A 478,772-nucleotide genomic window follows, 5' to 3' on the forward strand; every position below is an offset into this window, starting at 1 on the left:
CTTAAAAATAAGGATTATATAATCATGCTTTTGAAGCCTTGGGAATGACAGAAAAAAAAATGATCGTAACATAGGATGAATTTTTAAGAGCAGGATACAAAATACATAGAGGCTAAAACACCACAGAATGTTACCAAGAGAGACAGAGACCAAAACACACTGAAAATAAGAAAATACTTCAAATGTAAATGCTGGTATTTTCTGGGGTTAAGATTATAGGTAATTTAAGTTCTTCAGCAAACTTTTTTATTTTTCTTAGAACTCCTAAATAATCTTTTAAATTAGAAACAATCATGGCTACTTTTTATAGTCAGACGTTATATTAATATCCTGGGACATGCTAGTCCAGAGCAGCTGTATAGGGCTCATATTTCCTTATTTTTCTCCAAAATTAAGATTCTTTGGAGAGAATTTTCCTCATGAGTACTGCAGTAGCTGTGTTCCCAAGAACATTACAAAACAAAACTTGGACTGATCCTGTCCTGGAAAGGGCCGTGTAGGCCACCTGGGTTCCTTGCTGCCCTGTCCAACCATGTTATGGGAAGCCACTGCCTCCAGCTTATTAATAAAGACTGGTTATTAATTAACCTCCCTCCCAGGTAGACTTTTTTTGTACCCAGTTCTCTAACCCATATATGCTATCAGGTAACATTCCCTTCATTTTGCTGACAATAAGAATTAAGTATTTAACTTACTGCCAAAAAGAATAATTCAATAGCAGGGCCAGAAGCAAACAGTCAACTCAATTATTCTTGCATTTATTCACCTTCCTAGTGGGTGCCAGGCATTGTGCACACCAAGGATGTAAGACCCACATTTGTATGATCCTTGTTCTTTGGGTGCTCATAAAAGGCAGAGTCAGGAGGGGAAGCTTTAAAATGGAACAGCAGTGATGATACAGAGCAAAGGAGAAACCATGGGCATTGCCATGAAGATAGGGAGGAAATGGAAGAGAAGAGCAATAAACTAAAGTCAGACTTCAGGATTCCCATTTCCTGAGGGCAGTGGTTCTCAAAGTGTGGTCCCCAGACCAGCAGCATCAGCATCTCTTGGCACCTTGCACAAAGCGCACACCTCCTGAGAATCAGAAAGTCCAAGGGCTGGGCCCACTCACTTGCATCTTGACTGGTCTTCCTCCTCCCCCAACTTATTGCCACCCCCTACCTCCAAGTGCTTTGGATGTCTCTGAAGTTTGAGGATCCCTGATCTAAAGTGAGTAGCCGGTCCTGAGTTACTCAGGAAGGCAGACACACAGCAGAAACTGGCACCAGACACCCTGCGCCTTCTGGAAAGACCAGAAAAAGTGCAAGGCAGAGGCTCTCCCAATATAAGCTCCCCAAGTGCCCCCTTTCCGGTTGCAAATTGGGATTCAGTCCTGTCCTGTTGACAACATGCTAGTTCCAAATGTCAATTAAATACCCATTCAAAGAACCCTGGGGGAGAGCTCGCTTGCCTCTATTTCAGCCATTCCCAGGCATGCTGAGCAAGAGGAAATTGCCCAACAGCTGCCAAACCCCATGAATCTAAAGAGTTGCGTAAATGGGAACCTGCACAGGTGTTTGGATGTGATAAGTGCTTTATTAGAAATTTAAGCTCACTGCAACCGAGCAACCAGGAAGCAATCATTGCTGACTGTAGATAGTAAGGAGTAGGCTTCTACTGAACAGACAACATTTAATCTGGAGCTGGAATAAAGAGTCGAATTTTGCCAGGGAGGGAAAAGAGCTGGAGGAAGGTGTCAGAGGTCACAAAGGCTTCCCAGCAATCCCGAGAATGCTAGGAAGGCAGATTTGGGGGTGAATTATGAGGAACCCCTGTGTTAGTTTTCCACCAGTACAAGAAGGAACTGAGATAAATCAACTCATGAACAGGAAGCTTTTATTTTGGCTCATGGTCTTAAAGGTTTCAGTCCATGGTCCCCTGGCGTCTTTGCTTTGAGGCCTGCAGGGAGAGAACTTCATGGGAGGAAGAACATGGTGGAGAAAGCTCCTTCAATTCAGAGTGACCAGGAAGCCAACAGAGAGATGAAGGGCAAAAACTCAATGTGCCCTTCAAGGGCACGGCCCCAGTGACCTAACTTCTACTGCACCCCACCTCCTGGTGGTTCCCTCACCACCTCCCAACAGCACCACAGGCTGGTAACCACACCATCAGCATGTGGCCCTTTGGGGGCACTTAATCAATCTACTGAAGCCCCAGTACCAGGCTGAGGAAAAGCAGCTTCGTTCTGTGGACAGTGGAGATCCCTGGAAGGCTTGAAGCAGAAGAATCAAGGAATGAACTTGAAAAAATGGAAAGAGTGTCATGTACAGGTGGAAAGAAGGAATTGGAGAGGAGCCCCATGAAATGCGATCCTGGGTAATTTCTAATTTTTATTTATTTGTGGTTTTCCTACCACAAATGTGTTTTACTCAACACTTCCTTTGCAGTTGTGAAGTGTGGTTGTGAAGAGAAGGAGCCACACAGGACTGGGACAGTCTACAGATCCAGACTTAAGGGACATGAAGAACGTGGGCCCAGCCCACAGTGGAAGGGGTCAATGCTGACGCAGAGTGACCACTTGCCCTTTGAGGCTGAAAAGAATAGATCAACATTTGAGAGATGTAAACTTGTGAAAAGGAAGGGGATTTGACCACGTATAGCAGAGGCCTCTATTTTCTAAGTAACGAGATGAGCGGCATGGTTGCCAGAGAACTCAGGGTCACGGCTGAAGGTCAGAGTTTGAGGAACGTGCCACGGCTTAGGACAGATAGTGGCTAACTCTCCTATGGTGCATGTCATGTGTCAGGAACTGTAAATACACATTTAATCCTTGTGACACCACCGGGAGGTAAATATTCTCATCATCAAACCCACTTCACAGAAGAGAAGATTGAGGTACAGGGGTCAGAGTCCATAGGCCACAAGTGGCAAAGCTGGGGTTTGAACCCTGGCAGTTACCAACCATTGTTGCCAAGATTTACTGAAGAAATATCCCCAAGAATGACTGAAAGATTACAAAGTGGTATTGAAAACTCAGCTGAGTTTTAAAAAATCATGTATCTGCTATAGAGTGGATCAGAAGTCGAGCTCTGTTCACACCTCCAGAGAGAACCTTGGAGGCACTACCTTATGTACTCTCAAAGAAAGATGTCTGGGGTCACACTGCATTGCCAGGCATCGTGTTCACAGACAGTGCCTTGAGCTCTAACATCACGTGAGAAAGGCCCCGTTGGAGTGTTCCCGCGGAGAATGCCAACTGTGGGCAAGTGGCCGCCCCACTGAGCCTCAGGCCATCAAGGAATCGAAGGGGGCAGCTTCCCAGCCACCAAATCTTTGCCTCATCTGACTGTGGAATTGGAAGTTCTTCAAGTATTTGGGAGAAAGAGCAGCTGCCAACAGAGCTGAATCAAAGGATCTAAAAATAGTTAAAGAAAACACAAAGACAGAATGTGCAAATGGGATGATTGGGGAAGCCAAGCCAAACTCTGAAAAACTACAGAATGGATAGAGAGTAAGAAAACCGAACTCAGCCTCATTCTCTAGCAATAATGACACCCCTAATTATTGTCTGTTTGCTTAGGAGCACTCTCTGCTGCCGCCGGTTCTTCCTGGTAAAAACTATCTCAGGTCACCTTCGCTGTGCATCAAAGCATTAAAATCAGATAACCAAACCACCTTGTCTAATGGGATGCTCACATCAAACAGAAACCCCCCGCAGAGCGAGGGGTCCTGTTCCAGCCTAATGTCCATGGGAGGGGCCTGCCGAACATGCAAGGCAAATAAATTGCAAAATCCCAAGTGTCTCTAAGAACCCCCACCCCCATCCTTAGGCATGACACCGCAAGCTAGTTCAAAGAGACTCAGCCAGGACTGGGGAATTAGAATGCAGTTAGCTGCCACCAGAAAACCCTCCTAAATGGTGGCTTCACTCATAAGGACATTTTAAAATGTAATTTGTGGAAAGTAGTCAGAGTCAGTTCAGAAGTTCAAAGCATCAGCCAGAGCCATTGGGGGTGGGGTCGCAGGGTGTCTGTCACATAAGTTGGTAGTGAGCCTTGCTCTTTGTAATTCCCAGGGGAAGCTAGGGTGTTACCCACATGGAGCCTGTATTAGCCTTCCACGCCTTTTCCAGTCTCTGGAACCCCCTGCCCTCTTTGACTCCTCACCCCCTACTTTTCCATCTTGCAAGTTTGTCACTGCAATCTCTGCTTCTCCCATCACATCCCCTCTGCTCCTTCTGACTCTCCTGTTCCCATCTTGTAAGGACCCCTGCGACAATACCCTGAGCATCCAGGACAATCTCTTCTCAATACCCTTAACCTAAGCACATGTGCAAAGTCCCCTTTGCCATGTCAGGCAGCATATTCACAGGCTCCAGGCATTAGGATATGGACGTCTTTGAGAACCATTATTATTTACTTCAGGCCCTCACAAAAAAAGGTTTCTCTAGCTATGTGCTCTAGGCTCTGACTCTGAAGAAACAAGCCACCCCACGCAAGATTTCTGGAATCAAATAATTCTGGAAACTTTCAGATATGTTCTTCAGACAGCCCTCCTGGTTAGCTCATGGCAGTTGCCATTGCTTTTGAGTTGCCATGGTAACCCTGGAGATGCTTCTTGACAGTTTGGATTAGCCAGAGGTTCTCCAGAGAAAAAGAAACACTAGAAGATGGGTGGATGGAAGGATGGACAGATGGATGGATGATGGATGGATGGATGGTTGGATGGATGGATGGATAAATAGATGTTCCCTGACTTATAATGGGATTCCATCTCAATAAACCCATCCTAAGTTGAAAATAATACAAACTGAAAGTGCATTTTCTCCACTTAGCCTAGCAAACATCACAGCTCAGCAACCCCACGGCACACCGTCAGGTGTCAGTTGTTTGCCCTGGAGACCACCTGGCTGGCTGGGAGTTGTGGCTTGCTGCTGCTCCCAAGCACCATGAGTATCGTACAGCACTCCACCAGCCTGGGAAAGATTTAAATTCAAAATTTCAGGTACAATTTCTACTGAAAGTGTATTGTTTTCGCATCAATGTAATGTCAAAAAAAATCTGAAGGCAAGCCGTTGTATGTCAAGAACCATCTGTGTTACACACATATACGTACACAAAATATATACATGTGTGTATAAAGAATTGTCTCACAAATGTTATGGGGGTGGACACAGCCAATTTCTGCAGGAGCTAATGTCCCAAGTCGGTCAGGAAGAATTCTCTGGTATTGAGGGGAGGGTCAGATTTTCGTTCTCTTCAGACTGATTGGATGAGGCCCACCCACTTTAGGGAGGGCAATCTGCTTTTCTCAATTTACCAATTGGAATATTAGTGTCACTCAAACACACCCCCATAGAAACACACAGAATCATGTTGACCAACTTTCTTGTTGCCCAGCCAAGTTGATACAAAACTTTTTCACAATTTCCAGGCGTGGTAGCACACATCTGTAATTCCAGTGATTTGGGAGGCTGAGGCAAGAGGATCACAAGCTTGAGGCCTCAGCAACTTAGTGAGATCCTGTCTTACAATAAAATTTAAAGATGAATGGGAAAGCAGCTCAGCAGTAAAGCACCCCTGGATTCAATCTCCAGTGCCAAATAATAAGTAAATACATAGATTTCACCATCACACAAGGTGATTGAGGTGGTGGTGGCTGCACCATTCAGGTCTAGCAAGTCCTGCTGAAGCAGGTATCACTGAGACGGCATTGGCACAGTCGGTCACAAATGCACACTGCAGTCTGTGCTGGGGGTGCCCAGATGCTACCAGCCAAGTTGCCCATTCCCACACAGTCTTAAAACCAACTGGGACTAGAGACTGCTACAGGGCAACCCAGGGTCCCACAAAGAATGCATGGATGTTACTCAGGGAATCAGCACAAATCAATTTGTTGTGGCTGCCTCTCCCTGGCGAGGGGCATACACCATGCCCACCTGATCCTCATCCACCTGTAATTCCAGTGACTTGGTGCCGCAGTCCGGCTGCAGCAAAATAACCCGGGGGTGACGAGCAACTTGTGTAGATTGATATAGCAGGAGTGGGAGCCCTTTATTGTAAGACAGGAGGGGTATATATACATTCCACACAGCTTATCTTTATTAACATAAACTAGATACAGCAGTCAACCAATAAGGAATCTCCACACTTAATGGCTCGCTGGTGTTACTTCACAAACCACTCCCCCTGGCAAAATGCCAGGCACCATCTTGACTTGTTTATAGACCCTAACATCTTGGGAAGCTGAGGCAGGAGGATCACAAGTTTGAGGGGCAAACTTCTCCTTCACCTTGAACCAGACTTTCAAACTTTCTCTTCCCTTGATGTGAGCTCTCTCCCTCAGACTCTTTAATCATTCATATAAGTAGACCCCCACCCCACCCCCACACACACCACTGCAGGCCTCTCATCATCCTCCGTGCAATTAGGCGAGGCTGAACCCCAAGGTGAACATAATTAAAAATTTAAGCCCAGGCTGGGAAACCGGCAGAAGTTCTCAAAGAAAGGAGTCCGATTGTTAGTAGCATCCTTAGTGCCTGGGAATAGACATGTGGGGTGTTCGTAGGCAATGACTGGATGCTGCAAATTATACTGAGGAAGCCGTATTGAATGGTTTTCCTGACAATAACCCAGTTTCCATGCCACCACCTGCAGAACTTGTCCTTGGACAGCCTTGCTGATCCCGACCTGCCCTTGAAATGTGGAGATACCTGGCAAACATTTCCCACTCAGCAAAGGACAAGCAGAGAAATAGCAAACTGCTCCTTCTCAGCCTGACTCTCTGACCAGGCCAGCTGATCCCAACCCACAGACTTTTTCCAGGGCCTTTGGAGAGTGCATTCATTTTTCATGGAAACCAAATCTACTTGAGCATTTGGAGCTTGGAAAAGGAGGCCTGAGATTGTGTTTCCCTTCCACCTGGGTAGCAGGACTGACACTATTCAGGGAGTGAGCTAAAGACCCCAGGAGGGAAGCTAATCTTCCAGGGCCCCGGCCTGAAGAAGGGGACAGCAGGGCCATTGGAGGGCTTCAGGTTGGGGGAGCACAAGCTGCTCTGGGGCCATGACAGAAAGCCTTTCAGCAGAGTCAGAAAAGGAGCTGACTTTGAACTGTCCCCAAGAAGCACCTGTGTAGCCGTGCAGGGTGTTTGCTAAGTGACAGTTTTAGAATCAGATAGTTCTGGATATTAATTTCTGTTCTGCCCCTTCTTAGGCAGGCAATCTGAAGCTGGTGACTTTATCTCTCAGTCACAATTCTTTATCTATAAAGCCCTGTCTTATATGCCATTATGAGATTCAGTGACAGCATCATTAATAGCCCCAGAGCATCAGATTCCTATCTTTCTGTTCTGTCTTCCTAGTACATGGCTTCCTTTCTCAAGGTCACCTAATGTTCCACCGTGCCCTTGGAGCTTCCAAACTGCAAGCTGGAAGGGGAAAAAAAAAATCAGAATGGCAAAAGAAGGAAGCCTCTTTCAGATAGTCGGCTCTTCCTAGGGACAACCTTCCCTGCCCCCATGACATACATGTCTACTTCCCTTACAATCCATGACATACCAGGCTGAAAGGTGACTGGGAAATATTATTTTTATCACTCCAAATAAATTTGACCTTCTATTACCAAGGAAAAAGGAGAAATGAATAGGGCCACAAGATATTCCATCCTTCTATGTCCCCTTCTAATTCCATTCTCACCCCAGGCACCTTCTTCCAATAAGAACTCAAATCAGGCATCAATGGAGCAGGACCTGAGCTACAACACAAAATGTAAGGGGGTCCTTATTCTCAAGTTGGGGCAAGTGTTAGCCTAATACTTGCATTAGATGGAATACTTCCTTAAATTTTGCATCCTAGGCTCTTTACTTGTCTCATCCTGGGCCCAGCTCTGCCTTAGAGTTGCCTGGGTAGATAAGAATACCCTCTTCTCCCCACTCCCACTACATGTGCAGGGCAATTTCTTCCCATTATGTCTGGTTTTCCAAAAAATTGGCAATCTTTCTATGCGAGCCTCAAAATCTAGATCAGTTTAGGGGTCCACCAAGGCCCTCAGACCTCTGCTTTGTCTGGAGTCTTCTGATCATGCAGAACACAGATTATATCCTTATAGCCACATGCCCTTGCCCCCAAGAGAGCAGGTAAACACATCTGGATGGGCAGTTGGATGCAACTTCCCCAGGAAGGGCAAAGCCCATCCGCCCCACAGCAAACTTCTCGTGGCTTTGGGTGCCTGGGGCAGGCCTGGAAGAAGTAAAGTCTGCAGCTGCACTCCCCCAACCCCACCTCTGCTTTGAGCTTTTCTAAGAACACACCAACCCCACGAATGCTATTGTTTCACAAACCAGCTGGCCTGATGCAAGTTTGGATAGCATTGTGGGTTCCGTGCACCATGGGTTAATTTCCAGTCCATTATAAGAATAGTAATCATGATTGGTCATACTCAAGGAGCTGGCAATTACCACTATTTTTAACCTGCATCCCTAAGGCAAATAGTCTTTCGGTACAGCTGGTTCCAGGAGGGCTGAGTTTTCTCCAGCTGGGAAAATCATGGACTGCAGGCATGGCCCATCCCTGTTTCCCCTGATGTTCTTCTTCCGACATGGCATAACCTACAAGTCCCGGGGCCAGGCAACCATCAGTCTGGTCTGTTCTTTCTCCCCACCCTTCCTTCCCTGCTGGCTCTTCAATCCAGCAGATATCTGACGAATCATGTCCCTATCAGTAGATGCCAGGAGTTATTGAACTCAAGACCCCATACTTACCCCACCGTTCCCCCCCAGAAGTGTGTATTCTTAGAGAATTTTAACAGCACTCTTTATGAACCCTGGTATGGGCCTCCTGGCTCTGGGTGTTTTTCTGACATCATCATGGGCCTGACCTTCTCATGATCTCTGCCAAGTAAAGGTGGTGTTGGCAGGACAGCAGGAGGACCACACCTATTGGGAAGCAGAAGGGAGAGAACAGGGCATAGGAAACAATCCCCATGGCTCATTTGTTTCCCCCATGGGTGAGGAAAAAGGAGCTCTGAAAAATTCCTTGCAAATGGACTGGGAAGATTCAAGGTCAGACAAATAATTCTGGAGAGAGGGGGACCCCTGCTTTGCATTGCCTCTCTCTGTAACATTCACACCTCTCACTTATCTCCTCTTCTATGCTGAGCTCCTCAGAGACAGACCCAGCAATTTTATTTTCATATTTTTTTCTTTCAAATTAACGTATAATAGATGCATAAATCTATGGAGTACAGTGTGGTACTTCAATACACTTATATCATGTGCGCTGATCAAATTAGCATTTCCATCTCCTTATCATTTATTCACCCTTAGAAACTTTGAGTTCCTCTCTTCCTGTCCTTCATAATTATGTAATAGGTTAATGTGAACTTACTGTCACCTTACTGTCCTGCAGGACTCTAGAACATGATCCTCCTATCTAACTGTATTTTGGTACCTGTTATCCAGCCTCCATCTATCCCCCTACCACCTACCCTTCCTTGCCACTAGAAATTAACATTCCACTTTTTATACCTTCCACATATGAGAGAGCATGTGTAGTTATTTGCCTTTCTGTTGTGTTATACAATATGATGTCTTCCAGTTCTATTTTGCCACAAATGACAGAATGTCGTTACTTCCTGTGGCTGCATAATATTCCATTGTGTATATATGGCTCATTTTATTCATCCATTCATCTGTCAGTTCCATATCTTGACTATTGTGAGTGGTGCCACGATAAACATGGGCATGAGGGGCTTCTTTGGTACGATGATTGTAATTATTTTGCCTATACCAATGAGATTGCTCCATCATATTTCAGCTCTATTTTCAGTTTGTTGGGGTGCCTCTATACTGTTCCCTGAATGTCAGTATTAATTTATATTTCCACTAGCAGTGTAGGAGAGTTCTTCTTTCTCTCTGTCCTCGCCAGCCTTTATTGTTGTTTTTTGATTGCAGCCATTTTTACCAGGGTGAAATGAGCTCTCACTATGATTTTGATTTACAGGTCTCTGACGCAGTCGTCTTAAGCATATTTTACATATTTGTTGAAAAAACGTCTATTCGGATCATTTACCCATTTCAACTGAATTATTATTTGTTTTTTGTTGTTGTTGAGTTATTTTTAGTTACTATATATTCTGAAGATTAGTCCTTTGTCAAATAATTAGTTTGTAAATATTTCCAACTATTCTATAGGTCATTTCTTTGATCCACTGATTGTTTCCTTTGGTGTGCAGAAGCTTCTTGTTTTTGTTTTGTTTTGTTTTGTTTTGTTTTAAAGAGAAAGAGAGAGAGGAGAGAGAGAGAGAGAATTTTTTAATATTTATTTTTCAGTTTTCGGTGGACACAACATCTTTATTTTTTATTTTTATGTGGTGCTGAGGATCGAACCCAGCGCCCCGAGCATGCCAGGTGAGCATGTTATCCCTTGAGCCACATCCCCAGCCTGAAGCTTCTTGTTTGACACCGTCTCATTTGCTTATTTTTGATTTCTTGACTATCCTTTTTGGGATCTTATAAAAAAAATATACCATTTCCCATAACAATGTCTTGAAGTATTTCCCTACATTTCCTTCTAGTGGTTTCATAGTTAAAGTCTTATATTTATGTATTTAATCCATCTTGAATTGTTTTTTACATGGTGAGAGATAGGAGTTATATATCATTCTTTGGCATATGAATATCCTGTTTCTTCAGCACCATTTATTGAAGAGGTTCTCCTTTCTCCATTATGTGTTCTCAACACCTTTGTTGAAAGTCATTTGGCCTTAGCTTTGCAGATTTATTTCTCGAATGTTCTCTGTTCCATTTGTCTGTGTGTTGCTTTTTTTTTTCTTTAATTTGTTCTTTTTAGTTATACATCACTGTAGAGTGTATTTTGATTTGTCAAACATTCATGGAGTATAACTTCCCACTCTTGTGGTTGTACATGATGTGGAGTTACACTGGTTGTGTATTCATATATGAACATAGCAATGTTATGTCTGATTTGTCAATGGTCTTTCCCATTCCCACCCCCTTCCCTTCCCCCTACTCCCCACTGTCCAGTCTGGTGAACCTTCACTCCCCCCACCCACTCTTGCCTATTGTGTTAGCATCCACATATCAGAGAGAACATTTGGCCTTTGGTTTTTTGGATTGCCTTATTTCATTTAGCATAATAGTCTCCAGTTCTGTCCATTTGAGTGATGATTTTTATGTCAAATGCCATTCAGTCTTGATTCCTGAGTCCTGCAGTATGTCTTAGAGATCAGGCATTATGATACTTGCAGCATTCTTCTTTTTGCTTAAAATGTTTTGGTTATTCAGGGTCTTTTATGCTTCCATGTGAACTTTATCATGGGTTTTCCTATTTCTGTAAAGAATGCCATTGGCATTTTGATGGGGATTGCATTGAATCTGTGAATTACTTTGGATAACATGACGTTTTAATAATGTGAATTTTTTTAGATCTGTGGAAATGGGAGGTATTCCCTTTTTCAGTGTCTTTTCCAGTTTTTCTCATGTAATTTTCATTGTGGAGATCATTTACTTCCTCGGGTAACTTCATTCCTAGGTTTGTTTTTTACTTTGTGTAGCTACTGTGGATGGGATTGCTTTCAAGTTATATCTTTCTCAGCAAGTTTATTATTGGCATATAAAACAGCTACTGATTTTCCTATGTTTATTTTTGTATCCTTCAATTTTACTGAATTCATTTATCAGTTCTAACAGTCTTTTGGTTGAGTTTTCAGGATTTTCCACACAGTTAACACTTGAATAATGTGGGGGTTAAGAGCTCTGACCTTTGCAAGGGGAAAAATCACATATAACTTTGAATTCCCCAAAACTTAATCACTAATAGCCTACTGTTGACCAGAATCCTAACTGATAACATAAACTTCCAATTAACACATATTTTTTCATGTTATCAGAGGGGTGAAAAGTGAGAGCCACAAGACATAACTTTTTGTTATGATACGCAATATCCTGGTGAGACAAAATGCTCACACAGCAATGATAGCAATACACAGCATTTTAAGTAGATACAACACTTGAGCTCACCACAATAGCAATAGGGGTGGCTACAACATAATTACCGTGGTGCAGTATTAGTACAATTAATTTCATACAGTTATGATTTAATTCTGCATCTTTGTATTTAAAGTTCTCTCAATTGTAAACGGTATCATTTTTCATGTGTCTGTGTGCATAAATTTTAATATCTTTTAACTTTTCATATTATTTGTGTATATTTCATGATAGTATACATATATGTACATATTTTTTTTTACATTAATGACATACCTAATTTTTCTTAAATTTTTTTTGAATATTTTTAGGCTATACAGTTTGAGTTTTTTCAAACAGTTAAAAATCTGGGGGGGTGGGGGGAAACCTATAAGTGAACCTGTGTAGTTCTAATCCATGTTTTTCAAGGATCAACTATATACAATCCTGTTGATTTGAACACAGATAGTTTGACTTCCTCCCTTCCTGTTTGAATACCCCATATTTCTTTCTCTTGCCTCGCTGTTCTGGCTAAAATGCCTAGTACCACATTGAATAGCTGGTGACAGGGAACGACAGCATCCTTGTTCCAGATCTTAGAGGAAATGCTTTCAGCTTTTCCCCCTTAAGCATGTTAGATATGGATTTGTCAGACATGGCCATTAAAATGTGGAGGAATGTTTCTTCTTTACATAATTTGTTCAAAGTTTTTATCCTCTAGGGGTATTTAACTTTATTGAATGCAAAGTCCATACATTGTGAAATTTTTACTCAGTACAGTGTCTGACACTAGATGTCTAGTAAGTAGCTGTTAAGTGAACAAATTTCATTAAGCATTTCGATAGCTTAGATATGCTGGACCATGACACATCACCCCTAAATTCACCTGCACACATCTCTTATGAATAATTTCCCACCATGATATAAGAGAGAAAACTGAAAACAATTCACAATGCCCTGCAGTATCCAATCCATATTCAATTTTTCATAACTTCTCAAGAGAATCTTTTATAGTTGTTGTTATGGTCAGAATAAGGGGAGTGGGCCGAGGGTGAGACCAGAAGAAAGGCCCAACATAGGTCAATGAGGGGATTCTAGGGGCTCTTGCTTCAGAGTGGCCCTTCAGGCTATCACCAGTGTTGATGGGGTTTGGGGGAGAAAACTTACAGTCCTAGGCCTCCATATAAAGTAAAGGGGTAGAGGAACAGCCTCAGGCATAAGCCCAGAGTGACATCCTTCCATCACTTAACCCCCTGAGCAGACAAGGTCTACTCTGTTGCCTTGTAGTTGACACAAGGATGTGGCCATGCTCTGTTCCCAGGGACTGACTGACTTGGTGTCTGAGTACCCTTGTTGCTCTGCATGCTGCCCTTGTCTTCTGTGCTCTGAGTGACTTATTACTGTCCAGGGCTCAGGCCTCTGAGTGCCTCAGGTATAGGCTTTGTCACCAAGGATCAAGGAGGCCACATGCTTAGGCAGCAAAGGGTGAGCTCATGACCAAATCAGCCAATGAACAAAGGAAGCTTAAACAGGCCTGGAAAAGCCAAGTTCCTCAAGGTCAGGGCTGAGCTTATGTAGTTTTCTAATTCTGTGGCTGCACCTGGCCCAGAGGGTCCCTGAGTAGATCTATATTTAATAACATTTAAATTTGGCCAAGACTTCTAGTTCCACACTGAATAGCTGGTGACAGGGAATGTTAGCATCCTTGTTCCCAGTCTTAGAGGATATGATTTCAGCTTTTTCCTTTTGAGCATGGCTACGGATTTGTCCTATGTGGCCATTAAAATGACGAGTTCAGCCAGGCACCGTGGTGAACGTCTGTAATCGCAGTGGCTTGAGAGGCTGAGGAAGGAGGATTGTGAGTTCAAAGCCAGCCTCAGAAACTTAGAGAGGATCTAAGAAAACTCAGCAAGACCCTCTCTCTAAATAAAATATTCAAAAGGGCTGGGGATGTAGCTCAGGGATTAAGTACCCGGGAATTCAATTCCTGGTACCAAAAAAAAAAAAGGGGGGGGCCAGTTCTTGAGAAGCATATGGGAAACTTTAAATAAATATATATTCTAATGCCATCCCTCTAAGTTCTAAATTTAATCGGTCTTGGGTGGGATATTTGTATTAGTTTTGTAACTCCCCAGGTGATTCAAATGTATACTCTGAGTTGAAATCATTTTATGTGAAAAAGTGAATTCAAATAAAGAGTAGACTAAGATATTACTTTACTTGCCTATTTTAGCCTCTGTGTAAGCTCAGAAATCTTCCCGCTGCTCTTAGGAAGAAGTCCAAAACACTTTGCGGAGCACCCACATAACCATGTGAGTTGCATCTGCCCAACTCTAAGCACAAAGCACTTTACACACCACTTTCCCCTGGTGTCCTGGACTCGGGCTTCCTGGGCCTTCTGTGAGCGCCTTGAATATGTCTTCACTTCCTTTCTCCTGGCCCTGCTCCTCTCTCTCTTTATGGTGTGCCCTGCACCTCTCTGACTTTGCAAGGCCAACTCTTAGTTAGTTGTCTCTCACACACCTTGGAAGCCTTTCTAATTTTACTGCAGGCCAAGTCAAATTTAATCTTCCAGCTCCCACAACTGGACCTTGCTCCAGAGGCCCTTGCCAAAGCCTTAATTTTATGTACCATTTGTGGAACTTCTGTTCTCCTTGCTGAGTAAGGTGTTGGCCGCAGGAGGGGCCAAGACCTTCTCCTTCATGGTCATGACCCTGGTGTTGCACACAGTGTCTGCACTGAGGAAATAAACAATTCTGTAATAGGAATGACCACTGAAACAAGCAAGGAATTACTGTCTGAGGAGTCATATCTCAGGGCTCAAATGTTTGCTCTTGCAACCAGGTGTTTATGCAACCTGGGGACAGTTTCAAGTCCTCCTTTTGTCCCCTTAAGGTTATTGTCAGGACTATAAATGACGCTTTACATAATGACTCACTTTAGAGTCTGCAACACTCCATGATATTCAGCAATGTGGATTTCCTTTTTGTTCCTTCAAGGAATGCTCATAACTACCAGAGGGAGGGGTGATATATGGCCTCCATCTCACACACACAGCAGATGGATATCCATATAGGGAAGAAAGGAAAATACCATAAGACTGGACTGGCTAGAGAGGAAATTGCAACATGCCCTAGAACATGGCCTCCTGTCCTTCCTATGGAACTCATGCATGCATACCAGCCAGTCAGCCGCCCAGCCCAGAATGGGGCTATAATGACAGGCTAACCCCTCAGCTCTGGGGCCATTGCTTTCTTTCTTCTAGAAGCAATATGTGCTGTGGTAGGAAGAATTCTAAGATGGCCCCCACAGTCCCACTCCAGCATACACATCTTGTGCAGTCCCATCCGCTTGCATGTGAGTGGAATCGGTGGATATGATAGTGATTCCTTTGGTTAGATTGCATTATATAAGACTACCATACCCAACTGGAGAGAGATTATTCCACCAGATTTGAAGAAGGACCCACATGTTGTGAATGGGCCACAAAACCAGGGTTGGGTGCAGCCTCCAGGAGTTGAGAGTCATCCCCTATTGACAGATAGAAAGAAAACAGGGACCTTAGTGGTAAAACGGTAAGGTGATGAATTCTGCCAACAACCCAAATGAAATCAGATGAGGAGCTTAAGCTACATGTGAGAATACAGCCTGATTTCATCCTTGTGAGAACCTGAGCAGAGAACCCAATTGGGCCAGGCCCAGATATCTGCCCCACAGAACTAGAAGATAATAAGGATGGGTTGTTTTAAGCTTTAAAGTTGTAGCGATTTGTTACACAGCAATAGCAAATTAATATGTATGCTCACAAAACAAAATCGATGGGTCTTTAGGCATAACTAAATAATTACACTATGTTCACCAAGAGACACTCTTGGCATATTTCCTATTTGATACAGAGATTATTTTTAGCACAGAGAATATATAAATACGTCTCTACTTTAATTAGTTCCTTAGCTAATATTTTGCAAGATATCACATATTTCTGTAAATTTAATTTTAATTATTGAATAGTAATCTATTAAGGAGATACATCAGAATTTACTTAATCTTCCTCTATTGCATAACTTTCCTTGTTTCTAGATTTTAGTATGTGAATAATGCGGCAGCCAACACTTAAATGTGAGAAAGTTTCCCTCAATATTTAGGATTATTCCTTTGCTACTACCCCCTCAATTCATACTGCTTTCTTTATTTTCCCCTACCTTTTACATATCTTTAATATCTTGTATACTATTCAGGGATATTCTCTCTCTCTCTCTCTCTCTCTATATATATATATATATATATATATATATATATATATATGATATCAAAAGGGGCTTAGGGCAGTTTTCCTCTGCATGTCACTCAGTAGGTTGTGACAGTGGATAGTGAGAGGATAGAATCAGCATCAGAGTAAGGAGAGTAAGGCAGAGCACTTGGGGACAACATTTAAAAGGACACACACAAAAAAAAATTAAAAAAAACAACAACTCAGTAATCTGGATAAACAATATTTTAGAGCAATTGCATTAATTTCTGAGGGCTGCAATAACCAAGTACTGTTGCTGGAGCCTGAGCCAGAGAGGCCTGGTTCTGGGAGTCCCCATTCACTGGGTTTGGCCACTCATTCATCTGTTCAATCAGCAGAGAAATGAGAGGTGGTTGAACAGGAAAGGAGCTTATTTTGGTGCAGCTGTACTAGGAAGGAAAGAGGGCAAATGAACTCCTAAGATCTGCCTTGGAGGTACTAACAATAGCTCCAAGATCATAACAGGGAAGAACCAGGGGAAGGGGAAGGAGTGCGAGTAGTCAAACTCACTTGGTTGATCATGATTTGAAGTCTGGCTTTGTGGCGTCTTACTGGCTCCAGAGAAATTGTTATGACTTAAAGGGGGAAATTTCAGTTCCTATCATGGGGTGGTTGCCTGCGTAGCTCGTTGTTCCTAGAATTTGAGATAAGCCGGAGAGGAGAAATGACTGAAATAGAGCAGGTTAGAGAGAACAAAAGGAGTGGATTAGGACAATGACTGGGTCCTTCTGCAGAAACACAAATTATTAGACAGCATAAACCAAGATATTTATTCCCTCGAAGTTCTGGAGATGAGAAGTCAGAAATCAAAGTGCCAGGAGGGCCATGCAGGCTCCAAGGCTCTAGGTGAAAATCCTCCCTTTCCTCTGTCCTGGCTTCTGGTGGTTGCTGGCAATCTCTGACCTTTCGTGACTTGTGGCTTCCATTTCTGCCTCCGTCTTGACCTGGCTGGTCATCTTTCCTTTGTGCCCCTGAGCGGTCACATCATGTCCTTATAAGGACACCAGTCACTGGATTTAGAGTCCACCCTAATCCAGTAAAACCTCATTTAACTGAACTACATCTGCAAAGACACTATTTCCAAAGAAGCTCTCCTTCTGAGGCTCCCAATGGACATAAATGTGGAGGGAACGCTCTGCTATCCATAGAGCAATGTTGTATTAAGGAAAATCAAAATAAATGCGAAAATATATGAAGAACAAAATTTCAGAACTCTAAATAAAGACGAAATCCACCCACACACTAACATGAGTCATCTCACTCTCCTCCCCCAGCCCCAGCCCTGAAGAGATAACCTCTGTAAGAAGCCTTGAGAACAGTCAGGCAGCTAAAAACTCACTGCCTTCCCTTCCCCGTCCATATGGCTATGAGCTTGAGAGATCCCTCCTACTGTTCTGCTCTGTGTGTGTTTTCATGAGGAACTGCTATCTATTTCTGGGCTTTGATCTCCCAGGTATCCACGAACATGTTTGTGGTCTACTTAGCACCCATTTGGTTACAAAGGACTTGTAAACAAGCACTACTAAAAACACTTCTTTTTCTCTAGCATCAGCTGAGCATACTGAGATGACTCCATTCTTCATGAAAGAAAAGCATTCAAGAGAGAAGTAAAGCCAATGATTTATGCCAGATGAGATCTATTACTGCCAGTGAATGTCTGAGGCAGGAATTAATACCAATGGGCACAACAAGAACCCTCCCCAAGGCTCCAGCCCTGTGTGGAACCCTAGGAAAACAACTCGAGTTTGCAAAACAGCCCTCTCTTACCATTCCAGTAGTTTGTGCCATAAACTTGAAAACAGTTCCAGAATTTCCGGAGGAGCATATCCTATCTACTCCTGTACAAAAAAAAAAAAAAAAACACACACACACACACACACACACACACACAATTTAGGCTTGTATGCTGGTTTCTCAGCAAGGGAACATAGAAATAGCACAGCCTGGGCTGCAATGATTCAAAAAGTAGGTCATAAACAGGCTTGAATTAAATCACTGGTGCTAACAGCTGGTAGCGGACACCACAGCAAAAAGTTCTATGTGGTTTATTTTTCTTTCCTTTCTGGTGTCATAGAGACAAAAAAAAAAAATCACTGAAATTTTCAAGTTTCTCATATCCTGAGAAAAGAAAAAAAGCAGAGAATTCAATAGAATTAATATCTACAGGTTTTTCCGTGCATACAAAATTTCATGCACTTTCTAGATGCAATTTCCATGAAATCAAACTGACAAGGTTGATATGGAACCATCCTTGGTTTTGAAACTAGAACATCTCAGAGAGATCTTCAACTCACTCAGTGTGTCCCAGCCCACAAGTATGATCATTCCATCAAATTCTGGAATACTCCATCGAATTCACAGACTCTATGCGAAAGTAGCAATTCTACTAGAGTCATGACCTACAGATGCCTGCTGAAGACCAAAGACTTAAAACAAACTTCCTCTGTATCACAAGCCTTTAAAATGGGTATAACCCATCACCCAAGCCAGTCCTCTTCTAGGAATTTTCCCAAGGAAAAAATCAATAACACACCCCAAACTTCATCTATAAGGTTGTTCGTTCATAGCATTGTAACGAATAATGGAAAATGGAAACAATAACCCTAGTAGGAGATAGTTAAATAAGTCATGATACACTTAAAATAAAGGTCCCAAGTTTTCCAGCTCCGTGTAGTTACTCTATTGTTTAATACCCTAGTGTAATACTGTTTAATAACTGGACTTTCCGGTTTTTGCAACACGAAGATTCCTGGATATTTCCAACAATTTATGGAGAGTAGCTGTAGTTGCGGGTCATAGTTGTAACCACTTGGGTTTATGCTACTTTTAGCTCCTGATATCTTTTGGTCATATATTTACCCTCTCTCCACATTGCTGGAAACATGGAAATAGCCTCTTTCTTTAATTTTTTGGAGATGCGAGTTAGGTGTGTAACCGTGTATATGATTGTCTTACTAACCGAAGAGATCATAAGACTACAAGACAGAAAAAATAAAAGTTTGAAGTCAGATATTAATTTTCCTAAATCCATCACTCATACTTCAAAGCAACGAGCCCCTTGATGACCATCTCACCCTTTGTCCTGGCCCACCTTCTCCCGCTAGAGGTCATCCATACATTTATCTTAGCGCTGCTCAATTACTCGGGTCCTACCTCTAAGCCGTAGCTCACAGCCCCAAAGGAAGCCAAAAATCTACAACCACCAGAACAGAACAACCAAAGGAGTTGTTCTGTCTCCTGCTCTCAAACTTCAGCTCCAGTGCCTTTGCAAAATCAAAAGGCCCACTGAAGAGTTCCTTTTAATCCACTAACAACAACAGAAAATTCTCCCTCAAATGGATTTTGCTACCACACCCTAGAGAAACCAAGACAAACTGCCAATCGGTTTTAAAATAGTAATTCATTTTCCTTCCCACCACACATTTAATTGAATTCCTCAGAGCCATTAAAAGTCATGTTGTAGAAAAGTATTTAATGACATGGAAACAGTGTTCACGGCATATGGATAAGTGACAAAAAAAAAAAAAAAAAGACCTATCAAAGTACGTGCAGTAGAATCTAAATTACGTGGAAGTTGTGTAGATATTTGATGATGAAGAGAGGAAGATACGGAAACATACTGTTGTGTGTTTTTCTGTTTTGCCTTCCTACATCCATCTGCCTTGGGGCAAGGCATTATTACAGATGCCAAGAGAAAGAATTGCTGTTCAGCTTTTGACATTCAAAATAGGATTTCACCCCTGAGATGAGTTTGAAAGCTGGGAAGTGGTAAAAAAAAAAAAAAAAAATTTAAAAATGGGGCCATTCAACATAACAACAGCTTTGCTTGAGGGATGAGAGGGAAGAGAAATGGAGGCAGAATGGGAAGATGTGCAGGAAGAAGAAACCATGTCCCATGAGTTCAAGAGACCACTGAGGGCAGACAGAACTCAGTACCTGAGCCTCCATGTGGGTCTCAGGATTGAGACCATGTGTGGAGCAAGCCCAGGACACATGGCTTGGCTAAGAAGGCAGAGAGATTTGGACTCTGAGTTACAGGTGGCAGTATGAGTTCTCCAGGTGGGTAAATAAAAGCTACGACAGGAACTCAGAGGTCTGCAGCACCCACCGAGGCCAAGAGACCTAGGTAGCATAAGGTGGCCCCTGGATTCTGAAGCAACTGAGAAAAAGTTGGATGCAGCAGTCACAGATGCCAGGGCAAATGCCAGCAGAATTTTTAAGGGGCGCATGAGACCAGCTGTATATCAGCACCAACAGAAAGCAGGCAAGGGGATTCCAGTGTTGGGCCCCTCTGGCCAAGGTGGCCCCTCACCTTGGGTGAGGTAGATAAGGAACAAATCTGAAAGATAAGCAATTGTCCCAAGAAGATAAAGTTAAATCTAAAATGACTGTATAAATGATCAGCCTGAATTAAGTTTAAACTCAAATGAGTTCATTTGAGAGAATTTTTTAGCAATGTTTAAGAGCAGATAGGGTAGGAGTCAGAAGGGGGCACTGGTTCAGTGGGTCAGATTCATTATACAGCAATATTTCTCAGTCCTTAGTGTGCATCGAAATGATGGAGAAGCCACATGGGATCACAGGTTGCTGGGTTCACCACCAGAATTGCTGATTCTCAGGATGTCTGGGGGTGGTGCTAAAAATTTGCATTTCCAACATGCTCTTAGATGATGCCAATGTTGCTTGTCTGGGAATAACAGCTTGAGAGCTATTGGAATGAAGAGTTAAGGAATCACACAGTCATGGCCCAGTTAAATGTAGTGACATGGAGGTCTTGACTTCTACCAGTCTATGTCTGTGACCAAAAGCACATTTACAAGAGGCAGCTATGGATTTAATTAAGCAGTAGGATTATGGATGGCTTTCATTTTTTACTTTGTGCATTCTGAAGCTTTCTAGTTATCTAAATTGAGCATGTATTACTTTTGAAATCTAAAAAGAAATATATAACAAAAGTGTTACTCAAAATGATAAGAAGACTTGCTGGTTGGAATCTGTTTAACAAGGATCAAGAAGATAAATCTGACCAAAATGTCAAGCCCTCACTCTTTCTTCAAGGCCTGGGCTGGGGCTTGTACCCCCTAAATTTTTAGTGTGAATACTTTGCAACAAAATCCAATCCCTCTTAGAGATGAGGAATGTAGCCCCCATATAACTGTGAGTTGAGGGCTGTCTTCATCTGTTTTCTCTTGCTATAACAATACTGCAGAGTGGGTAGTTTATAAAGAATAGTGCCCTAGCCAAAAAGTGTCTTGGAGGCTGAGAAGTCCCAGAACATGGCACTGGCATCTGGTGAGTTTCCTTTTGCTAGTAGGGACTCTTTGCAGAGACCCAAAGTGGTACAGGGCATTACATGGTGAAGAGAAATGGCAAAGGGGACTTTACAACAGACGCACCATTATGATAACTACCCCACTCCCATGATAACCCATTGATCCATTAATTTATGAATGCATCAATCCATTCATCACTCCTGTGATAACCCATTGATCCATTAATTTATGAATGCATCAATCCATTCGTCAGGGCAGGTTCCTTGTGACCAAATGACTTCCCAAAAATCCTACCTCTCAATACTACTGTCTTGGGGAACAAAATTTCCAACATGTGAACTTTTGGGAAACACATTCAAGCCATAGCAAGAGGTAAAGAAAATCCCACAGGGCCTTACGTATCTCGCTCACATCTTGAGTGGTACAAGAATATTGCTAATTAGGCTAATTTTACAAGGATCTTTGAAGATGTGCTTTGTCACTAACCTCAGTCCCTACCACCTGGTAGGGCTCATTGGTAACTTTTCAACCAGGAAAAGCAGTGATACAATATAACATCTGATTGACCTCAGGTGTCCAGGAGACAGCAGGAGTGTAAGGGATTAGGACAAGTGACAGATTTTGATGGCAGGTTTAGTATAGAAAGTTCTCAGGCATATGACCCAGCCTGGGGGAAAGAGGAGACAGCTGTGCACATTTGAGATCAGTCCAGGAAAAGAGACCCACAGAGAGAGCTAAGGCAGATTTGCATGAATAACACTGAGAGGGAGAGTCTGCTGGCCCCAGCCTTGCTCAGGGGAACAGCTCCTGCCCCTCCTCCTCAGAACAGCCACTTTCAAAGGGGCTTGGTGAGGGACCTCCTTTGAAGTCCCAATGGCCAGTAGAGATGGAAATAGTACATTTCACACATGATGAAGTTTTATAATCAGTTTAACTGCCTGTTGAAAATTGTTCATTGAATATGCTAGGACATCTCATTTTCCAAAGGCTAAATTTTCCAGACACGAACTAGGACTAGAGACCTAAACTGGCTCAACAACAAAATCACAGAATGTCTAGATTTTTTAAAAAAAAAGAAATCTCAATACCTGTAGAGACCTAGGTTTCCCCTTGCAAGCATCATCAACCTAGCTTAATTTCTATCTTCTGCATTGTTTATAAAAATGACTCAATAGAGATTTTAAAACTCTGCTTCAGGGGTGTCCCAGGCTTAGAAGCTAAGCCAGCTTATTTCTGGTTCTGAGAAGACCAAAAGCATCTCTTTAGTTAGTTACGCCTTGTTATCCATCTTTGTGGCTGTAACACTGTAGATGGCATTATCCATCCAGCTCAGGAAACAAATCCTTCAGTGGGCGACATTGACAGGCTGTGGAGCTGTTCTCTGAAATTTAGCACAGGAAGACAGTCCACAGCTCTGTGAACAAGGTGTTGCACACATTGCCGCAGGGGCACAGGTGGCCAGTTCACTGTGCAGCATTTGTCTGTTCCCTTGTTATTCTCCATACTTGGTTATGAGCTCCTTGAGGGCAGGAATGCCTGAGTCACCGTCTCAACCAGGACTGCCTAGCACTGTGCCTGGAATATGGTAGGTTCTGAAATTTTGTTGAATGAATACATCAAGAATTACATAATAGTTGTAATAGCTTCCATAGAGACAGGCATTTACTATATGTTCATCAGCAGGTTAAGTTACTTACATTTTATAATTCTGCTGAATCCTCCTAACAAATCATTTTACAGTAAGAAATGACGGCAAAATAAGTGAGAAGGGAGAAGGGGGGAAAGGAGAGAAAAACACAGGGAGATTTAAAAAAAGGTGACTAAGAAAAAGAGAGGGGCGACAGGGAGAAGAGGTGGAAAGAGAAGGGAGAAGGGCAAGAGAGAGAAGAGTGGGCAAGGGGAGAGCTAGGGGAGAGAGATTGAGAGAACAGCTGGCACCTGCAGGTAACCTTGTCCTAAGGGATGCCCTGGCCAGTGGAAGGTGCTAGAAGGACTGTAGCTAAGCCAACAGAGTACACCATCTGGACAGGTGGCCAAGGAGCCTGATACAGCGCCAAGACAGCAGTTGGCACCAAAGATCTGATGAGAGCGGCCTCTGGACAGGACTTGGCAAAAGGCCCCCCAATGCAGCCACCGTTGAAAACTGGTCTGCAGGCTGGGTAAAAGTCTGTCAGCAGGCAGACAGAAGGCTGGAGAAGCTGGGGTGGACCTTGGACCCTAATCCCAGGTTACAAACAGGCACAGAGCACAGGGCAGGAACCCAGCTACAGAACAGAAGCACAGGGTGTCGGGGAGGGGGCTCCAGATTGAGGAAAGGAATATATGAAAGAACCATGTTTGTGTACTGCTTGCTTTCAAAGTAAAAACTTCATTGTATTGGGGAGGTGGAATGTAGTCATTACAAAATAAAATTATGGCATACACAATAGAACAAAGGTCACAGAATAGAACTCACTGAGCTGCATTATCTAAGAGTCAACCTTGTTACTGTGGAGAGATTCGATTTCAGACAACTCCAAGCACAGACCCAGTGAAGCAAAGGTAAATAATGGGATGGATGCAGATGACAGACAGGTCAATATTTGCTGAAGGCCATTTTTATAGGATTAGAGTCATTTTATTGGATTTTACATACATTTACTTACATTTAAATTTCACTTAAAAACTTTCAGTACAAATTCATCTTTCTTCATAGTCTGAAAAAAACCTCAAGCTAAAAATATGATTTCAAATGATCCCAGACTGATATTGCCTTAGGGTATCTTGCAGAAGCAAACACAGCTCCTCTAGGGAAGACCTTCCTGCACTCTGCCCTCTGGGAACTCCTACAGCTCAAGTTCCAAGGAAAACAGGAGGCTTAGAGTTTCACCTCAAAAAATACCCAAGAAAACAAGGCCAGATAAGACAAGGCAGAAACACCATGAATATTTCAGATTTTGAATTATCAGACACACTATTGAAAATTAGGATGAATTTGCCTATAGAAATAGAGGGGACAATTGAAAATGGGCAGGGAACTAGAAATCTGAAGTGTACCCAAACACATTCACAAAGAGCCAAACAGCTTCTAGAAATTAAAAAAAAAAAAAATCTTAATGATGGACTAAGAAGCAGATTAGTCACAGCTGAAAAGCGACATCATGAACTAGAGGTGAGAAGTAAAGAGATTGGTATAATTAAGCCCAGACAGAGATGGAAAAATATAAAAAAGAAGAGGCATGGAGGATACAATAGAGGGTCCATGTGTACAGTGAGAATTGCAGAAAGGGGAGGAGGAGCAAGGTAGAAGCAAGCTCTGAAGAAATAAGAGCAAAGCACTTTCTGAAACTGACTTAAAAAGAAGAGGATACATAGAGAGAAATGCATCCTGAGATTCTTAATCAGAGTGGAAAATAACCAAAAACAAAGAGCAGATCATCACAGTAGCCAAGAAAAAAAAAGACAAATTAATTTCAAAAGAACATAATTAAACTCAGCCTAAATCAGAATTCAGTAGGATAATATCATCAATAATATAAATTAGCATTTATATAGCATTTATAATGTGTCTAGAATTGTTTTAAGGGCTTTACTTGCATTAACCCATTTAATCTTCAAAATCATAATGAGACAAGCGATGATGTTATTCTCCTTGGACACATAAGTAAACTGAAGCAGAAATTTAAAATAATTTTCTTATGTTCACACAGTGTTGGAGTCAGAATTCAAATCAAGTTAGGTTTGTTGCAGAGACAACACTCTTAATCACTATATTTAATTTAATTCTCTGTGCTTAGAGCAATCACTGTCCACCTGAATTTTTTAGCCAAAGTATCTTTCTAAAATGAGGCCACAGATAGTTTTCCTTTCTGGTAATGCCAGACTACATAATTCAATTAAAATTTTGAATCTGTAATTTTCAACATTACCATGGTAGAACTCCAGGCCCAGATGGTTTCAATTACAAAGTCTACCAAATATTTAAGAAAAATAGTGAAGATTATCTTATACAAAACTGTGTCAGAGCATAGAATACTTAGAATATCCTGAATTCATTTTTTTTAATGCAAACATAATCCCGAGATTGTCCAAACCTGGGGAAAGCATTAGAAGAAAGGGAAATTATAAATCAATCTCATTCTTGAACATAGATTCAAAAATCTTAATCAAAATATTAGCAAACCCAATCTACCAGAGCAATTTGGCAAAATCTCTTCAATTGAAAACGCATTTACCCGGTGGCCTGGCAATCACAATTCTGGTAATTCATTCTACAGATTTAGCTGCCCTCACATAAAATGACAAGTGTTCACTGCAGTATAGAGTAATCATTACATCATTGTATTAGAAAAAGACTGGAGACAACCCAAGTTCCCATCAATAAAGGTCTCATATAAATTATTGTGTATCATACAATGGGATATTATACAGCAATGACCACAGTCGCTCTGTAATACTATGAAAGATTTCTAAGAGATATTGTCAAATTTTAAAAATCAAAGCACAGAACAGTGTTTATGTTATGCTTGCTGTTATTTTAGAAGGTAGGAAAGTAAGAATTTACACTCATCATCATATGAATTCTAAGAAACACCAGGAAATCACAAAGATCTGTGCGAGGATGTGGGCAGTGGGCAGTGGGCAGTAGTGGGAGAGTTTTTGATTGAATTTTCTTCTCATTGGTTTTGGAGCCAAAGGACTATATTACAAAACCAAACAAAGAAACAAAAAAGAATAACAATATGTTATGGGGAAACAGTGAAACAAGATTACAAGGAAAATATACAACAAAAAATAGCAAAGAAGGGGAAAAAAGGGCATGCTAGGAACTCATCAAGATATCCCATGCCCCTTCCTTGTTTGGTGGTGAGCACATATTGGTTAGCTAATAGGTTAAACATTAATGCTATAATTAACAATTGAAATAGATACATTTTAATAACAGGCTCAAAATGTCTAAAGCAAAATATATCTCAATCATAGTGGGAGATTTTAAGATTCCTGTTTCAGAAATATATGGTTTCAAGGCTGAGGTTGTGGCTCAGTGGTACAGCGCTTGCCTAGCACATGTGAGGCACTGGGTTTGATTCTCAGACCCACATAAAAAAATAATAAATAAATAAATTTTATATTAAAAAAAAGACAAAAATAAATAAGTAAGGAAGGCTATAAAAGCTTCAAACAGCATAATAAACAATCTCCATCAAACTCTCAACCCAATAATTAGAGAGAATAGATGGAAAACACATGACATGTTTATAAAAATGGACTTTGTAATATGCCATAAAATAAACTTCAATAAATTCCAAGCAACTGGTGGCATCAGACTATGCTTTGTTGCTATTCTGCTACCAATATGTATGTTATGCTCTAACATTTAAAGAAAATTAATTCTAGTATCACCCAAACTATTGAAAGTTTACCAAATAAAAATAATTGTAGTCCAACTCATATTATGAAGCCAACATAACCTTGATTTGAAAACAGACCAAGAACATTATGAGTAAGTAGCATTATATGCTCTTCCTATTGGCAGAGCAAGAGGAAAGAGGAATAAAACCAGTAACAAAGCTAAGGCCAGATTAGAAAGTGGTCATAAGGAAGAGTCCCCACAGCTCCTGCTTCATTTTTAGAGAACCTCAAATGTTTTGTAAGACCTCTGGGTCCACAGAGTCCAGACTCTCACATGTTCTCATCAGAGTGGCAAAGGAGCGTCCTCACCTTCCTACCATAAAATCAACTTGGCTATAAAGTTCTCAAACCACACTTCCCTGACCTCAGAACTTTTCAGATATTATTCCATTGTGGTTTTATTGCACGTATTGAACCATAGTTTTTCCTATGGCCTTTCCTTTCATCTCTTAGTTGAGATTTTATCACAAAGTAGATTTGTTTGCTTCCAGAACGGCTCATATGTATTTATTTCCTGATTCTTTCATGTTTGATAATTGCTGATAAAAGTTTCTTTTTGTGTTGCGCTTTCCCTCACATGATCGTAGACATAACTCCATTGAATGGATTGTTGCTATGGAAAGTCTGATGTAAGCCGATCCTGATTCAAAAGACTTCCTTATTCTGCATGGTGACCCAAAAATTGCTCTTATTCTTTCTCCAATACATTTAAGAGGATTCATCTCAGAATCTACCATGGAGACCAATATTTTTCTACCATAGAGTTCTGCTTTTAAATCAAATTCAGATATTCCTTGCAAGGAAATTTTCTTCTATGATATGACTTAAAAATTTTTCTATTCTATTTGTTGGGCTCTCAACTTTGTGTTTACCAATTTTGATCATTATTAGCTCTCTTCTATGGCTGTCCTCTTTTTCTAATTCCTTTATTTGCGTTCTTAATCATTTAAATTTGATCAATTATCTCTAGCTTTTCCTAGATTTCAGTTATTACATCTTCAGCCATGATTATTCTGTTCCTTCCTGTTTCTAATTTATTTAATACTTCTATGGGGATAGTGATTTACTCCTTTTATCTTTCTCTATCTTTGGAACCTCCATTTCCAACTCATTCAGATGTCTTATCATGTCATTTCTTTTTTATTTTATTTTTAATTATTTTTATATCTGACAGCAGAATGCATTACAATACCTATTACACATTTAGAGCATATTTTTTTCATATCTCTGGTTGTATATAAAGTATATTCACAACAATTTGTATCTTCATACATATATTTTGGATAATGATGTTCATCACATTCCACCATCATTTCTAACCCCCTACCCCCTCTCTCCCTTCCTCTTCCACCCCTCTGTCCTATCTAGAGTTCATCTATTCTTCCCATGCTTCCCCTCTCTACCCCACTATTAATCAGCCTCCTTATATCAGAGAAAACATTCGGCATTTGTTTTTTGGGATTGGCTAACTTTACTTAGCATTATCTTCTCCAACGCCATCCATTTACCTGCAAATGCCATGATTTTATTCTCTTTTATTGCTGAGTCATGTTCCATTGTGTATATATGCCATATTTTTTAATCCATTTATCTACTGAAGGGCATCTAGGTTGGTTCCACAGTTTGGCTATTATGAATTGTGCTGCTATAAACATTGATGTGGCTGTGTCCCTGTAGTATGCTGTTTTTAAGTCCTTTGGATATAGATCAAGGAGAGGGATAGCTGGGTCAAATGGTGGTTACATTCTTAGTTTTCCAAGAAATCTCTTTACTGCTTTCCATATTGACTGCACCAATTTGCATTCCCACCAGCAGTGTATGTGTGTATCTTTTTCCCCACATCCTCGCCAACACTGATTGATGTTTATATGCATAATAGCTGCCATTCTGACAGGAGTAAGATGAAATCTTAGAGTGGTATTGATTTGCATTTCTCCAATTGCTAGCAATGATGAACGTTTTTTTCATATATTTGTTAACTGATTGTACATCCTCTTCTGAGAAGTGTCTGTTCAGGTCCTTGGCCCATTTAATGATTGTGTTATTTATTTATTTATTTATTTATTTATTTATTTATTTTTGGTGTTTAGCTTTTTGAGTTCTTTATATACCCTATAGATTAGTGCTCTATTTGTGAGGGGTAAAAATTGCTCCCAAGATGTAGGCTTTCTATTCACCTCACAGATAATTTCTGAGTTCTGACAATTGAAGGCAAGTTCTTACTTATTAAATTGTCATATAACATGAAATACTTGCAGGACACATACTTCTGTTCTTTAGGGTATTTTTTTCCTTCAGGACAGATTCTTCAGCTCTCAATTGCATTCAATATTCCTTTCATTACTCGTTAACTGCCTCTATTCTTACAATTATATTGGGTTGACTGAATGCCAGGCACTTTGTCTTGATCTTGCTCATACTGAACATGGCAGCTATGGCCTCCAGTGGAGGTTGAATGAACTCTTTTGACTCTTTTTCCCACTTGGAATCCATTTTTCATTAACTCCAAACTTCAATCTAGGAGTGGAGTATGAAATTGAATCCACTTGAACATAGAGGAAGAAAACAACTTGGGCTGGGAACAATGTTGGAAAACTTGAATCTGCCCTCTCTCTCCTCAGACTCGGTTAAATATCTGTAAAAAGGTTCATCTCAGTTAGCAAAATGGGAACTATTAATTTTACCCTTGAGCTTTGAAGCATACCCTTAACTTGGTGTGACACCCTGGAGACCACACATCACACGAGACTGTCAGTCTCAATTGCTTGTTTTTCCCTTTTCTCTCATCTTATTCCTGTAACTGTTTCTGCTTATGCACACAGAAAATATCCTGAGCTTCTGCTTATCAGTTTTTGCTTTTTCTTAGCAATTAGAAAATATTTGCTACAATTCTCATTTTTTTTAATCAATCCATTTTTCATATTCTATTCCTAGAGTTTGAAAGGAGAAAGCACAGGTTTTTGATCATTATTATGATGGGGTTATATTTCTTTATTTGTTTGCTGTTGTTTTTGTTATTGTTATTGTTAATGGTTTTGTTTTACTAGACATAAAGGAAAATAAAGTATATGCTTTAACTGTTTCCATTACATTTATCTGGAAAGTAGTCTGGGTACATACTGTTAAGGAGAAATATATTATTGATTAAGAAACCAGGATATAAAACAGTATTTAAAGTTGTTTTGTTAGTATTAAAATGCATATTTGATCAACTTTGTGTATTTACACATATGTCTTCTATAATATGTAAATTCATAAATTTTAAGCAAAAATACATAAAGGTATGTATCTTCATGCTACTACTGTTATTCTCTAAAAGAATCATTTTCACTTTCTTCTTTACACCAATCTACATTTCATAACATTTCTGTAATAAACAAGTTTTTTTTTTTATTCAAAGCATGCTATTGTTTCATTTTTCCTTTGGTTTCATTTATAGCCTTCCTTTTTCCAAAATGCATCTGATGTGGTTTTCAGCAAAAGAAATACACAATGAGGTTAATGAAATAGAAAATCAGGACCGAGGGAGAAACAAAAGAACAAATAACAAAATGGGAGAAACAACAGAGCCCCCAAGATGATCTGATTCTGCTGCCAAAGAGGTTTCTGGAGCCTTTTCCATTCCTGTCAGGTCCAGTCTGGGTGTGCCCTGGTGGAGATCAATGAGCTCCAGTTCAGGAAAGGGAGTCACACAGGGAGTGAAGGAAAGACTGGACCTACCCTCAGGCAGAGTGGTCATTTCCCACATATCGCAGCAGGAAGCAAAAATATGTAGTTGTGTCATAAATAAAGAAGCTGATTTTTACACCTTAGAGCAGTCCAGCTGAGGAGCCTCAATAATACCTATAAATGTGCTGATGAGATGATTTAAACACACCAACGTTTGGAGCATGACGTCAGACATTAACATTGAAAGTCAGCATGCGGACAATTCAAAAATTGATTGATGTCCTCCTCTGCAGGAAGAGCACTTTCATGTGACCATTGGTAATGTTTGCGGTAGATTATTACCTGGACTGTGGGCTGGTCAGGCAACCTAGCTCCATGATTCTTCCGTCTGATGCTGCCTGGTTTTGTTAAGCACAGTGAACTCATTTCATCACTTACAACCCACTCTGCCCGACCCCAATGCCTCCCAGTTTTCTGCCAGATAAAATACAAAGGCCATAATCTGATATTCAAAGCTCTCACCAATCAGGTTACTCCCTATCTGCATACATTATTTCCAATTCAAATTAGCAGAGACATATTCAGCCTAATAGATAGAGGTACTTCATAAAATTTCCCCTAAAATCTAACAGGAGAGATGCAAACAACAATCAGTAATACAATGTGAAGAGGCATTTGTAATAGGGAGTGACTGTTAGAAAAACCCAAGATGGCTTGAAGTCATCTGAGCTGGTTCTTGGGGCTGAAAGAGGAATTCTGCAAGAGTCTGAACTAAGAAAGGAATGCAGATAGGGTGGGAAAGAGTGCAAAGGTATGAATGCATGGTGTTTTAAGGAACAGAGAGCTGTGAAGTGCCGGTAGGGATAACTGAGCTACGTCACTGCAGGGGCACTGATGATATTGCGTTACCTAGGGACCTGTTGAATGTAAATACAATGTGAACAGTGCCTCATGGTGCTGCACAACAATAGTAGCCCCCAAGCATCTATGTGGAAATGACTGGACAGTGACTGGAAAGATTGGCTTGGGTTGGGTTATGAGGGACTTCGAATTCAAAAGGATGTGTGCCTTATTCTATGGAAATCAAAATAGCCATCAGGAAAGCTTAAGACTTGGTGTGACTGAATCATGTTTCAGTATTCAAAACGATATTTTTAAAGATGACACTTGAAGTGGCCATGAAGATAATTTGAAGAGAGAATTTGAAGAGGGGAGAGAGATAGTAAGAAGTAAGATAGTAAGAGAGAGGAGAAAGACGAGAGTTCAGTGAGCAGACAATTGCAATTGTTTTGGCCATTGAGCATGAAGGCCTTGAGTTTGAGCCCTGGCAGGGAATCACGACAATGGGAAATGAAAGACTTTCTAGTAGACACTCCAGTGCACTCTGGAATCTATTATTACCCACGGAAGTACAGAGATGGGATGACTGAACCAGGCAGTGGTGTTCACCAAGACAAGAAACTCCAGGTAGGAAAGGATACAGGGAAATATGAGTTCCCCCTAAGATATGCAACCTTAAGATAAGTAGAAATGAAAGTCTAGGGTTCACAGAAATGTCCTAGCTCCCAAAGATGTGAGAAATCACCAATACGTTGACATTACTTAGAAGTCACAGAACGAGGGTTCTTATTTTTGGTTATGATAAAGGCAGTCAGAATGGGTCAGTGATAAGATGAAAATACTGTATACTTTCAGGTGAAATCAGAGAACTGTGGAAATAAAGAAGTTTAAAGGAGCAAGGTGCTAGTGAAGGAGGAGGCCTCTCCAAATGAGAAGGGATCAGGGCTGTCTTCCTTCTTTGAGTCCTGGCACCAGTCTATGGAGAATCTGGCCTGTCAAAGGCAGAGGGAGGAGAAACCAGGGGAGCTTAGAACAGCCTTGTGGGTCAGCAAAGGAGGCTGGAATCTATAAGAGCTTTAAGGTAGAGTTAGCTCTCCATGTCCACCAGTTCTCCTTCTGTAACATTTTCAGGATCTATAGTCGCAACCGAGAGAGAAGTCGAGTTAGGCCTGAAAGCAGAGCCATACACGGTCATAGTGCTGAAAACCCAGGTCCTGCTAGAGGCAGGGCCTGTCACCCACACAGGACAGTATCCTTATTCTTATCTACTACCCTATGTGAAAATTAATTTGAGCTGATATGTGATAACTATTTTTTTTAATTTGAAACTAATTTTTTAAAATTTGATTGATTAATTAAATTTGATTAATTTTGATTAATTAAATTTGGTCAAAATAAAAAAAAAATCTTTTTCATGAGTAGGCATTATTAAGACAATTAAAAGGAAAGCCACAGAGTGGGAAAAATATCTGCCATGTATTCATATTTTGAACACAAGTTATAGTTGCTATACACACACACATGAATTATAGCTGATATATATGTATATTTGGTGTACATATATATGATCTGTACATATATATGTATGTATGTATGTATATATATATATATATGCTATAACTTATGTCCAAAATATGTGAAGAACGCAATAATGGAAGCAAAGCTACCCAATTAAAAAATGGACAAAAGACTTGAAAAGGCATTTTATGAAAGAAGATATCCAAATGACTAAAATGTTTATGAAAAAGTGCTTAAAATTAATCTCAAGAATGCAAATGAAAACCACAAAGAGATACGACTGTATTATCACCAGAATGTGCTAAAGTAAAAAGACTGACAGCTGCAAGCATTGGTGAGGATGTAGAACCATTGGGATCCTCATAAGCAGCTGGTATGAGTATTAAATGGTAAAGCTCTTTGGAAAACTATTTAATACTTCCAAAAGAAAATGTAAACATAAGCTTTCTCTATGGCCTAGCAATACTATTCCAAGCTGATTACCCAAGATACATAAAAATGCATATGCACAAAAAGCTTGAAAAGGGTTTTTCATAACAGCTTTTTTTTTCATAATAGCCCAAAACTAAAAACATTCTCCATCAAAAGAAAAATGGATAATCAAATTGTGATGTGTTCATAGAACAGAACACCAAACAGCAATGAGAAAAAGAATGAACTTCTGATAGACGCAACAACATGGGAGAATCTCAGAAACATTACATTAAATGAAAGAGATAAGTCATAAAATAGTACCAACTCTCTGATTCCATTTAGATGAAATCCAGGAACATGAAAAACTAACAAGTCACATGCTACATAATGACATTCCATTTCGTAATGAACCGCATATTCAAGTGTGGTCCCATAGATTATAATGAAGCTGAAAGATTCTTATACCCAGTGACATAGTAGCCTTCAAAATGTTATAGTGCAACAAGGACCTCATGTGTGTATAGTGATACTGGTGTAAGCAAACCTATGGCACTGCCAGTCACACAGAAGTCTAGCACATACAATTATGTCTAGTACATAACCCTGGATGACAGTGAACTTTGCTACTCTTTTAATGTATTTACTATGCCATACCTTTTGTTAATTTGAGTGTAATCCTACTACTCATAAAAAAAAAATTTACCATCACAATAGTATGCCTTGTTATATTGAGCAGTAGGCTCATGCATCTTATGTCTGCTACATCTTTTGATTGCATAAAAAGGCCACATCTAGTGAATGACTTATAGCATCTAGGCTTGTGCAAGCACACTCTAGGATCTTCACATAAAGATGAAATTGCCTAATGACGTATTTCTAAGAATGTGTCTCCATTGTTAAGTGGCACATGTGACAAAGGGAACAATAGTGGTCGCCTTGGGGTGGGGAGGTAAGAAAGGACATTTCCTGGGAAACAGTACAACAAAATCTTCTGAGTTGATGGAAATATTCAAACTTTTGACCTTGTTGGTTATGTGGGTATATAAATTTGAAAAAATTTATAGAGTAATACACTCAAGATTCATGTATTTTCCTATAGGTAAGTTATACTTCCAAATGTGATCTCCTGTTTTATTACTATATTTCTGAAGTATAATAATTTAAGGTCCATTATTATGATGCCTCCTGCTTTACTTTTCTTGCTAAGAATTGCTTTGGCTATTCTGGGCCTTATGAGGATCCCAATGGCTCTACATCCTCACCACTGCTTGCAGCTGTCAGTCTTTTTACTTTAGCACATTCTCGTGATAATACAGTTGTATCTCTTTGTGGTTTTCATTTGAATTCTTGAGATTAATTTTAAGTACTTTTTCATAAACATTTTAGTTATTTGGATATCTTCTTTCATAAAATGCCTTCTCAAGTCTTTTGTCCATTTTTTAATTGGGTAGTTTTGCTTTCCTCTTATTTTGCCCAGTGAATTTCAGGACTGCTTTTGCTATTTCTATGAAGAACATCATTGACTGGAATTTTAATAGGATTTACATTAAATCTGTATAGTGCTTTTGGTAGTATGGCCATTTTGACAATATTAATTCTGCCTACCCAAGAACATGGGAGATCTTTCCATCTCTAAGGTCTTCTTCAATTTCTTCTTTAGTATGCTGTAGTTTTCAATGCCTGGGTCATAGGTCTTTCTCTTCTTTTGTTAGATTGATTCCCGTTTTTGTTTTTGTTTGTTTTGTTTTTCTGAGGCTATTGTGCATGGGATAGTTTTCCTTTCAGCTGATTCTTCATTGGTGTATGGGAATGCAATTGATTTATGGGTATTAATTTTATATCCTGATACTTTTCTGAATTCATTTATGCATTCTAGAAATTTTATGGTTTGGGAGGAGTTTTTTGGGTCTTCTAAATATAGAATACGTCATTGGCACATAGGGATAGTTTGAGCTATCTTTTTCCTATTTGTATCCCTTTAAAGTCTTTCTTTTGCCTAATTGCTTTGGTGAGATTTTCAATGACTATGTTGAATAAAAGGGGTGAAAGAGGGCATGTCTGTCTTGTTCCAGTTTTTAGAGGGAATGCTTTCAATTTTTCTCCATTTGTAATGATGTTGGTCTTGGGTTTAATGTTACAGCTTTTACAATGCTTATGTAAGTTTTTCTAGTGTCTTGAGCATAAAGGGGTGCTGTATTTTGTCAAATGCTTTTTCTGTATCTATTGAGATAATCTTGTGATTCTTGTCTTTAAGTCTATTGATTTGGTAAATTACATTTATTGATTTTTGTGTGTTGAACCAACCTTGCATCCCTGGGATGAAACCCACTTGCTCATGGTGCACTATCTATTTTTTTTGCATGCAATTTGCCAGTATTTTATTAAGAAATTTGTCTTCTATGTTCCTCTGGGATATTGGTCTGAAGTTTTCTTTCCTCAATGTGTCTGTCTGGTTTTGGTATCAGAGTGATACTAGCTTCATAGAATGAGTTCAGAAGGGTTCCTTCCTTTTCTATTTCATGGAATAATTTGAGGAGGATTGGTGTTCATTCTTCATTGAGGGTCTGGTAGAGCTTGACTGAGAATGGTATTGGCACCAAAACAGACTTGAAAACCAATGGAACAAAATAGAGAACAAAGAGAGAAACCCACATAAATACAGTTATCTCACAGTAGACAAAGGTGTAATAAATGTACATTGGAGAAAAGAGAGCCTCTTCAACAAATGGTCTGGGAAAACTAGAAATCCAATTCCTGACCTTAGATTGAATTCTAGGCTGGAAAGGGAGTGTGCTCTAACAGGAATTTTTAGGACACTGATAAAACTGGAATATAGACATTAGGTTAGATAAAATTATATGAGTGTAAATTTATGAAGGTGACAACATACTATAATTCTGTGAGAGAATATCCCTTTTTCTTATAATAGACACCCTAAAGAGTTTAGAGATAAATTGCTATGTGCTACATAAATTGCCTTCAAACAACTCAAAGAAGAAATGATAAAGCAAATAGGGTAAGATGAGTCTATGTGAATCTTCTTTTCATGGAACTAATTTTAAGTTTGCAAACTTCTGAAAATTTTAAGTTCCTTTCAAATAAGAACATTTAAATAAAAACATTTTAAATTAAAAAAACACATTTAAATGCTCATAATGAAGGGGAAAAAACAGATTGTAGAATATTGTATATCAGATGATCATCTAAATTACTAACAGTGGTTATTCCTAGGGCAGATGGTAGGGTTATGTGGAGATAAGGGATAAACATTAACTTTTTGTATATTATTTGATATTTTCAGAATTTTAATATTATTGAGGGAAAGATTATTTCAATATTTTTACATACTAAATAACCATTGAAATGTGATTTCAAAAAAAATCTCAGGCATGGGGCAAAAGCTAAAATTTAAAGGATCTAAATTCTCTAAAATCTTAAAGATGCAGGTTATCTCTTTGGGAAAGTTTTCCAATTTAGAAAGTATTCCTTGGCTGGGTACAACTCTTAATAATAAATCCCAATAGTGAATACATTGTCTGTTAGACTACAAGGAAGGCTTCAACAAACAAAACATAGAAAAGGCAAAAGTTAAAGTTGGGAGGCAGGAACCACTGGAACAATGGAATAAATGTCACCAAATTCTCATCTTCTGACTCTCTCTTCATTTAGGTTCCTCCACTCTCAGTATAGCCCATTTTCTTCCACATGGCAGGAAACATGGCTGCCTACAGCTCTTTGGAACTTTGCCTCTTAAAACAGACACAGTTAGAAAAAAACTATCTCAGTTTTTTGTTTGAAATATTTCAAGGAAGTAAATACATTTCAAGTATTCAGGCTGCTTCCCTAGATCAATCAACTAAAGCCTGGGGTATGAATCAGTTAGAGTGTTTCCACTTTTGGACCAAGAATCAAAATTGTATGCAGTCATGGAAGCTTCTTCAGGAACCATAGAAGAAGTAGGTAATGTAATTATCCTCATCTTTCATGATTTTAGTTTGGAGTCCTCATATGAACTTCCATGGGTAGTATGACTCTCTGGTGTGCTTGCCATAAACTCTCAGCAAACTGTAAGTTCCTTAAAGGTAGAAGCTATACCCTTTTGGCTGTGGATATTCTCTATGTTAGTAGCATAGCACTTCCACAGAATAGATGGACCATAAGTTCCAAGAGGAAAATGATTTATCCACCAATTTCACTGAACCTTGAACAATGCCTGGCATGTGATAGATACTCAGAAAATATGTATTGAATGCAGGAGTAATATATACATACTCTAAATAGGATGGACAGATAGATGGATGAATGGATAGATGGATGGGTGGATAGATGGATGAATGGATGGATGGATGGGTTGATAGATGAATGAATGGATGGATAGATGAATGGGCTGATATGTAGATTTTCCTCTAGTAAAGATGAATCTGTCCTCTAGGAACCAAGTCATGCTTTCTGAGCTGACTGGCCTGGGTTGGTAGAGTTGACAATAGCCACCAGGTAAACATAGCTAGTTAACCAACATTTGGGGTGATCCAGTATTGGTCTTTGTGTCCTCATCTGCAACATGAATTAAACTGTGGGTGAACTAGAACTAAATCAGTCTTCTATAGAATTCTCTCTCTGAACAATGATAAGATACCTGAAAACCCAGCTTAGAAGGATTAATATATGTATGAATTCAAAGAGCAAATGCTTGAATATTTCCCATGGACCCAACGTTATTGAAAGTTTGGGGGCCTCATTAAAAACAAGATAGAAATAAATGTGCTAATACTGTGGAAGAAAAGTTCAAATTGCTACCAAGGCTTTTAACTGACAGATCTAACCTAGCCTTGGGGTCAGGAAGGCTTCCTTGGAATAACTGACATTCTAAGCTCAGACTTGGAAAAATAAATAAAAGTCAACTTAGAAACTAGAGAGAGGAAAGTGTTCCAGGCAGAAGTTATAAGAGCTCACATCCTGGAACTTCAGACAAACTGAAAAACCTTCAACTATATGGTTCAAAACTTGTCTGCAAGAATGTTTATTATAATATTTATAACAATGAAAATTAAAACCCAAGTGTCCAAGGATGGGAAATGGCTTAATATGCTATGTGATATGATGACCGAATCCAATAAACCATTAAAAATAATGCTGCCCATGACAATGCTCATATTAAGTTTAAAATTGCACAAGGGTAGACAATCTAGTGAAAGTTTTGCTATGCATCATCTATATTCTATTTTATGTATGCATTAAAAGTCCAGGCTGATTGCCCCAAAATTCTACCTGTAGTCATATTGAATTAGTAGAATGAAGGTGATAATTTTCTTTTTTTGTGTTTTTTGGTAGTTTCTAAATTCTTTTTTTATAATGAACGTGCACTATTTTTTTATTGTGAAAAAAATTTAAAGAAGAATCAGGCTTGCTTTTTCAGTCTACCTTCTAGCGTATTCTCCCATGTAAAAGCATCATTCATTAAGACCCATAAATACCCAGTTACAAGTTCTGCTGTGCGAGTCCCAGGCTGTGCTGCTCAGCAAATCCATCCTCTTGGTCTCCTATGTAAAGCTACCTATTACTTTCCTGCCCAGCCTTCTCTTGTATAGGAGTTTTCTCCCTCAGGAGGATTTGCTTTTCCTTCATTACACAGGTGTTAAGGCTCTGAAAGTGATCTCGCTCAGTGAGAGGAGTTGTTTTAAGGGCTAGACTGCTCTGGAGACACCAGAGATGAAATCATGATGTTAGCAAGCAGTTTGGAGAAAGCCACCCACCCCTGTTGGCCTCAGCACCCAAAACAACATGCCTGAGTCTACTTTCTGAGGGATAAGGGGCTACCACTTCTCTGCCACCCATTGCCACCTGCCCACCATATGCAGAAGTGGTCTCCTCTACCCCCAAACAATGAAATCCCTCCAAGAGTGAGGCAGAAAAAGAAAGAGCTTGGTGAACTTGCGTGAATGCCACAATTATCAACACTTGGTCTCAGCCTGGGCTGCATCTTGGAATGACATGGTGAGATTTTAAAAATACAGATGCCTGAGGGCCCTACCCAGAGATCATGGTTTAATCTGTCTGCGCTGGGACCTGGGCACAGGGATCTAGGAAACATTTCACGGGCTCTTCCAAGCTTTACACTGCATTGTGTTATCTCTGTGAGGTGTTCCCCAAGTGAGAATGTCCTTCCCACCCCATCATTCTCCACACTCCTTTCCTTGAAGCCCATTCCAAAAATCCCTTTCCATAAGGGACTGGAGGGAAGGGCGTGTGATAGCAAGCAAAGCTGTTACCCTCTTTGAGCTTCATTTCTTCACCCAAACATTCTAATAAATCTGAGTTTTCCAGCACTTGGAAATCTCCTAACCCTGAGAAACACCAGCAGCAGCCAGACAGCACACTGCCTTCAGAGTCTCATTTTGACTCCTCCAAGTTTCTATGTTTCAATAATTCCAATCCTTGTCTTTGTTCACCCCATTCTGGAGGTAGAAGCTGCTTTCCGCAATTGTTACCCCCTCTGCCTTCATACTGATCAGGGGTCAGCAAACCTTTCTGGCAAAAGACCAAACAGATGGTAAATACTTCAGGCTTTACAGTCCATATGGTCTTTGTTGAGACGATTTAACTCTGTGAGTATAGCACAAAAACTGCCATAAACAATATGCAAATAAATGAGTATGGCTGTGTTTTAATAAAATTGTATTTACAAAAACAGGTGCAGGCTGGATTTGTCCAACGGGTTGCAGTATGCTGCAGAAGGGATTATCTTCTTACCATTCCTGTTACCTTGTAAACAATTTTAAACATAGTTAAAATTCCTCATATTAATTTATCCATGCTCAAATAACTGTTTTTATTTTTTTTTTTCTTTTACTGGGCTCCACTTTATACAAATTGCATGTATTTTTACTGAGGCGGTGGGATTTAAAATATTTTCCCTAATGCTTCTGTGTTGTTTGAATTTTTTATAAACATATAGTTTTTTTGGAAAAATTCAACCTCCAAATGCATTCTCCTTTAATAAGCTCTTAGTACTGCATTTTCTCTTTTATAGCAGCAAGAGGCAAATATTTATATGTGAAATTTTTCATTTCATTCAAATAGTTAGAGGATGGAGTAGTTTGGTTCTTCTCAGAAATATCACCGCTTATCCCACCTTCAATTTTTGCTCCGATTCTGGTAAATCTGTGTCTTAAATATGTATTTTTAGAAGAAGCAGCAAAGGAATAATAGCTGCACTGCCAACCCGAGGGTGATTGTGAAAAACAAATTAGATAATGGATGGAAAAATGCTTTGAGAAGTTAAAAGTGCTGCTCAGATATGAGGAGGTGGAAGGAATCACAAAACCCTTTCAACCTTCATAATAAAGGCTCTCGGTGTACCTTTGGGAAACTATTTAATGTGTTTATTTCCTGGTTTTTAGGCGCAGATCTTCATTGTGTGTCCTTCCTGGCCACCTGCACTGTGCGTGTGCAAGATGACTCCACGATTTCACCTTCAGCTGGCCAGTGCTGTGGACCACCAAACCCTCAGTAAAGGCTCTGGAACTGAGAACTGGCAGAAGACTGGGCTTGCACTCTGTTCCCTTGTCCTTGACATCCTCCCGGAGAATCCACACAATGGAAGCATCGCATCCGAAGGTAATCCTTACTAGAGATTTACATGGAGAAAGAGGAAACTTACATTATACCCTTGAGCAAAATTCTTTATCTAGTCTATTACTTTGGTTGGGCACAAATGCTATTAATATTAATGTAGGCACCAGTGTCAGCTTCAGCTGTGGCTTTCCCAGTAACGGAAATTGCAGGGCTTTTTCACATCACAGAGTTGTTTTCCTCTGGAACTACATCGTCTACGCTTACCACTACTTCAAAATTTGTGGCAGTGATCAGACCATCACTATGAGACCTTTTTATGGACAACATTAATAACAAAGTGTGTATGTTAGTGTATCTCAAATTTGTTTCCTTTTTATATTTTGACAACCGAATTTCAATGTAATCAGCTTCCTCTGAAATCCTATGTATTGTATTTTCTGCATTTAAAGGGATTTATAGGCCTCACCAAACGGCCAAAGGGGTACCAGGCAGATGAAAGGTTAAGAAACCTTACTCTATGATAATAGATATGTTTTCCCAAAGTGTTTTGGTCTTATTTTTGTTTCTTAGTCTTATCTGCTTTGTGCCCTGATTCTCATACATACTCTATTCAACTTCAAATTTCTCATTCTATTCAACTATAACAGTGGAATTCACCTCGGCAAAGTTGCCAGTCAGGGTACCCCCAAAAATGAGAGTCTCTCTAGTTACAAGATTCATCTTCCTTTTAAAGCAGTTTACAGATGATATTTTTTTCCCGTGAAGATGACCATAGGGTCTTAGCCACTATATCATGGGCTTGTTAAACTGCTCGACTCAAGAGTAATTTTGATGAATTGTTGTAGAAAATAAAACCTCAGATACTAGACTTTGAGGAAACCCTTGTTGTTTACTAAAATGTCTCATCCAGGAAGGAATGAAGCAAACCCACACAGCACAAAATTTCTATCACTTTATCAGTTCCTTGACAGGCATTTCTAGGCATATAATATTTAAGTCATCCAAAGGAATAATGAAAATGCCAGGTAGACATGGTGGCACACACCTTTAATCCTAGCAACTCCTAGCCTGAAGAGGAAGATGGCAAGTTCAAGGCCATTCTCAACAACTTAGTGAGATTCTGTCTCAAAATAAAAAGTGGCAGAGGGGCCAGGCGTGATGGTGCATGCCTGTAATCCCAGCAGCTCAGGAGGCTGAGGCAAGAGGATGGCCAGTTCAAAGATAGCCTCAGCAAAACGAGGCTCTAAGCAACTCAGTGAGATCCTGTCTCTAAAGAAAATCAAAATAGGGCAGAGGATGTGGCTCAGTGGTCGAGTGTGCCTGAGTTCAATCCTTGGTACCAAAAAAAAAAAAAAAAAAGGCAGAGAGACCCAGTACTCAAAAGGAACAGTGGATTTTTTAAGGCATATTAAATGAAGAAGCAAGCTGATCATAGCAAAACATTCCAACATGGCAAAATCTTTTGTGAAGTTCTCTTAAAATAGAGCCTGAGTTAAGAGTTTCCAAAGAGATATTAGTAAAACATACTTACAGCTGACTTTCAAAGGGGTCACAGTATTTGTTTGTCCAACAGAAATAAATCATAAGGTTCTCACTAGTTTTCCAAGGTCTCTGTGATATGCATTTCAATTATTGGAGGATGAGGAAGGAGGGCAGATTTATTCTACAGAGAGTACTTCAAGTTCGTCTGTAATCACTTTCTCTCTCCCCCTCCTCTCTAAATGACACAGATGAATGTCATATTGGAACCATCTATCAGGTCAAGACCTCAGGGTAGCAAGGGAACCATTTTTTTTTTTTTCTGGCAAGAGGCAACAAGCTACAACAGCTAACAAAGATTGTTGAAAATCATAAAGGACCTATTAAAACTCAGTGAACTCCCCGTACTGAGTTACTAGGCATACATCTCTGACCAGTTCTTCAAGATTTCCTTACTGTCTTCACTATATCTTAAGTGGACCATAAATCAGTCCTTCTTGATTTTAGCCCTCATACTTTAAAGATATTTTCACCAGTACTGAGTTCTGATTTGGCAACTGTTTTCTTCCACCACAGTGATGATATGGTTTTCTGGCACCCACATTTACTGTTGAGAAGTCAGGTCTCAAGACTAACAGAAGCTCCATTGGTGGTAATCCATCTTTTCTCTTTGCTTGCTTTTAAGCTATTTTTGCCTTGTGTTGTGTGAATGTGGATTTCTTTCTGCTCTTTTCAATATTTTTAATATTATGGTACTTCTTGAGTCTGTGGACTTAAATGATGAAAGAGTAATATTCACAACAATTATGTTTTTAATATTTTTAATATGATGGTACTTCTTGAGTCTATGGATTGGTCATCATTTGAGCAATATTCTCAACAATTATGTTTTATCACATTGCTTCTGACCCAGTCTTCATCTCTTTCTTCACCTCTTCATCTGTTTCTGGATCTCAAATTACATGTATGCTGGACCTTCTCATTCTATCTCCATGACTCCTGATTGCTTTTCATGTTTTCCACCTCTCTGTCTCTTGAGGCTGCTTTCTGTACATTTCTCTTACTGAGACTTTGGCCTGCAAATTATTTATTTCCTTGTCAACTCCCCAGTGCTTTTAAGAAGGTTTTTAAAACAGTAGTTTATATAGCACTCCTGGCAGATATCTTTGATATGATCATTTTGTGTACTTAGACCACCATGGTCCCAGAAACTGATGGCTGCTGTTGGAACTTGATAATTAAGGTTATATTTGCTGGTTGAACAATTTACCCCCTAAATGTTAACCATGGTCTATATGATTTACGGGATAATATTTGTAATTATATACAAATATTTTTTTTCATTTACTACTAAAGATTTTTGAACTTGATAGGATCTTGCTGTCTTTCATATTCTTTTGTGTTTTACAACTGTTACTGATACTTACAATTTTAGAAAATTGAACTTTGAACATTTTTCACGGCTTTTTCTGACTTAAAATCACAATACAGAATGTCATCTTCCAAATGGAGAGCAAAATAATGACTTCCAATGTGAGATTGGATGATGTGTGTGCACACTGATTCTTTAGTGACCATTGATGTTAAATTTTTCTCATATTAAATATCTTATTCTCACAAATAAGAACTTATTTATTTACTTTAACCAGAAATAAATTCCAAAATAACAAGACTAATGTTAACATAACAGCAATATTATCTAAGTAAAATAGAATATTTGCTTTTCTTTCTACCCTTAAAATGCATCTTGCCAAAAAATGGCAGTGTAAGTAATTTGCATTCTAATGTATCCCCAGAACTCTTTGCATTAGTGCCCAGTAGTAGCTCTCACTTAATACAAATTTTTTAATTAACAAATTTTAAATAATTGTCCTACATTCTCTCATCATCCTACATCCTGTGTGATTTTAAAAATATTTATCTGCAGTTTGGTATAGACTCATGGTTCTTGTTTATTTTTCAACTCAAAGGTATAGACAGTCTAACAGATAATAGTTCTAAGTTCTCAAGAGGGAGTAGCCTTCACTACCAGTATTTTCTTGCTGGCAATATTCAGCTACACATGAGATCTAGATAGGCCAACTAATTTGTGCTTTCTATTATTGAATTTCTAGCAATATTAAACTTGCATGTTTTTACTCATTTAGTTAAATTTTTTCTTTACAGAATTTTGACCTGGTATTATAACTTTTTACATTATCATTACACTTTTTCTGAACTGAACTACAGTATTTCTTTTTTATAATGGTCAATAAATATTCCATTAGATGATAAGTTACATCATGTATTACTATACCAAAGTTTACAATTCATAAATTAGAATCTTAGTGTCATTTTGGACCAGTAATAGTTAAAGTTTTTCATTTTACTTTGGGATATTTTAAAGAATACCTAGTATGTTAGAATTCCATGTCATTACCAAGGAAGGATACTTATAAACAAAGTTGTTTTAATTTTATATAAGGGTATTACTTCATATACTATATTAATGTATATATTCCTATACTATTAGGAATCTTATATCTCAGGAAAGACAATCCAAGATGGAATGCCAAGTTTCAAGAGGCCTTTATATAAACAGAAATATTGATTACACCAATATCTATATTCAAACTTCTAAGAGCAAATTAAGAATACTAGCAAATAGGGCTGGCGATGTGGCTCAAGCAGCAGTGTGCTTGCCTGGCATGCACGGGTCGCTGGGTTTGATCCTCAGCACCACATAAAAATAAAATAAAGATGTTGTGTCCACCAAAAACTAAAAAATAAATATTAAAAAATTCTCTCTCTCTCTTAAAAAAAAGAATACTAGTAAATATCATCACAGACAACACATGATTTCATGAAAAAGAGAAAAATGTGACAGATATTACATCTTAATTTTTACTCAGAACAACAAGAAACAGAACTACATGTAAAGGAAAACTGGTTGCTTAACAGGAAATGTGAAAAAGCCATAAAGGAAAACTTTAAAACATTCTTGATGGGCATAACAGCAAAAATCTAGACACAAGCAAGACCCAGCAGTGAAGGAAGGTTTGAACAGACTCTGGTAAAGCCACTTAACAGCATACCATGCAAATAAAAGAAGAACATGGAGGCTGTGTGTGAATGACAAAGAAACATGTAAGTGAAGAAAGCAAAGTATCTAATGGTACCTTTACTACTTTGTTTTATATGGGGAAAAATAAGGGAATGAGAATGAATATTCATATTTTCTCATACATGAAAAGAAACTCTAGGATGATAAACTTTAAAGTAACACAAATGGTTACCCATTGGGCACAAGCTAGATGGAGTGGATCGGAGTAAGGATGATAGGAAACATTTTAAAGCATATCCTTCTTGTATTGTTTTAGTTTTCTTGAACCATAAAACCATAATACCTGTTCACATAAAATAAAATGTATCTAAAATGTTCAAGTAGAGCACTTTCTTAGATGCATATTTTTTTAGATTATTGGGTTTTGACTAGCACTAATTCACAAGAGACATAATTTCTTACCATTGCAACTAGCATAATACAATTACAATGCATTTCAATTGAAATCCCATATTACATTACATTTGCATAAAGCAATTGCTCTTTTCTCTATGGAGAAAAACAGGAAATCACATTCTTAATGTTAAAATAAAATGTTAAATTTTTCATTTTCATATGTAAATGTTTTTAACCATGTTTTGAAGTTTAAAAGGAATATTATACAAAGGCTTCCATATTTGAAAAATGTTTCAAAAAAGTGAGAGTCACAAAAGACTCTTTATATCAAAAATTATCCCCACATTTTTGCTCTTGCTAAAACCACAATTTTTTATTTCTTGGCCTGTGTTCTTTTATCAACATATCAAAAAAATTTCAGCATAAGATTAAGCTGAAAAAAAATTGAATTCTTATTTTTAAAGCAATTTAATTAACAAGTTTTAATTTTATACAAGAAAAATGTACATGTTTTCATGACCAGAAAAGTACGCAGATTTCCTTTTAAGCCTTAGTTCTTTATGACTTTTATCAATTAAACTTCATGTTTGAATCAAGTATCTTTTAATTGTCTGCTTGGGGAAAATAGGCCAAGTTGTTAGTCATTCTTGAGACTTTGAAAATACATGCAAAAAAAAATTTACTCAGTATTACAATAAAGTATTTTTCACTTAATCTTTGTATCTTTGGATAATTTGCTACTATTCAATTAGTGGTCATACATAGCTGATGGTGAGGCTTCACACTTATCACCAACCTATTGTTCGGTTATATGACAACCTTTCGAAGTGTGTGGGCCTATGTGTAATCACACTGATGGATATGTAGCATCTTTCTGGGCATTCTTACACCTGGTTTTCTATTGGGGGACTGTACCCAAACTATGGAATTGCTCCAAATGAACATTTACAGTAAAACTAAGAAGATAAGACACAGGATCATTAAAAGGTCCATTAGACAAACCCAGTTCTAACTTGTCTTCCAGTGCCCCTGCTGAATCTGGAGAACTGGTTATTAAATCATTTGCTGAATATTGATGAAGATGCAGATGAACAAGATCTCAGGCACTGGGGAACAAGAAACATGAATAGAGGCCAAGGGAAAAGGCCTATCTGGGAGACCCAGTCAACTGCAATGATGGTTAATAGGCCTGTGGGAACACGGAGACCTAGCTTGTCCACTCCATTGCCCCAGTCCCAAGCCACTGTGCCTACATCCTCTAACAGTTCTTGATGACTGCATTGTGGGCTTTACTTGGTCTTTACTCAGTCAAGGTCCTTACTCAATCAAGTGTATGTCACTCTAGAGTAGGGAGTCATCAAACTTTCTGTAAAATACCAGATAGTAAATCTTTTAGGCCCCTGTGAGTCATATCATCTCTGTTGCAACTCTGCCATAGATGGTGCAGAAACAACTGGTATAGCCATGTTCCAGTAAAACTTCATGGACCATGAAATGTGAAGTGCATGTAATTTTCACCTTTTGTGAGACATTCTCGCCTTTGTTAACCATTTAAAAATGCAAAAACCATCCAGGCATGGTAGTCCATGCCTGTAATCCCAGCTACTTGGGAGGCTGAAGCAGGAGAATCACAATTTTAAGTCAAGCCTGGGCAACAGAGTGAGACCCTGTTTCAAAGTAAAAAAAAAAACAAAAAAGGCCAGGGATGTAATTAAGTGGTAGAGCACTACTGGGTTCAATTCCCAGTACAAACAAACAAAGTCAAATTTTTTAGTTTCTAAACCTTATAAAAATAGGAAGCTGACCATGATGGGCCTAGGGGTCACACCTGGAATGTAAGCTAGAACTGTCCTTGGCATCTTCTTACAGTTTCACATGGGCTGAGCTTGTTGTCTACATAATTACACTCTCACCATTATCATTAGAAAGGCTTCAGGCCATTAAAGGTTTTCGTTGAAATTTCTACTTCAATCTAGCTTAATCTAATTTTTGTTCTCTACCTTGCCAAATCTTTCAAACTTATGGGTTCTGTGGTTGGAACTTAATGTTTAAGCTGTTACATAAAAATTGGAAAACTTGTCCCATAACATTGAAGACAAAAATCTACACTGAGCAGTATATTTTTGGAGCAATATTTTGGCAAAGCAATAATGTGTGCTTTCCTCTATGCAGTGATTCTCAGAGTGTGGTCACCAGATCCACATCAGCATCACCTGGGAACTTGCTAGAAACAGATTCTTAGGCCTCAGACCTGCTGAATGAGAAGCTGGAGATGTGGACCAGCGCTTTGTGTTAAATAAAAGCCCTCCAAGGGATCCTGAAGCACAATGAAGTTTGAAAACCACTGATCTACAGAAAGTCTTGGACTCTTCAGAAAAGAAGCAGATTGTAACAAAGACATAGGATTACTACTTGACCTTGAGAAGATTGATATATTCAGTTTGCTTGTGGGCAAAAGGCATACAGCACCTGATGGAGCCCTGGGTAGTTTCTGGACCAGCTTCCCTGTACTACAAGCAGAGAGCATATGCAAAGACAAGCTGCTGTGTTGGATAATGCAGACACACACAGGCCGTCCTGATTTGTTCTTTTCCCCTCCACATTCCCAGATGTCTCCTCCGGCTGATAAACTGACAGGTAGAAAGGACTTTGGAGTCATGGATGCCTGAAGGTGAATAAACAGGTTGTGAACAGGGTGAAGGAAGCAACCTGCTGTTATCCTGATGGCCCTTCTCTAATCAGGAGCCTTATTTTTTAACTCATACAGTTATTTTATGGTTGGTTAGTGGCAAGAGAAAATAGATAGTCCTTGAGAAGCAGCTTTAGCTGCTACAACATCCTGGGCTATTCACTGACTCAACTCATCTCTGTAATTGCTGTGAGTTCTTGATCATGGTAGAAAAGGTTAGAGGAATCGGGAATGGGAATGTGCTTCAGAGGAAAAACAATGCATTGGCCAGGTAAACAGAGACCTGAATCTCTGTCGGGACCCTGGAAATAATGCTGAAGCTGATGCTATCGGAAACTATGAAGCAAAGAGAGATTACATACCCATTAAGGTGGCATAGTTCTCAACAAAACAATAACCTGCCTGTCTTCAGAGTTAAATTTTTATGACCTCTTTACTTAGTGTCTAGGGGTATGTGGACTCTGGCCTCAAACTAAGATATCCTGTTTAAGGAAGTTATTAATAAAGGATCCATGCACACTTCTGATTATTTTAAAAATAAATGCTGGACATCAAAGTGGCGGCAGAAGCAATTTGACTTTGATTTTAGCAAGTCACTCCCTATCTCATTCGGGCAGCTGCCCGTGGACAGATAAGACTTCTACAAGGATTAAATTCAAACTGGATAGTTTGTTGTTACCAGTTTTCCACTCAAGATGGTTGAGATAGGAACATCTGGCCCATACATCCCACATTCAACCTGCAGTGCATTGCTATATTTAATTTGCAAAGTCACATCTCAATTCAGTACATACTTGGGCAAAGGAGGGAAGTATGTTTCTTCATGAAGGGTTCAGGGATGGTTTGAAGTCATTTAAGAAATTGCTGGATAATTGCTTTTCCTAAGTTCTTATTGCAACAATCATCCAACTGCACAATGGATATAGAAAATAAATGACAATACTGTCTTAGTAGCCTAAGTATGTATCTGTCAGTGACAGAATGTAGGATTGGTAGGCAAAAGGGGAAAAATTTGTTGAGGCAGGCTGGCTGGATAGCCTAGTCCTATTTAAATGCAAGGGCAATTCAAGGGGGTTTCAGAGATTTTCTAGGAAATTGATTTTTCCAATGTTGCGGAATTTAAAATACTAGTAGCTTGTTGGGTGGGGCTTAGGAGAGAGTTAACTTCTAGGTGGGGTACCATAATTCATTGCTTTTATACACTTTGGCTTTTGATATCAATAATTCTGTAGGTGTTATATCCCCAGCATTTCCTTATCCATTGCATTTGTTCCATATTTTAACAAACTTCACAAATCACTCAGTCCATGAAACAAGCCCTGCTGAGAACCCTTTCATAACCCTTGAACCTGTCAGTGTCCCATGGTCAATTGATTTAGACCAACAATGAAAGTAGGCCACTCAAATGTTTTCACCTATGATATGTGACAGAAAATTATATCGAAGGTGAAAAAAAATGGGTGGCACTGAGGATAAATGGCCAAAGGGCAGTCCTAGTAAATGACTTGAAATTGAAACAATGAAGCCTTCCAAACTGAAACTGTTCAGGCCCAAACACAGCTGCATGAAGCCCCAGACACAGAAGGAAGTTAAGAAGAGGAACTGAAAGTTAGACAGCAAGAAGCCCTGCGTGTGCCCTTGGTCCTCATGACACAGCCCTCTTCATGGGCCTCCATGTTCACAAGACTACAGATCCTAATGACTATACCAAATTAGTGGTGGTGGGCGGGGGTGGGAAAGGCCAGCAGTGCATACTATTTAGTGAACTCCATTATTCACTAAAGTCAGCAACCAGGATATAAAAGCAGGAAGAAGCTCATATTTTTCCCAAGGAAGTGGTTCAGCTCTGCTAGTCCTGTTATGAGCAGGGACCATCAAACTTTTCTGCAAAGGATCACATGGGGAATAAATATGTCAGGCTTTACAGTCTTTATCACAACTGCTCAATGCTGCCTTTGTAGCCAGAAAAGAGCCATAGAGTAAGCTAGGGCTATATTCCAACACAACTTCAGAAAAGACCCTAAAATTTGGATTTTATGGCATTTTCTTATGGCGAGAAATATTCTTCTGCTGCTGATTTTTTTCCCCAGCCACTTAAAATTTTAAAAACCATTGCCTCTTGAATTATACATTTAACATTTTTTAATGATTGATTTTTTTTTTCTTTTCCTCACCCCCTCTGCCCCCTCCCACCAGTGCTGGAAACTAAACCCAGGGCTAGGCAAGCACTACATCACCAGCCCAACAATGGTTAATGGTTAATGGCTAATTCTATGTTATGCAAGTTGCAACTTAATAATAAAATTTTTAAAAAGTTAAAAAGCCATTTAAGTTTTGTACTGTACAGAAACAGATGGTGGACCAGATTTGGCCCATGGGTTGCTGTTTGCTGTACCCTGCCTTAAAGAAACAGTCTATCTCAGCCCATTTTCTGCCACTGTAATTGAATGCCACAGACTGAGTAATTTATAAAAGTTTACTCAGTTCACAGTTATGGAGGATGGAAAGTTCAAGGTTGGAAGGCTGCATCTACTGAGGTCCTTCTTGCAGATTGAAACTCTGCAGAGTTCCAAGGTGATCCAGAGCAACACATGGCAAGACAGAACATCGTAGCTAAACATCTCCTCCTCTTTTTATAAAGTCCAGTTCCACTGAATTGGGCCCATTCCTATGGCCTCATTGAACTTTAGTTAATTCCTCAAAGTTCTACCTTCATATAGCATAGTCAAATTAAATTTCCACCCTTTTTAATACTTCACACTGAGGATTAAATTTCAACACAAGTTTTGATAGGGACATTCAAAGTATAACACAGTAATTATTTTCAATGCCCTTATAGGGAACTGAATTAATACCTGGCACATTATTTTATTTAGCATCCTTTAAGTAAGGTATGTGTGGTAATCAACATTTTTTAGAGACAGGGAAATCCAGGTTGACACAAATTCATTTATTCTTCCAAGATTAGGTTTCAATGATAATATTAGGATATTAACCCCTTATTTTTCTTTTCTTAATGAAAAATTTAAATGCTAACATACATTGAATATTCAACATGCCAGACACTGTTCCAAGTACTACAAACCAGTGTTTCCCAAATAAGGTCAAAAGGGGGTATTTGAGAGAGATTTTTGGTGGTTTCAGTACAACGGTACTTATTAGCCTATGGTAGGTAGAATCCAGGCATACTGCTAAACACTCTAAAATATACAGGACAGGTTCCCACTAAAAAGAATAATTCAGTCCCAAATGTCATCATGCTGAGGTTAAGAAACCCTACTTTAAATGTATTCTCTCATTGAATCTTTGCAACAACTCACAGAATATTATTCTTTCCCATTTAGCAGATGAGAAAATTGAGGCTTAAAGGAGTTAAGTCCAATGAACAATGTCAAACTACATTTAAACCCAGGCACACTGGCTCCCTTATGCCATACTTCAGAGTCACCATTGCAGTTTGGAACTATGCCTCATTGATGGGATTATTACTTTCCCCACTAGACTAAAAACACCACGGACCACATTGGTCTTTTCTTACCGTTGTATCTCCAACAGATAGTTTAGAACTTGCTCCGTGGTATATGCTCAGCAAATGAATGAATGGGTGAATGAATGAATGAATGAGTGTCATGTGACTCTAGGACCTCTGTTCATAGCTGACATTCACTCTCTCTGTATGTCTTTATGTCTATACCTATGTCTCTATCTATATATGTACATATAAAACAAAAACTTCATAAAAAAAAATAAAACTTCACATAAGTGAATTCTTTAGCAAACTGAAAGTTGTCCCTTTCTATTCCCAAACTCATTTTCTTTAATTTTGGAGAGAACTATTTTTAAATCTAACTGCACGTTCCTTCCTTTCCCCTCAAACACTGAGTTGAATAATTAAACTCAAACATTTATTTAGTGCTTTTCAGCACACAGAGGACTTTCTATCTATATTATCTTGTCTTCACCAGAAGCCAGTGGCAGATGTTCTATTATTATGTACTTCACCCCCAGTTGGCAAACAGGAAACTGGGGCTCAAAGAAGGATCGGTGACTTGCTGAAGGTCACAAAGCTGCTAAGTGGTGGAGTGGGGGCTGACCCCACACCTGAGTCATTCTCTCACCTTCTTTCCATTTAGAGATGCTGCTGCCTTCTCCCATTGTTAACTTCACCTTGAGAACACAGGGTCTCTTCCTTCCAGGGACATCATGAACAGGGCCACAAAGCCACGTGGAGTAGTTATGCCCTGCAAAGCCTCTAGGCAATAGACTTCCCATGCATAGGCACCTATTAAGTCTAAGTTTCAGTTTCTCCTTCTTTCCTAGTCTTGTAGTCAGCATTGCTCATCTTTAGCACCATCACCAAATATGTATCCTGATCCCTTCTAATTGGTACTTATAATCTGCTTCAAGACAGAAAGGGAGCTATTGGACCAATCAAAGTCATACCTACTGTGAGAGTTAGCAGGCTCAGACTGAAGGCCTGAGAGGTGATGCTGTGGGTAAAGGTACATTTTCATGTATGGCCTTCAGTTAGCCTCCATGTAGCTGAATATACAGGAAGAGAATGGCAAATGTTGTAATCTACAAGCAAGATCAGGAGGTCAGTGCCACCAGCCATGGAGCTTGGTAGAACTTCCTAGGTTATCAACTAGGAAATAGGCAGCTAAACAATGTGCAGCCCAGGATTTCTACAAACTCAGAGGTGGCAAATTTTCAGGTCAGCTTTCAAAGTGGGGGTCAAAGGCTTACCAGGAAATGCTCTGTGAAGCACAAAGAATGGCCATGGTCCCAGAGGTCACTGCAGTTGTTTCTCAGGACCCACCATCTTCCACAGGATGGTCTCCCCAGACTGCTGAGATTTACAGAGCTTCCTCTCAGCCTGAGAACAGCCTTTTCCCCTATCAATGTTCTTCTGGTGGAGGCAGAGTTCTCCCTAAGAAGAATCAATTTGTCCAGGTCTTAGGTCTGCGTGGCTTTGCTTCTGACTATAGCTACTGTTAGATGTGAGGATACGTAAAGTGCTTATGGCCATCCTCAGACATTTAATAAATGCTTTATTTTTGCTTTTATTATTCTACCATTCAATAGCCTAAGGAATCCATATCTATAACTCCTTGATTTTTAGAGGTTTCTTGGTAGAAGCTGTCTTCCATTTCATTTTTCTCAGAGATATTGTGAATAGATGAAGCATTTGAGTGTCTCAAATATGACTTTAAAGCTGTGTGTAAACGATGTAATATAATAGTAATGAATTAGTATTGCATGTTTCTAACATAGTAGGTGTTTTTCTAAGTGCTTCACATGGACTGATTTAATCCCCACATTATTACAAGGTTGACACAATTACATCCCCATTTTACAGATGAGGAATTGGAGGCAGAAAGTCACTCAAATAGTTTGTCACGCAGTCACAATTGCACTTGCTGCTTCACCTTCCTGGTGCATCCTTCTCTTAGCCTCATACCTTATCCCTCTCATCCCTACTCTATTGAAATTTCATTGAGATTTTGAGGCAGGTTTCTGACAACCTCCTCCCTGGACACCTTTCCTACTTTTGCAACTCAATGGTCCCTCTCCTTCTTGGGCATCACCCAGAACTTCCTTCCTGCCTCTGCCTTGTGCCCAACCTGACTCTGCCCCATCACATGGCCATTTGTAATCTTGTCTGTATTCAGTAGAGCATTTCAAACTACATACATGAGACCAGCTGAAGCATACTGAAGTAAGATGCTGGGTCTTGACCAGAATTTGCAAAATTAAAGGAAAGAAAAGTTATGGCTGGGGAGAGGAAGGGAGTGGAGAGGATAGGGAGGCTAGAGAAAGGGAAAGGAGAGGAGACACAAGTTCCAAATGAGTTCCATGTGGTAAGGGCCTGTTTCCTTTTTGAAAGGGGACCTTTTCCCCACAACCCTCAAACCCCAGGTGCATGATGGGTAGTGTTAAATGCTGAACTGCTTTCCAGTCTGGGCTATCACAGTCACAAAAGAGGTCTGGCCTTCCTGTGACCTTCCTGCAGCCACAGAGGAGCTCACAGAAGGCAGGAGAAGAGCCCATTGCTTACCTTTCTTCTGCAAAAGTGAGAATGAGCAGAAGGCTGGGCCCAGAAGGAGCAGGAGGGCTCTCATGGGAGCCATGAATCTAATGTACAGAGCCATGTACAAAGCCTGAGAATAAGTGCTGGTCCCCCAGGAGTTGCTAGCACAAGAATCCTCTCAGTGCTTCCCTAACAGGATGAGGACAACTGACCCAGGACTACAGTCTGAACTCAGGGCCCTGAATAATCATATTATTCATTATTTTTTACATTGTTACTACTATTTTTTTACATTGTTATTTTTTACATTGTTACTAATGAGTCAGTGGTCCGTGGCAGACACTATCCCTTCACATAGTCGCACTGGATCCTGGAAAGAGGCCTGGGACATGGGAGGGAAGGGAAGTGTTCTCTGATGGTCATGCAGTTAATAGAAAGTAGTGCTCTCCACTGTGGGATGGGTAATTGTTCTATGTAGGGAAACATTTTACTTTATTAACATGGGCTAGAGAGCTTGTACCATCTGAATGAATTAGTGTGTGTCTCTGGGAGTTTGTGTATTTGAGTCAATAGTTACCCTCAGAACAACAGAAAGAATAACCTTGGTGAATAAACTTGGCAGGTGAATTTGTGAATAAACCTTGCGTTGGCAGGAAGAGCACAAGTGCCAAAGGTCACTGAGAACACGTACTGCTGTGTCCATGTCTGGTTCCAGAGATGGCTGTCTCCACAAATAGGGGAAAAATTGGGGATGGTGATTAGAGGGAAGGGAAACAGACAAGACCAGCCTCTGGGAGCAAGGTAGCAAGATTTTCCTGAAGCCCTGGCAGTTTGAAAGTGCTTCTCTCTAGGATTGTTCCACCGCAAAACTACAGGGGGGCGACATTGCCACCATGTTCCAAAGAAATGGTGTAGAAACGGTTCATTGTAGTCCCCTGATGTCTTTCAGAGGAGGATGTGCAGTGGGGAACAAAGCTAGGAACAGGGACATGTCCCCTCCCTGAAGGACTGTAAATTTTCTCTCACTGACCATAGACATACCACAGACTAGACACAGAGGCAGATCCAGGGCGATTTCAAAATGACTTCCTTCCTCCTTCCTCTTTCTCTCTCATTTCCTCTCCCCACCCTTCAGGGAAATCAGGATCACCCATGCAGCATTAAGAGCAGTTGTTGTGAGATATGGAGGGAAGAGTAGAAAGAAGGGGACTTTCTCCAAGCCGGTTCCCTCAGCAGAGTGGGAGTGGCATTAATGGGAAGGGCCAGGAGTCCAGAGGTGACATGAGTTAGGGAGAGGCCCAGGCTCAGCTGGGCATGAAGAGGAAGGGGGCTCCCATTTCACAGAGGAACAACTTGGGAGTAAATTGCAAACAGGTTTCTTCCCCCTGCGGTATTCTAGGTGACCTTAGAACCCTTCAAGAGGAGGCAACCCTTGGGTGACACATACTTTTAGGATAAGAAAAGTTAATTTACTTTTCACTTTTTCAGAGCTGTGAACAATTCTGCATGGCTTCTAAACTGGAGTATCCTTTGCCTTTTTGCACTTTTAAAAAGAAAGGCATGAAAAAAAAAATTTCATCTTCTAAATCAGAGGAAAATTATTTTTTTCCAGCTATTTTCTCTTGGAAATCAATTTCCTTTTTGTTCATACTCCAACCCATCCCTCTTTGTGTTCACTGAGGAAGATTTTTCCATCTGCCCTCTTTCTAGGCCTGTTTATTTTTGGAAACCAACAAGAGCAGACCAAGTTCCCACTGGGGAAGAGTTGACACCCCCCACACACAGTAGGGGATGTGCTATGATTTGCATATGGCCCCCGAAGTTCAAGTGTTGGAAACAGGCCTCAATGCAACAGTGTTGAGAGGTGCGAACTTTACGAGGGGTTAGATCATGAGGGCTCTGGACTCATGAATTGATAATGTTATTATTAGAGGCAGGGGTTCCTGATAAAAGAATGGCTTTAGCACATTCTACCCTTCCCACTTCTCTCTCTCATCCTTCCTTGCCCTTCTGCTTTCCACCATGGGATAACACAGCAAGATTCAGGACCTCAAACTTGAACTTCTCAGCCTCCACAATAGTAAAAAATAAATGTCTAATGTTTCAACCTCATGGGGTGTTCCTGACACAACCACCAATGACACCTGCAGTATTTAACTACATATTATGGTAAATGAGAACCTGTGAAAGAAGCCGTGTCATAGCCACAGCCCAGTTGTGCCAGGGAAGTGGAGTAGGTTGCTTGAAGGCCAAGGGAAGTTCTCAGAGATGGCATGTGAGACTGGTGATTTATGGCATGTGAGACTGGTGATTTATTGGGGAAAGCTTAAAAGAGATCAGGACTGCTCCAAGAAGAGTTCAGTGACGACAGGCTGACAGACAGCACCTCTGTCCATTGGGGTGCTTCACCAAGCCCTGCCTCCTCTCACTCAAGAGTATTTTGTCTGGGGAGGCTGGATGGATGAGTGACATGACACAATCCTTTCCTTAGTGCCCTCAGTTCCACACTTGTCACCACCACTTGGAGAGGGGTTTCATATGTTAGGCTGCAGAAGCAGTGACATCATCAGCATTTAGCTTGCTTGGTTTGCATATACAACCAGCATCCCAAGGAGCAACTGTCCTGGACTACATGCAAGAAAGTAACTTTCTACAGATAATACTAATTTCCCAGTGTGCATAAGAGAAAACCCATTATATGTGTCTGGACACTCCCAGCCCTGGCTTGCTGTCATTGTTCCCTTATTTTGACTAGGATTTAGGGATTGGAAATAGGGCATTCAGAGACATGGTCTTATTGTTTCCCTTTTCTTTAAGGATCATATAAGCCCCAACCCAATGTCTTCAGAAAAAGTGACATTTTAGCAGCCTTCAAAAGTGAAGTAGATGTCTCTCAGAGAAAGAAGGCAAAATTAAAGGGGTGCAGGAAAAGGAGCCAGCTTATACAAAAGAACAGAGCCCTGAGAAAGTGTTGCACTCAGAAAATTTCTATAGGTCAGGTCAGAGGGTATGCGAATGGACCATAGGTGGAGGTAATGGCAGGGGCAACTAAGCAGGCAGGGCTAGCCCTATCCAGGCTTGAAAAGTGAACTTCTTCAACTCTAAACCAGTTCCTATGAATTTGCAGCAAGTTAATATTTCCCTGTTTGGATAATATTAAGTGTTTAGCTGGCAGGGAAGGATATGGGGAGGACATTCAACAATGCTAAGAGAAACCCATACCTTGACAATTTATTTTGCTATCTGATGAGCACATAATTAATTTCCATATTAGCACAGTATGTGGAGATAAGACACAGAAATACGAATTACGAAAGATGCATAGGTCTCATTGAATTTCCAAGGAATACTCTGTGTGTATTAGTCTGAAGACAGGAAGCCTAATGCAAGAGAGATTTGCAGGGAGCAACTGAACAAAGATGGATTACCCAGAGAAATAGGTTTGGCTCTGGCGCTGATGTTTTCTTTTCTTCTGTGAATGGAACAAGATAAGACATTCTTCCAAAATGTCACCGTTTCTGGCACGCTTCCCCTGGTTTTCCTCATATTCTCTACAATGTGCTGCCGGACACAGAGGCTGACTCTCAGGGGGAGTTCATTATCTAGCCACATGGGGCTCTCCAAAGCAGCCCCCCCCCCCGTGACCCCTGCAGAAAAACTGTGTAAATCCAGAGGAAACTGCCAGTTCCCAGTCCTCTCTGGCTTGGCTCTGTGCTGTGTCAATCCAGCTTTGGATGATGAATTAATGAATTCCCCCTATGACCAAAGGCACCAAGAAACCATCACCACTGAGCCTAATCCTAATGCATTTTTAACTTCTTCCTCCTTTCAACCAGATGCCAAAGAGAAAAGATTGCCTTGAAAATTCTCCATGGACAGGCTCTCTGCCAGCCTGAAAGAAGAAATTATTTGAAATGCTCAAGGAGCTGAGATAAAAGTTGTTAGAAATAATTGACATGGGTTCCAGGCCCTTGTGACTATAGCTGAGGCTAGCTTGTGACACCTGCAAGACAACTTGTGGTCTTCCTAGTCCTCTGCATGCTACTGTGGAAAGGAGGATGTCCAGCAGGTATATAGTAGGTAAAATGTCCCATCCTACAAGGGACAGGGACAAGGACTCATTTGGACCTGACCTTGCTGTTTGACCTCGTGCAAGACACCGAATCCTGTTTTAATGCAAGTTTGTGCTATGTGACCTCTAATATGCCAGTGACTGTTAATATCTTATTCTTCCCTTGATTCATGCTTTCACATGGTAGTGGACATGGTGATGGACTTCCCAGAAAACATTAAATAAAGACCTTATTGACCAGCAATTGAGAGACTCATTGGGAAAAATATGATCCCCACTGCAGAGAGCTGTCAGGCCAGTCTCCCCATCCAGACTGATAGATGTGGGATATAATGGCCTGGCCCTCGTGTCCCTACTTGACAGTATTCTAAAGGGTGTTCTAGCTCCAGAAATCTCCATGAGGTTGGCCAAGACTGTCCTTGGGCCTCTACTGCTCCCTCTGCCTCATCTTGCCTGCTTCCGCCCTTCTCTTTCAACATTGCTCCAAAGCTCCTTCTTGACAAGTAGCCCCTGCCTGCTGACCCCCTTCTCAGAGCCAGCTTCCCCAGAGTCAACTGGACACACCCACTTCCATTCTACAAATGAGAAAATGTAGGCTCAGAGACTGACTTCCTTAGAAAACTTGGAATGCAACACCATTTGACCCAATTATTCCAACTCCTCTGCTTATATCCAAAGGACTTAAAATCAGCCTACTACAATGATGCAGCCACATCCATGTTTATAGCAGCTCAATTCACAATAGCCTAGCTATGGAACTAGCCTAGGTGCCCTTCAACAGATGAATGAATAAAGAAAATGTGGTATATATACACAATGGAGTATTAATCAGCCATAAAGAAGAATGACATTGTGGCATTTACCAGTAAATGGATGGAACTGGAGAACATCACGCTAAGTGAAATAAGCCAGTCCTAAAAAACAAAGGTTGAATGTTATCTCTGATATGTGGATGGTAACCATAATAAGGAAGGGTATGGAGAGAAAGTATAGAAGTTCATTGAATTAGACAAAGGTGGGGTGAAAGGTGGGGATGGGAATAAGGAAGACAGCAGAAAGAATTGGACATAACTTTCCTATGACCATATATGATTACAGGACCGGTGTAACTTCACATCATGTTCAACCACATGAATAGGATCAAAACTGCAGTGGGTTGCACCCCATGTTATGTATATCATGTCAAAATACAACCTACTGGCATATATATCTTAAAACAACAAATTAAAGAGAAATTGACTTCCAAGTTCACTCAGTCCATAGAACACAAGCTGAATCTTTAGTTCCCTGGGTCTCAGCTATGCCTGTTTCAACCACATCTCATCACCTTCCGCAACCTGTCTCATTTTCCTTGCCCGACAGAGGTGTGTAGGCAGCGAAATAAATCGATTCATCCATCCATCTCCACCGCAAGGAGGAATAACAACAAGCATGTGCATTTGCGAGCTATTCGCTGCCTCAACTTTAAATAGATAAACCATCAGTTTTCATTTGGGAATTATTTTAATTTTCCTGCCAGTCTGTATCACATAAAGACACAACAAGCTCAGGATTAAGAACTAGGAAACAAGCTCTTAGCTCTCGTCTCAGGGTTTCACTCCCACGTTGCAGATATACCACTCTCTCTGCTGTTAGGCCCTTTCAGATTCCAAGACTGATTGCCTGGATCCCAGGACCTCCGTAGAGGGCAGGGAGGGGGTTAATCAAGCTGTGCAATAATTGCCAGTGATGTTGGTTCTGGAAATTGTTATCTTTGGGGAAGCTGGGCAAAAGGCTCATAGGAACTCTATGTTATTTTTTGCAACTGCTTAAAGTCTAAAAATATTTCAAAAGAAAAAGTCTTAATAATAAAAACCAGTGATGGTCTCATTTGTTCTAAAAAAGAATGGATGGCTTGAGGTGAAGTGAAGGGGAAGGACTAAGCAGATTACAGAACACATTCAGATGACCTACCTGCAAGGCAAGTGTACTCTTGAGTGTCCTTCAGGGAGACAGAGGAGGAAGAAGCATGTCTCTTTTAAAACATGTCCTCCTTCGTGAGTTCAAAGTCAGCCTCAGCAATTTAGAGGGGTCCTAAGCAACTTAGCAAGACCCTATCTCTACATAAAGTATAAGAAAGGGCTGGGGATGTGGCTCAGTGGTTAAGGGCCTCTGGGCTCAATTCCTGGTACAAAAATAAATAAATAAAAATAAAAACATGTTCTCCATGACTTAAAGAATCAAGGACTGATGCTTCTTAAGCGAAACCCTGAAAAACATCTGCTATAGCACCTGCTTCCCTCTTTGGGTTAAATCTCCCCCAGGTGAGTTTCATTTGTAACCAGGGCTTCCACCCACTGGGTCCAAACAACTCCATCGTTTTACAGGTGACAACGCCTGAAACCCCAAGAAGAAAATGACTTCTCCAGCTTGCCCAGAGAGCGGCTGATGTAATAAAGACAGACAATGTCTAGTTACAAACTGACACCTGGCCAGCAGTCTTTCGAGCATACTGTCTTGTTTCAAGAGCCCAGAGGGGAGAAGCAGCTGGGAACCGCTGCCTTGGCACAGTGGCACCAGGGACACCCCTTCCTCCCAAGAGCACACCAGCGGCAGTCACCTGGCTGTCCACGGCTCTCTCTTGGGAACTTGCACCCTGGGAAAAGATCCTAACAGCAGGAGCTGTCCACAAATCACTCAAGAACTGAACACTTTCAGTTTTGAAATGCAACTAACTACATTCTAGAACGCTGCCAAGTATAAATCAAATGTCACCTTAAAAAAAGAAAGAAAGAAAGAAAGAAAAAGAAACTCATCCACTAAATGAAGATTGCTACCTCCTATCACAATGTCCTGTTCTGAAAGGTCCATTTCTTCTCCAAGTTCTCCTTTTCACCTAGGAAAAATGCACATTCTTGCAAGGACAAAACAAGAGTGCTCACCAAAATTGCTCTTGATTCAAAATGTGTGTTATCTTAGGGGTGTTTCATATCCGATAAAAAAAATACCAATAACCTGTTTCAAAGTCCAGAATCATGAGGAGGACAGCTAGAGATGTTATCCACAGCCCTGGATGCCTAGAGGCCATATATACTTTAATTACTTTTTGTTTTGTTTTGTTTTGTTTTACTGAAGCAAATCTTATATACAGTGCAAAACGGATGCTTTTGTGTATATTCTATGCCTGGAAAAGAACACCCTAACCAAGATGAAGAATATAACCAGCACCCTGGAAGATGACTAAAGTACACAAATATCTAAATAGCATTTAAATTTTAGGTGACATGAAGTCTCCAGCCTTCCCCATGTAGGGGTGGAAACTCATCCCAGTCCTGGCATGGTCCTCTCAAGTAGCCAGTTGAAGTGGGAGGAAAACTTAATTCTGTAGGCAGGTGGGTGACCAGAATGCCTTTCCAGAACAGCCCATCATTGACCCTGCCTTTTCAAAGCAGGCTAATGTTCTTGAGAACCTTTTTTTTTTTTTTAACAGGATAAAAGAAGTCTTAGAGCAAAGGAAGAAGGAATGGGTGAGGGTGAGGACACAATGAAGGGAAGGTTTAAGGAAAACCCAGAGTTGGGGGACAGAGAAAAGGTAGCAAGAACTTGAAATTACGGCTGTTAGTAAAAAATTAAAAAGGTTTATAAGCATGTTTTAGAGCCACTGAATGGTAGAAATGCTATTCTTAAGGATGGAAAGAGGGAAAGAGATGTTCTTGGTGCTTTTAAGTCCTAACATGATGTTTGTGGGGTCTGTCTTTTCTCTCTCTCTCTCTCTTTTTTTTTTTTTTTTTGATTGTCCAGTCAGACACCAAGTACACCAAGTATCAGCTCTCATTCAGTTTATTCCAGTGGGAAATTTTCTTCAATTCCAAAGTCAGGATTTAATAGCACATGCAGCTGCTGTCAACCCAGAATTTTGGACCTGATTCACCAACATTCTAGGACACATTTAAAAATTCTTCTACTCAGAAGGCTTTCTCTGTGAGGGGCATAACTCCCTTCTTTCCAAATTAGAAACCTATCTGTATCTTTCAAAATTCAAATCCTACTTCAAGACAAGGGCTCCATAACTTCCTCCACCTCCTGAGAGTACAGCCCTGGGACCCTGTGGGGGGCCTGGAAACCTGATTTGAACTTGTGAACTGGATCAAGGCTCTCAGAATCAGATGGGGCTAACACCCCATGTGCTGACTGTTGAATAGTAAAGAAGAAAAGGTCATAAACAGAAGACATCATTTCTCAGAGGATCCAACTTTGTAAATTGTCAGTCTTTTTTATCACCCTTTTCTGTGTGTCGTAAGTGAGAATTTTGAGCAAATACCAAGTCCATGTGAGCTCAGGATTTTTTCTTTTCTTTTCCTGCAAGTGGGTGTTTGATTTATTTGATTGAAACGAGGTTGGAAGATGGTATGTGTGTATAGCATGAATCCCATTTCAGCTCCCACTGAAGTCCAGATTCTCCTGTGGACTAGCAGGTTCTGGTCACCCTCGGACTTCCTATTTACATTGAGCTGATATACAGAGAAGGATTTATTTTCTGGCTTCAGGAGGAAGGAAGAGTTCAGAATACAAATGCCAAGGGAGTAGACACCTATGTTGGCTGGAAGATCTGTTCCTGCTCCACCATTTATAACCTCCTCCTTAAAGTGTTTTTCTGATTACAATACACAAATATCACATGTTCGCTGTAAATAATTGAAGCAACTTATAAAAATATAATAAATACTTTTTTTAAAATATTAAAGAATAATAAAGTGATCTCACCATTTTGGGATAACCAACATTAATGCTATGGTAATTGTTTGGCAAACATCTCTTTATGCATAAAGGTAGGCATTTGTGTAATTTTATAAAAGTAAGATTTAAGATAAATGATATTTTTCCGATGGACCTTTCTCCATTTCCCTCTCTCCACATTCATATCAACACCCCACATCCATCTCCATTACTCAAGTAACCCAAAACAACTGATCAATGCTGTGGGAAACTGTGACTCAATACCCCTGTGACCCTCTAAGGAGTTCTGTGCAATGTACCTCAGAATTATCTACCTATGGAAAGGAAGATCAAGGCACTTATTTATTCTCTAACTTCTCTCTCCTATTGGTCGAGGATTGCCACATGAGGTCTTAGTTTTCTCTTACTTCTAATTAATGCATGAGTGAGTGCCAGACTGTTTTAATAGACAATCTCAAAGAGCAGTTTCTGAGGGTCCCCCAGAGCAGAAAATGAGAAATGAAGTGCAGTTGAGGGGAGTTACTAGAAAGTTATACCTGCATGAAGCTGCTTGCTATGGCAATGGGTACAGTAAAATGCAGGCTGAAAAGGTATCCAATGCAGTTTACAGTGACAGACTCTTTAATGTTCTGGCCAGTAGCAATCTCCCCCAAAGACAATACAGGAATATTAGCAGACTGTGCTATAGTCCTCCATCTGCAGCTGGTCCCAATACTATGGTTAATATGCACATCCCCTTTCTCTACACCCATTACAGACTCTCCTCAGCCTCAGCCAGACCTTCACCCTCTGTCCCCGCAGAGTTGGAGTCTTAGTTCCTTTACCCATGGTTATGTGGTCTTGGTTGCTGCAATGACTCATTAATATTTACCATGTGGCATGAAATACTAGTGTCCCCTGGGTTCCAGAAATTGCTGCTATCTCCCCACACTGAGGAGAAACCACCTTAGTTTCTCTACTGCCATGAGCCATTCAGTGACTATAAAAAGTTGGGCGATATAACATGCACAAAGTCATAGGACCAAATATCCACAGCAGCCATTCATCATGCCAAAGAAAAGGTAGATTTTGCACTGAAGAGGTATAGAGGGCATCGGTAAGTCGCATGAACAGGTCCTAATGTTGCCATCGCTCAATTTGTATCTGTGATCTGTAATCAGGGTCAATTTTTCCACAAATATGCTTCTTTATGGGTTCATCGGCTCAAGTAATCTAAAATGACCAAGCAGTGGTTGTAACTTCAGGTTCAGCAGAACCACCTGGTATGTGCCTGCCTCTACCCCTTTAGAAGTCACTAATTCACTAAAGCATAGGGTTTCAGCATAAGAAGGATCACTAGATATAATGGTGAGAGTTAATCCCCCTTTCCTCCCTTGGTTCTGGGATCCATATATTTTAGCTTTTGCAGACACAGACCAAATAATGGCAATTCGTTCAATGCATAAAACACATCCTAAAAGTTCACTCCAACATCACAGGGGTTTTTTCCCCCATGTACTCACCCTTAAGGAATCTTTCAAAGGTCTTTCCATTCCTTCTATTACACTGTCATCATCCAAATGATATGCTAAATGTCAGAAGCAGATATTCCTGTAGCTATGCTTCTAAAGGCACACCTCTTTTAGTAAGAATTCTGTCCCTCCTCTGAGGCAATGTTAGCTTGTTTACTAATAAGTCAGACATTCTGTAGTCTCTAGGATGGTGATGCTGACAGCCCAAGATGGGTATCATGTATGCAGAGTAGGCATCAATTCTTATAAGAACAAATTGCTGTTCACAACAGTTTTAAAGGATTTGAAGAAATTCAACTGCCACTAGATAGTTGGCTAGTCTCCTTGAATATAATACCAGGTTGAGAGCTTGGCTATGTTCTCTTTGGCTGGAAGTCTGGGCATTCATCAGTGGCAAGGATAAGCCATTATTCAAAAAAGCTCATGCTGATGAGTCCAAGTATATTATAACCTGTTTCCTGCCACTGTGGCATCCAGTGGATTATTGCATAAGCCCTAAGATGGACAAGGAGACTGCTAGCTTATATCAATATGTGAGGGCCTTTCTGTCATAGAGGCTCTCTGGTAAGCAAGAGCATACACCCAAAGGTCCACACATGCTGTGCCTGCTTCCATAATTTTACCCAAATGCCTCATCTCCTAATTGCTGAGATTCTTATCTTTTGACCCTATTCCCTTCAACCCCTGAAACACAGACAATCCACTTATCACTGTCAGGAGTCTCTTTCTATAGAGCCACACCTCGGTCCATCTCTGCTTCCATGCAAATTAATTGATACACTGCTTGCAGCCCTTCCCACAAGAGAATTTCTCTTCTCACTGGCCTACAGGGCATCACCAAGTAGAGCTATTGTCAGAGGAGTCTTTTTCAGCTAGCACCAAAATATTAATCTTATCCATCCATGAATAATGTCCAGTTCATTCCTCCTCATAAGACATCCCTCATGAGGCAACAGATACAAATTGAGCGTTGGCAACATTAGGACCTGTTCATGCGACTTACTGATGCCCTCTATACCTCTTCATGTACAATGCAAAATCTACCTTTTCTCTGGCATGATGAATGGCTGCTGTGGATATTTGGTCCTATGACTTTGTGCATGTTATATTGCCCAACTTTTTATAGTCACTGGATGGCTCATGGCAGCCCTGAGTATCTGTTAGCACTCCTTACCTATATCTACATCTCCTTCTACTCCATCTCCACATCACTTTCCCTTCTGTATGTCTGCAACTTGTTCTTTTCTCAGACTCTCCTCTACCTCCTTGCTCGGTCTCCACTAGAGTCTAGCAGAACCCCAAGAATTGCTTTTCAAATGGTGAGTAACTCTCTGCTGCAGAAGGCATGACTTTGCTCCCAAACCCTAAGAACCTATCTTGTGATTTTCATGCTGAGATCTTCCAAAGAATCCACCAGGCATCCTTGTCTATCATGGATGCTTCTAGAACTATTGGATATGCTGGGTCCTGTGTTCTAAGTAGAAGGATAGCTTGCCCTAGAGCCTACAAAGATGTCCCAAAACTGATTGAGATTCTGAATAACCTGATAGAAGGATTAGAACAGTATCTTCAAAAGTTTAAATGTGACCTCCAAGATTAAAAGTGCAGTGTGTCTTAGTAACAGGAGGAGCAAGAAGCAGTGACTTGTTTTTTATCTTGAAGGAACTGTTCTCTCACAGACCCTAAACCACTGGGCCCTGAAATGTATCATTAAGGTTCTGGTTACCAGGAGTTGTCACCTGCCCATTTGTCACCAGCATTCTTTGTTTGGCCAGAAAATGAGCCAGTTCCACAAATAACATCTTGAGGTTCTGCTTCCTAGGGTCACACCTGGAACCAAGTGTGTTAGTCCATACCTTCCCTGAGACAGGGGTGCAGGCAGGGAATTTATATGGAGAACTAATCCTATGAACAGGGGTGGGAAACTGGGAAGTGTTACATAGAAGAAGGAGAAAAAGCAGCATTTCAATGCTGAGCTTGCCACCACTGTGGGTAACAGGGGTTAATACCCCTGGGGATACTGCGTGAGTTTCCTGTGGGTGCTATAATAAATCACCACAAATTTAGTAGTTTAAGGCAGTAGAAAGTTGTTCTCTCACACTTCTGCAGGATGAAAATCTGCAACCAAGGTGTCATCAGGTGTCACCCTTCCCTGAAGGCTCTGGAGAAGAATACTTCTTTGCTTCCTCCAGCCCTGGGTATCTGTTGGCACTCCTTGCCCTGAGCTGCATCTCCTTCTACTCCATCTCCACATCACTTTCCCTTCTGTGTGTCTTCGTCTTCCCCTCTTCTGTCTGTCTCAGACTCTCCTCTGCCTCTTTCCTAAAAAAAGACACTTGTCAACTTGCCTTACGAAACATGTTGAAAGAAGTTCTTCAGAGAGAAGTAAAATGATATAGTCAGAAACTCTGATTTACATAACAAGATAGCATCAAAGAACCAAAAAAAAAAATGTGGGATATATACATAATGGAGTTTTTTTTTTCAGCCTTAAAGAAAAATGAAATTACAACATTTGCAGGAAAATGGATGGAACGAGACCATTATGTTAAGTGAAATAAGCCAAACTCAGAAGGTCAAGGATTGCATGTTTTCTCCTGTGTGTGGAGACAAGAGAAGAAAAAGGAAAAGAAAGAGAGAGGGGGAAGATATCTCATGAAAAGCAAAGGAGGATCAGTAGAATAGAAGAAAGGGACCAGGGGATGAGAGATGTGAGGAGAGGGGGAAGTGCTGGGGAGTAATCATGGCCAAATAATATTGTTATATTGTGTGCACATATGAATATGTAACAACAAATTCCATCATTATGCACAACTATAATTCATCAATAAAAGTGTGGGGGAAAAGAGCATCAAAGAAAGAATATGTGAAAGTAGAATTGAAACTTATCTTTTCTTGTTTTTACCTTATAAAAGTTTTTAAAAATAATAAAACATCAATGTATCCAATTTAGTATGCTTATGTATATGTCCATATATATGTTTATGTGTGTGCACATATATGGACATATACATAAGCATACTAAATAATCATTTTGAAGAGCAATAGTATGAATCCACCACTTAAAGCACAGATATTCAGATAATGCCCAACTATATGTTTTCTATAGGAAAACCTCCTTTAAATATAAAACTATATCATGCTAATACTAACCAAAAGAAAGAAGGGGTAGCTATACTAATTTCAGATAGAACAGACTTCAGAGCAAAGAAGAATCGTCAAAGACACTTCAAAGCAAGGGGACATTACATGGGATAAAGTGATCAGTTCTCCAAGAAAATACAACAGTCCTTACTATGTATAAACCTAACATCAGGGTAGCAAAATACATGAAGCAAACTCTGGAAGTCTTCAAGGAAAAATAAATGAATCCACTATTATAGCTAGAGACTTCAATACTACCTTTTCAAAAGTGAACAGATCTAATAGGCATAAAATCAGTAAAGACACAGTTGGATTCAAAAATACTATTAATTAAATACATATAGTCAAAAACAAGAGGATACACATTTATTTCTAGTTCACATAGAACATTCATGAAAACAGACTACATCCTGGGCCATAAAAGCATATCTTGACAAGTTTAAAAGAATATAAATCACACATGTCTGCTTTCAAGTCACAATAAAAATGAACCAGAAATCAATGATCGAAAAATTATTGAACAATCCCAAAATACACAGAGGTTTAATATACAAAAGTCAACTACTTTCTTAGATACTAGCATTGAACAAGTAGAATTTGAAATTAAAAACATGATTCTATCTTCCTTAACACTCCAAAAATATAAAGCACTTAGGTATAAATTTAACAAAATATGTACAGGATCTATATGAGGAAAACTACATACTTTGATTAAACAAATCAAAGAAAAACTAAATAAATAGATAATCCATGCTCATAGATAGGAAGATTCAATATTCTCAAGATGACAGTCATTCCCAATTTATCTACAGATGCAATGCAATCCCAATCAAAATGCCAGTAAATTATTTTGTGAACATTGACAAATTGATTCTAAAGTTTAAATGGAGAAGTGTAAAACCCAAATGTGATGTCGAAGAACAAAGTTGGAGGACTGATGCTATCTAACTTCCAGACTTACCATGGCCCTATGTAATAAAGACAGGGTGAGGATACAGAAAGGAAGACAATAGAACAAAATAGAGAGCTCAGAAGTAGACACACATAAATACAGTCGATATAGCCAACTTATTTTTCACAAAGGAGAAAAGGCGATCTTTTCAACAAATGATGCTGGAACAACTTGGTATCCATGTGCAAAAATAATAATCATTATTTGAGTCAAAGACTTTACACCCTTCACAAAAAGTAACTCACAATGGATCACTGACCTAAATGTAAAATGTGAAATTATAAATCTCCTATAAAATAACATAGGAGAAAGTAAGATAACCTTGGGTTTGGCCATGATGTTTTAGATATGATACCAAAGCCAGGATCTGTGAAGGAAAGAATTGATAATCTGGACTTCCTTAAAATTAAAAAATCCTGCTCTTTGAAAGACAGTGTAAGGAGAATGAAAAGACAAGTTATAGACTAGGAGAAAATATCTGCACAGGACACATCTAAAAAAGAATCGTTATCCAAAATATACAAAGAACTCTTAAAACTCAACATTAAGAAACCAAATGACACTGGATGCCTCTAATCTTAACAGCTCGGGAGGCTGAGACAGGAGGATCCAGAGTTCAAAGCCAGCCTCAGCAAAAGCAAAAAGCGAAGCAAGTCAATGAGACCCTGTCTCTACACAAAATACAAAATAGGCTGTGGATGTTGCTGAGTGGTTGAGTGCCCCAAGTTCAATCCCTGGTATGAGAAGACAGAAAGAGAAAGGGGAGAGTGGAGGGAGGGAGAGAGAATGGAGGGAAGGGAGGGAGGGAGGAGGAAGGAAGGAAGGGAGGGAGGGGGAAGGAAGGAAGGAAGGAAGTGATATAAAATAGTGGACCAAAGACATTAATAGACACTTCACCAAAAAAGATATACAGGTAGTAAATAAACATATATTAGTTGTAAAGATGTTCAACATCATATCAACAGAGAATTGTCAGTCAAAACAACAATGAGGTTCGTATTCAAATGGGCATAGTTTGGAACACAGACGACATCAAATTTGAGCAAGACTGTGGAGCAACAAAAATTCTCATTCATTATTGGTAGGAATGCAAACTGGTATAACCTCAGTTTAACAGTTTATTACAAAACTAAACATACTATTACCATATAATCCATCAATTTTGCTATTTATTATCTACACAAAGGGATTAAAAATTTAAGTCCGTACCAAAAAAAAAAAAAAAAAAAACTAGCACAAGATGTTTATAGCAACTTTACTCATAATTGCCAAAACATGGAAGCAATGAAAATTTCCTTCAGGAGGTGAATGGATAAATAATCTCTGGTGTAACCAGACAATGAATAGTATTCAGTGCTAAAAAGAAATGAGATACTAAGCAATAAAAAACATGGAGAAAGCTCAAGTAAAAAACAGTTTAAAAAAAAACAGTCTGAAAGGCTGCATACTGCACAATACTAACAATATGATATTCTGAAAATGGCCAAACTATGGCAACAGTAAAAATATTACCACGGGTAAGGAGGAGGGAGTAATGAATATGCAGAATACATAGAATTTTAAGGGCAATGAAACTATTCTAAATGACACTATAATGGTACAAACATGTTATTATAAATTTGCCCAACGCCATAGAACATACAACACCAAGAGTGAATGGTAACATAAGCTATGGACTTTCGGTAACAATGATGTGTCAATGTAGGTACCTGATTTTCCCAAATGCACCACTGGGTTGGGAGATATTGATAATGGAGCCATGTATGTCTGGAGATAGGGGATACATTGTGTATTTCTGTACCTTCCTCTCATTTTTGCTGTGACCCTTAAACCTGCTCTAGATATAATCCTTTTTAAAAAGACACTTGTCATTGGATTTAGAGCCCACCCAGATAATCCAGGATAATCTCCTCTCTCAAAATCCTGAAGTTAATCACATCTGCAAAGACTTCTTTTCCAAATACATAGCATTTATATATTATAGAGATTTAACATGGATCTTTTACAGGGAGCCATTCTTTTGGCCAAACACCAACAACTGAGGAGTTGTATGTGCCTGAAAATTGCCCACCAAAGGGAGGGAAGAAACAAGCATTAATCCGCCAGCCCCCAGTCCCCTTTGGTCAGGGGTTGCCACCTGGGCATTAACTGCCTTGATCGTCCAAATTGATGTGCAAGTGGGAATGCCAAGGGGATCCAGCAGCTTTGCACACAGTGACATCAGAAGTACCAAATGAAGTAAGCAGTACCATGAAGTGTAGCACTGTCAAGTATACCTGCCTGAAGCTGGTAGCTGAAGCAAAACCTAGCATAAAAGAAACACATGAACAGCATGTATTAGCTTACTAGGGTTGCCCTAACAAAGGACCACATTTCTCACAATTCTGGATACTAGACCTCTGAGATCAAAGTGTCAACAGGATTGATTTCTTAGGAGGTCTTTCTCCCCACTTTGTAGATGATCACCTTTCTGCCGTCTTCAGATTGTCTTGCCTCTGTGTGTATCTATACTGCGCCTACTTTAATGACCTCATTTTAACTTAATTACCTCTTAGAGACCCTATCTCCAAATGCAGTCACATTCTGAAGTACTTGGGTGTTAGGATTTCCACATATGAATTTGAGGGAACATTAGTTCACCCCAAGTCCTTCAACTCAACAATGACAAAACAACAGTGCACACACACAGAGAGAGAGACCCACATATAGCCCCCAGTAAAAAAATGGCAAAGGAGTTGATTAGACATTCCTCCAAGGAAAATATATATAAAGGGATGCTCGAGTTTTTTCAAGATGGTGGAATAAAGGAGGTCCCGTTCCTGGCTGCTCCGTGGCATGAAACCAAGACAGCAGACATGCAGCTTCTCTTCAAGGTGGGTGAACAGAAAAAAAAAAAAAAAAAAAAAAGGAGGAGGTCTTTATTGGAATTTAAAACTGGACATTCAAAGCAGACTGGGGACATGGGAGGTTGAATATAATAAAATAAGGAAAAACCCCCCAGCTGCACAGCCGCTGCCCCAGCCAGGCCAGAAGCTCCAGTCAGAGAGGTCCCTCCATAAGCATAGTAGAGGGATAAGGGAATTAAAGGAATCCATCTTTGGGGGAGGCCCTAAGCATATCTGGGTATGGAGCATAGAGTGATCAAGGACATTGCCCAACAAACCAGAAGCACCCACTGCATGGTATCCATGTGCAAGGACAGAAGCCACCATCTCTCCAGATGGCTGTGGAGGACTAAGAAAGGATTCATTTTGCAGCTGCAGTGCAGAGGCTAGCAGCTGAGGGAGCCAATTCTGGGCAAACCCAAGTTTGGCCTGAAATACAGAATACAGGCCCAGTAAACACATGCTGCATGACATAGAGTCTGCTTAAGAGAGCAGGGGAAAGTCAAATGTGGAGAGAGGTTTACATTGGGACAACTGGTCAGAGAAACCCACCTGGCTCTACCCCTCCCCCTCCAATCTGACTGTTTGTAGGACCTGCTGGGAGAGATGCTTTTGGCTGGGAACTTGGAAGGGCAGGGGTGAGAGAGATTATTTGCAGACTGAACCTGAGACCAGGAGATGTGGGTTCTGCAGGTGCACTGATTTAAAATCTCCAAGCCAATTGGCATTCAGTGAACAGCCTGGAGCCCATTAAAGCTTAAACCCTGACTTCAGGAATTCTGCCTACAAGATTACCTCTCTCACTCCAGCAATCCAGAGGGTGGAGCATCACACTCCGGATGACCCCACCTAAAACTGCTGAGAAGAGAAGCTGAGAATCTTTTGAACTCCAATGGAAAGAATTCTTTGACTTTTCATCAAGATTTCTTTTCTTTTCTTTTTCTTATCTTTTTAATTGTGACCTTGATGGTATATGGACATTCATACATTTTCATATTTTTTTTTCTCTCATTTCTAGTATTTTTGAAGCTAGTTATTTTTCATGGAGTAGTTTTTTGTGAACTAGGATGTTTGATTAGTATGTTTTGGTTTTGTTTTGTTTCATATTCTTTTATTTTTATTTTTAATTAAAAAATTTTACATTATAAATATATCCTTCTGAGGGAGGATAGTAGAGGATAGGAAAGGCAACAGAACACAACAGACACTAGTAGGGCAATATGTAAAAAGTGGATGTGTAACCGATGTGATTCTGCAATCTGTATTCGGGGTAAAAATGGGAGTTCATAACCCACTTGAATCAAATGTATGAAATATGATATGTCAAGAACTATGTAATGTTTTGAACAACTAATAATAAAAATTTAAAAAATACAAAAATAAATATATCCTTCTCCTACCTATGTTTCCCTTGATTCTCTCTTTTCTTCCACTAACAGCCAATCTCTATTGTTCTCTCTTTCACTCTTCCTTTAATCTTTTCCTTCTGTCTTCTCTCCTCTCTCATAATCATCACATTGTATATCACTTCTGTTCTCTGGCTGTCCACCTTTTAAATTGTAAACCCTTTTGAAAAATTGCTGCTTTTATTATAAGCAATAGCTGATTATATAATTTCTGTTTAATGTGATAATTAACATTGTAGACATCATAGTAGGAACTATTTGGTTTAATGCTGCATATAATTTGTAATGGTGGTTGTTATTATTTATCTCCCCTAAACAGTGAGGTACTGGAAACCTTCAGGGACACTATAAGTCCACAGGGTAGAAACTCTACTGCCTCAAATTCACACTGTCAGATGGGTAGACATACAAACAACATGAAAAGCAAGGAAATAAGTCACCCGCCCCAAAACAAGATACTCCAATAACAGAATCCATTGACACCACAGTGGAAGAAATGTCAGAGAAGGAGTTTAGAATGTAAATAGTTACTGTGAAGTAAATGATGGTATAAGGAATGAAATCAGTGAGAAAATATAGGAAGTAAAATATCACTTCAATAAAGAGGCAGAGATTGTGAGGGGGAAAAAAGCAGAAATCCTTGAAATGAAGGAAACAATAAACCAAATTAAAAATTCAATATAAAGCATCACAAACAGACTAGGTCACTTGAAGATACAACCTCAGGCAATGAAGACAAAATATATAATTTTGAAAATAGAGTTGACCATGGAGAGAAGATGTTAAGAAACCATTAACAGAACTTCCAAGAATTATGAGATAACATGAAGAGACCAAAGTTAAGGTTATTAGGATAGATGAAGGTACAGAGATACAAACAAAACTAATGCACAATCTTTTCAATGAAATAATACAAGAAAATTTACAAAATCTAAAGAATGAAATGGAAAATCAAATACAAGAGTCTTACAGGACCCCAAATGTACAAAATTACCTCAGACCCACATCACAAACACATTATAATGCAAATGCCTAGCGTACAGAATAGGGATAGAATTATAAAGACTGCCAGAGAAAAATATCAGATTACATATAGACAGTAACCAATTTTGAATCGTAGTTGATTTCTCAACCCAGACCCTCAAAGCTATGAAATTGTGGAATAACATAGACCAAGCTCTGAAAGAAAATGAATGCCAACCAACAATCCTATATCCAGCAAAATTAAGCTTCAGATTTGAGATGAAATTAAAAACTTTCCATAATAAGCAAAAGTTAAAAGAATTCACAATTAGAAAGCCTGCATTACAGAATATTCTCAAGAAAATATTCCATGATGATGAAATAAAAAGAAAAAAGTTAAAACCAGCAAAGGAAGAAACTACACTAAAGAAATAGTAAATCAAAGGAGAATTCAAACTAAAAACTAGAAATAAACCAAAATGACCAGGAATACAAATAATACCTCAATAATAACTTTGAACATTAATGGCCTAAACTCATTAATCAAAAGACATAGAGTGGCAGATTGAGTTAAAAAACAAGACACAACAATAAGCTGTCTCCAAGAGACTCACCTCATAGACAATGGCATCCACAGACTGAAGGTGAAAGAATGGGGGAAAACGTATCACTCACATGGATCATGTAAACAAGCAGGAGTTTCTATGCTCATATAAGATAAAGTGGACTTTAAGCCAAACTTAATCAGATGGGACAAAGAATGACATTTCATACTGCTTAGGGAATTATACATCAACTGCTTAGGGAATTATACATCAACAACACATAACAATCATAAATATTTATGCTCCAAACAACGGAGCATTCTTGTACATCAAACAAACCATTCTCAATTTCAAGAACCAAACAGACAACACAATAATACTGGGTGACTTTAACACACCTCTTGCACTACTAGATAGATCTTGCAAACAAAAACTAAACAAAGAAACTATGGAAGTACATAATACAATGAATAATTTACACTTAAAAGACATATATAGAATATTTCATGCATCAATGAACAAATAAGCTTTTTTCTCAGCAGCACACAGATCCTTCTCAAAATAGACCATATCTTCTGCCACAAAGAAACTCAGCAATATGAAAAATAGAGATAATACCCTGCATTCTCTCAGATCATAATGGAATTAAATTAGAAATCAGTAATAAAATAAAAAGCAGAAGTTACTGTAGCATCTGGAGACTAAATAATACACTATTGAGTGACGAATGGATAGCAGAAGAAATCAGAGATGAAATAAAAACATACTTAGAGATAAATGAGAATAGTGATACAACATATCAAAATTTCTGGGACACTATGAAGGTAGTACTAAGAGGAAAGTTCATTACATTGATTTTATTTATTAAAAGAATAGAAAGTCAACAAATAAATGACTTAACATTTCATCTCAAAGCCCTAGAAAAAGAAGAACATATCAATATCAAAAGCAGTAGAAGAGAGAAATAATTAAAATCAGAGCTAAAATCAATGAAATTGAGACAAAATAAACAATTCAAAAAATCAACAAAAGAAAAAGTTGGTTCTTTGAAAAAAAATATTGATAAACCTTTAGCCACACTAACAAAGAGAAAGAGAAAACTCAAATTACTAAAATTCATGATACAAAAGAAAATTGTGGACTCACACTACTTAAATATAGAAGATGATCAGAAACTATTTTGAAGATTTATACTCCAATAAAACAGAAAATCTTGAAGACATCAAAAAATTTCTAGAGACATATGGCCTACCCAAACTGAATCAGGAAGACGCAGAATTTAAACAGATCAATTTCAAGCAATGAACTAGAAGACACCATCAAAAGACTATGAACTAAGAAAAGCCCAAGACCAGATGTATTCACAGCTGAAGTTCTACAAGGCCTTCAAAGAAGAATTAGCACTGACACTTCTCAAACTATTTGGTGAAATATAAAATGAAGCTAGTATCACTCTGATACCAAAACCAGACAAAGACACATCAAGGAAAGAAAACTTCACACCAATATCCCAGATGAAAATTTCTCAATAAAATTCTGGCAATTCACATAGAAAAGCATTTTGAAAAGATAGTGCACCACAATCAAGTGGGATTCATCCAGGGGTGAAAGTTTCGTTCAACATTCAAAAACGTAATTCATTACATCAAAATAAAAGAATCATATGGTCATTTCAATAGATATAGAAAAGGCATTTGACAAAATACAGCATGCCTTCCTGTTCAAAACACTAGAAAAACTAAGGACAGTAGGAATATACCTCAACATTTTAAAAGCTATATATGCTAAATCCAAGGACAACATCATTCTAAATGGCAAAAAACTTCAAAACATTCCCTCTAAAAACTGAAACAAGACAAGGATACCCTCTTTCTTCACTTTTATTCAACATAGTCCTTGAAACTCTAGCCAGAGCAATTAGACAGAAGAAAGAAATTAAAGGGATACAATTGGGAAAAGAAGAATTTAAACTACATCTATTTGCTGATGACATGATTCTGTATTTAGAAGACCCAAAAAATTCCACCAGAAAATTTCTAGAGCTAATAAATAAATTCAGCAAAGTAGCGGGATATGAATAATAACAACCATAAAAATGCATTCTTATACATCAATAATGAATAATCTGAAGACAAAAGAAAATTACCCCATTCACACTGGCCTCAAAAATAAAAACTGCTTGGGAAGCAATCTACAAATGAGGTGAAAGCCCTCTCCAATGAAAACTACAGATCTCTAAAGAAAGAAATTGAAGAAACCTTACAAGATGGAAAGAATTCCGATGCTTTTAGATAAGAAGAATTAACATTGTCAAAATGGCCCTACTACCAAAAGCATTATACAGATTCAATGCAATTTCTAATAAAATCCCAATGGCATTCTTCATAGAAATAGAAAAAGTAATCATGAAATTTATTTGGAAAAATAAGAGACCCAGAATAGACAAAGCAATCCTTAGCAAGAAAAATGAAGCCAGAGGCATCACAAAAGCAGACCTTAAACTATACTACAAAGCTATAGTAACAAAAATGACACAATATTGGCACAAAAACAGATATGAAGACCAATTGTACAGAGTAGAAGACACAGAGACAAACCCATATAAATACAGTTATCTCATACTAGACAAAGGTGCCAAAAACATACATTGGAGAAAAGATAGCCTGTTCAACAAATGGTGCTGGGAAAACTGGAAACCCATGTATAGCAAAATGAAAGTAAGCCGCTATCTCTCACCTTGAACAAAACTCAACTCAAAGTGGATCAAAGTCTTAGGCATTAGAACAGAAAGTCTGTGCCTAATAGAAGAATAAGTAAGCCCAAATCTTCACCACATTGGATTAGGAACTGACTTCCTTTAAACAAGACTCCTAAAGTATAAGAGGTAAAATCAAGATCAATAAATGGTCTAGGATCAAACTAAAAAGCTTCTTCTCGGCAAAGGAAACGATCAATAACGTGAAGAGAGAGCCCACAGAATGGTAGAAAATCTTTACCACACACCTCAAATAGATCATTAATCTCCGGGATACATAAAGAAACTCAAAAAAATCTAACACCAAGAAAGCAAATAACTCAATCAATAAATGGGCAAAGGAACTGAACATAATCTTCACAGAAGAAGGAATATGACTGATCAACCAGTATATGAAAATATGTTCAACATCTCTAGCAATTAAGGAAATGCAAATCAAAACTACACCGAGATTCCAACTCAGTCCAGCCAGAATGGCAATTATCAAGAATACAAGTAACAACAGGTGCTGGTAAGGATGCAGGAAAAAAGGTACACTCATTCATTGTTAGGGTGGAAAATTGGTGCAGCCACTATGGAAAGCAGAATGGAGACTCCTCAGAAAACATGGACTGGAACCATCATTTGACTCAGTTATCCTACTCTTTGGTTTATACCCAAAGGAATTAAAATCAGCATACAATGATGAGGCCACATCAATGTTTATAGCAGCTCAACTCATAATAGCTAAACTATGGAACCAACCTAGGTACTCTTCAACAGATGAATGGATAAAGAAAATGTGGCATATGTATAAAGTGGAATATTACTCAACCATAAAGTGAAATAAAATTATGGCATTTGCAGGTAAATGAATGGAGATAGAGAATATCATGCTAAGTGAAATAAGCCAATCCCCCCCAAAAAGGCTAAATGTTTTCTCTGATATGTGAATGCTAATTCACAATGGGGTGGTGGTGCTAGGGAAGAATAGAGTCAATGGTCAAGATGGTAAATTTTGCATAATGTATATTTTACCACAATTTTTGTAAAATATTTATTTATTAATTAATTTTTAATTTTATGTGGTACTGAGGATCGAACCCAGGGCCTCACACATGATAGGCAAGTGCTCTATCACTGGGCTACAACCTCGCCCTTATCACAGTTTTTAAAAATTAAAAATTCTAATAGCAGAGAAGTGACGTCATTGGAGTTCGGCCATCGGAGTTCCTTCCCAGCAGAATCCACTTTAGCAGTGTTATTGTTCTTTTCATTCTCCTCTAATCTATCTATCTCTCTCTCCTTCTTTCTTTTTAAGAGCACCTTCCTTCCCCTACCCCCCAACGTTCATCCCAAGCAGTTACACAGCGGTCAAACAGAGCTGGGAAGTAACGTGAACAAAATGAAAAAACAAGGGAAAAAAGGATTACAAATAAGGCAGGACAACTTAAATCTACAGGAGGACCTAGAAGCATCAGAAACATGGATAGGGAAAGAACTCAAGGCATACCTAACTCAGATGGAACGGAATATTAGAGAAGACATGAGACAGCAAGTTCAAGCAATGAAGATATATTTTGAAAACAAATTAAACAAACAAATTCAAACTGCAAAGAACGAACTTTACCAGGAGATAGAGATATAAAAAAAACAAAAACAAACAGTAATCCTAGAAATGCAGGAAACCATAAACCAGATTAAAAACTCTAATGAGAATATTAAAAATAGACTAGATCAAGTAGAAGTCAGAACATCAGATAATGAAGACAAAGTTTATCAGCTTGAAAAGAATATAGTCAACACAGAAAAGATGCTTAAATCTCATGAGCAATCTATCCAAGAGATATGGGATCTCATAAAAAAAACCAAATTGGAGAGTCATTGGGATAAAAGAAGGCATAGAGGTTCAAACCAAAGGAATGGACAACCTATTAAATGAAATAATTCTAGAAAACTTCCCAGAGATGAAAGATGGAATGGATTGCCAAATCCTGGAAGCCTACAGGACCCCAAACATCCAAAACCATAATAGACCAACTCCAAGACATATAATTATGAAGATAGCCAACATACAGAACAAGGAGAGAATATTAAAAGCTACGAGAGAAAGGAGGCAGATTACATTCAAGGGTAAACCAATTAGGTTAACGACTGAATTTTCATCACAGACTTTGAAAGCAAGAAGATCCTGGAACAACGTATTTCAAACACTGAAAAATAATGGATTCCAACCAAGAATACTGTATACAGCAAAATTAAGCTTCAGATGTGACAATGAAATTAAAATATTTCACGAAAAACGAAAGCTAAAAGAATTTGCAGCCAGAAAACCAGCACTGCAAAGCATTTTGAGCAAAATACTACAAGAAGAGGAATTTAAAAATAGTGCCCAAAACTAACAGTCGGAGGTAACTCAGTAAAGGGGAGAAAAATAACCAAAGAGGAAAAACTAGCCAAACTAAAATAAATAAATAAATAAACATGACTGGAAGTACAAACCATATTTCAATTGTAACCTTAAATGTGAATGACTTAAATTCACCAATCAAGAGACATAGGCTAGTAACCTGGATTAAAAAAACAAATCCAACAATATGCTGCCTTCAGGAGACTCATATGATAGGAAAAGACATGCACAGACTGAAGGTGAAAGGTTGGGAAAAATCATACCACTCACATGGCCCTCGGAAGCAAGCAGGAGTGGCCATACTCATATCAAATAAAATCAACTTCAAACCTAAGTTAATCAAAAGGGATAAAGAAGGACACTATATACTGTTAAAAGGAACCATCCACCATCAAGACATAACAATTATCAATTTGTATGCACCAAACAATGGTGCTGCAACGTTCATAAAACAAACTCTCCTCAAGTTCAAGAGTCAAATAGACCACAACACAATAATTATGGGGGACTTCAACACACCGCTCTCGCCATTGGACAGATCCTCTAGACAAAAGCTGAATAAAGAAACTATAAAACTCAATAACGCAATTAATAACCTAGACTTAACTGACATATATAGAATATATCAACCATCATCAAGTGAATACACATTCTTCTCAGCAGCACATGGATCCTACTCAAAGATAGACCATATATTATGCCATAGGGCGACTCTCAGTAAATATAAAGGTGTGGAGATAATACCATGCACCATATCTGACCATAATGGAATGAAACTGGAAATCAATGATAAAAGAAGGAAGGAAAAATCCTGCATCACCTGGAAAATAAACAATATGTTACTGAATGATCAATGGGTTACAGAAGACATAAAGGAGGAAATAAAAAAATTCTTAGAGATAAACGACAATACAGACACAACATACCGGAATCTATGGGACACAATGAAAGCAGTTTTAAGAGGGAAATTCATTTCCTGGAGTTCATTCCTCAAAAAAAGAAAAAAACAACAAATAAATGAACTCACACTACATCTTAAAACCCTAGAAAAGGAAGAGCAAAACAGCAGCAAATGTAGTAGAAGACAAGAAATAATTAAAATCAGAGCGGAAATCAATGAAATTGAAACAAAAAAACCATTGAAAAAATTGATAAAACTAAAAGTTGGTTCTTTGAAAAAATAAATAAGATCGACAGACTCTTAGCCATGCTAACAAAGAGAAGAAGATAGAGAACTCAAATTACTAACATACAGGATGAAAAAGGCAATATCACAACAGACACTTCAGAAATACAGAAGATAATTAGAAAGTATTTTGAAACCCTATATTTCAATAAAATAGAAGATAGTGAAGATATCGATGAATTTCTTAAGTCATATGATCTGCCCAGATTGAGTCAGGAAGATAACCACAATTTAAACAGACCAATAACAAAGTAAGAAATAGAAGAGACCATCAAAAGACTACCAACCAAGAAAATCCCTGGACCAGATGGGTATACAGCGGAGTTTTACAAAACCTTCAAAGAAGAATTAATACCAATACTTTTCAAGCTATTTCAAGAAATAGAAAAGGAAGGAGCTCTTCCAAATTCATTCTATGAGGCCAACATCACCCTGATCCCGAAACCAGACAAAGACACTTCAAAGAAAGAAAACTACAGACCAATATCTCTAATGAACTTAGATGCAAAAATTCTCAATAAAATCCTGGCAAATCGAATACAAAAGCATATCAAAAAAATTGTGCACCATGATCAAGTAGGATTCATCCCTGGGATGCAAGGCTGGTTCAATATACGGAAATCAATAAATGTTATTCACCACATCAATAGACTTAAAGATAAGAACCATATGATCATCTCAATAGATGCAGAAAAAGCATTCGACAAAGTACAGCATCCCTTTATGTTCAAAACACTAGAAAAACTAGGGATAACAGGAACTTAACTCAACATTGTAAAAGCTATATATGCTAAGCCTCAGGCTAGCATCATTCTAAATGGATAAAAACTTAAGGCATTCCCTCGAAAATCCGGAACTAGACAGGGATGCCCTCTCTCACTTCTATTCAATTTAGTTCTTGAAATACTGGCCAGAGCAATTAGACAGACAAAAGAAATTAAAGGCATAAAAATAGGAAAAGGAGAACTTAAATTATCACTATTTGCAGATGATATGATAATATATCTAACAGAGCCAAAATGTTCTACAAAGAAACTACTAGAGTTAATAAATGAATTCAGCAAAGTGGCAGAATATAAAATCAACATGCATAAATCAAAGGTATTCCTGTATATCAGCAACAAAATTTCTGAAATGGAAATGAGGAAAACCACTCCATTCACAATATCCTCAAAAAAAATAAAATACTTGGGAATCAACCTAACAAAAGAGGTGAAAGATTTATACAATGAAAACTACAGAACCCTAAAGAGATAGAAGAAGATCTTAGAAGATGGAAAAATGTACCCTGTTCATGGATAGGCAGAACTAACATCATCAAAATGGCGATATTATCCAAAGTTCTCTACAGGTTTAATGCGATGCCAATCAAAATCCCAATGGCATTTCTTGTAGAAATAGATAAAGCAATCATGAAATTCATATGGAAAAACAAAAGACCCAGAATAGCAAAAGCAATTCTAAGCAGGAAGTGTGAATCTGGAGGTATAGTGATACCAGATTTCAAACTGTACTACAGAGCAATAGTAACAAAAACAGCATGGTACTGGTACCAAAACAGGCAGGTGGACTGATGGTACAGAATAGAGGACACAGAGACCAATCCACAGAATTACAACTTTCTTATATTTGATAAAGGGGCTAAAAGCATGCAATGGAGGAAGGATAGCATCTTCAACAAATGGTGCTGGGAAAACTGGAAATCCATATGCAACAAAATGAAACTGAATCCCTTTCTCTCGCCATGCACAAAAGTTAACTCAAAATGGATCAAAGAGCTTGATATCAAAACAGAGACTCTGTGCCTAATAGAAGAAAAAGTTGGCTCTGATCTACATATTGTGGGGTCGGGCTCCAAATTCCTTAATAGGACGCCCATAGCCCAAGAGTTAATAACAAGAATAAACAAATGGGACTTACTTAAACTAAAAAGTTTTTTCTCAGCAAGAGAAACAATAAGAGAAGTAAATAGGGAGCCTACATCATGGGAACAAATTTTTACTCCTCACACTTCAGATAGAGCCCTAATATCCAGAATATACAAAGAACTCAAAAAATTAAACAATAAGATAACAAATAACCCAATCAACAAATGGGCCAAGGACCTGAACAGACACTTCTCAATGGAGGACATACAATCAATCAGTAAGTACATGAAAAAATGCTCACCATCTCTAGCAGTCAGAGAAATGCAAATCAAAACCACCCTAAGATACCATCTCACTCCAGTAAGATTGGCAGCCATTATGAAGTCAAACAACAAGAAGTGCTGGCGAGGATGTGGGGAAAAGGGTACTCTTGTACATTGCTGGTGGGACTGCAAATTGGTGCGGCCAATTTGGAAAGCAGTATGGAGATTCCTGGGAAAGCTGGAATGGAACCACCATTTGACCCAGCTATCGCCCTCCTTGGACTATTCCCTGAGGACCTTAAAAGAGCATACTATAGGGATACTGCCACATCAATGATCATAGCAGCACAATTCACAATAGCTAGAGTGTGGAACCAACCTACATGCCCTTCAATAGATGAATGGATAAAAAAAATGTGGCATTTATACCCAATGGAGTATTACGCAGCACTAAAAAATGACAAAATCATGGAATTTGCAAGGAAATGGATGGCATTAGAGCAGATTATGCTAAGTGAAGCTAGCCAATCCCTAAAAAACAAATGCCAAATGTCTTCCTTGATTTAAGGAGAGCAACTAAGAACTGAGCAGGGAGGAAGAGCATGAGGAAAAGATTAACATTAAAGAGAGGCGAGTGGTGGGAGGGAAAGGGAGAGAGAAGGGAAATTGCATAGAAATGGAAGGAAACCCTCAACATTATACAAAATCACATATAAGAGGTTGTGAGGGGAAAGTGGGGGGGGGGAACAAGGGAGAGAACTGAACAACAACAGATCAGGTAGAGAGGGAAAATGGGAGGGGAGGGGAATGGGGATAGTAGGGGATAGAAAAGGCAGCAGAATACAACAGTCACTAATATGGCATTATGTAAAAATGTGAATGTGTACCTGATGTGATTCTGCAATTTGTATTTGTGGTAAAAATGGGAGTTCATAACCCACTTGAATCAAATGTATGAAAGATGATATGTCATGAGCTTTGTAATGTTTTGAACAACCAATAAAAAAAATTAAAAAATCTTATAGGACCCTGTATAGATGTGAGGGAGGGAAAATTCCTTTTTAATGATCTGCGTTATGTCCTTCCGTTTTGTTTCCTTATACTGACAAAATCTCATGGAGACAATTAGAGCAATACTTTTCATGCACACTTATATAAAATGCCTTGGGACTGTTAGGTTTTTCATAAAACATGTAACCAAAGTCTATAAACATTTCTATATCTTGAATTTGCAGTCCAAATCCCTCCAACTTGTCTGAAATTAGTGTAACTCATTTTTTTCTAGTGACTACATGTTATTCTGTTGTAGGGATATCTCACAATTTATTCATTCAGTTCCTTCTCTCGAGGAAAAAAAAATCAATTTATTTCCTTAACCACTAAAACATGCCTGCAACACACATTCTTAGGCATATTTCTAAGAGTCCAACATTGAGCTTCTATGGAGCTCCATAAGGATTTTGTGAGGTTTTGATGATAAATGCAAGCGCTCCCTACAAATCACCCTGTCTCCTTGTTCTCTGAAGACATGGGTGGCCTGGGATTGGAGGAATGCTATGTCAGGCAGGCAGCATTCTCTTGGAAGGCCCCAGCAGCAATTGTTGGACATGAGCAGACAAGTCCCTAAGCACAAATTCGGCATCCTGCAGAGACCCAGAAATCACAGGGACACTCTGCTCAGGCTCGGTATTTCCACATTCATCAATAGTCGTGCAGAACTCCACAGTGATTTGTACCAGGAGGTTATTGCAGGTTGAGAACATCTGGGTTGAACAGGGTCTGTGTTCCTTTTTAAGGCAATAGTGATACCCATATTTGTTCTAAGGAATTCAAGCAATTTGAGACTGCTGAAATCATCACAGGGGTTCGACGTGTTGCAGTGCAAGCAAGAGGATTACATAAGCAGCTTTATTTCTCCTCAACAGAAAAGAGTAAAATAAATCTGGCAGGAGAGGATGCTGGGGATATAAATGGCAAGTGTCAGAATGATAAAGGATTCCATAAAGCATGTGGTATGAATAAAAGAGAGAAGAGACAAGAATTTGGAGACTTTACCCATTTTTCCTCCCTTTCATTGAATCTTAATCCTTCACTTTATTATGATCCATTTAAAATTTCATTCCCCTTGAGAGACTTCCAGTGGAGGAACTGTATCTGTCTGGCCCAGCCAGGGACACACTCCACCCAAGTGCATCCATCGCCGGGATTGATTCTGAAATCCACAATATGCTTAAACGAGTGGAATGAGAGGAAGAATGGTCAAGTGGTCACTCTGGGAACTTGGTCTGAATCACTGCTAAGTCATTTACATAATAATTCCCATGGATCTGGATGCTGTCACTCCCCAATGCAGCTCTTCTTATGTATTTGAGGCGTAATCACAACATTTTAGATTTATTTAAAACTCAGAGGAAGGAGACATGATAGGACAGAGTGAGAGAGAGAGAAATAATTAATTTCTGAAATGGCCACAGATTTTCCTGCCCCACCATCTGCTCTGCTGTCTTGGCTGCTTCCTTCCCTCAACTTGAAGCTTGCTTCACGTCCCGAGGGTTCAGAGATTCTCACAGATGAAGTTTGGCCTCCCCTGCCAAGTTCTCGGCCCGACTCCCCCATTCTTCCCCACATGCCCCCGCCAATTCCCTGCTGCTCCTCACTGCACATGCACTGGGTCTTTCCTTTTTATTTCACTCCCCGGGTCTTTCCTTTTTATTTCCAAGCATAGACACTTACTGCCACTGAGTTGCATGTTTATTGGTCCCCCCTCTGATATTGTATTCTCTGCCAGTCAAGTCTCACTTTGCTTCTGAATCTAGTTCAAGCCCCACCTCCTCCAAGAATGGCATGGAGAGGGACTTTATTAGCTATATCCTCATATATAGCTAATATAGATATGAGTTCACTGCTATATCCTCATAGTGCTTCTTTTTAAAAAATTTATAATTTTTTTTTTTTAGTTACACCTGACAGTGAAGTGTATTTGACATATCATACATATGAGAAGTACAACTTCCCATTCTTGTGGTTGTACATGATGTGGAGTTACACTGGTCTTGTATTCATATATGAACATAGGAAAGTTATGTCTGGCTCATTCTTCTGTCATTCCCATTCCCATCCCCATTCTCCTCCCTTCGCTTCATTCCCCTTTGACTAATCCAATGAACCTCGATTCTGTGTCAGCATCCACATATCAGAGAGAACATTTGGCCTTCGGTTTTGGGGGATTGGCTTATTTCACTTAGCATGATAGTCTCCAGTTCCATCCATTTACTAGCAAATGCCATAATTTCATTCTTATTTATGGCTGAGTAATATTCCATTGTGTATACACATAGTTCTTCCTGCATAGTAGCTGCTAAATACATACTGGCTAATAAAAGCTAAGTCTATTCCTGACTCAGTCCTCCTGGCAACTATGGGAACATCTCTAGCTCTTACTGCCTGCACTTACTACCTCATCTGACCAGGCAAGTGTTATAGTTTGTTCATCTTGTCTCCAGTAGACTGAAGGATCATGGAGAATCCCAACCTCTTCCAAGCCACCTTTCCTTTGTGCTACTATTCACCATTGCATCATTCAGCTCTGCTATCAGCTGTGTACTTTACTTATAAATCCTTCAACATTGATAATGTGATAAATTCATATGTCACTTTTCATCATCTGCCACCCCTAGATACAGGGATTAGCTAGTTTGAAGTCTCTAATCAGGCATCCACATATCACAAGCTATAGCTACTCTTATATCCAATCAATGCTAGAGGGCTTCCTGAGAGCTTAAGGGATGCTAGCAATTATTTTTCACTATTGGAGTGACAAACAAATATTGGCTTGCCTACAGATTTTGTCCAAGCACCTCCACCATTACTTGAACAGACCACCAGTTTGTTTTTTTTTTTTTTTGGTTTTGGGGGGGGTTTTTTTTTTTGGAAAAATTCCAAGAGCTTCCTAACTCTGGCGGCCTCCACTTCCTTGAGTAGTCTTATTCCATCTGCAGATCTAACCCAGTCTTAATTATATAATATGAAATGTCTAAAACATGAATGTAATTGTTCACTCACCCTTTTAAAGGTCCTCTGCGGACTTTGTGCAATGCATAGCTGCTGAAGAACTCCAACTCCATGGAGAATCCTGTCTAGCCTCGTCTTTCAACAAACACCCCCTCTGCCTCCCAACACACACACGCGCACACACACACACACACACACATCATGATTTTACTCTACATGTACTTGGCTCACACTGGTGAACCAAGTTGGAGACTGAAACAAATGCCATTTCCCTCTTTAGCGGCTTTTGCTGAATGAGAAATGAGAGCTGTGTCTACAAGGCTCTGTAAGGCACCTCATCTATGAAGCAGAAATAATTCTCTCACTGCCTGTTCTTCCCATAAAGATTTCAATGTATTCACTGAGGATTCTATCACATTCTTCTCTTAAAGATTGGAAAGTAAGGTGGGAAATGATAAAACTGTGCAGCAGGAGGAAAGGCTAAGGACCAATTCTCTATATTTTTGTTTTGCTGAAAAAAAAGATTGTTTTCGGTCTTGTCATGAGAATGATATACCAGTCAAGGAGATGAGCTCTGAAAACCATGTTGTCTCGGATCAACTCCCGGCTTTATCTCTTCATCACACGCTTTCTATGAGGCCTCAGGCAAGGTATTTAATTCCTCCGTGACAACTTCTGGGTCTTTTAAATCATGATAATAATAGCACATACTTCTCTGGATTTTTGTGACAATTAAATAAATTTATACTTGTTAAGTACTTAGCTTAATGGCTGGCAGATAGTAAGAACTTGATAAAACCTTCAATATTATATTCCAATTTGTAATGCACATTTATAATTCAAAATTCTCCATACTGTTTCTGCAATGGTTGATTTGGATGCATACAAGATTATTGGCATGTGGGACAACAAACTGAGGAGGAAATGTGGGCAGCATAGTCCAGTGGACTGGGACCTGGATGGAAGAAGGGTGGAAAGAGCAGGAAGCCAAGGCAGGCACGGGTGCCATTTTTCTTGGGTGAGTATTTGGATTGTTGCTGCAGTTACCTGACATCAGACTTTAGCTCCTTTACTCTTTTTCTTTCTTTTTTTTTTTTTTTTGTTGGGGAGATGGTATGTGGGTACTGGGGATTAAACCTAGTGGCACTTTACCACTAAGCTACATCAACATCCCTTTTTATTTTTTATTTTGAAACAGGGTCTTGCCGAGTTGCTGAGGACCTTACTAAATTGCTGAGACTGGCTTTGAACTTGCAAGCCCCGTGCCTCAGCTGCCCTAGTCACTAGATTACATGCAGGCGCTACCACTTCCTTCACTCTTCCAAAGCAGACTCTGACCAGCAACTTTCCAGGGAGTATCTAGGCCTCAGACTCAGGCTTGGGCGGCATCATTGGTCCCTCTTCTGAGACTCCAGCTTTTTGCAACTACTGGTTCCTCCAGCTCCCTTGTCTACTGTTGGCCACTGTGGGAATATCCAGCTTCTTATCCTGTGAGTCAATCTAATAAATCTCCTTTTTATAATCAGGGTTGGTTCTGTTCTTCTTGAGAACCCTGACTAATACACAACCACATGGCATAATCATGAGCAGGGGGATGATGGAGTGTGGTGAGCACATTGTCTGGATGCCTAGTTTCTAGCCTCATCTCGGCCACTCAGCACTGGGTAACACTGGTTAAGCCCTCTCCTAACCCTGTCCTTGATTTTCACAATGAGAGTGTTGAATGAAGCAGTGGTTTTTCAAATTTTCATCAGTGAAAACCTCTTTCTAAAATTACTTTGGGGAGCACTAATATTATGTAGACAATATGTAAAAATAGTACTGGTTAAATTGAAGCAGGGAATGAGCTACATCACTGGGACCTTCCTCTTCCTCCTAGCTATCTGCCCCAATCTTCTACAATACCTATGGGTAACCATAAGGCTCCTTGAGGGGGTCACTGGACTACATGATTGCTATAGGGGTCTTTGGTCTATGAATGACTTTCCTTTTCTAAAGATTTTTACAAAGGTTCTGGCCACATGGTAAATATTCAGTAAAGATTAACTATTTTTGCCAGATGTGGTGGCCCATGCCTTTAATCCCAGCTGCTCAGGAGATCAAGGCAGGAGGATCACAAGTTCAAAGCCTTCCTCAGCAATAGTGAGGCGCTAAGCAACTTGGTGAGACTCTGTCTCTAAATAAAATACAAAAAAAAAAAGGGCTGGGGATGTGACTCCATCATTGAGTGTCCCTGAGTTCAATCCTTTATAGGCAGAAAAAAAAAAAAAAAACAGATTAACTATCGTCATTGACCATGATGACAAGGTTGGAACATCCTGAGTTGCCACTTTATACATGTTGGCATTCAGCATGCAATTTTGTAAGGCCTACCTTGTGTGCAGATGCTGAACCCAGATTATTTGAAGTACGTCTTCTTTCTCTCTTTTTTAAAATATTTTTAGCTGTAGATGGAACAATACCTTTATTTTGTTTATTTAGTTTTATGTGATGCTTGGAATCGAACCCAGGGACTCACACATGCTAGGCAAGTGCTCTACCACTGAGCTACAACCCTAATCCCGAAGTATGTCTTCTTTCTAACACAAGGATGATAAACTCTCCTTGTGGCCCACTTGCAGCCACAAGTCACAGTAGCAATGAAGCTAACACAATGACAGGCGTCTCCAGGGACAAAGCCCAAATTCAGGCTCACTCCACAGCCATTTTAGCAAAACCAGGCTCTGCCAACTGGTTATTTTCCTCTTTCAAGAATAGCATTGTAAGAGGTAATGTGAGTAGAGACATTCCCTTGCTTATCCACGGTAGGTATGTTCCAGATCCTCAGGATGCCATAAGCTGCAGATACATAGTACCAAATCCTATATATACTATGTTTTCCCTTTTCATACATACCTACAGTGAAGTTTGACTTATAAATTAGGCCTAGTAAGAGATTAACAGTAATAGCTAATAATAAAACAGACAATTAGGACAATATACTCTAACAAAAGTTATGTGAATGATTTTTTTTATTGTGATGATGTGAGGTGATACAATTCCTACACAAATGAGATGAAATGAGATGAATCGCATACTCAGAATGGCACACACGTTTAAATGATTAAGTAGCTTATTTCCAGAATCTTCTCTTTAATATTTTTGAATTGTGGTAGAACTCAGAGAGCAAAGCTGTGGATAAAGTGGAACTACCAATCAAGCCAACCAAGGATCTCTTAGATGACTCAGTCTGAGAAGAAGTCAACCTTGGGTATTCACACGGCACAAAGAAATAGCCCCCTCATAAGTAAATGAGGTGCTTGTATATATCAGGAAACCAAGAAGAGAAAAATCAAGGAGCCTTTGGTTATCAAGAGGGAAAACAAATCCCCGGAGCACCATGGTGGTTGTCAGTAGTAAGAGGAGAGAGAATTCTGGAAAGCAAGATAAATTGGGTTTCCATTTTCATACAGCCCACAAACCTGGGATTCCACCCTTTACTTCCAACCATGTGGAATTGGGTGGTAGTTTGTTTTAAAAAGCCAGTAGGATTCTCTTACAGATTCTGCTCCCACAGGAGGTAGCCCTATGTACTCACCCTAACTGTTGTCTACTCTCCACCAACTCTGTATCAGTCTGGGCCTTTTCATTGCTGTTCTTCAAAGAACTAGTGCATACAGAGGCAGGTAAGGTGAGGGCACCGGCCGTCTGACCCCACAGACAGAGGAAAGGCAGACTGGGCTCTCTAAATTTGACTGCCAGGAATTGCTGCAGATTGAACCGTGTCTTCCACAAAATTCATATGTTGAAGCCCTAAGCCCTAAAGCAACTGTATTTGGAAATGAAGCCTGGAGTCTGTAATTGAGGTTAAATGAGGTGCTAAAGGTGGGGCCAAGAGGATTAGTGTCCTTATAAGAAGAGACACCAGAGAGTTGGCTTTCCTCCCACACACGTGCTGTGGAAAGACCATATGAGAACAAGCAAGAAGGCAGCCATCTGAAGCCAGGAAAGCCCTCCCCAGAAACCAAATCCTGCCCACCCCTTGATCCTGGACTTCCCAGTCTCCAGAACAGTGAGGAAATAAACTTCTGTTTTTTTTTTAACCTGTGTGGCCTCTGGTATTTTGTTATGGCACCCCAAACTGACTAATGCAGGGACATTTGTTTGGTTAAAGGGGATATCTCACATCAGGCTTTGGGCGACTGAGCCGCTAAGGAAATGTATGGGGCATCATCCCCTAAACAGAGACTAATTGCTGGCGATCACATCCAACTCCTCCCCTCCATAACTTTTGGCGAGTTTTTTATTCCTCTCTGGTGATGTGTTTGCTCTTTTGCAATGTGGCAAATGGAGATTTGAAAGTCTTTGTGAAACCGAGTTTTCAAAAACAAGGCTGAATGACTCCTCATAAGGGCTCCCTCTCCATCCCTGCTCCCTGGCCCAGAGCCAGCAGCAGGGCCCTCCACAAGGCAAGGACCAGTGTGTCAGGAGGGGTGGGGGAAGGGAGTGGAGAAATGGGACTCCCAGTTCAAAAAAGTCCACATTTTAAAATAACTAAGTTTTTTTTTTTTTTTCCTTCTTTCTTTTCTTTCTTTCTTATTGATTTTTTTCTTGTGGTTCTGGGAGTCAACATTGATAATCTGGTTACCACAGTAATACATGCTCATCACAGAAAAATCTATTTAAGTATGAAGAAGAAAATTTAAATCACCCAGCATTCTCCAGCCCCAGTGCACTTTCTCCAAGTCTTTTATTCATGAGCATTTGTGTTTGTGTGTAGAGAATTGCAATCAGACCACACAAACTACACTTGCATATTCTGCTTTCACTTACCATTGTGTATCGCTGACATTTTGTCAAGCCATTAAGTGTTCTCAAAAACTAACATTATTTTAGTGGCATCTTTAATGTAGGATTTTTATTCAAGTCCTTGAATCTATTAATGTGTAAATGACATGGGGTAAAGAGGCAGGGTCTGAATGTGGCTTGATTTCCTCCTCTTCCGCAGCCCTTGCTGGTGATTGCCAAACCTTAAGGTGGGCTGTGCACAGAAATTGTGGAATCTTTTTTCTCTAGAAGAATGGGAGAGCAGAAAAGTCCCATCCACATGGGGTGGTTTCAGTAGGTACTAAAATAGTGTGCCAGTGCAACTGCAAAAACCAAACAACAAAAATAAATACCCCGCAAGCCAGGCAATGAGTCACTTGGGTTCACAGTCACTTGAGTTTTTCACTTTCCCTCACCCTCCCAGCCAGACCCAGCTTTGGAAGGACTCTAACAAGCAAACCTGTCTCTTTCCTGCAGGCTGATATCCGAAATCCAAGTCGTTGAGTCCAAGTCCTCCCATCTCATGGAAGGGGAAACTGAGGCAAAAAGAGCTAAGGAGGAGAGTCAGCACTCGGAGGAGAAACTGGGTCCGGTTCTGGTACTTGCTTCCATTTTCTTTTTTAGTAATATGAAAATACTTTTTTAGACATACAAAACAAACAAACAAACAGCAACAACAAAAAAAACCTCTAGCAAATTAAAACAAATGCCTCATGCCAACTTCAAAAATAGAAATAAATATGAATGAAAGTTCCTTAGTTCCCTTTTCTCCTGACCTCAACCCCAAGTGGTCGTCCAAAATTTGTTGTTCTTGATGCCACCAAGATTTTCATGTCTTTACTACCTATTATATGATAAATGGTATTGTTTCGCATATTCTGAACTTTGTATACTTGATTTTGGGGACCCTGCTACAGTTAATTTTTCCCCAATGTTTTTTTTTTTTCACTTACATAGACAGTGTCCTCTATTATGAAAATTTCATATTATATAGTCACCTTATTGTCAGAGTTGTAAACATTTAGCACATTTTTCATCATGACAGTGACACAGCCGTGAATGTTCTTGCACAGAGACATTGCCCGGGTGGTTCCTGGATTTTGCCCACTGAACTAAGTTGCCTGTCATAGCTTTACTACTCCCCACACATGAGTAGGTCCTCGCTGCACACCACTCTGCGCAGTTCGGGTGTTACTTTGTGTTGTACCATCCTGTAGGGAGTGGGAGGGAAGCAGAGTCACAGTGGAATAAACAAGTTGGACCCAGAACAATTTGGCAGGTGGAAATACATGTAGGAAAACTCCCATCTGGAATAGTTAAAAAAAAAAAAAAACCCTCTTGGGGAAACCATGCCCTTGACTTTCCCCATGGTTCTTTTCCAGACTCCTCCCCGGGTTAGCTCGGAGGCCTACAGGAGATATGTCATGGTTTAGATCTGGAATATCCCCCGAAGTCTCATGCACTCAGAGATGGGGAAGTGATTAGATTATGAGGGCCCTCAAGTCTTGAGTGGATTAATCCATGATAACTGGATGGACTTTTAGGAGGTAGGACCAAGTTGGAGGCAGCAGATGACGGGGGTCGTGGCCTGGAAGGGTTTATCTTCTTTTGGGTTCCTTTCTTCCTTTCTCCCCCGCCCCACACTGCTCCCCAGCCACCGTGAGCTGAGCAGCTCTCCTCTACCAGGCCCTTCTACCATGATGTTCTGCCTCATCTCAGACTCGACTGACCGTGGGCTGAACTTCTGAAACTGTGAGCCCAAATAAAACTTTCCTCCTCTTATTCTTATCGGGTATTGAGGTGACAGTGACAGACAGCTAACAAACCCATACTATGAAGTCATATATTCAGATATTTGTTGGTTGGAAGAGGTTCAATCTGACTCTAACTCGGTCTTTTGTGTCATGAAGTGAAAAATGTCGAGGATGAGAATGTTCTTCTGAAACACTGGATTAATTGATTGGATTGAAAACTTTCTGAACATTTTATTGCTTGTTTTGAACAGCTATTTTTTTAAAAGAAAGAGAGAGAGAGAGAAATTTTTAATATATATATTTTTTAAATTTTCGGTGGATACAACATCTTTTTTTTTATTTTTTTATTTTTATGTGGTGCTGAGGATTGAACCCAGCGCCCCGCACATGCCAAGCGAACGCGTTACTGCTTGAGCCACATCCCCAGCCCAAAAGTTCAACCCTCCATTTTTAAGACTCTCAGAAAAAGTTAAACATTTATCCTTTCAATTTGATCTGCATTAGCAAAATATTACCCTACGTTTTTATTTTTTTTAAAAATGAAGCTGAAATCAACACTGCTCTTTTGACCCAACTACAGAAGCTCTTCCTTTACATATTAGTCTTCAACAGTGTAAGAATCGAGCTTATTAATCCACCATCAGCCACAGAAAATGAAATCCTCTAAGTTTCAATGAAACAATGTCCATTTTTGGCCCTACTTAACTCAGAGAGAGAGGATTTAGAAATAAACAGTTGAAATCTGGACTCCTTTTCTCCCCAGAAAATGCTCACTCTAAAGTAGGTCAGACTATGTTGTTACAAATCTTAACAATTCTCTTTAATTTTTCACTGGCTATACTTAGGGGCCGGGAGGAAGGACAATTTGTCTAATTAATTAAAAAAAAAGTGCAGTCAAGAAAGAAGGGCTTCTGAAGTGCAGATAAGCTCCATCTCTACCCCTAATGAGTTCATCAACATAAAAATTATTATCTAAAGAATTACTAGTGGTGAGATGATTTATTACATAACACATACTTCAGTAGCCTGCCCTGGTTGACCACAAATATTCATTCTCCCTCCTGGAGTCTGAGGAGGAGGCTGACACAACTCTGGAAGAAGCCAAGAGTGAGCTGCGAAAAGAGAAACCTGGAATGACCCTCACCACCCTATGATTGACACCTCATCCCAGGAAGCCTAAGCAAGAGCTCTTTGTATCTAGGATTTAGCAAGAACCTGCTAGAAAATGTAGATTTGGAAGTGTGTATAAGTGATCCAAACACTGACAGTTTTCATATTCTAAAACTGTGTGCACATATTGCTTCTGAATCCAAATGCTTTCTTTCCTTTGGTCTCTGTTATGGTTTAGATTTGAGGTGTCCCCCAAAAGTTTATGTGTAACACAACGTAAGAAAGTCTAGAGGAGAAATGATTGGGTATGAGAATCTTAGCTTAATCCATGAATTAATCTTCTGATAGGGATAACTAGGTGTCGACTGTAGGCAGGTAGTGTGTGACTAGAGGAGGTGGGTCCCTGGGGTCATGCCTTTGGGATATGTATTTTGTACATGTTGAGTAACTCCCTTTCTGTTTCCTGGTGCAATGTCCCAAGATGCTTTACTCCATCACACTCGTCTACCATGATGTTCTGCCTCACCTCAGGCCGAGGCAATGATGTCAGCCATCTATGGACTGAGACCTCTAAAACTGTGAGTGCCAAATAAACCTTTCCTTCTCTAAAATTGTTCTTGTCAGGCCTTTTGGTTATAGTCGCAAAAAGGCAGACTAAAACAGCCTCTAACATATATTCCTACCTTAACCATGGAGTGGTACAGTTATTCCCAAGAGCAATCTTGCCAGGAAGTAAATGGCATTATTTACCCCTTAATCAAAAAGCTGCCAGTTTAATTTTTTTTAAATTATGTATTTGTAACTTCAAAAACTCTTAAGCTCCTTTTCTAAATCATTATCAGCCAACAAAATCTTCAGGGCTTTAAGGAACTTGTTAAAGAACCTGTAGCTTATTTTTTGAGAACAACTGAGTCTTTGCAAAAAGAAATTCCAGAAAGATGACTGGTAAACTACCCAGGGGAAAAAAAAAATTCCAGTTTTCCCCAGTTATCATCCACAAATGTTTTCTTCTTTTTATCCAAAAGATAAAGATCTTTCTAAAAGCCCTCACTGGAAGGAACAGACTGTTATTATAGTATTATATTTTGTGTTTCTTAACATTGCTTTCTAAACTACATTCATTGGCTATTGTTCAAAATATGCTGCATAAGAAATAATCCCAAAAGTCAACAACTTAACAAAAGTATTTATTCTTTGTCTGACTGATAAAGGTTGACCTCAGGTAGGTGAGCATTCAACCTGTGGGTGGGGACTAGGTCTACTCTACTGTCTCTCAGTCAGTAGTATCCTGACACTTGCTCTTCCTGTGGGGAAAGAGCAAACCCAATGCCCCTGATAGGTTGACAGACTATTTGCTTCACATTCACTCAAATTCCTTTAGGCAACATAAGTCACGTGGTCCAACCCAACATTGGTGGAGCCAAAAAATAAACTCTGCTTATTATGCTAGGAAGCCCGGGCTTATTTAACAAATAATGTGATTGGAAGGTGAGTAGGAAAACACACTGTAACCCATCTCTCCAATTTTTTCTATTTCAAACCCAAGCAGTAGTTCACAACCCTTTTAAGCACCTTAAAGACCCCACAGAGAAGCTCATAAAGCTCTGGATTTGAAGGTCAGCTCCTCCACTAGCTACCTGAGCAATCTGAGGCAGATGGTTCCCAGGTCTCAGTTTCTGAATCCATAAAATGGGAGAAAGAAATCTATCTTACAGGACTAAATGAAGGGTAATTTCATGAATCTTAGCATAGTGCATAATACATAGTGAAATATTCCCAATAAACAGGAACTGTTGATGGTTGTCAGTAGCAGTCATCTAATAGACATTTGGTGGGAATTTATGATATGCCAGGCACTTTGCCTGGTCATAATGATATAAAGATATATAGTCACATAATCAGATAGTGCCCGCCAGAGAGGGTATGGGAATGAGGCCTCTAACTCAGCCTGGGGCATCAGGAATAATCCACCAGTAGAGATGACACATATATACGGTGTTCATAAATGAATGAGAATTCTCCAGATAAGTGGAGACGTATATGCAGGTAGGACATTGCAAACAGAAGAACAACAAGAACCATCTGGTGTGTGCAGAGGTGTGTGTCATTTAGTGGGTATGTAGGGAAAGGGAGATACACTGGAAGTTTGTGACTGGGATAGGAGACAATTTCAGTTATCTTAAGTATGCTTTGCTAAGGAAACAAATTATATCCCAAAGGCCATTAGCCATTCCATAATGTCCAAACTGAAATCATCCATTTAATGGTATTGGCTCCAATCTATACTAATGCTCCATGGTCTCATTCAAACTCCTGAGAAGTCTGGAGTCTGCTGGAAATAAGATCTTGTTTCAGCTGCTGGGAGGACAACAGGACCTTGGGTGCCCTTTCCATCTCAAGTAATTTAGCAAGGGCTTAATAGGATACCGTTCTGTTCCTAGGACACTTCTTGGCACTTGGGGTAGAGGACCCGGGTGGATTGAAAAGGTGAATAGAGCTGATCTCTTTTTCCAGAAGTTCCAAGCTAAGGACTGGGTTCCAGCCGAATGACAAATTGCATGCCATAGAATTGCCTCCGTGGTGACTCGTGCCCTCACCTGCATCCAGCCCCACCTTGGGCCACGCCCCTTTTCAGTTAAGATTTCCCGTGTGGGTAAGCAGGGGACACCTCGGTAAGCAGGATGAGCCTGTGTGAGTTTCACTCGGTACTGGCCCTTCCTCCTCTCCTGCGCACCCCACTGTTTTCCAGAGGAAAGAAGACGAACTCTGCGGGGGAGGTTGGGGTGTGAAAGCAGGCTTGGACTCGGTGTGTCGCCTCTCCTATGGGGACAAAATTAAACAGCTTGTGAAGTCCAATTCTGTAGCTCACGAGCATCCAGCATCGGAGAGAGGAATTTTAAAAAGCTGATTCTAGGAATGAATTAGTAATGAGTTTCTGCTGAATTTTTTAAAGTTGTACTTGTCACACCGTTCAGTGGTCATTACCCCTTTCTGATGAATTCACATGGCTTAGTTTTGTGATTTGCAAGAGATTTAGTTTCAGGAGAGACTCTCTGTGTTAGAGAATCCCTCCAGCCTGGGTGTCCTTTTTAACACGTGGATAATGCCTCCCACCCCCAATCCAGGCACACCAGCCTCCTGGGGCCCTAGGGAGGCAGTGATCTCCCCCCCCCCCCGGATTTCACCTCTCCAGATCTCCAGAGGCTTCCACACTTCTACTCCTGTCACCCAAAGTCAAGCAACTCTTTCTCACCACTACCAACTCTAACACTGAATTCCTGGACCTCTAAGCAAATGCTCCTCTCACCTCCTCTTCAGAGGATTGGGTGCCATTTCCTCTTTTCCCAAGACACTGGGAACCAAAGACCAGAGGTTCCTTCTCAGAACTCCCTGCAGCCTCACCTCGGAGCCAGTGGGGGGCATCTACCTTTGTTTGTGGGTCATGATGATGAAGGAGCTGACCCCCTTCAGGAAGGGTTCTGTGGGCAGCTCTGACTTGTCTGAGTCAAGCGTGACCCATTTCTACCTCTATTCAATCCTGCTGCATCTGGACCAATGCATCGCAAACTTGATGGTGGAAAACAACCCAAGTTGATGATCTTAGAGTTCTGAAGTTTGGGAGTCTGAGATGGGTCTCACTGGGTTGATATCAGGATGTCAGCAGGGGCTGCATTCTTCCTAGGGACTCTATGGAAGAATTTTTCCAGCCTTTCCCAGAGCCTCTAGAGGCCACTCGCCGTCCTCTGCTCATGCTCCTCTCATCTTTATGCCAACAGCGGCTGACTGAGTCTTTCTCACACCACATCATTGTGACACTGACCCCCAAATCGTATCAGGCACACCCTGATCATCCAGGGTTACCTCTTTTCCTTAAAGCCAACTTGTGAACAACTGTAATGCCGTCTGCTCCTTTAGTTCCCTCTTGCCAGTGACTCAGATATTCACAAGTTGCTGGGGACTAGGACAGTGACATTTTTGGGGGAGAACACCATTCTGCCTGCCACGGTAATCAAGGTGAAAGAGGCATGTGGGCAAACACTACATGCACGTACACACACACACCATTCCCCCCATCTTGTCGAGGGGGACAGAAACAACTGGAGAGAGCCCCAAGTGGGAGGCTTCCAAACAGGAAGGGAGAAGAACTACTGTAAGGAAGAAATTCATTTCCACCATTCAATTTCTTTCCTCCTCCCAGTATTTCAAGTTGCTGAGGGGGGGGGGGGCTTTCCCTTTGTTTACAGCTGCTGCACTGACACACCAATGACACGCTAATGACAGAGAACTTCTCTAGCAGTGAAAGAGAAGGGAGGAGAAATGAGACGGGAGACAAAGCCTGCCTTTCTTCCATCTGCCACGGGCCTATCAGAGCCGTCACTTAACCTCTTTCTGCAGAGTTTCTCCTTGAATATTCCACGAGGATGAGGCCATCTGCTTCTCTATCTGTAATTAGTGGCATACTCGTGGTTCTACTGCCGTTGCACTGTTATTATGTTTGGCTTTTTTTTTTTTTTTTTTTTTTAAGTCTGATGGATGCCTCCCTTATTGGAATCTATACTTCTCTGAGAATGGTACATATTTTGGACACCTGTGTTTTGCTTAGTGGCCACTCAAGTGGATATGGCATTTGTTATGGTTTGAATGTGAGGTGTCCCCAAAAATCTCATGTGTGAGACAATGCAAGAAGCTTTGGATGAGAAATGATTGGATTTATAGCCTTAGCCTAATCAGTGCATTAGTCCCTGATGGGATTAACTGGGTGGTGACTGGAGGTATGAGGGATGTGGCTGGAGGAAGTGCTTCATTGGGGTTGTGGCGTTAGGGTATATATTTAGTAGCTGGAAAGTGGAGTCAGTCTCTCGCCCCCCCTTTCCTTCTTGCCCCCTCTCCCCCTCCTTCTCCCTCCCCCATCTCTGCTTTCTGATCATCATGTGAGCTGCTTTCCTCTGCCACACTCTTCTGCCTAGATGTTCTGCCTCACCTTGAGCCCCAAGGAATGGAGCCAGCCTTCTATGAACTAAGACCCCTGAAACTCTGAGCCCTCAAATAAACTTTTCTCCTTTACAATTGTTCTGGTCAGATATTTTAGTCACAGCAGAAAAAAAAAAAAATACTGAAACAGCAGTGGTGGATTAAGGAATCTCTGGGAGATGTGCAGAGACCTTGAGAGGAAGTGAGGGGACTATTAGCATGCTCTTACTGGGAAGAAGGTGTTATAGTAAAGAGGAAATCAATTCTGAAAGTCCTGGGTAAGCTGTGTGGCTTTATAATTCAGGAGAAGATAGAAGGTTTCCTGTTATCTAGAGGAGATGGTGGGGGAAAGAGATCTTAAGTGTGGGTAATTCCCATCATGTTGTTCCCAAAGAGAAAAGATGCTGGTGGAGGAAGCCAAGCAGAGTAAAGGGCAGGTTCTGACATCAGGGGCAGGGAGAAGGGAGGACACCATTACAGGGAGCAGAGAGGATATGAGGATGTTGCAGGCTAGGCATCTAGTTAGAGAGAGAGAGATTAGCAGCAGTTTCCTTTGCCAGCTGTATCTGATGTCACAAGGCCTTGCCAAGATTTTTTTTTTTTCATCCTGATCCTAACAATTACCTATTGACAAATTACCTATCAAAAAGAAATATTGAAAAAAGCTTTCTTCTTAGAGAATATGCTCAAGGAAAGCAGCTGCTGCCCAGGTGTTTGTCCAGGCCCACTCTTCATTTACAGGACTGGAGGGAAAGCAAGAGTCAGAGCACGGAGACTGGTGGTCTCCAGGAAACACTGTCTTGCAAGATGGAAGCCACACTTCCTGCAGGGACCCACGTCTGTGGGCATGTCTGGGAGCTGATTGGATCCCACTGACCTACCATTGTGTAGTAGGAAGGCACAGGACACCCACCCAGGTATTCAGAGCTTACCTGCATCAGTGAAATTTAACAAAAGCACACAATGAGTGTGGTCATGGTTTCGGGGAGCCATTTTTCTGAATAGTTCATGCGTTCACATGGTACAACAATGAGAAGGAACACAGAGGTAGGTAGTGAAAACTTTTCCTCTCATCCTGACTTTAGGAGCCTATTTCCTTCACTGGAAGCAACTAAAGTAGCTAATTTCTTACATGTTCTGTTAGAAATATTTAATAATATTTAATATAAGCAAACATATAAGTATCATCTCCCCTCTATTATTATATTATTTATTTTAATAGACTTTATTATTTGGAACAGTTTTAAGTTCACCAAAAATGGAGCAAAAGGTGCTTAGATTTTTTTTCATCTACCCCCTGTTCCTACATACACACAGCCTCTCTCACCACCAACATCCCCACAGCAAAGTGGTGTATTTGTAACAACTGACAAACCTACATTGACACATCATTACCACAAAAAGTCCATAGTTTACCTTAGGAGTCGTTCTAGGTGTTATACAGTATATGTATTTGGACCAATGCAAAATGACATTTGTATCTCTCAACAATCCTCCAGAATAGGTTTATTGCCCTAAAAATATCCTCTGTGTTCTACATATTTATTCCTCCCTCTCCCCAGTGCATGGAAACCACTTATATCTTCCTTTCCTTATTTTGTTTGTTTATTTATTTATGTTTTGGTGGGGACAGGTACTGGGGATTGAACCCAGGGTCTTGCACATGCCAGGCAAGTGCTCTGTCATGAGTGACAGCCCAGCCCACAATCATTGATCTTTTCACTGTCTCAGAGGTTCTGCCTTTTTCTGGCTGTTATACAGTTGGAACCAAACAGCGTGCAGTCTTTTCACTTAACAATATGCATTTAAATCCCCCCATCTTCATTCTCTCAATGAATATTTGCCAAATGCACGCTGTGCACCACAGAGTTCCAGGAACTAGGATGCTGGATATAGAGATGGCAACTTTCCTCACCCCATGGAGTTTATATTCTTAGGCTGCAGGAGAATAAATAAACAAATAAGCAAGCAAGAAATTTTGAGATATAGTACTATGAAGGAAATAACAGATACATGCTAGTTGGATAGGATGCTCAGAACAATGGGGGGAAGGAAAAATGACCTACTTAAGGGGTACCTATAGAGCTGACGCCCTGCCCCCGACCTCATGCATCGAAGGAAGGATGTACACTCTGTCTGCCCAGTGCTAGGGAAATGGCAGTCTGCAGGAGGAAGGTCATTCGAGGGATAGTGGTTTTCTCCTTTTTCAAACCAGAGTTCCTCTCCCTGATCTTTCCTCTACCATGTCTTGTCTGGGGCTGGTGGCACCAAGCTGGGAGGCTGTGGACCAATGTAATGCTACTCTTGTCTGTACAGGGATCTGGAACCTGAGCCTGAAGGAGGTCAGAGGTAGGAGGAGAGCCAGCCTCACCCTTCCACACTGCCTCTGCAGCCAGGCCAAGCTGTTTGTGTGCATCGTAGAGTGTTTCCCCCCTGCTAACATCACAAAGTAGTGCACTTGTACACATGCATGCGTGTGTGTGCATGCGTGCGTGTGTGTGTGTGTGTGTGTGTGTGTGTGTGTAAAATAATGTGCATTTGAAATGGAAGAAATCAACATTCTTATAAACATATGAAAGAATAGAGCCATATATCTATGTTCTCCCTGTACTTCTCAGTGCAATGATAGTGAAACAGCTTTTCAAGTTCACCCCTCATTTTAAAGAAAAACTGGAGCTGTTTGGAAGGCAAGAGAAGGCCTGGGGTGTCTCCAGTCATAGAAAGCCAAGCAGAGCTCCATTCCCAATTGTCCCAGAAGAAACTGACAGGCTTCCGGCCTAAATCCAATGTGTTTTCAGGCTACCTTGTAAATAATAGCAGTAGTAACTATTCTCTATTGAAGAAAAAAAAAAAAAAAACCCCACACAAGTTAAGGATATTCCATATGTCTCTCATTCTCACAGCAGCACTGCCAATTTGGTATTCCCAAAGTCTCTAGGACCGTTCCATAAGGGGAAAAACCATACCATTCTCAGAGGAAGCCTCAATGTAAAGTTATGCAACTTGACCAAAGATGCAAGTGAGTCAGTAGCAGAACTGGGAGCCCAACACTGGTGCATCTGATTCTGGATCCAGCACTCCTCAATCTTAGCACTCCACTTGTGTCCTTATTCCCACTCACGGGCACTAGAATCTTTAGGTTTGCTGGCCTCAGGGACTTTGTGTGACTACTCAGAGACCCCACTAAAGACCACCAGTAGCCCCTAAGTAGAGTCTGGATTCTGGCTACTGATGGTGAGACATCCCATGGTAATTTCTGTCTGCCACTTCATAGCATGCAGGTGGGCCTAGCACTAGCTCCCTTGCTGTCTCACATGGGTGTCCCTCTGTCTACTCTCCACTGAGCAGCCTTAGCAAGATGGAAACCCAGGTTAGAAATCCATTCTTATCCCTTCTTCTTTAGTAACTTTCTCTCAAAAGTTACCTATTCCAAAGACAGGTTAGTGGCTAAAGATGGGGAAATGGGATGTGACCACGATAGGGTTTATTTTGGAAATACTGAAAATGTTCTAAATGATACAGTGGTGATAATTGCACAGTACTGTGAAGATATTAAAAACCACTCGGTTGTATGCCTTAAATCAATGGGTTGTATGGTATGCCAATTTTTACCTCAATAAAACCGTTAAGAAGCAAAAATTCCTATTTTTCTCATTTCCCATCTTTCCATGGCTCTTGAGGGATTAGCTATGATGAGTTTCAGATAGACCCGTGAAGTTTAATTATCCTCACTTTGAGTTTAAGCTAGACTTTGTGACGTGGTCCTAACAAATTGCATGTGCTAGGAGTGAGAGAGTATGACTTTCAATCAAAGGTCATAAAAGGCATTACCCCTTATTTCTTGCTTCTCTCCCTTGGATGACTCCCGCTAGAAGGAAGGTAGCAGCCATGATGGGAGGACACCCAGATAGCCCAGTGGAGAGACATGTGTCAAAGAACTGAGGCCTCCTCCCTAGAGCCATCCATGGGCACCATCTTGGAATCAGACTTACCAGTCCTCTCCAAGCTTTCAGATGATTGCAATCCTGGCTGACATCTAAATCTCATGAGAGACTCTAAGCCAGAACCACCAGCTAAACTCCTCTCAAATTCCTAACCAATAAATGTTTATTGTCTTAATACACCAAGTTGAGGGAGAATTGAGTATGCAGCAATAGATAATATTAGATACAGAAGAATGCATGATTAGATAATATTCCAATTTTACTAGCTAACAAGCAGCCAGTCCCAACTAAGTTTGGACAAATACTGGTGGGCTAACACATTATCCTTCCAAAATAACACCTTTCTATTTTAACAAAGGAACCCTGGAGACAGAGTGCCCCAATTCAAAAACACCAAGACAGTGGTAAGCATTTCAGGCTTGGGGACAGGCTTGTAGGGAGTTTATTTTTGGCCCAGGGCTGGGGAGTTTCTGTGGCTTTTTTAATCACACCATGCAGCCAGCTGCTTGCTCGTCATAGAGTGTGTCCCTACCCAGTCCTCAGGAGGCCCACAGAGACAATTCCTGTCAGAGGCAACATGGGCAGGGACTCGATAATGTCACCACCATCTGAGTGACAGGAAATTGCTCCCTTCTCTCTAGGTTCTTATTTTCCTTTCTTTTCATGGCACCAGCTCCTTTTACTCTATCTGGTCTCCCACGAATAAAGGTCAGTTGCTCTCTCCTTTCTCTCTGCCACTGAGGGGGTCTTTCCATTCTGGGTAAGTTATGTCTTTACTGCCTGCTGACTTTTTCTCTTTTTTCATTTCTTCTCTCTCCTTTGACATTTGTTGCCGCTATAGACCTTTGGAAATCCTAGAATTCTCCTAAGAATTAACTGAACACTGGGGGCTGGCATTTAAGAGTGCAAGAGTCTACAGCAATTACTTCAAAATGTTTTATGCTTGGCCAAAATTAACAAAGAAAATGCATGTGTGCACACCTACACACACACACACACACACACACACACACACACACACACACCAACAATAACAACAACAAAAAGGTAATTATAATGGCTAACCAGGGTCAACTTCACCACCCACATGCCTGGGTGGTTTGACTAACCAGAGATGACTCCTCCCACCAGGGCTAAGGGTTATTAATAGGTAACAGAAACCAAAACTATTTACAAAGGATTAAAATAATCTCTCAAGCATATAATATGTCCTTTGCTGTAATCTTTTCCTTTGAGCATTTCATTTCTCCATCTGTTTTGCATATGTTCCAGAATCTTCTCTGTCTTCCACTAACAATGTAAACAATGGCTTTGTAGCCCCAGTTATTAATTCCAAGTTGTGAGTTTTGTGGTTTTATTGTTGTATCTCTTCTAGAGACTATGAGCTAAAAGGTGGCCTCATTTCCCAAGTTAGACTCTGAAGTACATCAGAGCTTTGTAAGAGATTCATAGGAATATCTAAGATATTTTACATTTTTAAGGAAAATGCAGCAACATTTAAAAAAAAAAATTTTTAGTTCTAGATGGACACAATACCTTTATTTTTTATTTATTTATTTTAGGTGGTGCTGAGGATCGAACCCAGTGCTCATACATGCCAGGTAAGCACTCTACCACTGAGCCACAATCCCAGCCCAAATACAGCAATATTTACCATGGAGGGCTACCACCTGAGCTACTAACCTGAGGTATCTCAGAGTTCAGCATTGACTCAACTGTATTTCTTTTGATACAATTGCATTTTTACAAAGTTGAGGTTTTGGAGATTGCTATGTGTTAGTCAGCTTTTCCTTTCTGTAACAAATATCTGACATAAACAACTAGAAAAAGTGGTTTATTTGGACTCATTGGTTTCAGAGATTTTAGTTCAGGGTCATTGACTCCATCGCTCTGCATCTGAAGTGAGGCAGAACATCATGGTGGAAAGCTACAGTGGAGGAAACCTGCCCAGGTCATAGCACCCAAGAAGGAGAAAGAGAAGGAAAAAGGAAAGGACCAGGGATGTCCCCAAGGACACACCATCAGTGATCTATTTCCAACTATGTCTCACCTCCAGATACTTTCTACTACTTCCCAATAATTCATTCAAATTATTAATCCATCAAGTGGATTAATCCACTGATGAGATTGCAGTTCTTGTGATTCAATTTTACTTCCCCCAAAGTTCCAGGATATGATAACTCAGACATTGCTGCATTAGGGACCAAGTCTCCCACACATAAGCTTTTGGGGGGCCATTCCAAATTCAAGTTATAAGACAATGACAGAAAAGAAGTGTCAGCCAAGAGTCAGTGAAGGACAGAAAAAGAGTGTGGCAGTATCCAATCTTATTTAAAATTTGATAATTTATGTGTACATCACAATTTATACACTCTGTTAGTAATTGTGATTCGGGGGAGGGGGACATACTGAGAATTGAACCCAGGGGTGCTTTACTGCTAAGCTTTACATCCCTGCCCTCTTTATTTTTTATTTTGAGATTGTCAGTCGTGGGAAGTTGCTAATGCTGGCCTTGAACTTTTGATCCCCTTTCCTCAACCTCCTGAGTCTCTAGGATTACAGACTTGTGCTACCAGTAATTGTGATTAATTAAAAATAGAATAATAATAATATTGGTTTTTCCTTCAATTTATGTACATTTTCCCCAAAGACTATAATTATTAGTTAGAAATGCCTATTAAGCTGTTTGGAACCAACTACTCAATAAATGGAACCGTTAAATATCTCTGTTGGCCTCGGGGGCACTGTGAAAAAAAGAACTGACACATTAAGAAAGCAAAGTTGGGAACTTGGGAACTTCTATTGTGGCCTATTGTGATCTAACCCCACCCCACTCATCTCTGCCACTCCTCCGATCCCTCTTTCTGTGCCTTTCCATAGCACATTGGGTGCTGTTCACCAAAATTGCATGCTTCCTCACCCACAGGGCTTCATATGCGCTCATCTGTTAGGAATGGTCTTCTCTGTCCTCCGGTCAATATGGCTCCAGATCACCTGGATCTTTATTATCTTGAATGATATACATTTGCTTATAGATTTGTTCTTAGATTACACTGTGACCTTCTTGAGAACAAGAAACAGGTCTTGCTCAACTCTGTGTTTCCAGGATCAAAGAAAAAAGGTTACTGTGTGTTACTAGAAGCTTTATGTAGAATCCTCCTGGCCTCATGCTGCCTCTTACCTTGTCCTCCACAGACACTGCCTTTACCCCTAATCTCTGTTGCGTCATCTCTACTGAAAGCACAGAGACCAACCACAGATCAAGCAGGCTTCCTTCCTTCTCAGAGCATTCCTTTGACAAAAGGTTCTTTTTGAACTAGGGCCTGGAGATTTTGTTGGGAACACTCTGGCCTTGTTTCAGGAAAGGGATGTGTGGGGGCTGGATCTGGTATAGGGATTCTAGAGTAGGGTGCCATGCCAGAAACATTTGGTTGCAAGCAAAAGAGACTCCTAAAGAAGGTTATAAAGATTTTGTTGTGTTGTGTTGTGGGGTTTTTTTGTTTGTTTGTTTGTTTGATTGGTTGATTGGAATCACAGCCTTATGCTTATTCTTCTGCTGATCCAGGGACAGCATCAGCACTAAAATTCCCGAGCAATGGGGCTTCACAGAGCTTTGGGACTCTAGTAGGGTTTCAGAGCTTGCTCTGAATTCAAATCAATATTTGTGCCAGGGTCACAGTGAACCTCACCCCACAGCTCTGTTGTTAGTGTGATAAGGTTTCGTCTCCCATCTCCAGGCTCTGTCTATCATTACCAACTAATCACATTTTCCCCTACCTTCAGTTCAAAGTTCAAAGAAGGGGAGTCCAGTTGGTCCTTGAAGTCTGTGTTTGCACAGGATTTTTCAGCAGCCTATAGCCTGGTTGTGCTTGGAAAAGGTGCCTGCTTCTTGCCCAATCAGTTAAGGGTAGGAAGAGAGGGGCTCAGAGGGCCACTGTAGGACAACTTGGAAGAAACTCCTTGTAAGAGTGCTGCAAGCACAACAAACACCCTGAGAATTTGCCTCTCTGGTCCATGTGTTCTTTCCTGTTGTGTAGCACTAACTAGCTATTTTCTCTGTAATGATCTTTGTTCTGTTTCAGAATTCTTATTTACCATCCTGAAATGGATAGTTTTGTTTTGTGCTCTGAGATCCTTGTTTAACATATTAACAACAAGATAACTCTCTTTTCTTGATCAAGTTTCCTTGTCTCTTTCAAGCTTAATTGAATTGCCTGTGAACAGGAGCACAAATGCGTTTTACTTGCACCAAGACAGGAGTGACCAGAACATTGCCTAACATACTATCTCCCATGGAGAATTCAGGATTCTACACTGATTTATTAACTTGGAGTTTCCGGACCACAGAAGCAGGATCAATGTGCATGATAAATGAATCAGTGAGGTGGAAAAAGAGAACTTATTTAATTTGAGCAATGAAACCCATTAAATTTAAAAAAAAAAAAAAAAAAAACCTTTTAATTGGTATGTCCAGATAATTGAGGATTAAGTACTTTGTCCTTGACCTAAATCAGTGGGTGTTTTGCAAGTATGTAGGACAGACCTAAATCTTTAGTGAAATACTCTCAAGGTCCAAACTTATTCCCAATGCTGAGTTTGAACCCCAAAGAAAGAATTTTTCCCGACTTCTCCCAAGAATCTGTGGTATCAACCACATGGTGGCCTCTGCCACTGATGTGGTTGTTTGGTTTATTTCCCAATTTTTTTTTTTTCATCTGTACTGCTTTTCTTTCATGGAACATCCCTGTATTAGTCAGGGTTCTCTAAAAGAACAGAATCAACAGGAAGTATAATTATAAAAAGGGGATTTATTAGGTTGGTTTACACGACCAGAAGCTGGATAGTCCACAATGGCTGTCTGCAGGCTGGAGAGCTGGGAGAACCAGTAGCTGCATAGTCCAAGAGGCTGAAGCCCCAGAACAAGAGGGATCAATGGTGCTATTCTAGTCTGAGACCAAAGGCTTCTGGAGAATCGCTGTCAGAGTCCACTTTGGAAAAGTGAAAAAGTGAAAGTCTGCTATCCTCAGACCATTGCAGCAGCAATGAAGAACCCCTTCCAGAAGAATCCAGCTTATATCTACTGCTGCTTCTTTGTTCTTCCAACTTTTATTCCATCCAAGCCATCATTCTTATTGGTCGGTGCTGCCCACACTTAAGGAGGGTCTCCATTTCGGTTGGCTATCTCACATGCCAATCATTCCTAGACCCACTTTCATTGACACACCCAATATCCCCTTAATTCTTGGTATCTATTAATCCGATCAAGTTGACAATTCAAATTGACCATTACAGTCCCCTTCGCTCTTTTGCAACTTTTAAGCCCTCTTCCAACTGGCTTTTTTGCTAGAACTTATACACACATTCAAGTCTTGTTCCAACACTAAATTACCTTCCTTGAACCCTGAGGGATCTTCTAGCTCTCACTCCATCCCTTACACAGAAGCTTCAGGAAAGAGTGGTCTCAGAGTTTCTATTTAACCAACCTCCAACCTAAGACAGCTGGCTCTTGCCTCCTGAACATACCTGGCCCTGCCCACAGCATCTCACTTCTATGATCCCTCCCTTGAGAAACCTTTCTCTAATGACTCTTCCTTTGGGAGGCTCTGATTCTCTGTCTCCACTGTCTAATAAATCTCCTTGGCCTTGTGGCTTTACTTCCTATATAGGTTTCACCCATCCTCACTTTTCATTTCTACTGTCCCTTCTTATCTCAGACATCATCACTTCCCATGTGGATTACTTAGTACAAGAGGTTCTTAAATGGACTTTCCGATGACAAAGCCATCCCTCCCAAATAGATGTGGACTCTCTGAGTATGTGGCTTTTCTTGTTAAAAGCCATCAGCTTCCCTTCTCCACCCAGTGCCTATATGAAGAGACCTCAGATGCTTGGGTCACATGAACCACAAGGAGAGGACATTTGCTAGCCTCACCAGCCTCTCTCAACCACTTTCCCCCATACCCATGCTTCTGCCTCCAAAGCCACTTCTAATGGCCCAAAGGTGCCACCTGCTCCCTTGATCTAGAAATCCCTATCTTAATCTCTGCCCTGCCTTTCATTTCCAGTTTTTAAGACTCAGCTCAACTGCCACCACCTCCAAGGAGTTTTCCTAGACCTTCCTCACCTACTCAGTGAGCTGCTCCAGCTTGGAGCCTGTCCTTATGTTTATACTTATCTATCCTAATATTTTTCACACAGAGGAGCAGGAGAGCATAGTTCTAAACATGAAAACTCTGGACTAAAACTCCAGTTTGAATGCTTACAAGCTACATGACCTTGGATAATCTACTTAGCCCTCTGTGCTTCAGTTTCCTTATCTGCCAAATGGGGCCAATATAATGCCTACCCACTTTAAGTTATAAGAATCAAAAGAGCTAATATACACATCAAATACTTAGAACAGGACTCTGCCATGAATATTATTTTCTGGTCTCTACCTTACTCAGTAAAAACCTCTGTGAAGATTTGTACTTACCTTTGATTTCTGTATACCTTTGGTCCATAGTAGGCACTTGATAAATGTAAGTTGGACTGCAGACTCCCCATAGGCAGAAGCCATGACAGATTGTTGCACTTCTCTCTCTCTCTCTCTCTCTCTCTCTCTCTCTCTCTCTCTCTCTCTCGTCTTTCTTTCTTCAAGTCCACCTGACTCCATGTATTCATTCAACAACATTATTGAGCACCTTATAAATGAGTTGTTATTAGCTGAGTTCTTGGCTTCTTGGAGTATAACACAGTGCATGGAGCACTTAACTTGAGAGTTAGAAACGTAAGTTATGGACAAATTTGGGGGGAATTTGAACATCAAGTAAGGACAATATTGTTTGTCTACCTCCCCTATCATCATAATGTTGTGAAGCTACCACGAGAAAAGTACTTTATGGAAAGTATTGAACAATCATCAAGTATAAAAGATTTATTTTATTTATTTTTCTAACCCACTCTGAGGTTTGGGTATTTTTTATGACTATGAAAAAAGGGTCACTAGTCTGACCTATAATTATTTGGACAGGGCTCTTCACAGAAGAGTTGGGAGAAATATTAAGCAGGAAATGATTTTGCTGATGCTGTCAGCAAAGTTGACAGTCTGAGGTTTTCTTATACGGGCATTAGGTGGAGAGGGAAAGCACTGATGGCTTTTAACAAGGGAAGTCACAAACACTCAGAGAGTGCTTGTCCATTTGCAGTGGATGACCTTGTCATCAAAAAGTCCCTTTAAGAAGCTCCTGTAGTAAGTAATCCACATGGGTACTGATGATGTCCTAAATCAGGAGGGAACATCTTCACTGATAGAGAATCTTGCAGATCACCAGCGTTTTCCAACATGGTTCAGACAACACTTACACACAAGGAGTGTAACAAGTACTTGTGGGAGGGAGGGGGACATCTATAGTCAAATAAATTTGGAAAATACTGGGTTAAATAAATCTAAAAAAGCTTCTTTGTGGTAGAACTTTTAAGAGTGTTTAGTAAGTGAATGTGTACTATGAATCTCCAAGAAGGGAACGCCGGAGGCATCTAGGGCTCAGAGTTTCCCAAAGATACCACCTTCCAAAAAGAAGATCCCACCTTCAGGACCCTTTTCCATCAAGTGTCTTGGGAGACCAGTCGTTCCATGGCACAAACTTTAGAAATGCAGTGGTAAACTGATCCAGACCACTTCTCCTGTTACGAGACACTGAAAGTGAGGTTTAAAGAAACTAAATGACTTGGCCCAAATGACAAAGTCACTGGAAGTATGACTGTTGGTCCAGAGCTTTTTCAAAGCACCTCTAACTAATGACATCTTTTTCCAGACTCTCAGAAAATAGACGCCTGAGCCTTATGATTTAGTTCCAAAGTAGTTTCCAAATTCAAATTCCAAAGTCTCAAGAGAATTCAAAAAAAAAGCTTGTAAAAAAAAAAAAGAGAGAGAAGAAGAAGAAGAAGAGAGAGAGAGACAATTTCATCCCCTTTCCATTCAGTTATTGAACAACTTCCTTCTCTTTCTGAAGTTCTAAATTCAACCTATCCTCTTTCTTCAATGCCTAGCATGAGAGGAGCTCAAATGAGGCTCACCTCTGATTTCTCCTGTTAGAGGACGATCATCCCCCTCTCCATATCCCATAACACATTGTCTTCACTGTTTAACAGCACGTTTCACATGATAACTGTGTATAAATATTCTCTTTCCAGCTCTAGTAGTATTGTTTAGATATGAGGTAATCTATCTAAGGTAAGGCACCAATCCAAGAAGGTTTAGAGGGTAAATGACAGGGTTATTAGAGCCTTAACCTAATCAGTGAATTAATCCACTGAAATTGATTAACTGGGTGTTAACTGTAGGCAGGTAGGGTGTGGCTGGAGGAGGTGGGTCACTGGGGACGCACCATTGGAGTTTATATATTGACCCCCCGGTAAGTGGAGTTCTCTCTGCTTCCTGATTGCCACATGCTGAGCGGCTTTCCTCCACCATACCTGTCTGCCTTAATGTTCTGCCTCACCCTGAACCCAGAATTATGGAGTCAGCCATCTATGTATGGACCGAGACCTCTGATACCGTGAGTGCCAAGTAAACTTTTCCTCCTCTATATTGTTCTTGTCAGGTCTTTTTGGTCCCAGTGGCAAAAAAAAAAAAAAAAAAAAAATTAAAAAATAAAAAATAATAAAAGCTGACTAAAATACTTAAAAGACAATATTACAAAATAAGTGCCTCAGGCTTATTCAATCCTGTAATTTAGAACTACTGTAATTGCTTAAACCTTACTATGAATGAACAAACGCCATTGCTCATGTCATGTTAGCCTGAACAGATTAGGTTTGTAATGCCATAACAAACAACCACCAGATCTCAGAAATTTAACCCAACACATGTTTCTCATATGTGTTCTGTCTGTCACCTAGGTTGTCAAAGGGCTCTGTTCCTCATTGTCACTCAGGACCCGGATGTAGGGTGGCTTGACCAATGGCCTCCTCAGTTGCAGCAGCTACAGAAAGGAGTGCTAGAGGTCTCACACTGGGAATGCCATGCCTGGGCCCAGAAGTGAACAAGCTGCCGGGCGCATGATTAGAACTATTTACATGGTCTTTCCCCACTGCAAAGGGGCAAAGAAGTCTGCTCATTTCATCTGACCCAGAAGAAAAGGAAAAGCAGATGTGGGTGAGCCCTAGATCCCCCCTACCACAGCACGAAATTGGAAAAACTAGGCTTTATTTCTAATAGAGGCATAAAAGGTATTGCACACCTAATAGATGCTTAAAATAACTTTTGAATGGATTGAAAGTTCGCTTTATTTCAAAGAACAGGGAGTGTCACATGAAAAAAGCACTAGATTGGAATTCTAAACCAGTTTTGCTTTTACCCTCTGACCTTGAGCCAATTTGGTCACTCTTCTAGGCCTTGGATTTCTCTTCTGTAAAAATAGGAGAGTGGGCAATATAATTTCTAAGGTCTCTTCTGACTGAGATATTCTAATATTCTGTGGTGGGGTAGAAGCATTCATCCCAAGATGAAAGAACTTCTTCTTCTCTTTCTCTACAAAAGAGATCCTGTTAACCAAGGCCCAAGGCTCCATCAAACACTGTAGAATTATCCCTGTGACACCAGCTCAAGTTTTGTTTGGTCCAAAATAAATGGAGAAGCCACAGAGTAGAGAGCAGTGTAGAGAGAATGGATCCAGAAATAGCCTTTAATTTCCAATCGGAGTCAAGCAGGAGCCTTAAGCAGACTGGAGACATCCACTTTACTTTTGGGAGATGCCAAAATTGTCTTTTCAATCAAAGAGGATGTTAAGAGCAGCCCAAAAATTCTTTAATGTTCTCTGAGTTGCTCTCAGGCCTGGACTTGGGCCCAGGAAACATTGTTATTGTAACTGAGACGCAGGGACATTTTGGCAGTGTTATGTTCTTGTTTGGCTGAATACTACTCTTTATTTATTAAAGCCTCAGGCTCTTTAGGCCAAGGTTCAGTGTATTAATTTATGCAGTTTGCCGCCCTCAACAGACGACAAATTTCAATACCCCAGCTTCAGGGTGACCCAGTTTGCAACCAAGATGTTATACTCTGAAGCCTTTTCTCTTTTTACTCTTGTTATGCCATGAAAGGCATCTGGGGCCCATGCTAGCAAAACATTCAGATCCAACACCTCACTCCTCCCCTTTTCAGTGTTCCTGTCTTTCTTCACTTCCCCAACATGAATTGGACTCTCAATTTAATTCGACCAGCCAATATTTCTTGAGTGTTTATTATACAATAGGCTATATGACCTTTTGAATTGAATAAGACCCCATGCCCTGTCTACTTGGGGGTCTTTTCTTTTCCAAGAAAAGTTCTGGGAACACAGACATACAAACAACTCCATGTTCAGAAGAACTTGAGGTACGTCCAGAAGGGGATATAGGTGGGGGTGGGCATAAACTACTCAAGAAGCTCACTGGGAAACTTTTGGAAAAGGACACTTGATTTGGGGGGCCTGAAGGACAGGTGAAGGTTTAGCAGATATAAGTGGTATCAAAAGGAGGGAGAACAAGGGTTTCCCACCCCCAGCGTGGGCCAAAGCACAATGGGATAAAATAACATTCCATGCTTGGGGAACTTCAAGTATTTTTCAATTGGCTTGGGTATGAAACAAATCAGGAGAGGAGAGGAGGTAAGAAGGGGCTAGATCATTCTTGACTCTGTTCTCTGAAAATAATGTAAGCTTTAGTCTTTCCCAGGCTGTTCAGAGAATAGATTTCCAAAGGCCAAAATGTCTCTTGAGGTCCTAACATGAATTGTAATGGTGTCAAGTATGTTCTGAATAGGGAACAGCACAGCCACATCAGGATAATTCAAGGATGTGTTTATTTACAAAGGGGTTATTAATAGAGGTAAAGCTGGAGGAAAGCCACAGGGAAAGTTCAGTGATGCAGGGGCCAGCGGCAGAGTAGCAGTTATCACCACCACCAGGCAGAAGGGATGTGGGGAGGAAGGAGCTCAGGGGACTCAAAATGAGAGAATTGTGTAGAAGAGGGTTGTGTCGTCAGTAAGCAATCAGAACAATAAAGTTCTTGACCTCCATGTCTCCTCTCCCTCTAGTCTTCTCCCAAATTGTACCACGGGACAAGACACCGGAGCCCACCGACACTGCTCATAAAGATCAATAGATCTGGAGGGATAATGGGACATACCTAGCAAGGTATTGCTGGCTTTGTTGATTCTACTGCTGGCCCTAAGAGAGGTGCTCATGATGATGATTCTCCTCTAGCACACCCACAGCATTCTCTCTTCCTCTTGCTATTTCCTTTCACATCTCAGACCGTGCCTACCTTGTCCTTTTTGGCAGTTGGTCTACTGAATGGAGTATGAAGGACAAAATGTGCCAGACAACTAAAGAGTTGATGGGGGGGTGTAATAGAGATCACACTTGATAGAGAAGGATGATCAAAAAACAGGCAAGGGCTCTGGAGTTTTATCAGGGCGAGACATGAGGACAAGTGGGGGTAAGTCTTCTGGATCATCTGGGGAAGGGTAATTCTTTGTGATTAATCATTTCCTGGAACACATAAAAACACTGTTTTCCAGGAGCACAGGGCTCAGGTAAAGTTCCACTGTGCCAATTCTCCCTTTGTTCAAAACAAGTCAGTATTATTCATCCCAGAACAACGGATGCCAAACTTCTTGAGTGAAGGGAAGCAGGGTCTAAGCAATAGTCTGTTAAGGATTCTTTTTGGTATTGTTCCAGCAAAATTAGTTGAACCATCTGTTGAGAGGTGGTGGCAAAGATTAGTCCTTTTAAAGTCCCATAGGCATCTTATATTAAAAAGTAGAAATATTAATATAAAAGGTTGTATTAAAGAGCCAGGGATTGAACCTTGGAGGTAACCAGTCTGGTGCTTTCCCAGAAGTTGGTAGAGGAGAATCTTTTAGTGACACAATACTGCCTATTGAGTTTCTTGAAATTAGGATGCTGATGCTCTGTTGATGTCTACAGTGTTGGTTGCTGTTCCTCAAGGGCATGAATGGCCTGTTTTTTTCCACTGGACCTCCTCCCTTAGTGGCCAGACAGGAAGAAAAAAAAAATACAGCTCCTGAAGTGTGTGGCACAGTGACAAGTCATTTGAAGTACACCAAATCTTGAACTTTAGCTTTTAGGGCTTCTTCAGATCCTACAGAGAAGGGTCAGTGTCAGGAAACTTGGGTTCTCAACCAACAGAAATCAGGGTGGTAAGGTTTTAGTTTCCCAGGACATCAAGTTAGGTGGGAAGAAGAAAAACTGGAAAAGTTAGTGTGGAGTGTTTTAGCCAGATATTGAAGGAAACTGGGGAAAATATGAAAATTTTGTTTGGGTTAACATTTTGGGCAAGGTAACAGGATCTAGACCAGTTTGCAGGTAGATACTGCCTAGTGATTTTTTTCCTAGGGATGAGGAAAGGATAAAGTCAACTAAGTCTGTACCAGATAAGAGGTTGCATGTCTATTAATTTGCTATTTAGATAGAGGTGCAAAATAGCTCAAAGGCAGCATACAGGGATAGAATCTACTAACAGGAAAAGGTGCACTTAAGACAACGTCTAGTTTTCTACTGACACAAAACTTCTCTCTGAGGTCACCAACCACTTGTTCAAAACAATCTCAAATAAAGGTGATTCTTGAGCACGAAATAAGGGTGGACTCTTTAGATTTAACCTGATTGTTTACTTAGGTTCAACAACAATGGTTAATTTACCATATACAGTTCTCCTTAAGTTTGCTTTTGTAAGGAAGTCTTTTATAAGAAATCTCAAATTGGACTTTCAAAAACCTTTCAAGGCAAGGGAGCCACGCCAAGAAGCAGATCTCCCTTGCGATACCTAGAGATTTGGGTGAATTATACCTTCTGAAGTTTTCAAGATCTTCAAAGTTCCTCATACCTTCCAGGAAGTGCCTTCTCTTCTTGCCTGTGGTGCTAGGAGGACTCTAAGCCAGGTAAAGGGAATTTTTCCCACAAGAGGGTTTCAGAAGCATTGGTTCTAAGAAGTCAGTCCTTGTTTCCTCGAAGTGTGTGGTCATAACTAATTAAATAAACATCCTCCTCAAAGATGACATTCCAGCCAAGTCCACTGTGGTATAGCAATGTTTCCAATTATTTCTGCTAACAAGGAAGACAGATCATTATTGAACCTACTTAAATAATTGTATTGCCATGGAAAGAAAAATACAATACTTAATATTTCCTTAATTCTGGAGAAATCAGGAGGGATTAAAAAGATAAGTGTTTCTTTTCTGTTTATAACAGCATAGTCTACTAAATTATGGTGAATTATAGACACCTTAAGAAAAAAGACAGCTTACGCAGTTCCTCATACCCAGAGAATAGAGCATTAAAATATCAGCCATATTGCCAACAACAGTCACAATCATCCCCCATGAGTTCATTCAGTTATATGTAATTAATTTTTGTTCCTTTCCATCTAGTATTTGCAACCTCATGGACCCACTGGTGGTATTATTATTATTATTGTTATTATTATTATTATTATTATTACAGTCCTGGAAATCCTGTGTCAGTCCATTGACATGGGTATAGTCTCTAGATTATTTAAGGAAAGCCTTCAGAAGCTTGTGCCCAAAAGTTTCTCACAAAGTCCTTTTCCATAGGGCTCTGAGAGAGTCCTGCATTGAAGAAAAAAATCACACAGGCAAGACCTGTCAGAGAGGCATCCGAGTAAAGCAGAACTTATCTTTAGATGACAAAAGATTTAAAATGATTGTGGTTAATTTATACTGATTGTTTTTGAAAGTGAAAAATTGGATGAAATTTACTAGAAGAATAATGTAGCTAGGCACAGTGGCTCACACCTGTAATCCCAGCTGGGGAGGCTGAGACAGGAGGATAGCAAGTTCAAAGCCATCCTCAGAAACTCAGTGAGGTCCTAGGTATCTTAGCAAGATCCTGTCTCCAAAAATAAAATGAAATGGAGATGTGGCTCAGTGGTTAGGTACCCCTGGGTTCAATCCCTGGCACCAAAAAAAAAATAATAATAATAATAAAAATAAATAATATAACTGACAAAGACCTTTGGATGTTTCTACAGTGTGCAAAACAAAATAAAGTCAATTCAAAATAGGTTGTAGATAAAGTATCTGAATATGTAATGATCAATCCTATTTTCAAAGAAGAGTGGATAGTATATCTAGTTTATACAAGTGGATAAATATAATCTCTGCAGAGAAAATATCTTTAGATATAGTACATAATAATTCTGAGACATAATAGACCACAAATACTAAGCACTTGGTTAGAATATTCCAAGAATATACTGAGAACATCAAGCAAAGAGAATAAGTCTGAGTAGGTCCCAAATATCTGTATGCTAATTAACTCCGAAGGTAAGTGATATAAATCCCAACTTGAAACTCACTGACTTGAAAGATGTTTGATTCAAATTAAAGAAGTAAAGTTGTGGCCAAGTTAGCATTTAGAAAATTAATGAAATGATGACTGAGGACACTATGACATTCTCTAATATCAGGCAAAGTAGCATCAGTGCTGTGATAGAGATCATGGACAGTGAGGGCACTGACCAGTTCTCTAGGAAAAGTTCATAATGCATATCATTTCAAAATATCTGTTAATAACATTAGCTCATACAAATTTAACCTAGGAAAAGTTAAATATCTTTTCTGATTTGACAATGCTTTCCCTGGAACTCATCAATACATAGTAACATGTCAGAAAAAGAAAGAGAGAAAGAAAAAGAAACCTAGTTATTTCTATACCCTCTCTTTTTACAAGGCAGGTCAGATTTGAACATTGGTCAACATAGGATTGTGGGTTACTAAGAACAATATTTGGTTACCAGTTGCATTGAAATGACAATAACAGATTTTTTTTTTTTTTTTTGTACCAGAGATTGAACCTAGGGGCATTTCATCTCTGAGCCACATTCCCAGACCTTTTAAAAAATAATTTTAGTTTGAGACAGGGCTCACTAAATTGCTCAGGACCTCATCAAATTGTTGAAGCTAACTTTGAACTTGTGATCCTCCTGCCTCAGCCTCCAGAGCTGCTGGGATTCCAAGTGTATGCCCTGGCACCCAGCTGACAATAACAGATTTTAAAAATAAATATAGGCAGTAACATGAAGGTAAGACCCTTAATTTAGCTATTTCCCAACCTTTGATCTAAAGAATCACAGACAAAACAAAGCTCAACAAAAAGCATAGAAATTATCTTACAATACACAAAATCTTTGTTATGCAGGTAGATTACAGAGAAGGTAAGGATTACTTTTTACTACTTCTTATCAAGAGCAAACCAATAATCTAAGAAAAATTTGTCACTTCAAAAGAGAGAAAGCCAAAAATCTAGCTTTGAGTCAGTATAACACCTGATGCTAAAATAATAATTTTAAATATCATATAAATAAATCATAAACCTTAGCTAGCTTTGACCATGACATATAAAATTTTACTTCCCCAAACTTTCCATGACTTTCTATATCTGTTCATTTTTTTGTCCTAAACTTTCCTTCTTCTCATTCTGAAAAAAATAGCTACTTCCTTTCTTTTATTAATTCAGTTTCTCAAAGTATCAGAAAAAAATGAACATGTTTATAAACAGATCAAAAAATGTAGCCTTTCCATATCATACATGAAAACTTCAGGAATATTCAATTTATCTATCTCTAAGCCAATTCTAAGAGAGTTACTTTAAGAAATTTTATAATATTGGCTGGGGTATTGCCCAGTGGTAGAGCACTTGCCTGGCATATGCAAATTTCTGGATTTGACCCCAGAAACACACACACACACACACACACACACACACAAAAGACAGAGGCTCTTATAATCTAAGTTGGTGATAACATTCAGCAGTAGAAAATTATTACAAACTTACAGACACATTACACACCGCAACAGAGATATTTTAGCTTCAACTATAAAATTTCAGCCATGGGTAAAACATAAACACAGAAATACAAAACTCTTTGATTCATATCCCTTTCCTTTGGATGAATTCTTAACTGATTTTTGCCTTAAAATAGACAAAATATACAGAATAAACAAAAAAAGAGTAGTAAACCAGATTGTCATCCCTCACCCAACAGAGAGATCTCAATAAACCATTCACCCATTTGCAGAGATCACAAATGGTTAGATCATCAAGCCAAAAGAAGCTGATACTAGAAATCAAACAAGTACTCAACAAGAATCAAGATCAAATTCTCACCATGCCACCAGTGAGCAAGAATCTGCAACACGTGACCAGGAGTCAGACTTGCCACTGTCCCCCACCATGAGCAGTCAGGAATTAAGCACAAAAGACTAAGGCTTTATAACCTGAGTGGAGTCAACAGAGATCCGGGGAGAGGTCCAGTCCTACTGGCACCAAAATGCAGTGGACAACTTAGGAGATGACTTTATTCAGCCTACTGCAGTAAGAAAAGTACCCATTAATGAGGAATCTCAAAGAAAAGGAAGGGAACCTGGAGTTGTACAGAGTAAGGTAAATAGCGAAATTATCAGGATGAGTGGAGGCAGGTCTTATCTATGGAGGGCAGGGGTTCCTTGTGGTAAGCTGCTTTCTGTTATACAAAAGGGTGAGGGAGTTGTAAAACAAAGGACAGAGGGATTTTGGAAAACAGAGGAATGGGAAGACTTCTTAACTGTTGCTGTTTTCCTGGATTAGAGGGTTTAGATAAAAAATTTTTGAGGGTTCATCAAGGAACTAAATGGAAGCTATGATTTTTATCATTTATTTTAGTGGTCTTTGAATTTGGCATCATACCATAATTATTATTCTTATCCATTATAAGATGCATCATGATAATTTTATTTACTTCTTAATTTTTTTGCTATACATAAATCAAGCACTAAAACTTAAAGGTAGCTTATCTTTTAAACTATGACTGCAGACAGAACCAGTGGCGCCCTTAATTAGTAATGATCCATATATTATTACTAATGTTGTAGTGAACAGCTTTACACAGGAATCTTTTTGCCACGCCTCTGATTACTGATAGGCCCTGTGGAAGGGAAGCACTAGGCCTTCAACTACCTGCAAATGTGCTGCACTTTCCTGGCACTAAGGGTCAGCAGGAGAAATGTGGTGTGAGGTGAGCCCAGGGAAAAGTGAGACAGGGGAAAAACTGCCAGGGAAAGATGAAGAGGGACCCCTGGGCCTCTCTCATTGAGTTAGAACCCAATCTGCAAGGAGATGGGAAGGTTCTCGAGTTAGAAGCATGATGCCATCTCTGTAGGAAGCTGAGCCGTGGGGCCAGACTCTCTGGGTTTGGATCCAGATTTTGCCACTTATTGCTGGCTCGGCTGTCTTAAGAAAGTTCCTTTATCTCACTTTCCTTCAGTTGCAAAATGATACTAAGAGCATCTATTTCAGGAGAGTTTTGTGATTTGATATAAGTGCCCAGAATTATGCTTGGCATGTAGAATTAGCTGTGACTACTACTAGAACACCAGTGGTTGCTGTTACTTTTTGATATTTTCCTTGGCCACGTGGTTGCTTCCTTGGGAACACTAACGGCAGTAGGCCTCAAATATTTCCATGCAGGAGAAGCTTAGTGATACCAATCTGGTTGGAAGTTGTGGGGGTGGGGAAGGGCTCCATCCCATACTTCATCAATATGGCAAAAAGCAATGAAAGGAGCATTCATCAAATCAAATCCTGCAGTTCTGGAAGTGAGAATGTGGTTGAAGTCTTGCCAATATCACTCCTGTCATGGGACGGGGGCCAAAACACAAGACTTGACTTAGGGCTACGGGAATGATTTACACTGCATGGCTCCAGGAAGTTTCCTTTCACATCAATGTCTAACCAGGGGCCCTGCTTAAACTTCTGCTTCAGTGAAATCAAGTAAAAAAGACCTAAGAATGTCTAAGGCTTAGAATGTAGAGAAAGTCATAATGACAAGGCAAAGACTGAGAGTATTTGTCAACATGTATGCTGTATTTCATCAAAATATGGGAAATGTAAAGAGCAACATTTCAGCCCCCTTATAAGGATGGACACAGAGGAGATTTTAAGACACCTGTCTGTCTTAGAGACTCTTCCACCTTCATTAGTAATACAGGCTTTATTTGCTTCTAGCTCCCAGCCCACCTGAGTGGTAAATTTTTCTAGAGCAAAAGACCTCTCAAATTGCAATGCAAGTGTCTACTAAAGTAGATAAGGGTCACCAGCATGGTTCAGAGCCAATTTCTGTCCTCCCACTTCACTCAAAAATGGCACTGCTGGGCCATGTGTCATGGTCTGAGAAAAAAAGTGGCAGGAACCACTACCATCTTTTAAAGTCATGCAAGCAAAATACCCATTTTTTTCCCCATGATTGACATAAATTTCAATTCAAACCCTGAAACATTAGAATGAAATATCACTCCCTCTACCCCAAGGATAGAGGGAAAAAAAGAAAAACCCAGAAACCCGAATATCCATGGCAGAAACATCCACAGAAAAAAAATACCTCTGTCTCAAAACTAATTTGGGTAGAGTCATCATTTACTTTGCTACTGTACCAAACCTTGCTTCCAGGGGCAGAAAGGTTTTATACAAACAGATTGTAAGTACAGCAGGGAGTCGACGTTTACTCAATCACTATGAGAGCCAGGGTTTACAGATTCTGACCATGACCCAGGATAAGAAATATACTTTTTATTCTGACCCACTGCACACATTCATAATAGGAGCAAAACTTCTGAGGTGTAAATATTTCCCCCATGGCTCATTACCAGCCTTCAACCTGATGTCACTGAGCCACTGAACATGAGTTGGGAAGAAATGTGCATGGTCAGCTCTCAGCACACAACTGCTATACACACGCATCATCATCAACAACGACAATTAAGAAACTGCTGAACTAGTGTTGCAAAGAATACACTTTGGGAGACCCTTTCTAAATTGCAAAATTTGCACATCAGGGGAAAGGAGTTGATGAGCAATACCTGGAGTTTTTCTTAGCAGAATTTTAAGTTCTTTTGAAAGACCGTTTCAGTAAACACCCTGTGTCATAATTTAATCTTCGACTGGTACTATTCCAAGAAAGATGGTCCCTCTATTTTAAATCACTGCCTTTCCTAATTTTTCTACAGTTCAAGAAAATTTTGCTTCAGCCCAAATGAAATTTTCTTTGGAAGCGATCTTTACAAAGCACTAAATAATTAAGTCTGATTGATACAGTGTAAAATGAAGGGTGCGTGTGTGTACGTGTTTAAATTCACATCACTTTAGGTGTTCTGAACAATTGAATGGACATTGGTAGATTAGGCCATGGAGTTATTGTGAGATAAGAGAATTAGATTGCTGCATGACAGAATTCCCTAACAACCAAAGTCAACGGTATGTATTTATTTCTCACACATTGAGAGTGAACTGCCAGGACCATCTTCTTCTAACTGGGCTCACCTTTCCATATGTGGAATGACTGGGACCTCCATAGGGGCCGTTTTGTTCCTATCTCTTCATCCCATCCCTTCACCCATCTCTTGGAACCCTTGGGATAGACTGATGGAAACATCCTTTCTCCTGACAATGACAATAATTCAAGAGAACAGGAGGAAATTTGAAAGACCCCTTGAGAGGCATCACTTGGTCTCTTCCTATTAGGAAAAGAAAGTCACGGGGCTAACCTGAGTTGAAGGGAGGGAAGACACCACCCAGAGAAAGGGAGAGCACAGACAGGGAGACAAAGAGCACAGTTCCTAGACGGGTGAAGAGTTGCAGCCTGTGGTAGGCTGAACAGTGAACCCCAACGATAGATATCCACGTCCTAATCTCTGGAATCTGTGACTACTGCCTCTGGAATCTGAGACTCTGAAGATGTGATTAAATTCATAATCTTGAGGTGGAGAATTTTTCTTGGTTTTCCTCGGTGGACCCAACATAACCTCCAGGATCTTTATAAGAGGGACGCTGGATATCAGTTAAAAGCAGCATATGGGCCAGGTGCACTGGTGCATATGTGTAATCCCAGTGGCTCAGAAGGCTGAGATGGGAGGGTCACAAGTTCAAAGCCAGCCTCAGTAACTTAGAGGGGTCCTAGCAGCTTAGTAAGAGTCTGTCCTCCCCCCACCCCCCCAAAAAAAATAAAAAGGACTGGGAATATAGTTCAGTGGTTAAGCACCCTGGGTCCAATTCCTGGTGCAATCAATCAACAAAATAGAGCAGCATATGGTATGATGGAAGTAGAAGGAGACAGGTGTGATGTGGGCCAAGATTCAGCAGCCTCCAGACCAAAGTAAGGAAACAGAATGTTGGAACCCCAAAACCTTGAGATCCGACTTCTCTCCTGTGAGTATGAGAATAACTATGGTGTTTTAACCACTTCATTTGTGGTAATTTGTTACAGGAGCAATAGAAAGCCTGTACAAATTTGTTATCAGAAAGTGAGATGCTGACGTAACAAGCATCTCAAAAAAGTGGAAGTGGCTTTGGAATTGGGCAACGGGTAGATGCTAGATGCATACGGCATGATAGGAAAAAATCCAGATCACCTCAAGCAGACTATTGGTAGAAATATAGACGTGAAGGACCTTGTTGGTGGAGGCTCAGGAGGAAACAAGAAACATATTAGCAGAAACCGGAGGAAAGGAGATCTTTGTTATAGGTAGCCGAAAGGTTAGCTGAATGGTGTTCTATGTTAATGTAGAAAGAAGAACTTGTCGGCAATGTACATGGTATTTAGCTGAGGAGAGGTCCAAGCCAAGTGTTGTTGGTACAACCTGGCTTATTGCTAAATGTGAGAAGAAAGAGATCCATTAAGGAAAGGGTTGTTAGGGAAAAGTAACCAGGACTTAATGGGTTTTGGAAATTCTCAACTTAATCTGAATTTCAAAAGAAGATAAAAATAGGAGATTTATTGTCAGCAAATTATAATCTGTAGAGAAAGCCAGGGATGTGGTTGGACAAACTTTTGTTTGTGCTTGGGAAGAAAAGAAATGGTTATGTAAAAAATGTGGATGTGTAACCGATGTGATTCTGCAATCTGTATTTGGGGTAAAAATGGGAGTTCATAACCCACTTGAATCAAATGTATGAAAGATGATATGTCAAGAGCTTTGTAATGTTTTGAACACCCAATTAAAAAAAAAAAAAAAAAGAAGAGAAAAGAAATGGCAGTGTTTTGTCACCCAGAATGCTCTTTTAAGAGATTAAGCATGTGACTCAGGGGTCCCCTCAGCCATCTTATGGGACTATCCAGGAAAGTTCTGTGGAGGAGCCTCTAATCTAATACATATCCCTCTGACATACATGGAAGATTCACAAGATTTTTGATAATGTTATACTAGCTAAAACACTACCCTCTTAGGAAGGGTCAGAGAGGAGACAAAATAAAGGAAGCGGTTGGACTTTCAAAATTCAGAAGTTTTACAAGCAGAAAACAGGCTGGTGAAACCACCTAGATGAAAACATGTGCTACTCTTCATTAAAATATGCAGAATGATTTAGAGGATGGAGTGTCAGTCTCAGAGAGTGGAACTAAGACCACAGAGAACTCAATGTAGACCCTGAAATGGAATTTTCACAGCAAGATTTTAAAATTACTTGGGACTAGAAGGACTTTTTTTTCCTCCATCTCTTCCCCTTTTGAATGGGAGTGCCTATTACCCTATACCTATCTATCTCACCCTTGCATTTGGGGATCAGATAACTTGTTTTCTACTTTCACAGGTCTACAGATGGAGAGGATTTTTGCTGAAGAATAGATAATACCCTGAGTCTTACCCATTCTTGATTTAGATGAAGCAATTTGGTATCTTTTAAATTGACAATATCAAGAAAGAATTTAGGCTTTGAGTTGGTGCCCTGATGAGACTTTGGGAGCTATTTTAAAGATGAAGGGATGTACTTTCATCTTAAATGGATATGAATCTTTGGGGTCCAGAGAGCAGGCTGTGCTGAACTGAATAATAATTCTCCAAAGAATGTAATGATCTGATTCCTAGAACCTTTGAACCTTACCATTCAGGGGGCAGGGGGAAAGATTTGGCAGTTGTCATTATTAAGAATCTTGAGAAAGGAAATTATAGTGGGTTATCTGAGTGTTTTTAAAAAGTTGATTTGGATATATAACATGAGTATTAGAGACTGGAACAGGAAGGAGAAAAGAGGAAATAGGGAGAAGTTAGATAACAGGTATACAATCACAGCCGGAGAAAAGTAACATATTCAGCACAGTGTTCTACAGCACACTTGGGGCATCTGTAGTTCACAATAACCTCATATTTTATAAACAGAGGAGCTCAAAGGCTTTAACACAAAGAATGAAGGCAATGAAAATATTAATTACCTTTATTTAACCAGTTTATATTATATATATATGCCTTGAAATATGACACTAAATAACTATGGAACCAGCCTAGATGCCCTTCAACAGATGAATGGATAAAGAAAATATGGTATGTATATACAATGGAATATTACTCAGACATGAAGAAAAACAAAATTATGGCATTTGCAGCTAAATGGGTGGAGTTGGAGAATATCATGCTAAGTGAAATAAGCCAATTCCCAAAAGTTTGAGCAGCATGATAGAAAAAATCCGGATCGCCTTGAGTGGACTATTGGTAGAAATATAGACCTTAAGGACCTTGTTGGTGGAGGCAAATGTTTTCTCTGATATGTAGATGCTGACTCACAATAAGGGGTTGGGGTTCTAGAGGAATAGAAGTACTTTGGTTTATACAAAGGGGAATGAAGGGAAGGGAAGGAGAATGAGAATAGGAAAGATAGTAGAATGAGTCAGACATAGTCCTGTGTGCCTATATGATTACATAACCAATGTGATTCTATATCATTACAACCAGAAGAATGAGAAGTTATATTCCATATATGTATAATATGTCAAAATACATTCTACTACCATGTATAACTAATAAGAACAAAAATTATATATATATATATATATATATATATATATATATATATATATATATAATGCTAACCCAAAATTTTTTTTTGATGTTTTTTTAAATTTTTTTTATTTTTTTTATTTTTTTTTTTTTAAAGAGAGAGCGAGAGGGGGAGAGAGAGAAAGAGAGAGAGAGAGAATTTTTTTTTAATATTTATTTTTTAGTTTTCGGTGGACACAACATCTTTGTTTGTATGTGGTGCTGAGGATTGAACCCAGGCTGCACGCATGCCAGGCGAGTGCGCTACCGCTTGAGCCATATCCCCAGTCCAACCCAAAATTTTTAAAATGTTTAATTTGCTTTGATCATTGCACATTGTGTACATGTACTGAGTTACCATGTTACCCCATAAGTTTTTCCAATTAAAATAATTACTAAAAATAAAATACAAATTAAAAATATAAACACTCTTATATTTGCTGGAGAGAAGCCAGGAGATCTATATTGTAGAGATAGAAACAATGGGGCAGGAGAAAAAGTAAGGAAAGAGTTGAAGATCTATGGAGCAAGAGGCTCTGCAGAGCTGCACCATGTGGTCAAAGTAGACAGAAGGAGAAAAGGGACTTTGAAAAGATACATTGCTATAAATTATATAAGTGCATTTGGACACTCTTCAAAGTTTTCAAGAAATACAGGGTAATACAAGGTAAGAATATGAGCTGTTTGGGATTTCTTCTCATGATTGGAAGGAAGATACATAGTACATATTGGTGATGTTATCTTGGGCCCTCCAGGACTACTTGATAATTTAGAAATGTTTTAGGCTACAGTGTAAGAAAAATGGAACAATGATACCTTAACAGGTTGGGGTTTGTTTCCCTGGTATAACAAGAGGCCTGGTGGTATGCAGTGCTGAGAATAGCTCTTCAAAAATCAGGGTTGTCTAATCTTTCTGGACTACATCATCCAAGCAATTTTTCTGTTTAGGTTTCTGACTTATGTTTGAATGATGGTACCTGCAGCTCCAGGCTTTGTGACCTACTTCAAAGGCAGGAAGTCCAGGGGTAGCCAGGGTAAGAATCCAGCTCTTCCTGTATCTCATTTAAAAAGAAACCAACTGGGGGATAGTAGAGGATAGGAAAGGCAGCAGAATACAACAGTCACCAGAATGGCAATATGTAAATCAATGGTTGTGCAACTGATGTGATTCTGCAATCTGTATATGGGGTAAAAATGGGAGCTCATATCCCACTTGAATCAAAGTGTGAAATATGATATATCAAGAACTATGTAATGTTTTGAACAACCTACAATAAAAATTAATTTAAAAAAAAAATAAAAAAAAATAAAAAGAAACCAACTATCTTTCCCAGAAATTCTCAGATCCCTCTGATCTTCTTGGTCAGAAACAGTCACATGCTGTCGTATTCCTCAGCACTAGCAGAGTGGGGCTGAGAAAGCAAGTATCTGGCTTTGCAGATAGTGGAATATAGCAAAGAAAAATGGATTGGATGGGGAATGGCTTTGGGATAGATGTCCATCCTATGATGTCTGCTGTGACAATCCAGTCTCTCTTTCACTCCAGGGGCTCTAGATTGGTGAGCAGTGGATTTGTGAATTGAATGAAGGCTACACTTTTTTTTGAGGTTTGGAGTTCAGAGAAAATCCACTGCAGTGCTCTTCAAAAACATTGGCATTCCCCTCATCGGTGGACTTAGTGCTACAGTGAATATGTGTCTTTTGAGGCATCTTAAAGGACATGGTATCAAGATGGATAAATAGATGGCACTTGACACATCTATTAGAACATTTCTCTAAATCCTTGGGTTCCCCCTCTGCATAACACTAAGGTATTTTTGGCATCTCATCTTCATAAAAAGAATATTAGCATAAACCTTAAAAGCTTAGAAACTAGAACCAAGTCATTTGATTTGAATCCTAGCTATCACATTCATAGGCTGTGTGCAGGGACTCTTGAACTTCTGTATGCTTTAGTGTCATCTTTGAAAAAAGGAGTGATAGTGAAGCCAGATTTAAAATTAGGTAGTCAGTGTAGTTAGGTAAATCGGGTCTAATATCAAGTAAAATTTAAAATGGAGACCATGTAGGCCATGCTCAGAATGAATTCCAGGGAAACTCTTGGAATGTTAATGAAGTCCCGAGAAAAACCCTAGGCCCAAAGTCCATCCCAAAGAAATGTTAATGAACAGCCCCAGCAGATTTAAAGATAGCCCATCCCAAAGAAGTGTTAATGAAATCCTTCCTGCCCAGATTACTTCTTTGGCCCACCTGTGTCCCAACCCTTTGGGCCTTCCCACCTATATTCCATCACCAAAAACTATAAAACAGAGAGACAACCGCACTTCCACAGATTCCATCTCTTGGCTCCCCTTCTTCCTCCGGGAGAAGTCTTTTCTGCTGTCCTTTAATAAACTTCTAATTTTCCACTCTGACCATGCCTTGGCGTGCTTCTCTGGTGTTATTCTTCAGCATTGGGGAAGCAAGGACTTGTCACTAGTCAACAGCGGTAACAACAGTACATATCTCAAGCTTTTTTTAAAAATTAGGATTAAATAATGTAGAGAATTACTTAACACGGTGCTCAGCACTTAGTGAGAGATTCGTGTGTGCCAGCATTGTTACTGATACCAGCCCCCATGAGTCTAGATTTTAGCAGGCAACTGAGCAGATGATGAATACTACTCCCAACTGCTCAGTGAGTCTAGAATCTGGCAACTCCTCCACATCAATCATTTCAGCCTGATCTAGTGCTGTGTTCTTCTTCCTTGGTCTAGTATTCTCAGAATCAGTGTCCACGTGTATCCCTCAGATTGGTGCTTTTACAAATTAGCAGGATCTCACAACTCATGGATGAATAAGTTTTTCCCTTCCTAGTTTACCTTTTCAATTGACCTCTTGGAGCATGCTGGGATCTGAGGTTTCAAGACCACACCCTCTGCCTGCTTGTTATAGGACCTCAATCAACACAGCAAGGACCTCATTATTGCCTTCATTTGGTAAGGGAAGCCAATGTAGAATTTGAGGGGTATGGAGTACACCCAGTCATCTGAATTCTCCTATGTATCTCCAGTCTGTCCTCAGTTCTACTCTGTTCTAATTGGTGTCTTTGGTTTCAAATTAGAGAGTGACTGTGAATTCGAGAAAATTGTAATTTAGTAACCCATGGTATCTATTTCTTTTTTACCTGTCTTGGCCTCTAGTTGTTAAAAATAAGTTTTATTGTTTATTGTTGTTAGTTTTTGGTTTGTCTGTTTCAGAAGTCATAGAAAATCTCTACTCTATAAGTACTTTGACCTGAAAATTCAGGACTTTGAGCTTATTATTCTTTCTTTAAGTTGTCCAACTGCATAAAAAGCAACCACCTTTCTTTCCCAGTCCTTACATTCCTTAGCTGCCACTTGGTTTCCCTAAAACTTGATTTCAACGAGTACTTTATTTTAGGTAACTACAGTTGACATTTCAATAAACTCTGTGTTTGTGTGTGTGTGTGTGTGTATGTGTTGATGCTGGGGATTGAACCCTGGGGATTTAACCCAGAGCCTTGCACCACCTCTAAAACTGAGCTACATCTCCAGAGCTGAATTTAATAAATTGTTGCCACTAGGTGCCATAGCTGCCTGCATCAAAGACTTTTAAACCCACTGGGTTTTCTTTATTATTATTATTTTCCCATTTTTTAAATTGGTGCATTATAATTATACATGGTGATGGGAATTGTTGTTACATATTTGTACATACACACAATAAAGAAATATAATTTGGCCAATATCATTCCCCACTTGGTTTTCAGCCCAAGCAGGCCTTAATGAGACTAGATAACCCATCCTTGACCCCCCCCCCCCACCAAGTCCTGTGCCTCTTGATTCTAATGTCTGCATCCCTCTGGTTACTTCAGTACTAACAACTGAAACACTCTGACTGTTATTAGGAGAAAAGGAATTCTTTTAAAGGAAAGTGGAGAGTAAGGCTCAGAGGCATGCATCTAGAAACAACTCCTAAAACTATGTCATAGAACTGGTAAGGTGAAGATGCTGTCACCTTCACCACTAAGTGCCAGACATCGCAGCCTACATCCTCATGCTATGGATCAGTCTCTGGGTACTGCTGCTAGCAATGGTGCCCTAAAAACTTGGTCAGAAGATTCACCTTCTACTAGGATTATGTAACAGATAATTCCTCCAGCCATTAAAGATAGTCAAAGTCCTAGGCAGGAAAAACATATCATTTGTTTATTTCAAAGAGAGCTGTTCCAAGACTGAGTTACATGGGACCCAGATTTTTAAGATTTACAAACATAATTGTTGCTTATAATTTTTATACAATTTGAATAGATCAAGAAATGTGCTTTAGAAAAACTACTTTAGATAAAAAAAAAAAAAAAAAGAAAAACTACTTTAGAGTAGTTTCCACCCTAATTTTTATTTCTTACATGTTGTCTAATGTGGGCAGTATGGTGTAAAAGATTCTGGACTTTAGAGACATACAAACTTTGGTTTCAATTCTCCCTCTGATCTTTATCAATTGTGTCTATTGATGAATATATTGTTTACTTTTAAAGTCTTGGATGCTGTTTGTATCAAATGTGTATCATAAAATCTACTCTTAAATTATTATGAGGATAAATGTAACTCACATAGAGATGCTGAAAAACAATGGACTTGATTGTATGGACAGAGATGTTTTTTATGATTATAATTGGGCAATTTTCTAACATAGAGTACCTGTGACAAGTATATGGGAAGGCATGGAGCAACACAGAGAAGATTTAGCAATACCAACAGATACTGTGGTATTGTTGTGAAATAATTCCTAACATCTCTCTTCTTTTAACCTAACACTTGTTGCTCATAAGTGCTATACTGTTAGAAAGAGATACCTGTTCACCAGGTATGACCTTGACCATCACTTGTCAAGATTTTCACTATTGAAATTCCACTGTGTTATTTTCTTCCTAAGTTTGTAACGAACCCTCTCTTGAAAGGACACGATGAAACAGATAACTCCATCCTAGTGAGCATCTTTATATCTATGAGCAGTGTCCTTTGGCAGTTATTAGTATAACAAATTGCAATCCTAACTCTGTGGGGGAAAAACAATTGAGAAAGTATTAATTTCTTCAAAGGTGTTGCAAGTATATTATTTATATAAATAAGTAGACTATATAATACAAATATAGAAAATTCATATACATATATAAATATGGATTTACACTGTTTTGTTCTCTCTCTACATATACATATACTTTTTGTAAAAAAAAAACTTTCTGAGAAAACCATCTGTAATAACCATAAAGTTTAAATGATTAATGTCTTTTAGAAATCTTTAGGCAACCAGGTGGTACAATTAACCACCCGTGGGAACTTGGCTTCCAAGCGAATCTGTAATGATTAGAATCTGTACTATCCATATTCGTCACAGAAAGGCCTGGCCACCAGATGTCACCATTCTTCTATTTCCCTCCTGGTGCCTGAAGCAAGCTTGAGACATTATTTTCTTCCAAGGGACTAAGGGAAATACGTGCCTTGGGATTCCTGGGATTTCAACAAAAGGTCTTTTTCTTATGAAGAGGAATTGTCTTGTCCGTGCAGATTTCCTTGTGGTCCTTGAGCACTACCTGGACAATTCCTGACAGCTGAGGACCCAAGTGGCTGATATTTTGTGGCTCATCTGATGGGGAAGAATTCCACTTATTTCTTCCAGGTTCAAGTTATAGGGAAAACTGACCTGGTGCCTCAAACTCTCTGTGCAAGAGAGGCCACAAGGTGTGTTAAGGTCCTGGAGTCAGGAGACCTCCCTAACTGGGTGTGTGGTCCTGAGAAATTACTTACAATATGAAAATGAATTGAATTATTTCTAGAGTTTAAAGTTTCTACAATTCTCTCTTTCTAAATGCTTCTGCTGAAAACCCTGAGCAGCAGGATGGGATGATCTTAGTCCAAAAATGAAGACACCCAAGGAGGACAGGGAAATGGGATGGAGAAATCCTGCAGGGAAGGTCAGAGGAATTTAAACATAAACTCATTCACTGTAACCTGAAGTAGTGTTAAAAAAACTGGAACATGCTGGGATTACGGACCTTGTCATTTTCACCCCTTGGTAATTCACCAGCCCACTCTTCCTCCATTACAGATATGACTTAATATGGATCTGTAATGCTTAGTGAATGTAAGGCATTCTCTCTGGAGGTTCAGATTTAACATTTCATGCCCGTCAGTCAGTGTTCTTTGTGGTCCCTTCAGGGCATGGGATGTGTTTCATTTCTTTTTGAATTTACAACAGTATAATGGTTGGGTATATGTCCAGAGTGTTCATAAAATCAGGGGCAGGAAGCAGGGCAGAGAAAGAGGAACCAAACTCATTATCTAGGTGCCTACTATATGCCAGGTATTACTAAATACTTTACATTTATTTCATCTTCACAATAGCCTCATGAGTCTGTATTTATTATGTTCACAGATAAAGCAGCTGAATCCCAAATGGTTAAGTGGCTTGCACAAGGTCACAAAAACCAAGTGGCAGCAACTCTGACGGCCTCATTTAAACCATTCTACAAAGGAAGTAACTGAGCCTCAGGGCATTTATTAAAGTTGCCTGCACCACTAGACAGTTGAGCCCATAATCTCATTCTCATTGGATTTCACCGCTGGAAGGCCACAGGTCCTTACAGGCTTGGACTGCACCACTCTGGAGGATACATGGTCATATCAGCATTTGCACGCTGCCCCTAGAACATTATTTATGGCTACAATCGGTCTAGCTCTCTCTTGTCTCCCCTAGGGCTGCGGAATTGCGAGGCTGGAAGTCCTCCTCGACAGGGTTGAGAGTTTGCAGACAACCCCTGAAAAGCTGGGGCGTTCCGAATTGGCTGAGCGCTCCTCCGGGGAGGGCGGGGAGTTTGTCGAATGTCCCTGGCCGGAATCCCTGCCTCCGCGAGCCGCGAGCTCAGAAGCAGAGAGAAGTTGGAGAGGTCGGGTGGCAGAGGGTTTTAAGAAATCGCGGGCGGACTCCCTTGCCCTGGTCCACTGGACCCCAGAGGACTGTCTCTACTGCGCGTCGGCCGAGTGTGGACGCGTTGTGCGCGGCCTCGCCAGGGCTGGGAGTTTGCAGACCGTCCCTGCCGCGGCCCGCTCGGCGGCGGCCCTGCGGCTCAGCGGCGGCGGCGGCGGCGGCGGCGGCCCCGGGCGCGATCCAGCCCAGGTAGCCGCGCCGCAGGCTCGGGGCGCCGCGATCCCGCGCCCAGCTGCGCCTCGGGCCCTGTGGGCTGGGCGGCGGGAGGGGATCCCGGCTGCTGCTGCTCCTACTCAACAAGAAGGTAAGAGCTGCTGGGTCGGACGATCATGTCGGAGCTCGCCATCCCCGGGGGTGGGGGGAGATGCACACAGAGGGGACCGCGGGGGGATCGGGGAGTCGCACACCGGTGCGCTGGAGAACCTGCACCGGGGGCGGCACGGCCCCAGGCTTTGACTGCCTCCTCTCCGGGGCTGCGTGGGTTCCCCGGCCGCAGCCGCTTTGCGGGACCCAGGAGTGCAGCCGGGGGGCGCGCCGTGAGTCTCCCACCTGCCCCGGGCAGCCCCTCCCAAGGGGAGAATGAAGCCCTCCAGGCCGCGGGTCAAGGAGGCTTGAAAGCTTTCCTTGGACCTGTCCAGAGGAGGCTCCGATGGCACAGGCTGGAGGCGAGCGGCCGGGAATGGCAGATGGGCGCTCGAACCTTGGAGGAGCCCGATGGGGTCACGCAGCAGGCGTGGGCCGTGCTGGAGTCCCGGGGACTCAGGCGCGCAGGGTGGGTTCGTCCATGGGCCAGTGGGGGAGAAGAATGAGGGGGACTGGCCCCGGGCTCCTGGGGAGGAGGGAGGAGGCGAGCAGGCTCTCCGGGCCAGGAGATCAGGCAGGCCCTTCGGGCCCCAGGGCCCCTTGGGGACTAAGGGTTGGACCACAATCCGGCCAGAGCTCTGAGCGCGGCTGCCGGGTCGCTGAGGCTGAGGGAGCAAAGAGCCCACACCCGCGCACACACTCCCCAAGAGCATGCTCAGTGCGATCTTGTGAACTTCCTGCCGAGTAGCGAGCAGCCCTGGCCCCCAGCTCCAAAAGTTGGGGGCGGGGGGGTGCGTGAGTGGGGAGCGCTGTGCCCTCCTGTCGCCCTTCTGTGCCCCTGGCCCCTGCCTCGCCTTTGCCGAGCTCCGGGTTCTGCTCTCTCCGGCCATCCCTGCGGTTGAGCACTGGGGCGTGGATGTCATTCCCTACTCCCCGAGGCCGTGTGGCCAGAGGCCTGGTGGCGCGGCTGTCTGCCAGGTGGATCCTCTCTCAATGCGCCCCTCGCGCGCACAGACCGGGAGCTGCAAGCAGGCTAGGTGGAAGGGGGTGTGTGAGCCTGGGGACGTTCGCGCGCGCACACTCGCTGTCACACACAAAGCCGCGCTTTCCTAGCCACCCTGTCGAAGAGCAAAGGGGTGGCGCTTGCATTGTCCAGCAGCCTTAAGAATAGCCAAGCATCTCTGGGCGGCACAGACAAGGTGATGCTTATGGTTTTCTGAGACGCTAGTGGAGGTCTAAGGCCTCCACTACTTCAGGCTCTGCCGGCCAGGACCCAACACTGGGAGGACGCCAGTGTCTGCAACCGGCCCTGCTGGCCCGGTTAGGAAATGTTGGGCATTACTGGGGCTGTGAAGTTGGAGGGGAGGCAAACTGTTCCTGTGGGCTGGCAGCACATCTGTCAACAAAGTGTTAAGAGTAGGATCTTGTTCTAATGGTCTGTAAGTGGAGAACAAGTTAATTAAACCCAAAGCTCCCCAGCTCTTTGTCAGGACCTGAGCGACTTGGTTGGTTATTACTCCTATCGCATCCCGGATATTGGCCTCTGTCACCCACATTTTGATTCTTGATGCGGGATCAGAACTCTTGTCTGATCCAAGAAAATAACAACCTGGGATAAATCATCTCAGCTCATTCATCTGAAGGGATTTTCACTCCTTTCTTCTTTGCTATAAATTATTTTTGTTCTGATTGTTCAGGGCTGAGATGGACACCCTTAAATTTGTTTGGCAGTATAGGATCAGAGTGAAACTCCCTCCTTTTAGAGGACTTTATAGTTTTCTCCAGTTTTCAACTTAATGTACCTGTGATCAACGTGTTGAGGGGGACCCCTGAAAATCAAGGTGGGAAGAGAGTGACCTTTTTGCCCTTTTAAGGAACTGAACTAGAGGAAGGAAGTTGCTCTGCCAGCCTACTGTTTGTGGTGGAGCTGGGTGTCTGGAGATAGGGCTTGGACATTTTCTTTCCTCTCCTTCTTTTTTTCCAGCCTGAACTTCTGGCTTTTGGACACTGGTGACTAGAATCACTAGGAGAAAGCGTCTATGGACTTTTGCAGGGTTTGCAGCTACCCAAATGACCACCAGACAGTTGGTTTTAAGGTGAACTGCAATGTCAGGAGAGCTGCTAGGCTCTGCCCAGATCTGTCAGTGGTATCTGTGTGCTTTAGTCCCAGCTGCTGCAAAGCAGCTCACTAGCCTTTTGATCTCAGCAGTGTGCATTTCAAGTACTTTGTGTTTGGAAGTGTGAATACTGTACTCATTTATATATATATATATATACACACACATCCGTATACATTTTTATAAAGAAGCGTGTGCATATGTATGTGCATATGCAGAGTTCCTTGGGAGAATCTGGAAGCTGGAAGGGGCCTTAAGAGATCACAAGAATTCAGGTTTTCTCCCTTCTCATTCAGTTTTCTCAATTTAAAAATAACCAACCAGTCTTCTGCTCATCTGGTCTCCAAAGGCATTGAAATGCCAAAATTCTCCCCCCACCCCTGTGGCCCTAACTGGGGGTGGGGAGGGTGGGGAATTGACTCCTTCCCTGAGAAGTATAGCTGCTCAGGACTTGTCCCAGATAGCAAACTGACATTTGACCTTTTCCTTATGTTCCACAGGTTTGGGGGTCCAAGTCACTGCAGGGTCACAATGGAATAAGTTTTGTCAGGAAACACATGGGTGCCCTGCCGAGATGCCTGGAAAATCACAAAGAATAGTCATCAGTACCCTCTGGGCTTGGAAGTGTGTACCCTCTCTCACTCTGTGATTATCCTGACTGGGATTTTACCCGATTCCAAGAGGCTTAAAGAGCACCAGGGATTCATTTTCTTCTCTCCTGTCCTCCTGTTTGTCCTGTCCTCCTGGCTCTATTGAGGGGTGGGGGGGCTGGGTGGGGTGGCTGTCTATGTTGATGCTATTATAGTGAGTCTCAGGAAAGTGGTTCCTTCAGGTTTGTCTCTGGGGGTTGCTATGGTGACTGACAGTTTGTAGAAGTATGTATCCTGGTGCCAGGTGAACAGGTGATGGATAGTTTTGACTGAAGGAAAGTAGGTATGTTCCAGAATACAGGTACTTTAAAAAAAGGGAGGTAAAGATTTTATATTTCGTAGGGGCAGAATTGCCATGTAGGTGACAGTGGAGCATTTGGAACTTGTCAGTGCAGGTTTTACCAGGCTGCCTTTAAAGTTAATAATTGCTTTGAAGTATAGAGTCACTCCTAATAGTCCGAAGATGGCTCTACTTTGAAATTTCTGTTGAAAATTCAGTAAAGATCTTCTCGACCCTTAAAGTTTTATAAAGTTTCTCAGCTAAGCTATTGTCCTGTATGCACTTGACAGCCTGTGTCCATATCACTAACACAAATACGTGCGTGACCCTGATGTTGTCTGTAAGTGCACTCAGTATATATCCAGTCTTTACCAGGTGTCATGCATTCTGCTGCTGCTTAGTATGAAGATGTCCTTTCTCTGAATTACCTTCTCACTTTTAATTTATCTGACCTTCTCTTTCAGTGTGTTAATGCAAACTAATAGCTAATAGCTCTTGGAAAGCCGCCAAGGTGAGTCCCAGGAGCCTTTAGTACTGCCACCATGCTCTCAGCCGAGAGTGGGGACTTAAGCTGTGTTTGCCCATTTAGGCTATTTTATTTTTTCCATTGCCAGAATTAAATGGACCTTTCTCTGACTTTGTTCTGTATGTTGTATGCATGCGTAAGAAGGGTTGAAGGAATCGACTCTCTTGTCTACACACACAGCCTTCTGGAATCAGAGCAGGGCCTTCCTCTTGGGGCTCTTTGTCTAGCCTCGAAAGTCTGGAGAGGCAAGGGGTGTAAGCTATTGAGTCAGGTTTGGAGGGAGCAGTTCTCCTTGGAAATTGACACTGTCTCTTTGTCACCTCCACTGCCAGGCCCATGTTAATGCCTGCTGGACCTTGGCCCTGTGAGGATGGATAAGGAATCTACCACTGAGCTACATGCCCAAACTCCCCTTTCCATACATATTCTTTTTAAATTTGGTTTTGAGACAGGATCTTGCTAAGTTGCCCTGGCTGACCTTGTATTCACAGTCCTCTACCCTATTGTCCATGAGTTCAGAGGTGAGGTGTAGCCCAAATATTATATTACTAGTAAGAGTTCAGTATTGCTGTTTGCAATATACTTAAGAAGTCAGCCTTACAGTGTTATCCCTAGAATATGTTTGCAATATACTTAAGAAGTCAGCCTTACAGTGTTATCCCTAGAATAACAAGAGCTTACTTGTTTGCTTCCTCTGTGGTTGTGGCTGGCCCTGGAGGTGTACCAGCCCCTACTCCTGTCTGAGCTCCTTAGTGTTGTACTTCTGCACACGAACTGCTTATGGGTCCTGTCATGCTGGTATAAAATGCTTTTTATAAGTATCTCACACAGAAAAGTCTTCCACTCTGACAGTTCTGGTTCTTTTCTACATCTCTGTCCCTGCCATGGAAGTATGTTGTAATGGTGATTGTCACAAAGATTATATGTCTTGGTAGAAAAATGTCAAGAACAGGTAATCAAGAAAATAAGAATGATAACAATGAAAAAGATTTATCTTCCATAATTGACATTAGTCTCCATGCTTCCATTGTATTATCTCATTTAATCCTTATTACAACCCTGAGGCATTGTTGCTCCTAGTTTTTATACATAGAAAGACTGTAACATGCAAGGTCATGAAATCTGGCCAAAGTCTTGAACAGCCTCAGGAGGCAGTGTGAGGATTTGAACCCAGAACCCATGCAAGCTGGACCATGTCTAGTTACTAAGGCTGTCAAGGATATCATATACTTAGCAGGGCCTCCTTTATAATCCCAACCAAGAAGTCTTAAGACACTTGGGGTTTGGAAGGGACAGCAGTGGAGTCCTTCTGGATCCCCTTCCTGTCTAGCTGAGGACACAGACCTGCAGAGAGGATGACAGACTTGCTTACCAGCAGGTAGAAGTGGCAATGCTGAGCCTCAGCCCTGACCCTGGGTCCCCTGGAAACAATTGATATCAATTGTGTGCCTGCTTTGTTTATAGAGATGTTCCGGGAAGAGAATGTGCTGGACTTCTGGGTCTTCCTAGAGTCCCCAAGTGGACTCACATCCAGCTTCACTTTGGAATATGGTGGGGGAGCAAATATGGGAGTGGCACAGTTCTCCCCCTCCTGGGCTGGGGATACGTAGGTGATTTATGTCCCTTTGAGTGATATGTTTTCTTCTTGCTTTTCCTGTGCAATTTGACATCTTGTTTTGCCAGGGATTGAACCCAGGGCCTTCCACAGGCTAGGCATGTGGCACTCTACCACTGAGCTACATGCCCAAACTCCCTTTACCACAGCACAGAGTGATGTGGCAGTGGTGTCAGAACTGTTCCTGAACCAACTAGTAAAGGTTGCCTGTGAAGGCAACCCCACAGTATGAGGCATCCTAGAAAGAGCGCAGAGGCCCTGCAAGATGTTCCTCTGACCCCTGAGATCACCCACTTGGTGGAGTTTTGCTGCTGGGTCTACCAGTGGGCTCCATTTCCTTTCCTTCTGGTCCCTTCTTGTGCTTAGGAATGGATCCGGCATCAGTTCTCTCACCTGCTCCTGACATCAAAATGTTTCTGTTCAAGGAATAGAACTTAGCTGCTCAAGGGGTTTGGAGTTCCTTGAGCAGCTCTGTGGTTAGGTCCTACTCCAAGAGTTAAGTTCAGTCATGAAGACAAATGCCAATGTGAATACACGGAGTCAGTCTGTATGACCACTTTGGGCCTCAGGTTGGAAAGTAAGGGGGTTGAATGGACTCCAGAGATCTGTTCAGTGCTGATGTTGTCTGATTCTACACCTCTGGCAAAAATTCCCTCAATGAATTAAAAAAAAAACAACTAAAAAAAGATTGAGAAAACATTCAAGTTACTTTTGTTCTTGTATAAACTCCCTTTAGCAGACAGTGAAATGCTTACCTAAGAACCAACCCTTTATTATCACTATCTTTGGGGATGTTTACTTTTATATGTTTAGAAATGAAAAGCCTTGGTCCTGTATCTCAGCTTAGAAATAACCTCCCTTCCTCTAGTGAAGCAGTATTTTTCCCTGGGGAAATTGAAGTCCAAAGACCAGAAGATGATCGGGCTCACAAAATTCTGTGCCACAGCATCCTGGGAAATGTGACTCTGCATTGACACAGCCACCAGCCGGGCCAAATCCTGTTTACATGACTTCTATGCTTCCCTGTGAAGCAACTACGTTTAAAGGATAAGGGTTTTATATCAGTCTCCTTGCAGCTGACTTTTTTTTTTTTTTTTTTTTAGGCAATTTGTTATTTTCAACTCTGATTTTTTTTAAAAAACTTACTAGTATTCATAGCAATGAGTTTTCTAAATGACCAATTCTTTATGTTGCACATCTTCTTTAGGGAAGCACTTTCTGATGCCCCTGTTAATCTCATCTTTCATCTTTCTGTTTTCCTTTGGTACCTTTGTTAGTATTTCTGTTTGATATATTTCTTTCATTCCCTCTCTGTATATATATAATTTTTTCTTTAGGTACCGGGGGTGGAACCCAGGGGCACTTTAGCACCGTCTTTTTGCTGTTGTTTGTTTTTTAAATTTTGGAACAGGGTCTCACTAAATTGCAGAGGCTTGCCTTGAACTTGTGATCCTCCTACTTCAGCCTCACAGTCACTGGAATTGCAGGCCACACCACCACACCCAGCTTCCTCCACTATAATTGTTAGAGCTAGTAGAGGTAGAGGCAGCAAAATGTGGGGGGCATGTAGGGGAAGGGGAGCTTTTTTCTATCTCCTCTCCTAGTAAGGTACACTGTGAGGTCTCTGTAGTCCTCTGTGAGACCCCTGCAACACAGTATCAAGCCTCTCTGTTGCTTTCCCCCTTTTATGCAATTTTCTACTCTCCCCTAAGAATGATACATCCTCCCTACTTCTCTTTGATTTTTAATCATTGTGCTTGCTAGATGTAAAGGTGACATCCATTGTTAAGTGGGCAGTCTACACTGTACATTGTTTTGTAGGTGCAAATGTCATTCTCTTGGGTAAATACAGTCAATTTTCTTATCTATAAGTTCACCAAGCCTTATTTGTTATTCAAATGTTCAAAAACTCCCACAAGGGCAAATTTTTCCCCCCACTAGGCTTGTTCCAAAAAAAACAAAACAAAACAAAACAAACCCCCCCCCCAAAAAAAAAAAAAAAAAAACAAAAAAACCCACATCTAACCCAAGAAATACACAGAGAAGAGTTTGGAACTCGAGTAGGCACAGACTGGGAGCTCATTGCCTGGCACAGGACCTGGAGTACTGGAGTCAGGAGAGAAGCCTGCTGGTGGGGCTGATGAGTGAACCCCAACTCTGGCTGGTGAGGCCTCTGAGCTGGGCTGCTGTGGCCCTGTGGGCTGGCTCTGTGCTCCTGGACCCAGCTTCTCATCTGTCAGTCAGCTTCTCCTGTCCTGGGGGTGTGGGAGGTTTTACTAGTGTATCCTTCCCGGGAACTCTAGCTTCTCTAATCTATCCTTACAGATATTCTTAGGTGTGTTCCTAATTTTAAGGTCCTATGTGATCTTTGTGCCTCTATAAAGTTCTGTTTTTCACAAATCACTCTGTGAACTTTTTGTTGACATCTGCCTCATTCACAGTGCATGTAATACATGGGCTCATGAAGATCAACAGATTTAAACTCCGTGTGTGTGTGTGTGTGTGTGTGTGTGTGTGTGTATGTGTGTGTGTGTGTGTGTGTGTGTGTGTTTTAATACCTAACCAGGGGGGTTATTACCTTATTGTCATCTACAAAAAAAAAAAAAAAAAAATGGAGCAGTAAGTGTTGGAGTTCAGATCTGGAATAGCATCATATAAATGAAATCTCCAGAGTTTCTGTGGAAGACTTTATTAGTGAGGCCTTTCCCCTAGTCATAAGTAGGGCTGCTTAGATGCTGAGGACGATGATTTTTATTGTTCTTTCCTATAAAGTGTACTAAAAGTTTTTCCATGATATCCTGAGTTGCTATTTCTATCAAATTGCCTTTTCTCCAGCTGCCCCTAAAATCAGAATCAGAAACAGCTTCCATTTTTGATGCCATGTCTAGTTAATATTCTCAAAGTTCCAGAAATTCTTCTTACCAGTCCTGTTGTTTCAAGAGGGACTTTTCTTTCCTTTTTCTTTCTTTTTTTTTGGGTACTGGGGATGGAACCCAGGTGTGCTTAACCACTGAGCCCCATCCCCAGCCTTCTTTTGTATTTTATTTAGAAACAGGGTCTCACTGAGTTGCTTAGGGCCTCGCTAAGTTGCTGAGGCTGGCTTTGAACTAGCTATCCTCCTGCCTCAGCCTACCCAGTGGCTGGGATTACAGGCTTGCACCACTGCACCTGGCTAAGAGAGACTTTTCTGCTTCCTCATTGTTAGATTACATCATCCTTGTATTGCCGTTGTAACAACCACAAACCCAGGAGCTTAAAGCAACACTCAGTCACTTTTAATTCTGTAGGTAAAAGCTCTAACGGGAGTCTCACCAGCTAGCATCCTTTCTGTTGGCTCCGTGGGCAAATCCATTTCTTGCCTTTCCTAAAATCTAGGGGTTGCCTGAATTCCGAGCATGTGTCCCCTTCCTTCAGCACCACCAACCCTGAGCTGAGTCCTGTGCTCTGCCCCCATGCTGGTACTCTGGAGAGAGCTGAGAAAGGTTCTTTTCTTTTATGGATCCAAGTGATTAGATTAGACCAATCAGGATAATCCACGGTAATCACCCCATCTGAAGGTCCTTAATTTAATCACATCTGCCTTGTAGGGTAATATGATCGTAGGTCCCAGGGATTCTGTTATGAATATCTTTGGGGGACATGTTTGTGCTTACCACAGTCCTCAAAATTCTTTGAAAGGAAATGATTCTTTACCCTTTATGAAAACTAGCTTTTTGTGAGTGTGTGTGTGTGTGTATGTGTGTGTGTGTGTGTGTGTGAAGGTGTTTAACTGTTATAGAAAATTTACCTGTTTCCTCATTCCTCTTTTTGAACATAGTCACACCAACTGTTCGCAAAGCATTTTAGTATCTAAATAAATTTTGAGTTCTGCTAAGGCCAGAGAGAGAGCCAAGTACTCTTACATGTCACATAGTATGTAATTGTCCCTGAACCTTTTATTATAATGAGTAAACGGAGGAGTGAAGCAAACTTGTTCAGGGTCACATAGCCAAAAGTGGAAGAGCCAGGTTACAAAAGCCTGCGTTTTAAAGCTGTTCATTCTTTTCACTCTGCTTTTCTGCCTTACAAGTGATTATGAACAAATAAAATGAGCAATAGTAATGGAAAAACCTGAAATAATGTCAGATCTCTCTGCTTCTGCCAAGGTGATAATAAACAATAAATATCACTGGTGGTAGATTGATTGCACTAATGGCTCTGATTAATGGCCTGTCTATAGCCACATTCTTCCCCCAGTAGCTTTGTAGTACTGCTTCCTTCCCGTTCCCCACCCCTGGTATTGGTTATGTGACTTGCTTTGATCAATGGAATGTTAGTAAATACTGTGTATAAACAGTTTTAAGAGCTCCTATGTGTTTCTGATTGGCTTTGTCAGTACTGGGTTTGTTCTCAGATCTCTGCCCCTACCATGAGAATATGCCCAGACTAGCCCAGTGGGGTGAGCCAGGATATGCCAGCTGATTCCATCCTAGACCATCCAGCTTCTTTCTGACCCATCAGCTGCTCACAGTCTCCTGAGCATGTCTGGCCTAGATCAGCTCAGCCTGGCCTGTGTCAGCAGAATCACCCGTCTAACCTGTACCTTTGTGTACAAACATGTTTGTTTTAAGCCACTGAGTTATGGAGAAATTTGCAACAGTTGATACACAGCTCCTATTAGATATTTGAAAAACATGAGAGGTAATTTTAGTGTCCCCTGGAAGATCATTTTGTATTAGTTGTAACTAATTAATATTCTTTTAAGATTATAATTTTAGCTGTATGAATGTCCCATGATATCTGCTCTTTCCCTGTTTTTAAATTCTCACCAGTTTCACTCAGAAGCAGACTCTGTTCTTGAACAGTTAAGAAAGATTTTTTTTTTACTCCATATGCTATTATTTTTTAAAATATATTTTTATGTGGTACTGAGGATCGAACCCAGTGCCTCACATGTGCTAGGTGGGCATTTTACCACTGAGCCACAACCCCAGCCTCAACAATGTATTTTTTTTCAAATCTTCTATTCTGGCAGCTTTTGATTTGAATCTATAGTAACACATATATTGACTCAGAATTCACATATGGAACAGCAAGTAAAGTTTTACGAAACAGTACTTATCTTTATTAGTATGATGTCCTCCAATATTTTCTAGTCTCTTTTTATTGCTTTTAAAAAAAATGCTGGTCAGGGATCAGCAGACTATGACCAGCTGCCCCTGTTGTAAATAAAGTTTTATTGGAATGGGGCCCTCCCATTGTTCTTGTATTGCTTATGACTGCTTTCACTTGACATTGGCAGAGATGAGTCATGGTGTCCTTGCCTGAAGTGCCTGATTTATTTTCTGACCCTTGAAGGAAAACTTTTCTGACTCTTGCACTGGGATGATTTTATAATCTCTCAGTTGGTTGTGACTCTCCATTTGGAAGTGACCCTGGGTACTTCTAATATACTATATATACAGAATACTAACCCGTCAACTATGCCATACTCAAACTTTTTCTATTTACTTAGACCCAGCAGTTAAAATTTGCTATTTAACATTATACCTGATTGGCTTGCTTGGGAAACTTTTCAAGCATTTCTAAAGTGTTTGATTATAAGTAGTGTTGTGCCTCCCCCTTTTAATTTAAATAAGGCTTTCTAGTGGAAACTAATTGGAATTAAAATGGACACAAATTCCATTCAAGTGCTAGTTATTTATTCATTAGATTCCAGCAGGGCCTTTTTTTTGGTGATATAATGGAGTCCATTAGTGGAAGAGGTAGAGAAACAGTGATCCTGCCTTCTTTTAAGAACATCTCTGGCAAATGATCCTTATTGCCACATTTCTGAATTGGGGTGGTAGTATTTCCGAGCATAATACAATTTAGAGACATTAAATTATGAACTTTTGCAGCTGAACAGATTTTAGGAAAAAAAAAAAATTTTTTTTTTTCACTCAGACCTAATTGGGCCCTTAAAGGCCAACTTTCTTTAATACCTACATTTTCCAAGCCTGTTAGGAAGGACGATATGGTTATTTATGTTGTGTGGCTCATGGAATTGATGAGCAAGAGCTGAGGCAGAAACGACTTCAGAATGATCTGGATATGTCTTTTTAGAATCTGAAATGCCAGATGAAGAGTGGCCACTGACTCATTTCTTTTATGGGCAGTGAGGGTAGAATCAAAATGGATGAGGTTTGACGATAGCATGAAAAGCTTAGGTAAGATCTGAGGGACCTTCCTCAAGAAACATCGCTTCTTTGACAGCCGAGTAAGTTCCCTTGAGCATTTTTGTTGTTGCCGCTGCCCCCTTAGTTCAGGTGGGTGGCTTTGCCTCCAGGTGGTTGGGTGTGTATAATTAATAAGGATTCTTCTGGGCACCAGCAGTAGAAACCTGTTGGGGCTTGTTGCAGCCAAAGTGGAGAATTCACATCAGGGACTGGGAGAGGTTCCAGGAGCCACCCGCATCCTGGGATCTAGGCTCCTCCTGCTTCCATCTGCCTGGCTGCTTATTTTCTCTCCCTACTCTATTCCGCTTTTCTTGTCCCAAGGGCAGAATTCTGGGTAAAGGTACCTGCTATACAAGTCTAAGCTTTCTCTTGCAGGCACTCTTGCCTGCCCCAGTCACCCAGGGAGTGTCCTCTTTGTGCCAGCTTGAAATCACTCAGAGGTAGGCAGGGTTAGGACCTAAAGATAGGACTCTGGTCTAGCCTCAGACCCAACAGTGTGGTTATAGGCATTTCAGAAATGTGTGGGGGCAATTTTCATTGTCATTCCTTGAGAATTGCTATAGCACTTACTGGGTGAGGACCAGGAGGGCTGTGTTAGTCAGCTTTTTATCACTCTGACCAAAATACCTGACAAGAACAACTCAAGAGGAGGAGAAGTTGGTTTGGGCCACGTGGCTTTCAGAGGTCTCAGTCCATGTCAGCTAGCTCCAAGACAGAAACATCATGGCAGAAGGAAAGCTGCTAAACTCATGGCAGCTGGAAAGCTGGGAGAGATGGGTTGGGGGAGACCAAGATGATGGGACCACAGATAGACTAAACCCAGGGCATGACCCCCAGTGACCTACTTCCATCTATTTGATGGATTACTCCACTGATCAAATGGATTAATCCGCTGATGAAGTCAGATTCCTCATTATCCAGTCATTGCCTAAAAATCTACCTTTGAACCTTCCTGCCTTGAGGACCATGCTTTTTAACACATGAGTTTTTTGGGGGGACATTCCAGATCCAAACCATTATAGATGTAAAACATCTATGTGGGAAGAACAGTCTTGTGCCACAAGCTGTATGCTACAACTAGGTTATCATGGGCAAGCAAACCTCAATCTACACCTAACTTCCATATAAACATCATTTTTGTACATTTTAAAAAGGCATCGGCTTTTCCAGTCAATGAAGAAAAAGATTGCTCCCTGTTTTGTTGGGGAAGTTACCCTTGGAGATTCATACCACCCATATAGCATTACCTCATCTGCGATGATTTTATAACCTCTCAGTTGGTTGTGACTCTCCATTTCACATTTACATTTGCATCTGGACCCCCCCTTTTTAACATAAAGTGCAGACATCTAACAATGCTTGCCGGGGTCCAGCCCCAGCGGGGTCCAGGGAGTCCTGAAGGAGGAGTGGCGTCGGCGAAATGATGAGACAGGAGTCGTTCCGTTTGAGCAATCTCCAGAGAGAGAGCTAAAGCAGCTTTTCTCTGGGCCCCCTTTTTATTACAATTTTTCTCATCATTATAGATTCACAATACGTCATTGATTATATAATTTAAAACTTTGCCAAGACATGACATTTCCTTAACCATGATTGAGAGCACACCAATCTACATTCTTTCAGGATATGACCCCCAGCCATACAATCATCAAAGTACAGAATCATCAATAAAACACGTCACCAATTTACATCCTTCAGATTTTTCCAAGATTTACTATTTTTCCCAAGATATGTTATTTCCTTATTAACTGATGCCAAACTACATAACCAGACTCTAAGTCTTTAGCCAATCATTAACCTAAAGTACATTTGTACTTTATTTCTAATTCAAAATTCCCATCTAAAAAAGTCCCTTTAAATCTTATATTTAAAATATCCTAAAGTTTATGAATCATCCTTAAAACATATCAGAAACCTATACAACTAAAGACTTAAGAATTTCTAAACTTAAGAATCTAAATAAAATAATATTTTTAACATTATTTTAAAACTGTGTCTTATAAACCTATTTTAATTGATTCCTAAATTTATTTTCATAAAACTGGTTGAGCTGCTTTCTCGAAGAGTTTCTTTGTTTCTCAGTCAAGGTACACTAGTTCTCAAAGAGTTTGTTTCCCAGTCAAGGTGCACTAGTTCTCAAAGAATTTATTTTTCAGAGGATGATTGTTGTCCATTATTAGGTTTGTCCACAATGTACTAAGATAGAAGAATAGCCTTTTACTTTGTCCTTGATATGCTGAGGGGTGGGTAGAACGGCCTCCAAGGCATGAACTACCTGTTCTGTTCTAGCCATCTGAAATTTAATTTGTTTGGCATTTAACATACTCATGCCTCCTGTGAGAAACATAAGCATGAAAATTCAAAGTCCCAATTACATAAAAAAGGGTCTCATGGTTTCGGTTACCCACCAACCAGTGTGGCTTTGCCAGCATTCATCCTCACTGTGACCCTGTCAAGACAGTGGGAGAGCGGCTTTGCCAACACTTTTTCTCACTGTGACCCTGTCAAGACAGTGAGTGGGGGATCGCCTCCACCAATTCCCCCTTTTTTATTTTTTAAATGAAGTAACTTTAGTTCCAGATGGGCTGAACGAATTTGACGACTCAGCAATCTGAACAGGACTGGAAGGACAAAAATAAGGACAAGAATAATTAAAATACTTAAACCACTATTAATTAAAATAGAAAATAAAGTTTTGATGGAGACTAAAGAGTTTAATTTGGAAACAAAAGTGTCAGCTAATTCTGGAATGGTTGTTTCTGAAATATGTGCCTGGCTAATGTCTTTAATTTTTTCCTGTAATTTATCTATATCTAGAGTTAAGTTAGTGTTTTTCCATAATCCTCGTAAATGACATTGTATCTGAGACCATGTTTTTTCAGAATAGTTATATGTGTGAGGAGTAACACAAATCCATTTATATTGAGAATGACATCTAGTTGTCATTCGAGTTTTTATGTTTTGAATTTGATTACCAATGTAAAGGACAGCCTCTTCTAAAGCATTAACTCTAGCTTCTAACTTTGTATCTATATGTTCCTGAATCATAAGTGCAGTAGAAATATTTTTTGACAACTGATTTACATGATGAGCAGTATGAACTTCTTTAACTAATGCAGTGGTGGAAGCAACTATGGACCCTATTATACCAATTAATGTTGAAATTCCTAAAATTAAGGTAGCTACAAAACGTTTAGGTCTAATTAAGGCTTGATTAACTGAATCTAATGCTTGTAACCCAGGATCATCATACCAAACAGAATCTAATTTAACAGGCAACATAACATAAGAAGGTTTATGTACAATTAAAATATGATTAGATGCTGATATGTTAGGATCAATACAATTTGTTAATGTACAACCTTCACAAACAACATCATAAGTTTCATCCTCTAATTTTGAAATCTTTAGTGTTCCTTGATTTTTAAGTAATATTGTATAAGGGGATCCTACACAAGCTGTAACAAAATGACTTTCATGTACTAAAGAAGGCCTAATCATATGTATTATGTCTAAAGAAGCCAATAATCTGTAAAGTTCTGTATAAACCTGATAATGTTGTTTAATTTTAGTAAAATATAAAGGGGCAACCCATCCAGCTGAGAACCATTCATTCATGGATTCAAGTGGAACGCTCCTAATAATTCGTATTCGAGGAGTATTCCATGAAGGTGACGATAAAATTTTAGGAGCCTCATATTTAGATTCAGAAATAGAAAAATCATATATTGGAAAAGAAGAATTTTTTGGAAAGATTTTAAATCCTTTTTTAGTAAACATACATGTATGCCACATTGGAAATCCAAATTGTCTATCTATTCTTACCCATGAATGATCAAGATGGGACTCAGCTTTTTTACAATCTTGAAACATAGAAGGAGGCTTTTCTGAAGGCAAATTTTCTTTAAAATCAGGAAAATCTAAAGCTAAAATAGAAAGCATCCAAAGATCCTTTATATCATTTTCCTCATTTGGAGAATTTGTCATAAAAGTTCTATAATTAAGTGGTATGCAGCCCACAATTGGAATAATATTATAACTAAAACACAGAGGAGGTAAATGACTATGACCCTTAAAACTAAAATTATGAGTTGATATAGGAGTAATAAAAGAATTAGATTTACCCCCTAGGAGATTAGTATTATTGGTAAATACCTTAATATCTCCTTTTCCCCAAGTAGTGAGATGAAATAAAGGTGGATCAGGATAATATGCCCAATAATATTCAGAAGACACATTGGTTATCTGACAGGCAAGAATAGCTAGCATAGCAACAAACATTTTCTCAGGAGTGCAGAGGTTTGACTGAGTAGAAATAAGTTCTCGAGCTTGATGAGTCAATTGTTTTAATTGTCCCCAAGTTGGTAATTCTGCAAATCTTGTAGAAGATGATCGTCTGAATAAGGATTGAGGGTCATCAAAGCTCATTCGAGAGAAAGATGGAATCAAGGTAGTCATCAAATCTTCCTCAGGCACCGTGGTCAATGGTGAGGCGTGTCGGAGACTCGGAGGGCACGATCTGTTCCGCTTTCTGGTCCGGAGGCTGGACATAGGGTCGAATCAGTCTGTCAGGAATCCAAATGGGGGAATCTGCGTCCTGTGGGAAGACACAAGCATATCCTCGCCCACAAGTTAGTAATACATCAGGTCCTTTCCATTTACCTGTCAAAAGATCTTTCCATTTTACCAAGGGTTTTGCTGATATTTTTTCACTTTCCCAATGTCTTAACATGGGAGTCACTCCTTTATAATCACAATTAAGATGATTGATCACAAACAAAGCATGTTGTAAAACATGATAAGGAGAACTATATTTATATTCTCCTTCTTGAAGTTTAGTAATTTGAGCTTTCAATGTTTGATGAGCTCTCTCAACTATAGCTTGTCCTTGAGGATTATAAGGAATTCCTGTAGAATGAGAAATTTTAAACATATCACAAAATTTTTTAAAAGCATTTGAAGTGTAAGCTGGTGCATTATCTGTTTTTAATGCTTTAGGCATTCCCAAATATGAGAAACAAATAAACAAGTGTTGCACTACGTCTTTATATGCTTCCCCAGTTCTTGCTGAGGCAATAATCACATGAGAAAAAGTATCAACAACAACATGAACATAACTTAATTTTCCAAATGAAGGAATATGAGTAACATCCATTTGCCATAAATCATTAGGTCTTAAACCACGAGGATTAACTCCCATGGGTAAAGTTGGCAATAATGATGGACAGGTTTGACAATTTTTGACAATAGTTCTAGCTGATTCCCTAGGGATATGAAATTGCTGTCGAAGGGCAGAAGCATTTTGATGATGTAAAGCATGACTAGCTGTAGCTTCCTGAACAGTAAGAATTTGGGGTCTGGTTAATGAATCTGCCAATGTATTGCCTTGTGACAATTTTCCTGGTAAGTTAGAATGTCCTCGAATATGTCCTATAAAATAAGGATGTTGTCTATCTAAAATTAACTTAATCATTTGAATCAAAAGTGATAGGGAGAGTAAAACTTAAATCTCTAGATTGTAGAGCCTCTTTCATAGCTCCTTTAAATCCTACATTTCGTGGAGGAGGTGGTAAAGTATTTTTCATTTTGGAACCCAATTTATTTTTGGTAGAAGATCCGCAAGAATGTGTACTTATGGGGGCAAAGAATTCTTCATTATGATATTCAGTAGCTGCTTCTTCTAAATTATCTTTATTTTGTAAACAAGACTGATCCTTCTCCTCATCTTTTTTTAGGACATAAGTTTCACTTCTAGAGTCCTTCCTTAGGGGAGTTTCTTCAGTAGGGACAGTTAAGTTAATCTTATTTAAGATTTCAGCTTCTTGAGCTGGATCTAACATATCTTTTAAAAGATTCCATAATGCTATAGCATCTACAGGCATATTTTCTGGTCCATAATTAGAGTAATATGCTCTTAAAGCTTCTCCTATTTTTACCCATGTTTTTAGATCTAAGGTTCCCTCTTCTGGGAACCAAGGACAACATTCCTGAATAAAATGAAAAAACCTCTGTAATTGTGAAGTGGGAACCTGAACTCCTTTTTTTCTAAGCAAATGTTTAACAATATCAATGAATAATCCTCGTTCCTTGGATTCTGTATTTCCCATTTTTCTTTTACCTAATTACCCACTCTCACCTGTTCTGCCAACAGGGGGCTCGCGAAACCCACGGGTAATGGCCTATCCACTCCGAAAACAAGGGGGCAAATGCCGAGGGGGCTTACCTTCAGGTGCCGAGGGGATTACCTTCAGGTCCCTGGCTCGGGCGCCAATTGCCGGGGTCCAGCCCCAGCGGGGTCCAGGGAGTCCTGAAGGAGGAGTGGCGTCGGCGAAATGATGAGACAGGAGTCGTTCCGTTTGAGCAATCTCCAGAGAGAGAGCTAAAGCAGCTTTTCTCTGGGCCCCCTTTTTATTACAATTTTTCTCATCATTATAGATTCACAATACGTCATTGATTATATAATTTAAAACTTTGCCAAGACATGACATTTCCTTAACCATGATTGAGAGCACACCAATCTACATTCTTTCAGGATATGACCCCCAGCCATACAATCATCAAAGTACAGAATCATCAATAAAACACGTCACCAATTTACATCCTTCAGATTTTTCCAAGATTTACTATTTTTCCCAAGATATGTTATTTCCTTATTAACTGATGCCAAACTACATAACCAGACTCTAAGTCTTTAGCCAATCATTAACCTAAAGTACATTTGTACTTTATTTCTAATTCAAAATTCCCATCTAAAAAAGTCCCTTTAAATCTTATATTTAAAATATCCTAAAGTTTATGAATCATCCTTAAAACATATCAGAAACCTATACAACTAAAGACTTAAGAATTTCTAAACTTAAGAATCTAAATAAAATAATATTTTTAACATTATTTTAAAACTGTGTCTTATAAACCTATTTTAATTGATTCCTAAATTTATTTTCATAAAACTGGTTGAGCTGCTTTCTCGAAGAGTTTCTTTGTTTCTCAGTCAAGGTACACTAGTTCTCAAAGAGTTTGTTTCCCAGTCAAGGTGCACTAGTTCTCAAAGAATTTATTTTTCAGAGGATGATTGTTGTCCATTATTAGGTTTGTCCACAATGTACTAAGATAGAAGAATAGCCTTTTACTTTGTCCTTGATATGCTGAGGGGTGGGTAGAACGGCCTCCAAGGCATGAACTACCTGTTCTGTTCTAGCCATCTGAAATTTAATTTGTTTGGCATTTAACATACTCATGCCTCCTGTGAGAAACATAAGCATGAAAATTCAAAGTCCCAATTACATAAAAAAGGGTCTCATGGTTTCGGTTACCCACCAACCAGTGTGGCTTTGCCAGCATTCATCCTCACTGTGACCCTGTCAAGACAGTGGGAGAGCGGCTTTGCCAACACTTTTTCTCACTGTGACCCTGTCAAGACAGTGAGTGGGGGATCGCCTCCACCAAATGCTATTATGCTGCTAGAGTAATCCTGCCCAACTAATTCCATATTGAAATACATCAGGTTTGTCATAAGTTACTTTTATTCCCATTTATGTTATTCTTATGGCATTCAGCAAGTATGTTTGAAACTATGTCTAGATAGTTTATGTAATAATTTGACTTTAGACAGTAAAGGAGTATTGGAAATTTGCTATAAGCTGGAGGCTTTGGGGTCCCATAGGTTTCAGTGCTAGAGGAGATGGTTTATAAAATAACTTTTCCCTTCTAGTCAATACTTCAGCTGAATTACTACTGCTAATGTCAAGCATTTTAAAAAACAACCTGTGACCCATACATTGGATGCATCAGTAAAAAGGAATATAGATGCTGGTCCCAGTCATACTGCTCCTCTCCCAGTCACACATACATGTGGTAGACTCTCCTTGGTGCAGACCTTCTGCTCTCCCACATATGTGGTTTAATTGTTGTTTTTGGACAAAGGCTCCCTTGTGGGTATTTTCATTATTCTGGAAAGACCACAGGAATGGGAGGTTATATTAGTCCACATTGTGCTGCTACAACAAAAATACCTGATGACTGGTAATGTATAAAGAGGATTTGACTCACATTTCTGGTGGCTGCAAAGTCTAAATAGCATGGTGCCAGCATTTGGTGAGGATCCCCTGAGTGCATCAAAACGTGGCAGATGGTATCACATAGTGAGAGCACATGGTGGGAGTGTGTGAGAGAGCTCACATGATGGAAAAGGAAGCAAGAGAGTGTGAGCTGAGAAAGCCAAACTCACTTTTGAGCCAAACTCACACAACCCATTCTCATGGGAAGGAATCCAGTCCTATGAAACCTGACCACTCTTTTGAGATAGCATTAATCCATTCACTGGGGTAGAGCCTCCTCTTACTTTTCACTAGGCTCCTCCTTCACTGTTCATTTCTACCACTTGGACAGTCTGGGGGACAAACCATTGTGAAATCATAGCAAGGATTAAATCAGATTATCACATGACTTTTCACATGAGCCCACTGCAAGGCTTCAGGGAGAGTCTGTGAGCTTTGGTGGCAAGTTATTGCACTTTGATGTTTACTAATTTGTAGCAAAATTTAGCAAGTCCTTCATTTGTTATTGTTGTTTTTCCATACTGGGGTTTGAACCCTGGGGCACTTTGTTACTGAGCTACATCCCCAATTCTCTTATGAAGACTAGATCTCCTCAAATTGCTGAGGTTGGCCTTGAATTTGTGATCCTCCTGCCTCAACCTCCCAAGTCTCTGGGTTTATAGGTAGGCAACACTGTACCCTGCTGCAATTCTTTCACCTTTAAATGTTGGCCTCAAATTGCTGCAGTATGAGTGTTATTTGTGACTTTTTCACCAATAGATATCCAATATTTTGATTTCACACTCTACATGGTTAGCAGATATCTTAAAATATCAATACTCATCGCCACTTGGAAATTATAGTGGTTGTTAAACCTGCTGCTAGACAGTGTTATTTAATGTGCTAAATAAACACGTATATGTATTACTATATCATAATTTAAAAAATATTTTGTCAACTTTTTAAATATAATTGATTTCCTCTTGAGATCCTAAGTATTTTATGCATTGAAAAAATCCTTCTGTGAGGGGGTCCATATGCCTCTTCAGTCTTCTGGGGGGGGGTGTGTGGTATAGAAATTGTAGAACATTGTGAAACATTCAGGATACACACAGCCTGCTGCTCCCCTGTCCCTTCCTGTCACCAGGAGTCCTTCTCTTCCTTGGCTTTCCCCAAGGCTGTCAGACAAGGGTTTGGAGTGGGTGTGAGCTTATCTCCACCTGGCTAGTTTTCTTCTTAGACTTGGTCAACCAGTTGAACTATATTTGTGACTCACTCTGTATCATATTTTGGGGAGGCAAGTTTGTTAGAACATTCCCTTGGTGAAATTGTTAAGTTGTATAAGGTACATGAAGCATTTACTTAAAAACATACTGATTATGTGAATCCTAACCAGAAGTGTGATTTCTGCTTCAGTTTTTCAAGGGGAGAAAAACCAGACATTTATTTCTTCATATGCTTCCAAGTTACATAATAACCAACACAACTGTAAGAAGTTACTCTGTTTTGCAGATGGCTCCCTGCCTGTGAGTGTGTGTAGGGGGTTGTGTGTATGGCTTATGTGGGAGAAGAATGTTCTCTAGAAATTAGGACTCAGGGTAGAGGTAGACAGCTCCATAGGTATGTACTTGACTTGGTTGCTAATTTGCTACCCAGTGAGTCCAGCTTGCAAGGTGCTGTGCTGCAGCTATAACTGGATGTCTGGAGTGCTGTCAGCCCTTTTCTGTTTCTGGAAACTTCTGCTGATAGGAAGTGACTTTGTCAGAATAGCTTTCTGCACTGTTTCTCGCTGTCCTCCAGACACAAAGCTATTGTTGTAATGCCATGAGCATCTTTTTCTTCTTATAGCTTCTAAGTCTGTGTTTAGAGCATGAAAATGCTGAACATTTCCTTTCCATTTCTTTAGAAGTTATGGTAGGCAAGCACCTTCACATATTCAACACAAATACCTTGGACAATCATATTAAATGATAATGGGAAGAGTAACTTTTCATTTTTGTTTCCAAAAATATTATGTTGAAAATTGGGATTAAATAGTCTCATGATTTTTTTCTTCATTTTTCTATGGATCTGGTTATTACTCACATCTCTCCTTGATTATAAACCACCTCTTAAAGAAGTGGAAATTGTTACTATTCATTTGAAATAGGGAGAACATATGTGTATTTAACAAGCTTAGCAATGAAGTGACAGCATCTCACTTCTCTCTCTCTCTCTCTCTCTCTCTCTAAGTGGTAATAACAAAATTCTATTGTTTCCTGGACCCACTGATTGATAGTACAGATTCATGTTTGAGACTGTGAATGATTAGGCCTCATTTTTAAAGTGCGGTATCTAAGATCCATTTTTTTTTTTTTTTTTTTAAACAAGCTATTCTTCCATGGGATCTATATGGCCAGCTGTTTTTGGCTTAAGAAAGCAAGAAACTCACCACAGTCAATTGACTAAGAGGTGGTAATCACACTTACTTCAAAGGGCCTCTTAGCCTTCTGTATCTGTACCACATTCACTTAGCCTGTTTTATAGAGGTTTGATTTGGGTTGACTTGGTCTTAACCCCACCTTTGTAGATTGAGTAAATAAAATCCAGATGATCTAGAATGTAGGCATTTAAATATCCATGAATGAGTCATCTCCTAGTCAGGTGGATGATGGAATTAATGTGCAGCTGTGGACACAGATCTCATTCCTATTTTATAGATATTATCGCAATAAAAAGTGGGAAATACAGGTTCTATATTCAACCTGCCCGGAAGAGGTGAGTCCATGATGTATATGGATAAACACTTTCTCCTGAGAGCTGACCTTTTGGGCATGGAAACTGGTATTCTGGGGAACACTAGACACTCTGGAAACAAGACTTGTGCCCATTGTCTGATTTCATGCTTGTGACAGTTAGATTCCCTTCTTTTCATTTAATAAACTTGAGACTGTGTGAAGAGTCTTATCTGCAGTAACTCCAATAATAAGCAAGGTGACCACATAATTTATCATTGAAACCTGGACTCTTTGAGAGGCAACAGTGGTGCTATTAATGTTTAGGCTAAGATGACAAACATAAAAGGATGTAGGATCCCCTGCAAATCAGGTGCTGATTGGGGGTTCAATGCAGATCTCTGATTCTAAAGCCTGCCTGTTCTCCATCACAGGCTGTTGACTCAAGCCACCCCATCTACAAATGAATTCATGTGGTGCATGTCAAATGCCCTTCTGAGGATGAGTCCTGTTCTAGGTGTTGAGCCAAAGAAAAACACCCCTAAGCTAGGTACAAGGTTTTTTGGCAAGAGAAAGATGTACTAGAGGTCTTTCGTGTAGAAAGTGTTTTATCAAGAAGGCAGATGATTTTTCTTTTCCTAAAATAAATGGTTTTTCATTTATTTTTTAAAAGAACAGATCTGCCTTAGCATTTACAAGAAAAACAAAGTAAGACTCCTAACATCTCATATCCAGGGCAAACATCTTCATAGCCAGTAGCTAAGACAGTGACATTTGGTTGTCCCTTGGTGTCCAGACAATCATCTCTAGATCACTCATAAAACCTAATACTATGTAAATATTATGTAAATAGTTGTTATATGGTATTATTTGGGGAATAAGAATAAGAAAAAAAGTCTACATGTGTTCAGGACAGAAATTTTTTTTTTCCAAATTTTTTTTTTTTTTTTTTCTGAGTGGCTGGCTGAGGCTTGAACCCAGGGCTCCATGAATGCTATGCACATGCTTTCCTACTGAGCTATACCCCCAGCCCTTTTTTCAAATATTTTTTTTTTTTTTTTATCATGGATGATTGAATCCACAGATGTGGAACCCAAGGATTTGGATTGTAGTAAATTCTTCAGTAGTAAGGCATGTACATACAAATTTACCACCCACTTTTAGCACTGTGTCCGTGGCTGTTATTGTCAAGGCAAATTTGTGTGGTATAATCATTTCTAAGAGATGTAGTCTAAAAATCCCAGCCCTTCAACGTAACTACATTCCCCGTCTTGTTCCACCCAGGCTTGTGATGAGCTTTGGGCTCCCGTGAGTGTCAGACATGTGCATGAGCACTCAGCAGAGGCTCAGCCTTAAAGATACATGAAGTGCAAGGCTCTTATAAATGCCATTATAACCCAACCATGGAAAGTAATCAAGAGCTTTATGCAGCACACCAGGATTTATTTGTTCACAGTGTTAAGTTCACTGGCTGCCTTCTAAGCCTATGGAAGTGTCCAAGCAGAAGTTTCAGAGTAGAGCAGTTCTGTTAATACCACAGCCTGACAAAAATAAAAGTCCTGTTGGAATGCCACTTGTCATCAGTCTGCAGTGCCAAAGTGACAGGCCATGTAGAGGCCACTTCTGGGAAGCTAGAGCAAAGGGATGTGTGATATTTATGTATATGGTTGGAACTTTAGGATACAGTTTTGAACTGAGAGCCATTACTTGCCCTTTGTTGTATATCTAGATTAATGTGGGATCTGCATGTGTGTGATATGCAGGAATCCCTGGGTTCAAGCCTCAGCCATTCAGAAAAAAAAACTTTTTGGGAAAAATAAAGTTTCTGTCCCAAACATGTGTAGACTTTTTTTTTCTTGTTCTTATTCCCCAAACAATACCATACAACAACTATTTAGGAATCTTGGAGTATCTAAAACATCTGAATCCCAGAGTAGCAAAATGTAACTTTCTGGTGATGAAGAAAAATCTCCCTCCCATTGGGAGTGATCAGGGAGTCCTGAAGGGGGACCGGAAGGCTCAGGGATTGCACCTGCCCCATGCTTTATTTGAGCCACATCGTGAAGAGCATACCCATATCTGGTTCACTTTGTGAAAGGGTAGACATTTCTTTGGAAGAATGAGAACCCTCAACCATAAGACAGGCAGAAAAACACAACTAGGTTGGAGGAGAGGCATGAGAAAGGGAACCAAGGGAAGAAAAGAGCGTGGGTGGTGAGCAGCAGCCATTCAAGAGGGAGACTGAAGATGTAAAACGGCTGGGCTGCTGGGGGTGATGTGAAGCTGCTTGCATTAGGCCACCACAAGACACCCACCAGGAAGTCAGGAGATCTGGAGACCGGTTCCTATGACTAACTAGCTGGTGAGCCTCTGCCTCTTTCGCCAAAGTGGGTGGGTTGGGTCAGATGTTATCCTGTGTGACTTTAAGCTCTGAAAGTCTTTGGTGCCAAGTCAATGAACTATTCTTGAAGGGCTCTCCAAGACCTGGCTGGCTCCATAAACATTTACCAAGGGCTTATACTTAAGACACTGGCACAAAGGCGACTACAGCTCCAGACTCCCCATCCAGGGTGGGACCCGCCATAAATGCTTCCCATTGCTCCAACTACAGGAAGAATAACTAACTCTTAGAAAGCAGGCATGATGTACCAGACAGTTTTATGGATCCTTTCTGTCAATTTACGTCTCTTAGCTCTCAATCTTACCAAAAAATGAAAGTAGTAGTTAGGCCCTGCTGTTTCTAATTTTACACATGAGGAAACTAAGGCATTTAGAGGTGAACTATTGTACCCCACGTTTCATAGCTAACAAGTGGTGAAGACAGGATTTCAACTCAGGGAGCCTGTATAGTTGCTAGGGGAGGCATGTGGTGGTCACACATTTCTTTCTGTCTACACTGCTGGATTGTTGGCTGAAGGCAGTGAGTATGTCTGCCTTGTTAGCTAATTTATTCCTTCCAAGAGCTGAGTTCAACAAAACCCTCAGGATGTTTTTGTCGAATAGATGGATGGATGAATAGATGAATGGATGGGTAGGTAGGTGGGCGGATGAGTGGATGCATAGATGGAGAAGATAAACAAGGTCTTTAAAGAACTTACAGTCTAAAGAGGAACACAGACCCATAAGATGCTAGTGTCAGTGAGTTTCATGCAAGAAGCGTACTTAGTCTGATCCAGGGCATCAGGGAAGGCTTCAGTTGAGCCATGAGTGCAGAATCTGGCAGACTCTGGTGGAAAGGCATTGCAGCAGAGGGGGCAGTGTGGGCTGACTCTAGCACTGCCTTGAGCTGTCAGCATTCCCAGAGCACCTCATAGATGAGATACATTAGGGACAGCCTTCCCTGGGAAGGCATTTGGGCTCGATCCTGAGAACAGTGGAGGGTAGGCACCTGCAAAAATTTAAGGAGGAGTGTGGCTTGGGCAGATTTGGATTTTGGATGGCTGTTCTGGCCACTGTATGCAAAACAGGGTACAGAATACGATGGGACAGGAAGGGCAGGCTGATGTCTTGGTGAGAGATCATGGAAAACTCAAGTCAGGAGGGGAAAGGGTGGCAGGCAGGGAAGTGGTGAGAAGTGCAAGGGCAGGATGATTCTTATTTCAGGGAACGCTTTATTCAAGGCACCCTCGGGGTGCTAATGTGTGCAAAGGTTGTTCCCATGTAGGTGCAGAACCGAGCCCGGAAGTAAAGACCAGAATAAATGAGGGGGTTGAGGCCTTGCCAGCATCAGGTAGCAGTGAAAGCCAGGAGAGTGGATGATGTCACCTTGAAAAGGTGTTACCCTGGAAGAACCAGTCCTTTGAAAAATTCTTGCACTTATAGGCTGCGTTGAAAAGAAGTTGGCTGCTAAAGTTGAAACTGGCTGCTAAAGTAGCCATTCCTGAGCAAGCAGGGCCAAGGGTTTTATGAGACAAGTAATCCTGACCATGGTGATAACATTTTTGAACCCTCACTGCATGCCTCATGCATTTTTCTGAGCACTTTGGGTACTTTGGTATACTTATCCACTCTTCAAAAAGACCCAATGAGGGGGCTGGGGTTTTGGCTCAGTGGCAGAGAGCTTGCCTTGCACATGTGAGATACTGGGTTCGATCCTCAGCACCACATAAAAATGAACAAACAAAATAAAGATATTGTGTCCATCTATAATTTAAAAATAAAAAAAAGACCCAATGTAAATGGTGTTCTGATTCCCATTTTACAGATAGGAAAATTGAGAAGGCATGGAGGCACTTCATCACCAGTTATCCATGGTCACATACATCATTTGACCACAGGCACCTGGGAGATATGGGGAGATATGGTGGTGTTGTTTGAATATGAGGCGTTCCCCCCAAACTCTTGTGTTAATACAGGACTGTTCAGAGGTGAAATGATTAGATTATGAGGAGCTGTAACCTAATCAGTGGATTGATTCATTCGAAGAATAAATAATTTGAATGGATTACTGGCTGCTAACTGTAGGCAGGTGGGGCATGGCTGGAGGAAATGGGTCATTACCGGTGTAATTTGGGGATTATATTTTATACCTGGATACTGGAACTCTCTGCTTCCTGGCTGTCATGTACTAAGCAGCTTTTTTTTTTTTTTTTTTTTTTTTTTTTTAACCATGCCCTTCAGCCATGATGTTTTCATTTTGGGCTCAGAGCAATGGATTTGGCTGACCAGGGACTGAACCTCTGAAACTGGGAGGTTGGAATGAACTTTTGCTCCTCTTTCTGGTCAGGTATTTTTGTCACAATGATGAAAAGCTGACTTAACACATAAGGCCTTCGAGTTTTTATTGCTTTTGTCCTTCTGGAAATCTTTGAGGACCTTCCCAAATTCTACTGAATGAATCAGAGGCTGAGAAGGGAAAGAAGATGTTGGACCTGTACTGACAAGAGGAAGAAGGTCAAAGGAAGTATGGGTTTGTTTTTTAAGGGGTCAGAGAATTGCTCATAGGCAAGAGCGGTTCACAGGGAGATTTCCAAGGCATAGGCAGGAGGGGGCTGGGCATTTCCGGACAGATGTGAGACTGGACCAAAAGCACTGAAGAGAGAGAGAGACTGGAGGAACAAAGCAGGAAGGGCAGAGCTGTTTCAGAATCGGAGAGGGCATTGCTGACTCCACTGATATAAAATGTCCAGGAAAGATAAATCCACCGATAGGAAACAGGTGAGTGTCATTCCTGGGCCTGGGGAGGAAGACTAGGTTCAGGGATTCTGAAACTAAACAGAGGTGATGGTTGTACAACAAGGTGAATGTACTACATGCTACTGAATTGAACACTTTATTTTTTATTGGTATTGAGGATGGAACCAGGAGCCTCATGCATGCCAGGCACATGCTCTACCATTGAGCTGAACATCCCTCCCCCATATGAATTACACATTTCTAAGTATGTTATTTGAATTTTAATGCAAATTTTTTTTTAAAAAAAAATTGGAGAAAGCAGAGGTGAGCAAGGAGTAAGGTGAGTCCTACCTCTGCCCATGCTTGCTCCCTACTTTGTAAAGATCTGTATTCTCAGCATTGCCTAGTCCCTGGTACTTTCTTGCTTATGGAGAGGAAGCACTGTGAGATTTGGTCCTGTCTGGAATACAGTGTATGCTCAGAGAATGTCTTAACACACAAGAGAATGGGGGAGGTCCATTAATTAGCAGGTGGGAGGAAGGAAGGTAGTGCATGTTCTAAAGCTTGGCTGAGGAGGAAGGGAAATGGAGTTGGCTGAGGACCAGAAAAGTCCTGAATTATTATGCGACCTGGGGAAAACCAGGGCCTCATTAACCTGGTCACATTGTTTATGTGGGTACTCTATATTCATTCATTTATTTTTATTTTATTTTTTTCTGATACCGTTGAGCTCCCTGAGTGCAGAAGGGAAGTTAGATTGTGAAGCAAAGCCATAATTTGTTGTTAAAAGGTGGGGATTTTGGTGGGGTGATCAGAGAGGTAAGATAAGGATGTGGAGAAGAAGGCACTGATAGTAGATGGTCCAGGGGGCTAAGAGAATCTGGAGGGGAGAGGCGTGGATGAGGATAAAATGGAAAGGAATGATTCCAGGACTGTCATGGTGAAGAGCAAGTCACTGGCATTGGCAGTGGGGGTGGCTCAGGTGGAGGGAAGTCATTGGGCCTAAGACCTGCATTGTTGCATGTCCAGGGCAGTGAGTTCTAACATTTAGTGCTCAGGGGAGAAGAAAACTTGCATTTTTTTCCCCCCCTAAAAATTAAAATCTTAAATTTTACTTGGTTATACGTTGGCAGTAATACATACATATTCTTTTTTTTATTTTAAAATGTGTTAGGGTAATGCTTATTTGGGGCTGAAGGGATATATGATCAAAATGATTTTGAAGGAGGTTTGGGAGGTTGGGAGGGCCTTTGATGTCCTTGGGCCCTTGAGAGTGATATCACACAGGCGACCATGTCCAATGGCTTGTTGAAACAGAGGCCATGAGTCTGTACCACCTCTAGGTTGACCAGGCTAAGCATCCCTTCCAGAAAGGACCTGGGTTTACCCTGGCATGCCTGGCTGCTTACCAATTATTCTTTGTAGGACCATCTTTTCAAATGTTCACAAATGATTTGCTAAATATTCCTGTTTAGAAATTGAATACTCAGGATGTATAATTTCTGGAATCCACCTCAACCTCCCTATTTTTATTTATTTATTTTTTTAAATCAATCAGTTTGCTTTTTTCTCCCTCCTCTTCTCCCTTCCTGGATACATGTTGATATTTCCCCTTACCCTCCAAGAGATAATGACCTAGGAAAGTTCTCCCCCACCACTCCCACCCTTAAGAATCTGAGATACAATTTTCCCGAGTCTTAAAATTTGATGTGAAAGTAACTAACAAGGCCTGAGCGGAGGGAGGGGCAGGAGAAGGAGCCTCAGGAGAAGGACAGCCCTTTCCAATTCTCATTGCTGTTACTGACCTTGTGCTTCTGGGAAAGTTGCTTAATTGCTCTGACTTTCAGTTTCATTTATAAATTCGAGAGGGGTGATTACTGATCTGATAAGGTTGTGGAAAAAATAAAAGGAGTTATGCTTGTGAAAGTCCCTTAAACTTACTAGGACTTAAGAATGCCAGTTCTTTCATGACATACCATGCCTCCATTTGTTTTTATGCTCTAGCCTCTTCTACCTTTCCACCCTGGTGGGAAAGGTGGTTTGAGAACATAAGGCAAGTGCTGTGACTTTCTGTAGGATTGTCTTCAACATGTCCATGTTATTGGTGAGTCTGGTCTTTTCCATGTGATCTTTCTTTCCTGGTTTCCTTTCTCAACTCTTTATCCGGCTTTTTGGAGGGTTTGGGGCATTCTTAGTTATGTTTATAGTCTTGGTTAATGTTGAAACAACTCATTAATGATAAGTCTCCCCTCCCCCTCCCCATTAAATGGTTAAATGAAGAACCGATTTCATAGTGGGCATAAAGTAAAACTAATGTCACTCCACTCCATCCTGCCCCGCTTCTTTTATCATGATGAAGGGAATGAGCTCTGAGAACTTTTAGAATTAAAGTATTTGAATAGGGTCATTTCAAAAGTATCTTAGTAGTAATGAATGAGAACCTTCCTGTTGTCTTTGATGGACATGAGACATTGGGAACCTCCCTAACTTGTTCAAGACATTACATGGGCCAGTGCCTCCTGGTCTGTCTGGTACTGGGGTCTGCAGCTGAGCTTCTTTGGCCTCTGCAGAGTGGTGACTGCTGTTTTGACTGCCATATGCCTGCATTCTGGGTCTGACAATGCCATTCTCTCTTGCATTTTTATCGGAACATTGAATTACTCATGAGTGGAAGAAATTTGAGAAGTCATTCTGCAGTTAGGAAAGTTTGGCTATGAAGAAAGATCGACTTTTGAGCCACTTAATTCTGTCTGTTTCTAGGAAAAGTGAAGTGATGTCTCCTTCCTACCCCAGGACAATATTTTATTATTTACTTACTTAAAAATAAGTACCTTTTGATTTACAGCTGGAATTTCCAACACGAATTTTAATGTAGCTTGGGTTCTCTCTTTCATATACACGCTGTTTTTCTCAGAAAATGATTTTGTAACATCAACTGTTTTGAAATTCTTAATCATTTTATTTCTTCATTAGTAAGATAAGATGATGGATGTGAGCATTAGAATAATTTAAGAAAAGAGCCCCGTGCCGTACCCAAAGTGTAACAGCCATTCAGTACATGGTTAATGCTATTTTAAATTCAGACTAAATGGGGGAAAAACATTCAGAATCTATTCCGACAGCATAGCACTATATGAAAAGGAGCCTATTGATTAAACACTTAGAAAGTTTCAAAAACCCCCCTTTTAAATCCCAAGATATTGGCACTCGTGTGATGGATGTCTCCAGGCAGATAAAACAGTTGAGTCTTTTTAGTGGAAGAAACAGGAATCTTTTCACATGACATGGCACTTGAAATATATTGCTGTAATTAAAACATATAGTGTAGTTAATTTTCAGGAAATGTACATTTTTCATGTCTTGAAGAAACTTTACGGAGTTCTTTAAGAGAAAAAAGAGGGATAGTCTACTGGAAATTAGCACTTGATGAGGTTGATATTATTGGCTTTTTTTCCTCCCTTCTATTGAAGGTGGTCAAATCAATGCAAGGGTGAGCAAGTCCTATAAGTCCGTTTTCATCTCTCCTCTTCCCCTCCTCTGTACGGGAAAGACTGTGAACTTAGGTGGTGAGAAGTAATTCCCTTTTTTTATGGACCAAGTTCTCATTAAAATTTGGCCTTTTCTTCAGTTATGGGTACAGGCATAAACTAAAGTAAAACAGTTATACCTTGGAATCTGAGGAGAATTGGTTCCGGGACCCCTGTAGATGCCCAAATCTGCAGCCACTCAGATCCCTTATATAAAATAGTACATTCTAGACACATCCTCCCGTGTACTTTAAATCATCTCTAGATGACACATAAGCACTAATGCAACATAAATAATTGTTATACGGTATTGTTTAAGGAATAATGGCAAGAAAAAATTAGTACAAAAATAATATCCCGAGAGGGATATTTTCAATCTGTGCTTGGTTGAATCTGAGGATATAGTGCCCACCGATATAGAGACCAGCTGTATCAGGAATACTTTGACCTTTGTCATCTGTGAATCCATATCACATTACTATTGTTGCAGAGATTTCTAAATATTTTTTTCAGTCATCACGACTTCAAAATGATGGTATATAACTGACCCATTTTTGGATCTTGTAACTTTGTGTATTCATAAAGAGGCACTCATATTACCATATTGCAACTTTAACGTATTATGATAACAAGTCTAATTTGTTTCCCTTACATCTTTTGTGTTTTATTTCATGCATTTTCTGCATTATTTGAAGAAAATACCCAATCATCAGATTGTCAGTGGGGTTCAGGGAATACAAAAGGTTAAGACCCTACTCTGTCACCTGTGGTCCAAATTTTATTCTGATATTGTCATGGTTCTCAACCATGTCTGCCCACTAGGATCATCTGAGAGAGTTTCAGGAATTCCAGTGCCTAGACCAATTACAGTCATCAGTCCCTTAATCACAGGGATATGTTCCTGAGAACTGTGCCAGCCATTAAGTGATTGTATCATTGTGTGAACATCATAGAGTGTGCTTCCACAAACCTTGTGGGGCTGGAGGTGTAGCTCAGTGGTGCAGCACTTGCCTCAGGTGCATAAGGTCCTGCATTCCATCCTCAGACTGCACAAAACAAAACAAGAACACAAACCTAGTTGGTGTAGGTCAACCACATCATTGATCCTCTTGTTGTGATCCTGAGACACTTGTAAACAAGAGATGGATGAGGTTGCTGCCAGTAAAACATGGCATATTCTTTTTTAAAAAAATATAACAAGGAGTACACTAAAATAATGACCAAAGGTATAGTGTAGTAAATACATAAATCAGTAACAGTCATTTATCACGATGAAGCACTATGTGTTGTCTGTAGCTGTATTGCTTTATTTTTACATTCCTGGCAGGATGATGCTTGTTTAAACAACACCAAGTGATGTGTTCTGCAGTACTTATTTTCCAGCTCCTTTATGATCTTAGGAGACCCCTGTTATATCTGCAGTCCCTCTTCAATAGAAATTCCCTTCCATGGTATGTAATTGTAAATGCAATTCTCTGAGATGATCCTGGGTGTGAAGTTGAGGTTGAGAATTCTTGCTCTAAATATTCAGATAAATCGGCTAACTGCTTTCTCTTCCTAGTCTTCAGATAAGAAATTAAATTTCATGTTCACAATAGAATATTCAAACTGGAAGAAAAGGACAGTTCTGCTGCCTTTCTATAGGTAACTGTTGCTGACAGGTTTTATGCATACACAGCCCTTAAGGGGACACACATGCACATGTATATCCATGATGGGATTATACAGTACAGGTTGTACCATACAGGCACATTGCATATATTTTTTTACTTATAGCCTAGTGAACTTTCACAAATGATTTGTGATTCAAGTTGCCCTTGAGATTAAAATTCTCTTTGATGTTTTTGATTTGCCTAACACTGCGGATCCTAATTCCTCTAGGCTTAGTTCAGAAGTAACTTGCAGAACATGGATCCTTATTTCCTTCTTTTAAGGAAAGGCACTGTGGAGGAGACAGAGCAACCTTGGAGTCCTGGCCAATCTGGGGTGTGGGACTGGAGTAATCGATCATCCATGTCAACTTCTTTGAATCTGTGTGCTGATCTGTCAGGTAGAGGGAGATAAAGAATGCTTCCTTGGGGTGGTTGTGCAGTGTATCCAAGGTCAACGACAGGTAGTTATTATCATTATCCTCTTTGATGATTATATTCCCTAAAGGATTTTGAAATAGCCCATGGGTCCCTCAGAGGTTTTCTTTTTCTTTTTCTTTCTATTAGTAAGCGGGTGGCAGGAAGCAAGGAAAAGCAAAGAAAGAGAGATGATATGTCCCTCTGGGCACCTACTACAGATGAGTTTAGAGGTCCTAAATCCATGCCTTGGGATTGCTATCCTCATCTCCCTGAATTGGAATTTGTGTTCAAGTCCTCATGGATATTAGCCTTACTGGCTCTTCTTGGCCTAGTACTTTTGCCAGGTTAATAAACTTAGAAATGCCCCACTTGCTTATAGACCCACATTTGTACATTTATTCTCACTTGCAAAAGCAATAATGAGTAAAATGACAGTCAATGTCAGATCTTTTGGCTAGAATCAGAATTCACATCTGACAGTTTGAATGATGACTAACGAAAGACACAGTTACAGAGGTGCTGGCCCTAGTGAAGATGGGCCAACACATCCTGACTCAGCACTGTGGGAAACCCACAGAAGCCTTAGTGGGGAGGGACAAAGGAAGGAAGTCCAATGGCTGGAGCCTAGAGATCTAGAACCAGGGAGGAGGGGCTGCCCAGCAGGAGTCAGGGAAGCATGGTGCCCAGAGATGTGGCTCCAAAGGAAAAAAGAAAGAGCTGACAAGAAATATCTTGACACTTCTTCCAGTGCCCTACTGTGTCTTTATTGGCTGAAACAATGGGAAGCTATCAGGCAGGGGAGCTTAGGTGCTGTAGACTAAACAGAATAACCAGGTAGTTGGCAGAGAGACTGTCAAATGCTCAGTACTATGAGAAGGGCCTGACAGAGGGCTGAGCACTCAGGTGGCATGCATTTCCACCACCTTGCCTCCTAGGATTTGCATGGTCCCTATTTGCTCCATCTTAAAGAGGCATGAGCAAAGCCACTAAGGTAGAAAGACAAGGAGGAATTGTATTAGGTACCAAAAAGCAAAACTTCCACATCCTGATGTGAGTTTTCCTAAGCTCTGGCTCTCCCAGTTCTCTGTAGAGAAGTTCTCCAAGTAGACCATCATCTGTTTTCCCCACCCCCCCCACCCAGAAGCAGCCCACATCACAGTCTTTAGTTAACACTGGACAGGTAAGATACTTAAGGAACCAGCAAGTAGAGATTAATTTGGGAACTTCCTCTTATTTCTCCTGACATCTGTGCCTGCAGATTCCCTGAGGCTATCTGTGGCAGCGAGATAGTAGACCACACTGGTGCTGGATCCTATTCATCAGCTCTCTATAGATCGGGCTTCTCAGAGCTAGAGGGACAAGTGGACCACCTCTATAATTTCAGTTTTTTGAGTATGTTTCAGAGTGAGAAAATGCATAATCCAGGATGAGCAACCCCATAGAGAATTTTCAATGTTTACATGTAAGAACTGAATTACTTTTCAGCACAAAGAAGCATAATGCAATGTAATCATGCTTTTCACAATATAGCTTATAGGAGTCACAAAAATATAGAGCCATAGGACACTTGAGGTGGTGTGGCCTGGCAAAGGGATATACCCTCAAAATTATATGACAGATATTTTCTGCTTTTAATTCCATGATTGTGGGTATCTCTGAAGAGGTCAGTAACTCCAGTGGGAGAAAGTATCAGAAATATGAATCAGATGGATTTTTTGCCAAAACTATACTTCATCTCTTTATGCTGTCTATATAAGTTGAGTATCTCTGATCTGAAAATTCAAAATGGAAAATTGCTCCAAAATCTGAAACTTGTTGGGTGTCGACATAATGCCATCAGTGGAAAACTCCACAACTGATCTTAGGGGACATGTCATAGTCAGAATGTACACAGGCTAAAAATATTGTTTAAAATTACCTTCAGGCTATCTATGTGTAGAAGGTGTTTATATATAAAGCCTAAATGAATTTTGTTTAGATATGGTCTTCATCCTGAAGATTTTCCATTATGCTAGAATGCACAGGCAGAATCCAGAAAAATCCAAAGCCTTAAATAATTCTAGTCCCTGGCATTTTAGATCAGGGACACCTTATCTAAAATGTAAACTTACAGCAATAGCTGTAAACCGTGTTTCCTGTTGCCTTTAGGCCTTCTCAGACCCATGCTTGGAAAGATTCAAGGTTGATGTATGTCTGCATTTTGCATAGTTAGGAGACCAGTCAGACTGTTGTTGAGCAGAGTCTGGCTCACTGCTCAGGTGACACTGTCACCAAATGTCGATCCTTTTAGGTCACTGTTAGTCGTTAGAAACTTCACCAAAGAAAAAGAAAGGATGTGTATGAGTTTTCTGTCACTGTGACAAAATTATCTGAGAAAATAGGAAAAAAAAAAAAAAGAGGGAAGCTTTTTCCTTGGCTCATGGTTTCCAAGGGTTCAGTCCATGGTCAGTTGGCTTCTCTGCCTTTGCGCCTGCAGTGAGGCAGTACATCCAGGCAAGGAGCAAGTGGTGGAGTGAATCTACTCAACCTTGTGGCTGCAGAAAGCAATGAAAGAAAGGAAGAGACAGAGGTCCCAATATCACATTCATGGGCGTGCCCCCAGTGATCTAACTTCCTTCTACAGGGCTCCACCTCCTAAAGATTCTGCAAGTTCCCAATAGTGCCTCTGGCTGGGGCCCAAGCCTTTAGCATGTGGCTGTAGAGGTTGACACTGAAGATTCAAACCATAACAAAAGGTAAACATAAAGTTAAGGTCTTTTTAATATTTTAAAAATAATGAACTGTTTGATGAAAAAAATCGAGGTGCTAAAGACCTAACTGATACAGAGAGTGAGCTGTGCTTGTTTCCAAGATTCACACAGATATGACTCAGATGATCTTCTTTCTTTTAAATATCTGAATAATTTTCTGACTTGAGCAGTAGTATATCAGCAGTGCATTAATAAAATAGGGCAGCACTTTGTCAACCTCAGATGATCAAAAGAGGACCAAAGAAGCTTGTTAGAAAGGTAGATCTCTGCGACCCCATCCTCCAGGCTTGAAGTCCTCATTTTTAACCAATCCCCCAAGTGATTCAATAAACACAACTTAGGAAGCACAGTAACATGGGAATATCGATCCCTTTAAGCCTTTTTTTAAGTTGCTGAGGCTCGATCAGGAGACCTTTGATCTTTTTCTTTTCTTTTTCTTCCCCCCCACTATTAAATCTGTATTATAAAATCCCTCTGGACCTTCTTCTCGACTAACGGTTTTGGCCTCTGTACTTTAGGAAGCCTGTCACCAGCAGGACAGATGCATAAGAAATTATATTTCCCTGGGAGGGTTCCTGGTGTCACGTGGTGGAAGATGCTGTCTTGTTTAAAAACAAAGAAATAAAACCCTCCATTGAACCCGGTGGTCTCCCTGAAGAGGTCAGAGAAGTAATCCAGTGGTGTCTGTTTGTTTCTAGCCTGTGTTGTTATTAATTCTGTTATGAATGATAATGCCTTCCATTTACTGGCTTCCTGTCTCAGAGGAGTTTTCTGTATTGCCTGCTAGACCCTGCTGGGTGATTAAGCCACTCACTCAGCATCTTACAGGCCACTGGAGGACTATTTGCTTATAGCAGACGGCTGTATTTCTTGGAGCCTTCACTGAGTAGTGCGTTAACTGTTGCTTATGGCTCCTGGGGCAGGGAAGGCCCTGTGCTATGGGGGTTGAGGCCCAGAGAGACTAGATTTGTCTTGTCCATCCCATCCCCTTACACCCTTAGAAGCTTCTTGGCCCCTTTGAGCAGGGCAAGGGCATGGCTATACCTCCCTTTGGTTAAGGCTTATTATCGTACAGGGGAAAAAGATGCAGTGACCTACTTAATAAGAGGTATTTAACTTAATACTTTAGTAAAAAAAAAAAAGAGAAAGACAGCAATTTTTACTCAGCAGATTTTATAATTTCAATTTACAATACAGAGATCTGGGGCCTATTAAGGCAACCAGGGTAGGGGAGGAGAACATGGAAGGAATGGATGGTGAATGGACACCCGCTCCAGAGGAGTTTCATGGGGCACCTTGCCCACTTTTGTGGTATTTGACGATGAAGCCTTTGGAAACTTTGAAATCCGGGTGGCCTTTTCACAACCGTAGTGCTAAGTGGGGACTGTGACTTATTTACAGAAGGAAGCAGTCCGTCCCTGATCTCTGCCCACCCCTGCATTCTATGTTCTCTTCTGGGCCTTGCTGGATGCCACACCTGTCCCTGTAGTGACTAGACATGGAGGTCAAAGGGCACATGAAAGGGTCATCCCAGGGAGGAAGAGGCCCAGCCCTAGTTAGACCCATCACCTGGTAAGGCACGGTGGCCTGTTGATCAGTTGGTGGGTTCTAACTGCCAGCACATGTGCCCATGGCTTGGATTCTTAGGTTCTGAAAGCCTTTATCCCCCGCTTGACATACACACAGGTATGCACACACCCTCTGTGCTGAAAGACAGGTGACAGGACCACATCCCTCAGACTCAATATGTAACCCCAGGAAATGGTTGTATATTAGACCTTTCCAAGAACGTTTTACCAAAGAGAGGACTTTTCTGGAAATGTAAGTTTTTCTGACAGATGGCTGCCATCCTCTCCGTAGTGGGCTACGGGGTAATCGAGGTAATTGAGAAGTTCCACATGATAAATGTCAGCTAGAAGCATCTTGTTGCATCTAAGTTTGAATCTGGTCAGTGTTCCCAAGGGTACTGCAGCGGGTGTCTTGGCCACCTATGGCCTTTCCCAGTGAAAATGGCATCCATTTTGTACCAACAACAGACTCTTCTCTCCAGGTGCCGACGTGGTTATAACGTGGCTCTGGTTGAAGAGGCCAAGTGCCGGTATTTCTGTCACAGTTACAGCCCTGTGTTTTGGGTTAGTCAGGATAAGAACTTTTTTCAGCCATTACTCATATTCTCTGGTAGAAGGTCGGGAGGGTGGGGGTTAGGATGAGCTCTCCATTTCCACAGTCAGGAGTTTCAGACTGTGTTTAGCGGTCCTTGAGATCATCTCCCCTCTCTCTATCGCACAGGTATTTCTGTTTGCCCGAATCTGCTGCCACCACTCTCTCTGTTTCTTGCCTGGAAGATACAGTGGCCTCAACTTGTGTTTCCTCTCCCCTATCTACACAGCATCTAAAGTGAGCTTTTGAAAAATGCAAACCAGATCATTGTCATTGTAGGCTTCTTCACTCTCCTGCAGAATGAGGAAGGAGCTCAGAACTTGGGCTCTGAGTTGGACCTGAGTGAGTTCCAGTCTTTTCCTCACTGGGTAACTTGGGCAGCCTAATTGACTCTGTCCTTATCTATGACATGGAAGGATTATGATAAAGAAAACTACTATATGGGGTGTTGTAAAGATAACATTTTTAAAAAATGTGGACCACTTAGGATAATGCCTGGCACATAGTAAATGCTGAAAAATATGTTGTTGTTGTTTTCCCTCAGTGCTGGAAAATGAACCCAGGGCCTTGAGCATTCTAGATAAGTGGTGTAGCACTGGGCTACATCTCCAATTCCTGGTTGTTATATTTATTGTTTAGTATTCTGCCTGCCTAAAATTTGGGAATATACTTATTAAGCTTAGTCTCCAACATAGCATATTTTTTTTTTTTGCTTTTGCTTTTTTTAATTCGCTTTTTTTTTTAGTTATTCATGACAATAGAATACACATTGACACATCATACACACATGGAGTATTGCCGCAGTCTCTGGCTGGGCACAAATCACGAGTCTCCACACAGCTTGTAGATTCAAACAGCAATTCTTTATTCCCGAACTCACACCGGCCGTCTACAAACACGTTCTGGGGGAATCCACGTTCTCTGCCCAAAATCACTTCTCCCAAATCCACTACTCTGCCCAAATCCACACCACATGGGCCTCTGTCTCCCAAAATATACTGTCTGACCCTAAGCACTCAAGAGGAACTCAGCAGCAGGATACGCCCTATTCTAAAGGGGGAACACCCTAATCTCCTATTATGCTAAACTGCCCTATTCTAAAGGGGGAACACCCTAATCTCCTATTATGCTAAACCGCCCTATTCTAAAGGGGGAACACCCTAAACACGGATCCTGCCCTGGTCCTTGAGCAAGGTCACCTTTCAGAAGTCCTTCCAATAGACAGCATGGGAGTAAGCTGGCAAGGAATTTGTCATACCTACTTGGCTGATGGCTCCCAGCATCTCCCCCCTTCTGATTAATTAAACAACAAGTAATGTGGCTTAAGGACCGTGCCTGGTAGGTTGTCCAGTTCAACATATGGCTCTTACCCATCATTGGAAAACTGACCTTTAGGCGTCAGCCTCCTGTCTTAGGTTGATACCACTGCAACTGGATCATACCCGTCACTGACTACCGGTCCAGCATACAGCCATACTTGTGGATAGGTCTATGCACCAGTGGGGGGGTGAGGTTCTTTGCCTCACCTCTGTTGGCCCCCAAATTTGGCCTTGGTGCCAGTGGGGGAGTGAGGTTAATGTGGCTTAAGGACCGTGCCTGGTAGGTTGTCCAATTCAACATATGGTTCTTACCCGTCATCGGAAAACTGACCTTTAGGCAACTGACCTTTAGGCGTCAGCCTCCTGTCTTAGGTTGATACCACTGCAATTGGATCATACCCGTCACTGACTGCCGGTCCAGCATATAGCCATTGGCCCCCAAATTTAGACCATCACTAGCAGAAGGGAGGAGGATACAGAAATGCCACGACACCAAGCCAATTGACAGTTCCTTTGGAAAAATTGCATCATTGTTGACACCATCAGCAAAGATATGCCAGCATTACCACAGAGTATAACTTCCCATTCTTTCTTTTAATTGTTCTAATTACTTATACATGACAGTAAAATGCATTTTAACACATCATAAATAAATGGAGTAAAACTTTTCATTCTTCTGGTTGTACATGATGTAAAATCGCACCAGTCACATAGTCATATATGAACATAGGAAAGTTATGTTTTATTCATTCTACTATCTTTCCCATTCCCGTACCTCTCCTTTCCCACAATTCCTCCCCACTCCAGTCCTCTGAACCTCCACGCTTCCCCCCACCCATTGTGAGTCAGCTTCCGCCTATCAGAGAAAACATTTGGCCTTTGGTTTTTTGGGATTGGTCTATTTCACTTAGCTAGTCTTCAGTTCCATCCATTTACTGGCAAATGCCTTAATTTCATTTTTCTTTATGGCTGAGTATTGTGTGTGTGTACCATATTTTCTTCATCCATTCATCTGTTGAAGGGCACCTAGATTGGTTCTATAGTTTCGCTATTGAGCTGCTATGAACATTGATGTGGCTGTGTCACTGTAGTGATTTTAAGTCCTTTGGGTACATGCTGAGGAGTGGGATAATTGTGTCAAATGGTGGTTTTATTCCAAGTTTTCTGAGGACTCTCCATACTGCTTTCCATAGTGGTTGTAGTCCTACCAGCAATGTATAAGTGAACCTTTTCCCCCACATCCTCACCAACATTTATTTTTACTTGTATTCTTGATAATTGCCATTCTGACTAGAGTGAGATGAAGTCTCAGTGTAGTGTTGATTTGCATTTCTCAAGTTGCTAGAGATGTAGAACATTTTTTTCACATATTTGTTGACCATTCGTGTTTCTTCTGTGAAATGCCTGTTCAGTTCCTTTGCCTATATATTGGTTGGGTTACTTGATTTTTTTTGGTGTTAAGTTTTTTGAGTTCTTTATATATCCCAGAAATAAATGCTCTGAGGTGCAGGTGGCAAAGATTTTCTCCCATTCTGTAGGTTCTCTGTTCACATTCTTGATTGTTTCCTTTGCTGTGAAGAAACTTTTTAGTTTGATATCATCCCATTTATTGATTCTTGATTTTTACTTCTTGTGCTTTCTGAGCCTTGTTGAAAAATTTGGTTCCTAAGCTGACAGGATGGAGATTTGGGCCTACTTTTTCTTCTTGTAGGCGTAGGGTCTCTGATCTAAAGCCTAGGTCCTTGATCCACTTAGATTCTAACATAGCATCTTAATCACACCTGTGAGGCCTGTATGTCCCAACACCAGAGGCTGTTTCCAGCTTATTTTGCAACTCCTCCTGCCTCCCTCTGTTTCTTAGCTATTCTGGCTGCTTTCAGCATTTCTGTCCCTGAGGCACCAAGCTCTTTCCTGCTTCAGGGCCTTTGCATAAGCTTTCGCTGGGCTGGTTGGTTCTCCAGTTCTAGCAGGTACCAGAAATACCTGGAGGACTTGTCAATCCACAGCTCTTTGAGTTCACCTCCCCCCCAGGGTTCTTGATTCTGAAGACCTGGGTTGGAACATTTTTCAGGTGATTACAATGCCGCTTATCTGGGGATCACTTTGAAAACCACTGGTTGAGAGAGCAGAACAATTACTCTCAGATGCCTGATGCCTGTTGCTGGCCACTGACCCCCTCCTGTAATGCTAACAAGAAATAAAAGGCTAGAGAAAAGTGAGGCATTGGCTTGGTGTGGGCCCTCCACGTGAGCTGGCTCTGTGCCATCCTAATGGACCCCAGGGTGGAGAAACCTCTTCTTCCCACTTCTTAGTTGCTCAGATGGTAAAATTGTTGGGTAGAAAGGATTGAACTTCAGGATCCCCCAGGAGTATACTGTTTTAATGGAGCTCCTTATAACCAGGTGGTAAAACCCAAGGCAAGAATTGCGCAGCCCTCAAGGATGATTCCTTCCTCTAGAAATGCCCCTCTCAAAAGACTCTTTTGTTAGTGCTCTATGTCCCTCTTCGCCGACCGAGAGCCACACAAGAGCTTTTAGGCTTACTAGTAGTGACCCTGGAGCAGATTGTCTCTAGGGTCCCTTTGGTCAGCCACCACTATAGTCTTCACCTGTGGGGCTTTTCTTGGGCTCCACGGGGCTCCTCATGTCGGCTGTGCTATGCAGGGAGATGGTATGGCTGCAGCATAACTGACTTTGGAATGAGACGCATCCAGGTTTAATGCTATTCCTGGCACTGTGCCATCAGGTAAGTAGCTTTTTGCAGGTTTCCTTGTTCTATAAAATGGAAATGATGACATCTAGGGAGGCTTACTCTGTAGGGGTTAAGCAGAACCTCCAGATATAGAGGAATCAAGTTCAGGTTCAAGTCCTGCTAGTCGTTACTGTTTGACTGGGAGCACGTAGTTGAATCATCAAGCTTTAGCATCCGCCTTTGTCTTGTGGGTGTTCAAATGGCACCTACCTCATAGGGTACTCGGGAGATGATATACCTGTGAAAACTGGCAGAATCCAAACAAAGTCTGCAGTTAATTTCTCGGTTTCCATCATGGTTATATAAGACATTAAAGTCAGGAAAGACCATTTTCCCACCTAGTGTCCTATAAAAAGGTCCTAGGGTTCCTTCTTCCTCCCTTTCCCTCACCTCTTTTCTCTTGCCTGCTAAATGAATCTCTGGAGGCGGGAATGTTAAATCACTGGAAGCATGACAAGGTTGCTTAGACAAAAAAAGGTGGCTGGTTCTTTGTACCAGCTCACAAAGTTAGACAGTCACGTTCCTTCTAATAGCAGGTGAACAGCAAACATTTGTAGAGGGCTTTGGAGTTTTTACAGAGCACATTTACATGATCTAATTTAACTGCATAATGAACCAGTTAGTTCTGCTACTGATAAGACACCGCCAGGATGGCGGGGGCAGGATAAGAACTCGAATGGAGCACTGTCTGTAGCTCTTCTCCTCGCCTCACTGTGTCCCTAGAAGATTGTTTGTTTGTAGAATGTGTTACGGTCTAGATATAAGGTGCCCCCCAAAAGCTCATGTGAGAGACAATGCAAGAAAGTTTAGAGGTGAAGTGATTGGGTTATGAGAACCTTAACCCAATCAGTGCTTAGTCCCCTGATAGGGATTAACTGGGTGGTAAGTGTAGGTGGACAGTGTGGCTGGAGGAGGTGGGTTTCTGGTGTGGGGGGGTGCCTTTAGGGATTATATGTTTTGTCCCAGGTGAGCCTGATTGCCAAATCTTGAGCTGCTTCCCTCTGCCACACACTTCTGCTATGATGTCCTGCCTCACCTCAGCCCAGAGGAGTGGAGTTGGTCATCTATGGACTGAGACCTCTGAAATTCTGAGCTCCAAATAAACTTTTCCTCCTCTGAAATTGTTCTTGTCAGGTCTTTTGGTCACAGTGGTGAAAAAACTGCCTAAAACAGGGTAACATATCTTTTTAAAAGCTCCTTAAGGGATTCTAACATCCTTCTTCCCACTCTGCCCTTCAAAATGACTGCTCTGGAGAAGTGTTGGTTTCATGGTTCCCAAACTGCTTTAGAGTTATCTGGAGAGAGAAAATGCAGATACCTGAGCCACATGCTGCTGTCCTCCCCCCTCCCCCCTCCCCCCGCCCAGGAAGGGAGTGGATTTCCACCAAATAAATCAATAAACACATTTGCTTGACTAACATGGCAAAGGGGTAAAGGAAAACCTCAGTCTCCATGCCTGTGAAATGCAGCCCAGCTTGCTCAAGCCAGGTGTGTGGGATGGTGAGGAGGCTGGGTGCTGGTAAGTTGAGGGGCGGGAAGGATGGGACCCCAGCCTTGGGTAGACACAGCTGTGCCTCCTCATCTCCCCCAGCATCCAAGGCTCCAGAGAGCATTCTAACCCCCGGAGTGATTAGCAGAAGGACAGGTGGTAAAGAGGCTAGCTAGTGCAGCTGCAGTTTGTAGTCAGGGTTTGTGTCCTGGGTTCCTCACCAATCAGCCGTGACTTTGAGCAGGTTACTTTAACACTTTGCATGCTTTAGTTCCTTCACTGCAAATGGGGTTAATAGAGGTCCTGAAAGAGGTTTGGTAAGTCTCATAGACACCAGGGGCTGGTTGGTGAGCATTCAGTAATAATGCACAATGCTGCTCTGCTGTGATCCTTAGTGTCATATGACGCTGCCGGTGAACTTCAGGCTAGGAGCTTGCAGAGGATCTGAACTGACTTAATAGTTTTAGCAAAGAACATCTGCAAGCCCCGAGGCAGGCTTTGGCTGGGAAGGAATAAGGGACAGCTGGAGGTGGTGGCAGTTGGTGAGGAATCTTGGAGCTGCATGCAGGGTTGGGATGGTCAGTGGCTTCCCAGCGAGTTTTCTAGACCCTGGCGAAGGATGGATTCTAACAAGCTTTCCTCACCCTGTTCCTGGCCCTGAGTGAGGCTGGGCTTAGGTCCTGTCTGCTTGGCCAGTCTTCCCAGTGCCTTGCCTGAACTGCTGGGGCCCCCGGGGCTAGGCTGGGCTGGGCTTGGGAACTGTGGGAAGGAAGTGAAGTCATTTTTTGGCTTTGTGTATTCAGACTGTGGCCTAGAAGATGCATTTTTCTGGTGGGAACTTTGTTACCTGGTAACTCATTTAACTTCTGAATGCTGGTCTCCTGCCCTCCAGCCTCCCCTTGCAATGAAGGACCTGAGCTACGGAGGCCCCCTGGGCCCCTGGACTCTAGCATGGTCCAGGCGGAAGCCTGGGGCCCTTGGGCAGTGGGGAGTAGTATCCTCATGCTCCTCTTCTGGTCTAACTTCCCTTCAGAATTTTCAAAAACTTGCAAATTGGTCTGAAAGAGTAGGATTTATTTTTCTTCCTAGTGTGAGCGTGATCTGGCTGGGGCTGCTTTTCATGGAATGGTCACATTTCATCTCCCTGTTTTGAGTAGTGTTTCATGCTTTGGGTTCTTTGTTAGTATTATTTTAATCGTAGATTTTTAAAGAAACAATATTGTGAGGCATGGTGGGGCATGCTTGTGACCCCAGCAACTCGGAGGCTGAGGCAGGAGAATGATAAGTTCAAGGCAACTTCCGTGACTTAGTGAGATGCTGTCTTGAAATAAAATTAAAAGGGGCAGGGACGAAGCTCAGTAATAGAGTTCTCACCTAGCATGCGTGAGTCCCTGGGTTTGATTCCCACTACCACAAACACACACACAATCAAAAGAAAACCACTCGGTAGTACCAATGTATCCTCCTTTCAGGAAAGACCTCACTAGTACCAAGTGTAAAATATGTATAGTATTATTTGGAGTTTGGTGAGACGGTAACAGTGAGAACATTATAGAGAATGGGTCTCCCCACAGCTTTTGATGTAATTTTCTTTCACTCAGATTTAAGACCTTCCCCTGTCAGCCAGGGGAATTGTCAGCTAAAATCTTTTGGGGACTTGCCTTAAGAATTTGACTGGAAAGAGGTAGTAGGGACATAAGCAGGGAGAGTGAGGGAACATTTCTAGTTGTTAGGGAATCACATGATTTAAAATCAGATTTAAATCGATGTCGCTAATTGAGTTGCTTACTGTGTACTGGAAACTTTCTATATTTCCCTATTTAATCCTTAGACTAATCCTTTAAGATTATTTCCCTTTATAGTTGAAGATACTGTTATATGTCACATAATGACCTTAAAGTCAAGTCAACAGTGGTCTGAATAATACCTTCATAGTTCTATAAGATTATACCACTTGCCAGGCACTTGCGATAGCAACACCTGTAATAACAACTCTCCAGGAAGCTAAGGCAGGAGGATCACAAATTCAAGGCCAGTCTGGCAACCTCGCAAGAACTTGTCTCAAAAATAAATAAATAAATAAATAAAAAGGCCTTTTGATTTTTTTTTCTTATTAGCTTGGTCATAGAGCGTACCTGGGTTGCATCCCCAGTACCCAGAGGAAAAAGAGACTATATGTCACCTGGTAATGTCTCAGCCATCTCAGTTCATGTTAGTACACACTGTGATGTTCACACAATGATGAAATAGCCTGAGGGCACCTTTCTCAGAATGTATCCCTGTCATTAAGTGACACACAATGTACTGAATCTGGGTGGTTGAATATTTCCCCAAGGTCCCTCAATCAGGATTTGAGCTGAGTTGGAATTTGAACATTGGTCTCAAACATGATTTCTATGCTGCATTATTGTGCCCTTCAGGAGACTTAATGGGAGAACAGGAGGAGGAGAGGCAACATTCATTGAATGCTTGGTGGGCGGGAAGTACCCTGTTAAGTGCTTTACTATTATCTTCTCCACCCTTCGACCTTGTGGAGAAGGTACTAATAATGATATTACCACTGTTGTATAGAGAATGAAACCGAGGTTTAGATGTTAAGTGCCTCGCAAACTGTGTATTGAAGAGGGCTGGCCTTAGTGGTCCAAGTATCTACTGTCAGAATAATGAATGTAGAAATATGAATAGAAGCTATAGTTTCAATGGATTGTCAAATATTTGTGGAGCGTGGATTTTGTGTAAGATTATGCCTGAAATACTCTTCAGAAATACTGAGAAGTGTAAGACATGCCCTGCTCTTGGGGAACTGACAGTCTGGTTATGAGAGTTATTACACCCCAAAGGGAAAGTTTGGTCCCTGCAGGGTAGAGAGTTGTGTTGTAATAGAGAAAATAATATGGCAGAGGCAAGAGAGAGTCTAAAGTCTAGTAAGCAAAGTAGCCCTTCCTGATTGAGGAAGACCACATTTGACCTTTGAGATGGGTAGTGTCTATAAGGCACCTTATTGATGTGGAAAGGGCCAGCTGGCCAGTGGTTTCATCCAGCAGGTGTTGAGTGGACTGTTGGGTGGGGTGGGGCTGAGGCTGGGAAAAGGCCCACCTGGATAGAAAACTGTTATGAGCTCCTGGGTAGGAAATGGTTAAGGCAGGAACCCTTAGTTATGCAGTTGGCTGTGGTCCTTAAGCAAAGGTGAGCAATGCTGAGAAGCGAGGCAGGAGTCACTGATGTGACTGAGTTGACTGTTGACAAAGAGGAGATGGGGGCATTTCTCCAGTGTTAGAGGACTCTAGGAGGAGCATTTAGCCCCCTCCCCCCACATTACAATGAATTAATTGATTTGAATTTATTAGAAAAATTTCCAGCTTGGTTTCTTGTCCTAGTTCCCCAAAGGGTCCATTCATTGTCTTTGTGAGAGGCCCAGGTCTGACCTTTGTTCTACTTTTAGTCTGGGACTCAAGGGGAACGTGAAGATAACCTAAAGGAGTTGCCATGCTGGCGCTAGGGCCACAATTTCAGAGTCCTGTGTTGGCAGCCATGAGAGTGGTTTTTGGTGGGGAGGTCAGGCATACTGGACTACACACAGGCAGCAGGAGGATGGTGGGAGGGGTAAAGCAATGGAAAACCATAGGGGAGAGAAGTGAATGCCAAGTGTAGAAAACTTGTAGGTCATAACAGTGAAAGGTTGGTTTAGTGACCTTGCCTATCTATAGCTGTGGCTGACTCCAGCTGTTCTAGTCCAACAGGAATCCAACACTATTTTAGGATCCTTTCTCAAATTGAAGCTATCTCCAGAGATTCTTAGGTTTTTAATTTGTAGAAATATTTTATCATAACGCTTTTAAATTTTGTTTTATTTTTAGTTGATAATAATCGTATACAATGTGAGTTTTGGTACACGTTTTTACTGTGGCCTGGAAGTCTATTGAATAATTCTTTCCACATAGCCTGCTGTCAGATCATCATCAACAAAAGCTGGTCTCTTGTTCCAACTTAAGTGAATCAATTTAGAGAGTGAGTGGGAAGAAATAGTGACTCGAGGGTTGTTCTCCAACATTGCTTTCTGTAACAATTAGAAACAAGAGACCAAATTTAGGGACCTTGTCTTTCTGAGGCTGTCCAAAGACTAACTTCTCACCTGGAAAGTGTGCCTCAGGGATGCACCTGCATGGGTGGTCATGCGACTCTGTGGTTTGTGCTTTCTGTCTCCAGAGGCAGTTGCACAGCTTGCATTCTTCCTGAGCAGAAGGACTTTGGAAGGTTTTTCATTGTCTCTCAGTTCTGATGCTTTCTGTTCTATGAAGTCAGTTTGCTTGCTTTACTGATAAGTTTGTCAAATGACCTAACTGCTCAAGGAATGCTGTTCCTTGAAGGATACAACCTGAAGACACACGGGCACGGTCGCCATTAACCTGATGAGGCCCTTCATTAGTTTTGTGGTGCAGATAATCTGTCCTTCAAGATATTGTTAAAGACATAAGATGAGAAGATGTAGTCCTGAAATATCTCTGTACTAACACTATCTAGCAGAACTTTCCATGATGACTGGGAATTTTTTCTAACTTCACTATCCAGAATGGTAGCTGCTGGTCCCATGTGGCCATTGAGCTCTTGAAATGTATCTAATGCATCTGAGACATGGAATTTTAAATTTTCTTTAATTTTAAGTAGCCATTTGGTAAGTGGCTCCTGTGTTGAATACAACTGTTATAGCTGATGGCCAGAGGTAACCAATTATTGCTTCTAGCAGTAGGAGTTGGATGTAGATCCTGGTTGGTCAGGATTATTTCTGTGAAGTGTTGGAAGACATAGGATATCTAATGGACACTGAATGATTTAATAGAAAAGCTGGGCATGATGTTGCAGATATGTAATCCTAGTTATGCAGGAGGCTGAGACAGGAAGGTCACAAGTTCCCTTGTACATGGCAGATTCTCACTGTGGGCATTATCATGAATAGGATTTCCATGCATATGAAAAACTATCACTGTAGGGCCAGACTGGATTCTTACTCCTTTTCTTCCTATGTGCTGATGAGGGCAACATGTCTCTTCCTATGTATCGGACTAGGAGTCCTGAGATCATCATTAGGAGAGTCAATATAAGACAAGGAGAAGAGGAGAGGCTGAGTGATATGCAGAGGGACCCTTGGAAACTGGGGAATTGTAGCATGATGAATAAATCCAGGTCTTTAGTCAATGTTAAGGGCATAAGTTTATGGTGCGTAGTGTAATCTTCAGAATTCCAGCTTCTATTCTCCTCCCTTCTCAAAAGAGTATTAACCAGAGTTTACAGTTTAAACACTCTGTTTCTGGGCATTAATATTTACATGGCACTTTGGACACTTCTTAGAGCTGATTCCATTATCATTTCCTTATCTGGGCTCTCTATTTACTTGGAACACTTGAGGTTGATTTAGTATCTTACAAGAACTGAGCATTGTCTCCCAGACATCATTAATCTCGCCTTTCTTGTCCAGCCTACGTGTGAAATTAATCACAAAGGAAAGGAAATTAATAACATGTCGGTGTTCACAATTCATCAGGAGACCTCACAGCAGGTATGAAATTACCTCCTCTGAATTAATATACACCTCAACAAATTAAAGGTAGAGAAAAAGTTTTATTTATTGTTTAGGAAATGCCCCTTTTAAGTTTCTGCTTCAATAATTACTTAAATTAGATGATGGGTGGTGTCTGGGAAGATGATATAATATTGCAAGGTCACCTTCGTACCCATAGAAAATGTTAAATCAACATTTTTTCCCCCTTCATGCATATTTCTCTTAGATAAATGAGAAAGCCACATAGTGGATGCATACTTCTCATCAATTGAAAAAGGTTTTCCCAAAGACAAGCAGTTTTGATCTCTATTTAAAATAAACTAAATTGGATCCCAGGTTCTGTTTCCTGGTTATGACATGTGGTAAGATTGGTTTCAAAGGATACATTATGATGAACACATTACGGAAAAGAATGGAGTATTAGAATTATAACTCTTTATTACAGCTTTTACTGAGGGCAATAAAGGACAAGTTTTTGTTCCTAAAGTGTTCCTGTAATTACATCAGAAATAACAGGCAGCACTCACCTTCCATTAGGGGTGTGAGAGAAGGATCCTTACTATTTAAGCGATCACAGAAGGTGCTGAATGAATCATCCTCAGTCTCATAATGAGGAATTAAAAATAGAAACAGTTGACATCATCCTATTGCAAGTTTGTAAGGAGCAGGAAAATGCCAGATAGTTTAAGAAGAGCTATCTGAATTAATGGTCTAGCCCACCGGTTCTCAGACTTCAGTCTGTTTCCAAATCACTGACTGCTGGGCTCCCTCGAACATGATTTTTCTGGGGACTGTTTGAAGGAGAACAGGGTGTTGTAGTTTCTCAGCCACTACATCACCATCCTTGTCACACCTGCCTGACAAAGTAGCTGTCAGCAAAGTCAAAGTGTAACGCATCTGGCCCCACCTGCTGCTTGGTTCCAGGCTGTGCACTGGATCTAGAACTGCCATTTTATTAATTTATTACTCTAATAATTTATTACTCTCTTAGAGGAACTGCAACCATAGACATAATAACAGCTAGTGTTTGTAATAGGTTTAAGAACTCTTTGAAGCCAGACTGTGTGCCTGGATCTTAACTTATGAATCCCGATTCTCTGACTAGGTCCCATGATGACCACTGTGGGAGACACAAGAAAATAGGCTTGGAGAGTCCCTTGGTTGCTATCACATGGTTTGTGGATTTAGAGTTGTATATTTGAGCCCAGGCCATCTGAGCAAGTTGTGGCAGATTTTTACATCTTAGAAAACTTTCTATGGAGACTTCATTTCATACATTTCATATACATGTGGCCCTGCTTTGAAATGGAGAGATGCTACAAAGTGACAGAGTGTAAGAAAACCAAACTTATTTAAGGTTACTATTGTGTAAGTTCTGGTGTCAAGGACTACTCTAGTTCTGTTATTAGATAAAATGTAACTAGGTGGGATTTTAGCTGCTCTGGCCAACTTAAAATGGAGCCAGGTCATTCCCTACATGATTACCTGATTCTTGAAAAGGAAGATTATAGGCTTGGTCATAATTTGTTTCTAGTGCATACCACCTGGAGGTCTTATTACTTGAAGTGTTCTCTTTGGGGATGCAGGTGTTTTGGGTAGAACTATAGACTCCCTTTACCACTTAAAGGAGTAAAAGTACAAGGCTTCTTTAGCGTTCCCCCCCCCCTCTTTTTCTACCCCCATCCTTACTTTATTTCTTTTTTTCTTTCTTTCCTTCCCTTCAGTTTTTTGGGGATTGCACATAGGGATGCTCTATGACACAGCTTCATTCCCAGCCCTTTTAAAAAAAAGTTGTGTGTGTGTTTTTTGTTTGTTTGTTTTTCATTTTGAGGCAGGGTCTTGCTAAGTTGCCCAGGTTGGCTTAGAACTTGTGAACCTCTTGCCTCAGCCTCCTGAATAGCTGGGATTACAAGTGTGTACCACTCTAGTGCATCTTCCTGGTATTTGCAATTAGCCACCTTACCTAGGCATGGAAAAGGAGGAGAATGCCTATTTTGTGTTGCATTGGTGCATGGTGGGTTTTGGCATTCATTGCTTTGAGATTTTGCATTTGGAGAGACTTGGTCCATGGGGAATAATAATAAGAAAAGTGTGGGTATAAAAATTGAGAAGGAGTTGGGCAAGGTGGTGCATCCTATAATCCCAGCAGCTCAGGAGGCTGAGACAGGAGCATCACGAGTTCAAAGCCAATCTCAGCAATGGTGAGGCACTCAGTGAGACCCTGTTAAATAAAATACAAAATAGGACTGGGGATATGGCTCAGTAGTTGAGTGCTCCTGAGTTCAATCCTTGGTACCTCCTGCACAAATTTGAGAAGGGATCAAACTGAGGTTTCACAGCTGAAGGGCATGAGGGGATGGGAAGGTCTATGGCCCAGAAGTCTGGAATCACCTGCTTATCATCCTGTGCTTCAGATCCTGAATGGGTTGTAAAAGCAGGCTTTGCATAATCATCTGTTTGCTATGGCTTACTTTTAGAAATGCCCTGGATGTGAGGGTAGGGAGGCAGATAGGAAACTCAAATGCAGGTTTCTAAAGGATGATGTCGTAAGGTGCAGAGCTTATCAACTAGGTTATTTTGTTTGTAGGCCTTCTATAATGTCTTTTATCCAAAATATGAAATGAAAGGGGTAAATGTTGAAAATGAGATGACAGTTTTTTTCTTGGCTACTCTGTCACCGTCTTCTGTGATGGCTGCTTTATTAATCTTTCAAGATTGAATTGTACTCTAACGACCTCTATCTACGAATGCTTTCACAGTTTAGGTATAATTAAGAAAGGGAGAAAAACCAAAGCATAAACCCAAGAAGAAAATTGAGGGAGTCTATTATTTATTCCCCCCAAAAGATACTTTTGGGTACAATCTGTATGAAAGCTATGGGGTTGTACTATTTTGAAATTTAGGAAGGAGAAAGGACCTCTTTAACATTTTTTTAAAACTATAGATATAGGTAGAAGTGACTATAAATTTTCATTAATGTTATATACTTGGCTTTGCAGGAAATGATATTTAAGATGACTTGAACGTTAAAGCTTTGCTAAGGCTAGAAGTAAAGGGCTTTTTGGTTTTTTTCTGTGACCATGAATTTTACAAATAAATAGTAGAGATTCAGAGGTGATGCATTAGTTCCCGCGTGACTTTGGAAGCAGCTTGTCTGATTCTTAAGGTAAAATTAAGGTTGAGTCCTTAATTATGTGGCTGTCAATAGAGAAAAATAATCCAGATTTGAAAGCACTGAGATAATTGAACATTTTTTTGAATCTGATAGTCTTACTGTTATGATGCATGTTACCTACTGTCCAGGGGAACTTGATCCCAGTATTCACAAGGAAAATTGTTGTCTAATATATCAAATATTTATGAGAACATAATAGCAGAAAGTACATTGACGTTATTTAGTCCTGAGACCCATACATATTGATTTCTTTAGCTTACGTCGTCACCACTTCTGAATGAGGTATTTTTTGATGATGACAAAGATGCTGAGGATTGTTTTCTAGAAATCTTGATTATTGGAGTGATTTGAGTTAGTAACTTTTTCTGTATTATAATAATCCATTTTCAAAACCCATTCCTTCATCTCAAAGCTATCCCAGACATAAGCCAGTATAAGAAAGAGGCTATACATTCACCAACATTGATTCAGTTCCTTTCAACCTTATTCTTCAGTTAGTTTATTGAGCCCAGACTTCGCTGGAGATGGTGAAATGACTTCAGGGTCAGCCTGTACTCCCAGCCCCAGCACACAAATCTCTCGTATTGCTCAGAGTTGGTCGACACAGATGTTAATACTGTGAATGTCATTACATGCCACAGACAATAAAAAAGAAGGAAGTGGCTTTATTCAGATTAAATATAACCAGACTTTTGCAGAAGAAATTTGTACAGCATGTTACTCCTTACAAAGAAGGTAGACCAGTTTTTTTGGTTAGTTTTAGAATACTTTTCATCTTGAAGATGACTCTCTGCAGTGTGGTCTTTATATTTTCCCCTTCTTCTCAAGGACTTTATAACATGTGTCTGTTAGGGAACATGTTTCCTTCCTTTCCTTATCCCCCACCTTTTTTGGTTATATAAGAGTTTGCAAAGGGAATATGTTAGTCAAATCAGAAGCACATAGTAGATATATTTCTAAAATTGTTCTTTACTACTTCTTTTTGGTTTTGTTTTTCCAGGTGAAGCAGTGGCAAGTAATTTGTTATATTTTAATGAAGAGGCTTGTAATTGGATTGGCTCTATCTTCTATTGCAAACTCTATAATTTTTTTTTGTAATAGTGCTACCCGTTTTAAAAATTGTGTCAACAAGTATAATTGGAAGTGTGTACATGTATTAATGTAGTCTAGTCCAGAAAGCAAAGAGAATTGGTAAGAGATTTGGTTTAGTGCCTCTTGAGACTTGGAACAGAGAGTAGTTTTGCACGTATGTTTTCACCTTTGCCAAATGTAGCCTTACTCCTACAAACTAATAATGGATGAATTTGGATCTTAACAGGCAAGATAATATTTTAAACAAGTGCCACTGGGTGTTAAAGTGATAAGGGTCCCCTACTAGCTGTCTTTAGATGTGTTTTGTGGGGGAGACTATCTGCCTTTTAGGCAGTCCGTTTCCAAAAGGTGAAAAGCAGCATTGAGACAAGCCCTTTTTCAGCCTGTTTGCAGTGGATCATGTCCTTAAAGGACTTTTTAAAGTCCTTCTGGTTTCAGAAGTGATTCCTTTTCTAAAGTGGACACTAGAGAAGAATCCATTATGTCATGTTAAGTATTCAGCCCTGTCTTAGGACAGAGTTCGGGATATGTGCCCTTGGAAAAAGGAGGACCAAGAAGTCAAGGAGCCACTTTGGTCCTAGGTTACTGGCTTTCTGAGTGCCACCTGTGGTTCCGAGAGGGGACTTTTCTGGCTATCTGGTGAAGGGTGTAGGGTGAAATTGATCTTTCAAGTTAATGTGACAAAAGTATTTTATCTGCATAGAACTAGCAAAGTGACTGGAGCAGAAGGCTATTTATTACTTCAATCATTATCAAATGCAAATTTATTGTTTTGTTATGGCTGTTTACCTTTATGAAGGACAGAGCAGCCCAACCCAGGCCTGGCACACCCAGGGTCATGATGTGAATGTAAGTCAAGCCCCTGAACTGGAAAGAGTGTAAAGATTGCCCAATTGCTACACTCTGGCTATTATTGAAGAACCATTGCTCTAGGAGTACATTTTCTGTTTCCAATTATGAACATATTTTATGAAGGAAGCAATTTCCTAAGTACTTCCTTATTTCAACTGTCTGGATTGGCTGTAGCTCTTGAAACCACTGCTGAGATTCCCCTTGAGTTACCTTGGTAAACCTGGAGCAACACATTTCTCATGCTGATAGGATTTGGGTGTCAAGGTTATGGAACCAACGCAATGAAATATTAAATATTTCTAATTCTTGTTCCTTTTATGTATGTGGGTCTTTGAATACACTTTATCACTAACCACATCATAGGAGAACAGAATGCCCCAGCAAACCACAAGCAGATGAATATCTTGATGTGAATAAAAGCATTAATGTTAAGAGTAAAAATTATGCAGCCATGTGGCTTCTCTAGCTGTCACCTTCAGAGTTTGTCCTTCTGAGAGAAACAGGAAGTGTCTCCTTTGGAAACTTAAAGGGATTTCAAATCTCTCAGTATGTGGGATTTTTGTCCAACATAAATGTGTTTAATCCTTTCTTCCCTGTCCCCATGGGCACACCCCACACCCTGCTTCCTGGAAATGTGACTTTATTTCAGACACTGAAAAACTGAGTGGTATCTTCAGGGCTGTGTTTCCCCTGGGGCTGGCTCAGCACTTGCTGTAGGGCATCTGTTCCCTGCTCTCCAGTGGTTTCTCAGGTGGGGCAACTGGGAAATCAGGCTGGTCCAGGGGGCTGGAGCTGGCTCTCTGGTGCTTGCTATTCAGTTTCCCTGGCTCAGGGAAAGATGAGTATCTTTGTGTTTACTGTGCTACAATTTTTTTTTTTCCTGGCAGTATGTGCACCTCCCTCCTGCTCTAGGCTCTGCACCGTGTGGGTTTGACAGCCTTCATGGATCAGGCAGACGTGTTGGCGTGTGTGGGACTCCTGGCCTGTATCTTTCTGCTACCAAATATGTTGTCACTTTACCCCTTCAGCATGCCATACCTAGCTGCCTTTGGAGGGGGGGGGGGGGGCTCTTGGCTCCCTTGGGAATGACTACCGAAAGAGCAGCTGTCTGTCAGCCTCCCCCAGAGCCGTCGGGGTGGGCTGTTGTCTGCCTGTTGTTGGAAGAGTTCCCGAAGTAGCAGACTTCACTATCACTGACATTTATAACTTGAAAGCCACATCCCAGATGACTTTATATTTCTTAGCATCCGTTAAGTAGCCTTCAGCATATAAAGCATGTGGTCTATACACATGGAGGCGATCCCTACCCCAAGTGGGAGAACAGTTGGGCCTTCCTGAAGGTGAAGAAGTGGCCTCACCATTTCCCTCCACCATTTTAAACAACAGTGTCCCTTCTGACTCAATGTGCTAGTCAGCTTTCCATCATGGTAGCGGACATCTAAGACAAAAGTGAACCCCGGAAGAGAAAAGGTTTATTTTGGCTCACAGTTTTGGAGGTTTCATGATTGGCCCTGTTGCTTTGGAGACGGCGGCATGGCAGCACACCATGGCAGAAGAAAATGGCAGAGAAGTCCCTTTCATCTCATGGCCGCTACACCAAAAGAGAGGAAGAAGAAAGGGCGAGGTCCTCCTTTCCCTTCAAGGGCACACCCCAGTGTCCTGCATACCTCTCACTGGACCCTGCCACATAGGTATGTTTGTTATGATCTGGATATCAAGTGTCCCACAAAGGCTTAATTAATGCAGGAATGTTCAGAGGAGACATAATTAGATTATGAGAGCTATAAGTTTGAATGGCCTTAACTGGGTGGTAACTCTAAGGCAGGTAGGATGGGACTAGGGGAAGTGAGTCCCGGGGCACATGCCCTGGTAGGGTCATCTTCCCTGAAGCCTGTGTGACTCTTTCTCTGCTTCCCAGGCACCGGGAGGTGATCAGTGTTTCATCCACCACTCCCTTCTGCCATGATGTTCTATCTCGCCTCAGGCCCAGAGCAATGGAATCGCTGACCATGGGCTGAAACTCTGAAACCATGAGCCAAAATAAACTTTTCCTCCTCTAAGTTCTTGTTGGGGATTTTGGTCACCGTGATGAAAAGCTGGCTAACACAAGGTCCTACCACCTCCCAGTCATGCCATGGGCCAGGACCAAGCCCTCAACACATGGGCCTTTAGGGAACATCCCAGATATAGACTATAGAGGTAGGAAGAAGCTGTCCTGGCTTTATGCCTCCATGTATGTGAAGAAAGATTAGGAGGAATTACTAGCCTCTAAGATCAAACGAGTCTCTACATCCGACAGCCATGGAGCCTATGGTAAATGAGGAATCCCTGAGAAATATTTCTCAGTTGGGTCGGTGCATCATGTACCTGGTCTGTGATGCTCTCATTTCTCAAAGAAACAGCTTCCAAGCCTCATTTTTTGAGACGTGACTGGAAGATAAAGATGTCATGTTCCTGGTAAAGATAAAAACTACCCCATAAATCATAGGAATTAACACTGCTGAAGAAAGTGGAGAAAGGGTGGAAGGACATTAGAATGTGTTGTAGTCACCGTGGGTCTGTCTGGACTCTGAATTCCTTCAGGACTCTTCCTCTTCATGCCTCCTGTGGCTAGCATCTGGCAGTGTGTGAGCTGAATGAAGGAGCATAAGGCAATCTTATTTTAGGTAGAAAAACGTTTGTTTTTATTTAGGTAGCACAGACATTGAAATACGTTAACCAATAAACCCAGATTACGGCATTAAAAGTTAATGAAGTTTTCCTGTTGGCATCCAAAGCAAAGAGACAAGAAACAAGGACTTAGATGGCAGTCTTAGACGTAATTTCAGGCCTTTACTGACTGTGCTCAGTTTTCTATGGTTCCCAGGACATTGGTCAATTTTATGAATTGCCAGTGCCTGGCCTTGGCTGTGGAGTGTGTTTATTTTGCCTGGTGTTGGGCAGGAATAGACCTCTTTTTTTTTAGCATTTATTTTTTAAAAATTAATTAATTAATTTTATTTATATATGGCAGTGGAATGCATTACAATTTTTATTACACATATAGAGCACAATTTTTCATATCTCTGGTTGTATACAAAGTATGTTCACACCAAATCGTGTCTCCTTACGTGTACTTTGGATAATGATGACCATCACATTCCACCATCCTTGCTAATCCCCTGCCCCCTCCCTTCCCCTCCCACCCCTCTGCCCTATCTAGAGTTCGTCTATTCCTCCCATACTCCCTCTCCCTATCCCACTATGAATCAGCCTCCTTATATCAGAGAAAACATTCGGCATTTGGTTTTTTGGGGACTGGCTAACTTCACTTAGCATTATCTTCTCTAACTCCATCTATTTACCCGAAAATGCCATGATTTTACTCTTTTATTGCTGAGTAATATTCTATTGTGTATATATGTCACTTTTTTTTATCCATTTATCTATTGATGGGCATCTACGTTGGTTCCACAGTTTAGCTATTGTGAATTGTGCTGCTTTAAACATTGGTGTGCTGTGTCCTGTAGTATGCTGTTTTTAATTCCTTTGGGTATAGACCAAGGAGAGGGTCAGCTGGGTCAAATGGTGGCTCCATTTCCAATTTTCTAAGAAATCTCCATACTGCTTTCCCTATTGGCTGCACAGATTTGCAGTCCCACCAGCAGTGTATGAGTGTGCCTTTTCCCCCACATCCTCACCAACAATTATTGTTGTTTGTCTTCATAATGGCTGCCATTCTGACTGGTGTGAGATGACTGGTTTTGATTTGCATTTCTCTAATTGCTAGCGATGATGAACATTTTTTCATATATTTGTTGATTGATTTGTATATCCTCTTCTGAGAAGTGTCTGTTCAGGTCCTTGGCCCTGAATATATAAGTTTATATTCATTTATTGATTGGGCAAGAAATAGGTCTCTTGAACAATTTTGATGGTGAATACAGACTTTGGCAAGGCTGTCAGCAGAGCCGTGATTATTACCTCTTCCTGGTCCTTGCCTGTGGTGCTCATGGGTATTCATTCTGTGTCCCCGATGTACCTCACACTCATGAGACTTCACTCTCAATTGCCATTGCCCATTGTTAGAGTGGTATAGTGGGCTCAGTTCTGCATCTGTCTGGGCCCAAGGATAAGATAGAGCTTATTCTTGCCAGTCCAAGCATGGAACAGCAGAGAGAGTTTGTTCACAAGGAGTGCCTGGTGTTGACTATATCATATTCTGTTTCTGTTCATGGCAGGGGTTTCCAAAGAGCATCACATATTTGTTCTTTAGCTTTACTTAAAATTATAAAAAGTATCAAATATTTCAAAGATCCAACAGGAATGGGGGCATCACTCATGTACTTACCCCCTATTCCTTTTCTTTCTGATCTCTCTGATGATGTGTGTCTTACTAACTTTGAGAGAAGACTTGCTTTGGCTTATGTTAAAATTATTGCCTTTATGCACTGAATGTAGTCAACAATGTGTCCTGCCTGGGACCAGACCTACCCAAAGCCCCAGTATCCCATGATCTGAGAGAGGATAGCACTGCCTAGGTCTGCCCCACTGATGCTTTCTTTGGTTCATTCTGTTGCCATGTCTTTGCTGTCTTTCTCTTTGCCCTCTTCATTCAGTTTCAAGGACTGTGTGTAATCCTCTCCCACAGCTAGTTCAGGACTCCCTCAGAATGGGTATTTTTGTCCGTCCTGCTTGGGAGAGCTGAATGCTATCTCCAAATTTTGTTCCTTTTCTAAAATACTTCATCATGCTTGATGCCTCAGATGACTCATTTTGTCAGTAACCTCTGGTTTCTCCTCAGGCTAGGTATGGGATTTTTCCCTGTGTGTAAACTTCTCTGCAGGAGAGAGATGAAGGCCATTTTCCTTTGCCTTTCAGGTTTCAAGTAAGGGACAGATGGTCTCTGTTGGGCAGGCTGAGAGCCTCACTCAGGTTAGTTAGCCTGGATAAGGTGCATTGAGGGGCTTCTTGTTATTGCTCCTCTTTGCTGGAGATTTCCTGGGTGCAGAGTCCTGTGTTGAGCTCATATCACAGCTCAACTGTGTTGTGGGATGACTAATCTTTCACCTAACTCTTTTAGTCAGAGCCTCGAGGTGGCTGACAGAAATCACTGCCCACAGCTAACATATTCAAAGGGCTGGCGGAGATTTTACCACCACCCATATTCTGAGAGAGCCACCCTCTTGGAAGGAAGGGCAAAAGAGGTTGCTCAGTAAGAAGGATGAGGACAGGCACAGGGACTGGGAAAACGGTACAGTAGATTTGGGAATTTGAAGAATTTGGGAATCTGTGTGGCTGGAGAATTAGAACAATTTTTAAAAGTTCACCGTGAACTGGCACAATAAATATAAATTACTAGAGCCAGGCATGATGGTACATGCTTTAATCCCAGAGACTGGAGGCTGAGGCAGGAAGATTCCATGTTCAAAGTGAGCCTCAGTAACTTAGCAAGACCCTAAGCAACTGAGACCCTGTTTCAAAATAAAAAAGCGTTGGGGATGTTGTGGCAGGATTGATTCAGTATTTAAGTGCTCCTGGGTTCAATCCAAGGTACCTAAATAAATAAATAAATGGAAAAAATGAAATTAAAAAATTAGGAAGTTTAGAATAAAAAGCCTCCAGTTTCATTATTAGATTCAAAGACCTGAAATGACTCTAGGAAATTCTTATTCAGGTTTCTAGAACACTTTTTCCTCCATTTTAGTACTTACCTTTTCAGACCAGAGACAAATACTTCATGGATGGACATCACTCTACAGACCCTCCCACTGACACTGGACATGTGCATTTCAGCTCTGTTTCTGCTCTTGCACTCTAGAGGGCCAATTCTGACTTCTCTGGGTGTTGGTTTTTATACTGCAGAATGGAAAATGCAGGTGGATAACAAGCTGTTCTGCCTGCAGGACACATGGAACCAGGAGCAGGTGCTTGTTTCTGTGTCACTTGCTCAGGTGGGTTCCTTTTGGAAGGGACATGCCGGAGATTATCCCTCCTCAGTCACCCTGACCAGATGACTGACAGTTCATTTGAAAGGGGCATGTCCTGCCAAAGTGTTCTTCTGTAACAAATGGACCCCCGTGTGCATGTGTGTTTATATTTATAGTCATTTGCACCTAGTATGAGTTTGTTTTTTTTTTTTCTCCTTATTTTAGCCTGTTGAACAGTTTGCTTGGAGGTATGGAGAGCAATGACCTCTTTTAAGGAGTCTTTTAATGAACCAGACTAAATAGGCCCTGCCTTTAAAAAACAAAAAACAAAAAACAAAAAACATAGGCCCTCCATATTCACCCTGCCATCAATCATTCCAGCCCATGCGATGGGGGAATAGATGGTGGAACCCACCTAGGAGGGTTTTATGTCCAGGTCTGGCAGGTGAATAGTGTCACCTTCTGCTTACATTCTATTATCTCGAACTTGATTATCTGGCCACCCCTGGCTGGGAAATGTAAGCTGCTGTGTGCCCAAGAAGGGAACTTAGATTTTGACCAGTAGCTAGCATTTCCCTTATTTCCTTTTCCACATCTTTTCTGATTCACTGATCAGAACCTTATTCACTGTTGAATTCTTTATCCAGATGAATTCATTTATTCATCTGTTATGCCTGAGGATGGCCATAGTCAGGTGTAATGTTTTTATGCACTGGGGCAAGAAACAATGGAAAGAAAAGAGAATGGAAGTTGCCTCTGAATTAATAGCCAGCGTTCACACAGGTCTGCAGTCAGCAGTGCCCAGAATGGCTGATGCTGACGGTGAGAGAGAATTGGCTGTGTGCCATAGGCTACATTTGGAATTTTTTTTTTTTAATCAAGGTATTTATGAGTTGAGCATAATGCTTGGCCTTTAGAAAGTAAATAGCACTTAAGTAGAGAGAAACCATGGCTGTGTCAAAGCACGGGCCGCCAGTGAGTAGCCCATGTTGAAAGGTAGCAGAGGTAATATAACTTGATAAAGATATTACCGCTCTGTCAGCTTTTTATGTCTTTCTCTTCCTGCTGTAGTGAATTAAACCCAAAGCAAAACCTTTTATTTTCTCTCAATTCAGAGAGATCTGAGAGTCCGAGATGTGATTGTGGAAGGGACAGCAGGTGCATGTGAGGGATATGGGTAGGGAGACATTGTTGGCAAAAGTTTCAGGGCATAGCATCTTCTAGAGCCAGTATTTATCAAGGTGTCAGTCAGTTGGGCCAGTGAGGAAATCTGGGCGAGGCATTTCAAACAGGGAACCTAACAGGAAAAAAAAAATTGAGCACTTAGGTGATAGAAGAGGGTAAGCTACTACATAGTATGTTGTGGCAACCCAGAGATTTGTAACTGAAGGAAATTTCCACCTCTAGGACTGCAGGGGAAGCGATGGTATTATTGGAAACAGGCAGGAGGACCCCCTGGAGAAAGCTGCATCCTTGGAGAAGATACCCCGGGCACAGGGTGAGGGGAGAGGGACCCTGGCTGTTTCTGCCCTCCTGCCTTCCCACAGGCCAACTCTAGGAAGATCCAATTGGCCAGGGAGCTTGGGAAATGTTTTCTGGTATATGCTGCAAGGGAACTGGTACATAGATGGTGGATCTGAGAGCCGAAAGAGAGATGGCTGTCATGGGCATACAATTTTTGGTGAAAAGATTGAGTAAGAGATGGCTTTAGGGAAGGGAATTTCATTCCTGATTCCTTTCCCCATTCCCTTCCTTGTGGTTCTCCGTTACCATCTATGTGGTAATACCTCTCTTCCTGTTTCCATCACAGATTTTATTTACATATTTGACTGCCCCAAATAATTAACATTCTGTCTGTATTAAGTCATTGAATCATTAAACCACACTGAGTCTGTAGGTATTGTCCATCTTCATTATTTGTAGATTAGTGTATTTGCAAAATTACATACTTGCTAGAACTTACCTATAACCCCACCCCCGCAAAACAAAAACAAAAACAAAAACAAAAACAAAAAAACAAAAAAAAAACACCAAACAGCATTTTTCTGATTATTTGTGGACATGCATGGAGTGGGTTAAAATTTGAGTTGCCTGGCACCCACAACCCCAGCTGAGGTTGATCAAAGGGGCTCCTGTGCCTTTTGCTTCAGCTTGTAAACAAGTGTTCTTTCTTCCATCTGGTTGGTGCCACCTTTTCTCCATCTTTGTCTATTTTCTGTTTTGGGTGATTCTGCTGCTTAATGTGGCCCTCAAGCATAGAGCTGAAGCACAAGAGGGCTTCCACATACCTTATGGGGGTTAGGTGTGCTAGACAGCTTTCATTCGGGAGTGGGCTACAGGCAGGAGTTCCATGTTAATGAGACAATGATTTAAGGTGCATTTGAACACAAACACACATAAAACAAGGCTATGAGAATGCCGTGGCCTGAGGCTTGCAGAAACCTAGCCTTGAATATTGTCTATGTGCAATGTTCAGGATTTGCGAGGTCAGTGTCTGCCGTGAGTTTATAGAACAGAATTACTGTGTGTGCCACCAATGGACTGGCCTAATTATTACCCTTAGCTTATGGATAAAGAGACCGGGGCAAAATGAAGAGTTAAGAAGGCAGAAAAATTGCCCAAGGTGTTACCAACTGGCATCTGAAACCAGGCTGAGTGGGTCCCAGGCCCTTTGTTCTTCACCGCCTTGTTCTGCTGCCTCTTGGGTCTGTTTCTTGCTCTTTTCTCCTTGTTAGAACCTATTGTAAGTGCTGCTGGAACCAACACTAGGGCTGTTACTAAAACCACTGGTGAAGCCAACATTTACGCCTGGGTGAGGACTGTGATGTGTGTAGTCCATCAGTAAAAGTAGTATTTATAGGAAAACCTCCACGTGTTTTTGTATAGATGAACCTACTCAGCAGCACTGTGGAGCACATGTCACCTTGCCTCAAGAGGCTGTAATTTGGTCAGGATTACAGGGCAGCTGAACAAAGACTCAAGCTCAGGGCTGCTGTCTCCCAGTCCTTGCTCTTTTGACCATTCCAAGACTGGCTGTCCTTTAGGCTCTGCAGGCATGGGGTCCCTGCCCTCCTGTTCAGGTCTCTTGCTTCCATTCTCTTCTGGCCTGGGCAAACCATATGACAGAGTGGGAGGTGTATGTAAGGGAAGTGATTCCAAGGAAGGAATAACACCCGTTATTAGTTATTGGTGACAATAACATTTCAGTCCCTCTGTTCTCTGGCTCTGACCCTTGGTCTGCCTGTCTAATTCTGGCTTTAGAAGGACCAGGAATATTGAAGACATTCATTTTCATCTTTATAGAAAATCTTGCATGGGCTAATGTCTTTAGAAAGATGTAAATTTTTATGTTTTTCTTGTTCATTGGGGAAATCTGAAGAGAAAGGAAAGATCATTTGAGAGGAATGCTGGCTCTTTCTCAGAGGTACACTCTCTCACCTAAACATTCCTTTCTTTCTTGTTTCTTTCTTGAATTTCCTTTGTGTATGTAAATGTATTTGTTGAATAAAAAATACCTGTAAAGAATTCAGAAGGCACCATTAAAAAAAAAAAAAAAAAAATCCTACCCTTCCCAGAAGCCAGCAGGGTGCCTGATTCTTCACTGGGAGCCAGTGCTATTGCTCCTTGTGAGATGTTTGTCCCATCTTGGTGGAGGTTTTTGGAGTGTGTTTCTGGCCTAGAGTAGGTAGAGGCCAGGAAGACTGCTAAATATCTACAGTGTTCAGGACAGCCCCACAAAAAAGAAAGATCCAGCCTAACTAGCTTTTGTGCCTGAACCTGACAGTTTATTTTGTGCCTTCAGAAGGTTTTTGTTTGCAAGGTTCTTTCGCCTCTCCTGTACTGCAGCTGCCTCCTCAGGGTGGGGCTGTGGAAATGGTCTTCTCCAGGTGCAGCATTGCGGGGAGGGGCTCATTGTCTGCAGAGACTAAAAACAATCAAACTGACTCCAACTAGTTTGCCTTTTTACTGTTGAGATGTGTGGGTAATTCTGAACAAAGCCAGTGATCAAATACTTCCCTGAAAATGAAAAAAAGATCTTTTGTTGGTCTAAGTTCTAAATAATTGCTGCTATTATTAATGTGCCTCTGTATATACATGCTCATCTGTAATGCCAGAGTTCCCCCATTTAATAAGATGGTGCAAAAGCTACATGCATTCAGCAGAAACCAGGCTTCACATTTTGAATTTTTCCTGGGCTAGTGAGTGAGATGCAGAAGGATACTTTCTGCTGGTGGTGGGCAGTGGCAGAAGGCCACCATTCCCAATCAGCATCACTACCAGAAGCAGCAGCAAAGGCTATACAGTGTATACAGTATATTCAGTACCTTTTCAACTTAAAATGGATTTATCAGGACATAATCCCTTTGTTAGATAAAGTGCATTTCTCTGTATACACAGAGATTAGATTAGCACACTTTTTTTTTTTTTTTAATTAACCTTTCAATAATGGCTTCTATTCTACATGGAAGTTAACATGGAGAACTTCACGCTATACAGCCAGCCCTGACACGTGAAAACAGCTCCACACACTGCTTTGCAAATCATTCCCAACAGTTCAGAACTGCTGGAGCTTCCTATAGGCTCACTTCATGTCTCCATCCATTATGGAACCATGTGTTTCTGCATTTAAATAGAGATGTGCAAAATAAACCATGGTACCTCTGCTGAAGATGAGGATATAGAACTTGAGTTTCTTCACTTCTGTTATTCTGTGTGACCATTGGGAGTTTTTAATATGTGATTAAAATTTAAAACAGTGAAAAATGAGAATTCTGAATTTAACATTAAGTGCATGCAAGTTATGTATTTCATAGGAGAAATAATATACTTAATTTTGCAAAATGACCTTAAAATTGACACTTTTTAATGTAGTTTTAAAGCTGAAGAATGATTTAAGAATAATCATTATTGATTATTGCATGGTTTTTGTTGGAAAAAATTTTGTATGGAGGAAGAGATGTAAAAATCTGGTGGTAAGTATGCCACTGTTAGGATGGTGAAGTTTTTGCTTTGTTTTGTTTGTTTTTCTTTAAAGAAAAATAAATGAAAGTAGGTCTAGTAAAGCAATTAGTTATTTCTCTTGATCCAGTGTTCTTTGAAAGATAAATTTGAATTTCTGATCATTATGGTCTTTGTGAGTATAAACTATACTTCACCTTCCATGTTGGAAGACTTTGTATTGATTTACACATAAAGAACACTGCACATATCATTAGCATACAGTATGATGAATTTTCAAAACAGTGTCAAGTACCAGAGCAAAATACATGCAGTTCCTGGAAGCTCCCTACATGTACCCCTTTAGGATCTCTCACCATTATTCTCATTCTAAGCTGCCTCCTACCGCCCTGACTTTTTGACAGCCCAGGTCCGTTGACATGTTTTTGTACATTACGCAAGTAGAATTATGTAGTACAGAAAGATAAGCCTAACTTGTAACCCATGTCTTTATTTTGATCCTCACTGGAGGCATTTCAAATATTTCAAACACTGACAAGTAAACATCAATGGCTACTTTCAGATTAACAAAAATTCCTTGCTTCGCTGATAGGCATGTTGATCTGCCAGGCAGTAAAATTGAATGTGCTGCTTCTATAATGAAAAAAAAAAAACCTAATTATCAAACAGCACTTGTTGAGCTGTGGAATTTTATTTGGAAGGCAGACAATTATATAGAAATTAAATATAAGTTTATGTATGGAAGCAATCAAGAAAGAAAGCTAGAGAGACTTACAGGGTTAAAGTGTAGTCGGTAAGCAGAATACAGCATGGAGAAGCTCCTGATTGGGTTTAGCTTGGAAACCATAGCATTGCAGCAGTCTTATTATATCGGTGTGTTTTCAGAGTACCGTTTTTTGAGTTGAAAGTGTGTCTTGTCTGTAGAAATGGAATGGAGAGGGTATTGAAGAGTTGAAGTTTGGGTCACAGAGCTCCCCAATTGCCCTTCACTTGATGGGGGAAATTCAGTATTCAGTTTGAAGGCTCTCAGAAATGTTGAACGGTTAAATTAACTTAGGATTATTATTTAAAAGAAATAAGCTTTCTCTTCGGCCGTCGTGCATGGTGAGAAGATGATTCTCACTTCTCCCTGGATCTGTCAGAGGCTGGCACGTTCCCGGGGAGCCAAGGCAGCCAAGTTTGGAGCTTGTCGTGGCTCCCGTAGGGGTGTTATGTGGGCAGCAGGCCACACGTGACGTGGGAGACATTTGCCAAGCGGCTTCGTTTGGTCCCAGCAGAGATGAAAAAGAATAGTTCTAGCAAAATTGCTAAGTCAGGGGTGTTGTCTCTGGGAAGCTGCCTTTTAACTTGATTTTTCTTGTCTGTGAAAGGTTTTTTTTTTTTTTTTTCCCTCTCTTTCTCTCTATTTTTTTTTCCTTATCCCCTTCCATGGTTTCTAGCTGTCTTTTGCAATTAAAACTGAAGAATGTTACAGGCCCTATTCTTTGACATGAGTTTATATCAAGTTGCCAAATCTACTAACCTTGTGTGTGTGTGTGTGTGTGTGTGTGTGTGTTTTCATTTTCAAGCCTCTGAGGAAGGAGAGGCAGAGGTGGTTAAAGAAAATCTAGTTCTGAGATAGACATTGGATCATGTCCTTGCTGGGTGTCACGGTTCTTCAAAGTCACCTACAGGAGAGTGCTAAGTCCTATAGCGGCATTCCTGGCCCTGACTACCTTGTGCCTCCACAGCCTTGCCTTGGGCACCCCTGCCTCCCCTTATGTCCCAGGGATGCAGAAAAAGGTGCCCTGGAAAGTGTCTGGTTGGTGGTTCTCTGATCTGTCACCTGCCCTTCTCTCTCTTGGGGATGACTTCCCTGCCATCTTTCAGCCTTCTAGGGTCCTTTCAATGTCTCTGTAGCCTTCCTTTTCAGAAAAGCATTCTTTGATTTTCCTTGATCCGATGAGAGAGGTTTCTGCTGGGTCCTTAACATATTGTGCCAATGTCATGCACTGTTGTATTAGTACACCACTGTGTGCCCAGCATCCAGAATGGTACCTGGCACTTAGTAGCTCTCAAGAGATAGGTATTGAACCTATGGGTGATCTTCATTTTTATCTAATCTTATGACAATTTATTGATATGTCTGTCTCACCACCACAGTTCCAAGATAGAGATTGTATCTGTTCATTGTTCTCATGCTCAGTGCCAAAGTTATTTGAAAATACCTGCATGGACAGCAGGTAAGCCTTGCCTGTGAGGAGAGCACTTCAGAGGCAAGAGAGACTCAGCAGTTGTTTGCATTAAGTCTTAAGTCTATGCACAGAACCTCCTCCTACAGCCCTGTGGTCAGTAGTGGGGGGACTCCAGGATACATGGGGCCAGAATTCTGCCTTTGCCAGTTCCCATTCCCAGCCCCTTGTTTTGCAACTGGGAATGATTCTGTGTATGTGAAGGTGATAGCGTTGTTCATGTCTCAGGGAAAGTGCTTGACATTGATGTTGATTACTGGCTGATTGCTGCGGTAGGAAAACATCAGTAAAGAAGAAAAACTTTCAAAGAAGTGTTATGTAAAGGCAATATTAAATACCATCCTAAAGGAGGATTTCTTACTAACAACAAAGGTCCTGTGTGTCACAGATCTTGTTCCATTTATGCAGTACTTTTGATATGAGTGTGTAACTGATTTAGGTACTCAGCCCCTAGAATCACATCATAGCAATCACATCACAGCCGTGTTTTTTTCTTTTCCCAGAAAAAGAAATTGTAAGTGGTATAATAGAGCTTTCCCAGTTTTGCGTCTTTCTTTTCCTGAGCTGCTCAGATCTTTGACAATCACTTCTCGGCCTATGAGTGCCAGCGGGCGGCAACGTGAATAACCAAGGGAAGAACCTTAGCCTTCAGGGAAGTGGAGAGCTGCCATTGAATATCTTCTTCTGTTTTTTTTTTTTTTTTTTTTGATGAGAGGCTGCTCTCCACAGCACAGTGCCATTTCACCTTGTCATTCCTGGTTCAGAAGGAGGGGTCCACGTTGCAGGGATCCCTGGCGCTCTGCTGAGGGCCTGTGTTGTCGGGCGTTCTGCTGTCTTCACGGGGTTGAGGAGGGCTGAATTATGAATGGTGGCCTATTGTGTGGTGTCCGTGGCCTGCACAGCATGGCCCATACTCTCAGACTGGGGAAAGAAAAAAGAAGACTGATCCCCAAGTCTTTCTTGATTCTGCCTGTCTCCCCAAATGGGAAAGTAGAACTGATCAATGTGGATGGTCCAGTCAAAGCCTGGTTATGATTTTAGCCGGGAATGTGTTGGCCTTTTGGATGTGTTACTCTGAGTGGAACATGCTCTGCTAGCCTAGCGTGCTAGATTTCTGTTACTGTAACATTTATTACCTGAGATCAGAACCTGAGGAGGAGAAAAAGCTATTGGGCCTCACGGTTTTGGAGGTGACAGTCCATGGCTGGTTGGCCTCATTGCTTTGGGGCCTTTGTAAATCATGGCAGGGGAGCACCTGGGAGAGCAAAGCCACTCACCATGGATGGTGCTTGAAAGGGAGGAGGAGGAGGTGGGGGCCTGGAGGTCCTCTTCTCCCCTTCATAGGCACATCTCCAATGACCCCCAAACCTCCCTCTATGAGCCTCTCTTAAAACTTCTACCACCTGTCCATAGTGCCATACCAGGAACCTTGCATTTACAACATGAACCTTTAAGGCATGTTAATGATCCAAACCATGGCACCCCGTGACAGGGAATATTTGCTCGAACTAACAGGCCCAAAGGAGATGTATGAAGGCTAAACAGCCATAAGACAGCAACGTCCTGAGGAAGGTCTCGCCAGGCTGGGACGTCTTTGTATTTAATGAACCTGCCGGTCTTTGTCATTCTGTGACAGTGCCACATCAGAAGGACATTGTATTTCCCAGTTAGTTGCCCAGAGCATGTTCTTCGTGCTACTACTCTTGCCCACAAAATAGGAGAAAAGTTGACTTTGGTCATCATGACTGCCTGCAGGTGTCTCAGGGAGGAAAATGCAGGAGAAAGTGAGATCCTTTTCTCTCTCTCGTGTGCCAGGGTTGAACCCAAGGCTTTGTGCCCGCCAAGCACACACTCTGCCACTGAGCTACACGACCAGCCCAGCCAAGTTCTCTGCTTTTGCAGTCAATCATGAGATTCTGCCTCTGACCCAGGCCTGAATTCCATCTCGGGGGGGGGGGGAGGGGGGTGGGCTGAGATGACACTCCCAAAGTTTTTAGACACTGATTCCTTAGCAGTATTGAAAAGACAAAGCCCTGAGGCTTATGAGTAGTAGACTGAAAGATGACAAGTCCAGTTGTCCCTCCCGCTAGACTGCAAGAAGGTCCCTAGCTCAGGGACTGCCTGTTGGTGTCAGCATGTTCCTAGGTCCAAGCCTGAAGTCGCTACATGAAAGGAGCTCAGTTAATTGTTATAGATGGAGCTTGAGTCCCTGTGAGAAAAGGGCACTAAAGACATTCCTGCTTATTGCAAAATTCTGTCCACCCACTTTCTAACAGGAGTTGAGATGGTGACTCCACTTCACAGTTTATAGATGAACTCATCCACTAAGAAGTGCGTGTTGGCTTTTTTGGTGTGAATTTTGGGGTGGTTATGATTTTGTAGGATGTTCTTGTCCTGATAGGCTCAGAATAGGAGGGTAAGTTGGCTGTGCCAGATGTTGGATATCGCCTTCTGAGCTTACAACAGGAACTGCACCCAGAAGTGTTGTCCCTGGGCAGGTGGTACGGGTAGCTGGGTGCCCGAGATTGCAGCTCCCGGGTCTACTCGGCATAATCCCGTCGTGATAACACAAATGAAGTCACTCATTCTTGGATTTGACATATATTCATTGAATTCCAACTCGGTACCCAGCCTTATTCTGGGCACTGGGGATAGATGTGAGTAAAGACAGAGAAAGTTGATAAACAGGTAAATCACATGCCAGGTGCACACACCTCTGAAGAGCAGTGGGGGCGAGGGATGGAGATACTGCCTTGGGGACCATTTTAGATTGGTGGTCTGGGGAGGGGGGTGATGTTTGAGCAGAGAGCCAGGGGAGTATCCAGAATGGATAGAACTCCAGGAGGAGGAGGAGGTGGCATGTGTGGGGACCCTGAGGCAGGAGCAGACTTGACTCGGCTCCCAGGCCATGTGGGCGAGGGAAGGGGGCAGGGAGATGAGCTTGGAGAGTGAACTGTCTTGGCACCAGGAGAGCGTGGCTGGGCAGGGAGCATAAAATCCCAGCTTTGCAAACTGTGGTGGACATGTTCAGAGGATTTTGAGTAGGGGGTTAGAGTTATGCTTTCTAAATTTTGTTCACCTTGTATGAAGAGTTGGTTGTAAAGGAACAAGCATGGAAGCTGAGAGATTGGTTAGGAAGGTGGAACAGTTGTCCACTGTAAGGCCAAGATGGCATGGACCCAGGCCAGGCAAGGAAGTTGGTGTTGCAGGCCTGGCTACCTCCATTCAGAATGAGCTGACCCCTCTCTGACTTCATGTGCTACTGACTTTCCCGTGGTTTATTTTACTCCAGCCATACATGTTGTCCTGTGTTTCTCTCAGATTTTTACTTGCTCTGTTTTAATATCATTGACTTCCTGAAATTACACACATACATGCCTGCATTCATTCTTCCTCTCCCTCCCTCTCTCTCCCTTCATATCTCTCTCTCTGACACACACACACACACACACACACACACACACACACACACACACGTTTGCCCTTTCCTCCTTTGATTCTCTTCCCTGAAGACCTTTTCAGATGTATTTCTGTACCCAAGCTGCCTAAGATGTTGCTCTGAATGTCATGGGTACTCAAAACATTCATGAGTGAATGAAATGGATGAATGACCAAGCGGTGTCCTCATTATATAATTTTATTAGAGAATGTAAACCACCATGACTGCCTGAGGTTTTAATTGGTGCACTCTCAGTACACTGAAGACATCAAACCAGGACATCACTTTAATAAAAGTGAGAGAATGTTTAACAATTTAGAGTTTAAATAATGAAAAAAAAAATAGGGGAGAGGAGATTTATGTCAATGGAGGAGAGGTTCAGCCTGCAGTGAGGGGAATGATGGTGATGATAAGGAACAACTTTCACCTGTTCACTTACTGCAGTGAAATTTGTCACTTTCATTTACATTCAGCACCATGCAGCTGTTAATTTGTGTTTTTGTTGGAAAAGACTTTCAGAGAAATAGTTAACCATCTTCAGTGCTGTGTTCTCGAAATTTGTTTTCCTGAGCTGCAATCAAAGCAGGATAATTCTGTCATCAGAAGGCTTACCTTCTTCCCCAAGGACATTGGCATGTGGCCACTGTGAGGCTAGAAGGAGGGAGCACATGGGGATGGTGGGCAGCCAGCAGCCACAGCCTGTCCTAGGACCACTTCGGAGACAGGAGCTTCTTTTGCCTCTACCACGTGGCTTTGGGAAAGTCTCATAACTTCTCTGTGCCTCAGTGCTCTCCTCTATAAAAAAAGGAATGATAGTAGTATCCATCTTATGAAGTTTCCATGAGGATTGAGGAAATACGTGCAGAAGGTCTTAGAACTTTGTCTGGGATAACAAGACCTCAAACATTGTAGCTGTTATTAAGTGGGAGAAGATGTCTAGTGGTTAACAGTTGCCATCATTGTAGCAGATGAACGACCTGAGGGCGGAGCATTTGAATTGACTGAAAATGGGAGAGACATGTTCTGATACACACAGGCATAATGCAGTACAGCTGTGCTAGTCTATACCTTATGAGTTAAAGGATATGGTCCCCAAACAAATGGCTCCCCTTTCAATGCCAGCTACAAGTTGGGTCCCAGGCTGTTCACATTTCTGACTGACTGGCTTAAAGTCTGGGGCTTCCTGTGATCCCTCGGGTTGGATAATTCACTAGAGTGACTTTAGAAAATACTCTACTTATACTTATCTTCAAAGGACGTTAAGTCAAGCCGGGTGCGGTGGTGTATGCCTGTGATCTCTCAGTTGTTCGGGAGGCTAAGGCAGGAGGATCATGAGTTCAAAGCCAGCCTCAGCAACTTCAGGGGCTGGGATTGTGGCTCAGTGGTAGAGCGCTTGCTTAGCATGGGCGGGACCCGAGTTCGATCCTCAGCACCACATAAAAATAAAGGCATTGTGTTGAAAAGAAAAAAAAAAGAAGGAATAAAACACTAATATATATATATATATATATATATATATATATATATATATATATATATATATATATATAGCTGGGAGTGTGGCTCAGTGGCTGAGTGTTTCTGGATTCAATCCCTGGTAAGAGATAGATAGATAGTGTAAGTCAAGATTAGCCAATTGAAGGGACACACAGGATGAGGTCTGGGAGGGTTTCAATAGCCCTGTCCCTGTGGGATTAGGGTATGTCACCTTCCTGTCATATCCATGTGTTCTCTGACCAGAAGCAACCCTGATTTGGTGTCCAAAGCCTTTCTTGGGTGTTACTATATAGGAGTGATTGCGCATAGTGATATGGCCGGTGATGACCCCCCTCGTCTCCCAGTCGGGGTGACTCAGAGCCCTTACCCTCTGATTACATGGTTGGTCTTTCTGGTGACCATCACCCCCTGAGTCAGCTCATCTTTTAGTAGAAACTCAGGTTTGATCCATGGGGCTCAGGATAAGACACTCCTGTTACTCAGGAAATTCCAATGATATAGTCTTCCTCACAGGAACCAGCGACAAAGGCCAGTTAAATTCCTTACTCTACAGTATGTGTGTTACTTGTGAGACAGCAAGATTCAAGATGGTGGCCTGGGAAGGGGGCTCAGCTCTTTTCTGGTCTTAGTCCTGTTGCTGTTTCCCAGTGTCAGGCAGTAGCAACATGTCATTAGCCTTAGTGGTCCTAGCTCTCCTTTCTTTAGAACAACTTTATTTAGTTGCGTGGTAATTAAACTGTCTTGGGGGATTTTGTAGTGACCTTCTATTAAATAAGCCAAAAGACAACATTTCTGAGCACGAGTCTTTTGAAATGTGTTTTTGAAACTTCCGTATGATTACAAGAAGTTGCCAGCTGGCCATAGCTATCTTTCTGGCTCCCAGAGGTGCCCTTCCCAGTAAGTGCATTCCAGATCAGGAATGACATGGAATGCTGCCTTAGGGGATAGACAGATGACCTCTCTGCTTCCTCCATCCTGCATTCTTGCCCACTGAAGGCCTGAGATCAGGTGCTCTTGCAAGCTTGGGGTCAGATCTTTTCTCCCTGCAAACTCAGTAGTTCTTGATTCCATCTATTCTTCTGTAGCAAGTGTGGCTTCTGTAGTCCATCTCTTAGAGTCTTCTTCTTTCTGTGTTACTCCAGGCTGCCCACTTAGGTGGACTTCACAGTTCAGTTTGGCTCCTGCAATTACAAACCGAGTATTTTTAGAGACATTTTCATTTTAAGATCTTGTTGTCCCCGTTCCCTGACAACACTCCATCCCCAACTTTTATGGTCTAGCATTACCCAGAAGGGTGTAGGAACATCTGGTTAGGGCCTTAGAGGCTGAAGTACTTGAACTTAATACAAAGCTTGCAGGAAGTTTTGTGTGTGTGTGTGAAGTTGTAGTAAGATGTATAACATAAACTTTACCATTTTCGAATACATGGTGGTGTTAAGTCCACTCACATTGCTGTGCAACCATCGGTCACCATGTTCACTTCCAGGTCTTTTTCCTCTCCCTACTCTTAAACTCCTTACCCATCACACAGTTCCTTATCCTCCCTCCCCTCAGCCTTGCCACTGTCATTCTACTTTGGGTTTCTGTGAAGTTGATGACGCGAGGCCCCTCATGTAAGTGGAATCTTTTTCTTTCTTCTTTTCTTTCTTTTTATTTTTTTTTGTGGTGCTGGGGATTGAACCCCGGGCCTTGTGCATGTGAATCGAGAGCTGCTGAGCTATATCCCTAGCCCCAAAGTGGAGTCCTTTTCGATTGGCTTCTTTCACTTGGCCTAGTCACTTCAAGCTTCATCTGGGTTACAGAATGTGCCAGAAATTCTCTTCATTTTAAGTTTGAATAACATTCCTATGTATGTAAACACGGCATCTTGGTTTCTGTTTGTTTTTTTTTGAGACAGGGCCTCACTGTGTCACCAAGGCTTCCCTCGCACTCCTGGGCTCACTCCATCCTCCCGCCTCAGCCTGCCAAGTAGCTGGGACCACAGGTGTGCTCCAGCGTGCCCGGCTCCTACTGCATCCTATTCACCCACTCATCCTTAGATGTGCGCTTGGATTTCTCCCACCTTTTGGATATGGCGGATAGTGCTACTGTGAGCTTTGGTGTGTAAGTATCTGTTCAGGTCCTTACTTGGAGTTCTTTGGGGAAATTTCTGGATTCTATCATTTTTTTTTTAACACAAGAAAGTGAAAAAAAAATTCACTTTTTTATGCGATTAGTCTGACCTGGCAAATAGTTTCTTGCCAGAGTAATAATAAACTCAGGTCACTTTCTGATGAGTGAGCCGACGGGAAGTTAGGAGTGCACTGTTGGTATAGGCTATTCATTGCTTAAGGGACTACCCCACAAATGGTGATGCTGAGCATATAAATAAAGGTTTGGGTATGATTGGCCAGATGTATTTCCACCTATCCCTCTGCTCATCATTAATCTGATACCTGACATCTTTCATTGAGGTAGATGGTTTGCTGTGTGGTTGTATGATGCATTTATTAAGAGCCTGGACTCTGGATCAGACTATCTGTTCTACACCCCAGCAGTTCCATTACCAGCTGGAGAAATTACCTCACCTCATCACATCTCAGTTTCTCTATTCATATGATGGGGTTAGGAAGACAGTCCTACTTTAAACTCATAAGCCACTCTCAATAATGCCTGGTTCACAGTAGGTACACAATTAATATATTTTTCAACAGTACTAATTATTAATATTGGATTTGAAATAATTTTTTAAGTTAACAATAAAATGTAGATTGCAGACACTGTGACAGTGTGAAGTATCTAAGTATTCTTTTATCTTGCTATTGGGGAATCTAAAGTGGTTCAACTTTTCTGAAAGCAATGTAGGAATGTTATTACTCCAGAAGCCTAAAAATATTCTTGTTTATCAGGTATTCTAAGGAAATGTGTTAAATTACAAAAGATAAAAGTGGAATACAGCTTATTGTGTCATTTTTATAAGATAAAAAAATTGAAACTAAATGACTAGCAGTGTGGGGTTATTTAAGTAAAACATGATATGTGTGTGTGCAATGCACACACTTAGATTTTCAACTGTGGTCATAATATATTATCACGAAAAAGTATTCAAAATGTATTATGAGCTGGGTGTGGTGGTGCACACCTGTAGTCTCTGCTGTTGGGAGGCCAAGGCAGGAGGATCGTGAGTTCAAAGCCAGCCTCAGCAATAGCGAGGCACTAAGCAACTCACTGAGACCCTGTCTCTAAATAAAATACAAAAGAGGGCTGGGGATGTGGCTCAGTGGTTGAGTACCCCTGAGGTCAATCCCTGGTACCCCCCCCCAAAAAAAAAAAAACATATATATAAAAGCCGCTGCAAGAAATCAGGTGTAATATTTTTGTGATATATGTATGTAAATAATATACTGCAAAAGGACATGTCTGTGTGTAACACACACATCATATTTTCCTGTATATGGAGATAGTTTGTGTATATGGAGATACATATTTCAGATCTGTGAAGAGAGATTGTTCATACTAAACTCTTGCCAGTTGATAACTGCAGGAGGTGGAATGATAACTGCTTTCTAAAATCTCTTTGTGTTTTTCCAGTATTTATCAAATTCTGGCATTGAACAAGTATTATGTTTCTGTCAGAGGAAAAAAAAAAAAAAAAGGCACCAACTTCACTTGCAAAAAGACGATGCTGTCTGGGTATCTGAGGTTCCAAGACAGCAGTCCTCCAGGGAGAACCCAGCAGAGGTGCCTGTCTTACAGTCTTACAGAGGTTTCCAGCACCCAGGAATGGACTCTCATCTCCCACCAGGACTGGCCTTATACCTGGGCTGTGGTGGACATGCCTCAGGAGCCCTCTACAGAGTCCCAGCCTGATGACAGGGAGCCCTTCCAACTCTGGCTTCAGGGAACTCCAGGACAGGCTTCTCTCTTACGTGCCTTAGTCCTTGTGGTTTCTGGAAGACTTTCTGGAAGACTTCCTGACTGGGGCTCCTGCAGGGTGTACAGAGAGTGTTTAATCAGTCGTGATGAAAGCCAGCTTCTGCTGGATCCCATTTTTGGATCCCACTTTCCCGTCTCGTGAAATGTCCCTGGCATGCCTAACGCAGACATTTATGTCCTTGTAGTTTTCTGCATAAAATTTTCTAAGGGTAAAAATAAACTTGCTTGCTGTTCAGAATTGATCCTGAGCAATACATCTTCCGCTGGACATGGGCACCAGATGGTGTTGCACCTCCTGCTGGGCTGATGAACAGGCCTTGGCTACAAACACCTTGAATTGCTCTTGAATCTTTCTGTGCACCTTCAACGTGAAACTCTGCCGATGGCAATTTGCATTTGTTTCTTTTTCTTTCCCTCTTTTGATTTGAGGAGGGAGAAAGAAGTGACACTTTTTGGAATAATTGTCTATAAGTTGGATTTGTTTTATTGTTGGTGTTATGAATATGTGTCCCTAAATAACTGCATTATGCTAACTTCTGAGAAGAGTAAATTTTGTCTCAGAGTTGTTCACAGGATAGCTTGAAAACCCATCTCTGCCTCTGTGTTAGATGTAGCAGGATGCTGATAGGTAGTAGTTTGAGGAAGGCTAGAAGAAAATAGTGTACCACTTATTTTATGGTGTTCCATGTGCATTCTTGATTGTTCTGGCTGCAATCTTAGGCAGAGACAAGGAGGCAGGTAGTAGAGAATGTTACATCTAAGTCCATCCACTAATCCAGCAGTGGCTTGAAAATAAGATGTCTGTCCTTGTACTCAGCAGTAGTAATAAAGGTTTGACTCAATCTGATTTTTTTTTTTTTTTACATTAATGATATTATGATTTGGATGTGAGATGTCCCCCAAAAGCTCATGAATGAGACAATGCAATTGGAGAAATGATTGGGTTGTGAGAGCCTTAACCTAATCAGTGAATTAATCCCCTGATGGGATGTCTTGAGTGGTAACTGAAGGCAGTTAGAGTGTGGCTAGAGGAGGTAGGGGCATGACTTTGGGGTATCTATTTGTATCTGGTGAGTGGAGTCTCTCTCTCTGCTTCCTAATCATCCTGTGAGCTGCTTCCCTCTGCCACACTCTTGCACCTTGAGCCCTGAGGAATGGACTCTGCTGTCTATGGATTGAGACCTCTAGAACCTTGAGCTCCCAAATAAACTTTTCCTCTTCTTCAATTATTCTGGGCAGGTCTTTTAGTCACAGCAATGAAAAAGTGGACTAAAGAACATTCTATGAAATAAATGAGGGGGGCTATTTAGAATCTAAGAGTTTTGGTCCCGTCGCTATGTATTCTCTCTCTCTCTCTCTCTCAGGACACGTAAATACCTCAGGGTACAGAGGGGAGAGTTCAGTCCTGCCCCAACCCTTGGGGTAGATTCTGAAGTCTCACATCCCTCACTGGGCTTTCCTGGAGAAAGAGTAAGATCAGAGACCAGTTCTTTAGATCTGCCCTCACTGTGTACACTGGTGAAGGCTTAGGTGGAGTATCTTCCATGTGTATTTATGTTTCTATTTCATGCTGTCTGGTATTTTTGTGGTTCACATGGCCCATGCCACCACAAGAACCTCACTCCTGGAAATAAGTTGGGTGTTGTTTACCAGTATAGGTGGATTGTTTTTTCTTCTAAATGCTTGGAACAGGAATGTTGCAGATTTGGGAAAATTGGCATATGCATAATGAGATATCTTGGGGCTGGGACCCCATGAAATTCATCTGTGTTTCATGTACCCTTTATACACATAGCCTGAAGGTAGTTTCATGCAATATTTTTGGTGTGTCTGCACTTAGGTTGTAACCTCTCATGTGAGGTAAGGTATGGAATTTTCCTCTTGCATCACTTCAGTATTCAAAGCATTTCAGATTTTGGGATGTTTTAGATGTGGAGATTAGAGATGCTTAACCAATATACAGTCTCTTGTCTGTGGGCTGAGTGGGTTGCTCAAGCTCTTGATGTCCAGCAATATTAACAGTGGGTGTGAGGGTCACATTTTATTTTCATGGCCTCCCATCTCAGTTGTGCCCCAGAACACAGCGGGATCATGCATAATTGAGGTTATTAGCCTCTAGGACAGAAACACCCTTTGGAATGTTGTTTTAAACACTTTGGATTTCTTCAGGGTTCCTGAAGCATCGTTCATCTCTCACCTACCCAAGAGGGTGACTTGAATCAGAATTAGCAGCTACTGTGCTAGACTTGACTCCTTATTAGTCATCCACAAATTTAAAATCCTTCTACGTTTTTCCACTTGAATTTGAAAGAAGTTTTAAGTATGAATTTTCTGTTTGGGAAAAGAATTTATCTTTTCTAAAGTCCTTTCATCTTTCGATTTTAGTCTGTATAATGGTTCTTACTCTTTTTTCCTCAGTCGTACTGGGATTAAACCCAGGGCTTCTGATGTGCTGCTATCCACATGGTCTACCATTGAGCTACTTTCCAGGCCCTGTTTTCTTTTGGTTTTTAAAGATGGGATTGCCCAAGTTGATCAAGTTGACTTGGGCCCTGGGATCCTCCTGCCTCAACCTACTGAGTAGCTGTGATTATAGGCACGCACCACCACACCCAGCCAGTTCTTACTTTTTTATCCTCTGAAATTGGAGTATGATTTGCTAGAAGTCATGCTAGAAATTACAAAGGGAAGAAAGATCTAAGAAATGACCCAATAATACCCTGTTCTTACCTCCCTAAGGGGAGGTAGCATGTGGTTTGTAATTGATGTACTTCTGTTACCTTCACCAAGCTTCTTATAGAATGAGTTTCCTTTAGCCTCACTCTGGTAGGCATTCTTGTGCTCCCTTCTTTCTGCATTAAGTACAAGTGAATCCCATAGTAAGGTTTGCCTAGAGCCTTCGTAGGCATGATTTCTGTTTGGTGCCTGCTATGTTTGCATGTTCATGGGTGTTTGTGTCCGTAAATTTTGGGAGAAAGTTTTGAACGGCTGGATGATCTCATTTCTGACAATTATTATTTAACTGTGATGGTTATGGTAGGAAGTAGACTTTATTTTGGGTACTGGGCTGCAAAAGCCAGGAAGACCAGTGAGTCTGAGCTTTGCAGTGCCTGTAAACTGACTAGTTCTCCAGCTGGTCAGTTAATATATCTGAGCATCTGGAACAAATGGCCTTAAAACTCCCTTCACTTTTAAAATGCTGTGAGCCTAAGAATTCTACAGGTATGCTACTGTATTGGGGGAATTCTAGGGTAAAAAAGTTTACATAATCCTCACTGACTTAAAGATAACTTTTCCCAATTTATCATTCGATGTGGCCCCCTGTAGCCTCATGTTCATGGATTCAGGGGGAGTTGAATTTTCCTTTTGGCTATATTGTTGCTTATTTCACTATTTTGATAGACATTTATTTAGGCCCTGTGACTGTGTATAAGCAAATAACCAGAGGTAGGAATTTCAGTTGAGCATGGAATAGGTCCAGATATGTGATCCAGGACCTATTCTTCATATACAAAAAACATTTTTTTTTCCCGTTATCATTGAAAAGATTATAAGCTGTTGCTTCTGGTATTCCGCGACACTAACACAGTGTGTGTGTATGTGTGCAGTGTTTGTTTTTCGTCTTTAGAGCTTAAGGGTAAAAATAAATCTATATGGTATCCAAGGGAGCTTTTTATGATATTGTTTAATATGTCTGTTTAACATTCTATTCAATGTAGGATATGCTTTCAAAGCAAAGTGATCATTTAAAATATGACAACTCGGATTTCTTAGTGAACTAGTTAATTATTTTTCTGTCAGATGCAAAATTGTTTTTCCATTAGGTACAGCTTGTAACAAATGATAGATGAAGCTCGTGTCATAGATCTGTAGCACCACCTTTATACCTCAAAGGCTGTTTCTCCTATGGTAATAGACTAAGTTGTAATAGTTTAAGAGGAGCGTGTGTGTTTAAGTGGTTTATAAGACTTCTTGAAGTTAATAGGCTCTGCCTTTGAATATTCAACTACTTCAAAAATGACCCTTAAGATAAAGTTAATAGCCTGACATAGTGGAGCACATCTATTTTCCCAGGCACCAAGAGGCTGAGGCAGGAGGATCACAAGTTAGAAGCCAGCCTTAGAAATTTAGTGCGAGCTTCAGCAATTCCAACTAGGGCTTGGAATGTAGCCCAGTGATAAAGAATCCCTGGTTTCAATCCCCAGTACCCCCCTAAAAAAATAACACAATTCAATTTCATTCATTAGTTACTAGTTCACCAAATGTTTATTGAAATCTTACTGTGCCAGGGACTGAGATTCATATGGTTAGGTGGGGGTTGGGGTCTGTGATACAAAAATTAGTAATCAGTTCTTGCCATTAAGAATGTTACAGACCAGCCAGGCCACATGCCTATAATTGCAGCAACTCAGAAGACCAGGAGGATTGCAAGCTTAAGGCTTCAGCAATTTAGCAAGACCCTGTTTCAAAAAATACAAAGGGCTGGGCGTATGGCTCAATGGTAGACTGTCGCTTGGCTTGATCCTCAGTATCACCCCGCCCCCCCAACACACACACACAGAAGACCTTTGCAGAAGTGGACTGTGGGTGCACCTCAATCATAAAGCTCTTGCCTAGCATGCATGAGGTCTTGGGTTTGAGCTCCAGCACCACAAATAGCAACAATAACAGCAAAAAACCTCTTAAGAACTGTTGGGTTAACAGGCAGATATACCACAATATGCTTCAGTCCCCCCTTCCCACCTTTGTTCTCCAGAGTGTTCCAAGCCCTTAGGAGTTGGAACATTTTTACATTTGAATTTGACCATAATGTTGAGAGATTCTTCTGTCTCAGGCCTTCCGTGCAGAAGGAACAGCATCGATGTATTAGTTTGGTGTTGCTAGTCTTGTTCCAGAAATTGCAAATAATCTATTTGAGAAGACTGGTAGAAAATGTACTTGAAAGGTGGATTGAGTCATTGCTTGGCCATAAGAGTAAAGCTCATCTTTTTGTGTTTAACAATTAAAATAGGAAGGTTGGAATTAAGGAGAAAAAGAAATTTTTTTCCCCTACTACGTGGGATTGAACCCAGGGGTGCTTAACCACTGAACCATACCACCAGCCCTTATATATATTTTATTTAGAAGATGGGGGTCTCCCCAAGTTGCTTAGGGCCTTGCTAAGTTGTTGAGACTGACCTTGAACTTATGATTCTCCTGCCTCAGCTGCCCAAACTGCTGAGATTACAGGCCTGCGCCATTTTGCCCAGCTTAAGCAGAGATTGTTGAGTCTCCTGGTGTAATTTTCTGTCCTTCAGAGTGGAAGGTGATAATTCTGCCCTGTGATTGGCTGAGGAAAAGAAGGCGGGAAGAGCTCACTTTTTACCCGTTAGTTCAGAGCCTGTGTTAGGATTGCTGGCTGTGCTGATCTAAGAGAAACCCCAAACAATAAGGACATAAGTGGAGATTAGTTTCCTTTTTCTGTTAATGTCAGCTAGAATGGCACTTCCATTCTGCTAAAATGTTTAGGGGTTCGAGATCCTTCCAACTATTGCTCTGACATTCTTCTTGGCATCTTCCTCTTTAGTGTGGCCTAAGATGAGGGAGAAAAAAAGGGCGAAAGGGCAGAGATGAGGACCCAAAAGTTGCACATATTTCTCTTGTGTGATTGGACATAGTTTCAGCCCATTGTCACCTGACTACAAGACATGCTTATATTCTGTGTAGCCTGTTTCTCTGATGAATTCCTGATTCCATGGGAGAAGGAGAGAATGGCTTTGGGGAACAGTAGCAGTCCAACACAAACCCATTTGGGCCTCATCAACTGAAATAGAGGCTATTGGTAACTGGATGAAAAAGGTTCTCGGACCCCTGAGTAGCCAAAAGGGCAGCCACAGCTCATATTCTTAGGGTTCTTCATCTTGAACAATGAAATAAATTTTATATAAGTTCTGTCCACTTCTCCTGATTTGCTGGCCCTAGCTGCCTTCAGTGAACTTGGCCATCACAGACAATTTACATTGCACTGTGGGATGTGTACACTTGCTCTCAAGTTCTGCCCGGCTCTGCAGATTGCCAGCATTCTGATCCAGCATTTTTCAGAACTACCAAGCAACTGACAGCCATGCCCAGGAAGTTGGCTGCATGATACCTTTTGCTCTGGAGCCCTGCTGGATCTGAGGCTTGGCTGTCTTGGACCATCTGGACCCCATCCAGGGTGGCTGAGTTAATAAGATCTTTGGGGCATTTCAGTACAAAGCAGCTTCAGCTTGGAGTTCCCTTGGTGTTAGTGAAGCACAGTCAATCCACACTTTCCATGTTTCTTCTTATGGCAGCTTCTAGGCCTGCCTACTGGTCAAAATTCCTTGGAGAAGAGGCAGGTTAAGTTTCAGGGTTCCTGCGATCTACCATAGCAGACCAGCTAAGACAGGTATTCAGAGGGGTGCCAGGAATGGGATACTGTTGGGGTTAAAAGATGAACCAGATTTGGGAACCACTGCTTTGCCAGCTTCCTCTAACTACTTAAAACTTGGCCACCGAGTCATGGTTTCTCTTCAATTTGGGGGTTTGTATGACAGCTTAACTTGTAAATGTTAGGTATTGGGCTTTTTTCTGACACTCAGCAAGTATTAGAGACATAAATTTATTTTCTGAGTGAATGGCATTTGTGTGTAGCTCCACAGCTCCTTTGAAATGTTTTCTTGTGGCATATTAAGTTGTCTTAAAACATTTTGGTTAACAGAAGGTAAAAATTAGCACGCCAGGAAATGTTGCATGTGTAACCATTTCAGAGAAATTAAATACTTTCATATCTTCCAAAATGGGTGATAGATTTGAAAGTAAACATGACTCCATTGTGGAGTTCTTATGCTAAAGCTGCTATTTCTTGGGGAGATCCATTCTGTATAATTTGCCTAAATTTTTTTTAGAGTACTATCTTCCCTTTCTTTCTTGATTGCACATTTTCACCTTTGCCACTTGCACCCCTTGTAAGAGGCCAGTGTGTTTTCTGTGAACTGATATGACTCAGAAGCATGCATGGCCAAGGAGATAAGAGCTGGGACCTTGGAGGGAGTCAGGTCAGAGTAGTAAAAGCTTTGTGACTGCTCGGTAACTGAAAGCTGCTCTCCTTTTTATGCCACCTATAGACTGTTGGTAAGTTCTCTGGTGGGGACTGGTGTTTTAGGAATGGCTGAAACTACATTTTGCTTACTTGCCCCCCCCCCCTCCTTTAAAAACAATAGTTTTACCTTGTTCTGCCATTGGTTGTGGGGATGGAGCATTAAATCCTTGTTTAGAGAAGCAATGAGTTTTGCCCTCTTCGCCACCTATAATGTCAACATTAGGCAACTTTCCCGAACTTATTGTTCTAATACTCAGTTTGTGGTTTTGTTTCTCTGTTGGTAATCTTCTTTTTAGGGTTCACCCCAAATCCTTTGCCTTTTCTTCTTTTATTATTTGAGACTTGGATTTGGGTGAGGTTCCCTAAAAATCCTCTGCTTGGAAATGCCTCTGCCTACTGGCTAGTATCCACTGTTGCTCTTCAGTTCTGCTGGTGTGTGAGGGATGCAGGTATCCATTGGTTACCAACTGGATGCTGTGTGTGTGGAGGTGGTGCAGATGGTCGAAATGAAATGCAGCTGCCCAAGAGGAGCTTCCGTGGTCCAACAAAAATGCCAGCCACGAACCACGGGAGTCTTGCAACCGTTAATTAGAAGTACATTTTGAGGACTCGTTTTTCTTTCTCAGGCCAACTTTTTTGATTAAGGACTTAGAAAACTTTATTATCTGCAAAGAACTCTTTGGGCACTTAATGACTGTCTTAGATGTTTCCCTCTCTTCCCCCATAAAGGCTGAGAAAGTCACAACTTTGGGAAAGTATTCTAGAAATATGTGACTGGCTGACCTTGACAAGGACAATGTCATATCCATGCTTAAGACTTAACCAGCTTTTCTGTCCAGGGAAAGTGGCCTTGAACCCAAAGGTTTCTAACAGGGCTGTCTAGAGCTCTCTTGATATTTCCCTTCCTTTGTGTGTTCTAATAAAAAATTTCTCTTGTCTCTGCAGTGACACTGTTCACAGGGACACAGCTGTTCCTCCTGGATAATGACAGTTATTGCCAGTCAGTGGCCCTACTGGTCTCTTTTTCTTTTCTCTATTCAGCCTCCAAGTGACCTCCACCCACCAAGTGAGATCAGATAAACCCGATTTAGGGCAGGGTTAGTGTCTTTAAACATAAACTCTTTTTAGCATTAGCTTTTCTCTATTTATTTATTCAAGAAACAATTGAGCGGTACTGTGCTCTAGTCCCTGTTGTAATCACCAAGGGAGGCACTGAATAAAACGGATGAGTTCTCTGTCTTCATGGAGTTTCTGTTCTGTTAAACAAAACGAGCAAGATAGATTCAGACAGTTGTTAGGCTGTGAAGGAAATGAGGGCTCTTATGTCCATAAGACGATGGGGTATAGCCTGGCCTCCTGCACACACGTGGGTTGTGACCTGGGAATGAGGGGACAGCAGTGGAAAGGACTGGCCAGGCGCAGGGGGAAGCGTGGGGTGAGGCGGGTGAAGCAGAAGGTCAGATCATGACAGCTACACTTGGCCAGTCTCAGAAATTGTGACTGTCCCTGCAGCATGCTGGGGGAATTGCTAGAATACAGAGAAAGCCTAGTCAGGCTGTGTAAACGGCCTCACGTTTCCAGTGACAGTATTCAGAGCTCTAAGTGCTAGGCTGTAAATCAAATTTTCTGCTTAGAAATGGGATTCTGCAATCTGTATTTGGGGTAAAAATGGGAGTTCATAACCCACTTGAATCAAATGTATGAAAGATGATATGTCAAGAGCTTTGTAATGTTTTGAACAACCAATTAAAAAAAAAAAAAAGAAATGACATGTCCTCCCAACTTCAGTCTTTAGCACCTGCATAGATGGATCCCAGAGGGTCAAGACCTCTATCTGCCAGGACAGAAGCTGTATGCAGGATTATCCTGACTGGTGATGGTGGGATGGAAGGAAGGTCCCTGCACTGTCTGTCCCTGTGTTACTATTGCTGAGTGTCTCTTCTTAATCCTTGCTGGTGTGATGGGAGGAAATGAAAATTGAGTGAGGCATACCTGGAGCAAATTACTTTTCTTATGCCCAGGACTCTGACCCTCTGTCTGTCCTTCCCTTTCCCTTTTTCTTTCCCATTTAGGGCTGTGCCTAGAGTTTTCTATAATCTCCTCTGCTCTTGTAAATCATTACCAGAGTTCAAAAAGACTTAAAGGTCGTTTTTATGCAGCATAATAAAATGCACACTTGTGGACTTTGAGTTCTGTACAGTGCCTGGATTCTCTAAAAAAGCCCCCCTCCCCCACACACTTTTCTTTTCTGATACTGGGGATTGAACCCAGCAGCACTTTGGCACTAAATTATGCCCCAGCCCTTTATATATATATATATATTTTTATTTTGAGTCACTTGCTAAGTTGCTTAGGAGGGCCTTGCTAAGTTGCCCAGGCTGGCGTTGAACTTGAAATCCTCCTGTCTCAGTCTCCCAAGTCAGTGGGAATATGAGTGTGTGCCACTGCACGTGGGTAAAAGGCACTTTTGATTTTGAACACATGCACACAAAAGTGGGTTTGTATTTCCATGTTGGGGAGCTTATGATCTTGTTTTAATGAACTTGGCTACCTCTGTTAATGCCCCCCCCCCCCCAACCAGGTGCTTGATCTTGCTCCTAGGGCTGTTTGCTAAAGAATGGAGAGTATGTGGTCTTTGGGCTCTATGGGCTTCTTTGGTCTAGTTGAGGCAAATTGGCCTGTGAGCCAGTATATGCAATCATGTAGTAAATGATAATGTAAAGTAATGTCAGTGGGAACACACACAAAAAAATGTCTTCTGAGAACACAGCTCTCTGGGAGCTGGTGGGGTTGGGTGGAATATTGTAATCCTCTCTTAGACTTTGGCTCTAATAAGCAGATTATTTTCCTCTTTCCCTTCTACTTGAAAAGCCTCCTTCTTTCTACATTCTTTTACATTGGGGAGCCAGCAGATGAAAAAAAAAAAAAAACAACAAACGAAATGCTGTGGAGGACTGGTATAGGGTTGAGCTGTCAGGTGCCCCCTTGGCAGTGACAGAGGCCCCTCCGAAGTCTGCATTTTTCATGGTGTCAGGTCACCCTGGGACAGCTCCAGACAGGGTGGAACAGGTTTTCTGATTTGTCTTCAGAGCCTTTTCTCCTTTTGCCTTCGGGTGACCCGTGCTTGTCAGATCCCCCAGGAGGGGGGTGTTCTCCTCAAGTGAGGTAACAGTTGCACAATGCTAATGAGAATGCAGTCTGGTGGCTTGAGGTGGCCTTGGTGGCCGCCAGGCACCCATATCTTTATCAGCCCTGACATGCTGCTCAGAAGGCCATACTCCCCATGCTAAGTGCTGCTTTAAAAAAATATTTTCTTTTCTTTTTTTTTTTATGAGAACAGTAATTACCTGCCCCTCCCCAGGTTGCTGATAAGCTGTCAGGCTTGGAGAGCTCTGTGCTGATGTGTGGCTGGCTCCCAGTAGGGTATGCCACCAGTGTTTGGCATGGTCACTAAATTATTTTTCTTTCTGCAATTTCAGCAGCGAAGGAAAGATTTTTTCCCTTTCTGCTAGCTACTGTGATCTGAGTACTTGTGTCCAGGTTCAGGTATTGAGAACTAATCCCCCAATGTGACGGGTATTAAGAGCCAGGGCCTTGGGGTTAGGGCTGTAGCTCAGTGACAGAGCGCTTGTCTAGCATATGTAAGGCACTGGGTTCCATCCTTAGCAACACACAGAAATAAATAAAATAAAGGCATTCTGTCTATCTACAACTACAAAACAAAGTTAAAGAAAAAAAAAAAGAATCAACGCTTTGGGGAGGTGATTAAGTCATGAGGGTGGAGCCCTCTGGAATAGGGGCCCTTGGAAAAGAGGCCTGAGCTAGAGCTGGTGCTTCTATGCTGTGCTGGAGAAGATGCCACTGATGAGACAGAGAATAGCCCTCGGTATGCACCAGATCTGCTAGTGCCTTGACGTTGGCCTTTGCAGTCCCCAGAACTGGAAGCAATAGCTTTCCAGGGCTTTTAACATTACCAGTCTCAGTCATTTTGTTACAGCAGCTCAGACAAACTCAGACACCACCAGGGCCCAGGTGGGAGTGCTGCACCAGTGTGGGCACCCATACCTGCACCTGTGTGCATGCATGTGTGCATGTATTGTGGGAAGGTCCTTGTAGATCACACCTGCTTATGAGATAAGCAATGTCTCAAGAGTATATTTTAGCCAGGATATTTGAGAGTCATTTTTAACACTATGAGGCCCATCATCTCCTTTTACAGCAATTATTTTGTAATTTGTTCTCTTTACCATCCTATATACAAGTCACACATAATGTAACCCAAGGACACAACATTTTTTTAAAAAAGTAATAACTAAATGAAATAAAAGGAAAGTAATATATAATCAAATAGGTATTTCATTACCTGAAGACACAGAACCAAGTATACTATGAAGACAAAAGGAAGCAGTCAAAAACCCTTGTACCTATTGGCCAAATCACCTAGAAATGTAGCAACTCCTTATAGGGTTGATTTGGAGACTCAAGGAGTTGCTTTATCTTGGGTGGTAGTGTTTTTTTTTTGTTTGTTTGTTTGTTTTGTTTAATGGTTAATCGCTTGTGGTAAAGTTCAGAACAAAACAAAGTGTGTTCTTAGCTCATTATATTTGATAGTTTAATTTTGGGAAATTTAAAAATGTACAAACTATGCAGAAGTAGTTCCATTCCCATAGGTGCAAATAAGTCTTCACAGCAGGTCTCAGTCCCCTGGAGGATGCTTCTTTCTGTTGCAGATTTCTAGGTCCTATTCCTGGAGACTCAGCTGGTCTGAGGCTGGTCTCTGAAATCTGCATATTTAAGGAGCATCCCAGGTTATTCCGGTGCTGTCAAAGGGTCCAGGGACAAGTTTTGGGGAATGCTATTTGAAACTGTGATCATAGGACCCAGAGCTTGCTCTTTATTTGTGTATGTATTTTTACACAGTAATGGGGATGGATCTTGAGGCTTTGACTTACTAGGGAAGTGCTCTGTCACTGAAGTACATCCTTAGCCCTTTTTAAATTTTTATTTTGAGGTAGGGTCTCACTAAATTGCCCAGGCTGACCTCAAACTTGCCATCCTCTTGTCTCGGCTTCCACAGTAGCTGGAATTACTGCACCTAGCATTGCTTGCTTATTTTTAATGTTTGAGAACTGTTGAGTTTCCATTTAAGCTAAAGATCTGTTGCAGGAAGAGTGATCAGATACTGAGTCCTGCAAAATCTGTAAGTCACATTGTTGGCACCACTGACTCTTTTTTTTTTTTTTCCTTTGCTAGGGATAGGGATCCAACCAACCACCCACCTTAACACACGCTAGGCAGGCACTTTACCACTGAGTCACACTCCCAGCAACACCTTTGATTCTTGTACTTAAATTGTGTGTGTGTGTGTGTGTGTGTGTGTGTGTGTGTGTGTGTGTTGGGGATCAAACCAAGAGCCTTGTACATACTAGGAAAGAGCTCTACCACTGAATTGCACCCTCAGACCATTTTACTCTTTTGAGACATAGTATCACCAAGTTGCCGAGGCTGGCCTTGAACTTGGGATTCTCTTTCCTCAGCCTCCCAAGTAGCTGGGATTTGCAGGCCAGCTCCACTACCTCTAGCTAAAACAAATGTGTTTTTTAAAAGCCCAGAAAATGGGCATTCTGAAACCCTAGTGCTACCTGAGATTTATGAGACATCATAAGGGTGTGAGGGGGATTCGTGTTCTGAAAGAGAACAGGAGCCAATCTGGACTCCATATGCAGGTTTTTATGGCTTGTGGCCCTGGACGAATCCCATCACTTTTTCAGAGACACATTATGACTCTCAAGGGCCCAAGACTGAGTTTTGTAGACTCCTTCTTCCATTAAAAGAAAAGAATAAAAAATTTTATTTTACAACTGCATCTGGGGTAGATTACATTCTGTGTGTGTGTGTGTGTGTGTGTGTATTTTGAAAGAAATGAAAGTACTCTTGTGGACCCCTATGTTTTGTGGGCCAGTAGTCATCCACAGAAGTCAGCCTTGAACCGCTCTGAACATCTGTTTCTTCATCTGAAAACTGCAGATGAGTTGCTTTGTGGGTTGTGTTGTGGGGATTTTATCTGATGGGAGTAAAACCCTCCAGTGTACTTGCTACCTGGCACTCTTGGGCTTATCATACCTAAGCTAAGAGGACGTATTCTGTTAAAGCAGTGAGCCTTTGCACAGATGTCTAGAAAAGGATTGGATTTGTCCTTTTACTGCATAACTTTTCTTAATTAATCGTGCTGTTTACGGGGAGGTTCTTTCCCTCCCAATCTTCACTCTCATTCATGCCAACACTCATTTTACGCATCCTGTGATTCCCACCATCTGTTGGGCTTCACAGCCCTCCCACCCTCTGGGAGGATCAAGTAGTCACGTACTCATCTTTTCAGAAGGATGAATGGAGACACAGTGGGCCTCACTCTTGTGGGGAGAGTTTCTTCCTCTCACTACTAGAAATTCTAATTTCTGCCTGAGGGCCCTTGGTTCTGTGCTGTGTTCCCTGCTTCCTGGGCCAGTGAGATTAGGTTTCAGGAAGTTGGATTGTGAGACTCAGAAGAAAATTTGTTGGTTAGCACCTGGCATGATTAACCCCGGGATTAAGGGAGGCTTCTGCAAGCCAGAACTGTGATGCAACCGATAAAAGATATAAGGGAAGGCAAGGGAGCCGGCCGCCGTGGACAGGGGATAGTTGGGCACTCAGAAAGCCGATAAATGAGAATGAAGTGCAGGACCCCAGGGGCAGATCTCAGTGCCTTTCCTGTGGGAACCAGGATATCACTGACCCTTCTGTCTAGAGACTGACCGGAACAAGATGACGGGAGACTGGTTTTGGATTGTGAAATTGCTTAGTGAACATGTACACAGGCATATTTATTGAGCTCCTTGCCTCAGTCTGGCTGGGCACAATTCAGGAGCCACTTGTCAAAAGAAACTAACTTTATTTTTAGAACCACACACGCCAAAGAAAACAGCTCCTCAGGAAAAACCCTCAGAGCCCAACTGCCACCACCAGCTTCCCACAAGCCACTGCCCTAACCACCAGCCTCTCCACCTCCCACAGTCCTCTTGCTTTTGAGGCTGATTGGCTGGGTCGTGTGGGCGGAGCCAAAAAAGTCCCCCAATGAGCAGCTCCGTGGCCTGAAAGGGCAGGGAAACAGCCCAATGAGCATCACTGCAGAGGAGCCAATCAGCTAGATGTTGCTGGGGCCGCTGTGAGCCGATCATCAGCTGGCAGTCTGAAAGTTTGCTGGGGCCCCTTCGGCTGTGGCTCTCAACAGCTCCTGATATGTACTGGTGCCAATGTCATGAGAGCCTGTCTTTAGTGCATATTCTGCTGAGAGGGAATCACACACTGCAACAACAGTCAATTAAGGTTTTTAGTTATTCCTAAGTGTTCTAAAATGATGAAGATGGGAAGTCGGAAAGAAAATGACTGAATGGCACTGGATGATGACCTAAACATTGTAGGTGAGGCTTGGGGGTAGGGGATCGTGCTGTCATGCAGAGAGCAGGAGGAAGAACAGGCGTAGCAGATGGGGTAGTGAGTGCAAAGGCCCTGGGGCAGGAACAAGCCTTTGCATCTTTCAGGAGAGGGCAGAGATCAGTATGTGTGCATATCAGTAACAGAGTAAGAAGAGAGGTAAAGAGGTGGGAGCAGTGTGTAGGTCTTATGGGTGGGTCATTGTCCAGTTTGGGAGTCGACCCTGAATAGACTTGTATCTGGGAGTGACATCTTATCGACACTTGAGAAAGATGGTGGGTAGTCCTGTGGAGGTTCAAGGCTGGCTGGGGGCAAGGATGAATAAGGCAGAAAAACAGGACAGGAACTTGTCACCATAATCTAGATGCGAGGTAAGGGTAGCTTTGATTGGGGTTGAAGAAGTACAGATGGTGAAAAACAGATTTGGGATTCATTTGTGGGGCAGAGCTGTTAAATATTGATATATTAGCTATGAGGTGTGGGAGGGATGGAGAGAATGTTCTCATGAGGGCTAAGGTTCTGTGTGAGCAGGCGGGTGGATGGTGATGCCATTTGTGAGTGTTGGCATTAAACCAGCTGGCTGTGTTTCGAGCCTGTGGAGTTGGGGATCCATACTACACATTCAAGTGAGGCCGATGAACGCGGACCCCCTCATCCACATGAGGGGTCAGGCTAGATATAGGAATTCCAGAGCCTTTGCAAGTCGGTGGTGTCTGAGGTCATGGGGGCAGGGTGTGCTCCCTGAGGAAGAGAATACAGGTAGTGGAGATACCCCAGGACAGAGCCCAGGGGTGCCGCAACCTGGTGAGCTCTGTGTTAGAAGTCAGTTATCCCAGGAATTGCTGCAGATCATTGATAAAGAGCACTTCTATAAATAGCAATCCCTTACAGGGGTGACAGAGAGCCAGTGTAGCAGGCCCTGAGAAAGAATAGTGATTGATAGGCACTTAAAAGTGTGTGTTCTTCCCCTGGCATGCTGGAAAAGCTACCTCAGGAGGGTGTTCTTAATTGAATGAGGTCCCTGAATTCTTCCACTGTCTTGTATTTGTGCTGGGGATTACTGGCCTGGTGAGCAAAGCTCTTTGACCTTTGTGGATGGAGGGTACTCATTATTATTATTAAGAGAAATTCTCTGAAAAGAATGTCAGTCCCTTTGTGTTCCTTCCTCAGCCCTGACTTCTGAATTACCCTACAGTTTTTAAAAGAATCCTGTGAGTGGTGAGGATAAAGAGAGAAAGTTGAATTTTGAAGCCTCGGATGGCCAAGTCCAACTGAATCTTAGCATTCTGTTATGTCAGGCATTCCAGTGGGGGAAGACGGGTCCTTTTATTTTTTTATATTTTTTCTTTTCTTTTTTTTTTTTTTTTTTTTTTTTTTTTTTAGTTATACCCGACAGTAGAGTGTCAATATAATTTTGACATTTTATATATACCTGGGGTATAACTTCCCATTCTTCTGGTTGTACGTGACATGTAATTACCCTGGTCGTGTATTCATACATGAACATAAGAAAGTTATGTCTACTTCATTCTATTCCCATCCCTCTCTCTTCCCTTCATTCCTCTTTGTCTCATCCAATGAACTTCTATTTTTCTCTCCTGCCCCCTTGTGTATTAGCATCCACATATCAGAGAGAACATTTGGCCTTTAGTTTTTTTGGGACTGGCTTATTTCACTTAGCTTAATAATCCCCAGTCCCATCCATTTACCAGCAAATACCATAATTTCATTGTTCTTTATGGCTGAGTAATATTCCATTATGTATATATACCACATTTTCTCTATCTGTTTATTTGTTGAAGGGCATCTAGGTTGGTTCCATAGTTTTGCTATTGTGAATTGATCTTCTTTAAACTTGATGTGGCTACATCACTATAATATTCTGATTTTAAGCCCTTTGGGATAACTGGGTGGTTCTATTCCAAGTTCTCTGAGGAATCTTGATACTGCTTCCTAGAGTTGTTGTATATGTTTGCAGTGAGAGGCTCCTTTAGATTCAGAGGATCCCCAGGATATTGATGTGAATGGAAGAATGAACTAGCTCCATCCTTTCATTAGGCCTTTGCTTCATCTAAAGCACACACTTGGGAGATAGAGTGTATATTAGTTTTCTATTGCTGCTATAACAAATGATCACACTTAGTCGCTTAAAACAAAAGTATTGTCATAAGCTAACTCTGTAGGTTAGAAATGTGAAATAGTTCTGTATTATGTTGAATAATGTTCTCTAGAGATACCAAGACCTAACCCCTAGAACCTGCCAATGTTAACCCTCCGTGGAAAAGGGATCTTTGCAGATGTGATTACGTTAATCATCTTAAAATGGGGACATTATTTTGGGTTATTAACATGGGCCCCATATGTCATCACAAATATCTTTCTAATGGAAAGATAGATGGAGCTGACAGAGAAGGCAAGTGACTATGGATATAAAAATTGGAGTGGTGTGGCCTTAAGCCATAGAATGTAGACTGCCATGAGCAGCTAGATGAGACCAGGTAATGGATTGTTCCTTAGAGCCCTGGGAGGTAGCACTGCCCTGCCAATACCTTGACTTCCCCATAGTGGGGTACTGACTTTAGACTTGCAGACTGTGAAACTGTAAGAAAGTATTGCTGTTGTGATCAGCCACTATTCCCTGAAGACCTTAAAAGAGCATACTACAGGGATACTGCCACATCGATGTTCATAGCAGCACAATTCACAATAGCTAGTCTGTGGAATCAACCCCGATGCCCCCAATAGATGAATGGATAAAAAAAAAATGTGGCATCTGTACACAACGGAGTACTACACAGCACTAAAAAATGACAAAATCATGGAATTTGCAGGGAAATGGATGGCATTAGAGCAGATTATGCTAAGTGAAGCTAGCCAATCCCTTAAAAAAAATGCCAAATGTCTTCTTTGATATAATGAGAGCAACTAAGAACAGAGCAGGGAGGAAGAGCAGGAGGAAAAGATTAACATTAAACAGAGTCATGAGGTGGGAGGGAAAGGGAGAGGAAAGGGAAATTGCATGGAAATGGAAGGACACCCTCATTGTTATACAAAATTACATATAAGAGGTTGTGAGGGGAATGGGAAAAAATAAGGAGAGAAATGAATTACAGTAGATGGGGTAGAGAGAGAAGATGGGAGGGGAGGGGAGGGGGGATAGTAGAGGATAGGAAAGGTAGCAGAATACAACAGTTACTATTATGGCATTATGTAAAAATGTGGATGTGTAACCGATGTGATTCTGCAATCTTTGTAATGTTTTGAATAACCAATTAAAAAAAAAAAAAGAAAGTATTGCTGTTGTGATCAGCCACTACATTGATGGCAGTTAGTTACAGGAGCTTCAGGGAACTAATCCAGAGTCTCACCAGGCCCATGAGGCATTAGCAGGGCTGTTTTCCTTCCTAGAGGCTCTAAGGAAGAATCCATTCTCTTGCTTCTTCAGCTTCTAGAGGCTGCCCATGTTCTCCAACTCACTGCCCCTTCCCTTTGCAAGCTAGTCTTACCTGGCCCTTTTTAGATATTAACTCTTCTGTCCCCCTCTTTTGTATTTAAGGACCTTATAAAGAACCCACCTGGATAATCCAGGATAACTCTTAAGGTCAGATGATCAGGTTACCTTAATTCCACCTGCATCCTTATTCTTCTTTGCCCCTCAAGGTAACATACTCATACGTTGGGATTACAATAGGGACATCTTTAGGAGGTCATTATTTGGCTTGCCACAAAGGGCCATTATTTGACAGTAGTACAGGGCTGAGGGTGTAGCTCAGTGGTAGAACGTTTGCCTAGCATGTGCCATATCTCAGGTTCCATCCCTAGAACTTAAAAGTCTTCTCTCTGGAAAGCCTAACTTGTCCATGCATATGTACTTTCCTCCTCCAATGACCTGAGCCAGTTAGACTTTCATGTTTAAATCTTCCGATTAGGCTTTCTGAAGATGTGTGGCCAGCCGTATGATGATACCCAAAAGTTTAAAACAGATGGTTGCTGCCCCGAAATGGCGCTCATTTTTTTTTTTTTTTCTTTTCCTCCCTTTGGTACTAGAGATTGAACCTCGGAGTACTCTACCACAGAGCTACATACCCAGTCCTTTTTATTTTACTTTTTTGAAAAAGGGTCTCCTCAAGTTGCCCAGTCTGGCCTAGAGCTTGGGATCCTCCTGCCTCAAGACTTTTGCAAGTAGCTGGGGTAACAGATAGGAGTCATTTGCTTCTGCTGTGTTCATGGGAGATTTTAAAAGCCTAGCTAGGACTCCCGGCCTTGCACAGCTTGGCTGTCCTGGGAGGCTTGTGCACAGCTGTTACTGAGCTCAGGCCCCAGGCTGCAGAGCTGTGTAGGCACGCTGGGTGCCATGCTGTGGTCTCCTGCCTACCTCAGGAGGTCTGTGCCTACAGGCTTTGCCAAATGACTTTCCAAAGTTCAGAAAGGTCATAAGGAGAGGAGTTAACATTTATTCTGTTGCCTCACTGGTTTCTGTGTTGTAGTTCAATGAAAGTCCCTGAAACCCACCTGGCCAGTTGGGCACACCGTATCTGAAGGCAAAAAGATCTGATGTTCCTTTTCTAAAAGATTTCACGTTTGTCATGCTGTCCTAACCCTATCAGCTTTGTCACTGTCAGCCTAGTGATTCTTGCCTGGGGAAGATAGCTGAGGGGACCCTCAAGGACACAGCAAGACAGCATTTTGTATCAGAGCTTTTTGACTCTTGGCAGATTCTTTTTTTTTTTTCCCAATGGATCAGTGTTTTCCAAACAGTAGGCACATTTAAATTTTTTTTTTTTTTTTTTTTTTAACAAATCCATGTTGTCACCTGTACTTAATATACCTGTCTTCAAGTTTATTCCCAATCCATTTATTTTAATTTGGTTTCATTATAATCAACAGCATATATGAGCTTATGGATTAGATGTGGTTGAGAGGGTTAAGATAAGAAGTTAATGATTGGAGTAGGAAGGGTTTGTCTGAGGTCTGTGTGCACCACAGTGGATATGGACCAGACTCAGAAATAAACTGGATGAGACCATGTTGGCTGCTCAGGGGACTTGGGACCCAAGGGAAGTAGAGCCCTTGATCTTAGTCTTTATCCCGTTAAAAAGATAAGAACTTGCACACCTTTAGATGAAATGTCTAAAGAAAGAAGGTTGAAATATGTCTTCAGCAGAGTCTAGGCGAGTCAGGAAACTCAGTGTCTAGGGAAAGCAATAATTTAACAAACATAACCCTACCCGATGTATCTATTTGGCCTTCCTTGGCTAGACTCTAAAAAGTTGGCTTTTTTAAAAAAAAATTATACTATACCATATTCTTTATTTTAATAAAACCTTACCTTGCTTTTAGCTTCTGGGGAAGATTAAAAAAAAAAAAAAAACATGGCCCAAAAGGGTCAGTATAGGAAGGCCCCACTGCATGTTTTTCCAAGTGTCCTCAGAGCAGGGTTGACTGGGGGTTTCTGCTTCATCCACATGAAGGAAGCATGTGCCTGGAAAGACCCAGACCTGCCCAGCCACCCCGAGTCATCAGCAGTCACTTGGCTTCCTCTGCCTCTCTGGGTGTTGTGTGTTGGTTGGATAGGGAAGACAAAGGGGTTATGGATTGGGGATTGGCTTATTTGCATGGCAACATAAAATCCCTTAAAAGGATTAACTTGATTTCTGAGCCACTTCCTGCCCAGCCTTGGGAGAATGTGAAGTCATTGCTTTCTGGAAATTTGGAGCATCCCCACCTTCCTCAAAATTCAAGGACCTGATTTTACCCAGACAGTCACTGGAAAGACTTGAGTCTCTCCCATGCTTCTTGCCTGCACCCTTTTTTCTACTATGTTTTTTCGCTTCTGCAGAAATACTTCTTTCATTATTCAATTCCAGTCAAACGGTTATTTCCCAGAGAGAGGGAGGGAGGGCGTCAATTAGACCTTGAGACTTGCAAGTGTCCTCAGATAGCAGTAAATGAACCAGCCTGGATGCTGAGCTCCACTGGACGTGGAATGCTCATTTGCTGAAGTTGATGCATGTGTGAAAATGTTAGTGTCATCTTTTCCTTGACGTTGAGATACTTCTTGAAGAGCCTTATCCGGACAGGCCTTTTGGGTAACATTTGCATTTTATTTGCAGGAGCTCCATGCTGCTGATTTGGGTAAAAGCATCACTTGCATAAACTTTTTCCTCAGTTCCCTAGAGGAAAGAAAGGTGGCTAGATGACAGGCTGGACACAAACTGGATCATTGAGCTGAATTTGCCAGTCAATAAATAGGTTGCTGTTTTGTCTAATCGGATGTTGGGGAAAATAGGGAAACATTAAATGCATCCAGGTGAGTGTGACCTGGGAGTCCTTCCTCTGCCCACCAGAGTCTGGCATCCTATGATGAAAAGGTTTGATATCAGTTGTTCTCTTATATCCAACCTGGGCCTTCAACCTATTGCTGCTAGCCAGCATCTAGCTGTGATTCTGACCCACACTATTGAGATCAAGGATGGGAAAGTAATGAGGAGTATGATTTTATTTTATTTTATTTTAATTTTTATTTTTTTAAGAGAGAGAGAGAGAGAGAGAGAGAGAGAGAGAGAATTTTGATATTTATTTTTTAGTTTTTCCGGCAGACACAACATCTTTGTTTGTACGTGGTGCTGAGGATCGAACCCTGGCCGCTTGCCAGGTGAGCACGCTACCGCTTGAGCCACATCCCCAGCCCTAGGGTATGATTTTAAAATCTTGTAGAATTAGAGCCTTGGAAACCCAGGCCAACATTTTCTCCACTTCTTTTGTTTATGTGAATGAGACAAGGCACAATGGGTCAAAGAATTGACCTGGAGTCACTAGGTAACTTTTCATGAGCCATAACTGTCACCAAGAGCCTCGATCTATCTGTAAAAGGAAAATGTTCCCCCATTACCATACTTCCGACACCCAGATATGTGGGTTTCCCCCACACCAACTGCTGTCGTTTGAATATGGCTTGTCCCATTCAAAATGACCATTCTAACAGTGTTGAGAGGTATTGGCATCCCTAAAATGTGATTAAGTTATCATGAATGGATAATGTGGGTATTGCTCTCCTAGGAGTAAGTTGCTCCTGTGGGATTGGATTATTTACTGTGAGAGCACTTGTTCAAAAATCAAGGCTGCCCCTAGCATTTTTGCCCCTCGAATGGCCTCCTGCTTTTTTGTTACCTCCTAACCCTGGTCTCATTCAGCCACCCAGTCTTGGACTTCCAGCCTCTAGAACTTGGACAACCCTCTCTCTTTTCTAAATTACCCAGTCTCAGGTATTCGTTTGTAGTACTATTGTAGTATTTTGCAGAGTCCTGGGCCAGGACCCAACTTGGGGGTCCCAACAAAGATCAGGTCTGGCCACTCGACCCCAAAACAAAAATGGGGAAAATGGTGGTGAAATGCAGGACGGGAACTTTAATCCATAAGCCAAGTGGAGAAGATGAGTGAGGTCAAGCTGCCTTCAGGACTCCAAGAAGAGGTTTAGGTTTAAACAGAAGAGGAACCAGGCAGGGGACAAGAGAGGCACGCATAAATAGTCTTGGTCAAACTGCGGTGGGGTTGGTCATTATCTCAGTCTTGGTCTGTGTGGTAGCCCCAGAGAAATCCTCATCACCTGGGGGGATGATCTCTATTTGTGGCTCAGGATGTTTTTCAGACCTGGAAGGGGGCGGTTCAGTTCCCGTGAGGTGGGATTGTTCCAACTTGGGGAGTAGTGTCATCATGGGGTGATGTGTCTACAAGGCTTCACTGTCCCTGGAAGGTGTAGAGCAGTGACTAGAGATTTCTGGATACCACTCCCAGGGTCTGGAACAGGGCAATGTAAAAGCTGGCAGTTGAATGTCCCTGCAAATCTTGCAGATACATTAATTATTCTTATCTTGAATGGGCAAGATAGGTTAGGTAAATTCAGGGCTAATCAACCTTGACTTTTACTCCTTGATTGATGAACATGCTTAGGTGTATGGAGAGCCAAAGTTTAAGGTAATAAAGGAGTCAGATACAAAACGAAGGCAGAGACGTCAAGCTTTACCCTGTTTTTTTTTGCTACCCATTGGCCATCTGTAGGCCCAAGTAAAGAGTCATTGCTCTCAGCAAAAGCAGGATCACAACAGAAAATACTGGTCTAAGACACCAACCATTTCTACCACTGCCCAGATACCAAGAGGGTGTTTAGTAAATTCAGTTCTGATATTAGTTACCTGGAATTAGTATGGACACCACAAGACCGTGCCCACTTCAGACACCAGTCATACATCTGACATTGTCCCATGACTTCAGAATCATCAGCTATAAATTGAGGGTTCCTACAAACCCCGCCTGAGGTTTGGTAATTTGCTGTAATGGCTCATTAAACTCAGGGAAGTGTTTACATATTTACCAGTTTATTGTGAAGATATTGCAAAGGATACAAATACATAGTGGAATGAAGAGGTATGTAAGTTGAGGTCTGGAGGGATCTCGGGGGATCTACTTCTGCCCCTGTAGATTGGGGTGTGTGTCACTCACCCAGCACCTGGGTATGCTCACCAACTCCAGAGTTTCTTGAACTTTGTTACATAGGACTTTTATGAAGGTGTCAAATCAAATGCTGCCAAGATGGATTAAAACTTTGACGGCTGGTGATGAAGTCCATCTCCCGTCCCTTCTCTCCCCCCACAGATTGGGGGATAAGACTGAAAATTCCAGCTTTCTAATCATGCCTTAGTCTTTCTGGCCACGACCCTCCACCTCCCAAGAGGCTCCTCTAGGGACCCTGGCCACCAGTCATCTCATTAAGAACATATGAGACATGCTTACCACTTTGGAGATTGTAAGGGTCTTAGAGGGTCTTTGTGTTAGGAACTGGAAATTAAAAGAAAATATTGTAACAAAAATTGTTTCTTTCATTTAGGAAATTGCTAGGATTTTAGAAGAGGTGCCAGGAGTGAGGAAAGGGTGGAACAAATATATATTTCTTATACAACATTTTGATGATATTGTGATTTAAACCAGTACACTTGATTTTATTTTTAACATTCTTTTCTCTTTTCTTCTTTTCTTTTTTCTTTTCCCCTCCCTCCCTCCCTCCCTTCCTTCCTTCCTTCCTTTAGATTGGATCCATATATGTTTACCACTGAGCTCTATTTTCATCCCCCTAGCACCTCTGCCTCTGCTTTTGTTTTGGAGAAGGGACCTACGTAGCTGAGGCTGGCCTCAAACTTGCATTCCTCCTGTCTCAGCCTCCTAAGTCACTCAGATTATAGGTATGCACCACCGCACCCAGCTTATTTTTAACTTTTTATTGAAGTAAAACACATGCAGAAAAGTACATCCTACAGGTATACAGCTCCCTGAATTTCTATAAACTGCACACACCCACCTAGCCACCCTGATAAGCAAAGAGAATATTGCCAGCCCTTTAGAACCACCCTTGTGGTCTCCCTTTCAGCTATCATTCTTAAAACCCACCCCAACCCTAATTTGCAACAATATGGTTCCTGTGGTCTGTCTTTGTATTCTCTGTAAATGAACTCATACAGTGTGGACTGTTCTGAGTTTGGTTTCTTTTGCGCAATATTATGCTTGTGAACTTCATCCATATTGTTTGCATATCGTTGTCAATCATTCTCATTGCTGTGTAGGGTTCCATTGTGTGCATATGCCACAGTTTATGACCACTTCTATCATAGGTGGACATCTAGGTAAGTAAGGCATACTTGTTATGAACAGTGCTCCCAGGATGTGTGAGCATGGTGCACACTACAGTTGAATGGTGAACATAGATGCACATACTTTGAAGAAGAATTTTGGAAACCTGGAGACACATGTTCAGCACCTACTGCTAGTTTTCATAGAATAAATTGCTGATACCAATTTATTCTTTCACCAGCAGTGTATAAATCCTCCCCACGTTTGGTGTTTCTTGTCTTTTCCCCTTAGCTGCTGTGGGTGTGTAGTGATGGTGTGGTTTTCATGCTCCTCAGTATGTTCCATTCTTAAAGACTTGGTTCTGTACTTTTGCTTTGTGCTTATAATGGTCTCTGTAATCTGCACTGTTTTTAGATGTTGACCTTAGAAAGGCATTCTTATTTTAAGTTTTCAAAAAGGCTGATGGGAGAAGTTGGTGAAGTTGGTGTCATATTCTATTCTCACCATTCTGTTCTCACCATATGTTCCGTTTGTTGCAATGAGATCAGCAGATATAAGGAACAAGGTCCAAATCAGGACAGCTTAGGTTGAGCAAACTAAGTCTATAAGTATTAGAATTTGACTTTGATAGTTCTGCATCAGGCAGATATAAGATGGTAAGCCTGAAGCCTGTTGGAGATGTGTTCCCGTGAGACCAAACTCGATTTTCAGGTTCTGAATGGGAATTCCCGTGTTGCAATCCAGTGCAGGTCCAAGGTAGAGGGATTGCATCAGAGAAGGAAGGTGAGGTAGCTTAGCACCACCTGACAACAACTGAAAGTACCACCATCAGGTTTCTTCCTGAACATGGTGTCTAGGTCTTTCTGTTAGTTGAGGAAAATTGAGTTATCTAAAGAATTTTCTGTGAAAATCCTGAGGGAAAGTTAAAGCTTGCCTAGGAAATCAACAGTACTGGCATAGAAAGCTTGCAAAAGAGACTGAGGTCTTCTTATGTAAATGGGAAATGTGACTCATCCTCTCCTTATGTTCCTGAGACAGTTCACACCCGACCGAGGAAGGTGATTAATGAAGACGGATTTGGTATCATTTATTATGCTGCTACGTTTGCCGTTTTTTGCTCTGCATCTAGGGGTCCTCCTTGCGGTTTTTCAGGTACTCACTCACTGAAGGAGGTGGGAATGGGTGAGTGAGATCTGTTGTTGGCAGAAGATGTGACCACTGCTATGCTTGATTGGAGGGCCATATAAATAGATCAGAGCTCTACTCTATACATGAGAGGAGTCTCGCCTTAGCCTAGTGATCTTTCTGCCAGAAAACAAGCCATGATGCACTTGCCAGAACACCATCTTCAGTAGGATGATGGAATAGATGCTGCTCCCTAGGACCCCAGGGGCTTGTTTATCATTAGCTACCTCTGGGGTTTGTGTAGAAGATTGTCTGTGTCTTCTCTAGGAAAAGTAAAGCCCTGAGAGACTGGAAACACCCTTGGGGCCCCCTGTTGGCCATACCCTGAAAGGTGTTGAGTAGAAGTTAGCCGAGTGAATGCATGTGTTTTCTAATATGACTTTCAGACCTTGATGCTTTTGCTGTTTCTACAGAACTGACATCTGTATTGAGCAGAAGGGGCTGACCGTGGTCTGAAGTGGAGTTTTTGTGTGTGTAGCAGGCATATTTTTGTAGCTGAAAGGAAGGAAAGAAATCTGTTTTGAGCATTTTTAGGTGTCTAGGATTTGCCAAACCTGTGGACGCCCATATTATATTTCTTCTATTTCTCATTTGATCCTCTATATGTGTGTATGTATATATATATGTACATATATAATGTGTGTATACACATATATGTGTGTGTGTGTATGTGTATGTATATGTATATATGTGTATATATATGTGTGTATGTGTGTATATGCACCTGAGCCCCCCAGGGCTTAATTTGCTACAGGAGATGGACCTGAGGAAGTAGGTGTGGGTCGTAGGAAACTGAAATGAAGTTATTCTGGAGAGGGAATGTATCACACTAAGACACTGTCCCTGCCACCCATGAGTCAGGGAGCCTCAGTGAAAGTGTTTGTTAAAATCCTTCACTGAGGAAATAGGGTTGAACTTGGGTGTTTACTAAACTACTGAGGCTGTAAACATGGTTGGAGACCTGGACTTTCCCATTTTGGAAGGCAGGCCCTGGGGCTCATCTCCTGCTGATGAATTTTTGCTGTGATAGTGGGAATCAGACTGGGCTTCCATCTGTCCTTCTTGGAGGGAACAGGGCCTCATAGATCCACCTGACTGAGTTCCCTGAGGGCTGACGATAGGTCTTTTGTCCTGAATGTTAAGCATAGTACTAGGTATTTTTTGTTGGTTGAAGGGGGAAGAATAGGTAAATTTGAAGGGGGAAAAATGGATTATTATGTTCAAATATGTGTTTTTTTTTTTTTTTTTTTGCCTTGCATTTTGCCCAGGGATTTCACATCATTACCTAATTGCTGAGATTCCTTGAGAGCTGGTCTCAAGACAGATGTTGTGCATGCAGAGTGGAGACGACGGGTGATAAGTGAATGCTGGGCATTACTTACTGGTGGCCAGGAGGTGCGATGGGAATGGGGAAGCATGTTCTTAATTCTACTTTTCTGCTTTTTTTTTCCTCCTCAAAGACTGAGTCACAGTGCTGTAGATGAGAGTAATGACAAAGTCACACTGACCCAAGGTAAATGACTTGCAAAATTCAGAAATACTGGGTTCCAGTACTTAATAACAGATCACGAAGCAGCTCGTAACTTGTTGCACCACCATGATCAAGGACTATGGTGCCCAGGGTGACACAGGGCAAATGCTTGCTGTCGTGATCTTCTGTGGCTTCCACCCTCACAAATGAGACTTTATCCAGCCAGCTCATCATTTCACCATTGCCACATGATGTGCTGTTCCAACATCAGTGGCTTTAAATAGTTAGGTTTAGTGGTATCTTCCATAGGGCAGTTGGTTCTTCTGGTCTTGGCTGGGTTCACTCATGTGACTGAGTGGGTGGGCAGGTAGACAGTCCACTGGTCCTAGCTGGCTTTCTTACCATTTGAGGGGTTGGCTGGCTGAGCCTGGTCTAGCCTGGCTTTAGCTGGGTCCCCTTCCACATAGGTTGCCACCCTGTGGCCAGCTAGCGTAGGTTATTTATACATTGCAAGAGGGGAAAGAAGCATGCAACAGCTTTTGAGACCAGTTTGGAAACTGCCATACCACGATTTGTGTAGCATCTTTTCGAGCCAAAGCACATATAAGACCAGTCCTGACACAGGTAGGGATACGGACCGTTCTGGTGGGAGTTGCTACAGTCTCAGTGTGAGGAGTGTGGATACTCAGAGATCCTTAACAGGGACCATCAGTGAAACCAGTACCTCACACTCATTCTTCCCACTGCTGATCATCACATGGTCACTTAAGCAATTCCTCAATTCTCTCTTACCCTTCTTTAGTAATGAAAAGCTCCTAAAAGATTAATATACCACTTACTGTCTAAAATTCAAGGAAGCCACAAAAATAAGTAACATACCAGTTTTGCCTTGCAGAAATGTATAAAGTAAGGGCCAGAGGAGGGGGGTATGTAGGTGGTTGATAATGAGAGACTTTGAGTAAGCCTGTGGAAGTTTGTGTGAAAAGTCGACTGTGAACTGGGAGGAAGGAGTGACCCAAAGTCTCTTGGCGGAGTAGCTGTGCAGAGGGGGAGCTCAGTCACACAGGAGCTAGATGAAGGAAATGGTCCAGAAAGAGGGCAACAAAGAAAGCATCTGCAGCAGGTGCAGAGGAATCCCAGAGGGCAAAAGGGCCTAAGCAGCTAGATCTTTAGTGCAGAGTTTACTGGTAGCAGGGGAAGTAGCTGAGAGGTTCTGTTTGGACAGGGTGGAAAAGCCTGTGGGGGTGGGGGTGTTGCAAAGGGCTCAGACATTGTTGATTGTTAAAAGGAAGTGCTTAGCAGATACATATATATTTTTTTTTTCTCTTTGCTTTGCTAGAGAATTATCCACTTTAAGGAACAAACAGGGTGACTGTTAAACCCCAACACCCCCCTCTCATCAGAATGAGGGAGACACCAGAGGATAGTTCTTTGAATGCCATCCTGAGGCACTCCACCGCAACACAACAGAGTCTCGAGGCTGCCATGGGATATTTTAAACATTTGAGGAAAACATAAGGACATCTGTTAGATACCACTTAACCACTATGAAGTTGTTTGGGCCTCACTTCTTAGTAAATGGAGCTTTTATTCACTATTGCTTTTGGCCTTAGGGCACCATGAAAAAAATTACCAGATCGCTACCCGCTCCTTAAAGTGGGAATATTTGAGTTTGACTGCTTCCTGTGAAGTTGTTCTGAGTCCTGGGCTGGAATCCTGCCCTTGTCTCTAATTAAGTGGGGTGACCTTGGGCATGTAAGTCATTTTCTTGACTTGTTTCCCCCTCATAAATGGAAGATGAGACCACTTCGTAACTTCCCTCTCTCACCTCACGAAGAAGAATGACAGTCCATGTTGAGTAAAGGACTCTCAATAGAGCCTGGCACCACATACACACTAATAAGCAATAGTTGCATTACTTATTTATTTGTTTGTTTGTTGTTTATTGATTTATATGTGGTGCTGAGAATGGAACCCAGTGCCTAACATGTGTGAGATAAGCACTCTACCACTGAGCTACAGTCCCAGCCCAGTTGCATTATTATTAATTGAGTAATTTCACAGTATCTGGGCTAGTGCAAGATCATTATCTTTTTCCTAGAAGCAACAGAAACACAACACAGGTCACCTATTGCTGGAAGAAGGTCTGCAAAGTAGTCCATGAGCCTCTGAATGGTAAATAGGACTTTATAGTCTGTGAATATTCTTTGTTATAGGAAATTACACCCCAAAGCAGGCAGTGTCATGCAGCTTTATGCTCTTCTGTAGAATCCTAGTTCTTCCCCTCTTGTTTCAGGAAACTAATTTTCCCATTGCAGCTCTGGTTTCAAAAGGATGTGCTCAGGCACATTCATTCCTATTCTGTCCCTTTCCTGTGTTATCCCCTCCCCACCCCATGAAATGACCTGTCTGTAGCATAAATGGTGCAGATAAAAGGCACACAAGACGGTGTCTCTGCTGCTTGTTTTCTGCACTAATGGAAAGGAGCAGGGAGGCTTGTTAATGGGAAGGAGAGTGTGGTTCCTGCAAGGGCTGGTAAGTCCTCCTCACACACCAGCAAGGCTTTCATACGTAACTATGAGCTGACTTGCAATGGCTTAGGCAGCTCGTTGAACCCCAGTCTCCAGCTGGTCTCCCCATTTTTTTCTTATGAGGGCCTCAGCTTACACTGGGTTAGATTCTCTGCTTGCCTTTGAGTGCCTATGTATGTGTCCCTGTATGTGCATGCTGCTGGAGTGTTTTGCTTTCTGGAGCGGCTGTCTATCCATTTTTCTCCCTGTCCAACCCCTCTTATTGTCCAGTCTGCTCCCGTTTAGTCCTGGGAACTTTCTTCTTTTTTTTCATCTCCACAAGTGTCACTTTGATTGCTTCTGTCTCTGAATTGTAGCTGGGAGTTGGCCGTGGCCTCATTGCTCATTCTGATCATGTTCTTTTTGGATTCTGCCAAATCGCTTTTGCATTTGTTTTTTTTTTTTTTTTTTTTATCTCAGTCCTCTGTGCTGTTGGCAGTTCAGTGAGCCCTTTCGAAGCTGATTTTTTTTCCCCCATTTGCTTTTTAATTAGTTTTCCTCTTCTGCTTCTCCCTCCTACCTTGTCCTGCAGTCCTTTTGTGGATAACCACCTCATAAGTCCCACAATTTTTGGCATGATTTTGAGAAAATGTGGGTCACAGCAGTGCCAGTCATAGTGATCGTTCGTTGCAGGACTATGACTCTGTCTTGAAATTTTTGAGTTTGTTCTTTTGTCATCTTACTCTTTAATAAGGTATGCATGCTGTTTGCAGGCATTTCATGATCTGCAACCCGTTTTCAGAGCAGAGATTTGGTGTGTCTCTGGATTGTTTGTTGGAAGGGATTCTTATTTTAAAAATCAAGTGCTCTCAGTGTTAACCTGAATCTTTTGAGTAAGATTTCTGGAAGACCTGAAACTGCCTGGCTTCCTTTTATAGGTGAGGTTTAGGTTCAGCCTGTGAAACCTCTGAAGTGTTCACCTTTACTGTCTCTCGCCCCCAAATACTAGGATTTCCCTGCTTGGCCTATTTAGAAAGTCTAAAGAGATTTGAAATTATAATGTGTGATAGAAGAGAAAGGGATTGAGACTGTAGGAGCCCAGACACCTGATTCTAATGACCACAAGCTCCTTATTTATTGGATACCTGGAGGTGCACAAATTCGAGTATCCACAACTATGACACCTAAAAAAGCAATAGTGTCAATAAAGGAGCTTGAGATTTTGTTTTTGAGTTTCCCCTCTTGTACTTATTCTTAGAGTTGACTACAGCTCAATTGTTAAATGATGAATGAATCAGAAAGGTCATCATTTAGGAATTTCACCAATGGCCAGTGGCGATCTGCTGAGAGGCATCGTGTCCTGGCCATGGTTCCTCTGTGTTTTAGATTAAGTTCTGATATTCCATCATTTATATGATGAATTATAATTCAGAGTGATTTAGGTACATATCTCTGTATCACCCGGAGATTTGGTTTTACCTGAAAATGTATAGATCAGAAAAATTATCCTTTACTGATGTTCTTAAGGACTGGGGATGGGAAGATACCGTAATGTCTACTGAATGCTGTCACCATAAAAGATGTAGGAGATTCAAGCAATTAAGATGCTGGTTCTGTCTTGGAGAAAAGAAGCCTGGATCAGGGAGATGAATATGTAAAAGGAGAATTTCATCTCAACGGACTTTATCTTGTCACAGCATAAGAGATCAGATGAAAAGAGTAGGTAGGTCTCTGTTCCCCTGACAGGGTGTCACTGACACTAGGGTACATGGACAGGTGGACAACCCTATACAATAAGGACATTTGGAGAGCTTTACTAGACTTCTGATCTCCTCAGAGAGCTGTCCTGATTTCTCAAACCGTGAATGGGTAACATCTTTTGTTTCAAAGCAAGAAGCTTTGGTCATTGGTGTTATTACCCACCTGCTGATGTGTAGCCTGAGTATTGACTGTAGGGTGGGCTCCACTGCCCTTCCTATCAAATGGAATACTCCCTCTGCGACACTGTGTCTTTGTGAACTCATGTGGAAAGCATATTATTTTTATTTTTACTTTTATTTGTTTTTTTGTGGTGCAGGGGATTGAACCCAGGATCTTGTGTATGCAAAGCAAGTACTCTACCAACCGAGCTGTATCCCCAGCCCCACATGTTTTCTTTAAATTTAATGCTTTTCCTTCTGCATTTCCAGGTTGAGGCAAGGTCACTAATCCCTATAGCTGAATTAACCCTATTTGAGCATTCAGGAGATGGTTTTCTGGCTCTCTTACTGTAAGATTTTAAAGAGTTTTGCAGAAGAGAGAACAATAGTCCCATTGCATATGTACTTTGTGTTTATAAGTGTGGAACAAAACTATCTGAGAAACCAGAGTGTTAGCAATAATTAGCCTATTTATTGCTTTTTCTTTTCTTTTTGACTACAATCTTTCTATATTCTGACTTGCTTTCTTCACAGTCCTTTGCTTTGGAGTCAAACTTGGGATCAAATCCTATAATCAGTTAGCTGGGTGGGCTTTGGAAATTCAACTGGCTCCTTCTCTGATCCTCATGTATGGAGAGAGAAGCAAATTTTTCAAATCGTTAGAATGAAATATGAAACAGGTTGAGCATTCTTAATCCAGAATCTGAAACACACCAAAATCCAGAACTTCTTGAGCTCTGACATGACACCACAAGTGGAAAATTTCACACCTGACCTCATCTGATGGGTGGCAGTCAGAATTCAGGCACAGTACAAATATTGTGCAGAATGATCTTTAGACAAGATGTGCAGGTGCATATGAAGCATAAGTGAATTTTGTGTTCAGACTGGGAATTGATTCCTAAAATGTCTCATTATATATGCAAATATTCTAAAATCCACAAAAGTTCAGCATTTGAAACAGTTGATTCTGAACATTTCAAATATGAGTATGAGGATATGGCCCTTTATTGGATATTTAGCTCCTAGCATGTAACAGATACAGTTCCTGGAAAACAACTGGTTGTTACTATGTTTGAAATATGCTACAAATAAAAACAGTTATGATCTGCCTTCATGGGGCTTCAGGTCCTTCTGCGTATGACTAAACTGACCTGCCAGCAGCACTGGGAGTGTCACAGATTCACATGCAGCCCGTGTGGGCTCCAATGCAAACTGCAGAGTTGAGTCCTGATGCTCTATTCTTTGCAAGGCCTCCCTCATAAGAAAAGGTTCAGGGTTACCAGACAGTCTCATTTATCAGGGGGAAACAAACTCGGGCTTTTATTTGAAATCTCCCTGTTTTTCAAATGTCAATAACTGATTTTAAAATAAAATAAAATAAAAATTTCCTGACATTTGCTTTCTAGTCCAGCATCAAATAATTAGACTGTATCTTTATGAACAAATATAACTTTGATGTTCTGCCCTCTCTGGCCTGCCAAAGGTAGTGCAAAACACGGCCTCATCTTCCCTCTTACCAATAGGACATGTGTCTGGCCTCTGCTGTCCTTGTGAATCCTCACCTGCAAAAGCGAGGAACTTACCCTGGGACAGCTGCTTATTTGTGAAACAAACCAATGTAAAAGGTCCACACTGGTTGAATTCCCAGTCTAGCCTCTTTACTGCTGTCTTCAAACCCATTTCCACATGAAACCAAAGATGAAAACCTGAAGCGGTAAGTTTTAGAAACTGCATTTATATGCATTCTCTGCAGGGTTTAGCATTTACAAGCGCTGGAATACTGAGCTACAAATTACTGCCCCAAACAAACAGAAAATAGTACCTCTCAAAAGGCATATTGGCACCAATCTCTTGGTTGGTGTGGCTTTTTTATAGGTTGTATTCTGCGAAAGCAGAGCTTGACATAAAATGTAGCTGCCTACCTTTGAATTGCTGTGTTGTATAGCTCCTGGGGGTAAACTCGAGTGAGGCATCCTGGAAGGGTAGGCCCATTTACTCTTGCTGGGATTTTCCTTAGCATCTTGAATGGCTTCCCATAGTCCTGGTTCTTGGCCCCTGTGTTCTTCTGTTCCATGGGCTTTGGAGCATCTGTGGCTGGTGCTAACAGGGTTATTTTGCCTGTGGCTCCGGATACAATAGGTGGAAATGAGCCACACTTCCTTTACCTAGACTAGGGCCCAATAAAAGAACTTTTTGCTCACTTTCCAGGAGTTCAATTGACAAAACACAGCCTGATTTAAAGGCTTGGGACAGGGAAGAATTGAATACAGAAAACACTGGGTTCGTGGTGGTAACTTCCAAGGGGGAACACATTAGCACAAAATGAAAAGGATACAACAGAGGGATTTTTTTTTTTTTTTTTTATGATGAAAGGAGGAGAATTGGGATGTTCTTGGTGGCTTCAGGGCATAGTTATCAAGGTTACAGCATTTGTGGGGATCAGTCACAGCAACATCACCTATAGTTAACATAATGTATGTCAGTGATGGGGTGCATGTGTGTTTATTTGGGAGGGTAGGAGTGAAGTTCAAAGAGAGGGGCTCTTCTGAAGGGGGGGTGATAACTCACAGGAAAGCAGAGAAGGATTCTTAGACTTGCAGGTGTATAGACACTGAGGATCAGCCTTTGGCAAATAACAGGATAAGAAAAGACGGATGAGGATCTTTTTCACTTTTGGTGATCAAGTTGCCTAAAGTCCTCTGGCCAGAGGATATTACACAAGTACCTTACATATCTTGCAGTTCCTACCAAATCTGATCATGGCTCACAAACTGTTGACTGATTTCTAGCCTTACTCCATCCCTTTTGCCTGCTCTGTGAGGGTGGATCTGGGCCCCTTGAATGTTTTTCCTCGGCAGCTGGCCCAGTGTCAGTAGAGGGCACTAGAGAGACATTGAAGCAGAGAAGGGATTATGCTTCCTGGTTCCAGTGTGATTCAAGGATGGGATGGTTCTAACAGAGTGTGTGTCTTGCCCAGGGCCCCTTTTTTTATGGTGTGTGAGGGCCACCAGCTTCCCCTGGCACCCTCTTGTGTTCTTGTAGCAGAGTGCTCCAGTGACATATGTCCCTGTGAACAGACATGCTGGCACTATAGTGGCCCCACAGTAGCCTCTCTGCCATTCGATGTATAGTAGCCATGGTCTCTTGAACAAAGTCAGGATCTCCACCCTGGGTGCACCTGCCCTGGGTAGCTCTTTTCTGTTCACTCTTCTCAGTTTTAGGTTGCTCCCTGATAGCTGGTTTGTGTGAATTTTTTAGAGTACTTTGTATTACTTATTTTAGTAAATATCTTATTAGTGCCATCCTGGGTTGTAGTTAAGGATTGTTCATAGTATGCTTTCCTTGTTCAAATTACTGTGTGCTTTTTATCTCCTCATTGGACCCTGACTGATAAAACATCCCTTTTTAAAAAGGTTACTGTCAGGAATAATTGGGGAAGACTCTGAAACAGCCCTCAGTCCACCAACCCACCAAATATTACCTAGTGTCTAGTGTACCCTTCTTGATATTCTGTATCTTTTACCTTCTGTAGCCTCCTTTACAACTTGGCATTAATTGAAGAGGGATAGCAATGAAAATGATTTTTGTTCACAGAAATACAAATGAACTTCTATGTCCAGTGGAGATACTATTAGTCCCTAACAAGAAAATTTTTGTATCTGCGAACAAATGTTTTCTGCATTCCTTATCGCCTACCTGTTTGTATGTGTTCTTTGTAATCATTCTCTTTTAGAACTACTGTAATATCTTTTCTTGTTCTGTTGTTGTTAATGAGATAAATACAATCTTTAGTGTGTGTTCATTTTATATTTATAAAAGCTCATGGTTTTATCTTTTAAAATAAATATGCTATAATATATATTTAGAAGATCAGGGGATATGCCACTTACATTTTTAAAAACCACAGAAAATGATAGAGAAATGATTTAAATGCATTTTAATACTTTGTAACTGAATAAATGTAGAGAAATGGTCTATTTTCCCGGGAACAAAAAAGAAAAGATACCACAATTATGTTTTGAAATAGAAGACTTATAGCATACCCACAGAATGGAAGCAAATATTTATAAGTCATATATCTGATAAAGGATTTTGATTTAGAATATGTAAATAATTCTTACAACTCAACAACGAAAGACAATTTGGTAAAGGATCTTTTTTACACATTTTCTGCAGAAGAAATACAAATAGCAAATGAATACATGAGAAAATGTTCACCATCATTAGTCAGCAGAAAAGAGCAAATCAAAAACACAATAAAATACACTTTATACCTAGTTGAATGGCTGTACTCCAAAAGACAGATAACAAGTGTTGACAAGGATGTGAAAAATTGGAACCATTCTTCGCTGATGGGGGCAAGTATACAATGGTATAGTCACCGTGAAAAACATTTTAGCAATTGCTCAGAATGTTAAACAGAGTCCCTTATGGCTCAGTAATTCCACTCCCAAGTATATACCCCAGAAAAATAAAAACATACATACACACGAAAAGTTGTATGTGAATGCTGATAGCAACTGTATTCTCAGTGCTCATCAATTAATTAATTGATCCACAAAATATGACATACCCATAGCGTAGATTATCATTTGGCCATAAACAAAATGAAGTCCTAATGTTTGCTATGACGTGGATGAACCTTGAAACCTAGTAAGTAAAAGAAGTACATCATAAAAGACCGTATATTTTATCACTCCATTTATATGAAACACTTAGAATAGGCAAGTCTTTGGAGACGGAAAGTGAATTGGTTGTTGTCTGGATCTGGAGGGTGAGTGGGGGGCAGGAAATGATTGCTAAGGAACCGACTTCTTTTGGGATGATATGTTCTGCAGTTGTTTTCAGGGTTGCACAATTCTGTGAATATACTCAAAATCACTGCTTTTACATGTTATTTGGGTGAATTACATGGTATGTGAATCATATCTCAGTAAAGCTGTTACCAAAAAAAAAAAAAAAGAAAGAAAAAACTCAATTTAGCCAAATTATCATCAGACAAACCTCATTCCTCAGTGACAGGTGATTGATGCTGCCTTTGTGTCAGTGTGCCTATCAATCAGTTGTTCACATGCACGCACAAGAGCTACATAGACTTTCTTGATGTCCTTTCATATAGGATTTTTCCTTTGCTTTTTGATAAATCTTTCTTCCTCTTCTTTCTCCTCCTAGGGCTTGAACCCAGGGCCCCACACATGCTGGGCAAGCCCTCTGCCCATGAGCTACACCCTCAGCCAGCAACACCTCTTTTTTCAAAGAGAGCATTGTGAAGTGAAATGAATAGCTGCCTGGTTTCTCAGTGGGTGTTGCCCTTCCCCACTCTCTAGAGCTGAGTTGTTATTGTAGGAATACTTGAAGCCCAGATCCTCTGGATTCTATGGGGGGACAACTCAGTTAGTAGGTCTTTACACAGTGGAGATATATGGGTCAAATGCCTGGGTTGGACTGGAGGCAGGTATAAATGACCTGAGCAGGGTGTGTCTAGGGACTGATTGCTGCTGAGCAGTGACCAGCCTTCTGCTGGGCCAGGTTGTCCATTTCTTGGTGCTTGATGCCCAGCCAGATGAGGAAGAAGGCATTTCCTCAGTAGGGAAGGATGATTGTCCTATCAGCAATACGTAATAGGGCATATTCAGGCCACCACCTTTGTCCTCCTTCATGTAGCAGCTCCCATAATGAATGATACTCCACCATTTTCTCAACCACCTAAGCTGGAATCCCAGCAGTCATCTGAGATTCCTCCTCCCCTTTCCTTCCCTCCAGTTAGCCATTATCCTGAGACTTGAACTGTGAAAGCTCCTGGGTTCTACCTACCATGACAGCCGGTACCCGATTCATGAGCCTTCCTGGGACTCATTTCTCACCCACGGGGCTCCTGTACTCCACTTTCCCTTCTTCAAATTCATCCTCAGCATGGCAGATGAGATCAAATATGACAGTGTCACCACTCTTTAATGTCTTCCATGATTTATGTCCCTTGTGGTTCTCAATGAACAAGGGGGGATTTGGGGAATCACCTGAAGATCTTTTTTTAAGGTTCAGATGTGGGTTCCATCCTATATCCACAAGCAGAAATAGGATCCTGAAAAGACCTTCTATATTTTGAAATCTTCCCAGATAAACAGGAAGGTAATAAGTGATACTTAAAATGATAACTTTATTTTGAAATAATTGTCACAGGAAGTTGTAAAAATAATACAAACAGTCCCATGACCTCAGCTTCTATAGTAGTTGCCATTTTATTTAGTAGCCCTCTTTATCCACAGGGAATATATTCTACCAGATGCCTGAAATTGTAGAGTACTCATACTGACCCCTATCCCTTATCTGTACTATGCTTTTTTCATAACTAACACACACACAGAGAGAATGTATGCACACACACATACCTACACACTTATAATAAAGTATTAGGCACAGTAAGATTAACAACTGATTTAACAATTGATAAAATATGACTTTTATTACAGTTGTAATTAGTCTATCAATTGATTTTTCTCTCTCAAAATCATATTGTACCTTTCACTTAAAGCAAGCACTTTATGGCTTCCCTTTGAAATATCTCAATCACTAGCATCACTATTTTTTGAACTTTGGGTCCAATATCAAGTAAAATGTTTGAGCATAAGCACTGTGATACTGTGACAAATGATCTGATAAACAAGATAGCTACTAAGTGACTAATGGGCAGGTAGTGTATACAGCCTGGATATAGTGAAAAAAGGGATGATCAAATCCAGAGTGGGATGGTGTGAAATGCTACTCAAATGATGCATTTAAACTTTATTTTTAGAATTTTTAATGAAATATTTTCAGACTGTGAGTGACTAGTGGGTAACTCGAACTAGAAAGCAATACTGAAGATAAAGAGAGGACTGCTGTGTACTCTTATTGACAATTTATATTGACATGAAATTGACATTGGCAGGTTACTGACAAGTAGTTGACAGAACTTGGAAATAGAGCCATTTCTAACCTCCATTTCTCTTGCCAGCATGGAATGTAGCACTTCCGTTACAGGAATATTGGATTCTCTCTTGATCTCCTGGGACACATGTTAACATAGGAATGGTTTGGGCATAATTGATTCTGTGACTGGTGGTGCTTGTGGTGCATGTTGTAAGAAAGTGTGTGAGATTTTGATTACAACCACTTGTTTATCCTTGTAAAGTGGATTATACTCCAGAGAGCTTGCCAAGAATAAATTTGAGCAGTGTAATTCTATCTAGTGACCTAGGGTCACAACTTTCTTATGTAAGAAGTCAGAACTGCCACAACAGGTTTCATGCTGAAAGGATTGTATTGGTGTTTATTCTTGAATCTCAGATTCAGTTAGCTTAAAATTATGTCGGTGGAAATTGTTTCCCAGGCATGTGTACATCTTGCTTTGCTTTATTGTCTATAGATTCTGAGACATAGGGTGCATGGTTTCTTTTGTTGTTGTTGGTCTTGTTTTGATTGTGATTTTAAAATAGTGTTTTCTAGGGAATGTCTTTACACAGCAAATCATAAAGGGAGGTTTTGCTTTGTGAGGCGGATATTATTATGGATCATAACGAATTTAGTGGAATGAATTTCAGGCTCTGAGATGCTGACCCAGGAAATTCTTTGAAGTAGCAATATAGAACCGGACCTGAAAGTCAGGCTTGGTCATTCAGGACTGCTTGCCTTCCACATCAGAACTGATGGACAGAGTGGGAAAATGCAGTCTATCAGTTACAGTGACATTTTGCTGACACATGCCTGTACAGATGTGCTTACATCTCTTGAAACAAGGAACTGAAAAGCAGGAAGCAAACCACTATCTGCTTCAGAATAAAACTAGGTCAGCAAAAGCCAACCTTATGCTTTCAGATCAGGCATCAGGGTAGCGTCTGCGCCTGACTCATAGATCCCTCTGTACCCCTTAAAGAGTCAGGAGCCTCCCTCTGTAATGTCACCTCTCATCAAGGATCCGGCACCAGAATTGTCTCTTTGCAACTTAGAACCCCTTTTATAGATGAGGAACCTTGGTCTTCATTTCTAGAATTTCTAAAGCAAGCATAGGATTGGATTTTGTTAGTGCTGAGAATTTAATCTGATCTTAATTCCCAATCCTTTCTACCCGACCAGCTTTCCTGTCTATCCATGTGAAACATTCCAGCTTCTGCTCTAGCCCTTCTGAATAATTTCAGAGCAGTCTCCTGAGAGAAAGGTGCGAATACCAACTTTTTCATGGTCAACTAGCAGCCGTCTGAGCTGTGTCTTTGAGTGAAGGAGTCAGACCATGCTTGGTGGCTGCTGGTTCCCTTTGATGATGCACACCATGAGGAGAATTTGTGGTCCAAAGAGAGAAGGAGGCAGCCAGATGGAAGCTTGTCTGATTGATATCTCTGTGTTTCTCATATTCTAGGTTACTGAATTGGAGAAGCAGTTCTGGGAATGAGAAGCAGCTTTTGGGGGTGAGGAGTTGGGGCTTCATGCTCTTCAAAGAGATTCTCAGAGCAGTGATGGCTGTATTTTTCAAGACAGCACCAGTGGTTGGAGACAATAGCTCTTTTATTGACAAAGGAGACTAAAAGGAATTTTCTTAATATTAAGTACTCAGTGCACATAAGTACTTAAATCTCTTCCTTCTGGAGTCTGAAGGAAGTCTAACAGAAAGTACACTAAAAGTCAATTGTGTGTGTGTGTGTGTGTGTGTGTGTGTGTATGTATTGTGTCAAGAATTATAAGATTGTGGTGTACATGCCAGAGACAGCAATATGGCCCTGTCCTTCAATTAGAGTGACCTGCCATCTGACTTTACCTGACATATGAGGGTTTTCCAGGACAAGGGCCTTTAGTTATGATACCAGGACAAATTGTTCACCCTGCTTTTAACAATGTTTGTGGCCCTGGGCAAGCCACACTGAGTTTGTGTACCTTGGGGTCTGCATCTCTCTTGTTAGATGGCATTTAACTTTCCCTCCAGTTTCTTCGGGTTAGCATTTAGGTGTGACTCATTTACAAGTTAGTAGAGCGAGAAGTCAGTACTTTTCAGAGTGCTTTGAAAGTGATGATCAGAAATTGATGTTTGAGGACATTACCAATGATGGTTTAATAGTTGAGAAGAGCTGAGCAATTAGGGCATAATATCGAACACTTTACGGGGCGGGGGGATCACTGAAGCAAATGAGCAAGACTGTAAATCCTTTGAACTTAAGGTGTCTTGTGTTTGGCTGCTGCTTTCTTTGTACAAGGCTATACAGCTTCACCATCAAATGCTTGATAAGGTGATTGTTTGTATCAGAATGCTACAGTTGTGGCTTGTTTAACTCGCTGAGAATTTTTTTAAAAAAGATTCTAAATTAGTTCCAGTATTGAAAAATAGAGATTTGACCAAAACACGGCAGTTCTGGCATCTCTCGAAAGATAGGGAGGCCTGGCCACCCCAGATTGTCTTGGCTCAAGTCGTCCCCTACTTGGAGCAAAGAAGTGGTCGTCCTTCCTAGATGGGGCACATTGTCCCTGGTTCGCCACATCCCTGTTCCTCCCTGCTCTGCCACCCTCCCTGCTCAGACCAATCCTCCTGTCGTCCCACTCACTTATTAATAATCACCTGGGCAGGCGAACATCTGGCTTAATGGTTCTCAGCCTTAGAATTCCTTGGGGTGCTCAAAATGACATGGCTTTCCTGGCCCTCCTCAGACTAGCTACTTCATAATCTTGGGGAGGGGAGAGGGTTAGGATTTATGTTTGAAAAGGCTCCCAAGGTGATTTTGATAAGACAGTGAAGACTGAGAACCCAGTGTCTCAACTTGATCCTGAGGGCCAGTTTTGATGGAGAGAAGAACCACGGAACAAAGAAACCAAGGAAAACTGTAACCTGACCCAATAGATCACAGGCTGAGTGTTAACTCCCTTGGGAAAAATCAGGGCACTTGTCAAAGGAAGTACCAAATGTCATATGCATCGCACATTTTCTAAGGTGTCAGTAAACTTCCCCAAGATCCTGCTACAGTACTCTAGGCATTTAAATCATTTTGGTAATAGCCATATTTTTGTTTTGTTTTGTTTTGTTTTTTGCATGGGGAGATTATAGAAGTATTTTTAATGGACTTGTAAATCTAGTGGTCATAAGGAGCAAGTGACATGGGTTTATATTTGAGGCAAAGGAAGAAAGGGAGCGGGCAATAGTTAAAATTAACTTTGGGGGTTTTCTCTTTGTATAATGGCTTCATTCATCTGTAATTCTCTCACTGCAAATCAGTTTCTATCATCTGTTGCTGGCCTTCTCTTCCCCTTCCCATCAGGACTGCTTTCTAGCCTCTGAGTGTTGTTATTCTGAATCATTTAAAAAAAAAAAAAAAAAATCAAGTAGCCAGCAAATGAAAACCTTTTATTCTCAATGAAAGTTAAAATCAGAGGGCTTAGACACCACCTATTCTTCCACTTAATTTTATGTGTCTGCAAAATGAAGAGGTGTGATATGACTAATTCAAAGCTTCCCTTAGTCCTGGAATCTACTCAAGCCCAAATATTGCAGCCCAGTCATTCCAGTTTAGGGCTGTTCTTCCCCAGGATCCTGGCCTGCATACAAAGCTTGGAGCTGTCAGTCAGTGGCTTCAGGAACTTGCTTTTATTCATCTTTTATCCCATGGCAGCTAGCCAGGGCTTTACCTTACTTGGACTGTATGAGACCCAATTTGGCTATAGGATCTCCATGAAATCTCCAAGCCTTCTCTCCAACCAGAAGAAGTCTTTGGGATCCAATTATAGAGCCCAGATGTAGCCATGTCCTGGCTGCTCTGTGAGGATGTATGTGGGAGGAGTAGGTATCTCCAAGGGCAGGAACCATCCCTTGAACTGTGTGTTCTCTCTTCAATACTTAGCCCTTTAGGGAACACCTTAGCAAGCTCCTTTCATGAAATTTGGTCTAATCGGTCACCACTTTCTAGTTGTGCCCTCATATATAGTTTTAATTCTGTAGAAATTTCCCTAATGTCTCTTTGGTAGAGTTGCAAGACAGAAATAGTAAGACTCGTCTCTGTCTACAATCATGATACATGTTAGTAATCTCCCCTGTTCCTCAGGATAGCCTCTGAATTTAAGTGCTTATGTGTTGACCTTTCTTGTTCTGTTCCTGTCTGCTAGACTCTAATAGCAGAACTGTTTTGCAGCTGCCTAAATTTTACCTGTCCCTTCTGGTATTCTCAATCCCCCACTGAGACTCCACACTCAACCATTCTGGACTCTACTCCTTATCATGGGTGCCAGCACACCTCCTAGCAGAGATGGTGCACTGAGTAGACCAGGGAAGAGATTGGAGTAGGTGTCTACAGGACTACCTGGGGAGTTTTCTTTTTTAATCCCAGCAGAACCTCAACCCAGAATGACAAAAGCAGGTTTGGAGGAGGCGGATACTCTCCTGATGATTGGTAGGAAAGCAACTTCTATTAATTAAATTAGATATTTTTTTATGTGCCAGATCAAATTATTTCACACACATACCCCTTTTGGCTTGTTCCATTCACTCATCTCCTAAACCTGGAGGCCTACTAGATGTCAAGATCTCTGAAAGGAGCTGAGGTATCCTTGAGCATTTGTTAAGAAGCCAGATGGCCAATATCTACCGACTCTTACTACCTGGTATGCAAGATGGCCTTGAAAGGATTACTTAGTTGTTCTTTCTGCCTCAGTTTGTCCCACTCTAAATGGAAACAATATTATTACTCCCCTCACAGCCTTAGAATGAGCATTCTATGAGAGGATGTATATTAAAGTAATAACATTGAGCCCACCAGGATACTCCAGGATCATCTTTTTAAAGTCAGACTGATTAGCCGCCTTAGTTTCAGCTGATACCACATTCCCCTTTGCCATGTGTCTTAATCTGTTTTCTTTTGCTGTAATGGAACACCTGAGACTGGGTAATAAATAAAAGAGGATTCTCACTGTTCTGGAGTCCTGGAAGTTCAAGACCAGGCAGCCTCATCTAGCAAGTGCTTCATCATAACATGGTATATGGCAACACATTGCAGGGGTGAGTGGGTGCATATGGAAGAGGAGGGGCTGAGGGGACTAGACATTTTATAACAATCCACTCTTGGGAGAACTAACCTGTACCTATAGAACTCTTGAGACAAATGTTCATCCCTTTATGAGGGCAATGCTTCCAAGACTTGGGCATCTCCCAACACCAACATGTTGGCAGTTAAGTCTCAACATGAGTTTTCACAGGGACAAACTACCATGTCTGCAATAGATTCTGGGGATGGGGCTCTGGATGGACTCAGGCGCCATTTTTTCTGGCCACCACAGCTATCCTGTTCCTTTTTATTTAATTACTTATCGTGATATGTTCCCCCAAAGATTTAAAACATATAATGCAGGAAGATAGCTAAAAATAAGTAAAATAAATGAGAAATAGAGAAAATGAGAGAAGGAAAGTAAGAACTAGGAGTGAAGTTTATACAGACACAAACTAGGAACCAGGGTCCAGCTTACTACCTGGAAGTGGATTGTCATTTTGGCTCTGAGCTTTTCCCAGCTCCCCTGTAGACACCAGTATTATCTCTTTGGCTTTATTTTGATGATGGAGTAGAATCCAGCTAGTTGTTCAGATGCTCTGATGAACGTTTTTGATACTCACATGAAGGAGAACTTTCTTCTGTAGGTCCCCCTGTACACACGAAGTGTAATGAATGAAACCTTTGACATGTTTATGGTGAACTCAACCACTGTTTCACCTGGCCACCAATGTTACTTACTGCTTTCCTTATTGGATCAAAAGTACATTTCTTTGAAGACTTCTTCCATGATGTGGTGCAAAAGGCAGGCCAAATCCAAAGATTTGAAATATCTAGAGCAGCATTTCCCCTGGGGGATTTTTACCAGGGGATTTTTGAGGGTCTCCTGAGCTTTCATTCTGAATGGTACTGATGTTTCTTTTTTTATTTTTGAACGTCATTAAATAAAATACATATTTACATCGATGATTCCATATCTCCCTGTAAGCTGGAAGTGTTTGAAAGCCTGCAAGGTTTTCAGGCTCTTAGTGGCATTTGGAAGACAGTTCTGCACTAGCAACCCATGGGAATTTTTTTGCCGTTATGTGTTTTATTATAATAAAAAAAAACATATCCTTATGCACAGTTGGTTAAATACAGGATGCATTAGGGAAAAAAGGTCAAAGTGTAATTATTGAGGATTATACTGAGAATTCTTACATACTCCCCCCTCCCAGATTATCACCCATCTAGCCAAAAGTTACATTCATCTGACCAAAATTCTTTTGGCATATATTTCAGTATTTCAAAAAAATCAGTTTTTAGAAAGAGGAAATAGTATGACTGTTATAGACATTTTGATTTTAATTTATTAGAATTAAAGATTCACACACCTGCATCTTGTTATTGTAAGAAATGCTTTCAAATAACTGCTGGAAACCACCTGTCTTAGCCTGATATTTAGAAACAAAACAGGGAAAAAAATTAAAATAAACATATGGTGATTTGGAGGTGCCAATTAATCGTACCCTCCCTTCTTTCTGAGTTCTGAACTAGAGGAAAAAGAAATAGCCAGATGAAGATTAAAATACAATACCATATGTGTGACATCCTGGGTTTAATCCTCAGCACCTGAAAAAATAAATAAAAATCAATTATAACACCAGCTTTATTAGGGTAAGGCAGAGTTGGAAGACATGGCTTGGGTGTAGGACTTGCTGATCTACTTTAGATGGGTCTCACATGCCCACCTGGTGATGTCCTGTAGCCAGGAGTGGGTAAGGACGCACTGTGAATTGACCCACAGGAGCAGCAAGAGAGACAGTATTCAGTCTCCCAGAGCTGAGTTGTTAGCCTCTCTCCCCCAGAAAGCTGTGAACGCTCCAAAGCGGATGTAGGCCTGGTCCTTCTCTCTGGTTTCTTCCTAGGAAATGGAGCAAATGTTTTGCATGAAAAGGAAGTAGAGAGTCCTTCCTGTATAAACCATTTGATTTGTTTTGAAATCCAGATACAAGAAATTCCAAACATTGGGAAGTTTCTTGTCTAGGTTTGATGTCGGGGCCAGTAATTAGATTGCTGTCTGGTTTTGAATATGCATTTGGTCCCTACACCAAGTGCATACTAATAATTATATAAGTTTGAAATGGATTTTATGGCCAGATCATACTTTTTTCTTATATAATTAAAATAAGTGCTATGTATTATATATTAAATGGGCAAAAGGTAATTTGTCATTAATCACTTGGAACATTAGCAGAGGTGGTATCAAAATTGCATAATATTTAATACCTTCTTTCAAAAATGAATTAAGATTTTTTACTTTAGCACTCATCATATGTGGACTAAATTTAAGAAATGATTAAAAAATTCCTAAGGGATGAGGGTTGTGGCTGTGTGTGTGCAGGTGGGGGAGAATATTACTGTGAAAGAGGCTCCTAGGTCACAAAAGGCTGGGTAAAGCTGGTCTTGAACAATGGGTGGATTGTGAGTACCTTAAGTCATCTTTCAGATAGTTTCTTTCAGCAAAACTTTGAAAGGCTATCAATGGCCATGAACTCACTATTGTGTGCCTTGGAAAATGTCTGAACTGAAGCCATTTCCAGGAGATAAACTATTGTTTGATGTCCTCTTATGCAAAGTTAGAGCACCTGATGAGGATGCTTACCTCCCTTGAAGGCTGTTCCTCTTTGAAGTTAACTGGGGAAGTATTTGTGGTTGTTAGGCAGGTGTTCTAAAATGAGTACTTTAGCAATTAGGAAACAACAAGAACTCAGTAAACCTCCTGTGATGTCTAACTTGGACTTGTGCAAAATATTTGTACAGTAGCTGTGTAAAGTGCTTTGCTGTTGAAGTTATTTGCTGTGTCAGTTATACTTGGGAAGACATGTATCCAAATTGTATATTTAATTGGGGGGGTGGTGCTAGGGATCAAATCAAGGGGTGCTTTACACCTGAGCTACATCCCCAGAACTTTGCTTTTTTTTTTTTTTTTTTGGAGACAAAGTCTTGCTAAGTTGAGGAGGCCAGCCTTAAATTTGTGATCCTCCTGCCTCAGCCTCCTAAGTTGCTGGGTTTACAGGCATGCATCCCTACTCCCTGTTGTATCATTGATTTTAGCCTAATGAGTCAAAACCCTTAATGTTAGTCAGCAATTAGAAAGCAGGACTAGTTTTCCTGTGGGCACTTCCAGTTCATGATGTTAAAACTATGTTCTCTTTGTGCATGGTTGTCATCTCAGCTGGATGTCAGCAGGATATACATATAACATATTCAATGGTTATCCCAAATTATTAAGTGCTCTGCTCTGTCCCTTATAAAAAGGAAAATTGTGCAGTACTCTTTGTCGTCTCCCATCAGAAGTTAGTATCTAATTGTCTTCATTCCTACTCTCCTGAATGATATAAGGAATAATGCTTCTCAAAATTTTAGGGGCAAATAATCCTGTTGGTCTGGTTTTGGGCCTGAGAGTCTGAATTTCTAACAAGCAAATTACAGACCAGAGCTTGAATAGCACGGTCATAGTGGTACAGGTTACTAGAAGCATTGGAAGAAACTGAGGCTGTTAGGTTAGGCTCAAATGATTTCTAATGTTTGGAACAGTTGCTCAGGAGAGGGTAATGAAGGCTATGAGTCCAGCATTATTCTTTGCAAGTTCTTCCACATTGTGGGATGATCCAACAGGGCTCTGCATTGGACCAGCTTTGTGAAAAGCTGGCTACGTGATGGAGTATTAGCTTGAGAAGACTGGTTTCTGAAGCATTTTTTCCTCCTTAAGTCAGGATTCTCACTATATTGCCCAGGCTGGCCTCCAGCTCCCACCCCTGGGCTCAAGTGATCCTCCCACCTCAGCCTCCCAAGTAGTTGGGACTACAGGCATGAAGCTTGTGATTCTCTACAGAGAATACCAGCCTCTCTTACAGATGGACTATCATGTGAGCCACTGGACTACTTTTGGAGCAGAGGTCATTTGTAGAAATACTGAAATGGTTCACATTTTGGGTCTCACTACATAGGACCTATAGGACTGATAAAAGAAATGTCTTTAGATAGTTCTCATACCTGGCTATATATTGAAGATACCTAGGCAGCTTAAACATGAAAATACCTCTGCTCAGGCCACTGCTCAAATGAAGTAAATCAATATCTCCATGTGTAAGAGCTGGTCACCTTACTTTTTAAAAAGCAGCCAGGTGCAGTGGCATACACCTATAATCACAGTGACTCAGGAGGCTGATGCAGGGAGATCACAAGTTCAAAGCCAGCCTCCACAATTTAGTGAGGCCCTAAACAACATGACAAGACCTGTTTCAAAATAAAAAATAAAAAGGGGTGGGAATGTGGTTTAGTGCTGGTTTAATCCCTGGTACCAAAAAAAAAAAAAAAAAAAAAAAAAAAAGGAGCAACAGGTAAACCTACCAACCAGTATTTGACTACTAAGTTCTTCCCTAAGAAAATTCAGACCTGAAGGATTTATGACATAGGATCTGCCAAAGCATGGGAGTTGTGTGCTCCACACAGATTGAACTTCTCAAGGATACAGTCATTCTAAGCTTTAAAACCTTTTTTTTTTTTTTTTTCCTCCTGTAGTGGGAATTGACTCTACTATTGGGCTATATCCACAGACCCCCATTTTTTTTTTTTAATTTTATTTTTTGAGACAAAATCTTGCTAAATGTCAAGGCAGGCCTTGAATTTGCTCTACTCCTGTCTCAGCCTCCCAAGTCACTAGGATTATAGTCATGTATTACCATGCCAGGCCTAGCATTTAAAATCTTGAGCCTCTGAGCAGCCACTTCAAAGTTACCCATGTATGTGTATCTCCTTGAGCATCAGCTCTTTTGTTCATTTTTTTTTTTGACCCAATGGTCTTGATCAGATCAAGTGTTTGGAGGGCTGTCCCATTTCTGCAGACTGCGCAGCTAGGACATGCTGGGAGTGGGTCAGCACCTAGCCTGCATCCCTCCCCAGGTGAGAGAGAAGGGGTTCAGTATGGGTGGTTAACCCTTTGAGCTCAGGGTTTGTTGAATAATGTTTGTTCTTTTGAGAGCATCATCTTAGGTTTTTAAAAACTATTTTGGTGATTTTGTGCCTTTCTTTATATGGGGGCCTTTGGGGACTGCTGTCATTAGTGGCTTTTCTAGATATAGGGAATAACCAGAAGTTGATTCTCACCAAAAGGATAATTCTTATGGTTATAAAATTCCTTTGTGGCCTTACTGTCCTTTGGCTAAGAGGGGAAGCAAATCTTTCAAGAGTTTTCATTCAGTGTTGAGACCTACCTTATAAATTCATGCAATGTAATGATCTTCTCACACAGTGTTTTGATTTCTTCAACAAGTGTCGTCATCAGTGTCTCCTAATGCCAATTCCTGGTTTCCTGGGCTGGAAGCCATATGACAATACTGATTTTATTTATTTTTTATTTTTATTTTTTTAATTGATGAGGCACCATCCACATTTGATCTTCTCACTGCCTGCTTTCCTGTGCTTGTTCATTTATGGACTCGGGTCTCTGTGGAGTGGAGCCCCAGTGCCATACACTAACTAGTAACCAGCAACACAGCCTTGGAGGGAACTGTTCAGTTGGTGTCAACACAGTGGTGACACTGGAGGACATAGAGGAAAAGGAGGCTTGTGTATCGGTCCACTTGGGACTACACTGTGGATCAGTCTTCTTTTCTCTCCACAGTTTTAGCGTAGGCCTCACAGCCCGCTGGTGAGGGCTCCTGAGTTCACCTTGGTGGTCTTGCTCTACAGTGTATCAGAAGGGCCAACTTCTGAGCGGCTTCCTAGGGTCCGCAGGCCTCACTGGTTGTTTGAGGCAGCGTGTCTCAGCTGGGGTGGTGTTATTCCTCAGAGAACGTTGGGCAGAGGGGAGTCATTTTTTCGTACTTTTTTTTATTGGTGCATTATGGTTGTACATAATGGTAGGATTTATTGTTGGGGAATCACACCGATTGTCACAGCTCCCAGTTGTGAAGGGTTTTGGAGTATCCTAACTGCATCTAGTGGAGAGAGGCCAGGGTTGCTGCCAAGTATCAGTTATGTCAAAATGGGGAGTCTTTGGATTATGGGGATTTGATTTTTCAGGAAGCCGTGCTGTTTGTCTTGGTTTAGCAGATGTTTTCAGAATTCTTGGGGTTACTGTGGTTTCAATTTGTGTTCATGGGAAATTCTGCCAGTTGTGAATAATCTATGAGCCTGGTGAATGAAATTCGTAGAAGAACATGGGATGCTCTTATCTGATCCAGCAGGGGACAACTTCCTGCTCACTCTTGTCCTCTTTCTTCTTTGTCCACCAGCTAGTTATGTGCATACCTAACGGCCTACATGAATAAAATCATCAGATGTTGATTTCTGATTCTTTTCCCTTCCCCACCATGCCCTCTAGTGGAGACAGCCCATGTGAATGGGGGAACATAGTAGGGGTGGGGTGGGGAGCATTGAGGCAAGAAGGAGTGTACACGCAGGGTACAGAATCATCAACCCCGATACTGTGTTGGAAATATATTTTGCTATGGATGCTAAAAAATGGAGCCCTGAAGTCCACTCAGTGGAAAGTGTAACTACAAGACAAGCAACTGCTTTAGATGGGTGGGGCTGAAGGTTTTCCTTTTCCTGCCCACATTTGAAAGTAGCAGTGGCATAATATAGAAAACCCTGGCACAGGATGGGCATGCTTTGATCACTTCAGATGTAAAGAGGAATGGGCTGTTTGAAATCCCACCATGACAAGAACCTCTCCAAGAATTCCCAGGTATGTTGTTTGAGTTCGTGTTTTTCAGTTAGTTACTCAACAGAAGACCAGTGTAGCCAGTCCTCAAGGGAGCAGGCTGCTTGCACTTGGAATGTTTAGAAAGAAAGGGACCCAGGTCATGAACTTGCAAATGAGCTGTCTCTGTTCATACCCATTCATAGGCAGCTTGGCTGTTTGCTCCTGAGCTTGTTTGCTCCCTGGAAATGAAGGAGAGCACAGTTTATCATAGCTCTCAAGGGATGGCTGCAGGCTGGGCTCTGGGATTGGGTTCATGTTTATGTCACTGGCCCTGTACATCTGTGCCATTCAGGAGAATAGACAACCATAGATCATCTTCCTATGGATTTGGACTTATTTGTGGGGAAAAAGCTCCTTCCTCCTCCAGTTTCCTTTTAACAAAAACAGGAGACATTTAGAGTAAGAATCCACCTCACTTTCTGTCCCATCTTTCTTCTTTATACCAATAATTCTGCAAGTATCTACTTTTCTTTCAATAGTTTCTCAATTCTCCCAACACCCTGAAGTTGGTGGAACTTACAGCTTCTTTATACCACTGGACTGTGGGTTCTGGTTTGTGTTTCCTATCAATAATTCTCTTCCTTTCTGATTTTCCGAAAGTGACTTGTAGATTCAACCTGTGTTGGCAGAGACCACCATACAGGTGACAGGATGTGGGTGCTGATTTTTTCTAGTTGCAGACTCCAACTAGAAAACATGGCACTTGTAGACCTTGGGGTCTTTCTCTGTAAGTTGAAGGTTTGTACTTGGTTACTACAAAATTGATTATGGTTCCTGAGTCTCTATAAACCTATGTTATACATTTTAATCGATCATATTTCTTTCTAGGTTGACCGAGTTAGTATACAGTAGATTTCTGTGCCCATGTTTGGGTTCAGAGGCATGGAAGCCGAGGTTCAATTGATTTTTGAGTAGAAATGGCTATTATTTTTAGAAATAGTTTGCCAAGTACTCTAAAGTATCTCTTTTTTAAATATTTTTTGTTTTAATTAGTTATATATAACAGTAGAATGCATTTATGCACTTTGATATATCATACATACATGGTATATAATTTTTTTTTTTCTGAGTGTACATGTTGCAGAATCATATTGGTCATGCAGTCACATATACACATACAGTAATAATGTCTGTTTCATCCCCACATCCCCTCTCCTCCCACCCCCCATCACTTTCCTCTACCTAATCTAAGGTAACACTATTCTTCCCTAGTGCCACACCCCCCTCCTTACTGTGAATTAGCATCCACATATTAGAGAAAACATTCAGCCTTTGGTTTTGTGGGATTGGCTTATTTTGCTTAGCATGATATTCTCCAACTCCAACCATTTACTGGCAAATGCCATAATTTCACTCTTTTTTTAAAGTTGAATAATATTCCATTGAGTATATATACCACATTTTCTTTATCTATTCATCTATTGAGGGACACCTAGGTTGGTTCCATAGTCTAGCTATTGTGAGTTGAGCTGCTATAAACATTGGTGTGGCTGCATCACTATAGTATGCTGATTTTAAGTCCTTTGGGTAAAGTATCTCTTAATGTAACTTGATATAGATACTAGAAAAGTAGAAATCATTTTGATATTGTATCATTAACATCTAAAGATGACTGTCACTTCTTTTGGAATGGGAATCAGGCAAGAAGTTTCTGAAACTTACAATGTATGACTGATCCTCACCTGGAATTTGATTAAGGCAGAATTCTTTGTCATACCATTTTATATGCATAGATATGTGGGCTTAAATTTTAAGAAGGAAACAAGAAGGGATAGGGGTGTAGTTCAGTACTAGAGCACTTGCCTAGCATGAGTGAGGCCCTGGATTCAATCCCAACACCACAAAAAATATATTTTTTAAAGAAAAAAGAAAAAAGGTGGGTGGACAAGGTCACTTCCAAGCATTAATTTTCTAACCAATGACATAGAACTTCAAAGTTCAAATTCCATGTACAGAGGTAATGAGGGAAGTTTTGTTCTGAGTCTCTTCAATATTAATTGACACATATATTAATTATATCCAGTGTCTTAAGTTTTGACATATAAAACTAATTTTTAAACAAAAATTTTGAAAATAACATTTTAAATGAGGAAACTAAAAATTAAATTTAGATTGGTGTGTGTGGAATCTCTGGAACATCTCTCTGGGAACCCTTGTAGTCTTTGGAACATAGTTTTGAGAATCGTTGACTCACTGGGTCATAGTCATCCTGCTCTCAAAGTACTCTGTTTTTCCAGAATTTTCCTCATTTTATGCACACAGAAATCGAGATAAGGAGACCAGCATGGTGCCAATCAGTAAAACAAGCTGTAAATTAACGATTTCCAAGCTTTTGCTGTTGGGCAACTGCAGCTTCCCCTTTCTCCTGTCCTTTTCGTGATTGTCTTAGAATAAGAATGAAGCGAGAAGCCTCTGTGGAAGGTTCCCCTGCTGATCTTGGACAAGTTTCCCTTCTCCTTCCCTTCTTGGACATCCTTTTGTTCTCATAGGCTCACTGCCTTGCTCTTTCTAGAACTGTTTCTCTGGAGCTTCCGTCTCATTTTCTTCTTTTGATATGTATCCCTGTCAGGCTCCCTGTAGTTTAACCTTACCTATTCAAGGACACTATAATTTTCTCTGCCATGAGACAAAACCTTAGGGTCAAAGTCTGTTCAGAAGATTGTCTTGGAAGTCATTGCTCATCTGTATACCTTCCTCTCATTCCCTCTCCCTAGCTTTTCATCTAGCCAACACTTAATGAACATCACTGTGTACAAGGCATTGCCGTGGCTGGCATTTTTTATTTCGGGGACCTCAAAGAGCCATCGGGGAGATGAAGCAAGATTTTGCTATAAAACAGTGGGTAAGAAACTCTTTGGGAGGAGCAGGAATTGCCATGGATATTCCAATGAGGATGAGCTCTCACAGTCTAGGGAGACTGGGGAAACTTCATACAGAAGGCACGACGAAATTGTGAGATGGAAATATGAGTGGGATTTCCTAAGGTAAAACGGGTGAGCCTAACCCATTTAGAGTTTCTTGAATGTCGTAGCACAGAGTCAGGATAAAGTTAGGCCCCAGAACTACCATTTGAAGACAGATAAAGTAGTGCAGGTGGTTTGTGGTGAGGACAGAAGAGGTATGTAATGACTTAGAGCAGTGTGGTCCAAGGTAAGTATGGCATTGTCTTTAAGGGCTGTTGGACAAGACGAAATCTCTGTGGTTCCAGCTAGCATCACTTCTGAAGGAATGGGCGTCTCCACCTTCATCCATCCTCTTGAGAAGCAGGTCTTGGAGGAAGACCCATGGGGCTGCCATGGACTTTGGATGGTCACCTGAAGAACTTGCTTCATTTGTCTTATTCTCAGCCCATTAGAGTTGAACCCTTCCTCACAGTGTACTCTCCAGCCTGACAAGGTGGGCCAGCAGCCATCAGAGGAAGGCCTGGGAGATTGATCTGGAGGTTATAAGAGCAGCCAGGTCTAGTGAACTGGAGGCAGATGGCTCCATGTAATTTCCGTTTGTTGCCAGGCCTGTGGTCAGCCCTCAGGGATGGCACAGTCTGGTCTTGGCTGAGCTGTAAGGAATGAGGGAAGAGGCTGCAGTAGGCCCATGGAGCTCTTCTTCATACCCTTAACTTCATAGTGGAAGTTGTTTTTTTCCTAACGACTTTATTGAGATAGGATGCACATGTCATATCATGCTGCCATTGAACATGAGGAACTCAGTGGCATTTATTTATTTAGATACTGGGGAATTGAACCCAGACGTGCTTTACCATTGAGCCACATCCCCAACCCATTTCTTTTAAAATTTTGAGTCATTGTCTCACTAAGATGTTTAGTGCCTCACTTAGTTGCTAAGGCTGGCCTCAAACTTGTGATACTCCTGCTTCAGCATCCTGAGTTGCTGGGATTACAGGCGTGTGCCCTTACACCCAGCTCAGTGGCTTTTAATATATCTATAGAATTCTCTTCTATAAACAGTCAGTTTCAGAACATTGTTGTTACCCTGAAAAGAAACTCTGTATACCTAAGATGTCACTTCCCAATTCCTCTATTCTCTACCCTCTTCCTAGCCCTTAGCAAGCACTAGTGTACCTTTTGTCTCTCTGGATTTGTCTATTTTAGACATTTTATGTAAATGGAATCATATGTGATTTTCAATAACTGAGATGTTTTTTCACTTAGCATAATGTTCTCAAGGATCAGCCATATTTCATATAATCAGTTCTTCATTTCTTTTGAGGCCAAATAATATTCCAGTTTAGCCTAAAGCTAGTTTTGTTTATCCATTTCTCTGTTGATGGAGATTTGGGTTGTTTCTCTATTATGAATAATACTGCTATGATAATTGGTCAGTTTTTGTGTGGACCTAAGTTTTCATTTCTCTTGGGAGAATTCCTGGGAGCATATTGTTTGGATTACATGGTAGCTCCCTGTTTAAGTATTTGAGGAACCACAACATTTTTCCACAAGAGTTTCCAACACTGGCTGTACCATTTTACGTGTCACCAGCTGTGTGAGAATATTCCATTTTTCCACATCCTCACCAACACTTGTTCTTGCCTATATTGATTGATCTTGACCATCCAAATGGATGTAAAGCCATGTCTTATTATAATTTTGATTTCCCTTAATGGTTAATGATACCAAACATCTTTGTATGTTCTTTTTTTTTTCTTTTTCCAATTAGGAGAACTGACATATTTCCTTACCAAAGATCTTTGAACACATTTGAAAAGGCAGAAGCCAGATTTTGCTGTGTTGAGAAATGAGTGGGAAAGAAGAAATAAATGATACTCTTTTAGGAAACGGAATGGAGGGGATATGTATAGGGGAAGAAGTGGCATAAACTTCTGTCTTGAGGATTGATGAAATCATGGCTCTGGACTGTCATCCATCTGGTTGGCAACAGGGTCCTTCTAAGACTTACTATATAGTTCTTTATTCTGTCCCTTGGATTCACTTAGCTATAGGACCCAACTGCTAAGTTTTGAGGCAGGCACATTCTCAGCTTGAAAGACTACTTTTTGATTGCTGTTAGTCCAAGGCCTCTCCATTAATTATGTTCATTACTAATGATCATCATTAGTCCTTTTTTGGCACCAAGGCTCTCTGCAAAGATGGCTGTCCTGGATCCTCCTCATTATCTTCCTGTTACTGTGGGAGATAGGGGTATCTCCTGAATAATGCTTTTGAAAAGTCTTAAATTCTATCTCCTTAACAGGAACCATAGAGATGAATTCTAATGTGCATACTGATGGTTTCTGTTATTTCAGACTCTGCATTCCACTAGCGAAAAGATCATCCCTGGCAATTCTATAATCACTTAATACCTGGGCCCTCAAGTACTCTGAACTCTTTATAGCTAGGGATTTTCACAGCTGATTTGCATCTGTCTAAGCTAGAATAATTTCATGCAGGCTAGGTTTCTTGGCCATCTTCTTCTTACCCCTTGAATGCATCATCTTGGTAGATCTGACCCTCCCAAGGCAAAGGTTTAGTAGCCTTCCACCTTCTAACAGAGCACTTGTCCACTTCCTCTTCTTGGTCTTTCCATGGCTTAAATTGTGCAGACTTGAGCAGTCTCTCTGGTGGGTTCACTGAGGAAGTAGAGTGGGGCTTTCTGTCTGAAAGTTGACCCGTAATTCCTGTCAACAGTTGGGTCTGTGTGCTGAAATAATCAACGACAATAACCCACAAACTGTCCTCCTTGGTATAGCACCTCATTACTTGTCCTGGGGGACTAGTGAGTACAGGTTATCAAAAAGGAAGCACAGTCACTTCCTGAGGAAGTCAGAGCAGTGCCCAGTTAGTGGAGTGCTTTAACCGCTCTAGCTTCCTTAGGGCAGAAGTTCTGACGGGCTCCCTATCCAGTCAAAAGGGCCTGAGGGAAACAGGTACTCCATGTGTGTATATTGGTAGAACACATGGCAGAAAGAAAGAAAGGGAAGATGCTGTTCAGCTGGTCATTGTTGAGTAGGGCAGAATACAGTGCCATGGTGCCCCATGACAAGTTTGTTTAGTCAACAGATATTTTATTGTGCTTTGCCTTTCTCCTAGAAGGTATGCACAGATGGTCCCTGAATTGGAATAGTTTGACTTAGGATTTGTGGAACATTTTATTATCAAGTAGGATTTGCATTAGATGCTTTTTCCCAATTGGATGCTAATGTAATTGTTCCAAGTATAAATAAGATAAGCCAGATCAAACTGAGTTCACTAGGTTAGGTGTATTAAATACATTTTCAACTTAATAATTTCAATGTAGGGTGTGTTTGTTAGGATGTAACCCCAGCCTAAGTGGGGAAGCATCTGTGTGTTGTAGGGCTGGTGGGGGTGGGCGGGAGAGGCGCTCTCCCAAACAATGTCATGGTATCTCACTGTGTTAGCTTTGCATCACTGTGAAAAAACATCTGAGATGATCAACTTGTAAGGAGGAAAGACTTATTTTAGCTCACAGTGTAGGAGGTTTGAGTCCATGATTGGTTGGTCCTTCACTTTTTTCTCCTATAGAAAAACATCATGGCAAGCATGTGGCCAAGGAGGGCTCTTGGGTATTGGCTGGGGTCCCAATATCCCCTTCAAGGCCACACTCCCAATGACCCACTTCCTTTCACTAGATCCCTCTTACTAAAGGTTCTACCATCTCTCAATAGCACCACAGACTGGGGACCAGACCTTCAACATATGAACCTTTGGGGTGCATTGAAGTTCCAATCTATAGTACCCACTCAGAAACTGGTAAACAGTCCAAAGTAGCCAGACAAGTGTTTTAGATTTCAGACCAAGAAGGGAACACTGTAGGCTAGAGCAGTGGGGAACGTGGGCTGAGACAGGTGGGGCTTGGAGAGCAGGCTGGATTTGGATTGGCAGCATGACACAATGAAGCAAGATGGCCAGGGGGAAGGAGCAGCTTGAGGGAAGAGGAGGAACTGCCTGAAGGATGCATTGGGTTCATGGTGATGAGCAGAACAGCAGGTGTGTAGGGTATAGGAACTTACGTTTTAAAGTAGCTCAAGATGGGATTTGAGCCTAATCACACTAATCACATTGGCCTGATGATGGCGTTGCGCAGTGATGTAAGGCATGCACCTGGAATCTGACTGAAATTGAGCATGCATCAGGATCGCCCTGTGGGTTTGTTGATGCAAGGCTCTAGGCCTCCAGAGTTGCTGATTCAGTAGGTCTAGGGAAGGGCTGGAGAAGATGTATTTCTCCCTGGTGATGTAGTGATTGGTGAGTTCAGGGAATCACACTTTGAGAGCCTCTAGCCTAGAATTCAGAGGTTAACATACGTTTTCTGTTAAGGGCCAGAAGGCAAATATTTTAGACTTTGTGCTACATAGAGTCTCCACATATATTCTTCTTTGTTACTTTCCATATTCCAGTAAGCATGTACATACCATCCTGAGCCTTACTCAGATAAGCTTTTGGGGGAATGGGGAAGGGAGGGGCAGCTGGATGCAAGTTTACTGATCCCAGGCCTTTCTTAGGTTATCTCTCCTCTGCCACCTAGCTGATTGATTATTGCTAAGCAATCTCCTGAAATTTATTTTCTCATCTAATTTGTTTCTCATAAATGGGAGATGGTAATATTAATACTTCCTAGAACTTTTATGAGCATCCAACAAGCTAAGGTACAAAGCAGCATTTAACACAATATCTGGGATATAGTTAGAACTTATTTATTATTTAATGTTATTAGTAGAAGTACCTGTTGACAGGTGAGGGGAAGGCCTTAAGAGACAGACCAACAGAGATCCACTGAATTACACACTCTGTAATCTAATTGCTCTAAGATCCTGCTATCATTTCCTCTTAGGCTGCTTGCAAAGAAGATCCCTTTGACCCAAAACATTTGCACTCTGCAAATGGTTAGTCCCTTGAGGAGATCATTGCTTAGCCTCTCCCTGAGTGGCACTTTTGTCAACTGGCTGGTTCCTGAACCTAGGTCTCTAGCAGAAAAGGCAGATAAATTGGAATACTGGTAATCCCTTTGCAGTCTATGGTCAGGTCCCCCTTGCTGAGAAGCCCTGATTAAGAACTTTGGCTCATCATGTGCTGGTATCACATGGGATCGACCACCTTAGTTTATGAAACTCTGTCCTTTAACTTTCACTTTGCTACACGATGGGAGTGAAAGTGAGAACCACAGAAAAGCAGACAGCCTGGTACTTTGTGTTTCCTGTGTTTCACAGTGTACCAGTGAACAAATGAAAATCAGTTTTCGTTTAAGATAGCTAGAACTAAGGTGGGGGTGGAGCTCAGTGTTGGAGCACAGGCCTTGCATGCTGGGTTTCTGGGTTGGATCGAAAGCACTGCAAAAAAAAAAAAAAAATGCTGGCACAGAAAGATCAGTGGCTGTACCTCTGGGTCTCTCTGTGCTAAGAGAATTATCTCATCTTTAAACATTGATAATGGAAGCCAGGCATGGTTAAATAAGATGGGGGTTCTCTCTCACTTCCTTGTTGCCCACCCTTGAGAGGACATCCACTTTCTTGCTGACCTCTTCAGCTGCATGCACTAATCCTTGTCCAAAGCACATAATAATGACTTTGTGAGCTCAAGTTACAGACACACAAAGTACCCCATGGTATGACTCTATCCTCTGCTTAGGTTTTTGCTGACATGCAGTAAAATATCCTTCTATCTCTTCCCCACCTTGCAAAACAAGCTTCCTGTTTTGACCTTGGTCCAGACAGGAGCAGCCCCACTACACCTGTTAACTCACTCAGACACACTTCCCCGGCCGTGTTTGTACAGCTTCTTGTTGTCTCACCAGATTTCCCCTCTCAGCTTACACATGCCGAATCATAAATTAAGGTGCCGAACCAGCAAATAAAGAAAAAAAAGGAAGTTGACATTTGATGTTGAGCTATCTGAGTGAAATCATGACTTATGGCTTGACTTGCTATGCTTTACCACGGCCACTTTGCTAACTGTCGTCCTCCTTCACAGCAGAATGGAAGCAAGGAAAGGAAATCGGCTGACCCAGGAGCCCGAGTGAGACCCGCAGACTTGCAGACACAACCTACACCATGAACTTGAGTCCACCTTCTATGTGTTGAGAGCCAAGGGCAGGTGAAGTTGCCAGAGAGCAATGGCTCTTTTTACTCCCTGGAAGTTGTCCTCTCAGAAGCTGGGCTTTTTCCTGGTGACTTTTGGCTTCATTTGGGGTATGATGCTTCTGCATTTTACCATCCAACAGCGAACTCAGCCTGAAAGCAGCTCTGTGCTGCGGGAGCAAATCCTGGACCTCAGCAAAAGGTACATCAAGGCACTGGCAGAAGAAAACAGGAATGTGGTAGATGGGCCATACGCTGGTGTCATGACAGCTTATGGTAAGTGCTGTGCTGGGGGTGGCGGGAGTTTGGCCGGGAGCCAGTGAAAGAATCCTGGAGGCTCCTAGACTTGAACTTGCCATTGATTATTCACTACTATCGCTTCTTGGGCAATGAATCACATACACGGGGACACTTTTAGACAGGTAAAGCAATGCCTTTTGGGAGATGGCAAGCTCCTGTGCACACAGATACCTTCCCCCCGAGCGATGGTCAGTACAGGCAGCACTCTGGGTCATGTTTACAGCTGGATCCTCCTCCCTCAACACATTTCTGGACTGCATGATCTTAAATGGGAGTGTTTTCATGGAACGCTGAAAAACACTTATTATCTGTCCCTACACAAAACTTAATTAGGGATGGTGGGCATGAGGTGAGGTGGGGTGTGGAGGAGTGTTTGTTTTGAATGTCACCAAACTTAGAGCCAAATGTGTGTGTGTGTGTGTGTGTGTGTGTGTGTGTGTGTGTCTGGGCAATGTGCAGGATATGGGAGCTTATGTGAGGGCTAATAGCTAATAGCTTTTCTTTTTGCCCTTTTCAGATTTGACTGCTCTTGATTCTTGCTCTTATCTCACTTTGAGAGAAATCTTTTTGTACCTGTTGCTTATTTTTAGGCACCTCAGATACTTTTTGAGATAATATAGAGTAACACACACACACACACACACACACACACACACACACACACACATATATATATATATATATATATATATAAAACAAATATAGGATATCTTTTCTTTCAGTAAAATTTATGCTGAATTGTAGACAAAAAAAAAAAAATAAAGAAAGTAAGAGATCACACATCAGTGGACCTCTTCAGGCCATATCCACAATTAACACTTCAGTATATGTCTAAACACACACACACACACACACACACACACAATTAAAAAAAAATGAGGCTCCACTTTGAGAGCCCACACTGAAAAATTGGGTAGTTTCTCAGAGTAGTATAAGTAACACTAGAGGAAAAACAAAAAGAACAGACAGGTACCATTGGTGTTGCCAATGTGGATGATATAACAGGTGGCGATGCTGTTTCCAATTTTTTTTTTTTTTTTTGGTTTTTATGGTCCTTGTTCCACCTTTGGGAGGAAAGGAAAGTAACTGTAGCAATTTCCTCCTCCTGTTTATCTCAGTCTGTCAAACCTTTTACATGGGCAGGAAGAAGCCACGTAAGTGGTACACTTACAGACTTTCAATTTCACTGGTTGTCTTGACTTTTGTTTGTTTCTCGGGTGCTGCTAAACATCTCAGAGGGAAGGCTTTCTCTACACTATAAAGGACAATGATCTGGTCTTAGCTTTTCAGCCCTACAGAGAGATTATTCTTTCCAAAAAGTTACCAAAAAGAGCAAAGTAGTTTGTTAGAATTTCAACCACCTTGCATGCTTGCAATCATAGGAATTTGTTTCTCACAGAAGCTAAAGGAATTATTTATTCCAACCTGGTCCTTTTATAGGTGAATCTTCGTGAAGTTATTCATCTTGTTCTCAAAAACAGAAGAGAGTCAGATAGGCCTCATCAGCAAGTCTAACTCACATTGCTAGTGTTCTTTCATCAGATGAACCTGATATATCAAAGTGATCTTTGCAGCTGAGTTTCTGGAATTTAATTGGACTGAAGTGTGTTTGTGCTAGAGGTATTTGGGATCCCTGTGTGGTGAGATCCTGCTAATATAAGGCTTTCTCATCTGTTGTTATTGGGCCCTAGGGCTAGATGTGTCTTTATTGTGGGAGGTTGTTCATGCAAGATAAGATTTTAGCAATAGATGCCAGTAGCACCTCCCTGGTTTTAACAATAAAACATGGCTTCAGTGTGAGGGAATAATGGCTCCCCTCTCTGCTACTTTGGAGAATCACTGCTCCAAGAGTAGAAACAGCAAGCAGAATCTGACACCATCTTCTTACAGATATTCTCAAGCAGATAACTCTGTGTGTGTGTGTGTGTGTGTGTGTGTGTTGCTGGGGATTGAACCCAGGGCCTTGTGCATGTAAGGCAAGCACTCTACCAACTGTGCTATATCCCTAGCCCAGATAACTATTTTTTGTTATTTCAGTTTGGCTACCAAGTTTGACCTATGGACCAAATTCAGACTGCTGCTTATTTGTGCAAATAGAGTTTTATTGGAACATAGCCGCTAGCATTTGTTTATAACAAATTCAATATTAGAGAAACACAGTAATACCAATATTTATTTCACAAAACATCTTAAATATTCTGAATTCATCGTTCGGCAATCACCATAGGTCATTCTTAACATTCATCTGGTCGTGTTACTCATAGACCCAATGGTTTCCCAGGACTCTGGTGGTCTAAGGCAGAGTCAGCAACCTATGGCCTGTGGCCCAACTCCTCCTTGCTACCAGTTCTTATAAATAAAGTTTATTAGAATACAGCCATGCCCATTTGTTTATGTATTAGTTGCCACTGAGACTGCACAACCTAAAATATTGATTGTTGGATCCTTTATCAAAACGACTTGTCAGTCCCAACCTAGATAGTCTTTGGGTGAGTCTTCTTATCTTGTAGGATGTGTGTGTGTGTGTGTGTGTGTGTGTGTGTGTGTGTGTGTGTGTGTTTTCTAAGTGTTTCTCATCCCTGTGTGTGGTTGGATCCCCTTCATTAGGAGCACATCCAAAGCAGTGTTCCTCTGCCCTCTGGAAACACTGTTTCTGAGTGACAGGTCAAGAGTCATAGCAGTTATTACGGTGAGTTGGGGAGCTAGACAGTGTGGCTTTGCCACATCTTGTCTGCAGAGTCTGGGCTCTACAGGCACGAACTGCTGCTAAAGTGGGGCACCAGTACCTCTCTCACTGGGGACTGTGTTGCTTGTACAAGGTGCTGCGTGTCAACAGCCTGGCATGTGCCTGCTAGTGCTGTTAGTTTGAGTAGTACTCAAACAGTAACACAGATGGCCTCCAACTTAAAATTGTCCCACTTTCTGACGATGCAAAAGCATACACGTAAACTATTCTTTTACTTTCAGTGCAGTATTGAATAAACTGCATGAAATATTCAACACATTATTGTAAAACAGGATTTGTGTTTGATGATTTTGCCTAGGGAGGCTAGGCTCAGCTGTGATGTTTGGTAGGTTAGGTGTATTAAACGCATTTTCAACTAATGCTGTTCTCAACTTATGGGTTTATTAGGATAGAACCCCATTGCAGGGGGAGGAACATCTGTAGAAGTGTCAAAGAGTAGCTCCTAACCTACCCTCCACCAATTCTGGTTCTGCTCATTTGAAAAGAAACTTCTGGACTTCTGTTGGGACATAGGAATTCAAAAGTGCCGTCTGGAAGTTCTCCTGGCAGACTGTGTGGCACGGTCAAGAGCATTCATTCCTGGGGTGCGGAGGGCATTTCTCTGTCAGTCCAGAAAGAAGCGTGTTGGCTTTTGTCTCCCAACCACATGTGAAGCCAGAGCTCTGCAGTACAGCCTCATCTGCATCTCTTTGGCCAGCATAGCTGGGGCCATGCCTATCAGGACATCATGGGAATTGTGGCACAGATGGTGCCACTTGCCCCAGTCAATGCCGTTTTTGTTTCTGAGGTGAATTGATCTCTGTTTCTAATGACCTGACCCAAATTCTGATCCCCAGTGATCACCTCTTATCTAAAAAGGCAGACCTGGTCCACTTTGGTTCTCTTGGGAACAGTAATGGAAACCTGAGGCCAGGTGGGTGTGAGATTCCCCCTTGTGGTCAACTACACGTTGTTAACTCAGCCATGTCTTACCTGCTTGCCTCTCTGGACACTGGGGCACTGTCCTGGGAAGGTCAGCAGCTTAGGCTAACATTCCATAGCCATTCAGCTTCTCTCTGCCACTCCCACCACATCACACTTGCCTGGCTCCTTCTTGCCCTCCAGATTTTGTAGTCTGCCCTTTCTTGCCTTCTGCCTTACTCCTCGTTTCCTGAGCTGCTTAGGCCTAGACTTTCCTTTCTCCTGGCTCTTATCCTTTGAGCCTGGCACTGGGGTAATGTCTCTGTTGGCTGGGGTATGCCAAGTGCTGTTTAGGTTCTACTCCTGCAGTGGGAAAAAGATGGATGATGTCCTTGCTCTCATGGATGTGGTTGTTCTCTTTGGAGAGAAAAAAATAATAATAAGAGAATGTCAGATAGCAGTAAATTCCTAGAGGAAAGTAACAAAGAAGGAATGTAATTTTTAAAAGTATCCAAGGGGCTTGGGAGGTCAGAGAAGGCCCCTCTTGAAAGGTGTCTTTTAACCTGAATGACAAAAGGAACAGCCCGGTGGGGTTTGGAAGAGAGAGAGGTTGAGGCAGAGCATCTGGGACAGCTGTACCAGGCCCTGAGGCTGGCACGTGCATTCAAGCGAGAAATGGAAGTTGCAGCATCTGGCCAAAGTGAGTAAGGAGCAACATGGGAGGTGGTGAGGTCTGAGAAGTGGGCAGTGTGCACAGGGCCCTGCAGGCTGTGGGTCTCGGTGTGATGGGTGAGAGGGTGGGGGAGGCAGTGGAGATGGAAGTTCTCATGGGTGGATCAGGCCTTGGCCTCACCCTCTGACTCTGACCACTGCTGTTTTAGTCAGCTTTTTCATCACTATGACCAAAAGACCAGACCAAAATGATTAGAAGAGGAAAAGTTTCTTTGGTGCTCAGGGTTTCAGAGGTCTCAGTTCCTAGATGGCTCATTCCATTGCTCCGGGACCAAGGTGGAGCAGCACATCAAGGCAGAGGAAAAGCAGCTCAGAATGTGGCAACAAGGAAGCAGGGAGAGCTCTGCTCTCCAGAGACAAAATATAAACCCCAAAGGACCACCTTGGTGTCCTGAGGCCACACCCTACCAGCCTTCAGTTACCACTCAGTTAATCCCTGTTGAGGATGAATGCACTGGTTAGGTTAAGGCTCTCATAACCCAATCACTTCACCTCTAAATTTTCTTGCATTGTCTCACATGAGCTTTTGGGGGACACTTCTTATCTAAATCATAACATCAGCCATGTCCGTGGGAGGAATAAAGGTAACAAGGAAGGAATGAATTTCTCCATTTTTGTAAAGAGGCATATGGTGGTGGGAGAGAGGGGAACCAGCAAAGGGCTTTGGTTACAGGGAACAGTGGAAAGGTAACTGCTTTGGGCTTGCAGTGGCCCTCAGTGACCTGGGAGGTTATGTCTAAGATGCTGGTCCCATTTAAGGCTGCCAGAGAGTAGCAGCTGCCCTGAGTTGCAGACCTAGATGATGTTCTGAGACTGACGAGAGCTTTAACCAGTAAAAGTGTTACTACCTCTCCTATGAAAAAAGGAGGGGAGGAAAGAGTTGTGTATGATTTCATGAAAGATGCAAGCCTGGAAAGGGTTTTGTTTTGTTTTCATTTACTTTTTTTTTTTTTTTTTGGTCTCTGTTGCTACAAATAGGATCAAGGCACCATTCTGGGAACTCTGGGACTTTTGTTGGGTATTATGGAAAACCACCATTGCCAAGGCAGAAATTCCCTCCCTCGAGGGAAAATGGCACTGTTCTGGGAGTGAAACTGGTTGGGGAGAAAATGAGCCAAGCTGGTTGGTGCTGTCGGAGGAGGCCTCCTTGTTGTGGTTGGTGTGATTACAGAAAAGGCTTTCTGCTTTAGAAAGCTTGTGACCTAAAAACGGGTGTCTTGGGCCTGAGGCTTTTCCAGCCATGCTGTGATGGAGATCAGCTCATTCCACTTTCCCATCCAGGCCAGGCCAAGTTCATAAGCACGCCCAGCCCAGCCCAGCCCAGCCCGAGGTCTGAGAAAACCTCTGGAGTGTTGAAGACAGGAGTCAGGTTGGAAGATGGGGTCCACCCTTCCGTTTCCATCCCCAAAACCTTTTCTTTCATGCCATGCCACCACTTCAAGTCTGGGTTGGGGGCGGGGAGTGTGTGCACATGTGTGGCATTTGCATCTCGGGCTCAGAGAGTCCTCCTTTACCTCATGACCGAAGCTCTCTTCCCTACTGACTCAGGGTTCCCTTTTTTGATCAGAACCAGCCGGTATCTAGGGAAGCTCTGGCCCTTTTCACCTCAGCCTGGGACCCCAAGGCCATCTGGGTGTGGCTAAGCATTGTCCCCATGTCCCAGTCTGTGCATTTTCTTCCCTCCATCTTTCTTTTTCCTCTCCTGTTCTCTGTTATAGAGGAGGCTGCCTGACTTCTCTCACAGGAGGCCTGTCCCACTGTCGTGTCTCTGCCTGACCCTCAAGCCATGAGCGGCATATGGCATCTGTGCCATCATCTCTCTTCCCTGTGGAGGACCCAAGCCCCCAAGGGGCAGGGCCTTTGGTCTGTGTTATGCCCTACTGTGCCCCAGGCTTTGCTCATCATGCCTGGCACATAGTAGGGACCATGATGAATAGGGTCACCACCCCCACCCTCAGGGCGCAATCTGTGTGGTATGGGTACAGCTGGGACTGATTTGAGAATTAACAGGAATGTTTTTAGTGAAGCAGGAAATGGAAGAAATTCCCTGCGGACTCCACATCCAGGAGGCTCCAAGTAGTTATTATGTGTGATCCAGACATGGGAACCAGTATTTATTCTGGAAGGTGGTTAGAAGCTGTTTCCATGTGTGGTGGAGCAGGAGGAGCTCACTCCACACTAGATGTGTGACCGTAAGCAAGGCCCTGATCTTTTTAAAGGCTTCTTCCCCTTCTCTGAAGTGGTGAATGTAATATCGCTTCCCTCACAGGACTTTAGGGATCACAGCTGACCATGTCAATGAAAGCACTTACATCAGTAAAAGGCATTTGTTGCTGTGAGTGAGTTGTTGCCACCCCCAGCCTGGAGGCACCTACATCCATTAACATCCATCCAAAGCTGCCAGTGTGCATGGTTTAAACCCAGGGCTTCAGGGATCTTTGTACGTAGCTGTCCTTAGCATTGGCAGGGATGGGCGGGACTAGAATGAGAGGAAATCGTACTCTGCTGCAGGGGAAAGGAGGCTTGCCACCCACATCCCAAATAATATGTGAATGTCATTGGCATGTTCAAAAGTGAAGGTTTTCCTTTGATAAGCTGGGTGTGGTCAAGCTCACCTTTGAATCTTAGAGGGCAGTGTTGGTGGTACTGTGTCTGATAAGAGGTGTGAGAAAGAGCAGAATGCAAGGGACAACATGGTTATGCCCTCATGTGGGGACCTTGGGTGACAATGGCCTTGACTTCACAGCATTTGTGAGCCCTAATCTCTTACAAAACAAGCACCAAAGTGTATTGGTCTTATTCTGTGCAGCTGGTGAGGTATTAGGAAAAGGCAGAGAACAGCCCAGGAACTCTGTTCTGGTTATTTACAGATCCCGTAAGCACTGACAGGCCTATGTTTGCTCTTTTTTCTTGAGATTCTGCAGTTCAGAAAGTTCCCTGGAACACTATATGACACCCCTGTGGCACCTAAGAAATAGCATTCACATCTAGAGCGATGGTCAAGGAATTTGAGCATCTGAGCTGCACTTTCACTTTGGTGTGATAGCTCTATAACTTCCAAGTGCAGGCTCCAACTTGTGCCCACAGCAGGGTAACTGGCACATTCAAATGAGATAGTCGGTGAGTTTATTGAGCTGTTTCTGGGGGTGTGGTCTTACCTGCCATTAGGGCACTTGTGGCCAGCTTCCTTGAATTCTCAAGAGTAGAATGCACTAGGCTATCTGCATGTTTAAAATAGCATTTCCTAACCAATGTCACTTTGAAAGTAGAGTTTTTATATAAATTGAGAGCATGTTGAGAGCATGTGAGGAAGCATAAAAAAGAATATAAAAACAAATACTCCTTAGCCCCAAACCCAGATCTTCTAATAAAATTTCTAATTCTCTCCAACGCCCACCCCCTTTTTAATGCAGATAGTATCTATGTGTGCATATGCATGTATATGTATATATATGGGTACTTTTTAAAAAAATCATATTTTATATACACCTTTGAATGCTCATCTTTGTTATATATCCTCATCCAACTAGGTAATTTGATGAATGTTCATTTTTCCTGTTTTGTCCATCTACTCAATAAATATTTATTGAGCTCCTGATCTTTATGGTTATTGTCCATAAACAGAAATGACAAGACAGATGTCTGCCTTCCCTGCGTTTACAATCTAGTGGTCTATTCTACCTTATGAATGGGTGACATAATATAATTTGATCTTTTTTTTGTTGTGTGCCTGAGTAGTTTCCAGTTCTTATTTGTAGTAAATAACACTGTTTTCTTTTGTAAATGGCACTGCTTTGAATGTCCTTGTACGTGACGAATGGACTGTATTTTGGTCATTTCTGTAACAGTATTATCTTTCTGTGGAAAGATCACTTTAAAATTAATTTAAAAACATATAATTGATGAAACTTGACATTCCTGGCAGTCAATGGAAATAAGAGGTTGAGGTTAATTCTTTTTTCATTAGCACCTTCCTTTCTCATCAACGCCCTGTCTTTGCCAGTTTCTCCAGAGCAGCAACTGAAGCTGCTCTGTGGTTCTGTTTTTCACACTCTGTCTCCCAGGGCAGCTGTGGTGAAGAGGGATTTGAGTTAGGAGTGAGCACAGATGTGAATTATTTTTGTCAGCTCAGATGTTAAGTCCTTGTTCATTGCATCGTTGGTTTTGTGCCCTGAAATCGTGGTGGCCACACCTTTGAAGCACACATCAATCTAGCCTTTCCTTACAACCCTTGACAGGTGGCGTCTGTGGATTGTGATGTAGTGCTTTGGAAGATGAGAATTGGCAAGGCTGAGGACCACTCTTGTGGAAGCATTTCTCAGGGCAAATGGGGTGGACTACACCAAGGTTTTCTTGGTGGTTTTTACCATACCAATGGACTCGAGGGTGGAAAAAATCAAGTTTTACCACCCAGTCTCAGCTTTAGTGGATAGGTCTATAACCCCAATCTACCAGCAAGGTCCCCTTTTCTTCTGAGATTCTGCCTCCTTGGATTCTATGTGTGGCTGGTAGTGATATCTTCATGGCTGTCCTGGTCAAGGCTGAGCCAGCAACTCACAGCCCTCTGTATCCCTAGTGTCCTGGTTTCCTGGGAATGAAAACTTACAGACGCTGACAGAGCACCTGTTCTAATGCAATCTAATTGATCTCACCATTTATCAAGGAACTTCAGGCATGGCGGGAACTAAAGCCTCCTTTCCCCAAAGGAGCATTTTAAGTGGGTTCAACTACTTTGATCTCATCTTTATCATGTGCAATGAGTTCTAGGAACACAGAATTGCAGTAGTAATGTCAGGATTAAATTTTTATTGCTAAGGCTTTGAAACACAAACAAAATTTTAAAAGCTCATTAGTGACTGAAAATTATAATCCTGCTGAGGGCACATTTTACTGCTATAATAACTGTAAAACACAATGATAAATATAAAATATTATACTAGAATTTGGGGGAATATTTTCACCCTCATTGTCTTATTAAACTCGGTAGAAATTATTTTTTGGTGTATAGTCTTATTGTATAAATAAGTAGTAGGTTATCATTAAGACTAAACAAAAAATATTCTGTTTAAAATCAAAATAAAGCTATTAACAGTTTTTGCAGGTTGAACTATAAAATACAAAGGTGAGAAATAACTTCATCATCTGGAAATATAGTTTTGTCTTTATTTGTGGGAGGACATAGTTCATCTCCTTGTTCATTTACCCCTTCACTTTTACAAAGCATATTTATTGAGTACCATAATATACCTGGCACTGTGCTTAGTGAGTAAAGATGCATAGGCTTGGTGTCATCTTTATCTTTGTATTTCTTATTAACAATGTCTTTAATCTTGGACTACTTTGAAATAGTAACTCAGATTGCTAGTTGAGTTGAAAATGAACTCTTTTTTCTCTCATGTTGGGAGAGAAAAATGTGCTTACCCGGGGGAAGTACCTAGAGAGTCCAAGGTTTTTGGCCACTCAATAGTTCTTCCTCACTTTAAGGCAGTAGCTGTGGAAAGGGAGATATATAATATGTATAAATATTATATATATATATTAATTTTTTTGGGGGGGTCTCCAGCTGAACATCAGAGACTCTGTCAGGAGGCTGGAGTTGCCACAGGACATTGGTCTCACCAAATCTTGAAGGTGTAACAGTGATAGAATCCCAAAGGGAGGGTTCAGAGACTCCTGCTGACAGGTCCATGGTGATCTTTACAAGGCAACATGGTAGACAAAAGCCATTTCTTCAGGAACCAGACTATTTCCATCCTAGGATCCCAGTAACCTGGGGAAAATTACTTAGCTTCTTTGTGCTGTGACTGACTTGTCTAATGGGGATGGGAATAACGGTGAGTTCCTCCTAGGTCTTGACAGAATTAAATGAGTTTGTTCGTGTACAGTGCTTAGCACAGAGAGACTGGCTCACAGAACTCTAAGTGGTGGTGGTGTTGGGGCGGTAGTTGTGAGGATGAGCATCAACATCCTCCTCCTCATTGATTTCTTTATTACTTTCTGTCACAGTTGCAGATGGTCAATCAGTGGCAGGCAGTGATCAGTAAGGTAGTAGGTCCCATTTCCCAGGGGACTGCGGTTCAAGAATTGAGGGAGAATATCTTGCTGAGTGTTAATGCAACTGTGTTGCTCCAGTGACTCTCACCTGTAAGTATTGGTTGGAGATTGTCTAGTAGTCCTGTTGTCTTCTAACATGGTTCCCAATGGTCACCAGCCCTTGAGAGCTCATCCGCACTGGCTCATCTTTGATTGGCTCTCTGGGGGAGGCAGATGTCCGTCCTCGCTGCTGCTTGCCTTGGTGTTTGTAGTGGTACCTCTGGTGCCTGGAAGTGACACCTTGTGCAGGTTCTGAGTAGTTTCTCACTCTTGCATCCCTGGTGCATATCCTGCCTGCCTCCCAGCCTCCACCCCCATCCCAACACACACACACACACACACACACACACACACACACACACACTTCTCTCTTGGTAACACCACAAGGGGACGCGACAGTGGAGAAAACAAGGGTTGGGGGATATTCGTAGTTCAACAATTCTCAAATGGGGCCATTTTGTCCCCCACACCAGGAGATATTTGACAATGTCGGGAGGCACCTTTGGTTGTCATAACTGGGAAATTGCTACTGTCATTTAGTCGGTAGAAGTAGTGAAACTGCCGAAGCTCCTACAGTGCACAAGACAGTCCCCACATCAAAGATTGATGTGGCCCATGGTGTCAGTCAAGCTGAGGTTGAGAAACTCAGGGTTAGCCCATGCCCAGGGGAGGACCTGGGCTTCAGTGTCTGGTTAACAACAGTTGCTAGTAACAGTTAAATGCTGTTTTAACACCGGTTCTAGTTGACTGATGATACAGGCTCCAGGCAGAGGTTGGAGATGGGGAGATTGATGTCCTGCATCTGAGGAGTGTTTGCTTCTGCTGAGCTTAGCCACCGCTCAGTGGCCCAATTGTCCCTGTCTGCATGGCTAGCCTCCAGTAATCTCCAGAACTCAGGAGAGCCAGTGAATGCATTCGACACAGCTACAGAGCAGAGCGGGTGACTGACTCCCACTGTCCATGCCAGGGACGCACTGAGTCATGCTACAGCCGGGGAGGAGCATGATCTCATGACCCTCCAGATTAAGTAACAAAGCTTTGCATCACCCAAGGAGAGACTTCTTTAGGAAGGATGAGAGCATGTTCCAGGGGGAATTTTTATTTTATTTATACAGGTAAGAGGCAGTTTTGCCTAGGTAATTATGTGCCAGGCATTACTTGGCATTTGGTAAACATTAACAAATTAATGCTTGGTAGTTTTTTTTTTTTTTTTTCCCTCCCTTTTCTTCTTCTTTTGGTGGTTCTGAGATCAAACTCAGGACCTACCACTGAGCTATACCCCCAGGCCTTCTTGAGTGCTCTTTATAAAACCAAACCTATTCTCGCCAGCCAAACAGTGCTAAGGGAACAGGAATGGAGAACCAAAACGCAAGCCCAGGAATTCTGGGCCCTTTACCACTATGTGATCGGGGAAAGACTCTGAACTGCACACTTGAACTGTCTCCAAACTTCCGTTTTCTCATCCGTACAGTGGAATTATACTGACCTCAGGGGGAGGCCGTGAGGATCAAACAGGGTTGCTTACCTGTGTGCGTGGTATGTGACCAGCATTAATTCCCTTCCAACCTTTGGTGCTGCAGTCACCATTGCTCCCTGCTGGCCTCTGTGTGTTGCATGATTGTTCTATAATTTGGCTGGTAGGTGTAGCCACAAGAAGGGCACTTGGGAGGAACAGGAAACAAAGTATATCATACTCAGAGGTCCTGGAGACTGGTAGCAGGGCATATCATTCAAGGTCAAGCAGGAGACGCTGGGTTGGTCAGGAGGCAGAAGATATGAGTGAGGGGTGGGTTAGTCGCTTGCGTTTATTAAGGTTTCCTTGAGAAGGGAAGGTGGAACAGGGTGAAGAGATTAGGTTTGGCTAATTTTAATAATCTTGGTGGGCTCTGGGGTGCAGCAGAAATCCCTAGTTGCCTATTATCTGGCCCTGAGGCTGGCTATCAAGGCAGAGTTGTGATTATCTCCTGTGTTTGTGTGGGCCAGATAGTGGAGCTGCCTCTGGGTTCCTCCTTTGAATTGTCAAAGGCTTGCTTCAGACTGGGCTTTTCACTATCTCTAAGAATTGGCTAGCTCTTCAGGGACAACCAAAAAGGTTTTTGAAGATGTCAAAATATTAAAACCTATGGGGGAAAATTTATAATACCTATAGGTAAAATATGCATTGAACAGTAGTAAAAGGAGTTTCAGATATTTATTGGAGTGAAAGAACAAAGAAGCTGCTATGGACCTTATCACCATGAAGAAGTTTAATATTTAGCACTGGGATGAAATTATGCCAAGAACCAGATTTTGAGAATAGAACGACTTTCAGGATAAAGATACAGATTTTGTTTCTGTTTAGTTTTCCGTCTGCTTAAATGAGCCTATCTTTAAACCATTAACAACACAAACTTCCATGTTAATTACACGTCTGGGTTTCCATTCTAATGAGTTTCTCTCTTGGCCTGCAGGCAGCTTGGCTGAGGTCCGTTGGCTGTGGTCTAGGTGGGGGGAACGACCAGGTGTGGGTTCTGCTCCTGGGCAGAGCAGAACACCTGTTCAGAGGCGAGCTTGCTCTGTTCTCTGAAGAATGGAAGGTGACACTTCCCATTTGTCTTAATTCAGGGTTCTTTTGTGTCCTGCTGTCCACACTGGGCATTTTTCCCCTGGCCCACTCCCAGTTTATAAGCAGGTCTGGATTCTATTCACATGGATGACTCTTGTCCATCTGCCTTTCAGACACATACAAGTCAGTATATCTTTCTTTGATGGTGAGTTTCCAGAAGACAGGGTCTAAGTTCATTGCTTTCTTTCCCCTCTCCTGTGGAGTATGTTGCATACAAACTTGGTAACACTTGTATGGGGATGAAGACAGTATTCCTATAGTTCATCCAGAAGGAAGGTCACTGCTTTTTAACAGAGTCAGATGGATAAGAAACAGACTCCACTCATCAATAAAATGTCAGTGCCACGAGAGAATATCCCCAGCATAGATTTTTCTCTTTGGACCTAGTAGCTGGAAATAATTTTATATTACTGCTTGCCACAAAACACATTCTGTAGCAGACTGATTTGTTTCATAGGTCTGGGCTGATTGATGGTGGCTGCTGTCATCTTTAAGATGTGGGTTGTTAGGACAGGGTTTTTGCACCACTTCAGAAACATTTGAGCGTTTTGTTTTTTGTTTTCAGTGCTAGAGGTCAAACTCAGAACCTTACACATTCTGGGCCAATGCTTTACCACTGAGTTTCATCCCCAGACCACATTTACAAAGTTTTGTCCTCTGTTATGTGTGAGAGAAATAGGTACAGAGTTAAAAAAAAAAAAAAAAAAATTCTACATTTCCTTTTTCAGACCTGAAGAAAACTCTTGCTGTATTATTGGACAACATTTTGCAGCGTATTGGCAAGCTAGAGTCGAAGGTGGACAATCTCGTTATCAATGGCACAGGAACAAACTCAACCAACTCCACCACAGCTGTTCCCAGCTTGGTAGCACTTGAGAAAATTAATGTAGCAGGTAAGAATGTCTGTCCCATGCCCCAACTTGCAGTTGAAACCTGCTTTGGACTAGGGAAGAATAAAGGAGCATCAAGGTTCCTGTTGATATTATATGAATTCCTTAAATTTGGTATGGCTATTGTGAAGATAAGCTGAAATTTATTTTTCAATAACAGATGCCAGAGTGCTTTTATGACCTCATTGTCATATGTAATATCCGGTGGTTTCTCTGACACATTCACACCTAATGAGCTCCTGAAATTGACGTCTAATGAGAAGATGCATAGCACAGATTAAATGAAATAGAGAGGTTATCTGAGAAGCTCATGCCAGTCAGAGTTCCTTCCTGTTCCCCACTCTCGTCCGATAATTTCAAAAGTCTGTTATGCATAATACATTCTCTCCTCCCTGTTGCTCAAGTAGAGCTGCCATTGCAGAAAAGGCCCTATTTGTATATGGAACAGTAGAAATTCTGGAATTGACCTTCCGCAGACAGATGGCCTAATTCTGAACAGGTTCTGTAGCCACTTATGGACACTACCATGCATTTATCCCTGGGATGCATTTTGTCTGGTCCTATCTTGAAATTGAAATCTTGGATGAGAGAAAAGAAGTGGGTTAAAAAGGAAACCCAAATGGATAGGTGGCATGTTATTGTCCATAGCATGCCACGTTGGACCTATCCTTCCACAACCCTGCCCTGAGGATGGCCCTTGGGTCTTCATACCTGAGCCAGGTCTGCTTGTTAGGGTGACTACTATTTCCTAGGGACCCAGGACAAAGGGAAGAGCTGGAGGATTTGGGTTAGGTGATTCGGATGATTGGTTGTGAAAAGAGCTATCTATACTTCTGGCAGGTGACCTTAACTCTGGTTAAGAGATACAGTAAGTAGCCAGGGTACTTTTGAAGTGTAAAAAACCTACTTTCTTTCTTTTTTAAGAGAGAGAGAGAGAGAGAGAGAGAGAATGAATTTTAATATTTATTTTTTAGTTTTTGGCAGACACAACATCTTTGTTTGTATGTGGTACTGAGGATCGGACCTGGGCCGCATGCATGCCAGGCGAGCGCGCTACCACTTGAGCCACATCCCCAGCCCCCAAAACCTACTTTTATGTACTCTGTGGCTTATTTTTTTTTTCTTTTCTCTTCCTTATAAAAATTCAGTCTAAACTAGGAGAGATTCTTTTCTTGTCTACCTCCCAGTGTCAAAACATTTAATCGTTTCATGTTATTCAGGCTGGTTGTATTACCTTTTTGTTATATTCTTTGCCCCTTAGCAAATTTTAAATTGCAAAATATATTTTTAATAATCCAAAGTATCCAACCAAAGTATTAAAAATAACTTTTAATTACAACACAGAGGCGGTGTCATCTAGGCCATAAATCCCGTCTTCCCTGTGGTTTCCCACAGTTTCTGTAATTAGACAAGGAAACCTCCCACGGTGTTAAGCTGCTTATTAATAAATGGGAACCATGCCTCTCCAGTCCCACTCCCCCATGCCCATCCCTAGTAGATGATGCTTTTGGAAAGGGCCCATCTGATTTCACCACAGCTCTGCATGATCTGATATTGGAGGTGGGGGTGGTATGCTGGCCTTTAATTTTGCTGCCTCCCTCCCTCCTGCCTCCGTCCTTCAGTTTCAGGGCTCATGTCATCGTATCTGCTATAATTCTCTCTCCAGTTGTGGGCTTTAATTCTGAGTGCCAGACACAGAGAGAAAGAGTGTTCCACCAGGGTTTCTAGTCTCAGAGCACAGGATCATAAGTGACCTCTAGGAATAACTTGGAAGGGCCTTTGGGGCCACTTCTTTAAGATGGGCTATTAGCCCTGTGTGTTGAACTGAGTATAATTCAGCTAACAAGTATCTCTTGAGCATGTTCACTAAGTCATTGGCTCTGTGGAATGTGGCACCAATGCTGTTTTTTGATAAAGAACTAGAGTGTTTCGTTACCTTTTCCTTTTTTGGGAAATAGGAGCAAAGTTAGAGTTGAGCCTTTAATAATTAATCTCATTCTCATGCTTTGCATCTTTCCTGTGTGCCGGGGACACTCTCCATACTTTTATGATTTTCATTGGTCCATCAGGAAAACAGAATACTTGCATATTCTGGCACATTGTCTAGAGAATGTGTTAGGCATACTCCTCTATTTCCAGAGGTGGGAGAGTCCTTTACATCTTGTCAGTTAACCAATATGTATTTTTTTTTTTTTTTTTATTGTCCATGCCTAGAGATCAGATCAGGATGCCAAAAAGAAGGACAAGGACTGAAGTCTATAGTCCTCATTTTTGAGCAGTTTCTTGTTGCTTTCCTGCCCTTTCTCTGGTCATGGCCATGCTGTGGGTCCTCAGAGGCCGCTTGTCATCCCAGCAAAGGCTCCTGAGCTGTGAGAGAGTTCATTTTTACGGGGTTCCAATCTGAATTGAGTGAAGTTTTTCTTTCTCTTCTCCTGCATGAAGACATGTGGTAATTGCTCAGAAATGTTCTCTCTGGTGTGTCTTTACTGCTTACTCTGTTGTCTTATTGCTCACTGATGTTGCTGATTGCTTACTGTTGTGTCTTATTGCTTGCTGATATATCTTCTGGTTGACTATAAAACGTTTCTAAATTGGGTACCATAGCAGTTGAAGAAGGGCTCCCTAAATTTATTTCCTTTAAAGGGACAGCTGTGTGTGTATGTGTGTGTGTGTGTGTGCGCGCTCACGCACGTGTATGTGTGTGTCCTTATTCTGTTTTGCTGTCTTCTATGTGGCTTTTATCCAGGATGACTTTTCTTTCCAAATATATCACCCTTGGGCTTTTTTATTATGTAAAAGTCAATGTGCCCCTAGAGGAATTTAGGTAGAAATGAACTTTATTAAAATCAAGAATCAAATTGAACTGCATTTGTGAGCTCAGTTGATTTTGTTGAAGGCAAAGGGGAATCAAAGAAATGAAAAAGTAGATTTTCTAAAAATCTCTTCTGCCCATCATTTGGTAAATTAATTTACCCACATGTAGTCTCTGAAAGGGCTTAAGTGTGCCCTTGTCAAAATTATCTACATTCATGGGGGTAGGGTGAGGCTCAGTGGCAGAGCACTTGCCTAGTGATCTGAGTTCAATCCTCAGCATCACAATTTAAAAAAAAAATTTTTTTTAAAAGTCTACTACTTGCAGAGTGATGCTTTGGATTCTAGAATGACCTATCTACCTTACATTTCATGATCTTAAATGATGCCTTGTAGGGAACAGAATAGGCTCTGTAGTTCTTTGCCATGTACCTGATAGGGCATAAAGGCAAAAGCACATAGAGACCTGCTAATGAAACTGCTCACCTTTTTAGGTCGAGGGCATGTCTGGTTGCTGTCAGTTCTGCCTTCGCTGGTGTGTCCAAAGCTTACCTATTGAAGGTACTCGGCTGATACTGCTCACATGGACTGGATTATGCCAGAGGACTTTTTCCCTGTGGTTCCCTTTTCTGTTCATATTTATGAGGATCCTCCTGAGAGCAGGGCTTGGCATCTCAGACCTAAGTATGACTGCCTTGTTTGTCATGACTCTGTTGCAGAGACAGTTCTGTGGGGCAGAGCCTTCATAGAACGTGAGAGTTACAACTCTAGGTTGTGATATTTTGGAGGATAGGAATGCCATGGGGTCTTCCTCAGGGGCATGTATATTTATTTACTTTTATGCTATCTATAACTTGTTGCTGTTGTTTAACAGCTGAATTACTGGCCAACATTCACTCTTTGCTAAAAAAAAAAAAAACAAGGTGCAACAATAGCATTTGCTTTGGGTGACCACGTAGGATTACAAGATCATTTGGGGAATAAGATCATAAAATCGAATGTACAGATTCAACTCAAGTGATTGTTTTCTGATATTTGGCGGAAGCTGAATGTCAGGCAGCCCTGCATTTTTCAGCGTTATTTGCTATACGTCATGTTTTCAGTGTTTGGGATCGAAGCACAGTGTATTTGAACTTGGATGCTGTTCTTCAAAACAACCACAATTATTATTTTCACCATTTGGAACTTGGAAATGAAAAATGCCCCTGCTGAGTTCGGGGCTTGCCTCAGAAAGTGTAATTTCCCCCTTTGTGTTGCTAATGGACCTTGAAATTAAGTCGCACCTGTTCTGTGACCTTGTTTGTATTCCTGAGTTTTTCCCTATGTGAAAGTAGCACCCAGAACCCAGTGTCCCCAGCATCCAGCTCAGGTAGGGGCTCAGCAAGTGACTTTTCCAGGGTTAAGTATTGACTGATTACTGGGACCCTGTATGCTATGGAGGGTAGGGAAGATGTGTATTTTCAGGGTGCTTTCCTGTTTATTGGAGCGAGAAACAAACGTGTTCTCTCTGTGTACATGTCACTTTCTGTTTCGTTCTTTGCAAAGGCAGCAATAAATGTTTGGATACTTGTCAGAAACTATCCTTTCAGCATCTTCACAGAAAGTGCATGTCATTGTTGGTGTGGTTTTCATTTTATGTGGTCAAGGGCGTTTTGATTTTTATCATTAAGAAGAAAAATACAGTTTCAGAGAAATGATGCTGACCTTCAAGGCTGTGGACCTATGGCAATGATTCTCAGCTATGGACAACTGTCCCCCCCCAAACACACACACACACACACACACACACACACACACACACACACACACAAAACCAGGAGAAACTTGGCAATGTTTGGAGAAGTTTTTGATTGTCATGACTCTGGGGAGATAATTTTTATATCTAAAAATAGAGGCTAGGGATGCTACTAGCCTCTAAATATCCTCAGGACGGCTTCCACAACTGAGAATTATCCAGCCCCAAGTGTCGATCATACTGTGGTTGAGAAACACTGATCTCCAAGGTATTTTTGTAATCTGGTGGCAGCAAGTATGCCTACTTGAAGTCAGTGAAAAAAAGATGCCCAAGTCAGATATTGAGGTTTCCTACTTGGGCAGCTGAGTCTTTACCTCTTCCTAGTTTGTCTGCAACCTTTGCAACTGGTCTTTGAGACCTCTAAAGGAACAAGATTGTATAAACTCCCAGAAGACTGTTTTGGAATCCTAATCTAAAGAAACTCCTCTCTTGGCCCACAACCAATGCAATTTTTGGCAATGCGCATTGTACTTCTGCTTATATAGGAGGTAATTATTTCTTTTCAGGAAAAGAGCCACTAATTCAGAATAATGATGGCACCAAGTAGTCTGAGAGAGTGGATTTAAATTGCAGAATGTTAGAAGAAATTCCATGTTATTAATTTAAAGCAGGGCACATATCATTATCAAGGTAGGAGAATTAAATAAGTTAAGGAAACAAGACAAGTCCCCAAAGATTTACTGTACATCCTAAAATACCCTCCACATCGTATTTGGAGCAAAAGAGAAGAAGATGTGATAGAAAGGTAGGTTGGGGTATATGTGAGGAATTTTTGGTGTGGAGTTTGTTTTCCAGGCAGCGGAAGTTGAGGACAGGTATAAAGCACGAGGATGAATAGATGGGATTGCATTTTCCGGGAATAATTAATGCCCATGAGAATTTGACGTGCATTTGAAGGGTCCAGTCAGAAGCCAAGTGGGAGTTTACCTGCCCCAGGTAGGAAGAGAAGGAGGGAACCCAGACAAGTACAGGGGTATGGGGAAGAGAAGCCATGGAGAGAGAGATTCATCTGCTTGACTCCACTAAAACACCTTTATGCCAAAAAAAAAAAAAAAAAAAAAAAAAAAAAAAAAAAAAAAGATTTTTTTATATGTTTAAATCCAAGAGTCTAAAATGAGCCTATTGAAATATGTATCAATGAAAACAGGTAAAGCATAAAACAGGAAAAGACCAAAGAATATGTGAGAGAAAGCATATGCTCTTCCGTAACTGTGCAATGTCTACTGAATCAATACCATATGTAAGCTGATATCATCACAGTATACAGCTACCTCATTAAGCCAAATTAGAGCAAGTGGGATCTGTTGTCTTCAGATTCAAACAAACAACTCTCACTTCAGCACGTCCTATTTCTGATATGAAGGACAACCCAGTGCGGAGGCATTTTACCAACAACAGGGAAGCCCCCACAGGTTCCCCAGGCTAGCCCTGCAGTGCTCATTACTGAGGGTTGCTGGTCTTCCTGCTGTTTTCCCCATCAAATGATCAAGGAGGAATGGCATTCCCTGCAGGGATATACCTTTTGAAATGGGGGGGGGGGAAGCCATGCACACCTGAAGGGTCGGTAATGGAGTCCAATAAGTCTTAGGGTTGCTTGGTTCCTGATTCTCTTCTGCAAGAACTGTACGTTCAGAGCAACCTTTAATGTAACATAGTGGCTAGAACTCTACATTTTTATAATGAGCCACCAAGAAATAACAAAGATTATGATCTTATAAAAAAAAATCTCAGTTTTCAGAAAGGAGAGTGAAGCCTTTCTTCCTATAACAATACAGCAGTCAATTGCCAGGTGATTTCGGGAACCCAAGTAGACTTTTGCCAAAACAGATGAGTGGCAGAAAGATCTAGAAGCAAAGGCCTGGCCACCACTGTCATGATGAATGGGTCTAGGACACAGTGGCTGATGTTGTGCATGTTAACAAGGGGGGACAGGCCCAGTGGCACACGCCTGTAATCCCAGCAACTCTGGAGGCTGAGGCAGAAGGATCCCAAGTTCAAAGCTAGCCTCAGCAACAGCAAGGTGCTAAGAAACTCAGTGAGATGCTGTCTCTAAACAAAACACAAAAGAACGGGGCTGGGGATGTGGCTCAGTGGTTGAGTGCCCTGGAGTTCAATCCCTGATACCCCACCCCCCCAGATGGGCAAACAATAACTGAAAACTTGCCAGCCTGCCAAATAGGCATTAGATTTACAAGAAAGATAGAGATTACCAACCAAACCTTTGAGGAGCTTAGAGACTGACTGTGGAGACAAGTGGTAAAGTCTAAGGATACTCACAAAGGTCATGGGGAATACAAAGCAGGACTGAAAACCTTTAGGGTCTGAGGAGGGCCAGGGAAGGCTGCTTAGGAGACAGTGCTTCTGGTGCGTTTTGGGAAAAAAAAATTATAAATAAGAATTAGCTCAATAGAAGGGCTTCCAGGCTGCCCCCCGCAAATGTAAATGTATAAAGGTGTGAATAAGCAGCATACTATGGGCTGGGCTAGTTCCAATTGAGGCTGGGATGTGCTACAGCAGCATTTTAAATGGCAGCAGAGGGCCCACAGGTAACTTGGTGGTAGAGCCCTTGCCTAGCAAGCATGAGGCTTCATTCTCCAGAGTACAGAAGGAAAAAACGCTGGCAGACAAGTTAGAAATCCAGAAGCTTTGCCCTCTGAATCCTCAAGGAGAGAAAACTTCGAGAGAGGGTGAAAAGCTGGCTTATTGGAGCCACTGGTAGACCATGGGAGAAAGCAAGAAAGACGTTGTCATGGTGACACCCAAGAAAGAGGTTTTCTTAATGATGAATGGTGACTCCTTAGCCAGGTGCTCAGGGGGATTCAGAGTGTCAAGTGCCTTGCCCCAAGCCATTTGTTTATCAATATTAGCTTTGCTGTTTTATTATTTACCTGTTTTTATTGGTACATTTTTCAGTAAACTCATTTTAGAGTCCGAGATTTTAAAATACAAAAAAAAAAAAAAAAAAAAAAAACCTAAAATTGGAATAAATTTTTAGAGGGGTCAAGGAGATGGCTCTGTCCTCATGTTTTTGAAAAGGATTTTTGAGGGGGTTTGGAGATATGTGGGGTTTTTAGAGATTTTCCACTAAGCTGTGCTTTTTATTTTGCATACCCACAGCTTCTTGATTAGGTGACCAACATGAAATCAATTGCTGGTTGGTTTGTGTGTGTGTGTGTGTGTGTGTGTGTGTGTTTCCCCCTGCAATGCTGGGGATCAAACCCAGGACCTCATGCATCCTAGGCAAGTCCTCTACCACTGAGTATAGTCTCAGGCTTACTTTGTGTTTTTGTTTTTCCCTTCTCATTTGTGTCTCAGGAAAAGAAAGCATATGAGGCATAGGTGGTCTGAGTTTAGAAATTAGGGAACAAAGGATCCGGTTAGTTTGTGATCACGAGAAGTTGAACTGGACCATGGTTTGGGTTGGCACAAATATTTCCATCATTGAATGTCTATTATCTGTCTCTTTTACCCTTGAGCATTCAGTAAGTCTCAAGTAAAACATTTCAGACCCACAGCATGAACAGGGTGAGCACAGGGGCTCTATGTCTGGGATTGATTGAGGGGTTTAAACAATGGTTTGATTTGCCTACTTGGAGTAGGATAGCCACACCATTAGTTGGCATTAAGCTGTCTTGAGATTTATGTTGGTGAGCTTTTCAAGTCAATGTTTGCAGTGGAAACTTTACCTAAGTGCAACTGGAGATGGGCTCTTGAACCAGAGCCACTGTTCAGGAGCCACAAACCAATATCCTCTGAAGGATTTGTGTTGATGCTTCTCCCACTAGGGTTCCTGATTGAACAGTAGCTGTAGGATAATGGTTCACTGATTCTGGACTCTGACTGCATGGGTTCAAATCTTAGCTCAATCACCTCCTAGCCCTATAACCTTAGATCAGTTTTCTCATTTATAAAATTTGATTGAAGCACCCGTGCCATGGATATAAGGACAGAGTCAACACATGTAAAACACTCAAGGTGCCTAGCAGAAAAGAAGAGCTCCGTATGTTTTGGCCTTTGATTTATATACTTCTTAGCCTACTTCAGGGTCTGACCCTCTGAGTCAGGTATATCAGTACTAAATGGGTGTATAAAATCCCCAGGTCTGACCCTGTATTTTATAGAGAGAACTGGGTCTGGAAAAAAATCTTTCCAGAAGCTGTTTGGTGATTGCAACCTGGTTTTGGTTTTTTGGCACCAGAAATTCTTGAGCAATACTTCAAGTCCCCTTACGTACTCAGTGTTGGCCCTGTGCTTAACCATTGCTAAGCCTCAGCTTTGTGCCCTATGCAACAGAGATCGTGAAGCCAGTGCTGTCCTCATGGCAAGGATGGAGTGAGATCATGCAAAATGGGAGCCTGGCACAGTACCTTATCCCCTTGACCAGTTGACCCTGCCCTCTGTGATTAATAACCCTGTTAGAAAGGAGCCATCACTGATATAATGTGGTGAACACTGATGTATCTTTTATTCAACTAACACTGATTGAATGGTGCCAGGCCTGTGTTAGGAAGTGTTTTGCAGCTTGGTGGGAACTAGGGCTCCTCTGGGAGTGGAGGGTTCACTGTCTAGTGGACGAGGAGGACTGTGGGTATTGCTGGTGCTCATGAAACCTTTCTTGACCCTCAGTCTAGAGCTGCTTTCACCCCAGTCCAAGTGAACCCGTTGGCTATGCCTGACCTCGGGAATGACCTTCAAATTTTGCAGTCATCTGGAGATGAAGATAGCAATGACCTACAGAAACTGATACAAAACAAAACAAAACAAAACAAAACAAAAAAACACTTCACCTGTCAGGTGGTGGAAGTCATGTGGCCCCTGTCAGAGCAAACTCAAGCAGATCTAGAAACAGTGCCTGACCCTTCACTGTACCTTCTCACTCCAAAACAGGGAGGGGAATTCCTGTGCTGGAGTGTTCAGCTCTCAAGGGAAGACAGTCATTAACCTGTCTAAACTCTGTGCTAATAGAACCTTCTCGATAATTGCTTTCATTTAGTATGGTGAATGTGAGCAGTACAAGTTATAGCAAGATTTGCAGAAGAACAAAGTAAATATTTAAGACTTTATTTTAGGGTGCAGTTAGGTGGGAGCAGAGTGTTACAAATAGTATTACTATTACTGATGGTATCTAACATAGAAACACAGTGAGCCTTGGGGCTGAAGTTCTTGTTGTTTCCCTTCAGTGGCTCTGTGAGCCCTAACTCTGGGGAGGCAGGTGGGTGTCTGTGGGAGACAGTTACAGCATCAGTTTTCTCCTTACATTTCTGGCCTCCTGTCAGACTTGAGTGACATAGTGATGAAGATAAACAGTCTTTCCTGTACTACCCAGGAATGAGCGAGGATTAAGGAGATGGCCCATGGCCCATGACTGCAGAAGGACAGTTGTTCCCTGAGGGCAGAGGGCCAAGGAACTGCTAAGTTGGCAAGAATGTCCATGGTATGTGCTTGCCATGGCCAAGTCCTGGGCCTGGGCATACTGAGCTGTCATCTGAGGATACCTGGGGATTAATTTAGCAGTGATTTTCATGCCTTCCAGCTAACAGTGACCAAAGACGCTGTGTGTAACTGGATAACATGGTGTGTTTTCAAAAGGAAAGGTTTGAAAACCAACTTGCCTTTTCTCTCATAAAGAGGGATGCAATTTTACTGCTGAAAATTTGGAAATTACAGCTAAGCCAAAAGGAAATAGAAAACAGCTGTTCTACCACCCAGAGACTTGAGTGATTTTGGTTCATTCCGAGCAGATACTGTAAGCACCTGTTCTGTGCCAGGCACTTTATAGGCACTAGAGACAGAGTAATGAGCACAGCCAGGTCTCTTCTTTCACTGGAGATGATTGCATTCTAACAGTGAAGTTAGATAGCAAACAAATACATAAACATGCCCTGGGTCCCATGGTGATGAGAGGGAATCCTTGGGTGGATTGTCAAGAGAAAAAGAGACTAAGCAGTCTAAGATGAGGGAGGGAGAGAGTCTGGGGACAGTTTGGGAAGGTTGTCCTGCTGGAAAGATTAGACTGTACAGCAGCCCCAAGGCACATTCTCCTGGGGTGTATTTACGGAACACTGTTGTGCCCTTTGAATCCTGTATGGGAGGTAGGTGGCTTAATAAAATCAAAGCTAAAAAAAAACAGAGACCAATTGCTACCAAATCATATCATCTATCACTTATGCTAGGCTCCCTTAGGACACGTGAGGGGATAGTTTTGGAGTGCTGGATGGTGTTGATGTGTTCACACGAATCTCGTGTGTACAGTGAGACTGAAGCGCGCAACTTCAGTGACTTCTCACTGAAGTCACTGACTGCTCCACCTCAGGCTTCTAGATTTGAATCTGAGTCCCACCAGCAGGGAGGCCTTGGTAAGGTTGTTTAGAGAAGTCAAGTCTCAGCTTCCTTTTCTGTATCACAGAAACTAGCTCATGAGGACCCTAGGAGGGCATTTGAAGGGGTCTGGACCATAGTCCGTGCTCAGTAAATATCGGTCACTGTTTACTTGTCCAAAGGTGAATTCAGCAAATAGCTTTAAAATACTCTGTATGTGCCTTTGTTCTATCATGTCCATTTTTGTTTCATTGTGCTGGAGATCAAACCCAGCATCTCGCATATGCCATGAACATGTTCTGCCTCGGAGCTACTTCCCAGCCCCTCTTCAACCAAGACTAAGAAGCTTCAAAAGTTATACTAGGAGAATCAAAATAGGGGCAAGTCCTTTTCATTTACAAAAGGATGGGTTAAATAAAATTAAGACTTTAGCAGAAGAATCACAGATGTTAGAGTTGGGGCTTACAGTCATGAAGTGGGTACAGAATTCATGAAGGTTAGCTTCTTGTCTGCAGGAAACTGTCTATTGAGCTTTAAAGCCCATGTTGAAAAACTGTATGCTTGCATTTTGCAGAAACTGTTCTCAGTTTCAGGGATGTTTAGATGTGACTTTGAGGCTTCAGAAGACATCTGTGAAGTCGTCATGCCTGCTAGTGGTATTTATGAGGCTTGACCTAAGCAGGGTCCTTGCTTTTAAACTTAATACTTCACAGAAACTGTACTTGGGTCAGTCATCGTGGTCTGCCTCACCCAAAGTCTGGGTTTTCTGTTTGTCACCTTTCTGTTCCCTTTGATCCAGGATAAAACCTTGAATACATGGAATGATGGAATGGAAGTCTGGCCCCACCTCTAGTCTCCCCTCTGTAGTTTACTTCAGTCTCTGCTCATTCTGTTCTTAAACAGTCTCCCCAGGATAGGATCCCACAGGTTCCCTGTGCAACAGGGTTCTCTGTGTAATGTCAGGGGTGCAAATGACTATCACCGTGGTAGGATCTCTGAGAAATTTGTGGCTTCTAGTAAAAGGACAGATATTCCTACTGTACATTGGTTACAGGTTGAGGGATGCCAGGCTGGGAACTGGGAGCCCCAGTGAGGAGGGCAGGACCAGAACCCAGGAAGCCTGGGATAGAAGCCTGCCATAGCCCCAACCTACAGAATCTTTTACAAGTCACCCAGTCTTTCTTATTTAGTGGCTAGAGAATCGTGGACTTTTAGTTGATGTGATTTAGGTGTTCTAACATCTCCCCCAAATCAAGAAACTGTACCTTTCCAATATCCTTAGTGGGTGGTCCTTTAGCATTGTCTGAACAATTCTAGTGGTGAGTCTCACACAATTCCAGTGGGCTGCGTCCACACATTCCACGTAAGGGATCAGCACATATGGCCCCGTGAATCAAATCCAGCCCACCACCTGAGTTTATAAAGTTTTATTGGAATATGACTTTGTTTATTTGTTATTGTCTATGGCCACTTTTACGCCACAACTACAGAACTGAGTCATTGTTAAGGAGGCCATTTGGTCTACCAAAGTAAAAATATTTACTCTCTATCTAGCTCTTAAAAAAAAAAAAAATGTTGCTAACCGTTGATCTAAATGAATGGTGCTATCTCAAATGCAGTATCCAACCTCTGATCCCATGTGCCACACATACTGGATTTGTGGGATGTTCATAAATTGGGAAGGGGGTGTTGCTGTTTTGTGAGAGATTACTGTCCCAGGCACAAATCATCACTTTCAAATACTTGACTGGTTATTTTCTCAAAGCAAACCTGTAAAATAGTTCCCCCATTTAAACAGAAATATAGGGGTAGAAGACAATGTGCAAGATAAGATGATGGAAGCTTAAAGTGAGAAAACAATTGAAACTGGTACTTGGATGAGTCGGTCACCAATTCTTGTTGGTACATCTCTCTAATTTACATTCAGCAACTCTGGGATCATACCAAAAGATCACGTGTGGCGTATCAATGAAGAGAATAGTTGAAGGCTCAAGAATGGAAGAAAGTTGGTATCTGGACCTTTTTGGTGGTTTGGATGTAATAGGAAGTATTTTGAGTGCCAAGATTACTTCATTTTGTAAATTTTGGTGTTTTTGGTCTTTTCTCCGTTGTGTGGTTATTGCTGTCTGATTTTCTTGTTAACTATTAGAGGTTCTCCTGGGTTGACAATGTCGTCACCTCCCTATAAACCCTTCAAAAGTTGAGAATATTGCAAGTCAGACGTGTCGAAGACCTAACCTATGAAACATCCTAGCTTAGCAACACTCGCTCACTATATTGGTTGTTTCTCCTCCTAATTTCCTGATCACATGGCTGACTGGCAATTGTGGCTCACTGACCATGCTCAGCCGAACAAGAGAGAATCATGCCACACATCACTAGTCCATGAAGGGATCTGAATTTAAAATCTGGAGTATGATTTCTACTGACAAGCATTGCTTTTGAGAAAATCAAGTCAGTCTTATGTACTCATATGCCACCATTCTCAACTTACAGTGCACCAATTTAAAAACCGAACACAAACACACACATATACAAAAGATCATTTTATGGCTAGGAGTATGATTCAGTGGTAGAGCATGCATGGGGCTCTGGGTTCATTCCTTAGCACCCCAGATGGAGACATACACACACAGAGAAATCACTTTAAGTTGAATGATCACAAGTCAGAGGACCCTCTGTGTGTATTTCAAATGAGATCATTTTCTCTAAAGACGAACCAAGAATTGTTCTCAATTTATTTTGCTTTAAAAATTAGACATTTTTATATGCTTGACAAAGAAATGCATATTCATTGTAGGAAGGTAGAAATGCATATTCATTGTAAGAAATAAACTGACTTTTAATCCTGCTACCTAGAAAACATGACTGTTAACATCCGGTGGTTTTGGGCTTTTTTCTGTTGCATATATAGTATTATACAAAAATTATAATTATATTTTAATCTTAAAACCTGATTTTTAAGAGAATTCTCTTGTGTCTTTATTATTTAGTCTTCAAAAGTTTTATTTTTAAAATAAGATCATAGTATTCCTTTATTAACTAGGTCCTTATTTAAACTTTTCTCCCCTTTATTTTATTATGAAGATCATTTTAGTGAAATAAATCTTGTATCTCTGATCATTCTCATGGGAGAGTTTTTTAGATACAGAATGGCTAAGTTGAAGGCTTTGAGCATTTTTTGTAGTTAAATGTTTATTTTTATCAAATTGGTACACTTACATAATTTTAAGTAGAAATATACAAGGATTGTAACAAAATCATATTCTCTTTCTCTGTACATTTCCAGTCTTGCTACCCATAAGCTATGTTCCTCAAATGCAAATACTTTTTGACTCTTTGGTTGTTTCTTTCAATTTATGTCTTCATATTTATTAATGAAATGTTTATGGTGGTTTTCGTATCTTGCATTTTTCAAAATTACCTTCTGATTTTCTGTTATGGAAGAGGGGACTTCTGCTGCATCTCACCATAGCCAGCACCCCTCCTCCACACACATCTTCCCTTCATTCTTCTAGACCATAATACCCTGATTTTTTTTTCAGTCAGTTTTTACTCTATAAAGATCCTGTTTCGTCATCTGGTAAAAATAGGCTGATCCTGAATTGCCTTTCTGATACATCTTTTTGATTTACATTTTCCTAGAGTTATAATGTATTTTTCATATTTGCTAAGTTTTGATTTCTACAAAAGATACATTAGTCCTCTCTTATTTGTAGTTTCACTTTTCATGGTTTCACTTACCCATAGTCAACTGTGGTCCAAAAATACTATGGAAAATTCTAGAAATAAACAATTGATGAATTTTAAATAATTTGCTTTATAGTGTCATTATTCTGTATCATGGATTATTTTTGTTAATCTCTTACTGTGTGCCTAATTGATAGACTTTATCATAGATGTGTATGTATAGAACAAAACAGTATATACAGAGTTTGGTAGTGTCCATGGTTCAGGTATTCATCCACTGGGGCTCTGGGGAGATATCCTCAGGTAAGGGGGGATGCTGTACTACATATGTTCTGTGTACCAGACACCATTCTGGATGCTGGGAATGTGTCAGTGAATAAAACAGACATCTTTCTCTTGGCCAAAATTGAGTCCTAAACCTTCCCTCAGAACCCCTGGCTATCAAGACAGGAAGTGGCATGGGTACATTTTGTATCTAATCACTTTTCTCCTGGGGCCCCGACCCCTCCTCCTGCACTCTGCCTGGTTTCTTCCTGGGCCTGCCAGTTTCTAATACCCTTTCGCCCTCTCTGCTGTGGTCTCCCGTTTCTGGGAGTACACATCTTCCTCCATTGGTTTGTTAGTTCATCTTGGAGTAGTTTCCTGAGAGATGTCCATGGGGAAATTTTCTGTGAGACTTTTTGAATGTTGGAAAATGTCTTCATTCTCCTTTCACACTTGAGTAACATGTGTGTTGCACATAAAATTCTGAGTTCGAACATTTTTTTTTTTCCTTAAAAAGTTTGAAGATCATATTTTGGAGATAATATTCCTTTGAGCTCTCATTTTCAGTGTTGTTTTTGTAAAATCCAGTGGCATTCCCATACCTGGATATGATTTGTGGCCTTCTGGAAGCTGTGAGATTTGCTTTTCCACCCTGTGCCTTGACCTTTCTGGTGCCTGGGTGAGCCACATTTCAGCTTTATTCTGATCCTTCAGTGGACTCTCCCCATTGGGATACTTATATTTTTCTTGGTTGGAAATTTTTCTTGAGTTCCTTATCTGGGAGTGTCTTCTCCCCACAACCTTCAGGCCACCCTGCTTGTTTCTTCTAGAATGCAGTAGCTGAATTGTGCACATCAGGATTGACTCCTTTTCCACTCCTCACTCCAAACTTTTCTTTCACATTACCCATCTATTCTTCTCTTTGCTCTGCTTCCTAAAAGATTTCTCAACTTTATATCCAGCTCCTCTATGATTTTATTAATTCTTCTATTTTAATCTTCATTTCCAAGAGTTCTTGCTCTCTCAGTATTTTAAAAAAGGGAGGGTAGTGGGGAGAAATTGGGGGATATAGCTCAGAGGTAAAGCATGTGCCAGGTCCTGGTTTTGATCCCCAGCACCAAATAAAGAAACTAAAAAGCAACTCTCTTTTCATCAATCAGTATATTTCTTTGTCAACTATTATTTTTAAAATATTGTTAGATTGTTTTCTGTCATCTGTATCCTCTATTTTCTTTAAGTTCGGTTCTTTTTCTTTCTTGCTCTCCATTTCTGATTTTGTTCATGTTCCAATTTTTTTTTTTTTCAAAAATCTGGTAATCTTTAGGTGCCATGTTGCATTTTCAGGTGAGGTTGGCTGTGAGTGTGGGTCAACTGGGTCACCTCATAGGGAACTGTAGATGGCATTGGAGGATACCAGGCTTTTTATCTTCTGGTTAGTCGCCTTAGAAAGATGAATCCTTCAGCCTCCTTCCAAGGGGCCAGACACCTCACTACTAATACTTTGCCGCCAAACTAGACCCTGAGGCCTTTTAAAATTTGGAATAAAGACTTCCACTTTTCTACTTTCCATTGTTTGGGGACTCCTTTCTTTGTTCAATCTTTCAAGAGAACAAACCTTTGTTGTTTGTAACTGTAAGTCTCTGTTATAAGCATCTTAAGACTCGATAGACATTGTAAGTAACACTGACCAATAATGTGTGAATATTCCTGTAGTACATTCTCTGTGTAAATACTTAGTATTTCCTTAAAATAACTTTGCCTGTATAACAAATAGAAAATGATGTCTTACATGTGTTTCTTTGCTTACTAGAGGAACTGGATGTTTTCCATATGTTTTATGGAATTTGTATAGTTCGTGAATTTCCTGTTCTTGTTGTTCTTTTTGAGTGTTCCTAAGTACTCAAGGAAGTTTGAAAATCCTATTTCTATTGCTAGTGTCTGAAAGTGAAGGTCTTCTTTAGTTTTGCTGTTTAAAGGTGATTCTGTCTCCCTGACATGACTCTGGTAGACACCTTTGAAGAGGAAAGCTCCCGAAATGCTTTTGTGGCACATGATAGACATTGCCTGTCAAATAGGTTAAATCAGATGCACTGAAAACCTAGAAGACTACCTAAACCTATTTCTGCATCTTTCGGTTCCATGTAAGAACTGACAGTGGTTAATCCACAGCCTGTACATAAGGTACTACAGGAACATAGCATGGTTGTATGTTCACATACCACCTTTGGCTGCTTTCATACCACAATGACAGAAGTTGAATAGTTGGTATAAAGACTATGTGGCCTCCAAGTCTAGGATATTTACCATCTGGTCTTTTAAAAATGTTCAACAACCCATGAACTTGACACCATACGAATATTTGCCATGGCTCATGAAATTGGGTGGTAATAAGCACAGTTGTCATGCATTCTGCAAAAACACAATACACTTGATGATAGGGGCCGCATCTTCCTTTGAAGGATGCATGTGCATGTAATCACCTGTCAGCCCATCTTCCTGTGAAGTCCCCAGATAGCTGGTTTCCAGGAACATTGCTGTGTAGCCACATTCACCCCACAGTCACCCCACTCCACTCCCCTCGCTTATCTGTCTTCCTGATTCTCATACCTTCTGGAAATATCAGATGTATAACCAGGGCTTTACGGGTTCAAACCTCTGATTGTCATGATTTTCACAGCTTTGCAAAACAAATGACATTAACAAAACCAAACCTGCAGATGGAAGGCTATGGTGAGCATGGGGAAGCTAAAAGACTACACATGTTTAAGCTGCCAGTCTTTCTGGGTGTCCTTCACCTCACTGGTTACCTATAAGGACCCAGTCTTCCTCTTGTAGCTTCTCCACATCTATTCTTCTGGCCTTCTGCTCTGTCCCCTTCAGGATCTATACTAACCCCTCAGGGGCTGTGCATGTCCTGGGATTGAGCTCTGTAGTGGCCTTTTCCCTGTACTTGGTCTCTCTGATTGGGGTCACCCTTCTGCTCTGTGGACCTGCCTCATCCTCTCTGCCTGTGGGAGGGCAACCCCTGACACTGGGGCTTATTCTCAGGCCTGGCTTTCAAATGTCCTGAGTTCTCCAGACCATGTGGACTCAAGGCAGAATATCAGGTATCTCATGGCACTCACACACATTCTTACGTGAATTCTCTCTTTCAGAAAGCACATGCTTGAAACCAGTGAGATGATTTGGAGAAGACCAGTGCCCAACTGGTTATGCATTCTTAGCTTTGGACCATTTCTCCATTTCTGTCAGAGCTGTCTCCATTCTGTATCTCTGATGATGTGGCCTAGTAAGAGCCAGTCAGCAGTTCCTGGGGGTTTTGTGGGGAATTAAAGTAGGTGACAAGCAGAAACCAGTTGCACTTGCAGTGCAGTAAACTGGGCTTGGTGGCTTGCTTTTCCTGTTCCTCCCTCACACTCTGCTTTTCTGCATCCTCTCCACACGCAAACCCAAGGCACTGCTTCCTGTCTCTAGTCATTTCATACAGTTTAGTTTATAGTGATCTTTAGGTGTATAAATTGTTCTTCTGAAATCTCTCTGGATTGCCTTCCAATTTGGTGAACATGTGGCCTCCGTGACTGGTTTTGCTCAAAAGGGATGGGCCCCCTGAAAACAGGCACCAGCAGGATGTTTAAACTGTTGATCACTGTGACAGAGGGGCTTGGTGATTCCAGGGCTTTCTCTCTATTTGCTGTAGTGTAACCCATTCTGGAAGAACTGAGCTGCAGAGCAAAACCGATTTCTAAAGCACTGGACAGTTGTGTGGTTAAAAGAAAAGGAAAGGAAAAAAAAAAAAAAAGCATAGCAAAGAATACACCTGTCAGCAGAGCCTCACAAATGAGCCCACTTGAGACCAGATCAGGTGTGTGGAGTCTAAAAATTGCAGTAAGTGCAAGTGAGCCTCTTGTAGGGATGAACTGCAAAACAAAATAGACAAGGTCCTCACTTTAGGGAATCTTACATTCTAGAGAGGGAGACTGGTAATAGATAAACAAGTTTACATATAGAAATACTAAATGTCAAGTAGTGGTAAATGTGATTAAAAAAAACAAACAAACATAAAGGTTAAGAGAAAATTGCCCGAGAGAGGTTGAAAGCATGTTATGAACTAAAGACTCGTTTCTCCTCCAGATGGCTATGTTGAGATCTTAACCACCAAGGTGAGGGTGCTGGGAGGTGAGGGCTTAGGGAGGGGAATGCCTCTTGAGGGTGGAATTGCCATGAATGGAATTAGTGCCTTCAAAGGAAGATAGACAAGAACTTGCTGTTTCTTTCCATTCTTGATCATGGGAAGCTATGATAGGAAGGCGATCATAAGCAAACCAGTAGAGTACCCTCACTAGATCCTGGATCTGCACTTAGCACCGTGATCTCTGACCTCCAGGCGTGCAAAAAAAAAAAAAAAAAAAAAAAAAAAAAAAAAAAAATCCTGTTGTTGAAGCTCCTCAGTGTGATGGCAATGTAATCTAAGACAAGTGGCTTTTAGGATGGAAAGCGAAGGACTCCGAGGAAGTACTGTTTGAACTGAAATCTGAATGAAGTGAGCTACCACTTAGGAAAGTCATTCAAGACAAAGGGAACAACAGGGAGAGGGTCCAAGACATGGGACATTCCTTAGCATGTTATTGGCCCAAGTGAGGCCAGAGTGGCCAAAGTGCAGGGATCAAGAAGAGAGCCATATAAGCAGAGGTTGTAAGTTCTGTAGGCCAAATTAGTCACTCGATTGCTAGGGTGAGAAAATAGTTATGTCAAGTGTGGTAGCAGCTATGATTACTTGTTTAGTCATTTTTTTCCCTAGAAACTTATAAAGTTTGGGCCTTGTTAGAATCTTCTTTTAATCTTTTGCTTTTGACACTATATCAGGTGGCATAAAGTGTGGTGCTTCATCACTCCTTTTATATTAGCAAAATCTGGTCCATTCTAGAACTTTCCATGACCTTTTCTCTCCCGGGTTTCCCCTCTCAATCATTTACTTGGTGGCTGTGTAAAGCCAGGCCAAGCTGTTATACATGATTATATTACCATTTTTGGTTGGGAATGTGATGTTTCTAATTTATGAAAGGCCCACTGAGATTGAAGGAGTAAAACAGAAACTCGACCTTGACAGGTAAATGTGGCCTAATTTCGTGAATATCGATTTAGTACCACAGCAGTAGCATATGGTTTTCAGATTGTTTTTTCACTCCTTAGAATTCTTCAGGAAAGGTAGAATGGGAAGCAGTTGTAAAATGTCCCTTTCCTGCCCCCAATCACTCTTTATGGCTTATATACAGGAACTGGAATTGAGAAACACAAAATTATATCAAGACTCACTGCCTTCTAATTTGGCACCAAAACTGACTTGTGTAGCATCTCACTTACAAGTTTTCTCCTCTCCCAGAGATCAGTGAAGCTCAAAGAGGAGTGTCATTTGCTTGAAGTCACCCAGTTCTTAGGTGGAACAACAGACTCTTAAGTCATATGCTGGGTAACCAACCAGAGCTTGTTTCTATTGCTGGTTCTGCTACTAATTGGCTTTACCTTGGAGATAAAGGCAGGTTCTGGTTTCTATATCTTTTCAATTTAGGGCCTTTGGGTTCTCTCTAAGGTCCACCAGCTCTAGCTTCTACAGCTTTAATAGATTTCAACAACACCCGCTCCCCCCAATCAGGGTCTGTGTCTGTGTTCATTGCTTTGGGACATAGCTGGTGGCAGAATTGACAATGTCAGGAGGTCTGTGTTCTGTTTGGGCAGCTCTTATAACCAGAGACTGTGCTATAGACTCTCCACAACTCTCAGAAAGTCATTGTCAAGCATATGACGTGACTTTCTGCTCCTGCCGCTCTCTGCAGCCCTGTGTAGTTGAGCCAGATACCTAAGTTGACCCAAGAGGCGGGTACCTAGGTGGCCATAGCTGAGGCGGGATCTCTAAAAGATAGCTTTTAGATGCAGGAGGTACTAGGCCTCTGCTGATGTGCACCTGTCTCAGGGCAAATCCATTGTTGTCACTGGTGAAAAATAAGCAGGAGGCAATCCTCTGAGGGATTGTGGAGTCTTAATAGTCCCCCACACAACAGGTAGCCTGTTCTCATTTCGTTGGAATTCATTTTGGGTACCACTCTGCACCCTTGCCCCTCTTGCCTGTTTTCATAACATGTATATGGTAATAAGTGTTACTATTCAGTGAGCGGAAAATATGGAAATTGAAAATGGCTGGAAGATTCATTAAATTGCAAATGAATACATTATCAGTGGGCCCTTGGTTCCAAGCACTAGGCTGGTTATCCATGCTGTGATTCTAGTAAAAGGATGAGGGGGAAATGCACAAGCCTGGAGGTGTGAAGAGTAGTATCTTACCTTCTGTCAGGGCAACCACTCTTCCCTGCTTCAGGCACTGCCCAGTGCTGCACTCTCATTGTCCTTTGGGGTCTAGCCCCATGGACCTTATATGTTATGGGGTGGGGGATATGTTTGGGCCAAGTTACACTGGTAGCAAAGTAACTGTCTTCATTTTCAGTGTTTTTGTTTTTCATGGTATAGGCCTTAACGTAAGGTCTCAACATAGGGATTTTATTTGCCTCATAAACCACTAGTACTGGGTACTTATGTGGGGTTTGATATTCATGTTTCTGAGATAAACTTAGAAACTTACAACCTAACAAATATTTTTTAAATATACATATGCATTATGTATATTATAATATAATTATGTTTATAATATATATTATATAATTTATATATTTATATGTTATATGTGTGCATGTGTGTGTGTGTATATATATATATATATATATATATATATATATATATATATAGTTATTTAGTTGTAGATGGACACACTACATTTACTTTATTTATTTTTATGTGGTGCTGAGGATCAAACCCAGTACCTCACATGCGCCAGTCAAGTACTCTACCACTGAGCCACAACCCCGGCCCCTAACAAATAATTTTTAATCCCAATGTGTCTCACTGTAAGACAAGTTCTAGATAAGGGGATTTGTATCCCATTTTGACTTAGGGTTGTGGTTTTATGATAGGCAGGTTTAGATATACTTTTGGATACCCCATATGTTGATTGACAGGTAGTAGTTCTTCAGCAGTTTGAAGACACCAGAGAAGAACAGAAATGGGAATGGCCAGAAAATGTAGAAACTATAATTAAACTTATGAATTGAATACAGTCATGGTAGAGCTAGATTGTGCTAGAAACACCTGGTAAGGTTAGCAGTAATGTTGAGAATTCAGTGGACCCAATCACCCATATGGTTTTCTTCACTCAGGCAGGGAAATAAAGATATTTGGGGTCCTCTCACAGTCATTTCCAAACATCAGAGCTATAAAATAAGTTATAATTGAAAAGAAATCTTCCTGGTGTTGACAGAATCCTCCCCACACCCTCAAGTGGCTTTCTCTTTGATTCTCACTCTTTTGTCTATTGTAATTTTAGTAGGTCAGCTCATTACCACTTTCCTAAGGGGATTCATTCCATCTTGGTTTTTCACCAGCCCCTCCCAAGGACTCTGAGAGGAGTGGCAGGCTCCTGGCTTGTCAGTGCTATTATTGGCTTCAACCAAACAGGAAAGGGCTGCTCAGAGTTTCTGTTGGATCCATCAGAGCACAGGGTTGGTAGCTTTAAAACCTAAGGAGTGATTTTAAGAAGTTTGGATTATGCCAGGTTGTAGTCTGTGTTTTAGTTCTGCCTCTTATAAGATACCCCCTGTCTTAATCTAAACTGTGCTTCAGGGTAGGGGGATGGGTTAGACGGTTTCACAACATTCCTTCCAAGCCAGAAGAATCTACGCTGTATTATTTGTACTGGGACGCCCCCAAAATGACTACAGGTTTTATTTGGGAGATAGAAAGTAGAGGTGAAATTCCTCAGAAGGGCAGGGGAATTTATTTAATAATAGTTGGCACCCTCATGCATACATGTTTGTTCTTATTTGAATTTTGACTCTTTTGTAAGAGAAATACTGTGATCTTGGCCATTTGGGCCAAGAGGTGTGGTGGAGACAGAGGAGGGTGGGAAAGAGACAAAATTAATTACTTGGTTTGGTGTTGAAGGAGTGACTGCCTGGCACATTCAGTCCTTACAAGTTTCCCGTTCTTAATATCTTTGGCTTCATGTTTTTATTGATAGAAGGTTATTATTATTATTATTATTTTTACTTTGCAGCATATGACTACACCTTATGGTTCTTTTGCTTCTGTACCCCCCCCCACCCGTTTTTCCCCTTCATCCCATGGAATTAATGTAATACTTGAAAAAGAAAAAAATCACTTTTCTTATTTTTTGATAGAGTAAATGAGACTGAAAATAGAGAATATTTATACAACCAACCTTATTCTGCAAGATATTATAATCTATTTCACTTAACCTCTCTGTCTTCTGTTATTTATTTTACTTTACCGAAATAGACTCAACATTTAATTAGGACAAGAAAAAAAAATCCGTATTCAAATGGTAAGAGCTGTAGAACCAGATGAGAAAGATAAATGAAATTATGATTTCCCAAACTAGTTAACATGAAGCAATTATACTTTTATATTTTATAATATTTTTAGTTCTTTCTGCAAACTCGGTGTAATTTGGAGGCAGGACTTTCAGTACAGAGGAGTAGCTTGGCAAATTCTCTGGAAAAAAAAAAAAGCAATAAAACCAGACACAATTGTCATAGGCAACCAGTTGATGATCGTTCTTTTGTCTGGGGTTGCTTTCCTTCCCTACCCCAGCTCTGGCACAGGGCACTACAAGTTGGGAAAACCAGAGGGGGTTGACCTGATTGGGAGTGGAGCACAGAAAAGTCCAACATTAAGCAGCAGGGTCAGCAAACAGTAGTTGGTGGCAAGTGAATGAGAATATACCACTGACCAGCTAGACTGAGGGTGCCCACTGGTTTGAGGCAAGCCACAAACCAGAAGATAAAACAGAGGTTTAATATGGCAATAAAGGCTGTCATAAGGGCCTTAAATAAGCCCTCTACAAATCTGTTCAGGAGACACCTGAATGGGTGCTGACAACTCATCCTTAACTGACCATGAACCTGTAGGGAAACAGAGGAAAAACAAGAAGAACCAATAGAAGATAAAAGCTTGTATAGATTTAATTACTCTTGCACATTGACGGAGCCAAGGATAGACATACAGATCCGTTGACCAAGGCTGGAAGTTTTACTGAACAAATGTTTATGTACAGGCCCCGACCAACCATTGGTTGACCAGTAAGTTGTGCAACACAGGGGCAATCCTAGCTTAAAAAAAATTATTATAAAATAAAAACTGAAAACTGGAGTAGGGAGAGCAATAGCCAGATACCATGGAGGAAACAGATTCCAGAGTTTGTCTAGGCAGTTGCTACACAAACAAAATGGCAATGATGGCTCTCAGGGAAGAATCAAAATCTAAAGCTGCTACAGTATATTCTAAAATGTCTAGTTTAAGCCCCAAATTGAGAAATGCAAAGAAAAAAACGAGGATGTATGATCTGTAGTCGGGAGGAAAAGAAAAAAAAAATCAATGAAGAGAAAGCTGTCACTAGGTCTTAAACTTAATGATTTCAAAGCAGCTATTATAAAAACTAAAGGAATATGTGTTAAAAAACTCAAGGAAAATATGACTGTGATTCAATAAATATAGAATCACAACAAAGAAAAACTATTCTAGATATTATGGAGTTTGAAAGTAAAATAACTGACATGAAAAGTTCATCAAGGACACATTTAAGATGTCAACAAAAATATTAGTGGATCTGAAGAGAAACAGAAATTATTCAATATGAAGAACAGCATACACACAAATGATTAAAAAGGTACCTGTCACTTCAAGATATCTATATGACTTTAAGCATGCTAATATATCTATCTATAATGGAAGCTCAAGAAGAAGAGAGAAATAGGGACAGAAAAAAAAATTGAAGAAATAATGGCTGAAAACTTTCAAGATTCCATAAAGAACATGAATCTACTGATCAAGAAGCTCAATGAGCTAAAATTAATATAAACACAAAACAAATTAACAGCAGGGCACATCATAGTACAGCTCTTAAAGGGCAAAAGGAAAATCCTGAAAACAACAAGAGTAAAGTAATGTATCACATCAGAAATAATAGACACCAGATCATAGCGTTCACACAAAGAGCTGAAAGATGGGAAAAAGAGGCAATTCATTCTCTTTCCAGAAAAGCTGTTCTTCAGTAGTAAAGGCCAAACAGAGACATTCCCAGACACATATAGACTCAGAATTCATTGCTATGCAGGTTTACCTCATAAGAAAAACTAAAGGATGGTTGTTCTTTAGGTCAAAAGTAAATGATATCAGGTAGTAACTTGAATCTGCACGAAGGCATGAAGAACACTGGACACACTGGGCACAGTGGCACATGCCTGTAACCCCAGGGGCTTGGAGGCTAAGCCAGCTTCAGAAACTTAGGCCCTTAAAAAAAAAAAAAAAAAAAAAAGAGAGAGAGAGAGAGAAGTTAAATGTGTGGGGAAATATAAAGGATGGTAGGTATGTCTTTTTTCTTCAGAATTCCGTAAGAACAATTATATTGTTGGTTTTGCAGCATATTTATTTATAGGCATAAGTATTTTTATTACATTATATTTGATCACTCAGGCTTCTACACTAAGCAACTGAAAAAAAGCAGCAATTAAATGGCAAAGTCAACAGAAATTGGGAAATAATGAAGATTACAGTAGAAATGGAGAAAATGAATTATACCAAAAATTGGGTTTTTGGAAATATTAAGAAAATTGACAAATACCAGCTGGATTGATGACGGAAAGAAAAAAAGCAAACATAAATTATCAAAATCATGAATGAAAGAGGGGACTGATTGATGGTTATGTATAAAAGCTGAGGTGATTTCAAAGCAAGAACCATGAAAGAAGTTTAGACTACTTTTTTTCAATGAGGAAGGTAAAAGAAGAAAGAAGTGACTTTCAAAAGTAATGATTCTTCCCCTTTGCTATGAAGGAGATGGCCCCATTTGAGAATAATATTTTTAACTAGTTTTTTCCCAACAACCGTTTTTCCATCTTGCCCAGAAATACATGAGCCCATCATTTCTTTTCCCCTAGAGTTCAAATCAGATTGGTCCAAGAATTTCCAGCCATTTTTAATTCATAAAAATTGAATCAATTGTGTGAGTCAATGTTGTTCTGTTCTCTGGGTAAAAAGACTGATACATGGCCACTGACCTTGAGGAAATTAGTTTTATAGGCTTTGCAGTCATTTTGGGTTAGGGGTTATGTACACAAAGGCATCCCCATTATAAGATGGTCAAACTGAATACCACACAAAAGTGTAGATTGTTCAACTCAGACTAGAAAATTTATAGACGTTAACAGGCAGCCTGAAGCTGTTTGGTTGAACTGGAATACTCTTGGAAAGTTTCTCAGGTAGGGATGAATTTGAGGTCAAACTGCAGGTTGAGTAGGATTTGGGACATTATTTATAGGACCTTCATTAAGTTGAATAAACAGAAATAAGATTTTTCTTTAAGGTTTTATAGTTCTTTGGTTTTTTAAAATTGTTTAAAATAGGGGATATCTGCATCAAGATGAGCTACAAGTGCTGCTGAGGGTATTTGTATCCTTTCTTCTGAGTCCATAATGATACAGCCAAGCCAAACAGGAAGAGTAGCTTAAAAAAAAAAGTAAGCCTAGAAGTTCTCTCCCTTTCTTATCTAGTATTTAGGTAATGTATAGCTCAATATCTAATATTTACACGGTGTCTCCTCTTTGATTTCTCAAAACTTCTCCAGTTGGGCACATGTAGATATACGTATCCCATCCAAGACAAAAACAAAATCCCCATTTCAAAGCTAGTGTTCTTTCATCCTGTATTTAATGTCCAGAGCATCCTGAGGCAGCACCTGTCCTTTAGCAAACACCACCCTTGTAATTACTCTGGAATGGATAAGTGCTTTCTAACCAGTCCCCCTCCCTGGCTTTCCCACTTCCTTACACTGACCTTGGATATAACTCTGATAACCTCTAGGCTCATAATTTTAGATCGAATCATTTGGTTATGGAAATCATTAGTGATTACTCTTTGATCTGCACTGCTGTTGCTCAAGTTGTTATTAAGTTCGGTTCTAAGATCTAGTGAGCAGGCTAGAAGTAGAAATTAATTCCTTAATACTACAAGTTGTTGGGTAGGTAGGAAGAAGCAGCCATTCCCTGACTATTTGGCTTATTAGCTCTGTGTGGTGCTGGAAAATTAAAAAAAAAAACAACAAACTTTTAATTGCCTCTCATATTTTTCTCATTTACACTATCTTCCCTTTCCAAGATCTATTTTGGAGCTTAGTATGTGAGGCAGAAAGCCAGGTACTGCAAATAGGCTGAGAAATCCGGGTTGGATATTGTCAATGGAAGCCGGGTGATTTCTGTCAAAGCCTGCCGGCAAGAGTAGGAGTGAAATCACAGCCTTTTTTTTTTTTTTTTTTTTTGCTGAGTGTTGGAGGGTGAGTTATATTCTGATACTGGTGATACTTTGTGCATTTGCACTGTTACCTTTTAGAGGAAAGGCTTTTATTGAAATTTGACTTCAGCTTTGGCTGAGCACTATAAATACACAATTAGCCAGTCCACTCCAATCCGAGACACCTCAGTGCAGTGGGTGACAAAGAACACTCTACCTAGAGGTTGTACTTAAGAATCAAGATTGTTATTTCCAGAATCAAAATTTCTTTAAGTTCCCCTTATGCTTTTGTATCCAACCTAAACTGATGGAGCCTATAGCACTGATGTGCCACAGTGACATATGTGATACTGGAGGTCATAAGGGTGTTATATTTGAAGTGCAAAAGGATTCATGTGAGCTTAGACTGAGTCCTTCCCCGAGAGTATTTAGCAAAGGGGTAATAAATGGAGATCCGCAAAGGAAAATATGGGTTTTTTTTTCATATGTTTTCTTAAGTCATACGGGAAGCATGTAGTTTTTAAACAACTTATCTTAATTTTTAAATGAGAGCAAAATTGCATCTATCAGGAATGCAAGGCTACAGATCTAAAGTGTACAGTTTGATGAGTTCTGATAAATGTTTACATCTATAAAACCAGCACCACAGGCAAGATTAAGAATATATTTACCACCCCAGAATGTTCCCTCATGCCTCCTTCCATTCAGTCCCTGTCCCCTGTAGGCAGTCATGGTTCTGATTTCTATCACCACGGATCCATTTTGCCTGTTTTTGAGTTTCATAAAAATGAAATCATATAGTAGGAACATTTTTAGGGGCTCTGGGATCTTTATCCCGCATAACATTCTTCAGATTTCCCCACAATGTTTCATGTTACTGGTTTATTCTTTAAAAAGAAAAAAACATCCCAGAGTAAAACAGTCATATGAAAATATCATAATTGATTTATTCATTTTTCCCAATAAGGACCATACACATCATTTTCAGTGATGAGCTATTACAAAGAATGTTGCCAGAAATACATGAGCCCATCATTTTTGTAAGTAGTGGACTATATTGCCTAAAGTAGCTCATCCTATTCTTTTTAGTCCTTCAGCATTTGTAGGATTTATAGCAATATCCTCTTTCACTTTTTTTTTTTTTTGTGTGTGGGGGGGTGTTGTGTGCTGGGGATTGAACTCAAGGACGCTCAACCACTGAGCCCCAGCCCCAGCCCTATTTTATATTTTATTTAGAGACAGGCTCTTACCTAGTTGCTTAGTGCCTTGCTTTTGCTGAGGCTGGCTTTGAACTAGAGATTTTCCTATCTCAGCCTCCCGAGCTGCTAGGATTATAGGTGTTCTCCACCATGCCCAGCCTCTTTCATTCTTAATGTTGATAATTTATAGTTTGTTTTTATTCATCACCCTTGCTCTGGGTTTATATATTTTGATCATTTTTTTTAAAGAACCAACTAGGCTTTTGCATTTTTTTGGTCAGTAATAGGATTAAAACAGAGAAGCTGAAACCACTGGGAGGGGTGTATGTACATTAAGGGATTTGTTAAAGGGATTTGGACTTACACAGTGGTGGGAGCTGGTTTAACAGTTTCTGTAATGGCTGTTGTCTCTCTGTCTGGTAATGGAGCTTGACAGCTCAGGAGGAAAAACAAATGTTAAGTAGAGGAGAGCAAGAACATGTTGGAACTCACAAGTGTGAGCTGGAGCCAATGAAGACAAGAGTGGCACCCCACGTCAGTTTGGTTTTGATTTATGTTTTTTTGCCTCCAACCTTGGAGTGGGAGTGTTCTGCAGAAGTTGGGGCCCTTTATCTCATAATGAAAGAGACTTTGGGGAGGAATCCAGTTATTACTACTCTTCTTTTTAGACACCCCAAAGAATTCTATACATAATAAGATTACTCAAGGATCTAGAGGATACAGATCAACAAACTTTTTCTCTAAAGGGCCAGATATGAACTATGAGTCATACTGTGCCTGATCTATGCTGCAGCTATTTAACTCTGCCACTGTAATGCAAAACGAGCTTTAAGCAATATGTGAAGGAATGGCATGGCCGTATTCCAATTTACAAAAGCAGTCTTTGAATCAGCCTTTGGGCTGTAGTTTACCATTCCCCAAGGTGGAAATGTCTATGTACTTTAGCCATTTATGTACTGTATCAGCTATATACTGTATTAAATCTAAATAAGCCACAGTTTATTTAGAGTTAATACAGTACTCTCACTTCTCCACAGTTTTGCTTTCCATTCTTTCAGGTACCCAAAGTCAACTGTGATCCAGAAATAATAAATGGAAAATGCCAGAAATAGTACATAAGTTTTAAATTATTTGCTGCATGTATAGTGTGATGAAATCTCACACCATTCCCTCCTGGGACATGAATCTTCTCTATCCAGTGTTTTCACGTTGTAGTAGTTAACTCAGAGGCCAGCTGAGTTGTCAGATTGACTGTTGTGATATCATGCACCTGTGTTCAGTTAACCCTTATTTTAATTAATAATCATTCTAAAGTTTAAGTGTCGTAATGTTGGCAATTCAGGTGCCAAGAGAGGTTGTAAAGTGCTTCCTTTTAGTGAAAAGGTGAAAATTCTTGACTTAAAGAAAGAAGAAAATATGGTATGATTAAGTTGCTAAAATCCACACTGGAAATGAATCTTCTATAACTTCTTTTATATGCTCTAGGAAACTTTATTAGCGTATATTATTGTAATTGTTCTGTTATCAATTATTGTCAGTCTCTTATTATATCCAATTTATACATTAGATTTAATCCTAAGTTTGTATGTGTAGGGAAAAACTTCACATAGGGTTCAGTAAGTATTATGTATGTGTAGTTTCAGCATCCACTGGGAGTCTTGGAATATGCTCCATGAAGATAAGGGGGGAGATTACAGTATTACAGACTTTATGATTGATTCATATTGATCCACCGTCCTTCATGCTATTATACATCTAGAAAGATCTTAAACCCTAATAGACTCTAATATGATTGTTGTATTAAGCAATTGAAGAGAAGGGAAACACTATGGTCTTTGATACTTACCCATATATCCACCTTTCTGGTGTTCTTCATTCCCTTTTCGAGTTCCAAGTTTCCATCCAATGCCATTTCCTTTTCAATCACAGAGCCTCTTTTTATTATTTCTTGCTGTTCAGGTCTGCTGGTGGTGAAATCTCTCTCTATTCATTTATCTGAAAATGGCTTTTTTTTTGGCCAGCATTTTTCAAGGACATAGATAAAGAACTCTGAGCTGACAGTAAGTTTTCTCTCAGCACTTAAAAAAAATGCTGTTTCTTTGTTTTCCAGCCCCCATCCTTCTCTGATGGGAAGTCAGGTGACATTTCTGTCTTTGTTCTCTTTTGTGTACTGAGTCTTGTTTTCCTCTGATGGCTTTCAACATTTTATCTTTGGCTTTTAGCAGTTTGATTATGATAAATGTGATTGTCTATTTATCTTGTGTATGGTTCACTTCACTGAGTTACTGGATCTGAAGTTAATTTTTTTAAACAAATTTGGAAGGTTTTTGGCCATTATTTCTTCAGATATTTTTCTTTTCCAATTTTTGTTTTTCTCTCCTGCTTCTCAGCATTTGTTTTTACAAAAGCTACCTACATTATGCTCTTCTTCAGGTCACTGAGGTTCTGCTTAATTTATTTTCCTTTATTGTCTCTTGAGATTGAATGATTTCCATTTTTTTCCATGTAAAACTGATCTTTCTTTTGCCACTTTCAATCTTTTATTATTTCTACTCTGTGAATTTTTCATTTTAGATAGTTTATTTTTTCAGTTCTAGAATATTTTTTCTTTCAAGTGTCCATTTCTTTGATGAGAATTGTTTTATTCACTGATGATACTATTTATCTTTTGTCTTTGACCTGGTTTATGATAGCTGCCTCAATTCCTTGTCAACTCCTACATTCATATAATCTTGACATGTTTTGGTTGAGTGATTTCTTAATTTTGCTTTACATTTTTCTATTTTTCCCCAGGTTAGTAATTCTTTTTGCATGTTGGACATTTTAATGTTACATTGTAGAATACTGGGTTCTGTTATCTTACTCTAAAGAGTATAACTTTTGTCTTAGCAGGCAGTTAAATTACTTATCACCTTGAACTTATGAACACTTGATTGATGATTGATTGATTTCCATACAGAGATATGAACACTGGATATTTATGGTTTGTTAGGATGTGTCTGTTTCAGTTTCCCCCCTGACCTCAGTAAGTTGTAAGTCCTGGACCTTATATGAGACTGAAATACAAATATAGGGACAGAGAGAAAGAACCCTGAATCACTAAAGGGAAAATATCCCTGTTAAAATATAGAACAGAAAACTCATAAACAACTTGTGAGCCAGACAATGAACCCTAAGGAATAGAAAAGGGCCTGAATATAAGGTTGCACTAAAGAGGGCCCCCAGATCACTTCCTAATTTACCAGTTCTTTATGCATTTTGTGGAACGTAGCAAAGTAAGAATAAGACCTGAAAAGAGAGAGACAACCTTGTGAGGCAGGTAGGAGCCACCATTTGATTGGACCATGTGACCCTCAGGTCCAATCATCTGAGCACTGGAAATGTTGATGTCAGCTGAAACCTGTATGTCAAACCAGACCCTCTAAGGTGGAACCCTGCTCTTGCTCAATATTTTCCCATCCCAAGGGAAGTCAAATCCCCTTTGGATCATATATATTCCATCTAGGTATGTACCAAAGTACAAGCCCTCAAGCCCTGGCATCGCGTCTCACTCTTGAGATTGCCAACACTGCTCTGACAGTCTGTACCTTCCCTTTAGAAGTCTCTTGGTCTGCTACTCATACCTAACATATTCTTAAATTCTTTTTTGTGATGTGGTCAAGAACTGGGATATGCATATTACTTTTAACTTAAACTGAATATTGCTATCCAAATTTACACGGTCTTAATACCAGGTATGTTTCCTTTTATGTGAAGAACCTCCCACAAAGAGATAGGGGGGATTGTAAGAAATTAAGTTCTAAGACAACCTGGTTTTTGAGAGGGATCCCCAGCCAAGGCCATTATCTAGCTGGCTTGGCACATATCTTTCATGCACCTCTGGATGGATCACAAAAGAGCCATAAATTAACTGCAAGTTTTCCTTTAAACTTGTACCCAAGGGTTTGCTGACCTTGTGTGTATTTGCAATGTTCTACCTTTTGGTGGCTTCATATGTTCTTTCTGTACTGCTTTTTGTAGTACCTAAAACTTATTAACACAGTGTCATCTCCGTTTTAAACTATCTTCTAGTTTATTTTCCCATGTTAAAAATCAAGGGAGAGGGTTATAACCAAGCAATCAAAACAAAATGAAAAGCTCAGTTTAGGTGAGAGACTGAACACAAAAACCTGTCTTGATCTCCTCTTAAGAGAATAGTCAAAGAATATCCTCTTTGGAGATGTTTCCAAGGTCAGTTAGAATTCTGTGTTTGCCAACAGTAGCAGGAAGGCTTCAAGAAAAAAAAATGTTGTGTAATATGAAAAGAACAATTTATAATTACCATCAAAATAGCCTACTGTACAACCAGCCTTCTATAGTTTTTAATTATGTATTTACATATATATATATATATTTTTTTCTTAACAAAATCCAAACCCAAAATACCTTTGACAGTTTCAATAAAAACAGTAATATGTGAGTTGTGCTTCCATTCAAACCATTCTAGAAGAAAATTTGAGCCATTTGTTTGCAGGGGTGAAGCAAGATGTGCATTCTCCATATTTCAGGGGCACATCACTGTTCCAGTAAGACTGCTGTATAAAGCTTCCTTACTTCCTCTGGCTTTTGAGCAGAGGGGAATTTATAAAAGGCTCTGCCCTAGCTCACTTATTGGAAAAGGAGAATAGTTATAAAAACCGCCTTAGGCCCCCAACTGGAGACTATGATGTAGTTTTGCAAGTATAATCTTGAATTTTTAATATCTGCCACCTACTTCTCAGTTACATTTCCTTAAATCAAAATTGGCAGCTGAGGATGTCTCAAAATATGTCAGTTTATATCTTATTTTTCAAAAATATTATGTAGAGAAACATTTCTCTGGAAATATGACACCAATATAGCTTTTTTGGTTTTGTTTTTGTTTTTGAAATATAAACCTAGCATTCTCTCAATTTAGTGACTCTTATGCCCATTTATTGTAACTGGATACAAAGATGATGCCCAAGTGGAATATTTTATGTTCCTTGCATTGTTACTCAAAATACTGAAGAATGTTTTGTTGCAGAAGAAATGATAGCAGAAATTAAGTATATACTTACAGAAAATGCCATTTACATAGAGATGAATACATGCAGATTTATGCATAAAAAGAACTCTGATTATCCAAGTCATATTACAAGCTCAGTTTTATCTTCCGTTCCCAGAGCTATTGAATACATATGCACAAGTATATGCTGTTGTGCTGTTATATTCATTTTAAAACATACACTTTTTCCTTCCAAAAATCCAGAGCATTTTAATCACTTGTACTTCACAGTCCAGCAAGCACTGTGACATAAAACTAATCAGGGATGGCGACACAGGCACAAAGGACATACAGACGTTGGGTAAGTGGGTTGCATCAGTAGCTGAGATGAGCAAGTGTGTGCTGTTTCGATGTGGTATGGGCAAGCTCTCTTGTGGCTTATCTTTCAAGTGTCCCATATTCTATTATGGAGGCTGTTCTGTCAGGGAGTGAAGCCATATGTTAATACCAGACAAGGTACCTGGCACAAAAAAAGGGAAATTCTGATATTGGAAGGTTTTGCTGACTCTGTTTTTGAATGAGGAAACATAAGTTCCCGAGGTTAAATAATTTGCCCAGGTTGTGCAGGCTGAGAGGATCTGTCCGTTAGCAGAGCCCTTGTCTTTTCCAGGACAGTCTTTATTCACATGTTCCACCTGCTTCACTGCAGAAGAGTTGAGGTCAAGGACTTGTAAGGACCAGGACCCAGAGTGCAGCTCCCCTGGTGCATTTCAGTGTCACTTCTAGGAGCAGGATGCTTCAGGATGCTCCAGTAAGGGAAGATGATGTTTTGTGAGAGTACTGATCTATTCAGAGATTAGAGAGATTTTTATAACTTAATAACTTCACAGACTGATGTGATGTTATTTTGGAAATACACTTGGAAGTTTGAAAAGGATTTACCAATTATCTGCGATGTGGGCACCAGTGGGGATTTAATTAAATGAAAGTGGGTGATCAAGAGACTATTTAAGAGTGATGTTAGAAGTTGTTGTTAATCAAAGAAGGGGTTGAACTTTCATAATTATCTATAAACCCTGTATCCGAAAAATTCCTGACTTCTTTACCAGTAAAAGGTAAATTTTCTAGCTGTTTGCTACCTGTGTTCTGTATAAACTCTATTCAACTGTAAAGATTTTTATGCAGCAGTATTTTTTAAAGTATGATATTGTCCATGTCTTTATCCTCAGAATGTGCCTTTCACTCTCTTTTTTGCTGAGACTTTCACCTTTGTTTCAGCATGTTGCTATTCCATCCAGACTCTTGGTTTCTTCCCCAAGGTGATTATATCAAAGCGCACAAGGGTATGCTGAGACCTTCCAGGTGCTTGGAGTGATAACTGTGATAAATCGTGTTCTGAGCCTGAGACTCACATTTTGTCGCATATGGTGTCTGCTTAGCTGTCCGACTGTTATTTCTTCCAAGTCTGCCCAACCTACCCCATGTCCTCTGCTTAAACCACATTGACCTACTCCATCTTCCCCCCACCCCACCCTTAGGCATTGTGTTTAGCCAGCCTGTCATCATGGTGACCTCATGTCAAGAACAACCTAGTCGAGGAGAGATTTATTTTGACTTGTTGGTTTCGGAGGTTTCAGTCCATGGTCAGCCTACTCCATTGCAGAAACATCATGGTGGAAGGGTGTGGAGGAGAGCTGTTCAGTCCAAGGCAGCCAGGAAGTGGGCACAGGGAGGGAGGGAGGGAGGGTGGGAGAGGAGGGGCTGGGGCAGGGAAGGGAGATGGACCCCTTCCTGGTCATGCTGCACACAGTGAACTACTTCTCCAGCTAGGCCTACCAGCTAGGCCCACCTCCCATTAGTCCATTAAGTAATAAGGCTGAAGCTGGAGGATCACAGATTCAAGGCCAACCTCAGCCACTTAGTGAGATCCTCAGTCACTTAGACCCCCATCTCAATTAAAAAAAAAATAAAGAAAATCAAAAAAGATGAGGCATGTAGCTCAGTGGTAAAATACCCCTGAGTTCAATCTTAAGTACACAGAAAGGGGCGGGGGGAAGGAGGGATTTTAGAACCAACGGCAGTGTGGACGATACCTACTCTTGTGGACCCTTCCTACTGGAGCACGTCACCTGTCAAAGAGAAACTCTTGTTTCATTTAAGCACTGCATTTCTGGGTCTCTTTGCCTTAAGTAATCATCAGACAAGTGGGAACAGGGTTGAGCTCTACAAGACAAGGAGGGGTAGCTGAAAGAAGAAAAAGCACCATGAATGCACAGAACAGGGACAATAATAATGGCAGCCAACATGGACTGTGTACCAGGAGCAGGACTTCTGCTCATGGCTCATCTTGGTTAATCCTCGTGATACGACACGGAGGTAAATGCTCCTATCTCCCTTCAGCAGAAGACCCTGAGGCTCAGAGAGATTAAGTAATGGGGCCAAGGTCAAAGGATAACTTAGCCATTCTTAACTCTATCTTACACTTTAAAAGCAACTGAGGAGCTTTAAAAAAAGGAACCTCACTTCCACAAACCCTGATCATTTATATGGCAGAGAGAATGGTTCAGCCGTGGCCTTTTTTAATGTTCTTCCTGCCCCACACTCAGGTGAATCTAATGGTCACAGAGCTGGAAAGTAAAAGAGTAAATGATGGAATATGGTAACACTGAAGAGATACAAATATGGCTATCTATACCTAGAAAGCAGATTTTATCTATGTTCCAACAAGGACAGTGTTTTTAAGGGAGCAAATCTACGCCCAGAGGGTAAGGGTAAACAAGTGATCATCTGTGTCTGTATGGTTTGGATCTGGAATGTCCCTGCAGAAGCTTATGTGATGAAAGCATAGTCCCCAGTACAGCAAGTTCAGAGGTGGGCAATGTTTGCATCATAAGGGCTCTGACTTCATTAGAGGATTAATTCATTAAGACCTGGGATTACCCAAAGGCATTTCTTGTAGAAATAGAGAAAGCAATCATGAAATTCATATGGAAAAATAAAAGACCCAGAATAGAAAAAGCAATTCTAAGCAGGAAGTGTGAATCAGGCGGTATAGCGATACCAGATTTCAAACTATACTACAGAGCAATAGTAACAAAAACAGCATGGTACTGGTACCAAAACAGGCGGGTGGACCAATGGCACAGAATAGAGGACACAGAGACCAATCCACAAAGTTACAACTATCTTATATTTGATAAAGGGGCTAAAAGCATGCATTGGAGGAAGGATAGCATCTTCAACAAATGGTGCTGGGAAAACTGGAAATCCATATGCAACAAAATGAAACTGAATCCCCTCCTCTCGCCATGCACTAAAGTTAACTCAAAGTGGATCAAGGAGCTTGATATCAAATCAGAGACACGGCGTCTGATAGAAGAAAAAGTTGGCTCCGATCTACGTATTGTGGGGTCGGGCTCGAAATTCCTCAATAGGACACCCATAGCACAAGAGTTAATAACAAGAATCAACAAATGGGACTTACTTAAACTGAAAAGTTTTTTCTCAGCAAGAGAAAAAATAAGAGAGGTAAATAGGGAGCCTACATCATGGGAACAAATTTTTATTCCTCACACTTCAGATAGAGCCCTAATATCCAGAATATACAAAGAACTCAAAAAATTAGACAATAAGATAACAAATAACCCACTCAACAAATGGGCCAAGGACCTGAACAGACATTTCTCAGAGGAGGATATACAATCAATCAACAAGTACATGAAAAAATGCTCACCATCTCTAGCAGTCAGAGAAATGCAAATCAAAACCACCCTAAGATACCATCTCACTCCAGTAAGATTGGCAGCCATTCTGAAGTCAAACAATAACAAGTGCTGGCAAGGATGTGGGGAAAAGGGTACTCTTGTACATTGCTGGTGGGACTGCAAATTGGTGCGGCCAATTTGGAAAGCAGTATGGAGATTCCTGGGAAAGCTGGGAATGAACCACCATTTGACCCAGCTATTGCCCTTCTCGGACTATTCCCTGAAGACCTTAAAAGAGCGTACTACAGGGATATTGCCACATCGATGTTCATAGCTGCACAATTCACAATTGCTAGACTGTGGAACCAACCCAGATGCCCTTCAATAGATGAATGGATAAAAAAAAGTGGCATTTATAAACCATGGAGTATTACGCAGCACTAAAAAATGACAAAATCATGGAATTTTCAGGGAAATGGATGGCACTAGAGCAGATTATGCTTAGTGAAGCTAGCCAATCCCTAAAAAATAAATACCAAATGTCGTCTTTGGTATAATGAGAGCAACTAAGAACAGAGCAGGGAGGAAGAGCAGGAAGAAAAGATTAACATTAAACAGAGACATGAGGTGGGAGGGAAAGGGAGAGAAAAGGGAAATTGCATGGAAATGGAGGGAGACCTTCAATGTTATACAAAATTACATATAAGAGGTTGTGAGGGGAAGGGGAAAATAAACAAGGAGGGAAATGAATTACAGTAGATGGGGTAGAGAGAGAAGATGGGAGGGTAGGGGAGGGGAGGGAGGATAGTAGAGGATAGGAAAGGTAGCAGAATACAACAGTTACTAATAGGGCATTATGTAAAAATGTGGATGTGTAACCGATGTGATTCTGCAATTTGTATTTGGGGTAAAAATGGGAGTTCATAATCCACTTGAATCTAATGTATGAAATATGATATGTCAAGAGCTTTGTAATGTTTTGAACAACCAATAAAAAAAAAAGAAAACAACTAGGTATGAGCTCCTAAGGGGACTCTGCTAAGAGTTAGGGGTGGGATAGGAAAAGCCAGGGGTCCCCCTCAAAGTGGTACTTTTAAGTTCCAAAATAAAACCTTTGGGTCCCTTTCCAAAATAAATAAATAAATAAATTTGGAAAAAAAAAAAAAAAAAGACCTGGGATTACAAGCATGTGCCACCTCTCTCAGTGGATCCCCACTTTCTTGTTGGGTCCTTGCCTACCCATCTTTCATTCATGAGAAGCACCAAGGTTGAGGGTCGGGGGGGCGGGGTCAAAACAATAGCTCAGCCAGGCAGATTGTCCTGAAATTTGAGGTCATTTGGCATTTGTTCTCACATGTACTGGTCCTGAATTTAATCTTAACCTCACACCTACCTGCAAAAGAGACCCTGACTATGTGCCTGGGTACTTAAGTACTCTGGTCCTATGGAATGAGGGGCGATCAAATTGTTTTCTAATCTAGGTATCTGTATTTCTCTCTGGGAGATATAAATACAACTACAAATATAAACTGGGAGCTTCACAATTGGCCTTCGAAACCCTGGAGGCCTGCCGATCCCCCCTGGGCACCAGCCGTGGGCTTCCTCCTCCTGCCATTCCTCCTCATCGTCGCATCAGTCCCTCTCTATACATGACATTGGGCTGTTAACTGCCTTTCCTGGAACAACTTCCAAAGTATATTTGAGACCCCCTCAAGGTTGAGATTATTTTGTGTTGCTTTATTTCTTAGGAAGTTATTAAAATCATTACAAATGGGTGACAGAGTATTAGGGGTTTTGTAACCGCTTTACTGAGATAGAATTCATATAGCACGCAAATTACCCATCTGAAATGTCCTATTCAAAAAAGTTGTAGTATATTCAGAGGGTTCTACCGCTCATACCACAATTAATTTTATAATATTTTCATCACCCCACAATAAACTTTGCGCCCTTTAGCCATCATCCTCCCTCTGCCTCTCCATGTCACCTCCCTCAAACACTTATCTACTTCCCGTATCTATAGATTTTCCTATTCTGGGAATTTCTTTTAAGTGAAATCCTACAATGTGTGGCTCTTGTGACTAGCTTTCATCTAGCATGAACTTTTAAAGTTTCATCCATGTTAGCACTTAATTCCTTTTTATGGCTGAATGATACTCCACCTTACGAATGGATCACATTTGATCTAATCATTGGCTGATGGGCATTTGAGTTGTTTAACTTTTGGCTGTTAACAGTAAGACTGCGGTGAACATTTGTGTACAAATTTTTTTGCGTGGACATATGCTTTTATTCTTTATAAACCAAGGAATAGAAATGCTAGGTCCAAATGATCACTCCGTCTTTTAAAGGAACTGCCAGAGTGTTTTCCAAAGTAGCCACAGCATTTTATATTCTCTCAAGGTAGAGAGTGTTTTTTGTTGCTGTGTTAACTACTTAGGAAGGTACTGAAGTCATTACAGATGCTTATTTAGGTCCAGGGTTTGTTGAATGAATCAATGGCAGAGTTTTGGGGACTGTTTGAGGGTGCTAATGTTTCCTTATCCTTGTCAATACTTGTTATTATCTGAATTTTTTTTATTATAGTCATTTTAATTGATGTGAACTCCTGCTTCACTGTGCTTTTTATTTGTTTTTCCCTGATGTCTAATGATAAGCTCTTTTTTTTTTTTTCATGTGAGTGGCAGTTATTTAACCCTATCTATTTTCTGCCTACCATGTGATATGCACCTTTTTCTCTGGGTGGACATATCTAGAAGCAACATCTTGGGGCTTATCAGAATGGAGTTTTGGTATGTGCATGTAGGGTATGGATGTGTATAAGTCCTATCTCTCATACTGAGAATCTTGGTCGAGGTCCTGTTCTTAATACTAACTTACCAAGAAAAGGAAAAACCTCATTAATTCTTGGAAGCTTAATTAGGAAGATAAACTTATAAAAAAATAAATAAATGAAAGAATATGTGAACAAGGGTAGTATAAATAATCTGAGGTTATTTGGCCAAATTATGATAGGAAATATTATGACATTGTTTGTACTTGGCAATGTACTTTTATATGCTTGTTGACTTCCATTACTTCCATAGTATTCATACATGGGCAACAGTGGAGCTCTAGGTTTCCATTTAACAAGTCCACAAGGACCTTGGAAGTGCTTTTTACAGAGGGAAAAAATAATTTGTTATTTTATTCCTCTGTGTTGATTCATGGAATTTCCTATGCAGAGCACAAATATGGTACTGTTATTGGTTCTGTGTCTTTTAAATTCCTAGAAACAGAATGCTGGGAATGAGTTTGAATCAGAAGACAAAGTCCTGGGTTGAACATTCACAGTGTCTTGCACAGGGAAGGTGCTTGATAAATTTTGTTACATCAATAAATGAGGATTGCACTTCATTTCTCTAGGCTGTAGTTTTATGAATCAAGAGTTCTAAGTAAAGGAAGTTCTGATAAATATGAAGTCTCTTGCAGCTCCAAAATTCCTCTGCACAGGGATAATTGCATTCCCAGCTTTTTAGACTGAAAGAACAAGAAAATATAATAAGCCTTTTCAGAGTGTCCAGTACTAGTTGAGCATCACTAATCTGATGTCCACAATACTTGAAAATCCTATGCTTTTTCAATTGTTAACATGATGCCCCCAAGTTTTCAAATTTTGGGACGTTTTTTGATTTGGGATTCTCTGATGAGGAATGCTTAACCAGAAGTTTATGCGAATATTCCATTCTGAAAAATCTCTCAAATTTTAAATACTTCTGGCATTTAAAAGAAGGGATACTCAAGCTGTGTACTCTCTGGGATAGAGTCTTGCCTGTTAGCCACATTTTGGCTGCCCCCTTCCTTTGGTGATCAAGGACCTTCTCATTACTATAGAGTCTTCTGCTTGAAATATGTGTACATGGCTCCGTTATAGAAATTAAATCACTTTTCTCATAGCAAAACTGTGAAGCAGCCCTAAGTGAGTATTTGCAAGCTGAGAATGACCAGTGAGGTCATTTTAATGGGAGACTATTTTACCATGGCTGATTTCTGTTGGCTTTATTGCTCTTCACTCCTGCAGCCAAGCTAGCTGATGGAGGTGCTGGCAAGAGCTGGGTCTCAAGTGTGCAGATTCAGCCAGCTCCTGGCTGTTGCTGAGATGCTGAGGCAGTGTGGGTTCACACGGGTGCACTTTGCTGGGGCCTTCTGAGAAGTGTAGCTGCATGTTCATATGAGGTGTGCCTGGAGAAATTGCCACCTTGTCCTACACACAGGACAGAATCCCTGGAGACCTTTTGTCGTTGGAGAGGAATTATGGGTGAGGTACCATTGAGCTGAATGGAGCCCTTGCTAATGTGGATGGTGATCCCAGCTGTTGGTAAAGGAACGGGGTGAGAAGATCAAACTGGGTTTCGTGACACTTTCAGATGGCCATCATTTTTTGAATTTTGAGAGATTTATTTTAAACTCATTTTTCTTCTATCTTTGCCCCTTTTCTCCCTTCCCTCAGGGTGAGGGATCAGACACTCTTAACCTCTCAGATGCCTGGGGGGGGGGGGTTCTAGATAAAAAGCCAATGACACTATGTCCTTTGAATTCTTTTTAAAGATGTCATTTCAAACACTTGTCTTCTTTACTGTTATCGATGTACAGAAAAGTGAGCCTTGGCAGAGCAGCCTCTCTTCATGGTAGAGCAACTTTCACTCTGAATACCTGTCTTTGTGTGAGGCTCACTTTCAGATACCTGTCCCTCTCCCTACCACCGGTTCTCCTCTATTCCTTCATCACTTTATCATCACCCAGAGCTGATTGAGTTTCTTATGCATCATCCCACTTATAAGCACTGTCTGAATCAGGATTGAGATTGACATCCGACTTCAGTCTCTTTTGTTTTGGAGACTCTTTTTGTGACCTTATTTCCAGATCTCTTTGATTCGGCAGCGAGGACTGGTTATCATTAACTTCAGTGTGCAGTAGATGTTTGAACTATGCTGCATAGTCGAGAGTTGATGTCTTAAAAATATATATATATGCATGTATGTCAAACGGGGTAGTTAAGAGATCAATTGTATGGTACCTGATGAACCTTGCATATGACTTGTAAAAGCATCAGGACAGTTAACAAATGATTCATTAAGATCATATCAAGAAACCACAAGCCCTCTTTTTAAATTCCAAGAAGCTTTAAATATCAGCAATCCACATCTCCTCTCCCAGCAGAAAAGGGTCTTCTCCCGCTGCTGTTTGCCTCATTTTGAGCCCAGGTTCCCTAGGCTGTGGTCCACAACTCAGAGTTGCTGGGTCAGTGATTAGGAGGGAGGATTTCCGGTCCCTTGTTTCTCTGTGATACGTTCCTCTCCACTTCACGGGAACTTGGGCTCTTTACTCCTTTTTACATTTGTTCATTCGGTTGTTTGAAAAAGCCTGTGGAGTTTGGACCCCTGGACAAAAATCCTGCCCACTCCCCACCCGCCACAGGAGGCTGACAGGTACCTCTTTTACTGTTACATGTGTCCCCACCTCCCACACAGGGGTCCCTCTTCCCATATCCCCCCATGGGACCCCTCCTTCCACATGCCACACAAGGTCCCTTCCTCCACACACGTGGTGGTTACCTTCTAGAAGGTGCAGACTATGTCTCAGAAGGACCCATTTCAGCACACAGCAGGCAGCAGGTTCACATCGACTGGGCTGAGTTTGGAGGCTGGTGCTGAGGATTTTAAACATTCTCCTTTCCCATCTATAAGATGAGGTCACCAACTCCCTTGTCTAAAATGTGATCATGTATGCGACAGCACTCCAGAAAGACAAGTGCTGCCTAAGCCTGTTAGTGTCCTCCATCCACCTTGGCTTCCTGCCTTGTATCACCGTATTTCCATCTCCTCCATTCCTTCAAAATCTCTTTACTCCTTATTCCTGTCCTGACTCCCTGCTTCCCGCCCTTCTGCCCTCAGATGGGAAGGAAAGCATGAGTGGAAAAAAAAAAAAAAATCTATCTGGTTCTCTGTCATCGTTTCCTGTCAGTGTGTGTTTAATGTTGCTCTTGCCCTGTGCACATGTCTCCCAGCGTAGCTGCATCGGTGTGGCAGTCAGGAGATGCTGCCTACCCTTCACAGGAGCACCCATCTGTGTGTGTGGACCCCTCCATTTGCTACCGCTGCCTCTGTATTGTGTGTTCTTCCCAAGTCTAAGCATGACAGAGAGTGCTTGTTCTCTTAGATTAAACCCAGTACCCAAGCACTTTCTACACTGTGTGGGTACCATTATAAAACAGAGGCATTTTCACACCAACGTAATCTGCCTGTTCTGTTGACAGCTGGTTGACAGTTCTGTAGAATTAGTACAGAGGTGAAGTTTTAGGTGAACTACAACGATGTAGCTTGGCTTTCCTGAAGGTGAGAGACGAAACTGAATCCTCTACAACAGTTAAGAACTGAGCCTCATTGCTTATGTCAACATCTCTTTGTATTTGTTTGCCCCTTTCATCATATGGGGAAAAAAAAAATGGCAGGAGAGAGAACTTGGGTGAATGGCAGGGAAAACGTTCTAGTGACATCTTAGCAGGGTCTGTCCCCCTCTTTTGAAGGGACCTTGTATAGAGTAACCACAGGCATCCCCTGAAAAGCATTAGCATTGACCTTTACCAGATCAAGATTTTGTTTCTTAGCCACACTCAGATCACAGACTCTTCCACAGGTTGGAAAGTTCTCCGTGAGTACAAACTAATAAAAACATTTACTGAGTTTTTTTCATCGTGATGGAAACAAAATGGGGAGCTGTCCTCTGAGAAAGAGCCCAGAGTCCTCAGGAGCTGTGCGGCGATGGAGGGTTCTGCCCTTGGTCGGATTCAGGGAGCAGCTCTGCCCCGTGGTGGAAGGCTGGAACTTCTGTTCATTGCACTCTGATTCCACCCACCCCACAGCCTGGAGCACATTAGAGCCTTTGGAAACCCATTGTGAATTCAGAACCATCACTGTGTCACAAAACAAGGGACAGGAAATTCATCTATAAGGTAATAGAATCACAGAGGAGACCCTGTTAGATTTGTTGATAAACTGTCAAGAAGAAGAGTAAAAACTGTGGCCTAGCAGGAGTCTCCTCCCCAGACTAGGAGTCAGATCCAGGGGAAGACGGGAACCTGCCTGCGTTCATTCAAACAGCATTCACTGAGTGGCTGGTGACCCAGTAAAAAAGACATTAGCTTCTCCTGTGTTCCTCATGCCCTGGGACAGGAGATGGACAGATAGAAAGAGAATAGCAGATGGTGGTGGAGAGGTGTACCCGGGAGTCCAGGGAAGCCCAAAGGAGGACAAGGCCAAATCCAACTAAACCCAACCGGGCATAAGAGGGTCAGGCTGAGGACTGTGTTTTCAGGGAGGCAAGCCCTGGTTGAGTTCTATATAAAGGAAGGGGGGCCTCCGGTGGGTGGGCGGAGAACAGAAGAGGCAGAGGAATTCCTGCAGGGCTCCTTAGAAGGACTGGCTTCCGGCCAAGTAAGGTGCACACCTGTCATCCTAGTGTCCTGAGAGGCCGAGGCAGAAAGATCACAAGTTTGAGGCCAGCCTCAGCAACTTAAGGAGACCCTGTCTCAAAATAGAAAGGGCTGGGACTGAAGCTTAGTGGTAAAGTTCCCCTGAATATTTTGTCCTTAGTCCTGGGGAAGGAGTCAGTTCAGCAGGTCTTCACAGAAAGGAGGAATCTCATTTTGGGGAGTCTCCTAGCAGAGCAGACCCAAGGGTCTGTATCTGATTCTGTAAATAAAGTTATATTAGATTGTGGCCCCACCCATTCTTTTGTGTGGCTACTACATCAGAGAGAGAGACTGTGTGGCACATTGCCTATATACTTACTACCTGGTGTGTTTTAGAAAAAGTTTAGTGACCTTGGCCATCACATATTTTTGAAACTCTGAATAAGAGTACTCTACTCGTAGTCCAGCCCCAGGGCTCTACTTCCTGGACCATCTAATGAATTTGCTTCACCCCACCCTACCTGCCACTCAAGTCAGGAGCCTCTGGTCTCTAAACACTCCGGAAGTAGAATAGTGTCTGCAGTGGAGGTAGGGGGCTGGGCATTTCACTCTATATATCTCCTCTAAAACATCTGATCACCCCATCCCGCAACTGTTGGAGACTCCTAATTTCTCAGGACCTCTGCTACTGTTTAGCGGCTTGGTTAAGTGTTGCCCAGCCAAACCAGGATTTGCAACACTGATGGGAGTCACAGTCATTGGGAAGTACTCTGTATTCTTTGATGCAGCAGCCCATGCTTTAGTGACTTCTGTGCCCCAGCAAGTGGGAGAGGGAAGCTGCAGGCAGAGCATGAAGAAACACAAAGAACACATTTCTAAAAGTGGCTGAGCCAGGCTGAACTCTTGGCTAGTAAGAGCTAGAAGAAATAGAGCAACAGCCATTCCCATTTTATAGATAACAAAACAGAGGCCCCGACAATCTAGGTAACTTCATTTTGACTGCCAGCAGACGCTGCCTCTGATCCCTGATAAGGAGGGTGTTTCTTCCTGTGGAGATGTCCCAGTGAAATGCCGGATCAAGAAGTCATGAATTTCTGTTGCAGACTTTCGAAAGATGTGGCTTTTGAGGATTAGGTACAGCTAAGATCCTCTGTAGGACTAACTTCTTCTTTTAGTCCCAATAACCACCAAGGTACTATTTATCAAATAATGTTGCAATTTGGGATCTGATTTCTGACTAGTCCTTTATATAGAAAACCACTGGTCATAAATAAGGGTCACATTTCCCAAACCTTCCTGGAAAATATAGATACAAAATGAGAATGAAACAGAGTTGTCCAGATTTCCAACCAGCATGATCATTGCTATAGAAAAATCTGTTTATAACTGTCTACTTCTTAAAACCTTTCACTATTTATTGCTCTACTATTCTTTGAGGAAAAGACCAAAGTCCTTGACGTGGCATTTGAGGTCTTTCCTGTGTGGGCGCTGCCTGTCTCATCTGTCTCACCTCAGTACCTCACACATTTTCCTTCCAGCCTAAGTGGGTTCCTGCATTTGGACCCACCTCAGTACTCTGAAAGACATCTTTAAATTGTCTGGCCCATTCCCACATGGTCCTCACATCTCAGTTAAGTTAGTGTTGGATCTGGGAGGCCTTCTCTGAGCTTTGGAGATTGAGTTGGGTCTCCTCCCTTGCCCAGTCCTGAATCATGTCAGCTATGCCATTCAGTTGCTTGTTCACTGTTTCTCCTTAGATTGTAAGCTTCTTGTAAGAATGCTGCTCTTTTTTTTTTTTTTTTTTTTTTTAAGTTTTGATTCTATAGTTACCAGGAAAAGGAATCCACTTGTACTAGTTACTATAAATGGGATTTGTGGTGAGAAAATATATAAAGCAATAAAGAAATCCTGGCGGAAATCTAATATCTGTAAGGAGCTGTCCCTATTGGAACCACAGTGGGAATTCCTCAAGATGGCACAGGTGTTTTGTGCCTCTCTGCTCCTCTGCACCCAAGTTCTATCTGCCCTTCTTTCTCCTGTTGATTTCTTGAGCTCATACACATGAGTGCATGAAGTTTCTGCATGATCTCACTTTGCCCCTGTGGCCTCGGATGCACGCCCCCCCCCCCAACCCTGGCAGGCACTCCTAATCTCATGGCTTTATTTCCTGCTCCCCATTCATTTGGTTCTCTGTTTCTCACTTGCAAATTTCTAAGCAAGCACACTGGTCAGCCTACTCACCGTTTTGAGCCAAGGCACACCAGTCAGAGGTCATCATCTTGTAGGTGGGGTCTCCTGGAGTCAGGTCCTCACCACAGACCAATCAAACATGTTTGGAGCTGGTGAGGCTCTATGGGTCAGAACCTGGCTGCCATGATGGGCATCTCTTATTTTGGTTTCTCTTCCTGTCTCTCTGCTGACAAGGATGTTAGGCATGTATATTTTATGGACTTGATGGTATCCTTTGTTGTTTTCCATTTTTTTTTAGATATCATTAATGGAGCTCAAGAAAAATGTGTATTGCCTCCTATGGATGGCTACCCCCACTGCGAGGGGAAGATCAAGGTAAGGCTGAAGCATCCCCTGCTCATTTCCATCATCCTCAATCTTCTACCCCTGCCCCCATAGATACAAATGAGTGAGTGAGTGAGCCCTGGAAGTGAGTTATTTAAGGGGTGCCTCCATCCTTCAGTATTGCATTGTGGCCATCATGACCCTTCTCTGCTTATGCCAACCCCATGGAGTTAGTCAACATTGACCCTCCATGGTCACACTGGAAGAGCCTGGCCCACTTTGGGTGCCTGCCATAATGCTGCTTTCTTTCCCAGCCTCTAGTGGGTGGGTGCTTCTGTGAGGGTTTCTTAGTGTCCACCTGCCCCCTACCCCCACCTCCCTGCCGCCTTAGACCCAGGCTCCTGATCATTTAATCCAGGCTGTAATTTTGGTGCCACATTTGCATTTGTGGTGAGTACCCAGCGATACTGGGCCACTCTTTCAGAGTTACCATTTTTTATTTTTGGTGCTGGGGACTAACCCATGCTTCCTGTATGCTAAGCACATTCTCTTACACCAACCTGCAGCCCCAGCCCAATGTTACATTTTTTAAAAAATCCATAGCGACAGTAAAGAGATTAGTGGTTGCCAGGGGATTGGCAGGTGGGAGACATGAGGTAAAGCAGAAGAGATTATTTAGGCAATGAACTATCCCGTTGATAATTTCACGGTGGATGCATGCTATAATACATTTATCTAAAGCTATGGAATGTACAACACCAAAGGTGAAGCCTAATGTGGATGATGGTCTTGAGTTGATATTGATGTGTCCATGTAGGTCACTGATTATAGCAAATGTAACACTCTGATGCAGGATGTTGATGGGAGTGGTGTGTTGGGGAGAAGGGTGCATAGAAGCTCTGTACTGTCCACTCACTTTTGCTGTGAACCTAACACTGCTCTAAAACATAAAGTCTATAGTTAAAAAGAAAATTGTATAGCCTGCCCAGTAGCTTTCAGGGAGAAGTTTCAGTTTAGGTCTGCAGTTATGACTGTGAGACCAACCTGGCAAGCACTTGCTGGTCTCCTTTGGAGCAGGTGCTCCCCGATGCCCAAATTGCACTCAGGCCCACCTGCACATACTCTGTGTTTCAGGCACTGGTGAAACCCTAGTTTCCAGAAGATGTGCATTTGGCCTTGATAAAACTCTGCTAGGCATGGCATCTCCTGGCCTCACTCTATAGTAATCGCCCCAGCTGTGGCCTAGCTGAAGCCAGTGTCTTCCTGTGGGTGCTCCAGGTGTTGAACATCTGGTCATCTTGGCTCAGCAACCCCCTTGCTCTGTTGTTAAGCTATGGTTTGAACCATTCACCCTGCTATCACCCTTTATACCCCCTCCTTCTCTCAGCAGATGGGTAGGAGCCCAGGGAATGGAGAGCTGAAAGGTGTTCATGTGTGTTCTTGTCATTTCAGTGGATGAAAGATATGTGGCGCTCGGATCCCTGCTACGCAGACTATGGAGTGGATGGGTCCACCTGCTCTTTTTTTATTTACCTCAGTGAGGTAAGTAGCTCGCTTCCTGTGGCTCTGGCGGGGGGGGGGGGAGTGTGCATGTGTGTGGTTAAGCTGTTTTGTGGCTGAGCCTGGAATTTGAAAAGTTTCAAAATATGTGGTGTTGTTTTTATACGGAGGACCTATGGTCTCTTTGTCATTATTCTCCCCACCTCTCAAAGATTTTTTTTTTTTCCTTAGTAAAAAAACAGGCTTGAGTTAGCTGTTCACTTTTTTCCTTCAATTTTTCCTATTGCGAAAAACAGATAATGTGAGATCTACCATCTGAACCACGTTTAAGACCAATTCAGTGGCATTGAGTACTTCCACAGTGTTGTGCAAACATCAGTGCCACCCATCTCCAGAACCATTTTCATCTTGCACAACTGAAACTCTGTACCTAGTTAGCACTAATTCCACACCTCTGTCCCCTAGCGTCTAGCAGCCATCATTCTACTTTCTGTCTCTTTGAACTTGACTATTCTAGTTACCCCCTAAAAACAAAATCGTATAATTTGCATCTGGCTCACTTCACTAATCTTCAAGTTGTAGTATGTGTTAGAGTTTCTTTCCGTTTTAAGACCGAACCATATGCCACCGTGTGTATATACTACCATTTGCTTATTTGTCCACCTATCTGTGAACACTTGGGTTGCTTCTCCCTTTGGCTTTTGTGAATAATGATGCTTTGAGCCTGGGTGTATAATTTTCTCTTGAATACCTTGCTTTCAGTTCTTTGGAAAGTATATATCCATAATGGGATTACAGGATCACTCAATAATTCTATTTTTCATTTCTTGAGGACCTACTGTACTGTTTTCTGTGACAGTTATACCACTTTACATTGCCACCAAGAACAAGGGTTCCAGATTCTCCACATCTTCACCAATACTTGGTACCTTCTGTGTTTTCGATAGCAGCCATCTTTATGGATGTAAGTGGTAAAACTCACTGTGGTTTTGGTTTGCATTTCCTTTTTTAGTGATACTGAGCTTCTTGTCATGTGGCCAGAGTTAGCCCTTTTCTTAAAGGTTGAATCAGTTACTTTTGCCTTCTCTTACTTCTGTTATTGCACCCTTGAATTTAAATAGCAGCTTTTTGTTTTTTTTTTTGTTTGTTTGTTTTTGTTTTTGTTTTAAATAAGGATTGCAGAGCATTTTCCAGACCACACAGGATTTGCTGTAGGCTTCAATGATCTTCATTTCACCTTTAGGAAAGTCAAGGAGTGGAGAGGTGTTAAGGTCTATCCAGAAGGAGCTGAAGGGGAAGAACCTCTAGGGAACCAAACCCTGCTATTTCTCCTTCTCCCACTGATGGCCAGGCCAGCCCTCGGGGCTGATGAAACAGGTGCAGACCAGTTTCAGAGGATGCAGCTCAGTGGGCTTTCTGCTGCCGTTTCTTTTTTGTCCAATCCTATTTGTGTGTGCTGTTGATATTGCCATTTAGCCAACATTAATAGCTCCCCGGTGCTCCACGGAAAATGACTCCAGTTTTGAAGCTAAATTAAATGTCTTTGCCATAGTTTTCGTTGTGATGTTACAGGGCAAGTTCCCGCGGTAGAGCTGAGACCACTGGAGTGGTCCTTTCTTGCTGGCTCTTTCAATCACATCAGAAAGATTTCAGACATGTCTCTCAAGAGGACTAGGCATACTTTCATTGAAGGGATAGGACAAGGGGACACTCTCAAGGAGAGAGTGAGTCCTCTCAGAGAGGAGACGAACAAAATGCCCCTCCTTCCCTCCAGTTTCATTGGGGGTCCAAGGAGAGCTTCCAGAGAGTCCCGCCCATGTCCACCTCTTGACTTTTGACTGACAACAGAATGATATCAGTCTCCTAAGTCCTCACTGTGCGTGGTAAAGGTCCAGGGCAATGTTAGGTCATTGTGGCCCATGCTGGGTCACAGTGCTGATTGGGTCCTCTAGATATAGATTTTATGGTTAGGGTGAATGATCCTTATCTCCCTGACTTCTTTTCTTTTAATATTTATTTTTTAGTTGTAGTTGGACACCATATCTTTATTTATTTATGTTTATGTGGTGCTGAGGGTTGAACCCAGGGCCTCACTCTTGCTAGGTGGGTGCTCTACCTCTGAGCCACCACCCCAGCTCTCTCCCTGACTTCTGAAACTTGGTCTGTGTAAGAGTCACAAAAGTCCCCGCTTCAGAGTAACTTATGTTCTTCTTATGGGGGCATTTTGGATCCACATGTCTTCTGCATATGAAGGTCAGCTTGGTAGGACCAGCTTATAGAATGACCCCTTAACCTCATATTCCCGCCACTTGGGTCTCTTAGTGGGATTCAGGTGCCTTTCTTTTCTGTTTCATAAGGTGACAGGGGCAGTCCTCTTTTGATTACAGAAGTCAGGTCAGTATTGGTATCCAGCATGCCAGCATGTATCCCTGCATTCTATGGAGTTTGCCTCTCTTTTTTGATCATTCCCTCTTTCTTTAGTAGATTCAAATCACACTTTTTTTTTTTTTTTTGTATAGTGCAGGGGATTGAACCCAGGGCTTCTCATATGCTCTATCACTGAGCTATACTTCCAGTCCCACAGACTTTTTTAAAAAAATTTTTTTGACAAGTTGTTCAATGGCCATCATGAGAACCTCAGAATAAATGAGTTTAGAACCTCTTGGAAATTAAAAGTTCAAGAGTTGGGCTTGTGCTTTGCCTCATTAGCAGGCTGCTAGCAAATGCATTTTTATTTTTATGTTTTTGTTCTACTGAAGACTGAACCTCTACCACTGAGCTACATCCCCAGGCCCACATCTACCCCTTTTTTCAATGTTGAGACGGGGTGTTGCTAAGTTGCTGAAGCTGGCCTGCAACTTGCAATCCTCCTGCCTCAGCCTCCTGAGTTGCTGGGATTATAGGCATATGCCAGGGGCCGTCTGACTACTGGTTATCTCTGTGTGTTTCTTATTTGTGACTTGGGTGGCCGGTGGCCTAAATTATCATTTCCTTCTGTAGGGGGTTAAGGCTTAGGGCTACAAATGAACCTTCACTCCAGTGAGAAGTCAATTAGAAGTACCTTTCCTGCCCCGAGGAAGAGGCTTCTCATTCAATTTAATTTTCAAGTTTTCTTCCCCTTTCCCTGTGATAGAATATAGCCAGAATCCAACTGTGCACTGTGATTGACAAACCGAGCCAATTTCACACCTTCCCAAGAAGGAGAGGACTGAGGACAGGATAGAGGATTTTACATTCCCACGTCAGCTTCCTCTCCATCTCTGAGGCAGGAGCTGGGAAGGTGTCGGGGTGCAGTAAAGACCACTGAAAAGCCAGGTGCAGTGGTACATTCCTGTAATCCCAGCAATTCAGGATGCTGAGGCAGGAAGATCATATGTTCAAAGCCAGCTTCAACAACTTAGGGAGGCCCTATGAGACCCTGTCTCATAAAAAAATAAGTAAATAAATAAAAGGTCTGGGGTTGTTGCTCAGTGGTTTAGTGCCCCTAGGTTCAATCCACAGTACCAAAGGGGGGGGGGACCTCCACCTGCTAGAATGGGACTGCAATTATTCATGACCTGTTTCCTTCCTTTGAGACCACTGCCCACTTCCCGTTTCCAATGGAGGAAGGATAGAGCTGAAAGGAAAGAAAAGCAAGGTTCTGAAGCAAAACTGAAAGGACTGCTGGACAGACTGGGCTCTGCGTGGGTCATCTGTACTTACTCTGGAGACAGAGTGTTTCCTTTCAGGACCTGATTCTTGTAGTCACAAGGTGTAGAATGGGAATTCATTACTCAATCACTCTTTTCTGCAGATGATCAGGTTTTCCCTTTTGTTCAGGCAAATTCTAAGTGAGCACTTATTGAACATCTGTCATAATCATCTATTGTCAACTACTGAGAACTCATTTTCTTTCCATCATGCTGTGTGCTCATCCTAAGAGTCAGATGGGAGAGGAAGAATGATCCAGGAAGGATAGAGATGGTTTCTCTTGGGAGAGTGCTAGGAACCTCTTTTTTAAAGTTTTATTCTAAAAATAACCCTGAACCAGGACTTTAAATTTTTTTTTTTTTTTTTTTTTAATCAAAGCATCATCAAGTTACCTTGTAAGAGTTCAAAAGTTTCACCGTGATGGTCACTTCAATAGGATTACTTACTGCCTTAGAGCCTCATAACTGAACTTCAGCTTCCATTTCTCCTGTTTTCTATGTTCTGAGATTTTGGGAAAGTGACTCAACTTCTTCATGCCTGGGGTTCTTCCTTTAGTAACCATTAGTTTTAATTTTTGTTTGGTTTTGAAAGCCCTTACCTTGAGTGTATTGTGAAGATTCTCGTTTCTATGAGAAAGTACTTAGAGCAGAGCCTAGAAATGGAAGACAGGCAATCAACATAACTGATACATTTATGGTTTTCAGTGTCATCATTATTTGAAGATAGTTGTGGACTGTCACTTAGCCTTGGACGTTATAAGTAGTGGACTTTTGGTTCCATTTTAGAATTAAAATCAATGTATGGTTCTCGCTCACCAAATCTGATTTAACTTTAGATCCTTTGACTTCTGGTAATTTAGAAATTCAACTGTTCCCTTGATGCTTTTTTTAAATTGAAAAATAGAAATTGTCTAAGTTTGTGCAACACAATGTTTTGATACACTCATATATTGTAAAAGACCAAATCAAGCTAATTAGCATGCCCTTTACCTCCCCCCCCTTTTATTTTTAATGGAAAGCACATTTCCCCTTGCCTGCTTATCTCTGGATATGATGCTTGTGTTTGCATTTAAATTGGGAGCTGGTGTATATGGAGTCAGTATACCCACTATAATTGTTAATGTGAATTTGGCAGAGACGGTTTCCAAAGCCAATTAATTCCTTCAATTAATTCCCATCTAGTATCTTAAATCCTAGATAATACCTCAGTCATTGTTGGGGTTTGCTGGTCTGCTTTTGGTTTATTTTTTCCTTTTATGTCTCTCCCCCATTTCTCCTTCCCCTCTCTCCTCTCTCCTTGTTTTCTTACTTCATTGAACCCTGAAGATTGATAATTTCCCATATCATATGCCAGATTTCTCTAGCAGGTGATAAGATAACCTAGAGGGATATCCTTATTTGGCTTCTCAACTTGATCAGCATATGCCCCAGTGACTTTTGTTCTAGTTATCCTATTGAAAAAGCCAATTCTTTTTTCTATCTATGTTTAACACTAGAAGTTTGACAGATCTCACAAGGAAATAAAGTAAAATGCCTCATCTTTTCAGTTACCAGGTGAATTGCAGCATCAGATGCAGAACTGTGTTTTTTTTTTTAAATATATATTTATTTTTTTTAGTTGTAGCTGGACACAATACCTTCATTTTCTTTATTTTTATGTGATGCTGAGGCTCGAACCCAGGGCCATGCTCATGCTAGCCTAGCACTCCACTGCTCAGCCCCAGCCCCAGCCCTGTCTTAATAAGTGGCATTCTTTCTTCCTTCCTTCCTTCCTTCCTTCTTCTTAGGGTTGTCTCAGTGGCCAGATCCCACTGAATTACAGATTTAGAAACTTCCACTTTTGCCCTCATTATGTGTGATCTACAGATCATTTTTGGTTAATCATGTAGGAAGTGAAGCCATCAGAATGACTGACCCCTTATAGTATCCCTGTGACTGCTTGTTATATGTCTGACACTGCCCTATGGCCTGGAATGGGCAGGACCATTGTGGTGAAAGAGGTGCCCTTGTTTTGGGGGGTCTCTGGGTGGCAGAGAGAATGAAGCATCATTGAGCCCCCACTATAAGGTGGACACCTCAAATACCCAATCTCATTTAAACCACTCATCAGTTCCAATGGTTAATGGAAACCCAAGTCACAGATAGCTCAGACGTCTCTTTGCTGCTCCTTGATCCCAAAGAAAACTCAGGCATGTAATTTATAGGAATTGACTTTGCATTCAGCCTTTTACTTAAATCGCCTGGGTTTCAAATGTGGCTCTATTTAGCTAGATTCAATTAATTAATTTTTATTGCTAATTTTCTAATATGCCATAATTTTGATACTGCTCTCACAAAAGAGACCCCACTACCTTCTCTTGAGGATATAACTCATAAAAATCAAGTGTCAGCCATTCTAAGTGATAGGAGTGAATGAATGATTTATTAAGCAGCCTTGTATTTCCAGAACATCAGGCAGATCATTTTCTGTATCTGTTTTTGTGAGCCATGTAACTACTCCCGTTATAGAGACAGGGCCCTATAAAATAATTACTCTGAATGTCATTGTTTCAGGTATATTAACTTGGCTGTCTGCAGAGCCTTTTATTGCTATCAGCTTTTATAAAATTTAGCATGAATTTCTTCACCCCTATTGATATTATATTGATGGATGTTGCTGATCTATTTGACACCCACACATTTTTCTTTTCATATTATTGTTTCAGAAACTAGCAAGCAGCACACCTCTCCAGGATTCTTAATTTATTTGTTATTTTTTTAATCACTTGCATTGCCATTGCAAGTATAGTCAATCTGAAATAATGAAGTTATCCAGTGATTGATTACTAGATCTTTAGATGTGTACAGACTATTGCTTCAAATGCTAATTGAGACTGGTACATGTGCACATGTGTGTGTGTGTGCACACACATGTGGGTGTCCTTTATAATAGAACAAAAGAAGCAATTTCATGAATTACCCATCAATCCATTTCTTATATTTCATGAACAACATGCATAAAGGTCTTTGCCTCTTTCTGTTTTCCCTTGGCAATATGTAAAACTAATATTGGCTGAGCATGCTATTAACCTTGAGTTTAAATTCAGCATACTTAATCCTTTGATTAATGCCAAGATTAATGCCCAACAGGAAAGGTTGAAAGCTTAAATGTTTGTGAATGCGAGCATGAAATGAAATCCTAATAACCAGCACAATGATTTGGATTTATGGGCTGTGTTGGCTGTTAAAGATAACTTGGAAATGGTGTCTCACAGACTAATTTGTCAAAGTGGACCACGAGAAAGAATTGACTGTTTAGTTGGCAGGAGAAAACCTGAATGAGAGAAACCTAATATTTGGGGATGGGTCAGGAAGTACTGGAATAATACCACTAGGCTGTTGTCTGAGAATATCAACAAACGCCTCGTACATGGTGAGCTGTGTGAAATGGGAAATTCCCCTCTGCCAGATAAGATTTCTTGGCAGTAGAGCTAGTGTGAGAAATTTGTGATCATGTTCTTTCCGTTTCCTCAGTTCAGCTTTTTTTTTTTTTTTTTTTGTATCTTTTTCATCTGTGTGTATTCATTGCTCTTACTACCTGAGTTTGAAGATGTTCTTAGCAAATGAAGATTTTTTTGAAAAAACAGCACTGAGTTTACAGTTTGTGTCTGATTTCTCTACTCTGTCCCCCAACTTCTACCAAGTTGTTCTCTGTGATGCTCCTGGATTGTCTGTGGGTTTCAGATACTTCTGGCCTCCACCTCCCAAAAATCAGAAGAAAGAGCAAGACTTGCCAAGCCTGAAACTACTGCTTCTTGGCTTCTTGAAATACATGTGTCTGTCAATAACTTCAAAGAGTATATTCAATTTGTTTTTTACACACTTGTAAATATTGCCTCTTGTCATTTCTAGTGCATGCCCCACAATTAGTTTTAAAATTTTTGTTTTGCTTATTTGTTTTTGGGTGGGGGTGATGGGGATAGAACCTAGTGTTGTTTAACCACTGAGCCACTTCCCCAGCCCTTTGTATTACTTTTTTATTTTGAGACAGGATCTTGCTAAGTTGCTGAAGCTGGCTTTGAACTTGTGATCCTCCTGTCTCAGTCTCCCAAGCTGCTGGGATTACAGGTGTGTGCCAGTGCACCCAGCTAAATTGTTGTTTTAAACTTTTTTAATTTGAAAAATTTGAGACATATACAATAGAGATGAGTTGTGCCCTTGACCCAGTCCTTTCAGTTGGCAGCTCATGGCCAGTCTCAGTTCATTTATACCTTCCCCCTGCTCCATTTTTTTTGAAACAGATCACAAACATCCTATCATCTGTAAATATTTCAATATGTGTTTTTAAAAGAGACTCTCAGGATATGGTTGCCAAGTGCTGTACCACTGACCTACACCCCCAGCCTTGGGGTTCCTTTTTAATACATTAGAAATACTTCTGTGATGTGATTTCTCATCTCTTATTTGGTCATTCTGAGAAATTGTTCATATAGAAACTGTTTTGGGTGGAAAGCAGGTACCAGGGATTGAACCTGGGGGCTCAAAACCACTGAGCCCTATCCCCAGACTGCTGAAATATTTTTTTTTTTTTTTTTTAGAGATAGGGCCTCTCTAATTTGCTGAGGCTGGCTTTGAACTTGTAATCCTCCTGCCTCAGCTTCCTGAGGATTACAAGTGTACACTACCATGCCCAGCAAAAAATCTTTATTTCTAAGTTGTTTTACTAGCATCTTGCACTGGTGACCAGCACTTTTTGAACTTTTGGCTCTTTTGATTGTTAATATGCTTTTGTTGTGTTATCATTACAAAATAATTGAAGAAACATATCTGATAAATTTGATCCATTGCAATTATTTTCTTGCTGATTGTCAGTTGTCCCTGCACTGGTCAGTGGGAACATATTCATATTGCCTTCTATATCTTTTTGGCATGACCCTGGTATTTTAATATTTTTCCCTCTTTATTTTTGGTAGTACTACAGACTGAACCCAGGGCTTTGCACATGCTAGGCGAGCACTCTGGCATTGAGATACATCTCCAACCCTTAATAGTTTTCTTGTTTCCCGGTTTGACAAGGTCTTGTAGGTTCATCTTACACAGTTGATGCCAGACCTGGGAATCAGTCATTTCTTAAGGACCCTTGTTCATCTTTGTGGGAAGTAATGCACAGTCAGGCCACTAGGGGCATTCTCTGCCCTTGGGATTTTCTGGGTGCTAGGAAATTAACGATGAACATTCCTCATTAAGATTATGCTTTATGAAAGGAGATAGTAACATAAAGTATATAATCTCTCAGACTGTAAGTGCCATAGAGAAAAATAAAACAAAACATACCAGACATGCTCATGAGAACTGATGGGGTCATTTTGGACAGTGCTCAGATAAGGGCCTACTAAGGAAGGGAAGGAAATGGTGTTTGAAGGAGGTGAGGGAGAAACAAGTGCAGACATCTGACAGGTGTTTTAACAGGAAGTAGAGATGGCAAGTACAAAGGCCCTGAGGATCATCAACCTCCAAGATTAATTTCAAGTACAAGAATAGTAATCTCCTAAGAGATCTCTGTTTTGTCTTCTGTAGAGTGATGCTGGACATATGCTTATTGAATGAGTGATCATATTCAAAGCATATTTTTAAAAATTGCTTTGAATATGTTGTTGTTATTCTGAGTGGATAACTTCTTTCAGCTATAACCTTCTTATCTTGAAAAAAAAAGTCACTGTAAAATTCGTGACATTAAAATCTGCTAAGACATTTGGGTTGAAACGTGAAGCAGGGACATTTAGAGCATGTATTAACAAGTTTACTGTAATGCTCTCTTAATATATCTATGAGAGATTGTGAGGGATCAAATTAGACTATTAAAATGGAATGAGCCAATTAGAAGCCACAGCTTTCTTGCCAGTCTTTTCTCATTATCACTCAACATTGTTTGCCTACCTCTGCACGCCCGGCAAAATTGCACACTGAACACCAAAGCACTAAGTCCTTGGTCTCCAGAAGGTGACCACCTCCTAAACTTGGGTGATCCTTGCTGTCGATGTGCTCTTGTGGATGCAGACCAGACGGGGCCAGGTCTGCCAGTGTGCCCCGAGAAGCGGGCCTAGCATGAGGTGGTCTGAGAAGCGTGTCGGCATGTGTAACTTGTGTGATTGGCTACAGAGGAATTCATTTGCCACCCCTCCTGTGTGAAGGAAAATTGACTTTTCTCCCACCGTGATTTGGGATGGATGCTGGGAACTCTGTGTCATCATCTCATTAGAATCCCACTGGTTTTGTGGCACATTGAAGACTTACTGCCGCTTCTCTTTGGGTCCTGCTCCTTTCTTGCTTCCTGAGCCGATCTCTCCGGGGTCACTGCAGCCCTTGATTCTCTCCTGCATGTAGCCGGTTCTGTGCTTTGTGTTTATAGTATTCCTGTGAAGGGGCAACAGTGCAGTATTATAAAAGTTCCCCCTCCCCTTCAGTCTTGCTTCATGCAGTCTCAGTTACCCACAGTTAAGTGCAGACTTAAATGGAAAATTCCAGAAAAAAAAGAAAAACAGTTCATCAGGTTTTTTTGCTTTTTGGATTTTTTTTTTTTTTTTTTTTTTTTGTTGTTGTTGTTTTAGTACTGGGGATTGAACCCAGGAGTGCTTTATCACTTGTCCACATCCCCAGCCCTTTATATTTTTTATTTTGATATGGGGTCTCACTAAGTTACTTAAGGCCTTACTAAACTGATGAGGCTGACTCTGAACTTGTGATTCTTCTGCCTCAGCCTTGAGAGACACTGGGATTATAGCATGCGTCACTGTGCCTGGCCAGTTCATCAGTTTCAAATAACTTTTATTATAGCACAATTTTAATTTTCCTACTTTATTATTAGTATTGTTCACTTTTTACTTTTTTATATAAATTAAGCTCTCTCAGAGGTATGTACATATAGGAAAACACAGCATATGTGGAGTTTGGTACTATCCATGGAAGGTCTTGGAACACATCTCTTATAGACAAAGAGGGATTAACATGGAAGAACACATAAGGTGATTGATTGACTGTCTGGATCTACCATCTAGCTGCATGGCTTTAAGCTTTTGTTTGAGTTTTTAGTCTCGTTTCTCCTAACAGAGGTCAAAATGAAAACCCCCTTGCCTTACTGTGGTGTTGAAAGGGCCTAATAAAATGAAAGTGGTCAAGTGAAAAAGAGGATATTACCATGAGCATCTTTACTGCGCACATCATCTCTTTGTTCACTCGTTACTCAGTGGATGTTGATGGAGTACCCTCCGGGCTGGACACTGTTGGGATGGGGATGTGATGAGTAGTCAGATGAAGTTCCTGCCCTCAGAAGCTCACACTCAGGGGCAGCAAACAATAATAGTAAATTAATGCATACGGTAATTTCCCCAAGTGGTAAGTCCTCTGAGAAAAAATAGGGTGAGCCTTTAGAGGAAACGGGTAAGTAAAAGTCGAGGAAGACTTCTCTGAGAAGTTTATGGAGGAGATGGAGGAAGGAAGGCATGGAACACTCTGGAAGGAAGCATGTTTTGGGTAGGAGAAACAGCAAATGCAGGTGGCCTGAAGTATGGGGTTACCAGGTAAAAATGTAGGATACCCAGTGTCATTTGCATTCAGTTAATTTAAGTAAACAACCATTTTTTTTAAGCATATGGAACATACACTAAAATTAAATGCTCATCTGAGATTTACGTTTAATCGGGTTTCCTTGTTCTCTTTTCCCTAATCTGGCAAATCTTGACTAGGTGAGAATGGGCTTGGTATTTTTTTTGGACTTGCAAGGTGTTCCATTTGTACAGAGCAGAGTACAATGAGGCTGATGCTGTAAGAGTGGAGGTCAGATTCTACAGAATCTTTGTATTAATTCTGGGTTGTGTTCTGAGCATGATGGGAAGCCATCAGAGTATTTAAGTATGTACAGAGTGTGATCCAGTGTAGTCTTTAATATGACTACTCTTGCGGCAGAGAATAGACACTAGAGCAATAGTTGGATGCAGGAAATTGCTTTCATTGATGTTAGTACTGCTACATGGTAGGAACACACTAGATGATTTTTTAAAGGATGTTATACAGAAGATTTAAGCCATACTGTCTTAACATGGAGCCTAGACTATGCTTATGGGGCTATAGGACCCATCTTCTAGTTTGTGTGCTTAGCAAGCATGGCTCTGGTATGAGAGGGACAGGTGTTATTTTGGCCCTTGCCATGTCTAGTGTGTTTCTTGCTATCTTCATCTGCATGATGCTCTTTCTTTCCCTCAAAATTATTTGAACACCCAAGTAAGGTGATGTATGTTGAGGGTTGATCCATATACTTGGTTCCTGCTGCTTTCTAGCATTTTCCTCTCCTTTGTCTCGCACACTCTGTCTCCTTTGCATAACCACTCAGCAAGCTGCTGGGACAACATATTAATGAACGCAGGTGTTTAGTGCAGAGATGTCTAGATAGCTGAGCCACTCACCAGGTGCAGGAGTCTTGTGCTGCTGCATTTCCCTTTTGAAACATTAGAAGGTAGAGTGAACAACCAGCAGTGTGTGGTAGGGAGAAGTCTTTTTAGATTTTTGTAGCATAGTCATTAATAAGTAACTTCATTTACTGTGTCATTAGTATAACAAATTACTTGTGTGTGCATAAATGACAGTTTTACTTATTTGAATATAACTGATGTAAGAGGATGATATGAAATTCTCTTTCTGATTGTTCTTTCTCTTGTTTGACGTGGGGCTACTGAGGATTGAACTCAGGCGCATTCAACCAATGAGCCACATCCTCAGCCCTATTTTGTATTTTATTTAGAGATAGGGTCTCACAAAGTCACCTTTGCTGAAGCTAGCTTTGAACTCGAAATCCTCCTGCCTCAGCCTCCACAGCCACTGGGATTACAGGTGTGCACCACCGTGCCTGGCTTCCTTTCTGATCTTAGCAGATAATAGAATGAAACTGGTCACATTATCAAGCTCCTTCACTTTGTAGACAAGAAAGCACAAAAGGCAGATGGTTTATTACATGCATAGTTCTTTGTAGAGTTGTACATGTAATCCATTTTGACTAATTCTGGATTCTGTACTCCTTCCCCGTTGAGCCTCTCTCTTGTCTCTTACTAACCTTGGCCTTAAGGTGAAGTTGTCATCCAGTCCTGCCACACACAGAGTTACCTTGGCAACTTCCCATGTGCCTTGATCCCTCCTCTCCCCCCACATGAAGCATAGTGACAATATTACATCATAGGGTCCTCTATGTATCAAATGATATTGTGCACACAAGTTTTTGTGTTTATATTTTTCACAGAGGTTGACCTATTCTCAGCCTGAAGTAAATGATTATATATTTATGTAATAATGTCATGTATATTCTATTCATTAATGTTTGTTATAAAAATCACAATATGCAGATTAACAGAAAAATTAAAAGCACCCATAACACAGTTATCCAAGATAATCTGGTTTCTCTTGCACATTTTTTCCACTTAGTTCTGACTATACTTTCCATCTGAAAAATATAGCATGAAATATGTATGTCAGTGATCCACTAAAACAAAACAATTTTCATTAATAGTGAAAGAAGTGACCACAACATAGACAATTGTTCTATTTTGTTTTGTTTTAAGAATATAACTATAGCATATGCCATATATGTGTACCAACCTGCATATAGACCTCTGGAGTCATCTATCATTTTTCATTTTTACAACTACTTTATTACTTCTTCATTCCCTTTAAACTCTAATGTGAGCTATATGTGTATCTACCAGCAGTTTCTTTTAAACATAATGAATTGTCCATCTTGTGGACCTTGAAAATAATCCTGACCTAGTTAGAATTTTTTAGGGACTTGGAGAACTCTTTGATTCACAACCCTCGATTCACAATCCTCATGATTAAGCTTCAAAACCTTCTTAGTTCAAAGAAGGCTAAATCACCAGGAGTAAGAATGTCAAAAACCAAATTGTCTTATTTTATATCTCCTCGCTCACAGAAGAGTGATTGACAGGGCCCTCGCTGGAATATGCATCAATGTTCCAAAGTTCTAGCCTGGCTTGTCTTTGCTTTTGCTGCCTCCTCATTTTGTGTCCTAAGATGAATGCTTAAAAAAGATTAGCTCATGTCCAAGGAGTTTTGTCTTCCAATCGAAGGTTATTACAGTAATGGTTCTGCTCCTCTATTGATTGCTGTGTGCGTGTTACTGTGAATTCAGATGGTTTTCTATTTTTGAATTGACTTGGGTAAATTACAGGATACTATTAAAGATTTCGAGTCCCTTCCCTGGTAGAGGGCTTCAGGCAGGGCTTACTCAGGCTATTAGAGTTGGAAAGAGATGGGTGGAAGCCCTCCACTGAGGGCAACTACACAGAGCCACAGCTGAAAAAGTATGGTCCAGGCAGTCGGAAGAAGGTGGCCACACTCAGGTGTAGGACAGTGGAGTCCTGTGAGCCAGGAGAGGAGCTCTTCAGAATGATCTAAACAGGGCTGCATCCAGGTGGTCTCCTGGGGTCTACCTTTGTTGAAGGATACTATGCTGGTGGCTTAGGATCCTGGGCAGATCAGACAGAAAACAAAGTTAGGTATCAAGAGTTTGAGTTATTAGCCGAGAGCAAGATTTTCCCTGAATGTTCTTAGTGGTGCTCTTATTTAGGAAAATGTTGTTCATTGGAGGGCTGTTTGCTTCAGCACTCGGAGTTACTGCCAGTGTTGGCTTTCTTCCAATCCTGGTAATCAATCCTCTTGAGGTTTTAGAAAGAAAGAAAGATGCTGTTTTATTTTTCCCCTCTCCCTGTGGGGTAATTGGTTTACGTATAATTTAATTATTTCATTAACCAGTTATCCTATCACTGTGCACAAAAGCAGCCTTAAAAACTCACCCTCCAATCTGCGCTGGGATGTTAAGGATCGATTTTTCCACCATTCTAAGTGAGCACATGTGTAATGGTGACATTTCTCCCTAAAAGCTCCGTCGAACTGACTCTATTTTCCGTATTTGTAGGAATGCCCTTGGAGCCTTGCAAAGTAGTATGCAGTGATTTAGAGTAAGAAAAACTAAGACAAATGTTCCTCTTCAAAGAGGAATTACAGTCTCCAGGGTTCTTTAGGAAAGACATATTTTAGATCACCTTGGAATGTATTTTCATCAGAGCAAATCTTGGAATATTCTCAGGACAGAGGAGGGAGTGTACTCTACTTTACCAATATGGGTCCCACTAATGTGTCTCCTTTTACTTGATTTCCTGTATTCATAGTCTTGTTTTTATCTTTCTCCATCATGCTCTTCAAGGGGAAATCTTTTATCCTGACAGACTGCTTTATAAACCTGGTTATTTATTCAGTTGTGAGGCTTATTTCCAATCTGACCCTGCTTGCTTGTTGCTTGTGTGTGGTTGAAGGTCTCACAGTCAGCTCTGCAATCTATCTGAAGCCTTCCTATGACAAATATGCTTTATAGGGATGTTTTATTGAGTCCATTTACAAAAATTTAATTGGAGCTAAAGAATTCAGCCCAACCTGAGAATAAGAGGTACAGATGTGTGTGACGCTGCTGGGACCAGCTCGGCTTCATCTCTTGCAACTTCTTTTCTGCCATTTTTCCTCTCCCCCCCCCCCCCCCTCATTTGTGGAGTCCACAGATTGCCTTTCATAGTCCTAGCTGAAAAGTCCTAGTAATTAGATCATGAGCCTCCAAGGCAAGTTAGTATTTTCTTTCTTTTTTTCTTTTAATGAGTAAAAATAATTTCAGCTTTTCTTATGGGTAGTGTTTTTGAGTCTCTGAGGTCATTCACAAGTATAAAGTCTAATTTTACTCCACAAGAAAAAAAAAGAGAACATTGCTCTTTGCCTTTCTAGGGGTTCTGCCCTCCCCTGAGCCTTGCTGCCCTCGGCTCACTGCTTTCAGATCATTTGCAGTGGCAGGTGGCTTTATGCAAATCAGGCCAATTATTTTTGGTCATAGTAAAAATCACCTTGCATTAGGAGTAACTTCTAGATTAGTGAAACTGACATGTTTCTTTGAAAACTCACCCAGACCTACGGGGCAAAGTGTCTCGTTGGACTGCTCTGCTGACCCAGGAGGCTCCAGTCCCCACCCTCCCACCCCCACCACAGTCCTGCAGCTCAGTGTCCTCTCCAAGGACATTTCTCACTGTTAAATTTTGTAGGTCTGCGTGTCATTAAAAAAAAATTATTTCAATGTCATTATTTATTAGCAAATGAGTAATATTATCTTGAAATTTTATATCTGTTTTAGGCAGAGGCCAGACGTCAACATTACTCAATCATTTCTCATCTTTCCTTTACTAGAAATGATGAATTTGCAGAATTTTCTTTGGAAACCTTTATTGAAGTGATCCTGTAAGATCTGCCACTTTTTTGCTTTCTGTTTTCCTCCTCTCCACAACTCTAAACTCTTGTACATTGAGAAAAACAGTTCATGGACTCTTATTAAGATCACCAAGAATTCTCCTCCCACCCCCTCCATTTTTCCTTCCTTCTCTTCCTTACCTAATTTCTTGAGACGGTGTGATGCGAACAGCCAGAAAATGAGAGAGAGCCCTCACCAATTTGCCTTAAACTATCAGTTGCTGAATTAGATAGTAAACTATCTAATTCTCCCACGAAGGAGTGAGTTCTGTGACTCAAATGCCATCCTATGTCCTTTGTGTACCTGCCACAGCAAACGCCAGATCATTCCTGTCCATTTGCTTAAATGGTCACAGAGGTGTTTTTACATTCACATTTCCCAGCAGCATTGCTTGAGTCTTTCAGCCTTCTCCTTATAAGACCCCACCGTACAGAAATGTAAGGAATCAGTCCCAGTAGAGTACTAGGAAAGACCCATATAAACGGTCATCACATGCTCCTTCTGACCTTTGCTCATTATTCCTGCATACGTGGTGCTATAGCTAGCTAAAATCATGGGAGCTGGCTAATAATACCTCCCATTGCTACAGTGTTCACCGTGTGCCAGGAACTGTTCTGAGTGCTTTGTGCCTATGGTAATCCATTTGAAGATGAACCAGCATACTTACTGTGGATGATTTATGTTTTTCAGGTTGAAAATTGGTGTCCTCATTTACCTTGGAGAGCAAAAAATCCCTACGAAGAAGCTGATCATAATTCATTGGTAAATGATTTTGGAAAACTCTTCCTAGACGAGTGCATTTAGGTCAGATGCTAATTGATAGATGGGGAGTCTTTTAGAAATGCCAGCTGTAATCTGAAATAGTGTTCAGCAGACGAACTTCTGTCACTGTTCTGTGGGAGTCTGGGTGACCAAATAAGTCAACCAGTTAGCATAGATTTACTTATTAAGCAATTCTCCGAGGGTCCCTAAGTGATGGACTAGTGATTGGGATGAGATCAGGTGCCAGATGTGGAGGTCCTAGATGATCTAATGAGGGGGATGGTTGTAAATAATTACCATGTCTGTCACTGTGCTTTAATGCAGGCCGATGGACATTAATGAGGTGGACGCAAGTCAGCCTGCAGGGGTTGAGGTGGATTGCATAGAGAAGATGACATCGAGCTAAATTTAAAATGATGTGTTTCTATGAGGTCAGGGAGAAAATGATGTCTCTGATATGTGGAAGTGAGCACTCGTTATTGTAGAACATGGCTCTGTGTCACAAGGCCAAAGAGTTTGTATGAGCCGGGTTGAAGATGAGATTTGAAAGGTAGGAAGGGGATCATGAACAGTGGTACCCCCTTGAAAGCTCAGGCCTTAATTATTTAGGCCAGGGATCCGCAAACTTTTACTAATGTGAGACCAGATAGTAAATATTTTCATATTTGCAAGCCATATACAGCTTTGCCATTTTAGCACAGAGTAGCCTTTGACAGTATATTAATCACGGGGTGTGGCTTTATGCCCGTGAAACTTTATGCACTAGAAACAGGCAGTGAAGAGCACTGGCCCTAGGGCCAGAGTTTGTTGACCCTTTCTGTAGACCGTGGGGGCCTTGGGATATTGTCAAGGAAGAAGATGAGGGTTTACAATGAACTCTGGCAACTACTGAGAGATGGATTCAGTGAATTTGAGGTTTCCTGTGAAATAAATACTGATATCATCATGTTTCTCTGTTGTTCCATGCATGAGTTTTATCCAACTATATTACGTAGAATAGGAAGGAAAATACTCTTCCTGGGTTTAAGTTTTTCTAGTCTGGTTTTCAAATTGTATTCAGCTGAGGTAGGGGATAAAAACCAATATCCTAGACTTTTAAATTCCCCAGAAAATAATAAATTTTTAACTGGGATGAACTAAAAGATGAACATTTATTCGGCCATTTAACTGTGTGGACAGAAGGAGTCTCTCTGGCAGCCAACAGGATGTTGGGTAGCCTGTGCAGGGCTGACTTCAGTTTTCCCACAAGTCTGCTGCCTTGTAACAGATCCAAGTGGCACAATAAATTTCAGCACAGAGGATTTCAAGGTACATCACATATATTCATTGTAAAAAGTGCATTTTTAACATAGCCCAGGGCTTTGCAGCCACAGTGCCACTTTTCTAATTTTTTAATGATGTCCCTTATAACAAATCAGCAGTCAGGGGCCTTCGCTTCAATTTGCAGTGCTGGGGACCTACCACTAAAAAGCTGTGCAGCAAGACGAGACTCACTTTTGAAGCCCTGGATTTAATTGACTATCTCTTTCAAGTTTTCAAATGTCACATCACGAAAACCATTATGCTTTCTGACTTTTTATCTTCGATTCATTTTATTAAATTTCCATTTCTAGGCGGAAATTCGTACGGATTTTAATATTCTCTACAGTATGATGAAAAAGCATGAAGAATTCCGGTGGATGAGACTCAGGATCCGGCGAATGGCTGATGCGTGGATTCAAGCAATCAAGTCTCTGGCAGAAAAGCAGAATCTTGAAAAGAGAAAACGGAAGAAAGTGAGTTTCTTCTGAATTCACTTCAGTTAGATGCCAGTTTTCTTTTACAACTTGGTTTTGCTTGGAAACCAGACTAAGAGAAATGTCATGTCTCAAATGATCTTCCCTCAGGGTGGATCAGCTCTGCCTGTTTTACAGTCCTTTTTGGGGGGTTTCTTTCCCATAATACTCTCATTTAGCAAGGACTAGCACAAAAATACTCGGATGAAGGTAAAAATATAAAAATATCTGCCTGCCAGATTTTCCTTTGAACCACCTATTGACTCTCTCAGGATAAGAGGAAACTTTCCCATTTCTTTATCTGAATCCAACCTTTGAGAACTTAGTATTACGTCATCATGGCCACTTCTCATTTTTGTTGTCTGGGCAACTGGTGAGTTCCACTGCCATGCTGTTTGGTTTGGCACTTCTGCATATGTTCCTGGGAGATAGAGCTATGTCCCTGAGATGCCTGGAAACCTAGAATGCTCCTGGGTTTAGAAGCTCTTATGCCTTATTGGTTATAGATTAAGTAAGATGACTTTGGATTAACTGTTTTGGGTTCAGAACTGAGCAATGTGTGAATGGTTTGTTCCTACATCTAAAAAGAACTTCAAAATGAGTTTAGTATTCCTAACTTGACTAATTGGATATCTTTGAAAAAGGAAATACAGATACACTTTGTAAGCCCCCAAGTCACGGTTTGATGGGGTCAGTTTTGTTTGCATCCATTAGGATGGCAACCTCAAGCATTCTGGCACCAGACAGGCATGTATGGAAGAACATGTAGTCAGATGCTGCAGGTGTGCTAGAAAAAGAAGTACAGAATGCTTGTTTTGTTGTTTTGTTTTTTTTGTTTGTTTTATTCTTTTTAGATACACATGACAGTAGAGTCAATTTTGACATATTTATATAAATATCAAGTATATTTTATTCTAATTAGAATCCTAGTCTTGTGGATGTATATGATGTGGAGATTCACTGTGGTATATACATGCAAATGTATGTACATAAACTTCCTATTTCAGATTCAGATCCACTATCTTTCTTATTTCCATCCCCCCTCCCTTTATTTCCCTTTGTCTAAACAATTGAACATCTACTTTTCCCCTCCCCTCTCTTGTTGTGTGTTAGTATCCACATATCAGAACATTCAAATTGGCTTATTTCACTTAGCATGATAGTCTCCAGATCCATTCATTTACTGGCAAATGACATAAAGTCATTCTTCTTTATGGCTGAGTAATATTCCATATATATATATATGTACCATATTTTCTTCATCCATTCATCTGTTGAAGGGCTCAAGTTGGCTCCAAAGTTTACCTATCATGAATTGAGCTGCAATAAATAATGATATGGCTACATCACTGTAGTAGGCTGATTTTACAAACCTTTGGATATATATACTGAGAGGTGATATAACTGAGTCAAATGGTGGGTTCATTCTTCCTTTTTTGAGGAATCTCTATACTGCTTTTTAGAGTGGCTGCAACAATTTTCAGTCCCAACAGCAATATCCAAGTGTATTCTTTTCCCCACAAAAAAACTTACCACCAAAAAAACCCCCAAGTAACCCAATCAATAAATGGGCAAAGGAACTTTTCAAAAGAAATAAAAATGGTCAATAAATACATGAAAAAATGTTCAACATCTCTAGCAATTAGAAAAATGCAAATTAAAACCACACTGATTGTCAGAATGGCAATTTATCAAGAATATAGGTATCAATAAACATTGGCAAGAATGTGGGGACAAGGGTACACTCATACATTACTGCTTATGTAGTCCTACGGAGAAATCTCCAGTACATACTGTTGTTGAGTAAAGAAGAAAAGAGGAGAATGACATGCATTATTTTTTTAAAAGAGAGAGGGATTTTTTCAAATATACATGTAGATCTATACATACGCACATGTGCAATACATAACATATACATGTTTATTGTTCATAGTTTTACAAATTGGAAAATAAACTATAATACTAAAACCATACTAGATAGATGGGGCAGTGGTTGCATAATAATGTGAATGTTCTTAATGCTGCTCAACGGTGTATACCAAAACAGTGAATTTGATGTCCCACATATTTTACCACAATGAGGGAAAAGTGGCTGAAAGGGGGACTTCTGAAAGCAACAGGAATAGAAAGTAGACTTCTCTGAGAATATATCTTACTTTGTAGTTTTGACACTGGAGCCATTTAAGTGTGAAAATGTAATTACAAAAGAAACCATACCTAACAAATCATAAAGAAAATAACCAACTGACACTATATCCATTCAGTGTTGATACAAGCACACAGAGGGAAAGATGATTCTTGATGCCTTTAGAACACAATAACTTGAACATTTTAATGGAACATCCCAGAGGCCAAAAAGAACCGCAAAAATATTTTTAAACAATTTTTGCAAATCATATGGTGTTTGGAAGTATTGATATTCTCATTCTGAATCCATTGTGAATGTTGGAATACTGCAAATGACTATGTTGGTATCTTTGACAGGCGGGCTTTCATTGTGGGAGATAGGAAATAATGTGTAAGATGCATAATGTTATGTAAAAATATTACAATCCTGTGTTTGATTTGGAAATATCAATAAGAACTCATGATTTGTTTTATCTTAGTGGAAAAATACATTTCCTAGTTAGAGCCGCTGAAAAGTCCTCCAAACGGTGATTAACTAGAGTCTCTTAAGCCCTAGACTTTGATCTCTAAATGCTATTTTCACTAGGTGGTATAAGAGGTTCTTGGAAAAATTACTTATTAAGTTCTGAGACAGAAATTGAGCTTAGAACATTTTATCATATTCAAGAGCAGAGAAGCTACCTTGAATCGCCTCTCACTGGCCAACATGGGACAGTTTGGTAATAGGATAATAACCAGAATTTTTTGAAACAAATTGAATATGCTTACATCAATGATTTTATAATATTTTGAAACTGAAACCCCATGGATCAGTATTAAGAGTTGGCTAAATTTAACATACTTGTTCTTCTAAAAACAGATAAATAAAGGGCAAAAATCAAGTATTTACCAGGCTCTAGGCAAGCTGTACTTCACGGTGACCAATAGGAAGTAGCTGGTCTTTATAGAAATATTCTAGCTAATGAAGAAATTACATAGTATCACTATTTTGCAGCCCAAAGTGATTAATGGTCTAGTTAGTAATTATCCATAGCTACTGACATCCCCAAACAGACTGAGAGGTAGTTCCCACCAATGAAAGTATACAGAGACACATATGAACTAGTATTGCCAATAATAATAAATTGAACCTGAATTTTATCAGAATAGATGATCTAACTACTCATTTACCATAAATACAAGGAACAGAATAATCCGTTTTACAATACCTTGGGATTGTAATGAGTAAAATCCAGAATGTAAGAGACTGTTGGAAATACAACACAGAGTCTTTGGTAAGTAAATGTTAACACTCCTCTTTGTCAACCAAAAAAAAAAAAAAAAATTACTAGGAATGATGAAGAGAGGTGAGGAGTCAACTCTAGCATGTGCACTTTGAGTTCTGAATCACACAACCACACTTAACAAAGGTTCAGCTGAGAAAGTATAAATATTAACTGGATGTTGGATGATATTAAGGAATTATAACTTGTTTGGGAACACAGGGATGTTTTAACTGTGTGTGTGTGTTTTTAAATGGATTGTTTCATTTAGAGATACATACTGAAATATTTACAGACAGAATTTGCTTCAAGATAATTTAGAGGGATTAGAAAAAAAGAGGTGTAGACTAAGATTTGTCATGAATTGATAATGTTGAAGCTTCGTGGTCAGCGTATTGGGTTGACAGTGTAGTCATGCCTGCTTTTCTGGATGTTCAACATTTTCCACAGTAAAAGGTTAACAATATCCCAGATATGGGGAGAAGGCCCAGTATTGTTAAAAGATACTCTCTTGTCCTGGGTAACTTTCCTTGAATTCTGATTTTTAATGATTCAATTTTTCTAAAACAATGAAAAATGATTTCCTTCCTTTTTTTTGTACCTTCTAGAAAAATGGCACACTCCACACTGAGATCTCATGGGATGTAACTTTTGAACTGGTTGGTGGCTTTGTGGTGGTTTCTGTGGACTTTGTTCTTGGTTCAGTGCAAATCAGTGTGTGCCTCTGTTTTTCAGGTCCTCGTTCACCTGGGACTCCTGACCAAGGAATCTGGATTTAAGATCGCGGAGACGGCATTCAGTGGTGGCCCTCTCGGTGAATTAGTTCAGTGGAGTGATTTAATTACATCTCTGTACTTACTGGGCCATGACATTCGGATTTCAGCCTCACTGGCTGAGCTCAAGGAGTAAGGAGATTACTTTTCAATTTTAAAATCAGAATACAAAAAAGAAATTGTAAACTTGTAAAGCCCTCTATTAGTGTGTAATTTCTTGTGGAGGAAAATGAAAGTGATAATTCACTAAACAGGAGATAAGAAGATTATTTTCAGGAGCTAAATACATACACTGTGAGAAGGATAATATGTTTTCATTGTAGCTCTAGGCTCCTGAGGCTTCATAAATGAATGCTGGAAAATTCAAACTAAGGAGCTTATTCTTTGCTATTACAGGTGCTTCCAACATCTGCAGCAGAAAACATTATTGACTTTCCTAATTCCCGGTCTCTTGCTGAAATTCATACCATTCCCTACTCAGTGTCAAGCTTTCTAAATCTTAAAACAGGGCAGGTTCCTGTTTATAATGTAATTTGGATGAAGTGAATTTCCTCAAAGTCTCAAACCAATTCTTTTTCAATTAGCCAACTGTCAACTTGGTCTGTTCGCTCTTCCTGAGTCTTTGTTTTCAATGAAATTTGCATCTAGCTCCAATCCTCTCTCAACCCCTTCTAGACTGACCCAGCTGGCCTTCCAGGGACATTCAGACTCCCTCATTCCTGGGTAACTGCCTCTGGAGACTTTCCTGCCCCTGCAGCCAAGCTTCATGTTGCTATGTCAGGTAGTTCTAGAAGAAACACCTTCAGTGAACATTCTAGAGATTGGGAGGGTGTTAAAACAAAGAATGTTTCACCCTGTTCTCCCTCTATTGCACAGGACATTGATACCAAGGAGGTCACTCATATTAGTTTCAAGGTCCACACCTGGTTGGTGGCATATATTGAGATAAAAGCAACAATGTCAGTAACATCGTATCAGCTAACATTTGTTAGTTATTTCCAGATGCCTGGTACCGTGACAAAAGTTTAATTACAACATTTGCATCAACAGTTACGACAGCCATAATGTTGATGATGATTATTAACAGCCAACGTCTGTGGACCACTTACTGTGCGCCAGGGACTAATCACACTATGGGTTTTAGTCCTTCACACCAGAAAGTAGGTGGTGTTGCTGTCTGCATAAAATGGGGAAACTGAGGTTCAAACCAAAAATGAGTTCTTAGGTGCCAGGGACAACATATAGCAGAGCTGGGCTTTGGCTGCTGTGGCTGTCTGACTTTAAAGCCAGTGCTCTTTCCCACAGTTCTCCTTTCAGAGCTGTGTAAACCTGAGGCCTCTGCACCCTTCATCATCACTCCTGTTTCTTGGGCAGGCTCTTCTTCTCCTCTTGCCTTCTTCCTGCTTGCTCTAAAACACGTTGGGTACACAACCTATAAAGTGGATGTGTTCCTGCACTTCAAAGCCTCTCATTCTGTGCCTTCTGTGGGCTGTTTTTTTGGTACTGGGCCTACAGAGATGACCAGTGTGTGGTTAAGCAGCTGCCAGTCTTTTGATAATTACAACTAATACATCAAATAATAATTACACTAATTACCATTCTATTAGTGCTAATTGAAGTGTTGATGCTAGAAGGTAAGCACAGGGCATTCAGAAAACTGTGGCTGTCATAAATCAGTGTCCTTAGCATTTGGTCCGTGGTATACAGTGGGTGCCGATGCAGCTATGGAAGGAACGAGTGAAGGAGTGAATAAGTGAGTGAATGGGTGGTTGGACAAATGGAGTCCTGTGGAAGTACCAGGGGCAAGAGCTGCCCAGGGAGCTCAGGAAAGGCATATGAAAAATTTCTCAGGCAGAAACTTCCTGGATGGTCAAGGGAGAGATCTTTATGCATATTGGGGTCAAGGTTAGATGGGTCTTATTTAAGAAGATAATTGTGAAGCCTGCTTAGAACAGGGGATCTTTAGTTTATAATTTTTTAAGTTTTGAGGATGTTTTAGTCAGCATTTTCGCCACTGTGACCAAATGACTTGATACGAAAAAATTTTGAGGAGGAAATGTTGATTTGGGGGTCACAGTTGACTCCATTGCTTTGGGTCAGAGGTGAGGCAGAACGTCATGGCGGAAGGGTGTGGCAGAGGAGAGCAGCCCAGGACCTCACACCAGGAAGCAGAGAGAGCTGCCCTCAGCACAAAATATAAACCCTAAGTGCACAGCCATTGACCCACCTCCTCCAGCCACACCCTACCTGCCTAGAGCTAACCAGCCAGTTAATCCATATCAGAAGATTAATGCATTAATGAGGTTCAAGCTCTCATCACCCAATCATTTCACCTCTAAGCTTTTCTTGCATTGTCTCACATATGAGATCTGGGGGGGACACTTCACATCTAAAACCACAACAGGGATCTCTTTAAAATCCCCCAAACACTGACCACTCCCAGCCTAATTTAGTCACAATTAATGGGAGCAGGACACAACCAGGTTTTAAAACTGCATTGTACAGTTTTAAAGAACTGATCATAGTGGGGATGGGGGTGGCCCACCATGACTCTGCAGGCCTAGTCCTCTGCCTGATTTTGTAACACTTCAGGGGAGCCCAAACACAACCACTGTTATGTATTATTTGGCTGCTTTCATATTACAGTGAATAATTTTTTATTGGTTCTTCTTATTTATACATGATAGTAGAATTGATTTTAATCTAATTCTACAAGCATGGAGTATATCTTATTCTAATTAGGACTCCATCCTTGAGGATGTACACAATGGTGGGATTCACTGTGGTGTATTCATATATGTACACAGGAAAGTTATTTCAAATTTGTTTCACTCTTTCATTTTCTTATCCGCCTCTGTCCCCTTCATTTCCCTTTATCTAATCCACTGAACTTCTATTTTTCCCCCTCTCCCTCCTTATTGTGGGTTAGCTTCCACATATACGTGAAAACATCCAAACTTTGGCTTAGCTTATTTCACTTAACATGAAGTCTCCATATTCATCCATTTAGTGGCAAATGTCATAAAGTCATTCTTTTTAATGGCTGAGTGGTATTCCATTGTGTATGTATACCACATTTTCTTTATCCATTCATCTGTAGAAGAGATCTACATTGGTTCCATGAGCTATTGTGAATTGAGCTGCTGTGAACATTGATGTGGCTGTGTTACTGTAGTATGCTGATGTTAAATCCTTTGGATATATACCGAGGAGTGAGATATCTGGTTCAAATGGTGGTTCTATCCTAGTTTTTTGAGGAATCTCCATATTGCTTTCCAGAGTGGTTGCACCAGTTTGCAGTCCCACCAACATATATGTGTGTATCCCCCCATCCTCACCAACATTTATTGTTACATGTTTTCTTGAGAATTGCCAGTCTGAATGGAATAATATGAAATCTCAATGTAGTTTTTTTTTTTTTTTTTTTTTTTCGGGGTCAGGTGGGATCCAGGATTGAATTCAGAGGCACTCAACCACTGAGCCATATCTCCAGCCATTTATTTTATTTTATTTTATTTAGGGACAGGTTCTCACTGAGTTGCTTAGTGCCTCACTGTAGCAGAGACTGGTTTTGAATCCAAGATCTTCCTACCTCAGCCTGCGAGCTGCTGAGATTACAGGTGTGCGCCACACCCAGCTCCATGTAGTTTTAATTTGCGTTTCTCTAATTGCTAGAGATGTTCAATGTTTTTTTTTTATATATAGTTGTTGAGCAATCCTGTTTTCTCTTCTGTGAAGTGTCTGTTCAGTTCCTTTGCCCATTTATTGATTGGGTTATTTGTGAACTTTGATGTTAAGTTTTTTGAGTTCTTTATTCTGAGATTAATGCTCTATCTGAGATACAGGTGGCAAAATTTTCTCCCATTCTGTAGGCTCTCTATTCATGTTCTTCTTGATCGTTTCTTTGTTATGAAGATTTTTAGTTTGATACCATCCCATTTATTGATTTTTCATTTTGCTTTTTGTGCTTTGGGAGTCTTGTTAAGGAAGTCAGTCCCCAAGCCAATATGGAGTGTTGGGCCTTCATTTTCTTCTAGAATGTGCAGGGTTTCTGGTCTCATTTTTAGGTCTTTGATCCACTTTGAGTTGAATTTTGTGCAGGGTGAGAGAGAGGAGTACATGGATTTCTGAGTTTTCCCAGCACCTTTTGTTGAAGAGACTATCTTTTCTCCATTGTATGTTGTGGGTGCCTTTGTTTGGTATGAGATAACTGTATTCTTGTGGTTTTGTCTCCTAGAGTGAATAATTGAATAATTGGGGCAAAGAATGAGTGTCCTGCAAAGATGAAAGTATTTATTATATGGCCCTTTACTAAAAATGTTTTCTAGCTGTTAGTATGCAAAACTGGTTATACAGACCTTGGCTTTATCAGAAATCCACAGAAGAGGGAGCAGGGAGCCTAGAGAGGCAGGGAGCTGAAGAGCAGAGGCCTAGGTGTGACTCGTCCTTTGAAGTAGGATTTTCACAAAGTGGTGAAGGATTCCTGTAAGCAGGATTGAAGGGGCAGTGAAAACTGTTTTCTGAATAAATGGCATATTCATTCCTGCACAGGAAGTTGGTTTTCCAGTTGAGTTCTTAGTCATTCCCTGGTGCAGGTGTGGCTTTGTATGGCAGGGTGGAAAGGCGGGCAGGTGAGTGAAAAAAAAACTTAATGAAAAAGTATGAGCCATGATGTGGGTTCTGCAGTGCATTCTGGTTAGGAGAAAATAATAGACAACAGAATGAAACTGTATAGCAAATAACTAGTACCATAGCAGCCAAACCCTGAAAGTGTTTAGAAAAAGGGAGGGTAGAGAAGTACTGATAGCTTCTTTCAATTCTTTTTTTCTGCTTCGTGAGGAAAGGAAGATTCAGAGTGGTTAAGTAATTTGTTTAAGATCTCATAGCTGCTGTACACGGGAGATGTAGTCAGACCCATGACTTTCTTGATTTCAAAGGCTGGGTTTATACACCACCATTTGCTTTTGTGAGAGGCAGAATTGGAGCTCTGGGTTGGCCTTGAGGGGTGGGAAGTATTGAAATAGGCCACTGGTTTGGAAGAGCCATGCCATCCTTTCTACTATGTACTTTTGGGATTGTTATTTGCCAAGTTTAATATCTCAAAATAAAAAGTTTCTTCTCGCTCTTCTGTCCTTTTCCAGAATTATGAAGAAGGTGGTGGGGAACCGATCCGGCTGCCCTACTGTAGGAGACAGAATCGTCGAGCTCATTTATATTGATATTGTAGGACTCGCTCAGTTCAAGAAAACCCTGGGACCATCCTGGGTTCATTACCAGTAAGTGCTACATACTGTTCTTACTTAAGTTTTTAGTGCTTTTTTTTTTTTTTTTTTTTTTTTTTTTACCCCTAACAAGGATTTCATGGTTTCAGTAGAAAAAGATGATTAAATATTATCTTTTGAACTGCATGGAGTGTGTTTCTCATTCCTAATTGAAATTCAGACTATGAATTTCAAAAGTGATTTTCTCCTTCCTAGGGCTATTAATTATTTTCACTGATGTCCTGAAAAGAGAAAACAAGTGTCCATCCTCCTTTGTACCCTCCCTGATACCTAGAATTCCTTGCTCAGTGTGACCACACCAGTCTCATCTGTTTTATCAAATAGCGATTTTGATCAAATATGAATAATGCCATTTCTTGTGGTCTTTAAGTTTGAGATAACAACTCATTTTTTTTTGCCTTTTCCTTCATTAGTATTCTTGTCATTCTCAAGAGGAAAACAGGGATGCCTTGTATAAATGCTGAGGTCTTGAACTTTTTAACATATGCCTGTGCTTAGAGTGACCAAGGTACATGGTTGCTCCGTGAAAGTGTTTATTATTTAGTAGACTATCTTAAGTGTTTCCCTGGGCGTGGTTTGGGACCATGATTTAGTATTCAAAATGATTTTACATGATCTACAAACATGACACTAAATAACATAAAATTATAAAATGGGATTTATTGTTTTTTTCAATTTTCTCTCAGTCTAAGACGTGCAGTTTGATGGTATTATCTCCGACTCTTCTTTTAGCACTTGCATGTATTTTTAACAAAGTAAGAGTAGCTCTGCACAACAGCCTTAAGCAGATAAAAGTAACTATTTTGAATTTAGTCCCTTTTTTTTTTTTTTTTTTTTCAGTGCTAGCGATGGAGCCCAGGGCCTTGTGCATGTTAGGCAAGTGTTCTAGCACTGAGCTATATCCCCAGCCCTTAGTAATGCTTTTTTAAGAAAGTGTTTTTGCTATCTTCTATTGCCGTTGATACTAGTTTTTGCTTATGATCTGTAAAAGTTTTCTTTCACATATATTAAAATGTGACTAAATTTAAATAAAGATCACATTTAGTAGCATGAATGGTAGTTGATCAAGAATGGTAGGTAAGTGCTGTACCAATGGCAGTAAATGCTGACATGTAGTTTGAACTAGTTTCCTAAGAAAATACTCTGAAAATTTTTCATTTAGTACCAGATGGAAATCTCTCTGTGAGTTTCTTTTCTATTGCTATTGGGTAGAGAGATGTTTTGATGTGTGCTTCCAACTTAAATAAGTAAATGAATTTGAACGAATCTGAACTGAACTCAGTCTCCTTCAGTGTAGTTAATGTTATTAACTTGAATCTCTAAGGTGACATCAGATTGAAAGTCCTGTAGAAATCAGACATAAACTCAACTGAAAATGCTAAAAAATATCTCAAAAACCATGGAGGAGAGAAATACCCATTGTCCATAAAATATTCTTGCAATTTATATTTTTTTCAGCAGCCATGATTTTCTCATTGGGCAGTGAAATATTCACTGGAAAGGAATTGAGGGAATATAGACTGTTCTTTTTCTTTCCTATGGATATAGTTTCATAAGTAAAAAGCAATTAAAAACTTGGTTTGGACCAGGATAGCATTTTGCCTTTTGCATCATGTTTTTTCCTGTCATGAAGTCATCACGAATCACAGGTTATCACATTTGTTCTCAGTTATGTGGAAATAACCATCTTTCTTCTCAGTTAATAAGCCACAAAGTAAGCACTTTTTTTTTTCTTTTTCTTTTTCTTTTTATTTTTTTAAGCTACAGCCTTGAGGAAAGACAGGCAGGGCTGTTGTTTTCTAGCATTTTGTGAATGGCAGACATCTGAAAAAATGGATAACAAAAACTCGGCAGTTGGGACCTCCCTGGATTCTCCTCCTTTACCATTAAGAAGGGCTATTTTCGTGGAAAAGTCTTCTCAGTGGTGGTGTTTAGGTCAATTAAGAAGGGTGATGCTGTTATTAAAATGGTGGCCATTGCTTGGTATGGGGTTCTTGTTGGATGAACAGGTACCATCTGAGAGGTAATGGAAGAGTGAAATGCTCATCTGCCTTTTTTTAATAACTAGTTTGCCTGAGCAGTAGCAACCAGCTGGGGGTCTGTTATTGCTTTAACCCTGCAGGCTTCCTGGTGCGATAGAGCAAGGAAAACATCAAAATGCCAAGCAGGTCTTCTAGGAAGCTTCTTGACCATTTCTTTCCCCTTTTCAAATTAGAAGTTGTCAGGGCTGTCAGTAGGCATTTTGTTTGATGGAAGAAGGTATGAACTGCATTACAGGTAATGTTATCATCTGATCTTCCAAATGGGAATAAGCCCTTTAAGCCCTGATCCTGGGAAAATACTTGTAAATTCTATCCAATTAACATGAGCACCTAAGACATTTCAATCAAACATTTATTAACCCATTAAGTCCCAAGTCATCAGTACTGTATCTCAATGAAATTGACATGGGTACATCAAAATAGGCTTGAAATTATAGTCTATAGCTTATTATCTAATTTATGAATGTTAATGATATCATTAATAATAATGAATATTATCACTAATATCTATTATCACTCTATTTTCTGAAGACTAGAGCTCTAAAACATAAATATTTAATTCATTATTACCATAAGTGGTATATTTTGCTCAGTTTAAGTTTTTCAGGTGTTCCATAAGTGGAACAATGGGACATTATGGTTTAAATGCCTGAATGTGACTTATATTCTGTTAGATATTTCAAAACTCACACCCCTTTTGCCTCAAGAGTCTTTGTCTAAGAATCAAGGACATACAAGAAAGTATGGTGCAAATATTCTAAAATATGCCATGTTTTACTTCAAACTCCAAACTACAGGGTGGGTTCATGCACACTGGTCATGAGCATCCATCTTGAAGTAGTGGTGCTGAGAGTAAAGGATGTTCCAGGATTCATTTGGCATTGCTGCAGAGGCCCCTGTAGGAGGAAGGCTAGCTGCTTCAGGCATCCAGGCAAATATCTTTTCAAGTCATTAGTCTATTCCTGATGCTCCACACACACAAAAAGGCATTAGAGAGATGACATAAATATTAACAACACAATTCCAAAACAGAGGTAGAGAGTGATTGAAGAAGAAACCTAGGATGTTAAATCCCCCATATCATAGACAAAGGTTAATCTGCTGGTTTGTAAAACAAACATGTAAGGTAGAAAATGCACAGTCCCTAAGCCGAAGTCCCCAGTGAATGGAGGCAGAATTGTAATTTTCCAGGAGACATCAGATGCCTTCGGTTGCCGTGGACTCAGCATCCCATCCCTTACATCTCGGCTCTGTACCAAGTCCAGGCTTTCAGGAATTAGGCCTTCACTAGGCAACTTTGCTCATCACTATTGGTTTTAATTGTCCAAATATAAAAATGACAGTGATGAAATGCCAAATTAAAAATACGGTTACCAGCCCATGCTAGAGAGGAGTGTAGATGGTGATTAGAAGCAAGTGGAAGAAGTTGAACCTTTAAGGTGAAGCTCCTTATCCTCATGCGTCCTGCTACTGCTGTTCCTCTGAAAATGACCTTTCCAGAGGCACCACCATCACCCCTGCCATGTTCTGAACACTGCCATATTTTTCAGGAGAAAATACACTAATTGAACCAGTTCCTCCTGCATCTTATTTTAAAAGGAAATATATATATATATATACACACACACACACACACACACACACACACACACACACACAAGAAATGGAGCTGTCTTAAGAAAAAGAATGTTCTATCTATTGACAAATCCAGGAAAACAAGAATCAAGGAACTCCTTGGGTCTCTTCTTTTTCCTGGACTGTGGGCTTCTATTTCTGTCTACCTACTGTTTGCCAGGCTGAAGATAAGTCCTTGATGATGTTGTGAATATTGCCACTGTGATAAAGCATCTTCCATGAAAGCCACACAAGAATCTCAAACAAGAACTAGGCTTGGTGGTGTATACCTGAAATCCCCAGCAATTTGGGAGACTGGGGCAAGAGGATTGCAAGTTGGAGGCCAGCCTCAACAATTTAGGGAGACTCTTGTTAAAAAAAAAAATTTTTTTCTTTTAAAAGGACTAGGAATGTTCAGTGGTAAAATACGCATGGGTTTAATCCCTAAATCCCTAGCATGCTCGCGCATGCATGCGCATGCGTGCACACACACACACACACACACACACACACACAAAACATTTTAAAAGGAATTTTTTTTTCTGTGGTCCACTTGTATTTGACTCTGTGGTTACAGCTTTACTCTTTTCTTATTTTCCTTGTCTAGGCAAATAATGGAAGGAAATCACATAAAAATTGCAATTTATGAACATGTTTCCTGGAAAATTCAATCTGGTGTTTGGGTTGATTTTTTTCAGAATTTTATATTGAAATAAAAATTAAAACTTGAAATAATGGCTTCCTAATAGAGGAAACAGAAGAAAGAAACTAAATGCAATTCTTAAAAGTCATTGCTGTCATCTTATTTTAAAATGTGGGCTTTAGGGCTGGGGCTGTAGCTCAGTGGTAGAGCACTTGCCTTGCATGTGTGAGGCACTGGGTTTGATCCTTAGCACCACATAAAAATAAATAAATAAAGATATTGTGTTCATCTACAACTAAAAAACATTTTTTAAAAATGTGGGCTTTAATCTTTGTTTACTTTTATGCTCATTGGTCCATTCAGAGGTGGTGTTGCTATGTAATAACAGAAAACAGTTTTTATCGGCCATTCCTAAGCTTAGTTTACAGGAATGTTTTGAGAATCAGTGATAACATCAGCGTAACCAAAATCAGTCAATTTTTCCAGTATCGATTCCTTAATTGCCTTCTTCAATTGGTCATTCTTTGTGCCCTTCAATGCTGTGGTCAGAAAACTTTTGTAAAGGGCCAGCCAATAAATGCAATGGGTTTTGTGACCCATGTTTCAGCTTCTCTGTTTCAGCTTCTCAGCTCTGCTGTTACATAGAGTGAAGATCGTCACACATAACACAGGAACCATGGGATGTGACTGTGTTCAAATAAAACTTTATTTTTGTAATATGGAAGTATGATTTTCATGTGTCACAAAGTTATTCTCTTTTTTAAAAAAAAAAACATATAAGAATGTAAAGGCCATTCCTAGTTCCTGGCCCCCAAAATAGTGGTAGGCTAGATTTGGCCCTGTTTTAGGCCTTGGAAAAATAGCCAAATGAAACATCTTCAGTTGTATTTCTTCAGGCTGCAGGAGAAAGCAGTAAAGTTCTATTGTTAATAAATACATAAAACCCAGCACTCCCTATGAAATGAGATTCTAAGCGTAGTCCATTTTTTAAGTGTCCAGGAGACATCTGGTCTCTTTATCTCTTTCAGCGGTTGTTCAACATTTACGTCAACTAACCAGTCTGTTTTGTGTCAAGTATGAGTAATGTATAGTGAAAAGAAATTTGTTCGTCACCATTCTGGAGGCTGGAAACTCCAAGATGGATAGGTCACATCTCCCTGTGTCCCACGTGGAGGGCACCATGTGATAGGAGAAGGAGCCTGCAAGTTCTGGTCTCTATTGCTTTTCTCATAAAGTCACTAATGCCAGCATGTCCCCCTCCATGATCCCCTCTACCCTAATTTCCTCCAAAGGATCCACCTCTAAATACCATAAGCATGTGAATTTGAAAATTAAGTTTCTGAAATAGGAACTTTCAGGGAATACCTCAAACTGCAACATAAGCTTTACCCAAAATCAAATAGCCTAGATAAGTGTTGAACAAGGGCTGAAAGAGGTAATGCATACCCTGTGCTTTAAGCTGAATAAGACCTGTAGAGATGGTAGTTCTTTGTTTCTTCAATATCTGCTGACTAGGCATCTACTATATCCTTAACTCTGGTTGGGTGCACCCAGCAGAGAATATCGTAGTCCCCGGATCCAGCTTTCATGGAACTTTTCATTTAACTGCTATTGGAGCCACCTCTGTGGTTAGTCATCCATTCTGCAGCAAATGCTATCTGCTGTGTGATGACTTAGGCTCTCAAGTCCTGCGTGGAGATGTTTGTATGCTAGCTGTTTTAAAACTTCTCAGGCTGGAAATAGAGCTCTAGGTAGAATATTTGCCTAGACTACACAAGACCCTGGGTTTGATTGGACCCCCTCCAAAAAAAAAAAAAAAATAGCCTCTCAATTCTTGTATAATAGCATTTTTAATATACAGTATTTGTCCATTTTGGGTAGTCTTTGAAGAAAGGATTAGAGCTTTTCCCTTTTGAAGTTTGAGTTCAAGGTGAAAGACTTATAGTTTGGGGTCAAGATGGTAGGCTTATAGACACCTCTTTTTCTTTCAGGTGTATGCTCCGAGTCCTTGATTCCTTTGGAACTGAACCAGAGTTTAATCATGCGAATTATGCCCAGTCTAAAGGCCATAAAACTCCCTGGGGAAAATGGAATCTGAACCCTCAACAGTTTTATACCATGTTCCGTGAGTATTTGTGTTTTTCCTCTGCTTTCCAGAATGCCACCAAACGTAGAGGGGAAAATTAATTAAAATAAGCATCTATTTGCTAATTTTTACTGGGGACTCTTTGCTGTAGAAATGTGAGGCTTTTGCATTGGGAATCATTGATTTTTTTCTATAATTATAATTGAAAACCTATGTGAGAATTTTGTGAAAAGTCTCAAAAATGTTCTGGGGGAAAAATGTTCAGTACAAATGATCTTGAGAAACCATGTGGGGGAGGACTTTGGTGGCCTCCAGCTTGGCAGGCATTAAGCATGCTGGTGAGGGTCTGCTTCATCATTCATGAGAAATGAGGTCAATCCATTTTACAGGTAATTCCATCTTAGCTATTTAAGCATCAAACTTATTAAAGAGGAAATAATCTAGCCTTTTCTAATTGGAACTATTTTAAACTGTTTCATGCTTTATTGACTTGTTAAATTGCCAACCCAGAATGAAATGCCTTCTCTTGGTGACTTGGTGTTGTCATTGTCAACAACAGTGAATATTTTGTGTAGTGATGCAGTGAGAGGAGAGTGCAGGAGAAACTGGCCCTACTGCAAGACTCTTGGGAGTTTTCTGTTTCTCTGGTCTACTTTCCCCATAGTTTCCATTTCTTACCTGCCTCTAGCCTCAGGTCTTCGTTAGCTGAGGACTGTAAAGCCAAGTATCAAATCTAATAGCATTTGTGCTCAAAATAAATTTCTTATTTAAGTCAGCACACCATAGTGACAGGGTGAAGTTCTCTTCTAGAAATGGAAGGCCACATGAGTTAAGCAGTTAATTTGGATGCACAGAATAAAGAATGCCCATTTCCCAAAAAATGTCAGTATAATTTTAATCCAGAGATTTCTATTTCTGATTTGTCAATCTGTTTGGTTTGTCAAGTCAAGAACTAGGAAACCCATGGCGAGCCTTTTCCCCACATGGCTGCCCGAACTTCTCTTTGTAGGTAACCACCCAAAGAAGGCGCTTTCCTTAGGCTCACTGAATGTAACTGTGAACACCTTGGACTAACCCTTAGGTGTTGAGCCCCAGGAGGGAGAATTAAGAAAGGAAACAGCTAATAATCAGTTTGTGTTTAAATGTTCTTTTTTAGCTCAGAGAAATTGACGAGAACATGTTGTATGTGTGACAGCATTATTATTTTTCCTGGAGCTATATTGTCCTGTTCGGAACCTGCCCTTGGGCCAGTTCAGGGGCACATTAGGTGACAGATGACTGTCAGCCTGGTGAGGCATTAGAGTTAGCCTACAGTTTAACTTTGCATGAAACTTTTAGAGATTAGGGCAAGTCACACAGGAACCTAAAAAGTGAACTGTGTGTAAATGACATAAGGTGTTGCCTGTGTCCAAAATGGCCCAAACTGCCTGAATGATGTAGTAGGCACATGCCCTCCAACAGATGGCGTTTTCCTGTCTCTAAGCTGTAGAAGGAGAGGTGTAGAAGGAAAGGGTAGAATGGTGGAATACAGAGTCTGGCAAACCTATTTTTCTTTTCATGGATGGAGGGTTTAAAATTATTAGTTGATTGAATTGAAAGAAGTTCACTGTTTAAAATATAACTATGGTCAGAAACATGGAGTAAATTCTTTCAGCCTGGGAGAAGTATCAATTTTCTAACTCTGACTCAGAATTCAGAAATGAGAAGGAAGCTTGACATGTTTCATTGCGTTTAAAAACAACAAAACAAAACAAAAAACCCTGCATGCCCAAACATTAGCAATCACTCATAACACCAAAAGCAGTGTTTTGATCATGCATTCATATAATAAATATTTGTACTATTATTTGAAACTGTTATAGTATAGGGGACAAGATTTTCAGTATATAAGAAAGGGGAGTACTTAAAGAATTGAAGTAAAAAACACTCTTTAGTTTGAATAAGAAATATCAATATGAATATTTTTTTTTTCCTTTAAAAAGAAAATGTTTTTTAATTATATACTTTGGAAAGAACTAGGAGTAAAGGTAGCTGAGTGAGTGGCAGTGAATATTTGAGTGGTCTGATTGGGATTTCCTAAATACCTTTTGCTGCCTCCAAGGATAAATAGTTGGTTTCAGGTCTGAGGCCAGAGATATTTGAGATGGGATGTCTTATGCCAAAAGGGAAGGAAGCGAAGAAGGACCACTGGGGTGGGGTTAGGAGGACACAGGATCCCCAGATGGGGTAGTCTGAGCATCGAAAGAAAATTGACTGCACTGGATTGAAATCATATACTTAAAAAATAATCAAGTTCAGAATGATGTGCCAAGGAAGAAAATCCCACAAAATGTAGCTGGTCACCTTTGCAAGTTGCTAGGATACCATCTCATTACTCTGAAAGAGAGGGTGGGGAATCCAGCTTTGATCCCCCCGCCTTTCTAGCACAAATTATATTTGAAGGTAATCAAATGGTTGATGAGAAAAAGTTGTTAATCATGGGAAAATCAGAGCTAATAAATGTAAAAGAAATAGAGAATTAGAAAATCAGCGTTTTGAAACTCTTAATGAGACGGTGCAGCGAGTCATCATCAGTGGCTGCTAAATCCATCAGGTAACAGGTTGATGGAAAACTTTCTCCAGGACGTGGCTGCCTTGAATAGAGGAAGTATGCAAATGAGTAGGGAAATGAAGCAGTTCCAGATATTCATCATGTTGAGCTGTGTCTGTGCTAGAGAATTTGCAGTAGAAAACAGTATCTCCTGCACCCCACAATCTAGGACCTCCCCACAGTGAACTTGGATGCAGCCTAGCCAGAGATTCCTTGCTTCCCACATGACAAAGGAGTTGGGTTCAGTCCAACTGGCTGGGTAAACTAGTGGCTATTCTAGTGTTTTGAAAGGAAAGACTGTTCATCTAAATATAAGAAAAAGACGTCAGAAGTTAGTATTCATGCCTTGTTAGTTTTTAAAGCATTTGCCATGGCTTCTATGTATGGCTGATAGAACTCATGTAATTGATGTATAAATATGCACATATATTGCAGTGTATTGAGACTCTTGTATGTTTATTTTTTTTCTACTGTTGGGATGCATGATGAAAAAAAATTAGAGACTGCAGAAAGAGTGTTATACTTGGAGAACATGTCTTCAAGTTTTTCTGTCTTAGGAGTTTAGCTGTATTCTGGCAGGTGTGCAGTGCAGGGAGCCCAGCACAAGAAAAAGAGAAAAACACACATTCGTGCTGCATCTTTAGAAGCAGTGCAGTGAAACACGCTAGACTGAAACGCCGTTGCCTCTTAAAAATATTGTTGCTGTGTTTCTTACTTGGACTCTTCTATTTCTCCTCTGATTTCTCGATAAGCCGATAGGTTTCTGCTGTCCAAAAAGCCTTGTTTTTATGTATTGTTTTACCAACATCTCAGAAGGTCTCTGGAATGACCCTCCCTGTGTATTCTGCTCACAGTTGGACATTTTAGGATGTGTTAGCTGACTAGGCCTGATCCCTTCCTACGCAGCTTCTAGAGAACCCTGGTGGTCAGGCAACACTGAGGCCTTTTGACTAGTGCTGTTAAGTGATGGCCTTTTCTAGGAGCTGGTAAATCCTGTTGTTCCTCTTTCCAGACCCTGGTTCCTGCTTTCATCTCTTCCTTCCACACCAGCCTCTAAGGTCATCTTATGGCTCCAGAGCCAGCTCTTGAAAGCTTAACCTGTTCCTCCTCACAGCCACAGTGCCTTCCCTTTGTCCATGTTCAGACCTTATAGCCAAGTGCTGACCACCCTAGGCTCTCTGGCCTCAATCCGGCTTTCCCTTCTCTGCCCCATCACACACCTCACAGGGTCCTGGCACCTCTGAAGTGCCACCCAGATTCCTTTTCACCCCTGCCTCCTTCAAATCATATATTTAGCAAAATTTTATTGGTTGAAGACAACTTCATTGACTTTCTCCATTTTTCCAATCGAATATGAAAAGAAGAGCAACCATAATATAAAAACTGGGAAAACTCCCCCCTGCTGAAAACAGCTCCCCCAACATAGTGTAACCGTTGCTATCTTTTCCATGTGTTTCCTTTTTACCTTATGGTTTTTACATTTTATATTTTATTTTAGTTGTGATATACATACTAAAATTTGTGTCTGTTTTTCCACTTAATGTATCGTGTTCTTTAAGATTCTACTCAGATTTGAAAGCCATTTCTAGCACTGTTTTAAAGTCCACCAAGTGGCTGTCTCTTAATTTGTATTTATTCAGGGATGTTGTGTTATCTCTTTTAGAGAATTAATGTGGCTTTTTCTATGCTTGCCAAGTACATGGGTTGGCTCTATAGCCAGGCATTATTTCTATCTCTGTCTTTAATCTACTGAGAACACTACTTGTTTTAAACTCTTAAAGGCAATATCTTTTTTTTTTTACAGTCTCAAAAAGGTATTTATACCTCAAACAATGAAAAAAAATCTGCCCATATCACATAGAAAAATAAAAGAGAGCACATTTGCCCATACCACTTGAAAGAGAAAAATAAAACCCCCAAATTGACTTACACTGTGCAATACTCTTTATTTGGATAGTTCTAATTATCTGCATGACACCCACTTTCACAACCTCATCTGGCTTATGTGAAAACATTGTCCAGGGTGAAAATCTTGTCTTTCCCTGGAGACTGGCTGAAAGTAGCAAAAGCAGCCATTAGGAGTGCAGAGCCCTGGTTTCAGGCAGACTTCAGCTCAGACCTTATTTGTATATCAGTGCCCTTTGCAATCGAGGCTGCTCACAGCTTCAGTGTTTATATCACTGCCGTAGAGCGCTTCCTCATTCCCTCAGCAAAACTGAATAAGGTCATTTTATTTATTTGTGGAGTAACTGCAGCACTTTGGACATCATTCATGATGTGAAGACACTGGAAAATTTGCCTCCTGGGTTCTCACATTTTTTGTGCTGAGTCTATGCTGGGGAATGGTCAGCATTTCTTGGTGCATGTAGAAACTGGAGGCAGAAAAGACAGGGAGCTGTAACAGGGAGCTGAATGAAGAACACAATGTGGAGTCTGGAGCATATATATCACTTAGAGCCTTCCCGTTTCACTCCCAGCTCCTTTGATTTTTTTTTTTTTTTTTTTTTTTTAACCACCCATACCCTTCCCAAATCCCTGTAAGGTGCTGTGTTGAAGGGTAAAGAGGTGACTAAGCCTGAGAATTTTATTTTACCTAAGAGAGTGAATTTAATTTACATTTGCATCTTTATTTGGCTGTTGACTTTGCCCAGTTCAAAATATGCCTCTTGACCTGCAGGGATCCCTAAGTCTCTGCTCTCTAGAAGCCTACTACTTTCAGAACAGTCAGGAGGTACACACACACAAACACATGGCCTGTCATACCTCCACTTTAGAAGTTACAGACCCAGTTGAATGGAGCAGAGAGAACTTGAGGTAGAGGTGAGGCGCATCCTACCTGTCCTGTCACTCAATCCTGGGAGTGTTACCCAGCGGGAGCGACCAGCTCCCCCAGCTTTCCAGCTGCAAGATGAGAATGACCTCTTCACTCACTATGTCCCCTCGGACAGCAGGACAGTGAGAGGACCCTAGTTCACAGGGAGATGATGTAGGCTAGAGTGGAAAGGTCTGTAGAGAAGGAGAAGAAACAGGGACAGCTGACATAAACCCACTCCTTGGACAAAGTTACTGGAAAAGAAGGCAGGGCAGAGGAGTGACTGCTTCATGGGGTCATCCCCCTGGAGATTATAGAATAATGCCTTCCACTTACCCAAGCCGTGCCTCTTCAGCCAATGATCCTTTTTCATTTTTAGTGTGCTTACTCCTTTAAGGATTCTAGGGTCAGGTGTTGAAGGAAATGTCTGCACTATTCTTATTCAACATCTGTAGGTGAGGAGCTAATTGAGTAAGTGCCAGGGATCAGGATTGGTGGGAGAGAGGAGCCATAAGAAGGTCACATCACTTGCAGCTGTCTGCCATCTTGGTGCCCACACTTCACACACGTAATCCCATCTTGTTCCTGTTACTCAGCTAAGTGTCAAAGGTTGAAATGTAACCTGCCCAAGATGGTAAGTCACAAACTGGGATGGGAGCCCAGCACTGTCTTACAGTTCATTCGTCCTCTTTCCCCTCTGCTAGGGGCTCCGAATTTTGAGCATACATTAAAATTACCTGAAGAGCTTATTAAAATATGTTGCTTGAATTTTTAACAAGTCCTGGGTGATGTTGATGCTGCTAGTCCTGGGACCACACTTTGAGAATCACCGCCCTGTATCACACTGAGAATCAAGTAGCTGAGATAAGGTGATGGACACAGGTTTCAGTGTCTCTTTGAACTTGGAAGTCTAGCCTGTGCCGCTTCACATGTCTCAGTCTATCAGGATTGGCCAGTCTATCAGGATTTTCTAACAGTCTTAGAAAAAGACTATCTCTTTGGAAATATTTGTGCACCATTTTTTTCCCCCCTCTCTGGTTTGAAGTGAATTCTCTGTGGCTCCAGACAGCAGGGTTCTTCCTAGCTCTCCACTTCATTGCCCCGTAACCACTCCTCTGGGCCTTTGAAATCAGCAGGTAGCCTTAGTCTATTGTTTCAGTTTCCTTGGACAAGCAAAACAGGACTAAAGCTACAATTATGAAATGACCAAATTGTCGCTCGTGAGATTAAGCATGAGGTTGTTCAGTGTGGAGTGAGCAACATAGTGTAGTGGCAAATGTTTTAGTGCATAAGGCTGTGGAGGCCTTGTGTTCTTACTGGTCCCTCCCAGTGTCCCTGTGAGCAAGGGTGTGCTAGGACCATGGCTCCCAATTCACAGATGAGAAATGAGGAGGCTCCCTAAGCATAGCTCACCTACAACTATGGATATAGGACTAGAGCTAGAACTCACCAAACCCCTGTTAACACAGAGCCATCTAGTCCCCTTCCTTGGGGGCATCGTGGCAGGGATGGAAAAACTCCTCTCTCATCATCCATTTCTCAAATGAGTGTCTTGGGGCAGCATGGAAACCTCCAAGGAGGCTTCATGGGTACTCATTTATACACTTGCAAAGTCTGAACTCCTATCCTGATTCCTACACCACCTGGCTCCTGCTGGCCTCTTCTTGTCTTGCCTCCTCTGGCTTCTGAGTTCCTTCTGGGATACCTGGTTCTCTCAATATCCAAGCAGCTGCTTGTGCTGATGCTTTGCTTGGAATTCCTGTCCCCACTTTCTCCCAACACCTACACACATACACCCCAGGTCTGCTCATCCTTCAGGGAGGTGTCACATCCTCTGAAAACCTTCCCAGAGCCAGGCACTCCTGCTCTATGGCTCTCACGGGGTCCATGTTCCAGCCCAGGTACCACTTTGTAAGTCCCACCAGTGCGATCCTGCCAAGTGCTCAGCACCTGAGGTGGTCCCCTTCACATCACTGATGGTAAGTGAATATTTAACACAGCCTCCACAGCCTTATTAATGAATGAGTTTTCCCCAATGAAGTTAACTTAAACTTGAGTCAGAGCATAGCCCCGCTCTGCTTAAAATGCTGTGGCTCCTCTGGCATCTTGGAAAAGGCAGATTATCCTCATAGGTCTCAAGGATCTGGGTCATACCACACCTCTTACTACATTTCTTCTCCCTTGTCTCTCGACTCCTTAATGTTTCTTAAGTAGGCCAGACATCCATTGTACCCCTGGACTTTTACCATGACTGCTGCGTCTTCTGGAACGTCCTTCCCTTAGACTTCCCCATCCCTTCCTCAGGTCTTTAACTTAGATATCACTTTGCTGAGACTTACCTTTATCCTCCTTTTAAAATGTGAATCCTTTCTCCTCCATCTTCCTAGGCCGCTCCCCTATTTTACTTCCCTCCATAGCTTTACTTACCTCCTGGTATTTGTTTCACTTTTATTTTTTTCTCCTCCCCTGATGTCTGATGGTTGAGATTTTGTCTGTTTTATTCATTGCCGAAAGTCAATATCGCCTGGCATGTGGTAGGCATTCAAAATGCGTTCATTTATCAAATTAAATTGAAGGATAAGCCCTGTCCTATTTTTAGTGCATGCAGTAATGCAGGAAAGGGTAAGAAGTGTTGTGAAGATAACAGAGGTTTCTATACAAAGAAGAAAGTTACTTTCTTCTTTGTGTAGAAAGTACAAGTATGTGGCTAGGACTTCAGAATTTGTTCAGTCTACACCGATTGTCATTGTCATTATAATGGCATTCTAACTCTGAATTGCTTTCAGGATTTGGAACTTATAGCTATTTTTATTTACATGATTAGATCAGAATGGTGGCTTAAGGTCCACAACTTTTGCCTGACAAAACAGGAATTTCAGGATGAGCCGCTTCCCCTTCCTGCAAATGGTAAACCTGTTGGCCATAGCTAAGGATCAGTTGCTTCCATGCACAATTTTACTTTCAGGCATGAGAGGCAAAGGAGCTATTTGTGATTCAAACTGCCTTTTTGGCCTTTCGCTTGGATCGGGAGGACTCTTGCCTTTTACTTCTGTGCAGATCAGTGAGTAATAGAATCTGCCTCGCGGTTCCTCCTGTCTACCTCTCAGCCTTCAGGAGTGATGTTCTTCTAAGGAGTCCATTCCCTCCTAAATTGCTTTTTGACACTTGAAGAATTCACTTGGGTGTGTCTTCTGTCAACAGTTCAGGCACTCATCTTTTCAACTCAGCTGTACATTATAGTTTTCCTCACCTGCATCCCAGCCTTCTCTCTCAAAGAGACTAGCATCATCACCATTTGAACAAAATCACTTTGGATAAAATTTGAAGCATAATATCACTATCTATATGTGGCTTTAAAAATCAGATTATTTCTTGTGTCATGCAACTTCATTTTGCAAGGAAGCTTTTTCTGGAATGCAATTTTTTTTTTTTTTTTTTTCTGTGAATTGGCCAAAGTGTTAGGAACATGATGGCAGTCAGTATTCTTCCCAGCATTTTTTAATGACGTTTTTCAAATGTATGGAAAAAGTAGAATAAATTTATACTAGAAACCCACCACCTAAGCCTTACAGTTAACACTTTGCTTTAATTATTCTGTGACATCAATCTTTATTTTATTCCTCTCTTCGTTCATTAAAAAAGAACCTTTAGATGCTCAGCATGACATCTTAAAGAGAGTTCAGTTTTGGTTAGAACACCTGTGTGTTTATATTCTTTTATGTGCCTCACTGAGTTGTGTTGTTTTACTTTTTGTCCTTCTCTCCAGCTCAACAAAGGGACACTCATGCCACCTTGTTCACGAATACAATCCTTAGTTCCTACATTGTTACCCACTCAGAGTGCTTGGTAAATGTGCTGAATCTGAATGAAGGGACAGTGTTTAGAATCCTATGATGCTGGGTTTTTAAGTCTATATCTCTGATTTATTTTCTTTACAACATCTATTTTGGGGCCTAGATAAATAGACAGGTTAATTTATCAACTCAGTAAATATTTATTGAGTAACTATAATATAAGCATGAACTTGGTTCTGGATTAGAGTGACAAGCTACCGTGACTAATGATTAATCTCCAGAATGGGCCTTGGTCTTGAAGCGTGTGTGCAAAGACCATGACTCTGGAGGCAAAGTCACACCAGTTAATCAAGCATTCATCATTGACTTGAACCCAAAAATATTTACTGGATGCCCGCTATGCTGTGTGCTCTAGGAAGTCAAGTTAAGCACAGTGCAGTCCCCAGGGAGTGTACAGTTTATTAGGGGAGGACAGTAGTGAATGATGAGGGCTCTAACTCTTCATGGTGTCAGAAAGTTGAGGAGGGGCACTTAGCCTGGCTTGGGGAGTCAGGAAGTCTCTCAGTTGGGAGCTGAGACCTATAGGGAGGAGGAAACCGTCGACATGTGCGGCACATGCCAGTGTGAGATAAGTCAGAAAAACACAGCCCAAGTGGGTCAGCTTTGGAGCAGAGTTTTCACTGCGAGTATGGCCGGAAACAAGTTGGAATGACGGCTACACTGGGCCCTGCGTCATCCTGAGGGAGGTGAAGATTTTCAGCAGGAAGCCACTATCATCACACATTTCAGAACAGTGTTTTAACAAGTCTTGTCAAGCAACACAGGGGGTGGGTCTAGAGATCTGTGAGGAAGGAGCACAGTCATAGGTACAGAGACTGCTTGGAAATGTACTGCAGAGTGTATGATGCAGGCATATGCAATATCTATTGATTTAAGTAGCCAAGAGTTGGAGCCACCCTACATGTATTTCAGTTATATATATACACATAGACTGATAGTGTATGTGTGTGTGTGTGTGTGTGTGTGTGTATAATGATCAGATCAGAGTAATTGGTATGTTCATCATCTTGTATAAATGTCTTATGATAGGGTGGATTAGATAGGCTGTCTATCAGATTGGCTTGGTCACAAGGGTGTGTTGGTTCTTATCACTGGGAATGGGGGCAGCGCGGAATTCAGGGATCAGAGCATATTTTTATTCTTTCTGTATCGCAGTGTTGCCCATCTCTGGGTTGGTATCCTTCTCAGGCAAGCTGTTCTCACACGGACACACAGGGGGACCACCTGTGGCTCTAGACCTCTACCCTGGCAGCTTTGTGACTGTAGAGGAAAGACATTGACTTCAAAAGTAGCTCTGACTAATCATGCAGAATGGCAGCAGTCAAAAGGTCAGGACTGACACCATGCCACCTGCAGCAGTAGAATCCCACACATTCGGGAAAGGATGGTCAGTACCACAGGGATTGGCAGTCTAGAGCCATAGGGCATCTTTGCGTGAGTGGATCAGTTCAGGCACATTGAGCATCACCGTATTGTGCTACTTCAACAGCAGTGATGAGCTGTGATCATTACTTAGAGAGGTATCTGTGGCACATCGTATAAGTTTGAAAAGTTTACAAGAGTAGATGTAATAGGATTCAATTTAATTTTGAGGATGAGAAAGATCCATAAGCCTAGGGGGAAAAAAAAACCCTCTAATAGTGGTAATTTCTAGGTGGTGAGATGATGAGTAACTTTTTTTCCTCTCTCATATCTTTTTGTTATCTGAAAAAAAGTTTTCACACGCAAGATGTATTTCAGTTATAATCAGGAAAGCCAATAAAATCATTTGTATTTAGGGGAAAGAAAAGCTTGTTTATTGCAAAGTCTTGGCAAAAATCAATGAAGCCTGAACTAAAAATGATGGAAAGAGGAGAGAGAGTTGATGGATTTTGAGAAGCTGACATTCCTGGGATTTGGTGAATGGCTGTGAGGGCGGAGGAAGGAGCCCAGGCTGACTGTGGGGTTTCTGCCCTTAGCGGCAGGGTGGTGTGGGTGTAAGGCAGCATTCTTAGAGGTGTTTGGGACTCAGTGATAGACAAAAACAGAACTTGCAGATTTGTGCAATTGAAAGGTCAATTTGACTTGATAAAAATTTGGAATTCTATTTTAAAAGAAGACAGCATTACTGCTTAATATAGTGTGTACTTCATTTATTAAGTAATTGGGAAGCTCCTGAAGGCAGAAACTCTGTAATCACCCAATTCCTAGCACATAACCTGGTTTGTAGAATTAGTACTCTAAAATGATTCTCGCTGAGTGAGGTTGTCAAGCTCATCTAATAGAATTTGTTTACACACACACACACACACACACACATTTACATGTGTGTGTGTGTGTGTGTGTGTATATATATATATTCTTAAATATATCAAAGGACACATAATTGAGTATATTATGGGAGTACAGTGAGACATAGATATGTGTGTATATATACACACACATATATGTCTATAAATATATATATATACACACACGCATATAGATATATATACACATAGACATGATTGTGTGTGTGTGTGTGTGTGTGTGTGTGTGTGTGTGTATAATGATCAGATCAGAGTAATTGGTATGTTCATCATCTCGTATATTTACCAAGTCTTTGTGTTGGAAACACTCAAATCCCCTCTGCTAGTCATTTTTTGAAATACAAAATTTATTATTGCCTATCTTATTTGCCCTCCTGAAATTTAGTAAGAATTTTGTCTTAAATCATTTTAAGGTCCCCACAAATGTTTAGCAAATTGGTTCTAGTTTGTAAAAGGTGGACAATAGTCCTGCATACATGCGGCAGAGGTTGCTCACAAAATTGTAATGCTTTGTATTACAACATGTGTAAACATATATGTATATACACATACATACACATAATAATTTTACATATAGATATAACTATATATCTACATGTATATAGATATGTTCATATGTATTTTTTTCTGTCTTACGTGTATTTTGTTCTACGTTATGAAATTATTTTCCATTAGAGCATGGTTTACTACTACAGTTCACAGCGTCCAAAAAATAAAATATTTTGACTACAAGGCTTTATATTAAAGTGGTGTCAGGATGTTGGAACCAGCCATTCTGGTTCTGAATCCCAGCACCATCACCCCTGCTAGCATGTAGCCTTGGGTAGTTTAAGTATCTCTCTGTTTTCTCACCTGAACAAACATGCTATAGGATTTTTTTGATAAAATGAAAGACTCACTATAACATTCTTAGCACAGAACTCAGATGTAGTGAGAACTCAATCCCTTTTGTTTTTCAATCCCTTTTGTTTATCTTCTGGGATGGACTGATTACAGAAAGTACAGGATTTCCTGCATCTCATTTATGATGGGATTTCTTTGATTTATCTTGAAATGTAAATACATACTCTCTGAAACCTTCCCAACACAACTAAAGTCTGTGTTCATCTTAAGGAAGAGCAAAAGAGAAAGCTTGGGCTGAGGTTGGGTCTCCAGAAAAAGGTCATTCTAGGTAGCATCAGCCTGGATTTGTGGCTGTTAATGAATTGTAAGCAATGTGAAGAACGACTAGTATTGAGGCTGGGGTGCACTCTTCAGATGATACCAAGCCAGGTCCCAGCTGGTCAGCTCCCTACAAACAAAAGCAAGCCACACCTGGCCTATGGAGAGTCCAAGCTAAGCAAACACTTATGCTGATAAGGCTTAGCGTCCCGTGATAAGTTCAGTGTTACCTGGAAAGACACAGAGGGTCTGGTTGATTACATGTGTAGTGCCCTTGTAAGCCTCTGTGATCCTGAACCAAACATGTGTGCAGGTTACTGACCCTCATATTGATGTCTCACAGTGGGAGGTGAGGGTTGAGATGGAAAATATTTGGATGAAGTTGTAGACAGCTCATGTGTGTCATTTGTTCTTCCTGTAGGGTCCACATCAGTTTAGTACCAAATGATGTCAGTCATAAGGAAGCAAAAGCCTGCCATTCCTTACACATGTTTGGAATACATTACTTAGTACTTTCCTTCCCTGACACCGTTCATGCTATAATCTAGGGGAAGCTTTGACACAAAATTACACATACACACACACATATATATATTGTATATATATTTTATGTATATTATATATGCATTTTTTCTTCTGGTGGTTTAATGTTCATTTCATTTTTGGCTACACCTTCTATAGTATAACATGAAATAAGACCCACCAAGTATTTTGCACGCTTGATTCTTTCTTTCCGAAGTTACCTACATAGGGACCGAATAACTGAAGTATCTCAAGAATAGCATTTACTTAGCATATATTTTTTCTGGAAATAAAGAGCACAATTCCAAAGTTCAGAGTGTCAGATTCTAATTCAAAACTCTAGAATAACAAAAGGTCTAGGAAGAAACTTTACACCTTAATGATGTTTAGGGTGAATACAGACGTTCTCTCTCTCCCTCCCCCATGCTCTTTCAAATCCTCTTCCCTCCCAGCTCCACAAAAAGAAAAAGGGGGATAAGAAAGAAGCCTCTGCCTCTTGTTGGCAGTAGAATTTATTCCATAATTTACTTTTTCAGCCAACTGCAGTCGTTGCCCTTGCCTCTGGGCACTTGTTCAAAAACACAGAAATGAAATAACAGATTGGCCAGACCGAGCACAACTCCCCAGTCACAACCCTATTATCTCCTCATTCTGTCACCCCCATTAGGCAAAGGCCTGGGAGACTGAATGGTGACAATGCGTATTTATGTAGCTCGCAAGTCTCTGCAGCTCTAGGCTTTTTGCCAGTGTCCCCATTCCCCCTTGTTCCTCCCTATGCAGGACCCACTGAGAATAGGTCTGGGGCAGCTGATCCCTAGGTCTGCACTGCAGCCACCTCTGCGTTTCTTCAAGGGCTCTGAGCCACCTTCCGATCTGGGAAAGGGTCTTCATCCTGAGAGAACCAGAGCCAGACCAAGGGACCCACCTCTCCTGCTTGTGAACTGCCCACCTGTGAATGGACATGGTGGGAGCTGCAGTGTGGGGATTTTACTGAATCTCTGGTCTATCTCAATTACCGGGAGGAATTTGGTTTTGTGATATTTATAACCCTTCTCTTCAGGTCAGATCAAACAGCAAATCGGTTCACTTAAGATCAGCTGTGTATGGTCTCTGCTGGGCCATCTCTGGAAAAAACAGAGATGTCTCTGAATAGGACAAAGGTAGAAGAGAGGAGGAGGGTCTCTGTTTAATCATGGCAGGATTATTTTCTGATTATTGCCTCCTGGTGAAATTCCTTTTAATATTATAGGCATGAGGTGCAAACATTGACTATGGGATCATTCCCCACTTGTTAAAATGTTAAAACAGGGAAGCTGTATAGGGCTGAGGATGTAGCTCAGGGTTAGCTTGTTGGCCTCCATGTGGGAGGCCCTGGGTTCCATCCCCAGTACTGCAAAAAGCAGATGAAAATAAATAAATTGTAGAGTCCATATAAGAGAGATCCACAGGAAAGCACTTTTTCTCTCTTTTGGAGCAGTCTACCTTGTGGACACTGTTCATTTGTGATGGTTGACTTTTTGAACTGGTTTATGCTCTACCTTGTATTCTGTGTACAGTCCATGCACTTGTTCAATGTAGCCCTTTAATTACAGTCATTCATGATTTAATGAGGTATATTCTGAAAAATGTACCCTTGTGAGGTTATTGTGTCATTATGGTTAATTGGTATTAATGAAAAATCACAGGGTACACTCTGTAAAAATTGAGATAGTGGTGATGTCACTATGCCTTATAAATCTTATGGAACCGCCGTCATATATGAGGTGTACTATTGACCAAAACGTCATTATACGGCACATAACTGTACTTTGATTAATAATTCTAAGAGGAGGTGAAAATTTTGGGTTATACTTCTTGATTTTTGCCCCCAACCTCTTTTATGCAACTGGATAGTAAACACATCTGGAGTCAGATCAGATCTTATGAGAGTCCTACCTTGTTCAGAACCACCTATTCCCTGAGCATGGTAGTGCAAGCCTATAATCCCAGGAACTTGGGAGGCTGAAGCACGAGGATCGCGCAAATTCAAAACCAGCCTCGGCAACTTGGTGAGACCCTGTCTCAAAATAAAAAGGAAAAAGGACTGAGCATACAGCTCAGTGATAATGTGCCCTAGCGTTTTAATACCCAGTGTGCCTCCCACCCCCAGGAAAAACAAAAAGCAGAACCACCAATTCAGCCCTTGTCCCCTACACATCTCTGGCCATTAAGAGGTGAAACCAGAAGGAGGGCCTCTCTGCCAGGAGACTAGCATTGTACTGAGAAAACGAGGAGAGCACACAGCTTAATGATTTTTAGACAGATGGATTTTCCCCTGAGAAGAGCAGGATTTGATTTAAATTAATCCATCCTAGAGAGAATTATTGCCATGTGTGGGTTCTGCCTAGGATATGTGGGAGAGGACAATTCCTCACCCCTCCTAGGTGAGAAAGAACAGGGTGAAATGGAAGCCACTGCTTAAGGGGGAGAGGGCTTGTTTTAAAGCTATAATTGCTGCTGCTGCTGCTGCTGCTGCTGCTGATCAAACCCTAACCACCCTGTCCTTTGCTTTCTACATCAGCTCACACCCCAGACAACAGTTTTCTGGGGTTTGTGGTCGAGCAGCACCTGAACTCCAGCGACATCCACCACATTAACGAAATCAAAAGGCAGAACCAGTCCCTTGTGTATGGCAAAGTGGATAGCTTCTGGAAGGTGAGTCAGCCTGTGCACGTGTCGCTCTCTCTGAAGAGCAGCTTGTTGGGTAATTTAATTTAACTTTGATCCAGAGAGTAATCAAGCCAAGTGCCCAGGGCTTAATGGGATCTGCTTAGACGTAAACAAGAATGTTCAGGGGTTGGTTGCTGCAGTATTTGGGCATCTAACCAAGGATTTAGTTGGTCATCCATCCTTATAGCAGCTGTACAGCAGACCCTTTAACTCGGCATGTCCAAAGTGACACCTTGGAGCTTCTTTCACAGTCAGCCAGTACCCGAGGTTTCCACATCCACACACTCAACCAACTGCAGATTGAATGTATTCTGGGAAAAAAAAAAATTGTGTCTGTACTGAAAATATACAGACATTTTTTTTCTTGTCATTCTCTTAACAATACAGAACAACAAGTATTTACATAGCATTTACATCATATTAAGTATTTTAAGTAATGTGGAGATGATTTATAGTATATCGGAGGAAATATGTAGATTCTATGCAAATACTGTGCTATTTTATATAAGGTACTTAAGCATCCTCAGATTTTGTTATTCTTGAATGTCCTATAACCAATCTCTTGTGGATATAGAGGGAAAATGGTACTTGTTTCCGAGAGCAAGGGCTCCATGGGTGCAGATGTCTTTCTGAAGCTAGGCACTTCACAGAGACCCTTTGCCAACTGAGTTTTTGCCTCTGCCCTGTGAAAAAACAGTCAGTGAAGGTAGGCAGCTCCCTTTCCTGGGGAATGAGGCAGCTTCATGGTCTTTGATTATGGTCATTTCACACTTATCCTGGAAAGGTGGTTGGTAGGCAGCTTGCTCAGGAAGGCTGAATGAAACAGAGCTGAACCAGGTGTTCCAAGAGCACCCAACTATTGGGCCCCAAAGGGTCTCCCTGCCCTCCTGAGATGATTTCCACAGTATACCCGAGGCAGGTACAATAATAGACAAACCAGACAGGGCGTGACTTGTTGATGGGGAATGCAAATTCTTTTATTTGGCAAATTAGCCTCAGAAGACGAATGTCATAATTTTGAGGAATGTTTGTAAAGGGCAGAAATCTCCAGAACTTCAAAACATGATTGTTCTTAAATAAAACCCTTTACTGAAGGATCCGTAAATTGTGGTTTCATGTTATTCTGTCTCAGCTATCGAGGAAGTCAGAAATCCTGCAACTGAGGGAACACAGCTGTGCAGGGTGATGAGTCCCTTTTTTTCTGACTCATGTTCAGAAAAGGAAAGGCAGTGTCCCACCCCTCAGCTCTGTAGTGCTAAGTATTGTAAAGGGACAATGAATTTGGCCTGTTTCAAGGGACACTGATTTAATTCCAGATAAGGGAATTTGTTATAAACAGCAAGATTCTTTGTTTAGTATAGTAGTTCCCAAATGGGGACAGTTTTACTCTGCCTCCCACCCCACCCCACATCCGCCAGGGGGATATTTGGCAATGTCTGGAGATCATTTCAATTGTCACATCTAGGATGCATACTATAGCATCTAGTAGGTGGAGGCCAAGGATGCTGTAAACATCCTGCAATATACAGAGAAATACCTAGCATCAAATATAAGTAGTGATATTTATTAGTAAATAAGAATTTACTAATATTTACTGATATTATCAGTAAATAAGAATTATTTCCTATGTCTATTACAGGTTGAACATTCCTAATCCAAAAATTTGAAATCCAACATGATTTTTGAGCTCTGACATGATGCTACAAGGTGTGTAAAATCCCACACCAGACCTCATGTGATGGGTCATAGTCAAAACTCATGTGCACTAAAAACATTGTATAAAATTACCTTCAGGTTGTATGTACAAGGCATATATGAAACAAAAATGGAATTTTGTGTTTAGATGTGTGTCCCATCTTTAAGATACTTCATCATATATATGCAGATATTCTAAAATCTGGAAAAAAAATTCATACACTTTCAGTTTCAAGTATTTCAGATTAAGGATACTCAACCCATATTCCCCACATTTTCTCCTCTCAAGTAAAATAAAATCAATCTAGATTTAGCTGGCTGAGATGCCGCCATTAATTTATACATCTTTGCTTCCCCTGTATCAAAACGTGCCCCATGTTGATGGTACATTTTGGGGTGATTTTCAGCTGAACTCTGATTAAGAAGGGCATGTTGGGTGTTCTCATTCGCAGTGTGGTTGTAGCATGGGTGGATCACGGCACTGACTTTAGGAACAGCCAGCCTTTTAAAGGGTGCAACTCTCTTCTCTGCAGCTGCTCAGAGAAAATAGCTTGTATGTCTGAGCGGGCTTGACCTTGAAATTATATCACTTCTGTTTTGGAACCAAATGCAGCCCCCTTCTGGGTGCCTCTGGCAGCGTTGTCTGTTTCCCTAGAAAAGCAAGACAATAGTTTGGGTTGTGAAACCTTTTGGGTTGCCTGTTTGGGTTGAATTAATGCTGCCACTAAAACCACGATGTCTTTGATGCCAGTCAGAATCCCAGAAGTGTTAACTATGTTGCTTAAATGATCAGTGACATGATTTAGAAATTCCTCTGTATTTTGACCTGTTTAAACTATGCAGGTGATCTGATCTTCCACATACCAGTGCCACCTAAGGATTACAAATGGCTTAGTGACACTGTGTCTACATTCATCTTTTCCTGAGTACTCGAAATCAAGGACGATGTTTCAATTTTATGACATCATTCCAGCATTCTGTTCCAAGAAAAGCCCCCCAAAAGATGAAAATACTTTAAAATTTTCACATGTCTTCAAGACATCCTCTTCAACTTTTGAACACAGAATAAACATAGGAGACTTTAGGTTTGTTCTCAAAATATCCCCATTCCAGAGTATTTCATGAATATATACAGAAAACAGATGTGCCTTTTAAGAGAGATGTTATTCCAACCACATTGCCAAAGCTGCGTTCAACCCTAGCTTTAGTGAGTGGGAGGCTTTGTAAATGTTTTTTTCTCCATCCTGCAACCCTTTGCCTTAGAGATCTTCTGGAAAGGAAGTAAATTCTGTCGGTCCTGGGAGGTTTAGGGTTTGAGGTGGGAGAAGGCACAGTGTGGACCAGAACGACTCACCTTCACCCTCAGGTTCTAGAACTCTCTGAATTCTGAAGGTGCCTGCCTCACTCTTATACCACCTTTCCTTTTGAGGGCATCTCCGCATCCACCCAGGCACTTGAGGGGGCATTGCCACCACTGGACTCCCTTGTAGCCGAGTCTGATTGCACCTACAAGTTATCCTGTAACCCAGGAAGTCCAGCTCACTGGTGTTTGGAATCATGATCCTGGCTCAGAAAACTGAGTCAAGTCAATGAGATTCTTGGGTTAGTGTTAGAATTAGAAGAACAGTGACAGTCGGCCATGGGGATGGAAATCCAAATGACAGAAATCCAGTTACCTGGCTGACGTTGTGAGGCCAAGACAGAAAGTTTTCAGGAGTCCAGATGAGGAAGAAAGGACCCAGGCTGAAAGGAGAGGATGCTGTCAACAGGGTGATGAAGCGCATCCTAGGGAGGAGAATGGTGTGCCTTGGGGAGATAGGCAGGCAGATATAACACCTGAAACCTGGGGATAAGAGGAAATCGCTTCCAGAGTTCCTGGCAGCTTACTTTTTCCACATCATGTATGCCTTTCTAATGCTTCAATCCCTTTCAGTATTCAAGCACTTTCTGTTCTTTTTAGTCATATCAAAGATGTCCACTAAACTACCTAGGTCTTCCTGTATTCCAAACGCCTGTGCAGAAGCACGGTGTATTAATACAGAAGGCCAAGGAGCAGCCTCTCTCCACAGACACACACTCCTGTCCCTGTTATGGCTGAGGTTCCCAGTGGTCTTGTCCTCATGTTATATACATGATGGAAAAGTGGGTAGGAAGGAGAGAAGAGGTGAACTTGCTACTGGACTATGGAATCCCAGAGACACTAGTATAGGAAGCATCTCTTCCCAAGACCCTGAGCATCAGATGAGAGTAATTAAACCTAATCCCAAGTGCAAGTCTCTCTTCTTAACTGGTGAAGGCATAGCTCTGGACTCTGGGCCTCTTCCTCTGGGATAGTCTGAGCACTAACTCTGGCAATCCTAGAAATGTGCCTAGAAGAAGCATTGTCTTTCCAGCTGGCCATGTTCAAAGACTTCCAACATCCTGTTACCTGAAGTCATCAGAGAATGGAAAAATCAGTCAATTTTTTTGAAAATATATAATTTGAAGGTACAGAAATTAAAATTAATTGGAGTCTTGCTTAACTATATTAATTTAATTTCTAGTTTTCTTTAAAAATAATATCCTGAGCATAACTGAGTCTTTGGACCGTGAGGCAGGGTCAGTATTTTACATGTCCATGGTCCCACCATGATGTTCTTAAGACTTACTAATGAGGGACTGCTGTTGAAGCACACATGCTGGAGGCCTTGCTTTGACCACACGGGGAGAACAAGCTCAGCCCCCAAGTCACAGCTGGTGTTTAGACTCAAACAACTTATCGTATGTGAAGTACTTAACCTTCTTGATCTGTGATGTGGGTCAGTAACAACTACCATGCAGCGGAGCACTTCCCATCTTAATAGAATATATAGATCACCTGGAGTCTTGAGGAAATGCAGGTTCTGGTTTGAACCTTCAGGGTGAGAAGAAGACCCTGCGTTCTCAGGAGCACACAGTGACAGAGATGTGCTGTTGGCAAAGCCCACTTCCAGGAGAAAGGTCTGGAGTGCTTGGGATTCTGTAGAGCGCTGGGCCTCACACAGCTAGCTGACCAGTCAATGAACAGATACTTCCTCTTTCTATCTTCTTTTATGCTATGCTTTTCAGCCTATCATCTCTCCTGTCATTTTTTACTGCTCTTAGTGCAGTGGACTGATTCCAGTCATCCTAATCTCACTTCTCATAAGCACATTTACAAACCTGGCTACTTCTGGTTTTTGCTGCCTGGCCCTTAGAATGGGTTGAGCCTGTGGTAGGTGGTGGACTCTCAGAGGTGAGAGAGGCACACTGTGTCCACTGTGCTCTGCTGTCCTGGTGTGCATGTTCATGTGTATGCTGGGCAGTGTGGCATGGTGATCAGGAACACAGACACAAAGCTAGAGAGCAGGGCTGGGTTCCTGGCTCTGCCACCAGCTGCCTGATCTTGGGCAAGTTACTTAACGTCTCTTGGCCTCCTGTTTCTTGGTGATCATCATAGGATTTCCATGATCATTAAATGAGTAAATGTATGTGAGTTCTTAGAACAGGGCCCAGTGCACTTTCAGTCTAAACAAATGCTGCTCTTGTTAATGTCATTTTGGAGGCTATGTAGGAAACACTACCATGGGAATCATACAAGTCTGCCCAAAGATATTCAGATTCCAATTTTTAAACTGTTATCAGTGGTTGGCAAACTCTGTAACCTGGGGTCCAAATCTAGCCCATAATCTGTTTTTGTAAATAACATATTTTGGAATACAGCCATGGCCATTCATTGTCTAAGGCAGATTTTGCACTAAAATTGTGGAGTTGAGTAATTGTGACAAAGACTGTGTGGCCTACAGAACAAACAGTATTTATTGTCTGGTCCTTTCCACAACTGTTTGCTAACCTCTGAGCTAGGCCAGGTCCCAAGTTAACTAACTGAGGCTCTTAGAGGACACATTTGGCCAGCAGTCCCTGGCAGGGAATGCAGAGGTCCCTTTAGCTCTTTCAGAGTTCTTGACCATGTTGATGGTTAAGAAGTATGTGGAAAAATAAAATGTGACTTTATGAAAATTCTGGTTGCTCTAAAGACAAAGTCCCAGGCACCGAGCCTAGCCCTCTTCCTAAGCATTCAGAACAAGCTGGAAGGTATTGATTGTACAGAAGGGCTTTGAAATGGGGGTGTAGCTCAATGGTAGAGCATGTACTTAGCATGAGCAAGGTTCTGAGTTTAATCCCCCTCTTTGGAAAAAAAAAAAAATTGTGGGGTATCTTGGAGCCCTTTACATGCATCACTTTGGTATACACACTGATGCCTTTTGAGGAAGCCAGGGCAGCCGGTTAAACTTAATCCTTCTGAGCAGGGTACTATGGTGCATGCCTGTCATCCCAGGGCATGGTAGGCTGAGGCAGGAGGATCACAAGTTCAAAGCCAGCCTCAGCAAAAGCGAGGTGCTAAGTAACTCAGTGAGACTTTTACTCTAAATAAAATACAAAATAGGGCTGGGGATGTGGGCTCAGTGGTCAAGTATCCCTGAATTCAACCCCTAGTACATCCCCCACCCCTGCCAAAAATAAAAAATCACCATTCTGGTTTATGGATGAGGAACTGACTCAAGTTGATGGGGTGACATTGCTATGGTTCCATAGCACATGCAGTGGCAAAGCAGGGCTAGGCTCTGCCTACCTCCTTAAAAATGTGATTCTCTGCTGCTCCTGGCCTGATGGAGCTGCTCCCCTACACTTGCCCTACAGAGTGCTGGTTCTGTGTTTAGAGCAGGATTCCCAGCCTGGAAGGGAGTCTCCATGGGTGACCCGAGTATACAGTAGGAGCCCGTGGCAAATATTGGCATAAACTGTTGTTATAAACTGTTGTTTCTGGTTGCTCACCATGGGGGTGGTCAAGTCAAAAGAGCCTTCTGCAGCCAGTTCTGCAAAACAAATACACCTTAATTTGAATAATTCAAACCATTTCCGACTGCAGATCCCAGGCCTGGCTTGTCCTAGCCTGCCCTGCAACAACCAAAGCCAACTGTCTTGCCTAAATTTGGAGAAGTATTTTTTTTTTTTTTAAATCTATACCGTGTGGTTATAAAGCATCCCCCTCCAGTGGCACTTCCCTTCCTGCTGATCTTACAGAAATGGGGCAGAAGAGCTTTCAGAAATGTAACATAAGTTGTCCTTCCCTCTTGCCCTTTTCTAAGCCGTTCTTCATACACAGCAGCCAGAGTGATCTTTTTAAAAATGTAAATTGGATCATGTTTCTCCTTGCCCAATCTCCAATGGCTTCATCTTAAACTTAGAACATGTGGCTTTTATACTGAAATATGGCCTCATAAGCAGGTTTGGTGAGGCTCCCTGTGTACTAATGACACCTGCTCTGCTCCTACTGCTCTCCCTGCTCCCTTGCTATGGCCTCATGTACCCCCACACATCTCTCCCTTCACCAAGGAGGCCTGGTGAGCCCTCTGATAGGCGCTACCTGCCCTGGCTCACCGGAGCCTTATCTTCTGGGCCTTCCCTGTCCTACATGTGCTGTCAACAGATGTCATTCCTTCCCTCCATATCATAGCACCCTTTCATCCCCATACTTAAGTGGAAGCAGTTACTTTCTTCATTGTTGATCTCCTTTCTTACTAGAGTATAAGCTCTATGAGTGCAGGGATCTGTTTTGCTTACCCAGTACCACCTGGAATGTGGTAGGCATCCAGTAACTACTTGAGAACCAAATGACTCTCCCTCTGATTTAGCTGAAATGTTAATTTATCTGGGAAACCGGGGACATGACTTGAAATGCTTTTTGCTTTAGGCATTTCCCTGTGTTCTTCAGTGGCCCAAGTGAGAGCTGGAGAGGGGTTTTGAGGGAAGGAGAGGAGCTATATTCATGCAAAATCTGCCGGCCCCATAGAGGCTTTCAGAGCCTTGAGGATCAGAGGGAAAGACCACAGTGAGGCAGCGTGGGAGAAGGATGCTCAACAGGGAGGTTGGGGACTTGGCTCTGGGCTAGTTCTCCTGTCATGTGGGATTTGGGGCAGGCAACTCGGCTTTAGTTTCCTCCCTTGTACAAATTAAGGTATTGGTAAAAATAAATAAGCAAAAGGACATGAATTATTGATGTATGCAACAGTGTGGCTGACCTCAAAATAATTAAAAGCACATATTTATGCTATATTATTCTATTCATATAAAACTCTAGAAAATGCAAACCAATCCACAGCAACAGAAAACAGATCAGTGGTTGATGGTGATGAGACAAGAAAGAGATTATGGGTATGTTCATTGTCTTAGGTATGGTTTCATGGTGTATATATGTCAACTCTTATGACATTGTACACTATATGTGTAGCCAATTATATGTAAGTTACCTTGGTAAAGATATTAAAAATAATGAGAGCTAGCAAACAGTAGCCTATAGGCCAAATTCTGTATGTGGGCAGTTTTTGTACAATATGCAATAGCTAAGAATGTTTTTTATATTTTGAAGATACAACAAAATATGTAACAGGGAACTCCTGTGTTCTGTCAGGGCCTGAATTATTTATTATCTGGCCCTGTGCAAAAAAAAGTTTGCTGACCCCTGGCTTGGATGAATAATTATTTACCTTGCTCTTTGAAGCCCTGGAGTCCTGCTACTTCAGGACATCAAGGGCAACCACATAGTACAGACCCATCCTATCAGAGAAACTGATTATCTTTGGCATAGATTTGGATTTAGCATAAGATTTTTTACTGGGGGGCTGGGCATGGTGGCACATGCTGTAATCCCAGTGATTTAGGAGGCTGAGGCAGGAGGATACAAAGTTCAAGACCACCTGGGTAACTTAGTTAAACCTTGTCTCAAAATACAAAATAAAAAGGGCTGGGAATGGACCTCAGTGGCAAAGCACCCCTGAGTTCAATCCCCACTACCAAAAAAAAAAAAAAAAAGACTTCGCTCTTCACTGGGGAAAGCGTTTTACTGCTTTAAACATCCAAAAATAAAAGTCTCTAGATGAGGTGACCTCTGAGTCTGAGATAGAATTCCATTCTGAAAACTATGTAATTATCTAGCTTGCTAATTTGGTTGACTTGGGCTTAGTTTAAATTAATGCAAAATTGGAAATGGGAGTTGTTTGGAGAAATGCAGTCTGATTTCATAGTAGGAATTAACTGCTCTTAGTGCATTGTTTTAATGAACCGCCAAAGACCTTTATAATTAAAGAAGGTTCTGAAATCCTTGAAAAGAACACTTCTTTGTAAGTAGGTTAAACCTTGTCATCCTGTTTGCTCTTTAATGTACTCAGCCAGGCTTATTTTTGCAAGATAATGTAGAGAGATACACAGATAAGTTTAAACCCTCCTTACATCATTTCGGCCTATATTTTGAAAGAACAAAGTAGGGATTGGTTTTGTTGGACTTGCTAAAAAGTATAACTTCATCATAGCTCTTGGTTCTGGTTCCAACCAGAACATTAGAATATCAACTACCTTCTCCAGTTTATTTCCCTTGGGGGACAAGTCAATCAGAAAGACCCTGTCTTGGTCCCTGGGAGACTGAACTTGTAAGACACCAGAAGAAGTTCAAGGTGCCAGTGAAGAAGGCATCCCTAGGAAGGCAGCCACTCTCCAAACCATGTCACTTTTGTGCCTGACGTGCCATAAAGCACAGAAATATGGGGGAGCCTTTTCCCCAAATTCAAGTTCCAGCTTGTAGGTTGGGGAGGAACAGAGGAGAGATCAAATACGAAGGGAAACATCGGAAGTGAATCATTAGCTTTTAAGGTTCCAAGGCTGCAGCCCAGGAGGCTTACAGATTTTTCAAATAGTATTGGCTGTGTGTTGATTGTAACTTAATCCCATGTGGCATCCATCATAGGCCTGTGACTGTTTGATGAGCCTTCTCATGCTGGAATGAATGGAGTTCAGAGGACCCAGGCCAGCTTTTTCTGTCCCACTTTCCCGGTGGTTGATTGTCTGTTTCAGCAAGCTTTCTGCTATCATCTTAAACTCTCAGAGGTTTCCTTGTTAGTTGGCAGAGAGAACATTCTCCCTGGGGTACCCCTATTTCAGCCTGAAGGTGCTAATCACAGACAGTCTGAATGGTAGGAGGAGCCTCAGGTGGGAACACAGACTCCCTGATTCTAATTTCAGCTGCAACACTCACTGGCTGGCTAACCTTGGCAGTCATTTGCCCTCTGGGTCTCACTTTCCTCATCTGTAAAATGAGGCAGAGGACTAGATGTTCTTGCTCAGATCCCCAGAGTTCCATGTTTCTATAATCTAAACTCCTCCTTGGCCTTCTCTAATTCTTTCAAGAGCAAGGACAAGGAGGAGGTAGCCTGTAAGAAAACTTTATGGGCCATCAGAAATAGGGCAGAACCAGACAAGAGCCTGGGGCGGTGGGCAGCAAGGGGAGAATAATTCCAGGCCAGGCCCAGAGTCAGAGGAAAGGATGGGCTTGCTGTGACCTAGCATCCATGAGTATAAAAGAGACTTAAGGGATTCATTGACAGTGCACTCATGCGGGTCAACAGGGTGAGGCCTGCCAGGAATTGATCATGGGCTTTCAGTTGAGCCATGACATAGAATGAAGGGGTTATTTATTCCCTACCAACTTGAGAGCATTAAGCATGGCACCCATCCCTGCTAACTCTCAGGGTATTGATCTCCTGCCTGTCTCTGCACTATCAAGCCCACCTGGAGACTTGGAGAACTACCGGCAGAGACTGTGCAGCCAGACTGGTCAGTGGTGGCTTTACACTCACTAGACAGGTCCTTTATTCCCTGTCTCTTCTCTTACCTGTAGAATGGGTGATGATAATAGCACTCATTTTATAGTTCTCATTAATAAATACAGTCATATATCCCTTAACCTCGGGAATATGCTCCGAGACTAGATCATTGGGCGTTGTTTTCATCATGTGAACATCATAGTTACATAAACTAAGGCAGCTCTGATGTCATGGGGGAGATAATTATATGAGACCAAGGTTGTGTGTGTGGTCTCTCATTGACAAAATTGTTACATGGCTCATGATTGTCTAAAGCTATTAGAACAATGCCTTGTATTCATTAACGTCTGTTAGTTTTTTTCTGCTAGTAGTATGATTAGGTAAATTAGAGCCCTTCTGACTGGAAGAAGTAAAATATGGGGGAGACTCATAAACCTGCTGTATGAAAATAGATTGAAGTTGTTGCTTGCCCAGATGAAAAAGGGCTTGGATGGAGTGGGTAGGTACTGAAGAAGAAGTAAATAGTAAGGAATCAGATATGCTCTTTATAACCTACATAAGGATGTAAATAGGCTGCACATGAACTTGCTGAGCTTTCCGGGAGTATCAGACAAAGCATAACTCAACCATCGATGCCATCCATGATGAGGCGGGCCATTAAGCCCCCGCTGCTGTTGGCTGAAGGGGCACTGCTTCTGAGAAGTACTGTTAATGCCAGGGGATGCCAGGGTATCTGTTTTGTAAGGTCCCTGTAGAATGTGGGTGGCAAGGAGTAAGGGCAAAGGAAATAGGAGAGAACACTGCCCAGGGGAAGCTTGGCCGCAGGCTGGCAGAGTCAAGAAAGTAATACCGCCTGTGCTGCACTTCATCAAGGCACTGCTGTGTGCCTGAAGCAACAGAGAAACCTTGGAACCCTTAGGCTGAATCCTGCTCACAAATATTTATGTTCAGCAAGCACAATGTTTTTTAAATGGCAAATTTTCCATTTGGGCAGTTCATCTAAATAGCTAGAATTCCCTGCTTCTTTTGAAAATTTAGTTGATGTGGCAAAGGAAACTTGTACGCCTTATATGCCTGTGGTCTGGAATGAGTGGTGACTGTTTCCACATATGGGTGGTGGGTTGTTCCAAGGATGATGGTCCTTCTGAGGCCACCTCTCTGCAGGACCCATTTGATCCTCACAAGTATTTTTGTGAGAGTTGTGCTGGGGAGGCCTGCAAGAAGCCACCTTTTAGTTCAGTCTTTTGAGAAGGGAGTAGGTTTCCTCTGAAAAGAGTGAAGTTACAGGAGGAAATGTGAATTGGTGCAAGGTGGCCACCAAGTTTCCCTGATGAGAAAAGCCTTGATCACATCCTCTCCTTGTGTGGTGTGTGGCTGCCGTTTTGGCAGAACCACCCGTGCTGTGAGTGATGAATCCCATGATTCATCACCACCGAGACTTGCTTTTGATGGCCTGTTTAGAAGTCTGTCCAATTTTGAGGGCTGAGCTTGTGTAGGGAGGAAAACCAGGGCCCTTCTTTCAATATGCAGCTACAGTAGAAACCCGAAATTCTCGAAATCTGTGTGGCAAACTTCTTCTTGTCAGAGCCATCCCAAGAGCACTTTCCAGTGGGCCTGGCAGCTCTGATACTGGCTGTGCTGGCTTTTGCTGCTGAGCTGGGCTGAGCTGGGCTGAGCTGGGCTCTCGCTTCCCTTCTTTGGGATGGGGCTCAGGGCATACGTGAGGAATGCCTGGTATTCTGTTCTCCTTCTGGGACTTGCAGTCTGTTGGCTCACTGCTCTTTTCTAGTGTAATGAAGTCTTCAAACCTTGCCACTAGTGAGTGAAATCCCCTCCTTAAAACCCAACAGATGGAGCACCCCTGGTTCCAGCTTAAAGCAGTAGCCGGTCATAGGTCCAGGCAGAAATCCCACATGGTCCTTGGGAGGTTTTGCTGAGATTTCCAGCCTGTGTTCCAAGGAAAAGCAGGAAAGCTTAAGTTCATTCTTAGAAATTTAGCCAGTGTTAAAACAAACAAACAAACAAACAAACAATCACTTGGGAACCACTTAAAAATCCCAACACCAGGGCACCTGCTCAGCCTCATCTTGTAGAATCTCCTGGGAAGGGACCTGGGAGTCTGTGTTCAGTAAATGCTGCACAGGCATGTCTGGGAATCGCTGTGCTAGGTAGCCATCAATTTTCCCTGATCAGAAAAACCTTAATCACATCCTTTCTTTGTGTGCTGTGGACAGAATCACACATGCTGTAAGAGACACTGCTGTGCCCTTGTTTGACCTAGACCACACCCTCTGCTCCTGGGCTTTGTTGTCCAGAACAACTGACCAGCTGCCCGGCCTGTCCTTCTCAGACCTGTGCCCTTGTTGCCATGGAAACAGCCCATCATCTAAGTAATCTCTGTAAGGGTACAAAGAGCTGATATAGTCTCTAGTGATATCCCTCAAGAATTCCTGCCTTTTAACCTGAGAACTCAAATAACAGTTTACTTGAATTTTAGAGGGTACAGAGTACTTCCTAATAGTCTCACAAGCATATGTCAGTTTTACAGGTGATAAAATGAAGCCTCAGAGATATTTAGGAGAAACAGTCCTCCTCAAGGTGTGGATAAGTGTTCGTCCTCTTGGTAGCATTCCTTTTGCTAAGACAAAAGGAAAGATCTTTCATGGTCCAAAGCTTTGAATGATAATTGGTAGAATTTTAGGCCTTGTTGCAGGTGGTTGGATGAGGGGAGCAGTTCAGGCCTAGGGGTAGAGAAGAGTTATCTTGGTGCTCCCCTCATGAGAATCACTAACTCGTGAGCAGTTTCCTGCTCTATGCATGACTGCCAGCCCTTGCTGCCAGCCCTCCCAGCAGCATAAACAGCCAAGTGCCAATCCCTGCAGCTGTGAGAAGAAACACCAATGTATTGTGGGTGAAAAGAGGCCCCTGGCTCAGCAGAGGGTCTCTTCCAAATGCCCAGAATTGGCTTGGGAAGCAGGACGTGCTTCCCAAGGGTGGGGTGCTTTTGGAGGGTTCCGAATTGCTGTCCCCGACTCTAGTAGCGCTGGGACAAGTTCATGTGTAGCTCTTAGTAAACACAGCTGTTGTGGTTGTAATTTGCCTGGAGGATTTTTTTACTATTACTCCAACCCTAACAGTTTGGCAGCTGATATGGGAACAATAGTGTTGAGAGATGGGAAAAGAAGGTGCTGCCTCCGAGCAAGAATTGAGAGGAGCAGCGGCTGCCATTTTCGGAATTCATTGACTGAATCCAGGTGTACTGAAGCCATGCTCCAAGGAGAGTGACATGAAAGCATCTCACAGAGTGATTGTGTGAGGTTTTTGTTGCTGTGACAAATGCCTGAGAGAAATAAAGGAAAGAAAATTTATTTTGGCTCATGGTTTTAGGCGTCTTAGTCCGTGGTAGCTGGCTTCATTTTGGGGGGGGCCTGGAGGTGAGGCAGAAATATCATGGCAGAAGGGTGTGATGGAGGACAGTTGCTCACCTCATGGCAGCTGGGAAGCAGAAAGAGAAAATAAGGCATCAGCGACAAGATATAATCCCCAAGGGCATATTCCCAGTGAAATGCTCCCTCTAGTCACGCCCCACCTGCTTATAGTTTTCACCAGCTCCCAGTAGTCTATTCAGCTATCAGTGAATTAATCCACTGATAAGGTCAGAGCTCCTTTGATCCAATCACTTTCCAAAAATCCCTGGCCACTGTTGCATGGAGACCAAGTCATCAACACATGAGCTTTCCGGCTTCATTCCAGATTCAAACCATGACAGTGTCCAAAAGGGTCTTTGGTATCCAGATGACACATACTGTTGCGAGAAACCAGAGGACTCAGGCAAAATTCGTCATAAACGCCTTGCAAGATTGTTCCCTTCCTAAAGATTGTTCCCTTCCAGTAAAGATTGTTCTTGGACCTATGATACCTCAGTTCACTATGGTCTGACAGGCATGGCCTCCTGAATGTGATTGGGCACAGATTGTAAGATTGAGATAATTCGTGTTGATTACTGTATTTCCCCATAGACATAGCATTATTAAAGCACATGTCTGGGATGAGAATTCTAGGCGTAGTGCAAATTCTTCTCAAGGTAGAGTGACAACTTGTACTTGTTCCTTCCAGGCAGCAGTTGGTTGTGCCAGGCAGGAGGTGGTCTCACTGTTTGATATGGAGATGCTGATCACTGTGGTGAAGCCAGTGAGTTCCCTTTAGTATTCCCACACAACTTCTGGCAGCAGTTCTGCGCTTCTGAGACTGCAGGTCCCAGGCGTGGAGATGACCAAGGGCACAGCTACCCTCTCTTCTCGAGGAACGCTTCCTGGGGATAAGGGACTTGGATGTCTTCGTATGGTTGAGGAATAAAAATCCTCTGGAGGCTCTCTATCTTCCTCCAGGGTGCTAATGCTCCTTTCTCATCAGCACTGATAGAGGGTGAGACACACCTAAAAAGAATGCCTTGAAATGAGTTCCCTACGGTCCCTACATCAGCCAAGCTCAGAAACTCAGGCAATACAGTAAAACCATGGCAGTAGGAGGAAACAGAAGCGTGGATTTTTGCCCATTCCTTGGAGAGAAAAACAAAGCCAAAGTATTGTGTTAATACGAGTGGAGAGTGGACACCGAGGTGGCTTCCCAAGCCAGGTCAAATACTTGAGGAGTGATTTTTGATAGAAACTGAAATCACAGGATTTGCCTTTGTGGAACCTGCTACAGCAATGCAGAGCCAGGTTATTGGAATCTTGAGTGGGTCCTGCAAGCACAGAGCTTGTTGATAGGGTTTTATTTCATTTTATTTTATTTATTTATTTTTTGATAGGGTTTTATACCAAAACTACAAATTAGAAGAGGACTTCACAATAAAGACTAATTATTGAAAGTGGATTCCCCCATTTAATTATAAGAAGTATTATCACCAAGAAAGTGATGAACCAATTTAGAAAATATTTTTAAGTATAATAGTATGTGTGCTTCTAAAATCATATTTGGACTCTATGAATGGTTTTATGCTTAATTAAAAATAATTGGTGGATGCTGTTGTGCATGCCTCTAATCCCAGTGGCTCAGGAGGCTGAGGCAGGAGGATCACATGTTTGAAGCCAGTCTTGAAGCAACTTGGTGAGGCCCTAGGTAACTTAGCATGACCCTGTCTGTAAATAAAAAATTTTAAAAGGGCTATGGATATGGTTCAGTGGTTAAGTGTCCTAGAGTTTAATGCCTGGTACCAAAAAAAAAAAAAAAAAAAAAAATAGACACTCACACACACACAGCATATGCTCATAAAATCTGGTTATGATTGTGCAGCCCTACGTATTGAGTGAGTCCTTCTGTCCTTTAGATAGACCATGGCTAGATAAATTGAGAGTCCTGGTCCAGCCTCAAGGGACAGCAGAGTTCCAGGGGACTCTGGAGCTATCCCTGGTCAACTTGCACTTTTACAATGGACTGGCCTTTGCTTCTCCCCTCAATTCCATTTTGACTAGATCAAATTCCTTTGGAGATGATAATGATAAGGGCTTACATTTAAGTACTTTCTACCTGCTACATGAGGCCCTCACTATGACAATGATGTCAAGACCATTGTTAATCCCAGGTTTGAATGGAGGAACTAAGACAAGCAAGGGGTTAAGCTTCTTCAGGTGTTCAAGGTTTGAGTTGAAACATGTGCTATAGCCACTACACTGCACTACAACAAAAATTTAACTCTCTAGCACTTTCTTCCTCTTTGTCCTGTCCCAACTTCTCACACCCCAAGAGCAGGAATACATCTGTGATGATGTGGGACAGAGTTCAAGGAGAAGTCCTCTAGGATTCAATAGGAAGATTTTAGGTGCCTTATGTCAAACTAGTGAAACTGAGATGGGCCACTTTTAACTTGCCTTTATCCCCAAATCGGTGAAGGTAAAGCTTTATTCTAAAGATTCTCAATTCTCATTATTATATCTATCATGACTGTTGTCACTGACAAGGAGTCTCTTTGCATATTGGGATTTGCAGATATATGTCTGCCCTCGGGGAGTTTGGAGAACTAGAAATACCAACCTGGACAAGTGAAAAAAATATTTAAATAAAATTAAAAACTGAGCGGTATGGCACATCACATAGTCCAGATGGGCTTTGAAAAGGAAAGCAAGAGTTTGGGGATGTGAATTGTAGGATCCTGTGTCTGGGGAAATCCCATCTCATTTGCTTATCTCTGTCACGGCTCACAGTGCTTCAGTTGGAGCAGAGAGAGCTGAGCTGGGGGAGGTGGCAGGGAAGTGGCCTAGGAAACTAACAGTGCTGGTTTGGGGTTTTTCTTCCTCTTTCTAGCCTGCTGGAAGGAGGGCAGCATTTCATGTCAACAGATGTGGGACTCGGAGGCAGCCCCAGAGGGTCCTGTGGACTGACCCTGGCACCCAGAGGGCACCACTGTGGAAATAGAAAGGAGCAATGCGTATTTCTCTTGGTCCAGGTCAAGGGTGATGGTTTCAGGTCCTCAAAACCTGCTAGGTTTGGCCAGGACTCCAGAGGGTGCTCCGTTGCTTACAGTGAATTGTGTCGGAAGGGCCAAGCTTCCCGATGGCCCCATAAGGTAGCATTACCAGGAGGAAGCCAGACTCTGAGAAAACAGAGTTTGCATCTGCTGCCAGAGAGAGGCTGTCTCGATTCAAAGGTTTCCTCTTCTTTCCCTTTCTTCTCCTCCCCTCTTACCTCATTCCCCGTTCCCTTCTATCCTTTTCCTTTCTTTTTTCAAATTCTTTTTTAAAAAATTTTGATCATTTACTAGATAGTTATTGTTGATCATTTAGTGGAGTTTGTATAGAAAGAATTCACCCTAAATCATTCTCTTTTTATTTTCTTATTTTTTTTTTAGAGAGAGAGAATTTTTTTTAAAGGTAGAGAGAGAGAGAGAAAGAGAGAATTTTAATATTTATTTTTTAGTTATCGGCGGACACAACATCTTTGTTTGTATGTGGTGCTGAGGATCGAACCTGGGCCGCACGCATGCCAGGCGAGTGCGCTACCACTTGAGCCACATCCCCAGCCCTATTTTCTTATTCTTAATGTGATGAAATGTATATGGAATGAATTCTTAACCCAGGGATGTTTATGTGGTTATTTAAACCAGTGATGATGGGTACCAACTTGAAGAAACAGGTTGTTGCTGCTTTCATGGACAAATTCCTCACTATACGGACCAGATATTAAATCTTCTCAATGACTTCTAAGCACAGCATATTTCCTGGTCTGGCAGAGCCTTATTGGTGGCCCTAGAGAAGAAATTATCCCTGGTCCTCATCCAATAACTCACTGGCTACAGCTGGAGCTAGGAGGCTTCCCTGTATCCTTCAGTTGAGACCAGGGTACAAATATTAAACTATTTTGTGCTATTAAACTCATTTCACTTCCTTATATTCTATGAGAATATGATGGGTTTTGCTGAACTGTAATCCTAGTATAAGGGCCCCCTGAAACTGAAACTGTCTTGGCTACCAAGATAGGTCTTTCTGCCAGCACCATCCAAGGTGGTCACAGTCGGAGAGACCCAGACAGATCTCTCTCTGTACTGACTGTCTCTTTGCTGTGACCAGATTGCTTTCCCTGTCTGATCCACATCCTCCTCCTCACAATTGGTTTGCAGCCTAGCTCATGGAGTTGACACAGAAATCAAATAAGAGACAGTTGTGAAGATATTTTGTACACTATCACAAGCTTGACCACCATGTCTCAGTACTTTGTTGCATCAATTAGAAGTTTCTTCATCTATTTGTACCAACAGTGAATGAGGCAAGGGTCAACTTTTGTCATGGAAGGAATATATGGGGTTGACAATCCAGGGTGGCTTCATTTCTCCACTTAACATTGTTGAAAAGCCAAGTGACTGCAGGTCTTCTGCTTTGTCGTCTTTAGTACACTGGCTTGCTGCCATAGGGTCACGAGACATCCTTCATCTCCAAGCATCCTGTCTGTGGTCAGAGCAGAAGGAAGTGTGAAGGAGCTGGAGCCAGCCTGCCTGTTGCTTTTATCAAGAAATAGAAACTTCCCAGATTGCCTTCCCTGAGAGTCCTGGGCATCCTTTGCTCCACCAGAAAAGTGGATCAATCAGAGTTCACTCACTGTGTTCTGAAGAGAGTGGGTTTCTTATAACAAGGGCATTTTGTGGCTGTGGCACATTAGCTTCCCTGTTTCTTTCAAAGTCACACAACACTTATATAGACAAAAGCAACATAGGCAATACTAATAGGGACATAATAAAAATGTTTCAGTCTGCCCAGGACCCTTCTTTCCTCAACTGTGTGACTTGGTCATTCAAAGGGCTCCTGCCACTAAAACTGTTACTGTTATTCACAACTGGGTCCTTTTCTTCCACGTGTCCCTCCACTCCTATTTTCTGGAGCAGGAAGGCCTCCAACTCTCTTCTAGAAAGAACTGGCGAATGCTTACACTGCCAGATCACCCAACATGTCCAAGCAGGTACCTCAGGCTCAATAATGACACAATCCTTGACAAAATCCACACAGCGTCCTCGCCCACCACATACCCAGCTTCTTCTAGCCCTCCTCTCTCAGCCTGCTTTGAAGGCCACCAGAGCTAATGAGTTCCATGAGGTTGGTGTGGAGGGTAAACAAGCATGCCACGATCTGTTTACTGCTCCTCAGCTCTAAGCTCACCCTTTCTGATCGCTCTGTGAAATGGATCTGAGCCCTGGAGACATTTTCCCTTTTGCAGCTAAATTAGAGCATTGTCCTCAAAGGGTGCTGACAAGACACTCGGGAGCAAAATGATTTTGCATCTGGCTCCTGAGTAGCTTCTGCAGCATCAGGATCTTACCACTCAAGTGCTAGAGAGGGAAGGTGGGATCCTGTGGCCAGAGCAGGGTGGGTGAGTTCAGAACTTCACACCTGGGAAGTGAAACCTATGACAAGGTTCTCATCCTCCGTAATTTTCTCGTTACCTGCGTCAGCATCCAGTGAACACTGGAGCCAGACTGTATGACAGGGTGTGTTGCCAGGCTCTGCCACTTGCTTGCTTTGTGATTTTTTTATCTGACACTTCAGCCTCAGTGGTCTCAGGTATAGAAAGGTGGTAATAATGGTACACAATTCACAGTTATCTGGATTGCTCATGAAAGAGAAAATTGGGTACAGTGCCTGACACCTAGTCATCGTCATGTTGAGGCAGTCCAGCTCTCTGAGCTGACTAGACTGGATAATTTCTTCATGATCATTGGTTGTGTCCTCCCTTTTGGTTTTCTTAACATCCTAAATCTCTATGATCATATATTGATTGCATCTTGCCTTCTGGCTTTCTCCTCCTTCCAGTTTCTCTTCTCTGCTCTTCCCTTTCTCCCCTGCTCTTCTTCATCTTTTTCTTGTGCTTCTCTCACTTCTTTCTCCCTCCGTTGAGACTTCTCCCGTAATGAATTAGCAACGGTCTAATGAAACGGTTGTGAATGATTTGCCCAGAGCCTTTCAGAAATACACGTGTCAGTTCTGAATATTTTATGATCTTGCAATGACTTGCTCATATTTCTGGGTCTCCGGGATCAGGTATTCCCTTCCAGATTTGTTCTTTCAGGAATAAAATAAGAAGGAAGTGTTATTGTGGCTGTGACCCAAAAGTCAGATGAGTCACAGCTTAGCAACAGACAGAGATCTCGGTGTAAGCGCTTTCTTGTCCTTGGGAGGAAACATCTGTAGCTTTCGAAGGCTTCCCTTTGCCAGCTGGAAAAGGAGTTCAAAGATTAAGTTTCCTGCAGAGACACACCAGCAGACGGGGGCAGCCTGCCAGCACCTGGAAGCCCAGAGAAAGTGGTTCTGTGGGCAAGTTCTATCTGTGTTGGGATTAGGATCCTAGCCAGCAAGCAGCCCTGGGCTGCCACCGTGCTTCCTGAGGGCAGGTGCCCACTCTTCTTGTTCACATTCACCTCCCAGTGCCCAGCCAAGCCCTGGCCACAGGAGATACAACATAAATATTTCAAGAGAATAAAATGTGAACATGTGGATGGAAGTGGGCCAATTCTAGGACTGCAAATTCTCTTTCAACCTGAGGTCCTAACTCACCACTTTACCTTGAAAGGAGCAGGGGGGAAATAAAACGTTTGCATCTAGAGGTGTGTTCTTCTGGTGAGGGGATCAGGCCATGGGGTCTACATCTGGTCTTGACTCCATCACTTGTCCTGTGGTCTTGGGAACATTTTGATCTTTGTCAGCCTAGATTTCTTATGTGTAAAGGAAAAAAAAAAGTGACATTAGCAATGCTTAAGTCATAGGATTGTGGAAGTGAGGAAGGAAAGGTACTTAGTCTGGTGTCTGGCATGGAGTAAGCTCTCAGGAAAGGTTTGCTGGGAGTTCATTTCTCTAAGATGAAGACCGTGTCATATCAGCCCATTTTCTGTTACTATAGCAAAATGCCTGATTTGGGGGGAAAAAAGAGGTTTATTTGGTTTGAAAATCTAAGAACATGGCACCAGCTTCTGCTTACTCTCATGAGGACCTTGTAATGGAAGACTTCACAATAGTGGAAGCACACATGGAAAGACAGGAAGGTAGATGGGCTGTCAGGCTCACTCTTCTAACAACCTATTTTCATGGGAACCAATCAGAGTTCCATGACAACTACAGTAACCCTTTTGTAGGGCAGCACCCCAGTGAGCTGCCCACCTTATACTGGACCCTATGACTTAAAGGTTCCACCACTTCTGGAGATCCAGCTTCCAGCACATGAACCTTTGGGGCAGAGCCATGTCTAGACCATAGCAGGGTCATTCAGAGTAGAGATGCTTAGCCTTAATGAAAGATTAGGAGATGGTTTGCTGATCCAGTCTCTCCCATCCCTGCCCTTTACCTGCCAACTTTTGAATTTCATGTGCTAAAATAGGCATATTTATAAATAGGCTACATAGTCATACTACTAATACCTCACAGGCTTGTAGAGAGGAAGAAACTAGAAATGTGCATGTTGCATAATTCCTGGGACATAGTAAATCCCCAATAATAGGTAGTTATTATCTTATAATTATTACCAAATATGCATCATTTATGATTGAATTAGCCTTTTAAAGAAAAACAGTCCTCTACATCTGGACTTAGCTTTATGCCATTCACAAGCAGATGCACCCTTCTTGGCTTTGGTGTGGCAGTACTGGTTGAGAAGTAGTGGTTGAATTCATGGCATTAGCCCAATTATAATGACTGCTTAGAATAGCACCCATAAATGCCAGGAAAGAGGATAGTCTCCTACTTTCCATAGACATGCAAACAATTTTCTGAAGTCCTTCCAGGCTCTCGAATGCGCTTCCTGATCACAGCTGCCTCAGGTCTTGCAGTGGGCTTTCGTGGACTTGTCCTGGACAAGGTTTGTTCTCTTAGTCACTTCAATTTGCAGTTCTTTGAAAGTTGAATCTCGGCTACTTTGCGGACCCTGCTTAAGTAGGAACAGAAATCATTTGTGGTAAAACCACATTTAAATGTGTATTTTTCATTAAAAAAAATTAATGATTTGCCTAACAAACCCTAGTTATGTCAGTGTGTTTTCAAGAATTTCAAAGCGAATTTAGGAGCTGGCCCCGACATGGATAACGGGGGCATGCTGCCCGGGTGCTTGGCGTCATCTGCTGCTCTTTGGAATCAACTGGAGGGCCCTTAGAATACCAGTACCCAGCCCCATTCCAGACCAATTAGATCAGGACCTCCAGCAGTGTGGCAAAAGCTCCCCAGGCAATTATGGTGTGCATGTGACAGAGGCCAACAACCACTGTTCTGGAAATTTCTATTGTGTCTAAATGGAAAGAAAGGTTGAGGCTGCCTGGCATGCTTCTGTAGAGTCATTTTTTTTAAGAATCACTTGGGAACCCATCAAAAGGAGGCATTGCGTGTGGGTAGGGCCTAAGGATCTCAAGCATTGGAGTGAGGTATCCAACAAAGACGGAGATTCCCAGCCTCTCCTTCCCCAGATGGGTGGGTCTGAGGTGTCCTGAGGTTGAAAACCACTACTGGGAGATTGAGAGCACATCAAAGGTTGCCTCGATGGCCATTTTCTCAGAGTCCCAGTTACCCTTCATTAAGTATTTGGGTGTGTTTCTTACCAAACCTGTCTACGCCACATACCTGTGGTATAATAACATTACATCAACCATTACTTAAAATGATGAAGTATAGTCACTATTCAGACTTAGGTTGTAGTTTTCAAAGGTTTCATAGAAGTGAGCCTTTAAAAATTGCTGCTACAATAAAGTAGTGGGAGAATTCACAAAAATGCCGAGTTCGCATTTACCTTGCTCTGCAAATATTTGTACATTTATGTGACACTTTAAAGAAATGTTAGAGATCGCATTAATTTTAGGTTGAAATAAAATGTTTCCCATCTATAGTCATTACTAATTTATTTCCACCTGCATGAAAGGATTCTATTAGTCGATCAACTTCTCCCTCTTAGATGGAATAAAATATAAAGAGTAATGATGTCTGCTGTGGATAGATAAGAATAGCCACAGTCAGCCACTGACATACCCACCTGAGCATTTAATTTCCACCTGCTTGTTACTTAAACAGTAATACACAATGTAACGAACTTTCCATTTTTCTTATAAAACACAGAATGCTTCCAATTTAAATCCAGCAGTGAAAGAGAAAAAAAAAATTTATCAAGTATCTCATTACTTACCTAGCCATTGAGCTGTACTTCATTAAAAGATTTTCTTTTGAAATTGTCTTCCTCCTGCTGACCACCCCAGGCTTTTTAGAATATCACTGTTGTCCCTTTTGCCTATTGGTAAAAAGTGTCTGGTACCCCGTTGTTCTTTGTAATAGCTGGGTTAATCTCACCTGTAACATCTCAGAGCTCTAAACCAGGGGTTCACCAATGCTGCTCATATGCCTGTCACCTATTGTGTATAAACTAAGACCAAAGCATGGTTTGTACGTTGTAAATGATTAAGAAGAAAGATCAAGAAAATAATATGTTGGGGCATGTGGAAAATGGTTTAAGATTCACCTTTAACTTGTCCCATAAGGATTTGGTGGACACATTCTTGTTTACTAATGTCTGTGGCTAATGTGGGGCTTTAGTGGCAAAATTGAGTATACAGAGACCTCAAGGGGCACAAAGTCTGAAATATTTATTATTTGACTTTTTCCTCCTTCTTTGGTACTGGGAAATCCGTCCTCAGGGGTGCTTTACCACTGCTATATCTCAGGCCTTTATATTTTGAATTAAATCCCTCATTTGGTTGCTGAGGGTCTTGCAAAGTTTCTGATATTGACCTTGAACTTGCAATCCCCCTGTCTCAGCCTCCTGAGTCATGGGATTACAGGCAATCTACACTGACTGGCTATCATTTAACCTTTTAAAAAGAAAATTGTGGACCCCTGACCCAAATGCAAGCTGTCCCTCTTGGTACCTGCTACTCCTAACCCTACCGTGTTCCTCCCTACTACTCTTATTGGGGGTTTTCTTTTTTTTAATTACTTTTATGTGGTGCTGAGGATCAAACCCAAGGCCGCATGCATGCTAGGTGAGCCTTCTACCACTGAGCCAGAACCCCAGCCCCATTGGGGGTTTTCTTATTAACCTGCCATTTGTAGGATATGTGTTGACTGTAATGGGGTTAGCTTCTTGGGATCCTTTCTTCTTTGCCCACTTAGTTGCCTCCAATCCTCTGGTGTTAACAACCAGGCTCCTAGTTCTTCTGAACCGTAAAACACTAGTAAACTCAAATTTCAGTTGTTACAAAAGCAAACTGGTTCTTTGTAACTATTTGGCTTTTACAAATACAAAATTGACTTTAAATTTCTCAAATTTGGTGTCACCCACTATTTGTGTGTGTGTGTGTGTGTGTGTGTGTGTGTGTGTGTGTGTGTGGTGTTCTGGGAATCAAGCCCACTGGGCCATACCCTGCTCCCACTGTTACCTTTTGGAAGTTGAACATATAAGCACTTATGCTATATCCTGGTATCTACATTTCTGAAGACTCTTAAAAAAATCTACAAAATCAGAGCTAAAAATAACAAAAGTTATGAGAAAGGTAGGCTGGGGCCAAATATCTGCAAATCTAAACAACTCTGAATGACAGTGATTAGAATTAAAAAGATATTTGAAGCCCCAAATATAAATACTGTAAGAGATCAACTTTATCTTAGAAACAGTCAAATATGCATGCCAGGAATGTTGCCACAATGCTTTAAGCATGTCAGAGTTGAATGGTTTAAGCCCCTCTTAGTTCAGGGCCACTCAGGTAATGTCCCTGGCCCTTCTTCTGGGAGCACACCAGAGCTTGTGGCCATTCTGCAGTGGGAGGGAGACTCGCTTCGCGGACAGCAATTACTGCCTCTCTCTTGGGCTTGCGGCATGCAGCTGGGGAGTGTATTCTGCATTCTGTTGCACATGAACCAAGGCGATGTCTGTGTTCTATTGATATCATTCCCTACTCAGCTTTCATGTGTGAACATACTGATTTTAGGAAAACATGCATTTTTTTTTTTTGGTAAGGCCTGCTGTACTTCCTTCTTTAAGCTTGCTTGAGTGCTCACTCTCTTCCCCCTGCCCTCTGTCTATCTCTGCCTCCCTCCAAATAATATTGTGCATTAAACAGCAGTATTGACAGGAGAACCTGCATTCACTAGCTGGAAAAAAAAAAAAAAGAAGAAGCAGGTATCAGATAAGCATTGAGAATTTCAGGTCAGCGTTTATGTCAAGATGAAGTGCATATGGTACAATGTATGTCAGACCCAAAGGGAAGGAAGAAAAACGGTGTGACTGGAATCTTGTTCATCACTGATCCTCCCTGAACCACCACACTATTGTCCCACACTATTGAGAAGCTCTCAGCTACTATGTCCTCTGTCTCAGATTGAGGATACCCAGTGTGTTCACAGAGGCAGGGCTCTGTCATACTCAAAGGCACATCACCACTGTCAACAAACTGGGGATGGAAGGCAATGTTGTTTTTAATGTACCCAGTATTTGAGACCAATGGAAGTTTGGCAAATTTCAGCTTGCCTGGTTTTAGAGGCAAGTTAAGCTTCAAAAGATGGAACCACCATTTGACCCAGCTATCGCCCTCCTCTGACTATTCCCTGAGGACCTTAAAAGAGCATACTATAGGGATACTGCCACATCAATGATCATAGCAGCACAATTCACAATAGCTAGACTGTGGAACCAACCTAGATTCCCTTCAATAGATGAATGGATAAAAAAAAAAAATGTGGCATCTATACACAATGGAGTATTATGCAGCACTAAAAAATGACAAAATCATGGAATTTGCAGGGAAATGGATGGCATTAGAGCAGATTATGCTAAGTGAAGCTAGCCAATCCTTAAAACACAAATGCCAAATGTCTTCCTTGATTTAAGGAGAGCAACTAAGAACTGAGCAGGGGGAAAGAGCATGAGGAAAAGATTAACATTAAACTGAGACGAGTGATGGGAGGGAAAGGGAGAGAGAAGGGAAATTGCATGGAAACGGAAGGAAACCCTCATCATTATACGAAATCACATATATGAGGTTGTGAGGGGAAAGGGGGGGGAAGGGAGAGAACTGAACAACAACAGATGAGGTAGAGAGGGAAGATGGGAGGGGGAGGGGAGGGGGGATAGTAGGGGATAGGAAAGGCAGCAGAATACAACAGTCACTAATATGGCATTATGTAAACATTGTGAATGTGTAACTGATGTGATTCTGCAATTTGTATTTGGGGTAAAAATGGAAGTGCATAACTCACTTGAATCAAATGTATGAAAGATGAAAAAAATAAAATAAAAAAAAGGAAAAAAAAAGATGAACTTCTATGCTTTTGTATATATGTTTTAAATATACACACGAGGTGGTTATTTGTAAACATATATCAATGTATTATAGGAAATGACAATAAGGAAATGAAAGATTGTATTGGTACCTATTATACAAAATGGTGGCATATTTACATGTAAAATATAATTTGATCAGTTTCATTTATCAGTACCTCCTCTTCCCCTCACTGATTCCTTCCCTCTACCCTACTGGTGTCCCTTTTAATTTCACAGAGTCTCTTTTCTTGATGTTTCCCTCTGGCTTCCACATATGAGAGAGAACACATGATACTTTTCTTTCTGAGTCTGACTTATTTTGCCCATAATTATGGCCTCAAATTTTTCATCCATTTTCTTATAGATGTCCTAATTTCATTCTCCTTTATGGCCAAATAAAACACCATTGTGTTCTTGTACCACATTTTCTCTATCCATTCATCTATTGATGGACACCTAGGCTGGTTCCCTAACTTGACTGTTGTGAATTGTGCTGTGATAAACTGGGCTATGCATGTGTCTCTAAAGTATGCTGGCTTTAATGCTTTTAGATGAACACCAAGGAATGGCCTAGCTGGGTTAAGCTTTTGGAGGGACCTCCTTACTGAGTTCCACAGTAGCTTATTAATTTATTTTCCCATCAACGTTATGTATGTAAATGTCACCACACACACACCCCTCCACGTCCTCACCAGCATGTACTGCTATTTGTGTTCTTGATAATCGCCATTTTAACTGTAGTGAGATGGAATCTCCTTGTGCTTTTGATTGGCATTTCCCTGATGGCTGAAGACGTTGAATATTTTTTTTTCATATAATTGTCGGTCATTTGTACTTCTTCTTTTGAGAAGTATCTGTTTAGTTCAGTTGTCCATTTATTGATTGGGTCATTTGTTTTTATAATGAGTTTTTTAAGTTCTTTATACATTCTGAATATTACTTCTCTGTCAGAAGAGTAGCTACAAACAATTTTCCCATTCCACAGATTGCCTCTTTACTCTGTTGCTTCCTTTGCTGTGCAGAAGCTTTTAAATTTGATGCTCTCCCATTTCATGGTTCTTCCATTTAATGGTTCTTCCGTGAGCTATAAGGATCTCGTTCCAGAAGCCTTTGCACGCACCTACATGTTGAAGTGTTTCCCCTAATTTTCTTCAAATAGTAGCAAAGTTTCTTGTCTTCTACTTGGGTCTTTGGTTCATTTTGTATGGGGTAAGAGATAAGTATCTAGCTTCATCCTTTTACATATAGATATTCATTTTTTCTAGCACCATTTGTTTAAAAAAGCTGTCTTTTCTCCATTGTTCGGTTTTGATGCCTTTATTAAGAATTGGATCGTAATGCAAAAAAAAAAAAAAAAATTGGATGACCGTAGTTGTGGGTTTGTCTCTATCTGCTATTTTAAACCATTGGTCTGTGTGTCTGTTTTTCTCCGAGCAACATACAGTGCTGTTTTTAATTACTGTGGCTCTATAGTATAATTTGAATTCAGAGGTAGTGATGCCTCCAGCTTTGTTTTGCTCTCAGGATTGCTTTGTTCTTCTATTTGAATGTTAGGATTGTTTTTTTTCTAGTATTATGTTGTTAGCATTTTGATGGGGATTGCATTGAATCTGTAGATCACTTTTGGTAACATTAACATTTTAGCTATGTTATCATGATTTCATTATGATCTGTCCATGAATATGGGAGGTTAAGAAAAACAATTACTGGTAATTGATACTACCAAAAGATCATAAAGCCACCAATGATGGAGAATGTTGAGCATTCTTAGGAGGAGGAAAAAATACAGATTAGAATTTGATAAATATTGATTGAAAAGACGATAAGCCTCTACCTGGGCATGTGAGATCATGTTGGTTGGAATAGATGGAGAGAATGCAAAACAGCTAAGTAGAAGCTTTGCCAATCAACAGCAAAGTCTCATGGAAGGTGAGATTAGATATAAGTAACATCTTGTTATTAGCCAGATCACCTCACATTAAGCACTGGAAACATAGTGGTATGGTGACTGATATCATGAAAAGGCACCACGGCAAATATTTCGATGCAGAGAAAACTCATAGGCTCTTTTTAAATGTGCAAAATTAGATGGCAAATGACCTCAAAGGTGTTAGATTGAATGCCATTCAAATAAGTGACTACATGAAGAGCATAAACTATTGACATTGACGTCAGAATGTGGCAATGTGTGGGGGTTAATCACTTAAATTATTCAAGTTGAATATTGGATTATACACATACACAGTAAGTATTTCTTAAATAATCCAATGGTTACCTTTTTTTCTTACTTAAGAAAGTAAATCAGGGCTGCTTTCGAGGCCTATCGCCCATCCTCAAAGTTACCTTTTGATCCAAGATGGCTGCTGGAGCTCCAGCCATTAGGTGTTCAGTCCACTTCAATGCAAAAGAAGAAAAAAAAAAAAGAGTATATACATCCCTGCTATGGCAGCCCACTTTAAAGAACTCCCTTAGATAACATATCCCTTCTGCAACTACCTCTGGTTGCTAGGGAATCAGGAAATGTGGTCTTTTAACTAGACTGTTGCTGTTCCAAATCAAAGTAAACCCACAAAGATGAATAACACTGAGCATGCTCAGGAGGAGGAAGAAATTTAGAGGATTAGATTTTCATGAGGAAAAAAAAAAAAAAAGAGATACATGCTAAGCTAACTTTTGTGTTAGGTGAAAGGATAGGCTGTATGCCCAGGAAATATGCTTGTGTGAGACAACTTCAGATAAGGACAAGTTGGGGTGAAGAAAATGAGACAACACCAAACATGTTACCCACAATAAGACTTTGCCAGTGGCCGATTGGCCAGATAAAAGATACGTATGATGCATTCTCTTTACCAAATTGGCTCAGGAGCCAGATTTCATCCTGTTGGTTGAGAGCTGGGTTCCAATCCTGGTTCTGCCAAATAACTTACTAGATGACATTAGGAAGCTCTCTTGCTGTCTCTGATCCCCAGCTTGTCCAGGAGTAAAGTGGCCCCGGCAGTCTGTTTCCTGAAAGGTGGTTGTGAGTCTGGCCTGGAATGCTGCATAGGGGGGTCTTAGTACAGAGCTGAAGCACATGGGAGGTCCCACCAGCATGGCGAGGCCACCCCTCCTAGAAGTTCTGTTCTGCATCGAAGCAAAGCATCCCTTGCCTTGTGCCACCTCGTGCTGGAGGGACGGGGACAGATCTTCCTCATTCTGTGACCCGGTCCTGGACAACTCAGAAGAGGTGTTTGATGAAGTACAACAAGAAGAGACGGGGATATGGAGAGGAAAGCTACACTGGTAGCTACAGAGGGTCAACTCTCCAAAGGTGTCCCCAAGAGCCCCAAAGCCAGGTGCAGGACACCTGCCTCTGAATGGCAGGCTAGGAATGGAAACTCCCAGTGGGAGGTGACTGTGAGGTCAGGGTGAAGAACCAGGACATGTTCCACACACACAGTTCTGTGATCCCAGCGGTCCCCGCCTTGAGAAACCAGGAGACTCTTCATGGGGTTCAGAGCCTTGGACTTTGGAAGGATGCACAAAAGGAGGGGAACCAAAGTGAAACGTAAAGCTGCGTCATCTGAAGCTCAAAAGTCGCCTCTTCCCAAGAAGTCAAGGACAACGAAAAAATGCTGCTTTGCTCCACTTTGAAGTGTTTGAAAGCTTTTCTCAAAATGAACTATAGTGACTCTTTTTCTTTAAATGTTGTCACGGAAAATTATAATAAGATAATAGCATTCTGGGTCCCCATGTACCTGTCACCAACTCGCCGCCAGTCAAGATTCATCTTTTTTTCCCCTACCACCACCCCACTATGGGTTACTTTGAAGCAAATCTAACCCATTTCATTCTTTCATCTATATTTCAGCATGTATCTCTAAAATACAGGGTCTTTAAAAAGAAAAGCCCACAATGTCATTGCTACAACCGAATTAAGTTCTTAATATTAAAATACATGGTCACTATAAAGATTTCTTAGATTGTCTCAGATTTTTTTTATTTTATTCAAATCAAAGTATGCAAATATAGCTCAAATGTTGTGATTGAGTATATTCCTTAAGACTCTTTTAATGGAAGTTTATTTGTTAAAGAAACTGGGTTATTTATCCTGTAGAGTTGCACACTATAGAGTCTAAATTTTCCTCCTTGCATACCCCTGATGTGTTTTACCATCTTTCTCTCTCTCTGCTGTATTTTCTGAAATGGGTAGATAAGAAACAGCAGTTTGATCAAATTCAGGTTTGGTTTTGCAAGGCTACCTCATACGTTGTACGTCAGGGTAGTAACATCTGGAGGAACATAATATGTGGTTATCTTGCTTTTCTTAATGTTAACAGCCATTAGGAATCATTGCCTAGACCCATTTGTTCGTTAGTACCTGCTGGTGGTAGTCTAATTAAGTGTCTTTATGAACTCAATTTAAATACATTTGATATTTCCTAGTCTATTGCAGTTATTCTTATTCATGCTATATTAAGTAGTAAATTTAGCCCATAAATGCTAAGTTTGGGACCATCTAAGAAGTCATCTCAGGAAGCAGACTGGGATCATATCTGTAGTGAGCTAGCACCCCCTGCCTTTTCCAGCTCGGCTCCTTTTGAACAGAAGGACTTCCTCAATTTTATTTTTCGAAGTAGAGTTTAGCTTTAGCCTCTGTGCTGCCTCCATATGTTTTACCAGCTGAACCATCAGACCAACCAGCTAGATAGGTTCCCGGTGATTAATTTTTTCCTGGAGACCCTGAGGCCTGCAGTCGTGCACATATGGTGTCTAATGGCTTGGTGGGTGATTGAGCTAATGGTGTGTGAAGGTGACCTGAACAGATTTGGAATCAGAACTAATGTGGGTTATGGGCAAGCTGCTCCTGTAATAAATTTGGAGCACTCGTGTTTTTGCCTAAGTAGGTGTTAGGTGACTCTCTTGGAGAGAAGCTTTGTAGTCATGAGCACAGAAATTCCATCAAGGACACAGGAGACTCAGTTCCAGCTCTTTTGAACCTTTTTAGTGAACCTGTTCACTTTTGCTTTCCCACTTTCTGCTGGAATTGAGAAAGCACCTTTGTCCTGTTTTCATGGGTCATCTTTCTAAAATAAGAAGAGCAAATGGCCAGGACAGGTGAGTGCAGTTCTATCAGTTTTTCCCAGCCCTTCCTGCAAGGAGAAATCAGTGCCAGCAGAATTTGACTTATCCACTTCACTTTACTCTGGGCCAGTGGGTTATTTGTACGCTTCTATTCAGGGCTCCAAATTGCCACTTGGTCTTCAGTTTGTTTTTGGTTATGGCAGCCATATCAATGAAAAAAACTCTTGAGGATATTATGGATGTAATATATCCTTATATCCCAATATATGGATATTTATTGAATAAAATATATTATAACATTATGTATATTATAAAAATGTTGAAAACTTTAAGTGAACATTTTCACATTTTTTTCTTACATCCCAGTGGTTGTCTTGTTTATTTCCCTCTTTGGAGTTCATGTCTTAGCCTGGGCACTATTTGATGTTTCAACAAAATAATAGTACCCTCCAACCAAACCAAACACCAAAAGCAAAATTGAATGTCAGTTACTTCTTAAAAATCAGAAAATGTAGAAAGACATTTATTTTTACTTCCAAGTATGTTTATTTTGTTTTCAGAAACTAAATTGTATTTGCATCACATGACAGGGCACCATAACTATTTTAAATATAAGACTCCTCAAAGGACTTCAACCTGGCCCTGTTCCTAACACTTTCATGGACTAGTCTAGGCTACCATTGAACACAAATTTAAGTCACGTGACTTGGAAAATCTAAGTAAAATTTAGTGGCCTTGGGGTTGTGTTTTTTTTTTTTTTTTTCTTCTCCCTAACTCTGTTAGCTGCAGAGTTCCATTTAAAACATCAATGGGGCATGGGTCTCCATTGGAGTGGGCCACTTCCCACCCTTCTGCATGGTTTCTTTCATTGGATAAACATCACTACTATGTCATCTCTCAGACTTTTGGAGCCTTTTGTCTGGTTTCAGAACCTAAACATCTTTGTTTCTTGGGTTCCTGACTGTCATTCAACAGGTATATATTGTGCAGCTTCTGATGCTCACAATCTGGATGGATGGTCACACATGGATCTGGCTGGGTCCTCCCCATCTGAAGCTTGTAATCAAGTAAGAGAAGGGGACAGACTGAACCCTCAAGTGGTGTTTACCAAGGTGGGACTCAGCCATAAGCAGAGGCATAAGGGTTCATTGGCTGGGGGGCAGTTGGTACTGGGAGGGTTTGTTGGAGGAAAGCCTCAAGAAGGGGCCCCTCAGAGTGCTTCTACAGGGGGCTGCCTGGGGTGTTGGAACAGGATGGCATGTGTAAGTAAGTGAGCACATCTTGAATCCAAACTGGAAACCATTATTAGTTTGCCATTAACTTAGTCTGTTCCAGCTGCTGTCACAAAGTGCCATAGACCGGGTGGCTTATAACATTTTTTATAATAGACATTGGTTTTTCACAATTCTGGAGGCCAAGTCTGAGGTCAGAGTCAGCATGGACAGGTGCTGGAGAGGGCCCTATCTTTTAGGTATAGACAACCTTACTTTTCACTGTATCCTCACATGGCAGAAAGAGAGTGAGTTAGATCTCTGATATCATTTTATAAGGGCACTAGTTCCATCTGTGAGGGCTCCGCTCCCAGTCACCTCCCAAGAGCCCCACCTTGGGGACTAGGATTTTAAGGGCAACACAAGCATTCTGTCCATAACAGTCGTGGACATGGAATAAAGTTTGGGAAGTCGTTAGAAGGTTCTTTTGTAGCTCGAGTTACTTGGTTGTGTCATCTCTTGTGATCTTTTGGAACTTTCCAGAAGGGAGGATGGTTATTATCTGTAGACTCTGGAATCAGGTGATTGAAATCACCTCCCAGGGCCAGCATTGTGTCTGAAAGCCCTTTCCTGGCTGCAGGTCCTTTGCCTGCCCGTTTTTCTTTCCTGCCCAGGGTTTTTTGTTGACCTTGGTGTTGGAGCAGAACTTTGGAACTCACTTGGTGCCTGAGAGATGGAGGAACAGGTGAGGTATGGTTTGGGTCCGGATAGAAGATACAAGAAAGCACGACAGACAGAAATTTTCCTAAATGAGTGACAAGGGTGAGACCTCAGGGTTCCTTTGCCAGTGTATTTTAATTGTTCTGTTTTCAAACTGCTGCTTCTAAATTGGACACTTTAGCTGCTCTTCCTTTCTAAATATATTTATCGGCAGCATTTTGGATTCGAATGCACTCCAATTAGGCTGATCACTTTTATTTTGCTATTTTCATGTTTTCGAGAAATCAGGAGTGAAGCGAAGAAATTTCAAGAGGCACATGATTCATTTTGAGGGGGGGAAAGTGAAGATATTTTTAGCTTCCCTCTTAAAAATCAGCCCTTCCATAAAAACATGGTCGTCAGCTGTCCTTTGAAGGAAACTCACTGCTGTGCTCGAATCAGAACCTCAATCTGAACACCTCAGTGGTACAGAGAGATTGGTTCCTGGGATTTAGAAGATAGTTCTTATTTTGATTGCAATAGGAGAGAGCCAGAGAAAGAGAGAAAGTCTTGTGTTTTAAATGGCCTGGTCTGTCACATGTCAGGTTCCAGCCTACAAGAACGATGTGTTGACACTCGGTATTCTGAGGGGAGAGATTGTGCACATTATTACCTCGGCCACATCCATCATTGCGAAACTGTGGGCATTAATGCACGTGGCACTGGGCAGAGTGCCTCGGAGAGCAGATTTAACAAGCACAGCGCTGACACGCTCACGCTTGAATCTAGAAATTCGCCATGGCCATGTGGTGCTGGGGAAGAGAGACTGCACCATTCCCCCACCCACAGGTGCGGAGCCTCTGCTCAGGGAGTTCCCTCTATGAGGGAAGGGCCCACCCTCCAGGAAGGGCCCACCCTCCACCCCATACCCCTCCATCCCTCCACCCCTCCACCCCTCCACCCCCTACCCCCTGGAGGCATCACAACCCCTGGGCTCAGCAGTAGCAAAGCTCTGGGTGGAGCCCTCTATCCATGTCAGGAAGGGCACTAGGGAATAGAGAGAGGCATGTGATGATGGGACTTGGGGTCCATGCACATCATGGCATTTAAAAAAAAAAAACCTCATTTGTTTCTGTGAACAACCCCAGGAGATAATAGGGCAGTTGTAATAGTCCCTCTTTTTAGAGATAAGAAAACTGATGTTTGAGAACATGTCCAAGATCCTATAAGAAGTTACTCATAGAGCTGGAATAAAAACCCAGATGACTTCATTTTGACCCCAGCTGCCTGCTAAGCTTTACACAGATGTGAGGAAGGTGTCAGAAAAGCCAAATTACTTCAGATCTGCGTGTGGGAGTGGGGACCAGCCTACCTGTGCAGAGGCTGTTTATAGACACAGGCGGATTCTTGCCTCTTTCACTCTGAGTAATTAATGCTGTCCATTCTGAAGCTGCTGGTAAATGCTACCAAGTATAAGGATCTTCAAAAAGTCCTTGGTCTTTTTGAAGCAGTATTGTTTACCCTGTTATAATCATCATAACAGTGAGTGCTTCCTGGCACATTAAATTGTGTCTTATTTGGAGTCTGTCTTCCTCTTGGGCAGACTTTGCGGTCATGGTCTGCGACAGCACTGGAGGACTGATTTGTGACCTGCCTGAGTCTCTTTAGCCATCCTGATGTTCCCAGAGAGCTGCTGTTTATTATTAATTGGGGCTCCAAAGAGAGGAACACCTCTGAATACGACCCTAGAATCGTAAGATTAATTCTGTTACAGTAAATTAAGCACTTAATGAAATTTTTTCAGCTCCAGACCACGTGGTGTTGCTCTTCCTTCTCATCGCAGTGGCCTGGCCTGGGTTTTATCTAATTCATAATCCAAGGAATGGGGCCAGTGTGATGGCCCACCCCACCTGCTGCCTTTGAAGGAGCTGCAAGGCACATGAGCACTCAATGGAGGGCGGACACCTGCCTGAGGTGTGTTCTGCATCAAAGCCAATGTGCCCTTTTTGCTCCTAGCTATGAGACGCTAGCAGAATGAGCCCCAGGGGATGCCCTCTTTATTATACAAGATAAATATTGCACTGTCCCCTAGAATTGGGCCTGGCTCATCCTATGTTTTCCTTTCTGGTTTCCCAGCACAATAGTGTTTTCTTTATTGATCTCGCCTCAGGTTTCTATACAATCACTACATGTGAAATGTGTTCTTTCGCACTGCCAAATGTGATTTTGGAGTCCAAGGTCACACCCCCCCCCAACCACCATTGTAAGATAATTACATGTAGCAAAGTTGGAAATTGCAAAAAAGCCATTACTTTCATCCTGGCAGGCAGGAATAAGCAGTCAGATGTGTGTTCTGTCAGTCATTTTGTGGCATTTGTATACCTTGCTTCACTGGGAAGAAACTCTGAGATTACTAAAAAAGCATTGCTCTATAAACTGTGAGTAAAGACAGGTTGACAAATCTGTCAGCTGTGTCCATTAGCACAAATATATGAAGAGTACTAATTTTCATGTATTCACTGCCAAATGTACAGCAGTTAATGCTGGAAAACAAAATGTAATAATTTTCTATGCAGAGAGAAATCAACATCAATGAGACAGAGGGCCTTTTTGGTTCCCTTTTCACAAAGAAATACATTAAAATGACTTAAAGTATTAATCTTTTTTTAATTTTATATATGATATTAGTTTTAATTTATTCTTTCCTGATTATGTATGCAAAGTTCAAAAAAGAAAATGTTCACTGTCTGTTTCTTTTCTGACTATGGTTTTTTAATGGTTATTATTGGAAATAATCTTTGATTTAAGGAGGGAGTATTAACAATGATCCCCTTTGAATGTCAGATGCTTCCAGTACATTGAAGGTTTTCAGGTGGAGGCCAGCTTCAGTCTGATTCCTTAGGGAAGCTCTGGAGACTGTATTACTCCAGATTGTCCCCACTTTGAAGATAAGGGTCTGTCCTTTGCATCCATTTAACAGCCCTTGGTTCTCTTCAGGGAGAAGGTTTTTGGAGAGAGGGCCTCTGTGCGGGTACCACAAGGTGATGGGGAACTGGTGGTACAGGGGCCCCGAGTATGACTGGAAGCTACGCCATGTCCTTGCCTCTATAGACTAGTGGGTGAGACCCTTAGAAAGCTTACATCATAAACTAAAAGTCTTACACTTTGTGGTTCAAAGGACCTTGAAATCATCAGGCCTCTCATTTCATAGCTAAGGAATTTGAAGTTGCAAAAGAGAAAATAGGTGGCCCAGGTTCATTCAGTCGGTTCCATGAAATCTAAGGTTCCTACCAGGTCTCTCAGACAGCACTCTGAATAGTCTCTCCAGCTCTCCTCAGACAAAAACCAGGGACAGCCTGAGAAAGTCATAGGGAAGAGCATCACCCAGAGTGAGACTAGGGGAAGGAACTGCCTGCAGGCTATTGGCCCAGGAGGTGTTGACAGATGCCAAGGGGTAAGAGTGGTTTATAAGAAAGTTCAATTCCTGGGTGTTTGCAAAGTGGGCATCAGGTGGAATGGTTGACCCCTTTCTTTCCTATTGACTCTGACCCACTTGCCCTTTCCCCTCATCTATGAGCGAGCACCTGTGCTGGGGAAGCATTTTCCCTGAGTCTCCCGCTTCTCTCTATTACTCATCCTGATTGAAGCCTAGTGGCAAAGGGGAGTGATCCCTGAGCCCTGCATGGCTTTGTCTTTACCAGGCTTGGTGGAATGACAGAGTGTGACCCTTTCTCCCATTAGTGTCCTCACCCACGAGATGTGACCATTCCCCACTTACTGCTTTCAGGCATCAATTTCCGGCCCTCATACATTGCACCCCAAATCCATACCTGCTTGGACTATTGGCTGCTATTTTTAATGGACTCATTTAAAAAAGTAACTAGGTTTGTCCTAAGTAATTAATATTCATTAAATCACATGTGTGTGCTCTGTTTTCTAAACCATCTAGAAAGAGATTTGTATAACCTGAAACATAAAGTCATCTTCCATCTACCACCAAAAGTACCTTGTGTAAATAAGTTGAGAGATTTCATAGACTACAAGAAAAAAAAAAAGCAATGGTCTAACCCCTTAAATTGTGGAGTAATTCTTCTCTAAGCCTTGGATACAATTTTGGGCAGACCCTGTAGCTCTTAAACAACAACAACAACAACAAAAAAATTTTTTAAAGTCCTGGTTACTTTTAGTTCCAAGAACAATCCCAATGCAATAATTAAAATATGCACTTTGGTTTAATAATGGAAACTCTGAACATTATTCAAGTAAGCTCCTTGCCAGGGCTGCCAAATGCTACTTCACCTGGGAAACTTCCTCCTCCTGGGATACAGTGGGGAAAGACGGAGATGAGGGAGGGAAATTCTTGCCTGCATAGGAGTGGAGCTGTCTAGTATCTGTGCCACCTGGGCTTCACAGGTGTCTAATGCTGATTTTTTTTCTGGAGGGAGTGTTGTGGGTCTTTGATGTTCCCCCCAACCCCCCATGGATTTCATTTTCTTAGGTTGACCGTACAACTTCCTCTCAGCCCCTGGTTTCCTGCTGCCCACTCTCCCTGTGGCCTTTGTGGGCAGAGTCCTGCCCAGTAGGATGCTGCCCAGTCAAGCACTCTTGTGCAGTCCACACCCAGACCAACCTAGACCAACCTTCCCCTAAGAAACTGGAAGTTCTGGTAATTCTAGAAGCTGGTCCTGCTCCACAGCCCTCTTTTGGGACATCCGCCAGCCCATCTCTGACTGTGAGGTCTCTCTCAGCTGGTTGTGGTATTCATCTGTGTCTGGAAATGCCCCAGGATGCAGTGAATTTCTCCTAGTGGCCCTGCTTACCTGGTTAGGTAGAATTGGAGGCCAAGCCAGCAGCCCTCCAAGGACATCCTTCCTCCAACGCTCAGGGTGGGTGACAGGTGAAGGCTGGCCACATCAGCTGCACGTGCCTGGTATGCCCTTGCTCTATAGAGGGGGCCATGTTGCTCACTTTGGCGGATATGTGGCCCTTGTTTTTTGGCTCCTGGCCTTTGAGGCCTCAGTTTAATTGTCAGGAGGATCCCAGTCTCAACCATCACACCCACCACCAGTGTGACGTTGCTCTTCTCCATGGAGGCAGCACCCAGTCCCAGAATGCCCTGGAGACTCTCAAGGGATGGTCTTGTGGAGGAGTCAGTTCCCTTTTGATTAAACAGCAGCTGATATCAGTCTCTGGCCAAAACCCCCACCATCTATTTTCAGTTTCAGGAAAGGAGGAGGCTCTTGGGACAAGTCCATTTCACCCAGATTCACAGGTCCTTTTGGGATTCTGTTTTTTTTTTTTTTTTTTTTTTTAACGTGGAATTTTATTTTTTTTTTTACAATTTTTTTTATTGGTTGTTCAAAACATTACAAATCTCTTGACATATCATATTTCATACATTAGATTCAAGTGGATTATGAACTCCCATTTTTACCCCAAATACAGATTGCAGAATCACATCGGTTACACATCCACATTTTTACATAATTCCCTATTAGTAATTTCAGTTTTACCAAGGCAGCCTCTTAGTCTTTCTAACCTCCCTTTGTGACAGCTTTCTCTTTGTCCCGGGAGAGTCTGTTTTCTGTGATTACTGCCCAGACAGCACTGATAACAGGAAGCTCATAGAAGAGTCTGTTGACACATTTGGGCCCAGCCGTGGTCTGTTTTCAATTTCCATCTCCTTCTCTGAGCACAAAGGCATAGCTGGTGGGCTTTGTTGCCTTTGGACTGTGTCAGTCAGAGTTGATTAAGGGGCATCATTATCCATAAGTGACTGTATTTGCATGGGGGAAAAGAGAGACCTGCTTTGCAATTTGAAGACCTCCTGCCCTCCTCAAAGCAGAAAGGAGGTCATGTCAAAGGGTTTCTTGTTTTCACAAACCGGCTGGCAGTTCCCCAGGGTCCTTTAAGAGGCATCCCTTAAATAGCAGAAATCTGTAGCGCTAAGGCAGAGAGAGCCTTGAAAAACAAATTGGTAGAAAATGGAGAAACATACTCACTGGCTGGTTCAGGCTAAAAGATCTGTAGGGGGCCCGAGCATTGGTTCCAGCTGGGTCAGGTGGTGGAGGGCATAGCATCAAAGGACTCCCATTTCTAGCTGGTTCCATTTTATGCTTTGGGGGTCAGTATCAACACCACATGATTTTAAATAAGGGCACAATTTTAAGCAGCATTTACATGCATTTATTATTCCAAACCCTTACTCAGCACTGCACATTTAGTAGTTGTCTAACAGAACTGTGAAGTGACATTATTCCCTATTTATAGATGAGAAATGTGCCATCAAGTTGCAAAAACAGGACTGGATGCTCTTTCCATACCACCTGTTAACAGAGAATTTTCCCAACTTCTTTCTTTAGACCAGAAATTGAGCTTCTCACCTCATCACCGTGAGAATGATAAGTGCTTGTGAATGTTCTGTCCCATCTCTAACTCCCCAGACAGGTTGGTTCTAGAACCACTCATAAGCATGCTCAAGTGCAGCATTACATACAGCTACTTAGCCATTGCCCTAAATGACGTACAATTCGGCCAGAGGAAATCAAGCCAAGAATAAATATGGAATCCAGTGCAGGTTGAGTATCCCCTATCTGAAATGCTTATGAGCAGAATTTCAGAGATTTTTGGATTTTGGAATATTTGCATAGGCTTTCCTGGTTGAGCATCCTAAAGCTGAAAATCTGAAACTCGAAATGCTACAAAATCTAGATTTTTTGAGCCTTTCAAATTTCAGATTTGGGGATTAGAAACACTCAACATGTGTATCACAAGCAGCAGAGTTCTTTCTTTTTATTGCCCACAGGTAGACCACAGACCAGGCCAGTGGCAAAAGAGCAGGATTCCCCTTGTTACTCCTGCTGTCAGAACTGAGCACCATTTTTTTTTTTTTTTTTTTTTTTTGCATAAAGAAAGAATGTGGGGAGGAGGAGGGCGGGTGGGATAGCCTTTGAGATCCTTGGCTTCTGAAGATCTTCTGGAACCCTCAAGACTTGAGTGAGATACAGCAAGGACTGCTCCCCCTCCCCCATACATACACACCTTTCTCTCAGGGGGTTACTTGAGATAAATGAGCCAAGAACTGCACAGACTTTAAATTATTCTGCAATGTAAATTATTTCTGCTTCAGTGCTGAAATTCACAGAGATTTGCATTTTAGAGCTTACCTCTAATCTTGGAATAAAACACTTTTTCATCCTTGTTGAGTTTTAGCCTTCAGGAGCAGGCAGATGAGGTTGTCTCCCTTTGCACCTCTCTTTTTCTTTTTACCTCACAATTCCTATGAGAGAAAACCTTATTCTTTTTTTTTTTTGATTGTTTTTCTTTGTCTTTTGTTTTTTATTGATTTTTTTATATATGACAGCACAATGCATTATAATTCTTATTATACATATACAGCACATTTTTTTATATCTCTGGTTGTATATGAAGTATATTCACATTAATTCATGTCTTCATACATGTACTTTGTATAATGATATCCATCTCATTCCACCATCATTCCTAACTCCATGTCCTCTCCCTTCCCCTCCCACTCCTCTGCCCTATCTAGTGTTTGTCTATTCCTCCCATGCTTCCTCTCCCTATCTCACTATGAATCAGCCTCCTTATATCAGAGAAAACATTTGGCATTTGTTTTTTGGGATTGACTTCACTTAGCATTATCTTCTCCAGCACCATCCATTTACCTGCAAATGCCATGATTTTATTCTCTTTTATTGCTGAGTAATATTCCATTGTGTATATATATGCCACATTTTCTTTATCCATTCATCTATTGAAGGGCATCTAGGTTGGTTCTACAGTTTAGCTATTGTGAATTGTGCTCTATAAACATTGGTGTGGTTGTGTCCCTGTAGTATGCTGTTTTTAAGTCCTTTGGGTATAGACCAAGGAGAGGGATAGCTGGGTCACATGGTGGTTCCATTCCCAGTTTTTCAAGGAATGTCCATACTGCTTTCCATATTGGCTGCACCAATTTGCAGTCCCACCAGCAATGTATGCATGTACCTTTTCCCCACATCCTCGCCAACACTTATTGTTGTTTATCTTCATAATAGCTGCCATTCTGACAAAAGAAAGATGAAATCTTAGAGTAGTTTTGATTTGCATTTGACAGAACCTTATTCTTAGTAGCTATGTTAAAAGGAAGGTGAATCAACTGTACAGTGTACCTTCTAAGGTTCATAACTCTCCTTTTATTTTTTTATTAAAATAAGTCTAGATGGTCCAGAACTTGAACTCCTTTTCTAAGTGGAAGGACATGGCTCCTGACCCCACCTGGGAAGTTGAACAGATCCTTGGTACATACCAGGAACTAGGCCTTACCTAAGACTGTCTTTTCTACAAATCCATAAATGCTTTGTGGTCTGGGCATCCTCTGTCCCTTTTAATCATCATGTATGAGTGCTTGCTCAGGATCAGGTCTCTGCTGAGTTCTGCCCTTTAGAAGTTCACAGTTCCTCCTGGGTGGGAACCTCCAAGGACTGTGTTGCCCAGAGTCCAAGCAGGAAGATCTTGAAGATACAGAGCTGGTAGCAGTGAAATTCACTTGGGTGAATCCAGGAAATCAGACTTGTCAAGGATGAGGACGAAGGAGTCTATCCAGGAGAAAAACAAAGAGGAAGGAGGGGCATTGCAGGCAAAGACAATGGTACCAGGTGCAAGAGAGGTCTGGGAATGATCAAAAGAAAATAAACCACAGAAGGAAATAGAGAAGAAATAAACCACAGAAGGAGAAGCTGGAGAGCTTGCACGAAAGAAGCCCAGATTGTGAGGGGACTTGTGTACAGAGTTCAGAAAGGGGTCTTTTATCCAAATGACCAGAGGAACCTTTAGAGCCATTTCTCTAGGACAGCAAAATCTTCATTTGAGAAACTAGAGGGTGGATTGAAGGAGCTAGAGTTTGGAAACAGTATCTTACCTTCTAGGAAGTAGGGCTTGAGGCAGACTCGCACACAAGAGTTCCTCCTCTCTAGGATTGCTGTCCATAGATTCATTTAACTGTGTCACACTGTGTTCTTAAAATAGTAAGTGGAAAATTCCAGAAACAACCAGTTTCTAAGTGTTGGATGACTTTTATGACCGTATATTGTTATCATTGTTTTCTTTTATTGTAAGCTATTGTCTCTCATTGTGCCTAACTTATTAATTAAAATTGCTCATAGGTTCCTATATATAGGAAAGAACACAGTATATGTGGGTTCCCTTTCTATCTGCAGCTTCAGGCATCCACGGGTGTTCTTGGAACTATCCCCTATGGATAAAGAGAGACTACCGTATTTTACTGTGGCAAAGGAAAGTGTGAGATGATGTGATGGAGCGTGTAACCACGCTGTTCCTCCATTTTACCACGAGCCATACAGACATGGGGGCACAGTGGACACTGGACTCCTGGAGGTTTATAAGGATCTCTGCCTTAGCATCATCTATGTCAAAGGAAAGAAGTGGGCATATTTGCCCTGCTCTGCCCAATGTGCCATTGGCCTTGGTTTACCTCACAGTAAACTAAACCCCCATGTCCCACCATTCCACCTTGTGGCTTCTTCCTAGCCTGTCTGATGTGAGCACTGACTGAGAAAGAGAAAGAGCAGGCAGCTGGGGAAATCAGGGAAGGCTCATAATGTGTGTGTGTGTGTGTGTCATCATGCACAAAGGAGCTTAGCTTACAGAAGTGACAACAGGATGGGACGGGTGCAGAGTGAAAGGAGGAGACCGGGAGCAGCAGAAGATGCACAAGATGGCCACTCAGTACAGTGGACAAGTCCACACATAATCTTTTGAGGAGGAATATCACAGCGGTAGTAAAGGACTTGTGTGTCTATTTTCAGTCTAGATGCGCTTACTCTACGACCTTGTGTTTCTTAAGGAAAAACGTGATGCATTATTGTACACACATGGCCCCAACTTACAGTTTGACTTAGAAACTCAGTTTTACAATGGGTTCATTGGAGTATTAAATACACTTGTGATTTACCATATCGTTGCTTAAGCTGCGCTTACCAGGATGTAGCCCCGTTGTAAATCAAGGAGCATCGATAGTTGTAAAACCATGTAATGGACCAGTTTCTTAATTTGTGGGGAAGGAGGTGGAAGCTACTACTTTAAAAGTGATTGAAACTCCAGGAAGCATCTGATCCCACAAGTGTCCTTCTCAGATTCTTTGTGCTGGAAATGGCAGCCCAACTTCCCTGGCCTGGACCATAGCCAGGATGTACTGACTCTTGGAACCCTGAGGGAGGGCAAGGATGCAGCAGGGCTCAGAATTAACTGGTTCTGCAGACCAGGAGCCTTTCAGAGCCACAAACTCCCTCCTACTTGGCCTTATATATGTGAGAGCTTCATTTTTCTTTTAGTCTAGTCTCTGCAGGATAAGATCTGCCCTTGCCTCCATAGCCCAGTTTTGCAGTCCAATTTCTATTGCCTGGAGAGGTCTTGACTCTCCATACTGCCTGGCACGTCCCTGGGAGAATTCCCCTGGCTCAGACTTACCAGGTACTTTCCACTAGACAAACAAAATTGGGGCAGGGCTGTAAATTCTTTTTTTGTTGTTGTTAATAGCAGGTCACCAGGTGCCACATGGATGTGTAGAATGATGTGGAAGAGGCTGTGTGTGTCTGCAGTGGGGAACAGGGGTATTACTGAGGAAAAATACATGCCATCCGTACTCCAATCTAAAGCTCAAAATACTGCCATTTCCAGAGGTCAGGCCTATACTCCCAGTTCCCCAGATGAAAGAGAAGTTAGACACAGAGCTTCTGCCTGTCCAGTTCTGCATCCTGCCTCCCCTGCTGCAGCGCATACCAGTGTTGCTTAGATTGAATTGTTTTCCTAAATCTCTCCACCCTGGCTCTAAATATCTTCCTACAAGTTCTGCAAATGTACCTGCCCCCAGCTATAGCCATAAACAGCCAAAGACACGCGACTGTGGTGCTTCTTGACTCCATCAGGGCTCTCCTTTCCCTTTGCATCTCCTGCCCCCAGATGAGGTTAGGTAGATTTAAATTTTAATCAGTTAGATCCATTGTTTTTAATGGGAATTTAAATTGAACTAGGGACTGAAAACATTAGGGGGCTGCAAGTCGCTCAGCTGGAACCTGGTAGCAACATTTCCCCTGGCTCCAAGATGGGTGGTGGCTTACTGTAGTGTGATCCTTGGTGCAAGCCCTTTCTGACTAGATCTCAGAAATTAGTAGGTGACAGAGCATTGGGACTAAGCTATTTTATTATTATTATTATTATTATTTTTACTTTGGCCCCGAAGTCAGAGAAGGAAAGCTTCCTAGAGTGATTTTAACCCACTTCTTTGATCAATGGGACTTGGGTCTTCCGTCTAAGCCTGGATGACCAAAACAAGGGAAAGGAAGGGGGTATATGCTAGAAGATGCCCCCATCCCTGTACACCACCCCCCTCTTTGGGCCTTCCCATGAGTTGAGGGAAGGCAAAGCAGGGACACGCTTAATTTAAGACACCTCAGCCCTTAAACACAAAGGGTAGAGGACACATCACACACTGAAGATAGAAGGGGAATCCCTTGAACCCCTTGATGCCAGGAACTAAGCCTTACAGTGTGGTGACAGTGGTGAGGCCTTAGAGTCTTGGACATGCTGGGTTTTGTTTATTCACGATCACATCTGTTTTAAATTTTTACATTTTACATGTGAAATACATCAAATATACAGATGTCTTTTCCACATGTTTTACTGGTATACTATAATTGTACATTTTGATGGGATTTGTTGTTGTGTATTTGTACATGCACACAAGGTAACAATGTAATTTGGCCAGTATCACGCCCCAGCACTTCCCCCCTCCCCCTCCCTCCCTCTCTCCCTTCCCCTCCCTGGTTCCTTTCCTTTACGGGGGATCTCCCTTTGATTTTCATTCCCATGAGCTCCACCCCCACCTTTCTTTTCCTTTTCCTGTCCAGCTTCCACATATGAGAGAAAACATATGACCCTTGATCTTCTGAGTTTGACTTATTTTACTTAACACGATGGCCACTTGTTCCATCCATTTTCCTGCAAATGCCATAATTTCATTTTTCTTTATGGCTGAATAAAATTCCATTGTGAAATATACAGAAGTCTTTAAAAACCAAGGCATTGTCTTAGTCCGTTTTCTGTTACCATAACAAAATATTTTAGTTCGGGTAATTTATAAAGAACAGACATTTTTTTGGCTCGTGATTCTGGAGGCTGAGAAGTCCAAGAGCACGATGCTGGCATCTGCTGGGGGCTGGGTGAGGGCCTCATGCTTCATCATAATATAGAGGAGGACTTCCCCTGGGCAGGCAGAGTGTGCCAGCTCAGGCCTCCCTTCTTCTCATAAGACCACTAATGCCATCTGGGGGCTTCACCCTCATGACCTCATCTAATCCTAATTACCTCCCAAAGGCCCACCTCCAAATACCATTAATATATGAATTTCTAACACATCACCTTGGGGAAACACATCTGAATCATAGCAGACATCCAAGTACCACCCAGATTTGTTGATGTTAGTATCTTACAGTATTTTTAAACATGGAAATGATATATTACAAATATCACTGAAGCTCCACCTACTTCTGTAGATCATCTCTCCTCTGTAATCAGTATCTGGAATTTAGTTCAAATCATCCTCCTACATGTTTTTGTACTTCAGCTACAAATGTCCATATGTACGAACATTATCCACTTGCATAATATTGCTTTGTATGTTTAAGAAATATACAAAAGTTGCATCCAGCCATAGAGATTGTTTCACAATGGGTCCCCATACTGTTGCTCTCTTGCAGAAACCACAGACAAGTTATATCCCCTTTTGAGCTATAGGGAAGTATGTGGTAAGGTGCTGCTTATATTAATTGTGGCACAATCCAGATGAACAATCAGGGCCTGGAAAGAGACCAACTTGACATTCTACAGGCAGCATCAGCAGGACTTTGTGACTGATTTGATGCACATATTGGCAGAAATTGTAGTGAGGAATAATGATTATGGTCCAGATATTGGTAGGGAGATTAATGCTGGTCACTGAGCTCAGGGGCAGATACAAGGATACTGCTCAAATTAGGTGATGGGTCCTCTTTTAGACTGATGGAAAATTTCAGAATGCCATGAGATATTTGGACTTGAAATTCAGGAAAGAGACCTGAGCTGGAAATGCCTTGTTGGGTTCCTTGAGCATCTCATGAGCGTTCACTTCAGGCCTTATAATAGTTTGGTTTAAGAAACTTCAGTGGTACCTTTACCTGGAATAAATAGTGTGGTTCAGACTCACCAGATTTCTACCGAACTCTGACAAGTGTCAGCAAGAGAACCAAGGCTGAGTTAACTAATTACCATGTCAGCTTCAAAGGTTGGAGTTATACTTGAGACATTTTTCCCTCCAATCATCCATGGGGATTTTCTCATTTGTGAGATTCTATAAATCCTCTCTGAAGATAATTCCTGCTTTCTGACTGTACCATGCCTTAGTGTTAAAGAGTTCATAGACTTTATTAGCTTTTATGTAGACTTCTTTCTATTTGCCCCAACTTGCCACCTTGTTATGCTTCAAGGTGCCCCAACTTTTCCTGGGATTTGCTGACAGTACATATGTAACCTAGTGTATCATTTCTTTCATAGACATTTACTCTGGGAACTCTACTCTTAAGTCTGCCGTGAATGGTTTTTTGCAGGGTGGGAAGCAGATGGACCGTTCCCTATTCTGCCTGTAGCTTGCTGCAGATCTTACCTGGGGCCTGTGGTCCACCCTCACTATTTAGCAGCTGACTTTTCATGGGGAGGTGTCTCCTTTTTATAAGGGACAGATGCCTGTCCCCACCCCCAATCTCTGCCTTAAGGCCAGCAGGATGTCCTGAGAGGCCTCCTTTTGTGTGATTGGAATCAGCCCTCAGTAGCTAAAAAATGTAGGGTGGGGTCCAGGAAGAGTTTGGGTAGCTCCTGCTGTTGAAAGGGTTCAGAAAGACCTGGCACACTCAGGATAGGGAATGGCTGCGGATGGGTGGGCCCTAGTTTTCTCTCCATCTTTTGCTTTTATCTTCTCCTCATCCTCCTCCTCCTTCATCTCTCCCTTCCCCGTTGCCCCTTCTTCCTCTCTATTCCCCTCTCTTCCTCCTTTTCCTCCTTTCTCTCACTGGGATGTCTCAGTGCAGTCCCTCTCATTACCACCTGCCCGTGCCTACCCCCTCCTTCCCTTTAGTACTTACTTGATTCTTTTCCCACCCCACCACTGGCCTCTGGCTTTCCCGGGGCCTGTTCCCTGGTCTATGACCTCACAGATTCCAACACGGAATGACCTTTTTGCTATAATGTCTATCACCATCTGTCAGGAATCCCTCTGAGTCAGGATTCTGACTTCCTTCATCTGCTTCAGCCTACCACACCATCCCTGGGCCCCCCAGTTCCATTAGCAGGGGAGGAGGCAGGGTCACAGAAGCCAGGACAGGCTGTGATGGAGAAGAGGCTGTGTGAGGCAAGAGTTACCAAACATGCCTACCACAAGAACCATATCCCAGAACCCCTCTAATTAACCTTTCCCAGATAGATGGCCCTAAGCATGGCTCAAACTCCCAAGTGGGAAGCTGTGATTTATAAATGGTTCCTCATCGCTATGCCCAGCAGCCTCACCAAACATCACCTGGAATTAGACTTGCAGCTCAGGCGTTCATGTTATTTATATGTTAGTCTGCAGGGAGTAGCTTGCTTGATGCCAAGTCATCCTGATCTGTAAAATAGAGAATGTGGACTTGCTGTTGTATCCTTCATGAACACTTCTGATATATGATTTGAAAGTTTTCCCCTAGATTGAGAGTCCTGTGTTATAGTCACCAGGGCAGTGAGTGGCAGAGGGCAGATTGTGACTGGCTGCATTCAGAGCCTGCCTTCTCTTCCCTGTGCTCCATGGCTACTGTTGTCACACCCTGTGTCCCTTATGGGTTTGAGTCACAGAACTTTCTATTAATAGATTTGCCTCAAGTGTCTGAAACAGGCTTAGAATGGGAAAGCCTTGTCCCACCTTCATACAACTGGAAAACATTACAGAACTTGAATTTTTCAGCTTTCAAATAAATAAATAAAACACCAAACAACCAAGCTGTACAAAATCCAGCTTGCACAACTTAGTCACACGGAAACACGGAGAGGAAGAAAAAGTGATCTGGTTTCCACTTTATAGGTGGTTTTGATTCAGAAAATATGCCTCAAATCCAGTTCCTACAAATACAAAAAAGGGGGCTTGGTTTTGCTTCTAGAATAAAAAGTAAAACTACTCTTGAATGTTTCAGGTCTCACCAGAGTTTCCATTTATCCCATTTTTTTACTTTTGCCTACCTGGATATTCTTGTCTCTCCAGCTACTGAGACAATCGATACATATTGTGGGAAACTCTTCTCTCCCCATGACGAGAATTAAGTGGGATCCAGTTCCGACAACATGAGTTAATCATCACTAGAAATATTGGCAAGAGCTGGGGATGTTTGTATTCCTTGGGGACAGCTTAGCATCTCCGGATAAACATTCCAGTCCAATCTTCTGCCCTCTCTGGGTCTTCCATCTCCAAACTCTCTCCCCCATAAAGAGGATGAGCCAAAAGCAACTTGAGGATCCCTGGTAATTTACAAAGTGAGGACGATACTTCAAAAGAGTTGGCAATGAGTTGTCATTGGTACTCAGTAATGTGTTGTAATATAGTGTATTTTTTGCACAGTTATACAGTAGCAATATGACTTGTTTTTAACCTTAAAAAAGAAAGTCCAGTATTTGGATTGCCAAACTACTGCCATCTCCACGATAAGAATGCCCACCCCTGAGGCCTCTAGCTCTTGGAAGCTCCGTCTTTCCAGACAGGTTGTTAAGCAAATAAAACAAGAAATGCTTTCTGCTTGTGCCCTCGTTTTAGAATAGAAAGATCTACTTGGACATCATCCACACGTATATGGAAGTGCATGCGACAGTTTATGGCTCCAGCACAAAGAATATTCCCAGTTACGTGAAAAACCACGGCATACTCAGTGGACGGGACCTGCAATTTCTTCTCCGAGAAACCAAGGTGAGTTTTCAGTAGATTTGTAAACATTGACCAGGGTTGCTCTTTACAGGTTTGTTTCCCTTGGCATTAAAAATGGGATCAGAATCTTTCTTGTTTTCTTTCTAACAATGCAATAGCTCTTTAGGCCTTGATTGGGCAGTAGTTTCCTAGCAGCTGTCACTAAAAAAAATTAGTGAATAGGGAAAGGAGGTTGCTACTGTTTGTTAATTGATTTTGGCAAAAAAAAAAAAAAAAGTGCAATTAAATGTTTTTTTCAGAAATTGTATTTGCACAATTCCTGAATTAACTAAAAATAAGTGGGGAGGTCAGGAAACTTTATAATAAAAAAAAAATTTACAGAGGATCTTCTCTGTGCTAGGCAACAAGCCAGGGGCTGGGAGTAGGGCCAAACATGGGAAAGGTAAGGCTCTATCTTGAAGGACAGACCTTCTGCTAGAATAGGAGCCTCTTCACAGTAAGCCAGGGTTAATGAACTCTCCACTCTGTTACCTCTGTTCAAGGAATCAAATTGGGTCCCTAACCAGCTTTTCCTCATACCTCCTTATTTAGCAAGTATGTCCTGGACGCCAGAAAAGAAAAAAAGGAGGTTCATATGGGAGAAAAATCCCTGCTGGCTCAGGGAGCGGAGAAATCATCATGACAGATATAAGAGATTGCTGGGGTATGGATGCACCTACTATTGAACCATATAAAGAGTCAGAATCAGGTAGCCAAGGTGCCAATGGCATATTCAGGAGAAAACTAGAAAGCAACCTATCTAGAAAGTATTGGAAAATAGTGGAAGATTAAATACAACAGGAAATAAGGGCCAAAGGTCACAGAAAGAGGCACAGTACAGACACTGCACATAGATAGTTGGGGAGCCACTGAGTGTTATTGTACTATACTAGAGCATAATGGCCTGGGGCTTTGTGGGCTATGTCCTTTCTATATTTCTGCATTAAAGTATCACATGAAGTTAGGTAGCTTATGAATAACAGAGTTGGCCGTGAAAGCCCTTTAATGTATTTGATATGCTTTCTTGTATTTACTAATAAGTTTTTGTTTTATGAATTTTGCATATACTTATTGAACAACTACTATATACCAGGCATTGTGCAAGGAATGCAGCAGTGAACAAAACAAGCAGATCCCTCCACTAGTGTTTCCTAAAGCATAGAGAAGTTTATTATCACGGGCGGATTTCTTAATTCTGGTCCTTGGCTCACTTTGCTTTTATATTCAAGATAGGGCAGAGAGGTTGAACAAATGAACTTTTGTAGCATGTTAGCCATCGCTGATCTTATTTAGAAGGTACATTCATATGTGCTATCCTCTTGGAATCTCACAACAGCCTTAAGAGGTAGACAGTGCTAGTAGGGTTGTTAACTCTGGAGAGCTGGACATGCCTATGGTAAATTGAGGTCAAGTTGAGGAGGTCACTCTAACTCGTGATTGTTTTAATTGCAAATGAAATCTCTGCTAGGCTGTTGATGCACCAGCCTCATAAACACCCAAACTCAATGGAAACCGACTTATCAAAGAGTATCTATCTCCTCTGCTTCAGTTTCTCCATCTGTAAATATATTTGATCCTTTCAACCTTCAAGTTATTTGTGCAATAGCATGAACAAAATATTCTGTCAGTTCTTTAAGTCCTTGGCCAAAGATCTGTTTTGTTTTAATGAGGATTTTATTTCCTTGTAAGGTCACCTGTAATCAGATGATTATTTGAAGCCCTCCAGGAATGACGTGTGTCCCATTTTACCATTTGCTTCCCGTCACCTCCTGTCTTAGGTTGATATTTTAGAATCATCAGGATGTCCGGGCCCTTTAACAGCAATGCTATTTTTTGCTATTTGCCTCATTTTACTTTTCTCCACATCAGGTTGTGGAAAAAGTTCAAGCTCCTTTAAAATAACATTTGGCAGAGCTGGTTTTCAGCAGCATGTCATTACTGTCTCGCACACTTCTATTAACCCAGCCTCGTGAATGTCTTGCTCAGCTTTGCAAATTTTAAAAGAACCCTTACTTACTTACCATCCACTTACCCTGTCATAGAATAGGAAATAGGCCAAAACTGAGGTCCCTGATGTCCAGGAGAGAACAAGAAGAGGCCCTTAAAAACCCAGCCACGATGTCAGAGTGGCCTACAGCCAAGGAGGGCAGCTTGAATTTTAGCATGAGGGACATGGATTCATCCTTGAAAAAAGGGTACCTTCTGAGCATGTCCCTGAGCCCATTACATAGTGCCTGCTTATCTGACAAGAATATATTAAACTACTCCAAGTGGAACTATGGCTCAAACAGTTAGCAAATAGGATGAGGCTAAGGCAGTGTATCACCGAGATTCTCCTCACACCCAGAACATACCCCCACGCACTAAAATGAATGGATCTTGGCCTTTGCAGTAGTGACATGGAAGGCCGGTCAGCCTTTGCATTTATAACCCTTTCTGCTTCCAACTCCTTCCTCTGTGTCTCTGAGCAATTTAAAAGCGATTTATTCCAATCCACCTTGGAAGTGGAGACCTAGAGCTGCTGAGGACTGCGGAATAAAGAAGATTCACAGGCTCTTCAGCCTCATTACTGGAGAGGGAACACGCCTGAGCTCCTTGAGAGGTTTGAAGGAATGATTGATGTTTAATCAGCTCCAGACTCATTATTTTTCTTTATGAGCCCTCTTTGAATCTCTGCACCAAGCTCAGGAAACCCTCTGCTCAGCAGAATTTGTCCTGGCATGCCATTAGGGACCCAGGCATCTCCAGCAGACTCTTGCTTCAGGGAATCTGAAAAGACAAGAGGAATTAATGAAACACTGAAAGAGCTGAGAATCTAGAGAAAATGATAAAAATTTGGATGAATGAATTATTTATCAAAGGACCACAGACAAGTCATTCAGTCCAGCAAACTCCAAGAGATCAGTTGAGGTCAGCAAATCAGGATTCGCTAGAGTGGCATGTTTTTAATTTTGACGTAAATCTCCATCTCTTGTAATATATTTTCTTTCTTCACCTTCCTAATCGTAACCTCTTCATGTCCACCTTCCTCTTCTTGCTTTTGGGAAGTTTTATTACATTTGTGATATCGAATAGGGCATTCACATTCAATACTGGGATGCAAGGGTGTCTGCAGTTCTGACGTAGGAGCCAGACAAGATACCTTCCTTTCTGCAGTCAGAACAACTCTGACTGTGGCCTGCCAGGTGAAGCTGCTACTAGTGCTCATGCTATACCTGTACCCTTCTCTACCCAGACTTTATTCCTTTCCCCCTCCAAGCCTTGGGTAGACCATGGTGATCCTGTGTGCCCCACCATGCCAGCTCACATAGAGGCCTGGACAGATTTGGCAAACGGGCTGCCACATCCTATCCTGTCTTCATGCCTGACTCCCCACCCTCTGCCAAACAGACATTCATTCAGCTATGACTTTTCTTATACAGCTTGGACGGGTTTTGAAACCTCTCTCAGAATCAGGACTTGAGGTCCCACCACCACCGGAACCAGGCCATCATGCAGCACCATGAACTTTGCACCAGAGGTTTTGCTTGTTCTCTTTGTGGGTATATTCCCAGTGCCTAGAAGAACACCTGGCTTATAGAAGGTACTGGTTACAGGGCAAATATCCCTCATCCAAAATGTTGCAATCCAAGACTTTTTGGGTGCTGACATGATGCCACAAGCACAACTCCCATACAACTAAACCCCAACTACTGATGCTAGCCCATGATGTGCAGTTGTGTGACACTGTAGCGGGATATGAACTTGGGCCACTACTTAGTAAATGTTTATAGAGTGCCAGGTTTTGGAATATTGAATTTTTCTATGAAATATCTCACATAATCCTCACAGCAACCCCATGAGATAAAACAATGTTGTTGTCCCCATTTTGCACTTGAGAAGGTCCCAACCCTGGAGAAAATAGATTATGCATGAGCCTCAGAGAATCCACAGACAGGCAATTTGTCACAGTTATGGAAGTAGGAAATGACGGTGTCAGGACTTGAACCCTGTTCTCCTTGACTCCCAAGCTTGTACTGTTAATTGCTACTTTGTGTCATAATCAATTTATTGGGTAAACCAAGGTTACCTCATTGCTCAACTCCCTCCTGAGCCACCTCAGCGCGGCTAATTAATTATCATCAGAAAAGTGTATGTTGAGTATACCGGATTTTGGATTATTCTTGATGTGCCCCATCAAAAGTGACTAGAACTGGGCTGGGAGTATAGCACAGTGGTAGAGCCCTTGCCTAGGAGGCTGACACTCTGACTTCCATCCTCAGCACCACCACCCAAAAAAAGAAAGTGACTAAAACTGACCAAAACCATGCAGCTATCATAAGAACTGCCTTTGTCCGTGTTTGAAGGAATCTTTGTTAAGTGCCCCACTTACGAGTTTGAAATAATTCCATTTCTCCTTTCACACAGAGAAAAATTCTGAGAGGAAAACTTTTGCTGGTCCCTGTGTTGGAATATTTCAACCCTATGCTGTGAAGAAAGCGTATGATGCTTCATCTGCCCTCTTTCTCTTAGCATTAGTTCACAATTTAATTTTAGAGCATGTCATCCCTCTGTTTAGGAACACTCACTGATGGGGTTGGAGTTGCAGCCATGGAGATGTTCTGTCACCTGAAATATCCTTGTTAGATTCTGGGCTTCTGAGGTCCAGATGCAGTTTAAATAAAATATGGACAGTTTTCTCCTGAGAAGGTTATCCCCAGTGCTTGAATGCTATCCTACTTCTATCTCTTTCATCCATGCTAAGGAAGTCTGCAAGTAGGTGCAAGGACTGGGGAGTGGAGATTAGGGCCAAAACAATTTGGAACAGTTAAGGTACTGGTTTGTGGCAAGGCTGTAAGCATGCCGAAGTTTCCAGCTAGAAGTGGTGAATTTTCTGTGCCTATCCTGTTGTCATTCAACTCTCAGATGTGCTGTTTGACCTTAATATATCTGCTCCATCATAATGTCACAAGTAATGAGTAGACAGGAAGCAAGGAAATACTTGCTTATTGACAGAAGTGACAGAAAACTATTATTTGGTGTTTCCAAATCATGCATTTTCTGCAGTCTTAATTAGTGTGACAGGAAAACCCATTGCCAAGAAATTATGTGGTATTTGCTCAAGCTTCCTTCTAAATAGGCTTGGGAGAGGTAGCCCAAAGTGTTTATTTTCTTTGTACTGAGATATTCTGGTGCCAGCAGGGCAGAAGAGTTGGTGCAAATTGTTATTCAGATATAATTAAACCTAGGTCATATTCAAGTCCATTAAGCCACAGCCTCAAATCCTTTTAATTAATAGGTTCAGATTGGTTGATCTGAAGGAGCTAATTAAATTTTTCTCCAAGATTTTCCATTGAAATAGAAAAGCATTGTGCTTCTTCCATTTCCTCCAAAGTTGTTATTGACAGTTTAGAGTTGATAAGGGTATTGGCACTTCATGGCAGGCCCCAATTTCCAAAGGTCAGGAACCACTGTGGATGCTGGGTCTCTGACCAAACCCATGAAAACCTAGTCTGCGTCTTTTAGTACCACTTTTAATCAAAAAGGCCCAGATGTTCTGTGCTGTGCTCTGCCCAATCATGGCCTGATGGAGGTCATCTGTTTCTTCCTGGAGAGTTTTGGCACATCATAACTAAAGTGTGATAGGAAGAGGAGATCACAGAAGTCAAAAGCCTTAAGGATGGAAACCCTGGATTCTTCATGCTCAATAAGGCCTCTTTCCAGCAGAAATGTCTCAATGATTGCTCATTTAAAACAGCTGCATGGGGTGGGGGGGGGTGCGAGGAGAGAGCCTGGGGAATGTCCTGGAGCACTAGTACATCCCAATATTTATTTGCATTTCTTCTGCTGTCAGACCTCTTCCACCTCTGGGCCACAGAGCCGGGCCACACTCTGTATTCAGCAGTTCTGAGAATCTGACTTCTGTTCACTGTGCACCAAGAATGAGATCCAGAGCAGGAGAGTGGAATAGAGATTTCCCTCCACACTGTGGCTTCCAGGCCCTCACCCTCACCCCATGACCTCCAGGGACTCTTCCTTCCAAGGGGAAATGACACAGCCAGCAGTAGGAGTTCTGCAGGCCTCCTGAACCTTCTGTTCACCCCACCTCCCTCCCTCCCTTGTGGATGTCCCTGGCTGTGTGATCTCAAGATTTACAGAAAATGAAAGGTTATTTCTTCAGCAAACAAACAAACAAAAAAAAAAAAAAAAAAAAAAAAAGGTTAAGTGCCCTGTCTATACAAAAATTAATAGGATAGGGAGTTTCTTCAGAAAACCTGAAACTTTAGGTGTTTTGCTCCAAAACTTCTTAGGGAGCTGCATGATTCTCCAATGTCACATGTGGACTGCCCTTGTGTTGAGTGCCAGACACATGCATCCTTTGTCTTCCAGGAATGCACAGGGAATCCAGCAGCTTGGACCTGGTGCTTTCCAGCAGAAACATCTCAATGATTGCTCATTTAAAACAGCTGCATGGGGTTGGGGAGCTGAGGAGAGAGCCTGGGGACGGGAGAACCACACATACAGATAAATCCAGTTCAGCAGACTCCTCCACTCTCAGGACCTTCTGTGGGTGTTTCTCACCATGAAGATGAAAGGAAGCACTGCCCTGGGGCCCACCTGGGCTTTGTCACTTGACATGCCTCTTGGGAACTGGAGAGATTTCAGAATTGACTCTGTGATGTGGGTAGGAAGAACACAGGCCTCACTAAGCTCAGGCTTGGACCCCTCCCGTCACCTACCTCCAGCAGTGTGCAGTATTCTTGCATGAACATTATGCAGAGTGAGGCATTTGTCTGAGATATTATCTCATTTTTGGACCCAGGAATCAGATCCACTGAACTGTAGCAGCACGTCCCCTTTGTCACAGTGGCTCTCTGCTGCTGTGGTTGTTCCTAAGACTTTGAGAGAGCGTGTTTCTGCTGCCATCTATTGTCTGCCTTGGGGGAAACATGTGGCTTGCTTGCTGGAGCAGGAACATTCATTGCCTTGCAGATTTAGCAACTGAGTACCTTCTTCCCCCACCCAGAGGAAAGTAAAACCAAGATGTTGGTGTCCCCCAGTGAAAACCCCATTATGAAAACCTGTGTTTACTGACCTACCATCGTTTTAAAGCAGTTCCATTTGAACTGTAATCAAACCGCCAAGTGACCTTTCTGTCCCTCTGCCCAGCGTCCCTGAAAGGGCCTGTTGTTTGCTGCTTCAATGAAGAAACCTTCTGTTTAGTTAAGCAAGTGTTTTTCCAGTCATGTCTCCTGGTGAGTTACAGAAAGATGATTGTAGGGCCTTGGTTTTTGTTGTTGTTGTTTTTCTTTTAATACTCTAGCCACCCTACAACCCCGCTCCCAACATTTATTTCCTTACTTTTTTTAGCGGAGAGGAGAAGAATACCGTAAGCTGAGCCACTTCACGAGGGTTTTAAAAGTCCCTGGTGATGTTTTTCAGATATTGGAACAAGCCCCTTCTTTTTGCCCCACCCCACCCCTAGGTTCTGGGACCCTTCCAGAGTGTCTGAGGCATTCACAGGAATGGACCATAGTGTAGCCCCCTGTGAGCCAGGGAGGCCAGTCCTGACTGATGTGTTTATATATGCATGTTTTTCTGTCTTCCAGTTGTTTGTTGGACTTGGGTTCCCTTATGAGGGCCCAGCTCCCCTGGAGGCTATTGCAAATGGATGTGCTTTTCTGAATCCCAAGTTCAACCCACCCAAAAGCAGCAAAAACACAGACTTTTTCATTGGCAAGCCAACACTGAGAGAGGTAAGTATCTATCAGAATCATTTTATTTTTCAATTACAGGAATAATTGGGGGTAGGATGTAACTCAGTAATAGAGCACTTGCCTAGTGTGCTCAGGGTCCTGGGATTAATCCCCAGCAACATGGGAGGTAAAAAAGAAGAACTATTTACTTAGTGCTAATGTAGGTATAGTCTTCTTGGCATCTATTGAGAATTGGTGCCAGGACCGCCCCCCTTAGCCACACACCCCCGCCCACTCGTGCGCGCGCGCGCACACACACACAGACACCAAAATCTCTGGATCCTCAAGTCCCTTATGTAAAATGGCATAGTATTTGCATAGAATATCCCCTTACATACTTCAGATCATCTCTGGATTACTTATAATTACAATGTAAGTGCTACATAAACAGTAGTTATGCAGTGTTGTTTAAGGGATAATGTTAAGAAGAAAAAGTCTGCCCATTTTCAGGGTACATGAAGTTTTTTCAAATGTTTTTAAATATTTCTGGATCCAAAGATGCTGAACCAGGGATAAAGAAAGCAGAGAAGTGATAGTGTCATTAGCATCATCCAACAAGGTTATGTGGGAAGGGAAAAGGTTAGGGAACTGATCCTGGAGCTTAGAGAAACAAATGATTCAGTCACATCACCTCTATGCCAACTGTCTAATGAACAAGAACATTCTAGCCTTTTGATTGCAGCTGAGCTCTTCTTGTCTGAAGCTAAGCTCTTCTTGTTGGGAGCTTAGGATAAGATCAACTGAGTAACAAATTTATAACATATTTGTGGAGAATCAACTCTCCATGATGAGCTATTGAGAGTTAAAAGTGGGCCATGGATATTCTCCAAGAACCTCAACCTTAAGAGGCAAGACATGTCCCTGGGGACTCAGGTGATATGCCTGAGTTTTTAGCCCGCCATCAGCAGGCACCACCCCATGAAGTGGTCCTGCCATTGCTAGAACCATTTGCAGAAGCCTAGCTTCAGTTGCCTTCAGAGATCAGCTTGAAAATTCACAATAGATGATGAATCACCACCAAGGAAAGCTGGATTTGATTTGGAGCAATAAACAAGTCATTTGTAGCTAAGTGTGAATGATCAAGCTGGGTGCTTCCATATCTGGCCAGAAAAAGTTGTGTGCAAGAAACTTTAAGAATGATTTTCTTTTTATTTCCATGTAGTTAGTAGGTGGTTCTGCAAAATGCTCTCCATCAGTTGAAGCAACACCCTTGTCCTTCAGGGCCTTCAACAGGGGAATTACACTGATGGACAATCCTCCCATGACATAACCATGACTTTTTAAAGCATTAATTTTTTCAGTGCTGCTGCTTTGAAACCCTTCTGGGTCACTTTCTCTGAACCTGTCATAACTGTATAAAAAATGTTATATAGCACATAAAATACATTTTTTAGTGATGTTTATTAATGAACCAGGAATCCTATCAGTTCATAGAACTGATTATTTTTAAGAGTTCTTTTCTCCAACCCCCTGTATCATTGGTGAAATGGCCAAAGGAGATGGAAAATCAACAAGAACCATAGATTATCTCAAAGAGGTTAACTGTAGCCCAGATAACCTCTGACCAGGGTTAACTGGATGTTTGCTTACTTTTTTTTTTTTTTTTTTAGATTCAAACAGCAATTCTTTTTTTTTTTTTTAATTTTTTATTTTTTTTATTTTTTTATTGGTTATTCAAAACAATCTTTGTAATGTTTGCTTACTTTTTACCTTTTACTCGTATAACTTGAACTCTTCATGGAAGTGGTTTCATTTTGAAAGGTCAGTTCATTCACCAATATTTAGCTCACCTGTGTGCCAGGTGACAGTGCTGTGGGAGGCATTAGACGCAGAAATCAGGAACAGTCTTGAAGAGCCTATTTTTTTGGAAAGGCTTAAAAGACTTTTCCCAACAGGGAGACTAACTTCTCAATTTAGAAATCTCTGCTACAGCATGTGACTGATTTTGAAACTTTAGAGTTTGAGGTTGAAAATAGATTTCAGTCATCCCTAGTAGTTTTTGTTTGTTTTTCACAAATAAGAACTATATATTTAAGATAAACAACTTGATATTTGAAATAATAAACATTGCAAGGCGATCACCATAATAAAGCTCATTAACACACCCATCACTATTCATTGATGAGGCTGTTCTTCTCCATTGTGTATCATCCATAGGTTTTCCTTTGGGTATAGAAAATCTCAGAAGTTCCTTCTTCTGTCCAAATTGATTTTTTTTTTTTTTGTAATTTCCCCTATTTTAAAACTTTGTAATAAATCATACATAATATAAAACCTTTTAGCCATTTATAAGTGTGATTCACTGGCATTAAGTAAATTCACAGTGTTATGCAACAATCACTATTATCAATCTGTAGCCTTATTCATCATCCAAGCAGAAACTCTGTCCCCTTTAAATGGTAACTCCCCATTCTCCCCTCCTCCTCTCTCCTACTTTATGTCTCTATGAGTTTGCCTACTCTAGGGGCTTGATGGAATCATATTATATTTGTTCTTAGGTCTGCCTTATTCACTTTGATGTGATGTTTTCAGGGTTGATCATGTTGCAGCGTGTGTCCGAATCCTTTTTATTTTTTTTAAGGCTAATATTCCATTGCATGTATTTACCATGTTGAACTTATCCTTTCATTTGCTGATGGACTTTTGAGCTGTTCCCACTTTTTTTTCCCTATTGTGATTAATGCAACTATGAATAGTGGTATACCCCTGTCTGTCTGAGTTTCTGCTAATAACTCTTTTGATTATATGCCTACAAGTAGAATTTTGCAGTTTTTACTGATTTTAAGATAGTCTACAGAGAAGTTGCAAAAATAATATAGCATTGAGGTATATTCTTCATCCAGCTTCATCTACTGGTGAAATTTTACAGAACCCTACTACAATTATCAAAATAAATAAAATTAACAGCAGTACCCTAGTATTATCTGAACTAAAGACTATATTTGCACTTTGCCATTTTTTTTTTTCCTGCTAAAATTGTTCTTCTGTTACTGGATCTGATTCAGAATCCCATGTGGCATTTGATTGTCAATTGTCATGTCCCCTTAGTCTCCCAATCTGTAAAAAGCCAGCCTTTCATCGTCACTCATGACCCTCACTGCTTTTAAAGAATACAGATCAGTTGTTTGTATGCTGAGTGTTTCCTCACAACACTGAGAACACTCCAGACACATGGCCAAATCAGGGATGTCATGTTACATGGCCCAGGTCAACCAGTACGAAGTTATCAAGAAAAGTATGTTCATTGTTTTCTGTCAGTTAGTGCCATCATTTAGTCATTTGCTTTCTGCTGAGGTCTCGGAGGGTTTTCATTCTTTATGCCATAAAGAGAGAACAGACATTGGAACTGCTGCCTGGGATGATGCCACCAGGCCCGAAATGAGATTCCAGTAGAAAGACAGTGTGGACTGCTTTCAACGGTTGCTCAGCGAGTGACCTCAGACAGATGACTCCATCAGTCCTGGGCTCCCACCGGAGGGCTGGGAGGCAGAAGGGCAGTTGACAGATGTTTAATGCATCCCTACAGAGTCCATGGTACTATTTGCTGCGTTAAGGGAATTCAGCAGGACACATTTTCTGTTTTCAGAGCTCTAGATCTGATCTGGAAGAAGGATAAGACAGCTGCATAATCAGTGGGAGTGCATAAGAAATAGGGAGATGGATTAAGGAGGGGAGTTAACTTGGAGTTGTGCCAAGTGGAAGGAGAATGTGCAGGGTTAACTGACAAAGATTGACAGATGGGGCTGGGCCTTAAAGAGGAGAAGAAAGGACTTCAAGCCTGAGAAGGATGAATGTTGATGAACTTGGGGGACCCCAAGAAGGACAGGTTCCATCTGTAGCTCCCTCCAGCAACACCATGCAGCTTTGAGAGGGGCAGCCTCCTCTGCTCTTTCAGCTCACAGAAGCTGCCAAATCCTCCTAACCAAAGATGCTTTTAATTAGGAAAAAGCTGTCAATAGGTCTACAGATTTCTAAGGGTCAAAACCTCTTAGAAATTATCTTTTTATTTTCCCCTCCGGAAAGGGGAAAATTTTACAAGTATATATAATTATAATATATATATATATATACACACACACACACACCTGAGTGTGTATAATTATAAATCTCTTTTTGCCTATGTTAATCTTTTATGTCAGTTAACAATTCATCCAACATAAATTGGTCCATGTCAATTGCCTATGGGTCTCTTTTTTGCCTTCACTCTAAGGGAAAGTCTAGAGTTCTAACTGTGAGTTTAACTTTGTTTTTATTTTTGCATTGGGCCAAGTTTTTAAAATACAGTGTATACTCAGAGGGGAAAACATTTCACAATGCCTTAGGTTATACTTGGTTCTTTATACTTTAATATGAATTGGATTTTTATTTTTATCTTCATATTTGGAAACATATTAGTAGATTCCCAGTCATTATTCTGACATTTTGTAAACTATGAGAAATTCTCTGAGTTCAGGGTTTTTTTTTGTTTGTTTGTTTGTTTTGGGTTTTCTTAACCTACCCAATAAAGAGAACCCATGTTCTCCTTGGAGATTTAATAGCTACTCTGAAGTAATGTCTCATATTTAATAAGATTTTCATTACTTTTACAAACTATACTCTAGTAAATTTCCTGATTGATACATGATGAAGTAGCTGAGATCAGATGGTTCTCAATAAATTAGCAAGGAAGAACATAACATTCAAAAGGGGCTAATGAATCACAAAATGCCTCCCTCATAAAATTAAGCAACCCTCAATAAATGTAGATGAATGAAATGATAATGGCTCAGCATTTTGTATTTTCTTAGTGCTTCGAGCAACCTTGTAAATATGCAGGGACCTTAAAGAGTAGGGAGGGGTGAGAGACTGCTGCTGATATATAACTTGCTAAATAATGACATTGATGGCAACTCTAATTTACCCTGATTCCAGCAGAAGGGCTAATTAGTTTGTTCTCTAAGCCACAAAATGAAAATAATGCGACATTTTTTGCTCATCTTCACAAAAGGTCTAATAGGGGCATAAATTCAGTCCAAGGATTTTTTTTTTTTTTTTTTTTTTTTATGTTGGCAAGTTTTAAAAGGATTTTGTTTGCCTTCAGTCATTGACATCCTCTAAATTGTCATGCTCTTTCCTTTTCAAAGCTAATAAGTTGTTGAAGGATCTGGATTTGAACATTCTGGTTGTTGGGTCTTGGGGTTATAAATCCTCTATACCTCAGAATCCTTATGACTACATAAGAAACCCGACAAGTGATGTATGTGCAGGTGATTACGCAATGCCTGGCCCCACATGGGATTTCACTGATAGGGATTGAATCCAAATATGTGCAGAGGAAAAAACCAGGTGTTCCCAGTTCCATGGAACTGCATATCATCTGTAGCCTTCCACTGACCACAGAGCCCAGTTTGCAAAAGAGGAAGGCACACATCAGGAGGGTGGAGAGTTGAAAAGGCTAGTGCAGGACCTGACTCAGGGCAGAGAAGCAGGAGCAGAGCAGGGGAAAACCTTCCTGGACTTTTCTCGCATGATTTCCCTGAGTGATTGGCAGTGAAAACTGCAGCTGGAGCCCAATGTACTTGTGGCCCATTTTTCCTGTCCTTAGTCATGCTTTTGCACACCACTGCTGCAGCAGGCTACCAAGACCAGTGACTGAGAGCAAGAGGGAACATCCACTCCTCCAAGTATATCTCTATATCAGAGTCTAAAGAGAAAAGGAAAAAAAGAGAGCCAGACCTTTTACCTCCACAGCAAAGGTCTTAACACTCCAGAGCTAACACCTCCTTTTACGATAAACATGTTATAACATCTTTTTTTCTCCTGAAATGAAAACCTTAATGTAACCTTCCTGCCTACATAATTAAAAAAAAATATAGTTTCCTAACTCTAATATGAAGAATAAATAAAAAGAAAATAATTCATAAAAAGTAATACATATTTCAATATTATGTAGCCAAGACCTATCCTAGCAGATATGATCTTTCATTCCCCCTTACCATGAACACTTGTATTTAAAAGGAATAAAACATTCAACTAAGCGTTGTCAGCCTTTTTTGCTTGCAATTGACATTATGAACGAGGAACTAAATATAAGAGTGTGTACACATATCACACATATATATATACATAATTGCCATTAATGTGATAGCTACAAATATAGACCAATTTGGGGACATTTTACTGGCAGTTCTGATATCCTGAGTGGCATTGACTTCACTGCCATGATTTTTCCAAAATGGTGACAGCTCATGGGTGAAGTTCCAAATAAAACAGTACAAACATTTCTTGATTTACATGGTAATTATGCTCCTGGGAAATTTATTGTATATTAAAACTCTATCAAAGTGTTAGATGCTATAAATCCACCTGAAAGCCCAGCAGGGCATTTGGAAGTTCTTTGAGCTGGAGGAGGAGATCAGTGGTAAAGAGCATTAACAAGGCCCTGATTCAATTCCCATCATCAAAAAATGATGATGATGATGATGATGTTGAAAGTTGAACAATTCCTCCTTGTGCAGGTCTGTCCTAGACCTCACTAGATGTCATGTATCCCTAGTCCCCACCCACAGGCTAAGAGTAGCACCAGCTCTTGTGGTAACTAAAAATATTCTCATAAATGTCTAGAACACTCCTTTACACCACTACCTTAAAGGGGTATAAGAATAGAGGTGGCAGCACGATCGAGGGATAAATTTAGCTGTCCTGAAGAATGGATTTTTAAAGAACCCAGAATTGCCAATATACATCTTTGCTTTCTTTGACCACCCTGTTCTTTAAAATAAAACCACCTTTAGGATAAAACTGCCATTTCTTGCTTTTCCAATTACAGATTGCTTCTAAAAATTTCAGGCCCCAATGTTACGCTGAGGATTATTCCTGAAACCCTGAAGATTCTGTTTTATTCTGATGGGATCACTTCTGTTTCTATCACCTTTTGTATGCACCATTACTCATCTTCTTGGGACTGTTGCAGCCTTGATTTTTATTGCAATTTTTTATGCTTACCTGTCTGTCCTAGCCAAGAAAATAGATACTGGTTTGACAGAGGTTATTTTCAGGGGTGAGTATGGATGAGCTATGCTTATTTTGGTTGAGCATAAATGTTCATTAGGAATTAAAGTCACCTATAAGGGCTGGGAGTGTAGCTTGGTGGTAGAGTGCCTGCCTAACATGCACAAGGTTCCAGGTTCAATCCCTAGCACACCCACACACTCCACCTAAAACAGTCACCTTGTCACCAGATTGTGACATTCTCTTATTTCCAAGAGGGATTCAAAATGTGCAGCCATCACTATTTGTTTCTGAACTGCTATGTTTGCACAGGATGTTTCAGTTGTCGAGGGAGAGCATGAGTGTCTTGTTACCTGCGCAAGTACAACTCAGTGTGGTAAAATGTACAACACTTCATCTAGCCCAGAAGATTTTTTTTTTTTTTTTAAATCAGTGTGAAACTGAGGTGTTGTTTCCTCTTTTCCAGCTGACATCTCAGCATCCGTATGCTGAAGTTTTCATCGGCCGGCCGCATGTTTGGACTGTCAATCTCAACAATCAGGAGGAAGTCGAGGATGCAGTGAAAGCGATTTTGAATCAGAAGGTTGTTTCTTTAATTCCATTTCCCCCCATTTGTGATGTGACCTGATGTGTGGAAAGCATCACAGTCCCTTGGATTCAGTCAGTGGCACTTTCCCCACAGTAGCTGGAGTTAGAAGAGTAGCCAGTCTGTAGGACTTGGCCTGGGGATTTCATGGATGTTGTGTGACATGGAAAGCAGAGCCAGTGTCCAGATGTGGCCATGGATTCTACTGAACTGTCATGGCTCCTGTGTTCCAGGCACAGAAGGAGGGGCTTAAACTATGATAGCTTCCAAGATCTACTTATGTCACTCTTAGAGATCTGAAAAGATGGGCCTGCTTCTTTTACCTTACCCACAAAAGAGGGGAGGGGGAGATGGGGAAGAAATCGTGAAAGGAGTGTTTTTGCATAATATCTGTTTATTTGTTTTTTTCTACCAAAATATTTGGTAGTCTCTTGTAAAGTAACTTACTTTTCTGGACTCTTTTCATTAATTCAGTAGACATTTATTAAACGTGCTTGAATACAATGTCTACCACATAGGAAGTGTTTAGCCACTATGAAGTGTTTCTTATTTCTTACAATAGACCATCTGAATTTCTGCTAGACTATAAGCAACATGAAATCAGCACATGTATGTCTGCCTGCTATACTCCTAGTATTCAGCACTGTGATTCACCTGGATCAGAGAGCGGAGTTGATGTTAGCAAACAAACACATGCTTAACAGCGCAGATGATGTTCAGTGTCAAAATCAACAGGCAGGAGATCTAGGGATGGGAGCAGGGGTGGGGGGCGCTTCTGGTGAATGCTGCATTTTGAGTTGTCTTTTGAGTAGGAATTTTCAAAGCAAAACTGTGAATGGCATGGATAAGGCATGGGTTCAGTGGAAGGGGAAGATCCGAGAAGGACATATATCCTGGATGAATGGCCAGTTTACCTCTTTGAAGCAACATCCTTCCCCTTTGGGAAACAAAATGGGATGATAACAAGTTGGTGGCCCACTAACCTGCCAATTTCAGTTAATTGAGAGCATCTCCAGGGGAGCAAGGGCACTCTGATGTGCTATCCATATTCTGTCCCCTTGAAGATGGTCTGGGTATTGGGCTTTGGTATAGTTGTCAGCTTCCCAACGGTCACATGTGTAGTCCCAAACCCAGTTTCAACAATTGTAGGCAGAAGTCCCCCAACCTCAAGTTATCCCAGTTGATAGAAGTTCCTAGTGAAGTGTAGTCCTACTGGGCTGCCTGAAAATATCTGCCCCACCCCTAAAGTTTTACCATCAGGGAGTCTTCCTTCCTATGTCCCAGAATTACTTGTGTATTAGTTATCTAGGGCTGGTGTGACATAGTTCCACAATTTGATGGCTTGAACAACAGAAATGTAGTCTCTCAGTTTTAAAGTTCTGAAGTCTGAAATCAGATGTCAGCAGAGGATCATGCACCCTGTGAAGTATATAGTAGTTCTACTGGACTATATAGTAGTTCCTTATATCTGAAATTTTACTTTCTACAATGTCAGTGACTTATAGTCATTCATGTTACAAAAATATTAAATGGAAATTTCCAGAAAAAAAGTCATATATTTTAAATTACATATCATTCTGAATAATATGATGAGATCTCATGCCATCTTTCTCCATCCCACTCAGGACATGAATCAGCCTTTTATCCAGTGTATCCATGCTATATACGCTACCCACCCTGGTTTAGTCACTTAGTAGCTATCTGTTATCAGCTCAGCTATTGTGCTATCTCAGTGCTTATATAAAAGTCTTCGTACTATCCTCAGTTTTAGGCATCTACAAGGAGTATTAGAATGTATTCCCCATTGATGAGGGGGCTATTGTATTCTTTCTTGCCCCTCCAAGCTTCTATCAACCTCAAGCATTACTTGGCTTAAAGCCTCCGAGCTTTATTCTTTGCCTTCGTGACAGTGTGGCTTCTCCCTGTGTGTACCTCTGCTTCTCCTCTACTTATGATAAATTAGGGTCCACCCTAAATCAGTGTGACCTCATCTTGACTACATTTACAAAGACCCTATTTCCAAATAAAGTTACATTCACATTTTAAGGGGGACTATTTTCCATTATATAGATGAGAAAATTAAGGCTTAAAAAGATGTTTTGCAAGATCATACTAGTAACTAGTAAAACCTGGAATCAAATTCAAGTCTTTTTCATTAGTTTGTTAAGATAATAATTAAAAAAAAACACAATATGGAATAAAAGGAAAGATAAGCTGTGAAAGAATAATGGAGTATGGAATAAGGAAAGAGATTAATATAAAAATTATTGTCATAAAAGTTGTTAGAGACGGATCAGAAATGTGGTAGTGTTTTCTCATATGTAATTCCAAGATTTTTAAATTACATGACACCCAAAAAAGAAAAAGAAAACATGACCTTTCATTAAGAGAGGAAACAATCAACACAACCAGAACTTGAGATGGTCGAGATATTGGAATTATGAGATGACAACTTTAAAATTTTATAATAACAGGCAAGGTTATGTACTCCTGTAATCACATCAACTCAGGTGGCTAAGGCAGGAGAATCACAAGTTCAAGGTCAGCCTAGGAAATTTAACAAGACCTTTAACGATCCACATAAAAAACAGAAAAGGCAGGATGTAGCTCAGTGGTAGATCACCCTTGGGTTCCATCCCCGGCACCCACAAAAAAAGAAAAAAAAAGTTCTATGATAAATATATTGAACAATTTGGGGAAGAAAGTGGACAACATATGTAAATGGATGGAGAATTTCATCAGAGAGGTGGAAGCTATTTTTTAAGTCAAATGAAAAATTCTAGAAAAGAAAAATACAATGTCAGAAATGCATTCCTTCAGTGGCTTCTAAGCAGACTATACAAAGCAGAGGGGGGAAAAAAACAATGAAGTTGAAGACTCGTCAATAGAAATTATTCAAACTGAAACACAGAGAAAGAATGAAATGGAAAAGGGTACGTGATATCTTTGGAACAAAATGAAGCAGCATAAGTTAGGTGTAGTTGGAATCTGAGAAAAGGGAGAGACTGGCACAGAAGAAATTTCTGAAAGAGCAGTGGGTAAGAATTTTCCAATTAATGAATGAAGAATTTTCCAATCAACTTACAAATGCTAAGGGCACAGTGGACCCAAACAGGAATAAATACAAAAAGAAAAGCACATAGTCAAAGGGCAAGAAACAAAAGAAGGAAAAATCTTGAAAGCAGCTAGCTGGAGGAAAAACATTACGTTCAGAGGAATGATGATATTAAAGACAGCCAACTACTCATCAGAAACAATGGAAACCGTAAAACAGTTCCTAGGAACTAGAAGATGTATGGGGCTTTTAAATAGGCACTCTTGGGGACACTGTATTTTTAAGTATGGTGGGAAATTTTGAACAGGACAATGACATGACCTAGTTTATATTTGAAATCCTCCAGAGAAAATATAAGATCTCCCTAACTTAAAACCTTATGGCTAGTAAAAGAGGAACCTAGACTTAAACCCTGGTTTTCTGGTACCTACTAAGACCATCTCTTCATCAGATGATGTCAAGCCACCTGTTAGGTGGGACCCTTCAGGCTTTAGCTGATTTCTGAAAGCAGTTCGCAGTAAGATTTGCAAAGGTGAGTGGGTACCAGTGGACACAGGAAATCTCACAGGAAAGGAGGTCCAGAGGAGAAGACGGGAAGTTCATAGAAATTTTCCAAGCCAGCAGGCCAGTAGCCTGCAAACATCCTGCCTGCGGCCTTAGTTGGATGAGTAACAGGCCTTTTTCCACAAAGGAGGATGACCACGAACATGCCCTTGTTTTTCTCTTTGGGGCCCTACTCAGGTTTCTCAGGGACTGAGTGTGGTTTCAGCATTCTCTTTCATTCCATACCCCAAAACGGCCTTCACTTGTTCCTGAAGGTGTATTAGGCAGAAGGCTGTCCCTTCCCTTCAGTCCATGAACCGGCTTCCACTTCTGGGATGTGCTGTTGCTCTCTGTCCCCTAAGCCCAGGGTCTGGAGAGCTTTCCCATGCAGAGGAGGCTGCTCCCATCCACACTGGAATGGCAAGGGGGACTCCCTGGCAGTGCAGTGGCATAGGAATGCAGTTTCCTTTTTTTTTTTTTTTTTCCGCTTTTCCTTTGTAGGAAAACTGTCTGGCTTCATATCCTTTAAAACAGTGAATTGGCCCCAGAGCAATGAATGAGTCAGCATCCCTTTGGTTAAATTGGGCGTGACTGGGAGAATAGGAAGAGCCATTTTCTGTATTTACTGCATTGAATCTTTTGAGTTCATTAATTTATGTGTTCTAATGGATGCCCTTTGGAATATATTGTCAGAATGGCCATTGGGTGCTTCCTGCCACGGAAGTAGATCTCTTGGTCTTGTGACAGAAGAACACCAGTGTATGTTTAATTCTGAATTCTACTTGTCTACTTGTAAATGAATCCAGATATGCCATGTCCTCTGCCTTCAGTGGTTTCTTTTGGTTCCTGTGTATCCTTTGAGAGGAGACATGTCTCTAGGCCTGTTACACAAAGCTTCTTGAATCATCCATGAGTTGAGTAAATAAATACCCTTTAAAAGAAAAGAAAATTTCACATTTCATATGAAGAGCTATATCTAGGTCAGAAATGGCCCTGCTGAGGTTCAGAAGCTTGAAATGGGGACAAACAAGCTGAGACTATGTTCTTCAAAGAAGGTTGAGCTCTTTAGAGATGAGGAAGGTGACCTCTCTGTTCTTGTGGAAGAGTGTCCATGATCTTACAGAGGCTCAGCCTCTCCTGACTATCCAGACAGATGTGGACAGATATGGCTGAGATCCAACCTGTGTGATGAAACTGGCATCCAGTTGTCTATAAACACACTACTGGCATTTAATTGTGCATAAATAAAGATATGTTATCAATTTTTTTATAAATCATGGCTTAAGATTTTAAATATAACATGAACTTAGAGAAAAGGGGAGAGGATGTCCCGAAACCAACTACGTGGCTGCCCATAAGGAATGTCCTCTGTCCACTGTCCCACGTTTAGCAGGCCTCAGATCTTAGGTACTTTGTCCTGTTCTCTACCCCAGAGATCTGAGGTAGGTAAGTGTAGTCTCAAGAGGAAGAGGTGAAGGTGCTCCTTCCCACCCAGAGACCCCCAGGGGCTATAGGGCTCTGTGAAGCTGGTGATTTTCTCCGAAGTGAATTTCCCATCTCATATTGGTGTGCTGCTGAAGATGCAGACCTCAGCGTCCTAGCAAACATTTTGTGCAGTGGAGATCCAGACGCACCTATCTTCCCCTTCCCTCCAGGCTCAGTGTAGATTGGAATGCCTCCCCCACAACAGTGAGCACCTCCCAGGGTTTTCTGCCCCCCTCAAAGTTCAAGCAACTCAGTTTAGAAATCTCAAGGCTTTTGGTGACATCAGTGAGTCTTTCTTGCGTCCTCTCACCAAGGTCCACAGTCCTGAGCTGCAGCTTCCTCTGCCTTTACACATCAAATCTCTCGCGACTCCACCTGGAACAGCTGCCATCTCTCCTCACTCCCCAGCCTTGGCTCTCTGGACTCATAAACATAGTCTGCTTCGCCCTCTGACCTCCCAGAGTCCTCTAGCTGGGCTCTTCAGGGCCTTATATCAGTTAGTTTTGTACCATGAGTTCCTTGCAAATGTGCTGACCTCACCTAAGATTGTAACTCAGTTTTCCGGTCACTGTTGTGGGTCTATAAATAGCTCATTGTGTGGTTTCCTCAAAGCAGTGTAACCTTGTCTTCGTTCAACAGATTCATGCTAAGAGCCTACCTGTCCCACACTGTGTGCACACAGGGATGCAGATGACACAGCCCTAACTTTACCCCAGGGGGCTTACCTGCTAGCAAGTGGTAATCTCCACCTTCTGTTGAGTGCCTACTGTGTGCCAAACACTAACTTTAGTGCTTTTCCCCTTATATAGTCTTCACTGTAGCTTAAAAAAAAAAAAAAAAAAACAGTGGCTTTCTTGCCACTGCTTCATTCTTGGGTTATCTGAGACTTGTAGATGGTAGACAGTCTGCTCAGGGACTGCACCTAGGGCAGACAAGGTGACATCGGGAAACTGGTGACTTCCAGCCTCTCCCAAGGCTGCCTGCAGGCACTGACACTCATGCATTGGGGGGGTTCTAGGAGAGCTGGTAAGTGGTGCGTGTGGTGTGTTCTCCTCATTCACGGAACCTTCTGTTTCCGCAGATTGAGCCATACATGCCCTACGAATTCACATGTGAGGGGATGTTGCAGCGAATCAACGCATTCATCGAAAAACAAGTAAGTCTTGTCAAAGAGTTCAGCTTTCCTTGCTTCCCAGTCCCTCATCAGGTTCTCATCAACAGCTGTGAGCTCACAATATTTCTGTGGTTATTTGCCTGCTTTGGAAGTCTCCAGAATCGGGATAATGCCTTGTTGGAATTCTAAATGCAGCACCATCATGGTCACCCAAGGGAGCAGCCTTTCGTTGGGGGATGTTCTGGGTGACCGTGGAAGGTCACACGGACACTGACAGCGGGGAAGACAGGATGATCAGGTCAGAGTTTTCCCTGACCAGCAGGGCTTGTGTAGTAAGTGGGCTCTGGGGGCATCACAAGGACTTAGGAGGGGTAGACAGACAGCTGTCTGTCCTGCCTCCGTTTCCCACCCCCAAGAAAGGCAAGGACTGAAACTGGTTTCTAAGCTTTCTTTTAATAGTATGTGCTCAGTAATTCTAAGCATTTTAGGACTTTTTAGTGTTTTTTTTCAAATATCTCTTCACACAAGACCTCTTTCAAACAAATCCTAGGTATATAAAACAGATAAAAGAAGGACTTCAACTCCAAAGCAGGGGAGAGTGCACACAGTTCCACCACCCCCAACAGGGCTTGGAAACTACAGCTTGTGTCCTTAGAAGTGAAGGCCGTGAGTGTCACTACCTTCCTTTTAGAATGTTTTAATTCCTTGGGCTTCAAAAGCAACCCAGAGCTAGAAATAGACAGACTTGGAACCCCTGTGGGCAGGAGAATCTGAACTCCTTGACCAGATTTCAAATATAAGGGGCTCCCTTTAAAGGGCAGGGCAGAGTGGTCTAGGCCGTAAAGGATCTTTACCCAGTGGGGGACCAACAGAGCCAACTGAAAATAGAAACCGTGAGTTGAAAATTTAAGTAGGCAATAGACTGAAGGCCCAGCGGGATTTTCAAAAGGAAGAGTTGGTGGTTTGAGGAAAGTAAGGCGGTGGATGGTGGCCAACAGCCGGGTACTGCTGTTGGCAAGAGCAAGCACCATGGCACATCGGCTTCAGGATGGCCTGTCGGATCATCTCAGGTTTTGAGAGCTGCAAAAGGATGTGCCCTCCAGTCCAGCTGCTAGGTTCAGCTCTTAGCACCATGAGTCTGTGGTTACATGAGCTGAACAGACATTACTCAGCTTCTCTGTGCCTTCTTCCCTCAGTAACATAAGAATAATAAGAGGCCCTTATTGAGCTAATGGGAAGATCACACAAGCTAATACACAGAAAGTGTTTGGAACAGGGCCTTGCACATAGTGCTCAATAAATGTAACCTAGTATTGTTATTGAACATGTTATGCTATGTTATAGTATATTAAATTATGTGATAAAAACATTAATAATTATATATCTCATACATTACTTCTCAGGCTTTTCCAGGAGAGCGTATCATTGGACTCATCATCTCATTCAGTCTGTACATGACTACAGAATGGTGGCATTATCATAACTAACTGCCATGTATACACAGATGCTATGCCAACACATGAAACACATCACAATACCCTACCCCCACCCCACCCACCCCCCGCCCAATCTGCGGTTTCACTTTCCAAGGTTTTGATTACCCACAGTCAACCACAACCCAAAAATACCAAGTGGAAAATACCAGTACAGTGAGATATTTTGAGAGACAGAAATAAGACCATATTCACATAACTTCTTTTACAGTGTATTGATATTATTGTTTTAATTTTAGTTAATCTCTTGCTACGCCTAATTTATAAATTCATCATAGGAGAAAAGATATATAGGATTTGGTACTATCTACAGTTTCAGGCATCCAGTTAGGGTTCAGAACGTGTCCCTGAGGACAAGGGAGAACTACTTACTGGGTAACATCTCACTTAATCTTCACAGTAGTCCCAAGAGGTGGCAATAATAACTCCATTCTCTGTGTAATGGGAACCGGGACTCTCAGACATGAGGCTCACAGGTGGAGCAGTCAAGATTCACTACATTGTGGTGTGGGGCTAAGTCTTCACTGGAAGCATCTGCTAGAGACTCAGGAGGTGGCAGGTGTCCCTTTGCTCAGCTTCTCACATTCTCCCTGGTGGACCTCCCTGAAGGTTTGGAGAGGAGCCACTGACCACTTTTGGCACAGGGTTTTGATCCCTCACAGCTGTGCCTACCATACCCTCCCTCTCAGAGGCTCTCTTGAGCTCTTACTCCATTTCTGTGGCTGCTTCTGAAACTCTCTTCCTCTTTTCCTGGTTCTGCCTCCTCTTAGGAGAAAGTCACCAGCAGACATAAATGTCTCTTGGACAGGTTTATTTGAAGATCTTTACTTCTTTCCTCCCTGAGTCAGCTTATGAATCCAGCCAGTCCTTATGAGGTCTCAGCTCCTCCATTGAGTCTAATGCTAGATTTCCTTTTAAGCAGGAAGGTCCCATTTCCCCAACAGACCTTGTTAAGTGCTCCTTAGCGCCAGCTCCTCCTGGCTTGTTCACCTCACAATCCCATGCGCCCAGCACCAGCCTGGTACTAAAATTATAAATATTCTAAAACATACTACTAAAATTCTCTTCTGGAAAACATGCTATTGAAACTGCTCCTTCCCATCATTTCTGCATAGAGACTTTTCTACAGGGATATTCTGGCCACAGAAATCCAGAGATATCTCTTTTTTTTACCTGCCTTATTGATTCTCTCATCAACTCTGTGACTACTTGTTAGTACAGCACGCCATGCGCTGTGCAGGCAGTCAGGAAGAGAAGTCCAAGGCCTTGGGTGGGTGAGGTTTTATAGAGCCAGTGCACCCCCGCAGGTTAAACTCTGTACAAGTGATGGAACCAGGGTGCTTTGGGATCATGTGACTCAGCCCCCAGGGAGGATGGGAAAGATGGCAAGAGTAATGGAAGGCATCTTGTAGGAGGCAAGTCCTGAAAGAAAGTGGGAAGGGCCCACCAAGTTGAGATGTCAGGAAATGACGGTGAATTTTAGGATGCATACGTATGTGTGGCTGAAGAGCACGGTGGCATGGGAGTCAAGGCTGGAGGAGGAACCAGTGTGAAAAGACCAAGGATCATCTGGAGGGTCCAGATTTGATTCTGGGATAAGCTAAAGAAAAGATTTACCACAGGGTAAGCAGCAATGGTGCTACCAGGAGCTCTAGAAAAATCTTTCTAGGAATCTTGTATTTAGGGCATTTCTTGTAGAACATTCTCCCAGTGCTGCTAAATGGGCAATAAAGGAGACTAGTTTGAGTTTATGCCAGGAATTCTATCAGACCCACAATATTCGCCCGATGCCAGACCAGACCCCATTGGCCCACAGACTGAGTCTCCAGCCTCTCACTATGAGCTCCAGGTCCCAGTCTTGTACAGCTTGGAGCATTGGTTATTTTTACAGCCAGCAGAGTGTCTTCAAAGAGCAGCGAGGATGGAGAGAATGTGCCTCTGGTGTAGGTGGAAAAGGCTGCAGCCATAAGCAGGAGCTTCCTGTGTGTGGACCGGGGGAGCTACAGTGCTTGTTAGGCTGATCTCGGCCTCAGAGCCCTCCCTGTGATCTGCAAGGGGAACACAGGGGCTTTTATCCCAGAACACTTTCAAGGTCGTCCATCATGCTTACCCAAGGTGGCAGGCACCAGAGGAAGCCAATTGACAGCAATCGAGAGCACCCCAGGCTTTAGTGCACAGTGGAACAGCCACTGGCAGGAAACCTTCCTCAGATCCAGCCAGCCCGGTGTGCAGGCACCCAGAGGGAAAGAAGCCTGGCTCTAGGAGGAGTGCTTGCTCTTCTCCCTCCATGCACCCACCCTAGACACTTTGCTATACTACAAATGTTGACTGGGTGGCATGCTCTTTGAGATGAGCACTTTAAAAGACTGCCTCCAGCAAAGGGGTAGTGAGTGCCAAGGGGGAAGTCCCTTGTAATTGAAGATCAAGGGCAATTATTCCCTGAGTGTGTCTAGGCTTGTTAAGGTTTTCCTTGTGCATTTCTTAGGAAAGTTTTATATTTGCCTCCAGCTAGATAACATAGCAAGGAAAGGCAGTGTTCTCATGGGTTTTCTGAAAGCCACACATACACTGTCTTCAACCCTATTTTCCACTCCCCATAAAGACTATGAATGTGCAGGATGGTCAGTCACACTCATGGTTTGTAAAGAGCCTTGGAATTCATGTGAAAAGCATGCTGGAGATATGGAGGGACAAAGAGTCAAGTCCAAAAACAGCGGTGGAAACTGATTAAGCTCCTAGGATGTCTTGCTCCTCTGAATCCAGGTGGAACTTACTGGGTATGTTCTAGGTACAAGGGAAATCTCTTAGTGAGTCTGGGCAGGGAGATGGTGGAGGTGACAGAGGTGACAGAGGTTGCCGAACAAAAGAGGAAAAGGAATTGGCAGGGGGAGAAGATGGGCACTGGCTTGAGAAGTCTTTACTCTTCAAATAGCTGAGGCTGCTATCTATCTGCTCCTGGAGCCTGGATGGGCGGCAATGGAGTGCTGGACCCTAGAATCTTCACACCTGCTCTGCTGCCACTGACTTTGACCTTGGGCAGGTTATCTACCCTCTTTGTGCTCTTTCCTCTTCTGTGAAATAGGGATAATGCTTTTGCCTCGTGGTGTTGGTGGAAGAATCAATAGATTAATACATGATGAGGCTAAGAACTGTAGCTGGCCCACATGAGCACTCTGAAAGCCTTAGCTGCTTGCTGCTGCAGGAGCCCAGAAACCAGCCAAGGTATCTTTCTCTAACAGCCTCACTGAGGTGTAATTTACAGACCATAAAAATCACTCCATATAAGGACGCAATCAGTGTTTATTTAGCACATTGATCAAGATGAACAGTAACTACCTCAGTCTAGTTTAGCAACATTTCTATCACCCCAAAATGATATCTGTCCACAATCAGTTCTTGTTCCTGCCTTTGCCTCAGGAATCACTTATCTATTTCCTTTCTCTGCAGCTTTGCCTTTTCTGGAGATTTCTGGCCTCTTCTCACTTAGCATATGTTGTTGGGGCTCCTCCGGGTTGTAGTGTGTATCTGAATTTAATTTCCTTTTATTGCTGAATAGTCATAGAGTGTATGTACCACAATGTGTTGTCCATTCACCAGCTGACGGACCCCCACTTATTTTGACTGTGTGATGAGTGCTGCTATAACATCCGCTGTTTGTGTGGATGTGTTTTTTTCACTTCTCCTAAGGAGACTCCCAGTGTTCCAGGAGAATGAAATATGGTAGATTTATGCGTCACTGTCAAGGTCCATTTTTGGCTCAGATGATTGACATGCGTAAGGATGGTCTGTGGACATCAGTCCTTATTGCTCAGCTTCACAGTCACATTGTTCGTTGCCTTTATGAAAACAAATGGACACCTCCTTTGGTGAAGCACCTGGGGACAGTGTTCACTTCCTTTTGAGGATCATGCAGGCTAAGAATGGTGGGTGCCACCAGGCACCTGAGCTGACTTAACCCAATCAGTCATCAGTATTTATTAAACATTCTGTGCCAGCCCCTGGATTTCACTACTATCACACAGATAACAAATGGGTGCCTTGGCCCCCGGGTAGCTGAATGTAAGCCACATCCCCCTTTCATGGTCTGGAACCTGTCCTATCAACCCCCCTTTTTTTCATTTTCATTTTTATTTATTTATTTATTTTTTTTACAAATTCCTGACCTTATTCCCTGTAACTCCTGCCTTTAGTCCTGTACATCTGAACCTGTCTTCTCAGTTCCAGACAATGTGGGTTCCATAGAGATCCATGTACACCTAACGTGTCAGAGCTTTAGTAACTCCATTATTGATCTGGCCAGGACCAGGTGGGTGGAGGGTTTGTGGCGAAGGCTGTACATGCTATAGATGGTATTCTCTGCTGTTCCCGCACCTCTGCTTTGTAACTAGCAGGTGACCCTCCCCACCTGGCACAGAAGGCCCCTCCACCTGGTGCTTCTCCCCTGGGGCAGTCCCACCCTGTCTTCTCTAGCTCTTGGGGTAGTTTGTGAGTCTCATTTTCTCTGTGTCACCAGTTAGCCTCCATGATAGAGGTGGCACCCATACTTCGCCTCACGGAGCTTGCATTTACCTGTTTTCTTATAGATTTTGTTGGTGAATAAACCTTTCTCACTGTGGTTTATGCTTACTGCCTGGAAATTTCTGAATAGTCAAGCACATTTAGTAGAAATTTGGTGACTAGTTGAAATAATTGTTAGAGAGGAATGCAGATGGTGTGTGTTCTAAGTGGGCTTGTTAACCAGATTGGAAATTACTGTGTATATCTCATTCTGGCTGCATAAATGCCTCATTAGGTTGGAATAGTCTCCTTTTCTATTTCTGTTACTATCAGAGTCCCAGGATGCCAAGACCATTTAGTTCTGTTCAACATCTCTTTGATGAGCACCAATTATATGCAAAACACCTTGTTAGTGGTAAGCCACTAACTCCTATTCAGCCTGCAAAACCCATCCTAGAAAATCCTTATCTTCTGGAAGCCTTCTCTAATTGCTACCACTGTCACTCTTTTGCTCCTCCAGGTGACCTCCTTCTTGGGCATGAGTTTTATTCTGTTCTGTAATTTTTTTTAAGTGTCAGCCTCTCTTACTAGCCTGTGCACTGAACCTCTGAGTCCAGAGACTGTGTCTCTTTCGTGTTCCTATTTCTAATACCCGGCATAAGGCTTGAACGGCCATTTGTGAAGTTGTAAATGAATGGTGCTTTTCTATCTCTTAGCCAGTATGTGTTGAATGAACAGATGAGTGAATGTGTGCCTGCAGCGAGGAGATAAGGTGCCTTGGTGTTGCCATGTTAGCCTGTGCTGTGGTTGAATGAGACAGAAGACCTCCAGCCTCCTGTGAGCACCCAGTAGGGGTGGCACCTTCAATGAGGGGAGGCTTCTGGCAGGGACTTCCATTTCCACCTGCGAGCATCTGAGCCCGGAGGTGGCTGTCCTGCATGAATTGTCATATGTTACCCCTCCTGCTTGGCCTCAGCCTCTGGACCAGGGCAGCAATGGTCCAGAGGCTTCTGGCCCAGTGCTTCTTCCCTGGGGCTTGTTAACCAGATTGGAAATTGCTGTGTGTATCTGTGTATATCTAGAACACACTCCATCTGCATGCCTCTCTAACTAGTCACCAAATTTCTACTAATTGTGCTTGACTATTCAGAATGGTCCAGCCTAGAGCATTACCTTGAACATCTCAGGGACCTTCTCCTTAGTCCTCTCACTTCCATTCCACAGAAATTATCCAGGGATGTAGGGCAGATGGTACCATCCCAGTTTTATGTGAGAGGACAGGCGGAGAAAGCTTGGGAGACTATATCTATAAAGCCCCCCGCCTCAGGGGCCAGGATCTCAGCCCAAGCCCCCAGGTCCCTCCTACCTTACTCCTGTTGGGCTTTCTGATAACACCTTCAGGCTCCCTCTGTTCCATCTTATTACCTTCAGGCTTTCCAGATGGATCCCCAAGCTTGAAGAAGGTGCTGCTGCTATTTTTACTATTCCTGATCTTCTGGGCCTCCTGGGAGGACGCCAGACAGTCTTCCTGGTGAGCAGCAGCAAGGTGCCTGGAGCCCCCACGCTGCTGTGCAGAAGTGAGCTGAGCAGGCCTGTTGCCAGGGACCCAAGAAGGGTGGCTGCTGAGGTTGATGAAGAAGCAGGAAGCTCACGGTGTAGCTTTAAGGCCAACTCCCATTGCCAGACCTCGCAGCCCTGCCCTGCCCTGGTCTAGACCAGGTTCGGGACATCTGTTTATCTGGGGCTGCCTAGTCTGTTTCTCCAATGAGGTGGGCCTGAAAGCTGCACAGGGTGGAGGCAGCTCTTCCCAGGAGGAGCCCAAGGATGGAGACAAGTGTTCGTGGAGCACCTGACATTTGCCGCCATTCTCACACCCTGTTAGCATCATTCTAATGAAGGTCAGACCTGCTGTGTAATGTGCCACGTGGCAGGGCCTCAAATTTTGTCCATCCAGTCCTTTGCCACATCACCTCCTCTCCAACACAGCGGGATCTGTGTTCTAACTTTAGTTCTGGCCTTGTACAGGCTGAGAATGAATAAGAAAGAAAGTTTCTTAATCTTCCTCCTACTCAAGAGGTGCAGAGAAGCTCTCCTCAGCTCTGAGGTGCTCATGGAGAGAGATGTCAGTTTTCTTAGAAGCCATAAAATCCAGGCTCCACTTTATCCTTCATGGGTTTTTAATCACCCAGCCTAATCCAGGTGTGTTAGTTAGCTTGTTGTTACTATAACAAATGCCTGCAATAATCAACTTACAAATCGAAAAGGTTTCTTGGGCTCATAGTTTCAGAGGTTTCTGTCCATGATTGATTGGCCCCATTGCTTTGGGACTGTGTCACTACTTCATGCCACATACACACACACACATACAAAAGCCAAGCAAAACCTCTTACCTCATGGTCAGGAAGCAAAGAGAGACAAGATAGGGCCAGATTATTAATATCACCTTCAGGTCACACTCCCAGTTACCTTAGGACTTCTCACTAGGTCCCAGCTCCAACATGATCCAGCCCCTCCCAGTAGTGCTATACCAGAGATCAGGATTTAACAGATGGGCCTTTGGGCCTATTCAAAAAGAAAGTCCCACTTGGCTTCATCTGAGGCAGGTATGGTCTGATGTCATTTTGCTGGTTGTTTGCCTGTGCTGTAGACTTTGGAGTGTGCTGGATTTCACATCTCTTTATTATTATAGTTAAAAGCTGTTGAAGTTATCCATTTGTTCCTAAGGAATTGTAAGCAAAGATGCTTACATTAGCCAGCCAGGCAAACCACATTGGTGGCAGGTGAACGGAGTGTCCTGAGACCCACACGGTCCTGGGCACCACTAGGCAGGGAGACCCATCTGACTTCTCATGTTCACAGTGCTTTTAAGTCCAGTCTAAGCTCTTGCACAGCCGTGAACAGCACAGTAATGTCGACCTGGACATCTTCCAAATGCCCCTGCAGCTCTCAGTTCTCATGACCAATAACTTCAGGTCATGGTGTATGTTCATTCTTCCTGTCTGATGACGGTCATCCTGGTGGAATGGACAGGGTATAAAATGCAAGGCTTCCCCGTGCTGTCATACCAAAGAGCAGTGGCCAGCAGTGGGCAGTGTCCCATTTGGACAACGGGTCTGTGCAGTCATGCTGTCACCCTTAGTGACAGTGTCCAGGCCCACATTACTGCTGCTGCCCTTGGCTGAGCAAGGGCTTAGACTGTACTCAAAAGCACTGTGAATGTGAGAAGTCAGATGTGTCTCCCTGCCTAGTGATGCCCAGGGCTGTGTAGGTCTCAGGACACCCTGCTTACCTGCCACCGTGCCTCACTTTCAGAAGATTAGGCTGCATCTCAACATTCCTAAGTAATCCAGTGTATTTCTCCCTATCTCTGAATTATTAGACCATTCTGGAGTCTTGTGCTTTCCGTGGCTAGGAATCCGGCTCTAGGTTTTCTGCCCACTGTTGGGGGAAGCGTTTCTGTTCTTTCGCCACAAACTCAGACTGGTGGAGTCAAGTTCCCTCATCAGGGGAGAGTGACGTGGAGACCCGCAGTGGGCCTGCCTGATGCAGTCCTTTGTAGAGACTGAAAGAGAAGGTCCTGCCAGGGGCTGGCCACCTGCAGACTGCCTTTCTCAGCAGCTTAACCTCCTTTAAGAAGGAGGCAAAGAGAAGCCAGCAGCACAGGGAATCATCACTATCTTTCTCTCTGTTTTTTTCTGAGGAAGAAACTGAGACTCCAAACGTTAAGTATTTTTGCCCAAAGATTCACATAGCTAGTAAACGGGAGAGGCAGGGTGGCCCTCGCTGGCTGCAGAATTGGGGAGGAGCAAGGTTTCTTTGCTCTCTTTGCTGTGTCTTGGCTTACTCATTAAAAGTAATACAGGCACAAGGTTTAAAAAAAAAACAAAACGAAACACTCACACACAAGAAGTGCCAGAGGCCCCTGTTGGATGCAGTTTGTTGGGGAGCCACACCCTTCTCGTTGCTAGAGGACCTGCCGGGCAGTAGGAGGTCCCTCATGCAACACTCTCTGCAACAAACAAGGGTGGGACAGAACGTTTCCTCTGTGTGCCCCAGTGCCAGGAGCTCTGGGCCCTGAGATGACTAATTTCCTCATCCACACCAAAGTGGGAAAGGAAACCTGAGGAAAAGTACAGTCTTCCAGAAGGACACGCATTGCAAAGTGAATCTCCTGAGCCTAGTCCTGCGTTTCCCTTCTCAGCAGCAGCATGACCAGCAGGAGGTGTTCTTGGAATAGCACACACACGTTTCTGTATGTCTGTGCCTCCTCCCCGCAGCGCCTGCCACAGATGGAAACCCACTGGGAGCCCCCCTTACCTGGTTCCTCTCACTGCTCAGCATGCCTCAGGGATGTTCTTACGTCAGTGCATGGAAACCTCCTCATTTGGTGTATTATTTGTCCTAAATAGGTGTCTGTGTAAATACAACCTTTGGATGATATGGAGCTCTTTGCTTCATCTTTCCAATGCTGCCGTGCTGTTTCAGATGGTTTCTTTGCATGTGTCCCCTCTTTCTGTGGGGTGCATTATCAGAAGGCACCCATGCACCCAGCATTCTAATCGTCACTCCTGAGGACTGGCCCTTCCCTGAGGGAATATCACACACGGGTCCTCTGTGCAGGTAGCATCTTCAGCAGGTTGTGTCGTCTGGGGACTTGAAGCCATTCTGCCTTGGGTCCATTCAGTATGGGCAAGCAGAGCCAGCTCTGGGCACCAGGGTCATGCATCCCAGCACTGGTGCTTACATAAGGTTGCTTTGGGCACAGCTGACAGGAGGTCCCAGGTCAGAGAGTGGCTGCCCCTCCCTTCCCCAGCTTCTCATCATTCATGATGCCCTCACCCCTGCGTCTCCCTCCAGCGTGCTGCTTCCTCACTCTACATCCCAGAGAGACTGGCTTTGCCCCACATGACCCTGTTGTTAGGGGCACCGTGTCCTTCGCATATGTCTCTGCTTGTCGAGTTCCCTGTGACATAGTAGTCACTATTTTCAACCAGTAAGCACAGAGTCCCTGGCAAAGATGTTGGACTGTGTCCGGTGATGCTCCGGATGCCTACGGGTCCTTGGTGGCGTGCTCCACCTCACAGCCTCAGCATTTTGTCATTGAGTTAAAACAAGGTCATACTAGGTAGCTGCAAAATTTCGGTATATCCTTACCAAGTCTTGGGACTGAGAGAGGGGCGAACTGGCCAGCTGGTGCAGGTGGGTGAGGCTGTGCCTTCAAGGGCAGATTGTGATAGCCTTTGGGGCATTACGGATGTGACGATAGTGAATAGCCACCCCTGTGGGCCAGTGTGTTACTGTGTTAGTAAGCTTTTTTGTCATTGTGACGCAAATGCCTAAAAAAAAGAACTTAGAGGAAGAAAGGTTTATTTGGGGCTCCTGGTTTCAGAGATTGCGTCCATGGTTGGCTAACTCCGTTGCTGTGGGCCTGAGGTGAGGCCAAACAGCATGGCAGAAGGGCAGTGGTAGAGGAAAGGGGCTCATCTTGTAGTGGCTGGGAAGCAGAGAGAGAAAGGATTAGGGGCAGCAGGGAAGATGCACCCTTCCAGGACACACCCACAGTGACCCACCTCCTCCAGCCATATCCCACCTGCCTACAGTTGCCACCCATCCAAATTAGGATAGACCGATGTTACAGTTCTCGTAAAGGAATCATTGTGCCTCTGAATATTCCTTCACTAACACAGGAGCTTTAAGGGGACACCTCATGTTCAAACCATAGTAGGTGCTGTATGCACTGCAGATGTCACCTCTCGCCCCTCATCCCTGCATGGGCGATGCTGCTGTCGTCCCCCTCGGTGGTTGAGGAGGCTGGTAATGAGACAAATCAAGACCTGGCTCGGGGTGTGTCCAACTGGCTCCCAACTCTCCTGTTCACTCTTCTTTCACAGCATGGTGGGTCCCTCTCATCTTCCAGAGGGCTTGGCAGAGGTGGAGATGCCCCGTTGCATCCTTGGTCCCTTGGCTGATGGCTGTGTTTTCATTTTTAGGACTTCTGCCACGGGCAGGTGATGTGGCCGCCCCTCAGTGCCCTACAAGTGAAGCTTGCTGAGCCTGGGCAGTCCTGCAAGCAGGTGTGCCAGGAGAACCAGCTCATCTGTGAGCCGTCATTCTTCCAGCACCTCAACAAGGACAAGGACCTACTGAAGTAAGCGCCTTGGGATGGGGAGAGAGAATGGAAGGGGGTCAACTCAGCCTCTCTGAGCTTTCTGGGTTAGAGTCGGATTGAGAGGTGCTCCTTCTCAGTTTCCAGGCTGTGGGCTTTAGGGGAAAGATGGGGTGAAGGGAGCAGTTTGCAGCTGGACCCCTACATTTTCAGTGTTCAGTAAGATGAAGTCACCTGGTATACTTGGGATCTGCGTAGGGACATTGTATTTGCATAAATAATGCCACATCTGGCCTTGGAGATCATGGGAGACGTTGGTTTTGCTAATGCCATACAACAGATTCCAAGTGCCACCTTCCCCTCTTCTGGTCCCCTCCCCTCTCCAACTTTCCTCGGGAACCTTTGGTGCATCATGCATCAGGCTTCAGTAGACCTGACTGCAGGGTCCCTCCCCAGCACACAGGTGCAGGCCTGGGAATGTTGGCCAGGGCTGTATCTGGGGGGGCCTTTATGTTCCCGGAATTTCTTGCCTCATACTTGCAATTTGTTTAGTGATGCCATTCATTTCCCTTTGCATCGGCATTTGAGTTTGACATCTACAGTTCCAAGATGTCCACATGAGGTTTTTTTTTTCTGGCTTCTGCCTCCTGATCCCTCTCAGTACGAATTCTGCTCTCCTAAATTTTATCACTCCCCACCCTCGGTCCACCATCTAGTCTTCCACCTTAATTTCCCTGATAAGGGATTTTCTCCAAGATACATGCCTATAAACAATAAGGACTGCTATCTTAACTGTGAAGATTCAGTCCATTGGTTGTGCTGTCCTAGGCTTGAAGGAGATGTTTCAGGAATAGAGTGGTCTTGGGGATCAGTTATCCCCCATTCTGGCTTCATACCCAGCCACTGTGGTTATCGTTCATGGTGGTCTGAGCTGGCCTGCTTCCTCCTGTGAGTCTTGCTATCCTGAAACATGGTATAAAACTCCCTTTGGAATGCATGGTCTCCAGCATCACTGGTAGGAATGCTCTCCTGAGCAGGACTCTGAGGGATGCTGTTTTTTCTTTTAATAGGGGAACCAGGCTTTTTATGGGGGAGGTAACTAGAGGCTACCTTGATTCCACCATCAACATAAAACCACAGGCCAGAAGAGGGAGGGTAGGGAGCTTCCTAAGAGGGCTGGCTTTGACATGGAACCTCCAACTCCACAGCAGAGATGTTGAAGTCTGGGGCTGGCTTTCCACTGGCTCAGTTTGTGAATATCTCCCAGGGCAAGATGGCTTTTTGAGAACCCTGAGCACTGTATTGGAGTTCTGAAATTGCTTGGTACAGATGTGGCACTGTACTCCTAGTTCTGCCTGTATGCAGCCCCTTCTGGAAAACGGAGGACAAGAAGGTGCCTCCTGGGAATGAGACCTGCATGGGACTCCTGAGCAGTGGGTCTTCCCTCCAAGCCTGGGAGGGAGTCATGGCACTTAGTCTCGGTACTGAGATCTGGCTCAGAACTAGCCTGGAGCCCATGCAGGTGGCCTGCCTCTAGGGTAAGGGTCTGGGTCAGTGGGAACAGAAAGGGCAACCAACTGCTAGGAAAGGGGTCAGTGCCCTCTGTTCCATCAGTTTCTCAGCTGTACAGTGGGGACATCCTGGGTGACAACAGGATGATAATGGATAGCTCTTGCTGAAGAACATAATGGCCCCTCCTTCCAGGCAGTTCTAGGTGATAGAGTTCAAAAACCAATTTCCTGGCCAGACTGCCACCTTTTCCTCCTCCTTCATGCCCCATGCAGATCCACAGAGTAGAGAGGGGCATGGTGTGGGACAGTCCTGCAGTCAGACCCTGTGCCAGGCGATTGCTGTCTCCTCCACCCCTCCCCACAGTGGATATTTGGGTTTTCTTACCAGGAGGCTGGAATGAATGGTAATTTCGTAATAAAGCCGTCTAAAATTAATTCTGTGAACATAAGAGCCCTACTGAATAACTTGTTCATGCATTTGTAAATACAGATAATGTTGTAAAAAACCCCAGCTATCTGGCAGTCTATTGAGTGCCTCCTCAGCGTGGAGGTAATCCTGGCCCATCCATATTCATGGCCAATTAGCAATTAGCAGCTCCACGAGCTAGGGCTGTTTTTGCTTCTCCAACTTGGGACTTGGTTCTAAGCTGAGCTTAAGCTTTTTTCCGTCTTGGGGTGTCCACAACCTTTAAGAGCCACCTGTCCTCGCTGTATAGTATGAATTTAACAGATTACATAAATCACTTCCTTTGGAGCATCCATGTGGCCATCTTGAATCGGGGAGGAGCAGACCAGGGGTCTTTGAATTCCTATACGTGCAGGGAACGGTTAAATGCTGGAGAGACCACCTCGGAGCATTTGTGAATTCCTCCTCTGGGCAAGACTTCACCTAGATCAGGAGTAGAAGGATCCAGAAGGCAAAAAGCCCCTGAAGTGCCAGAGATCATTCCAGCATGGCCCAGTGGGGAGGACTGAGCTCCATAAAAAGGAACATGTGTTAATATGAAGCCCACTTTATATTTTGGTTACCTCTGTTTTTCTGGGGATTAAACCTAGGGCCTCACACATGCTAAGCAAGTATTCTACTGCTGAGCCACATCCCCAGCCCTTAGCTACCCCTTAAAGGTGTATCTTCCAAAATTTTAAATTGCAGGTGACCCCTAACATAAGATGGTGCAGCTTGTAATTTTTTTGACTATAGGTTGATGTGAGGGTATGGATGTTCAGCAGAAACTGTGCTCCAGATTTGAATTTGGATCTTTTTCCAGGCTTTGTGCAGGTGGTTTAATACTATCTCACGATGTTGGGCCGTGGGGTTAAGCTGAGACTCCAGTCAGCCACACGGTCACCAGAGGGAACCACCTGCTCCACAAGGTGCTGTGTGGCTAAGCTGGTGTGGTCAGTAGGTTGGGTATTCAGTGCATGTTTTGATATATTTTCAGCATAGGATGGATAGATGGAGGCATAACACTGTCTGAAGCAGAGGTGCATCTGTGTTGGCCCCTCAGGTCTTCTGAGCTGTAAAGTCTAAACTGTGTGTACCTTGGCATCAAGAAAGGAGATGGCCCTGAATCAGTGGTTACCAGGTCATGGAGAGAAGGCAGGCACTCTGGGGCAGGGACCAGTGGGAGGAACAGGAGCAGGAGGTAGGACAGCCTTGTGTCCTGTCCGGGAGGGGCTGGTACCTTCCATCCTCCACCTAGTGCTGGGGTTCCTAGCCTACTTAACTCCTGTGGTAAAGAGAAGGTGGCAGACCCATGGGAGGAGAATTTGCTCTCTTATTCTTCTTCAAGAGCCAAAAATTGTGCACTGACTGCTGAGGGGTCCCAGAAACTCCCAAACTCAACTTGTAAGAAAAGCGTCATGGGCCAGTCCGAGAGAAGGTGGTACTGTGGGAGAGCGGATGGGAGGACACACACATGGTGCTTGGAGTCTCTGAGAAGAAGGGTGTGTGTATCTGAGCAAGATAGACGTCACCAGGACAGAGAGGCACATGCAGCCCTGTGTGTGCCCTGAAAAGGTCGGGGATCTCTTAGGGACTGAGGACCCCTGGACTAGGCAGGCTGTCTAATCCAGTGAGGCACCTCTCTGGTGACTTTTGCTCACTAGTTACACAAGGATGATGGAGTAGCCTTTTTGCCTGCCCAGGGCTGCAGGACAGGTACCTGCACACCCACAAAAGGGAGCCCCCCGCCCCCCGGGACCTAGGAGATGCTTAGGCCAGGGGTTGGGTGGTGTTCGAGAGGGGAACACACATCAGGGAACCTTTGGGGAGCTGCCTGAGGTGTGCCTTCACTGTGGCCCCAGGAAGTGACAGTTGCTGGAGCCCTTGGTGGGAGTCTCTGCTTCTCCCCGGCAGGTGTCACCTGCTACAGCCTCAGTTGAGACCCATTCACAGGTGTGCACTCACAAGTACACGCACACAAGCATTCTGCACAGGAGCCTGGGGACAGGTGACCTGGGAGGGCATAGGAAGGCTTTTCATGGCTCCAGCAATTCCGCCCCCACCCCAGGGTCTGAGAGTGGTGGTAGAGATTTCCATACTCCTGGTTAGCCACATTCCAGGCAGCTGGTCTGAATGAGGTCACAGCAGCTACTGTAATCCACTCACATAAATAAGTAGCATAAACATAAATCTGTGTCCCAAAGCCACATTCTACATGTAAGCTTTTCTTTTCTTTTTTTTTTTTTTCCAAAGAGAGACACACGTATCTGTTTATTGTAGCACCATTCATAGTAGCTAAAATTGGAAGGAATCTACCCAGGTGCTCAACAAATGAATGGATAAAGAAAATGTGGCACATAATCACGATGGAACATTACTGAGTCATTAAAAACTGAAATCTTGTCACTTGAAGCAAAATGGATGGAACTGGAAGACATTAAGTGACATAAGTGAGACCTTGAAAGAGAAATATTACATGTTCTTTCTCACCACATGTAAACTTTTCATTCCCAACTCAGCTCCAGATGCCCCTTTCTCTTTGATGGCCAGTTTGGTACACTGACAAGCACATAGTCTCTGACTCTTTTTTTTCCTTTCAGGAAATCCATGAAATGCTCACTTTAGCCTTCTTCCCAGTTCATCACTATCTCCCGGGTGGCACCAAGGCCAGGGATGTTAGGGCACTTGAGAAAGTGTGGAACACCCCTGGTGACTGCAGGGACAAGTCAAGAGGGGTGTTGGCCTCCGGAGCAGGCATCGGAGCTGAGTCCAGTTGGCGTGCGTCAGGGAAGCCAGAGCTCCAGGGAGTGCTGGTTCCTGGAGCAGTGGGGCTTCAGCCTTGGCTGAGCAGGAGCCAGGTTGGCAGCCTGGAAGAGTGCCCCAGAAGCCTCAGCAGATGTCCTGGTAATCGCCAGACAAACACTGGCCAAAGGAGGCAGGGCCCAGGCCACTGGTTGGCTGGAGAAAGAAGGAGGGCGGTGCTTCTCCCTGCCACCTGGAAGCCTCCCAGAGATAGTGGGAAATCTCAAGTTCACTGTTCTAATCCCCCTCCCTCCCAGCAAGAAGTGAGACTTCTGTGAACAAAGCAATGGGAATGGCTGGTGTGTGTAGATTCATGCCATCTGCAAGGGAAGAAAGTGACATAACCCATCCAGGGCCTGCCAGGGTCGTGATGGCAATGGCAGTAATAATAGTAATAGCTAATATTTATCGACCATCACTCAGAACCAGATTCCGCCAAGTGCTCTAGAAACGCAACTCTAATTCCTGCAGTTAAGGAGTGTTTATCCCATTTTACGGAAGAAAACACTGAGCCACACAGAGACTCAATCCTTTGCTCGGGATTACACAGCTCTTAAGAGACAAAGTCAGGAACTGAAACCCAGGTCTGCCCGGCCCCCTACACCTTGTTTCTGGAACTTGAGTGCAGCACCAGGTGCTAACTGGCTTCCACACAGGACACCAGGCTAAGCCTTGTTGTCCTGGAGAAGCCATGGTGGGGTGTACCAGTGTATCCCAGGTGAGAGGGAAAGCCCTTGGAGATAGGTGGCCAGTGCCTTTAGAAACAAACAACAACCAAAACAAAAAACAAAAAAACCCAGAATATCCTTTGCAGCCCCTCAGACAACTCTGCTATGGGGAGAAGATGGTGAAGAGCACAGGAGCAGGGCCTGGCTCACTGGCTCTGCACATCCTGAAGCCTCGGCTCCTTCTTCTGTAGCCTGGATTACGATCTGCTGTATTGAAGGATCATGTGACCCTCCAAGATTCTGGGCAGGAAGTCCCTGGGAGAGCACCCAATTGCTCACCAGTGGAAACTAAGGCCATATCACGGAAATCTTTTTAAACATTTAATCAAAAAAAAAAAAAAAAAAAAAAACTTTAAAAAACCCAGCACTTAGCCCCAGTGCCGTTCCTCTGCTTGCCGCCAACACTTCCATGTGCAGCCATCTTGGCTTGGATAGTCACACAACACACCAGGTTGACCACGTTGTACGTCCTATTTCATAATCTGCCCTCCTCTGGGACAGCTCTCATCCTGGGGCACACTTTTCATGTTTGGAGTTCTGTGTGGAATTCCACAGGCACAGGATGGCCATGGTTTATTTGGCGATTCCCTACTTGGTGAGAAGACAGTTGGTTCCAGTTTTCCTCTATTACAGAGCAGCCTCAAAGACACCCCCACTGCATGCACACCCAGGCACACCTGTATTTCCAGAGCTGAGGTTGCTAAGAGGTGAAGAATTGCAGACTTAGAGAGGCACCATTTCGTTTCGGCAGCAGGAGAACTGAATGCGTCTCCCACACCTCAGCAAGTGGGCCAATGTGGCCAGTGACAGGGATGAGCTCTGTCCCCTGCATTTCCAACCCATGTGCTTTTCTCTTCCTCTTCAGGTATGAAGTGATCTGCCAAAGCTCAGAGCTGGCCAAGGACATCCTGGAGCCCTCCTATGACCCCAAGAGCAAGCACTGTGTGTTTCAAGGGGACCTGCTGCTCTTCAGCTGTGCAGGCGCCCACCCCAGGCACCAGAGGATCTGCCCCTGCCGGGACTTCATCAAGGGCCAAGTGGCCCTCTGTAAAGACTGCCTATAGCAGCTGCCAGCTCAGCCCCACATGAAGTCCGCTGGGGAAGATGGTGGCTCCACTGGGCAGAGACAGGGGGGCAGAAATCATTCAGGGACTCTGGCCAGAGCCTGAACTTTTTGGTCTAAGGTTTGGATTTGGGATTGCTCCCGCTGAGGTCAACGCCTCCCCCAGGGAGTTTTCGCCAAAACAAACACAAGAGCGGTTGTGAGGCAAGGAGCCTGGCTTCTTGTGGTACAAGGAACATCCTTCCTATTTTGTGAGGAGCAGCTGTAGGGAGATTGTCAATGCAGGTGCTCCAGGGTGGGGGGAAAAAAAAAATCTCGTGATTCATTTAAAACAAAAGAGGAGAAATGAGCTGATTCGAAAGAACTTTGGGAACATTCCTAAACCCATTAACTTATTTATTTGGGAGGGAGGGAGGGGGACAGGGAGGGAGGAAGGGGATCGATCACACGTTTCTTCTTTTATTTCCCACTGTTAGTCATTCTCGATACTGCTGTTCCTCTGTCTGCCTCAGGCAGGTACAGTGGGGCCAATGGTGTGCTCAAGGGCAGCTATGGGGACCTGACTTCTGGAAGCAGGTGGCAGCAGAGCAAAAGAAACTGTTGCTTTGAAAACACAGGCAAACTGTCCAGGGCATTGTCATCAAGTGGAGGCATCCTGTGTGTACTTGGCAAATGGCAGCTAAAGGACATTTAACCCCCCTTGGTAGGGGGGACATGGCTGTCATGTCCAGAGAACCCAGTCATGGACAGAAGACAGCCAGGGACATCTGCTTTATAGTCAAGAGAGACCCTTTCCTGTGTGTTCCCACCAACCCACCCACCTTGGCCCTAATTGGGCTAGAATGTCCTTAGAAAAGAAATGCAGGATTGTAGAATTTTTTGTTAGCTAATTTATGGTAACTTGGCCCTCTCTGATACGCTACTATAAGGAGAGTAGAGGTGTGGGACTCAGAGAACTAAACTACCTTTGGACTTGGAGGGATGGCCTTCTAGCATTCAGACAGCTGAGCTTCAGAAAGGAATGAATTCGGTTCTTAAGATTAGTGGAACTATCGAAGAACACCTCACAGGGGTTCTGGTGTTATATTCCTTCTGAAGTCTGATATCACCAAAGTCCAGGGAATGGGGCTCTCGGTGAACATTTGTTGTTTGCTGGGAGAGCAGGAACAGCTCAGGATGAGTGCCCTGCACTGCCCTGACCACTCTCCCATTGGTGTCACTTGCAAAGGGCGAAAGTGTTGGGCAGACTTTACTCCAGGCAGAGTTATTCTGAGAGGGCTGAGCAACCCCACTGAATGAGCTCACCAGGAGGCTGGGCAGAATTGTTGCACCCACCTTCCACACACCCTGGAGCCCTGTGCTCTGTTTTTTTGTAAGTTCCCATATCCGCTGAAGCACTGCTTCCATGCTCTGCAAATGTTTGTGGGTTTCTCATGAGGCCCCTGACACCTCCATGCCTGTGAGAGTGAGCAGTTGTCGTCTTCTGTGTAGGAGCTGCCAGCATCGTCCACTCGGCTCTGGCTGGTGGTTTGGTGTACTGAACAGCCTGCAGTCCACACCAGAAACCGTTTCCTAGCACCCTGCCTGTGGGGGTGCAGCCAGGTGGAGCCTCTGCCAGGTAGAACAGCTGGGCGAGGCTAATGATGGAGTAGGCCTTCAGGAAATGAGGGAAGGGAAAAATTCTGCTTTGTGGGGAGCAGGGAGCCTCTACATCTGGAAAATTGAATTGCCTGCTTCTCAGTTTCTATCATGGTGCATAAATAACAACTGCACAGCCAACCTCCCCCCGCCCCCCCCCTTAGGCCCTCAGATCACTGCTCAGTAGATCTGAATTTCACCTCCAGTTCCAGAGACAGAGAGTGGGGAGGGGCAGCCAAGGTCTCCACCCCTCAGGTGTTCCCTGAGCACATCTGCCAGGGAAACTTCCAGTGGGAACACCTCTGCCTAGAGCACTGATGCAGGGGACTTGCTGGAAATAGCCTTTGCCTGGGCCCAGCACCAAGGGTGGAAGTCCAGATAAAACCCAGTTTGTAATGGTAGCTACTGCACGGGCTTTAAGCTTTGAAATGGCAGTTTCTGCAGTAGGAAGGGGAAGAACTGGCATCCTCACTCTGAGGAAGGACATTTTCCCTGTGAGTGGGCCTCTTGGCTGCTCCCTAGCAAGTGGGAGTTTGCTTGGGTTACCACACCTGTTATTCCTAGGCCAGTTCCGCCCTCTCCTGGGCTCTTCAGGGAATTTCCCCGGGCTGCTGATGACCATGTGGGAATCCCACCAGCAGGGGGCGCCTGCAGGCTGAGCTTGCTTTCCCAGGCAGGGCTATGTCAACCTACTTAGCAGACAACTGTTTGAAGAAGCCTGGGAGTTCAGAAAGCAGAAAACCTTGTAAAGCAACATTGTCCCTGGCAGAAGCTTCAAGCATCACTCCCTATCTGTCCCTGGACTCGGGGGGGTCTCTTCACCTTTCTGATCCTTTTATCAGGCAGCCCAGAAGAGCACTTTCTCCCATTGAAAAATTCCTCTAACTTCCTAAGTCTAGTCTCAGCTGGAAGTAAACCTAAGTTCCCTGGCTGGGGCTGCTGCTCTTGGGGCAAAGTAACCCACACTCCTGTTGTTAAGGGCATTGTTGATGGAGTTGGTGACACCTGAATGTGTACCAGCCCCAAGACCTCCTATGACTTGCTCCAAGTTGGGTTCTCCAGGGGAAACTGGGGAGGGGCTTCCACTGGCCCAGTGTGGGGTGTGAAGAAGAAAAAGGATGGTGCCTCTGATAGTGTGGGCTGGGCGCCTGCAGCAGTTTTACCCTTGCTATTTTTATATGGAAACCGAAACTGATTTGTAGTTGATAACCAATCCACAGGGAGAGAGATCCGAAATCAGGATTGGTGTTTTCCTGTGCTATAATCATATCTTGCCTGGCCTTTGGAATTATTTTTCCCATTGTGATCTTGAGACAAAATCTTAAGGGAAAAACATCTAATTTATTAAGAGAAAGCTTTCCTTTGTAAGGTAAATACTTTCCAGAGTAAACACTCCGGAAAGGGAAAACACACTTCTTTGAATGCCAGTAAACACCTCATTTATTTTGTGTATGCAATTTGATTTGCACATGTACAAATGGAGATGCTTTTTGCATTTTTGCTTTGATTGGGTTTTTGTCAGTGCTTATTATAGTTTACTTTTTGTGTTTGCTGTGTGTTTGGAATGTTAGAGTCTGTCTCTTGGTGATGTTTATTTTCCTGCTGTGCCTTTTCACTTTTCTTTGGGGTTGGTTTTTGGAATCTGGGTGCTGTTGAGGAGTGTTAGGTCCTTGAGTGACTACAGATGTTCTGGCTGGGCACCAGAAATGGCCCCTAGGCCACAGTCTGAGTATCAGGCACATTCACCCCCCGAGGAGGGTATGAAATCATGAGAAGTCCAAGGGAAGGGCTGGCTTCCTCCAGAGTGGGCCACAGTGTGGGTCTGTCTTGGGACTGCTAGTTACCAAGCTGCCTGCTACCCTGTCACTTGCTGAGATGTGGCTGAGGCAGGAGGCCAGCCCAGGGAGGGATTGCATTGAACTCATTGGAAGCAGTAGCCCGGTAATACTTGGGCTGGTTAGTATCACGAAAGGGGAAGACTCTGTGCCCCTCTTATTTCCTTGGTGGATGAATGAATACAGGATTTAATGAAGGTGAATAATTACTCCTTTGGGAGTATAGCTGCAGTATAATTCACTGGAAGTGCAAGTGTCAATGAAATGGATTTGATTGAAGCTGTAGTTTATAGGTGGGTGTGTGCTTTTTAAATCAGACCAAGGTGGTTTACCTAGACTGTATATAGTTAGACACCGCTACCTTCTCCTATGCCCCTCAATTTTTTTTTTTTTTAATTAAGTACTGGGGATTGACCTAGAACCTTGCACGTGCTAGGCAAGTGCTCTACCACTGAGCTACATCCCCAGTTCCCCCCATCCCTTTTTAATTATTTTTTGAGACAGGGTCTCGCTAAGTTGCCCAGGCTGGCCTTGAACTTGGTGATCTTCCTGCCTCAACCTCCCAAGTAGCTGGGATTACAGGCATGTACCGCTGTACCCGGCTTCAAAAATTCTTGATTAAAAGAAAAAAAAAAGAGATATTTTTGTTAACGACAGGCCATGTTGTATGTGTTACTATCCCAAGCCTGGATTGTTTTATTTATTTGAAAATGTTTTAATTTCCATATTGGCTTTATTCTAAATCCTATCTTTCCCTATGAGGTTGCAGAGCATCTTCATGTAACTAAGTGGGTGAACATAAATAGATCCATACTCATTTAGGAAGCTGACAGTTTTGTAAAGCTGAGGGTGAGTTCCTTTCATTCTTGTTGGCTTCAACAAAAAATGGAACACCAAGTTTTTACATATAGCAAAAGACCAAATTAGCTGTATAGTCCTGGATGCAGAAAAAAGTTACCCTAGCTTTCTTAGCACTTAGGGTTTTGTGAGGATTCAATGTTTTAGCACAGTGTCTGGCACCTAGTAAGCCCTAGTAAATGTTAAAATATTGTTATTAGCATTTCATAAAGCCTGAGAAATAAAGAGCTCACTCCCTATCTGTTGATTCAAAATAACACCTACATAAAAATATTATTCCAAGTTGACCAAGTATTGTAGGAATTACTGGTTTAGATTGTCCAAGTTCTGTGCCTACCCTGATAGTTGAAATCTTACTGTATTCCTGAATGCACTGATTTGAAAATATGCCAGACTTCAGCTCCCAATGAAACAAGGCTGCAAGACTTTATTAACTGGAATTGAAAAAGGTGAAGGTGACCTTTGGCCACAAACTGGACCTCACCCCACTGATGTCTTCTGGAACATTCCAGGGCTTTCTTTGAAGAACTTTTTGAGTTAGAAATTTAAAGGAGATCTCAGATAGATTGTACACTTTGAATTAAAGTTAATCCTATGCCTCTGCAATGCAATAATGGAGACTTTCCTGTGTCATTTAAGAGGAAAGAATGACCAATGAAATTTATACATTCCCCAGGAAATCCCTTTGCTGCCCCCTGCTGGTCAGGGTGGCTCTTAACAGGCTGGTTACCCCATGTTTCCACCAAATAAAGGTTAATTACAGGGCCTGGTCCCAGAGAAAACCCACCTCCCCAGGGAAAGCCACCTGATGCCCAGGGCACAGATTTTGGCCCTTTACAGAACATTCCCCCAGAGGCTACTCTTGGTTTAATGATGTTTTCCCAACTTACTTAAATATCAGTTTTCTGTTTGTTTGGGGGGTGGGGGGTGGATTTAGCCTCTTGCTTCCCTGGTGAATTGTAAGGTTTTATCTCCTGTCCGTCCATGTCGACTCAACTCTGGATAGATTGTGATTATGGAATATGGGGGAATTTTCTGGAGTTTGGTATCTTTTTCAAATTCCTTTGGTTTCTCTTCAGCTGATCGGCAGTCTTACAGTTCTATGGTTTCGATGATTGGAATTTACCTCCTTCAAAGCCTCACTCTGTAACCAAGATTCTGCCGCGCCTTAAGACTGTCTCTCACCCCTTCCATGACCCCCACAGCAGGAAAGGCATGTGCCCATTTGGCAGGCAGGGTCACTGACTATGGACGATCGGTGGGAGAGGGAGAGTGGTAGTGGGCACTCAGATGCAGTGGTGGGTCAGGAACCTTTCATCTGTCGTGTCTGCCAAAGCTGAGATGGTACAAACGTGAGATGCATCTTGCTCACTGTCCTGCCCAAGTATTAACAGGACCATAGCATAACAATTGATGCCAAAGGAGATGGTGTATCCCTTCTACTGTAGTTGCTGTCACAACCTTGATGTTGTTAGCTAATGGTCATTAGCGTCTGTGTCTTCAAACAAATCCTGGTACAACTGTTTTCTACTGTTCACTTCTGGGGTTAAGTCATGCAGGATTCTGCAAATAAGGTGTCACTGTCCAAATGTTACTGTACTGGCATAGAGAGCTCTGCTTTGTTTTCCACTGTTGTAGAGAAAACTAGGGAGAACTTTATTTTTCAATAAACTTTTCTTGTGTGACAGGTGGGAGTGGTTTTTGTGAGAGCTGGCTGGGTACAGGGTCAGCCACAGATGCATGCTGTCCAGCTGCATCTCACAGTTTACAAACTCAAAAAGGCTGATAGAAAAGAGGTTGTGGAGGGAATCGTTTCAGAACTAAGCATTTACAGCACATCTACCAATCAGGTCAGACCACTCTCCCTGCCCTATACTCACTTAGCAAGGAGCTGAATTAGTGAACTGCTAGACTTTTTTTTTTTTTTTTTTTTTTTTTTTTTTTGAGACAACTGTCAATCACTGCACCAAACATTTAAAAATCTTTCCAAATGGGCTAGTAAAATGGCCCTAAAAAGATTACCTAAGTGCAAGAACTTGCTGGACCTATACCACATTTCTCCCTTCAAAAACAGCATTGTTTGAACCAGGAATCAGTGGACCTTGAGTGCTTGGTCAGGCAGATGTCTTGGAAGCACAAGGCCACATCAAGGAGCTGGACCTAGCCTGGACTCTAAAACCCAGGCACTGCCTCGTGACTGGCTGCAACAGAGAGGCTACACAAATCCTTAAAAAAAAAAGGTGCCAAGGAAATACAGAGAACCTCAGTTTGGGGATCGCTACCTCGTCATCTACTTTCCCTAAACTTCTACAATGTGCATTAGCTACAGTGAGAAAATCTACAGAAAAGAAAAATATTAAATCCTGCATCTATCACACTTGCTCACAGACTTTTTCTGTGCTACGTGCAAACATCTCACAGAAGGCCCATCTGAGTGCTGTGTGACTTGGCAGAACAAGCTACAGGTTAAGTGTCCCTTAACTGAAATGTTTGGAACAAGTGTTTCAGATTTCAGATTGTGGGATATTTACACGTACATAATGAGACCCCTCCCGGATGGGACCCAAGTCTGATGAAACTCATTTGTTTCCTGTATATCTTAGACACAGCCTGAGGGTCATTTTGTGCAGTGTCTTCAGTGCACTTGTATTTTGCACATGGGGTCAAATGAAGTTCTCTACTTGTGGTATCATATTGGCTCTCGAAGTATTGTGGATTTCAGAGCATTTTGATTCCAGGGTTTTATGGATTAGGGGTGCTTAACCCATACCTTCCTTTAACCAGCCCAGTGGGAGACAGGGCACTGAAGGCTGGAGTGGAGGACCCAGGAGTCAGCCATGCTCTGGTCCAGGAAATTGAATGTGCAGTGGTCCTGCCTTGTAGAAGCAAAAAACAACAGTTCAAGGTCTCTGCTCTCCCACTAGAAGCAAAAGCAACCATTCTCATATCAT

The 478,772-nt window shown here is 41.7% G+C and overlaps 1 protein-coding gene across 2 annotated transcripts; it reads left to right on the plus strand.

The window, feature by feature from the left end:
- The first annotated feature begins 133,820 nt into the window (after window positions 1–133,820).
- On the plus strand, window positions 133,821–471,833 carry Mgat5 (alpha-1,6-mannosylglycoprotein 6-beta-N-acetylglucosaminyltransferase). 2 transcript variants are annotated; one of them, XM_076866214.2, is made up of 18 exons: window positions 133,821–133,964; window positions 207,884–208,089; window positions 268,869–269,251; window positions 283,080–283,244; window positions 330,374–330,450; window positions 331,852–331,941; window positions 348,604–348,675; window positions 350,289–350,450; window positions 354,575–354,744; window positions 359,754–359,888; window positions 366,185–366,318; window positions 382,067–382,200; window positions 431,190–431,339; window positions 438,926–439,072; window positions 446,529–446,645; window positions 452,813–452,887; window positions 464,826–464,983; window positions 471,293–471,833. In XM_076866214.2, the coding sequence occupies exons 3-18, from the start codon at window positions 269,011–269,013 to the stop codon at window positions 471,489–471,491; spliced, it is 2,226 nt and encodes a 741-aa protein (XP_076722329.1). In that variant the 5' UTR covers window positions 133,821–133,964; window positions 207,884–208,089; window positions 268,869–269,010; the 3' UTR covers window positions 471,492–471,833. The 2 variants fall into 2 exon arrangements, with proteins under 2 accessions (XP_076722329.1, XP_076722330.1); XM_076866215.2 differs by lacking the exons at window positions 133,821–133,964; window positions 207,884–208,089 and adding an exon at window positions 259,861–259,908.
- The last annotated feature ends 6,939 nt before the right edge of the window (window positions 471,834–478,772 follow it).

This window comes from Callospermophilus lateralis, chromosome 9, assembly GCF_048772815.1.
Source record: "Callospermophilus lateralis isolate mCalLat2 chromosome 9, mCalLat2.hap1, whole genome shotgun sequence".
Lineage (NCBI taxonomy): Eukaryota > Metazoa > Chordata > Mammalia > Rodentia > Sciuridae > Callospermophilus > Callospermophilus lateralis.

Coding starts and splice junctions, on each gene's coding strand:
- Mgat5 (XM_076866214.2), top strand. CDS start 269,011: ATGGCTCTTTTTACTCCCTGGAAGTTGTCCTCTCAGAAGCTGGGCTTT. Junction 269,252..283,079: donor TGGTGTCATGACAGCTTATG/GTAAGTGCTGTG, acceptor TTCCTTTTTCAG/ACCTGAAGAAAACTCTTGCT. Junction 330,451..331,851: donor ACTGCGAGGGGAAGATCAAG/GTAAGGCTGAAG, acceptor TTGTCATTTCAG/TGGATGAAAGATATGTGGCG.